This window comes from Mesoplodon mirus (genome assembly GCF_964341445.2).
Source record: "Mesoplodon mirus genome assembly, chromosome: 7".
NCBI classification, from domain to species: Eukaryota; Metazoa; Chordata; class Mammalia; order Artiodactyla; family Ziphiidae; genus Mesoplodon; species Mesoplodon mirus.
The window spans coordinates 64005889-64582604 of record NC_138983.1 but is presented as its reverse complement, the minus strand read 5'-3'; the positions used below and the strand labels follow the sequence as shown (position 1 = coordinate 64582604).

At 46.1% G+C, this 576716-nt stretch overlaps 1 protein-coding gene and 2 pseudogenes across 6 annotated transcripts; 2 read left to right on the top strand and 1 right to left on the bottom strand.

Annotated features, from left to right (window-relative positions):
* The first annotated feature begins 150010 nt into the window (after positions 1-150010).
* Positions 150011-505113, top strand: GALNT18 (polypeptide N-acetylgalactosaminyltransferase 18). 4 transcript variants are annotated; one of them, XM_082627906.1, is made up of 11 exons: positions 150011-150702; positions 327186-327378; positions 343727-343893; positions 403618-403801; positions 405634-405831; positions 410995-411109; positions 441205-441390; positions 448901-449038; positions 454533-454628; positions 476722-476886; positions 483667-484280. In XM_082627906.1, exons 1-11 carry the CDS (start codon positions 150468-150470, stop codon positions 483697-483699), a joined length of 1710 nt encoding a protein of 569 aa, XP_082484032.1. In that variant the 5' UTR covers positions 150011-150467; the 3' UTR covers positions 483700-484280. The 4 variants fall into 4 exon arrangements, with proteins under 4 accessions (XP_082484032.1, XP_082484033.1, XP_082484034.1 ...); XM_082627907.1 differs by lacking the exon at positions 483667-484280 and adding an exon at positions 477465-480165 and having other exon boundaries at positions 150012-150702; XM_082627908.1 differs by lacking the exon at positions 483667-484280 and adding an exon at positions 477110-477132 and having other exon boundaries at positions 150012-150702.
* Positions 233155-242502, bottom strand: LOC309807963 (dihydrofolate reductase-like; annotated as a pseudogene). Its single transcript has 4 exons — positions 242425-242502; positions 237892-238132; positions 234091-234205; positions 233155-233882 (listed from the first exon to the last, which is right to left on the bottom strand). The product of its transcript is annotated as a dihydrofolate reductase-like (transcript).
* Positions 427481-429276, top strand: LOC309807962 (60 kDa heat shock protein, mitochondrial-like; annotated as a pseudogene). Its single transcript has one exon. The product of its transcript is annotated as a 60 kDa heat shock protein, mitochondrial-like (transcript).
* Positions 505114-576716: the final 71603 nt, after the last annotated feature.

Below are 576716 nucleotides of genomic sequence, written 5' to 3'. Positions count from 1 at the left end.
CCAGCTCCTTCCCACAGCACCGAAGGCCTTGTGTCATTAGACACTTCAGCTTCTTTTCCTGTCCTGCCTGCTGTGAACCCTGCTCTTTATCAACACTGAACCCTTCATTGCTCCCTAAGTAAAGCTTATATTTTCAAGCTTCCCTGGCTGGCTCATTCTGCACCCCCATCCTAGAATGCCACTTCCCTTATTATCTATCTGTTAAATCCTTCTTATCCTCAAAGAACCAGGTCAAATACTTCCTCTGTGAAACTCTCCCCAGTTCAACAACTTAGAATTAATGAGGACTTTTTGAACCTATATTTAGCATTTAGTCAGATTACCTTATAAATGTGTTATTGCCCATGTCAGATTCCTCAAAAGATCGTGATTTTTTGAGGCAGAGGTGCATCACATTTATCTCTGGGGTTTGGAATCCCTGCCAGGTGTACAGCTCACTAGAGATTGGATTTATGCATTTTTTTCCCTCTTCTTCAGTGGGAGGGATGCAGAAAGCCACCTCTGACTCTCTGAGGCTAGCATTCCTTAGCAGGGTGGCAGTGGAATCCTTTGAAGGGTCTCTCTGAGAAAGGCAAAGCCCCCTGGAGTCACTCAAGATAGATTTTGTTTAAAGAGTAGGTATAGTATGATTGAGGGAAAAGGGCTTAACAAAACTCTGAGAGTGAGAGTTCAAACTAAAAGCTGCTCAATTCTTGAAGACGGGTCCCAGGAGGGAAGAGGAAAGTGATTCTGGGTCCAAGAGGCGGGCAACCCCAGAAGCAATCCCGGAGCAGCTTATTCCTGATCAGGGCTGCAAACAGAAGGACATGCTGTGTAAGGACTGTGTCTGTGCTGGGCTGAAGCAGGAGCAGAAGCAGAAGCAGAAGCAGAAGGCCCACCTCCACCCCTGAGCTCTAATCTGGCTTCAAGAGAGAGCCCTGTGCCAGCAGGCACAGCACTGTGCCCCTGTGAAGGCTCTCCTCTGCAAAGCCTCCCGGCTCCCACCGGCACCCCCGCCCCATGCTCAGAAGCTAGAGCTTTCCTTTGTGATGGCTTCCACACCTCTGCAGAGCTGGGAAATGGGAAATGGGAAAAGGTTAGCCTGAGGGTCCTGAGGGTTCAGCTAAGCCCTTTAGGTTAGCGTCCAGTGGAGAAGACATACCTTAAAACACATGGCTGCTACTGGAGCTGAGGACTTGAAGCCACTTTTGTGGGTGGAAGCAACACCCCAACAGGAACTTCTGCTCAGCCACTAGTGCCCCTCCCTGAAGCTGGAATGGTGAGGTAAGCCAGGATGGTCTGGGCTTCTCCTAAGCTCTAAAGACTGCTAGGAACATTGCCAGGAGTATATGGTTATGGAACTTATGCCATTGTTGTCAGAGCGCAACCTGAGGCATCCTAGTTGGACCCCAAACAGGATGAAAGAATCTCCTGCTACATCTGTATTTCTAGCATTTGGGGCTTTGTCCACAGTAATGCTCAGAGAATTAAATAAAATCCAAATGCTTCTTAGCTGGCTCTGAATATTGATTCTGCTATGCAAATGTTTCTTCCTCTTCTCCACAATACTAAACTCCACTGTTTTGGTCCCTCTTCAAGGTCTCTGTCTCTAAGCTCTTAATTAAAAAAAGGAAGGAGTAATTACTAAAGTTATTAAAATATGGAGTATTGCAAAGGAGCGGATTAGGAGTCTTCATGCTAATCCAAACAAATCATGCTAATGTTACTTTGATTCTAGCAAACCCAAACCCACAGAGGAAGATAAAAGCTAAGGCTTGTTTTCTAAGTGGAGGGTTTAGTTTATTTGCTAAGCCAGGATTCATCAAGCATTCACTGGGAGCTGCAAAGGAGAAGCAGGAGGAGATGAAAGGAAGAAAGATAAGAACATGATAGAAAAGATGAGGTGGGTGGGGAGGAGAGCGGTGCCAGGACAATCAGCCCAGTGGCTGTGATTCATCAAGCTCTTCACTTGGCTGGGAGCTATGGGGTACAAGGAGTGCCTTTTCCACCCTATGACTTTAGGGACTGCATTTTGAAGATGATTGCTCAAACCCTCTGTCCAGCCCAGACACATCTGCAGGTCTATTGGCTACTGGACATGGTCACTTATCAGAAAGAAGGATGTAAACCTTAGCCAGCATGGTCCCAGAGCTCCAATAGAGTTACGTATTAGACATATCTTTGTCTGGGAACCTACCGTGGCTTGGAAAGGTCCCCACATGCATCTCAAATTCAATACATGCCAGATTAAGCTGAAAATTTAGGTCCCCACCTGCTCTTCCTACTAGGACTTCATCTCTGTCAATGGGGCCACCACCTACTCAGTCCTCCAGGTTGATTACAGAGAGCCCTCTTTGATGCTCCTTCTCATCCCTTCTTTTGGTTGCTAACCAATGCCTTTTGGTTGCTAACCAGTCTTTTGGTTGCTAAGAACTGATGATGCAACCTCAGAAATATCTCCTACCTTCTTTTCTTCCTCCTTACCTTCAGCACCACTGCTCTAGTTTGGATCTTTATCATCTTTTCCTGTCCTGCTTCTCCAATCTCTTCTCCTCCCACTTTTCTACCTTACCAGGTTTTAGCCAACCCCAACTTCTCACCATTTCCTGTCTCCATAGCTTTGCACGGATCATTCCTTTCCCTCCCTCGACCACCGGCAAACTCTTCCCCCATCCCCATTATTGTATTCTTTAGCTCTGTTTGGTCTTTATATTTTCTAAGTCTTTGTTAAACTTCTCACTGTGTTCATCCATCTGGCTCCTGAGCCTGCTGAGCACCTTTAGATCACTGCCTTGAACTCTTTTTTTTTTTTTTGCGGTACGCGGGCCTCTCACTATTGTGGCCTCTCCTGTTGCGGAGCACAGGCCCTGGACGTGCAGGCTCAGCGGCCATGGCTCACGGGCCCAGCCGCTTTGCGGCATGTGGGATCCTCCCGGACTGGGACACGAACCCACATCCCCTGCATCGGCAGGCGGACTCTCAGCCACTGCGCCACCAGGGAAGCTGCCCCTTGAACTCTTTATTGAGTAGATTGCTTATCTCCACTTTGCTCAGTTCTTCTGGGGTTTTGTCTTGTTCCTTCATTTGGAACATATTCCTCTGTCTCCTCATTTTGCCTAATTCTCTGTGTTTATTTCTATGTATTAGGTAGGTTGGTTACATTTCCTGATGTTGGAAAAGTGGTCTTACGAAGGAGATGTCCTATGGGGCCCAGGAGCGCACTCACCTCTGGTTGCCAGAGCCATATGTTGTAGGAGTGAGTGCCACCTATGTGGGCCGAGTGGGCCCTTCTGTTGTGATGGGGGCTGTGGGTGCACTGGTAGGTGGCGCTGCGTCTCAGCCCAGTTGGCTGCCAGGGCCCACCTCATGCAGTAACTGTCAACCTGCTGATGGGGGGTGGTGTAGGGTTGGTCCCGACATGACTGGCTGCATGGCCTGTGGGCTCCCAGGGCTGGTGCCAGCCCACTGGTAGATGAGGCTGGGTGCCAGAGCAGCTGCTGTGGGCCCTGGGGGGCCCAAGGCTGGTACCAACCCGCTGATGGGCGGCTAAGTGCTAATAGGACTCCAAAATGGCACTTGCCAGCACCAGTGTCCTCGTGGTAGAATGAGCTCCCCAAATTGGCTGCCACCAGTGTCTGTATTCCCAGGGGGAATCCCAGTTGACTCTTGCCTCTCTGGGAGGCTCTCTCAGATGAGCAAGTGAGTCTGACCCAGGCTCCTTTCGAATTATTGCCTCTGCACTGGGACTCAGAGCATGTGAGATTTTGTGTGTGCATTTAAGAGCGAAGTTCCTGTTTCCTACAGTCCTCTGGCTCTCCCGTATGCAAGCCCCACTGGCTTTCAAAGTCAGCCTTTCTGAGGGCTCGTCTTCCAAGTACAGGACTCCTGGTTTGGGGAGCCTGATGTGGGGCCTGAGCCCCTTGATTTTTGGTGAGAACCTCTGCAATTGTGATTATCCTCCCATTTGTGGGTCACCTTCCCAGGGATGTGGGTCTGGACTATACTGCATCTCTGACCTCCTACAAGTCTTGCTGTGGTTCCTTCTTTACATCTTTAGTTGTGGAAAATCTTTCCTGCTAGTCTTCAGGTCATTCTCATTAACAGTTACTCTGTAAATAGTTGTGATTTTGGTGCGCCTGTGGGAGGAGGTGAGCTCAGTGTCTTCCTATGCTGCCATCTTGGCCACACCTCTCCATAAATCGTCTCTTTTCATTCTCATTACAACCCTATAATTCAGGAACTGTTCTTTGTCCCACTTTACAGAGAAGGAAAATGAGGCACAGAGAAATTAAGTCACTTAGTTAAGTGGCAGAGCCAGGATTGAAACCTGGTTCTGATGCCTGTGGAGGCTTTGCTCTTGAAAACGGATAACACGCTCTTCTGTGTCTACTAGTCATGGAACATCTTCCAATTATCTCCCCTCTCAGAGGAGGCCAGTGCTATCTTTCTTTAGGGCTAGGCTCAGCTGGGTACAATCTTACATGGCAGGCCTCCTCAAAAGACTCCTTCCAAGTCTTTTCTCCAGACTTGGAAAAGAAATGAAAACAGTCCCCTTGGAAAATGGAGCAGAAAGATAGTTGGTGGCTGGTTTTCCTTTCTTTTTTTCTTTCTTTCTTCCTTCCTTCCTTCCTCCCTCCCTCCCTCCCTCCCTCTCTCTCTCCCTCTTTCTCTCTCTCTCTCTCTCTCTTTCTTTCTCTCTTTCTTTTTGGCTGCGTTGGGTCCTCGTTGCTGCGTGCGGGCTTTTCTCTAGTTGTGGTGAGTGTCGTGGTGAGGGGGCTTCTCACTGCGGTGGCTTCTCTTGTTGCGGAGCACGGGCTCTAGGTGCGTGGGCTTCAGTAGTTGTGTCAGCGGGCTCAGTATTTGTGGCTCGCAGGCTCTAGAGTGCAGGCTCAGTAGTTGTGGCGCACAGGCTTAGTTGCTCTGCAGCATGTGGGATCTTCCCAGACCAGGGCTCGAACCCATGTCCTCTGCATTGGCAGGCAATTCTTAGGCTGGTTTTTCTTTGTCAGTACTAATTAATATCAGCGTTGGAAACCCTTGGGGCTAAGTGATGGATATTTCCTTGTATTTATTTCTTTTGAATTGTTTGCTGAGTAGAATTCTGAGATAAGACTCTATGCAAGCAATGACCCACCGCAGAAACTGTAGGTACTATTTTCATCCTGTTACTGGGTTTTATTAGCTGAGGGCAATCCTTTTAGGGTTTTTATCTCTGTTTTCAGAAAAAGTCCTGGAAGGGAATTTGGGGAAATGGTGATGAATGTGGTGATGACTATGCCCCAGACTCCCCAGGTTATGGGACCTCTTGGTTTTTGCCCCCCTCCCCCTGCCTCATTTCTTAGCTTTTCATAGTCTGAAGCTTCCTGAACCTTCAATCTCCTTGTCTGCCTAGCTTTTATCGGTTAGTTTTCTCATCTGCCAAATTGAGCTGGGGTGGGGGAATGAAAATAACAAGTAGTAATAATAATAATAACAACAACAACAAGTGCTTTAACCCTGACATCTGCTGGGTCTCTTGCCCTTAAGATAAGATTGGCTCCAGCCCCCACCCCATCTCAGTAGTTACCCAGTAGACCTCCATTCCCTGGCTGGGTTGGGGTTTCTCAAGCTCATGGTCACCTTGTATTCTAAGCTCATATGTTTGCAGAATTACGTTCAGTCTCACCTGTCCCTGGCTGCTTCCAAGAGACAAGTCTTTTTACTAAGTTCTGCCTGGTAGCAGCGCTAGTATCTGTCTTTTTATGTAAATGTGGTGGCTGAAGTCGTTAAAACAAAATTGATCTACCAAGTAATGTATAACCTCACATCACCTTTTACCTACCTGGATCTTGAGCCTGCAGCCCCTCCCTTCAAAATAACAAATCATGGGCCTCCCTGGTGGCGCAGTGGTTGAGAGTCCGCCTGCCGATGCAGGGGATACGGGTTCGTGCCTCGGTCTGGGAGGATCCCATATGCCGCGGAGCGGCTGGGCCCGTGAGCCATGGCCGCTGAGCCTGCGCGTCCGGAGCCTGTGCTCCGCAACGGGAGAGGCCACAGCAGTGAGAGGCCCGCATACCGCAAAAAAAAAAAAAAAAAAAAAAAATAACAAATCATATCATTTATTGAGGCCTTCATGATGTGTTAGGCATTGGGCTGATCACTTACCTATATTATCATATTTAATCCCCCTGAAGTTCCAACAGGATGAGTTTTTATTCCCATATTGCAGATGAGGAGACAACAACTCAAATGACATTGCAAGGAAGTGTAGGAACTGAGATTGGAAAAGCTTCTAGTTCCAAAGTCTTAACCCCTCCCTCCCCCATGCTGCTCTGAGGGCTGAAAGTTTGCTGTTCCTGGCTTAGCCCCTGGGGCAAAGGAGGAGTTGAGGCAAATGCTTTTGTTTGGTTCCATCTTTTTTTTTTTTGTCCTTACAATCATATTTATTGTAGAAAGAAGACATTATGGAGTAATCAGTTTTGAGGTTTCAGATTAAAAATATGCTAAAATTATTATAAAAACTTGAATTTTAAATAATTATGTGACAGTTGCTTTTCACTTGCTTGATTGTATATTGTTCTTTTTTTTTTACATCTTTATTGGAGTATAATTGCTTTACAATGGTGTGTTAGTTTCTGCTTTATAACAAAGTGAATCAGTTATACATATGTTTCCATATCTCTTCCCACTTGCATCTCCCTCCCTCCCACCCTCCCTATCCCACCCCCTCATCCCACCCCTCTAGGTGGTCACAAAGCACCGAGCTGATCTCCCTGTGCTATGCGGCTGCTTCTCACTAGCTATCTATTTTACGTTTGGTAGTGTATATATGTCCATGGCACTCTCTCACTTTGTCACAGCTTACCCTTCCCCCTCCCCATATCCTCAAGTCCATTCTCTAGTAGGTCTGTGTCTTTATTCCTATCTTACCCCTAGGTTCTTCAGGACATTTTTTTTTCTTAAATTCCATATATATGTGTTAGCACACGGTATTTGTCTTTCTCATCTCTTTTTATGTCTGAATATTCTAGTGGGTGTTAGGCCACATTTGTCAATGGAATCTAAGGACCTTGTCATTTATAAAGAAAGTAGAGCCCTCTGTCCGTTTTCTTCTGAGTCACTCAACCTCGTCCTGAGTTCTCTCCACCAGTATGTGCCCTCCACACCCTCCTTGGGCATAAGTGTTGCCACGTAACCCTCACATCATCTCCGAACCATGATTTTAGTGTATTGGTGTTTTTGAATGTATTTAGTGTAGTTTATACCAATTAACATAGTCTCTACCTCATGCTCTTGACAGTATATGCCTGGTGTATCTGAAAAGGTATATCTCATTTCAAATGTCGGTCTTTCTCAAGGAGGCCTTCTCCCACCATCCAAAATGAATGTGCACCTCTCTACTGCCCAGCTACTCTATCACATCTCTCTGGTTCATTTAAATCACATATTTATCTCAAATTGAAATGGTCAGTATGATTCCATTTATATGAAATGTTAAGAAAAGGCAAATTTATACAGACAGAAAATAGATTCTTGGTGCCCTGGGGCTGGGAGTGGGAACTGGGATTAACTGTAAATGGGCATGAGAGATCTTATTATGGGGATGAAAATGTTCTAAAACTGATTTATGGTGATTGTTGTACCACTCAGTAAATCTACTAAAAGTCATTGAATTGCCCACTTAAAATGGGTGAACTTTATGATTGTAAAATATATCTCAGTAGAGCTGTGAGAAAAGAAATTACCTTCTTCAGTGTTTTTACTTTATTATGGTCACATACTCTTTAATTAGAGTGTAAGCCTCTGAGGGCAGGGCCAGCACCTGGCACAGAGTAAGAGTCCAGCAAATATTCAGCAAATGAGCGAATAAATAAGCTAGTCATCTCTAACACTTTTTCAAGCACCCAGTGTGGAAGGAGATAGACTCAAAACGGAATCAATAAATTTCCAATCTACAAGGTACACGCCAAGGATAAAGAAACTGGCAAAATCCCCATCCTCAGTGGGTGTGCCAGATTGTCTGCTTCTACATTATCTTCATCATTACATCATCATTTCAGAGAAGTCTGCAAGTACATTTCCTAGAATTCCTTTCTGGAATGGTCTGGGTTAGATTCTGTAAATTCATGTGACAGTTGGAGGACAGCAGAGCAGGAGAAGCCATTATTCTCTGGCACAGTCATGGACAGATGGGAAGGGGGCAAAAATGAGATTTATAAAAACTTCCAAGTGAGTTCTTGTGACCCACCTGCTATAGGTAGCTGAGACTGAGGCTTCTCTGTCATTCCTGAAGTTAGCAGCACCCCTGGGAAATCTCCTATGTCACTTGCTTTGAGCTGTGGACAGCGGAGCTTGTCTGAAGCTACTTCCCTGCTTTGACCACTTCTTGATTTCATGAACTCTGGCAGCTGCTACCCTGATCTTTGCTCCTGTTTGTGTATGTGTCTAATTCCCTATGTTAAAAACTTCCCTATTTGGAAAACCGGGAGGACTCTCTTTTTCTGATTAAACCCCAACTGATACAATGGGTGTAGAATATCATCTTTAAAGACTCAGAGTTGGATGACGGTGGGAGGAGAGAAGGATAAAGATTCTGTGTCCTTTTTTAGACTTCAGTTGGCTGCAAGAGGCATATACATCATTAATCCCTGGACACCTGGGATCTTGAATGAGAAAGTCTCCTTTCCTCTTTCCGTCATGACCTCTGTCCTCTCTTTCTCCTGCTCCCTGTGCCATGGTCACTGTGAGTGGTTTCTTTCCTCCTTCCTCTCCTCATCTACTCCCGGAAGCCACCAGCATAGCTTTCCCCAGAGCACTCGTATGTGGAACTTGAGCAGTTTTCCTGCCTTTGCCATCTTGATAAAATCATCTGGTTGCCTGGTTACACTGAGGGGGCACAGTCAACACTGGACAAGATTCCCCAAAGCAAGACACATCCAACCTACTTACCAACCTCCCTCAACCTTGTGTCAGACACTTAAGGAATCAAGACCTTAGATCTGCTACCTAGAAAAAGATACTGTACAACCTGCTCTTTTCCTTCAAATAACAAAGAAAAGAAATCAGGCCAAGATCATCTTTTAATACTCATTCTGCCAGAATGTACTGTTTTGGTTCAATTTGAGCATAGACTATCATGCCTCTGAACCCTTGGTAGAAACTGGGAGGAACAGCAAGTTGTTCTCTGCTGTGTCTTGGCCTCATTCAGCTCCTCCTACCTGCAGTTCCAAGACCTCAGAAATCCTCAGCCATTCCTGACCAGGAAACAGCTTACGTTAGTAGCCTGACATCCATCCCTGGGGGGCTTGGAGTTAAGTCACACTTCCAGACTTGACGTTTGAGGGCCAAGAATGAACTCTGCTTGTTTGAGAGGCCACCAGTCCTGGCACTGCCTGATTCAGTATCGGGTGTAGTTGCCTGGCTGTCATGTCCTGTATTATAATCTCTCTCCGTGACTGGGGCCCGACTTAAACTCTCTGTGGCTGGAACTTAACACCCAGTTCATTTCTCCCCTCTCAGCTACGGGTGCTGGTGGAGAGGTGCTGAAATCTCCTTTCTTCCAAATTACGGGCTGAAGTCCCGCTAGGAGTAGAGGGATCATTAGAATGACCATCACCTCTCTGTATGCATCTCCCCCAATACCAAGCTCTTCCATTTCAGTACTCATCATGCCCTGTCCTGTTTCGCCCACATCACACTCCATCATGGCCTGGCCTTGCCTAAGTCAGTTCAAAACAAACTCTACCTGGCAGACCCTGAGTCCTAGACTATCTAGTTGCTCTTCCCGGAACCAGCCTCTTTTAACTGAGCTCGCTGAGTTTCAACAAGCATTCAAGGATCCTCTACTAGGTGCTGGAGGATGGAGAACAAGTGAGTCTGCATCCCTACCTCTACAAGCTCACAGTATTGCCCACAACAGGACTTGTCCCTCTGCTGGTTGACCCACATTACTGAGGGCCCACTGTACGCATCTAGGTCTCCATTCCAGTATGGTAGAATTTCTCATAGCCGGGAGGAGGACTAAAGGCAATGTAGAATGAAATATTCTTGTTAGTTCAGACAAAACCAACACTGGGGTCTGAATTCTCCAGGTAATACTATTTTCATTTTTCTGGGAGAAATCTATGGAGCCTTGAAATGCTTTTCTGCTCACAAAGGTGGAGGGAGTTTTTCAGATCCCTGGAGAGTCCTGGTCTGATAGAAATAAAAATACAACAATGATAATATAAGATTCATTATAGGTGTACTGGTAACTTAGAGCCTTGAAGGCCATGCATTTTTGATGATTTGTTGCTTTAGGCAAAACTAGTGCCTAATCTAGCAGGGATGGCAATAATAATGATAATGCCTGAGAGAAATCTAGAAGGAAAGCAATCACTTTGCTTCTGAAACGTGCCAGTCACTGCGGAAATGGAATCGTCAAATAGTAGGAGGATTTCCTGCTACAGACCTCAAAGACCCTGGGCATGGATAGGATAGTTCATTTCTTCTAGGAGATATAAGAAAATATTTTAAACCACTCCCAGCTTCAATTTTTCTTTTTTCTCTGAAAAGCTGTAAGCTTTTTATGCCATAAGCTGCCTTTCTTTATAGAACTATGAAAATCTCCTTCAGGTGCATTCAAATTTTATTGCCAAAAACCAGAGAATAAATTGGGGGTAAACACACAGCTGTATTCATTAAAACCTGCGCTCCATAAAATGGATTCTACTCTACATAAACATTTATTCCATCAGCACTGGAAATGGAAGAAATAGTGGAGGTTATGTATCCAGAGATGTTGCCACCTGGAAGCAAGACAAGGAGGTGACATGTGCAGTCCTCAGTCTCTGGTACTTTGCTCCCTCAGTTTCCCATGGGGATGGATCAGCCTAATAATGGGTTGGAGCGCCACTGATTGACATATGCACGAAGTGTCCTGAATACCTCTGAAGGCATGCAGGCTCCTCTCACCATTGAGCTTAAAAAATGGCAGAAAGCACTGGGCTCAGTGGACTCATAGTTATTTTAAACCAACAGCATGTCATCAACATATCTTGCAAACAGTAACCTTCTGTCCCATAGGTCTCCACAGGCATTGCTCAGGTGCTTTATTGGTATAAATCCTCTGATTTTTATCTTCACTCTAGATACCGGTTTTATACTTAAGGCCTATAAGCAGCAAGGAGGGTCTGCCCCCATGGAGGACCTTCTATGCATCGAATAATCCAAGACTGTCTGTAAATGAATAATACAATCATCAGACCAGAGAGGTGATGGTCTAGAATCGGCTCAGACAGGATTTTCAGGACCTGGATAAAGGGAATCCATTCATTTATTTTAAGGAAATCTGTCACTTTGGAAAAAATGACTGATATTTTCCAAGTCACATATCCTCAATGCCAAGAACTAATGAAACTTCTTGGACATGGAATAGTCATGTTCTTCAGAGAAACACAATTGCTATTTGGAATTCTATTGTTATCCTGTGCAATCTCTCATCATTTATTGGTGAATGCTTCTGGCTGCAGGAACAGTCCTTATAATGTAAGAATTTAGGTTCCAATCAAAAGAACACGTACATGTCTGGAAAACAACTTGGGGGGGGGGCTTCCTCCTTGGGAAATTTTATATACAGTTAAACCACCCACAAAGTGTAATTCTGTCCTGAGAATGTCTAGAGTCAGGAAACTCACAGTGAAGCGGAATGGTGACTCTGCTAACTGGCCAATGTCCTTTGCACAGGAACTTCTCACTGCAGACCAGCCAGTAGCTCTTTAGGAATTGAAAAGCTCAAAGCTTGCTCTAGCACTGCCATCTTCACTTACTATCCTCAGGGTCTAGTCCACCCAGAGGGGGGGACCCAGGCTGTTCTTGACCCTTTGTGTGCTCTTGACCACCAGCTCGTGCACTGGCCTTAGCACAATAACAACGACAACAGTAATAGTTGCTACACACTTATGAAGAACCTGTTACGTGCCAGGTGTTGGGAAAGGTGCTTTTCACACTTTATCCCATTTAATCCTCATGATGACAACATGAGGCAGGCATTATTTTTATCCGAACTGTATGAAAGAGAAAATGGAGGCACAGAGGGATAAACAATAAGCAATTAACCCTGGGGTTCAAACAAGTCTATCTGAGCCGAGTCTTAATCACTATACTCTATGTTCTCTAAAATTCTGGCACCATTTGGAAAGACAATTTTAAAAAATAAAGTCAATTTTTTTGTTATAAAATTTATATTCATTATAGAAAGTTGAAAACTAGAGAAACAGAAAGTAGAGAAAAAATATGACAGGGCTGCTAGAACAGAAACATCATAAACTGAGTGGCTCAAACAAGAAACATTTATTTCTCACAGTTCTGGAGGCAGGAAAGCCAAAGATCAAGGTATCCACTGATATGGCATGTAGTAAGAGCCTGCTTTCTGGTTCATAGATGCCTATCTTCTTGCTGTGTTCTCACATGAAGGAAGGGGTGAGAAAACTCTCTGGGGTCTCTTTTATAAGGGCACTAATCTCATTCCTGAAGGCTCCACTCTCATGACCTAGCCACCTCCCAAAGGCTTCACCTCCTACTAGCATCACATGAGGGTCTCAACATATGAATTTTCAGGGGGCAGGGGGGAGGGACACACAAACATTCTGTCCGTGACAGTGTCTTATAGTCTCACTACTCAGACAATCCATGGTTAATACTTAGTTACGCTTCTAACCCAGCCTTTTCCCTATGCAGAGTTCTGTTCCTAGTTCTCATGTATTTGTTACATTCTCTACTGAAGACTTTGCAGACTGTATTTTCCCACACTATAAACTTCATAAATGCCACTTATAATAGCTACATATTATCCTATGCTTTTCTTGACTCTTGGTCATTTAGAATCCTTTCTTTCTTTTTGCTTTTTTCACTATTACAGATTATTTCCTTATGGAAAGATAGTCTTAGCTGTCTAGAGTCAAATGGGGATACCCAGGGAGGGGACAAGAAGAGACAAAGAAACTACCTCCATGGTGCTTCCTACCTCCCACAAGAGGTGATCCTACAAGAAGCAGGGGAAAGGCTAGGCAACCACAATGCATGGAAAGTCACTCACTCACCTTGACCTCCACTCTCTACCACTGCCTGTTTTCTCTCACCTCTCCACAGACTCTATGCACATGAGGGTTAGAGAGACAACTTCTAGAGTTTTGTTCTCAAGGGGTATTGTGACACTGACAACATTCTCAAAAAATAAAGCTGAATTAATTAAAAAAACATCGTCACCTGTAACATGTAGTTTAGGAAGGCAGCAAGGCCATGGAGGTAGGTCAGGGGAAGCTCGGTGGGGTGGAGGAGCACTGGAATGGGAGTCTGAAGGCCAGAGTTAAATGAGTCTTCTGGTTTCCACCTGTGTTATTTTCAGCAAGCCGGCCTCTCTGAGTCTTGGTTTCCTCATCTGAACAAGGTAGGGCAAGAGCTACTATCCAAGCACCTACCTACCTCTGCTGGCGCCTGCCCCTGCCAGGGTCACATGAGGCCCACAGGAGACCTCGAGATGCCATTCTCTGTGTGGCATGGGGCAATCTCCTAGAGTGTCCTGAGTTGGAAATCACCCACTTGAGCTTAGGACCTGCTTGTATGGTGCTTTTGTTGACTTGCTCTAAGACGCAGAGCAAATTGTTGGTGTGAGGTACAGATTCTACAAGGACACTAAACTCAGTCCATGGAAGTGAGGGATGCTCTAAGTGTAAACTCGTTCCCGGATTCAGTGCTGGAAATCCCTGTGCTTCCTATGGATCTCCCTGCTTGCGACTGGTCCTGCACGTGTTTCCTATGTCCTCCTTCAGGAATGAGAACCTGGCCACACCCCATCCTGTTCTGTTCCCTCCAATTAGCTCCTGATTTTTGTTTTGGCATCCTAACTCTATCTGCCACAGCTAGGCTTCAGCTTCTTGCTCTGATTTCCTGCCCCTTTACAGCACACGATTATCCAGAGTTTTGAGTATTCCAAGTATTTAAAAGCCCCTTCATTTAAGTCAGATTCCTGGATCCACAATGTGTTAGGAAGAGGACTGAGCTGGGAGTCAGAAGATCTGTGTTCTGGTCTTGGCTCTGCCGCTTGTTTGTAAGTTTCTTAACCTCTCTGGGTCTTGGTCTCCCTACGTGAGACTTCAAAGCAGTAACAGTAGGTGAGTGGATACAATTTTCCTAGTCCCAGAATCCTGGTATTTGGCGAGCAGGGGCGAATTCTGAGCTTGCTAGAGAAAGAGAACCTTATAAGAAATCAAAAGGCATGGAGAAAAAGTGAGTGTGGGCCAGGGTGAGACCGGACCTTCACCACACTCCAACCCTGAACAAGTTGGCAGCAAGACGGAGGAGTGGAGAATCTCACTCTCAGGGCCCCCTAAGTGAGCGGTCTCCTTCCTGACATCCCCACAGGGCTGTAACTCACTCAAAATTGTAGTGAGGCTATAAACTGCAAAGAGCTCCTTTTGAAGAACTTATGAAGTGTCTGAAAGCTGTATATTTGCTCTAGAAGCATCTATTGTTTGTTTATAATGCGTGCATGTGTAATTTGCAATAAAACTGGGAGGCACTGCCGTGCAAATAGGCAACTCATCCACCCTCGAGTGCTGTCTTGGAAGAAGGGGGAAGGGAGAGGGGGAATTCAGGAAAAACTGATCACTTTAGCCTGTCAGTGGAAGGGTTTTCAGCTGTGGATTCACTGCTGAAGGGCTGGCCTGTTGTGCTTATGGGATGGGAGACTGTACCTGGGAGTTTCTGAATGTCTCCTTATCCCCAATATTCCCTTATCAGGATTCTACACCCCCTGCATCCTCCTCTGGGTGATTCCTCTTTACGAGCAGAGCCTACAGGTAAGCACTGAGGACTCACAGACCTGTGGTCCCAAGGATGCCTCAGGTCCTGATGGTTATCTGTGGACAGAAACTGGGGAAATGGAGTTTCGGTGAAACAAGTACTCTCCTGGTAGGGGAAGGAAGCCTGTGTAGGGTGCTCTAGAGGACCATATGGGGTCCACATCAGGGAGTGGGAGGAGGGAGAGTCAGCCCAGAGGAGGAGGGGGAACCTGAAATTTGCTGAGTCTTAAATGCCAGGCTTGGTGCAAGCCCTCTTTCAATGTACTTAGAAATTCTGGGAAGTTGGGATTGTAATCTTCATTTTACACACGGGGAAACTGAGACACAGAGAGGATCAAGTTCGTAGAGTCAATAAGTGGTGGAATCAAGCTGTCTCACTCTAAAAGTCATTGCTTTGAGTTAAGGCGACACACAGCCTTATTGTGATTGTTCTTCTGAAAGACCAGCTTCTCTGTGGACCAGGATGGGAGACTCAACTTTCCTTCCTAGGGCAGGCTTCTAGGATGCTGTATTGGAAAGACAGGCCCTTGGAAGGGAAGGTAGAGTCTTCATTACCAGGGACCCTCGATATGTAGAGCATGGTGCTGCTATAACCCTTTTTATAAAAGGGCATGGTGCTCAGGTTCAGTTTTATTAGTCCAAGACCTGAAGGGTTTTGTGAACAGTCTGTGTAATGATGTGGGGAACTTCCTGTGCCATGCTTGGCTCAATAGTTGGTTCCCTTAGCTTTGATGCTGGGGCAGAGATGCCCCATTGTATAGATCACTTGCCACATTAGAAATGCTTATGTCAAAATTGCATTGTAGGCCTTCAGGCTTTCTCTGTGGTCAGCTGGAGTAATCCCCTTTGTGGGAGCTGGGGCAGGGGACAAAGATCCCCCAAGATGTGTCCCTTGCTGTCAGGACCTGTGTTCCTCAGTGGTTCATTCCTGCAACAAATGTGTATAGAGCTCGTGCCTTTCATCCCTGCGTCTGTGAGGCCCTCCTGTGGAACAAGCCAGATGCTGTTGAATTTGGAAGTGCTGGGGTCCCTGGGAAGGAGTGGCTCAGTCTTCTGGGGGTATCCCAGGAAGGCTGAGCAGAGGAGGAATTCCTAGAGGGATCCACCTGCCTAGGCTTCAGTGGGGCTGTGGGAGCCTGTTTATCCCACTGGCTGCCCACCATCATGGTTCTGGATGGTAGTCCTTACCAAGGAGGTGTTTTCTTCCTGACCATCCACTTTCCTATGGGTTACTCTTTCAAGCTACCAAAGGTTGCTTTCACAACCAAAATTTATTTCCTCAATATACAGAAATGGTAACCTCTACCTTGATACCCTGGGATCTCAGTGGTATCCAGCACTTTCATTGTCAAAGTTCACTTATCTGTCTGTCTCTGCTCTGTGACCCCCAACTCCTAGGATCCTCTGGTGACAGAGATAGCCCATGCCTACAAGGCTAATGGAGAGGATTACATACCCTCTTTGGATTGCCTTTGAGTCACAGCTTCCCGAGACAGCCTCAGATGGTACAACAGATCAGCAAGAATGGACTCAGAGGGTTTCCCTGGTGGCGCAGTGGTTGAGAGTCCGCCTGCCGATGCAGGGGACATGGGTTCGTGCCCCAGTCCGGGAAGATCCCACATGCCGCGGAGCAGCTGGGCCTGTGAGCCATGGCCGCTGAGCCTGCGTGTCCGGAGCCTGTGCTCCGCAACGAGAGAGGCCACAACAGTGAGAGGCCCGCGTACCGCAAAAAAAAAAAAAAAATGGACTCAGAAACATGCTGTGCAGATACCTTGGAGGTTTTACAGGGAAACATGGTCCAAGAGAAACTACCCAGGCAGAGAAGTCCCTTTCCTGAAACTCAGCTGGCAGTTGTTTGCCTTATGCTGAGAGCCTTTCACAAAGAGCTATCTGTTCAGTGAGCAGATGTTAGTTGTCTAGTTTCTCTAGCCTTGGCATGTTGGTGACATGCTTGGCCACTATGGTTGTTTTTCAAAAATTGTGGTAAAATACACATAACATAAAATTTACCACTTAACCATTTCAGCAGTGTTAAGTACACTCACATTGTTGTGCAACCAATCTCCAGAACTCTTTTTATCCTGCCGAACAGAAACTATATCCATTAAACAACAACTCTCCATTACCCCCTCCTCTCAGCCCCTGGCAACCACCATTTACTTTGTTTCTATGAATTTGACTACTCTAGGTACTGTGCTTAAGAGGAACCATAAAGCTTTTTCTCTTTGTGACTGATTTATTTCGCTGACCATGATGTCCTTGGGGTTCATTCATATTGTAGTGTGTACCAGAATTTCATCCCTTTTTAAGGGAGAATACTCTATACATACTCCATTGTGTGTGTACGTCACATTTGTTTATCAGTTCATCTGCTGATAGACAGTTGGGTTGTTTCCATCTTTTGGCTATTGTGAATCATAGCCATCGTGGTTTTGACTTCACTTATTTGATGCCACAGTCAGTAGCCACCGTTACTTAATAATGTGGAGCCTTGCTGGCTACTACTGAAATCATTCCCACCACTTAGACTCATCTGCTGATCTTTCAGCAGGCCAGGGACTTTCTGTGTCTCTCCTGCCTGACCTCATGCAGGGGTGTGTTTGCTTGCCCTCAGTGTCACACAGGACCTCAGCTTGGTCCCCTCACTGGGTGCCCTTTACCTTTTAGAGCTGAATGCCATCCTGGTGCGCCCACGGGAGGCTGGGAGAGCTTTCCTTGGATCCCAGTCTGTGGCAGACTCACATCCAGAAGGAATCTCAGCTCATCCTGGGAGACTCTTAGGGCACTGGGAACAAAATTGCATTGTGATGTAGGGGACTAAGAAATGGGAGTTTCCCTGAAATGCTTTAGGAGCCACAGCTGTGGCTGAGTAAATGATTAGATTCTTTGTAGGCCAGTTGGAACCCTATTACCCCAGGCTGAGCCCAGCTTGGAAAGACTCAATGGTTTGAATTAGAATCCCAGAGGACTGGATTCTTGTCGACACCCTATCAGGTTTTATTACTGCACATCGCACTCTACCATGGAACTCCTCCTCTCCCAGTGTCTGGACCTGCCTCTGCTTCCAGGCAGGGCCAGGCAACGTCTAGAGGGAAGAGCCATTTCTCCGTCCCAGTGGACCCCTGGTGACCAGTGATGCTATTGTGACCGAGAAAGCCTTGCTGCTCTCACTACCTCTTGTTTTTGGCTGCTGGCCCATTGATTCATTCACCAATTAATTAAACAAAATTTGTTGCCTATCTACCCAGTGCCAGATCCCATGTATTAGTAAGGTTTCTTTGATTACAAGTATCAAAATCCAAGTCAAGCTATTTTACTTACAGAAAGGGAGTTTCTCGTAAAGATGGAGGGATGTTTCCTAGAACCCAAGGACAGGAATGCAGCCAGTGTCTGAAAAACCGTCATGGACCCAGAGGTGCTGCATCTAGTCCCTAGCCTCTGCTTGAATAGGTTTACTTCTTATTTCTTGGACAGTTGGCTTTCCCTGTGGCTCAGTTCATGTGATAGTGCAAGAGGCTGCTCCCAGCTCCCAACTCATCTGTGCAAAAGACCAGCCCATGCTGACACAGAGTCCTTCAGTCTCAGTTCCAACAGGAGGGAGAATCTGATGGTTGAGTTTGAATTAGGCATCACCTTTTCTCTAATAAACTACGGCCAAGGGACCAGGACTGTGACGTACAAACCCTGGGAACAACAGGTTAATTTAAGTGGCCACTGTGAATTGAAAGGTCTCTACTGTATGCTGCCAGGTTGGGGGATTAGAGAGGCGAGTACAGACAGCATAGCCCCCGACTTCAAGTAGCCCACAGTTAGGGGGAGACAGATATGTGTACGTTTAACAATGAAATGAAACAGTAGTTGTCAACAAGGAAGGATGATTTTGTTCCCCTGGAGACATCTGGGAATATCTGGAGAACATTTTTGGCGGTCACAACTGGGGAAGAGGGGGCTGCTTCTGGCATTAATGGCTTGAAACTAGGGATGCAGCCAAACCTCCTAAAATACACAGGACAGCCACCGCAGTAAAGGCTTATCTGGCCTCAAATGTCAATGGTGCAGAGGCTGAGAAACTCTGACATAAAATCAATGTACAATATGCAGAGTCAGTCAAATTTGTGGTTATAATCTGATCACCTTTCTCCAAAACCCCTTCACTGTTTCTCTTAGTGAGCATAAGATACTTAAGGAAGAGGGACACCATTTCTCTGACTTCTCAGAGTTCCTATGGTACATATGCAGATTAGACCCCCTCCTGTTCCCTCCCCCAACACACCCACCCACCCACCCACCCACATGCACAAAGCCCCAGCCTCTTCTGACGTGAAAAGTGATTACTTCCATTGTGATCCCTGAGCCCAGGGCTGAGTCTGGAGGAGGGATGTGTGGGGGAATGCAGTTGGCCTCAGCCCTGTCTTCACGGTAGAACCCCCAGGAAACTGTGGGCATGCCCAACACACACCTGGGTCCAGGCCCCAGTCCCATAACTTTTGTCTAATTAGTAATGGTTTTTCTTTGGCAGTGGAAGAAGCCTGGGCTATCGACTCAGGAGAGCTGGGTTAGACCATCCATAGTGTTCTTTACTTTGGCAAGACCCCTATCCTCACCAAGCCTTCATTTTCTGATCTGCAAAGTGGGAAAACATCACCTCCTGAGATTGTTAAAAGGCTCAAAAGAGGTAGTGGATGTGAAAGCAGTCTGCAAATCGAGAGCTCTAGGTAGGTATTACCGCCCATATTGGAGCTGGCTCTTGACAACACACTTTCAAGGTTTTCATGAAGCGTGAGAGATGATAGCCTGAAAACTGGATGAGTCACCCAGAGGATGATGCGCTGCAAACTCTGAGCACATTTCAGAAACAAGAGAGCACCCACGCCCCAGGATCGTAATTAGGCAGGGCAGTCACAGAGCTACCACGCTTCCCCCCTTGAAATGCAAAGTACTTATTTCCAGAAAAACTAAGGAGAACATTCAGGAAAGGAATCTCTTAAATAGCGTGTGAATGAGGGCAGCAGTGGGGACCTTGGAAATGAAGGCAATCCATGGGGTTCTATTTTTAAAGCACGTGGGCCAAGACTGCATTTCATTAGCATATGGTGCTGCTCAGAGGCCAGGACCCACACGAGCAGGGTGAAGGCTTGTGCTTCCCCTTGGGCAATGTCTGCTGGAAGCCTTCATTTTATTTCACAGATGCATTTTCAGAGGTAAAAGAGAATTTCACACAAAATGAAAACAAAGTGTATTTCTGACAGACAGGTAAATGCCCCTTTGCGCAGGCAGTAATAACACGTTTGTCAGGGAGGCGAGGAAGCTCAAACTTATTCCTAATACAGATTCAATTGCTCCTTTAATCCCAAATAACCACCCCACAACTGTATGAAATGGAGCAGCCAAAGGATAATTGCCAAGATGGGGAAGAGGCAAACCCACACCTTTCTATCTTGAAAGGATTTAGTCTGTCTTTCAGAAGTGGTGGAGGTAAGAACTGCTCACAGCTAGCATAATGCCCCCTCGGTGTCCCCCTACTGCAGGGAAACATGCTTGGAAACCAGCCATCTATCACACGCCCAAGAGAACGGAAAGTACTCTTTTGTAATTACCACTATTCTCCCCAAAGTACACAGATTGAAACATCAAAAATTCATGGAATAATATATGTCAAAGATGGAAAAGATGCACTGGGGTCATGGATCCTGTCTCCAGTGGGCCAGACAGCAGAAATCATGATAATCCTTGACCCAGACAGCACCTTGCACTTGCCTCACACCTGAGGCAGCACAAAGTGCTTGCACATCATTTTTTAGATGGAAGATGTTTATTCTTCCACAGCTTGTCTCTGACTGGTATTCAGACTGTACTTACTCAAATACTTCCCTTTTCCTCTTCTCCAGATATTTCTTCTAGGGTTTTGAGACTCATGGCTGAGTAGAGCTAGTCCAGGTCAATACTAGAACCATGTGAGTACATGGGAGCTTCAGTTTATGGTCAGGGTAATGGGGAAAGGCCAACAGCAGGAAATCACTAAGAGGTTCTTACAACTGTACCAAGGAGGTCCCCAACCAAAGTCATGGTCCAGATTTTTGTCTTTTTCTCCCTTTTAAAAAATTTTTGGCCATGCCACGCAGCCTGCGGGATCTTAGTTCCCCAACCAGGGATCGAACCCGCACCCCCTGCAGTGGGAGCATGGTCTTAAGCACTGGACTGCCAGGGAAGTCCCCTGATCCAGATTTTTGGACAAAGATCAGAGACACCGCAATTACTTCAAATGTGCTTTGACCACCACTATATATTCCTAAAATCTAATCTATGCCAGGCCCTGTGCTAGGTTGGTCCTGGGGTTACAGAGATGAATGAGATAGAGAAGGGACGAAAAGCCATAGTCCCTCATTGTAGGAGTTCACAGTCCAGTGAGGCTTATAAACAGTGAGTTTAAAAAAAAATTGGAAGTAGAGTGACAGAAAGATGCATGATGTATCATGGAGCACAGGGAAGGAAGAGGCATCTGACCCAGCTTGGGAGTGGTCATGAGATCCAAGTTAGGAAAATTGGACAAGGATTTAAGGACTAATTTGGGGAGAAAAGGAAAAGAAGGAAAAACCTCAACTACTTATAGGAGGCTGGCTTGGAAGGGGAAGGGGATCCTATTTTATCCTTTTATGTGTTGGACCTTGTAAGCTTGGATATGGCTTTGCTTCCATCTTTTATTATATTGATGTAGAAGTGACAAATATATTAATATCAGAAATGCTTGTTTCTAATCATTGAAACCCTCAAAATATCAGGGTGGTTCTGTTAAAGGGAGAGGACTCATAACAGGTGAGAGTGGTGGGATAGAAATATTTGTACCTATAATTATATGACCAAAGCATCCCTAAGACACGTGAATGTGGCAAAACTCAAAAAAGCCATGAGTGCTGGTTCATATTCCATTTGGAGGACCAAAGCAGATCCTTTCCAGACTCCTCAAGATAGTTAGACAGGGGCTTATGAACACAGCTGCATTAGGAAGGAGAAAGTGTGGTCTCAGCACAGTTGAGGCACGAGCGTGTTGAAATAGCAAGCTGTGGCCATGATGGTATCTCTCTGGCCCGCCCTTGCATATGCACAGTATAACTACAGCCTCAATTTGCCTTCTCCTGAATCCTACACCCCTGCCACAGCATGGATCTTTCTATTTTATCTTCTCTTACTTGACTCTTTCTTTTCATGTCTCTATGGCTTGGGGTTTCTACCAGTATCTTTCTTCTACTTTGATGTCCACTTCTTGATACTCTTCTTGAGCTCCTGTTTTGGGCTTGATACTTCAGGTGACTTGTCAGTTCACCTGGATCCCACCAATCTGTGAGTTGGCACTTATTTGTCTGATATACAAATGAACAAATGGGGTAGTAATTGATTTCTGCTGGTGCTGTTGCTGCCTCAGTTCCCTTGTTTGTTCTATTGTCCTTCCCATCACTGAAACTAGACCATCAAAGGAATGATTTCAGTGAGCCCAGACTTTGCATCTTCCCATACATAGAAAAGTGCTAAATTCCTTACCTTGAGATATCTGGGTTTCTTTAATTAATAGTAATCTTTTGATGTTCCAACTACCTGGTCTTTGTTGCAAAAACTCTTATATATCCTGGTTCCTCCCCTGCCTCTTCGGAACAGTCCCTCAGAGTTATCTGAGATGCTGAGTCCCGGGCTTAAGTCCTCAGTTTTGTCTGCTGAATAAAACATAACTCTCAACTTTTAGGTTGTGCATTTTTTTCAGCTGACACCAGTGTTAGCTCCAAACTGTTTGTGAAGGGGCTGTAACCTCTAGAAAATATGAGGCATCTGAGAGTCAAGGGAATCCTAGAGGGTGGCAGCTTTTCAGTAATTCCCTTGCTGCCATGGTGTGGAAGCAGGAAAATACAATATGGGTATCAGGGCAGAGGAGACCATAGAAAACCCTACTGAATTCCTGCTGCCCCAAGAGGGATAAGAACTTGAATTTTTTTTATATTCCTTAGATGGAGGTGGGAGTTAGCTGAGGGCATGTCAGAGATTCAGAAGATCTAGATGGTGCCTCTTAGCCAAGTGCAGAAAAAGCACTTTTCAAATATTTGTTCACTCAGGCCCATTCACATTCACTTTGATAAAGTGAGTCACATGACAGAACCCAAGCTGGGGGCAGAGTGGGAGTGGGCACAGGAATATTATTTACCTTTTTCATAGGAGAGATTGAAACATCACAAAGAAAGGGAATAGATCCAGGGAAGATGAAGAATTGGAGCTATCAATACAATCTCCCACAGCAGGTAAGTGAGAAGGGGGTCAGGATTGAGCACTGGGTGAGCCATTTAAAAGTGGCTGCTCTATCAAGCTTATGCTGGACCGCTTCAAAGTCAGGCTTAGATCCCAGTATGGGGCAGAAATGTTTCAGGAAAAGGATGGAGTAGCAGATAAAGCTGATAATGGAGGTACACACGGTCAAGCATCTGCCTTCCTCTTGAGTTGGGAAAACTGCAGGCATGATGCCCTCAGTTTAAAATGTTTAGGGACTTCCCTGGTGGCGCGGTGGTTAAGAATCTGCCTGCCAATGCAGGGGGCACAGGTTCGATCCCTGGTCCGGGAAGATCCCACATGCTGTGGAGCAGCTAAGCCTGTGTGCCACAACTACTGAAGCCCACGTGCCTAGAGCCCGTGCTCCGCAACAAGAGAAGTCAATGCAATGAGAAGCACGCGCACCGCAACCAAGAGTAGCCCCCGCTCGCCGCCGCAACTAGAGAAAGCCCGCGCGCAGCAAAGACCAAACGCAGCCAAAAATAAATAAATAAATAAATAAGTTTTAAATGTTGTATAAAGTTGCTTAAAAAGTGGATTCATGTAGGTAATTTAAAAGCTACTAGCTATAATTAACTTTCCCAAATCTGCGCCTGCTAGAGAGAGGACAATAGTAGAAGGATGGTCAGGCTGAGACCATAAAGGATAACATTGCCCCTTTCCGGATTCATATGCATAATTCTATCAATAACACCAGTGCAAAGCTTATGCAGATGCCTCAGGAAAAGAATCAGAGCTGCAGGTGGAGAGGAAATCTGAAAATAAAAGATTGCAAAATATTTTCTTAAAAACCGCAATCTACAGAGATGATCACTCTTTAACATTTACTGAAATGTCATTGTTCTCTGAAAGCTCTCAAATACCCATTATGGTGATTAAGAAATCAATAATTACCATGCAAATCTGAAAGCTCTAGGCAAATTGAATATTAATTACTGACTTCATAAGTGGAGGCTGCTTAGCAGTATGAAAATAGTTCAGGATAATTAGGATTTAACAACCTTCAGACGTAAAGAAAATAAATACAGGGTTCTTGATGAATGACTTTATTTTTATTTCATTATTGTATTATAAACATTCTTGGTTTTTCAAAGACCAAGGAGAGACAGAGAAAGGATGGTTTTGAATATTTAGTATATGTCATAGTGAGAACTCCCTTCCCCTCCTCCACTGAAATCCTTTGAGTATTGTCAAATAGAAATTAAGTTCTATAATCTAAGATTGCAAGGTGACCTGTGTCAGTTGGGAACCAAGACAGTAAAACTAAAAAATAATTAGGATAAAAGGTTAAACAAGTCACTATTTCAGATGATCTCATTGCTCAGTAATGCCTGAGCTGGCATTATTTGAATGCTCACTTGGGCACCACTTCCTTCACCTTTGAAGGTGAAGATTTTTTCAGCTTTTTAAAATATATATATAAATTTATTTACTTATTTTTGGCTGTGTTGGGTCTTTGTTGCTGTGCACGGGCTTTCTCTAGTTGCGGCGATTGGGGGCTATTCTTCGTCGTCGTGGAGTGCGGGCTTCTCATTGCGGTGGCTTCTCTTGTTGTGGAGCGTTGGCTCTAGGGCACACAGGCTTCAGTAGTTGTAGCACATGGGTCTAGTTGCTCTGCGGCATGTGGGATCTTCCCGGACCGGGGCTCGAACCCATGTTGCCTGCATGGGCAGGCAGATTCTTAACCACTGTGCCACCAGGGAAGCCCTCAGCTTTTGATCTCATATTTCAGCCACTGTAACTCAGGGATCTTCTAGTTTCATCTCTCCAGGTCTGGTATCTTGGCTTTCTTTCCTGGCTTCACCTGCTCTTGGTTCCTGGCACTCATTCCTGATAAGTTCCTCATTTCCAGGCATCTGGTTCCCTGCATGGTTGGTATATCCTGGTATCCTCTCCAGGGCAATCTATATCTAAAAGCTTCTACCCCTTTTGTGTTAGTATTTGTTGATCATCACCATTTCAAATTTAACTTTTTAATAACATTTTTGTTGAAACGTAACATTTAAAAAGAAAAGTAGATAAATTTTAAGTGAGTTCAGTGAATTTTCATAAAAGGAACATGCTCATGTAACCACTAACGTGGTCAAGAAATAGAACATTAACAATATCCCTGAAGACACCCAATGCCACCTTCCAGTCGTTATTCCCACTCTCCTTCTTAAAGATAAACATTACTTTGAATTTAACATCATAGATTTTAAACTTATTTTGAACTTTTTTACTGTATGAATAGAATCACCCAATATTCGTTGTGCCTTGCTTCTTTCATTCAATTTTCTGTTGTGAGATTCAACAGAGATGTTACATATAGCAAGAGGTCACTCATTTTCATTGCTATGTTCTATTGTATGAAGGGCTGCAATTTATCCATTCTATTAGTGGCATCATTATTATTATTATTATTGGCATTTAGATTGTTTCTATCTTTTGAGGAAATTGCTAAATCATGGGTTATAAATGCAGTTAACTTTTGTAGACATTGCCAAACAGTTTTCTATACTGGTTGTACAAATTTATACCTCCTACAGTAGGACCTGAAAATTCTAGTTGCTCCATTTCCTTGACAACATTTGATATTGCTTTTTAAAATTTAGCCATTCTGTTGGGTGGAACTTGATATTTAATTGTGGCTTTAATTGGCATTTCTTCTTTTCTAAAATTTTTTTAAATTAATTTAATTTAATTTATTTTATTTTTGGCTGCGTTGGGTCTTCGTTGCTGCATGCAGGCTTTCTCCAGTTGTGGCGAGCGGGGGCTACTCTTCGTTGTGGTGCGCGGGCTTCTCATTGTGGTGGCTTCTCTTGTTGCAGAGCATGGGCTCTAGGCACTTGGGCTTCAGTAGTTGTGGCACGCGGGCTCAGTAGTTGTGGTCATGGGCTCTAGAGTGCAGGCTCAGTAGTTGTGGCGCATGGGCTTAGTTGCTCTGCGGCACGTGGGATCTTCCTGGACCAGGGCTCGAACCCGTTTCCCCTGCATTGGCAGGCGGATTCTTAACCACTGTGCCACCAGGGAAGCCCTTTTCTAAAATTTTTATTGGAGTATAATTGATTTACAATGTTGTGTTAGTTTCTGCTGTACAGCAAAATGAATCTGTTATACATACATACATACATATATATATATATATATATATATCCACTCTTTTTAGAATCTTTTCCCATATAGGCCATTACAGAGTATTGAGTAGAGTTGCCTGTGCTATACAGTAGGTCCTTATTAGTTATCTATTTTATATATAGTAGTATGTATATGTCAGTCCCAATCTTCCAATTTATCCCTCCTTCCCCCTTACCCCCTGGTAACCATAAGTTTATTTTCTACATCTGTAACTTTATTTCTGTTTTTTAGATTAGTTTATTTGTGCCCATTTTTTAGATTCCACATATAAGTGATATCCTATGATATTTGTCTTTCTCTGTCCGACTTACTTCACTCAGTATGACAATCTCTAGGTCCATCCATGTTGCTGCAAATGGCATTATTTTGTTCTTTTTTATGGCTAATATTCCATTGTTTATATGTACCACGTCTTTTTTATCCATTCCTCTGTTGATGGACATTTAGGTTGCTTCCATGTCCTGGCTATTGTAAATAGTGCTGCAGTGAACATTGGAGTGCATGTATCTTTTTGAATTATGGCTTTCTCTGGATATATTAATTGGCATTTCTTTAAGAACATCTTTTCATATGTTTATTGGTGATTTGGAAATCCTCTTTTTCTACTTTTCTGCCTTTTTCTCAGTTTTTTAGACATTCTTTTTTTTTTTTTTTTTTTGCGGTACATGGGCCTCTCACTGTTGTGGCCTCTCCTGTTGCGGAGCACAGGTTCCGGACGCGCAGGCTCAGTGGCCATGGCTCACGGGACCAGCCGCTCCGTGGCATGTGGGATCTTCCCGGACCAGGGCACAAACCCGTGTCCCCTGCATCGGCAGGCGGACTCTCAACCACTGCGCCAGCAGGGAAGCCCTAGACATTCTTTTTATCTATTATTGATACAGTTCTTTGTAGGTTATATATACATCTTGCAAATATATTTTACTAGCCTTAGGCTTGCTTTCATACTCTTAAATCTCCCAGTCTGTGTCTTGTCTTTCCATACGTGGAACTTCCAAATTTTAATGTAGTTAAATTGTCAGTCATTTCCTTTGTGATTAGTAATTTTTGTGACCTGTTTAAGAAATATTTGGCAACCTCAGGGTCATGAAGATATTTATCTATGTTCTCTTCTAGAAGATTTATTGCTGTGTCTTTAATATTTAGATATATAATACATTCAGAATTGATTTTTTGGTATTGTGTGTGGTGTGGTAATGTACTTAAAAAACTTATGGTGTCACCATAAGTTTTTCCATATATATATAATCCGTGATGGCTTTTGATGTGTTAATTTGGCTAGCCTGAAATATAATTTCCCAGAATTCCTTTTCTGATATGTTTCCAGCTAGGGCGGGCTACAAAGGACATTGTCTCATGAAAACTGGAGCACAGATGGGAGGCAATGTCCATTTCGTAGTATTCTTCCAGCTAAATTCTCCCAGTTATTCGATCAAATGTAAAACTAATAAACTTTTAGGAAAACATAGGTCCTGAAGATTTTCTCCTGTGTTTTATTCTAAAAGTGTTATAGTTTTACATTTTACTTTTAAATTTGTGATCCATTTTGAATTATTTTCTGTATAAGTCGTGAGGTTTAGGTGGAGGGTTGTTTTGTTGTTCTTTTGTTTGATTTTTCTGCCTGTGAATATCTAGTTGCTCCATCATGATTTGTTGAAAAGATAAATCCTCCATTGAGTTGATATTTACCTTTGTTGAAAATCAATTGGGTATATTTCTGTGGGTTTATATCTGGGTTCTTTGTTCTGTCCCATTGATCTTTGTGTCTTTTCCTCTACCAATACCACATCGTCTTGATTGCTGTCACTACCTACTAGGTATTAAAATTGGGTAGAGTGATTCCTTCCTCTTTATTCATCTTTTCCAAAATCTTTTTTAGTCATTCTAGTTCCTTTGCCCTTCCATATAAATTTTAGAATGAGCTTGTCTATGTTCTCAAAAACCTTGCTGGGATTTTGATAAGAACTGCAGTAAACCTATGTATGTTATTTTGTGGAGAATTGATGTCTTTTGTTGAGTTTTTAAACCTGTGAGCACAATATCTCTCTCCATTTATTTAAATCTCCTTTTTGTAGCCTTTAGCATATAAGTCCTATATGTGTTTTATACCGAAGTATTTTATTTTACTTTTTAATCATTGCAAATGATACTTTATGTAAAAGTTCAATGTCTTTTATGTTCAATGTTTTTATATCTAATATATAGAAATACAACTGAGTTTTGTATGTTTATCTTGTATCTTGTGATCTTGCTGAACTCACTTATTAAAGGATTTTCTTTGTAGATTCTTTGAGGTTTTCTATACAAATAACCATTGCATCTGAAAATAGGGACACTTATTTTATCCTTTCCAATCTGTATACTTTTATTTACTTTTCCTTTTTATCTACATTTCTTACCTTATTGTGCTGGATAGGACTCAGTACTGTGTTGAATAAGAATGGGAGTGTTGTGATTTCAGCCCTTATGTCCCCACAGAAACACCAATTTAACAACCATCCACAGTCAAAAATACCTTCACAAGAAATTCAGAAGCCAGGTGAGAGGTTAGAGCACCCCAGGGGAGCACAAAAATGAGAAAATACATAATGAAAAGGGTAAGAAGAACTGTTTTACTTTACCTACGTCAGGGGTCCCCAACCCCTGGGCCATGGACTGGTATGAGTCTGCGACCTGTTAGGAACCAGGCCGCATAGCAGGAGGTGAGCGTCAGGTGAGCTAGCAAAGCTTCATCTGCTGCTCTCCATCGCTCCCCATTGCTTGCATTACTGCCTGAGCCATCCCCCCCTTTCACTTGTATTACCGCCTGAACCATGCCCCCACCCCTGGTCTGTGGAAAACTTGTCTTCCACAAAACTGGTCCCTGGTGCCAAAAAGGTTGGAGACTGCTGACCTATGTCACACCTATCCCAAGCTAGCATGGTGCATCATTGAGAGAAATCCCTCAGTCCATAAGTTCTTCCAAGAGGGAAAGATGGAGAGCAAAGTGAATGTCCAACATTTTCAGGCCTTTGGGGTACTACCCAAGAGTCCCACCTCTGTCATGCCTCACTCAGAACATGGAAGGAATCAGAACAAAGAAAAGGGGTGGGAATTTTCAACAACCAGTAAGTGTGGATCTCAGTTGTCAGCCTGCAGCCCCTGGTAGACCTTCCTGCAGTTGATCCTGGCACCTGGCCCTCCTAGAATCTCTGGCGAGGCTGAATGGTGGAGGGTGTTCACTGCCAAAGCCAGTCTGTAAAGACTGGAGGATGTGACTGCTTCTTCAAATGTGCAGACACAAATGCAAGGCTACAAAGATCATGAAGAATCAGGAAAACATGACACCACAAGCTAGGGCCAAAAGGAAAAACATAAAACAAAACAAATGAACAAAAAACAAAAAAACAAAAAAAGAAACAAAATAAAACTCCTACCTGAAAGAACTGGAGATCTATGAACTGCCTGACAAAGAATTCAAAATAATCACCTTAAAGGAACTCACTCAGTGCGCTGTAAGAGCACACAGAGAGAAAACTAAATGAAATTAGGAAAACAATACATGAATAAAATGAGAAGTTTAACAAAGAGATAGAAACCATTGAAAGGAACCAAACAGAAACTCTGAAACTGAAGAAGACAATGACTGAACTAAAATATTCAATAGAGAATGTCAATGATAAAGTTAATCAAGCTGAAAAAGTAATCAGTGAACTAGAAGACAGGTCATTCACAATTATTCAGTCAAAGGAACATAAAGATTAAAGAATGAAAAAGAATGAAGAAAGCCTACAGGACTCATGGGCTGCAATCAACTAAAGAAATACATGCACTGTAGGAGTCCCAGGAGTAAAAGAGAAATAGAAAGGAGCAGAAAATTTATTTAAAGAAATATGGCTGAAAAATTCCCAGAAATGGACATCCAGATTCATGAAGCCCAAAGAACCCCAAATAGATTGAACTAAAGAGGCCTACATTGAGACACATTGTAGTGAAATTGTAAAAAACAAAGACAAAGAAAAAATATCGAAAAAAGCAAAAGAAAACTGACTCATCATATACAAAGGAACCCTCTCAAGGCTATTGGTGGATTTCTCGGCAGAAATCTTGCAGACCAGGAAAAGAGTGGAAAGATACATTTAAAGTGCTGAAAGAAAAAAACTGGATAGCCTCATCCACCAGAGGGCAGACAGCAGAAGCAAGAAGAACTACAATCCTGCAGCCTGTGGAACAAAAACCACATTCACAGAAAGATAGACAAGACGAAAAGGCAGAGGGCTACGTACCAGATGAAGGAACAAGATAAAACCCCAGAAAAACAACCAAATGAGATGGAAATAGGCAATCTTCCAGAAAAAGAATTCAGAATAATAATAGTGATGATGATCCAGGACTTTGGAAAAAGAATGGAGGCAAAGATCAAGAAGATGCAAGAAATGTTTAACAAAGACCAAGAAGAATTAAAGAACAAACACCTAGAAGAATGAAAGAACAAACAAACAGAGATGAACAATACAATGACTGAAATGAAAAATACACTAGAAGGAATCAGTAGCAGAATAACTGAGGCAGAAGAATGGATAATTCCACAATGGTGGAATTCACTGCCACAGAACAGAATAAAGAAAAAGGAATGAAAAGAAATGAAGACAGCCTAAGACACCTCTGGGACAACATTAAACGCAACAACGTTTGCATTATAGGGGTCCCAGAAGGAGAAGAGAGAGAGAAAGGACGTGAGAAAATATTTGAAGAGATTATAGTCGAAAACTTCCCTAACATGGGACAGGAAATAGCCACCCAAGTCCAGGAAGTGCAGACAGTCCCATACAGGATAAACCCAAGGAGAAACACATGGAGACACATAGTAATCAAATTAGCAAAAATTAAAAACAAAGAAAAATTATTGAAAGTAGCAAGTGAAAAACGACAAATAACATACAAGGGAACTCCCATAAGGTTACCAGCTGATTTCTCAGCAGGAACTCTACAAGCCAAAAGGGAGTGGCATGATATACTTAAAGTGATAAAAGGGAAGAACCTACAACCAAAATTACTCTACCCAGCAAGGATCTCATTCAGATTAGATGGAGAAATCAAAAGCTTTACAGACAAGCAAGAGCTAAGAGAATTCAGCACCACCAAACCAGCTCTACAACAAATGCTAAAGGAACTTCTCTAAGTGGGCAACACAAAAGAAGAAAAGGTCCTACAAAAACAAACCCAAAACAATTAAGAAAATGGTAATAGGAACATACTTCTCAATAATTACCTTAAACGTGAATGGATTAAATGCTCCAACCAAAAGACATAGGCTCGCTGAATGGATACAAAAACAAGACCTATATATTTGCTGTCTACAAGAGACTCACTTCAGCCCTAGGGACACATACAGACTGAAAGTGAGGGGATGGAAAACGATATTCCATGCAAATGGAAATCAAAAGAAAGCTGGAGTAGCAATCCTCATATACGATAAAATAGACTTTAAAATAAAGAGTGTTACAGGAGACAAGGAAAGACACTACATAATGATCAAGGGATCAGTCCAAGAAGAAGATATAACAATGATAAATATATATGCATCCAACATAGGAGAACCTCAATACATAAGGCAACTGCTAACAGCTATAAAAGAGGAAATCGACAGTAACACAATAATAGTGGGGGGGCTTTCACACCTCACTAACACCAATGGACAGATAATCCAAACAGAAGATTAATAAGGAAACACAAGCTTTAAATGACACAATAGACCAGATACATTTAATTGATATTTATAGGACATTCCATCCAAAAACAGCAGATTACACTTTCTTCTCAAGTGCACATGGAACATTCTCCAGGATAGATCACTTCATAGGTCACAAATCAAGCCTCAGTAAATTAAAGAGAATTGAAATCATATCAAGCATCTTTTCCGACCACAATGCTATGAGGTTAGAAATCAATTACAGGGAAAAAAATGTAAAAAACACAAACACATGGAGGCTAAACAATACATTACTAAATAACCAAGAGATCACTGGAGAAATCAAAGCAGAAATCAAAAAATACCTAGAGACAAATGACAAAACATGACGATCCAAAACCTATGGGATGCAGCAAAAGCAGTTCTAAGAGGGAAGTTTATAGCTATACAAGCCTACCTCAAGAAAAAGCTCAAATAAACCATCTAACGTTACACCTGAAGGAACTAGAGAAAGAAAAACAAACAAAATCCAAAGTTAGCAGAAGGAAAGAAATCATAAAGATGAGAGCAGAAATAAATGAAATAGAAACAAAGAAAACAGTAGCAAGGATCAATAAAACTAAAAGCTTGTTCTTTGAGAAGATAAACAAAATTGATAAACCATTAGACTCATCAAGAAAAAGAGGGCGAAGGCTCAAATCAATAAAATTAGAAATGAAAAAGGAGAAGTTACAACAGACACTGCAGAAATACAAAGCATCCTAAGAAACTACTACAAGCAACTCTATGCCAATAAAATGTACAACCTGGAAGAAATGGACAAATTCTTAGAAAGCTATAACCTTCCAAGACTGAACCAGGAAGAAACCAAAAATATGAACAGACCAATCACAAGGAATGAAATTGAAAATGTGATTAAAAATCTTCCAACAAACAGAAGTCCAGGACCAGATGGCTTCAGAGGTGAATTCTATCAAACATTTAGAGAAGAGCTAACACCCATCCTTCTCAAACTCTTCCAAAATACAACAGAGGAAGGAACACTCCCAGACTCATTCTATGAGGCCACCATCACCCTGATACCAAAACCAGACAAAGATACTACAAAAAAATAAAATTACAGACGAATATCACTAAGGAATATAAATGCAAAAATCCTGAACAAAATACTAGCAAACAGAATCCAACAGCACATTAAAAGGATCATAAACCATGATCAAGTGGGATTTATCCCAGGGATGCAAGGATTCTTCAATATATGCAAATCAATCAATGTGATACACCATATGAACAAATTGAAGAATAAAAACCATATGATCGTCTCAATAGATGCAGAAAAAGCTTTTGACAAAATTCAACACCCATTTATGATAAAAACTGTCCAGACAGTGGGCACAGAGGGAACCTACCTGAACATCATAAATGCCATATATGAGAAACCCACAGCAAACATCATTCTCAATGGTGAAAAACTGAAAGCATTTCCTCTAAGATCAGGAACAAGACAAGGATGTCCACTCCTGCCACTATTATTCAACATAGTTTTGGAAGTCCTAGCCATGGCAATCAGAGAAGAAAAAGAAATAAAAGGAATACAAATTGGAAAAGAAGAAGTAAACCGTCACTGTTTGCAGATGACATGATACTATACATAGAGAATCCTAAAGATGTCACCAGAAAACCACTGGAGCTAATCAATGAATTTGGTAAAGTTGCAGGATACAAAATTAATGCACAGAAATCTCTTGCATTCCTATACACTAACAACAAAAGATCAGAAAGAAAAAGAAAGGAAACAATCCCATGTACCATTGTAACAAAAAGAATAAAATACCTAGGAATAAACCTACATAAGGAGGTAAAAGACCTGTACTCAGAAAACTGTAAGACACTGATGAAAGAAATCAAAGATGACACAAACAGATGGAGAGATATACCATGTTCTTGGATTGGAAGAATCAATATTGTTATGATGACTATACTACCCAAAGCAATCTACAGATTCAATGCAATCCATATCAAATTATCAGTAGCATTTTTACAGAACTAGAACAAAAAATCTTAAAATTTGTATGGAGACACAAAAGACCCCGAACAGCCAAAACAGTCTTGAGGGAAAATAATGGAGCTGGAGGAATCAGACTCCCTGACTTCAGACTACACTACAAAGTTACAGTAATCAAGACAATATGGTACTGGCACAAAAACAGAAATTTAGATCAATGGAACAGGATAAAAAGCACAGAGGTAAACCCACGCACCTATGTTCAACTAATCTATGACAAAGGAGGCAAGGATATACAATGGAGAAAAGACAGTCTCTTCAATAAGCGGTGCTGGGAAAACTGGACAGCTACATGTAAAGGAATGAAATTAGAACAGTCCCTAACACCATACACAAAAATCAACTCAAGATGGATTAGAGACCTAAATATAAGACCAGACACTATAAAACTCTTAGAGGAAAACATAGGAAGAACACTCTTTGACATAAATCACAGCAAGATCTTTTTTGATCCACCTCCTAGAGAAACGGAAATAAAAACAAAAATAAATGGGACCTAATGAAACTTAAAGGCTTTTGCACAGCAAAGGAAACTACAAACAAGATGAAAAGACAACCCTCAGATTGGGAGAAAATATTTGCAAACCAATCAATGGACAAAGGATTAATCTCCAGAATATATAAACAGCTCATACAGCTCAATATTAAAAAAACAAACAACCCAATCCAAAAATGGGCAGATGCCCTAAATAGACATTTTTCCAAAGAAGACATACAGATGGCCAAGAAGCACATGAAAAGCTGCTCAACATCACTAATTATTAGAGAAATTCGAATCAAAACTACAATGAGATATCACCTCACACCAGTTAGAATGGGCATCATCAGAAAATCTGTGAACAACAAATGCTGGAGAGGGTGTGGAGAAAAGGGAACCCTCTTGCACTCTTGGTGGGAATGTAAATTGGTACAGCCACTATGGAGAACAGTATGGAGGTTCCTTAAAAAACTAAAAATAGAATTACCATATGACCCAGCAATCCCACTCCTGGGCATATACCCAGAGAAAACCATAATTCAAAAAGACACATGCACCCCAATGTTCATTGCAGCACTGTTTACAATAGCGAGGACATGGAAGTAACCTAAATGCCCATCGACAGACGAATGGATAAAGAAGATGTGGTACATATGTACAATGGAATATTACTCAGCCATAAAAAGGAATGAAATTGGGTCATTTGTAGATATATGGATGCATCTAGAGACTATCATAGAGAGTGAAGTAAGTCAGAAAGAGAAAAACAAATATCATATATTAACGCATATGTGTGGAACCTAGAAAATGGTACAGATGAACTGGTTTGCAGAGCAGAAATTGAGACACAGATGTAGAGAACAAACATATGGATACCAAGCGGGGGAAAGCAGCGGGAGGTGGGAGTTGTGGGATGAATTTGGAGATTGGGTATGACATGTATACACTGATCTGTATAAAATGGATGACTAATAAGGAAAATAAATAAATATTAAAAAATAATAATAAAAAATAAAAACTTCAGTGAAGTGTTGTTTTATCTGTTAAATTAATCTTACTGTCCTTAAAGTGCCTTAAATCAGAGATTTTCAACTTTAATGTGTTTAGAAAATCATAAAAAAAAGAAAAAACCCCTGCCAACTCAGAACATTATACTTACAAAACTGTCCTTTAAAAATGAAGAAGAAATAAAGTTTTTTCCAGACAAAAACTGAGGGAGTTCATCACCAGTAGACCTGCCTTCCAAGAAGTGCTAAAAGAAGTTCTTCAAGTTGAAATGAAAATATGCTAAACAGCAACAGGAATACAGATGAAAGTATAAATCTCAATGATAAAGGCAAATGTATAGACAAATGCAGAATAATGTAATACTGTAATGGTGTTGCATAAATCACTTTGAACCCCAGGATAAAAATTAAAAAGCAAAAGTATTAAAAATAACTATAACCATAAAAATTTGTTAATGGATACACAATATAAAAGAAGTAAATTCTGAGATTAATAACAAAGTATGTGTCTGTGTGGGTAGTAAAAGTGTAGAGTTTTTGCATATGATTGAAGTTAAGTTGTGATCAGTTTAAAACAGACTTATAACTATAAGAAGTTTTATGCAAACCTCATGGTAACCACAAAGAAAAAACCTACAGTAGATACAAAAAAGATGAACAGAAAATAATCAAAGTATATCACTATATATATATCTATATATCAAACATCAAATAACATCATATATATATTTAATATTTATATCTATCTATCTACCTATAAATATATAAAATCACAGAAGAAGACAGAAAGAGAGGAAGAGAGGAAAAAAAGAAGTATAAAACAAACGCCAAACTCACAGAAAAAGAAATTAGATTTGTGGTTACCAGAGGCAGGGGGAAGGGGAATTGGAGTAAGGTGAACAAAATGTACAAACTTCCAGTTATAAGATAAATAAGTACTAGAAATGTAATGTACCACATGGTGACTACAGTTAACACTGCTATATGATGTATAGGAAAGTTGTAAGAGAGTAGATCCTAAGAATTCTCATCACAAGGAGAAATTTTTTTCATTACTTTTTGTTTTATCTATATGAGATGATAGCTGTTAACTAAACCTATTGTGATCATCATTTCACAATATATGTATATCAAACCATCATGATTTATACCTTAAACTTATACAGTGATGTATGTTCGTTATTTCTCAATAAAACTGGAATAAAGAACTACAAAACAGAAAACAATTAACAAAGTGGTAATAGTAAGTCTTTACCTATGAAAAGTTACTATAAATATAAACAGATTAAACTCACCAATCAAAAGATACAGAATGGCTGAATGGATAAAAAACCAATATCCTAATATAGGCTGTCTATAAGAGATTTGCTTTAGATTTAAGGATACACAGAGGCTGAAAGTGGAGGGATGGAAAAAGATGTTTTGGTTACCATCTGCAGAGATGGTAACCAAAAGAGAGAGTGGGGATGGCTATACAGTCGACCCTTGAACAATGTAGGGGTTAGAGGCGCTGACCCTCCATGCAGCTGAAAATCTGCCTATAACTTCACAGTCAGCACTCTGTAACCATGGTGCCACATCTCTGGGGTGTTGGTAAGGTCAGGGGGAGAAGGCAGACAGGAGATGCCAAGTGAACGGTGTGGGCTGCTTCCTGTGATCAGGACAAAGCCTTGCAGCTGGGATCTCAGTTTCTGCTGAGTGGAGACAGGTTGATGCTCCTGTTCAAGTCGACCCCAGCTGATGATGGATCAGCTCTCCACCTGCCCTTATGTTTCTGGCATGGGGGAATTCTGCGACGTGAAACTAACTCCACGCCTTCTGCCATGATGTGTAAAATACATCTATCCTGCGGGATTTTGTCCTTCTTAAGTGACCTTCCACATACATCCTCTGGGGCTTTCCTCTGCCCATCGTCTTTTCCCTCTTTTTTTTTTACTTTAGCTGTCTCCCCTCTCTTCAGGTACCTTCTTCTCAACTTAAAAATAAAACTCCCTTTTCCTTAAGCTTGCTTAATTTCTTTAAGCCTCAGCTGCTCAAATATCAAAATGGAGTTCGTGCCATCAACCTGGCTGGGCTTGGTGAGGCAGAAGAGGTAGAATTGGAGAGCATGGTTTGGATTAGCGTGTGTGTCTTTCCTTCCTTTCTTTTCAGTCTTCCTTCTTAAACCGTGCTGTCCAATATGATAGCCATTAGCCACAGGTGGCTACCGAGACTTGAAATGCAGGCCGTCCAATTTGAGATGGGCTGCCTATGCGAGAAGCATCATGGTTGTGTGTTAACACCCGTGAGCACTATTGCTTGGTCTTGAAACTTTTGCTCTGGCTCATGTTCAAATCCACTGTTTGTTTTTTCCATCTACGTCATCTTGATTCATATCGCATGTATCTCCTCCTGAGATATCTCCAAAGTGAATTTTATATAAGCCACATGGTGTGCACACACACCCACACACACACACATTTAAAAAAAAATAATAGCTTTATTGAGATATAATTTATATACCATAAACTTCATCTCTTTAAAGTATGTACACTTTAAATAATAATGTATATGGGAAAAGAATCTGTAAAAGGATATATATATATATATATGTATAACTGAACCACTTTGCTGTACACCTGAAACTAACACAACATTGTAAATCAACTACAGTCCAATATAAAGTAAAAATTAAAAAAATAAAGTACATATACAATTCTGTGATTTTTAGTATATTCAGAGAGTTGTACAACCATCATCATGATCTAACTCCAAAGCATTCTTATCACCCCCCAAAGAAACCCTGTACCCATTCCATTACTTCTCATTCATCCTTCCCACCAGCTCCTGGCAACCACTAATATGCTTTCTGTATCTATGGATTTGCCTAGTCTGGATATTTCATATAAATGGAATCATACAGTATGTGGCCTTCTCACATGGCTTATATTTTATGTGAGACCATGCCAATTACAATCTCCACATCTGGTGACGAGCCATGCTGCCTATTTTATGTCATGCAGTGACAAGCAAGTGCATGGAAACTTAATGCTATTATACGTGTACCTTTATGACCTCTCAGGAAATAGACATAGTCTCTGTTTCATAGGTGAGGAACTAAAGCAGAGAGGTTATATAGCTGGCCTAAGGTCATATATATATCAAATGGAAGAGCTGGGACTTACACCCAGGTTGCTTTTTGTTTTTTTCTTCTAATCTCCAGTGTTAAAATACACGGGGATCTTTCTCATCTTTCTCCTCTGAACAAAGCAGAGTATCTGACACTCATGTATATGTTTAGGAAATGGATGAATGGTCCAGCTAGTTAATCAGCTGAGATATTAGGCGTTGGGGAGAGGGGAGTAGGCTCTGAATTCCAAGTATCTGCCTGCCAGACCTCAGGCTTGTGCATGCTGCTTCTGACTCAGAGCAGTGGCACAGGCCCAGCAGGCCTTGTCACTGAGCTGTGGAGTGTGTGCTGCCTGCCTGCCCTGGGGATGCTCTTCTGTCAATCTTTGTGCTCCTCCTCACTGGGCCATTAGCCTGCCACTGGGGTGCAGCCCAAAACGTCCCAGGGCACTCTAGGGGGCTGCACGCTCCAGGAGGACAACTTTCTACAAATCAGGATAGATGAAGATAGGAACCCAGTGGTGACTGGGGTTACCCAGAGTAATTTAAATTATGAATCGATTTCTCAGCTGGTGATGGTGTTGATGTCCTGCTTCTCCTTTGTGCTTCATTGTGCATATTACTTCACATGGAAAATTAACAGGCAAATTAACCCCTCTACACAGCCCAGGCTGGAGGAATAGGCTTCTGTTCAGAATGCAAAATCTTGGCGTAAGAAGGAGGCTGGCTATAGGGCCAGGGCAAGGGGGAGACCCCTGTCCTAGCTTTCTAGGAATATCTCCAGTCTGCCCTTGGGCCACATTAACCCTAAGGGCATTGGAAAGGGAACACCTTGTCTTTCACTGAGATCTGTGGCTTTCTAGTGACTGTGGTGTGACAGCTGGCTAGGAGAGTGAATTAGACACAAACAAGCTAGATTAATCAGAGCTCCATCGCCCCACCAGAGAGCCCTCTTTCTCCCAGAATTCTGGAAACAGCTTGTTTATCTTCTGTTTCCGATGGTCTCTTTTCAATTGCTTGTGGTGTCACCTTCTGGCTTTTGATCATATTGCTCACTTAAACTTCTAATGCAAAAGATCCTTTTGGTCTTTTCCTGCTTACAATCCCCTCCACCCCTGCCTCCCCCAGCTCAGTGTGTACCTGTCTTCTCTTTATTCTCTATATTCTAGACACACTGACTTTTAGTCCTACCCTATCTCATTCTGACTCAGGGTCTTTGTACACACAATTTCCTCTGCCTTGAATACATGTCCCTTGCCTTTTCTCTGGGCTAAATTTCACTCAGTTTAAATGTCAGTTCCTTGGGGGATGCATTTTCTGATTATACGCCTCCCACCTCAAACCATTATACGATATCAGTCTCCTATATTTTTCTATTAATATCATTTGTCAAAACTGCAATTAAATAGTCTGTAATTATTTGTTTAATGACTTCCTTTCCCACTATACTGTTAGCCCTGAGAGCAGACTGTATCAGTCTTGTTCACCTTTATATCAACAGTGTCGAGCACTGTGCCTTGGGTAGAATAAGTCCTCAAAAGTATATTGGATGAATGAATATCCTTCTTGGTTTTTTTTTTTTTTTCTGCCTTGGGGTTCTTTCTGAACTTAAACTTGTCACTTCCAGGAGACAGTTGCTGATTGCTAAGTACATTTAGTCCTGAGAATCACATTATAACCTATATATGAGCCAAGGTACCACACAGCCTAATCTTGGTGCAGTGTCACATGCAGAGAAGCAGGACTCAACACTAAAATAAATTTTTCTTTCATTTCCAGTTCATTTTCTGTCTCTGCTCTGATCCTCCACTTCCTGTGTTTTATTAGGCATATTGATTGAGCTGGGTGTACAATGACAGTCCCTACCCATGAGGATGGGTTGATTATTTAGGAGGTTCTTGATATAGTCCAAGTAAGAGATTACGGTAACTTGGAAACCAATGTGCTGGACACATTTAAGATATTTTTAGGAGGCAAACTGATAAGGGGTATCAAGGACATTGGGGTTGATATCCCACATCAGCCCCCATCTAGATGATTATTGCAAGATGTTCATGGAAATTTCATCATCCTATTTTCTGGGGATGCATTTTTAAATGGTCATGTGACAATCCTATTTGATTCTGAGAATGAGGAGAAGTCCGGTGGGAGATTTGGGGGAAAAAATTAATTCCCTCTTTTTTTTTAAGTTTTATTAAGGAATTATATTTTTATTGGAAATAGATACTATTGATTGCCAAATGATTGGGACCTATTATACTTCATTTTGTTGTTTTTCTGGGGTTTTATCTTGTTCCTTCATCTGGTACATAGTCCTCTGCCTTTTCATTTTGTCTATCTTTCTGTGAATGTGGTTTTCGTTCCACAGGGTGCAGAATTGTAGTTCTTCTTGCTTCTGCTGTGTGCCCTCTGGTGGATGAGGCTATCTAAGAGGCTTGTACAAGCTTCCTGATGGGAGAGACTGGTGGTGGGTCGAGGTGTTTGTTGCTCTGGTGGGCAGAGCTCAGTAAAACTTTAATCCACTTGACTGCTGATGGGTGGGGCTGGGTTCCCTCCCTGTTGGTTGTTGGCCTGAAGTGATCCAGCACTGGAGCCTACGGGATCTTTGGTGGTGCTAATGGCAGACTCTGGGAGGGCTCATGCCAAGGAGTACTTCCCAGAATTTCTGCTGCCAGTGTCCTTGTCCCTGTGGTGAGCCACAGCCACCCTCCCTGCCTCTGCAGGAGACCCTCCAACACTAGCAGGTAGGTCTGGTTCAGTCTCCTATGGGTCACTGCTCCTTACCCTGAGTCCCGATGCACACACTGCTTTGTGTGTGCCCTCCAAGAGTGAAGTCTGGGTTTCCCCCGGTCCTGTCGAAGTCCTGCAATGAAATCCCCCTAGCCTTCAAAGTGTGATTTTCTAAGAATTCCTCCTCCCGTTGCCAGACCCCCGGGTTGGGAAGCCTGACGTGGGGCTCAGAACCTTCACTCCAGTGGGTGGACTTCTGTGGTATAAGTGTTCTCCAGTCTGTGAGTCACCCACCCAGCAGTTATGGGATTTGATTTTATTGTGATTGCACCCCTTCTACCATCTCATTGTGGCTTCTCCTTTGTCTTTGGATGTGGGGTGTCTTTTTTGGTGAGTTCCAGTGTCTTCCTGTTATGATTGTTTAGCAGTTAGTTGTGATTCTGGTACTCTCACAAGGGGGAGTGAGTGCACATCCTTCTACCCTGCCATCTTGAACCAATCCCAATTCCCTCTTTTTTAAAAAAATAAATTTATTTATTTTATTTATTATTTTTGGCTGCATTGGGTCTTCGTTGCTGCTCACAGGCTTTCTCTAGTTATGGCGAGCGGGAGCTACTCTTCGTTGTGGTGGGCAGGCCTCTCACTGGGTGGCTTCTCTTGTTGTGGACCACGGGCTCTAGGCATGCAGGCTTTGGTAATTGTAGTACGTGGGCTCAGTAGTTGTGGCTCACGGGCTGCAGAGCACAGGCTCAGCAGCTGTGGTACAGGGGCCCAGCTCCTCCACAGCATGTGGGACCTTCCCAGACCAGGGCTCAAACCCATGTCCCCTGCATTGGCAGGCAGGTTCTCAACCACTGCACCACCAGGGAAGTCCCCAATTCCCTCTTAAATAGGGAGCCACAGAGGGAAACATCACTCCTTTGGCTGGATGTGAACAAAGAACTTGTTCTTTGGCTGCTGTCTTTTGGACTACTTGTATGTCTGACTACTACTGCTGTGAGATTGGAGGGGACAGCCATGAAAATACAGAGACATGGAAAGAACCTGAGTGCTTGCTGACATCATTGAGTTGCTCGTTGTGGTTCTCTGGGTTGTACCCTACCTGGAATTCTGAATACATGAAATAATGAACTTTTTCCAATATTTAAGCCATTTGGTTGCATTTTCTATTACCTGCAGTAGATATCATCCTTAATGATACAGGGGATACAGTGGATGCTCAGTGGGTATAGAGATGCCTCTGGCTTGCTGGAGGCTTTCCAGTAAAAGGGCCTGTGGGCAGGTAACATCATGTCCCTTAGGCTTTGTAGGGCTGGGGCTCCAGTTTTACCTTCTGACCTGCTCAGGGATGCAGCCGAGGCAGCAGGTGGGGCCCTCAGTATGTCTAGTTGGGAAAGGATGGAGAATGACCCATATCAAACAGTAAACTGAATTTCTCTTTTGGGCTTTCAACTTACATTGAAATGGGAAAGTTTACTTACTGACTTCTTTATTTTTAATCAGTTTATGTTCTACTCTTACTCTTCTTAAATAATATATTTTGAGGACCCCCCCAACCAAAGAAATACAGTATTACAGTAATAGAGATAGAAATCAACATGTAGGAAAGAGCAAAAAGAGTGTTCCATTATCCCAGAAACAACACAATCAGATTGTTTTCTTTGCCCATGCTTCCTAGAAATTCTTGTTCATATTCATGCAAAAATGTACAGAAGGGTAATCATAACTCAGGCATCATTAATTTTTTTATTGAGGTATGACATATCCATGCTGTGAAGTGACCATTACTGTATAGCTTGATGATTTTTCATGCGTTCACTTTTGTAACCACACCCCAGTTCAAGATATAAAACACTTGACTGGGTAGCATTTTTTAGTTTGCTTTTTAAATTTCATGTCATATCAGAATCATGCTACCCTGCTGTTTATCCTAAGAATTTTTTTAGTATGCTATATGGTCTTCATACTGCTGACTATTAAAGGCTTTAAAAATTCAATCAGATGGCTGTATCACAGATACCGGAGCCAACTCACATCACTGGACATTAAGATTGTTTAAAATTCTTCCAGATCACAAATAGTGCTTCAATAATCTGTACAGTAGAGGTCAGAAATTGGCAGCCTGTAGACTGGATTCTGCCCACATACCCATTTGATTAGGCTTGTTTGGTGTTGGCACACCAGTATTTTTAAGAATATTTGAGTTTTGTTGCAAACTTTTATAACTTGAGAGAGCTCACATGGAAATCTGGATTTCTTGCTTCCTTGATAAGGCAGAAGGTCTGGCTGCATGGGCCACATTCCCAGCAGAGGCCGTCGTGTGGGGATGGGAAGGGGCTGCCTTCCTTGGAAGGGGTTTTTACTGCCCAGTTTGCCACAGTCCCTGTGACTCCCAGTGTTTCCTTCTATCAGGCCTGTTCTCTAATTAATAGCATCTGCCTGAGTCCAGTAGGCACTTGACTTTGCTATCCCTGGCATATGGCTTCCTTCTTCCTGATACTTATGATGTCATTTATGCATGAGGTTGCTGATAATCCTGAGGAAATCATAAATAGAAGTATGTTCAGAAGAGCGTAGTGAAAAAAGCATGGCTATTGTGTCCAAGGTACCCTAGTGTAATCGCTGCCCGTGACTTTGGCCCAGTCATGTCCTCTGTGGGCCTCAACTTTCTCAAGCTTCAAGTAAGAACAGTGATACTTCAGGGAGGAATTATAAAGGTCTAGTAGTGTTTGGAACACAGTAGGAAATCAGTAAATGGTGGATAAGTAAAGAAAACTATTGAAAATTATTCTTTATGGTTAATTTATCCAATTCTAGTTCTTGAATTGCAAAATTTATTTTCATAAAAATAAGATTTAATTTCCTCTGAATTTGCTGTTCATTCAAAGGTCTCCAGAGACATCTATAAAGTTTTAATAACAGCAACAATAATAATGATAAGTGGATAGGATTTAATAATGTGTCTGAGTGTCTAAAGAGTGACCTTAATATTATGATTTAATTGAGACGGTAAATTAAAAACATGCTGCATTGCTCCATCATACTTAAGAGGTTAAAATGGGAATGAGTTGGTCCTTAACATTGTTGTTCGAGCTGATGTTTCTTTAGGAAGATCACAATTGCCACTTACTAGCTATAGGCTCTTTCAGTTGATTTTAACAGATCCAGAGATTCTTCAGGGAGAATCTCTAGTAGTACACAGAGGCTTGCCTCCAGAATTTTGAGAGCATAAAGTATTGACCTTAGTAGAAGAAACATTTCCTAGAAAATAATTTTTTCTTTCTCTTAGGTCCCACCACCTACTAGAAACCTGAGTCATTTTTATCTTTTCTTCCTCCTCTGCATCCAATCCATGCATAAGTCTGTCAATTCTCCTTCCCAACAGTCTCTCAGTTCAATTTACCTTCCTCCATCTAGACTGACACCACACTCACCTAAGGCAAAATGCATTCTCCATGGAGCAGCCAGGGTGATCTTTTAAATATTCAACTCACATCACATCACCCTACTTCTTAAAATTCTTCCATGACTTCCAGTTCACTTCAGATAAATTCCAAACTCCTTGTCAGAGCACACGAGGCTCTGAATGATCCGTCCCCAACTTTCTCTCCAACTTCATCTCATGCGACTCTCCCCGCCTTGCTCATGATATTCCAGTAACACTGATCACCTTTCACACCAAGTTCTTCCCCAGCTCAGAGGCTTTGCACATGCCTTATCCCTGCCTAGAATCCTGGCCCCTACCCCATGTTCTCTGTCTTTCTTTGTAAAATTGGCTTCTTCAAGTCTCCAGTTAAAATTTACATTTACATCCTATCTAAGGAGGCCCTCTATTATCCTTTTCTGCAATATCTTATGCCTTCATACCCCTCACACACTTCGTGGTGATTTTGTTTCCCTGTTGGTAGTCTGTCTTCTTGTACTCATGCAAGTTTCACGAGAACTGTGGCCACACCTCTCATTTACATTATATCCCCTGCTGCTAGCACATTGCTGGGCATATAGCAGTCACTGATAAGTTTTAACTGAATGAAAGAAAGAAAGGATGGATGTAACTGCTATGAGAACTCAGGTTAGTCTCAGGAAGGTTTTTCTAGAATGTGTTGGCTAGAAAGGGCATTAATCTTGCCAACCATACCAGCACTCAGCGTCTGTTTAGTATTACTCACAGCGGGAAAGAGTTTTAAAGGATCTAGAAAAATTGAGAGCCAAAGACCAAGATACTGTCAGCTTATCTCTAGCGCTGTCCAGGGGAGGTCCTGGGTTCCAGACCAATTATCACTTACATTTTTCTCTGAAAATTAATGGCATAGCATGTGGTTTATCAATCAGTGTCTCATAAGTTTGGTTGGCATGAATTAGAGCTCTTGAACCTGAACAGTTCTGCGAGAGCTGACAGATTTAATCAGCTGAGTGTCTGATGCACCTTGGTCTCTCACTGACCCTCAGTCCATTGGGTGACTCTGACCCAGCTCTCACTCTGCTCTCACTCAGGATACTCAGCTGGTCCTGCCTACTTTCTCTCCACTTTCTGACCTTGGCCCTTCCTCCCTCTCAGCTTAATGTCCCATCTCCCTTTTTCTCATTCTGTGCCTTGACGTAGTAAACTCAACGCACAGATTTCAAACTTAAGAACCATTAAGGGTACATCTTTGTGTCAATAAACTGAAAGTAATTTATTTTAGGTTTGATGACATTGCGGACAACCTTATGTCAGCATAGTTGGCAGCTCCTACTGATGAAGTGTGATATTACAGTCCAACTCTTTTAGATATTATAGGTGTCTAGGTGAAAAAATAAGAAGAAAGCAAAATTCTGGGAGCTTTGAAGTGGGACTGGAGGACTGCTCAGATGTAGAAGAATACTGAGTTCTGGAGGAGAGAAGTAAGGTAGAATTAATAAAATGAGAAGATCTGCAAAAGAAAAGTAAATTTCTAAATGTGGTGAGTATCCCTCTTAGGGTCAGAGCCAGCTAGTTTCCTTCCGTTATTCTGGTAAAAATGGAGGAAATTACTCTTCTTTGTCTCCATTTTCAGCTCCCTGGTCTGGGTTTATTATTATTATTGATGATTAATTATATTATTTCAAGATCACGGGAATCTTCTACTGAGAGATTTTGCTATGATTTGCTAGCTTGTAGCTCATGAGAATGAGTGTGCTCAGGATCCCAGACCACACCAGTCTGTCTGGCTCTGATTGTTTCTGGATACTTCCCAATCCAGGCCTGCACCCAAGTGTAGTTAGTCTTAGGGAAAGTTGTGAAGTTGAACAAGTTTGTTATCTACGAACTGATTCTATCTCGTCTGCATCATACACACCTCTCAGAGCCTCCACCACTTCCTCTTCTCTTAAGCCCTTTACTCTCATATTTGTAAAAGGAACAAAATCGAAATAGTTAATTAATAATAATGATGGTATTGGTTAGGATTCAGCCAAGAAAAGAAACTACAAAGACATGGGTTCAAATCTCAGCTTCATCGCTTACTACCTGTGTATCTCTGAGCTTCAGTCTCCCCTTAGCAATATTAAAATCACAAGATCCTTGTGAGGATTCACTAAAAGTATGCAGAGTGCCTTGCATATTGTTTGCACTCAATAAACTTTCCTTTTCCCCCTTCTCAAGTATATTAACATGTTTTAAAGTCATCTGCAGAGGTAAGGATTAAAACCAAGGAATGCAGCTTTCATGGTGTAATTTCAGGCAGTGGGTGGAATAGATATTTCTGGATTGTGGCTCCTCCATGTGCTCCTGACATTATAATATAGAAGTGACTTCCTACTCTATCTACACATAATGGTATTTGGACTTTGTCATTATGATTTCAGTATGATGAGCATTACTGGTGCTTGGCTCTGGACTACATAGTTGGTCCTGTTCAAAGACACAGTTGGAAAGAGATTCTTTGATTAAGTTTTATTCAGTTTTATTAAATATTTCTTGAATCCATTCCTTCTTCTCCAGCGCCATCACCACTGTCATGGTTCAGGAATTCATCATTTTCTACATGCATCACTGCATCACCTCCTAATGGGTTTTCCTGCTGCTGGGCTCTTCCTCTACACAGTAGGCAGAGTGATTTTTCGAAAACATGCATATGATCCTGTCAACCCTTTACTTAAAAGCCTTCAGTGGCAGTATTCTCAGCCTCTGGTGTCATAACACACCAGTTTGTCACGTCAGTTGTAAGGCAGACTCATCCATCTATCTAACAAATACTTATTGAGCATCTACTATATGTCAGTTACTGTTGTAGGTATTTGGGGAGTACATCAATAAACAAAATAGACAAAAATCTCTGCATGTTGTCAGAAACTTGTTAGTTATAAGAGTTAAAGTCCTGAAGATTGTGAATGATTTATCTGTTTGAATATTATAGTGGATACATGTTTATTTCTACAATAACTTTACACTAAATCACTTGGGCAGTGAGGTGCTCCTTGATGGGGAGTGGAAGGGGAGATTTATAGCTAGTAGTTGGGGAATCGTGTGTAAATCTGGGTATGCCTTTGGCATTGTGCATCTGACCAGTGTCATCATTTGTCTACAGAAAAAAAACGTTAAGCATTCTACTTGTCTACAAGATAGGGTACACATTTTTTAGCCTTCATCATTTGGCCTCCACTTACTCCACCAAGCTCATTCTCTGCCACTCCCTGCCTTTCACAGTACACGATCTGGTCCTTACCTTTAAAACTGATTTAACTTCCCACCATTAGAAACATTTGAGTCATAGATAACTGAAATATATAAATACTTTTCTTACAAGGCCAGAGGTCATATCCTGTGGGAGAAGGAACCAAGTTCATATTGTAAACTGAAAATGAAGAGCCAAAGGGAATATGGTGGGACCAGCAGATTCCTGCTAATAGATAACATTTATAGTATTTTAGAAAAGTATATTTCTTAGCATTTGATAAAAATAGACACAGTCATGATAATAAATCTGAAAACGTTTACTGGTACATTATTAGTCAATCAAAAGTACAGCAAACACATTGGAAAATGGGATAGTTTTGGAGGCTAAGAAAGAAGTCGTGGAGGGATTAGTCTCATCTTGTCCATGGGTGAGCGGGGAATGGACAAAAATGAACTGGAGAAGAAGATTTTTGCTATCATACGAAAACTCTCAAGTGATGCAAATAGGAACCAAGGTCTGGTAGATTCCTGCAGCCATCAGAATTGCTCCCCATTACAAAGTGGGCTTCCAGTCGATTCACATTGTTTACAGCCTCAACTCTGAGCCACACGTCCAATTCATCTCATTCTCAGAACAAAGATTTTCTGCTAATTCATTCATTCATTCTTTCTTTCTTTCTTTCTTTCTTTCTTTCTTTCTTTCTTTCTTTCTCTTTCTCTCTCTCTCCCTCCCTCCCTCCCTCCCTCCCTTCCTTCCTTCTTTCCTTCCTTCCTTCCTTCCTTTCTTTGCACTGCATGGCTTGCAGGATCTTGGCTCCCCAATCAGAGATTGAACCCGGGCCCCCTGGCAGTGGAAGCATGGAGTCCTAACCACGGGATGACCAGGGAATTCCCCTAATTCTTTCAACTTCTGATGTTGGGACATGCCTTCCATTTTTGATGTCAAAAGTGATGGTTGACACACCTTGTAGCAACTTGGAGCGGGAGAAAGTAAGGAATCAAAGAAGTTGCTCTTGTTTAGGTTTTTATAGAAAGGTGTGAAAAGGAAAACTTTAAGCCCAGATATGGCTGGCTGGAAAAGATCTGGCTAGGAGTCCACAGATGGTGTTGAATGGAGAAGCCCTTACATTGTTTTTCAGGACACTCAGTATGGCTGGCTAGTGATTCATTAGGGCACAGTCCACTAAGAGGTGTGGGAGAATTGAACAACGTCAAAGACACCCCTAGGATGTATTTCAGTGTCTTGAAGCAGGAAACAAAAGTAGGGACCAAAGCCATGAGTCATTCAGGGGAGCATAAAGAGGAAGAGTATAGCAAGCAGGCCAAGGGGTCCAAAGCCTGTAATTCTACAGCTGTTGGGGTAGCCTCGGGGGATTATGCCACAGGGTTCTCAGGGACAGGGCATGTTAGAGAGCTGTGCCCCTCGCCACCCATTTCTGTCCCCATAAACAGGGCTCAGCAATTCTCTCCTCAAAAGGACCACTGTTCAGTTATTTTGGTCCTTGCAGCCGAGGCTTCAGTGCCTGGCCTCTCTCCAACACTGTGTGAAATGTAGTGAGGGGCTGTGCTGGGGTGACCCACACTTTGTAATTAACCCCCCTCATTAGCAACTCCCCTGCTTCCGATGGGGCAGGGCACACATGTTTGTGGTTATGTAACTGCCAACCAGGGCTGGGCCAGCCGTTTGTTGGCATCCTAATTGTCTCCAATCACAAGGAAATGAATTGCAGTGAGAACAGTAATGAGAAGTGGAGCCCCCTGGCTGTCAGCCAAGGACTTCAAACTGTCAGCTGCAAAGCCCAGGAATCTGGCATCAAAGCAGGACATTGGAAGTTGGGCTGGGGTCAGTGGAGCCAGAAGCCATGTGCCAACTTGCTGAAGGAGGGTTGGGGTGGGGGGCGGGCGGGGGCAGGGGAGTAGTGGGACCTGGGGAAAGAGAACACTTGAGTGCAGGAGAGAGAAGGAGAGACTCGAGCACTTTCCCTTGTGACCTCTCCTTCCTCTCCTCTGATCCCCAGCAGCCTCCAATGCCACCTTAGCGGTGATCTTGAGAGCACAGGGCAGTGAAGAGAGGGCAGGGCAGGGGACAAAGAGGAGGAGGGTAGATAAAAGAAGTCTGCATGGATTTAAATGATGAAGAAGACAAAAGATCTCAACGAACTGTTATTTTTCCACCCTATCCTGGGTTTGCTTTTGCTACTGCTACTGTGGAAGAAGGGCTGCTGATGGTCTTGACCCCATCACTGGGGCTGTGGCCGCCTCCGCTGCTGCCGCTGGTGTAGTTATTTCAATTATGGGGATTCCAATGATGCGTGAGTACAGGCACGGAAACCTTAGAGCTTTAAGTCAAGATTACCTTCTATGAGTGAAATTAGGAAGAATAAACATGTCCTGGAATGAGACCTACACTCTCTAGAAATGTCCTGAGAGTTCATAAAATGGGCATTTTACTAAATGCCTAGTAAAAGGCAGTCAGTAAAGAGGAGTTTCGGAGTACCAAGTCTATCAAGCCTCAGTCAAGCTGGAGAATCTCACATCCTTATGTGCATTAGTTTGGCTGCAGCTGAAACCTAATGGCAGCTGGATCTTTCTAATGGGGAAAGCTGGTCTGCAATGAGCTTGCAGTGGGGAGCCCCTCATGACCATATTTGTCACTGAGTGCCCAGCATCGTCAGAGGAAGAGGGTCCAAAAACCAGGCAGACAGAGTATTTTTGCCCTAGAGAAGAAGCCCTTCTGTTGTAGGCTGGAATGTTTCGCAGATGCTCACAGTGGTTGGGTGGAAAGTTCTTCAGAACTCTACCATTTCTGTTGATGTGCTGACTCATGAATTCATTCCATAAATATTTATTGGGCACCAACTGTATGGCATACACTTTGCTAGTCCCTGGGAATAAAGAAGTGAAGAAAACAGACACAGCCCCTTCCATCATTGACCATTCAGTTGAGCAGAAGATCAGAGAGTTGTTCAAGAAAGTCCTGAGGAACTGTGTAGCACAGGGAACTCTACTCAACCCTCTGTAATGACCTATAGGGAAAGGAATCTAAAAAAAGAGGGGATACATGTATATGTATAACTGACTCACTTTGCTGTACATCTGAAACTAACACAGCATTGTAAATCAACTGTATTCCAATAAAAATTAATTTAAAAAGAAAAAAAAATGAAGTCCTGAGGAGAAAGCGAGCATGGTGTGTAAATGCAAGAGCTCAGCAGTTGCCGTAGGAACTATGTAAATTGGATAAGGTGATGTGGGTGTCCCCATGGATGTCCACTGCAGCAGTCAGTGCCCCCCAAGCAACCTCTGGACTTCTAAAGCAGGTTTCCAAGGTACCCTAATTCGGGAACAGAAATACCAGTGTTAGGTCACTGGGAAATGCTGTCATATTTGTCAAGTAATTGATTAATGAGTCATATGTATATGGCTTATGGCTTAAAGCAGTGGCTGGTATATAGTAATGCCACCTAAGTGTTAGTGATTATCATTATGATAATGATGGTGATGATGATTATCCACCCCCTTTGGGTATAGGGGCATAATTCAGTTCGAAGGGGATATACAAGAGGTGTTAACATAGTGTTAACCAGATTGTGGTCTGGGTGCAGGAATTATCATAATGGTGAGATTATTCATTATCTCAGTCATCATTCATTCATTCAAAACCTATATATTGAGCACCTACTATGTTGCAGGCTCTGCACTGAACATGAGGGCTATAAATCAAGACTAATCATTGTCCAGGTTTGAAGGTGAGGTGGAGAAATGAGCAGATTAAAAGACAGATACAGAAGTTTGTGATGTGTTTGTATATTAGGGGAAGCATACGAGCTGTGGGAATATAGAGGAGAGGCAACGAATTCAGCCTGGTGGGTAGGAAGTGGGGTGGGCAGGTTGCAGAATACTTCCCAGAGAAGTGGAGCTGAGTCTTAAAGGACCAGTAAGGATTCTTCCAGGTGATGAGGATGCGGGGAGGGTGTCATCCCAGACAGGGGGACTGGCACAGACAAGGGTACAACAGTACTAGGGAGTATGTACCTTTAGGGAATTTCCAGATGGGTGAGACGTGTAATATAGGGTACACATGGTGAGTGGTCAGCTCTGACCCCCCCCCACCAGCTGTGACCCCCCAGGAAGAGGGCAGGGAGAGTACAAGGGAATTTGATAATGAAGTTTGTATTTTACCCTAAATGTAGTGGGCAGTCATTCAAAGGGCTTTAAGCAGGGCAGTAGCAAGATCATATTTGTGTTCTAGAAAGACCCCTTCGGCAGCAGTGTGGAGAATAATTTAGAGGGAGGAAAAATGAAGACAGGAGCCCCTGGGGAAGATAAGGTTTTCTTCCACGAAACCCTGAAATTGCATCTAAAGTAATATGGTGGCTGCCGGCCAGATGCATATCTAACTGCTCTGTTCTGAGAAATGGTGGGGATCTCTGGGGTGCAGGGTGCTGGAAGGTCTGAAGTTGGCTTCAGGGAAAGCAAAGAGCCTTGCACAGTACCAGGGGAACTGTCATTTGGAGAGAGAAATCTGTTTACTTGAGCAGCCTGTGTGTATGAAGGTGGGCTGATGGTGACCCGAGCCATTCTGAAAGTGGTGGCCCCTAGGGGTAAAGCTAGGATCAAGAAGAGATGAAAAAAAGAAAGACTGGGGGTTACTATAAGGACACACTTTTAACTCTTCAGTATAAGATGGAGGTCTTGAAAAGTAGTGGGTTCTCCATTATCAAAGGTATGAAGGTAGAGGCTTGATGACAATTTGGCAAAGATGCTATAGGGGGACAAAACCAATGAATGAAGAATTAGATTGGGAAAGCGACAAACAGAAGACCATGGATCAGAACATTATATAAATTCTCTGCAGTATCATCTAAGTAAACAGACCATTACAACATGTGGGGGAAGTTCAGGGTGTTTTGGGAGCACATTGGAGGGGTATGTCCTCCAAACTTCAGAAAGGCTGGGAAGACCACCCAGAGGAAGTGATATTTAAGCAGAAACTTAAAGGATGAGTAGGAGTTAACCAGGGAAAGGGGGTTGGGATTGAGGGATACAGACCAGTCCACTTTGTAATTCTCACAAAGAATTATCTGGCTTAAAATGTCACTAATCACAAGGTTAATACACCTCAATCTAGAGTCAGTTCCTGTCTTGTGAGAGCTAACATCCCTTTTGATACCATAAGATATTTGAATGAGTTTTTTTGCTTCCTCATTTAAAATATGTCCTGTATTCATCAAACATTTTTTTGACAGGATCTAAGACATAGTAGTATGGAAAAGAGAGTAGGGCCATTCTTTGCAATGCTGAGTTCTTTGTAGTCCTGTAAGCCCTGGGAAGGCAGCAGTGCAAGTGTGGATGATGCAGTGAAATGGAGCCATGACCGAGGATCCACACAAACCCTGCTTCTTCCACCTCTTGGCACCTTCTTGGGGATGATGCTACTCAGTCGCAAGTCATTGCAAAGCTCCTCTCACTGTCCCCTGTGATACCTCCAGCTCTTCAGCTGTCAAGACTCTGAAAGGTGTAGGCTGAGCCTGTGCTGTTTGGGGGAAAAAGATGGAGGTGGAGAAACAGACTTATGGGAGGCATTAAAAACCTCTGGGTATTTTGGGGAAAAAAAATTGAATTTTGACCTCGTTTCCACAGCCCAATTCCAAGAATAGTCTTACAAGTTTGGACTCTCTCCCTTGGGTAATATAAATGTTCAGTTAAATGCTGAGAGAACTGAAGTTCAGTTTTATGATTAACTAACTCTATCTGTCATAATCTTTTATATTGCTCACTTGCAGATTTTATGGTCACGTCCAACATCCTCTTCTCTGTGGTTGTTTGAAAACTTATCCTGCTTTAACGTGCTGGAGAGACAGCATGATATAAAAAGAATAGCATGGAATTTAGAGATAGATTATGAATCCCACATCTGCATAATTAGCTGTGTGACCTGGGTCACTTAATAATATCTCTGAGTGTGTTTCATCATTTGGGATTTAAGGGTAACATCTGTCTCATAGGAAGTGTCTGATATAGCACCTGACACTCAATAGGTGTTCCGTAGACCAGTGGTCCCCAACCTTTTTGGCACCAGGGACCGGTTTCGTGGAAGACAATTTTTCCACAGATAGGGGTGGGGGGATGGTCCAGGCGGTAATGCGAGCGATGGGGAGCGATGGGGAGCGGCTCACTCACCTACCGCTCACCTCCTGCCTAACAGGCCGCGAATGAGTATTGGTCCCCGGCCCAAGGACTGGGGACCCCTGCAGTAGCCATTTCCCTTTTCTTAATGCATGGCCCTTCCTTCTCTTTCCTATGCTGCTATGTCTTGGGCCCTGTGAAAAACTGTTACATTTGATAGATACAAATCATATTTAAAATAAGGAAGAAAAACCCTCAGTCACATGGCTTATAGTATCCAGAGGTGTGTTATGTCTTACAAGACAGGAATTCCAAGTTGACTTCAGATAGAATATACTGTTTGTCAGTTTTCAACACCCATTTCCTTTGAAAGGTTTGCGTAAGAATGAAGGAATGGAAAACATGTTTAAACAATCACATTCTTGACCAACACTGAAAATTGTCAGTGGTGCAAACTTCTCATTTTGAACAATTTTGATTAAAAAAATCATGGTCTAGGTTCTTTTTTTTTTCCATGCATAATTTAGAGCTACCTCAATAAAATGTTGTAGATTCTTTGAGCTGTAAGAAATCTTAATGATGATCTGTAATAAATGCAAGTGACAGTGCCATGGGCTGTTACCCGGGATGTTAATTGCCCCATAAACTGATCTAATAAGGAAACTCAGACTCAGTAAATAGGAGTGGCTTGCTCAAGGTGTGGTGACAGGGTTAGTGACAGGGACATTGTCTCCGTCTGCTCAAGCCTCATGCCCCAGATGGCACTTGGGTGTCACCTGCCTCTCTCTTGACCAGTTGGCAGCAGCAGGGCATGCATGAAGATTGGCTTCTCTGGCTTCTGACCTTCCCCCTCTGCCCTCCTGTTGTGGCCTGGATTCATCTGCCCACTGCAGCTAGAGTGACGGATTGTGAGTTGACCATGTTTACTGATCTACCATATTTATCTCTTCAACTACTGGAAAAGGGTCTGGCAGAGACTGAAAATCAAAGCAAAGGAATATCCTGGTGGGGCTCACGTATGGAGGGAGCTGGGTCAGTCCAGGTAACACAGCATGGGGTGGGGGGGGTGGGGCGTGTATAACTCAGAACTGTAGACGGTCTCTTGAAACAGACTCAGCTGGGAGGTAATTGAGGGTCTGTACAGCAGCCGCTGAGACTTGTCACTCAACAGCACCCTGGTTACCTTGACAAAGCATTGCTGATTGGAAATTAAGATGCATGGGATTGCATGGAGAGTGTTTTCAGGAAGAAATAGAATCAACTTAGGGACACCATTGAGTCTCTTACAGCCGAACGCCAGATGCAAGGATTTTTCAAGGAAACTGCAAGGCTTTCTTCTGTTCTGGAGCAGAAGGGTTAGTGCTTAGGTTGGTTAGAGTAAAGCTATTTTAGGAGACATTGCCAAAGCCTGAGCAGCGAGGTGTCGGAGAGCTGTGTCAGAATTGATGCAGATCCAGCCCTGGGACCAGTCTGGACAAGCAGCTCTTGGACTCTATCTGCATCTGCTTGCCGGACCTACTGGTGGAGGTGGACTCCTACTGTCCCAGATCAAACATCTGCAGTGCTTTGGGGCCAGGAGACTTGTGTGTCCAGTGAGTCACCACTTTTTTCTGACTTGCTACGTTGGGTTAGATCAGTGATTCCCAACCACACGGGCAGACATGAGACCTGAGCTCCTTGGGCCCCCTATCTCCTGGGCAGGAGGTTCAGCCAGATTCTCTTTTCTTGAACTCAGATTTCTTCCATTAAAAAAGTATATATATGGAAATATAGTTTATGTCTAATGTGCTGTGAAGGCATATGTGCTGTTAATCAGTATATATTATATAACATGGATTATATGTCAGATTTCCTCCATTAAATTGTGTATGTATATATGTATGTGTGTATATGTATATATAGAGAAATATTAGACAGTATAGAGAAAAAATTAGACAGCATAATGGCCCCCAAAGATGGAATCTGTGAACATGTAACCTTACATGGCAAAAGGGACTTTGTAGATGTTTAATTTAAGGATCTCAAGGTAGGGAGATGATCTTGGACTATCCAGGTAGGCCCAATGTAATGATAAAGTCCTTACAAGAGGGATGCAGGAAGAGTCAGAGTCAGGAAAAGGAGATGTGGTGATGGAGCCAGAGGGTGGAGTGATGCGCTTTGAAGATGGAGAAAGAGACCATGCGTCAGGAATGTAGGTGTCCTCTAGAAGCTGGAAGGGGCAAAGAAACGGATTCTCCTCTAAAGTCCCCAGAAGGAAAACAGTGATGTCACCACCTCGGTGGTGACCTTCTGACCTTCATAACTGTAGAAAATAAATTTTTATTGTTTTAAGCACTAAGTTTGTGGCAATTTGTTACAGCAGCAATAGGAAACTAATACTCCATATATATATGTATACATACACAGTATACACATATCTTCTAAATTATAAAATTCAAGGATTAGAAAATTTATACATGTTTGTATATATTATATAAAGTGAAAATAGCAATAACTTACACTTAGAGTACTGATTATGACTCAAGATTGTGGTCTCTGGAGCCAGCTCTGCCATGTTCTAGTGTTGCGACTTGGGTAAGTCACTGAACTTCAGTTTCCTCATCTCTAAAATGGGGATATGATCCCACCTCATATGGTTAAAGTGAGGGTTAAATGAGGTAATACATGTATACACGAGTACCTGGCACATAGTAAGCACCATATTAGATAATGTTATTATCCTGATTTGTCAGATGAAGAAACTGAGGTTGACTTTCCCATGGCCATGCAGCTCTGAAGTGGCACAGCTGGGGTTAGGTCCTAGCCAATCCAGCTGCAGTAGGTTTCCACACTGTACTCTCATCCATAGAGGGAAAGTATCTATCATGGGCTGAATGACTGTGTTCAAGCAAACATCCTTCTGCTTGTTTCACCCCTCACTCCGCTGGGGGCACGCAATGAGGAAAAGGCCATGTGAGAAGAACATAGCAAGAAGACAGCCACCTACCTGCCAGGAAAAGAACCCTCACCAGAAACCACATTTACTGGCACCTAGATCTTGGACTTCCAGCTTCTAGAACTGTGAGAAATAAATCTCTGCTGTTTAAGCTACTCAGTCTGTGGTGTTTTGTTATAGCAGCTTGAGCAAAACGACTAATATATTCTCCTTCCCCAGACCCCAATTCCCATTCCACAACCATATGACCTGTTAACTATTTGGTATATACCCGTCCAGACAGACAGACAGACACATACACACAAACACAATTCATAATACTTTTAAAAATAAAATGCCATCATAAAATATATGTGGTTTTGGGCTTCCCTGGTGGCGCAGTGGTTGAGAGTCTGCCTGCTGATACAGTGGACATGGGTTCGTGCCCCGGTCCAGGAAGATCCCACATGCCATGGAGCGGCTGGGCGCGTGAGCCATGGCCGCTGGGCCTGCATGTCCGGAGCCTGTGCTCCGCAATGGGAGAGGCCACAACAGTGAGAGGCCTGCGTACCGAAAAAAAAAAAAAAATATGGTTTTGTAACTTGCTATTCATGTAATATATCATGAAAAACGTTTTTGTTAAATTTATTTTAATTATAGAATAATACATAGATTCATTCTTTTCAAAAAGTTTGAACATTATAGGTAAAGCTAAAGTCTCCTTTGACCACCACTTTTAATCCTGATCTTCTCTATGGCTAGAGATAACCACTGCGTCAGTTAGTGTGTATCTTTCCAGATTTTAAGTACATCTGCACACATGCACATGTACCCATGGTAAATGTGTAGTGTTGTTTGCTGTTTGTGTCCACGTGCTTAAACAATTTGTGTCATATGCAAGAACTGTTCTGAAACTTGGTATTGTATTTCTGAGATGTAGCTACATTCATGAACATAGATTTGGTTTATCCCTTTTAACTGCTGAATTGCATTCTGTCACATGAGTGTATTGAATATTGATCCATTCCATTACTGGTGGACCTTTAGGTCACTTTCAATTTCTTGCTATTCTAATGTTTCATTTAGTTTTCTTATCCAGTCTTTTTGCACACATGTGAAACTGGTTCCCTGTGGGTAGAGACCCAGGAAGAGGAAATGCTGGATCATGGGATATACACATTTTCAGTTTTTAATAGACTGCCAAGGAACTATCCAAAGTGATTGTCCTCTTTATGTTTCTCCCAGTGGTGTATGAGAGTACTCTTTTCTCTACAGTATCATCAACACTTGATTTTGTCAGTGTTTTAATTCTTGCAGATCTGATGAGTGAAAAATAGAATCTTCTTATTTTAGTTTGCATTTGGAAAAGTTAATCAATTAGATGGTTGAACAGCTTTTCAAGCTGGCTACTTGAATTTTCTCCTTTTTGAATTGCCTGTTCATAGTCTTCCCCCAATTTTTATTGCATTTTTACCTTTTTCTTATGATTATGATTTTTAGGAGTCCTTGTGAATATCTTTCTGTCTAAATACATGCAGGTCTACTTTATTTATTTTTTAATGGTGCATAGTATTCAATCATACACATCAGAGGCCAGAAAACACTGAAGTCAAATCTGGCCTTCCATATGTTTTTGTAAATAAAGTGTTTTTTTTTTTTAAAGACATGGCCATGTCCATTCTTTTACTCATTTTCTGAGTGATTAGTGCTACAACAACAGAGCTGAGTAGTTGTGACATAGGCTATATGGCCCACAAAGGCTAAAATTGTTCATGGTTCTTTATAGGAAAAGTTTGCTCTGATATAGATAAATCAAAATTTGTTTAACCATTCCTCTTTTTATACATATATAGGTTGTTTCCTATTTTCCCACTATTATAAACCATGTGTAATTAATATCATCACACACATATCTTTCTCTGCAGATGTGAGCATTTTCTTTGACTGGATTCTTGGAAGTGGAATTTCTGGCTTATCAGAAGGCTGCTTTTAGTGAAACTTGCTTATTTGAACTAGTACTATGTCTGAATTGGAGGATATTTTACAGAAATATTGTTATTTCTTAGGAATAATGATACCTTCCCATTATTTAGAATTGGCTAGGTACCAGGCATTGTATTAGGTGCCTTATTTAATTAGGTATACTATCTCATTTAATCCTCCAAGCAACACTGAAATTGGTATTAATAACTGCCTTTTACATATGAGGAAATTGAGGTTTTGTGACGTTAAGGAGCTTGTCCAAAACCACAGAACTGGTGTGTGGTAGAGCCAGGATTTGAACCCATTTCTCAGACTTCAAAGCTCCCATATTTTCTACTACACAGTGATGTCTCTCAGTGAAAAAACTAGGGAATGTGCACTATTGACATAATATCACATTACAAGTAGCAATTTTACATGTTTGTTCTTTTTTAATTGAACAGGTAACAACATTTGTAATTAATGCAGTAAGTTTCTGTAGACAGATGGGTTAAATTAATTTTATAGACTCAAAAACTGTTGGCTTTCTTAAGCAAGCTAAACATTTCCTTTGCAATCTTACTTATGCTTCTATAAATAAAGGCACAGCTGTGATGTGGTGGAATGAATACTGGATTTAGAAATCCAAATTTGGAAAACCCGTGGTTTCTGCCTCCTTCCAAGGCTGCTGTGTGACCGTGGGCAAATTTCCTACCCTCTCTGTGCCTCAGTTAGTTCACAGTGCTGTGAGAAATCAGTGTAAATAGCTGTGAAGTGCTTGATATAGTGTCTGGCATGTAATGAGGGTACAGTCTGTGATGGTCTTCATCCCCTGAGGATATTTCCGGAAGGAGGGTTCAATCTGATAAACCCTGGGTACATTTCAGTGAGCTTGTTTCAAGCTCAAGTTCCGCCCTGCTCTGAAGCCCTCAGGTCACACCCTTGGCATAATAGTAACTGAGAGATGCCAGACACAGTCCATTGCCAAGAATGTGCCTAATTCCTGCATTACAGAAAGGAGAAGCTGGGTTGTGACCTTGCCTGGCATTTAAATATTGTTATGCCTGGTCCATGCTCTTTGGCACGCTGAGAAACAATATGAACAGTTCACATTTATTCAACACTTACTCTATACCATCAACACATCAACGGTGCCAATTATTGATTTAATTCTCACCGCAATGCTGGTAGACCAGTACTCCTTCTGTTCCTCAGAGGAATAGACTAGATGAGGAAACAGAGGCCTAGACAGAGTACAAAGAGGCATGTGCTCAGTAGGTAGAAAAGCTGGGATTTGAATCCACATCTCTCTGACACTTAGGCCTGAGCATTTAGCCACCATACTATACATTCCCCCTTGAGAGGAGAATCCCTGGCTGGGAATATATATGTGTTTATTTCAGCTGCAGGCTTCGGGTTGGGAGGATGTGCCGCCTGGGGCATGCCATGCGTCAGACTTATATAAGCTAAATGGTCATCTCTTAATATCTGGAGGGTAGGATTGCCTTTCTTGATTGTCTGGTGCTACAAATCAACATGTCTGCCTTGGCTCTATTGAGTTGTCTTGCCATCTCAGGGAAGCCTCCCCAAGCGTCAGGAAGCGAGATCTGACGGCCGACAATTTTGCTTTTATCACTGCCTTTCTCCTGTCAAAGAAGGAGTCTCTTTCACCTCAAATTGCTGCCTAGCATCCATGTCTGAACCAGATCAATTTGTCTGTGCCACTCCGTTGGGATTGCTGTCATGTTTTTTGGTTTTAGCTGCCTCCTAGACCATCTTGTTGGCAATATAAGCTCCAAATGGCCTGGAACTCGTCGTTTATGGCCTCTGCCAGATTAAACATTTAGAACATAATATACCCAGCTTCAAAAACAATTGTGCAGCCTTCCAGCCAAGCAGCATATTGATTTTAATTTGGGCAATTGCACACATTTTCAGGGCTTAGGAGGGATTCTGAGGCTTTGGACTGCCAGTGGCTCATGGCCTTTCTCCTTCCCACCCCTGTTTCTCCACTTGGAGCTGGAAGAGCCTAGAGATCACAGGACCAGAAGCAAAGGTCTCCTTCCGTGCCCCATGTTTTCCCTTTTGGAACTGAGACCATCTCAGCCTCAGATCTAAAATGGTTATGAAGTAGAAAGGCAGCAAGGTAACTAGGAATAGTGTGGGCAGAGCTGGGTTCAGATCTCTGCCTTACCTGGAATGGCACATGACCTTGGGCGAGTCATTTCAACCTCTGGATCTCAGGCTTCTCATCAGTAAAATGGGGGCAGTGAGGACATTTAACTCACAAAGCAGATGTTAAGCTTAATTATCATGTGCTGGAAGATCCTCCATAAAAATTTAATGAAAAAAGTGGACTAGTCTGCAAAGATATATAATGCATTTTTGTCGAGTTGACTAACCATGGCAGAATATTTGAATGCCTAAGAAGGGTTTCTTCTCATCCCAAGGATGTACTGATTCAACAACCACTGCGTGGAGATAATGGGCCTGGTGGCTTTTGCATTTTGGTAACAATGGCAGCATCCTGCATACAAGGCTGACGGTGCATAGCATCATCAATTAGCCAATTCCCGGGACTCAGTCATCAATACAAGACCCCAGTGCAGTTTCCACTTGTTCATTCAACATACATTTGCAGACTTCTCACCTTGCAAGGTGCTGCTACATAAGTGTGAATAAGTGTTTGCCTTCAAGGAACTCACTATTTAGGGTGGAAGACAAGCACACATAATGGTAATGACAATGCAGTGCTCTAGTGGCTGTTCTCAAAGAAACATCTGCCAAGGCTGGGGAAGGCCATTCCAGGTCTCCTTATTTTCCATGGTCTCAGAGGGACTCCTAGTAGCAGAGCTGCTAGGAACCGAAACTCAAATACACTGGCTTAAACACATTATCAGGTTGTTTTCTGACTTGTAAAAGAAGTCTGGAGGTCAGCAGCTAGGGATGGGGAGCTCCAGCTGTTACCTCAATATGCCAGCAGGAAGAAGAGAAAGGGTGAAGGGACAAAAGGTATTTACTATCAGCTGAGTAAGAAACCGTGGCCACTTACCTCTTGTTGAGACCCCTCCAGTCTGCTAGCTGGGCACTTTGCTGCCCCCTACAGAACAGGAAGGGAGAGTGCTTATTGTATAGAAAACTAGCAATCATTGTAACATACACCTGATAGAATGTTATCTTCTTCCCACCACCTTGAGTGTTCCTACATCTGTTTAAAAATAAAGATGGGTGAGGGAGTGGTCAGGCTGAACCAATGACAAAGTTTTGTGGTACAAGATGAGATACCATGGTTTTCAGTGGCAGGGTTAATGTTGATTTGTTTTCCTGGTGTGATGAGTGGGGACTAAAAGGGTGACAGACGGAGATGAGATGGAGTGGCCGAGCTGATTGGAGGCCGACTCAGAAGGAAGTGGCTTCCTGGGATTGGCTTTGGGAATGGAGCACATGGACAGCCCTGTCTACTGCAGAGAAGCCACTTTTCCTGTCTTCCACTGAAATGGGGAAAGCTACCGAGAACACCAGGAGATAATCAGTATTTGGGGACCATTTCTTTGGCTAAGATGCCCTGACCTTAATCTGCAACAGCAGTCAAAGGAGTTTTGCTACTTAAGCAAACTGCCTGAGAGGGCCTAAACCACTGGAACGAGTTTGAGCTCTCAGAAATGAACCTGGAAGTTATGCTATCAGCCTCTTGCATTCTTAAATTGACCTGTCATGATGGTATGAAGCAATTGTGCCTTTCAGATCAGGATAACCTTCCACTTAAAAACAGCTTCTAACTCTGGTTGCAGAGAAGTTAAATTAGAATAATGAATAGAGTTTGATAAGTGAAAATCTAACTTTGCCTGCTTGTAGAGAAATAGCTGAATGTCAGCTAAAAATGAATGTGTCAGTACCTTGGAGAGGCTGACAGGTGATAGATGCTGACAACCCATTTTGTGGAGAGGTACTCAGAGGTATGGGGATACGTAGGCTATGGGACTTACTGTAGCATTTATCCTCACCCCCTCCTCCATTCCACTCACACAAAGCTGTTGACCACACTGCCACTGTAGAAGTGTCCACATGTCCAGCTGCCTGCCCTCCATCCCCGCTGGTGCCCACAGACACCCCAAACTCAGCCTGTCCAAAACTGACTATCATCCCTCCCCCTTAACTCTGTCTTCCATCCAAATTAGAACTCTGGGTGACACTCTTGACTCCACCCCATATGCCCAATTCTGATCAATCACAAAATGCTGTTAAATCAAATGCCAGAATTTTCCTCAAGTTCATCTTCTCCTTTCCACCCTTAGTACAATAGCCCTGGTTCAGACTCTCTTTCTCTCGTTCTACTATCAATCTTCTAAGGGCTACTCCTACCCTCAAATCTGCCCCCTCTACTCTGTGTGTGATGGTCCCTCTCCCTGTATAAAATTCTTCAGTGGGTCCCTTTGCCCTCCATGATAACATCCAATCTCCTTAAGCATGGCTTATTGCAATAATCTATCACAAAGGTAGTGGAGCATGGCAGTTAAGAGTGTATGCTCCAGAGTGGCCTGTCTTGGTACAAATCCTGGCTCTGTCACTTGCTGTGTGATTTGCGGCAGTTGCTTATACTGCCTGTAACTTGATTTTCTCATCTGTAAAATGGGGGTGATCGTCTTATCTCATTAAGATTGCTATGAGAATCAAGTGAGTAAATAAAAAAAATAAAATAAATGTACGCACACAGAGAATAGTGCAAGCCACACAGTAAGCACTGTATAAACATTTGCTATTGTGACTCCTTTCACATACGCTATGCCCTACAACACCTTACAGTTTGCCCTTCTTTGTTTTTTAACATCTTTATTGGAGTATAGTTGCTTAACATTGTTGTGTTAGTTTCTGCTGTATAACAAAGTGAATCAGCTATACGTATACCTATATCCCCATATCCCCTCCCTCTTGCATCTCCCTCCCACCCTCCCTATCCCACCCCTCTAGGTGGTCACAAAGCACCGAGCTGATCTCCCTGTGCTATGCAGCTGCTTCCCACTAGCTAGCTGTTTTACATTTGGTAATGTATATATGTCCATGCCACTCTCTCACTTCTTCCCAGCTTACCCTTCCCCTCCCCGTGTCCTCAAGTCCATTCTCTACATCTGCATCTTTATTCCTGTCCTGCCCCTAGCTTCTTCAGAACCTTTTATGTTTTTTTTAGATTCCATATATATGTGTTAGCATACGGTATTTGTTTTTCTTTCTGACATGCTTCACTCTGTATGACAGTCTCTAGGTCCATCCACCTCACTACAAATAACTCAATCTCATTTCTTTTTATGGCTGAGTAATATTCCATTGTATATATGTGCCACATCTTCTTTATCCATTCAAGTGTCGATGGACACTTAGGTTGCTTTCATGTCATGGCTACTGTAAATAGAGCTGCAATGAACATTGTGGTACATGAATCGTTTTGAATTATGGTTTTCTCAGGGTATATGCCCAGTAGTGGGATTGCTGGGTCGTATGGTAGTTCTGTTTTTAGTTTTTTAAGGAATCTCCATACTGTTCTCCATAGTGGCTGTATCAATTTACATTCCCACCAACAGTGTAGGAGGGTTCCCTTTTCTCCACACCCTCTCCAGCATTTAGTGTTTGTAGATTTTTTGACGATGGCCATTCTGACTGGTGTGAGATGATATATCATTGTAGTTTTGATTTGCATTTCTCTAATGAATAATGATGTTGAGCATTCTTTCATGTGTTTGTTGGCAATCTGTATATCTTCTTCGGAGAAATGTCTATTTAGATCTTCTGCACATTTTTCTGTTGGGTTGTTTGTTTTTTTGATATTGAGCTGCATGAGCTGCTTGTATATTTTGGAGATTAATCCTTTGTCAGTTGCTTCATTTGCAAATATTTTCTCCCATTCTGAGGGTTGTCTTTTCATCTCGTTTATGGTTTCCTTTGCTGTGCAAAAGCTTTGAAGTTTCATTAGGTCCCATTTGTTCATTTTTGTTTTTATTTTCATTTCTCCAGGAGGTGGGTCAAAAAGGATCTTGCTGTGATTTATGTTATAGAGAGTGTGCTGCCTATGTTTTCCTCTAAGAGTTTTATAGTGTCTGACCTTACATTTAGGTCTTTAATCCATTTTGAGTTTATTTTTGTGTATGGTGTTAGGGAGTGTTCTAACTTCATTCTTTTATATGTACCTGTCCAGTTTTCCCAGCAACACTTATTGAGGAGGCTGTCTTTTCTCCATTGTATATTCTTGCCTCCTTTATCAAAGATAAGGTGACCATATGTGCATGGGTTTATCTCTGGACTTTCTATCCTGTTCCATTGATCTATATTTCTGTTTTTGTGCCAGTACCATACTGTCTTGATTACTGTAGCTATGTAGTATAGTCTGAAGTAAGGGAGCCTGATTCCTCCAGCTCCGTTTTTCTTTCTCAAGATTGCTTTGGCTATTCGAGGTCTTTTGTATTTCCGTACAAATTGTGAAATTTTTGTTCTAGTTCTGTGAAATATGCAGTTGGTAGCTTGATAGGGATTGCATTGAATCTGTAGATTGCTTTGGGTAGTATAGTCATTTTCACAGTGTTGATTCTTCCAATCTGAGAACATGGTATATCTCTCCATCTGTTTGTATCATCTTTAATTTCTTTCATCAGTGTCTTATAGTTTTCTGCATACAGGTCTTTTGTCTCCTTAAGAAGGTATTTTATTCTTTTCATTGCAATGGTAAATGGGATTGTTTCCTTAATTTCTCTTTAAGATTTTTCGTCATTAGTGTGTAAGAATGCAAGAGATTTCTGTGCATTAATTTTTTATCCTGCTACTTTACCAAATTCATTGATTAGCTCTAGTAGTTTTCTGGTACCATCTTTATGATTCTCTATGTATAGTATCATGTCATCTGCAAACAGTGGCAGTTTTACCTCTTCTTTTCCAATTTGGATTCCTTTTATTTCTTTTTCTTCTCTGATTGCTGTGGCTAAAACTTCCAAAACTATGTTGAATAACAGCGGTGAGAGTGGGAAACCTTGTCTTGTTCCTGATCTTAGTGGAAATGGTTTCAGTTTTTCACCATTGAGAATGATGTTGGCTGTGGGTTTGTCATATATGGCCTTTATTATGTTGAAGTAGATTGCCTCTATGCCCACTTCCTGGAGAGATTTTATGATAATTGGGGGTTGAATTTTGTCGAAAGCTTTTCTGCATCGATTGAGATTATCTTATGGTTTTTATCCTTCAATTTGTTAATATGGTGTATCACATTGATTGATTTGCATATATTGAAGAATCCTTGCATTCCTGGGATAAACCCCGCTTGATCATTGTGTATGATCCTTTTAATGTGCTGTTGGAGTCTATGTGCTAGTATTTTGTTGAGGATTTTTGCATGTATGTTCATCAGTGATATTGGCCTGTAGTTTTCTTTTTTTGTGACATCTTTGTCTGGTTTTGGTCTCAGGGTGATGGTGGCCTCATAGAATGAGTTTGGGAGTGTTCCTCCCTCTGCTATATTTTGGAAGAGTTTGAGAAGGATAGGTGTTAGCTCTTCTCTAAATGTTTGATAGAATTCACCTCTGAAGCCATCTGGTCCTGGGCTTTTGTTTGTTGGAAGATTTTTAATCACAGTTTCAATTTCATTCCTTGTGATCGGTCTGTCATATTTTCTATTTCTTCCTGGTTCAGTCTTGGAAGGTTGTAGTTTTCTAAGAATTTGTCCATTTCTTCCAGGTTGTCCACTTTATTGGCATATAGTTGCTTGTAGTAGTCTCTCATGATTCTTTGCATTTCTATAGTGTCAGTTGTTACTTCTCATTTTTCATTTTTAATTCTGTTTATTTGAGTCTTCCTTTTTTTTTCTTGATAAGCCTGGCTAATGGTTTATCAATTTTGTTTATCTTCTCGAAGAACCAGCTTTTAGTTTTATTGATCTTTGCCATCATTTCCTTCATTTCCTTTTTCATTTATTTCTTATCTGGTCTTTATGGTTCCTTTTCTTCTGCTAACTTGTGTTATTTTTTTTTGTTGTTGTTCTTCTTTCTCTAATTGATTTAGGTGTAAGTTTAAGTTGTTTATTTGAGTTTTTTTTGTTTCTTGAAGTAGGCTTGTATTGCTATAATCTTCCGTCTTAGAACTGTTTTTGCTGCATCCCATAGGTTTTGGGTCGTCATGTTTTCATTGTCATTTGTTTCTAGGTATTTTTTGTTTTCCTCTGATTTCTTCAGTGATCTCTTTGTTATTTAGTAGTGCAATATTTAGCCTCCATGTGTTTGTATTTTTTACAGATTTTTTCCTGTAATTGATATCTAGTCTCATAGCTTTGTGGTCATAAAAGATACTTGATACAATTTCAATTTTCTTAAATTTACCAAGGCTTGATTTGTGACCCAAGATATGATCTATCCTGGAGAGTGTTCCATGAGCACTTGAGAAGAAAGTGTATTCTGTTGTTTTTGGATGGAATATTCTATAAATATCAATTAAGTCTATCTGGTCTAATGTGTCTTTTAAAGCTTGTGTTTCCTTATATATTTTCATTTTGGATGATCTGTGCATTGGTGAAAGTGGGGTGTTAAAGTCCCCTACTATTATTGTGTTACTGCCAATTTCCCCTTTTATGGCTGCTAGCATTTGCCTTATGTATTGAGGTGCTCCTATGTTGGGTGCATAAATATTTACAATTGTTATATCTTCTTTTTGGATCGATCCCTTGATCATTATGTAGTGTCCTTCTTTGTGTCTTGTAATAGTCTTTATTTTAAAGTCTATTTTGTCTGATATGAATATTGCTACTCCAGCTTTCTTGTGATTTCCATTTGCATGGAATATCTTTTTCCATCCCCTCACTTTCAGTCTGTATGTGTCCCTAGGTATGAAGTGGGTCTCCTGTAGACAGCATATATACGGGTCTTGTTTTCGCATCCATTCAGCCAATCTATGTCTTTTGGTTGGAGCATTTAATCCATTTACATTTAAGGTAATTATTGATATGCATGTTCTTATTACCAGTTTCTTAACTGTTTGGGGTTTGTTACTGTAGGTCTTTTCCTTCTCTTGTATTTCCTGCCTAGAGAAGTTCCTTTAGCATTTGTTGTAAAGCTGGTTTGGTGGTGCTGAATTCTCTTAACTTTTGCTTGTCTGTAAAGATTTTAATTTCTCTGTCGAATCTGAATGAGATCCTTTCTGTGTAGAGTAATCTTGGTTATAGACTTTTCCCTTTCATCACTTTAAATATGTCCTGTCACTCCCTTCTGGCTTGCAGAGTTTCTGCTGAAAGATCAGCTGTTAACCTTATGGGGATTCCCTTGTATGTTATTTGTTGCTTTTCCCTTGCTGCTTTTAATATTTTTTCTTTGAAGTTAATTTTTGATAGTTTGATTAGTATGTGTCTTGGCATGTTTCTCCTTGGATTTATCCTGTATGGGACTCTCTGCGCTTCCTGGACTTGATTGACTATGTCCTTTCCCATATTAGCGAAGTTTTCAACTATAATCTCTTGAAATATTTTCTCAGTCCCTTTCTTTTATTCTTCTTCTTCTGGCACCCCTATAGTTTGAATGTTGGTGCATTTAATATTGTCCGGAGGTCTCTGAGATTGTCCTCAATTCTTTTCATTCTTTTTTCTTTATTCTGCTCTGTGGTAGTTATTTCCACTATTTTATCTTCCAGGTCACTTATCTGCTCTTCTGCCTCAGTTATTCTGCTATTGATTCCTTCTAGAGAATTTTAAAATTTCACTTATTGTGTTGTTCATCATTGTTTATTTGCTCTTTAGTTCTTCTTGGTACTTGTTAAACATTTCTTGTATATTCTCCATTCTATTTCCAAGATTTTTGATCATCTTTGGTATCATTACTCTGAATTATTTTTCAGGTAGACTGCCTATTTCCTCTTCATTTGTTTGGTCTGGTGGATTTTTACCTTGCTCCTTCATCTGCTGCATATTTCTCTGTCTTCTCATTTTGCTTAACTTACTGTGTTTGGGGTCTCCTTTCACAAGTTGCAGGTTATAGTTCACATTATTTTTGGTGTCTGCCCCCAGTGGGTGAGGTTGGTTCAGTCACTTGTGTAGGCTTCCCAGTGGAGGGGACTGGTATCTGTGTTCTGGTAGCTAGGGCTGTATCTTGTCCTTCTGGTGGGTGGGGCCGTGTCCAGTGGTGTATTTTGGGGTGTCTGTGAACTTAGTGTGACTTTAGGCAGCCCCTCTGCTAATGGGTGGGTTTGTGTTCCTGTCTTGATAGTTGTTTGGCATACGGCGTCCAGCACTGGGGCTTGCTGGCTGTTGGGTGGAGCTGTGTCTTAGTGTTGAGAACAAGATCTCTGGGAGAGCACTTGTCAATTAATATTATGTGAGGTCAGGAGGTTTCTGGTGGTCCAATGTCCTCGACCTTGGATGCTCACGCCTGACATCCAGCTGGAGCACAAAGACCCTACCAGCCACATGGCTCAGAAGAAAAGGGAGAAAGAAAAAAAACAGAAACAAAAAAACCAACAGACAGAACCCTAGGACAAAGGATAAAAGCAAACCTATACAGACAAAGTCACACAAAGAAGCATACATGTACACACTCACAAAAAGAGAAAAAAGGAGAAGAAAAGAATATATATATAAAAAAAGGAAGAGAGCAACGAAACCAATAAACAAATACACCAGTGACAATAAGCACTAAATACTAAGCTGAGATAAACATAAAACCAGAAACAAATTAGGTGCAGAAAGCAAACCTCAAGTCTACAGTTGCTCCCAAAGTCCACCACCTCAATTTTGGGAACATTCATTGTCTATTCAGGTATTCTTCAGATGCAGGGTTTATCAAGTTGATCGGGCGGATTTAATCTGCTGCTCCCGAGCCTGCATGGAGAAATTTCCCTTTTTCTTCTTTGTTCACACAGCTCCTCGGGTTCAGCTTTGGTTTTGGCCCTGCCTCTCTGTGTAGGCCACCCTCAGGAGTCTATTCCCCCCCACGCAGAGAGGAGGGGGTTAAAGCAGCGGCTGAGTAGGGCTCTCTTGCTTACTCAGGCTGAGGGGAGGGAGGGGTACAGTAGTCATAACTGGAATGCGGGCGAGCCTGAGGCAGCAGAGGCCAGTGTGATGTTGCAACAGCCTGAGGCACGCCGTGTGCTCTCCCAGGGAAGTTGTCCCTGGATCATGAGACCCTGGCAGTGGTGTGCTGCAGAGCCTCCTGGCAGAGTGTGGATAGTGACCTGCGCTTGTACACGGGATTCTTGGTGGCAGCAGCAGCAGCGTTAGCAGTTCCTGCCCAACTCTGGGGTCCGAGCTGGTAGCCACGGCTCGTGCCCATCTGTGGAGCTAGTTTAGGCAGTGCTCTGCCTACTGTGGGCACACTGGAAGGAATCCCCTCTCCTTGAGCACCCAGAAACAAAGGTCTCTTGCCTCGCTGGCAGGTCCAGACTTTTTCCTGGACTCCCTCCTGGCTAGCTGTGGTGCACTAGCCCCCTTCAGGCTGTCTTCACGCAGCCAGTCCTCTCCCTGGGGTCTGACCTCTGAAGCCCGAGCCTCAGCTCCCAGCCTTAACCCACCCTGGTGGGTGAGCAGACAAGCCTCTCAGGTTGGTGAGTGCTGGTCGGCACCGATCCTCTGTGTGGGAATCTCTCCGCTTTGCCCTCTGCACCCCTGTTGCTGCGCTCTCCTCCGTGGCTCCAAAACATCCCCCCCGCCCGCCCCCCATCTCTGCCAGTGACGCGGTTTCCTAGCGTATGGAAACCTTTCCTCCTTCACAGCTCCCTCCCAGAGGTGCAGGTTCCATCCCTATTCTTTTGTCTCTGTTTTTTCTTTTTTCTTTTGCCTTACTCAGGTACATAGGGATTTTCTTGCCTTTTGGGAAGTCTGAGGTCTTCTGCCAGCGTTCAGTAGGTGTTCTGTAGGAGTTGTTCCACATGTAGATGTATTTTTGATATATTTATGGGGAGGAAGGTGATCTCCACGTCTTACTCCTCCACCATCTTGAAGGTCTCCAAAGCTGCAGGAGGATATGGCAAGGTTTATCACTGATATAATGAGGCCTTCTATAGAGGAGGGTGTCTTCTGAGCAGGACTGAAAATGGTTTGCCCTTCTTAGTGCAGTTTCCTTTCTCAGTCATCTTTGTTCCCTCATCTTTGTTCAACTAGCCTTTGTTCACATTAACCCCTCTGCCTCGGAAGTCCTCTTCACCTGCACCTGGCCAACTCCTGGCCATCCTCAATGGCTGAGTTCAGGAATCACCTCCCTACCTCCCATGATGCCTTGGGGTCATCCTTGGCTTCACATTTCACCTTTGTCTACATGATCCCTTTACCAGCCTATTTCCCCCACTAGCTCATGGAGAGAAGGGGTTGCATCTTATTCATTTAAAAAATTTCCTGCCCCTGGCTCTGTGATTGGTATTTAGGAGAAATGCAGTAAAAGTTTGTGGACTGGAAGATATTAAACTACGAATAAAATTCCAACTGTCAGAGCTTTCTTTGTAAGCATAGATCTGATAACAACTTTTCTCTATTCAAAGATGTTTATTCTGAAACAATGAGGACTATATGCAGGATAAAACACAAGACTTGCAGCCAGCTTCTCCCTTGCCAGACCAGGGAGAACCTGGCTGGAGACCTGTTTAACCCAGGTGACCTAAGACAGATTAGCCAGAGAGAGAACAGAAATCGGAAGGAAGGAGAAGCAAAGGCCCAGCTGGGTGACCATCCTGCTTTGGTAGCCACATCCCAAAGGAACAATTGCCTTAGCTCCTCTCTGTGACAAGCCAGCTCTGTCTACTCAATCCCATCTGATCACTGGGAACCTCTTGGTGGAGCATCAGAACCTATTATGTCTCACGTGTTATCTCCTCTAAGGAGCTCAGGTGATGGTGCTCAGGTGGCCAGAGGTGCTGTGGGCTTCTTCTCCCTGTCAGGTGACAACAGTGATCTCAGGTGACAAAGCTGTCAGTCATGACCCCAGGAGGCCTTTAAAAACCTAGGAGAGCAAACCCCGCTACAGGGCAGTGACTCCCAGTCCTGGCTGTACATTAGAAGCACCTGGGTAGCATCCAAACCTCACCATATTCAGGCAATACCCCTGATAGTTGAACCAGAATGCGTGGTGGTGGGACCCAGGTGTCAGTAATGTTTAAAATTGTCCAGGTAATTCCAATATGTGGCAAGATGGAGAAGCACTGCTGTAGGAGTGGGAGTGGTACAGGGCTGGGTCAGAAGAAAGAAACTCATTAACCTGGGCTTTTTTCTGGGCCAGATGTGCTTCCTTCATAAAAACAGTTAAAGATTAAGCTACTTTTCTCCTTCCCCTCCCCTACAGTGGTGAATAAAATAGACACAGTTGTATGCATCATGGAGCCTATAGTCAAGTAGAAGAGATAGACAATGAACATTATAAATTATGAAAATTCCATGGAGAAGAAAGCAGGGTGCCATGTGGAAAATAACTTATTTTATATTGATTTATAGGGAAGTGAAATTGAAGCTGAGACCTACAGAATAGGAAGGAGCCAGTCATTTGAAATGATCAGAAGAGCATTCCCAAGCTGAGGGATCAGCATGTGCTAAGGCTCTATGACAGGAGAACGCTTGGTGTGTTTACTCCAATTCAACATCTACCACAAACATTCTCTTATTACCTACTCTGTGGCAGGTAGAATATAGAGATGGCAGGCATGTTCCATACATTGAGGAGTTTATAATTCAGTGTGTAGAGAAATAGATTGCAAGAAGCAAAGTTTAGCAGGACTCCCGGGGGAGAAATTTAATTCTGCCCAATGTATGAAGTGGTATATATGTATGGGGTTGATCAGAGGTCTCAGATGGGAGAATTAAGGCTTTGAATGATGACATAAACCATCTCTTTTGTCAGATGCTCTCTTTGACATCTGTGGGGAGAATTTTCCAGATTGATAGGGGACAAAGTGCCCCAGGTACCGGGAAGCACATGTGTAAAGGCATGGAGGCATCAGAGTGTTTGGCATGCTTGGGGAATGAAGAGTTTGTGTATCTGGGGCTTCAGGCGAGGCCATATGCTGTGATGTGGGTGTGGCTGGAAACAGGTGAAACTGATAAATGAATGACACTAGGGACTCTCTCTGGGTTACCTGGCATTGGGGTTACCTAGGATGGATGATTCTCTAATCCCAGAAGAGGCTGCAAGTCCTGTGGGACCTGGATAGGCTCTACTTCTCAGTCAGAGTTAGCTGTGCCTGAATTCAGTTTCCCATGGAATGGGGGCTCCCAGTGTCTCCAGGTGCAGCAGTCCTCCATACACCTGGCACTTCAGCCTGCATCTCTTGGTGCCTGAGTCCCAAATGCTTATCCTTTGTCCCCTTCCTGGGGCAAAGATACTTTCACATTTCCTCCTTACAAATGGAGAACAACAAGGGGTAGAGCCCTCTATGACCCACTGTATACATAGCTGTGCTGCAGCCTAAACATCCTTCTCCACAGAATGACAAGAGGACGGGGCTGGGCACACCTGCTGACCCTCTGCCCACAAGTTCCAGGTGCGCCAACTGATGCTTGCTGCTATTTGTTCCAAGCTCTTTCCACCATAAAAGGGATGCTGGGGCGGGGAAAAGGTGAAGGTGAGGCTGCATGGTTTGGTGGGGCTAAGTTTGGAAGGGTCTTGTGGGCCATGAAGCTTGAACTTCAAACTTAGGAATGAGGAACCAGGGAAAGATTTCCAGCCTGGGAGGGCCATGGTCAGATCTGTGATTTTGAAAGATTTCTCTGTTGGCTAACGTGGAGGATGGGCTTTAAAAGAATGATACTAGACATGGGGGTTCCTAGAAATGTTAGCTCCCTGAGAGCCAGCCATTTTGTTTCTTTTGTTCACTGCTTTTCTCCAGGGTCTAGGACAGTGCCTAGCACATGGCTAGTGCTCAGTAGATATTTGATGAATGAATGAGAGCAGTTAGGAAGCTATTGTCCTGGTCCAGGTGAGAGATGATGCTTAAACTTGGTCAGTGATTTGGGGATGGAGAAGAGTTAGAGATATTGAGACGGTGAGGAGGGAGGGTTTAGGATGGGACAGCACAGCTAGAATAGCACCTGAAATGGCTTTACTCCTTTAGCCAGCACCACGGACAGAGAATTCAATAACGTGGCTATAGTGGTAAGGACTGCTGGTTGACGTAAGATTCTCATAAGATTCTCTATTTTCCATCCTGGGATTCGGGCTCCTACCCCAAGGAGTCATGGGCTCCATGATGGCCATCCTCTTCCAGGAAGTCAGGCCTGGGTACCAGACTATCCTTGGTGGGCTCCATGATACCTTGGCTTCCTGGTGCAGTGGATGGAATTGTGATTGCATTTGTTGTAGTGCACAGTAGAAGACCTACAGAGTTTCTGTCTCTGACGTATTTTTCTATTTAAAACGGAAGGGATACTGTTAAAATGAAATTTTCCTTCTGGACGCTTTCAAAACTCAACCTCCCATCCTGCACAGTGCCCTTTGGCAATCCACATAAAAGAATCCCCAAATCTAGTCTACACATGGGCAAACTGTTGTTTATTCTCTAGATTTTATTCATATATTTGGTTTTTATGACTTTCAAGGCAATTTGGGCTGGTCACTGACCAGCAAGGCCACGGGAGTGCTGGCAGTACAGTTTTAAGGTATTTTCTGGAACCTATCTTGGGCACTCTTAACGGTGGCTCACAGGACTGCACTGTGATAATGATTATACTGATGATGATCTCTCACAGTACAAATTATTTCACAGCATTGCTTAATTTATTCTTTTCAAAAACCTTTGTATGTGGCATGTGACAGAAGACTCACCTCCATTTTACCGATGTAGGAGCTGGAACTCAGACACTGATTGCTAACAGGTGGCCCATCTGGGGTCAGTATCCACACTTCTCACTTCTGGTCCAGCGGTCTATTTATTTCCCCACTATGAGCTGGGCAATGTGGGAACTCCAGATTTTATTGACTTGGTGGTCTGTGATATGGTTCGAGGGAGGTCAGGTGACCTCTCTCTGCCTGGAAAGGAGGAAATCTGTGATTCTCTCTCTCTTTCCAAATTTCCAAAGAGGAAGCAACTCTCAGCCAGAGCAGGAGCCTAAGTCTTGTCTGTAGGCAGTGGGGTGTACAGGTGGCTCATTGCTGTGTGCCCCAGGGCAGCAGTAAATTGATATTTGTTGGTCTCCAAGCCTCTGGCAGAGATGGGGAGGAAGGGATGGGAAAGTGACATGTTTGTAAATAACCACACCTGGTTCTAAGAGCAGAAGGACTGGCATGTCCCTGTAGCCTCATCAATTACCATCAACCTTTCGCAAAGGGAGCCCTAGGGGAGAGAATCTCTTCACACTCTTATGATTATTTATAGACACCCCCTCCTGTCCACACTCTGAGGGGAGTTTGGTTTGCTCAGCAGTGGCCTCCTTCCAGATGTGTTTATATTTCCTCCAGGCCCAGGGGAATGCATTCTTCTGCCCCTCCATTACACGGAGCAGAGAGGATGCCTGGCATTGGGACTTAATGAAGATGTGGAAGGAGAGACAAGGGGCAGCATGCCTGAATTCCTCAGCTAGATTCATGTATCTCCCGCGATCACTGATTGAGTAGCCACTTTGCTGCTAAAGAAGGCAATTCAACACAGTGGTTAAATAAACATGATTTGCAAGCAGATAGACCTGGATTTAAGTCCCAGCTCTGCCCTTTACAAACTGTGTGGCTTTGGTTAAGTTACTTACAGTTTCTGCCTCCATTTCCTCATCTATAAAATGGGATAATAACATCTCTACTCAGGGTCATTGTGAGGTTTGAGTGCAAAGGGCTGAGCAGTGCCTGACACAGCAGGTGATATGTATGTGGTGCCTGTTCTTTTAAAACATTAAAAAATATGGAATGCTTCACGAATTTGCATGTCATCTTTGCACAGGGGTTGTGCTAATCCTGTCTGTATTGTTCCAATTTTAGTCTATGTGCTGCTAAGTGAGAACTGGTGCCTATTCTTATAAGACACTACCGTGTGTGTTTGTGTGTGCGTGTGTGTGTGTGTGTGTGGTTTGAAAGAAACAAGCCTGAAGAAACAGAGGCAATGTAGGCAGTACAGGCAGGGACTTTCTGGTGAAAAAGTAACTATTAAAACCTAGAGAAGGAGAGATCGCCACAGACAAGGCAGGTCAGAGGGGAATTCTTTGCAGAAGAGGTGACTGAGCTACCTGAGTATCTGAGGTATGTTATTAGACATGCCAGCAGGGTACCCACCACCTGATTGTGGGTTGGCAGAATGCCTTAGACCAGCTTTTAAGAAAGGCTGTTTTAGCCTAAGGAGGCCTGGGCTGCCAGTGTCCTGTGTTAAGGCTTGGCAGCCTCTCCAGATGGAGAGTTTTGTTGGCATGCCACACTTGAGTGGAGCATTTGTTTCACAAGTAATCCAGTCTCAGCAAAAGTGAGGCTGCCTAAAATGAGAAAAAAAAAAAAAGAGAGAAAAGAAAAAGAGATACATTTTGGATGAGTTATGTGCAGTTAATGGATTTTCCTGCTCTGTTCTCTCCTTTCAAATGACCTACCTTCACTGAGATATAATGATTACCCACTCTATGAACTTCTTGCGTTAAAAAGTCTTTATTACAAATTCAAAAATTTACAAAATTGGACATAATACTACAAGGAACCCTTGGATACCTATCACCCAGCCACAAAATAAACTCATGGCCACTTTAGTTTCATTTATACTCTCTCTGCCAGAGTACTTAAAACACATCCCCCAAATCATTTCATTTCACCTGTAAATATTTATGTGTGTCTTTCTAAAAGATAAGAAGTTTTAAAAAGAACAATCTTAGTATCATTATTACAAGGAAAAAATTAGAAAATTCTAGTATCATCAAATATCCAGTTAGTGCTCAAATTTCCACAATTGTCTCCTATTTTTTTTTCCAGTTGAATTATCTAAATAAGGTTCACACATTGCAAATGGTTGATATTTCTTTTGGTCTCTTCAATTTATAGATTTCCCTGCCCTCTTTTCATTCCCTTGCAATTAGTTTATTGAAGAGACTAGGTCATTTTCTACTTTCCAGACAGGACTGCACCACTGTGGTGTCACCTACCTTGCTCCTGTGTCCCTTATATTTCCTATAAAATGGCAGCTAGATCTACTGACTTGGTCTGATTCAGATTTATTTGTTTATTTTCAAGGCTACATTGTTGTGTGCTTCCACCAGCCAGCACTTAATGACTGGTTGTCTCCTTTGTGATATAACAGCCATTGATAATCATTACCCAGAACCATGATTTCATTTGGGGGTTTGTGAAATGGTGGCATTCTAACTCTATCATTTTTCCTCATTTATTACATGAGCTATTTCTATAAAGAACTATTTCCTTATCAACTATGTGGTTAACTTATGATATAGTTTAATCAGGAAAAAACAGGTTAAATGATTGATTCTTCCCCTACACTTACCAGTGTTCAGAATTAGTGGGTTGGTTTCCTTATATCCTCCAGTGGTGACCAGTGAGGCTTTTTGTTTTATAGGGGCTCATGAATTTAAACATACTCCATGTGTTTCAACCATTGCAGTTATTGTTTTCTTGGATGCTAAGGTTTTGCCGTTTCTGGTCAGTGAGTAGGATCTTCTTTCCTGAGTTGCTTCCTAAGTTCTGACACAACCATGACTTCAGCTGTCGTTGACAGATTCCTTGCTTTTTGGAAAGAAAAGACTTCCAACCTTGGAGATGAAAATACTTCTTAAAGAGAAAATATGCTGTAAGTTTATACTGATATTTTCAATTAAACTTTAGGATTACAGAGCTTTGCTTAACTTCTGTGATTTTATTTTGAATCTTTTCCTTTTATGCTAAGAATCTTGGTTCTTAATGACAATAGCATTATTGCTTATTTGCTTTACACATTTTTAACACACACATATTCATATAAAATCAATATCAAATATATGATTAGTGAAAATATTATTATATCAAACAATATCAAATATATGGTTAGAGAAAATATTATTATTATTGCAGTTCTTAGGTATATCCTACTAGAGACATATAGTTAAATTACTGTATTTTCAAACCATTTAAAATAACACACCTCAGCATAATTAAGCTATCAACTCAATGTGCAATTAGGGTCCTTTATTTTATTTTGCCCTTGATTTTAGGAATTGCCTTTTTCATTCTGATTTAACATTTTCATAGTTCTAAAGTTGAATCTAAAAAACAAGGTATTATTCAGAGAAGTCCAGCTTCTATCCCAAACTCACCTCTCTTTTTTCTCCTTTCCCTTTAGACAACAATTTTATTTACTTTATGGTTTATCCTTCCATAATTTTTTACATAAGCAAAACCACACATGAATACATATATACTCTCTTAGATAGATGGTAGCTTATTATATACACTTTAGTCCACCTTTTTTTTTTTTCCCCACTTAGCATTACATTCTGGAGATCATGGCATAACAATGTATAGATATTCCACATTCCTTTCTATAGTTGCATGGTACTTCACTATCTGAATGTGTTATAGTTTATTCTACTAGGCCCCTATTAATGGACATTTGGGTTTTTGCTATTACAAAAAAAATGTGGTCATGTTTTTGTGTTTCTGTCAGTGTTTCTTTAGGAGAGATTCCTACAAATAGGCTTCCTGGGTCAGAGTGCCTGTGTTATTTTGCTAGATATTGCTAATTCCCCTTCATAGTGTTTGTACCTTTTTGCATTCCTTTCAGCAATGATGGGAGTGCCTATTTTCTCAAAGCTAGAACAAAAGAGAATTTATCAATCTTTTGGATTTTTGCCACTCTGATAGGTGAAAAATGGTATATTAGTATACTTTAAGCTTGCCTTTTATTATGTGCACAATCAAGATCTTTTCATATAAATAGGAGGCATTTGTACTTAGTTTTCTGTGATTTGTCTGTGCATATCTCCAGTCTTATTTTTTCTCTATAGGATTATTGCTCTCTCATTCTTTTTAAAATTCTCTCTATATTGGAAATATTAACTCTTTATCTATGATAAAAGTTGAAAATTTCCCCCCAGTTTGTTATTTGTCTCTTTCCTTTCCTTATGGTGTTTTTTTACTATGTAAGTTAGCAATTTTTTTTCTTATTTTCATGTAATAAAATTCATTAATCTTTTCCTTTATGGCTCCTAGATACTGAGTCAGAGGTAGGAAAGTTCCCCTTCACACCTAGATTATAGAATAATTCAGACTTGTTTTTTCTATACTTGTATTGATTCATTTAATACATTTAACTTTCTCATCCACTTGGAATTTATCTTGGTATACGATGTGGGGAATGAATACAATTTTATCTTTTACATGTGGCTATTTAGTTAGCCCATAACTTTGATTAAAAAGAACATCATTTCCCCCACTAATTTGAGATTCTGCCTTCATGGTATACTAAATTTCCAAATACAATTAGATCTATTTCTGGATTTTCTATTTTGTTTTATTGGTCTATGCATGTAACACCACCACAATCTTTTAGTTAGCAACATTGTAATATGTTTTAAAGTCTGATGAGGCTATCCCTTTCTTACTTCTCTTTTGTTTATTCCAGCTGTTTTAAAAAAAATTTTTTTTCAGGATTTTCCCCTCTTGGCTATTCTTGCTTATCTGTTCTTCCAAATGAATTTTATAATAAACTTATCTAGCTCCAGAAACAAATTTAGTCATATTTTTATTGGATTATATTAAATTTATGAATTATATTAAATTAAATTTTATGAATTACCTTAGGGAGACCTGAAGTCTTTGATATTGAGTCTTCTTATCCAAGAATATGGTATATCTTTCTGTTCATGCAAGGTTATTTTTGTATATTTTTAAATTGTTTTATAGTTTTTCTTCATAGAGGTTTTGGGCATTTCTTGTTAAATTTATGCCGTCACATTTAATTTTATTTGGCTTTCACAAAGGGGGTTTTCTTTTCCAATATAAACCGATTTTTGTTTATATACATGAAAACTTGATTTTTGTAGATTGATTTTATAACCTATTTCACTAAATTTTTTTGTTTGTAGTCATTTTCTATGGGTTCCTTTGGGTTTTCTAGATATGTACTTATATAATTCTTAGCTCTTGTAACATGATGGATAATACAAATGGATTTTAGAATGTTGAATCCACTCTACTTGGTCATGATGAGTATTTTGATGTGCTGTTGGAATCTGTTAATTATTTAATATTTTTATTGATATTTAGAAGTGATATTGGTCTATAGTTTCATTTTGTTGATACAATCTTTGCAGATCGAGATTGAAGTTGTACTCACTTCATAAAATAACTTAGAAATAGAATTTCCCTGAGAAACAATCTGGACCGGGTACATTTTTGTGTGAAAGCTCTTTTTATACTTTCTCTATTTCTTCTGTGGTATTTTATATGTTTAGACTTTCTGTCTCCACTGGGGTTGATTTTGACAAGTTGTGTTTGTCTAGAAAATTATCCGCTTCATCTACTTTTCCAAATTTATTTGCAAAGAGTTATATAAAGTAGATTCTTGTCTTTTTGTTTTGTTTTGTTTTTTTGCAGTATGCGGGCCTCCCACCGCTGTGGTCTCTCCCGTTGCGGAGCACAGGCTCCAGACGCGCAGGCCCAGCGGCCATGGCTCACGGACCCAGCCACTCCGCGGCATGTGGGATCCTCCCGGACCGGAGCACGAACCTGCGTCCCCTGCATCGGCAGGTGGACTCTCAACCACTGCGCCACCAGGGAAGCCCCATTCTTGTCATTTTTTTAAAAAGTGTGCAGTTTTGATGGTTATTTCCTCCTTGTCATTTCTAATTTTATATATATGGTACACCCCCCACCCCTGCCTTTTTTTCCACAATTATATTAGCTAATGGGTTCTTTTATTATGCTCTTTTTTCAAATAATTAACTTTTGGATGTATTTATTAGTTCTATGTCTTTCTGTTTCTAACTCATATCTTTTTTTTCTTTTCCATTATGATTTATTACAAGATATTGAATATAGTTCCCTGTGCTATACCATAGGACCTTGATGTTTATTCATTCTAAATGTAATAGTTTGCATCTACTAACCCCAAACTCCCAGTCCATCCTCCCTAACACCCCCTCCTTCACAACCACAAGTGTGTTCTCTATGTCTGTCAGTCTGTTTCTGTTTTGTAAATAAGTTCATTTGTATCATATTTTCAATTCCACATATAAGTGATATCATATGGTATTTGTTTTTCTCTTCGTGACTTACTTCATTTAGTATGATAACCTCTAGGTCCTTTGATGTTGCTGCAAATGACGCTATTTCATTTTTTATGACTGAGTAATATTCCATTGTATATATGTACCACATTTTCTTTATCCATTCATCTGTCAGTGGACATTTAGGTTGTTTCCATGTCTTGGGTATTGTAAATAGTGCTGCAGTGAACATTGGGGTGCATGTATCTTTTCAAATTAGTAACTCACATCTGTTTTGAGATATAATTTACTTACTGTAAAATGTATTATGGGTACAGTTTGATGATTCTGACAAATTTATACACCAAGACAACAAAACACCAAACAAGATAGAAAACAATTCCATCACACTAGAAAGTTTCTTCTTTCTCCTTTCTGGACAATTTCCTATGCCACCCCAGAGATAAAAATATTCTTTTTTTAAATTATATTTATTTATTTTTATTTGGCTGCAATGGGTCTTAGTTGTGGCACGTGGGATCTTCGTTGCTGCATGTGGGATCTTCGTTGAGGCATGTGGGATCTTTTAGTTGCGGCATGCCAACACTTAGTTGCAGCATGTGGAATCTAGTTCCCTGACCAGGGGTCAAACCCAGGCCCCCTGAATTAGGGGCATGGAGTCTTAGCCACTGGACCACCAGGGAAGTCCCAACAATTTTCTAATATTTATCACTATAGTTTAGTTTTGCAAGTTCTCAGACATCTTACATGAGATCATACAGTATGTACTGTTTTGTGTCTGACTTGTTATACTTAATATATTTTTGAGACATACATTCTTGAGTGTATCAGTAATATGTTTTTAAAAAATTTCTGAGTAGCATTCCATATTTTTTATAGTACAGTTTATTCATCTGTCTGTTGATGATTTTGGTTTGTTCCAGTTTGGGCTATAAAGAAAAGCTGCTGTAAATATTTTTGCACAAGTCTTTTTGTGGACACATGGTTTCATTTTTCTTGGCTGACTACCTAGAAGTAGAATAGTTGGCTCATAAGGTAGGTGTATGCTAAACTGTATAAAAAACAGGCTATTCCACTTCTGGGTATTTATCCTAAGGAAATTAAAACATTAACTCAAAAATATATCTGCATCCCCATGTTCATTATAGCATTATTTACAATAGCCAAGACATGGAAGCAACCTAAGTGTCCACCAATGAATGAATGGATAAAGAAAATGTAGTATGTGTACCTATGTATATATACAATGAAATATTATTTATCCATAAAAAGAAGGAAATCTTGCCATTTGTGACAACATGAATGGACCTTGAGGGCATTATGCTAAGTGAAATAAGTCAGAGAAAGACAAATTCTGTATGATCTCACATATATGTGGAGTCTAAAAACAAAACAAAACAAAAAACTAAACTCATAGATACAGAGAACAGATCGGTGGGGGGAGGGGTTTGGGTTGGGCAAAAAGTACAAACTTCCAGTTATAAAATAACTAAGTCCTGGGAATGTAATATGCAGCATGGTGACCATAGTTAATAATACTGTATTGTTTACTTGAAAGTTGCTAAGAGAGTACATCTTAAAAGTTCTTATCACAAGAAAAAAAGATTTGTAACTATGGTGACATATGTTAACTAGACTTATTGTGGTGATCATTTAGCAATATACACAAATACCAAGTCTTTATATTGTACACTAGAAACTAATATAATGTTATATGTCAATTATACCTCAAGGAAAAATATGAAGAAGCTAAAAAGAAATTTTTTTTTAGAAAGGAAGCAGGCGATTATTTTTCCAAAGTGTTGTACCATTAACAATCCGCCAACATATGAATGTTCCAGTTGCTCTAAATCCTCACTAATGATTAGCATTATTGGTCTTTTAAATTTTAGCCATTCTAGTGGGTGTGGAGTGATATCTCATTATGGTTTTATTTTTAATTTCTTTGATCACTAATGTTGAGCATCTTTTCATGGTGCTCATTAGCCATTTATATATCTTCTTTTGTGAAGTGCTTTTGAAGCATTTGCCCTTTTTATTGAGTTTTTTGTCTTTTTATTATTGATTTATAAGAGTTCTTTATATATTTGGATACAATTTCTTTTTCAGATATATGTTTTGCAAATATTTTCTCTTAGTCTGTGACTTACCTTTTCCTTAATTCTATTTTTTGATGAGCAGATGTTATTAATTTTGGTGAAGCCCAATTTATTTTTCTTTTATATATAATGCATTTTGTGTCCTCTCTAGAAAAATTTTCCCCTACCCCAAGTTCATAAGGATATTCTCTTATGTTTTCTTCTAGTTTTGTTGTTTCAGTATTTACATTTAAGTCTATTTTCTATCTTGAATTAATTGTTGTATATGGTGGACGTGTTTGTTTTTGCTTTTTAGCATGCATATCCAGTTGTTTTATTCCTTGGAAGGGCTTTTCTTTCCCCATTGGACTGCCTTAGCATCTTTGTTGAAGATCAGTTGTCTATACATGCATGGGTCTATTTCCATTTTCTCTAGTCTGTTCCACTGATCTGTTTGTTTATCCTTACACCAGTACTACACCACCTTGATTACTTTAACTTTAAAGTAAGTTTTGAAACCAGGCATTGAAAGTCCTATGACTTTATTTATTTATTTAATAATTTAATTAATTAATTTATTTATTTTTGGCTGCGCTGGGTCTTCATTGCTGCGTGCGGGCTTTCTCTAGTTGCAGCGAGTTGGGGCTACTCTTCATTGTGGTACCCAGGCTTCTCATTGTGGTGGCTTCTCTTGTTGTGAAGTATGGGCTCTAGGCGCATGGGCTTCAGTAGTTGTGGCACATGGTCTCAGTAGTTGTGGCTCTCGGGGTCTAGAGTGCAAGCTTAGTAGTTGTGGCACATGGGCTTAGTTGCTCCGTGGCATGTAGGATCTTCCTGGACCGGGGGTCGAACCCATGTCCCCTGCATTGGCAGGCGGATTCTTAATCACTGTGCCACCAGGGAAGTCCCAGTCCTATGACTTAAAAAAAAAAAAACTTAACACGACTGTTGTGGTTATTCCATATCATTTGTATTTCCATTTAAATCTTACAATCAGTTTGTCAATTTCTATAAAAAAGCTTTCTGAGATTTTTGGGGGGGTGGGTTGTGTTAGTTTGATAGGGCTGCCATAATAAAATACCACAGTCTGGGTGGCTTAAACTACAGAAATTTATATTCTCACAGTTCTGAAGGCTGGAGATCCAAGATCAAAGAGTCAGCAGGTTTACTCTCTCCTTGGCTTGCAGATGGCCGCCTTCACGCTGTGTCTTCATATGGTCTTTCCTCTGTGCATGAGCATCCCTGGTGTCTCTTTGTGTGTCCAAATTTCCTCTTTGTATAAGGACACCAGTCAGATTAGATTAGGGCTCACTCTAAGGACTTTATTTTAACCTAATCACCTCTTAAACGGCCCTATCTCCAGATACAGTCACCTTCTGAGGTACTGCTGGTTGGGGCTTCGACATATGAATTTTGGGTGGGACACAATTCAGCTCATAACAAGATTGTATTGGATCTATATATCAATTTTGAAATATTGACATCTTCACAATATTGAGTTTTCCAATCCAAGAACATGTTCTATCTCTCCATATATCTTAGTCTTCTTTAATTTCCAAGAGATATCTTACAGGTTTCAGTGTAGAGGGCTTGCATATATTTTGTTAAATTTACCCCTAATATTTTCTGTTTTTTTGTTGCTATTGTAAGTGATATTTAAATGTTTTTTCTGTCGCTTGTGATTAGTATATAGAAATGCAGTTACTTTTTGTATATCGACCATGTATCCTGAAATCTTGTTAAATTCCCTTATTATAGTAGACATCTTTGACTTATTCCTGATGTTAGAGGAAAAGTGTTCCATGTTTTGCCAATAAGTATGGGGTTAATTTCAGATTTTTCATAGATATCCTATAACATCCTCAGTGGTTATGAAAATATATCTTCCAGATTTCTAAGTGTGGGAAGCTTAAAGACTGACAACCCCAGCAGCTACATTCTGAAACCCATCACTTTGTGCAGATGCCACACTTCCCAAAGGCTTCTCCCAGTCAATGCCTAGGAGATGTGGGGTTCCTCTGGTGGGAGACATTGACTTGAGGACTCCAGGATGGCTTTACCCAACTCTCTCAAAACTGCACTGGAGTTTCAGATACTTCTGCACCATCTGCCTTCTTCCTTCCTCCTTCACCTGAGCTTGGATTCATATCATGATCTGACAAGTCTCTCATCCTCTTCCAGGCCTCCTCATTTCCTCTAATAAATCTTTCGCATGTCTAATCCTATCTTGGTGTCTGCTTCTCAGAGGACCCATACTTACACAAAGGCTGAGGAATTCCTCTTCTATTCCTAGTTTGCTGAGAGGTGCCTTTTTTTCCTTTAGTCATGAATATGTATTGAATTTTGGGAAAATATTTTTCTGCATTTACTAAAATGATCATATTAATTTTTTTTCTGTTACACTGATTGCTTTTTAAGAGTTAAGCCAACCTTGCATTCCTGAGATAAACACTAGTTGGTCATGAAGTTTTATCCTTCTTATATATTGTTGAGTCTTAGTTGCAATATTATCAAGGGTTTTATATCTATATTCATGGGAGATATTGATCTGTAATGTCTAGTGTCTTCCTAAGGTTTTGGTACCAAAATTATTCTGATCTCATAAAATTACTTTGGAAGAGTTCTTTCCTCCTCTATTTTTCTAAAAGTGTTTTGTAAGATTGGCATTATTTCTTTTAAATGTTTTGATAGAATTCACCAGGGCAGCCAGCTGTGCCTGGGGTTTTCTTTGTTTTCTTTTCTGCATTTTTAGTCTTTATTTCTGGCATACTTTATTGTCTATGGGGACATTATTCTGCTCACTATTCTCTTTTTATCTTAAAATAACTTTGTGTGGGATTCAAACACAATCCTTTTTTGTTGTTCATGCTTAAAGGGCATGAGTTCTCCTATTCACTTTGGAGGGGAGGGTGGGCCAGGATCATTTTCCTAGCTTCATAGCTCTAGAGTTCACTATGCTGTTGTTATTTCCAAGTGTTCAAATATGTGGCCTTATATATTCTAAAACCTGTTGGCTCAGTCACAGTCCCCCAGTTTTTTTTTTTGTTTGTTTTTTTTAGTCCCCCAGTTTTATCAGAAACTTTTCTTTCCTTTTCCCTTAATGCTTTGTCCTAGATAGATTAGATTCTACTCCCAGTAATTTCTATTCAGTGCTGACCTTTGTCTTGGAAGGGAGCTCTTGTTAGTTCTAAGAGTTCATAGAACCTAGACTGTTCCAGCATTCTCTCTGATCTCATGCTCATAACCTGAAACCTGAAAGGCACCTGCCATTATGGCTGTTTCCCCCAGATTGTGTTTCCCTTCCCTTGGGAGTATCCACTGATAATTTTGGGTTCTCTGAATCTCAAGTTCAATATAAATCCCTTTGTCTCTCCTTTGCCTCCGCCTGAACACTTGCTGATGCCACATGGTCTTGGTGGTATTTGTAGTTTTCCCTCAACTGTTCATATTTTAGGGCTGGTGTAGGTTCTTGTTTTGCTGTATTGTCTGCAGAATTTTGATTTTGCTATCTTAGTCTCTCTGTCTGTTGTGTGGGGTGATTCAAAAAGATAAAAAAATTATAACACCATTGCTACCATCTTCCTAGAATCCCTGAATGTCTCTGGAAATTTCATGGTGGAGGTGGGGGTGAAGATATCCAATTATATGCCCCCCTGGGAGCTTAAACAATATGTACAAGTCACCAAGAGTCCTATTTGATTTTGAAAATGTTACAACTCTTGTGAGAAACTACAAAAGACCTTTAGAATTGATGGTGGCAAGCCCAGAACACTAAAATTAATACTTGTGAAATAAAAGTGGGAAGAAAAATAAGAAGCTTCTTGTTGAATTCTTCTTGGTACCAGGTGTTGTGCGAAGTCTTTTATGTGAATTTTCTTAATTAAGTCTCTAAACCACCTTATAAGGCAGGTACTATTAACACCCCTACTTTATCACTTTTGTCACTACGTATTATCATAAGGCAGATAGTATCACCCCTACTTTATCACTTTTGTCACTACGTATTATCATAAGGCAGATAGTATCACCCCTACTTTACAGCATTGAAAATGAGACATAGAGTGGTTTGTAACTTTTCCACAGTCACACATATCTCCCAGACTTCAAAGGTGGTGCTCATAGCCCTTCTACCATACCATCTCCCTCCTATTTGTGTATATACATCAGTGGGGAATGGAGCTCAGTGTCAGGGGATTACTCTCATGTAGGGAATCACTGTCAAGTAGGTGTCTAAACTCTTGCCGGACTTGTGGGAAGGGCACCACATGCCTAGCGTTAATGACTGGTCTTGAGGATACAAGGCCCACCCTCCTTTCCCCTGCAAAAAGGAAAACTTTTGAAGGAATACTGTAAGACACTGCAACTCAATAGTCCAATGTCAGGAAGAGAGGGCCCGCCTCAATCAGGCAGAGCAGCCAAGGTGGGTGTGTCAATAATGGCAAGGCCAGCAGTAGAAGTTCAGTGGAGGTCACTAAATGACAGATGGGAGACCAGCCCGGTGGAAACATCTGGAAGGCTTCAGCTGATCTGGATGAGAAAGTATGAGCCAGCTTGCTGAAGAGAAGCAAGGGGGTTCAGGAGAAGAGAAGGTAGAAGAGAAGGTAGAAGGGTTCAGGTCTTTGTCTCCCAAGTGATTCTCTGGAGAAACTAAGGCCATTGATCAGATTGCTACTCAGAGGCAATATGGATTAAACATGGGGGCTCTAGAGCAAGATACCTGGGTTCACATCCTGGCTTTCTCGATTCCTGGCTGTGGGGCATTTAGCAAGTTACTTTACTTCTTTTTTGCCTCTATTTCCTGAGCTGTAAAATGGGGACAGTAGTAATACCTACTTCATTGTGTTGCTGGTGGCATTAAATGCATCAATACATGTAAAGCATTTTAGAATGATTCCTTGTGCCCTAAAAATCTTTAGATATGTTCCTTCCAATTACAATCCATCTGCATTATTCTCTATTTGCAAATTTGACTACTGGCTAAAATTTACTAGTAACCCTAACATCCATACTCACAGTGCTTTTGTGGTCATTTGTGGATGTGTGCAGAGTGGCAAAAAGTTTACATTGTCCAATGTGCATATTCCTAGCTGAGGCTGTATAAGGTGATGCCCTGCCTTCTTGTTTCAGCTCTCAGACTGTACACAAGTGTTCTTTTTGTGGTCTCTTCAGTACCACATTTTCTTTTGCATTTTTGTTGGTGACTTCACTGTCTAAAATGCCCCCCAAGCCTAGTGCTGAAGTGCTGTCAACTGGTCCGAAGCACAAGAAAGCTGCGATGGTCCTTACAGAGAAAATATGTGCGTTAGATAAACTTCATTCAGGCATGAGTTATAGTGATTTGGCTGTGACTCAATGTTAACAAGTCAACAATATATATGAAATAAGCTGTCTTTACACAGAAACACACAGAAAACAAGGTTATATATTGATTGGTTGTTGAAAATATTATGACCAGAGGCTCCCAGGAGCCCAACGCTGATTTCCCCTAGCAGCAATGGCTCTGTATCCGTGACAGCTTTACAGAACGTAACTACTGTGAAGGATGAGAATCAGCTGTCTTGTCTCACTTGGACTCTCCTAGCCTTTGTGACCCGGAGAAGTGAGGCTTAGGGAAACGAGCAAAGGTCTTCTTCCTTGGAGCTGGAACAGAAATGTTTTAAGCTCTGAATTACAGTTTCATATGGGTCCATGCTTTTCTTGACAAGATGCAGAGAGGACACGGGTGTTTTGGGAAATGTCCACCTGGGGGGTGGGTGTCTCTTTGCAGTAGTGGGGGGCGGGCCGTGGGCCACCATGCACAAGTGTGGAAGCCAGGCCCCTGACTGCTGCCCTTGGTGAATTTGGAGGCACTCCTCCTGGCTGATGCCAGGCAGACATTAATCCTGGCAAGGGGTTGAGCTGTGCCTTTGCTCCCAGCCACCTCCTCTGTAGTAGACTGACAGCTGGCTCTTATGTGGCAAGCTTCAGGGGCACCTGGCGGACACCTGACACAAAGCCCAGATCATAGTTATTAGGTCTCCAGGGTAACTGTCACTACATGCTCTTATACCTGAGGAGAAACGTGTATGGTGGCCCATTTGGAGCCCTCTCTGGGGTTTCGGGAGGAAATGAACCAGGGCAAGGTAACAAACAGTGTCTCGGCACCAAAATGAAAAGAATTTCTGGTATCTCAAACTGATTGGGCATCCCTCTAGTGAGAAAGGCAGTTTCAGACACATCTCACCCCCACTTCACGTTGCAAGATCACGAAGCCAGAACACAGCAAAGTCACCATGGCCTGTGACATCCTGGCAAGCTGGCATCACAAGACTGTGACACTGACACACTGCACATCAACTGCCAAGTGGGACTTGGCACCAACACAACCCCGCACTGTGTGGTTATGATGGGGCTCCGCACTGCACACCACCATGCTGTAAAGCTAAGATTATATAATGTGGCAACCTGATCACCCCACTGCACGTCCTATGATAGCATCACATGTATATCATGATATTGCAATGCTCTGATAATACGCCAGCATACTGCAAAGCCCTGGCCTCATAGCATTCATTTTGGCCAACTTCCTTGACAGGGTCCCATCAGCTGAGAGCCCAGATGTTTCAGGGGCCCTTAAGCCCAGCCCAGAAACACCACTGACATACACATCTAAAGGAATTCCCTCTGGCCAAGACATCTAAAGGAATACCCTCTGGCCACTCCTTCTCTTGTGCTATTGGTGGACATGCCTGCCCCCCAATTAGGTGTGAGGACAGAGGTCATTTCTTCTTCACCTTTGTATCTCTCAGTACTTAACATAGCACATGGCACAGAGTGAGTATAAGTAAGAAAGTAAGGAAAAAGCTGTTTGGTGAATATGGCATTGAGTTAAAGAAATCCAATGACATTCAGGGGTCATTGTGTAAATCACAGTCACGGGCCCAGAAGGTTCCTCAGCCTAGAATCAGTGTTTCCCAGAGTTCACTCATTCCTGTATTGATTTTTGCTATATTAGTGTATTACCTATTATAAGCTCAATATCTTTAAGTGTACTCATTAAAACTAAAACACACACACACACACACTGCAAAATACATTCCTTAAAAAAGAAAAGAGCCAGGGCTTCCCTGGTGGCGCAGTGGTTGAGAGTCCGCCTGCCAATGCAGGGGACACGGGTTCGTGCCCCGGTCCGGGAAGATCCCACATGCCGTGGAGCGGCTGGGTCCGTGAGCCATGGCCGCTGAGCCTGTGCATCCGGAGCCTGTGCTCCGCAACGGGAGAGGCCACAACAGTGGGAGGCCCGCGTACCGCCAAAAAAAAAAAAAAAAAAAAGAAAGAAAAGAAAAGAGCCAAAAGAACAGGTGGCCCCTTGTACCATCTCCCTGTGGAGCTATCCTGATGCTGGCCTCTGTGCCCCGTTGATGTGTGAGGACTGCATTTCAGATGCTGCAGGTGACCACGTGAAGCCTGAGACAGTCTGTGCACCTTGAAGAATGAATGGTTTCATGGATTTCCATGGACTTGATAGCATCAGCCTAAGCTGGGGGTCAGGGGGCTTTGGGGCTTGTGCATGACCAAGGCTGTGGAAGTGGTTGCCTCAGGGAGACTAGGAGACTTAGATTGGCCACTTGGGGTTTTCCTGGGACAGGGGCCTGGGATTCTTGCAGTTTGCCTGATGGGCTATAATCCTGGAACTATTCTTTGTTACCAGTACTACCCTAGCTAACATTTATTGAGCTCTTTTGCTCAAGTGTCTTACTTTCTCTTTTTAATTTACATAGCAACTGGATGAGGTTGGTACATTTTACTATCCCCAGTTTGACATTTGGGAAACTGAGGCCCAGAGTGGTTGTGACCTGCACAAAGTTACACAGCTAGTAAGAAGTGGAGCCAGAGTTCAACCACAGGCTGGCAGCGCTCTAGCTCCAGAGTCTGGGCTCCTAACAATTAGACTCAACTCCCTCTCTGAGCTATTTTCCCTGATTTGTACCTGGCTGCCCACTGTGCCTAGGAGACACAAGTAGGGGTGGATCACTGAATTTGGGATGATGTCCTATTCACCCTTTTTGCTTGGACAAAGCCATTTTCTGAGGGTTTGGAGAAGCTAGTTGGTGAGCCCTAGCCATCTGGGAGCCAGTGGTCAGTTGAGCGGTGTGGCGCTAGTCCCTGAATATGTCTGGGGGCCCAGCCAGAGCTGCACCATGAGATGCTAGAGAGACACAAATGGATCCGCCTCTCAGGCATAAATAATGAATAACATGAGGAAGTAGGATGTAGCCAATTCTATTGCCATCATTTTGCACTTTGCTTCATTAACTGATATTACCAGGGATGTGTAGTAGTAATTACTCCTTTGCTGTCATTTCCCTGTTTTCTCCCACTAATTTGATCCTGGAATGCACCTACGATCCAAGGCCTGTCCTGATTGGCTATTTCTGAATCTATGACCCTTTTTATCTTGCTGACTTGCTAGGACTTTGTCCTGCTTTGGAGCACAGAGAGGTGGGCTCCTGAATGTGGGTGTCCCCAGATGGAAGCCTTGAGATGGTAAGCACAGATATTTGCCCTAAAATATAATTTCATTAATATTATATGGGAGTCAAATACATGTTCACGCACGTTCATGGAAGGCCTATTCACGATAGCCAAAAGGTGGAAATAATGTCCATCAATGGATGAATGGATAAACAAAAATGTGGTAGATCCATATTTTGGAATATTATTTGGCCATATAAAGGAATGAAGTATTGATACATCTACAATGTGGATGACCTTGAAAAGGTTATACTAAGTGTAAGAATTCAGACCCCAAAGGTCACATATTGTATGATCCCATTTATATGATATAGCCAGAGCAGTAAATTCATAGAGACACATGTAGATTCGTGGTTGCCTGGGACCGGGAGGAGGGAGGAATGGGGAGGAACCGCTTTTTGGGTATGGGGTTTCCTGCTGGCGTGATGAAAATGTTTTAGAACTAGATGGAGGTGGTGGTTACACAACATTGTGCATATATTAAATGCCACTGATTTGTTCACGTTCAAATGGTTAGCTTTATGTTATGTAAATCTCACCTCAATAAAATGAGGTCAAATTTTTAAAACATTACATAGGAGAGATTTGGTTAAAGCATCGTATAATTATTGGAAAGGGTTTGAAGTCGTGACAGAAGCTACTTAGTCCTTCAGTGGAAGCAGCATATGTATTTCCCCATCTTTACACATCCCCAGGGGACAACGCATTCCCACAATGACAGGGTGGCAGCGTGTGTTAACCAGTCGTATCCCGGAAGAGCATCTGGGGTAGAAGAGAGTGGTGGGGATGGGAGAAGTGCCCAGACAGGGAGTTAGACTCCAGTTCAAGACACACTGGGCCACCTCTTCTGCCTGGGATATGGGAGGGAGGAGACTTTTTAAAATCCAGTTTCTCTATGACCTATTAAAAAAAAATCGATCAGAGAATACATAATTAAATAGCAATATATTTTTAGAGAAATGTTCTACTCATGAACTTTTTCCTTAAAGTTCATCGTATTACTTAACCATAACAGCAGCCTACTTATTATAGCTTGGGAAGCACAGAAAAGCATAAAGAAAAAGGGGGAAAGTGACCGATTAGCCCACCATGCAGAAGTAGCTACTTTGAACAGTTTACTGTGTCTTCTCCAGTGTTTTATCTTTGCCCTTTATTCACATAACTAAAACCATATTATGTACACAAATTTTTAACCTACTTCTTTTTCCTTTAATATCATAGAATCAGCATTCCTCTGGTTTATTAAAACTGCTTTGTAAACATCATTGTGTTAGCTGCACAATACTCAATTGTAAGGAGGTATGGTTTATCTAACTACGCCCTTATCAGTAGACACTTTCATTGCCCTCTGAGAGCTAAACACTAAACTCAGCACACACAACAGGAGTCATGGGTGGAGGGACCCAGGAGATCCCGTGGGACTGACCGCGTGACCAGGGTTACACAAACCTTCAGGCGAGGTAGCTGCGTGTATTCTTGGGAAGATGAGACTGGTGTGTGATTATAATTTTGCTGGTAGGACACAAACTCACAGCAGCATATATCCTCTTTGGAGAGCAAGCAGAAGGGTGTCCCCAGCCCGTAGCTTGGAAAAGAAAGAACCAGAAGCTGACAGACTCGTGCAGGCCCTCCCCAGTGAGGAGGGAGTCCTGGCCAAAAGATTTATATTTTTTACATCTTGGGTAAACCTTTCCTGAGCCCCCTCTATATGGCAGGCGAAGGGGACACCTAGGAGTAAGGCAGCCTCTATGCCTCAGAGGATGTAGCAGGGCAGGCAGGCTGATCAGTGTGATTATGAAGATGTGGGGCAGTGCAATGCGGTCTGTGCCATGGTGGGACTGTTCTGGAAGCATGGAGGGGGCGTCCTAGGCCTAGTCTTGGTGTGGGGATGGGGGTGGGGACAGGGAGACTTCCTGTAGAAGGTGACACCTGAACTGAGAAGCTCAGTAGACAAACTAGAAGTAGAGTCCTCTGAGCACCACCGTGGATTCCCCCTATTGGTCACCCCCTTCTGATTCCACACTCACCACGTGGCCATTTGTAACTAATTTGGCTCCCAGTATCCATAGAGGGACAATGCGCTGTTCAGGTCCTTGTGATGGGTGCATTTCTCATTGCCATGGCTGTTAGTATCCGCTCTTGAACTTGGTTCCCATGAGTCTGTCTCCAAGAAATGAGCCCTGCTCTTTGTTCTGACTGGTGAGTTTTCTGAGGCTGCAAGGCCAAGCATGCCCGGGCCTGAGGCATGGTGAACTGGCCAGGGTGACCCAAGTACCCCAAGAAGTCCTCTCTGGGAACATCAGAGCTCCGCCTTCTCCCTTCTAACTGCAACAGCTCCTCCTCAAGGGTGTCCTGCGGATTAATTGGGATGATTAATGGACAATGGGTCTGGCTCAGAGCTGGTGCTCGGAGGTCTAATTCTCGTCCTCCTCCCTCGCAGACTCTCCTGCTCCTGTTCGGGGGCAGCGGCTGAGTAGAAGGGATGAGTCACATCATGCCCTCCAGCTGGTTCTCTCAGTTCATTAACCAAGCCATCAGTCAACGTGCCTAATTGTTACTTTTTTGAGATAAATGTTTAAAATATCACCTCTTATGACAAGGTTCTTTAAAAGCTTTGCTGGGGGTGGTAGGGGAAGATAATACGCGTGCACCGAACAACCAGAAAATCACACTGGAAGCGATTTGACTGTGAAGGTTCCCTCCTAGGCCTGGGCTGGATGTTTATGGTCAGCGTCCGATCTGACCAGGCAGTGCCCAGCTAAGTAACCGGCAGAGCTGGACTTCACACCCAGATCTGCCTTTCCAAGCCCCAGCGCCTGTACTGTTGGCTGCTATGTGTGGTGCCTCCATGTGTGGTGAGTGGACAGAAAGTCATGGACTTTGGTGTCAGCTGGGCCTGGTTTTGCCTGACAAGCTGTGTGAACTTGGACAGACCGTTTAGTCTCCTTAACAACCAGAAGACAGTAGTGGCAGCAGCAGCGATGATAATGACTCACACACGGCACTTGCCAGGAGCCAGGCGTGATTTACTATATTAACTTGTTTAACTTGCAACCGCCCTATGAGGTTGATACTATTATTATGTTGCCAGGGAGTTAATAACAGCGACCTCAGTGTGACCTCATGAAGATTAAATGAGATACTATGTGTGCAAGTGCTTGGCTTGGCAGAGGGTAAGGGCTAAAAATTAGGGAATGTTGGTGACTACAGCTCTGAGAAAAATGCGGGCTCTTTGCTGCCAACACCCTCCATTTGTGAGAAGAGATAATCCCGAGCTGGATTAGAATCCAGGTTCTCTTTGATTTTCTCCGCCCAGTATAACGGCTCTGGTTCACCAAGCTGCCGTCTGGCGCTCCATGATGTCAGCCGAGTGAACAAGCCACGGGGTCATAAGTCCCCTGGAGCTCACTTTGTCATCACATATTCCAGAACAGACAGGCCATTTCCTCAGACACAGGAAGCTTGTCCCTGAGAGAAGGTGTAGGGGCTGCCTGCTCTTGAGCCTCTGGTGCAGTTGTGTGATGTTAGGGGCTCTGCTTTTTTTTTTTTTTTTTTTAACATCTTTATTGGAGTATAATTGCTTTACATTGTTGTGTTAGTTTCTGCAGTATAACAAAGTGAATCACCTATACCTATACTTATATCCCCACATCCCCTCCCTCTTGCGTCTCCCTCCCACCCTCCCTATCCCACCCCTCTAGGTGGTCACAAAGCAGAGAGCTGATCTCCCTGTGCTATGCAGCTGCTTCCCACTAGCTATCTGTTTTACATTTGGTAGTGTATATATGTCCATGCCACTCTCTCACTTCTTCCCAGCTTACCCTTCCCCCTCCCCGTGTCCTCAAATCCATTTTCTACATCTGTGTCTTTATTCCTCTCCTGCCCCTAAGTTCTTCAGAACCATTTTTTTTTCAGATTCCATATATATGTGTTAGCATACGGTATTTGTTTTTCTTTCTGACTTACTTCACGATATATGACAGACTCTAGGTCTATCCACCTCATTACAAATAGCTCAGTTTCGTTTCTTTTTATGGCTGAGTAATATTCCATTGTATATATGTGCCACATCTTCTTTATCCATTCATCTGTCGATGGACACTTAGGTTGCTTCCATGTCCTGGCTACTGTAAATAGAGCTGCAGTGAACATTTTGGTACATGACGCTTTTTGAATTATGGTTTTCTCAGGGTATATTCCCAGTAGTGGGATTGCTGGGTCATATGGTAGTTCTATTTTTAGTTTTTTAAGGAACCTCCATACTGTTCTCCATAGTAGCTGTATCAATTTACATTCCTACCAACAGTGCAAGAGGGTTTCCTTTTCTCCACACCCTCTCCAGCATTTATTTTTTGTATAGTTTTTGATGATGGCCATTCTGACCTGTGTCAGGTGATACCTCATTGTGGTTTTGATTTGCATTTCTCTAATGATTAGTGATGTTGAGCATCCTTTCATGTGTTTGTTGGCAGTCTGTATATCTTCTTTGGAGAAATGTCTATTTAGATCTTCTGCCCATTTTTGGATTGGGTTGTTTCTTTTTTTGATATTGAGCTGCATGAGCTGCTTGTATATTTTGGAGATTAATCCTTTGTCAGTTGCTTCATTTGCAAATATTTTCTCCCATTCTGAGGGTTGTCTTTGGTCTTGTTTATGGTTTCCTTTGCTGTGCAAAAGCTTTGAAGTTTCATTAGGTCCCATTTGTTTATTTTTGTTTTTATTTCCACTTCTCTAGGAGGTGGGTCAAAAGGGATCTTGCTGTGATTTATGTCATAGAGTGTTCTTCCTATGTTTTCCTCTAAGAGTTTTATAGTATCCGGTCTTACATTTAGGTCTTTTTTAAATATAAATTTTATTTATTTATTTATTTATTTTTGGCTGCACTGGTCTTCGTTGCTGCGCAGGCTTTCTCTAGTTGTGGTGAGCAGGGCCTACTCTTCATTGCGGTGCATGGGCCTCTCATTGTGGTGGCTTCTCCTGTTGCAGAGCACGGGCTCCAGGCACACAAGCTTCAGCAGTTGTGGCTTGCAGACTCTAGAGCGCAGGCTCAGTAGTTGTGGTGCACGGGCTTAGTTGCTCCATGGCATGTGGGATCTTCCCAGACCAGGGCTCAAACCCGTGTCCCCTGCTTTGGCAGGCAGATTCTCATCCACTGCACTACCAGGGAAGCCCTTACAATTTGGTCTTTAATCCATTTTGAGTTTATTTTTGTGTATCGTGTTAGGAAGTGTTCTAATTTCTTTCTTTTACATGTAGCTGTCCAGTTTTCCCAGCACCACTTATTGAAGAGGCTGTCTTTTCTCCATTGTATATTCTTGCCTGCTCTATCAAAGATAAGGTAACCATATGTGCATGGGTTTATCTCTGGGCTTTCTATCCTGTTCCATTGATCTATATTTCTGTTTTTGTGCCAGTACCATACTGTCTTGATTACTATAGCTTTGTAGCATAGTCTGAAGTCAGGGAGCCTGCTTCCTCCAGCTCTGTTTTTCTTTCTCAACATAGCTTTGGCTATTCAGGGTCTTTTGTGTTTCCATACAAATTGTGAAATTTTTGTTCTAGTTCTGTGAAAAATGCCAGTGGTAGTTTGAAAGGGATTGCATTGAACCTGTGGATTGTTTTGGGTAGTATAGTTATTTTCACAATGTTGATTCTTCAAATCCAAGAACATGGTATATCTCTCCATCTGATTGTAACATCTTTAATTTCTTTCACCAGTGTCTTATAGTTTTCTGCATACAGGTCTTTTTTCTCCTTAGGTAGGTTTATTCCTAGGTATTTTATTCTTTTTTGTTGCAATGGTAAATGGGAATGTTTCCTTAATTTCTCTTTCAGATTTTTCATCATTAGTGTATAGGAATGCAAGAGATTTCTGTGCATTAATTTTGTATCCTGCTACTTTACCAAGTTCATTGATTAGCTCTAGTAGTTTTCTGGTACCATCTTTAGGATTCTTTATGGATAGTATCATGTCATCTGCAAACAGTGACAGTTTTACTTCTTTTCCAATTGGTATTCCTTTTATTTCTTTTTCTTCTGTGAATGCTGTGGCTAAAACTTCCAAAACTATGTTGAATAACAGCAGTGAGAGTGGGCAACCTTGTCTTGTTCCTGATCTTAGTGGAAATGGTTTTAGTTTTTCACCATTGAGAATGATGTTGGCTGTGGGTTTGTCATATATGGCCTTTATTATGTGGAGGTAGGTTCCCTCTATGCCCACTTCCTGGAGAGTTTTTATCATAAATGGGTATTGAATTTTGTCAAAAGCTTTTTCTGCATCTATTGAGATTATCATATGGTTTTTATCCTTCAATTTTTTAATATGGTGTATCATGTTGATTGATTTGCATATACTGAAGAATTCTTGCATTTCAGGGATAAACCCCACTTGATCATGGTGTATGACCCGTTTAATGTGCTGTTGGATTCTGTTTGCTAGTATTTTGTTGACGATTTTTGCATCTATGTTCACCAGTGATATTGGCCTGTAGTTTCCTTTTTTTGTAGTATCTTTGTCTGGTTTTGATCTCAGGGTTATGGTGGCCTTGTAGAATGAGTTTGGGAGTGTTCCTCCCTCTGCTATATTTTGGAAGAGTTTGAGAAGGATAGGTATTAACTCTTCTCTAAATGTTTGATAGAATTTGCCTGTGAAGCCATCAGGTCCCAGGCTTTTGTTTGTTGGAAGAGTTTTAATCACAGTTTCAATTTCAGTGCTTGTGATTGGTCTGTTCATATGTTCTATTTCTTCCTGGTTCAGTCTTGAAAGGTTGTACTTTTCTAAGAATTTGTCCGTTTCTTCCAGGTTGTCCATTTTATTGGTATATAGTTGCTTGTAGTAGTCTCTCATGATCCTTTGTATTTCTGCAGTGTCAGTTGTTACTTCTCCTTTTTCATTTCTAAATCTGTTGATTTGAGTCTCCTCCCTTTTTTTCTTGATGAGCCTCGCTAATGGTTTATCAATTTTGTTTATCTTCTCAAAGAACCAGCTTTTAGTTTTATTGATCTTTGCTATCGTTTCCTTCATTTCTTTTTCATTTATTTCTGATCTGATCTTTATGGTTTCTTACCTTCTGTTAACTTTGGGGTTTTTTGTTCTTCTTTCTCTAATTGCTTTAGGTGTAAGGTTAGGTGTTTATCTGAGATTTTTCTTGTTTCTTGAGGTAGGATTGTATTGCTATAAACTTCCCTCTTAGAACTGCTTTTGCTGCATCCCATAGGTTTTGGGTCGTCGTGTCTCCATTGTCATTTGTTTCTAGGTATTTTTTGATTTACTCTTTGATTTCTTCAGTGATCTCTTCCTTATTTAGTAGTGCATTGTTTAGCCTCCATGCGTTTGTATTTTTTACAGACTTTTTCCTGTAACTGATATCTAGTCTCATAGCATTGTGGTCAGAAAACATACTTAATATGATTTCAATTTTCTTAAATTTACCAAGGCTTGTTTTGTGACCCAAGATATGATCTATCTTGGAGAATGTTCCATGAGCACTTGAGAAGAAAGTGTATTCTGTTGTTTTTGGATGGAATGTCCTATAAATATCAGTGAAATCCATCTTGTTTAATGTATCATTTTAAGCTGTGTTTCCTTATTTATTTTCATTTTGGTTGATCTGTCCATTGTTGAATGTGGGGCGTTAAAGTCCCCTACAATTATTGTGTTACTGTCGATTTCCCCTTTTATGGCTGTTAGCATTTGCCTTATGTATTGAGGAGCTCCTATGTTGGGTGCATAAATATTTACAATTGTTTTATCATCTTCTTGGATTGATATCTTGATCATTATGTAGTGTCCTTCTCTGTCTCTTGTAATATTATTTATTTTAAAGTCAAGATTGTCTGATATGAATATTGCTACACCAACTTTCTTGTGATTTCCATTTCCTTGGAATATCTTTTTCCATCCCCTCACTTTCAGTACATATGTGTCCCCAGGTCTGAAGTTGGTCTCTTGTAAACAGCATATATATGGGTCTTGTTTGTGTATCCATTCAGCCAGTCTGTGTCTTTTGGTTGGAGCATTTAATCCATTTACATTTAAGGTAGTTATAGATATGTGTGTTCCTATTACCATTTCCTTAATTGTTTTGGGTTTGTTATTGTTGGTCTTTTCCTTCTCTTGTGTTTCCTGCCTAGAGAAGTTCCTGTAGCATTTGTTGTAAAGCTGGTTTGGTGGTACTGAATTCTCTTAGCTTTTGCTTGTGTGTAAATGTTTTAATTTTTCCCTCTAATCTGAATGAGATCCTTGCTGGGTAGAGTAATCTTTGTTGTAAGTTTTTCCCTTTCATCACTTTAAATATGTCCTGCCACTCCCTTCTGGCTTGCAGAGTTTCTGCTGAAAGATCAGCTGTTAACCTTATGGGGATTCCCTTGTATGTTATTAGTTGCTTTTCCCTTGCTGCTTTCAATATTTTTTCTTTGTTTTTAATTTTTGATAGTTTGATTAATATGTGTCTTGGCGTGTTTCTCCTTCAATTTATCCTGTATGGGACTCTCTGTGCTTCCTGGACTTGATTGACTCTTTCCTTTTCCATATTAGGGGAGTTTTCAACTATAATCTCTTGAAATATTTTCTCAGTCCCCTTCTTTTTCTCTTCTTCTTCTGGCACCCCTATAATTCAAATGTTGGTCCATTCAATACTGTCCCAGAAGTCTCTGAGACTGTCCTCAATTGTTTTCATTCTTTTTTCTTTATTCTGCTCTGTGGCAGTTATTTCCACTATTTTATCTTCCAGGTCACTTATCCGTTCTTCTGCCTCAGTTATTCCGCTATTGATTCTTTCTAGAGAATTTTTAATTTCATGTACTGTGTTGTTCTTCATTGTTTGCTCTTAAGTTCTTCTAGTTCCTTGTTAAACGTTTCTTGTATTTTCTCCATTCTATTTCCAAGATTTTGGATCATCTTTACTATCATTACTCTGAATTCTTTTTCAGGTAGACTGCCTATTTCCTCTTCATTTGTTAGGTCTGGTGGGTTTTTACCTTGCTCCTTCATCTGCTGTGTGTTTCTCTGTCTTCTCATTTGGCTTATCTTACTGTGTTTGGGGTCTCCTTTTCGCAGGCTGCAGGTTTGTAGTTCCCATTGTTTTTGGTGTCTGCCCCCAGTGGCTAAGGTAGGTTCAGTGGGTTCTGTAGGCTTCCTGGTGGAGGGGACTGTTGCCTGTGTTCTGGTAGATGAGGCTGGATCTTGTGTTTCTGGTGAGCAGGGTCGCGTCCCGTCGTATGTTTTGGAGTGTCTTTGAACTTATTTTGATTTTAAGCAGCCTCTCTGCTAATGGGTGGGGTTGTGTTCTTATCTTGTTAGTTGTTTGGCATGGGGTGTCCAGCACTGGAGCTTGCTGGTCGTTGAGTGGAGCTTCATCTTAGCATTGAGATGGCGATCTCTAGGAGAGCTCTTGCCAATTGATATTACTTGGGGCCGGGAGGTCTCTCATGGTCTAATGTCCTGAACTCAGCTCTCCCACATCAGAGACTCAGGCCTGACATCCAGCCAGAGCACCAAGACCATCAGCCACATGGTTCAGCAGAAAAGGGCGAAAGAATAGAAAGAAAAATGAATGAAAGAAAGAAAGAAAGAAAGAAGGAAAGAAAGTTATTAAAATAAAAAAATTGAAAAATATTATTAAAATAAAAAAAGAAAAAAGGAATAAAAATAGAAAAAAAAAGAAGAGCGCAATCAAACCAATTAAAAAATCCACCGATGATAACAAGTGCTTAAAACTAAACTAAGATAAACATAAAAATCAGAAACTGGTCAGTCACATACAGCAAACCCAAGTCTACAGTTGCTCCCAAAGTCCACTGCCTCGATTTTGGGATGATTCACTGTCTATTCAGATATTCCACAGATGCAGGGTACATCAAGTTGATTGTGGAGATTTAGTCCACTGCTCCTGAGGCTGCTGGGAGAAATTTCCCTTTCTCTTCTTTGTTTGCACAGCTCCTGGGGTTCAGCTTTGGTTTTGGCCTCGCCTCTGCGTGTAGGTCACCCTCTGGCATCTGTTCTTTGCCCAGACAGGACGGGGTTAAAGGAGCAGCTGATTGGGGGCTCTGGCTCACTCAGGCCGGGGGGAAGGAGGGGTAGGGAATGCGGGGCGAGCCTGTGGCGGCAGAGGCCGGCGTGACGTTGCACCAGCCTGAGGTGCGCCTTGCGTTCTCCCAGGGAAGTTGTCTCTGGATCACGGGACCCTCCCTGGCCATGGCGGGCTGCACAGGCTCCCAGGAGGGGAGGTGTGGATAGTGACCTGTGCTTGCACACATGCTTCTTGGTGGCTGCAGCAGCAGCCTTAGCATCTCATGCCCGTCTCTGGGGTCCACACTGATAGCCGTGGCTCACACCCGTCTCTGGAGCTCATTTAGGCGGTGCTCTGAACCCCCTCTCCTCGCACACCCCAAAACAATGGTCTCTTGCCTCTTAGGTAGGTCCAGACATTTTCCCAGACTCCCTCCCGGCTAGCTGTGCCACTCTAGCCCTCTTCAGGCTGTGTTCACGCAGCCAACCCCAGTCCTCTCCGTGGGATCCGACCTCTGAAGGCGGAGCCTCAGGTCCCAGCCCCCACCTGCCCTGGCGGGTGAGCAGAGAAGCCTCTCGGACTGGTGAGTGCTGGTCAGCACCGATCCTCTGTGTGGGAATCTCTCCACTTTGCCCTCTGCACCCCTATTGCTGCGCTCTCATTCGTGGCTCTGAAGCTTCCCCCCCCTCCCACCCCCTGTCTCCACCAGTGAAGGGGCTTCCTAGTGTGTGGAAAGTTTTCCTCCTTCACAGCTCCCTCCCACTGGTGCAGGTCCCGTCCCTATTCTTTTGTCTCTGTTTTTTCTTTTTTCCTTTGCCCTACCTAGGTACGTGGGGAGTTTCTTGCCTTTTGGGAGGTCTGAGGTCTTCTGCCAGCGCTCAGTAGGTGTTCTGTAGGAGTCGTTCCACATGTAGATGTGTTTCTGATGTATCTGTGGGGAGGAAGGTGATCTCCATGTCTTATTCCTCCTCCATCTTGAAGGTCCTCCAGGGGCTCTGCTTTTTATTATCAGAAAAGGGGGACACCTACATGGCTCACCACCTTCCCACCACCAATAGGATGACCTATTTTTCTCCACACAGTTCCTGGCAATTTTATTCTGGGGGAGGAGGTGGGATGGGGTTGGGAGTGGGGGAGAGGGGACCATCGCCAAATCCACTGGGAAAGACCCCTGGCATTCCAGGAAAGGGGAGTCTGTCTGCCCCCCGGAGCCCCGTCTGGACAGAGACATCCCTGTGATCTCAGGAGGCTGATTCTCTGGGCACCATGTGGCTCCACCTGATGCATCTACTCCAGTTCCTGTTATGGTCTATTTCTACCCGGACAGGGAGACTGTCTTCTTTTTACCTAATCTGAGCATCTCCTTCTGTGGAGTGTTAAGTCATTTCCTTCGGTCCCATGCTCTGAGCAGAGAGGGACCAGCTGGTCACCAATTTCTGTATAATAACCCTTCAGATCCTCAAAGACTGTTATTAAATCTCCCCCTCGGCTGTCTCCCGTCTAACTAAATCATTCCTACCCTTTTCACCTTTTTCTCCACGGGTCGTTTCTCCATTCTGTGCAGCACTGTTCAGAGCCCCTCCATCTTCCCCCAGCGACCAGGAACCTAGGAAGCTGAGGAGTCAGCCCAGGCTCAGGGGTCACTGCTGGCTGAGGGATAAGGACAAAGGGCAGCTGGGTGTGTGGGGGCGTGTCCCACGACACTTTCTGTTGCCCCTGGGTCTCGAGTGCACAGCCTCGGCTTCTCTCCTTGCTGCTCCCGGGGAAAAGGAGAAAGATGTTTTCTCCACCAGGGGACAGCCTTGGCTCCCACCTTCTCTCCCTTTGCTCTTCCTTCCGGCTCTGCCCCTCCACACTGACCACCACCATCCAGCACCCTCCACTGGGTTCAGGTGCACAAGAGAAGACACCCTGGACAACGGACACAGACAGGCAGCAGCCACAGGCAACAACAGCTAACATCGGCCATGAGCTGCTGGATGACTGTGTGCTGTATCTCAGTTCTTCAAACAACCCGATTGTCCCCATTTTACCCAAGAAGTTTTTAAAGCTCAGCTTATAGGGCCTGTAAGTCACTTGTTTGAGACCACACCTGGGAGTCAGTACAGCCAGGTTTGAAAGCCAGGCAGTGGAACTTCAGACACAGTGCTTTTAACACTTTCTATCTCACGCTACTTACGTTGCACAAAGTGAATCAGGGATGGGAAGAGCCCATAACAGCTACATCAGGAGCAGGGGACTATGTGGACAACTGGGGCTAAAACAAGGGACTCTGAGAGAGCTGTCAGAGAGGCAGGAAGAGAACCAGAAGGGAGAGTTTCAGGAAGGAGGATGATCAATTTCAAATGCACAGAAAGATCAAATATAATTAGTCCATGTTTATCTTCCATCCAAGATAAGCAGTCCCCACTGGACCCATTTTCTGGCCTCTAGAAGAGGCCTGTTTGTGTCCCAGGCCCATCCACTGACTGCATGGTTGTCATTGACCCTCTTCTCCATAAGGGTTCTCCCCAAACTTCTCCAGCCCCAAGAATCCAGACTCCCCCAAATCCACCTCCTGGTTCCCACGTGGGCTCTCAGAGGCCAGGCCCTGGTGAGAACACCTGGGAAGGCAAGGATGTCCATCTCCTCCCTGTGCATGGACCTGGACCCGGATCTCCTGCTTTCCAGCCCATGGGTCTTCCTCCGACTGTATTGCCGGCACACCTCTTGTTCCCAATTTCTCTTCCTCCCTTCCTTCCCGTCTTGCCATAACCTGGGTAGAAGAGGGGTCTTTGTTCCTTTTTCAGTTTTTCACCACAACTAGTTGGGGTGTGGTTGGGTAAAGAATGACCCCCTAGGAGATATCCACATCCTAATCCCTGGAACCTGTGAATGCTACCTTATATGGAAAAAAGAGGTCTTTGCAGATGTGATTAAGTTAAGAATTTTGAGATGGGGAGATTAGCCCGGATTATCCTGGTGGACACTAAATGAAATCACATGTATCTTATAACAGAGAGGCAGGGGGATAGTGGACACCATCTGGTGTCAAAAGCTGAGAAGAGGAGAAGGCAATGTGAAGATGAAACAGAGAGATTAAAAGATGCTGACCTTGAAGATTGCAGTGTTGTGGCCCCAAGTCAAGAAATGGCAGCAGCCACCAGAAGCAGGAAGAAGCACAGAAAGGATTCTTTCTTAGACCCTGTGGAGCCAGCATGGCCCTACCAACCCTTTGATTTTGGCCTAGTGATACTGACTTCGAACTTCTAACTTTCAGAAACCTAAGAGAATAAATTTCTGTGTTGTTATGGGTATATATTCAACCCCTAAGAAAACACTAATCTGAAAAGATAAATGCACCCAATGTTCAGAGCAGCATTATTTATAACTGCCAAGATATGGGGCAACCTAAATGTCCATCAACAGATGAATGGCTAAAGAAGATGTGGTATATATATACAATGGAATACTACTCAGCCATAGAAAGAATGAAATTTTGCCATTTGCAGCAACATGGATGGTCTTGGAGAGCATTATGCTAAGTGAAATAAGTCAGACAGAGAAAGACAAATTCTGTGTGATATCACTTATATGTGGAATCTGAAAAATACAACAGACTACTGAATATAACAAAAAAGAAACAGATTCACAGATATAGAGAACAAATTAGTGGTTACCAGTGGGGAGAGGCAAGATAGGGGTAGGGGATTAAGAAGTACAAACTACTATGTATAAAATAAGCTACAAGGATATATTGTACAATACAGGGAATATGGCCAATATTTTATAATAACTATAAAAGGAGTATAACCTTGTGAAAATTGCGAATCATTATATTGTACACATGTAACATATATAATATTGTACAGCAACTATACTTCAATAAAGAAGAAGAAAAAAATGAAGTTGTAAATATACACTGTTTACCAAAAAAATTGTCTGTGCTTTTAAGGCACCCAGTTTGTAGTAATCTGTTACAGCAAAGAAAATGAATACATGGGCATCACCAATATACATGTGCAGGTTAAAGCCTACCACCATTTAAAAATGCTTGGACCCCATATTTGCAGTTCAATGATTAGGGGTGGGACAGGAGTGGAGGTCGAGCTCAAATATTCAAATTCATTGTCAGAGGCAGGATTTTGCTATCATTTGTTCATACTCTTCCTTCCCTCCATGCTGAAGGCACTTAAGGCCAGAAACTTCATCTACGGGGTCTGAGAGGATCTTGTTGAACTTGTTAATTTGTGCCTTCTCAGCAGTGCTTGCATTTTAAGAAGAGTGTCATCTCCTTGTTAGCCCTCAAAGTACAATCTTTAAGCTTGTTCCTTCCCTAGGCTCTGCAGGTCCCTGAGGATGGCTATTCCATTGGCCTGTAAAACGCTAGAAAGAAAATTAAAATGTAGGGTTGGTGAGGGATGAGGGTGCTTAGACAGAGTGGCCAAGAACGGCTTTCAGAGGGCATGCCTTCTATGCTTAAAATCTGGGTTATTCCGGGTAAGGAACAATGTGAGCAAAGGTTTCAAGGTAGGAAAAAATCAGACATGTTCTAGAACTGAAAGGAGGCCAGTGTGGCTAGAGAGTAGAGCTAAGCTGATCACACAGAGCTTTGTCGGCAACCCTGGGAGTTTGGATTTTTCTTTAAGTAAAATGCAAAGCAGGCTAAATTGTTAGTGCAAAATCTCAGGCCCTGGGCTTCCCTGGTGGCGCAGTGGTTGAGAGTCCGCCTGCCGATGCAGGGGACACGGGTTCGTGCCCCGGTCTGGGAAGATCCCACATGCCGTGGAGCGGCTGGGCCCGTGAGCCATGGCCGCTGAGCCTGCGCGTCCGGAGCCTGTGCTCTGCAATGGGAGAGGCCGCGACAGTGAGAGGCCCGCGTACCGCAAAAAAAAAAAAAAATCTCAGACCCTTCACAATTTCAAACTTACCAGTACTATTTTTTTTTTTTCCATCACACAGAAACCAAGACACAGAGAAATTAAGTTGAATAACTTGCTCAGAGTCACACAACAAATAAATGGAGTCTGGGTGAAAACCTAGTTATAGATGACTCCAGACTCCATGCTCTTAACCCCATGAAAGAGGGTCTCCAGTGGATTCACTGTGACATACCGTTCAGTGTGGATGTAAGTAGAGACAGATCTCATGAAGTGTAGCCTCCAGTGCTGCGAACGTTAACTATGTCATTCAGAGACCTGATCACCCAAGATGTGGTGAGGAAGTATGGTTAATTCACCCTGTGCCGGACCCATCAGGCCCATGGCTTTGACTTCTAATTGTCTGAAATGCTTTTCTCATCTAATATGGTCTAGAATGTAAAGACCCAGAAACTGCTGGCTGATGGAATGAGGGGCGGGGGCGGGGTAGGGGGATGCTTGCCTGCTTTTCTATATGGACTGGGATCTATTTCCAAAACGGTTTCCTCATCCTTTTTCTCCCACTCCCACTGCTCAATAAATATTGCTATTATTATTCGTTATTATTTCCTCAAAATAGTGGAATTATGGAGAAACTCCCAGAAGAGAAAGAAGGCCAATAAGATGGAGGAAGGGAGGACCTTGCCAGAGGGGCTTACCTGGTGGGATAGGTAGGGCCAGTCCTGCTGGGTCTGGGCTGGGCCTGGAGCCACTGCAGGCACATAGCTGGAGGGGAGGGTTACATGGGGCCCTGCAAATGGACCTCCTTGGAAATGCTTCACTTTAATGAAATTCCAGATTGTATGGCTCCCCCACTCCTACCAGGTACAAGCATAGAAGAGGAGATCTTTTAAACACGGGAGAGAGATACCCAGTTTGGGAGGTGAGAGTGGGAGGTCAGAGTCGAGGGAAGGGTGAGTGTCCTTTTTTCATCTCTATTCCTATTGTTTGGCCCAGACCTGGACACACGATGGACCCTTAGGAAGCGTTGCACTGCAGTAGTGGGTGGAATGAAATAATTGTGCTCCAGCTCTGCCGCCTGTTCTCTGGGTGACCCTGGTTAAGCTGTATCACCTCTTTGAACACGGTTCCCCCATCCACCAAGTGGGTGTGAGAGTAGCAGCCATCTGGCAGAGTTCATTTTGAGGAGGAAGCACAGTGAAGCACCTTGTAAACTCTGAAGCCCTAAACAATTCTAAGGCAAGAAAATCTCCAAGACAGTGTCTGTTGTTCCTTTTCGAATATGCCCAGGTATCACATTTTTCTAACGGTGAAAAGCACAGTTCTCCCACTAACATATTTCTGCATAATAATGAGAATATATGTATTCTTCTTAATGGGATGCAAGAAAGCTAGTTTTGTTTTGAATGGGGAAAAATGCTGTTCATAAACATACAGCCCCCTCCCTCCATTAGTCTGTGCAAAAAAAAAAGTAATAGTTCTTCACTGGTTTAGGGCAAAAATGTCAGCACCATTATTTGTGCAGCAGGAAGACTTTCTCTTTGTCCCCAGTCCCAACAGTGGGACTTTTTGGGACCAAAATTAAGGTGGTAAGGGAGGGGATACTTTCCTGTTTTTAGGGTGATTTAGAAGGTGGCAGTGTGGAAACAAAGGTCAGAAAGAGGCTAAACCACCTATAGGTCAATATTTGTAGGCAGGTAGGCCCTGGTTCCAATCCTGGCTCTACCACTTACAAGGTCTGTGACCTTGGGCACGAAGCTTGGAGCCTCTGGATTCCTATTGTCTCATCTACAAAAGGAGACCAGTGAAACCATCCTCTTTGGGCCATGGTAGGGTTTAATGAGAGAATGTGTGTGAAGCACGTGGCACGGGGCCTGCTCTATACAAGCTCAGTCATTAAGGCTGTTTTAGGACTTCCGAGCTCAGCTTTCTGTTGGCTGACACACAGAGGAGGGAGACTGCAGCGAAATGATCAGCCCTACAGCCTCTGGTTTTACACCACTACAAATCCTTCAGCACCTTGAAGTGGTCCTGAAGTGTGTGAGGTGGTGACTGTCCCCCTCCCGGAAATGGAGATGGAAGGATGGTTATGCCACACCTCCTGCCTAGACATTGTGATGGATCAAATACTTAGCCATGCATCACCCCAGAAATGGCTGTCTCTTGCATCTGGAATGCACTGCAGACCTTCAGAGAGCTGTACTCTTTGAGACACTATTCTAGCTCATTCTGCCACCCTTTTGGGGTCAGCCTCAGTGGCAGAGTGAGATCCCTAGTTCCATCTTGGTTGGCCACTGCTTCCTCCCCTCCCAACTGGACTGGGCTACATAAGCCCATCAGCTCCACTGGGCCCTTGATCTGCTGTCATGGGGGAAAGATTACAAATGCAAGCATGGACTGGGCCTGCAGGCGATTGGTGACAGGTAGGGTGAAGTCTGGCCTAGGGTTTGGTATGTGATAATGATCCTCTAAAAAAAGAAACTTAATTTACCTTGAAATGGAATGATTCCTTTATTCTCTTGAACTGAATGTGCTGGACTTGGGAGGCCCCTCGCTTTCTTGCTGCCTGGACTACTTCTACCTCTCTCTTCTTGCCAGTGTTGTTTGTGTCACATTCCAGAAATCTTTTCTAGGATTGAAATCCTAATGAAAATGGACCGGCTTGAAACTCAGAGCTCCTCATAGATCAAGTCCTTAGGTACCATCCTGAGGATCCACCATAGGCTGAGTCACCTTGAATGATTTTAATTCACTACCTACAGCTCGGTTTTATCATAGCAATAACAATAGCGTATTGGCACACAGAGTAGGCATTCAATAAGTGATTTTGGAAAGAAAAAAGAATGACTAAGTAAAGCACATAGTCTGATGCCAAGTGTGCAATCAAGATATATTAGTAGATAGAGCTGCAATGAACATTTTGGTACATGACTCTTTTTGAATTATGGTTTTCTTTGGGTATATGCCCAGTAGTGGGATTGCTGGGTCATATGGTAGTTCTATTTTTAGTTTTCTTAAGGAACCTCCATACTGTTCTCCATAGTGGCTGTACCAATTCACATTCCCACCAGCAGTGCAAGAGTGTTCCCTTTTCTCCACACCCTCTTCAGCATTTATTGTTTCTAGATTTCTTGATGAAGGCCATTCTGACTGGTGTGAGATGATATCTCATTGTAGTTTTGATTTGCATTTCTCTAATGATGAATGATGTTGAGCATTCTTTCATGTGTTTGTTGGCAGTCTGTATATCTTCTTCGGAGAAATGTCTATTTAGGTCTTCTGCCCGTTTTTGGATTGAGTTGTTTGTTTTTTTGTTATTGAGCTGCATGAGCTGCTTATAAATTTTGGAGATTAATCCTTTGTCAGTTGCTTCATTTGCAAATGTTTTCTCCCATTCTGAGGGTTGTCTTTTCATCTTGTTTATGGTTTCCTTTGCTATGCAAAAGCTTTGCAGTTTCATTAGGTCCCATCTGATTCACTTTGTTATAAAGCAGAAACTAACACACCATTGTAAAGAAATTATACTCCAATAAAGATGTAATAAATAAATAAATAAATAAATATCTGTTTAAACCTCCAAAAAAAAAAAAAAAGATATATTAGTAGAATCTGAATTTCATCAGTTGTCTTATCTGTGAAAATGGGAATAATAATCATAGCACCTGCAGGCAGGGGGTCTGATAGAATGAAGTGAGATAATCTGTGCGAAGAGCCCAGTGCCTGTCATACACTGGGTAGTCAATATCTGTTCACTGTCATTATTATCAGCTGTGCAGGCTTTGGGATTTTTTTTTTTTTTTTTCTTCATAATGTGGTTAATTCGAAGGAAGTGAGACATGATTTCCACTGAGGAGGCTCAGCTCTCTACACCTCAGCAGACTGGAGTGTGATGTATGGGAGGATTGGATAGAGAAGCAAGCAGAGGGACGGAGATAATCCAAGGGACATTTGGGGCTGCTAGTTCCTTTGCAAGGCGCTAGGAGTCTAGTTCAGTTCCACGTGATGCTTTTTGTTGTCAGAAAGAAGGCAGCTGGAGGGTACAGGAAGCCCAGTGAGACCAATGCCAGGCACGCTGTCCTGGGAATCCCAGGAGTATTTCAGGGGACCGGTCTGATTTCCACCTGCAAATACAGGGTTCAGGACACTCAGGATAAATGCCTTCATTTCTAGGCACTGCTGTTTGCCTTGGCAAGCAAAAGCGAATAAGGCAAGGCTGAGCAAAGGAAGCGGCTGCTTCAAAGTTCATCCCAATAACAGATTGAGCAGATCTGCAAGAACGGGGCTCTGTGAGATGATCATCAGATGTCGGTTGGGATCTCCCTGGCCTGTAAGCCCTGGAGATAGATGTGAATCCCCATTCCATGACTATGTAATAAAGTCAGTTCCTCTCTAAGATTTCTGTAATCCCCTGTGGCCTCGGGTCTGTACCACGTTTACTCAGACGTGGAACTCTTCCCTCTTCTAAATTTACACACACGTGAACTCACATAGGAGAGTTGTGTGTCTACCAGACTTTACTGAATATTTGGATAGAAAAAGGTTCATAAATTAAAATTGGATATTAGATGTTCCTGTTCCTAGAACGTTCCTTAGCCATTTCCTTAGCTGGGAGCATTGATTGCTTCCCACTCTTTCTCTCTCTCTTCTTGGCTTTCTCTAGTGACTAATTCCTCCTTTCCAATTCAGCTCCCAGCCACCTTGCACATCTAAAGGGACTATCACTGAACAGAACCCACCTTCCTCAGGAGGCAGATGTGCTTATAAATTGGCCCCCCTTTTCCACTACATATTCCAAACCAGGAGGATTTCTCAACCTGTGTGTTGATGAAGGGCAAGAGAATGTGCTCTACGCACAGGAAGACGCTTCCTCCTGAGCTGAGCAAGACAAAAGGTCAGAACCATCTGTCTGGAGCTGCAGCTGGCTCCATCCTCTGCATGGACATTGTTTTTGGATGCAGCCCCAGGCCCTGGCAGTCTGCACACAGGGCTATGTCTGTCACTAGGCAGATCTACTTGCTGCCTTGGACTAACGAGCCTGGGCGCCAGGTGGCGAAGCGATATTACAGGCTGAAGTTTTCAGCCAGAGGCCAGCACTCACGCTGACCAGACCCAGCTCTCAGCAGAGCTGGCACCACCTTGAAAATCATACTGCTGCTATTTGCTTCTCCTTTGTTCTGAGGTGTTATAGGAGCAAATTAAACACACCCCAGTTGTTTCTGTTTCCTCCTGAGGAGCAGGAGGGTCACAGGGCTTCCTCTTTCTAGCATTTACTGAAGCCATCCTTTGCAAAGCGCTCTACGTGGGCAATCTCATCCAGTCTTTGCAATCATCCTGTGGAGAGAGAGAACCTCGTTTTACAGAGGAAGATGCAGGCCTGGGGTTCACAAAGGGCTCCAGAGCCCACTCACATCACCCTTCATGGCGATGTTGTCCCATCCTCCCTGGGTGAAGAGGAAGGACACTGACATTCACTGGGCATGAGCTGTGTGCCTGGTGCTTCCACACAATTGTTACCCTTTTAAATTCAAATCGACAGCTCTGAGATTTTACTAGCCCCAATTTCCAGATGAGGGAGCCAAGTCTCAGAGAGAGAATCGTCAGAAGTGACGTCAGGATTCCAGCCACAGTTCTTCTCCCTGTCGTCACCCACAGAGCAGTGACTCTGGGTTAAGCTGACTCTGGACTCAGCCCATCAGATGTGGAAGCCCACCCAGCTCCCCTGCTGGCTCATTGTCTCCAGGCCTCCCCAGCTGCCGACTTTCGACTTTCGTAAGGAGCCATTGTCAGGCTCAGCCCTGCCCAGGCCCACAGCCAATGGGAGCCTGGCCTGGCACAGTGGAAATTCCCTCTCTGTCGGAGAGTGAATTCTGGAGTTGGCCTGTTGCGCCATGCCCTGTGACAGGCTGTCTAGAATGAGTGAGCTGTGGAGGAGCATCAGGCTGCAGCCTCCCTCCCTGACCCCCTTGCCTCCCTGGCCTTATGCCAGGATACCAGTTTCAATTTAGTTCTTACATCACAGGGCTTAGTGGGCCTGGAGAATGGTATTGGCTCTTGGCCTTTGATCTGGGGCTTTGATCTGACTTGAGTGTATCTTGGTGAAGTAAGGTGCCCTACTATACAGGTTGGGGGAAACAATACCCCCAGCACATTGTCAGAAAGCAATGATTGAGTTCTATATTAGTTGGGGCTCTACAGAGAAACAGAACCAATTTTATACACACTCACATGTATATATATATGTATATATATACACACATGTATATGAACATATATATACATATAGAGAGACGGGAGAATTTATTTTCAGGAACTGGCTCACCAACTGTAGGGGCCTACAAATCTGAAATCTGTAGGGCAGGATTTCTATGTTGCAGTTTTTTTTTTTTTTTTTGCAGTATGTGGGCCTCTCACTGTTGTGACCCACAATCTCTGTTCCCTTTCCTAATAGGGTGGCAGGACAACCCATAAGTTCTACCTGTCTTTACTCCTATGGCAACTTATTTGTGGGATTCCTTCGTCTGTCACTGTCACTGGGCATCTAAGTCTCCCCCACAGATACTCCTCCATTTAAGTCTTGGAGGGCATGGGTTAAAGGCATGGGTTTGTTCCATCCTGGAAACTGTCCATGTTACAAATTTCCCACTTTCTCATTGGAGCTCCCACACTATAAACAAGTAAAAGGGTCCCGTTGTGTCTTTTCTCCATGGCTGGGGCTGCCTGCTTTACATCTATAAAAATAAGAGAGGTCCTCAAGGGCAGACCAGGGTGAGTGTTAACTCTTTGTTCTTCACCAAAGGAAAAAAGATTATGAATTCATATGGGCCACTCTAGGATAACCTGAATAGGAAGTGGATGTCATCAGCCCCAAAGGCGGTCTTCTCCTCTTCCTGGCCCCTCTCCTTCCCCTGGTTTCTCCTATCCACTTCTCTCAGTGAACCTCTCCATTCCTCCATTTTTGCAGCGTGCCTTTCTCTGTCCCACTTAAACTTGACACAAACACAGGCTGCCAGTTTTACACACCTCCCCAGATGAAGTGCTCTCGAATAGGGCTCCTGTATTGCAATTTTTTTTTTTTTTTGGCTGCACCTTGCAGCATGCAGGATCTTAGTTCCCCGACCAGGGATCAAACCCGTGCCCACTGCAATGGAAACATGGTGTCTTAACCACTGGGCCGCCAGGGAAGTCCTTTTTTTTTTTTTTTTGTATTGCAACTTTAAAGTCTAGGAAGTAAGAATCAGATCGGTCAATTTGTGTCAGGTGTTTGTCAGTGGACCAATCAGCTCTAGCCAGAGTGTGGCTCCTGTGTCCAGTCAGTAGAGGCCATGGGAGAAGTCTCTTGGGAGTGAAGATAGCAAGGCAGGGAGAGGGACTGCTATGGTTTCCATGGCTTTATTGTGTTACATCTTGGTATTTTGATGAAAGGTAGAAGAAGGTTCACCAAATGCTCCATGATAACCTGAGAAGTGTCACCATGTGACAACCTCCCATGGCATCTGGTCACCAGCTGGGTCTGTCATCTGACTCCATGGGATAAAGACTATTGAAACAGAGCAGGACCCTGTGGGGCCTTCCTGGGGACAGACTCTTAATGTCCCCTGCCTCTTGTTTGTAGAATAGCTTTGGCCTCCTAGGCCTTCCCCAAGTTCCAAAGAGCAAATTTAATCAGAGAAGTGAGAAAATGCAGAAACAGGAAAAGAGTCAAGCAAGGCAAAATAATAATAGTTTAGCCATAAAACAAAGTCAGGGACCTTTAGTTCCGCCTCAAGGGCTATAGAAAAGATCCTAAGCCATATTCTTGAGTTGTTTGGCAGATACTAAAATCCCCACCAGAAGGAAGAAGTTGACTGCATACTGATCACTAGCACATAGACCCCAGACTGGTTGGAGCCAGAAAATTTATAAATGAGATTCCTGAAACACCACTCTGTTACCTCACCACCGACCGATCAAAATGATGTACACGAGCTGATCACACACCCTGTGATCCTCTCCCTCACCTCGCCTTTAAAAACCCTTCCCTGAAAGCCATTGGGGAGTTCAAGTCTTTTGAGCATGAGCTGCCTTTTCTCCTTGTTTGGCCCTGCAATAAATGCTGTACTTTCTTCACCACAACCTGGTGTCAGTAGATTGGCTTTGCTGCATGTGGGGCAAGTAGACCCAAGTTTGGTTAGGTAACACTACCAAACTTTTAAGTGTGGAGGTTTTATATCTAGAAATCCACCGAACTTTAATGAAGCGTTAATGTTTTAAGGATACAGTGGTGAATAATTCCAATATGTGACTGTTCTTAGTTTGAACTCAGTAATTCAAAGGGGACAGGAAACAGCAAGAATGAAATAAAGTCCAGACTATGGGGTTGAGGATGTAGAGTATGAGGTTGCAAAAAAAATTTGTTTTCCTCTTACTTTATAATTTATCTAGGTCCATAAAACTAAGGCAATATATTTTCTGCTCCCCTGAGTCCTCTGGGCAGAGCTGTGTCCCTCCCCTCTGCATTCCCATGGCACTTTGTTCATATCTCAAAATACCATTTATCACGCTGTGTGGTAACTATTTGTGATGGGTCTGTTTTCCTGGCTAGACCAGGCTTCTCTAGGGAAGAATCTGTATTGTATTCCCTTTGTATTCCTAGCATGAATTAGAGTTGAACATAGTAAAGGTTCAATAAATATCTGTCGAATGAACAAGACCCAGGACTTGATGGGCCCAGGCAAACCTTGGATATCTGTGCAGCAACCAAGTTGAAGAATTCCCTGCTTTTCTGTTTCTCATTATGTGGACTCTATCCACTGTTGGGGGTCCTCTCATGGCTCCCTGCCTCCTTTCACACACTTTCTTTCAGATTAGGGGTCTTACCCAAATCCTAGCCCACTTGACTGGAGCCTTGACCCTATGCCTAGCCTTCGCAGCCCTCTTCTTGGGAGATCAGAACCTGAATCTTGTTTCTCCCAGCATTGCCTGGATCCAACCTGAACAGACAGATCTCTGGCACCATGATGTGGCACTGTACATGATATAGAACAGCTGCCTGCTCTACGGGGGCTCTTCTGTTTTCTTCTTCATGTTAGATTAGGCAGTGATCCCTATACTCCCATTTTTGTCCCTCACTCCAGTGTGGACCATATTTAAACTCCATAAACACTTTGGCTAGTACAGCCCCTCCCTCCACCTCCATCCAAGATGGTATCACTCACTCTTCCTCATGCTATTGGCTGATCCCTGCTTTCCTCATTCTGTGCCACCGTCAGCTCATGCAAACACCCCAGCACACAAGGACCCTATCTTCCCTGGGTCGCTGTGCCGAAGGCTCAGCGTGAATCCTTCCTGGTCCCTTTCAGAACTTTTTCTTGCATTACTAGTAAGGAAGGAGCACTCAGTGTTTCCTCAGCTGGATGGTTGCCATGCCCACCATGCCAAACAGACCCTCCTGGGGCTAAGGCTGGGGTATGTTGACCCTCTGTTAAACCAAGGCAAATTTGTGCTTGGCTGGCTAACTTAGCATGGAGCCTAGCCCTGCCTGGTATTCTAAGGCAGAAGAGGAGAGACCTAGGACTTTGAATAAAGCTCATCCACCAGAAAGGGAGCAGAAACTCCAGGCAGACTTAGCTTCTGTCACTTAGAGAAGTTTCAGTCTGGCAGGAAGGCAGGTGTCTGTGGGGACCACAGTGATGGTAATAGCTGAATTTGTTTCTAGGGCTGCCGTAACAAAGTACCACAACCTGGGTGCCTTAAAACAACAAATTTATTGTCTCATAGTCCTGGAGGCCAGAAATCCTAAATCAATGTGTCAGCAGGGCAATCCTCCCTCTGAAACCTGTAGGGCAGAATTCTTCCTGGCCTCTTCCTAGCTTCTTATGGTTTGCCAGCAATCCTTGGTATTCCTTGACTTGCAGCTGCTGTACTTCAATCCCTGCCTCTGTCGTCACGTGGCGTTCTTCCTTCATGTGTCTGTGTCTCTTCTCCTTTACTTATAATGACACCAGTCACATTGGATTAAAGGCCTACCCTACTCCAGTATGACTTTGTCTTAATTAGTTAAGATCTCTAGTGACCCTATTTTTAAATAAGGTCACATTCTGGGTACTGGGGTTAGGACTTCAACATATCTTTTGGGGAGGCACAATTCAATCTATAACAGTAATGTTGCAGAGGGTGTCAGAACGAAAGTCTGGGGATTTCATTAAGTGGGTGGGACTAATTAGTGGAGAATTTAGGATGAACATTATTAATCAGGAATCTTGATAGGTTGTTAGATGACTTAAGGGTAAAAGTGAGGTTTGGATTCTATTGTGATGACATTATGACCAGGGATACAGGAATGCCTGGATGCTGACCCTTCTTCCCACTAGACCCTTAACCAAACGAGGTAGCCACAAGGAATACTGGCCAAATGAGAAGTAAAACATCATCCTTAAAAACTGAGCAAGCATCCGGACTCTAGTGCCATTAGTAAAATATGGTACATTGATTTTTCAGGTTCTAATGAATCCGGTTACAATATCTTCTCCCTTAGAAAGAGTGAGTAATGCAAGAGGCAGAGGAAGACCTATGGTGGGAAGGATTGGCATGAGGCAGCTGGAGAGTAGTCAGCAGGCCTCTAGCCACTAGTCTGAAGGGCTCCATCTTACTGGAGCATGGATTTGGGAAAGGGGTGCTAGGTGGTAGATAGCGCAGTTCTATGAACTGGGGTAACACATGAAAACTCAATCAGGGCACATGATGGGTATGTAGGAGTTCAGTATGTGTGTAATGAATCTGAATGTGGAAAGTCAGGGGAGACAAAGGCTGAACCCCAGAAGTGGGACTGCAAGCTGGTTAGATCTCTCTTTTAGCCTCCAGTCAGAATCAAGGCACAAGAATGGATCCAAATGCAAAGTGTGGTGGTTGTGAGAAGATGGTTGGAAAGGGAAGCACAGATATAGAAACTAGAAACTGAGACAGAACCTGAGCTTCCTTGTCAACATGTCCCTTCTGTTGAGCATCCATCGCATGATCTATAGTTTTCACCACTTTTTTAGTCCTTGTGTGTCTCTCTGCAGCCATCATACTCACTTGGGAAAACTCTGAGCCTGGATGAACTTAGACATCCACCTGCATGAATTTAAGAAACAGAATATTGGTGGAGAAAATCGTGCAATCAAACTGAGAAACGTCCATTTAAATTCATAATTTTAATGTCTTGTGCAGCATTCTCTCTCTATATCTAATAAACTTGCTATTCCACCCGTTAGATGATATTTCATACCTTCACATCTCTTCTCAAATCTTCTACTTCATCCCTGCACTCCTCTCTCTGATCTAATTATCCTGCATTGATTGTATCCACGTGAAAAAGTAGAGCCAACAGACAAGTACTCCCCTGTTCTACATCTACATTCCTTGGCATCTTCCCTGTCTGCCCTCCTGAAACAAAGGAGAAAGTGTGCTGCTTCTCTCACAGCTCAGCATCTCCTGGAGCTGGATCCTTAATGGGCTCTTGTTGCCATCCTCTCTCACTTTCTCAAGTTTTACTCCTCCAATTATATCCTATCCTCCTGATTATCAATCTTCCCCTTTTTCAATGGGGCTATTCTCTTCAGCTCACAAACACAATTGACTCTCCTTTATGCCTAAAAGTCCTTCTTTGGTTCCTTCATCCCTCTCCAATTACTACCAACTTCTCTGAATCCATTTGCAGCTTAATGTCTCAAGATAGTTGTTTGCATACTTATCTCCACTGTTTGACCTTTGATCACTCTTCAAAACTCTCAAATTGGGTCTCTTCCCTTACCATTTCACCAAAACTTCTTGTGTCAAGGTTACCATAATCTCCATGTTGCCAAGTTCAATGGACAATTTGTTTTCTCATCTTACTCACCCTCTCAGTTGCCTTAGACCCAGATGACCACTCCTTTATTTGACCTTATACCATTGATTTTCTTCCTACCTCTCAGTCTCTGTTATAGACCCTCTTCCTCTTCTAATGTCTAAATATTGATATCTCCCAGAGCTTTTTCTCTCTCTACGCTCTCTTCCTAAATGATCTATTTTTGCAGCCTAAGATATTGTCTACATGCTGATGACGACCAAATTTGTATCTTCATCTCAATCTCTCATTTGAACTCCAGAACTACATATCCAACTATCTACTTGAGTTTTCTACTTGGATATGTCATAAGCATCTCAGTCTAAATGTCCAAAACAGAGCTTCACTTAGTTCCTCAGACACATGAAGCTCTTTCCTAGCTCCAGGCCTTGTATATGCTATTTCATCTATTTGATTCCAGTTCTCCTCACTTATCCTTCAGGTCTCAGGGAGATTCTTCTGCCCTCTCCCATCTAAGGTCCCCTCCTAATGCTTTTTATTGTTAATTTTTTCATAGCACTAATTACTCATGTATGATTATTTTAAAATTTATTTGCTTATTTTTTTCTCTCTCCTTCACTGGACTGTGTCCTCTTGAAGGCAGGGCTATGTCTGTTTTCTTCTCCATTGTATACCCAGCTTTCAGTACAGTGCCTGGAATGCAGTAGGTGCTCAACAATGATTTGCAAAATGAATGAATACCTACTGACTGGGTTTTAGATTGCCTTGAAAATGCAAGTCCCTGGGCAGGGCAAGGATACCCCCAGGACTGTTACCCAGTTTCAGAAATTAGTGTCAGGAAAAGAACACAAAATTTCTTTCTAGGAAATCTGAAAACATTTCAAATAAATGTGCCTATTCATTTATATAATTGCACAGAGCACTTCCCAAAAGCTCTCATTCTAAGTACTTGAGTAAAATAGGATAATGAGTCAGAGTGCTGAGAGGAGACAAACTGCCTTGGAACTTGAGGTCTTGGGAGAATCAGAGCCAACACTCTAAACGTGGCTTGTCTCTAAGGAGGGATGCTGATCCAAAGGGCCAGAGTGGGTCCATCATCAGAAACTGGAACACCACACTCAAGCCTGGGAGATGGCTTCTTAGGTTGAGTACAGATTGTTCAAACTCAAAGAATGAAGTCTGCTTTATATTGCTGTAGAAAAAGTGTTAACTTGGCTAAGTGAAGTTAGCCTCTGTTGCCTGGGTTCCCAAATACATATGACTCCTTTAAAGATTCATGTTCATGACTCAGTCACTCATAGACAGCCTTAGAAGATGAGGATGAGGTTGAATATAAACAACTGAGGCAGAACTAATGATGCCTCTTGCAGAAAAGGCAGCCCAGAGGTTGGATCAGAGACATACAAAAGAAGACAGCAGTGGAGCAACTGATCAAGAAAGAAATATTTTATTTGTTTCAAAAATAGCACGCTTCAGGGCTTCCCTGGTGGTGCAATGGTTGAGAGCCCGCCTACCGATGCAGGGGACACGGATTCGTGCCCCGGTCCGGGAAGATCCCACATGCCGCGGAGCGGCTGGACCCGTGAGCCATGGCCACTGAGCCTGCGCGTCCGGAGCCTGTGCTCCGCAACGGGAGAGGCCACAGCAGTGAGAGGCCCACGTACCACAAAAAAAAAAAAGAAAAAAAAATAACACACTTCAAAGTTAGCTGCTCTTTCCCTAAAGAAGAATTTCTTCCAGTTATTCTGTATGGACCAGGGAAGAAACTGGCCTCTTTGGGAACCAAGTATGAGAGAGGAATCAGGCTGATAGCAATAGAAATGGACTCTGACTACTTAAATAAGAAAAGGGGGTCTTTGGAAGGATAGTGAACAGCCCTAGGACTGAAGAAAAAGCTGAACAATCAGAACCCCGAAAGGCCAGGAATCAGGGGAGCTCCAGGGTTTACAAATGCAGAAACTGATCAACCTTTCTTTAGGGAACCACTATCCAATGACTTAGATTCCAAATCCTGCATGGGAGAGCCTGATGGGCCATATGCCTGCTTCAGTGGGTAGGGGGTGGGAGCCTGAGAGTCTTGGTCACACCAGAGCTAGAGGGAGTAGAGAAAAAAATGTTACACAAGGGACTCAGTAGGGCCGACAAAACAAGCAATTCACGATTCTGGTGGTGGTCGAGGTGTCAGTAACCAGGTTAATGAATTCGTTCATTATGAACCTTAACAGCATTTATATAATTCAGTCATGTGACTATGAGCTGTGTTATACAGATGAAATAAAACACACCGATTACCCTTAAAGAAGTTACTGTACAATGTTGGGAGACAATTAAAAAGACACACGAAATTGTTCAAGTTATGGCTCCTTTGGTTGCAAGAAAACAAAACTCATTCAAAGTTACTCAAGTAAAGAACAGTGTTTATTGCAAGGAAACAGAGCTCTCACAGAATCAAAGGACATGAAATCAAGTGCAGCTGAGATGGAGAGGAACAGGGGCAGCTGTCTACTACCTCCATTTCCCTCTCTTGGGCCACGGGCTCTTCTCTCCTCTTTGTTTCTTGTCAGCTCCATTTTCCTTTCTCTGCAGAACAGCTTCCCCCTTTTACTCATCAACTTGCAAACGGTTGCCATTACTTTCAACTTACGGGATCTCGTCACCACCAACTCTCAGCAATCTTGTATCTTATATCAAGTTTCCAAGATAGAATCTGTTCAGTCCCACTCATCTCTTGGTGCAAGGTCACACAAAGTCAGATTTCTAGGCAACCAACATGTTGGCTAATTTGGGGTCAGGTTGGTCATCACTAGTTCAGTTCAGCCCTAGCTGTGTGTGTGCATTCTATGTGTGTGTGTGTGTGGGGGGGTGGACAGGAGGGGATGTCTATGTGAAGCTATAGGTAGGGCAGAAAAAAATGTTTCTTTTACAGTAATACAATTACAATGAGTCGAAGAGAATGCATGACCGATGTTGATGGAGACAGCCCTATTATACCCATGCTTTAGAATCGTCTAGCTGAGAGGAGAAGGGGAAAGATGGAATGGAAGCTTGATGAGGTGGTAGGACAGAGAGAAGTTGTAGTGCGCATTTATTGCTTTTGCCAGACAAACATCCCCTCCCTCTGCTTTTGACTCAAAATAGTATCGCGTTTTACCTATGGTGCTCACCACATCTTCCCTCTGTTCCTTTAATCTGTGAAATTTCCTCTAAGCACTTCTAATCTTTACATCTATCCCAGAAATTTTGATATTTTGTGGTTTTATTTTTATTTAGTTGAAAATATTGTCTAATTTTCCTTTTGATTTCTTCTTTGTCAAATGAATTATTTGTAAGCATGTTGTCAATTTCTAAACATTCGGGTTTTTCCAGATGTCTTAATGATTCAATTAATTTCACTGTGATCAGAAGACATACGTTATATAGTTTTAATCCTTTTTAATTTGTAGGCTTTTTTATGGTCCAGAATATAGTCATTCTTGGTAAATGTTACATGTGTACTTGAAAAGAATGTGTATTCTGCCATTGTTGATTGGTATGTCCTACATGTGTCTGTTTGGTTTAGTTCATTCATGTTTTGTTTTGTTTTGTTTTTTGGCCACGCCATGTGGCTTGTGGGATCTTAGCTGTCAAACCGGGGCCCCCTGCAGTGGAAGTGTGGAGTCCTAACCACTGGACAGCCAGGAAATCATGTTTTCTATATCCTTAGTGATCTTCATCAAGTTGTTAAATTACTGAAAAGGTGTTGAAACATCAACTACAATTGTGGATTTGTCTAATTCTCCTTTCAGTTCTATCAGTTTTTACTTCATTTTTTTGAGGTTCTGTTATTAAGTGTATACACATTTAGGTCTGTTCTCTCCTCTTGATGGATTAATCAATTTATTATTAGAAACATACCTCCTTACCTTTTAATATTTCTTGTCCAAAAGTCTTTTCTCTGTATTAATGTAGGCACTCAAGATTTCTTTCGATTAGTGCTTTCATAGTATATCTTATTGCATTTTTTACTTTTAACTTACTTGTGCCTAGAGTTTTAAAGTGGGTTCTTATAGATAGCACAAAATTGGTTCTTGCTTTTTTACCTAATCTAACAATCTCTGCTTTTAATTGCAGTGTTTAGATTGCTTACAATTAATGTAATTATTGATATGTCTGTGTTTAAATCTACCATATTTTCTAGTTGTTTTCTATTTTCCTATCTTTTTCATTCGCTCTTTTTCTCTTTTTCTACACTGTTTTTATGATTCCACTTGATCTCTTTGTTGGCTTATTAGCTATACCTCTACCTTGTCTTGCTATTGGTTCCTCTACAGGTTACAATATACATCTTTGACTTACCACAGTCTACTTTCAGATAATGTTATATCACTTCGTGTGCAGGGTAAGAATCTTCTCTCATCTTTTGTACTATTGTTGTTGTGTTTTACTTCTGTATATGTTATAAACCCCATGGGATGCCGGTATTATTTTTGTTTTCAATAGCCAATTTTATTTTAAAGAGATTAAACAATAGAAAATGTCTTTTATATTAGTCCACATATTCCTCTTGATTCCTTTGGGTAGATCCAAATTTCCATATAGTATTATGTTCCTTATGCTTGAAGAATTTCCTTTAGTATATCTTATAGGGCAGTTATGCTGGTAATGGATTTTCTCAGATGTTGTTTGTTTGAAAAATTGTTTAGTTCACTTTTATTTTTGAAAGATACGTTTGCTGGGCATAAAACTCTAGTTGACAGCTTTACTGTCTTCTGGTTTGCACAGTTTCTGACATAAAATCTTCCATCATTCTTATTTTTATTTCTCTATACATAATGTATTTTTTTCCTCTGGCAAGAATTTCTTTTTATCCATTGATTTCAGTAATTTGATTATCAATTAAATCAGTAATTTGGCCTGTTGCAGTTTTTAAATGTTTAATCTCCTTGGAGTCATTGAGCTATATTTGGATCTGTGGGTTTATAATTTTTATTTTTAATTTTATTACTGTAGTAATGTTTTATCATTAACAAAATCTATTTCTTTAAAAAAGTTTTTCTAGCTATATTGACGTATGATTGACAAATAAAAATTGTACAGGCATACCCCAAAGATATTGCATGTTTGGTCCCAGACCACTACAATAAAGCAAATATCTCAATAATGTGAGACACATGATTTTTTGGTTTCCCAGTGCATATAAAAGTTATGTTTATACTATACTGTAGTTTGTGTGCACTAGCATTATGTCTAAAAATATATACATACCTTAATTAAAAACTACTTTATTGACAAAAAATGCTAACCATCATTTGTCAGTGCAGGGTTGCCACAAACCTTCAATTTGCAAAAAATGCAATATGTGTAAAGTTCAATAAAGCAAAGCACAACAAAACAAGCTATGCCTGTATGTATTTAGGTTGTAACAATATGGTTTCTTTAAAGCACACAATGTAATGATTTAATATAGGTATACATTGTGAAGTGATGACCACAATCAAGTTAATTAACATTTCTATCATCTCACATAGTTTCAATTTTTATGTGTGTGGTGAGAACACAAGATCTACACTCTTAGCAAGTTTCAAGTATATAATACAGTATTATTAATTATAATCACCATGCTGTACATTAGATCTCCAGAACTTATTTGTTTTATAGCCAGAAGTTTCTATCCTTTGCATGTCTGGTAATTTTTTATTGGGTGTCAGGCATTGTTGATTTTATGTTGTTAGCTACTAGATGTCATTTTTTTTTTTTTTTTTTTGCGGTACGCGGGCCTCTCACTGTTGTGGCCTCTCCCGTTGCGTAGCACAGGCTCCAGACACGCAGGCTCAGTGGCCATGGCTCAAGGGCCTAGCCACTCTGTGGCATGTGGGATCTTCCTGGACTGGGGCACGAACCCATGTCCCCTACATCGGCAGGCAGACTCTCAACCACTGCACCACCAGGGAAGCCCTATTGTATTTTTTGAAAAAATCGTGTTGGGTTTACTTTATCTGGCATGCAATTACACTTCTTGGGATTAGTTAGATCTTTTTCAGGCTTGAAATTAAGCTTTGTTGGAGCAGACCATGGCAGACTTTGGTGTTGGGTTAATTTAAGCAATACACTTCTGAAGACGCTAGCTGTTGTCATTTGTATTATGAGGTCTTTCTACTTTGGCTGGTGGCAATCTGAACTATTTTCAACCCTGGGTGAACTCTGGAAATTGTTCAGCCTACTACTTTCTTTCACTAGCCTCAGGCGGTTTCATCTTATGCATGTGCAGGTCAGTACTCAGCCCAAACTCAAAGGACCCTCTCTTTCGATTTTTTAAGCTCTCTATCTCTCTCTGAGCAACTCCCTTCTCTCTGGTATTCTCTCCTGCAAATTCTGGTCACTGGCTTTTCTGAACTCTGGTTTCTGTCTTCTCAACTCACCAAGATCACCAGGCTGTTTAGAATCCTTGTCCTTCCATTGCAGCCTGGAAATAGCCTTCAGGCAGTATTCTAGGGCAATTATAGAACTTACCACATTTCCTTCTCTTCTCACAGAGATCATGGTCCTACGTTGCCTTTTGTCCAATGTCTGAAAAATTGTTGTTTCATATATTTGGTCTTGTTTTCTAATTGTGTAAGACAAGATGGTAAATCCAATCCCTGGTACTCCATCATGACCTAAAGTGAATGCCCCAAGTAATTATTTTTAATTAGAAACATCTTCTAGTAAGCTATATATGCGTATGTCTTAAAACATTAAATATAGCTGAAAGACTTATAATAACAGAAAACATTCCCCTGCCCTGTGCCAACCCATCTCAGCCCCACTATGTAGAAATAACCTCTTCTTTAACTAATTAGGTTTTCTTATTATAGCTAATTCCATATTTCTAAATAATATACCTCTACTGCTATTTCTCATGTTATCTATTGACTTCCTTATTATGGTGGGAAAGATTTAGCTTTTTTATACCACATCTCAATTCCTCATCTTCCACCTTGCCAATAAAATTGTATCACAATTTTTATATAATAGTCAGTTTTATATCATTATGACTATGCAAATATTGCTTATTTCAGACCCTAACATATTACTATATTTCTATTTTATTTCTACTTCAATTTTTTATTATTCTTCAAATTTATAATGCTTAATTTAAGAATATATGTACATTTTGCCATTTATGTGTTCTTAATCTTTTCCAAATGCTCCACTTTTTATGATATTATATGGAGTTCTCCCTCTCTCTTTTTATTTTTTTTTGGCAGGTGACCCTCCTAGGGTTCTCTGTGATGCCAGGATGTTACGCATCTCTTACCCTGAGTCCCCCAACACCATTTTCTTAAGTTGTATCCATTGCTTCCTGTTTTCTATGTCATTATCTTTCTTGGTTTACTCCCTCTCTCTTGCTGAAGTACTTATATTCTAAGTAGCTTCCTAGTAAATGGAGGTCACTTTGGGTTCATTAAATGCCTGAAATAGCTTTGTTCTACTGTTAAATTTTGGTGGCTAGTTTGACTATGTATAAACTTTTAAGTTAAAAACGTTTTCAGTCAAGTTTGGATGGCCTTGACATAGTTTTCTGGCAACCAGTATTGCTAAGAAAAACTCTGAAGTCATCATAATTCTTATCTCTTCTTTGCAATTTATTTTCATTTGAGAATATTGTAATTTTCTCTCTATCCCCGGTCCCTGAAACTGTGTGTCCATGAACTTTTTTTTTTTTTTTTGAGGCAAGGAATATGACTTTATTTGGAAAGGCGGCCGACCAAGAAGATGGCAGACTAGTGTCTCCAAGAACCATCTTCTGTTCATGAACTTTTAATATGGCTCTTTTTTTTTCATTTATTGTGCTAGATAGCCTGTGGGTTCTTTCAACCTGGAGACATGTCTAGTACCCTCCTTCTACTCCATCCCCCTAATTTTCTCTGTTCTTTCTTTCTCTAGCTCCTATAATTTGTTCTTTCTCTAGCTCCTATAATTTGTAGAGTTCTTGGATTTATCTTCTATTTAATTTTTTTCCCTCCCCATTGGTCATCTCTTTGTCTTTTTGTTTTATTTTTCTTCAGATTTTTTGGACTTTATTTTCTAGGCATTCTATTCAAGTTTTTTCTTTTGGCAATCATTTATGCTAATTTCCAAGAGCACTTAGTCTTTGAGTGTTTTCTGTCTTAGTTTCCTACTGTTTCATGTATGTGTTTTTTTTTCATATCTGACTGAGAATAATAATTTGGAGCAAATTTTTTCTTTTGCTTTGTATTATCTCTGTTAGATAAAGTGTTTTTCCCTGTTTGTTTTGATTTTTCACTTTCATGTTAGAGTTGGTTCTCAATTATTTGGTGAGCCTTGGTTGTTCATATTTAAGAGTAAGACACAAAAAAGTGTGTGTGTATATGTGTCTGAGTAAAAATGTGTGTGGGAGTCAGTGGTGGTGGTGATTTTCAGCTGATGGGCTTCACTTCAAGATAGTTGGACAAGACGGTCATTTTATTGGTGTTCCCCAAATGCCAGAGAAGAGACCTACAAGCATTCTGCCTGGGATCTGGATGGTGGGGACAAAAGAAGACTTGGATCCATCACTTCATTTTACAGACTTTCAATTAATCTCTTTGTTGTTAATCCTGCCCTCCACCTCCTAGGTACCTCTGAACCCTGAACTTCCATTAAATTTTGCCAGAGAAGAAAACTCATATCTTTTGCCTAGGGAAGAAGTGAGTGGGTTGGGCACCAGATGCCTTGATCTAGGTGTTCTGGGTCCTCTGAATTCTTAGCCTTTCCAGGGTTTTATGGAGAAAATTGCTTATTTTTCATGCCCCTCCTATGGTTTCCTTTATCCTGCCAAACCAGTAACTATTCCTCCAACAATTTTCAGTCTTCTAAAAATTTATTGCAATCTCTCATATACTGATGTCCCCTTTCCCATTCTCTATGTGAGTTTTAAGAATTTTTCTTTCCATCACATTAGTGGAAGCACAGAATAAAGAAGAAATAAACACAAAGGTATGCTAGCCACAATAAATGGCTAGCAAAGTGCCATTTTTAACTAGAATTCTAGCTATTATAATTTTTGTTGATATTGCAATAATGAAAACATTTTTTGTGCCTATAGTATTTTTTTTCTCCTATTGCATTTATGGAACAGTATAGGATCAAAAGCACAAGTAAGAAATTAGATTTAAATAGTTAGAGGGACGCTTTATCCCACTTTTCTGAAGATCAGAAGAGCTGTAGAGAGAAGTTGAGGCTAATGGAAAGAGAGATAAAGGGCTCTGTATCATACGTTTTCAACTTTTTTTTTTTTTTTTAATGAGTTCATCTGTAGAGTAACAGGACTGTAAATGTTTTGGGCTCTTTAATTAAGTCGAGGAGTCTAGAGCACTTTCCTTTGAGAAGTAAGGAGCTATACAAGGGCAGTCTCTCCAACCTCAGTTCTTGGTGTGGGGCAGGCCAGTTGGCAGTCTAGAAGACTTAACTCCACAAGAAAATAAAAGCACTACTGAGAAACCCAAGGCATTAGCCCTGAAGGCCAGACACCTTCCAGTGATTGTGCCGAGGTGTGCCCAAGGCCTCTGCTTCTCCCAGACCCCATCCCCACTGGGCCATGTGTCTGTGGAGATCCCAGAGAATGAAGACAGAGCTTGCAAGGCTCGCCCAGCAGGTAGGAGCTGCTCCACAAGTGCTCTGTGTATGGGGTGGGTCCAGCTACCTCACAAGACTTCCTCCAACTGAGAGATCCCTCTTGTTCATTGGTTAACCCCAGGCTCTGGGCCTCTGCTCACTGAACTGTAGCAGGAGGCTCCTAGCCCATTCTTATCAGTACCTGGTTCCTCAGTGCCTTTGGCCAAACCAGCGACAGGTGGTCCTAGGCTACCAGACCAGAGTAAGAAATGAATGACTTGACTCATTCCACCCTAGTCCCTACTATGAACTCTTCTGAAACTTTTATTTCTTACATTCCACCCCCCCAACCAAGGCCTCGTATCGTAATGTGAGCACAGTAGAGGCACCAAGAGAATGCTTCTTAGTTAAAAATTAGTCCAAAGAAAGGGTAGTAAATGACCGCCCCTCCCATTTGCACAGCATTTTACAGTTTTCACAACCCTTTTCTGTGCATTGGTTCATTGGATCCCCAGAACAACTCTGGGAAGTTCTCAAGATAGTAAATAGTATCTTTCTTTTATAGATAAGGTAAGTGAGGTGTAGGTACATTATACAGTTTGTCCAAGGTCAGACACTAACGTGTGTCAGGAACAAGACTCTGTCTTAGGTCTTCTGACTTCAAGTCCAAGGTAATTTCCAGTGTATGATGTGGCCTTGGAAAAACAATAGTAGCATAAGAAGTGTCCATGAAATCATATTATACTATACCCAGACACCTGAGTCTGCTTTCAGGGTTTTTATAACCTAGGTCTATCTATCATTTGATTGATTAATTTCCAAATTGTTTTTACACCAGCTAGTTCATTAATTCACTCACTTAAAAAATAACCATTGGGGGGGCTTCCCCGGTGGCGCAGTGGTTGAGAGTCCGCCTGCCAATGCAGGGGATGCGGGTTTGTGCCCCGGTCTGGGAAGATCCCATGTGCCGCGGAGCGGCTAGGCCTGTGAGCCATGGCCACTGAGCCTGTGCATCCGGAGCCTGTGCTCCGCAACAGGAGAGGCCACAACAGTGAGAGGCCCGCGTACTGCAAAAAAAAAAAGTAACCATTGGTTGTTTACTTTGTGTTTAGTACTATTTGGTAGCCAAAAGAAATATATATTGACTATAGTCCACAACATCCAATAGTTTAGCATAAACTGTAGGGTGTAATAAGTATTATACAAATTTCCTACTGCTACTATAACAAATTACCACAAACATAGTGACTTAAAACAATACAAAATTTTATCTTACTGTTCTGGAGGTCAGAATTTTGAAATGAGTTTCACTGGGTCAAGATCAAGTTCTTGGCAAGGCTGTGTTCCTTCTGGAGGCTCTAGACAAGAATCCATTTCCTCCCCTTTCCCAGCTTCTTGTATTCCTTGGCTTGTGGTCTCATCCATCTTCAAACCTAGTAATGGCTGGTAGAGTCATTCTCACAATGCCATCTCTTGTTCTGGCTCTTCTGCCCGCCCCCCCTTCCTTATTTAAGGATGCCTGTGATTATAGTGGGCTCACCTGGGTAACCCAGGATACTCTCCTTATCTTAAGGTTAGCAGATTAGTAACCTTAATTCCATCTGCAACCTTAATTCTCCCGTGCCATGTAACATAATATAGTCACAGGTTCTGGGGATTAAAATGTAGACATCTTGGGGGATCTATTATTCTGCCTACTGCAGCTGGTAAGAGATCTTTTCCTGGAATAACAATAACATTGTAATTCCATGCATTAGGTATGGTGCCAAATGACTATTAGAGATCATAAATGAAGAGAGCAGAAGGAAAGCCCTCCTCTGGGCTTGAGTGATCAAAGAACTCTTCATATTAGGCAAGGAAACTGAACAAGCAATGTCTCAGGGATAAGAATGAACACAGGGAACCACAAAAGATTCTCAAGCAGAGATAACCTAATGATGAAGACAGAGTTTTGAGTGAATGAATATGGTGCTTGGATATGCATGGGCCTCATTTGATTGTTACAGGCTTTGTCCTTCACTATTTTATAGAAGAGAAACCTGAGGTCCAGAGAGTTTGAATGCCTTAGAAGAAAATTAGTTGGCAAAGTTTCTGGCCAGACGGGAAGGGGGTTTTTCATGGTTCTGGGGAGAGGAGGAGGTTCTAACTTTTGCCACTCCCCATGAGTGTTCTCAGTAAGCCAAAATCTCTTTGGAATTATTTCCAGAAAATCCCTAGAACTAGCTCTTTGCTCCTAATCATCTTCTCTTATGTGATGTGCATTTTTCAGAGCCCACTGTTCCATGCCACTTTTCAGCTGTAATTAGTGTGTGGGGGACAGTGGTTCTGGAGCACAGGTTGGGATAAGGGGTATAGAGCTTGTCTTAGAACATTTTGGGAAGTCTTTCGTTTCAGTATTGGTTTGCCATTCAAGTCACATGGGGTCATCAGCTCTGGGCTTTTGCCTAAAGCTTCAGCTCCATTTTTAGCTGCTCTTCTGGGAAATGTGACACAGCACAGTGCAGGGAGAAACACAGTAGGGAGAGGCAGAAGAGCTGGTTCTGACTTTCTGTTGCTAGCTAGCTCTGGGGCTGTAGGCAAGTCACTTTTTCTAGCCTTAGTTTCCCCACCTGTCAAATGGGTTGATTTGACATGGTAAGCCTTTGAGTTCTGAGAGTCTGTATTCATGATTCTAGGATTCATCAGTGGAGGTCAAAGGTGGATCTGGATCTACCACTCATATGTCTACTTCCCCATTTCCCTAACTTTATGATTTACTTTCATCATCTGCCTTAGGTCTCCTCATTACCTTGGTATGGCAACCCTTCCATTGGAGATGTCCAAAAATATGTGTCATTGGATGTAACTTATTCATTAATCCCTCTGTCTATTCATCCAACAATTACGTGCCCATTTTTGCAAGTTGAGCCAATGCCATTTTCCTAAGCCTTCTTATTAGGTGGGAAGGAAGTGCAATCAGGCTTATTGAATCATGGGCACCAGAGAATGTCTGAGTTGGAAGGACATTTAGAAACCATCAAGTTTGATGACCTTCTTGTTACAAACAAGGGAACAAAAGCCTAAAGAGATGAAGTGATTTGCCTAAGGTCACATGGCTAGTAAATGTCAGAACTGGGAATAGAATCAATTTTCCAGTCTTCCAACCCATTTCTGCCTTCTCCCTCCATTATCTACCACATTCTATTAACTGATTAGGAAACAAAGCTCTAATGAGCCCTACATTATTTTTTCCTTGAGCAAAAAGAATTTTTAATTGGGGAAGGATGTGCCCAAATTTGTGATGAGAAACAACTAACACAGCCTCAGCAGAATTACTGGGCCATGGGCAACTGTTTCAGCAAAGGCCTTCTGTAATGGGAGGAAGAAGATGAGGAAGAAGAGAATGCTGCCCTTTCTTGTTCTGAAAATCTTTTGTCTCCCTATTAAGCTGTGCTTGTTTGCCAAACATGAACCTAGGAAGTCGCAGAGCCCAAGCAATCCCACTACCTACCCTAATTCCTCAGTGCTGCGTTTGGTATCTGATAGCTCAGCTCTGTTTTGTTGCCAAGTTGGATGATTAGACCTTGGCTGACTTCTGGCTATAAAATAAGGCCTTGGGTACAAGGGCCCCATCCTCTCTGTGATCCAGTGGGGACAAGTCAGTGCCTGCCTCATTTGCCTTCAGACCAGGCCGCCCAGCCCACCCCACCTGGAGCCAACAAAAGTGAGATACCAGTCTCACAACTGCAAGCAGGGAAATTGCCCTGGACCTCTTTCTTCACTCCTGCGCTGGTGTTCTACTCTCTACTCCATTCTGATTTCTACTAGCTCCCCACAATTTTAGCACTACCTCCTATTTCTAACCTCAATGAGTCAATGCTTTAACTCAACAACCAGATTTATTGGGTTCAACTCTTGGTTCTCCCTGAGTCATGAATTATACTCATCCTCTGACTTTTCCCACTTCTGGCCACTTTGGATTAAAGTCCAACCCAATTTTTATTGGATCTAGTTCCAAGAAACATTTTATGCTTAGTCTAGGAATCGTTCTGCTGGGCTCATCCCTGTTGGCTTGCCTTAGACCCCTACAAGGGGTAATTTGACTTCCAGACCACTCTGTATATCCCTAGGATTCACTCAGATCTCTCCTCCAAATACCTGCCTGGATCTGTCACTTGTATGTCCACCTTCTTACTTCCCTGGCCTTATGCTTCACTTTCAGAACCTGCTTTGGGCCCCTTCCTCACCTTGGTTTGGCAACTGTTTTGAATTCTTGGTTTACCCACCGTAGTTCCTTGTAAACTCTGTGCTCTGCTCTGGTACCATTAGGTAAGAGACCCTCCCTCCAGTCTCCTACAGCCCTTCCTGATGGTGCAAAATCCCAGCTCCTTCATTCCCGTGCCTTGGCCTAACCACCAAAGGGGGAGTGTTTAGACCAGTGCTTTTCCTGTGGCCCCTTTAGCTGAACATTTTGGATCTCTTGCATATATGGAATTTGAAATTAGCCAGATTCCTAGGGGAAAAAAAAGCTTAAAGATCAAGTCTAGAATTTCTCAAATTGTGGTTCTGTAACGACCTGCATCAGAGTTACCTTATTAACAGTATGGATTCTAAGCCATTACCCCAGACCCACTGAATTGAGAGAGATTATTAGCATAATGATTAGGCACAACAAAATTTGATAAATTACTGATTGAATTTATCTCCCAGATTCCCGTTGGTATCCCATTTAAGCCATCTTTAGCAGTCAAAAGACCCTTCTGGTCTAGGTTGAACTTGAAAGAGGGAGGTTCCTTAAGGCATCAGACTATGAAAGAAACAGTGATGCTACATGTATCCACTATTATAACAAAAACCATCAGTAAGTTTACTAGGAAACATCTTTGCATAGAACTCTTTCCAGGCGCAGTAGGGGTACTAGTTGACTACAACAGTCAGGCAAGCAGTGACTCTAAAGTTAGGACACATATTTTCATTTGTGTCTCAGGGAAACAGAGACAGTTAGGGACAGCTTGTGACAAGTCTCACCTTGTCAGAGTGCAGCTGTCAACTTTGGCAAATAAGTCTGTTCTGATGACTGTGGTAAGTGAAAGTATGCATGGTAAAGAAAAAGTGGGTCACCATTTTGAGATCCCCAAATCGACATAAAATTTTATGTGAAAGTAAATCTCTATGGGAGGGGTACCCATCTCACTAAGAGAAGCTCATGAAAATGAAGTAAAGTCAAAATATGAAAAGAGGGGAGGGAAGATAGCTGGAGTGTTGGAAGAATCTGTGCAGAATCATAGACTTCTGATTGGAGGGGTCCTCAGAAATGAAATTTTCAATTTTTTTTTAGCCTTTGGAACCATTTGTCAAACAAAATCTTATGTAGAATTTGTGTATGAGTATGTGTGTGTGTATTAGGATAGGCTAGGTTACGTGTAGTGAAAAATGACCTCCTAAATTTATCAGCTGTTACAAAAGGCTTTCCTTGTTCCTGTTGTATGTCTGACGTAGATGAGCTTGGGCTCAGATCACAGCTCCTCACTCCAGGACTCCAGTGGACAGCGTGGCCACCATCTCCAAAGTTGCTGGTTGCCATGGCAGAAGAAAAGAAACAACTCTGAAGAGTATTGCATTGGTAACTAAATGCTCTGACTTGACAGTGACCCACAGCACTTCTACTCAAGTCACATGGATCAAAACGAGCCCTGTGATCCTACCCAACCACAAAGAGGCACAGAAGTGCAATCTTACCATAGGCACAGAAGGCATTTCCTAGTTAAAAAAAAACAAACAAACCACCACTGACTATCACAGTGAGTGAGCATGTGTGTGTGTGTGTGTGTGTGTGTGCTCTCCCTCATCTCCAATGTTATCTCTAGTTACCTCCAAGGAATTCCTAGACTTTATGAAAAGTCATTTGATAAATATTTGAGTCAGATCCCTTATTTTATAAATGAGGAAATCGAGGTCACTTTGCTTAGTTAAGGTCAAGTAGTATCAAAACCTGGGCCAGAGTGGAGGTCTCTTGGCTCTCAATTGAAGAGTATTCCCATTTAAGATCAGAATATGGTGTGTGTGTGTGTGTGTGTGTGTGTGACAGAGAGAGAGAGAGAGAGAGAGAGAGAGAGAGAGAGAGAGAGAGGGAGGGAGAGAAAATGGTGATTCAAGAGTTAAATGTAGATAAAGACTCATTCTGAAAGGAAATGTGAACTTGAGGGAATTTTCCTTGAAGGCTTGCCATGCATTTCAAATGACAAATAGATGCAGTAAAAACATTATATTTGCTCTGATTACCCAGGGGATGCTGGTCAATATAAAGAGTGTTTGAAGAGAACAGCAACTGATGATGAAACGTGGTGTTTCTAATGTAGTGAGGAAACCAAGCAGAAATCACCAACTTTGCTGAGACCTGGGAGAAATACTCATGTCAAGATCACAAGTGAGGAGGGCATCAGTCAATTTCACTCAAGTCAAGGGCATTGTACAGGGAACATTTATCCCACAAGATTAAGCAGTTCCATTGGGTTCAACAAATATCAGCCATTACCCACTCTGTTCCCAGCATGGTGTTAAGTGTCAGGAATCCAAAGACAAATAGCACACAGTCAAAAGAAGAAATGGTGAGACCTGCACTTAGACGCAGAGAAGTAGCGGAAGATACAGGACTTTTAGACAATTAATATGTGTGTGTTGGACGGTGAGTAGGGGAGGGTGAAGGAAAGGAGCATTTAGAATGACTTCAAGTTTCCCTTTTTCTAGGGTTTCTCATTGGGCATTTGGGACAGGGCAATTCATTGGGCAGATCGATCCCATCTACAGCAGGATATGTAGCCTTTCACTCTCACACTCCAATCTTTATCTCTCTAAACATACAAATATTATCCCATCCACTCCCCACCTGACTCCCTCGTTGCCTACTAATTTCCTCTGGGAAAGTTAGGTATAACATGACGTTGTCCCAAATCTGGGCCCTTCCTGTATTTCTACTCTCATTTCTCTCCACTTTCTCCTTTGCCCTTCATTTCCCACACCTATGATCCAAATGCATGAGTTGACTCACAGCTCTCTCTGTGCCTGATGCTATTTCCCATCTCTGTGCTTTGAATATGCTATTCTCTTTGTCTGGACAGTCTCCCTTGTCCTCCTGGTGAAATCCTATTCCCACTCACTCTTTCCTTGTGATCGTGAGTCAGTGCCTGGCTTTAGTTTATCCTGATCGTACTGCTTGCGATTATTTCTTTACTTGGAGGAAACTGTAGAGTGTAGTGCCACTAGCCCAGGTTCTAGATAGATTATATGAATTTGTCCCGCTTCACTATTTAGCAGCGGCAAGTTACTTGGGCTCTCTGAATCTCAGTTTCTGCTTCTGTAAGATGAGAATAATAATAGTATCTCCTGCTTAGATTTATTCTGAGGATTAAGATATAAAGCAATTATCCTCCAATAAAGATGTTTAAAAAAAAAGATAATGCAAGGACAATACTGGCTAACCAAAGAAGTTAGCTACCACGATCATGGTTATGATTATGAGTATTATTTGTATATTTCCTCTCCAGACTTTGAACTCCTTGGGGGAGGGTCTCTTGTTTTATGCAACTTTATATTCTTAGTTCTTATCCTGGTGCAGGCAAATAGGAGGTCCTCCATATATTTCTGAATGAGTCAATCAGGAAAATGTTACATTGTGCTCAGTAAGTGATTAGTTTAAACCGGCAGGAAAATGTCACATATGTTTTAGGATTTCCAACTAACACGTTTGAAAAAGACAAAAAATTTTCCTTGAAGGGTTTGTTTCATTTTCTTGGAAACCTCATTGATGCGAACCTGACAGTTTCTTGAGGGTGCCAGAGCAGAGGACCTCACATCCTTACACATTGGAGAAGAATGTGGGGACTGGAGTAACATGGGTTTGCCATCAGCCCCAACAGGTTCCCATCCAGGCTTTGCTACATTCTGGTTACAGGATCTTGTACTGGTTACCTAAACTGTGTGAGCATCAGTCCCCTTAGCTGTAGAGTGGTGGTAAATCACTCATCAATCGATCAATCTCATTGGACTGTTTTGATTAGAACTGGTAAACCATAGCTCTAGCACTTAGTAGGTGCTCATTAAATGTTAGTTATTTCCACTTGCATTGCCAGGTGAATTATTTCTTTATAAGCTTGTGAGTAACTTGGAGGTAGGGATACAAGGTCAATGTAAGTCAGGCATCTTTGGGTGACAAGGACACCCATTCACTGAAGCTTGACTGGGATTCAGGGGAATCTCATGAAATGCAATTGTAGAAGCTCTCTCTCTCTCTCTCTCTCTCTTTCTCCTTCATTCTTCTCTGTTCAACTATATTCTCTATTTCTTCTGCTTCCACATGGCCTGTCCAAAAATGGTGGTCTTATCTCCCAACTACATAACACTACCCTCCTTTACTCCCCCCACCACTAACTGATTCAGTCTTTTGTGTCCCAATCACAGATTCTTGGGAGAGAGAATCTGATTGGGCTAACTTCCAGCCAAGAGGCACCCATCCCTTGTTCAATCAACTTTGCCAGCGGTGGGGCTGAGAGTGCTGGGAGAAGCAGGGTGGCAGGATGCACCTGCCAGGGCTGAGGGTTTCTCTAAGAAGAGAGTGTGGGTGCCTCTAGTACAATGTCCTATCCTCTCAGGTTTTGTATCCTTTTAGTGTCCAGTGGAAGAGAGAGGAACAAGGAGGGAGAGATGGGATTTCAAGGCAGAGCAAAAGTGGCCATAATGCTATCTAATTTTATTTTCTTCCTCTGGGTATGGCACATGCTTCGTTCCTTGTTTTTTATGTGTGTTGTTATTATTTTTGTTTGTTTTCAACCCCTTCTGTGTTGCCACCAGAAACCCCAGTTTTGGTGGGATCCAAAGAAGTCCTGTCACCTGACTCTCAATTCTGGTATTCTCTGGGTCAATCCCTTGAAGGGGGTCATTAGCATAAACCCCAGGCTGGAGATTAATTAATCAAGTAATTATGAAGAAAGTGAGGTTACAGATGTCCGCAACATCTAAGACAATAGGGAGTCTCCTTCCCTTCCTGCGACTCTCAATGGTAGAGTCCCCTCACCCCTCTTCCCCCATTACTGACCATGTAAATTACACCTTAATATGTCTGATGGCCCTGAATCTATAGTCATGACCTGTGATCTGAGACACAATCAGCTAAGGAGGCTGTCTGGGGGAGCAAGGTCTCCACCTAGGAGCCTGGGAGGCCAAGAGCCAAGGAACTGGAGTGCCAGGGGCAGGAACATCCAGCAGGAAGGGAGCTTGTGCTGAGCTGCAAGACCTTTAGACAGGAAGGGCTGGGACAGGGGCTGGTAGTGGTCCTTTGAGCAGGATGACAAGCCTCCATCTTAAAAACTCAATCCTAAGGGTAAACATTCTGTTCTGCTTCTTATTTGCTTGCTTTCTCATATGCCCCAATAGTAAAAGATTTATGGTTTCTTTTCTTTATTTCTTTTCCCTTTTTTGCCCCAACATTCAATCCACTGGCACAGAGAATGAAAATCCTTAAGCCTAAAGTTGACTGGAATCAGGACCAGCTGTCCCTATCAGCTGCTGGACTGCTCTTCAGGGAGGCTTGGAAAGTTCCAGCGAAAGCCCTGCCTTTGAACCAGAATCCCTCTGCCGCGTCTGCATGCGGGTCCTTTGCAATGGAGACAGAAATCTTTGTTCTCTAAGAACAACAGAGCAGCACTCTTACTGGGCCCTTCCCTCTGCTGAGAATCCCAAGTAGCAACTCGTCATCCCTGAATGCACCGTGATGCTTTAATGTCTGGCAGAGCATGAATTGTAAACACGTCATTAGACTTAAACGCTGCCCCGAGATTGTGGCTAGGGGAGAAGGCCCTGAAGGAAAGAGGAGTCTGGCTGAAAATGAGCTCTGAATAATTTATCATGAATTGAAAAGTCAATACCTTAAGTGAGGCGTGGTGAAGCTCGGAAACTCGGAGGTAAATACGGCAAGCATGTAAGTTTTGAGAGAATGTATCAAAAGGAATGGCCCTTGGGAAGGAGCAGGAGGCGGAGAGACCCTGTCTGAGGGCGGGCTGACTCCAACCAAGGCTGGGATGGGGGTGGGGCACAAAAGGAGACGTAGAGCAGAGCCTGCCTTCAAGGCCACTCTGCATATTAACTGGCAGAGAGGTGAGGGCAGAGAAGAGCTGGGGAATGATCGAGAAAAAAATGAGTGATGTGAAGTAGGAGATCCAAGAAGACCTGAGCAGTGGGCACAGGAAGGCTTCCTGGAGGAGGGAAGACCCAGCTCTGAAAGGGAGGATTTGATGAAGGGAAAGGATGTGAAGGGAATTTCATCAGACAAGTTGTTAAGGTGCAGCAGAGAAAAGCTGAAGAGGCTGGTTGAAGAACACCATGTGGAAGAATGGAAATGTGCTCAAGTTTCAAATGGGAGCCCCTGCAGATTCTTAGGCAGGACACTGACATGCATTTAGTAATTCAGCAAATGTTCAGCAATAATTGAGTAGCTATGTTCCAGATTCTGTGCTCAGTACGCTGCATGCCATGGTAAGTGCAAGACAGGTGTGGCCCCTCACCTCACGGGAATTAACATTTTGGTGAGGAAAACAGATAATCAAAAAAACAGTAATCACATTTATCATGCTAAGTGCTCTATCTGCACCAAGTCAACCCTCACTGTGGGGTTAAGAGGCAGGTGAAATAATTATCTCCATTTTATAGATAAAGAAACTGAGGCTGAGAGAGGTTAAGTAATTCAACTAAGGCAACCCAGCTAGTAAATGGTGGAGCTACAAATCTGCAATGCTGTTATGCAGCTCTGATTTGGGGCTAAATGTTTGGACGGGGAAGTAGATGAAGCCGTGGGCCAATGTTGGATGCATGATTTTGTTCAGGGGGTTAGGGAGGCTCTAGAGGAAGGGGTTAAGATGAAACCTGTAAGATGAGCTGGGGGTATGTGGTGAGGTAAGAGTGACCTATACAAGGGCCTGGAGGTGATGAAGGAGGAAGGGAGAAGAAGCCAGATCTGGCAGGGCTATCAGTGCTTATCAAAGGCCACAGGAAGGCCAGACTTCATTCCGAGGGCAATGAGAAGCTGATAAAGGATTCTAAGACCAGAGGCATGGAGGGTATGTGTGTGAGAGAATTCGTTTTGCATTTTTAGGAGATCACTCTTGCCGCTTTATGGGGAATTGATGGGTGCGGCCAGGAGTGCAAGCGACTGGAGCAGTGAGAAAGTTGAGAACCAGGAAATAAGTGAACCAATAAATGTGTCAGACCCTTGGATACGTTATTCACGGGAGAGTCCCTCAGTCCCTTGCTTAAAGCCTTAAAAAAAAAGAAAAAAGGGTTTCCCTGGTGGCGCAGTGGTTAAGAATCCGCCGGCCAATGCAGGGGACACGGGTTCGAGCCCTGGTCTGGGAAGATCCCACATGCCGTGGAGTAACTAAGCCCATGCACCACAACTACTGAGCCTGCGCCCTAGAGCCCACGAGCCACAACTACTGAGCCCGCGAGCCACAACTACTGAAGCCCACGCGCCTAGAGCCCATGCTCCGCAACAAGAGAAGCCACTGCAATGAGAAGCCCGCGCACCGCAACGAAGAGTAGCCCCTACTTACCGCAACTAGAGAAAGCCCGCGCACAGCAACGAAGACCCAATGCAGCCAAAAATAAATTAATTAATAAAAAACAAAAAAAGAAAAAGGCCTTTTTTCCCTCATTTACATCCAATTCTAATAATTCAGCTGTTTGTTTTCCCAATTTGTAGCAGATTAAGAGTAACCATTTAAGAAAGAATTTGAGAGTGCCGTGGTGCGGGGGGAACACTGGCAGTTGTGAAAAGTGGCAGCTTGATTGTAAGGAAAGACACATATTTAAAAATATTAATAAACATTTAAATTGCTCCGCAGGTTGGGATTAGCCTATGGAAAGGCAGAGAGCCCTACCTCAACGCCATCCTCCCATTGTGAAGTCAGTACTTGGTAACTTTAGTGATTAATTGGAGTCAACAACACAGGGTGTTGTTAAAAAGTAACCTCTCTTTAAAAAGTCAGGAAAAAAACAGGAGGACTCCACATTCCTAGGAGCCCTTGCGAATGTCGGTGAGCTGATCTCAAGATGGCAACGAAGCCTGGGGTTTAGTGTCCTGCTCCAGCGTTCAGGGCCAGCGCTGTGTCTCCCCGTCTGAGGGTGGCCATCCGAGGGTTGCTGGAATAGAGGGTCTGGAGCTTGGTCAAAGCCTCTGGACTCATCAGGGAACCTGGAGCATGAGCTGAGGTGAAGTGACAGTGGCTATGACAGCCATGGGCCTCCGCCTTCAGAAGTTCAGCAGGAACATTTTCTAGATTGCCACAGCCTTTTAGGGATTTGGAAGAGGTCGCAGCTGCTAGGGAACTTACTCAGAGAAGCACAGGGTATAACAGATCCCTCAGCACCTGGACTCCAGGGTTTTACTTGAGCGAGGGCATGGCTCCGGCCCCTCACTAGGCCCCCTCGCTCCGCCATCATGGGCCCCGGCCCGCAATGAGTATGGGATGCCTTCTGTTATGTAAGGACGTAGATCGGCTCTTCTCCAGTCTTGGACTGATGCCCTCCAGCACGCTGTACTCAGACATCATCCCCGAGGTGCTGATACATAACCTTTCACAGTTGGCCATGTCAGGTGCCAGCCCCAGGGTGCCTTGACTTACCTGTTATCTTGCTTGAGTGGTTAGAAGTATGGCCAGGGAACTGCGATGATGGAAGACTCGTGCAGGACTTCTTCTAGTTCAGGTGCCTTCTTTTGTTGTTAGTATAATTAATAGACTAAAAAAAAAATTCCATTATCTGGTTAAGATCTGGGAGGCTGAAGTATGAAATAATAGTGTCTGAAGAATGGGGAGGTCCCTTGGGTCTCAATTCTATAAGGACTTACATCCCCTAGTGCCTCTTCCAATTATGCTAGACTCCTGGCCTCCACTTTACTGGAGACCTTTGGACTCCATCTGGGGGACCATTAGAAAAAAAATCTTCAGCAGAAGATAGTTGGGTAGGCCTGAGAGGCCAGCTCTGGACCTCAACCTTTTATACAGTAATGACATTCTGAGTAAGAACTATGACCATTGGAAGTGTGACTGTTGGAGCTCTGATGTCTCTTGCAGAACTTTTGCTAGCTTGAGTTTTAGGTATTTTTTGTTGTTATTATGATAAATAGAATTTTTTCATTGTTTTCAAATTTTCAGTAAATTTGAAGTGCTGAAAAGCAATTGGTTTTTGTATATTGATCATATATCCGAGAACTTGTTCAATTACCTTATTTATTTGTTTATTTATCTACTTATTTCTTTTTAATTGAAGTATAATTGACTTACAAAATTATATTAGTTTCAGGTGTACAACATAGCGATTTGATATTTTTATAAATTACAAAATCTTTACCATGATAAGTCTAGTTACCATCTGTCACCATACAAAGTTCTTACAATATTAATGACTATATTCCCTATGCTGCACATTACATCTGCATGTAATGGGGTTTGTTCCATTTCTAACTGGAATTTTGTACCTCTTGATCTCCCTCACCTATTTCACCCATCTGTCTCCTCCCCTCCCCTCTGGCAGCCAACAGTTTGTTTTCTGTGTCTATGGGTCTTTTCTGTTATTTTTGTTTGTTTTGTTTTTTAGATTCCACATATAAGTGAAATTATATGGTATTTATCTTTCTCTGACTTATTTCACTTAGCATAATACCCTCTAGGTCCATCCATGTTGTTGCAAGTGGCAAGATTTCATTCTCTTTTATGGCTGAGTAATATTCCATTTTATTTATATATCACATCTTCTTTATCCATTCATCTAGCAATTGACACTTAGGTTGCTTCCATATCTTTGCTATTGTAAGTAATGCTGCAATGAACATATATCTTTTTGAATTTGTTTTATGTTGTCTTTGGAGGAATACCCAGAAATGGAATTGCTGGATTGTATGGTAGCTCTGTCAAACTACTTGGGAACACAGAATGAGCTCTCTATTCTGGAGTCTGTCAGCTCCCTCATCATGCTTGCAAGTGCCTGGATAAGGGATTCCATGCACAGTGGAGAATGACTGGTAAATACCTAGATGCACTTTGGATTTGGACTCTGTCAGAAGAGTGATTATATTGGTATCTGCAAATACATACTGCCACATCAGCCTCTCCGTTGGCACCTGCTGAGGCTGTTTTATCTGGAATCATCCATCTGAGTACTTTGTACTTTTGTGCATCTGCATTTGTCTTGGAACCAAGTTTATAGAAGTCTTGTGATGACAGATTCCACAGTTCTCTGAGGAGGGCCTCTGGGTCTGTTGCAAATGCAGGCTGTCCCAGCTCTGGTCTCTGGCTCTGTCACAAGAAGCAGATTGTTGACTCTCTCCCAGCTGCTTCTTGCCACTTGCAATTTGTGCTTTCTACCAAAATCACTCTGTTCTGAACAAGCCAGTCACCTCACTGTGGTGAGGAGGTTGTGTGTCTGCTGAATGTTTTATTTACCATCTGGCTGGCAGCAGAGCACAGAACATACTTATGGGCCAGTAATGCTCAAGACCATCATATACCAGTCCTGAAAAGGTCACTGGCTTCTCCTTATGCCTGGCTGGCACCAGCAATCCCTCACACAGGTCCTGTGCTATTCCTTTGAGGCTTTGGGAAGGAGGGCTCTGTGCTGTGAAGCAGCTCAAGGAGGTTTCTATCTTTTGAACCAGGCATGAGGGGAGCCTCCTGGCATTTTCTAAGAAGAGGGGCATTTCGCCATCTCATTTCTCCTGCCTTCCTGAAGCCCACATGAGTTAGCAGGAAAGCACCTTTCATGGGTTTGAGGAAATCTGTGACTGTACTTCTGCTATCAGTAGGGGCTCAATAAATGTGACTTCCCTTTCCCCCACTTCACCAGCCAGATTCTCTCCTTTGGAAAGGGGGGATTTACTAGCTCTTTCCTTTGCTCAGGGGACAACATCCAGTTAGGGTTTGACAGTGTTTCTGTTTTTAGCAGTCCTCTTTCAGATGAAGATACTTCCAAGAGGTCTCTCACTTTGGATTTTTCTTTTTTCCCCCCCTTTTTTTTATTGAGGTCTTAATCAGCCAGTTATTCCTTCACTGAAGATAGATGTTCCTTAGCAGACACCCAGGAGGGATGTGGTATATGGAAAGAGTACTGGACTTGGAGTCAGAAGCCATCTACCACTTTTACTCATTAATGTTTGCCTTAAATACAGTTTCCTCATCTGGAAAATGGGCATGATAATAACTTACCTTATGGGGTGGTTGTGAAGATTAAGACAAGATATGTGTGAACAGTGCTCTGTGGATTGAACAGTACTAGTATACCCTACATGCCTTAGAAGTCTAGGTGGTCAAACAAGACACATTGCTATTCTGCATAGTTTTACTTGGTTACGTATATAAATTGTATAGAAAACTGATACTTATCCCTTTAAGTAATAAAACATTAAAAATGTATATTTAGTCCTTGGGCTACAGAAGAGTTAGGTTCCTCAATATATGCTATAAAATATGTACAGTTGTGAACTGGAAATGAAATACCATAATTAATTATCTAAATAAAAGTGTTAAGTACTATGAAAACTAACATTTGTTGAATGCTTACCACAGACTCAGTACCAAGCTTTACAAATAGTATTTCATTTAATCTTCGCAACAACCCTATGAGGTAGATATTACGTTTTACAGATGAGGTTATTGAGATATAGGAGCTTAAGCAACTTGCCCCAATTCACAAATCTAGTAAATGGCAGATCTAGAATTGAAACCCAAGCCTGTCTGGTTACCTGTGTATAACCATCATGCTCTATTGCTTCCCTAATCAACGTATCACCTACTGAGCATCCTTTTAAAGAGCAGGAAGCCAAATGTTTTACCACATCTCCACTCACAGGCAACATAATGTTATTTATGTAAGATACACAAAACTAAGAAACGGCTCTGAGTGAGCAAAAGGAAGAGGTGGTGGTTGATAACATTCCTGCTTTCACTACATGGTGAAAGTAGTCCCGTACCTGGATGATTCCTTTCATTTTTGTTCAATAGGAAACACCTACAACTAGTATATGTAGCTCAAGAATTGTGTGTGTGTGTGTGTGTGTGTGCATGTTTTTATATTTGTTCCATTCAGGGAAAATCTTCCTCCTATTGTTCTCTTCCCTATGGCCATAAATCATAAAGGATGGCCATTTTTCTGATGATGAAGAATCATCGTCGTGAATGTCAAAGGTTGAGTTATGTTTGGTATGCTGTGCTCAAAGCCTACCAGTGTAACGCTGGGCTGAGGTGTAATTTTTTTAAAAAATAAATTTATTTATTTTTTTAATTTATTTTTGGCTGTGTTGGGTCTTTGTTGCTGTGCATGGGGTTTCTCTAGTTGCTGAGAGTGGGGGCTACTCTTTGTTGCAGTGCGCAGGCCTCTTACTGTGGTGGCCTCTCTCGTCATGGAGCACGGGCTCTAGGCACGTGGGCCTCAGTAGCTGCAGCACGTGGGCTCAGTAGTTGTGGCTCGAGGGCTCAGTAGTTGTGGCTCGCGGGCTCTAGAGCGCAGGCCCAGTAGTTGTAGCGCACGGGGCCCAGCCGCTCTGCAGCATGTGGGATCTTCCCGGACCAGGGCTCGAACTCATGTCCCCCTGCATTGGCAGGCGGACTCTCAACCACTGCGCCACCAGGGAAGCCCTGAGGTGTAATTATTATCCCTCTTTTACAGATTGGGAAATGGGCTTAGAGTACCTACAAGACTAGCTCAGGTCACAAAGCAGGATGGCAACCAGTGTGAAGCAGATTTTTTAGCACAACAAAAGGAATTATTTTTTAAATTAAAAAAAATAATAATTTGAATTTCAGAAGTATAACATTAAGAAGTATTCATTATAAAAATTCAGATGTTACAGATGAACTGGGTAAGAAGTTCAGCAGTTGATCACTACCCTTAATCATGTTTCTTTTCCCAAAGAAAGCCTATGGTTAATAGTTTCATGTGTATTTCTTCTCAGATTTTATTGAGACTCAGATTTTATGTGACTCATCTGAGGATTTTGTTACAATGCAGATTCTGATTCAGTGGATGTGGGATGGGCCTAATACTCTGCGTTTCTAATAAGCACCCAACTGGTCCATGGACCACACTTTGAGTACAAGGTCATAGGGCATGTGCATTTAAAATTTCATCATTACTGCCAAACTGCATTCCAAAGTGATTGTACCAGTTACACGTTCATCAACAGGATATATGAGTACTTATTTCTCTTATACTCTCTCTCTAATACTTGAAAATCATCTCCTTAAATTTGTCGATCTGATAGGTGAGATATGGTGCCTATATTTTAAAAATATATTTCCTGATTTTTTTTAACATCTTTATCAGAGTGTAATTGTTTTACGTTGTGTTTGTATTTCCTGATTTTTAACAAATTTAAGCATCTTTTCACATGTGTATTGGATATTTATACCTTCTCTTTAGTTAATTCCTTGTTCATATTTTTGACCCATTTTCCATTTGGATACTTTTGCCTCTTTATTTTGTTGGTTTATATGAATTCTTTATATATTCTGGATATCAATCCTTGGTCTACTAATTATCTTGCAAATATTCTCCTCTAGGTCTAAAGAACAAATTCCACCCAGCAGAGCTGTCCAGTGATTGAATGGAAGCAGAGCTGTTCGGAAGTTGCCTAATCACTGATTTGGGAGGGATTTGGTGTGTCTATCAACTGCTTGTGCCTTTCTCTTTCATGTTAATATAGTATATCAGTTAAGAGCTTATCCGACTGTGTTACAGTTGTTTATTGGCCTCCTCCACTAAACAATGATCTCCTTGAGGGAACGGGTGCAGGTCTGTAAGTCATCTCTGTGTTACCAGCAGCCAGCATTGGGTCTGGCACAGAACAGGCACTCAGAAATACTTAGTGGATGAATAAGTAGATAGATGGTTAGATTCCAGTAAGTGTCTGCCCTGTGATTCAGCTAGGAGTTGCTTTGGGTCCTTCAACAAGGTGAAAGAGGAGGAGCCAAGAGTCAGTTTCTAGGACCTTTTCCTCCTAGTTAGAGGAAAGTTCTCTCTGGGTGGCTTGTCTCTCTTTTTGTTGACCTTTCAAATACCTTGGTGCTCAGAGATGGTAAAAATAACAATAGCCAATACTTATATAGTGCCTTCAGTGTGCCTTATATACATGAGTTCATCTGATGCTCACAACATCCCTGTTAGGAGGAGGTAGGTATTATTATTATTATTCCCATTTTACAGATTAAGAGATCAGGGCACAGAGAGGTTAAGTAATTTGCCCAAGATCATACTAGTACATGGCAGACCTGGAATATGAATCCAGCTCTCTGGATTCCTTAGTCTATGCTCAAGAGACAACATATGAAAAATACTAGGCCTGACAGAATGTGAGTACTAAACAAACATTCCTCACTTTGTTCACCATCCTGCCCTCAGAAGTGTGCCTTTTCTGTCAATAGCATCTCACTCCTGTGGCTTGGCAGAATCCAGTCTTGGATCTATTGTTTCTCTGCAGCCTTTGTCTCTGAAACTTGTATCCCTCCCTGCTGGAAGCCCTGCTAGTAATCCCTGTTCTCCTAGGGATCTGGAAAACCCACTTCCCATGTAGCCAGCCCAGGGACTGAGACTTTCCACTGTCAAGGCTCATTTTTCCCCTGTAGCCCCCAAATCCCAGCTGGCACCTCTGGCCCCAAGGCTTTGCATAGTGCTGCCATCTGGTGGGTATAGCTGACCACTGACACCACTCTCTGATGAGTGACTTGCCACTGGCCAAGATTGGTACCCTGCTCCTCTTTAGCCCTCAAATCAGGGTACCCCACTCAGAATGTAATCAACTAGTAGTTAAATTCCATGAATGGCTGGCTTTTCCAACCCTGGTATCAGAGATATTCCGAATGTAGCCAGTATTTGTGGGATGATAGAGTGGCTATACTTGTGGGTAAGAAGTCGTACTTGCCCGCCCCCCAAATCACCTCAAGAGGGCAGCTGCCTACCCAGTGTAAAAGATGGGTGAAATCCAAAGGTTGTGCTGCAAAGACCCTATCAAGAATCTCTAGCTGCTTGTGTAGTTTCTTCACGGTACTCACTTTCCTCTTGCAGCAGTAGAAGGAGACCCTAGGTTCAAATTCTAGGCATAAGTTTAAAGAAATATATTGTACTAGAGTCTCTGCTAGGCCCATTCACATCCATTATCTGATTAACTTCACAGTGATCCCCTGATGATTTTTAGCAGCTTTCCAGCCTCAGAAAAGAGGGCCATCTTGAGACTGTGAGACTTAGTTTATATCCACATGTTTGCAGTAACCTGGGCAGGGCCCAGGGCAACTGGTTATTCAGACAAAACCTCAGGGGCTCAATAATTACTTATTGGATTGAATGTCATTGAAATGAGGGTCAAAGAAATGAATCTTTACCCAGGCATTGTTTATAGGAGGGCTTCCATAGAGGCTAACTCTTTTCTGTCCTCGTGACTGTGAAATCTTTCTAAGTCTTTGTGTTCCCATCCAATTCACTTGTTTAAAAACAAGAAATTAGGGGTCTTGAGTGGGAATTAGGGGGTCCTGGGGGCAAAAGTCCCTGAAACGAGCTGTCCATTTGAACATCCTATCAACCTATGCAGATCACTGCCCTGCTGATGGTGAAGACAGACATTATAAATAGAAAGTCAATGTGCTGGAGCTCAGCTAGGCAAGACAAGCACCTTGCTGCCTAAAGTTTTAGTTCCTTTTAACTTCCATTAGGGGAGAGAGAACTGATATTGGTCGGTGGGGAAACAAAGTATTGCTAAACAGCAAATGGAGTTCAAGGAACCCCATAGAGTTCACCATATCCTGGAAGGAAACCTCACATGCCTGAGCACCCACTATGCATCCTGCACTAATGAAACCCTTTCTGGTGCATTCTCTCTTTTAATCTTCACAACCAGTTCTTCAGCAAGTATTGTTTACATTTGACATAAGGGGAAACTGAGCCCCATTGGTGTTTTGAAACTCGTCTAAGCTCACATAATAAGTGGTGGATGTGGGATTAGAGTCGTGGAGACTGGCTGCACCTCCAGTGACTATTCTTTGAACTGCTCAGCTCCACCTTGTGACCTTTCAGAGAGAAGAGCCTGTTCCTCATTCTTCTTTTGTTGCATTCAGCCCCTCCACAATTATATGACAGGACCAGTTGGACCAAAATGTAAGGTCACACAATCCACTTTTTCTCCTTGAACCTTATTTTTAAACTTTTTTTTTCCATTAAGAATGTGAAAAATGAGGGCTTCCCTGGTGGTGCAGTGGTTGAGAGTCCGCCTGCCGATGCAGGGGACACAGGTTCGTGCCCCGGTCCGGGAGGATCCCACATGCCGCGGAGCGGCTGGGCCCGTGAGCCATGGCCACTGAGCCTGCACGTCCGGAGCCTGTGCTCCGCAACGGGAGAGGCCACAGCAGTGAGAAGCCCACGTACCGCAAAAAAAAAAAAAAAAAAAAAAAAAAAAGAATGTGAAAAATGAGTATTGCTCCTCTCTGTCCAGCCCTGTGTGTGGTGGTTTAGGAAGATCCTGGGAAGAGCTGAACTTCCAGGCCTCCTCCTGGGAGAGGGTATGGAACAGAAGGAATAATTAGACCTTTGCCATTAGCTGTACTCAAGGCCATTGCTTGTAAATTCATCCAATCAGAAGAAAGTCCAGATCCTCCATTTGTGACCTGATTATACTTCCAGAGGAAAAGAGAGAGCAAGTTTTATTCCCTCATGGATGCAGATTTCTGTACCTTGACTTTTTTTCAGAAATAGTTTGTACTTTCTTTTTGCATACATATCGACTCATGCATACTATCCTTCTCTACTCTCTAGCTGACACACACCTACTGTTCTCTTTCCCAGCTATGGGTAAAGAGAAATCTTCCAAGATCTCTAGTTGGTGTCTGTTTTCACAGCATCTTTTGGGAGTTATTGTAAGCAAAGCACTGGTTAAAGGGCTCCTGGCTGATGGCCATAAAGTGCCCCTTCGTTGGTTTTGTGCCTCCTGTCTTTTACCAGGGCAGTTCCCTGAATCCAGAAGACATCACATGAGGGAGCCACCTTGGGTACCAGGACCACGGCTGGTTGGAGTGCTGGCACACAAAGCGACATTCTTCAGGACAGGAAGATGCACTCCACAGATGGAGAAGAGGATAGAAATCTGTGTTTTCAAAAGTCTTTGTTTGAAGGAATTTTATTCAGGTTCTGAGAAGAAGTGAGTGAGTGTTCAGCAGAAGGGGATAACAGGAATAAATATTTGCTCTAATAACAGACAAAGTAGTGTCAGTCACTGGAGTCCAGCCACGCCCCTCTACTGTCAGGCACATTTCTCCCCTCCCTAACATCAATCACAAACAGCATGTACAGGGACTTAACAGTTCACAGAGAGCTTAAGCCCCCGGGGATATTTCTGTGCAGGATCTCTATACATACTGGGACGAGCCTGGTCCCACATAAATGACAACTGGGGTTACAAGACACAGTTTGTCCTGGGAGCCTCACAGACTTTAAAAAATCTAGCCAGGGGGATGGTAGTGGTGGTGGTCCAGAATCTTTTTAAGAGAGTCCTAACAGGGTTGGCTCCTTTGACAGCTGCCGAGTCTGGAGATACCCAGGAAGCCGGCTGACAGGGTGGAGGTCGAAGTGAGGCCAAGGAAGAAGTGGACGCCCACGGGGCCTGATCAAGGGCAAGACAGGACAGGCGATCCGGCCCACGCTTCCCTGCCCTCTCTGCGTCCTGGCAGCCAGAAAAAGGGTCGAGGAGCCGGCCGGTGGGATCAGCGCGAGAAGCCCCGCGGCCGGGTGGAGTGAAGAGCGGTGAACCGAGCGACCTCCGAAGACTGGAGGTTTCTGCGCAAGAGCAAGAGGTGGAATCCCCCTAGAGGTGGAATCTGCCGACCTAGGGCTGGGACTGGCGGCGCGCCCTCCCCGGGAGCTTCTGGTCCGGGGCAGCCAGCGCGGGCGCGGGCGCGGGCGGAGGCTCTGGAGCGTCCCCGGAGGGCGGGGGCCAAGGGCGGCCAGCAGGTGGGGCCGGGGGGCCGGACTCCGCCCCCCGCGCCCTCCCAGTTGGTCCGCGACCGCCCAGCCCCGGCCCCTCTCCCGAGCCGGAGCGCGATTGGTGGCGGCGCTTGTCGCTCGGAGGGGGCCGGGCCGCTGTGTCCGCGGCTCTCCCTGCCGCCGCTGCCGCCGTCGCTGTCCTTCTAGCAGCGCGGGCCGGTCGGACCGCCAAGGCATTCGGCGCCCGGCGATGGGAAGCGGCGCGGCCGCGGACCCAGGCTGTGGCAAAGTTTCCCAGACGTGCGTATCAGGGCGCGCGGCTGCAGACCACCCGCGACTGCTTCGAGAAGGGCTCGGAGATTTTTAATTTGGAAGAAAAAATCCACCTCATTTCCTTTGTCAAGCTCTCCGGGCGACCAGCGGCGGGAGCTCCAAACTTGGGCACCGCGGCTCCACCGCCAGTGGTCCGGGCTTTGGAGAACGTCGGGACTTAGGTGCTCGGGCGCCCGGCGGCCGGAGGCGTGCTAGGGGGTGTGAGCACAGCACAGCGGAGTCCGGGGTGCGCAAAGAGGAGGGGCCCCCGGGAGCTCTATATGGAGGAGGGAGCCCAGAATGGTGTGCACCAGGAAGACCAAAACTTTGGTGTCCACTTGCGTGATCCTGAGCGGCATGACCAACATCATTTGTCTGCTCTACGTGGGCTGGGTCACCAACTACATCGCCAGCGTGTATGTGCGGGGACAGGAGCCGGCACCCGACAAGAAGCTGGAGGAAGACAAAGGGGACACCTTGAAGATTATTGAACGGCTGGACCACCTGGAGAATGTCATCAAGCAGCATATCCAAGGTACGGACGCCCCGGGAAACTTGGGCCGCCCACGGGGCCAGGGAGTGCCCAGAGCGGTGCGGGGTGCGCTGGGGCTGGTAGGCATCTCTCGAGCGACTGCGGGGCTGAGTCCGCAGACGCTTGGGGGGCTGCGTGTACGCTCTTGCCTGAGAGCGGGACCCTCAGTGTCTGCGGCCTGCGCGCTTCTCCAGGGCACACGTGTGTGCGCGGGGCTCCACGAGCGGGTGTGTGCAGCTCGCTGGCGGCGTGGTGGCGCGCTGCGCACGAGTCCCAGTGTGCGTGTGGCTACCGGCTGGTTGCTCGAGGGGTTGCACACAGGTCCAGTTAAAGGTGTGCGTACGTGTGAATGTTGGTGGGTGTACAAGGGAGCGCGCGCGGGCAATCGAGCTCATCTGGCCGCTGTAGGGCCTACGGCGAGATGCCCGAGCGGCCCCCGCCGTTGCCATTTAGGACCCACAGGCTGCGGGACGAGCCGGAGCTAGGAAGACCGCGCAGCTCCAGCCACGCCGTGAGCGGCCTGTAGGCTGTTGGAAGTGCAGGGGGCTCTGTGGCTAGGAGTGCTGTCTGAACCTTACCGGTCCCCACTCCCACCACTACCCGCGGGTCCAAGACCCTCTCCAGGAGCAGGTGTTGGCGCGGGGGAAAAGCATGGGAGCTTGGAGCTCTGTCCACTGCGCTGGTGCCTCCGGCCAGGACCGCGAGAACCCGCCCCGTGCTGCCGTGAAGGCCATTCCCTCCGGTAGCTCCACTTCCACGCCCAGGGAGCGGCTGGGGCAGAGCAGACAAACCCGCGCGTGGTAGGTCTGGAGTCTAAGGCTGAGCCGGGTGACTGCGCTCGAGGCCAGGGCTGGGACCAAGGGGAGGATGGGGTACGGAGCGCTCTTCCCAGGCGACCGTGTCCGATGAGCTGTCAGAGGCAGCGGATAGAGAGCTCTGGGCCCTGCCGGCCGTGTGTGCGCTCACATGCCCGTGTCTCACGTTCACATTCTCGTTTCTTCGCCTCTGCTCCACCTGTTTTCTATCAGGCATGTCAGCTTTCTAAGGGCAGGGCAGGGCCAGCTGAGCCTAGTTCACCTGTAAACCTGGCAGGCCTGCTAGGCTCTCGTTTCAGCACCCGGCAGACCTCGGCACCCTTATCTGGTTGAATATTTCTCCCCCAGGAGCACTCTCTTTTGTTTACACATGGGTGTCAGGATCCAACCCTTGCATCTGCTGCCCCTGCCGTCGTGGGGACAGATGCTCTCTCTACATTTGGTTTGTTTCCCCACGTGTACAGAATACTTCCTTCCCAGGGGGAGGTTCAGGTGAGCGCAGGAGAGGTATGCGTATCCATGGTGCTTCCTGACTGACTGATGGCTTCAAAACAAGTTCATGGCTCTGACACTTCCCCAGAAAAGGACGCCGTTCACAGCTCTCCTTCATACCTGCCTCTCAGCCTGCCACTGGGCTTGCGTGGCAGACCAGTTTATCTATCTGATGGTGCCTGTTGCTGTGTTCCTTGTCCTTTTCCATCCCATGGGTCCAGATGGACAATTAGTCAGCAATAGAAGTACAGTGTTTGCTCCAGGGTGATTCAGAATGTTCCCAGGGAGACACAGGCCATACCTTACTTTGACATTTCCAGTTTGCCCACAGATTTTAAGAGATTTTCATTCACAGATTCTGTGTGTGTGTATGTGTGGTGTGTGTGTGTTTATGTTCCTGGAAAATGATTCTCTTGTGCTTTCTTATCTGGTCAGGGAGGAGGTGAGCAAGGTACTACTTTGGGAAGCAGTGAGGAGACATTATTAACCCATGAGCTCATCCCAGATGCACCCCTATCATGTAGAATGTGGACCGTGTCACGTGACTTATAAGGCTGTACATGAAAATGAGTGCAGTGTGGAAGGTGAAAGGAGGCTTTGTGCTTTTGCTCCCAAGAAATCTTATAGCTATGCCTTGTTCGGAACTTTCAAATATATACCTGAAAAAATTGAGAGAGACGGGAAAATAAGAGGGGGCAGGATTCTTAAAACATGTGTTGCTCCAGTTGTCTTGTGTATGTGCAATGACGGTGTTATGAGTCCCGTAGATATTCAGAAACGACCAGATTCTCAGGCGGAAAGGCAGAAACCACAACCCCTAGTGGCTTGGGGAAGGGTCAATGATTTGGGAAAGACTAGCCATGAAGCAGGGGGAGGGCAGAGGGTGCTTGGCTGGTTGTGCCATGATGGCATAGCCATGACTAGTGACAGCTCCCCCAGTGGTGCTGGAGCCATCCCTAAGCTAGTATTTGGGGAATTTAAATTTAGGGATTTACCTCCTTAAGTAAGGGGCCTACTATATTTGGGACTGGCCAAGTGCAGCTCTCTGAAGGCAGAGGGTGGGAAAGGAAAAGGTCAAAGGCTTGTCCTTGATGATACGGGCTGATTGTGTGTATTCCACTGTCAAGTTTCCTCTAGTTAGTAGAGCATTTTGAGCCATCCCGTTTACTCTGCTGAGCTGAGGGGGAATAGGGATGATAATAATAGTAGCTAAAAATTATAGAGCAGCTGCTATGTGCCAGGCATTATTTTAAGTGCTTTATGTATACTGACTTATTTAATCCTCCTCACCCTATGAGGTAGGTATATTAGCTCCATTTTACAGACGGAGAGGTTATATGATTTGCCTAAGGTGCAGGGATTTAAACCCAGCTAATGTCGCTTCAGGATCTGTGTTCTTAACCACATACTATACTGTCTCTTAAGAGGGCCAGAGGGTCACAGGGACAACAGTGCTCTCCTGGAGTCACTTGATGGTGGGAGTGGGTGTCAGACTTAGAGACTTCAGAGGGTGGCTGAGGGATGATGGAGTCATAGCCTTTCCACTTGGAGACTCTTCCATAGTTAAACTCAGGAATCTCTGGGTTCTGTTTTGTTTCATGCCAAAAGGCAGAGGTTACATTCACTTAAAAGGTGTTCGTGGAACACCCAGGACAGTTCCTGGCACATTCCTCAGAGAGTACGTGTTGGATGGACGAGTGGATGAATGAATGGGTACACAGTGAGGGTCCCCAGTGCACTGGTTAGTCAATAATAAAAGCATTTCCATTCTCAAACGACTATGTTTTGCTTTGGAACCTTGCACAGGCTCCTCTTTGCTTTGGAAGGAAAGTTGTCTCGGAAGCTGCAAATGTCACAGAATGTTCTGCTGGATGCTCCATAGGACTTGCAATTAGAAGAGGCTTTGGAGCGTCACCCTAAAGCTACATTCCAGTCATGACTGAAAAGTTTATTTTCCTCTTGGGGGTTGCAGTGGTAGTTCATTTTAATTTGTTTTCTGATTGAATGATTTAATTAGATGGTGTTTGGGAATCTCTTAGGAATGTAAATTAGAGTTTTGATATATTTTTTTAACCAGATAGATGGTAAATGAGAGGGTGGATAACTCCAGATTTTAAAAATAGCATCCTGATAGATTGGAAACACAAGATTAGTGTTAGTACATGTTTGGTCTTAGGAGGAGAAAGATGGGATTGCTGTGTGGAGGTGGTGCAGTGGGTTAAGTAGAAAGTGCTGAACGAGGCTGAAGTGTTGGAGAGCTTAGGAAATGGAAATGTGGATTCACTTCTTATTGTGGAAGTCCAGTAGAAACCGAAACGTCTTTTTTTTTTTAATTAATTAATTTATTTTTGGCTGTGTTGGGTCTTCGTTTCCGTGCGTGGGCTTTCTCTAGTTGTGGTGAGTGGGGGTCACTCTTCATCGCGGTGCGTGGGCCTCTCACTGTCGCGGCCTCTCTTGTTGCGGAGCACAGGCTCCAGACGCGCAGGCTCAGTAGTTGTGGCTCACGGGCCCAGTCGCTCCGTGGCATGTGGGGTCTTCCCAAACCAGGGCTCGAACCCGTGTCCCCTGCACTGGCAGGCAGATTCTCAACCACTGTGTCGCCAGGGAAGCCCCTCTTTTTTTTTGATGAGTATCTTTTTGAATCTGTAAAAGAATGTGCCAACATTGAAGAAAATATTTTAAAATGTATAAAATTGCCTCCAATTCATTCTAACGTAAAACAACTGTTTTGTATTTTGAGCATTGCCTTCTAGTTTTGTCCATCTGCCTCCGTATTTAAAAATGAAGGTGTAGTCGTGGTTTACATGTAATTTAATATTCTGCTTTCCTCAGTTTGCTTTTTGTTAGAAGCAGTTTTTCCATATTTGCTACATAGTTTATCGATTTAGTCCTTATTTATTGGAGACCTAGTATGTGCCAGGCAACACACTGGGGAGGTGAAATTGGATACAGTGGTGAATGAAGACACTCCTGGTCCCTGTTGTAGTGAACTCGTTTTTAAAGGACGATAGAATCCTTCTTATTCAACACAGTTGGGGTTTAAGTTAGTCAGTTTATTGAGAAACTGGTTAAAGAGGAGAATAAACCAAAATTTTACATACATGCATTAAATATTTTGTTTTAATATTATTCAAAATGTGCATTTATTTGTCAGCCTTTTGATGTAAGGCCAAGGCTTTGTCTTTGGGCTGGGTCTGCCCATTGCCTTTCTGATCATCTTCCTTGAATGAACCACTCCCATAAGGTGCTGTTTACAAAGTCTGATTTCTAGTTCTGTTTTCTTTAACATTCACTGAGAACTTGAAGATGCTTATGAAGCAGTGTAGTAGCCTAACTTTTTATGACTTTTGTCTGGTCTTTTGCTGTGATTTTGTTCACGAGTAATTTGACTGCTATTTATGTGACTAACTTTATAAGTCTTTCCAAGGCTTTAAATTAATTTTCTTAGAAACAACTCTCATCTTTTTAGCAATGATATTCCATTGGTTTATATAATATGTAATTAAATTATGCTGTTACAATGACAAGTACCAAGAGTCTAAACACATTTGGAAACAAACCCAGTGGACTCTTGGTAGGAGTATTACTCAGTTGTTAGCAGGAGATGTGAATGGGGTGGGAGAGAGAAGCTGACACAGAGGGACAAAGGCAACCTGGTTTTGTTTTGTTTTTCATGGAGAGAATGAAAGCATGCTTCATCTGGAGAGGTGATTAAGTGGAAGATATTTAAAGAGAAATTTTACTGTATTTTTAGTGACTGCATAATATTGCACCATCAATATACCATTATCGATTTAACCACTTGCCTGTTACTGAACATTTGCTTTTCTATTATAATTAACGCAGAAATAAACATCTTCACTTCACCGTGTTCTTCTTCTGAACGATTTTAATGATGTGTTTCCAGAAGTGGGATTACTACTGATTCAAAGAATATGAACATTTTTGTGAAAGGTTGTTTTTCAAAAGGAGAGTCTTTCTATACAGCCAATAGCAATGTATTATTGTACCTGTTTCACGGAGGCTGGCCAGCATTGGGTGCTGTCCTTCAACTTTTTCTGGGCAGATGTAACCACTGTCAAATGTTCTATTCTTTTGCTTTGTACTTCTTTGATTACTGTAGAACTTAGTATCTTCTCCCCAGCCCTATATTTGTTTTAACCTCGTATTGGTGTCCTTTGCCAGTTTTTCCTCTTGGGATATCAGTGTTTGCGATTTGTGTATTTTATATATATGTTTTATTTCCAGATATCATTAATTAATTAATGAAATATATATTATGCCTCTGTTCTATTTTATATACATAATTTTTGCTTTACACATATGCCTTAGGGTAGTGATTTTCAAACTCTGTCCCCAGGAGCCCCAAGCTTCTGGAAGGTTTGTCCTGGGGCTTAAGAAATAAAAGCGTTGGGCTTCCCTGGTAGCACAGTGGTTAAGAATCAACCTGCTGATGCAGGGGACACAGGTTCGAGCCCTGGTCCAGGAAGATCCCACATGCCGCGGAGGAACTAAGTCTGTGCACCACAACTACTGAGCTAGCGCTCTAGAGCCCGTGAGCCACAACTACTGAGCCCGCGTGCCACAAGTACTGAAGCCTGTGCACCTAGAGCCTGTGCTCCGCAACAAGAGAAGCCACCACAGTGAGAAGCCCGTGCACCGCAACAAAGAGTAGCCCCTGTTAGCCGCAACTAGAGAAAGCCAGCGTGCAGCAACGAAGACCCAACGCAGCCAAAAATAAATAAATAAAATAAATAAATTAAAAAAGAAAAAAATAAATAGAAGGGTCAAGTGAGGTCTCTTGGACCCCGCCGGTACCCATTCTCTCCCCTCCATGCAACCAATGTTGTTCCTGTTTCATCTGTCTTATATTTGGAATTCTGTAAAATATTTCATTTTTAAAAGGGCTATGCTTTCTTTTTAAAGAAAGGGTTGCAAATCACTGTTTTGGGAGAAAGGAAACATCAGAGTGTTAGATTTTTGTGAGGGATGATGGTAGCATAAAGAATTCAAGAGAGTAAACAAATCTAAAAGGATATTGAATTCCTGGGTGGTGTTCTTCTAACACCTATTTACCCTTCTGAATACCATGATTAATCGTGTATTACATTATATGACTAATTTCTTTTTTTTTAAATTTATTTATTTATTTATTTATTTATTTATTTTTAAATTTTTTGCCTTATAACAAATTTAATCAGTTATACATATACATATGTTTCCATATCCCCTCCCTTTTGCGTCTCCCTCCCACCCTCCCTATCCCACCCCTCCAGGCGGTCACAAAGCACCAAGCTGATCTCCCTGTGCTATGCGGCTGCTTCCCACTAGCTATCTACCTTACGTTTGGTAGTGTATATATGTCCATGCCGCTCTTTCACTTTGTCACAGCTTACCCTTCCCCCTCCCCATATCCTCAAGTCCATTCTCTAGTAGGTCTGTGTCTTTATTCCTGTCTTACCCCTATGTTCTTCATGACATTTTTTTTTCTTAAACTCCATATATATGTGTTAGCATACAGTATTTGTCTTTCTCTTTCTGACTTACTTCACTCTGTATGACAGACTCTAGGTCTATCCACCTCATTACAAATAGCTCAATTTCATTTCTTTTTATGGCTGAGTAATATTCCATTGTATATATGTGCCACATCTTCTTTATCCATTCATCCGATGATGGACACTTAGGTTGTTTCCATCTCCGGGCTATTGTAAATAGGGCTGCTATGAACATTTTGGTACATGTCTCTTTTTGAATTATGGTTTTCTCGGGGTATATGCCCAGTAGTGGGATTGCTGGGTCATATGGTAGTTCTATTTGTAGTTTTTTAAGGAACCTCCATACCGTTCTCCATAGCGGCTGTACCAATTCACATTCCCACCAGCAGTGCAAGACTGTTCCCTTTTTTCCACACCCTCTCCAGCATTTATTGTTTCTAGATTTTTTGATGATGGCCATTCTGACTGGTGTGAGATGATATCTCATTGTAGTTTTGATTTGCATTTCTCTAATGAGTAAAGATGTTGAGCATCCTTTCATGTGTTTGTTGGCAGTCTGTATATCTTCTGTGGAGAAATGTCTATTTAGGTCTTCTGCCCATTTTTGGATTGGGTTGTTTGTTTTTTTGTTATTGAGCTGCATGAGCTGCTTATAAATTTTGGAGATTAATCCTTTGTCAGTTGCTTCATTTGCAAATATTTTCTCCCATTCTGAGGGTTGTCTTTTGGTCTTGTTTATGGTTTCCTTTGCTGTGCAAAAGCTTTGAAGTTTCATTAGGTCCCATGTGTTTATTTTTGTCTTTATTTCCATTTCTCTAGGAGGTTGGTCAAAAAGGATCTTGCTGTGATTTATGTCATAGAGTGTTCTGCCTATGTTTTCCTCTAAGAGTTTGATAGTGTCTGGCCTTACATTTAGGTCTTTAATCCATTTTGAGCTTATTTTTGTGTATGGTGTTAGGGAGTGATCTAATCTCATACTTTTACATGTCCCTATCCAGTTTTCCCAGCACCACTTATTGAAGAGACTGTCCTTTCTCCACTGTACATTCCTGCCTCCTTTATCAAAGATAAGGTGACCATATGTCCGTGGGTTTAACTCTGGGCTTTCTATCCTGTTCCATTGATCTGTCTTTCTGTTTTTGTGCCAGTACCATACTGTCTTGATTACTGTAGCTTTGTAGTATAGTCTGAAGTCAGGGAGCCTGATTCCTCCAGCTCCATTTTTCGTTCTCAAGATTGCTTTGGCTATTCGGGGTCTTTTGTGTTTCCATACAAATTGTGAAATTTTTTGTTCTAGTTCTGTGAAAAATGCCAGTGGTAGTTTGATAGGGATTGCATTGAACCTGTAGATTGCTTTGGGTAGTAGAGTCATTTTCACAATGTTGATTCTTCCAATCCAAGAACATGGTACATCTCTCCATCTATTTGTATCATCTTTAATTTCTTTCATCAGTGTCTTATAATTTTCTGCATACAGGTCTTTTGTCTCCTTAGGTAGGTTTATTCCTAGATATTTTATTCTTTTTGTTGCAATGGTAAATGGGAGTGTTTCCTTGATTTCACTTTCAGATTTTTCATCATTAGTATATAGGAATGCCAGAGATTTCTGTGCATTAATTTTGTATCCTGCAACTTGACCAAATTCATTGATTAACTCTAGTAGTTTTCTGGTAGCATCTTTAGGATTCTCTATGTATAGTATCATGTCATCTGCAAACAGTGACAGCTTTACTTCTTCTTTTCCGATTTGGATTCCTTTTATTTCCTTTTCTTCTCTGATTGCTGTGGCAAAAACTTCCAAAACTATGTTGAATAAGAGTGGTGAGAGTGGGCAACCTTGTCTTGTTCCTGATCTTAGTGGAAATGGTTTCAGTTTTTCACCATTGAGGACGATGTTGGCTGTGGGTTTGTCATATATGGCCTTTATTATGTTGAGGAAAGTTCCCTCTATGCCTACTTTCTGCAGGGTTTTTATCATAAATGGGTGTTGAATTTTGTCGAAAGCTTTCTCTGCATCGATTGAGATGATCATATGGTTTTTCTCCTTCAATTTGTTAATATGGTGTATCACGTTGATTGATTTGCGTATATTGAAGAATCCTTGCATTCCTGGAATAAACCCCACTTGATCATGGTGTATGATCCTTTTAATGTGCTGTTGGATTCTGTTTGCTAGTATTTTGTTGAGGATTTTTGCATCTATGTTCATCAGTGTTATTGGCCTGTAGTTTTCTTTCTTTGTGACATCCTTGCCTGGTTTTGGTATCAAGGTGATGGTGGCCTCGTAGAATGAGTTTGGGAGTGTTCCTCCCTCTGCTATATTTTGGAAGAGTTTCAGAAGGATAGGTGTTAGCTCTTCTCTAAATGCTTGATAGAATTCGCCTGTGAAGCCATCTGGTCCTGGGCTTTTGTTTGTTGGAAGATTTTTTATCACAGTTTCAATTTCAGTGCTTGTGATTGGTCTGTTCATATTTTCTATTTCTTCCTGATTCAGTCTTGGCAGGTTGTGCATTTCTAAGAATTTGTCCATTTCTTCCAGGTTGTCCATTTTATTGGCATAGAGTTGCTTATAGTAATCTCTCATGATCTTTTGTATTTCTGCAGTGTCAGTTGTTACTTCTCCTTTTTCATTTCTAATTCTATTGATTTGAGCCTTCTCCCTTTTTTTCTTGATGAGTCTGGCTAATGGTTTATCAATTTTGTTTATCTTCTCAAAGAACCAGCTTTTAGTTTTATTGATCTTTGCTATCGTTTCCTTCATTTCTTTTTCATTTATTTCTGATCTGATTTTTATGATTTCTTTCCTTCTGCTGACTTTGGGATGTTTTTGTTCTTCTTTCTCTAATTGCTTTAGGTGCAAGGTTAGGTTGTTTATTCGAGATGTTTCCTGTTTCTTAAGGTGGGATTGTATTGCTATAAACTTCCCTCTTAGAACTGCTTTTGCTGCATCCCATAGGTTTTGGGTCGTCGTGTCTCCATTGTCATTTGTTTCTAGGTATTTTTTAATTTCCTCTTTGATTTCTTCAGTGATCACTTCGTTATTAAGTAGTGTATTGTTTAGCCTCCATGTGTTTGTATTTTTTACAGATCTTTTCCTGTAATTGATATCTAGTCTCATAGCATTGTGGTCGGAAAAGATACTTGATACAATTGCAATTTTCTTAAATTTACCAAGGCTTGATTTGTGACCCAAGATATGATCTATCCTGGAGAATGTTCCATGAGCACTTGAGAAAAATGTGTATTCTGTTGTTTTTGGATGGAATGTCCTATAAATATCAATTAAGTCCATCTTGTTTAATGTATCATTTAAAGCTTGTGTTTCCTTATTTATTTTCATTTTGGATGATCTGTCCATTGGTGAAAGTGGGGTGTTAAAGTCCCCTACTATGAGTGTGTTACTGTCGATTTCTCCTTTTATGGCTGTTAGTATTTGCCTTATGTATTGAGGTGCTCCTATGTTGGGTGCATAAATATTTACAATTGTTATATCTTCTTCTTGGATTGATCCCTTGATCATTATGTAGTGTCCTTCTTTGTCTCTTCTAGTAGTCTTTATTTTAAAGTCTATTTTGTCTGATATGACAATTGCTACTCCAGCTTTCTTTTGGTTTCCATTTGCATGGAATATCTTTTTCCATCCCCTTACTTTCAGTCTGTATGTGTCTCTAGGTCTGAAGTGGGTCTCTTGTAGACAGCATATATATGGGTCTTGTTTTTGTATCCATTCAGCCAATCTGTGTCTTTTGGTGGGAGCATTTAGTCCATTTACATTTAAGGTAATTATTGATATGTATGTTCCTGTTCCCATTTTCTTAATTGTTTTGGGTTCGTTATTGTAGGTCTTTTACTTCTGTTGTGTTTCTTGCCTAGAGAAGTTCCTTTAGCATTTGTTGTAAAGCTGGTTTGGTGGTGCTGAACTCTCTCAGCTTTTGCTTGTCTGTAAACGTTTTAATTTCTCCATCAAATCTGAATGAGATCCTTGCTGGGTAGAGTAATCTTGGTTGCAGGTTTTTCTCCTTCATCACTTTAATTATGTCCTGCCACTCCCTTCTGGCTTGTAGAGTTTCTGCTGAGAGATCAGCTGTTATCCTGATGGGGATTCCCTTGTGTGTTATTTGTTGTTTTTGCCTTGCTGCTTTTAATATGATTTCTTTGTGTTTAATTTTTGACAGTTTGATTAATATGTGTCTTGGCGTATTTCTCCTTGGATTTATTCTGTATGGGACTCTCTGTGCCTCCTGGACTTGATTAACTATTTCCTTTCCCATATTAGGGAAGTTTTCAACTATAATCTCTTCAATTATTTTCTCAGTCCCTTTCTTTTTCTCTTCTTCTTCTGGAACCCCTATAATTCGAATGTTGGTGCGTTTAATGTTGTCCCAGAGGTCTCTGAGACTGTCCTCTGTTCGTTTCATTCTTTTTTCTTTATTTTGCTCTGCATCAGTTATTTCCACTATTTTATCTTCCACCTCACTTATCCATTCTTCTGCCTCAGTTATTCTGCTATTGATCCCATCTAGAGTATTTTTTATTTCATGTATTGTGTTTTTAATCGATGCTTGATTCATCTTTAGTTCTTCTAGGTCCTTGTTAACTGTTTCTTGCATTTTGTCTATTCTATTTCCAAGATTTTGGATCTGGGAAATAGAATCTTGGATCATCTTTACCATCATTATTCTGAATTCTTTTTCAGGTAGACTGCCTATTACCTCTTCATTTGTTAGATCTGGTGGGTTTTTATCTTGCTCCTTCTCCTGCTGTGTGTTTTTCTGTCTTCTCATTTTGCTTATGTTACTGTGTTTGGGGTCTCCTTTTTGCAGGCTGCAGGTTCGTAGTTCCCGTTGTTTTTGGTGTCTGTCCCCAGTGGCTAAGGTTGGTTTAGTGGGTTGTGTAGGCTTCCTGGTGGAGGGGACTAGTGCCTGTGTTCTGGTGGATGAGGCTGGATCTTGTCTTTCTGGTGGGCAGGTCCACGTCTGGTGGTGTGTTTTGGGGTGTCTGGAGACTTTTTATGAGTTTAGGCCACCTCTCTGCTAATGGGTGGCGTTGTGTTCCTGTCTTGCTAGTTGTTTGGCTTAGGGTGTCCAGCACTGTAGCTTGTTGGTCGTTGAGTGAAGCTGGGTGCTGGTGTTGAGATGGAGATCTCTGGAAGATTTTTGCCGTTTGATATTATGTGGAGCTGGGAGGTCTCTTGTGGACCAGTGTCCTGAAGTTGGCTCTCCCACCTCAGAGGCACAGCACTGACTCCTGGCTCCTCAATTTGGGATGATGTGTTGTCTATTCATGTATTCCACAGATGCAGGGTACATCAAGTTGATTGTGGAGCTTTAATCCGCTGCTTCTGAGGCTGCTGGGAGAGGTTTCCCTTTCTCTTCTTTGTTCTCACAGCTCCTGGGTCTCAGCTTTGGATTTGGCCCCGCCTCTGTGTGTAGGTCGCCGGAGGGCGTCTGTTCTTTGCTCAGGCAGGACAGGGTTAAAGGAGCAGCCTCTTCGGGGACTCTGGCTCACTCAGGCTGGGCGGGAGGGAGGGGCACGGTGTGCGGGGCGAGCCTGCAGCGGCAAAGGTCGGCGTGACGTTGCACCAGCCCGAGGCGCGCCGTGCGTTCTCCCAGGGAAGCCGCCCCTGGATCCCGGGACCCCGGCAGTGGCGGGCTGCACAGGCTCCCGGAAGGGCGGTGTGGGCAGTGACCTGCGCTCGCACACAGGCTTCTTGGCGGCGGCGGCAGCAGCCCCAGCGTCCCACGCCCGTCTCTGGGCTCCGCGCTTTCAGTCGCGACTCGCGCCCGTCTGTGGAGCCCTTTTAAGCAGCGCTCTTAATCCCCTCTCCTCGCGCACCAGGAAACCAAGAGGGAAGAAAAAGTCTCTTGCCTCTTCGGCAGCTCCAGAGTTTTCCTGGACTCCCTGCCGGCTAGCTGTGGCACATTAGCCCCCTTCAGGCTGAGTTCTCGCCGCCAGCCCCAGTCCTCTCCCTGCGCTCTGACCGAAGCCCGAGCCTCAGCTTCCAGCGCTGCGCGCCCCGGCGGGCGAGCAGACAAGCCTCTCGGGCTGGTGAGTGCCGCTCGGCACTGATCCTGTGTGTGTGGATCTCTCCGCTTTGCCCTACCCAGGTATGTGGGGAGTTTCTTGCCTTTTGGGAGGTCTGGGGTCTTCTGCCAGCGTTCAGTAGGTGTTCTGTAGGAGTTGTTCCACGTGTAGCTGTATTTCTGGTGTATCCGTGGGGAGGAAGGTGATCTCCGCGTCTTACTCTTCCGCCATCTTACCCGGAAGTCTATATGACTAATTTCTAAATCCATTATCTTACTTCTTTGAGTCAAGATCATTGCAACAATGGGAGAAATGGATTATTAACTGCTTTTGTTTCCTAAAATTTTATTAGGCATGTTATGTGCATATTAATGTACATCAGGCCAGTAACAGTAGGCTGCTCACCAAGATTTACAAACGCATATATGGTTCCTAAAAATCAGAAAATATCCAAGGCCTGGATGTTGGGAGATTTTTTTTTTTTTTTTCTGTCCCCTATAGCTTTTGGATGTCACTAAGAATTGGCTGGTGTCCTTCTCATCTGATTCCGGACTTGGCAGGGTTGTAAAGAAGAGGATATGCTAAATGCTTGGAGATTATTTGAGGAAAGGGTGTCATTTAAAGAGTAAACCGATTTGTCCTTCAGAATGAACTGTGGCATGTAAAATTATATTAGTAACAGAGATTGATATTTTGAGAGAGTTCAATAGCAAAATTTAGAGATTGAGCCCAGTTATCTGTATTAATTGCCCAGGACCACATCTACATGGAGTAGAAAAGCCTTGCCAAAGAATACAACTTTTTCACATGGCCAAAGAATTTTCATTTTTATCCAGAAGTGTGTAGGCTGTAAAATAAATGAATTCCACATTCTTTCCCACTCACTTGACATAAATTGTTATTTGCCCTTGATAAGTAGGTTGATATAGAATCTCAAGGAGAATTCAGAATGAAATGTCGCAGAGCCACAGTCTGGTTTTCTGGCTTGTGAGGGCCTTGAAGTTCAACTTCACTTCCTTGGGTTTGGCTGGTCTGTGTTTTTGCAAAGATGCTTATGGGATCCAGAGCCACATACAGGGTTACTGGAGCATCTTCATTACCATCCTATAGGATTTCTGACTTAACTTGGAAAGCTGAATGGGCTACTGCTTTGATTTGGGGCTTGGGGGTCTCTTTAGGATTGTTGCCCTGTTTCATTGCTTGGGTTCAATTCTGGAGACTAGGACAGATAGGCTGCCCTGTGAGAAGCATATAGGAGGGCAGTCCAGATGGAGGTGATATTGCACAGAAAGTCCTTTGGGGAAACACCAAGCTGAATATGAGTGATGAATGTAGTCAGAAGGCACCAAGGTGGAATTTTGGGAGAGAGAGGATTATGCATGAAGTTGGAGGGGCAGAAGTGTGTAAATGTGGGACGGGCACTGTGGTAGAAAGCAAGGGGCAGAGTGGGTTAGGTCTGCTGGTTGATGGTCTAGATTCTATGAATGGTGGGTTGCACTTTTTATGCTGGCCTTGAAAGTCTCCCTAGGGCTGGAGTGTCTTGAATTCTGCAGAGATTTGATTATTCCATTGTGCCTACAGTTGTCATCTTATCAAATCTCACATTGCCTTCGGGGTCAGAGTTAGTGCCATTCCACAATGCAATGCTTGAGCACAAGCATTTTCAATATTTCCCCTCTCCTCACACACATGCCTTCACATGCAGGGCACACGCCCCAGGGCAGGGCCAGGATGATGCGTGTCCTAACATGTTGTATTCATTCGCACTCCATCCCTTTTTCTCCCACTTAAGAAAGCATATTAATATGCAAGAGAATCTGATAACCTTGAAATTTCTTCAATTTATAGTTAACTTTAATCATTCATACGCTTTGGTGCTTAAATTATTGTTAATAACAAATTACCGCACAAATGTTCCAACATACAATATGTTGTGACAGCAACTGGGAACAGCTGCTGTTGTGGAATCTTCTCTGTGGGTCTATGTACTCTTTATGAACCCAGCTGAATGCAGCCAACTGGAGCTTTATGCAAGAGGATTCCTGATTCTATGAACACTAATGCTTTGGTAGTTTTTTCTAGCTACACAATTATAGATTAAAATATGTTGCTAGGACAGACCCTCCCAGTCAGTGGGTATGCATTTCTGAGATGTAGTTCTCTTTCACTGCCCAACAATCAGTTTCAGTTTTGTGAAGGTTTGCTTTGGGGAGATGAAGCTGCCCTTAACGATTCCAGTGGAAAACCTTAAGTGTCCAGCCCCAGTGAGATAGTGACAGACTTCCTCTATGATGGCATTGCTAAAATGGTACTGGAGCTGGCAGACATACCTTGTTGGGCTATGTTTATTATCACTGTCCTTTATAAGACAAAAGTAGTGTTTGGAGAGATCCAGAGAAGTGGCATCAGCACCCATCTCCTCAGGACAGATGAGAACAATGGAAAATGATGCCCGAAGAGGAGGCTTAGGCCAACTCTTTGGCATGAATGGGTTCATTCCACCAATGTCCAGAGTTTAAGATTCTGAGTGGAGCACCTGTTTGAGATGGTTGGGTGCTACATCTTAAGCTCTGGTACCTTGTTTAGCTTCACTGGTCTGACTTGCTCACCCATCTGTGTCCCCTGGGGACTTAGAGTGAAAGCCAGCTGAGATCCTGGAGGAGAGGGAAGGCAATTCAGGGACCTGGGCAGGACAGGGTTTGAAACTTGGGCTTATAAGTTTCATGCTAGTGGCATATGAGGACTTAGGAGGACAGTACAAAATTGCTTGGGCCAATGATTATAGGAGTTAGAAAGCTAAGGAGAGATTTAAAGCTACAGAAATGCCAAATGAGAATCTTAGCCAAACCCTTGATTTATTTTAAGAGCAACAGGTATGTAACGAATTGAAGCTGGATTGTATCAGAAGGAACGGAGGAAGAGAACTATTCTTGTGTGTCAGGGACTGGGCTAGGTGTGGTCCATGAATGATTGCTTTTTTTTTTTTTTTAAACATCTTTATTGGAGTATAATTGCTTTACAATGATGTGTTAATTTCTGCTTTATAACAAAGTGAATCAGTTATACATATACATATGTTCCCATATCTCTTCCCTCTTGCATCACCGCATGGTGAGGGAGAGTTTTAGAGGTGAGAACACTGAGACTTAGACTGAGTTTGCCCCAGGTCACAAAGTTGATAGGTGGTGGAGCCAAGAAGGGAAACTGTCTTCAGCATCTGTGCTCTCCCCAGAAGTGAAAAGAAGATGACAGTCTCACAGAGAAGGGACTGGGAGATCACTTTGTCAACGATTGTGTTCAAGCGGGAGGCTGATTTTGTTCAAGGGATCCAGGCAGGCGGCTTGGTCTGTCCTTGTGTAAGTGAGGAACCTTGGGGTTGGGGTGCCAGAGGGAGAAGGCCTTGTTTGGAAGGTGCAGTGAGGTGCCAGCACGGAGGCTCTGGAAAGCTCTTTCTCTTGGATGATTGTGGCCCCCCCAGGAGCTTGGCCTCATAGGAAAAGCAGACTGTGTGAGCTGCAGGCCAGAGCTCATTCAGATTCCACATGTGACTTTCGGGCACTTACAATATGCCAGGCCCAGTGCTGAGTGCTTTCCCGTGCCCTGGCACAGTCATGTGGCTCCTGGGGTGACCAACTTGTCCTGTTTGCTCAGGACTTTCACTCTTTTAAAACTGAAATTCTTGGGTCCAAGGAGGCCCATCAACCCTGGGCAAACCTGGATGGTTGGTCATCCTCATCTTCTCACATTGGTAGATTCTGTTTAATGGTAACTCCTAGCATCGTGGCAAACAGAGCCCTTCTGATTGCACCACATCTGTGTCTTCTGTTCTCTGCTCTTGAACGGTGACTTTGTCCAAGAGTCGTAAAGAGGACGGTGAGGGTCCCAGCAGCCCCTGCCCTGTTTTCCCTGCCCACACAGGCTGCCTCCTTGTTATTCATTCTGCCTTAGCGCTCCCTGTTTTTTTCAGCTGTCTGAGCCTCTCAGGATTTGGAAAGGAAAAAAACAATTGCTGTAAAGGAAAGCTCTAATAAAGTGGTTTGGGCACAAAACATCAGCAGCTGTTTATTTGCCCACAACAGTAGGAGTCCGTATTAATAACCTTGTGAGTTATATGCTGGGAAGTTAAAAGTAAGCAAAAATCTTACTTGAGACCCACAGATGTGACTTTATTCCTTTATTGAACTAATCTCTCTTCCTGTTTATGCTGGTGACATTTTATGTTATCCATGTGGAAGATTCGTTTTGATCTTCTGTTTCAGATTTATTTCGCTCTGGATGGGTAGGGTCCCAGAGCAGAGGGGTTTTCTGGTTTCTCTTTACTGGAGTTATGATGCTTGTGTTTATGTGGTTCCTGCCTCAGAGGATCTCGACGAGTATGACAGACTTTGTCTAATTAGTCATCATCATATTTCTCTGATGCAACAGAAGGAGCCACGGAGGAATGGGAGGGGTGTGGGTGAGGCTTTAGACCTGCCTCTAAGTTCACGGGGCTTGGAGAAGAGTCTTTTGACATTTTGGTTTCTTCCATTTCTAAATCTCAGTTTAATAATAAACTGATCCTCTGATTTGCTTTGTTTTCTAAAAGGGTATATGGAGGAAAGTATAACATGGAGGAAATTATAACATGCGGGAATTATGACGTAGACTCTCCAAGTCTATAATTGGGCCAGGCTTTAAAAAAACTTATCAGAAGCTGAGGATTTTTATTAGAAGGGGAATCCAGTGGAAAATGATGAAAGAGAATTTTATCAATGATTCAAAACTTAGGAAAAAGAACGAGGGAGGAAGGGTTGTAGAAATAGGTCTCAACTTATCTGGAGGAGAGACTGGAAGAGAGAGAGAATTAATATTTGTTGAGCACCTATTATACACTTTACATGTGATACTTCATTTTAACTTTGTAAGCAACCCTGGGGGGATGATGTCATTACCCCCATTTTACAGATGAGGAAATCAAGTCTCAGTGACTGTCATTAACATGATACAGTTAGTAAGTTACCTTTCTCAAGCCCCTTAGTGAGGCGCTAGGGACCCTCTTGTTTTTCCTGCTCCAGTGATGCTAATTAAGAGAAAACAGGATCATCCCTTTCTCTTAGCAGAAAGGTGGTAGATGAGACTGGAAGAAGGATTCATGAGAGTCTCAGGGCCCTGAGGTGGGTTACCAAGCGACTGTTTTGTCAGTGTCCTTCCCTGGAGATGCAGGAGGTTGCCCGTGCCAGGAGCTGATAGGGCGGAGCGCTGTGGAAGGCTGAGAGAGGCTCCAGGCCTGGCTTTTCGCAGCCAGCAGTATCAGTTTCCAGAAGACTTAGTGTGAACAAGACCACCTCCTCCGCTCATTCAGGACAAAGCTTCACTGGGGGGTCTTCCAGGCTCAGGGCATGCGGTTGAGTTGGGGGCCATAGAGGGGAGAGGTGCACAAAGAGGAAACAGCAGACATGTCCAGGTGTGCCAGGAACTGCCATTTAATCGAGAAAGTGGAATATCTGGGCTCAAGTGTATATAATATTGGGCCGCTAGTTCTGTGGGCAGATGTTGGAGATGGATCCCAAGTCTGGCATTGTTTACTGGGGCCTGGGGTGGAGGCTTGGGATGGTTTGGAGAAACTGCAGTCCTGCTTTCAAGTTCCTGTTCCCCTCTCTTGTGGCTTGGAGTTTGACAGTGACCTGGGAGGTACTCCTACCTTCTGTTGGTCACATGCTCAGATTCTTCCCTTCCTTCGTCCAATTAGCATTTATTGAGTAAATGCTGGGGGTATGTCAGTGGAACAAAGACAAAAACATGAAAGATTTGCAATTAAATTAGGTAGTCAGGTGCTCTCCGATAAGGAAAGACTTGAAGAAAATTAGGCATGAGCGCTGTCAAGGGGAAGAGTTGCACGTGGAGGAAACGACCAGTGCAAAGGCCCTGAGGCGGGAATGTACCTGGTGTATGTGTATTGGGAGCAGTGTGGCCAGGGCAGAGTGACTGTGGGAGAAAGGGGTGGGGGGTGAGGCCAGAGAGGGGCCAGATGGGGAGCAGGTTGTACAGGCCTTGGAGGCCACTGTGGGAGAAATGCTCTGGGAGAAAAGGGGAGCCCCTGGAAGGGATGAGCAGAGGAGCCCAGCTTTTAAAGGCACCAATTCAGGCTGTTCTGTGGCTGCTTCCAGGCACCTCTTGTGGGCTTGACACTGTGCCAGCTGTGTCAGGAAATGACAAAATATGTAGGACAGAGTCCTTTGCTTTGCAAAGCTCATCATCAGGCTAGGAAGACAACACAAGAAACAGTTGAGGATCTTTCGCAAACTAACTAGTGTAATGAGGGTTAATGTTGAATTCTGGAAGAGTGTGCCGGTAGAACAGACTTCACCGAGGAACTGGGACTTATGACACATCTTTGAAGAATGAGGAGGATATAGAGGAGTGGAGTAGGGAAGATTAGGTGAGAGCAAGTTCAGGCAGTAAGTAAAACCAACAGTTGCCTGGAAGTGGGAGACCTGAGTCTTGTTGAGTATGGCGAAGTACGAAAAAAAATGTAGAGTGGTTGGATTCAGTGCTGCTGTTTACAGGTTGGGTGACCTTGGGCAAGTCTCTTCACTTCCCTGTGCTCAGTTTCCCTAACCACAGAAATGAGGACGACTTCTCCTTAAACCCTGTAGGGTAGTTGTGCTGATTAAATGAGGTGAAATTAAATTAAATGAGGTGCTGATAAATGAGGTACAGGACAGCACCTCACCCTGCCTATCACATGGTGGGCATGGGGGCGGGGGACATGTTCTTTTCTGCAGTCTTCCTGCTTTCCCTCTTTCCTTCTTTCCCACCACATTTCCCTCTTGGAGCTGGCATAGAAAATACGCTCAGGAGTATATTTTCTGGTTGTAACACCTAGACTGTCAGCCTTGAACCCTGTTTCAGTTCATTTAGACAGGATGTGTGTGTAAGGACTTCTCCGGTTAAGACGAGCCTGAGATGGTCAGAAGTGAGGTTAGAGGGAAGCCCAGCCTCACGCTGGTGACAGCTTCTCAGCTGAGACATCTGGAGTGTCTCAGTTTGATTTGACTATTGCTCTGAAATTCTAAGTCTGCTGGCCTGGGGACCTGCACTCATTTGTAGAGAAATATTTGTTTTGTAAAACCCACTTGGCATTGCAGTAGGCAGGGGACAATGTCAGGAATGCACTATTTGTCGAAACCTTGGCTGGTGGGAGAGTTATGCAAGGTGTCCAGTTACCTGGCCAGAGAGTCTCATTTCCCCAAATCCCTGGTGGAAGAAGAGCCTCCTAGAGGAGAGAAATGTTTTCCTCCATCTCCACCCACCTCCCAGTAGAACCGGAGCCGCAGCAGCCTGTCTTCCTGCTGGGGTGAATTTGATTTAACACAAAGCAATGTGACTTATAATTTCAATTGCAGGCAGGAAGGTGTGATTTAAGCCAGTTGTCAGGAAGATTCAATTTAATCTTTTCTTTCTTTCCCCCCTACAAAGTGTGCATTTTGTTGCATGATATAATTTTAATATACATTCTTTACAACTCAGAAATAGATGTAGTTTCATATTGGGAAGGTACACAGTACATTTTTTTTTAGTACTCATCTATTTAAAGTCTTTTTTGAAAAAGATCCTTTGCTAGTGACAGAAAACTGAGGGATGGTTTTGCTTTTTTGCTAGAGAGAATCGTACTAAATCATTATTAAACTTCCTGGGCAATGAACCATTTCTTGATTAGTGGGAGTTATTTTGGTCCCTTATGAGTAGGGAGATGATAATTGCCTTAACAAAAGAATTAAAATGATTCTTTTATATACCTAAAACTATACAATTGTGAATTTTGAATGTTTTTCAACAACAGCTAGTTGTTTTTTAGCCAAACAGGCATAAGTATTTTTGAGTTTGTAATTACTTTAGAAGTACAGAAAGTATGCATTGATTTTTGTAAATCAAAAATTAAATGTCTTATTTCACCCTGGTTAATATTAGGAAACAGTATTGTGTTGTGCAGCTCAATGCAGTCCTTCCCTCTTTCCTCGTCGATTAGCAAAAAAGGTTGAGCCCTCCAACTTTGGCAGTTCTCAAGTCAGATGTCAACTGTGAAGGCTCTCGTCCGAAGGATCTTTATTGAGAATCAGAGCACGCTAGACCCGGAAGGAGCAGGAGCATCCTCACCTTCTAACTTTGTGTCGAGAGATCCAAGGCCCAGAGCAACTAGGTGACCGCCCTGAAGGCCCTGCCCCACGTGCTAGAGATTCTGGGATGGGGATGTAAGGGTCCTGAATCAGGTCTAGAAAGTTCCCCTTTGCATCCAGTTACTCCCCTCAACCTCAGAAGAAATTTCTGCAGTGGGAAGTAATCCTTGGTTGTATATTCTCAGATGAAGCCAGGTGCTAAAGGGACAAAGGATGGGCAGATTCCTTTAGATGTGGTGAGGCTGGAGGCCCAGTCCCCTCTGCCTGGTCTGTCTGGGTCCTTGGGGCCTGCACCCCACCACCTGGGATCATCTTCAGGACTGGGGACACAGCACTGCTGAGCAGGACCTGTCTTCAGGTCCAGCAGCACGTGGGAGCTCCTGATGATGCAGTCTCAATATGGGCAGCAGGCTTCTTCCCAGCTTTTCAAACCCACGCAGTGGTGCAGATGGAGGAGGGGCAGAGATCTTGTGTCAAGGAGAGGAAAAGAGAGAAAAACTGACACTTATCAGGCACTGACTAGATGTCTGGTACTGTTTAATCCTCCATGTATTATCTAATCCTTAAAATAAGCCTGTAAGATCCCGAGCCCCATTTTACAGGTGAGAAATTTGTCCTGTACTGTAACTGTTGATCTGCTTTCCCATTGGACTGTGAGTTCCTTGCGAGTGGAGACAGGGTCCTATTTTTTCCATTTTCCAGTGTTTCACTGGAAACTACATGCCAGTAGGGCATGTACAATAGTTGGGTTAAGTAGGAATTTGTTGAGTGACTAAATGAAAAAATAAGCAGGCCTGACTAAAACCACTTAGTAAGAAAATTCACATCCGGGTCTCTGGCTTCAAAGTTGTCTGGAAGGGAAGCCAGGTGCCCGAAGAGCTGGTTCTCATCCCTCCAGGCTTGGGGGTGACTTCTGTGAGGCTGTCTCATGCTTTGTCCTCCTTCTTGGTCAGGGACAGGAAAATACGCACTCCTGGGTTTTCTCTCCTGGCCCCTCATAGCTTACACTGCTGTTTCATGATTTAATCAAAGGGAAGCTGTGGTTCAGTGGTGTGTGTGTGTGTGTGTGTGTGTGTGTGTGTGTGTGTGTGTGTGTGTGTAAAATGTGCTTTCCTGCCCTGAGATCTCCCAGGAATCAGCTGGTGAGAAAAGCCTGGAGCCTTCGGGGGACCCTCAATGTCTTTCTTATAATAAAGCTGTCACTTGTGGTCACTTTCACATGAAAGCAATCTTGTGGGCACAGAAGGGAAAAAATAAACCTGCACCAAAAGCAGAGAATAAATCCAGAAAAGGTACAGCTGAACAGGGTGTCTGTGTTTCAAGAGGAGGGACAAAGTTGAGGTCATTTAAATGGATACATGGAGAGTCAATTGGAAGGAGAAAGTATAGCTTAATTTCCAAGAAAGGATAAAGAACTCCTCTGGGCCCAGAGCTAAGGGAAAGTTGGCTTTTGGCTTCCCACGTGGACTCGGCCTCCTCTCTGCCCTGAGGCCTGTGAGAACCTCAGAATGGATCCCGCCCTCTCAGGGTGTCTCCAGGGTGATGGTGGTGAGTTGGGACTTGCTCTTTCACCCTCAGGAGAGAGGTGGCAAGAACTGTGTGCAGGGGGGAAGAGGACTCTCAGAGGACAACTCCAGGGTCAGGAGAGGGATTTTCCTTCCTGCACTGCTGAAATTCCTTGGGCATCATGGGCAGAAGCAGGGCTGGAAATCGGGCAGCCCAGACCCCTTGGTCCCCCGGGGGCTGCCTAGGGAATCACCCACCCATGGGTGTAGGTCTTCACAGAGGCCCAGCACAGCTTTTCCCACCCTCTCCAGTCTGTACACCCAGGACATGGGCAGGAAGAGGTTTCTCGTAGGACTCTGCCCACCAGGACAGAGCAGCCTGTTAGCAGGAGCCACGGATTACTACAATTTTTCTTTTCTTATTATTCCCTGATATTTTTGATTTGAAAAGAGTCATTTAAGCAGTAGGGTGGAAGAGGGCATAGTAGACATAGGGGAAAAATTGAAAATGTCATTTAAAAATGACTATTCCATTCTTTTTTATACCTCAGCAGACAGATGGCTGCCTCATCTTTTGCTCGTGGCTATAAGCAATAGCCCAATAGGTGAGCTGAGGAGAGCGATGATTTTATTTTTCTTTTCATTTCAAACAGATTCTGTAGCCCTTGGGTTGTGGGGGAGCTCTGGTCTGGGAAACTAATTATGCCTCCCTGCATGGCTGAGCTAGTTAATACCAAACTGTCACTGAGCCTGATTCTTCCCTGGGGCAGAAAAGCTTCCCAAGTTCCTTATCACTTTCTCTTTGCCTTGAGAGTGGAGGCCACTTGGTCTTTGCCAGTTTGAGAAAACAGGAGCAAAATCCAGGAAGCTTCTCGAAGCTCTGAAATGGCACTCTGGGTTCTGGTCCCAGAAGTGGCTTTCTGATACTCAGCAACCCTGCCTTTTCCAGCTCAGACAAGGTGCTGGATTTTGAAATCAGACAGATTCAGCTCAAATTCGGGTATGGCCAGTCGTTGGCGTGATGTTGCCAGAGGCTACCCAGAGTATCTAGGACCGGAAGCAGACTGCCTGTCCACTCTGTCCCTCCCCTCTCCCTAGCAACGTGGGCTCAACGATGGGTCATCTGAATTGTAACCCTGGCTTACCTTGCTGGTCCTGAAACTGAAACCTAGCCAGGTACCTGGCATGGTCACCACCTGTCAGTGGAGACCACACGTGACAAAGGATAATCAGAAATTCAGTAATGCTTTTAAATGGATTTTTAACTTATTAATCAAACCCATACGTGTTATTGAAAAATGATTATACATATATGACATACTTATTCACTCTATAGATAATAAACTGGCTATATACTGTAATCACTCTGACTCCAGTACTTTCTGTCCCTCTTTCCCCTGATCTGGAAATCTGTAGTCCATAGTCCATGCTAGCCAGACGTCTCAAATAGCAGTCGATCCAGTAAAATCTATGCGTCTTTTTAAGGACAGAAAAAGGGTTTTAAATACTGCGTAGAAACATTTAAAAGTATAGCCTTTGTGATAACATGAAGATCATGCATATTCAGTTTGTATGCAGTGTCAAGCAGGCAGGTGCATATGTCCAGGGAGGGTGTGTTACCCTGATGGCTGAAGGGATTGTGGCTGTCTGTCATTTCAAAACCAGATTTCCCTGGTGACTTCAGTCTGATTTTAGGAAAATGGGAGAATGAAGTCTCAGAGACAATCCTATTTTTTTCCCTCCCTTTGCCAGGCCACATTCCTTTACCTACTTCCATATTCCTAGGCTTCAGCTGAGAAATTCCCAAGTCCTGGGAGACAGAAAACTCTCTAGATTCTGCATGCTGGGGTGGTGGCTGATTCAGAGTTGAAGCGAAGCAGCCTGTTTCTAGCCTTGGCGGATGGGTGTTGTGTGGCAAGACTTAGTCTTGGCTGTTGGGTGGTATTTGTTTAGAATCCAGTTCTCTCCATGCTGAATTCCCATTAGGATTAATTGGTTGTGCGTGGAGAAGCACCAAACACAAATTGAGATCGTTGATGGGAAGATACAACTTAGAAGTGTCCCCTTTCAAAGGAGACTTTGTATCAGCCATGAATTCCTTCTAACTTTTAAGGAGAACAAGAGTTTTAGCAGCTATATATCCCTATGTTTTCTGGGGCGGCTGAATTTCAAATATTCTATCTATTGTCCCCAGAAACCATCTAAATGAATTGTAAATTCTACTATTTCCAAAGTTTACCTACCCATATCAACTCCCCTACCTGGAAGCAGTACAAAGCCCTTGCCAGACCACATGCCCCTTATTTTTTCTTTTCTTTTTTAAAAAATATTTTATTTATTTATTTTTGGCTGGGTTGGGTCTTTGTTGCTGCGTGCAGACTTTCTCTGGTTGTGGCGAGCAGGGGCTACTCTTCATTACAGTGTGCGGGCTTCTTGTTGCAGTGTCTTCTCTTGTTGCAGAGCATGGGCTCTAGGCACGTGGGCTCAGTAGTTGTGGCTCACGGGTTCTAGAGCGCAGGCTCAGTAGATGTGGCGCATGGGCTTAGTTGCTCTGCAGCATGTGGGATCTTCCTGGACCAGGGCTCGAACCTGTGTGCCCTACATTGGCAGGTGGATTCTTAACCACTGTGCCACCAGGGAAGTCCTGCCCCTTATTTTTAATTTAGAAAATATGGTCACAGTGAAGTAAACAACATTGGTAAATGGAGCCAGCTGTTCCCTAAATGGTTATTTTTTAGTGCAAATCACATGGGGTTAGGAGACGCACTTCAGGAATGGCAGTGTGAGGATCTCTGTGGAGCCTCTCCCCAGTGAAACAAACATAACTGGGGAAAATTATTTTAAAAATCCCAACCATTTAAAGTCTCTGAAAGTTGTTCTAAGGGCATACATCAAATGGAGAAACACTAATTCAAGAAAATCTACTATATCTCCGTAAGAATATCAACAACCTGTGACATTTGAGCCATGACCTGCTCTCTCCTTGAACACGAGCACAATGAGACAGAAGCTCTTCTCTGGACAGATATGGATAGGAAGACAGGGCTCCCTTTCCCCTCCAGCTCCTATTCTAAGGCTACAGTTTCTCCCCAGGAGGGTCAGGACACTTTCTTTCTTATCTCTCCCAACTTTGTGTTGCAGAAGCTTTATTCCATGCAAGCATGGCCAAGAGGTCTTGGACTTTCTGCCATCCAGCCCCCATTTGTAGCAAGAAAGTTCTACCCTTGGTCAAGCATACTGGGCCCTGATTGTCCACACCCCAACCCACACATGGGGTGAAGTTCCCATGCCAGGAGAGGCAATCCAAGAAGACTAGTGGCTGCCATCCCTACCCGATACCCCACTCGTAGAGCAGGTATGTCACTGAGAGAAGTGGACTGCCATTCCCACTCTTAGCTCCAGAGCAGTGGTACAGAGATCCTGCCTAGGGGGAGAGGTGGGCTGTGAGAACACAGAGTTCTGTAGCTCTCCACGTTATTTGGAACAAAGTGTGAGAAACCTCAAGCCTGAAAGCAATTGGTGAGTATTTAAGAGGATGCTAGTAGTATCAGAACAGCAACATGAGAGACAGCAGGCTAGCTACACCAGCTGGACATTTAACAGATGGAACCAGAGAAGGAGATAACTGAGAAGAACCTTCTTGGGGTCAAAGCAAGCTTTAAAGACTGGCCTCAAAGACTGCCCTTGCAAAGAAGCCTGAACTTAAGTGGATCAGACTGTGGAGCAATTTATGCCTCAAAGTACTGTTGAAAATAATAGAGCAATCAGGTAGCAGTTAGTGGAGGCTAACAGCTGGGTGTGATACCAATAAGGCAGTCCATCCAGAAGTTTAACAGGGAGATAAGTGAAAGAGATAGAAAAAAAAAAAAGACCTGCTAAAACCAGTCATCCCAGGGGATTGAATAGGGGGAGTGCACAGGGCCAAGGATATACCCTCCAAGGAATCACATCAGAGACTGCACACTGTGCAAGGAAAAGATGTCACTGAGCTAGTCCATTTATGTCACTAAACAAATAAACAAGCAAATACGTAAATAAAAACAAGTCCTGGGGCGGGGGAGGGCAGGAGTAGTGACCAGTATCCAGAGTGGCTAAAATATATTATCTAAAATGTCTGGTTTTCAACAGAAATTTAAAAGACATCAAAGACAGGAGAACATGTAAGCCATAAAGAGGAAAAAAGCAGACAACAGAAATTATCTTTGAGGGAACCTGGCTGTTGGACTTAACCAGACACAGACCTCAAAGTAGCTATTATAAATTTATCCAAAGGACTAAAGAAAATTTTGCTGAAAGAATTAAAGGAAAATATGATGACAATGTCTTATCAATAGGGAATATCAATAAAGAGAAAAATTATAAAAAGGAAGAAAGTGGAAATTCTGGACTTGAAAAATATGAAAAGTGAAATGAAAATTTCACTAGAGGCATTTACAATTAGATTTGAGTTGGCGAAAGAAAGTATCAGCAAACTTGAAGACAGATCAATAGAGATGATTAAATCTGAAGAAAAGAGAAAAAAAGAATGAAGAAAAATGAGCAGAGACAGAGAAATGTGGAACACCATTAAGTACACCAATGGCATATTTAGTGATAGACAATGAAAAAAATCTTGAAAGCAGTAACAGAACAGAACAAAACTACTCATTACCTATAAGAGAACCCTAATAAGATTAACAGGTGATTTTTCATCAGAAACAATGGTGGCTAAGAATCTTATATATAGCAAAACTGTCCTTCAAAACTATCCTTGAAAGAAAAATAGAGACTTCCCTGGTGGTCCAGTGGTTAAGACTCCACGCTCCCAATGCAGGGGACATGGGTTCGATCGCTGGTCGGGGAACTGAGTTCCCGTATACTGCACTGTGTGGCCGAAAAACCAAACCAAACCAAACCAAAACAAACAAACAAAAAGACAAAAACGAAGGCAAAATAAAGACATTCCCAGGTAAACAAAACTGAGAGAATTCATTGCCATCAGATCCACCTTGCAAGAAATACTAAAGGATTTTCTTCAGGCTGAGTGCAAATGACACCAGACAGTAATCTGAATTCACTCAAAAAACTAAAAAGTGCCGCTAAATGTAATTATATAGGCAATCATAAAATACAGTATAATTCCATATTTCTTCTTCCTTTTTCTCTTAACTGATTTAAAAAGGAATTGCATAAACAAAATACGTTATATAATTGTATTGCTAGGCCTGTTAACATATGGAAATGTAATATGTTTGACGATAAGCACAGAAGAGGCACAAAAATGGAAAGGAGGGACTAGAGCTGTATAGGAGTAAAGTTTCTATATTTCACTAGAATTAAGTTAAAGGGCTTGGATGGATTAAAATGTATAATGTAAGCGCCAGATCAACCACTAAGAAAATAGCTCAAGAAATATAGTTAAAACTTATTAAGGAAATTAAAATGTTGTACAAGAAAATATTCACTTAATGAACCAAAAAAGCATTAAAGGAAGAATAGAGGAACATGGTTCCTCCAGGGAACCATAGTAGGAACTTTGGGGGAGGGAGCCCCTTGTTTGGCTGGAGGTACATTTTGGCCCTAGAGCAGACACAGTAGGGGGAAACATGAATGGCTCAGGATTATCTAGAAAATTCATCCCACTTCCTTTCAGGAACAGCATGTCAATATGTTTTTGTCTGCTGAACAATGTGTGGGAAACATTTTTTATTTTGTTTTCGTAACTGTGCATATAATTTCTTAGCATTTTACTTCTGGGAATTGATTAAAGCTTTTCTGTCTCTTTAGAGCCATTAAATAGAAAAATGTCTGCTGGAGACAATTGACAGTGTTTCTAGGTTCTTGCTTAGAGAAATAGGAGTCTCTTTAACTGCTTGAAAAGTTTGTTCTGATGTGTGCTGAACAGACATGCGTAGCTAATGTTTATTGAGTATTTATTACGTGCCAGGTACCAAGCCAAGTGCTTTATATGAATTATCTCACTTTATTTTCACAGCAACAGTCCAAGATAGGTACTTTTATTATCCCCCTTTTCTGATAAAATTGAGGCACACAAACATTAAATAATGTATCCACAGTCACACTGTTAGCACGCTGTGAGAAAGGGATTGACTGCATGTGGTTTGACAACAGAGTCTGAATCCTTGATGACTGTGTTACATCAAAACCAGAACCTTTAATTCCTTGTAGCATTTAATCACAGTTGGTGTTGGCTTTCAGGATTATAGGTGTGTTCTCAGGGTCTCAAACCTTGTAACTAGTGTATTTTAGTCCCTTCGAAGAGTATGGGGCCCATCTATATGGCTGGGCTCATTTCCACCTGGCCCCAAAGAAGGTGCACTTCCATCACCACCTGGCTTCCTCTGACTCTCACAATCACCCAGAAGGGAACAATTTTCATAAAATTGTTTAAAAATGACAGCAGTGCTCACTGAGGGGCTGCTTTCCTTGTAGACAGGATGACTGGTTGAAAATATAAGGGAGAAAGAGAAAATTCAGGCTGTCACTTGCCTATAAAAGAGGAAGGGAGTGTATGGAGTAATTTGCAGTGTACAAATGAGGAACCTGAGAACCACAAATGAGAAGGAACTCAGTGGAGTCCATGCAATTCAGTCAACCATGGGTGAAGTACTGTACTTAGATGCTATACATACATGATCTCAGTCAATCCTTATAATAACCTTATTGAGCAGACAATGAGATTCCTATGCCACCAATGAGGAAATGGAGGTTTCAGAAGTAAGTTGGGTGGTAACTATCCCTCTGGTATATACTAGGTGTGTTGGTGCAGCATAATAGAGTCCTTCTGATTCGTTGAGGCCTCTTTTATTTAGAGTAAGGAAAGTTAACTGCAGTACCAACTTCCAAACCTCAGTGGCTTTAACCAATAAAAATGTATTCCTCACTTATCTAGTGACCAATGTGGAAGTTCCTGGTGAGCTGGCAGTTTTCCTTCCACCCACCCAAGGATGCAGGCTCGGGACTTGCAGCCTTCTACTGGACCCTCTGCATGCATCTGGCAGACATGGGAAGAGACAGAACATGGAGGACCTCGTGGGAGGTTTTCATGGGCCTGGATTAGAGGTGGAGCACATAATTTCTGCCCTATTTTATTGGCAGGAACTCAGTCATGTGATGCCCCCTAACAACAAGGGAACCTGGGAAGTGTAGTCTAGCTGGTTGCCCAGGAGAAAAAGGAAATGGGTTTAGTGAACACATAGCATTCTCTGCCACATAACCTTACTGTTCTGGTTGTTATATATTTGAGTGTCACCCTAGAGAAGGTCACAAAGGCAGCAAGTGGCAGAGCCAGGAGCAGGACCCAGGTCTGTGGAGCCCCACGTCTGGATTCTTTGCATTCTCTCTCATTCTACTCCACAATGGCTGGATCAAGTTCTGCAGCTCTGGATGCAGGGGGTGCTCCAGGTGACCATGTGATCTCTGCATTCCTGGGCCACATTAGTTCTGTGCAACATATGGATGCCCTCCCTGTGTCCTGCCATGGACTCTGGGCTGTGGATCTGAGAATAGGTTGTTGGGAATCTTTGTGAGCAGCTGACTCAGGATCAAGCCTTTGAAGGTCCTGGCTTATGTGGCACTCAGCAGCTGTGCTGGGAGTGATAGACGATGGACAAACTGTGTCACCCTTCCCAGCCTGGCTCAAACTGTCATTAGCATTCAGCAAGGCTGTGAGTCTTGTACAAATCAGCTGTTTAGGGCTTTTTAAAAAAACTGCTGAAAGCCTCTCTTGGTTGAAGCTCTTATAAGTGTGGAACTAACAGTTTCCCACGCTCATTGAACAGCAAAAGGGCAGCCATGGTATAGTGTTTTCCCTTTGGGGCATATTTGGGTGTCGTTTTTAGCAATCTGGCTAAATGTGAAGATGCTCTTGGAATGTGGGTATTTGCTATCTTTGGCAAAGGGCATTGCTTGCTCTTTTTTTTTTTTTTTTGCGGTACGCGGGCCTCTCACTGCTGTGGCCTCTCCCGTTGTGGAGCACAGGCTCCGGACGCGCAGGCTCAGCGGCCATGGCTCACGGGCCCAGCCGCACTGCGGCATGTGGGATCCTCCCGGACCGGGGCCCGAACCTGTGTGCCCTGCATCGGCAGGTGGACTCTCAACCCCTGCGCCACCAGGGAAGCCCCTGCTTGCTCTTTTTTAGAGCTCCAGATCTTGTTTATTCAGAGAAGCAAGAAGGATCTATTGGTTTCATAAATGTGCTTCTCTTCTGGAAGAAATGTTGGATTAAACCACCTCTTGCCCCACTTCCTCACTGGTTCATGGCAGGAGACTCAAGTTTCAAAGTGACTGCAGGCCCTCTCTCCCTCCCAGCCTCTGCCCCCACTCCTATGAGGACCTTCAGGGGAGGGATATATGGCTAAACAGCAAGGTTCAAACACTTCATCCCTTAATTCAGGGCTTCAGAGTCCCTTCATTTTCTGCTATCAGTTGGGAAGGTGATTCCATGCATGAGGATTCCATCCATGCAGCCCTCCTCGAGATAAAGAGGACCATGCCAGGTTTGACTGTAGTTACTATGCTCACTGGTATATGATTCTGCTTCCTCAGGCTTGGGCAGAAACATGCCCTGTAGGTAAAGAGTTCTAATGGGCACTGCTTGTTCAATGGTAATTAAGTGGGCACTGGGAATTTCCCTAGTTACAGGTGTCTGGGAGTTAGAGACAAATAACATCTGTTCTCATCAAAAGGGAGAGTGGTGAAATACAAATCACAAGTCACTCTCAATAAATCCCGGAGCTGGGGTTTGAAATGTAGAGCCTGCTTACCTGTGTGCACAGGGTGTTTGCAGTATTCCTCTTTGGATAGAGAAAACAGAACTACAAATTTCCCCAGAGCCCAGAAATGACCCAGATGAATCTCTTCCTGCTTCAAGGTATCCCTGAGTCTTCAACCACCAGATTTGGGGGAAGAAGATGGGGTTGGTCAGGACATTAAATGATAAGGAAAAAGGGATATTGTTGAACCTAGCATCTGCCTGATCCAGGGAGAGAATTCATAACCAGTATGCAGAGGTAAGAACTGACTCACTGGGCAGGCATCAAGGTATAACATTACACCGTTGCTCCTTCCTTCCATCTGTTCATCCATGCAGTCATTGATTTAATCAAGAGACAATGCCAGATTCTATGCTAGGTGCCCAGAGGGATGCAAAGGGTGAGATGTAGTCCCTGCCTACAAGTTCATAGTCCAGTATGGGGGTGAAGACATGGACAGAGGTCATCCGTCCCCATAGTAGAATGTGATAAGTGCCATAAGAAAATACTGACAAGCCTGTGTGGTGGAAGGTCAGCAGAGGAGGTACTCACTTCTAGCTGAGCAGGTGTGTGCATATGCTTGGGGAAGTTTTCATGGAGAAAGAGGTATTTGAACTGATCACTGAAAGATGTATTGGATTTCAACTGCAAAAGGTTGGGGAAAGGGTTAGGAGCCTCAAGGACCTGCATGTATAAGGGTGTGGAAGTTAGAAAAGAAAATGTAGATTTGTGAGACACCTGAACTGTAATTAATTAGTGGGGAGATACGCCAATGAATTAGAGGAACGCTTTCTTTCTCCTTCTCTCCCTGTTTCTCTCTCTGTTTTTCCCCTCAGATTTCTGCATTTTGGATTAATATGAATCTTTGGGGTCATGAAGAGGTCTTCTTGCTGAAGTCTTTGAATGGGAGTGTTGGGGGCTAGAGTGAGGGTGAGGCTCTACCTTGCCTTCACCAGCCATGGCCTTTCCCTCCTCTTTCACTTCAAGTACCTACCACGGGAAGTCAAAGGGGAAAAAACTTCCCATTAATTTCCCTTGTTACAGGTTGACTTTGATGTTGATGACTGGTTTTACTCCACAGGGATGTAACTTCTGAAACAGAATTCGTGAGGACATTAGATTTTAAGCCTCAGTCTCAGCTTTTCCCACTTTAGGATATTTCCCCTGTTTGACTCTGGGTGGTCCTGCAAAGCTGAGTCTGGAGCTCCTATTCAAAGACTGAGATGAGCTACAGGGAGCTCCCTTCTATAGATATGGTCCCTGCTCATTCCTACCTTGTGGACAAACGGGAGTCCCACAGCCACCTTTGGCAGCTCTCACTGATTTGGTGTGTAACTCATTCTTCAGAGGCAATCCTACTTTGCTGACAGGGTCCGTCTCCGTGACATAGTGACTTGGCCATCATGGTATTTCCAGCCAGAGTTCATCCCTCTGGAATGCTGTCCCCTTAAAGTCTCAGTTGCCTCAAGTTTTCTCATCCTTGAGGGACGAGCTGAGAAAGGTTGATACTCAAAAGTATGAACAGCTGATGTGGCATTGGGCAGTGTCCGATTGGAATAGACCCTGACCATAGTGCTAGAGCAGGGTGCTGGAGACCCCCCCACACACTGTGCCAGGCAGTAACTGTTTAGTTGCTGATTCTTGAGGGAGGTTGGAGTACTGGGGGAGGGGTCCGGATAGTGGGGGGGTGGGGGGCTATGTCTTAGGTGGTGGTGGACGGTGGCTTTTTACCAAATAGTAAAAAGTTATTTCGGTATTTTAATAACTGATATGGCGGGGCCAGTACGTACCAGCTAAATATCAACCCTGAAACAAATTATTTTATCAACCTCGCCCTGACTGTTTACAGCCCAAGCAAGAAGTCTCTGTTGACATCTGCTTGTCAATAAAAATGATCTCATTGTTTGGGATTTGGAGGAAGGTGGGCCTGGGTCTTATGGATACTGGACCCTGAACAAGTAGAATTTCCTATCATCTAACAGTAGTTTAAATCTGTGTTTTCAAATGTTTTGATCATAGGATTCCTTTATGCTCTTACAAATTATTAAGGACCCCAAAGAGATTTTGTTCATGTAGGTTACATCTACCAATATTTACCACATTAAGAAATTTAAACTGAGAAAATTTCAAAAGTTATTTATCGATTTATTTACCAAGGACAATAGTAAACCCAATTAAATGTCAGCATAAATAACATTATTTTAAATTAAAAATAACTGCAGTTTCCAAAACAAAAGATACTTTATTGGGAAGTGTGGAATTGTTTTATATTTTTACAAATCTCATTAATATCTGGTTTGAAAAAAGAAAGCTGGATTCTCATATCTGCTTCTGCATTTGGTCTGTTGAAATATATTGCTTTGGTTGAAGTCTGTGAAAAATATTCTTCTTCACATGGATATGTAGATGGAAAAGGGAGGAGTATATTAATAGCTTTTTCAGATAATTATGGGTATTCTTTTTTGATACTACACCCAAACTGGAAAGTGGTAGGTTTTTAGAGGCCGGTTGCAATGTGGAATCTGAAACCACATCAGTAAACTTTTTGTACCATGTCACATTAAAATCCAGTGATCTGTCTTGAACTTTTATGCTTGTATCTTTTACCCAAGCGTGATTCTGTAATACTTTGCACTGTTCATTTGGGAAAGAAGTAGGTTCACTGAGTTACGCAGATCTTCTAAATGTTGAAATACTTTATTTTACAGTAACAAAAATTACTTTTATTAATATTGCCATTGATAGCATCAGAAGCTTTTAAGTTTTGGGAAGCTGTCAAGCTCATGGTGGTGGACGCAAGTTTTCCAAAATTCTGTTTTTCTCTTTTGGCTTAATAGCTTAAATTTTATCATTGGGAAAAATACTATCAGTTATTTTCCATGAATTGACTAGCTCACTTCTTTCCTTTTTGAGAAGAGTGCCAGATTCCCAACTTTGAATAATTATGATCTGTTAGTTTTTCTTTCAAGTAGGAACAGTGTTCCATGAAAAAAAACAAAAGTGGCTAGTTCAGCTCACAACTCAAACAAACATACAAACACTTTTCCTGGAGACAACCTTCATCTTCAGTCTGCTGCAGAAGTGCTTTATGTGTTTCTATGCTTATAAATATTTCTGGATAATAGGAATAATTTACACTATGGCTCATTGGTTTTGTACTCCACCTCCCCAGGAATGTCAAGATGCAAATGGCTCTCTGGGTGTTTTACTGAAGTCTTTCTTTCTTTCCTTACATGTTCGGAAGTGCTCCTCTGAGCTCTGCCCTCCTCACTCACTGGTGAGAATGTGACCAGTTGAAATGCCCTGGAGAACAGGAACCAGTCTCTCTCGTAGCATTTCCCATCAGCTTTCCATCTGTTGATAATCTGATATCTCCCAGGTTCCTGTTTACTTTGATTTCCCTTTTTAAGACTGTAAAGTGCAAGCTGTCCTCGTGTGTGTGTGTGTGTGTGTGTGTGTGTGTTTTCTTTCCTGCACATAGCTTCCAGGCCTTTCCTGGCACAGCACAGTGTCTATCCTTGAGCATCCTGTCCCCAGCTGTTGGCAGGACAATTTGCTTTAATTTTATTGCCTCTGGCCACTTGTCCTGCCTTTTGGAACCAAGTCCCTGGAATCCAGGAGCCACTTCTTCTCCTACTTCCCCTTTTTGCTTCTCTTTGTGTGTTCTCTTTTCTTTTCCTCTCTGCCTGGCTGCACTCTTCAAAGCTTAAAGTGTCTCTAGCCAGCCAGCTCATGACACCATTTGTTTCTGAATTCTTATGTCCTTATAAGAACTTCGTTCATCTCTATTTCATTGAGTGTGACCTTGTGCTTTCATTTTGTGGAGAGCTGCCCAAGATCAAAATTCAGTTATTTGGGTCTTATATCGGCGTTGAGATTATATGCTTCTTGCAGACAGGGCTGTACCTTGGGCAACTTTATCTCTCCCTCCCAGTCCAGCTAATGCCTGGCCCATTGTAAGGATTCAACCACTGGCTGAGAGAGTGTTCATTGCCAGTTTGGTTTTTGCTTTACTAAAATAGCAGAGCAGAAGTTTTCAGCATTTTCTCTGGCCACATATATGATCAGGACATTGAAACTGTCTTGATGTGTGCCCTTCTGAAGGTCTTCATTTGAATGAGTGATATGTCATAAGACCTCTCGTCTTTTGATGTTCTACCTTTGGGGGATGAGATGTAAATGTGTCCTTTGCTGATGCCAGGTGAAAAGAAATTTAGTAGCTACAACCTTTTTCATTTACTGATTAAACCCAGATTTCATGTACTTTTCAACCAGAAACAGATCTAGCAACCTTTTTACCTTCTGGATTTTGTTTTCACCTATGGATTTCGATAATGCGCATTTACTCATTCACTTAAAATATGCTAATTGAGCACTGTGTGAGATGCTCTGGAGGATACAGAAGCATCGGGTAGGTCATCAAATATTAGGAGATATGGGCTTCCCTGGTGGCACAGTGGTTGAGAGTCTGCCTGCCGATGCAGGGGACATGGGTTCGTGCCCCGGTCCGGGAGGATCCCACATGCGGCGGGGCGGCTGGGCCCGTGAACCATGGCTGCTGAGCTTGCGTGTCTGGAGCCTGTGCTCCGCAACGGGAGAGGCCACGGCAGCGAGAGGCCCACATACCACTAAAAAAAAAAAAAAAAAAATTAGGAGATATGAGCACACAGAATAAGCATCCAGAAGGACCAGGTGCCAGGAGAAAGAACCCAAGAGATGGTCCTGCAAAGAATGGAGGAACAGGGGCAGAACTGGCTTTATCTTCCCTGATAAGTAACTGAGGGGGAGACCAATATCTCTCAAGCTTAGATCTGTCATACTTTGGAAAAATCCCCTAATATAGTGACAAACGGAATGCACCTTCTCAGTAAAGAGCTGGCAGACACCACGTCTTTGCCGGCCCTCATGGCTTCCTCAGTAGAGCACATGAACATTTTTTTCCAAAGTGTTTGTTGGCAGGATTTAAAGAGAGGTCAGTGCCTTTCAGTCTGGGATATAGAATAACATGGGGGATAGGATAGGATGGCTCAGGGGTATCTTGGACCCTTCCCTCCCACAGGCCCCTGGTGGCCACATCCTCATGGGGTGTGTGGCAGTGGACATGCTGTGTGATTGGGGTGAGGGGAATGGCTGAGAGGGGGGTCTGTTCTCCATTCAGCAGCCAGGGTGGTCTTTTAAAAGTGAAATCAGTTCATGGCACTTTTCTCAAAGCTCTGTAATGGCTATTTATTAGATGAAGAATAAATTCCACCTCCTTTAATGGCACCTGCAAGGCTGTATCAGTGTTTCTGCTAGGTTTTGCCGTAGTAACATCAAATGCCTTCAACCCCTAAGGTGTATTTCTCATTCACATTGAATGTCAGCCCTGCCTCGCAGGACCTCTTCATTCCAGGACCCAGGCTGAGGGAACAGCAGTGGCTGAACCTCATAACGGCTCTCAAAGCTTCACCTCCAAGTGGCATACGTCACTTCCGCGCACGTTCCACTGGCCCAGGCAAGTGAGATAGCCTCTCGCTATCCAGTTCCCCCACCTGATAGCACTGTCAGTCGCAGGGTGGCGGATGGGCGTGTATAAACCTCTCACAGGAGGGCAGAAAATAATTGGGGATGATAGCACAGCCTCCACAAAGGCCATCTGGCCCTGCCCGCCTCCCTGCCCTTCTGTTCTGGTCCCATCGGCCTTGTGCTTCTTCTCAAACACCCCGCTTTGTTCCTGCCTCAGGACGTCTACCCAGAATGCCTGGCTCCTTGCATGGCCCCTCATCACTTCATTGGGCCCTTTGCCCACATCTCATCTCCTCATAGAGGCTTGCTTCTCTTTCCCGTTGTTTCTGCTTTGTTTTCTTTTGTGCACCCACTTGAGATGACTTAGTATATCTGTTCATTGGTTGTCTTTCTCCTCCTGGAGACTATAACTGTCCTGAAGGCAGGGACTTGGTCCTGTTCTCAGCCTCTCACATACCTGGATGCCTGACACTTGGTGAGCTTTCAGTAAATGCTTGTTGAATGAATGACTGCTCACCTGTAGAACAATCAGTCCCAAAGCAGAGAGGCTCCCAGCCTATGGGAGGTGGCAGCTCCTTTGGGAATAAGCACAAGTCTCCGACCAGCCTGGGTGCTTCTGTCCTGCTGAGCATGAAACAGACACATGCTTTCTTTATAGGCCCCTGTATGGAGACCGCCACCTTCACCTGCAAGTCTAGCCAGGGTGGGCAGCTGGAGCCCACTGGCATTACCAAGCACCCAGTGGACAGCCCCTCTTGAGTTAACAAGGAGCTGCACCCTTCTGTAGCCCTGTTCTGGGTGCTGCAGTAGGTGACCTGGGCTTGCGGTGGGGTTAGGAGTGTGTACAGGAGGATGGGTCAGCTGGGTGGGCGGGAGGTCAACTGGGGTCTCAGCTGCTCATGGCTCTGCTTGGATTTGTGTTCAGATCCAAAGTAGTAGGGAGGTCAGCAGTTATTACAGGTGGGTGAGAAAAGCAGAAAATCCTGGCAGGCATCCCCGGAAGGCAAGAATTACACACAACCAGCACCTGGCTCCGTTTAGAACCCATTTGTAGCTGGACGAAAAATGAATTTGTCACATCAGTCAGAGGCAGTGGGACTCAGCAATTCTCTGAATCCAGGGAACAGCCAGGAAACTAGGACCACCTGGGTCCTGCCTCATGCTCTGGCCTCCCCCTCTGCCCTGTGCCAAGTCCACCCAGTACCGGTGTGGACTGTGCCACCTGTCCCCCATCCCCCAGCCCTGCCTCACCTCTCAAGGCACTTCTATCCTATCTTTGAACAGCTTAGGAAAGATGAGGCTTTTCTGGCTGCCACAGCTGGGCCTCAGCAAGCCTGCTTCTCTTGGGACACCAGCAGTTAGACAAAACTCACACAACACATACCTTTTTCTTGTCAACAAATACACTGTCTTCCTCTCTTCAAGGGCCATAGGGAGCCACAAAGCAGGCTTCAGGGTGGCACTGTGGAGGAGGACATAATCCTTGGTGTCCTTTTACTAGGATGCCCTTGTGCTGGAGGAGGGTACAGGTCACAGAAGCCCCATTGCAGTTGCCCTGGCCAGGGTAGAGTAGGAAGAAGATCCTGCGGCTTAGAGATGCTTACCAGCAGGTACAGTCGCTCGCCCTCTGCCTTCAGCCCTACTGAGCCAGGAGTGAGTTAGGTCCACATTAGGCCAGGGAGAGAGACAGCCCTGATGGAGGGTGATGATAGGTGGAGGAAGGGTGGAAAGTCCCTAGACATGCTTGTGTGGCCATCTGGGCTGTCTTGACAAGTATCTGTTTGGATTAGTTGGGTGTTCTGCTTGGGCAGTGCCCATCCTATTCCAGTTAATAAATATTTCAAATATTACTCCTGTGTGGAAGTCTCATTAATCTGTAACCTTCAGTGGCTGGACTGCCCGGGCCTAGCACTGCAGACATTTGAATTTGAAAAATGAGTAAGAGTTCAGTAGCAGAATGGTGAAGAGAGGGAATCCAAGTTCAGGGAACAGTCTAGGCAAAGGCCCAGAGGCAGGAGACAGCCGGGAATATTTAGGGGTTAACATCTTGGGGATTGTTTTGTAAAACCTTTGGGAAGGAGAACCCAGAGTTAGGCCTCAAGGTAGAGAAGGAACAGGATGGCACCCTCCTCATCAGCCTCTAAGATCAGTAACAGATGAGGTTTGCCCTGGGCCTGCCAAGGTGCTTTCACAAAGGGGTCTGGGAACAGACTGGAAAACCTGAGCCCAGCACAGAATGTGATGTGCCAAAGGTCACAGGTGATTTAGTGGTGAAGCCAGAGTTTATCTGGTTGTTGAATAGAGGGCTCTGTTTCACAGAGATATCATCTATCTGTTCATCCATCCATCCATCCATCCACCCATCCTCTGTCTCCCCATCTCACTAGTCCACTTAATCTCCCTTCTGCTTTCTTTCTTTTCTTTTTTTTTTTTTTTTTTTGCGGTACGCGGGCCTCTCACTGTTGCGGCCTCTCCCGTTGCGGAGCACAGGCTCCGGATGCGCAGGCTCAGCGGCCATGGCTCACGGGCCCAGCCGCTCCGCGGCACATGGGTTCTTCCCGGACCAGGGCAGGAACCCGTGTCCCCTGCATCGGCAGGCGGACTCTCAACCACTGCGCCACCAGGGAAGCCCTCCCTTCTGCTTTCTTGTCCAACGTTGACTGATGCAGAACTTCCCATCTTCTAAACTCCCTCCATTCTGGCCCTCCTCTCATTGCCATAGGAAGCCCACCACTCTGAGGTTTGGAGAGCATCTTTTGTTGAATTCTTAGGTCCTGTGAAGCCATGTACAGGTGCAGTTACTGAGTCACAGCTCAGCCATGGGCTGGTTATAGATCCAGCATATTACAGCTGCATCCTGACAGCCTCCCGCCCCTAGGACTCTTTCCTAACTGAAACCAGGCTAAAGTGTGGAAATTAGCTCTTGAGCATTTCAGGGCTTAGCGTGTTGATTTGTAAAATTGTCTGTTGGCATGACCTCAGAGCATACAGGAATGGGTTTAATAGTTTATTTAGAAAGGGACAGATTATCAGTTAATCTTAATCACACCTCTTTCACTACTCCTTCCCACACTGGAGTTCTGAGTGTCAGTTCCAAAGCCCTCATCTGATCTTCCTGGTTTCTGATTATGCCCGTGGGGTACCTGGACTGTGATCCAGGGGCTTGAGCCAGATCTCTGCCGCCACTTCCAGAGCAGCTCTGCTCTATGTGTTATAGACTAAGGTTCACACAGGGGTTTCTTTGGACACACATCACATGACTATACAGGTTTGGAAATCACTGTTTGGAGTGAGCAAGCCATATAGCCTGGCCAAGTAGCCTGCTGTCTGTCACCTCCAAGCCCTGGTCAAGCCTGAAGATCTGGTGGCAGCTGGACCTCAACTTGGCACTCACTAGAGCCAGCTGTGGGTGGCCCCATGCCATGACAGCAGGGCAGGATGCTTCTCTGTCATCACCACCACTTGGCCCAACAAATTCCCAGACTCACATTTTCCCCACTGGGATCCTGTCTGCCCATAGCCAGTTCTTAGCCAGCCCTGCATGTCTGCTGGGATGCCGCTGGCCAGGAAACTCAAGCTGGGTACAGCTCTGGAAGTGGCTTGTCCTTTTCCCAGCTGTCCCAGAGGCGCTGCCCTCACCTCCTTCCTTCCTGAGGCCCCGGGGCAAAGAGAGGCCACTCCATCCCTTTTGGATCTCCAGGGAGCCAGTTGGTTCAAGCCTCAAGTTCTTTGCTGTTGATGTAGCCCTTTGCATTTCTAAGAAGGCACATAGCATCCGAGGCTGATTTGGGGAAGTAGCTGGTAGGGAAATGTGGGCTGGGATTGTGCGTTCCTTTCTTCTCCCAATCACTGCCTCTGCTTGTGCAGTAGGTGTCCCCGAGGGAGATGGCTGCCGGCAAGAAGACTGCAGTGCCCATTTGTCCTGCACATGGAGGCCCAGGCCTGCCTGCCACGTGTGACCCTGGCTCCCCTCACCTCCTGACTCTGGGAGGTGGGGTCTCTTCCTGAGACGTCTTGTTGCTTTTTCTCTTTTCTTTAAAAACCAAGCAATCAGGGCTTCCCTGGTGGCGCAGTGGTTGAGAGTCTGCCTGCCGATGCAGGGGACGCGGGTTCGTGCCCCGGTCTGGGAAGATCCTACATGCCGCCGAGCAGCTGGGCCCATGAGCCATGGCCACTGAGCCTGCGCGTCCGGAGCCTGTGCTCCGCAACGGGAGAGGCCACAACAGTGAGAGGCCCACGTACTACAAAAAAAAAAACAACAAAAAAACCCCAAGCAATCAGTCAGTCCTGGCAAAGGAAAGGATAAAAGGGAAACATCTTCTTAATTGGCTGAAGGCCATCACACACATTACCAGGTACACTCAAGCTGCAATTTACTTTTTAATTAAAGTTCTTTCTACCTACAGGAAAGCTGAACATTGGGCCACGTGTTCTGTCCCTGGAAAAGGGAGTTTTGGGGAGCAGTTACCAGGGAAAGCAAGGAGAGCATTTGGCTTCTGAATTTGATATTATTCATTGTTACTCTTTTTGGTTTCTTCTCATGAATATCTGTCTTTTCAAAGCCCGTGACCTGCAGGATGCTCTGCCGTGGATCCTTGTACAAACCTGCCAGTTTTCTTGGCTCACTTCCTCCCAGTCCCTGATTCCATGGCCCAGGGGTGTCATCAGCCTCTGCAGGATTTCGGCACATTCCAGGGCACATCTTGGAGTGTCCTCCGTGTCAGGCTGTGGTCTGTGCACCTGTGGTCTCCGCTTTGCCTCAAGTCAGCGCTGACCAGAAAACCATTCCCACAGGCAGCCTCACATGAGGCATTCACAGCACCTTCACTTTAGGGAGGACTAGAAGGTCATGGGGAAGGTCCTGTCTTGAGGTCAAGGCCTTTTTGCTCCTTCTCCCACATTGCTACAGTCTTTCTCCTCATTATACAGCGTAGTTTCTCACTTCTTGGGAGACTTGACTATACCAACACCACCCAGCCCTGTCTTTTGCTTATATTTAAGTACCTCCCAAACCAAGAAGCTTCCCGACAAAGAGGCCGGCCCGAAGCTTGCCTGCCATCTCCCCTTTCCACTAAGATGACAGGGTCCATCTTTCCTAGGGCCTGTCCCTGAATCATCCAGCATTGCTGGCTTCTGTGTTTGGAGTCCAGGATTCTGTGGGCTTCAGTGAGGCTCCCTGAATTGGAGGGGAGAGAGTGAACATAGACCCCTAACCAATGACACTGTCTCTAAGGAAACAGAAGCTGGAAAGGGCTGAGTCTTTGGTGGGAGGTGCGGATGGCCTCTTTTTCTGTCATTCAGTGGTCACTCTGCTGCCAATTAGCTAGGCAGTTTTCGGAGGGAAATCTTCCAAGGATACCTACCCAGAGGAGGGCTGGATAAGCAGGGCTGCCCCAGCCAGGGCCTGGCTCCATTCCGTGGCCTGGAGCAATAGATGGTTCAGTGACTCCACAGTGGTCCTCTCCAGCTATCTTCTGAGTCCAGTAGGGCCTGGTGGGTGTGAACTTGAAAGGTGATGGTAATGATTAGAGTAATGGCTAACATTACTGAGCCCTTGGTATGGCCAGGCACTTACTGAGCGCAGCACATACATTATTTCATTTAATCCCCACCGCCAACCTGTGAGATAAGTATGATTATCCCCATTTTACAGATGAGGAAACTGAGGCCAGTCAGTGCTGCCCATAAGTGGTCTTGCATCAAGATGACAACCTGACAGTCCAAAAGGCAGAAAAGATAGTTTGACCGTGGCTGAAGCCTGAGTTTTGGTCTCTGTCTACAGAAGGCACACCCCTAACACCCAGTAGTGGTGGGCCAGGGCCAGGGCCTTGCCGTGGAGGAGTGGTGAAGGCCTGCCCTCTGCCAGGATCCCCACCTTGTTCCACCTCTGGACTAAGGGAGTTCATTCACAATGTGATAGCTGGGGCTCAGACCACAGCCAAAGGAGAGAGATTTGCTCTGTGCAAAAGCAAAAACAATAATAATAAAAAAAAAAGATCATCTAGGTTTCAGCACATTCTCATTCTCAGATAATGTGGCCCGTACACCCAGAGCCCTGACCTCATTAGTACCAGGTGCTAACCCAGCTAAGGACAGGCCAGACACCAGCTTGAGCTTCAGAGTTGGGTGGGCCTGGGGTTGAATCCTAGCTCCACTGTGTGACCCTAGGTGAAATATTTAACCTCTCAAAGCCTCAATTTCTTGATCTGTAAAATGGGATAATAATCTCTCCTGATATGGTCATTGTGAAGCTTAAATGAAGTTGACATGTGTAGATGCTTGGTACGACAGAGCATGTGCCTGCACAGAGTAGGTGAACATGTCAATGAATGTTAATACTTCCTCCTTGCCCCACTGTCCTGTCCTCTCACTACATCTGGTTAAAGCAACAACATCTTGTGGTTGATCTCTTTGGGGGAAATTCATTGGAATAATATGATGCTCTGTCATTTAGATTTTTCTCTTAGTTATTCCAAACCCGGGCCAATGAAGCCAGGATGAGGCTCTGCCTGGAACCACAGCCTGGTGAGCAGTGATGGGGGACCTGACCAGAGACCCTTCCCCAGAATCAGTGCCCTGGAACCAGGTCACATGTAGTCACAGCAGGGGGATTGTGCTGGTTAGAGAAGGGCAGCATGTACTCTCACCTACCCAGGCTCTCATACATTCCAGGAGGCCTGACCTTCCAGAAACAAATAGAAAATAGATAGCCAGGTGGTTCAACAGAAGAGCCTGAAATCCTGACTCTGTCTCCTGCTGGGTGACGCTGGGTGAGTTGCTACACCACTCTGACCCAGTGTCCTCTTCTATGAAATGGGGGTCAGGTCAACCCTCCCAGTGTTGTTCTCAATGAATTGATATTGTTTTCAATATTTGAGGCCGATACCACATTTCCTCCTCAAAGGAGTGACCATGCTGATAACTTGTTTTCTCGAGAACAGTTGATGACTTACACATGGACCCTTACTTCGCTGAGAGGCTCATCTTCCCTTCCTCCCTTCCATAGTCTCATAGCATCTGCTGTTTGTGGGACACACCATGCTGGGTGCTGGGGAGGACATGAGGAACTTGTGACCTATATAGAAGATAACACAGGGCATGAATTCCAAGGCATGAGAACTACATTCAACTTTCTGCTGAGAGGAATTTTGAGGTCATTTGATCAACTGAGGCTGGGTCCCTGGAAGGAGAAGGCACTGGGCCTAGGGTCTACCATCTCTCATCTAGCCTCTTCACCTACCTTAGGTTGGAGAGGCAAGAGGGAGGGTCTTGCCTCAGATGATCAGGAAAAGCTTGAGTGGAGCAAACCCTTGAACTGGGCCTTGAAGGTTGTTTAGAATTTTGGAAGGCAAAGGTGTGGGGTAGGGAGGGCATGCCAGGGGGAAGGAACAGCTTGAGCAGAGGTGTGGTATCCTAAAGGCAGAGGCTGATCCAGGGCGGGCAAGTGGCGCTGGAGTTGGGGAGAGGTGCCTTGAGGGGCCCCCCTCAGCGACTGTGCGTGACCATTCAGGGGCTCACAGATGCAGGGAAATGGCTTCCACCATCTGATGCCCTGCCAGGACTTAATTGTATTCATGATAATGAGCTTGGATGCTGGACACCAGTCTGGCTTATATAAACCTCTCTTAAATGGTGGATTTATGATGCGTTTTGTATAACAGTAGCAGTAACTCAACTGGGCACATGCTAGATAGATGAACCCAAACACTTAAAGAAATCTGGTCCAAGAACGCTGGTGAAAAACACTGCATGATAAATCATGACTATTAATATGCATGCTTTGGGTCTACCAGGCTGGAGCAAACGATTCTTTAGCCTCCCGGGAGTGGTGAGCGGTGAGCCTTTATGAACACTCAGAGTAATTTATACCAGTGCTTCTGCTTGTCCTTGCCTCTCTAAAATGACTCCTTTGCTGGGAGAGCCCGTGAATTGGCCCCGTCTGTTTCGTGTGGCTCTCCTGGTCAGCCTACAGAAGGGATTCCCCCTTGATGCCGGCTCTTGCCTGCACTGAGTGTCTTTGGCTTCCTTTTAGCCATCTTGGAAAGTGGTTGGTGCTGGTGGCTGGACTCTTCATGACACGACACAGGTTTTGACCCTAAGTAAACCTCACGTGGCATCCTGGTGGCCATGATACTGTTGATTCCTTTAAGCGGGTGAAAGGCCAGGCCAGAAGCCAGGTCCGATGCCTTCTTCTGGAGGGTGTGATATCGTGCAGTCTAGTCAGAATTTGGCTAGGAATTGAGGGACGATCTTGTGTTTTGAGAGTTTTAAGGCAATGCATGCTTATACAAAAGTTCAGGACTATCCCAATCAGGCCTTTAAGTCCAGACTAAAGGGAAGGCGCATCCACTGTGTACCTAGTCTGCAGGCTCTCTCTACTCTCCCAGTCTAAGGGAGCAGATTTAACTGCTTTCTGGTCCTAGAGGGCCAGGGGTTCACTTGTAGCCTTCAGAAGCCCCTTGTCTTCTCTGGCCCTTTCTGTAAAATACGGAGCCAGGTTTTTTGTTTAGTTTTGTTTTTGTCCGACCCACCTGGCCGTTGTCCTACGGGGAGGCCATGTCCTCAGCTGATGCCACAGGCAACCACTGGGAAAGGTGGACTCCCTGTCGGTTGTGCTGGTAGAGCTTGTCATGTGATAGTGAACTCCCTCTCCCATGGGGGTGGGGAGCCACACCCATAATAAGTGATTTGCTTAGATTCTCATCTGCTGTTGAAAAACCCTCTGGTGTCACATGGAGAGCTCAGGCTCAGGGGCCTGCCTTTGAATTCCAACCCGACCTGGGTCTAGCTGGGGGACTCGGGGAGCTGGCCTAATTTCCCTGAGCAATTTCTTCTAAAATGAGAACCTTGATAGAATGCACCAACCCTTCACGTTGCCATGAGCACCAGATGAAACATGTACAGAAAGCCCCAGAACAGCGCCTCAAACATGGTGGGGTTAACACACTAGGCCCCTGGAGTGTGAAGGATGGAGGTCAGCCTCAGAAAGTTGCTGTCCACGCTCATGCCTGGGCGTCCTCCAAATGGGTTTATTGGGACAATGACGAGGATACAAGATAGGAAATAGGACATCCTCTTCAGTCACACAGAGCCCTTGTTGGAGAGAAAAACCCGTCTGTCCTTACAACATCCAAAGCTTTCCCTTCGGTGTGTGAGGGTTTGTTCACAGCCGTTCCTTGTTCCTGGCAGCCTTTAGCTGACCCAGCCGAGCACGTCTTCCCAGGCTGGCCCAGGTTGCTGGGGGAGGACTGGGTCAAATAGTGCTCCCGTCCCCCTCTTTCCCTTCCCCTTCATGGACCTTCAGGTTCTGCATCTGTAAAATGGGATGCTGAAACCCAGCCTGGCATGGTGGTGGTGAAACTTTAATCATATCATCTATGAGCAAGTTCCTGGTGCTAAGTAGTGCTTGGTTAACTGTGACTTTTCATCTTGGCCTGACTGATAATTGAGGTGGGCTCACCCCTTAGCATAAGGCTGAAACCCCTTCTAACTCAGGCTTCTTAGCTTTCCCACATGCTCCAGGGTGCTTTGCCCCACTCCACTCCCTCCCCCACAGGACAGGGAGCTCCATCTTTCGGATCTAAAGGTGTATGTAGGGAGTTTCCAGGACAGGGTTGTGAGGTATGAGCCTTGTCAAAGCCGGTCACTGTGATGGTGGTGAAGTGCCCCATGGCAGTTGCTGTGGCACAGGAAAGGTAGGGCTTTGGAGCTAGGCCCATCCAAATCAGATCCCCTGTCTGCTGCTTTCTGGCCCCGGGACGCCTTACTCAGCATTTCTGAGACCCAGGTTTCTCACATGTAGGACGGCTCAGAAAAAGCCTTGCTTCACAGGGGTCCTGTGAGGGTTAAAAGAAATGACAGCTTGAAAGGGTTTCTCATAGAGTTGGTGCTCAATAAATGGTAGCATCCTCTTGTCCTTGTCAAATGTACAAACATAAAGGACCGTTTTTTTTTGTTTAGTTTTTTTTTGCGGTACGTGGGCCTCTCACTGTTGTGGCCTCTCCCGTTGCGGGCTACAGGCTCCGCACGCGCAGGCTCAGCGGCCATGGCTCACGGGCCCAGCCGCTCCGCGGCATGTGGGATCTTCCCAGACCGGGACACGAACCCGTGTCCCCTTCATCGGCAGGTGGACTCTCAACCACTGCGCCACCAGGGAAGCCCCAGGCTGTTGTTTTAAGAATTCTCCTCAATATTTTTGGCTTCTGGCCTTGGCAATTCAAGATGGCAGCCTGTGCCCCAGCTGGAGTTGTTACTGTCATTGTGCTTTCCTTCTTTCCCGTCAGCAGAAACTGGTGCATGCTTCCACATCCCTGACGGCTGGCAGGGATGGGTGGGTCACGTGAGGGCCATTGTTCCTTGTCCTCCTGCAGAAGGGCACTGGCCGGCCAAGTTTAATGTTCAAGGCTCCTCTTGTCGGGTCCCTTGGGCTTAGACCTCACATCCTGATGCTGTCAGTGAGGGATGGGGCAAGACAGCTGGATCCAGAACCTCTGTCTTACACGTGCCCAGCACTTACCAGGTTTCACCAGTGGGTCTGGAGAGGAGCCTGGGCCCAAGCTCACATCCTAGCTCTGTTATTTTGGGCAAGTTGCCTAAACTCTCTGTGCCTCAGTTTATTCATCTTTAAAACAGAGGTAACAGATGAGAGTAACTCCCTCATACGATTTTTTTATGAAGACGGAATTATGCAGGCAAAGGGCTTCATCTGGTGCGTGGCACGTGGTCAATAGTTAATAAATGTTAGCTCTTTTCTTATTTTACTCATATCATCTCCCTTGATCCCCATGAGCCGCCCAAGGGGCAAGCAGGCCATATATTGTGTATTCCTTCTCTAGATAAGGAAATCGAGGTTGAATGTTTCATGGTCAAGGAACCCACAGGAAGGAGTGGCTGAGCCTGGATCCCTGCAAGACACTACATGGCAATAGCGTCTGCACCACTGCTTTATCATGTCCGGACACTGCTCCACAGGCCTGCCTGCGTGGGAAAATACAGATTCCTGGGCCCCGCCTCAGGTCTACTGAATCAGAATCCCCAGGGGTGGAGCCTGGAAATCTGTATTCGTAAAGTGCCTCTTAAGGAATTCCGATGCCCACTGCTGGGGTCACCATCTCCATCGCCAGGTACACACCTCACTGTGAGCCAGGGCAGGGGGCCAGGGCAGGAACTCCATAAATAACAAACCACTTCACAGTCAGCAGACCAGATGGACAAGGCTGTCTGCCCGTTAAGTAGGAGCTTACTGAGATGTGGGTGAAGGAAATGGTTGCTTTAATGCACACCAAATTTTTTCCAGGTCATTGGATTTCTTTCTAGATGAAATAACCTCTTTACTTATTATGGGCTCTGTGGAGAAAGTCTATTTGCACTGAATTGAAGCATTCTTTGTCAAGATATTATGTTTGGCCTGGACACGGCTAATTGACACGAGGTTACCAAAGCCAGCATGGTCCCTTGCAAAGGGCCCCTGATCCGAAAATTGCCCAGCACCCCGCCCTCCACAGCCCATTCTCCCTGCAAGGGGAGAGGTGCCTCTTCCCAGAGGGACCCGGCATTCACCCCGTACTTCCTCTGACTTTGATCTGACCTAGTCATTGAGAGGACTGGAACACTGGGGGCTTCTGGAAACACAGGGGCCCAGACTCAGAGGGTGGCACTAATTTTGGAGAGCTACGCTTCTCAGCAAGTAACCTTGTTTCCTGGAATGCTAAGGAAACATATTCTGGCTCGTTGGTTTCCTCCTTCCATCACACGGTCAGGAGTTGATTCTCCAAAGACACACCCTTGGGACCTTCCCTTTGGTGTCCTAGAGTTGCCATCCTGGTGGTGGCTAAGCATGTGGGCCAAGGATCGGTCTGCCTGGGTTTGAATCCTGACCCTGATATTCACTAGCCATGTGCTCTTGGGTAAGGAATTACATTTATTTTAAGCCTTGATTTTCTCACCTGTAAAATGGAAATAAGACTTATCTCCTTAGGTTGCTGTGAGGGTTCAGTGAGGTGACCCAGGAAAGACTGAGTCACATGAAAAGCACTGAGTGAATGTTACCTATCACTATTACTGCGTGTCTTTGGTACGGCGTGGGTTTAATATGGTGAGAGGGAAGTAGTGGGGGGCAATTTGGAGACTAACTCTCTACAGGCTAGTAAGTGATGCATGATTCAATTTTTTCAGTCACAATTTATTGAGGCCCAGATGCATAAGGCTGGCCCAGAGGCTGTGTTGGAGCACTAGACAATCCCTTTCCCACAGGGCACACCTCAGTCTGGAGCCTGATGTTAAAGGCGGGTCAGCACGTATTGCAAGAAGTGCAAACAAGGTGGAAAATGGAAGATGGTGAGAGGAGCAAGGTGTTGGTGGGGAGATCCTTCCCGAGCTTGGGTGGCCAGGGGTGGCTTTGAGACTGTTAAGCTGAGATCTGAAGGAAAAGAAGTTGCTGTTGAGTTGAATCTTGGGAAAAAAGCTTTCTAGGCAGAGGGCAGAGTGCCCCAAGGAGGAGCAGACCTTGGTGTGTTGGAGAAACCTAGGGAGTGAGGGGAAGGAGGGCAGACAGGGCTGGAGTTGTGGGCAGGGGCAGGTCTCGCAAGGCTGGCAGGGCTGAGCTGCCGGAGAGGCAGGAGGATGGGGCCATGGCAGGCCAGCCAGGGCGTGTGAGAAGGGAGGAGACCTGCAGATGGGCCGTGGTGAAAGGCTGCTCTGAGTGCGGGGTGGAGGATAGAGGGGCTGGGGCCGAGAATGCAGCAGGGAGGCTGCTGGGGAGGCTGCTGGTAGACCCGGTCTAACACACTAAATCTCACACGACACGCTCAGCCCGGTGCTAAGCTCTTTGGGGCTAATACTGATCCATGCGATGGAGTTCTCTCTTCCAGTCACAGTCTTGGGCTCACTCTTCCTCTGACTCCCAGCCCGTCTGAGCTCAGATCTCCTCTGCTCACAGAGGAATCTAGGCCCTTTCTATGTGTTTTCCCAGCCAGGAAAAGTCCAAGCTGCATTTCCCATCAAGGAGCCCCTTACTTCCTGAGTGTTCTGCTGTGCTCACATCCCTCTTATGTAAATCTCCCTGAACTGGAGTTTCTCTCTTTCCTGGAACATTTCCTGTCTCCACGGACCAGCTCATCTCTGCTTCAGTTTCTCTCCTCTGGCTGCTCCAGCAACCTCACGCCCTGTTTTCTGGTCCCCACTTCTCATCTTTGCCCTGCTTGCCTACTTATCAGCAACTTGAATGGAGGTCACAGTCACCCCGGGTTCTGTCCTGGTGTCAGCCCGCTCTTTGTCCCATGGTCGGTGCTGGGTGGAAGAATGGATTTTTGTCACAGGGGGCACTGTTCAGTTGTTTCAGGAGGCACAGTTTGCCTGGGCAGATGGGAAGTGGCCCTTGGTGTAGTGAAGTCCTGACTATTAAGACTCCGCCCCCTTGCCTTGGGCTCAGAGTGTTGGTCCACCCACTGGGGCTTTGGGAAGCCAGGAGACTCTCTATCCTTCGGGTGGAAGTCCCATGGCCTATGAGCTCCCTGAGACCACAGTTTCTTAAAAGAATTCAAAGAGGGGCCTCCCTGGTGGCACAGTGGTTGAGAGTCTGCCTGCCGATGCAGGGGACACGGGTTCGTGCCCCGGTCCGGGAAGATCCCACATGCCCCATGGCCGTTGAGCCTGTGCGTCCAGAGCCTGTGCTCTGCAACAAGAGAGGCCACAACAGTGAGAGGCCCACATACCGCAAAATAAATAAATAAATAAATAATCCCCCATAAAGTTCCACACCCTGAGATAGTTTCCAGGACATGTTGGCAATATAATGTGATCTGAAAGTATGAATCTCACTTCAAAGGACCCTTTTCCAGTTGGGATGTAGTGGTAGGGGCAGGTGGTGGTCTTACCCAGACCTTCAATCAGAAGATAAACTTCGAGCAGAAATCTAAAACTCTGAGCTCACTTCCATGGTGGCATCTTGAACTGAATTTTTTCTTTTATCTTTAGCCTTCCAAAGTCCAATCGCCTTGCAGAACTTAGAGGCAGCTGTTTTATGACTCTTGGTTGAGTTGTTTAGAATCTACCTCATTACATTCTTGCTTGTCAGTCAGTCAGTCATCACTGGCTGCCCTCTGGGTATTAATAAATCCTTGACTACAGTGACAAGGAGGCAGGTGGCAGCAGAATGCACAAGAAGTCGGGTGTCAGAGAGGCTCACAATGCGTCAGAGCTGGAAAGGTGCTAGAGATCACCTGGTCAGTGGTTGGTTTTTTTTGGGCCGTGCCACGTGGCTTGCAGATCGTAGTTCCACCACCAGGCATCGAACCCATGCCCCCTGCAATGGAAGCATGGAGTCTTAACCACTGGACTGCCCCCTGGTCAGTGGTTTTGAATGCATTTAATCATAGAATTCCTGGCCAAGCAGAATGTTACTTAAAAACCCAATATGTTCAAAAGAATAAAGCAGAGCTGATTTGACTGAAACGGGGTGAGGGCCTACTGGCCACAGGCTTCTTCTTACCTCAGCGGTTTGCTGAGACATCTGAGGAATGCAGAGATGGGCTTGGAAACCACTGATCAGTTCAGACAGGGGAGTGACTTTCCTAAGTGACCAAGGCCCTTGGAGACTCATGGCTTAAGGGGTAGCATGGCCCAGTGACTTCCCCTGAACTGGAGTCCAGCACTCCGGACTCCTAGCTCAGTGCCCTCTCCTGTAATCGAGCTCCCTGTCTCAAACAGTGAGTGTCTGTTGGCCCCTGGTATGGAGCCTCTCCAGGAGAGGGAAAGGGGGAATATTCACTTTGAGATCCCCAGCAGTGTTACTGAAACATTAGACCTGCTTTTCCTTCCCCCAACTGGAATCACTGGCAGGAATGAGTCATGATCTAAGGATGCTGCTGGAAAGACTCACTCCTTAAGGAGCCTTGGGTGTAAATGGATGGAAAATGAGTCTCAGTGAAGATGGAACCGGGTCTGGGCTTTGTTTGGTGGTGGATAGAAGCCATAGGACAAAGGTGTAAAGAGCCATCAGACTCCCTGCAGCCTACTTGCTACTCCTGTATTTGAGGGTGATGAGTCAGTTGTTGCTAAGTTTGGCTGCATAACAAACAGCCCCCAGTCTCTGTGGCTTATAAAGGTTTTCCTTGTGTTGCATTTGGACTGTTCATTGACTGTGGTTCTGCTCCATATACTTTCTCATTCTGTGACATGCTCATTTTATTGTGGCTGAGAAGAGCAAGAGGCTCGTTAGTCACATTTGCATAGTCACATTTAAAACTTCTGCTCACATGGGGCATACTTCATGTCTTCTCACATTCCACTGGCCAGAACAAGTCACATGGCAGAGCCTGATAGTGGGGCGGGGCCTTTGTAAGTCACAAGGCAAGAGGAGGGAGGTTGTATAATTCTCTTACAGACAAGGGTGAGGGTAGTGAGTAATTGCAAATGAGTGTGGCCTACCACAGCAGGTGTTGGGAGAAGTGGTGGTGGAAGATATACAGGGTGCTTATCTTCATAGGATGTAGTCTTTGGAGATAGAAAGACCCTTTAACATCTCTGGACCCCAGATCCTGAGGACACTAAGAAGCGTATGCTGAGTCTCTCAGAGCCCTGGTTCCCAAGCGATGTCATCTATCATTAGTGGAGGACTTCTGTTTTCCTTTTCCTTTTCCAGTAGAGGATGTGGGCCTGAACTGGCTTGCAGAGGCAGTGATGGGCATCCCCTGCTGGTGCTGGCCAGGTTTGGTGCCCAAGGAGGCCCAGGGAACTCCACTGACTGGCATTGCTCCAAGGCCATGCTTGGCAGGAGAGTGGGAGGGTGGGAGGGCTGAATGGTCATTCCCACTATGTTCCCCTCAACCCTTTCCAGGAATTATGTGCTTTGTACTTTATGGTATTGCTTTGACAGATGAAAAATCAGACCTGAAGCTCTTTGAGATTCTGGGCCTCCAAAAACACCTTCCCAATGGAAATCAATGGATGCCTCCTTTAATGGAAGGGTTAGTGTTTTTCATGGTATTGATTACTAGTAAGTTGAGAATTAGGAAATCACTCTGCAGTAGGATCACTGGAGACTGGGATCTGGGTTACTTGGGAAAGTGCTGTTGCCAACATTTTCAACAGTGTCAGCAGCTCCTGGCTCAGCAGAAACATCACACCAAGCACCTACGGGGTCTAGGTGGCCTTTGATCAGACAGAGAACGCTAAAGGCTTCCTTCCCACAGCGGCTGCTCCTGAGTCTGCCTTCTGCAGAAAATCCCACGACTGGGAGCGCTTATGGCTCTCAGAGCTCCTGCTTCTTCCACAGCCTCTGAAGCTCAGTGTCAAAAGCAAACTGGTCTCCAGGCTGTTGGGTGAGGAAGAGAAGAATTCAGACAACAGGGGGCCTGAGAAGGAGCCAGGAACCTGTACCCATTTTTGCATTCAAATGACCTTCCCTGGTATTGCAGAACTAATCAAGAAAAACGAGATGCATGATCCAAAGTGTGCCTCATCCACTCTGCAGGAAGACAAGCCTGTCCTAGGTCAGGTCAGAGAGCTCTGAAGGATGCGGGAGTCCAGAGTAGTCTGTTCATGAAGCACTTTGGTTCCTCTGAAGCCACTCAAGTTTCTAGTTTTCCTCCAGATGTTTTATTTTGAAAGATGTCAAACTTATAAAGAAGTTGCAAGATTAGTACAAGGAATATCCATATACTTTTCACCTGGCCTCACTATTCTTGATGTTTTGCCACGTTAGCCTTATCTCTCTTTCTTCATATACTTATTATCTCCCTGATCCATTTGAGAATTAATTATAGATTTTATGCCCTCTAAATACTTCAGCATGTTTCTCCTAAGAACAAAGACATTTTCCTGCAGAACCACAGTATACTTATCACACTCAGGAAAATTAACGTCAGTACAATACCATTATCTACAATCCTTATTCATATTTCCCTTCTGGGCAGAAGGATGTTCTTTATAGCAGGTGTCCGCTATAGGGGTCAAATCCTGCCTGCTGCCTGTTTTCATAAATGAAGGTTTTCTTGGAACACAGACACACTCAGTCATGTACGTATTGTTTATGGCTGCTTTTGTGCTACTGCGGCAGAATTGAGTGGTCGTGACAGAGACTGTATGTCCCACAAAGCCTGAAGTATTTTACCGTCTGACATTTTAAGAAAAAGGGTGCTAATTCATGCATTATTAGCATTGGTATCATCCAGGATCCAATCAAGGCTCAAACTTTGCATACATTTTTAATTTTTAAACAATGTATAAATGATCCCTAACTTATGAACATTTTTTTTTTCGTTACGCGGGCCTCTTACTGTTTGCGGCCTCTCCCGTTGCGGAGCATAGGCTCCGGACGCGCAGGCTCAGCGGCCATGCCTCACGGGCCCAGCCGCTCCGCGGCATGTGAGATCCTCCCAGACCGGGGCACGAACCCGTGTCCCCTGCATCGGCAGGCAGACTCTCAACCACTGCGCCACCAGGGAAGCCCAGAACAGTAGTTTTAAATGTGACTCTGCAATTTGGCTCAGCCTCTTGCTCTTCTCAGCCACAGTGAAACGGGCATGTCTTGGAATGAGAAAGTACATGGGGCAGAACCATGGCCTGTCTCCTTAAGACTTCATGACCTGCTCCCTCCATCCTCAGCTCCCATCATGTCCCTGTATAAGCCCCCGACTCCATGGAACTGTTTGATGTAGTGACATGAGGTATTCATGCCCCATATATCTTTGTTCCTGCAGTTTCCTCTGCCTGGGACGTCTCTCGACACTTTGTCTTTGAAGATTTAGTGCAAACGCCACCTCTTGGAAGCCTCCCAAACCTTTCTCATTTCCCATTCCCAAGATCCCTTTACCCACCATCTGGTTGTCTAAGCTCCTGAGGCCCACTGGATTTTCCATCATCACAGCACTTTCCACACTTGTACACTGATTGATTTTCTGTTGTTTTACCCTCTTGTTTGTGGAGGCCTTGAGGACAGGGACTATGTCTTATTCCTCTTTGTCTCCTCGGTGCCTAATACAAAGACCTAACATGCTCAGTAACTGCTTATTGAATGAATGAAGAGATCATTCCATCGCTCGAGGGCTTCTCTCTTATTCCCAGGGCCACCTTGGGGGATTTCTGGGCTTCTCTTCCTCCTGCCCTTCCTCTCCCAGCGCTTGTGTGATTGGGGTACCCTTATGGTTGCTGATTTACAAGTGGCCTCAGATCATTCCAATGCAGGGACTGAAATGACAAGAGATGGAGAGAGGAGAGCAGGACAGGCCACCGAGGCCACCAACCTCTGCAGCCAGGAGTCCCATTTCAGACCATCACCACCTCTGGCCCAGACTGCGCAGTCACTGGCGATAGCTTAGAGTTGGGGTTCCCAGGCACTGCTGTGTGGCTGATAGAATTAGCAGCGAACAGAGGGAGCTCCAAGTGTGCTGAGCACCATCTCACTGGATCCTCATAGATACCTGGGCAGAGGGCATTGTCTCCATGCTCCAGGTGAGGAAACTGAGGCACAGAGAAGCTAATGACATGGTTAGGAAGTGTCAGAGCTGGGAAAGACTGGGAACTGTGTGATTCCAAAGCCCCTCTCTCCATCACCTGCCATTTACCATGATTTCCCTTGGGAGGGGTGGTGTGGTTTAACCTCTGAAGGAAGTTATTGTCTTAGGCAGTGTTGGAATTTGGGGCTAGAGCCTAGATCAGGCTGTTCAGTAGAACTTTCTGTGATGATGGAAATGTTCTAGATCTGCTCAGTTCAATATGGTATCCGGTAGTCTGCTGCTACTTTTGAACACTTGAAATTTGGCTAGTGTGACTTGTTTAGTTTTAATTAACATATTTAAAATTTAAATAGCCACTTGTGGCTAGTACCTACCGTATTGGACGGTAGAGACTAGGGTAAATGTTGGGCAAGTACATTCTGGGTAAATATGCTGTGTCGGTTGGCTGGCTGGAGACTTTTCCTTGGGTTAGCATGGTTTTCATAGAAAAATTGGCATTAAATTCCAGACAACTCGATTAGCAACCAATTTGTTCTGGAATGGAGGACTGCCTCCCCTGCCATCACTCTGGTGAGCAGAGACAGTTTTCAGGTTTGCATCTGAAGCAAATGAATCTTCCAATGCTGAAATGAGGCAGAGGAAATGCATGGGGTCATGGGGAAGATAAGAAAGGAGACGTGGAAGAGAAGACCTTAGGGACCAGAGTGGTTGAACGGTTATATATTTATTATAGTTCCGCCCCTCCAAGTGCTCACCTGGCATCCTTCTGGGGATCTGGGGATGCAGGGCTGGATTTGGGTTTCCAGCTGAAGTTCACAGCAGCATGTAAACACCCAAGAATATGCCTGTCCTTTTCCTAAAGTTAATTTTATTGGAGTATAGTTGCTTTACGAAGTTGTGTTAGTTTCTGCTGTACAGCAAAGTGATCAGTTATACATACACATAAATTCACTCTTTTTCTTAGATTCCCTTCCCATTTAGGTCACCACAGAACATTGAGTAGAGTCCCATTCTAGGTCCTAAAAGGACAGTATTATTACTGCCTGTCCTTTTAGGACCTAGAATGGGGTCCTGGCAGAGAGTCAGGTGTGCTGTGTCTTAAGCTGGACTGTTCAGCCAGTGGCTGTCTACACAGTGGTTATAAACCTGGGCTTTGGGGCCACACACTCTGGGGTTAAAGCTTACAAGCTCTGTGACCTTGAGCAAGTTACTTCACCTCTCTGTGCCCAAGTTTCTCCAAATGTAAAATGGAGTTCATGTCAGTACTTAATTGCTGGGCCTGTTGTAAGGGTTAAACAAGCCAACCCACGTTGAGCTTGTGCCTCGCTCGTCGTCAGCATCCAGCAGGTCCTTGCTGGTTTTAGGGTGTTAGTATAGCCGTGATGCGCCCAATGTCAGATCAGCACAGCCTTTTATGTTCTGCCCTCTGCCCTTTCTTTCTTTCTTTCTTTCTTTCATCTGCACTGGCAGTTTTTTGCTTTCAGAACTGAAAATACTTTTGGGAGCTTTGCAAGAAATTGCTCCCAGATCCTGGGAAAGGATGTCTGTTTTCTCGTCTCATCTCCCTGTCTCCGGATATTTATAGCTCTGGAGAGAAAGGAGTTGCTTCGATTTCTCAGAATAGTTTCCACAGAAGTGTGATGTTGGGGAGACAGGGCTGTGGGGGTGTTGGGCTTGTCCTCAGAGCCTGGGTCTCAGTCCCACTTGCTAGCCCTGTGACCCTTACCCTCAACCATAAGCCATGAAAATATTCTGAGCCTCAGCTTCCTCACGTGGGAAATGAAGATGGAGTGACAGTCAAATGAGATAATACACATGGGTGTGCCCAGTTCACTGCCTGCACATACAAGGCACTGTGTCAGTTGAATCTGAGCCCTTAAATCCTTTGTCAGCTTCAATGTTCAAACTCACAAGTAGGCAGCTACTTGGGGGCCCTTCATGGTGGGGCTCTCAGCTGGAAGCTGTCCAGTTATGTGGTGAAAGACAGCAGAACTGTGTTTCCAGCTCCTGCCTTGTCCTCTACCAAGGGGCCCTATTTAGACTGTTGAAACCAAGCTTCTAGAAAGAACAAGCTGCAGGCTGAGCTAAATTTGCACTGTGGGAGCAAAGTCCCCAGACCCCAGAGGCACGAGGCCTGCAGCCGCATGCTGACTCCAGGACGGATTTGGACACACCCCTGTGAACTGAGGGGTTCCTGAGGGCACTCCTGCCCAGTGGGACAGGGGTCCAGGAGGCAGTTGGTGGGCTGGGGGTTCTCGTTTGAGGGGGGGATACTGAGCAGAAAACATCAGGAAAAGATGGCAAATTGTAGAAGGTAGGGAGAGCACAGCACGCAGAAGAAACAAGGCAGTTCTTCCGTCTCCATCTGTGAACCTGAGGACTGTAGGGGACGGAATGAAGCCTCAGGCAGGCTGTTTGGAGGGAGGGCCTGGGCCCCAAGCTAGGCAGACGCGAGTTCAACTGTGTTTTGCCGCTTTCCTCCCTGTGACCCAGGTTAAACAGCCTCCCTCAGCCTCGAGGTACCCATCATTAAAATGGGGATTAAAGGTACACCACTTAGTATTTGGATGAACGTAATATGTGATTGATTCCTTTTCCTCATGGAATTTCAGAATACATAACACATCATTTTCTTATCTACCGACTTATTTTGCTACTTGCAGAAATCCACATGGAGCCTTACATGGAGCTTTGAAATTGAGCTGTGTGCCCTGGGGGATGGAGGCCAGCTTGGCAGGGATGGTGGTGATGTTGGGTGCTTCCAGAACAACTCCTGAGGCTCCGGTTCTGCCTCCTGGAAGACCTCTATTAAAGAGAAGAGGTTAAGAGTGAGGGCACTCAGGTGGCCTGGTCAGAGCCCTGCCCACCGTGTGGTGTAGCAGTTCCTTTCACCCCTGTGAGCCACGGCATCAGGACACGTAGGTACTAAAACCTGCCTGCCCTGAAGATCTGTGGTGAGGTGAAATGCGGTGGTGGGTAGCGGCCATTGTTATTACCCACCCGCCTCCTCTGTTCCGACCTCCCCTTTCCACATAGACGGCTCTCCCTTGCTGGCTCTGCCCGGCAGCCACTCACCCCCTCGATGTTTGGCAGCCCAAGATTTCTGGAGGTAGCACCTTGTTTCCCTGGAGAAACCACCCCCGTGACCCCTGGAAGACTTTGGGGAAGATCCTTGGGCTCAGTTCTGCACTAAGGTTTATCACCTCCTCCACCCCTACTGCCAAGCTGGACCAGAAAGCATTGCTTCAGAAAACTGTATACTTTGGGGTTGAATTTATGAAGGAACCATCCTCTACTGGACATCTGGTTTTTGCCTGATTCTGCTAGACATTTTCTCATCTGCTTTCTCATTTAATCCTTACCACCATCTTGTGGAGTAAGTATTGCTATACCCATTTTGCAGACTGGGGAACTGAATGTCAGGAAGCTTATGTAACTGACTGACTTAGAAATGGCAGTTCTGGCTTTGAATCCAGAACTGTACGCTTCCTCTCCCCGTAACACAGAGCTTCATTTGCAGAAGGGTTGATTGTTTGGTCCCAGATATGAAGTTGCCTGGGTGGGGTTGCAGGTGGAGGGTGAGGAAGGCCCTTTCCAGGGTTGCCATGAAGAGAATGTGGCTACCCTCACAACGAGTCCAGATGCCCTTTACTTTTCCTTCCTTTCCCTCCTCAACTCCCAGAAAAAAGCACCCAGCAGTTTCAAGTCTGCTGTTTCTTCATGGATTTTTAAGAAAGATGATGAATGAACCAAGAATTGATAAGAAAAGACAAATGGTACTTCGGGTATGCATTGTTCTAGTAAAATGTATATTTTCCACTGCAGGTCTTAAGTGGCTTTTTCTTTAAAATGCCATAGCAGAAAGAAAGGTTAAATAAAATGAGTTTTCCTTGGCAGAAGGGTCAACCAAGGGGCCTCTGCAGGACAGGACCCTCGGGTGGCTGAGCTGTAAACTTTGTCGGCTCCCTGGTGGCAGAGTTGTGGCATGTTATGCCAATGAGGGGTTCCCCAAGAAAGGCCTGGCAGGAACTTCAGTAGCCCTGCTCCCTGGAGACCTAATTGGGCCTGAGGGCCCAAGACAGTGGTCCCCGTCAGCACTTGCCATGTAGTGAGCTGGTCTCCATTTCCTGGACCACCACACCTGACATGGAGCCCTAAACCTGAGGGGGGGTCAGGAGCTGGGTCGTGGGGCAGAGCCCTTTCCAGCAGAGCTTCTGCTGACTCTGAAGGAAGGTTCTCCCATGGGTGGGACTCAAAGGGCTTGCCCTGATCCAATGTCCCTAGGGATACCTGCTTGTTCCAGGCCTTAAAGATGTTGGCACCAGTTGGTGAATTGCCTTCCAGAAAGATTAAGTCTATTTATTTTCCTGAATCTACCTTGAGCAAGTGTCTCTGTTGTGATTTGAAAAGATCTTGTTACAGCTATTCTGTTCTGTTCCATGGTTCCACTGCATTCCATTCTCTCTCATCCCCTCCCCTCCCATTCCATCCCATCCCATCCCATGCTATTGCTCTCCATGCTTTAAACCGTCACAAGTTGGTACTCAGTTCCAGGTTCTGTTCTAAGTAGGAGGGCGCAGAGATGATCAAGATGCAGCCCCTGCCTTTATGAAGCTCCCGCTCTAACAAGGGAAATAAGCAGACAATTATAGTGTGACACAGATGATAGAGGGAGAGACTGGCTGCCCCCTTCCCCTGGACAAAGTCACCTCACCCATAAATATCCCAGAAACAGAGACAGCGGAAAAGAAAGTGAGGGAGGGGGTAGTCAGGGAAGGCTCCTTGAAGGTGATTATTGGGTTGAATTTTCAAAAGGTGAATGGGGGTTTACTAGGCAAACAGCAAGACTCTAAACTAGCGCTTAAATAGAACTTGCTAGGTGCTGGGCCACATTCCTGGCATTTTATATATTTTAACTCATTTACTTCTCGTAACAGCCTGTGAGGGAGGTGCTCTTATCACCTCCATTTTTCAAACGAGGAAGCGGAGGCACAAAGCAATAGTTTAGTAAGTGGTAGAGCCAGGGTTCAAACCCAGGCAGGCTGTGGCTTTAACCACCGTGCCTCACGGCCACTCTGGCAAGGCAGGGAGGACATTCCAGACACAGAGGTGAGAACTGGCGCTGTCCTTGATCATGGGGACTCTAAGCGGGGGCTCCAGGAACCCCTCCTCCTACAGCGCAGATACTGTATTATTTTCTCCCTGAAGTAAGTCTCCTCGAGCCAAACTGTCCACCTTCTTGGCCACGGAGGAGCAGCAGGAATCGTTGCCACCTTTCCGCCACCTCCCCTTGCTTTCCTGCCAGGGAAGCTGGGTAAATTCAGCAGCTTCTCAGCTGCTGGGACTCTAGGCCAGGAAACTCTGAGCCTTTCATCTCTGATGTTTTTAGAGAAGGTGGGAAATGCTGCAAGGCCCAGGCATGATGCATGGTCATTCTTGCCGCTACTTGCCCCAGGCCTGGGGTACACCCAGGCTCTACCCACAGGGACAAATTCTCCCTTCGCCCAGGGCCCAGCCTCACTGAAGCACACAAGCTGGGGCATTTGCAAGCACTTAACAGTAGGACTTAGGCATTCTTTCCTCCCTTGTCTTTTCCTAGACAAAATCCAGGGTCCCACTGCATCTGTTGCAAGGTATGGTCTTTTCTCTATTTTAGCATGCCACCAGTCGTAAGACAGATCATTGATTTAATAATAGTTTTTCAGAGGAAAAAGAAGAAACACTATGGCATTAAAGTACACATTGATTGTAAGATTCATCACCATTTCAGAAACATTGAAATGTAAAAAAGAAATGAACATCTTAGAATACGGGGAATATAGTGTTTTCTAAACATATTGTGGTCAAGTGAGGGCACTTGCATGGTGAGATTGTCCAACAGGGGGTGGGGGGTGGCACTGGCTGGCACTGGCCAGGGCAGGGTGGTAGAGACCCACATCCATCCAGCCCTGCCTCTGCTGCCTTCATCTCCAGTCATCCAGGCCCACTTTGAGGACCTTTCAAGTAGCTCAAAAACACTCACAGCTGAATTCATTCTTTAATTGAGTTTGGCAAATAATCAGCTCCCACTTCGAGCTGGGAAGTGTCGAACTCAGTGGGTGCGCAGGGTCCAGCAATGATGATCCCTGGGAACCTTGATCCATCTACCTGGAAGTTGGGTGGTAATTGGAGCTGGCCATGTGGTGTGAGATCAACTTGCCCTGGGTCTAAAGCTGGCAACTTCAGATGCATTGCTTTGCCTCTCTGGGTCCTAGACTCCCCTTCTGTATAGTGAGGATGCAAGACAATAATTATAGCAGCTAACAGTTAGGAGGTGCTTAAAACATGCCATGCATTATTCTATGCGTCTTATGAGTACTAGTCACTTAACCCTCACAACAACCCTGTGAGGTTGATACTGTTACTCTCTCCAGTTTTCAGATGAGAGAATGGAGGCACAGGGCAGTTAAGTAATTTTCCCAAAGTCACACAGCTAGTTAAATGGCAAAGATAAGAGTTGAACCCAAACTTCCTGGTTAAAGGGTCCATGCTATTAACAATGAAGGTACTGGGTTAGATCAACAATTATTGCGTTTTAAAAAGCCAACATGACCCTTTTAAAAATGAAACCTACATAGAGGTCCAAAAATAAAACAGATAAGATGACAGTCTTTCTGGTTAGAGAAGAGTAAGGCTCAGAGTCTCTCTTGTTTGCAGGGACCTGGGGGAACTTCTGTGGCATCCTGGGCTCCTTGAAACAGCATGAAAACAGCTAGACTAGACAGTTTCCAAGGGCCATCCAGTGGCAGCGTCCTGAGATTATCAGGGAAAGACACAAGAGACCTGTTGGCTTCCTGGGCAGGCTAATGGTGTGGCACATCTTCTATGTAATATTCTTGAAAAATTTTTTCAACATGTATTTGTTAGGACCACGGAGAAATGGATTTCCTAGTAATAAAATCTGTATACCTTTTTCTTTCTGTTCTTCAGGCTATAACATGCACTGAACATAACATTTAAGCTTATTTGGGACTGTAGATTACTGCACATTTTTCTGTCACTCATAACTGGATAGTGTTAGTCACTAATATTCACTAAAGATAATGGTAACTTACACCGACACATCATAAAGTGTTTGCTTCCTGCGAACAGTGCTTTACTCCTTTTAGAGTGTCAGTTGACTGTTTTGCCAAGTTCAAGCTGCTGGCTGCTGGCACCATGGGAGTTGGTGGTGTGGTCTGCATTTGCATGGTGCACCTGCCACATGCATGGTGCACCTGCCACACGCAAAGTAAAAATACTCAACAGAGGCAAGGAGCTGGGCCAGTGCAAAGTCTTATTTTGACATTATTTTTTTTTTCTCAAGGACACTATCTTGCATAGAAGTGAGACTGACTCAACTTTTTGCCAGCTTTGTCTATTCCATAATTGCCCATGGAAACCTGAGTTAACTGGTGCCATATTGCTGATGTACTCCAGTGACATTTTTGCAGTCCCTATAGGTGCCATTTCAGGCAGCTGTCAGGGCTGCCCTGTATGGGGTGCAGGGCGTGTACGGCACAGCTCTAGGTGCAAATGACAGTGTGAATGGCGTCCCGTAGGGTTTTACCACCTGCATGTACACTGCTTGGCCCTGGCAGTTGACTTCATAACCACACGATAGAGTTTCACCTTTACTTCTTACATTTACCCCAACTGCATGAGAGCAGGCGGTGGAATTCTTTGGAGAAGAGGTCATCTCTTTGAGAAAGAGTCCACTTGGTCCAGGAGAGGTGCTCCCTAACCAGGCTGTTCCATCTGACCATGGGGTCTATCCCTAGATCTGAGGAGTATCTAGCCAAGGAAGCCTTGCAGGAAGCCTTCACCATTGCCTTGCTGCTCTAGTATTTCTGCTAAGGAAATGAGGTCAATCTGACAGGATGTGTCCTCTGTGGGTACATTAGTTTCCTAGGGGGGTTGTAACAAAGTACCACAGAGTGGGTGACTTAATAGAAAATTGTTCTTTTATAGTTCTGGAGGCTAGAAGTCCAAAATCAAGGTGTTCCATAAAGCCATGCCCCCTCTGAAGGATCTAGGGGAGAAGCCTCCCTTGCTTCTTCCTAGCTTCTAGTGGTTGCAGGCAATCCTTGGTGCTCCTTGGCCTGTAGATGCATCACTGCAGTCTCTGCCTCCATCTTCATGTGACTTTCTTCCCTGTGTGTCTCTGCATCTCTGTTTTCTCTTCTTAAAAAGACAGTAGTCATTTGATTAAGGCCCACCCTAATCCAACATGACCTCATCTTAACTAATTATATCTACAAAGACGCTCTTTCCAAATAAGGTCACATTCTGAGGTTCTGGATGGACGTGAATTTGGGGGATGGGGCGCATTATATTCAATGCACTACAGCAGGCCATCTGGGCTCCTACGGCTCAAATCATCCCTGGTGTCATTCTCTTCGAATCTTTCATGGGTGCCACCACACGTCTGTAGTCTAGAATTTACTTCCTTTCTCACTTTAGAAACTGGAGCTATAGGATGCATGGTACTAATCTCTTGACTTCTCTCCTATTCTCCAGAACTCATTAAAGACCATGAAAATGGGTCTAGTCATTCACTGGCAAGTTCCCTTAGTGCCCTGAATTCATCCAAGGCAGGAGATGTGCCTTATTTAGGTAGTCAAGTACCATCTTGCATCTTCTTGGACCACCTTGGGTTTCTGTTTGTTTATTCATTCAGCAAATAGTTATTGAGAGCTTTCTGTGTGCCAGGCTTATGCTAGTCCTGTAGATACTGTGTGAACTGAAGTGACAATTAAATTGTTGTTTCCGTGATGGTCAAGGACTCTAAAGAAGTAGACATACAGATATGTAATGAAGCAGTGATAAGCCTTGTGAAAAGGAAAGAGTCATGGGAGGGAGGAGGGTTGTGTTTCAGATAGGGGAGGGAGGGAAATATTTCCCTTCCCTGTGATTGTTCAATGCTTAGCAGCAGATTACAGTCAGGACCATGGGTTTCCCCATCCAGTTGCTCCCAGCTCTAGGCTCACCTGTGGGGCAGCCAAACCTGTACCCATACTCTGGGGAGCCCTGGCCTCCTGACAGCTGGCTAGGGCCTCCACCCTGTCCCAGATGCCACCATCATTAGCTGGTGCTAAGGCAGGACCTATTCTGAACATGACTCTGACAATGGGAGTTATCCTAGATGGGGCTGTCTGGCTCTTTTAAACCTTTTAAAGTCTAGGAAGGCAGCATGGTAAGGAGGAAAGAGGTTGGCTCCTGGCGACAGATCAGCAGGGCTTATGTGACCTTTTACAAGTAATTTAACTCCCCTGAGCTTCAGTCTCCCCTCTAGAAAATGGGGATACTGTTCCCATCTTAGAGCACGATAGTAAAGATTCAATGAAGTAAAACTGTGTCATGTAGCTGATTCTCACAAATATGAGCTCAAATTCCATTCACTTGTTAATAAAGACCCCATGAGACAGGCACCTGTTATTGACCAGGGAAGCTTCTGAAATCTTTCAATGCACAGAGTGGATGCTGAATAAAATTAGTGGACGGATGGGGCAAATGAGGCAAAAGGCTGCTTGTCTTTGGCGTCTCCAGAGGGTCTGTGAGCCCTCTCCTCCCTCTGGCACCAAAAGTGTCTCTCCCCTGCTCCCCCTCTTCCTTGTAGGAGTATGGGTTTCTGGGAGGTTAGGAAAGGTCAAGAAGAATGCGTCCAGAGGTGCAGAAGCTGCCCCTGAATATCTTTGCCACGCATGGGACTAAATCTGTTGGAAATTATGGGGTGCAGGGAATTACTTCACAGAGAATAATTGGATTTCCCCCCAAAAAACAGGGTGGTTTAAGTGAGAAACCAGACCTCAGGTGAGTTTTGTTACAGGGGATGCTCACCAGACCTGTGTATCCACACGCCGACACACGCCTACTCCTGGGGCCACGCTATCAAGGTCTGACTCTTCTGAGCACTGGAGCGTGGATTAAATAAGCTGGGGTTGGGGAAGATAAGAACCCTGTTCCTGGCAAATATTTACACTGTGTAAGGAAAATGCTCACAAGTTAGAGCTGATAAAAGAGGCCCCTGAAGCCTACGGGCTGCCAGAAAGGGCAGGTCCTTGGCATCTTCACTGGTGTGGTTGGTGGTGGTGGGCAGGGCGTGGACAGGATGTCATCAGTCAGTGGGCTCTGACCTTGCCCTTTGCCCTTCCCTGGGCAGCCAGGGCTCCCTTCAAGACTCATCATTGGGAATCTTAGTTTAAATCCTGCTAGTTTCTTAGCATCTTTGAGTCTCAGTTTCCACATCTGTAAAATGGCAATAATGATATATACTTCACTGGGTTGTTGGTAGGATTTAATGGGACCGTGATCTCAAAGTGCCTAGGAAGGTGCCTGCAAGAGTAGGTTCAAGGGTTACAGATTCCTGACTTACAGGCTGCTCAGGACCAGCTCCTGTTGCTCCCCACTCCCTGCTCGCTCCTTCCAGGCCCCTCACCCCCGTTCTGGGGGACGGTGGGCTCAGACGAACACTGTCAGCAACAGGGCCCTACAGGCCTCCAATCTGGCTACTTTAGCCTCTGCATGAGCACCTTCCACATACAGGGTATCTGTGGGAGAGATGGACCTGTATAAGCAACGGGAGGGAATCAGACACACTCTCACAACCCAACTGCTGAGAGCACTTCTTTTCCCAAAGTGTGTCCCATGGAGCACTAGTTCCATGCCAGGTCCATGCAGTAGAATGCTGTGGCTAAATACATTTGAAAATCTTTCTTCTTAGATTCCATATATATGTGTTAGCATACGATATTTGTCTTTCTCTTTCTGACTTACTTCACTCTGTGTGACAGGCTCTAGGTCCATCCACCTCACTACAAATAACTCAATTTCATTTCTTTTTATGGCTGAGTAATATTCCATTATATATATGTACCACATCTTCTTTATCCACTCATCTGTTGATGGACACTTAGGTTGTTTCCATCTCCTGGCTATTGTAAATAGAGCTGCACATATATATGGAATCTAAGAGAAAAAAAAATGTCATGAAGAACCTAGGAGTAAGATGGGAATAAAGACACAGACCTACTAGAGAATGGACTTGAGGATATGGGGAGGGGGAAGGGTAAGCTGGGACAAAGTGAGAGAGTGGCATGGACATATATACACTACCAAACGTAAAATAGATAGCTAGTGGGAAGCAGCCACATAGCACAGGGAGATCAGCTCGGTGCTTTGTGACCCACCTAGAGGGGTGGGATAGGGAGGGTGACGCAAGAGGGAAGAGATATGGGAGCATATATATATGTATAACTGATTCACTTTGTTATAAAGCAGAAACTAACACACCATTGTAAAGCAATTATACTCCAATAAAGATGTTAAAAAAATCTTTCTTTATGAATGACCTAAATATATAACCACACTCAAGCCTCTATGACACCTTGTAGTAAGAAAGCCTGGTTCACTTGTAGGGTGTCCCAAATGCATTTCATCACAGAAGTATCCCCCCACCCCTTTTTTCACATAACACCTGCTAACAGCTGCAGATTATGTCTTTCACAGAAGGCAGGTTGGAAAACAGTAGAGACACAGGTTATAGATATTGCCTGAGATATTTCAGACCAAGGCACGCCGAGTCTAACCATGCCCCTCCCTCAGCATGGACCCCGACATCTCTGTGGCCCCCTCTCCTCACAGCGATCGTGCTTCCTCCAGAACCCAGCTGCTCTTGGAAAAGAGACAGGGCTGAGGGGGCCGTGGGGATGGCGTTTGGGGGTGGGTTGCGGCAGAGGGGAGCACACCGACTGGGGAGGCATCCAAGGCAGGGCGTGTGGCAGGAAGGGAAGCTACTCTAGAGCCACTGTTGTCACAGTGAGTTTGTAGGGCTTCCAGTTGGGGCACCGCCCTGGGGCAGAGAGATGAACCTGAGCTGACGGGAGCAGTGTTGGTATCAGCAGAGGGGTGGTGACCTGGAGGATCCATCCCCTGGCCCTTAACGGGCAGAGCCATTCGTGGTTGTGAAGCGCTGAACAGTGGCCAACAGTGCAGAGGGAGAGAGGTAATAAATGTGTAATTACAAAAGGATCAGGCAAGGCAGGGCTGGGAACTGTCTGTGTGTCATGCTGCAGATTCTCCAGTGTTCCCTTCGGGCTGTGCCCATGCATTTTCTAGGAGTTAAGTGGATTTCTGGGCCACACTTGCCGACTGACAACCAGGGGCATGGCAGGTGACCTTGGCACCCAGCAGTGAGCAATTGCTGCTCAGCAGAAAATTAAACTTAAAAGGAGGACTGCTTTGCAGGGCTCAGGAGGGGCCACCTGGTTAGCAGTGCCTGGGGAAGCCTAGGGACCGAGGGGGGAGCTTGGTGCCCCTCAGTCCTCTCCACATTTCTCCCTTCTGCTTAGGGTCTCCCATGGGTCTCTCTCAGTTCTCCTCACAATGACTGTCAAAGGCATTTCCCATCGCTGAGCTTCCCCTCCTATCTTCTCTGTGGATTCCCTCTGGTCTGTGGGGTTTGGAGGGTATGGTGACAGCTGTCCCTCCATCCATGCCCTGGGGCTGTGGAGATGGGCTTTAGAGGGGCAGCCATGCTGGCTGAGCAGTGTCTTGATTCCACTGGCGGTTGGCTCTGGGTGCTGGGTCAGGAAGGCAAAATATACACAGATGGGGCCACCCTGAGATTCAGGCAGCAGGCAGGAAAGTCTGCTCAGGGCCTTAGTACCAACCCTGGCTGGGGTATAGGAGGAAGACGCCAATCTGGGGATGGGAAGAGGTGTGATAAAGAAAGGGGAACTGGTCAGAACTTCAGGGTGGTTCTCAAATTTAAGAATCTATCAGAATCTTTAGAGGGCTTGTTAAAATATAGATGTCTGAGCCCCACCCCCCAGAGTTTGTGATGCAGTGGGTGTGGAGTGGGGCGGGGCCCCAGAATTTGCATATCCAGCAGGTTCCCGGGTGATGCAGATGCTGATGGTCCTGAGTCAACCCTTTGAGAACTGCTGGTCCAGACTAAACTAGAACTAGAAGAGCTGTGACTGGGGGTGGGGTAAACCCAGGTACCTAGAGCTGTCCAGGGCTTTGGGAGTGCTCATGATGTCTGCCTGTCGCATGGGAAGCTATGGCTTCTGGAAAACTGCAGATCTCAGTCTGGAGTGGCTCAGGAATGGGGGGGGGGGTGAGGCGTCAGAGACTGGGCGCGGGGGCAGAGGCCTGGAGATGAGGTGAGGCTGGTACTTGGTTATTTAATCAAGGAGGAGGCCCTTGTCTTCCCCGAGGAAAGCCAGCAGCATCGTGTGGAAGCTAGACTGACCAAAGGCAAGTTCTTCAAGTCAGGGCGAGGGGTCTCTGCAAATGACTCTGTGCTTAGCGGGGTCTCAACTCCCTCCTGCTCTGTCCACAGTAAGCCCCTGCCTATTGAACCCTTACTGGGATCCAGGGTCCAGGCTGGACCTAAAATGCTTCCTCACATTTAAGCCAGCCTTCGAGGCTCTTTGAGGTTATGTAACAGGCCTCACAGACACTAGGAGGCTGGCTGGGATTTGAACACCACGCTGCCCATATGCTGTTTTTCTCGGTTCAGTAGTCATTTATGCGCACCTACTCTCCACCAGGTCCGGAGCTGGACAGAAGGATGCTGGAATGGATGAATTAGAGCCTGCCCTCTAGAAGCTTCTGGCCTCTCTGAGGTGATGGAAGCATGAACATATGTGAATATAGCATGAAAACAGCTACTGTGAATGTCTGAACCAAGAGTTAGGGGGGCCAGTGGGAGGATGACTAGCTTTCTTAGGGTCCTAGGCTCCTAGGCTCCTTGCCACAGTTTGGCCCTGGCAGGTGAGTGAGGCAAGTGCCTCAGAATGACACAGCTCACTTCCCAGAAACCCCTGACCAGAGGGCAGAGGCCTGACTTCCTGCCTCCTGGGAGAAGACAGGAGACTCCCAGTGTACCTGGCTGCTTTCTCCTTTCCCTTCTCTTTGGTGAATGCATTTGTAACATGTCACTTCCCTTTATGAAAAGGTTCTTATTCCAGTCCAGGAAATGAGCAGTCACCGGGGCAGCTCTCCAGGCAACTATATCCACCAGCTTTTCCAAAGCTTCCACCTGCTCTGTCCTCACCAGGGGGGATGAACTGTAATGGCCTCCCAGGCAAGGCCACTGCACCTTTATTCTAAGGAAGCTAAAGAGGTCAAAAGTGTTAGAAATGCCCGGCGTGAGGAATGTGTGTGCAGCAAGGCCTCACTGATGATCTCAGGCCCTGACGGCTCTAATGATGCAAGATGAGGCGTACGGCTAAGGCAGTGGTCCTGAAGCCATCTTGTCCTCTTTTCCCCAGGATGGGCTAGGGAACACTTGGTTCTCTGACAGACTCTGTTGCATAAGGAAAAACAAAATCAAGTTTGGCCCACATATAAATAGACAGCAACTTTATTTAGTTTACTTTTCCTCAGAGAGGAATGAATATATAGTATTGAGCTGACCCACTTTTTAAAAAAAAGTTTATTCTTCCTCATATAAAGAAAATGAATTTGTTATAAAGCATTTGAAAAATATTTTTAGTATCTTTCCTTTTGGGCTTTTTTTTTTCCTGTATGGAGTTTTGTTTTTATGGCTACAGTTGGGTCACCCACTAAAATGTGACTGCTTCACAGAAGTGTTCCCTTACCCCCCAGGAAAGGGTAAATTCCCCCATCATGCATTCTCACTACAGGCTGTTCATTCCCTCCATGGTGCTTATCGCAATTAATAACAATTATCTCCATGTTTGAACAACTATTTGCTTATTTGACTCCTCCAGATTGTCAGTGTTCAGGATAGCAGCCACTAGCCACATGTGGCTATTTAAATTTAAATTAAGTGAAATTAAGTAAAATTAAAAATTCAGCTTCTCAGTTGCACTAGCTGCATTTCAAGTGCTCAAAAGCCACACGTGGCTGGAGGCTGCTATCTTGCACGGTGTAGGAATAGAACATTTCTGCCACAGGAAGTTCTATTGGACAGCATTGCTCTAGACCGTGGACTCCCAGGTAGTACACAGGACTCCCACGGTCCTTCTCTCTCGTGTCACGAAGTATCCTGTGCACCTGTAATCTGAGGATCTAGTGAAACTTGTGAAATGCCTTATTTCTAAGTTATGGATGAAGAGAGGAGTGCAGGCCAGGTGGTGGGGAGAGGAAAGCAAGGGGAGGAAAAGAGCAGGAGGGCTTTCAGAAGAGCCGTGTAGGGGTGAGACAGGGGAGGGGCTTGGGATTGCTGAGCTCTGGGCTCCACATGGCACAAGGGTTGGTCAAGGCCCCCCAATGGCAGGGTGCCAAAAATCAATGTGTCCCATTGGAATGCCCTGAGCTCCTCCTCTGAGAGGTCCCAAGCATATAGGCCCATCAACCTGCTCATCTAGGAGACTGGAGCCCAAGGAGATCTAGACACTCTACCCTGGGTCCCACCTGGGCTGGAATCATCTGAGTCTAGTCCCCTGAGGGTCTGAGAGCTAAGCACTCCCTGCTTCTGGGTCTTTCCTAGGGGACGCTTTGGTTTGCAACTCTGTAATGCTGGCTGATTCCTTGCTCTCTGGGGCTGCCACCAGAGTCCTGTCATGGAGGCCAAGCCTGCCTTTTCAGTGGCCTCTGTCCCAGCATTATGCAAGGCTTCCTCTCCCCCGGCTAACTCCTGTGTCCAGATTAGGCCCTACTGGCAGCTGGGCCTTTTGAGAAGGTAAAATCAGCCAGGACAGGCCCTTGACTCTACTTCCCCATCATGCTTCAGGGTAGACTGAAGGAGGTGAGTCCACAAGGATATACTTGTGTGGGCTAGCCTCTCCTAGAGGGTGAGGGCAGGGGAGGGGCAATGCTTAGGGTCCCAGCCCAGCCACTAGTTTTGTACCCAGAACAGTCCCAAGAAGCTAGTCACTCGGAAACCACCATGTGAAATAAACACTACCTATATGCAACATGGAGAAGAAACTGGGAATAACAGGATAGAGGTAGGCCAGAAAAGCTGGCCAGTGGATATCAAACTGGAAGGTCAGGGCAGGTAGAAGAGTGGAGAAGAAACCACAAGGACCAAGAGAGCCTTTGCCAGTGACAAGTTCAGGCTAAGACCTGGGATCACATATTCCATTTAGATTGAAGCAGCCCCTTAGAGAAGCCCACGCATGTGGGACAGAGTGGTCCCATCTGCAGTGTTTGGCACTGATGCAGAGAAAAATGCCTCGAAAAGTAAACCAAGCCTTTTTTAGGTCGCCTGCCGTATCAATTAGAATTAGGTTTAGCAATGAGTTGACAGAAAACTCAGTAAAACAGTGGATTAGGCAGGATAGAAGTGCGTTTCTCTCTTACATTCAAAAAGCCTGGAGTTAAGCAGTCAGGGGCTGGTCTGGCTATTCCAGTGTCAGGGGCCTGGGCTCTTTTTAGCTTGTTATCATCTTCAATATGAGCCTTCCAACATACGGTCCAAAATGGCTGTTCCAGCTCCAGCAATTATATGTGCATTCCACCCAGAAGGAAGAAGGAAGGAGGAGAAGTGCACATTCTTTTCCTTTAAGGACAATTCCTGGAAGTTACACATACCACTTCCTCCTACATCCTATTGTCCGGAATATAGTTGCATGGCCATGTGTTTGGATGTGTAGAGTCATTAGTGATGGAGGGGAGTGGTGATGTTGAGCACATGGCCAGGAGGCCTTCAGAGGCCCTCCTCCTGAGAAATGGGGAGCTCCCTAGCCCAGGGGCCCCAGAAGGTCCAGATGTCAGAGGGAGCTGAGGCTACAGAGAGGTTCCTGTGAGCAGAATGGCAGGGACCAGAGGGTTAGCTGGGACACGAGTCTTTGTGTTGGATAGTGCTGTTTTTGTCTTAGCTCTCTGTGCCTTCCCAAATGGGTGTTGGAGAGGTGCTTCCTCGCTGCTTGGGATGCCAGGGTCTGCCTTCGCTCCCTGGCCTCTGGCCTCTGCAGTCCCATGAGGGTGTGCCACGCAGTGCACAGTGACTGAGGGTAAGAACAAGGTTAATTGGAAATGTCAGCTTGTCTTGCCTTTTGCAGCTGAGCCATTCAGACCCTTGGAGATGCAGATTGCAGCCTGTGCTGACTTTATTTGGGTAACCATCGACTAGGTGCTCACAGAGTCACACAGTGATGTGTCATGAGGGCACATTCAGAGAATTTGGGATGTAAGAAACGGGAAAGGTCTGTCCTGGCATCTCAGCAGCATGGGACTGGGCTGCTCTGCAATCCCCAAGCCCTTCCCACCCAAGGAGTGTGGCACTCAGAGACAGAAGAGAAGGCCCGGAGTCCTGGCTCTGTCACCTCCTTGCCGAGCAACTCTGGGGTGTTTCAGGCAGAGAGAAGAGCACATGCAGCTGCCTGTAAGTGTATCCCAGCATGTGGGGCAGGGTGAGATGCTGGAAGGGCTGTGAAGGGCCTTGAACGCCATGCCAAGGAATTTGGACTTTCTCTGGAAGACAACAGGGAGCCTCCATTGAATGGACTGTAGGCTGGTGAGGATGGAATCTATGTGTATACTGCTCACTGGGTGCTGTGTGGAAGATGGGCTAGTGGGGAGCATATGGATGCAGGGAGACCTGTGAGGAACCTAAGAATCATGGTAGCAGGGGCTAAAGGACCAGCTCGGGCATGCAGGCCTTTGTGTTATATGGAGAAGCTTTGTCTTAACTTCCCCTGCCTTTCCAAATGGGTACTGGAGAGGAGCTTCCCTATAGCCTGGGATGTCAGAGGCCGCCTTCCTTTTTTTTTCTTTTGTTTTTCTTTTTGTGGAACAGGAGGCATGCCTGGCATCTTTGCAGAAGCCTGAGCCATGGGCACCGCCGGAGGCTGGGTAAGAGCCCTGCGCCTTCAGATGGAGCAGCCCCTGTTGGACAGAGCCACCCTGAGCGGCCTGTCCCCCGGGCCTCATTATCTGCAGCTGGCTATGAGTGCTCTTTGCATCACTTACTGTCTGGAGCCTTGCCTGAGCCTAAAATTACACAAAGGAGGCCAGGAGCTCCTCTGTGGCTGCTCTCCACCTTTACTCCAGCCTGCAGGAAAGATCCGTCTCCACCAGAATTAGGAGAGGCTGGAGCACCTGCGTCCTGCCCATTGGAAGGCAAAGGGACTTACACACAGGAGCTGGTGCCAGCAGTGGCTGCTGTATATTGTGCACCTACTGTGTGTCGGGCACAGGGCTAAATACTTCCTGTATGTTTTCTCATTTAATCCTCACAACAGCTCTACAGTGTGGATGTTATTATTCTCATCTTTCATATTCATCAGTTTAAAAGTAGAGGCCAAGCAACCTTTCTGTTTGAAAATGTCTGACCAGGCTGCTTGCTTCCCAGGGAGGCATCAGATGAAAATGACAAAAGCCAATACAAGACTCCTCATCCATCCACCTGTCTGTCCATCCACCATCTACTCACCCACCTGTCTGATCTAAAATTTCGCTCTGTGCCTGCTCTGTGCCAAGCCCTCTAGGAGGTTATAAGACAGAGGGGTGAAGACCTGAGAAGAAATCAGTAACATTCAGCGTACCTACTGCAGTAGATACCATGGGCTGTTTGGGGGAGCACATGTGTTTATATGTCTAGAGGTCAGAGTATTTGGAAAGGTTGGGCGATAGATACTGCCAGCCAGGTTGGCTGGTCCTAGCTTGTGAAGGGCCTTGACGGCCGAGTCAATATTTACGGTTTATCCAGTGGGCAGTTGGAGTCACGCTACATCTTAAAACATCGCGGTGCCAGGATTTGAGTTGTGTTGGACAACTCTAGAGAAAGTATGTTCCGAGACGATGAATGCTGGGAGATCCTCATGCACAGAACATGCAAGAGATGATGCTGCAGGGCCTATGGCAGCAGGGGTGGGTGTGGTTGTGAAAAACAAAAAACAGAGCTGGACAGTAGCTAAAGTGGAAAAAGCAGATTTTATTCAGGACTGGTGCAGTAGGGGAAGAGACCTCTCTGTAGAACTGGGCTCAATTCCAAATACAACAGGACAAATGGGAATTTACAGCCAAGGAGCAGGGTGGGGTCAGTGGATGGAAAATTACTGAGAGGAAGCATCAGGGGTAAGAGGGGTTTCTGGCTACACTGACCCGGATTCTTGCTGAAGGCAGGTGGAGGTGATCAGACATCACCTGGGGGATGGTGGAGGATGAGGAAACCAATCAGATACTGAGCATGATCAGATCCTGAGGGTTGGGGTTGGGGGGATCTGGCTAAACCGATTTAGCAGGATTCGTGCTAAAACTGGATGATCCAGAGATGAACGTGGGAGCCCAAAAGTCCAGGTATAATTGGAAAGTGGATTCTGAGGAGCCTGACTAAAGTCTGGCCAAGGACTCTGTCAGTTGGGACAGAGAGAAGAGGAAAGAATAAAAAGGCAGAAGCGGGCTTCCCTGGTGGTGCAGTGGTTGAGAATCCGCCTGCCGATGCAAGGGACACGGGTTCATGCCCCAGTCTGGGAAGATCCCACGTGCCGCGGAGCGGCTGGGCCCGTGAGCCATGGCCGCTGAGCCTGCGCGTCCAGAGAAAAAAAAAGGGGGGGGGGAAGCAGCAGGACTGGGTGCTTGAGGGTGTGGGAGAGGGGGAGCTGAGTGGTCCTAGGGTCCTGGCTGGATTGACAGGGTCGTGTGGAACTGGTGTTCACCAAGTAGATGGGTGTGCCAGGCCTCCTCCCTGTGCACCCCCTCTTGCAAATATGCTGTGGTCCAGGGGTAGCTAGGCAGCAAGGTCTCTTTGGGTTTGTAAGCCTCCTCAGGAATGTCAGGGCTCAGTGTGAGTCAAAGAAGGAAGGGAATCCGCATTGGCAGTCTGGCCGAGAGACTGGGGAGAGGGGCCCAGCAGTTGGTGCCTTCTGCAAGGTGCCCTAGCTCTTAGAGGAGTTAGCTCTGTGCTTTCCTGGGGTGCTGTGATGTGCATCCCCCCTTCCTTACAGGTTAGTTGATGCTTGCTTTGTGCAGAGGGGCTTGTCATGTAAATGTAAAAAGACCAAGTCCCGTGGGATCCGGGCCTTCCCTTGAGCTCGGCAGCTCTGCAGGCAGCTTAGGGCAATGCGTAATTCCAAATGTCATCCCCCAGGCAGTCCCTCCCCAGCCTTCTGTCCCTTCCCCGGGCTTGGCTGTCCCCTGAGTGGGGAACTGACCTTTATACAGGCACTCTAGCTGCTAAAACCTCTTTTGACTAGAAAACACTTTTCAACAGAGGCTGTTTAATCCTGTGGTGATGGCCGTTTGGGCCAGTGGAGGGCCACCTGCCACAAGGTGACTTTCTTGTGGGGTGTTCCGGAGGGGCTGGGATTTCAAGGAGTGTGGCATGGATACAGTGTGTGCACATGAATATCCGAATGTGGCTGCACATGTCACACATATAGTGGCAAGTGTGTATCCTCATGGCTGTGCATGTGCATGCAGGTTGGAATTTCTCAGTCCATGGGTTGAGCTCCACGGGGCACAGGTGATTCAGGGGTTCTGTGCCCGTGAACATCCCCAGAGACCGTGGGAGAAAGAGCTCCTCTCCTCCAAGTCTAACCTGCTAACAGTATCTGCACTTTTGTCCTTCCCTTTTGTCCATGGCTGGTTTTCGTTGTTGCTCTTGCTTTTTTTTTTTTTTTTTTTTTTCCGGTACGCGGGCCTCTCACTGATGTGGCCTCTCCCGTTGCGGCACAGGCTCCGGACGCGCAGGCTCAGCGGCCATGGCTCACGGGCCCAGCCGCTCCGCGGCATGTGGGATCCTCCCGGACCGGGGCATGAATCCACGTCCCCTGCATCAGCAGGCGGACTCCCAACCACTGCGCCACCAGGGAAGCCCGCTTTTGTATTTGATTGTTCCTTATTTTTACAAAAGAATTTTCAGAAGTAGAGTCTTATATATACACTACTATGTATAAAATATTTAGGTAACCAATGAGAACCTGCTGTATATCACAGGGCCGTCTACTTGGTGCTCTGTGGTGACCTAAATGAGAAGAAAATCCAAAAAAGAGGGGATATATGTATATGTATGGCTGATTCACTTTGCTGTACAGCAGAAACTGACACAACAGTGTAAAGCAACTATACTCCAACTGAAAAAAAAAAAAGAAGTTTAGTCTTGGAAAGAGCATAAGCCTTGCAGTGGGACAGACCTGACTTTGAAGCTTGGCTCTGGGGCCTGCTAGTCATGTGACCTTGAGCAAGTTGCTCTACCTCTGAGCCCCATTTTTATATTTGTAAAATGGGAATGTTAGTAACATTTTCTACCTCATATTTTTAGGTAGTCATAAGGATTACACAGCAGTGAAATGATTTGATAAGGCTGTAATTCTTTGGGTAAGGTTTGGGAAGGCAGGGTAGAATAGTAATGAAGAACACTGAAAAAAAAAAAAAAGAAAGAAAAAAAGAACGTTGGCTCTGAAATCAGGTAGAGCAGTGTCCCTATTCAGGTTTGCCCCTTATGAGCTGTGTGATGTAGTGCAAGTTACTCAGCCTCTCTGAACCTCAGTTTCTTCATCTATAACATGAGCATGGTAATAGATTTCTCCCATAGTACCAGACCAGTGTTTCACAAAGTGTGAATTAGAGATAAGGTGCTTGAGAAAAGTGAAGATTCCTGTTTGGGGGTGTGGCCCAGAGTTACACACCAGGTGATTCTCATTGGATGCACACATAAGTTTGAGAGCCATAACCCTAGACTGTTAGCTCCCTGGGTGAGGGAACCATGGCTTCACATTGTGCCCCAGTGCCTAGCACAGCTTCGGGCACACGCTGAGCGCTCACTAAGTTTTTGGTTGAATAACCAAATGACTCTATGACTTGATGCAGCCAGAGCACTTAGTGTAGAGCCTGACACAGAGCAAGACCTCTGTAGATATCCAAGTGCTTCATTATTAATAATAGGGAAGGTATGTCTCTGTAAATAAATCAGCAGAACCCAGCACTCCTGGCACACAGAACACAGTCACCCCCTCCCCACATGTACTGAAGGTTGGGTCCCCTCCGTTTCCATTACAATGTGCCTGGTTTCTCTGAGGCTGACAATTGAGAGCCAGAGGAGGCTGGGCCACCCACATCCCCGGGATCTTGGTGTCCTGGTTGGGCCCACTGGCCATCTGCTTCTTTTCTTTGGAGGGGATACTAAAGCCTGAGGACCTTCTGGGCTGATGAGGAAGACTCGTGTTCACCATTCCAGAGCCCAAGGCATCCATTTTCGTTAGGTTTGCAGACAATCATGACAGAAGACTGGGCTGGCTTTTTATTGTTCCAGGTTTCTTGGCTTGGACCTAGAGAGAGGAAAAATGATTTAGAAAAGGCTTTTCCTGTCTGAAGAAGAATGGGTGTTTCCGGAAGCCACCAGAGCCCAAAGCACCAGCATGGGAGGAGGGGGAAGGAAATGGGAAACAATGCTGCACCCTCTCCCGTCCCCCCGCACCCTGCAACACATTTGAAGCCCAGGTCACGTCCCTGAGCCACAGGATGCAGGAGACGGTGATCTAACCTAGGGCACTTCACTTTACAGATGAACAAGCCTGGGACTTTGGGAGAGATGGAATTTGTGCAGGTCAGTGGGTGGCTGGGGCGAAGCTGAGCCTCGGGGCTGGTGTGCTGAACGCTAAAGCCAGGCCCTTCCCCAGGCCACTCTTCCCTGTCCCCTTCCCCACACCCCTGGCCTGCCTCACCCCATTCCCCCAGGGTGAAAAGGCTCCAGCAACACTTGTGAGTGACCACCCTGTGCAGAGATGGTGCAGACGACGGGGACAGGGTAGCTGCTATGGTCTGAATGTTTGAGTCCCCCCTCCAGATTCATATGTTGAAATCCTAACCCCCCAGATGATGGTATTAGTAGGTGAGGCCTTTGGGAGGATATTAGGTTATGGGGTGGAGCCCTCAGGACTGGGATTAGTGCCCTTATGAAAGAGGCTCCAGAGAGATCCCTAGCCCCTTCCATCTTGTGTGGACGCAGAGAGAAGGTGCCGGCTATGAACCAGGAAGAGGGCCCTCACCAAAACACAGCCATGCTGGCATCTTGATCTTGGACTTCCTGTCTCCATAACTGTCAGAAATAACTTTCTGTTGTTTCTAAGCCACGCAGGTATTTTGATCTAGCAGCTTGAACAGACTAAGACTGTAGCAGAGAAGGGACATCCCCACCTAGAAACTGAAGGCATGACAAACTCCTGACTGCAGGGTTCCCAGAGTTCCCACTGAGCCCCCTTTACCCTGCACCAAGCCCCTGTCATTTCAGCCAGCCAGGGGAATGGGCACAGGACTGGGGGGCTGAGGTGGCCCAATTAGGAGATGGGGATGAAGCTCTGATGGTGGACACCTATGCCAGAGATGCCATTCTCTCTGAGACCCTTCCTTGGGTTCTGCCCCTGAGGACCCACACTTGTCACAGATCAGCAAAGCTGGAATTAACAACTTCCTGAAATGGAGGCTCTAGAAACATCTAAGACGCGGCAGCCATTCGGGCAGAGCTCATTGTTCTCTAAATGGCAGAAATACCTGGGAAGCCGGTGTCTCCCTAATAATAGTAACTAACATTGAGCACCTGCCTTGCATCAGACCCTTCCCACATACTTTATGTAACATTTAATGCTTACAACAACCTAAGCATTACAAGCAACCTAATGCTTACAACAACTCTTCCTCCGGATGCTCAGAGAAGTGAAGAAAGTTGACTGAAGTCACACAGCAAGAAAATGGTAGAGGTAGGATTTGAACCCAAGCAGCTTAACTCTTCACCTCTTCACTCCACATTTCCTTCTCGATACCCAGTTCTTCCTCTTTGAGCTTGGCTTGTTTGCTTTCTGTAACTAGGGTGTGGAAAGAGTTATTCTACATGTGAAAAGTTATACTTGCATGTGAAAAGCAAGTAGCATATGGCAAGTTCTTCATTCATATATCATTCATTCATTCATTGAAAAATTGTTAAGTGTGTGCCAGCACCATGCTCTTTGCAAGAATGACTAAGTTGGGGTCCCTGCCCACAAAGAGCTCATGGTCTGGAGGGGAGACAGATATCTAAAGAAACATGCAGATGTCGTGGAACTAGGAGAGCTAAGGGGAGGAAGTCCAGGTTGCTATGGTAGCACAGAGGTGGCTATGACTTGCTCTATCCTGTAGGGTAGAGAGGGGGTGAGGGAAGGTTTTAAGAGGAGGGGGGTTGGGCTAGATGAAGAACTGTTCCCACAGTGGTGGCCTGGGGGCGGGGCCAGTGCAGGAAGGGCCTTATATGTCGGGCTTATGGATTACGACTTGATGGTGCAAGCCTTGGAGAGCCACGGAAGAACAGTAAGTAGCGTGGCATGATGAGGTCTGCGGTTTAGAAAGACCACTCTGGTGGAGGATGGCTTGGAGAGGGTAAGGCTGAAGGCAAGGAGTCCAGCTGGGAGATGACTGGATGAGTGCAGGTGAGAAAGGCCGTGGGTGGGAACTAGCACAGTAGTGGAGGAAATAGAGGTGAAGTTTGAGGAAGACTTGGTGACTGATCAGGTATGGGAAGGTGAGAGAGCTAGAGGAGTTGGGGTTGATGCTGCGTGTGAAACATGCGTGGAAATGCAGGCAATTATTCAGGCGGTGGCAGGTTGCCCTGTTTGGGGAGGGAGGGTGAAAGAGCTTGTAGGTGCAGAGTGTGACAGTGAGAAATGTTGGCAGCCACAGTGTCACCCCATTAATCTCAGCCAGTGGGGAACGCTGCGGTCTCAGGACTGGATGTGGGCAAGCCAGGAAGCCTGTTGCTTGCTCTGTTTCATCAGGAGCCAGGCGGCATGCCTCAATGATCACATTTCTGGTTTCCAAATTCACTACCACTATTGAAAAGAGAGTTGTAACATTGCAGAAACCTTGGAGCAAATCTGATGCATTTTATAGGGTTACTATAGACGGGGAGGATTTTCTAACCCGTTTTCCCTCTCTGACAAAACAATTTGAGTATACAACACCGCCATCAGCAGCCTTTCTGCCGATTACACGTTTCTGTTTGGGCACTAGAAGACCTGCTTTCTGACACACGTGTCTGCTGAGTTGATGTGCTTTCATGATCAGAGGGAGTCTCACAGAGGTGCTGCTGTATCTTTCAGTGCTTGCTGAGGGCAACTTTTTGAAGTGTATGTCTCATTAGAGGTGGCAGGAAAGTAATAAAGGGTCACCCCAAAGTCTCACAGCAAGCCAAGGGAAGCCTGCAGAAGGCAGATCAGGGATCAGTTTTCAGGGCCTAGGGGTCCGCTAATTGTGGGAGCCCCTCGGTGCGGCATCAGCGCTGGCTAATGTGATTGTCACGATCCCAAGCTTTCTAGTGAAACTTGGTAATTAAAGGGGGAACGTCAGTGACTCATATCAGCAAGCCACCACCTTCAGCTCTGGGAAAACTTCAGTGCACCTACAATGCATGTGGACAAAACAAACCTAAACCACCCAGGAGTTCCAGGCAGGCTATTGTCCTAGCACCAGGGATGTAAGAGTTGCAAGTTTCCATAGCAACGAGGCAGAGAAACAGTTATCACGCACCTTCCAGGGCCCTTTGCCAAGGTTACAAGGACACCGTCTCAGTGCTGGAGAAGATGACAGAACTGTCTAAAATGTTGACATGGAAGTGAAAAAGAGTTTATGGCACCACAAAATGTGTTTAGGGTAATCTAGTCCAACTCCTTCAGTTTTCAGAGAAGGAAACAGAGACCCAGAGAGGTTAAGCCCCTCATCCAAGGTTGCCCAGCTTGGGAAGGGCTGGGCTGCAGTGCCACCATGGCTTTCTGGTCCCTGGCCCAGTGCCCTCTTCTACCCTCCCTGGGGTTGGTACTGAGAATAGAGGTGCCCCTCGTCTCTGCCAGGTGCTGTGTCCCAAAGCCATACATCACGTTTGTGTAAAGAAAATTCTGGTCCACCATCGACTTCCTTGGTAGCCTGAGACGCTATCTTTTTTATTTCCGACCCCTCTTTTGGCAGCACCTGCTAACACTTTGGTGCTCTGGTTTTGTTCTGTTCTGTTTTGCTCCCTAAGATCCAGACATAGCTTTTCTTCTGGCTTTTCTTTTCTTTTCTTTTTTTTTTTTTTAACAGTTTGCAGCATGCTTTTTCCCACACATGAACATTTATTAAACATTTTAAGTATTATACACAATTTGCTTCTTTTACTTAGCAGTTTTGGGCGTTTTTCTGTCAGTACTTCATTCTTTTTAGCTGCTGCAGATGTTACATTTTATAGACATATTGGTTGGTATTTCTTATTAATCAACATTTGGGCTGTTTCCAAGTTTGAAAAAAAAAGTTGCAACAAATACTCTTGGGTACATTTCTTTGTTCAGGATTAATTTCTGGAAGTGGAAGTTCTGGGTCCAAACCCAGAATATTTTGAATTTTAATTGATATTGCTAACTTACACTCTAAAAAGTTGTACCAATTTATAAGGCAGAAAATGCTGTTTTTCTTTTTTTTGGATACTTAATCTAAATCTTCGCTAATGTGATGGGTAAAACATGTTTTAATTTTCATTTTTTAATTCTGTGAAGTTTAGTTTCTAACTTACTAATTTTGGTTTCTAGCAATATTCATTCTCAATTTATTACCTCTTTGAAGTTTTAATTTTAGCCATTATGCTTGATATTAGATTATTCTTTTTTCTAAAGAGCAGCCAGTTCTTGTTCTGTCATTGTAACATCCCATGCAATCTCATTGAAGATCAGAAACAAAGTTTTTTAAGGTCTCAGACCTTCTCCTTTAACCACCGAAAAGGTAGTCTCATACCTGTCTCTTTACTATCCCTGTGGAATATCCTGGAGTTTTCAACTTATTGACTCCTGGTCTGAGTGAACAGAATTTTTTTAAGAAGTGTGATATAAAGTAATTCACAGTCCCTCTTTTTTTTTTCTTTTGCCGTACGCAGGCCTCTCACTGTTGTGGCCTCTCCCGTTGCGGAGCACAGGCTCCAGACGCGCAGGCTCAGCGGCCATGGCTCACGGGCCCAGCTGCTCTGCGGCATGTGGGATCTTCCCGGACCGGGGCACGAACCCGTGTCCCCTGCATCGGCAGGCAGACTCGCAACCACTGCGCCACCAGGGAAGCCCCACAGTCCCTCTTTTGATCTAATTTTAATAACTGAATGCTAGCTTTTCTGTTTATAATCCATTTCTGACCTTTGGACCCATCTGCCTAGCTCCTAGCTCTATAGGCTCTGGTTTCAGCTCATGCTACCAGGGGACTCTCCCACTTTGGGCTGTCTTGGTAGATGTTCTACCCTAGGCAGGTGCTGGTCACCTATTCTTGACTCTTGATGGGCATTCAGGCAGTTACAGCAAAGAAATGTTTCACAAATGGTATCTGATACAGTCTAGTTAAAATTAATGGGAAATAAAAGTACTTTGCTTAGAAATAATTATCCATAGATCTAAAGTCAACAAAAGTCTCTACAACAAAAAATACGTAATTTTGGGGGGGCAGGAGGAGGCTTGAAATAGATCAGAAAACACTTTCACATTAATTGTTCTTTTCATTTACTTCAACTTTGTACTTAATGCGTTTCTCCTCCTGGACATCAGAAGGAACACCTGGATATCTGGCAGAAGTTTGTATTTTTCCAAATCAATTTCTGGAAAAATTGTGTCACTTTCAAATTCCTGCATGATCCTTGTCACAAATAGTCTAAGATGGCCTGGCCTGCTCATGGCTTCCTTATGAACTGCGTCCCACTATCCAAACCATGTCCACTTTATTTGTTAATTCTGATTGCTCAATAAGTTTTAAGGCATCATCCAGACTTTTGGCAAGAAAATGAGCTCCCTGTGGAGGTTCCTTGAGTTCTCTACTGAGAACTATATTAATTGTGTCCTTTAAAGGTCGATCTTCTCTGGAATGGAGAACAGGTTTTCCTGCCCATAAGCACCAAATTCTGTTTGCCTTCTACTGAAGAGGTTGTGGTCAATCTTTGGAAATACCTGTATTCTTTCCTGAGCTGGGGCCAGGGCAGGTCCCTGTTCTTGCCTATGTCCGTGTTCTGGGACCCAGCAACAATGCAGTTTAGCGGATGAACCACGACAGCAGCAGAAAATACTTCCGAGCTAGCACGTCACACCAACACGGGGATTACCCACCAGCTTGGCATGAAATTTTTCTTCTTCCAGCGTTTGAAGAGAGTCTTTAATGATCAGTAAATAAACTGAAGTAGTTGAGATGGATCCATTAGTTCACTGGTGGGCAGCCAGGGGTCCTGGAACCCTTCTCAGGCTTCCCTGTGGACAGCTTCCCTCTGTGCTCCTAGCAATCCAACCTCACGACTGCTTGGTGTTTCCACTGTTGGAGCTGGGTCCTCCTGGGGCCTTCTGAGAGGTGAGCGTGAGGCTTCTCTGGCTCAGGCCTGTGTCTCTTCCTGTCTTGAAAGTGGATTTTCCTGTAGGAGGGTGTGAGCAGTAAGAATGTGTCAGGACAGCTCTCTGGAGGGGTGGCCAGACCAAGAGACGGCTACTTGCTTCCTCCTCAGGAGAGGCCTCTGGGTTTAGCTCCAACCCTGGGCCTACATGGCAAGTTCCAGGAGGCCATGGTCTGAGCATCTCTCTCGGGGAGGTTTGTCCCCAGGACAAAAGGGAAGGGAGAGGAAGAGTGAGGCTCCACTGCTGACTTAGCCGCACTTCGGGGCAAGAGGAGCACGGTGGGTAGGAAGGCACCTTCCATCAGTCTGGAGCCCTTGAGAGGGAGCCTGGATGTCAGATGTGAGGGCAGAAGCACAAGCTCCAGATGGGTTTGTTATCAGCACTGGGCCCTGCGCAGAGCCGATGCACAGTTCCCTTTTGTCAGATGATTGAATTCATTCATTCAGCATGAACTGAGCACCTACTCCCTGCCGGGCACTCTCCTAGCCCAGGGAAAGAGCACAGAGCAAGACAGTTACGGCCCTGCCGCTGGGAAGCCTACATCCTGGGCTGAGTAAACAGGAAGGCTGAGGGCCTCCAGAGCTCTGACGGTGGGAGGGTGGGCGGATGTGGGGTACCCCTGCCAGCAAAGGAGTCCCCAGGTTCTTGGAATTTCTGTCCTGAGGGCTGGGGTAGGAGATCTGGCAGCGTTGTCCAGATGGGGATGATACCAAGAAATTAAAGAAGGCAACAGGAGGAGAAAGCGGGGGAGGTCTGAGCACCTACAGTGTGTAGTCCAGGGGCCAGGAAAGCACCTCTTCCATATGGTCAACTTTAATCCTCCCAGACACCCAGTGAGGCCGTGGTCATCGTCACCATTTATAGATTTGCAGAAAGGCTGAGCAGCCTTCCTGAGGCACACATCTCGGAAGTGAGGATTCCCCCTCAGGTCAGCGGACACCATTCCATGAGCAGAAGGCAAGCTGTGTGAGGTCCCCAGAGGAGCCTCTCAGGCTCTGGGGCCTCAGGCTTGTTTTTTCCAGCATCAAGGTGTTTGCCTCAGGTGATGACACCCTGGCCTCTCCCGTCCTGCAGACTCGGGCCTAATGGAGCTGGTATTGGCCCAGCACGTTGGCTGGTGTCAAAAATAGGGGGACAGATGCCCCTGGGGGATCGGCTGAAATGGATGTGCATCTGGGAAAGCAGCTTCCTCACCCGGTGGCCTTCCCAGCCCCAGTGTGGCCCTGGGGGTGATGGCAGAGGGTGGCCTGCTTGCAGCACTGACCTTGTGCTCAGAGCCAGAACAGTCAAAGTGACAGAATGGGTTTGAATTCCATCTCCACTGCTTGCTTTTTGTGTAGCCCTGAGCTAGTCACCCAGACTCTCTAAGCCTTAATTTCATCATCAGCGAATCAAGGTTGACCACAACTACGGCACAAGGCTGTGATGAGAATGAGCCCAAATAAGATTGGGAAAGCACTGGCAGCGTCTGGCATGCAGTAAATGCCAATAATCAGTGGCGCTTATGATTGAGGTTAATATATTATATCAGTATCAGATCATACTCCACCGTGTATCTGGGGCTGGGCTGTAGGGCATGGTTTATTCTGGTGGCCCAGTCGTATTTCCCGAGGATGCATGGGGCACAGACACTTACGGCAAAGAGAGACGTCAGGTTTTACAGCAGAGGATTCCAAACTTCCCTGTCATCAGAACCCCCGGGGGTCTTGTTATAGATTCAGCGTTGGGGGTTATAACCCCTCCCATTCCTTCCTCCTTCCCTCCCCAGAGATTCCCATTCGTGGGTCTGGGGTAAGGTTTTGAATCTGTGTTTGTAACAAAATCCTCAGGTGACCCTGATGCAGGAAGTCCAAGAACTCGGTTTTGGGCAGCATTGCTTTAAAAGCTCTTTCTTCCAGCCCTGGCCAGCCTCGTGCCTGGCTCTCCTCCACGGCTGGGCTATTTCTGACTAATCAGTAGGAGCTGTCACCTCAAATCATGCTCCTCTTCCCTGGGCAGCCCTGGAGATGCACATGGACAAATCCTTTCTCTTCAGCTTTCTGTCTAGACACCATGCAGACCTACAAAATGTTTTCCCCTTAAAAACGTGATCACCTGTCTCTGGGTGACCACAATTTCTAAACTCTCTCCTAAGAAACATGGTTAGAGAAGGGATTTTTTTTCTCTGACTTGGCAATCCATTTAAAAAGTGTTATAAATGTATAATGATATATCTGCCTTTGTTTGTGTATGGAATGATCCCTAGCAAATGCAGACTGGGGTAGCACAGTGGTTAAACATACAGACTGTGGCACTGGACTGTCTGGGTTTGAATCACAGCTCTGCCCCTTACTAGCTGTGTGACCTTGGGCAAGTTATACAACCTCTCTGTCCTCAGTTTCCTTATTTTTGGAATAGGACTAATAGTAGCACCTATTCCCCCGGAGTCGTTAGAACGATTGGCTGAGTTAATATTGATGAAGCACTTACAACAATGCCTGACCCATAGCGAGCCTTCACTGTAGAGAGTGAATGTAACTGCATGAGACGACCTGGGAGATCCAGGGGGCATGGGCTTCGCATGCATTCCAGGAAAGTAAAGAAGTTTAGGTAATGATGCTGACTGGCTTTGGCCAAGCCCTGTTCTTTCCTGACACACAGTTCTGCCTTGAAGGAATTGAACAAGCCACAGTGGTGGTGAAAGAAGCCCTATGTGTGACCACCATGTATGAAGCAAAACATCGTTTTGCTGAACCCCATTAGCAAACTCTGTAAAGCCTTGTCTTTGGAGAATCTCTCTAGCTGTGATCTATCTAAGTGGCATGCAGGGAACCAGGGGACTTTTCCCTTTGTCTCAATCTTCCTTTCCAAGGTTTGGAATTGCTGAAGGTCTTGGCTGGTTTTCTCGACAAAAGAGCTATAGAGGAAGAACCTGATGTAGGGAAGGCAGGAATTAGCAGAGACCAGAACATCAGTGTCCAATCAGGTCTTGAGTGATGATGGAAGACAAAGGAAGGGAAGCTGTGCTCCCCTTCCTCTTCTCCCCGCCCTGCCAGGTTAGCCTGCCTTGCCTCCCTTGGGAGGTGGGACAGCAACGTGGCTTAGCACTGGGCCTTGGGGCAGACCCTGCTGGACAGCCTGGCCTGGTACCTAGTGGTGTTACGATCTTGGGAACTTTGCTAACCGGTCTGATTGTCTTCGGTAAAATAAAGGTGAGAGCAGTACCTGTGTCACTGAGTTGTTGGGTCAAGTTCAACAAGGTAATATATATAAAGTGCCTGGAACTCCATAAATGAAACCTTTTCTTATTCTTATTGCTGGGCGGTCTTTTCCATGGGCCCAATCTAGCCCAAGGTCTTGATAATTCAGGTCTTTCCCTGTACAGACTCCTTCAAAGAATAGTCCAGAATAGTTGGAGAGGGAATGGAGATTGAAAGACCAGCTTGCTTGGACCAACCCATGAGGTTTCTGTGTATGTGTTTGGACAGGATGTGGGTGAGGGGCTTGGAGCTCCTTGGGGAGGGACTGTACTCTCCACATGGTAAAGGCCTTCCTGGTGATTTCATGTGACGCTTCTGGGCACTCCAGAAGCAGTTGCAGGAAGTGAGGGAATGGGCAGAAACGCATGTTTCTGAGTGAGCAGGGAGCAGGGCAGAGCCCAGCATGGTACATGGTCCCCAGGGTAGAAACAGAGTGAAGAAGTGGGCCAGGCAGGAAATGCACTCACGGGTCAGGTTGGGTGGGCCTGGGTCACCGAGGTGGCAGAAGAGGTCTGGAACACATCTACCAGTAGGCAGTACCCGCACTTCCAAGGAGGAAGTAACTGCGTACCAGTTGGCCAGGCGGACCTCGCAGGACCTTCTGTGGGAGCTCAGAAGGTCCGGCCAGTGGCAGCTGGGCCTAGCCATCCGGCTGGGGCAGAGCAGGGGTCTGCTCCCTGAGGAGTTGCACTGGCTCAGGGCCCAGCCCTGGAAATTGGGGCCCAGGGGAACAAGGGGTCAGCCCTAGGACATCGGAACTTGGCCCCGTAGGACAACAGAGGCAACACAGAAAAAAATGGCTCAGGAGACTGCCCCCAGAGCTTTGCCATATGCCAACAATCACATTATTTCAAATGAATTTTCACATCAACCCAACGAAGAAAGTATTGTTGTCATCATATTACCGATGAGTAAACTGAGGCTCCTTTAAGTTCACTGACTCGCCCAGTGTTCCAGAGCTGCTCTGTGGCAGAACCAGGAGTGCCCAGGTCTGCCCGCTCAGAATCTCATGCTTTTATCCAGGTACCAGAGTGCCCAAGTCTCCAGCTGCTGGGGCCAGGGTCTGCCTCACCAACAGAATTCTTCACACATTCTTTTGTGTTATATAGAAAGCACCGGGCTGTGGGCTGAGAGCCACAGTGATGCTCTCTGGGACTTTGGAAGGGACCTGGTGGAGTGCCTCATCCAATCTCCTCTATTTAAAGATAAGGAAATGGAGGTTCAGAGAAGTTAACAGCCTTGCCTGGGGTCCCTCAGAAGACAATGGCAAAGCCAGGACCCGAACCAGGCCTGCTGGCTCCCCACCCCATGTTGTCTCCACTGCATTGAGCTGTTTTCCTCCCACACTGAAGAAGATTTGGGCAGACTCATTATGTGGCCCTGCTGCATAAGGAGCATCAACAGAATCAAACATTTAAAGGCCACCAGCATATCTCCCTGGATAGGTGGCAGGAGCAATCTGTCTGCAGTTGCATTTGTAAGCACAGCATGGAGAACTCATCAAGAAGCCGGCAAGGATTGCACAGGTTCTATTTGTCTACTAATTAAAACAAGGGGGCTTCCCTGATGGCGCAGTGGTTGGGAGTCCGCCTGCCGGTGCAGGGGACACGGGTTCGTGCCCCGGTCCGGGAGAATCCCACATGCTGCGGAGCAGCTGGGCCCGTGAGCCATGGCCGCTGGGCCTGCGCGTCTGGAGCCTGTGCTCTGCAACGGGAGAGGCCGCAACAGTGAGAGGCCCGCGTACCGCAAAAAACAAACAAACAAAAAAAACAAGGGAAATGCCAGGGGAAAAGAAGATGGATTGGGGAAAAGATGGAAGTTTTCAAGTCATGCGGAATGGCAGTAGGATGGCAATTGCACGTCTTGGGCAGGGATAGTTCTGCACCTCGTTGGGCGTGTGGGTGCCTTTGACTCGGCCACCACGTTCTCATCTGTCTTCCTGTCTGGCTGAGCATCTTGAGGACAACACTGTGTCATCTTTACCTTTGCATCAGCGGCACCCAGCACCGGGTCTGGCATGGAGTAGATATTCCGCAAATGTTTGTTGAATGACTCACTAAATGAACGATTGAAAACCATTACTAAGGGTAAGGGTGAGACCAAATGGCTGGTCAGAGCTCTCCTTTCATATTACACCTGCCATGGGCTCAGTGCCTCCAGATTTGCCTTGCAGAGGGCCCTGGGAGATCCCATGGTCATCCTCTGCCTCTTTGAATATTGGCCTCCCTTGGGAGCCATTACCTTGGTGTTAGGGATCACCACTGGGGTTTGTTAGGGTTGACTAGCTGTGGCCAGGGGCCCAAACCAACTGGCTATAGTCAAAGGCCTGGATGCCAGGGTCAGGTTGCCCCAGTTTGCGTCTCGGCTTCATCACGTTCCAGCTGTGTGACCTTGGGCAAGCTGCTTGACCTCTCTAAGCCTGTTTCCTTATCTGTAAAATAGGGGTCATAGCATGGGGAATGATGAGGATTGAATGAGACAACGTACAGTGCTGGCACCTAGTAAGGGCTCAATCCATGTTAGGTCTTTGTACTGTCATGTCCTGAGGGGCCTGGGAGCATGGCTGCTCCCTCTGCCAGGTTGGGGGTAAGCAAGCCCTGGCTGTGGGCCCACCTTGCCTTTGTTTAGGAGCACAAAGGAGAGCAGGAGATAATGAGGCAGAGAGGAAAGGAGTCTATTAGAAGTGGCAGCAGGAGAAGCTATCGGATATATAGACATGCGCCCGGGCAAACCTGGGATTGGATAACATTTCCATTCTGTTTCCATCATCCATAACTTAGTTATTTAAAGTGCCGGAAAAAAGCCAGAATATGCTGTCCTGTTTGTACAAATGAGGTTTATAAATAGCTGTTGTGGAGAGCTGGCATCGCGGAGAGATCAGGGTGCCCACAGTGAGCCCTGACTCAGTTCCGTGGGGGCCGGCTCTGCCGATCTGGAGATGTTCCGTGTCTGCCTCTGAGCCACTGTCACCTCCCTCCCAGTGGCTCCTTAGGGAGACCTACATGCTTCTACTTTGGGGATAAGGAGCACTGTGGCATTTGAGTGGGATTGGACGGCATTGGCATCATTGGGTGTGGCAAAGATGGCAGGATTTGGAACAGGGCAGACCTGGGTTTGAATCCCATTCCATCACTTGCCAGCTGTGTGACTGCTGGCAAATTGGCCTAGCCTCAGTTTTTCCTCTATTCACTATATATCACACTTTAGGGCTGCTGTGAAGAGGGAGCTTCTTCCTCGGGCAGCTCAGCAGCAGCTCTTGCTAGTTTTGGCAAGATAGGCAGGTACTTCTGAGGCCAGACAACCGCAAGATTTTTAGGGGCCTAGAAGTTAACTAATGGCTGGGGAGTAGCAGGGGTAGACAAGGGACCAGGATGACATCTGGTCACTATGATGGAGCAGGTGTTCCCAGGCCCCACTTTGGCCCTTGAACAGATCCCAAACTTTGAGCCATCTGACCTTCAGAGGATGTCTAGTTATCATTATTATTATAATTATTAAACAGCCTCATTGCTGTCTACTTAGTTACCTGGCATTTCAGTTTCTATCAGTGATATAGACTGTCTGCAAATTATCTGCCGTTGAGTTCCCACCCCAGCCTTGCTCAGAGGGTAGGCTGAGGGATATGTTAGCAGCTCAATTCTCCGGATGCTCTGATTCTCAACCATGTATCTGACCATCAGAAAGCCCTTGTCTGGCAACTTACCAACACCCTGGCTTTGACTAAGGACCAGCCTCGAAGCAGCTCCGGGGAAGCCCTGGTGTTTTCTGTAGGACTGCAGCCACCGACGCCATCTGTGTGTTGTTCAAGATGACCTGAGCTCAGGCCTTGAGCAGGTTGGCCCTCTCCAGGACTGTGAGCGTTCTCTTTGGACTTAAGCATGCCATTGGATTTCCTTCTCAGATTCAGTTCAGTTTTACAAGCATTGATTGAGCACCTACTATTTGGCTGTAACTATGGTCCTGGTGGGGGGACAACAAAACAGCACGGTAGGCTGGGATGGGGCAGGGCCTGCACTCACCTGCGGTTGAATGATTCTCCACTGCTCGTTAGCTGTGTGGTTTTTGAATTGTTACCCCTGACCTTTGAGCCCTGGCTTCCCACTTGTAAAATGAGACTGATATCTACATGGTCTTTAGAATAGAGAAATGGCTCCATAGCAGGTATTCAATGCATGATGGTCAGCTTTTTCTTCTGCTCCTCTCTCCTTTCGTCTCCCTTCCTCCTTCCTGCTGTCTCCCACTCCCCCTTCTTTCCTTGCGCTCAAGGAGTTTACCGTCGAGTAGGGTCAGGCAGAGACCTGGACTAAACATTTCAAAACGGCATCAGGATGGGAGTAGGTACAGGGAATTCTGGGATATAGAGATGGACACCCACAGATGGTTTCCTTCTGTCAGCCTTGGAAGTTCAGGGAAAAGCTGAGTCATGTGCATGTGTCGGGATGCACGCACAGGGCTGAACGTGTATATAGCCTGCCTGTACCCACACTCACACACACACGTGCATCATATAGACATGTACTTTCATACCTATCAGAAGGGAAGTGGCACAAATCACGACTTCCCCATTGTTTCACATAGAGAGGCCTTAACGAAGAGGTAAGGATGGAGTTAAAGGTCAAGAATGGTGCGGTGTCCAGAGACTCAAAATGCGAGGAAGCTCTGCCACACCTAGGGCTGGTGGAACAAGGGAAGAAATAATGTTACCAAGGTAGGAGAGAGCCTGAGTCTTGGAAGTGATGCAGCCTGGCAGGAGCGATAGTCACAGAAGGACATGGCTACTGCCAGAGATGGGTCCCCCCACCATTCTCCTCTTAGGCTCTGATTTTCTGCCATGCCTCCCATTGGCTGAGCCCTACCGAGGGAGGCTGGGTGATGCTATAGGCAGGAGCCTCCTTCCAGGGAACAGAGCCTGGCAGGGAAGAGCGAAGAGTGGACTCTTGAGAGGGTGCAAATGGAGAGTGAGCAGCAGGGATGTGCGTGCAGGGTGGATGCTCCTGTACAGGCACGCACAGGCCAGCCAGAGCTTCTTCCTGCAGGGCAGGAGGGGTGAGGGGGCAGGAGGGGGGCTGGGCAGGCATGGTGCAGCTGGATGATTCCCAAGCCCCTCCCACATGTTGCTGGGAAGGGCTCTGAGAGGCCTCTGGATGGGGCTTTCTGCAGGATTTTCTTAAAGCCCATACGCCGTAATGCCTCAGTTGTTTATTAGAAACCACGATTGGCTTCCAGCCTCCCTAGTCTTTGCTGAAGGCAGCAGTGGGTTTGTACATATTTGAGATAAATCTATGTGTAGTGTTTTCTCTTTCTGCCCCAGTGCCTGTGTTCAGGAGGCGTGAGAGGTACAGCGATGGCCCTGGGCAAGGGCTGCAGCTGGCTGGAGTCACGTCCTCAGAGCGTGCCCAGCTCAGAATGGACCTGGGCATCATGTGCCGTCCTCGGTGAGTGACTTGGCCACGCCCTCACCTCCTCGAGGCCCCAGAGGCCCTCTTAGGCTCCCGCCCCTCGGCTTCCCATCCCCGGCTCTGCCCCCTCCAACTCTGCTTCATCTCCTCAGGGCTTTCCCAGGAACTGGGAGTTGGCAGCCCCAGGCTGAGCTTCCAGTCAGCACCCAGCAATGTTGGGTGATGCAACGTTGATTGCAATGTTGTTTGCAGTGTTGATTGACAAGAGCGTGTGCGTGCTCTCTGCAGGCTGGCACAACTGACCAGTGTGGCCTTGGGTTGTGAACTCTGAAGGACCCCACAGGTGATTTAGTCCAGGTGGTGGGCAGCAGAGAACGGTGGTCGGGACCTCTGTCTCAAATCCTAGCTCCGTGCGGCCTGTGAGAGCTTCACAACTAAATGGTCAATGGGCTGCCACTACATTTTTTTTTTTTTTTTTTGCGGTACGCGGGCCTCTCACTGTCGTGGCCTCTCCCGTTGCAGAGCACAGGCTCCGGATGCGCAGGCTCAGCAGCCATGGCTCATGGGCCCAGCCGCTCCGCGGCATGTGGGATCTTCCCGGACCGGGGCACGAACCCGTGTCCCCTGCATCGGCAGGTGGACTCTCAACCACTGTGCCACCAGGGAAGCCCCTGCCACTCCTCTTCCTCAGTTGCCTGCAGCACAATTTTTTTTGAGCAGGTTGGCTTCCAGAAGGGTAAACTGCAAAAGGCACCCCGGATAGCAAAGCTTATGGGCCTGTCTTGCCCATTTGCACATTGAGTATGTCTGTTCAGAGTGCTGTTTGGTTTTGGATTCAGTTAATATTGCCCTGATATTGCTGAGAGAGTCCACACCTTGAAGGCATCTCCTGGTGGCAGAAATAGGGCCGCCCTGGCAGCAGCAGCCGAGAGAAAGGGTCTATCTTCCTGTTACCTGCGGAGGGAGGGCGTTTGTCCATTTCCTTTAAAAATTGCCTTAAGTAATTGAGCAGATATGAAGGTGGCAGGGGGAGCTAGTTCCCGGCCCTGCCCATTTTAGGGCTGGAATTTGCCCTCTCCAGGCTTCTCCTGTAACAGGGAAGAGCCAAATCTGACTACATGTTGGATCTGTTTCTTTTACTTTAACCTTTGCTTCCCATTGCTTTTGTTCACTAAAAGGATACTGTCTATACATAATGGCCTGCCTTGGGGAACCCTGCCCCCTGCCTGAATGTTAAACCAAAATGCCTTTGATCAGGGAAACATCCAGACCCTGTCCACCTGTGGATGGCTGCAAGACAGAAGAAATTAACACATCCCATCCCCGAGGCTGGCCATTCCAGGGGATATTTGCAGAACGTATGGCCTTCTTACTTTACTTCCTTATTTCCTCCCCCTCTCTGTGCTATAAAAGAAACTGGCATGCAAACCCCGATAAGATGGTTATTTTGAGACTTTAGTCTGCCATCTTCTCAGTCTGCCGGCTTTCCAAATAAAGTCGTATCCCTTGCCTCAGCACCTTGTCTTCGATTTATTGGCCTGTGGTGCCTGCAAGCAGAGCGAGCTTGAACTCTGTAATATTCCTCTCTGGCTGGCCTGGCCTTTCTGTGAGGGGCTTTGCATGTGAATGAGTCTGCCCCCGGGAGGAGGGGGGAGTTCCTGACAAATGAGGAAGGCCTGGGCTCCAGGAAAAGCTGCTCATGTGGGATTTAAGTAGATCTGTGGGACTGGACCCATCTCCCAGCTGCCCTGCCCAAGAGCCCTGCAGTGCCAGGGACTGGACTCAGAGGACCTTCTGGAAGATGCAGGCATATTTCTGTAGAAAAATCCATACTGAGTGTGAAAACCAAGGAGAGCTACACAGGCATACACACTCATACACAGGCACACACCTATAAACAGTCTCTCATACATACACACGCTCACAGACACGTGCAGTTGGTGTTTGGTCAGAACAGGTAAACCTGTTAGAGGAGATTGCTGACCGCATCTGTAGCACCCAGCTTAATCCCCTTCTGGATAAGTTAGATTGATTTGCTCAGCACAGAGTGGAGACAGAGCTGGTGACTCTGTGCCATGGGTACCCAGCCAGTTCTGGGACACCACATCCTGGTGCCAGGACCCCCTGGATCACAGAGATACAAAGAGAGAGGGCAGGGCTGAACTCCTTCCAGCGCTGCAAGGTCCCCCAGGAATCCCAGGCTGGCATGACTCATTAGTGCCTGGGTGGGACGCATGTCCCACACATCAAATCGCACCCCTCCATGAGCCCATGCCTGGCCAATCTCGTCCCCTGAAGGGCTGGCACCTGTGGACTTTGGGACTAGACTATGCAAGCTGGAGTTTGCATGCTATGGTCAAATTCATCCTCCCTCCACTCCTGGTTGTTCTTCCGTCCCTAGAGGAGGCACTTTGCTAGGGAGGCAGGGTAGAGGGTGCTGAGAACACAGCTCTTTAGTAAGATGGAATCATATTTGCATCTAGGCCAGCTGTGTGACTGGCTAAAGCCCTGAACCTTGTTTCTCTGTCTACAAAGTGAGGATATTTGCGCCCAACTCTTAGGCCTGCTGTGAGGCTTAAATAAATTTTCTATGAAAAGCCACCAGCAGTGTGACTAGCATACAATAATAGGTGCTCAGTAAATGGGGAGCTCCCATCTCTTGTCTTTGTTTTATATTCTCCTGGCCAACCTACATGAGAGAACTAGACCCATTCAGACTCAGGTAACTCTCCATGCAGCCCGTGCTGGCCCAGCCAGCTCTGATGACAAGGGGCCAGGGTTCTGGCCTGCTCCTTTTTGATATGGTTTATCAGTCAGAAAACCAGAACCACCACAGGTGTGTGTGTGTGTGTGTGTGTGTGTGTGTGTGTGTGTGTGTGTGTGTGTGTGTGTGTGTGTGTGTGTGTGTAATAAAGAGATTTATTCTAAGGAATTGGCTCACATGCTTATGGAGGCTGAGAAACCCCCAAATCTACAGTCAGCAAGCTGGAGAGCTGCTGGTATAGTTCCAGTTCCAAAGCCAGTAACTCCTGTCCCAAGAAGAGCCAATGTTTCAGTCCCAGTCTGAAAGCAAGAAAAGACTGATATCCCAGTTCAAACAGTAATGCAGGAGGAGTTTCCTATAACTTGTGGAGGGTCAGCTTTTTTGCTCTATTCAGGCCTTCAACTGATTGGATGAGACCCACCCACATAGAAGAGGACAATCCGTTTTACTCAGTTTGCCAAATTCCATATTAATCTTATCCAGGAACACTCTCACAGACACACCCAGAATAATGTTTGATTAAATATCTGGACACTCTGTGGCCCAGTCATGGCCCCACAAAATTTAGCATCACACCTAGTATCTGGTGACCTCATGCATCAGTGGGTGTCCTGGCACAGCATGGGGATAGGCACCAGTCTTAGGACCTCCAGGAGCTTTTGGTCACCCCTGTAATAAAGCAGAGGTTGTCCTCTGCAGTAGCTGAAGAGCACATCTTGGGTGGGCCCATCAGCTATTCAGCCATGGAGATAGCAAGGCGTCTTGACCAAGACCCGTATCAGCCCTGTGGGCCTCGCTTGGTAGCAGAAATGTCAAAGCTTTGCCCATCAGCTTGTCTAAAATAACTCTCATTATCTTCTTCTCCCTTACCCCCTGGGTTTAACAAAGTCTTTGCCCTGTGGTCTGTACCACAAACCTGGGTATTGTATTTGAAGCCCCCATACTGTTCCTCCCCTACATCCTGATTGCTTTCAAGTCCTGCCAGTTTCTCTCTCCTTAATGCTTCCTTCTCAGATCCATTACTTTTTCCCCCTACTGCCATCACCCGGGCCCTACCTGGCATCATCTCTTGCTGCTTTCCTGCACCTTCTTCCCCAGTGGTTTTCTTGCCCTCAGTCTTGTCCCACAGAGCCTGTCATCCACACTGTTGCCAGAGGAGCTCTCTAAAATAAGAGATCCAACCATATCATTCCCTCGTTAATCATCTTATCAGCTTCTCACTATTAGTGTTTGTAAGCTGATGTTCTAAGAGCCAAATTCAGCTCACACTTACCAAAAAAAAAAAAAAAAGAATTTGAATACTTTTACATACTGAAGGGTGTGTACCTTCCAGTTTGCCACCGTCCTCACCACTCCTTATTGTCTCACACCTGCTCACTTTCCTCCTTTGTTACTTGTCCAGTCCCTGGAGTCAGAGGCCCAAATTCTTGAGCATGAAATTTGAGTCCCTTCACAATTTGGCCTTGGCTAACCTTCCCAGATTTATTTTTAGTCAATTCTACCTAAGTACCATGTGCCTTAGCCGTCCTGTTCTGTACCTTTCCCCAAATACACAGTATAGCTGACCCTTGAACAACAGGTTAATCCACCTGTAATTTATAGATAACCCTTCTATCTGTGGTCTGTCACATCCACAGATTCAACCAACTATGGATCGTGTAGTACTGTAGCATTTACTATGGAAAACTATCCAGGTATAAGTAGACCTGCACAGTTCAAACTCTCATTGTTCAAGGGCCAGCTGTAGTCTTCCTCATTTCCATGGCTTCATCCATGTTGTTCAGTTTGCTTGGGTGGCCTTCCTCTCTTTGAACCCCTGGCTAGTCGCTAATTATCCTGTAACACTCTATTCATATGACACTTACTCTTTATAGGCTTTCCATAACATTCTCTAAGTCTCAGTTTCCTCCTCTGTAAAATAGGGGTAATCATAGGATCTACCAGATGGGGTTGTCATGAAGATTTAATGAAATAACCCAGATAAAGTGCTTAGCACCATGTCCAGCATGTAGAAAGTGCCCAAGAAATACTCAGCCACCTGCCTGCCTGGCATCTAGAGATGTCAGTGTTTTGGGCCGGGGCAACTATAGGGACTCTTCTGTCTGTCTTCGGCCAGGGTGCCTGAGTTTGACAGGCTTCTACCACTCACAATTAAAGCAAATAGATAGTAATTAGTGTCCATCAGGCAGTAAATAGGAGACAGCCTATTACAGATGCCTGGCTTGATGGGGTCATGCAAGATTGGCGGTGGGGGGGGATTTGTTAGGCCCAGAAAACTCTGCTTGAGAAAGCAAAACAGAGAAAATGAAACCTGGTTTTATAAATACATTTAGACTTAAGATTTTTTTTAAAATGTGTATATATATATATAAAATCTTGAAGGAGTTTAAACATTCCATTGCTCATGGCCTGGTACCTCTCATTGGTAAACTGCGGTAGTGGTGGCAATGCTTGTGGGCTTCTGTTTACAGTTCCATTGAATGAAACTCATGCGGACATTTACTTAGGAGAAATCTGTTAATTGCAGAACCACATAAGGATAATAATTATTGTCCCTTTTTCATCCTGGAATGACTTGACTGCATCAGACCAGAGATTTGCAAGGCCAACAAATTATCTGCAGGCATAGCAAGAAACCCCTGCCCCCCTCCAGCCCAGCAGCAGACCAGTAAGGGACATTTGATCTGAGAATGCCTCAGAGAGTGAAATACAGGTTCTGTGCTAGGTTTTCTTTTTCTTTATTCAGAGAAAAGCCACAGTGGAAGCAGAAGCAGATGATTCTTCTTCCATCCTTAGTCTAGGGGTTCCATCCTTAGTCTTAGCCCTGGAATGCTGTTCTCTTCCCCTCTTCCAACAATCTGTTGGTTTAGTGAACACCTAGTGGCCTTAATGCAAATGTCAACACTATCTCTGGAGCTTTTTCCAAACCCTTCCTCGACTCCAAGCAGGTGGGAATTTCTTCCATCTCTTCCAGCTACCAACCAGATAGATACCTCCGTGGGTTTGTCCCAGAGACAGCTCACATGTGCTGTGTTCAATGCCAAATCATCAGCTTTTCCCATGCCTTCTCCCCTTTCTGCTTCTCCCATATCCATGAATAACTCCACCCTCCATTCAGTGATTATTAAATCCATGCCATCACATTCTGTGCCATCTCTCGATCTTTCCTGCCTCATCTCTCATCCAACTAAGTCTTACTGATGAACTCTGAAATGCTTTGTGAACTTTTTTGTTCTCAACATCACTGTTCCAGTTCGGGAACTGTTTTTTTTTTTTTCTTTTTTTCTTTTTTTTGTGGTACGCGGGCCTCTCACTGTTGTGGCCTCTCCCGTTGCGGAGCACAGGCTCCGGACGCGCAGGATCAGCGGCCATGGCTCATGGGCCCAGCCTCTCCACGGCATGTGGGATCCTCCCGGACTGGGGCACGAACCTGTGTCCCCTGCATCGGCAGGCGGACTCTCAACCACCGCGCCACCAGGGAAGCCCTGGGAACTGGTTTTGATCTAACAGTCTTCTTATTCGCTGTGTTCTCTGCTTCTCACTCATCCTCCACTCTGCCAATTCTAGGGTGATATTTCTAAAATATAGATTTGCTGCAAACTTTTGATCATTCCCGTTGTCTTGAGTATGAGGTTCAAACCTGTTGGCACGGCATTCTAGGGCATTTGAAATCTGCTTCTCTCTTTGGCTGTTTTTCCCACCACTCCTCCTCCTCAACTGCCTATACTCCGGCAACACCAAAATTTATTCTTGCATACATATATATTTTTTCTTGTATTTCTGAATTTTCCTACTTGCATGGAATTCCCTCCTCTCTCCTCTGCTAACATTGGCCTTTACCTTCAAGATCCAGTTCAAGTTTCACATCCCTTAGGAAGCCTTCTTGGAAGCCCCAGGCAGAATCTCTGTCTTCTTTCCTAGTGTTCCCTAGGGATTGTGTTTATGCCTCCTTTGAAACATTTCCACTCTCTGTGCCAGCTGTGACGTGAGCATGTCACAGAGAGGTGCCATGAACGCAGGGACTGGGCCCTATTTATTTGTGTATTCCCTTTGTTTAGTAGGCAGTGGTGTGGGTGATTCTCAGTATACATGTATCAGACCGTTTTGTTATAGCAAACAACCCCCCACCCCGATCAATGACTTATAACAAGTAACATTTATTTCTTGCTCTTATTAATGTTGGAGGCTGTGTGGGTCAACTGTGGTGGCTATAGGGCTCTGCTAAATTCTTCCCGTTCTGAGGCATAGGCTGGAGGAACAACCTCCGTTTGGGACATGCCATTTTCCTGGAAGAGGAAAAAAAAAGCAAGTCTTCCATGCGATGGCTCCCAGAGCTTCTGCTAGGGTAGAGTTTATATCATATCCCGTTGGTCAAAGCCAGTTACTGTTCAAACCCAGTGTCAGTGGAGAAGTTTTCTCCCATAGGATGGAAGAGGCACTGCAAGGCAAAGGCAATTAATAACAGTGTTTAATATTTGTATACAGACGATGGGCTAATAAATGGGAATTATAATACACTCCACTGCAATGTGCTTGTCAAATTAAATGGACCCAAGCTACTGAAAAGAACCTTACAGAATTCATTGTCCAATTTCCTCATATGTTGGACATTTGTCATTTTGGACTACCCAGCTTCTGAACTCACTTCGTATGTTTGAGGAATTCCCTACTTTTGAGTCTTGGTGGGAACAGAGACCGATCAGGGCAGCCTCCTACAAGAGAAGTGATTTCCTGGCCTCCCTTGATCTAGGCCCAGGCCCATGGCTTGGCTTACATCATTAAGATGTGCCTTCCCAGGCTTTGAGTCAAGAGCTGGTGGCTGGCTAGCAATGGCTGGAGCGCCAGGAGCTTCAAGTTCTCAGGGCCTTGGAGGCTGCAGTGTGGGTAGCAGCACCCATTGTCAGCAGTATGGGCAGTGCTGGCGGGTGGTCCTCTACTGAAGCAAGACTTGGGGTGATGTACTTGCTGGCATTACCAAGAACCTGGTCCTCTAGCTCTCCTGGCAATTCCATGAGTCGCCCAATGTCCTTTGCTAATTCCTTTTCTGCTTGAATCAGCCAGTGCTGTTGCTGTTGTTTACAGCCATGCATCCTGGCTCACCCACTAACTTTCCCAGGCAGGCAGTGTTTAAGGTAGTTAACAATGTCAGCTTTGAAACCAGACTTTTTGGCTTTGAAGACCTCCAGCTTCTTCTGTACTTGGGGCAAGCTACTTAACTTCCATAAGCCTCAGTTTCCTTATCTGTGAAATGGGGGTGATAATAAGACCTGCCTTACAGGGTTGTTTTATTAAAGGTGATAATATATATGGAGGGAGTCGAGTACCTATTCTGATGATTGTTATTCACAAGAAAGTGAAATGACTTTCTCAGGTTCATAGAATATGTTGGTGGTAAAACTGAGTACAGAAGGCAGGACTCCTGGCTCCAGAAGCAGTGCTCGTAGACCTTCACTCAGTTGGAATTTACCTTGTGTACATAATGACAGGGCTTGTGTAAGAAAGTGCACATAAATTGCTACTCTCTTGGCAAGCAGTTTATAAAGAACTTTTGTCTGAACTCTCGGTGGATGGCATTGAGCATTGTCTCTTACTCTAATCTCATCTGCCTAATCTGAGGATGAGGAAAGAAGTTTAGGATTTGACAGCTCTGTCGATATTTCAGCGTGAGTGTGGCGAGGCTGCAGAACCTAGATTTGGAAGGAAGTGAGTCTAACCCGTGCTGTCCGCGTGGCAAACGCATGCTCTAGGATGCCCAGACGCGAGGTGCAGATGGAACACTGCTAGCTGTGTGCCAATGGCCAAGTGTCCTTTTCAGTAGAGGAGCCGTCACTCTGAGACTGTTAGAGACCTGAGTTCCACAGGTGCAGTGGGCTGTCTATTTTGTTTTTGTTTTTCAACATCCTGAAAAGAATGAAGCCCCGGTGGCTTGTATCAGGATCCTAGCAGCTCTGAGCTTTCCTGCGGCCGTCCTGAGGAGCTTAGCGTGTGGCATGGACCAATCGGGAGGTCTTCTGTTTGCTTTTTGAGCCTGGCAGTGGACTGTGTGTTTCTGTGGATATGCCTCTTGTCTGTGCCATGAGCTGGGGCCGTGGGTCAAAAACAACTGCAAAAAATCAGCAGAGACTCTCATCCCCTACTCCCTTCTGATGGGAGGACCCTCCAGCCTGGCTCCATCTCTGTCTTCATCCAGATGCCCTGACTGGCCACTGGAAGTTGTGTTGAAAGAGTGGTAGGGACGTAGGTCCAACTGTGAGGCTTCAGAGATGGGCAGCCCTCTCTTGAGGGTGCAGCAGTGGGCATAGAGTTTGCAGGGCAGGGATGATGTGTGTCTGATCTGCTGACTATTCTTTGGAATGAGGAGGGGAGCACCTCAGAAGGAGGACTCTTGTAACAAAAGAGTCCTGGAACCTCCCTTCTCAGGTCAGGAGGGTGAGCAGCCATCTCTCCTGGGGGTGGCTGATGGTGGCTCTAGGGTTTTCCCCACTTTTCAACCACCTATGTCCCTGTTCTCTGGTCCTTGCCTTTTCTAGGACCTCAAGAAAGTGTTCTTGATGGTGGACTCTTGAGTCAGCTGATCTTGAGCCTCCTATAACAGGGGTTATGGTGGAGAAGTCGCTATCAGGCCATCAGTACCACAGGAACAGTTGCAGCTGCCTGGGTGGCTCAGGCTGCCCTGGGACCCTATGGAGAAGTGTCTGGGCTTCCCCGGCTGAGGGAGTGCTGGTTGGTCCTCCCAGAGGGCCTGTCTGAGCCAGTAATCAGTTCCCCTCATTTAAGGTGCTATCAGAAGCCACTGTAGTTATGGTGTAAATTACGTTAGATGAAAGTGGCTTTGAATAATTCTTGGGGTTCTCTGCATGGGGATTTTCTCTGACATTTTCTGATTATGAATGAGGCCTAGACAGTTCAGGGGTAAAGTAGGAGCTCACAAAAGTGGCTCTCCTGTCTGGCATTTCTCCTGAGATGCAAGCAGAACTCCCCTTGGCCTCTCGGAGCATCACTTTTGCCTTTCTGGTGAGGCCTGCAGAGTCCATAAGAACTGGAGAACAAGTCAGCCTGAAGGGATCGGGGGAGCCCAGGGCACGGACCAAAGAGCCAGGTAATGAGGAGCAAGGCCAGAGGGCAGAGCTGGATCTGCAGGTCATCAGAACTCCAGACAGGCTTTCCTTCTGTTTTCATGTTTCTGGTAATATCTAACATTGGCTAGTTGTTATCCCTGTGAGTATCCAGAAATTTGTGATCTTTCAAGACCCTTAGAAAACTTCTAGCTTGGGAGTGGGGTGTCAGCCCATGTGGGACCCATTATGGGGCACAGAAGAGAGCCAGGAAGTGGTAGGCCTTGTGTTTAGGATAAGGGAATCTGGGCTTCCTGAAGCCTCCGGAGTCGCATCCTGGTTGATGCAGCCAAGTAACCAGGACACAAGGACATATGGAGAGACTTCCTGGGTGCCGGAGGGCTGGCAGCAGTTTCTTATTTAAACTTATGATAGGCGCAGAGATGTGTTTCCCAGATCCCCTCCAGGAAAAAAGTTCTTGTTTCCCCATCTGCTGGGAGCACTGCTGGCAGAAAGCCCCACTGTCTAGGGGACGCTTTGGCTGAGAGGGCTGCCTTGCCCCAGGCCATGGTGCCTCCTTGTGCGGTTCTGCATGAAATGACTGCTGATATAGGGCGCCTTTGCCCCAACTCATGACAGCTCTGTGAAATCGCCCCATCTCTAACACTCCCCTCGGGGTCGGCTCTGGCTTCTGCTGAGACCACATTACAGCTTGGCTTCTTGCTCTGCCCAATCGGCTTCTCCCCTCCCTTTGCAGAAGTGTGGATCCTAAGACCTCTCCCTCTCAAACCTCCCACATGCTCATCTCTATCTCAGAGGCCGCCTCTCAGGAACTCAGCCATGACTTCTCCTTTTAGGCCAGAGATCCCTGGGTCATTTCTGAGATGGTTCACTTTTGCTTGGTGAGTAGCAGAGGTCTTTGCAGAGATGCCTTAAATGTCCAGTCTGGGAAGAGTGGGAAGCAGGCCATTTGTCCGGGTGGCAGTTCATGTCTGTGGCCGGCAGGGCTGGGAGTGGGTGTGCTCCCACCAGCTCAAAAGCTAAGAGAACACACCTAGGTGCCAGATTGCCTGAGTCTGAATCTTGCTCTACCATTTGCTCCCTGTGTGATCTGAGGCAGGTTAATGAACCCCTCTGTGCCTCACTTTTCTCATCTGTAAAATGGAGAAGATAATCATCCCTCCCTCATAGTCTCTTGTGCGGAATAAATGGGAATATCTTTATAAAGCTTTTAAAACAAACAGTGCCTGCTGGGCACGTAGTGAGCGATTTAGGAGTGTTTGTTAAAATATCACTTACGAGCACTGACCTGGGGCTCTCTCCAGGAGGCCCACTTCTTGGGGAGGAAGGACTGGTCGGTGGTTTCTCACAGTCCTTGCTACCCCTTGGCCTTGGAGGCCTCGTTTGGTGGTGGCTCCTGTCAGGGGCTTGGCTGGCAGCCCTGTCCCAGGTTCTCTTCTAGACTATAAAAGCCCATCCCTGGCAGGCACTGGGGACTGTTGCTGGCCCTCGCACAGTGGGCAGGGTCCATCCTTACCCGCAAAATCTACATGCTCCCAGCAGAGAGAGCGGTCGGTTCCCAGGCTGCCAATGATCCCAAGGAGACCTGGCCTCCAGATTTTCCTGACTGCAGTCTGATGGATGGGTTACCACCCATTCTTCCTATGGTTTGTCCCGCACACAGGGATGGGGCCGAGACTCATAGAAATGGGAAAGTGCATGGAATGCGCTGCTGGTGGTGGGACCATCCGTGAGAGATCCTCCAAGGGGAGGATGAGACGCAGTCATGGGGAGTGAAAAGAAGATGCGAATCAGGCTCAGCCCATGTGGCCCTTCGTGGGAATCAGAGAATGGGTTCCTGGCCTGGGAGGGTCCCCTTTGCCCTTCCACATCCACTCCCCACTTTTCTTGATGATGCCCTGGGTCGCTGACCTCCGTGGATTGCATCAAACAGGCTTCCCTGCCCCTGGCTCCCAGGTGGGTGTAGCCAGTGGGTGGCACCAGCTGGAGAGCTAGGCCAAGACTGGGCCATTTTCTCTCCAAGCCTCCTCCTGCTGGGAGAGCAGTGGCTGTGTTCTTCCCCTCTCCCTGCAGCCACAGCTCTTGCTCCTTTCTCTAAGGACTTCCTCCCCTAACCCTCTGCAGCCTGAGTCTGTAATAGCCCCCTTCTTGCTAGCCCAGGCTGCCCTAGCCCTTGTTGACTTTCCTCAACCCTGCCCACCTTTGTAAATGGTTCCTTATTAAACTCTCTTGGCTAGTTTCCTGTGGGGCCCTGACTGATGCATACCCCTCTGGCTGGCAAGCAGGTGTGGGCTGAATTGCAGGGGCCCACATGCAGGGCACTGTCTGTCCAACTGCATATGGCAGTGCCCTGTGGGCTCCAGGGAACTTCTTTATTCCCTGTGTGGCGCATCCCCTCCGTTGCCGGCAGTAGAAGATCTGGATTTAATTTCATCAAGGAAGCTGGTAGGATCTTTCAGCGGTCACAGCAGTGTCCTTGGGGAGGGAATGGGACAGAAGCGGCCTTGCAGTGCTGGTGCAGCCAAAGCTGGGAGAGCAGGCACCGGGTTGTTCTGAGGGGAATGAGCTGGGGCTTCTACCAGTTTTTCCTGGTCTGTGTTTAGAGGAGCTGGTGGGTCCAGGGCTCCCTCCCTATCCTAGATGACTAGCTCTCAGCTCCTGGACAGTTGATCTGCTGGTTCTGACTTATTTCTCAACTGGACTCCTTTACTAATGAAAAGCCACAGATCACAGTGCCCCTGAATCGGTCTTACTCTATATCCCTGTAATTTCAAGAAGCTGTTTCTCCGTGTCCTCAACTTCGTGGAAAGACCAAAAGCTACTCTGCCTGTTTCGGCTTAGATGTCTGAATCTGGTTTATTCTGGCCTTTAGCCTCAGGATTTTTAAGTGGAAAACCAAGCTTTGTAATCAAGATACCCAAAGACATATCATCTCCACTGGGAGTTAGAGCAGTGGAAAAGCCCTGGAAATCCCAGATCCAGTTAATAATTCCATAAGACAGTTCGTTAGAATGCACAAAGTGCTTAACTAAACAAAGCCATAATCGAAGCTGTCAAAAGTGATCCACGGTTGTGTTAGAATTTTCTCATTCACACATCATTTCCTCTACAATTTAGTTAGATAACAAACACTACTTATCCCATCACTGGCTTTTTCAGCCATGAAATGCAGTTGGCGTCTGTATTGGGCTAATGGCACAGAAAGGGCTTTTGGCTGGTTGGTGAGAAGAGTCCCAGCCTGGGGAGAGGCAGGGTCTTGGGCAACCAAACTCAAAGAACCTGTCATCCCATGGCTCCTGAGAAGTTCTCTGGAGCCCGGCATTGTATCTGAGGATGACATCCTTCTACTGGCATCTTCAGGGCTCTGTCCCTTGGGGATTGCTGGAGCACAGAGCAGAGCTATTAAACCAGGCCAGAGTAGGCACTGGCCATGGGGAAGCCTGCTTCTCCCAGGATGTCTAATGTCCCCCCATTACTGTATCATCCCTTTACCTAAAGCTGGTAAGATTGAGAAAGTGCAGATCCTTTTCCTAGGAGGCTCATTTTGCAAGATTATCAGCGTTCTCACCTTGGTTAGTATAGTTTGTCAAGCCTTCTTCTGAGCAGGTTTTGAAGCTGGGAGCAGGAATCACAGGGGACGAGGAGAGGGGACACTGGGTGGCTCAGGCCACTGGGACTGAGCTGTGGCAGGAGCTCTGTTGCTGCCACCCTCATCCAGGTAGCTAGTGTCTCTCAAGGGGGTAGAGAAGGGAGTGATTGCTTGTTTGTAAATGTTGTTTAGGAGTGGCCAGACCAGGGATGCCAGGGGCTGTATGTGAGGGTCCCCTTGGCCTTTAGTTATCTGAAGATAACTAAAACACCACAAATATTTACTTTAATTGCTTACAGTAAATCCATATGTGTGCACATATGGGTGTATATATTTGTATAGACCTTCTCTTTCCCCTGTTTATTTCTTCCAGGGTGGGAAAGAGCATTCTCAGCACAGCAGTGAAATGATGGTAGTACTCAACAGGGCTAAGAATCCCAAAAGGTTTGGGTGGGTGGAGCCTCATCTCTGCTCTCTCTTGGGCTGTCTTGTTGCCCCTAAGCCGTAGTGATCACCACACAGTCTGTTTCACAGAGCTGACCTTGTCCGGACACATTGTAGCTGGGTCAGCTAACATCGGTCAAGGCCTTGGTGTCTCTCTGAGCTTTAGCCCATCCACATGCTGCAGTGGTAGCAGGGACAGCCACTGTTTACTGAGGGCCTACTGTGTGCCGGTGTGTGCTGGGCACTCAATCACATGTAGCCCCCATGACTCCCCCCGCAGAGGCAGCGGGGGGCTTATTACCGCTAGGAAATGGAGACTCGGAGGGGTCAGGTGACTTTTCTGAGGTCACTTATGCAGAGCTGAGAATTTGAGTCCAGGCCTCCTTTTCTTTAACAGTCCAACGATGGGGCTACTTGGAGGAAATTCCGCTTGACTTTTCAGGGTGCAAGACTTCTGCTTTTCGGTGTCTTACTTTGTACAGGATGGCCTGGTTCCCTGTCCCTACACTTTCTTCCCTTGCAGCTGGGTCCACGTAGCAGCTCTGTGGCCACCCGGGAGCAGAGTGGAGGCTAGAAGGAGGCTGTGGTGAGGGTCCATCTTATCGCCATCCCTGCTCGGACCCAGGTCCCAGTCCTTCTACCTGGATTCCTTCCCTGGTCTGCCCAGATCTTAGGGGCCTCGCCCTATCCTCATCCTCCTGGCGACTGTGGCCCCAGTTCCTGAGTCCTGAAGCACCTGCCCGCTGTCGCCGTTCCTCCCAGAGACCACAGCCCCTCTGTGTCTCTGTCCCCGCACCAATACACCTGGTCAGAGCCCTGGGCTTGGAGAGGAACTCTGGCCCTCCTCTCTGTCAGGGCACCTTGCAGACTGTCTCCTCTCCCACCTTTGGGATCCAGCTCTGCCCCCGCTCTCCTGAGCTGCAGCCACTGGGCCTTTCACTGTTTCTGCACCACACCAAGCCCTCTCCCCCGCTCCCCTGGGGTCTCTGCACCTGCTGTTCCGTGGGCTGGAATGCCCTTTCTGCCCCATAGCCAGGTGGCTCCCCGCCTCTTCCCTCACTTCCCTCAGGTCTTTGCTCAGGTTGCGCCTTGTTGAAGAGGCCCTCCCTGATCACCTTCATCAAATAGCCGCTGGTCTGTCATCTCGTCTCCCTTACTCTGCTTCATTGTTCTCAGTAGCATTCATCTCCATTTGAGGCGTCTTCTGTTTATGTGTCTAGTGTCTCTCTGCCCTCTAGAATATTGGCTGTGTGACGGCAGGGCTGTGGAGGTTTATTCACTGCGTCTGAGAGGTGGGTCACCTACAGAAAGAGCAGGAGTCTTGGGGTCAGAGATGGAGGTTCTACCCTTGCCTCTGCCACTTATAGGTGTGTGACCTCAGGTATATCCCAACCTCCCTAGACATTGGAGAGGTGACTTGTGGCCAGTCAGATCAGTGACAAGCAATGGGAAATGGGAAATTTCACACTTAGAAAATAGATTCTCTGTGTGATTGTTCTTCTCCTTATCCACACTCAGAAGTGCCAGGATTGGTGACTCTTGGGCCACTAGGGAGGCCTGCCACCCACCGTCACTGCAAAAGCAGTGTCCAGGGAAGCTCCTTCCTGGCACGGTTTCAGGATGCTGCTGAGTAAAGGACTGAGTCTTCGTCATTCCATGAGAGGAGCCTGGGCCTACAAGTCAGAGGTGATTTCCCTGACACGTCAGCGGGGCACAGGCAACCACAGGTGTGAGCACTGGAGCCCAGGCTCCAACATTTACTTCCTGCATAACCTTGGACAAGTGACTTCACATCTCTGAGACTCAGTTTTCCTATCCATAATGTGGGAATCACCGGGTGGGTTTGAGTCCAGGATTCTCTTTTAGTGAGGGCGTTCTAGGAAAGTCCCCTTCCTGTTCTGACCCCCTCCTCTGTGATCACAAGGGGTCTCTCACAGGGAGAGGATCCCTTTCACTCTCAGTGGTCCCCCCTTAGCCCACGGTGGGTCCAGCGCTCAGGGTCTGAGCTTCCTACTTGCTGTTTGCCCCATTTTCCATTTGGGACCCATTCAAGCTTGATGCTTTCTTTCTAGAAGTCCCATCAGAATCAGTCAAATGGGATCCTGTAACTACCTAGAAACACATTTTCAGTCCCATTTACAACAAAAGAACAACCACCTTTGAAGCTCTACAAAAGATAAATTATGTTCCCTATGAGCGGTCCCAGAAGAAAGGCCATTGGAGACATAAACTGTTTTACTGTGACCTATGTGAACGTCCCAGGAAAAATAACTTCCCATTCCTCAAAGCCCTCTTGTCTCTTGTCTTGAACAAAATGGATTAGATTGTTTAAGAAGCAGGCGCTTGAGGCCTTGCAGAGAAGACGAAGCATGCTGGTAACGCAGAGGGGGAGGTGGCTTTACATTTGGGGAAACTCAGTGTCATCAGTTTTATCATCCAAGTCCTCTCTGAGAGGCGCCAGCCACCGGCCTCTCATAGGGTGTGGGAGCACAAAAGAGGTAGACTCTGTGGCCAATGAAGAGTTTAAAAAGCCAGAGTCTGACTTTTTACTCAGATGATTCCATCAGGAGCTGCATAGACTAGAGCAAGGGACAGAAAAGCAACAGATGGGTATCGACATTCTGCGACGGGCCAGGTATGGTGCTGACTCCTTGCCTTCAATCCTCACATTTATTGCTCCCAAACCTCAGAAGGAGGTTCTGATTCCTCTCTTACAGAAGAGAAAACTGAGGCTCAGAGACATGAAGTGCCTTCCCTAAGGTCACACAGGGAGTAAGTGAGGGAGTCTGGACCTGAACCCGGTCCAAAGTGCATGCTCTTCTCTCCCATCAAGCAGCCCTTCTCTTCTCCAGTGTATTTCTATGGTCCAGAGGGGAGGGCTGCCTATCGTTCTGAGAAGTGTACGTGAATATTCATTGCCTTTCCTGGGATGCGTAAACACACATGCACACACTGCACAGGGCTACGCCCCCCATCACACACAGGGGCCACCTGATTGATGAGAGGAGTTACCTTCATTCTGGGACTTTGTCGAGAGGCGTCCTTTTTCTAGCCAGCGCACCTGTGACCTGGTTGCTTTGATAGATGGGCTAAGAGAGTAGCCAGGTGTGGATAATACCACTGGGTTAAGGCACATAATGAACCCAGACCTCAGGGGCTGCCAAACTCTCCACAGCACCTTCTAGATACACAGTCCCTGCACAACTGCCAACTGGGATGAAGACTCTGTCACTTAAATTATGTTGCATAAGGTCTGAGCTAGGCGGAGCCATCCTGAGGAAATGGCTAATTTGCTGTCAGGGCTCTGGGCTCAGAAAGAACCCGTGTGTGTCTGTGTGTGTTTCCACACACGTCCCCTGGCAGAGACTCGCCGCACCACACCTCTCATCCCAAATTCCTGGTCCCAGTCGGAATGGGGGATTTCCGTGGCACTCGGATGCTTCCCTCCATCTCTAAGTGCAAACCAGAGAGAATGCCTGAGTGACAAAGCTCCATGAGCTACTCCCACAAAGATGGCCGTCTGTCCTGCTGGCAGATCTGGGTCAGGCGGAGTCTGACAGCTGTGACAGGGTTCAAGCATGCCCAGCCACGAGACCGGCCGTCCTCCACGCTGTGTGTGAGGTCACATGCCACTTGGCCCTGGGGTTGTATTAACTCTTTACTCCTGCCCAGGAGACGGAGCTCAGCCCTGACCTGGCAGGGACAGGAAGTTTCAGATGGAAAAACTGGCTTCTACTTTGGTGACTTTAAGGAGGAAGCTTGCTAAGAACCCAGGGTTGCTAGGTTACTGGGAAGATTTAAAAACAAGAATTCTTAACCGGGACTTCATGAATGGGCTTTAGAGAATATGTAAACATGCAAAAATTATAGAAATAATTCTGGGTAGGTATGTATATGTATATATATGCGTACATATATGTATATATGTGTGTGTATGTATGTAGGGGTGTGTGTGTGTGTGTGTGTGTGCATTTTGGGGGGAGATCATCCAACTCTTTTCTCAGATTTTCCAAGGGGTGTGTGACCCAGAAGAACCATTGCATCAGAGTAACTAGAGGCCCAGCAGGGTCTCCTTAGGATGGGGTGAGGCTGCTCTGGGGATCACATGTGTGGGGTTCTGCTCTGTCTGCCACAGGGGACTGGCTCAGCTGTGTTTCATTAGTAGCTGTGGCAGACAGAGCAACCTCAGGATGGAGTTTGTGCAGACCAGTTTGTAAGGTCTGAGACCAGAGCCTGGTTGCAGGGGTCGTAAGGAGCTTTGAGGAGCCCTCTTGTGTGAAGCTGGACAGCTGGTCCCTCCATCTTCAGCCGATTCCTTGGCTGGGATATCGGGATTTGGTCCCTGAATGTGGTCCTTGGACACTTGAGCACCACACTGCCAGCGGGAAACCTCATTCAGTCCAAGGTAAGGGCAGCCTGTTTACAGAATCCCCAGGAGAGAAGATGCAGCCTGTCCTTCCTCTGCGACACCTGGCAGACCCCATGTCTTTGGCAGGGGTCACGTGGAAGTTGATGCCAGCTGCACACCCTCCCGAGAGGAAAGGGTGCTGGCTGTGTCTGCAGGAACTGCCCTGGGCTGCCCGGGCACTGTCCACACCGAGGGAGCGATGGAGGGTTGTGTAGAGGCTGCAGACAGTCACCTGCAACCTGGCGGATACTCTTCCCCTAAGGGTGAGCTCCGTGGATACATGAGCAAGTTGGGGCCCCGGGACCATCCACCATCACAGAAGCCTGTCTTTGAAATGATGTTGCAGTATGCTCAACCCTGAGATTTGCCATGGGGCCACAGAGACGCCTCTTTTCTGGAAAAGATCACAGCCTGGAAGAAGAGACAGATGGGCCAGCAGGTGCTACTAGATGGTGTGAAAAGTGGACAATAGCTGGAGAAGTCCCCACGAGCAGGCACTTTCATCTCTGTATTTCTTACACGGAGCCCAGAGTCAGACTCAGAAAATGTGTCACTAAATGGACAGATTCCTTGCGTTTAGTTAGTGCTCAAAGGGTCCTTCTGTGTCCTGAGGGCCTGGTGTAAGTCCTGATGATTAGATATACTCACAGAGCAATCCAAATAGAGGTAGGAACCTGGAGAGACTTCACTGAAGAGGAGACACAGAGCAGGGAGCTTTCATTATTACCCTGTTTCATATTTAATGCTCCTTACCAGCCCATCCCAGAAGGCTTCTGGGAGAACATACTGAGACAAGAGATGTTAAAGTGCTTTGTGTACTTTGGTGCTGGGCAAAACGCTGGCTTCCCATAAAAGTAATTTTTCCAGTGTGGGAATTTCCAGAGTTCCTCATTCCACATCGCCTTGTTTATTCTTGAGTGCTCCAGGTACTTCAGTATTTTCTCTGTGACGTGGTGGTAACCCTCCTTTGGGGCAGGAATTGGGTCTGCCCTCATGTTGAATTGCCAGTGCCATGGCCGGCAGAGAATAGGCACTTTATTGGTACTCACAGGCCACAGCAAGGGGTGTGGAGGGTTCAGATGCTATAATAAAGAACCGAGGGATGTGCTAATAGGCCCTGCCCCCAGGAAGCTTCCCAGAGGACATGACCACCTGGGCTGTGTCTTATATGAATATACCTTCTGAGTGGTGTGAGGGTGGCCCAAGCATACATAGCCAGAGAGGTGAGCTCACCCTCCCGTTGTCATCATGAACAGGATGTTCCATTTTTCACAGAGGATGGAGCTACCCTTGTGCTGACCACAGGCCAATGAAGGTCTTGAATTCACATATGCAAGCCTGAAGCTGAAGGTCCATGGCCATTCTTTGCTCTGACATGGTTAGCCACAGAGGGCCTCTTTGGGGGAGCTGTGCCCAGGGCGAGGGGCAGAGTAGAACAAGGGAAAGTTATCCCATCTTCAGAGGATCAAAACAGTTGTGACTCCCAGTTTTCTCTCAGTCATTCAGTAGGTACTTCTTGAGCAGTTACCATGCATAGCACATTGTGCTGGGCCTGGGGCTAGGGGAGAAATAACATGAATTCTGTTCTTGGAGTTTTCAGTCAGGGCTAGATTAAGATATGTGGGGTCTTAAGAATGATAGTGCTGCCTTCCCTTCTCCCCCGTATGTAATTCAAAATAAAAATATGTTAAATTATAAATATTTATGTGGAATACCAGCCAGTTCTAATTTTTCTCGTGATAACTACTTAAATGCTTACATTTTTTTTTAGATATCAAATTTTCTCAAAAATATTTTGGTACTTGAACATCACTGATGTCCTGAACACATTCTCAGGGTAACGTTCAGAAACCACAGCCCTGATTTCAGCCTTATGGGGAGATAAGACACACAGAGAACAATAGCATGTACCAAGGGCCCTCGTTTCTCAGACGAAGAGAACTCAGATAAGGAGGAGGTTACTTTTGTAACAAATGCTTGTGGAAGCACAAAAATGTGACTTTGGCCTTCAAAGCTAAGTAAGGTTTGTAAATTCTCTGATGGAGATCAGAACATTCAAGACAAAGGAATCCAAATGAGCAAAGGAAGAGCATGAGAGGGTATATAAGAAGAAGACGAAAGTTCAATTTGATGGGGGTGCGAAAGGGAGTCATGGGAGAGAGGATGAATGGTGTGACCAGATCCTGTAGGGTCTTGAATGCCAGGATAAGGAGTTTGGGTTGTACTGGGTAGTTCGTGGGAGCCACTGAAGGTTTCTGAGCCTCTGCGGTTATAGGCCAATTTTCACCTTCAGGATGTTCAAAACCACCCTTGCATTGCATCTAAGAGTATCTACAGTGATGAAGTGATGCCAGAGAAATTGGGTATTGGTAATTGCTTTCACTGTGCTTTGGTGTAATGCATTTTTAAAATGGAGTTGTATCCTGTAAGTGCATCTATAGGAAAAAAGTACCAAAGTCTTCATTATCATTAACCAGTGCCAAATGGGATTTACAGAGAGAGTGAGTGATTGAAGACCATGCCTTTGTGCTCCTATTACTGCTCAAATCTGTTAGGGAGAGATCACAATAACTGCAGTGATTAAAAAACAACAACAATTTGGGGAAGCAGATATCTGCATGGCCTCAAAGTAACACCCCACACATTACTTATTAATTACAAAGGGACAAAGTAATTTTACAGTGGAGAGATATGGCAGACACCACCTCCATCAAGTGATCACACTTAGCATTACCAATAATGGGACAAATGTGGCTTTTGATGGAGTGCAATGTGTAGGACAGAACATCACTGACATAGTATTCTTGCCAAAAATTGACCTGAATTTAATAAAGAGAAATTAATCAGATACATTCACATTGTAAGATAGCCTCCAAATCAAGTAGCATAGACTCTAAAACTATAAATGTTTTGTTTTTGTTTTTGTTTTTTTGCGGTACGCGGGCCCCCCCACTGCTGTGGCCTCTCCCGTTGCAGAGCACAGGCTCCGGACGCGCAGGCTCAGTGGCCATGGCTCACGGGCCCAGCCGCTCTGCGGCACATGGGATCCTCCCGGACTGGGGCACGAACCCGCGTCCCCCACATCGGCAGGCAGACTCTCAACCACTGCACCACCAGGGAAGCCCCTAAAACTATAAATGTTTTGAAAGGAAAAAAAAAAAAGGATGTGTGTGTGTGTTCAGAGGCTATGTATTAGACTAAAAGGAGACCAAAAAGATATGACAACCAAATGTAGTGCTTGATCTCTGATTGGATCATGACCTGGGAAAACGAACAAGAGCTATAAAGGACATTATTGGGATAATAGGGAAAATTTGAATACAGAATGTATATTAGATAATAGTTTATTCCATCAATGTTAATATGGAATGTATGACAATGGTATTATATTAATGTTCAAGAATGCCTGGTACTTAGGATAATTGATGCTGTATTTAGAGGTGGAGTAACAGAGAGAGAGAGCGAGAGCATGAATAATGTGGTAAGATGTTAACAGCTGATAAATCTAGGTGATGGCTATACTGATACTCACTGTGCTACTCCTTCAACTTTTCTATAGCTATGAAATTTTTCAAATTAAAATCTTAAAGCAACAGCAACTCCTTGTGTAGCAATGTACGACAACATATGTTCTTAGAGCTGTGATCTCAAATTGGCATGAAGTTAATTTTACATGTTGTAAAGCTACTCCAGACCAAATGTACATATTGTCCCTTGCTTAATAAGAGACGTGTGCTATAAGCTGACTGCAAAGTGAATTTTTGTGGTTGATCCTTTTTTTTTTTTTTTTTGTGGTACGCGGGCCTCTCACCGTTGTGGCCTCTCCTGTTGCGGAGCACAGGCTCTGGACGCGCAGGCTCAGCGGCCATGGCTCACGGGCCCAGCCGCTCCGCGGCATGTAGGATCCTCCCGGACTGGGGCATGAACCCGCGTCCCTTGCATTGGCAGGCGGACTCTCAACCACTGCGCCACCAGGGAAGCCCGATCCTATTTTTTTTTAATTGAAGTATAGTAAATTTACAGTGTTGCATTAGTTTCAAGTATACAGCTAAGTGATTCAGTTATACATATATGTACTGTTTTTTATTGATTTCCATTGCAAAAATGGAGAATAATTGAGGTGAAAATGTTTGCTAAGAGAAAGGTTTGCATGAAGTGCTATTCTATGGCAACCCAGAGTGTTTGTGTGAGTGTTTCAAGGCTCTGTAGAAATTTTCTTGATTACATGCTTTGCTCCCCTTAGTGTTTTATTCACTTTACTCTTACTAAGATAATGTGTTCTGCCATGCTTGGGGTCTCTAATCGACCAACCCCATTTACTTACACCCTTTGGGGGATTATTTCTTGCAGTTGTCCCCTCTCACAGTGTCTAATGGAGCTCGGTTGCCATGCTACACTTTGCCAGTAGGTGTTACTGATCCACAACTTTAAAATTTTCTGTCTGGGGCATCAGAATCTAGAAAATGTATCAGTAAATTACCTTATCAATTCTGTGAACTAAAATTCAGTTAAGATGCTTATTTAAATCAAAGAATACTTTTAGAGAAACTGCAGTTAGTTTACATTGCACCCATAGGTAACACCAGGGGATGAGAATGGCTGCTGTGTAGGACATGCATTTCTTTTACCCACCTACAGACAGAGGTAAAGTCCCACACAGAGAAGCTAGTAGACTCAGGAAGGTGCTTTTGATGTTTCTGGTTCTTCTGTGTGTCAGCAACAGCAGCGTCATTACTTACTATTACTACTACTCCGAGTTACTGCTGCTTTTGCTGGCATGGACTGTGCCCTGCATCACTGTATGAGGTACTGTACAACTATATGTCTAACCCTCAGAAAAACCCTGTGAGATGAATATGATTCTTTACAGTAAAAGTGTAGAAACTGACGCTCAGAGAGGCTAAGTTAACTTGCCACTGTCACACAGTCCGAGGCAAATGTGGAACCAAGATTTAAAACCCGACTGTATGGATCAAATCTGTACGGTTTATATTGTTCCAGATTTTTTAAAGTTTGCATTAAAAGCATGATATATAGGGCTTCCCTGGTGGCGCAGTGGTTGAGAGTCCGCCTACCAATGCAGGGAACACGGGTTCGAGCCCCGGTTTGGGAAGATCCCACATGCCGCGGAGCGGCTGGGCCTGTGAGCCATGGCCGCTGGGCCTGCGCGTCCAGAGCCTGTGCTCCGCAACGGGAGAGGCCACAACAGTGAGAGGCCCGCGTACCGCAAAGCAAACAAACAAAAAACAACCCGACTGTAAAGCCTGGGCTCTTTTCAAACTTCAGTGACCCCGGTGTGTTTTGGAAGAGCTTTTTCTCCTCTTTAAGGATTTTAGGCAGTCCTAGCAGATAGAGGACACATTTTGGGACAGCCCTTGAAGTGGTTATCTCCTTGATTATGCAGGTAATAAATGGGGATGAGGGTCAGGGTGTGAAAGCTGGAAGCACTTGGAAAAGGGAGCCTGGAGGCTCGGAACTTGCTTGAGGAAAGATCAGAGCTCTGTGCCCTGAGCACCAGTTGCATTTGTGCTTTGTGTATTCAGTGCCGTTTTCCCTTTCTAAAAGCTGTGGTCAGGCTTCCCCAGTGGCGCAGTGGTTGAGAATCTGCCTGCCAATGCAGGGGGCACGGGTTCGAGCCTGCACTCTAGAGCCTGTGAGCCACAACTACTGAAGCCCGCGGACCTAGAGCCCGTGCTCCGCAACAAGAGAAGCCACTGCAATGAGAAGCCCACGCACCACAACAAAGAGTAGCCCCTGCTCGCAACAACTAGAGGAAAGCCCACGCTCAGCAACGAAGACCCAATGCAGCCATAAATAAATAAATAAATAAATAAATAAATATTTTAAAAAAAAGGCTCTAGCCATTCTTAACCATCTTCAGGGGATTCTGTCCATATGTGACCTGAGAGCTAAGGAGAGGAGATGAGTCTCCTGGGGATCAGGGGGTGGTAGTACCTGGAGAAGTTCTTCTTTGGTTCCTCTCACTGGAACTTCCTCAACATTTGGTTCTGATTCATGTTTAATATCTCAAGCTCCAAATCTGTTCTCTCGGTTCACAAATATTCTCGCCCTCCAAAGTTCTCACTAGGCTACAAACACTGAATGCCCCCTTTGAATCTGAGGTCCCTCAAACACACCTTTGTTATTCTTTCATCCATCAGTCCCATCATGATCTCATTCCTACCCCCTTCCCAACAGATGATACTCTAGAAGTATCCTTGTAATCTCTACTTCCTCCACACCTGCATTACTAGCAGCTACTGCTGAAAGTGTGGATACGATCAGGACTGGAAGCAGGAGGAGAGGTGGAAAGTCCATTTGCGAAGTAGTTAGACCCTCCAGTCTCTTCTTTTACTCCATGGAGTCAGGTAAATGCTCCCCGCCCCGCAGCACCAACTTTAACAGAAGACTGAAGGTTTACTTTCAGGAGAGTAAAACAGGGTTTGGGGCTGAGGGACATCCAGCACAGAGTGGGGTGCTACACTGAAAACAGCAAGATTAAGTGAAAGCCTGTGTTACACTGGATATGGGGACCTCCCCAGCCATCATCTTCCACTTGTTCCTAGAACAGGGACAGCCAGATTTTTACACTCTAATCATGTGACAAGAAGAGTTTTCTCTGGAAAACCTGATCAGCCTTTCAAAAAGAGCACTAAGGTATTAACTATGTGTGTTTCTCCTAAAAATGGCCCACCGAGATTACTCCATTGTAAGGCTCATAGTCACAAAGTTTCCTCTCCCCAGAGTTTCCACTTAATCTTTTAGATTAAATAAGAGGAGATGGTTGAGGATCACCAGACACCAAAAAAGAATGGCAAGAAACAATATGCAAGAGACATGAAACAAACAAATGAGAAAAAGCAACCTAAAGGAAACAGACAATCCAGGGAAATGAAGTTTTAAAACTTGGGGAGTATCTTCAGAGAGATGAGTAGAAATTGTGTTCAGGAAGAAGATGCTTTTACAAAAGTAAGATCACAACCAGGGCTCTTGGGAATTACCAACATGCCAACAAAAATGAAACACTCAGTAGATATGTTGGAAGCTAAAATTGGAGTTACTTTCAGAACATGGAAATAAGATAAAAGACAAAGAGATGGGAAGCCGGAGAGAAAAGTCAGGTAGAACATTAGTCCTGGAGGTCCAAGAGCCAAAAAATAGGTGTTCCAGGTAGAAAGGATGAACAAGAAAGGAGAAAGCATCAAAGAAATTACTCAAGAAAATTTTTCATAACTGAGGCACATGTCAGGATTGAAAGGGCCCACTGACTGCTTCTCATAATGAATGAAAATAGGCTCATATCAAGGCATATAAAGGTGAATTTTCAGAACACTGTGGACAAGGTAAAGCTCTTGTGAACTCCTGTACAGAAAAGACAAAAGAGTAAGAATCATAATGGCTTCAGATTACTCAAAAACAATGTTGGAAACTAAAAGAAAATAGAACAATGCCTTTAACGTTCTGAGGGGGAATGCTTTTCAACTTGGAATTCTATACCCACATAAACTATTAAGTATGGGTATGGAATAAGTCATTTTCAGACATGCACCGCTGGCGATGGGTGGGGAAGGGAGGCAGAGTATGTTTGTGAGAGTTAAACCTTTATCTTCTACTAGGGAAAGTCAATAGATAATGCTTAAACCTGAAAAAAAAATTAGAAGTAATATAAGCATGTTATATAAAGATAGGGAGTATGTACTAAGAGAAAAAGCCAGAAGAATTGAAAGCAGTTGCCTTGGGAGAGTGGGAAATGTTGGGAGCCAGGGGTGGAGGTGGAACAGGACACTTTTTATAAGGTTTGTAGAAGTAGTTGATCCTTTCATCTTTGTGCATATAAAGCTTGTATCAATATAAGACACTAAAAAATAGGGGTGGGGAGAAAGAAGTTGAAGCAGAGGAAGAGAAGGAGGAGGAAGAAGAAGAGGAAAAGAAAGAGGAGAAAAAATAAAAAGGAAAGGGCATTGGGGCTGGTGGTTGGGAGACAGACTCAGTTCAGGGTTTTACTCTGAGACTCAGCTTTCTCATTTATAAGATGGGGGAAATGTGTCTTTCATGGGTCTTTATGAAACTTGAATGTTCCTGATATAAAGTAAGTCTTTAATAAATGTTTATTTCAATAATTTCTTCTTTTGTTTTGAATGAATGTGCGACTTAAAAAAAAGTGGAAATTCTCAGTAATGGAAAAATTCATTCATCTACTCATTATCTGTCAAACCCTAGTGTCCATATGATGGTCATGACTAACAAAGCCAAGACAGCCAGCCCTGAGTCACAGGTCACTTTTGCCTCTGTTTGTTTATGTTTTTGGGTTCCCAGTGTGTGGGGAACAGCCTCTGCGAGGGAGAGGCTCTCTCACAGAGAGATGCTCCTTCCATGGGAAGCATCCCTGGAGGGTTTTGCACTGTACTTTTCCTTGTCTGGGGCACCTAGTGTGGAAAATACAGAAGCAAAAGTGTGGTCTAGGAAGGAGCGTGGGATTGTCTGCCTGAGAGAGGAGCAGCAGCCCATTTTATGTGACCAGTTCTCCATGCTTTTCTGTACCTATAAGGCTCCAAGGACACCAGGGCGTATCTGCCAGCGTACCAGCCTGGCCAGCCACAGGTCTTCTGAGCATTTTCTTGCCCATTCACTAGAAGTTTTGTCCACTTGGTATCTGGAAACAGCACGGTCTTGAGAATTTCTTCACATGCCTTCACTTTTCTAACAACACAGTTCTTTCCCCTAGTTCATTTTCAATTCATCTAAGACAAATGCCCCACTTTCTACCAGAAAAAAACACGAATCAATAGTGCCAGCTGATGCATCGTCAGCCCTCCTCCAGGAAGTCTGAGGCTGGGACAGGAATGCCCTTTAATGTAAGCACTCTGGAATCACCTCCTACTCCCAAGGCCTGAATCACTGGTTGGCTGATAATCATCACTGCTTTTCCAGGGTCTCCTTGTAGCTATTTGGGGAAATAGTCAGTCATCTGGACAGGATTTAGACATTATGTCTGACCATTCTGGATGTGAAATCATCCCAGTGCAGGAAAAAAGCCACATGTGTATTGAACCCATATTAGAAATTTTGTGGTGGCTTTTCTTTTGCAAAATGGATGAATGGCTTAGATTCAGGAGTCTGTAGCAAATCCATGTGAGATTTTATGGTACGTGTGTGTGTGTGTGTGTGTGTGTTGCTTGTACATTTTTTATATTCGCTTGCTAGAAGTGCTGTGTGCTGGAGCTCTGGGGACATAGATCATTTGAAATCCATAGATAAGCCCTAAACTTTATTTCAGCTGGTAGCTTCTACCCTCTCGCTCAGCTGGGTCTTTCATCACAGAGGCTCCCAAGGACTAAATCAGCCAGATGGTTATGGGCATTACAAGTTGCTGCAGGGTGGTTGGAGGAGGCCTCAATAATCCATAGTTTTGTCCCCTAAAGGTGAGCCAGGCTTTAAACACTGCCAACCTGCACTGATAAGGAAGCCGTAGTGGGAGGGTGACTCCCTTTCAGGGTGTGTGAGGATGGATGGCCAACTTCTCCGACTCTGAGGTTCCATCAGTAAGGACTGGACTAGGGTGCTTACCGTGGAGAAAGGCCGGATCTGAAACAGTGGGAAGGAAGTGTAGACAGAATCTGAAGACATTGGATGAAGGAGAGAGAGAGCAGTACACTGGATTCATAGAGGAGGAAGCAAGGGTTTCCAGTAGGGAGCGAGCATGGTACCAAATCAGAGGAAGGACTTCTGAATTTGGTGAGAAGGAAGTTAATGGAAATTTTTGATAGAACGGTTTCAGTGGAATGTTAGGGACTGAAGCCAGACTCTATCGCATTTATGAGGGAGGAGACAGTGAGGCAATGGAAGCCATAATATGCAACCCAGGATGATGCCAACTCCTATTATTTGTAGTATTGTGTAGGGCTCTTTGTGGAGCAGCATTATGAGTTTGTTTCTGGGTGAATCAAGTAGGAGTGCTGTTACTGATTACTAATGTCTGATGTGGGCTTAAGAGTGGTCAGTGTTGGCATGCGTCACACCTCTGTGCCATCCATAGCAGAGGTTAGATGTTCAGGGAGCAACTAACTCACCACCATTCCCTCAGCATGGCCTGTCCTTTCTCGTCTTCCTATTTGTACTTAGGGTTGATACTCATGATATCTCACAACCAGCCCATGACTAACCCCAGCATTCACAGGCTATAAACAACCAGTGTGCCCATAGGGGCGCTTACTACCAAATAGCCCTACTGTTACGCTACTGTTACTCCTGTTGTTTGCTTAACCAGTAGTGTCCTTTCCCTGCCTTGATCTAGTGAACGCCCCTCATTCTTCAAATCCTCTTCAAATGGCATCTTTCCAATGTAACATTTCCTGTAAACTTTGCTCCTTTTCCTATGTGCCATGACACTTGGTGCATATCTGGATTATGGCGCTTACTGCACTTAATATTGCAGTTGTTTGTTTCTGTGCCTTTACCTTCCTTTAGCCTGGACACTACTTATGGACATCAGGGGCACCTGATTCATCTCTGAGTCATCAGAGGTAAGCAGAAGGCCTGGTACATAATTGGTACTCAGTAAATTGTCCCTCTTACCTAGCATAGTTTAGGCATTCATTAAGTGTTTGATGACCTGATTTGTTTGTGGTCAGTTTTTTTTTTTTTTTTTAATAAGGAAATGTGAATATGTTTAAAGGCAGCACAAAAAATACCTGGTACTCAACAGAACATTAGTGAATCAGGACTGGGCCCAGGGCTGCCCAGTCCACATGAGCAGAAAAGAGACCTCGGCTCCACAGTTCCTTTTAAGACCCCATCACCATACTCCCTGCCCTGCACCTGTTGTCCATGACCCTCCTTTTGCTCAGGTGTGTTGACTGTTGAGTGATCTGATGTTATCATTCATTTACTCAACTTACTGAGCACCTATTATGGTCAGGCGCACCCGCCCCAGCCCCCAGGGGCTCATCAGAAAGGAAAACTGTAAAGGTGGAACTTCATGATGTAAAAGGAAACCTTTTCATTTGTCTTCATATGCCTAACCTAGGTGAAAATAGTCCAGGAAAGACAAAAACCCAATACAAATAATTTTTTAAAGACAATATAGAAATAATAAAACAGGCAAAATGAATGTGTACGACTAGAATTCAGCATTGTGGTTACATGGGGTGTCTGGGGTGCTGCTGGTGATCCTGCTCTGAGCGGTGGTTGTATGGAGGTGCTCAGCTTGTGAAAGTTCACCAGACTGTACTCTCGTGTTAGATGCACTTTTCTGTAATGTACATGACACATCAACAAAAAAGAAGCAAAAAGACAGTGCCTGGAAATAAAGCTGGAACCATCATAGAAGGTAGTGAAGTTTCCTCATAATCCTCCTCACCAACAGGGAATACTGTTGCACTGTAATAGTTTCGACTCAAAATTAGGGAATCCTGAATCATTTTGCTGTGCACCTAAAACTAACACAATCTTGTAAATCAATTATACTTCAATAAAAAAAAATTTCCCCCCAAAAAATTAGGGAATCCTTTCTAACAGTCAAAATCACCCACAGATGATCTCAGCTTTGGGTTGGGAGGGGGCCAGGAGCTTAATTTCATTGGTTGTTGAACCCAAGGTGCCCAGCACAGGGCCTGGTCTGAGCAGGCCAACATCACGTCTTTGTGAAATGGTGGGATAGGTGATGCCTGCAGCCAGTAGCATCACTGCAAGTCTTCAAGTAGAGGTTTGACCAGAAATCGCAGCGAATGGAGGTGGGCACCCGATTGGATTCACTTCAGTAATGGTGATAGGAATAGCTGTTATTTATCAGGAAACTACAGTGTGTCACGGGTCCTTCACGCATGTCCTTCCTAAGCTTCCTAGTATCTCCACTTAACCTGAAAGAAACTGAGGCTCAGAGAGGTGAACTAATTTATCCAAGGCCACTCAGCTCGTCAGTGGGACAAAGCTTGTGTTCAGAATGAGGCTTCTCTTACCCCAAAGCCTCGCTTTTCCTCCTACAGCATATTACCTCCAATACCTTCCGTGTCTGGTCCCAGTCCTGGCATTCCACAGTGCTAGAATCTGCTACGTACTTAGAGGTGACTATTGTGAAAGCCGAGGTAAGACTTCCGTTGTGTGGGGTCATACTCCCATAACGTGCTTGCCTGGCCTGTGTATTGCAAACATTTCAGTGAGGACGAGTCTGGGCTAGTGAGGGCTCATGGGTTAGACCAAAGCCCCAAGGGTGAGCAACTAGGCTTCCGTCTCAAATGTTTTCCTCCTTGGGCTAGAAAGAATACTTCCTTTCTCTTTCAGAGAGAGTTAAGAACTGAAGCTGGTGAGAAATTCAGCCGTGAATTTCTCTGAGGATACGCTGCGCCCCTCGTGACTGGCAACTTATTACAAATGTCACAACTTATCTGCAGCTGGAAGGATAGTTTAGCAAACTCGGCGTCTGCCAAATGAGGAGGTTTGCATTTCATACCAAGCATCGTGTTCACGTGCTAACAGAAGCGATCAGAGGAGGAGGCCTCCATCAAACCAACAAATGATTAACCTGAAAAACAGACACATAAACAGAACCACAATGGGTGAATTATGCAGCGGGCCATTCGTGCTGCTGACAGCAGCCCACATTTGGTTTCTCTGCTCAGGCCATTTCTGTAAATGACTTTCCTTCCTCTTTCCCTCCCTGGCTCTCTCTACCTGTTTCCTTTACACAGAAGCCAGCAGAGCATGTCAGAGGCCTCTTGTCTCTGCTCCTGAGCTGTCCTTCCCCAGAAGGGCTCAGGGACTGAGACCTCTCAAAGGTCATACATGTTCCTGCCTGCCTGCCCGTCCAGTGGGATGATGGGGAAACCTCAGGCAGACACAGTGGCCCTTTTACCCTAGCCTTTAGAGCCAAGTCAGGCAGTTCACAGAAGGGAGGAGACTCAGGTCCTGTTGGTTTAAGCTTGTTTGCAAGAGGCCTCAGAGCACATAAATCCTTCAAGCCTCACCTCGCCTTAGAGAGACATCTTATTTATGCAGTCTGAGCCTGGCTTTATGAAGTGCTGAGCTGAGCTCAGGGGAGGGCACTTTATCCTCAGACAGGCTCTACACTCAGAACTGTGGGTGTGTTCTTGCAGACTTCCTGCTTTGGGCCAGATGGGCATTTGGCAACACGCAAGGTTCTTCTTGGCTCCTTCCAGCTGAGAGCCTCCTGGTTTGAGGCTCCTACAGAGGATCTGACAAGAATCTATAGCATATGGGAGGAGCAAGGCCATGGGCATGGGAGCAAGATCTTGGGAGAGAGACCAAAGGCCTTCCTAGGCTTCATTTGCTTCTATGCTTCCCAGACTGGAGAGTCAGTAGGTGGAAAAAAAAGGTTAGGCATCTTGGCAACTTGGAGTCAAGGATCCAGAAAAGCAAAACCTCACTTGTCCCATCCCCTAAGAATCTGGAAATTATGATGACTAATATTGATCATAGGGGCCACCATTTGTACCAGGCCTTCTGGTTCTCAAGGCTCTTTCCCCTGTGTTCTTTCACACACTCAGGCAACATAAAAACAGGACTTATTGAATTTAGGAATGAGGAATAAGTGGCTTCACTTTGAGCCATCTCTGTGAAAGATACATTATTATGTAACACAGGCAGACTGTGTCTTAGAATAGTTTTTTCATAAAAGAGTTACATTTAAAAAAATTACTGTGCTTCAGAAACTCAGTGAACCAAGAGAGAGTAATAGAATAATATTCGTTTTTACCACTTTATCAAGTGGGTATTTTCACCATTTAAAAATGAGGCTGGTCAGATCCAAAGCTCTATGAGATTTAAACATCTCCTTCCCTCTATTGTTTATTCATTCCCATTGATATCTTGGTTAAACAGTTACAGAGCTGGAAAAATAATAACACTGAATTTTTTTTCTAAAAATAATAATGCTGAATTTTTTCTAACATAGACCATCAGTGCTGTGCATACCAGGGTACGAGACCAATGTTTGTTGAATAATTGAGTGAAGGGGTGAATTCTGACTTGTACCTTCTGACTACAGGATTGTTGTCAAGTCTGGGAAAAGTCAGATGGTCATTTTTTGGTCTCTGAGAGTGGATATGGGAGAGGGGTCCTTCTCAAAGATGTCACGTAGGCCCAGCCTTTCTCTGTGAGCTCAGCCTCCTTCAAGCTGCTTTGCTGTCCAGTCTGCGGGCTGAGGGCAGTGTTGCACAGAGGCCTCTAGCACATCTGTCTTGTGCATCCCTGCTGTGTGCCTGGTTGCCAGGTAGGCACAGCTCTGTGGAAAGAGCAGAGAGGAAAGGAACTATCCGATATAGGGGAAGCCAGATGATGTGCTTGGCACTCTACTTTCTCCATTTGTAGGGAGAATATAAGAAAAGGAGGTCTCTGGTCCTTACCTGATGAAATGCAGTGTCCAGAAAGAGAAGGGCGGTGTGGTGTGGCTCAGGGATGGGGTTGAGAACTAATAATTGCTGACCTCTGCTCTGTGCTGAGTTTTGAAAAGCTTCTCAACTTCGGCACTATTGACACTTTGGACTGGATTGTTCTGTGTCATGGGAGCTATCCTGTTCATTGTGGGATGATTACCAGTGTTAACCAGCATCCCTGGCTTCTGGCACCTACCCACTGATGCCAGTCGTGTGCCTCTCTCCGCCCCCACCATGTGTGAAAACCAAAAATGTCTCCAGCCATTGCCACTGGTCTAGGTACTGGGCCTGTGCTAACTCATTGAAGCCTCAACCGTCGTGAGGCAGGTGTTACTGTCTGTGTTTTACATGGGATGAAATTAAAGCTTAGAGAAGTTAAGACACATGTCTAAAGCCACACGAGTGGGGAGTGATGATGCTGGGATTTGAAACCCATGTCTGTACACCAGTGTCAGGGACTCCTGAGGGGCCAGCCTCTTGCCAGTTCTTTGTCGTGAATGCCATCTGTCCAGATTTCCACGTCTCTAGAATCCTGCACTGCGACTTTTCTTCCTGTAGACCTGCAGTTTCCTTATAATTTGCTTTGAGATCCTATTTGTGGTTTCCAGTGAAGGCTTTCTGTAGAAGAGAATGAGGTGAGAACAAATGTGGTAAAGATACCAAGTTTCAATAATGCTTGGCCTTTCTTTTGGCTTTTGCTCCCTTTCTTTTGATCCTTTTTCTGTCTCTGTCTCTCTAGGTCTGAGTCTTAATCTCTGTGATAATTGGCGCGATTGAATCCTCTGGATTTGGGGCTGTTGGGAGCTAACCACTGCCATCACTGGGAGGGCTGCACCTGGCTGAAGCTGCCACCAGGATTCCCTAGTACCTATCAGAGAAGAGTCTTCCCATACACATTATCCACTCCCTGTGAATCCTCTACCCCAACAATGGCATGAGCTGTGTCAGTACTAAATCGGGACAGCAGAGATCTGGGTCTTTCTGGGGGTCACAATCGGGGCTCTGGGTCAGAACAGAACTTGGGTCACCAAGACATAAGGCATGCTTGTGGGAACCATGCAGAGCACGGGTGAACAGAGGGTAGGCCAAGGGTGGATTGTACTTCTTCTTCTGTAACAACCCTGTAACAACATAATTTAATTAAATATTAAGTGACCCAGTGACATACAAGTGAAAAGAGATGTCGTTTTTTAGGAAAACCAAGTGGTGTGCATTGAACAACTTGCTTAAAATCAATCGCTAGCAATGAAGGCTGTCAGATTAGGCTGCTCTGTTGTGAGCAGAGCCACTGGCAAAATTAGAAGAAATCGTACATAATCCTAGAAGAATGTTGCACTCAGATTGTTTCATATGTGAATTTAAGTTCTTTCTCCATTTTTAAGCCAAATCTGGAAATCACAGATGATATCTAAAGGGTATGAGTTATTAAAAGAGGAAAAAGTTAGGTATAGAACTCCAACCTGGAGACCCAGCTCAAGTAGTAGCCTTTGCTCTACATCAAAACGATTATCAAGAAATGTTTCAAGTTGAAATAGTGTTTCAGGTTTGTATAACATATATGCATAATTTTAGTGATCCCTGATTCATCCAACTCTTTTTTTTGTGTGTGGTACGCGGGCCTCTCACCGTTGTGGCCTCTCCTGTTGCGGAGCACAGGCTCCGGACGCACAGGCTCAGCGGCCATGGCTCACGGGCCCAGCCGCTCTGCGGCATGTGGGATCTTCCCGGACCGGGGCACGAACCCATGTCCCCTGCATCAGCAGGCGGACTCTCAACCACTGTGCCACCAGGGAAACCCCATCCAACTCTTTTGATTAACTGATTTGGTTCTGATCATGCCAGATAAGGAGTTGTTACTTGAATACTGTGTTTTGGGTACATATGATGTGCCAAGCCCTCTGCCGAACTCTTAATCTATCATTATTTCATTACATTCATGCTAGAACCCTTTGGGGTATCCTTTCATCCAGCAAACATTTATTAATCAGCTACTTGTGTTGACCATTGTTTCAGGCACTGGAGGCGTGGGTGGACACAGGCGAGGAGCTGAACTCATGGAGCTTTATTCTAGTGTGTGTATATGTTGGGGGAGAGAAGGCAGAACATCAGTGAGAAACCAGATAATTTTAAGTAATGATAAGTTCTATAAAGAAAACAAAACACAAAGTTGTGATGGAGTGCCTGGCGAGGGAGTGATGAGGGTGCTGATACTGGGGGTTGGGGAAGGCCCCTCTGTGACAGGAAACAAGCGAGCTGAGACTTGAATGACAAGAAGGGTCTGGCCTGGAGTCACAGCCAGTGCAAAGGTCCTGAGGTCAAATGAGCCTAGAAGGAGGAAGGCCAGTGTGGCTGGAGCATGGAGAGTGAGAGGAAGGGTGGGATGAGCAGGAGCAATGAGGCCCCTGTAGATCAGGGTGAAGACTTTGGATATTATACAAAGTGAGAAGGGAAGCTATTGTTGAGTTTTAAGTGAGCGTCATGTGATCTGATTTACGTTTTTAAAAGTTTGCTCTGGCTGCGGCTGCTGCTGGATTGCAGGGGGCTGGGGCCAGGTGTCGAAGTGGTTAGACTAGCTCAGGGGCACTGCAGAGAGCCAGGCCAGCAATGGTGAGGGTGTAGACCACTGCAGTGGGAACAGCAGAGGCAGAGCGGTAGAAAAAGTTAGAAGAGCGTGCCATCTGCATGAGGAAACAGTGTCTCCCCCAGGCTATTCTGTAGGGTCTGTCCTTCCCTCCTGGTGCAGTCTTTCCTTCTTCCACCTCTTGTAATAACCCTCCATCTGCTCCTCCGCAGTGTCTATCAGAACCCGCCAAGAGATAGTGAGCTGACTGTTTTTTAGAAAAACATAATTGATGACGAGGAAATCTCTTCCTGCATAAGGACCATCTCTTGTTCTATTTTCCTGGCAGGCCATACATTGAAGTGGATAGCAATCTACTGCTGGGTAAGTTTGAGCTTGTGGCTAAACCAGGAGCTGCTGCAGGTTGGGCTCATCTGAATCAGGCAAGCAGTGAATCTCTCTGTAATTGGACCCAGTTTGCAGTATGATGCCCTCTGGAGTGTTGCTGGTGGGTGGGATGATCCCGGGCTTCTTGGTGATGGATGAATCACAAGGGGAGGGGACTACCATTTTCAAAGTAGAGGATAACTTTCCAGTAATCAAATGACATCAGTAGGTCATCAAAAGTCTATTGCAATATTCTAAACCAACCCTTTAAGATGATGTGGAAAAATGCTTGCAAAGATCTTTTCTCCATATTTGTTCATTTGTTCAACAGACTTATAATGAGCTCCTGGCTTTTATTCTTTGCTGTGTACCCTTAGACAAGTAACTGGACCTTCCTGAGCCTCAGCTGTGAGACAAGGATAACTAATAACACACACCTCTTAGGATTACCTAATACCTAATTACTAATAACACACACCTTTTAGGAAGATGTAGTGAAAGAATGGCTGTAACTTTGCACAGTGTCTGGCACATAGTCACGTTGGGAGTCTGTGAGAAGGCGAAGGAAGGCTGGTTTGGGAGAAGCACATGCCTGTTTCTTGGTTGGTTGCAGCCTGTTATGATGCCACCCTTTCTGTTCTGGCATGTTCTTAGCAGAAGTTTCTGGCACTAAGGGACATCTGGGAGCCTCTAATATGTCTTATATAATCACGATTGCCCTGACTCAGGGATTCACAGGAACTTTAAGGCTCATTATTTGTAGGTCTCCATGTTTTTCTATTTACTCCCTGCCTTGGTGCTTCTGTGCACTTAGCCCTTTGTACCTAAGTGCCACTACTATGTGTGTCCACTCTGATGGGGGCAGTTGTACTTGACTTTCTGTATAACTACAGTTCATCTTAGATTCTGCTTATGTACCTTTGCTTTTAGTGAACAAATGAATATGGCTGCTGGTTTCCTCTGAAGGGCTGACAATCCTGCTTTTGTGTGTTCCTTGGTTCCTCGGCTTGATGGTTCCTGGTGTGTGGGATGCCAGTCCCACAAGTCATCCCTCTCCAAATGTTAAATTCATCTGGGAGAAGTTTGCATACCAGATCCCCTGTTAGAGATTTACATTCATCATCAGCCTAGTCAAGGTTCTGAGAAGTACTTCCTTCAGTAATAAAACACGTTTCTGTTTGTTTAACCTGTTATTCCTGTTCACACTTTGGAAAACACTGTTCTTCCTCTTATTTTGTTAGGTGGACTTTAGAAGTCAAAATTGGAAACCTAAGCCTCCAAACCCCAAGTCCAAGCCCTCAGCTCAGACATTCAAATTACTAACAAAATTGCTGATCTGATTTCTAATACCTTTCCATTCACCTCTCTTGGGCTGGATCCGATTTGTTATTTAAGATGTACTTTCAGAGTTTACTGAGACACTCCTCATCCTCTCCCTTCCCTGGTCAAAACCAAGGTGCTCTTGAAGATTCATGTTGGGCTTCTACATACATATGCTCAGACCACAGGGTACATGATTGGCTTATCACTCCATGTTATTGCATTTTTCTGTGGTGGAATCAGGCAGCTGATTTGTGGCACTCCCAGATGATCACGGTTGGGGTTGTGAGATTAAAATACTTCCCTTTCAGTGAGAACATTTGTCTTAGGCCAGCTTTGAATAGTGGCACGAAGGGCTGGATTCATCTCTCTGACTTGGCCACTGTGGGAAGCCCTAAGATGAGGAGTGTGCGTACTGACAGAATGCAAGAGACATTGCCATCAAATCCATCCCGATCCTCTGCAGAGTCGAAAACAAGAACGGCGGAGGCTGGGTAGAAATCTGTGTGTGGCGGATGCCAGAGGAAGGAAGGGAAACTGACAAATGGGGAGGCCTGACTCTGCCTTCAGCTCACTTGGCACGGTGCCTCTGCATGGCCGAGTCACGACCCAGGGCTGGTTAGTGCTGTGAGGGAGATGCTGAGTTTGAGCTGAGCTTTGCAGGACACAAAGTTGGTCCCAATCATCTTGGACGTGGTGGCCCGGGGCATGGCCTCTTAGAGTCAGTCCTTGTCCTCAGACAAGGTGGCCAGTGACCAATACAGACTGAGGGAAACAGACTCTCTGGTCACATGGGACCCTAGACTGGAGGTGCTGGGGAAGGGACCCCACTTCCTAGGTTCAAGTGCCTGGCTTGTTTATGCTTCCCCTTAACATGGTATGTTTTCTGCTGGGAGCTTGAATATCATCTTCCTGTGTTCAGTTTCTATTCCTTTTCTCCTCCTCTTATTCCTGATGCTGATGTTGATGATGATGATGATAATGATGATATTTAACGTCATGATATTGTGGCTTATAATAAGAAATATATATTTGGTCTTCGCCCCTATTCCTGGCACAGAGCTCCTAAAACCCTTGGAATTTCCTAAGTGATGAGAGCTATAATGGTGTCTTTCGTTTTCTTAATGAGGTGACGTTTGGGAAGCCTCTAGATCACCTAAGTATTGGGGCTGGTCACCAGTGGAGCCGGCCATGTGATTAGAGGGTTGGAACTTTCAGTCTTACCCCGACCTCCAGGGAAGGGAGAGGGGCTGAAGGTTGAGTTAAACATCAATGGCCAATGATTTAATCAATCATACCTATGTAATGAAGCCTCCATAAAAACCCTCAAGGCCAGGGTTTGGAGGGCTTCCAGGTTGGTGAATGTGTGGAGATGCGGGGAGAGTGATGCGCTCACCGAGCCTGGAAGCTCTGTGCCCTTTCCTCATACCTTGCCTTAAGCATCTCTTCCATCTGGCTGTTCCTGAGTTATGTTCTTTTGTAATAAACCAGTAATCTGGTAAGTAAGATGTTTCTTTGAATTCTGTGAGTTTCTCTAGCAAATTAATCAGACCCAAAGAGGGGGTCATTAGAACCTCCAATCTATAGCTGGTCAGTCTGAAGCCCGGGTGACAATGTGGACTTGAGATTGGCATCTGAAGTAGGGTGGGGGTAGGGTAGTCCTGTAGGGTCGAGCCCTTAATCTGTGGGATCTGATGCTATCTCTAGGTAGATAATGTTAGATTTGAGTTGAATTGTAAGACACCCAGCTGGTGTTGGAGAATTGCTTGGTGGTGTGGAAGAAAAACACACTCATTGTAAACATGTATTAAGCATTTACTGGTACTGTGCCTAGTTGTTATATGCATGGCCTCATTAAGTCCTCACAGCAGCCCTCTGAGCTATTTTTTTAATCCCATTTTATAGATGAGAAAACAGAGGCACAGGGAGGATAAGTAACTTGTCTCCCCTGGGATCTGAACCTAGGCAGTCTGAACCATTATGATCTGGCCTCGGGTCTGCTTCCACATGCTGGGGAGTGAGCAGGTTACAGAAGAAAAGGGTGGAAATTCCTATTCACCTTGAGCTTACCAACTGGGAGGCCCAGTGGTGGGTGTTCCTCAGGTGCTTTCTTTCAAAAAACTCTTGAGATGTAGATATCATCATTTCCACTTTGTAACCAATAACCATTAGCTGAGTACCACTGTGTGCTAGGGAGAGCACTAGAAACTTCCAACCTTATCCCTCATTCTTCTAACACTTGTTCAACGTGGCTACAGATGAGAAAACTTACAGATGAGAAAGCTGAGGCTGCCTGAGGTTAAGCTACTTGTCAAGTTTGTGCAGCAAGGTTGAGCTGTTTATAAAACTGAGGGATTTTAATGAATGAGGGTTGCTGTTTCTTGAGCGGTCTTGGCCTTAGGCTAAGAAGAGAAGCCAGCTAAAAATATCCATCCAGTTGAGGGAAGGCTGCCCTATTGAGGCCCAAGATTGAGAGTTATATTGTTTTTCTCTTTCTGACTTACTTCACTCTGTATGACAGTCTCTAGGTCCATCCACGTCTCTACAAATGATGTATGTAGACATATAGCTGATTCACTTTGCAGTACATTATAAACTAACACAATATTGTAAAGCAATTATACTCCAATAAAAATTAAAAAAGAAAAAAAGAAAGTCATGGGCCTGGGCTTCGCCTCAGGAACTTGAAAACACAGATTCATTACCAGCCCTGTGCTTCTGTCTGTTGCTGGCGTGGTCACTTCTTCCTTCTGTTCACAGCATTCTTGGCTTCTGAGGTGCAGGTGTCCCTGGTGTTAAGCCGGCAGCTGCCAGGTACGAGAGATGCCCCTTGTGAAGCAGTGAATAGGAAAGTGAGCTGGTGCCCACTCGTTTCTGTGTGCCCACTGCCGGCACTACACTGACAGGACATCAGTGCAGGTACGTTGGATAAAATGCTCTGTCCTTGTCTGACACCAGGATGCCTGGTGTTACTTAAACACCAGGATATAATCTGGAGTGATTTTCACCTGCCCCGAAGGAATTTTTTTTTCATTAATTCATTAATTCTGGTTGAGCCAGTAAAACTCATCACACGTTATTCATTTTAGAATTTAAAAATCAAATTTCGAGTCAATGCTAAATGGATCACAGGTCTCTTTCCTTCTGTGAGAGATGAGCCTTTCATTACCTATTCCATCGATTTGAATTGCCTGCAACGGGCAGACTTTGTTCCTCAGGCTCAGCGTGGCTAAGGGTGCCATGTGAGATGGTCTTGCTTGTGGAGGGGAGTGAATGCCTTAGAGGTCCCCTTCCTCGCTTGCTTCTGTGACTGTGGTGTAGACTGCACCAGCCAAAACAGCTTGGTCAGTGCGATCTGCCGCCCTAGCACTCTGCCGTCAGCCTTCCCCGGGCTCAAATTCCGGGGTGAGAGGGTAAAGTGAAATTGTGTCGAATGATTAAATGAATATGCATCAGAAAATGCCTGGCAAGTGCTTTGAAGCCTAGAGATTATCAGCGGACTCTGTGCATAGCCATATGAAAACCAAGTCCACCGGGAGGTTTTAGATCTGCTTTAGAAAACACAGAGAAGTGGCTCAGCAGGAAGAGCCCCTGCAGCCTGTACTTTGCTCCTTTGAGCGAATCAGTCGGCTTTTTAAAAACCCAGGCTTTAATTGGTTATACTCTGGGAGAGGGTTTTCGATACATTCCCCCATCTGGCAGGACTAATTGTTCTTTGCATTCGGTGAAGGAGGCTGGAAGGTGTTCATGCCTATAAATGTCACTGCTCGTGGCTGTTTGATGATAGTGAGTCTCTTCTGCCATCTGACTCTTGCACATGTTTCCTAGGATATGTCTTATATCTGAGCAGCTTCCACAGAGCTCCTGTGATGTCAGAGAGGTGAGGTACCCTTGTATGGCCAGAACCTCTGATGGAGAGCCACCGAGCATCACAGGCCTGGCTTCTGACCTCCCTGTTCATAATGGCCCCATGTGGGCCAAGGAGACAAGTGAGATGGACCAAATATACTTGCTGGGGTCCCAAATCTGGCCTCTGTGGGTGCTCCTCCCTGCCTCAGTAGACTCCCTACCTCTGCCCCCGGTGCCACCTATGCCCCCCCAGTATCTGCCAGAGCCCACCTTTAGGGACTGGGCTTTCAGGTCTGATGAGTGTAGCTGTGCCAGAGTGTTAGGGCTGCTCGTTTCTGTATCCAATTTTGGATCCACCTGACAGACCCTCCAGCGGTCCATGCTCAGCTCTCTCAGTTTCCTTGAGGAGAACCAGCCCCAACACAGCATGATTTGGAGAGACCATAGGTCAGAGGCACTGCAGAGTTTCTTGGCTGCATCTGCTGGGAAGGACCTTCTGGTCAGGGCTGTCCCTGACACACAAGCCAGAGACTGTTCCACAGAGGAGGACTTGCATTCTCTTGTAACTCTGGTCATACCATCACCCATTTTGGAAACAATAGTACCTGCTGGCCCCTGGACTATGCTGAGATGCTCCATCACTGAACCTACATCCATTTGTTAATTCATTCATATCAGTGAATGTTTAATATTTATTATATGAGGCATTTATTATGCACTTTTATTACATATGAGCATTATAAATACATGTTACATAGATATCTTATTTAATTCCTAACAGCCCTATGAAGTGAGCCATGTTGTGAGGCAGTATAGGACCCCTGAGGCTGGAGCCAGACTATGTGTATTCAATTTCCAGCTCTGCCCACCATCGGCTCTGTGATGTTGGGCACGTTGCTTAATATAAACTTTCTGGGCTTTAGTTTCCTATCTGTAAAATAGGATAACAATAATATCTACCTCAGTGGGTCGTTACAAGGAATAAGTTAACACATCGAAAGCTTTTTGAACAGAGCTCGGCACTTGGTAAACACCTATATAAGTGTTTGCTGTTGTTACTATCATCATACAAATGAGAAATCTGGAGCACAGGGAAATCATCAATGTTTACGTGGCAGAGCTGGCATTAGGACCACGTCTGATTCCCAAGCTCCACCATTCAGACCTGGATGGAAGTGATCACATCTTCCCGCTAGGGAGAGACCTTTGTGGGGATTCCATATTCACGCAGCTGGCAAGGACAGCAGGGAAGACAAATAGAATTGTCTTCCTCAGACTCTTCCTCAAGAGTCTTCCTCAGGAAGGACTCTTGTCCCACATCTCTGGGCCACAGTTATCTCAGTGAGGTTCAGATGAGATGAATAGGTTTTTTTTTTTTTTTTTTTCCTGTGGTACGTGGGCCTCCCACCACTGTGGCCTCTCCCGTTACGGAGCACAGGCTCCGGACGCGCAGGCTCAGCGGCCATGGCTCACGGGCCCAGCCGCTCTGCGGCATGTGGGATCTTCCCGGACCGGGGCACGAACCCGTGTCCCCTGCATCGGCAGGCGCACTCTCAACCACTGCGCCACCAGGGAAGCCCATGAATAGGTTTTGACTTTCTGCATTCAAATCCCCTTCCAGCAACACATCCTTGAGACCCCACCCAAGTCAAAGGGTGAGCTTCCGGGATTCCACATCTGCTCATCTCTTTGCTCACAGCAGCCTCTTTGCACCCAGGTGTGAATGCCTGCTCATTTCACTCTCATAATAGCTCCCATGTTTATACTAATGTGGGGGTTACATAAGATAAACTCTATAAAGCTTTTGTCTCAGGGCCCGGCACAGAGTAAGTGCTCAGTAAACTTTAGCTATTACTATTATTATCACGAAGTCACCTCCCTTCCAAGTTTGGAGCACACTTCCCTTTGCCTAGATAATACTCTGCAGCAGTGGGTTCTTTTTTGCTCCTTGATTTCTAGGGAAGACCAAGCCCCTTCTTGCCCTCCATTACATCCCCAGGAGAAGCACCAGTGTGGGTTGAGGGCAAGGGTATGTTTGGGCCTTGGGTCCTGCAGAGGAGCTTTCCTTATGAACAGCAAAGAGGTTAAAATTTTTGCACTTAGGGTGGGCTGTCTTTGGCTCTTATTCTTCAACTTCTCTTTGGGGAGTATGGCCTTTTTGGAGTCCATTTGGTGAGCTGGGCCCAGAGTTATCTCCCACATGGAAGTGACCCTCTTGCCCTTAGAAGGACCTCAGCTGGGTCCAAGAGAAAGGAAGCCTGGATCCAATGACCCAGACTAGCTCCACTTTGTTGCCCAGGGCCACAGGTTCCCATAAGGATTTGGAACCAAATACAAACATTTTTGACAGTTATAGGGCACTTATAATGTGCCAGGTATTGCTCACTGGATCCTCCAAATAACCCCTGTGTGGTAGGAGGAATAAAGGCCCCCAGAGATGTCCACATCCTAATCTGTAGATTCTTGTGAATATGGTCTATTATATGGCAAAGGGCAATTAAATTTGCTAATCAGCTGACCTTGAGATGGGGAGATTATCCTGGATTATCTGGAAGGGCCCAACATAAACACAAGGGTCTTTTCAAGTGAAAGAGAGGCAGGAGAGTCAGAGTGACTCAGTGTGAGCAGGACTCAACTACCCTTGCTGACTCTGAGGATGGAGGAAGAGGATCATGAGTCAAGGAGCACGGACAATTGATAGAAGTTGAAAAAGACAGGAAAACGGATTCTCTCCAGAGCCTCTGGAGGAACGCAGCCCTGCTGACACCTTGATGTTAGCTCACTGAGACCCATTTCAGATTTTTGACCTCCAGAGCCATAAGATAATACATTACTGTCATTTTCATCACTGAGTTTGTGATAATTTGTTACAGCAGCAATAAGAAACTAATACACCCTAAAAGTAGGTAGAGGGCCTCCCTGGTGGCGCAGTGGTTGAGAGTCCGCCTGCCGATGCAGGGGATGCGGGTTCGTGCCCCGGTCTGGGAGGATCCCATGTGCCGCGGAGCGGCTGGGCCCGTGAGCCATGGCTGCTGGGCCTGTGCGTCCGGAGCCTGTGCTCCGCAACGGGAGAGGCCACAACGGTGAGAGGCCCGCGTACAGCAAAAAAAAAAAAAAAAAAAAAAATAAAAATAAAAGTAGGTAGAGTTATTATCTCTGTTTGAGATGAGGGTCCTGAAGTTTAGAGAGGTTAAGTAACTCATGCATTGTCACACATAAGAAAGCTTGGAGCTAGGACCTGTACCCAGCTGTTTGATTGGAGCCTGGGCTCATACCCACGATGTTATCTGACTCTCCAACCCCAGCTATTGTATAGACCATGATCATTTCCATCATCTTATTCTTCATGCATTTTTCCTGCAGGAATTTGCACTGGGGGCAGGAGGTGTGCAGGGAAGTTGGGATTCAGCTCTTGGCTACCTCTGTCTGTTTCCATTAGAAACATGATCCCAGTGTGTGGTAGAAAGGAGGGCAGAGGCCTGGCTTGCAGAGGTGCTGGGTGGACTGTCTGGCTCTGGTCATAACTGCAAGTCTTGTGTGACCTTATGTCAGATGCTGTGTGATAGGGTTTCTAGATGATGATCTGGGTTCACTCTGCCCTTATTAGCAGTCAGTGTGTAGAGACCTTCAAGCACAGCTTCTGAGGAAAAACTATGCAGGGGCTCACCTGAGGGGAAAGAAAAATTATTTTGATTTGTAGCCAAAACACTTGAAAGGATGAATGGATGAATGAGTATTTTCAATGGATATAAACACTTACATACTCACTGGATATAAGTGGTATTAGCATTTCCTGAAGCTAAATAATATTGATGTAATAGAAAACTGTTTTTACAATAATGTGAAGAGAACCTTTCACAGGAAGAAGTAGGGGGAATGGTTAAAAAAAAAGGTGGAGAAGGTTAAGAGCATTGATTATACTTATACTCGACAAATGAGTATAAGTGTGACTACAATCATAACCTAGAGTATCTTAAGGAAGCATAAAAGGTTGAAGTATATTAAGGAAGCAAAAATGGTTAAAGAAAAATGGAAAGAAATGGGGATGTGTGAGCTGGGGTGCGCAGACGGGGGGTGAGGAAGGACAGGAGAGCTGCTGGCATGCTGTCTCAAGCCTCACCATCCAGTCCAGTGGCCCGTGGCCACATATGGCTACTGAGCACCTGAAATGCGGCTGGTGCAGACTGAGGTGTGCTCTAAGCATGAAACAGACAACCGACTCAAAGACTTGTAATGAAAACAAGAATGTAAACTATCTCATTAATCATGTTTATGTTGATTACACATTGGAATAATATTTTAGATGTGTTGGTTTAAATAAGATAGGTTACTAAAATTAAGTTCATCTTTTTCTTTTTACTCTTTTTAATGTGGCTACAAAAATTTACAGTGACACATGTGGCTTGCATTCTATTTCTATCAGACAGTGCTGGTCTAGAGGGCAGAAGTGGGACCAAGGGTGTAATATTAACAGGGAGGCACTTTGGCCTCATGGTAAGGAAAGAGCTTCTAACAATTGGCCATGTCCAAAGAAGGGAGGCAGGAGCTCCTTGTCAGTAGTAGAAATGAAGGCCAAGGCTGTCTTTTCAGGGCCTTTGGAGGGGATTGTTGCTTTGAGAGCAGGACTGGACCAGGTCATCACTCAGAGCCCTTCTGATGCTTAAAGGACTGTGAGTGCATATATGGATCTGTGTATATTAATTACATCTTTTCCTCATTTTATTGTTATGTATTTTCCTGGTTCTTCTCACTGCCCTTGGGAAAACACAGTGGCCTTCTTTCAGAAGTCGAGTGGGTGAGTGTCTTGATTCAAGGAAGCATACAGCTGCTCCGTGCTCCTGAGGCCTCAGGGCCCCCTTGGATGCCAAGGTCAGGCCCCGAGTCACTCAGTGCACAAGCCAGAAACTGGGCACCCCAGAATGGTGTCCTGCCCCAGGACAGCTGCCCAGTCACCGATGAGCTCCTGCAGCAGAGTTTGGTGGCCACATCCACCTGGAGTCTGGCCAGCCCACTGTTCTGTGGTCCAGGGACCTGCAGGCTCCTGGCACTGCCACCCCAACATGCAGCAGGAGGGCCGGAGTGATAGCCCCCAGGGCCTGGCTCTATGTTGTCTTTGTACAGCCCAAGAGGCCAATGACGTTAGCTGAGCCAGTGATCAACATAAGCTACTCCTAGCAGCAAGGAGAAATTTGAAACCCTGTAAAGGAATGTTTTTAGCCTTTAGAGCAGAACCCATCTGCATGATCTTCTAATTACAAATTGGAGACTAACACCCAATTTTCACATTCATCTGACTGCACGTCCTTGGAAGGGATATTCTTGAATTCTCTACGAACCTTCTACCGTACTGGCTTTCTGCCAGTCCAGACTGGCTTTGCTCTGGTATTCCTATACCCCAGGCCACTGGGGCAGCAGGCCTGCTTAGATCTGTACCACCTGAGCCAGGCAGGACTGGGGACTCTCCTGTCCCCCCAGGGCGGGGAATCAGGAATAAGAATGGCTCGCATGTGCCCAGGCAGCATAGCCTGTGTGAGCACTTTATACGCATGGCCTCATTGATCCTTCCAAACACCTAATGGGATATATATTATTATCCCCATTTTATAGATAAGGAAGTTAAGGCTCAAAGCGTTTAGGAGATCACACGTTTGGCAAGCTTCAAGGCAGGGCCATAAAGATAGATTTGTCTGACTTAGGAGCCCAAAGTATTAGCTACCATAATCCATTTCAGGGACTTAGCAAACCCAAAGAAAGCAGAGCCTGTGAAATTGCCAGATAGAGGTAGAGGAAGTAAGGAGAGAGTGGGAAGAAGGGGGAGAGGGTAGGGAAGAAGGTGACACGCCCATTCATTCGTTCATTCATTCATTCATTCTACGTGTTTCCCCAAAAGTAGAGCGTTCCTATTGAACGTCTCATAAACCAAAATGGTGGAAAGCCAAGAAGGAATTACCTTAAGACATATCTTGCTAACGATGCACAAAATAAACTGAGATAGGGGCTTCCCTGGTGGCGCAGTGGTTGAGAGCCCACCTGCCGATGCAGGGGACGCGGGTTTGTGCCCTGGTCCTGGAGGATCCCACATGCCCGTGAGCCATGGCCGCTGAGCCTGTGCGTCCGGAGCCTGTGCTCTGCAATGGGAGAGGCCACAATAGTGAGAGGCCTGCGTACCGCAAAAATTAATTAATTAATTAATTAATTAATTAAAAACTGAGATAAAGCACAGTTGCTCACAGACACAGTTCAAAGCTATGGCGGCCTGAGGCTACGATGCTGAGTGCAACTGCCAAGGAAGGAGCTTGGCAGTGCCACTCTCTCTGTTTGGGGTGTGCACTGCCTCTCATAGAGGCAAAACATTGTTTGCCTTGCTGCAAAACAAATGCTGAACACTATTTTTGCTTTTCACCTTTTTTTGTAAAAGCAAAAAATCCTCTTTGGATTTCTTTCAGTTAGCGAAAACAGGTACCAACTAGGTCTTTTACAAAAATGAAGTGGCATAAAGCGAACTTTCGAAAAGTGGGGGATACCTGTAAATGGTTTAACTCTGGGCCTTTGGTAGGTCAGACAGCAAAAAGAGAAGGAGCAGCCCCTTCCCTGGAGAATCTCAGGCAGTGACAGACAGTTGTGCTGAGTGGAACTGTGCTCAGTCTGTGCCTGCTTTTACAGAAGCACAGGCTAGAAAACTGCGAGTTCGTCTGTGGGAGGCTGGGTGGGCTTGAACAGAGGAGGATGCGTTGGACTTGGACTTGGGTGGGGAGCAGGCATTTGGGACAGAAGGAACCGCATAAGCAAAGGCCCAGAAGTTGGGGGGCACATTGGCTTATTGGGAGATGTTGGCTGGTCATTCCCAGGGAGAGGAGAGCGGGGAGTGGTGGGTGGAGGGAGGCTGGACTGGGTGGGGCTTTGGTTGTCATAGCAGCTCATGTGGTGGGACGTGGCAGGAACATTCCTTCCTTCCCTCGTTCACTTAGCTCTTATCCAGCTCCCTTTACATGTATGTATCAGTCACGGTTAGCAGACCAGGATGGGGCTTGGCTGGGTTGCAGGGTGGGGGGTGGCCATCAACTTGGACAAAGGTATCCCAGGGCTGCCCTTTCCCACTCAGATTTGCCTTGGATTTGAGGGACCTGGTAGCAGAGCACAGTCCCTGAAACCAAAACCCTGCCGGACTGCAGAGAAAAGGCAGGGGCCCCTGTTGGTTGTCAGGCACATCTCCATGGAGGAAGTGGAGATTTATTGAGTGTTAAATGTCAGTATCGATGTAATAAAGATGGTACACTGTAAGTAATAAGCACTTTCCAGGTGAGGAACCATTTTCAATAAGTTGTCAACCTGTCTGGTGCTATGAATTATTCAAAAACAAAGAGGTTGAACAAACCCCACTTGGAGTTCTTTAACTCTCAGATCTGCTCCTTAGCTCTGTCCCTCTTGACAGGAGCACCAGTGTCCTGTGGTACCCAAGGACCTTGGAATTTGCACACACTTTCATCTCATTAGAAGATCCCAGTATTCCTTTTGCTGTCTTTCCTGTGATGAGGACAGGCTTGATGGAAAATGGATTTCTGACCTTCAGAGGCTCTTGTGAAAGGCAGGAGAACTTTCAGGAAATGAATGCAGGAGCAAAAGAAGGCAAGAAGGACAAGAGGTGCGAGGCCCCTGGGATGGTCATGGCATCTGACAAATGTGGCCAGGTGTCAGCTTTGCCCACTCGCCCCTCAAAGATCTACACATCATTCTGGATAATTCCACAGCCCTGGGGGTATAGCGCTTATAGATTCCTGCTCACTCCCAGGGACTCAAGGCTGCCCCTGCCTCCTGGGTTCCTGTCTTCCCATGGATCACCTCCATGATGTGCTCACTGTGCTGAGTTGGTGAGTTCACAGGGAATTCACAAAGGAGGGGCCCACACGCACAGTAGGCCTTCCCAAAGAAGATGATGAGGGCAGCAGCTTTCAGTGGCTACAGAATCCTAGAAGTTCCTTTTTTTTTTAAATTAGTTTACCGTTTTTTAAAATTAATTATTTTATTTATTTATTTATCTTTGGCTGTGTTGGGTCTTCATTGCTGCACGAAGGCTTTCTCTAGTTGCGGTGAGCGGGGGCTACTCTTCGTTGCGGTGCGTGGGCTTCTCATCGTGGTGGCTTCTCTTGTTGCGGAGCACAGGCTCTAGACATGCGGGCTTCAGTAGTTGCAGTGTGTGGGCTCAGTAGTTGTGGCTCGTGGGCTCTAGAGCGCAGGCTCAGTAGTTGTGGCGCACGGGCTTAGTTGCTCCGCGGCATGTGGGATCTTCCTATGCCAGGGCTCGAACCCATGTCTCCTGCATTGGCCAGCGATTCTTAACCACTGCGCCACCAGGGAAGCCCCCTGGAAGTTCTTTTTTTTTTTTTTTTTTTTTTTTTGCAGTTCGTGGGCCTCTCACTGTTGTGGCCTCTCCCGTTGCGGAGCATAGGCTCCGGACGCGCAGGCTCAGCGGCCATGGCTCACGGGCCCAGCCGCTCCGCGGCATGTGGGATCCTCCCGGACCGGGGCACGAACCCGTGTCCCCTGCATCGGCAAGCGGACCCTCGACCACTGCGCCACCAGGGAAGCCCCTACCCTGGAAGTTCTTAAAAGGGGTTTCACTGCTTACATTTCATCCCAGGCCCACCCCATCTGGCCAGCCTGGCACTCACTGCCCTCCCTGCTCTTTCTCAGAAGCCAACTCCCGGCTGTTCATGCTCCCTGAGAAGGCCACCTTCTTCCCTCCTCTGACTCCCCACAGCTGGTGCCCTGGTCACCTTCCACCCAGCACTCATCACATTGGTTTCCAAAGACTTCTGTCCCTAGGATGAATTCACTGGTTATCCCTCTGTTTTCTTATGACAGCTCACCTGGAGACTGGCATAATGGTCACATTGTACCAATGGGGAAACTGAGGCTTGGAAATGTTGAGTGACCTGCCCACAGTCCCCTGTAGAGTGGTGCTCCCAAGGGCCCTGCACAGCTGCTTGACTTCTCCTCACCCCTCCTGGACCTGATCACAGCTCCTTTCTCTCCCCTTTGCCAGGGCTGTTGAGGGCCTGTCCTTCCAGTCTCTGCCTCTCTCATTTTTATAAGCCACCTGACTTCACACGCACTCCATCTTGTGCTCGTTCCATCATTAGAAGGCAGCAGAGAGACCCTAGGGTGCTTTATTAACATTTTATTTGGCTGTTTTTGAAGTGAAGCAAATTGCCCAGAGTGAGCCTGGGTTCCCAGTGGTCAGCAGAAGGCGCTTGATGTTGCAGGAGCTTTGCAAGATGTCCTTGGAGATGGCCAGCCTCAGACAGTCATCCTGACTCCTTCAGGCCTCCATCCTGACCCCAGCACTTACCTGCTCTGGGATTTCAGATAATCCTTTAAACCACTCTGAGCTTCTGCTTTCTAATTTGTAACATGCAGATGATAAGAGTTATCTCACTGAGATCTTGGGAAGATTAAATGAGAAAATGAGTGGAGAGGCCCTGGCATGGAGGAGATGCAGTTTCCTTTCAGGGAGGGACAGTTACACGTTGCACGCAACCTGTCTGGTGATAGTTACTTTGCACTGGGCCTTCATTTCAACCTGCATCTGCCCACTCGCAGTCCACGGCTGCTCTTTTAGAGCCACATTAATCATCCCTCCAAAAACTCACAGAAAGGAGCCTAAATATCAGCTCGCCCACGGATATTGAGCTCATTATTTTTGAAGAAACTGGCGCATCTTGAAGGCGCAGCCCCATCAACCTGCCCTCCTGCGGCTCACTAGCGTCACTAAGGGCTGGGTTTAGTGCCCTCTGCCTTTCAGAGTCGTGCTTCAGTTGAGAGGAAAAGTGTGTGTATTTCAGAGTGGCCTTGTGGGGGTGACACTGACCTTTCCCGAGCCTTCTGCAGACTTTGGCTCTCAGGACCTCTGTGTGACAGGCCAGGAACGGGCTGGCGGCACAGTCTCAGATCCACCCTGCCAAGGGCTTCTCCAGAGTGGTTGGGCAATTAAACCCTCAGAAAAACATCCAGTGGACATTCTGTTCCCTTCAACCAAGATGTTTTTTCTTTTTATAAATGTATTTTTATTTATTTATTTTTGGCTGCATTGGGTCTTCGTTGCTGCACAGGCTTCTCTAGTTGCGGCGAGTGGGGGCTACTCTTCGTTGAGGTGTGAGGTCTTCTCATTGCAGTGGCTTCTCTTGTTGCAGAGCATGGACTCTAGGCATGCGGGCTTCAGTAGTTGTGGCGCGTGGGCTCAGTAGTTGTGGCTCGCGGGCTCTAGAGCGCAGGCTCAGTAGTTGTGACACATGGGCTTAGTTGCTCCACGGCATGTGGGATCTTCCCAGAGCAGGGCTCGAACCTGAGTCCCCTGCACTGGCAGGCGGATTGTTAACCACTGCACCACCAGGGAAGTCCCTCAACCAAAATGTTTTAAGCGTCTTTGCTAGCAGTTGGTTATATAAAGGTGACCACACGGCTCCCAGTGATGGGGGGGACAGAAAAGTTTGCAGAGCTGTCCTGTCTGCTGAAGGGTATGCCAGGACTGAGGGCTGAGTGCTATCGGAGACCAGAGGAGGGCGTCTCACAGCCTGGAGAGTCAGCAGCAGCTTCCCAGAAGCTGAATTTAGGAGAATAATTTAGCCAGGCTACGAAGGGAGCTGGGGAAAGGAGAGAACTCTGGACAGAGGGAGTAGTGAGATCAGAGGCAAAGGGGTGTGGGATTCTCTCTCAGCACAAAGGCAGGCAGCAGACTGGACCGATGGAGAGGGAGTCAAGATTTTGGATGGGAAACCCGTGAGCTTCTCAGGGTTTACAGAAGAAAACATTGAGCCAATGGAGTGAGTCTGAGCAAAGGTGTCTCAGATTTTAATGTGCATGTGAGTCACCTGGGGGCTTGTTAAATTCAGATTATGCTTAGGTAGGTCTGGGCTGGGGTCTAAGAGTCTGCATTTCTAACAAGTTCCTAGGTGAAGCTCATGCTGCTGGTCCACGGACCACACTTTGAGTAGCAATGGAGAGACCTGCAGCAGATAGGACAAGCCCTGCGTGTCTGACCTTGCAGACTCTAATTCCTCGTTTCCTGTGACTGTGCATGAACGGTGAATGGGAGTTTGGCTTTAGCTAATTCCATGAAGCAGCCGAGGGACTGGTGTTTTGGCCAATACACAGGCCCATCACCTTAGTATGACTGGGATACTGGTTTGCTTTTATTCTCTTTTTAATGATGTTTGCCTCAGTAACCCTGTTTCTGAATTCCCACTCAGATGAGGCAAGGACTTCTGAGAGGAAGACAGACTGTCCTGTCTGTGGGAATCCAGGCTGGTATGATGGTCCCCATGGCTTCCGTATGAGCATAAAGGGCAGGGGCCTCGCCCACGAGGGAGGATGGCCCCCTCCTCAGTGACTCCAGATGAACCTTCTCTCCTCCCAGCCTCCGTGCGTTTCCCCGCACTGCAGAGCAGTTCAAGACAGACCTTCTACCTGGAGTCCTCTTGTTCCCTTGCCCACTGGCTCTGGGGGGCCGTGGGCCGTGATGGAGAACCGTGTGGAGACACAGATCCAAGGTGGGGCTGAGGGTCCAACCCAGGTGTGCTTATCGCACGGGTACCAGCGTAGCTGGGGAGGGTGGCAAGGGCTCCGTCTGGCCCTCAGGCACAGTCTGGCTCACATGGGCTTCTCAGCAGCCAGGCTGGTGCTAAGTGCCCCCAGCCTCCACGACACACTGTCCTTTCTCACCCTGGGTTCTCCATACAAAAGGCCCTAGTGGAATGTTGGTTCCATTCAGTCCAGTTCAGAAACTGCATGTTAAGCACCCACCATGGGCCTGGGCTCTGGGGAAACAAGGGTCCTTTTCTCAAGATGTCACAGTTCAGTAGGAAAACAGACAAGGACATTGACAGTTATCATTCAGTGTGGTTAGAGGGGAGCATGGGGACTGTAGGGACCTAGCTAGGGGGTGATTGATTCTGTAGAATGGAGTATATTCATTCAACAAACCCTTACATTGAGCTAGGCACTGGGATAAGACAAACAAGGCCCATGCCTTGAAGGGCCTACCAGTGTGTGGGTGGAGACAGTGAACATGTCCTGGGCAGGTGCAGGAGGTGCTGTCCGGGCCTTGCCCACATCCCCTCGCCCGGCTCCTTCAGTGCACATGGGCCCAACTTCTAACCACCAGCACCTGAATTTCTTTGTTTGGGTATTTTGTCTTCCCACTAGTATCCGCTCTGCTCGCGGGGGGTCGGGGGGGGCATGGACCAGAGTGCTGGGGAATTAATGCTGCTGCCCCTAACAACCATCAACCAATGACTGGCAGGAGATGGAGTATAAATACCCCAGGTCCCTGGCCCCTGGGGAAGACAACTCTGAGGTGTGGGTTCTACACTGAGTTTCCCCAGCACGGTGCTGCCCCAAACACCCACAGTGCTGGTGGGAAAAAGTACCCTTTGTTGGCTGCCTTCCCTTCTTTGTCTCACTTTTCTCACTTCAGGATTTTCTTTACCTCCTACTCGAAATCAAACGCTTGTCCCAGAGTTGGCTTTTGGGCGAACCTACGCTAAGACAGTAGAGAAGGAGGGATCCATGTTTTGGAAGGGACAACAGCATGAGGGAAAGCACAGAGGTGTGGAGACATGTGGTACGCAGGGAACTGTGGGTGCTGTGCTGTAGCTGAGGTGAGCCGTGGCACAGGCCATCTCCTCTCACGGGAACTTGGGGAGGACTCACCTTGCAGGGCTAAGGGGCATGCTTTGGGTGGCTCCACCACCTGCTCAGCCCTGACCTCACTCACCCAGCTCCTACGTGTAGCTGCCCAGACCCACGGAGAGCCTGCTGCTGTGGTCCCGTTGGACGATCAGTGCTAAGGAACTCGGAGAAGATGATTGATGAAAGCATTTCCCAAAGCACGTTCCGTGGAACATCGGTCCTGGGTTGTGCCTCTCAAAAGAGGGCTCCCTGGTTACCGAGTTTGCCCAGTGCTGCAATTACACTTCATTCTTAGAGGTTCCCAGTGTACCTCAGAGGCCTGGGAAGTCCTGAGTCACAATTCTTTTTCGCTTAACCAGAATTAGCCAGCATTTTCCATAGTCAGTTGACGTGGAACCTTCTGACTCACAACAGTACTAACTCTGCACAGAAGGAAGGTTCTGCAGAGCTTGCTGTGGGAAGTGCTGATATGGGATGGGAGGACTTGTCCGGAGAGTCAGGGAAGCCTCCGGAGGGCTGAAACCAGCCTGCCACTGTCACTCTTCTGCTGTCAGTGAGCCCTGGCAGAAATGGCACTGCTGCATTCCACAATTAGATCACAGAACCAGCCCTAGGGCCATGTAGTAGCCAGAGACACCCAGAGCCTCTTTCTGCTAGAGACTAGAAACAGAGCATCCAACAAATTCATAATGTGCTTCATAGACAGGGGCAGCTCAGAAGACAGCCTGAGAGATGGGAGAAGCCACCAACTGGAACTAATTCATACCATTAGGCCAGTGAAAGTTGGACACACACCTAAGAATGAACAGAGAATATCCCAGGCCATTATCAGAGGGGTAAACTAAAACCTGGAAGGAGATGAGCAAAGAGAACAAGTAACAGTGACTGAGGCATTTGATTGAGAGAGACAGCTCTGTTCTTGACTTATTTTGTGGCCACCATTCCTGACTTGTTCTAGGAGATTACATTTCAGATGAGGTCACTGAATAAAAGGAAGTTGCAGCCCAAGTAGGGAAGGTGACAAAGAGCAGTGTTTCCCCACCTGGATCTGAAAACTCGAGAGGTCCCTTTTGCTATCTCCCATCTCTCGTCTCCTGGTGGGGATGGGGTGGGATTGCAGCTTTGCTCCCCTCTCCTCACCGTCTCCCTTCCTCTCCCTCACTCCTGGATCAGGGAGGTGAGCATCCAGGCAACTTACCTATCCACAGTGCAGCTGGAGTTTAGAAACAGTGATGTGAAACACAGCTGTTTTAAGTGAGTTCACCTTTCTGACCTGAGCTTCACCAGATGAAGCTTCACAGAGAGTAAGTTTACAGAAGAAAACATTGATCCAGCAGCCAGGGGCTTCATGGTGTCATGGGGAGTGGGACTGGGGCCAGAGATCAAAATAAGTAAGTGTCCTGACTGTCACAAAAGGGACAAAAGGTCAGCTTTGCAAACTATGGGTTAGTGAGTTTAATGTCATCCCTTAGCAAACCACTAGAAGGAATCTTTTTTTTTTTTTTTTTTTTTTTTTGCGGTATGCGGGCCTCTCACTGTTGTGGCCTCTCCTGTTGCGGAGCACAGGCTCCGGACGCGCAGGCTCAGCGGCCCTGGCTCAGGGGCCCAGCTGCTCCGCGGCATGTGGGATCTTCCCGGACCGGGGCACAAATCCATGTCCCCTGCATCGGCAGGCGGACTCTCAACCACTGTGCCACCAGGGAAGCCCAGGAATCATTTTTTTAAAAATTATTTTTGAATTTTATCAAAGTAGTTCTTTACGCACTTAAAAACCTCAAATAGTACCTGTAATAAAATACGATAGTTCTCTGCTTCACCAGAGTCATCTTCCCAGCCTTGACCCTCAAAGGAGCTCTGTTTAACCCTTTTAGCTGTTTCTTCTCATATTTACCACATTTCTAAATAATATGTTTATACCACTGACTCGGCAGTATTAGGCATTATACATTGATCTCCTGATATAGCAGGTGAGGCTTTGTTTTTTTTTTCTACTTTCCACCTCCTCAAAACCATGTCTCCTCTCCCCCAGTCCTCACATTTTGTATAAAAACAATAGGCAGTGTTTACATTACATACTGTGAAAGTACTGCCCACTATTAAGTTCAGCTTCCATGATGTAAACTTTTGTTCTTCCTGGTTGAAGCAATGTCCAGCTAGGAAAACAGAAAACACTAAGCATTTTAACAGGAAGGGAACGATTTAAGGAGGTGGTTGTACAGGTAATGGAAGAGCTGGGAAGCCAAACGGGAGAAGTTGAGGCAAATAGAAATTAGCAACAGCGGGAAGCTGCTACCATGTCTAAGGCTGCAGAGCCAAGGGTGTGGGCAGTCTTTCCAGAACCCAGGATGCACAGCTACCTGGCAGAAGGTGGAACCAAAATGGACTTGTCCAAGAGGAGTCAAAGACATGGAGGAGGTGCCATCTCTGTGGGAGACACCACATGAAGCAGAGAATGAGGGGGAGAAATACCCTGACATCTCCCTTCCTCCCGCCCTCCATCTCCCTTCAGTGCCTCTCATTGGCCAAATACAGACAGAAGCCAATTGAGAAGTACAGCCGGCCAGAGTCAACCCCTCTTCTCTCCTCTCTAACTCCCATGGTACAGAACAGGTCAGAGAAGAGCCAGGAATGGATATGAGGGCAAACAAGCAAATACCAAACACACTAATATTAATATTTGCCCTTTTTATTAAAAAAATTACATTAGTATTTAGCATTGATTTGTTTTTCCTGTGTGCTCTATCGTATCTGTTTTACACCTTTGACATTACTTTCCAAATATTTGAATATCTCATATAATCCATCAATTTCGTCTTGTTTCCTGGAGTGCTTGATCCTTCTGTTCCAGTCAGGGTGGTTGGCTCCAGGCCTGCCTCGGTGCTGCTGTGTGAGGCTTCAGGGCAACTTCATCTTGGGGGGATCCCTCATCCTTGCTCCTGGGCTGAATCCCCTGGGTTGATCCCATGGCTGCTTCTTTCTTGGTTTACTCCCTTTTTATAGAGGCTTGTCTTCCAACAGCTTCCCAAGACAGAGGCCATGGGAAATAAATATTTTGCCCTTGCACGTCTGAAAATATCTTTAGTCTACATTCACATTTGATTGACAGGATATATGGCTTTAGACCTCCAAGTTGAAAACAAAATTTCCCTTGGAATTTTGAAGGTGCTGATTTACTGACTTCTCAATGCCAGTATTGCTTTGGAGATCTGGTGCCATCCAATTTTTTTGCTCCTTTATATATGACCTGTTTTGTTTTTTCTTTTTTCCTCTTTGGAAAGTTTTAGTATCTTCTATACAGCCCCAAATGATCTTTGGGGACAAATCGAGACAAACAGCCCCAAGTACAGACTTGTCTTGCTGAGAGCATAAAGCCTCAGTGAGGCTTTCCTCCACAGTGAGGAAAATATCAAGTCCCAAAGGGATTTAAGCTTTCATCTTAGATCGAGCACGATGTCCCAAAGGGATCAGCTCCTAATTGTAGGGCTTCCGGGGAGAATTAGCCATCAACCACGGACGATGAAATGAAGCCTTCCCTTTCTGCTCTAACTTGGTGGACTGGTATTCTGAATGAACAGGACTCCTGAGGTATAATTATAGAAGCAGATTTATTTTTGATACCACTGCCTTGCAAACATCCTCAAAAGGAGTAAGTCTTCACGGGAGAGGCCACAACAGTGAGAGGCCCGCGTACCGGAAAAAAAAAAAAAAAAAAAAGAGTAAGTCTTCCACCGCAAGGGGGTAGAAATTCAGACAGGACCAGGACTTTCTTTGAATTAATGGGCAAGAATAAGTCATATGATTAATTTAAACCAAAACACAATCTCAATTCCGTCCTTAAGAGGGTACAGTGCAATATAATCATCAAAACTTCAAACTTGGTTTGATGCTGATTCTTTTCCAAAGGCTCTGCAATCCAAGAAGGAGCAGTGTGGTCCTGCTTCTCTCTTTCTTCATGCCTCCTTCCTTATTTGCTAGCTGTGCTCTCCCACCATTCTAGAAAGGAGGAGGGAGGAAAGGCGTAGGAGTGGGAGACGCAGGATTGCTCTTACTCAGCTGATAACTGTCCGAAGATGGCTTTATGCCTTCTGCGCCTGGCAGAGATGGAGGATGACTCTGTTGTTATAATTTTCATGAGTTCTCTGGAGATTCCCCCCCAGGGCCAGGTAACTGCAACTTCCTTGACAGAGGCCATGCTTCAGCTTTAACTGGCTACTCCCAGTCGCCCCATAGTTTCTGATCCTCACGGTGGCTTACTGAAAGGTCCCTTACTTTGGCAAGCTGCCTTCTTGGATAGCAGACCTATTAAAATGACAGCAGGCTGACATTCCCACCTTGGGTTCCATGTTTGTGCACCATTGTCCAGCATTTGTGGGGGCTGTTTAGTGGTTGCCTTAGCTTTCTCAAGCATGAGGCATCAGTTACGAGACTCCGGTGTCCCCCAAATTTGGAGAACACATATCAATTCTGTAGATGGTTCCACTGAAGCTCTCACATTAAACTTGGTATGGAGGTAGGTCATCCAGCCTTTCCACTTGACAGAGACCCCCAACTCACAAAAGCTCTTCACAGATCCTCTCTTTAATCTCTAACAACCCAGTCCTTTCCAATCACCTACTTGAGTTTCATGCTGGTTTGTCTAGGAGCTCAGCTTGGGCATCTGGTATCCCTTGCATCTTGGTGCCGTAGTGAAAATTCCCAGCTTAGCGTTTACTGTTAGACAGGCATCTTCAAGAATCTCCCTCCCCCTTGCACACTTGTCATACCATCTGAAAGTTGCTCTGAAATAGCATTGCAAATATCTAACCACATATGAGTAATGGCTTCTGAAAGAGACACTGAGGGCTGGAAATTTGATTCCTTCAGAAAGTTTCCTGAAAAAAGGACATTCCAATTAGTGAGTTGATAGCTTAGCCTTGTCACTGGAGCTGTCAATAGCAGAGCAAGATTGCCAGACGATGCTTTATGAGCCAATAAAGGAGGATGCCACAGCACCTCCGGACTGGTAGGAAGCACGTTTTATTTGCTTATTTATTGCTGTTAATTTTATAGGCTCTGGGAGAAATTTCTTCCTTCTGAATGTGTCCAATTATTCACCCAAGAGGAATCACGTTCCCTGGCTGTGAGTATTCCTGAATAACCACAGGAGAAAACACAGAAGGAGAACACAAATACATATCCCTGGTGAAAAGAGTTCCAGGCCCCAATAAGTCAACTATTGCAAGGGTAAGAGCCTGGGATTCCAGGGGCACCCAACTTTGAAGGGTCCTGTCTCTACGCTGCCATTGGTGTCTAGATGACCCCCAATTCCATTGCTATTCATGAGAACCTTGACACTGAGCTAGAGTTATCAGCTGGTTTGGGGGGAGGCCTGAACTAAACTGATTTCTGATTTCTCCTTTGGACCTGGATAGTAGATATGAAGGGGAAATATGATTCTTGAACAAATATGTTGAGAGATCACAGCCTCCAGGGGACAAGAAGGGGAGGCTGAACAGAGAAGACACTTCTGGCTTCTCCATGTCTATTTCCATCATCATGAGCCATGTCCCCATACAGGAAGTCTTCAGTTTAGAGAAGGAGATGGGCCATGAAGACCATGGCTCCCCAACTCTGTTCCTAGATTTGGCACCTGTTGCTTCCTCTGGTGTAGACAGTGGATTCAGGGTCTGCATGGTTTGGATTTCTATGGAGTCAAGATGTGTGTGTAGCAGATGAGTGTGGACCATGACAGTGACCGTCCAGAGGCCACAGGGAACTTGTTTCGTTTGAGGCTCCCTGTAGGAGGGCTGCTGTGGCTGGGAGATTCAAACTTGCTCTTTTCTAGTTTTCTAATGTCTCTCTGCCTGAAGCTGAGCATCTTCTGAACATACAAGAAGTAAATGTTGGGCAGGTACCACCACTGTCCCCATGGCTCCTTTCAGGGCTGGCTAGCAGTATTGTTAAGTCCCATGTCGAGCATAAGCAAGAGGAGCCGGCAGCTTCTGGCCAAGTTTCAAAGATTTTGTTTTAAAGTGTGCTTTGGATTTTAACATTCATTATCACTAAAAGGAACAAAACTCAACTTGGGTTCTCAGGGGCTCCAGCTCTAAACTCTTAGGATGTCAGGAGCCATGCTCTCAGCTTTTCACCCTGCTGCTTTAATGAGGTTAATGGTTGTTTTTCCACTGAGCACCTACCTGTGATTTTTAGGAAAAAAATGAAAAAAATGACTCACATGGATACTTAGAAGGATATCACTGTAGAAAGTAAATGTTAACAGGCTCTAGAAATATGATAATTATCAGCTATTTGAGATGCAGTGACTGTAATATGATAACAAGATGTATTTTGCAGGCAGAAAGCATCCAGAGAAATGACGTAAAGTAGAAATATAAGAAAAAGAATAAGGAGATCTTTGGTTATTCTCTTTGTTGTGATAAAATTTAAGTGAGAGCAAGTTGAAATCTACTTGTTGAAATTTTCATGGTATTTAGTAGTCCTTCTCTATTTGTTTGTTGAATGAATGCAATACCTTTCCCTGAAAGGTGCATCACTACATATATATATATATTTATAGATATAAAATCTATGGTGAATTTAGGGCCTCCAAAGCCTTGCCTCTGCTCCAGCAACTCTTCCATGGTTGGGAGCCTCCCATTTCTTTCTTTCTTTTTTTTTTTTTTTTTTTTACAGTATGTGGGCCTCTCCCTGTTGTGGCCTCTCCCGGACGCGCAGGCTCAGCAGCCATGGCTCACGGGCCCAGCCGCGCCGCGGCATGTGGGATCTTCCCGGACTGGGGCACGAACCCGTGTCCCCTGCATCGGCAGGCAGGCTCTCAACCACTGCGCCACCAGGGAAGCCCCAGGAGCCTCCCATTTCTTGATCCTCAATGTTTGTTGAATGAATGAATGAATGAATCCACCTTTATTTAACTTTAAAGCCTGATGTTTCTACTTCTAAAAGGTAACTTAAATCTGGTTACCTATCTGCATCTCCAACTACTAGGCTCATCCAAGGCACTTCTTGCCTGGACTGCTCAATAACTTCTAACTGCCTTCCTCCCACATTCTCTGCCCGAATGAACTTTTTAATATGTTCATCAGCTCATGTTGCTCTTTTGCTTAAACCCTCAGAGTTTTTCCTTTGCTGTTAGAGCAAGGCCCACACTCCTTACCACAGCTTACAGAGTCCTGTGGGTTCTTTCTCCAGCTTCTAGTCATGCTGGTCCCATTTTAGTTCTTTGGACCCCCTGAGCCACAAGACTCTCGTGCTTGCTGTCTCCTTTGCCCTGTGGCTCATTTTTCTCATCCTTCAGATACCTGCTCAAATGCATCTTCAGCTTGACCTGTGCTGACTACTCTATCTAAAGCAGCACCTCCCCTCCAGCTTTCTCTTTATTATGCCACTAGGTCTGTTTCCTTCATTACAACTGTCATGGTCTGCAATGACCTGCTTTTATTTTACTTAATGTACCTCCATCAATAGAATATAGGATATTATCTCACACCGGTCAGAATGGCCATCATCAAAAAATCTACAAACAGTAAATGCTGGAGATGGTGTGGAGAAAAGGGAACCCTCTTGCACTGTTGGTGGGAATGTAAGTTGATCCAACCACTATGGAGAACAGTATGGAGGTTCCTTAAAACACTAAAAATAGAACTACCATACGACCCAGCAATCCCACTACTGGGCATATACCCTGAGAAAATGACAATTCAAAAAGAGTCATGTACCACAATGTTCATTGCAGCTCTATTTACAATAGCCAGCACATGGAAGCAACCTAAGTGTCCATCGACAGATGAATGGATAAAGAAGATGTGGCACATATATACGATGGAATATTACTCAGCCACAAAAAGAAGCGAAATTGAGTTATTTGTAGTGAGGTGGATGGACTTAGAGTCTGTCATACAGAGTGAAGTAAGTCAGAAAGAGAAAAACAAATACCATATGCGAACACATATATATGGAATCTAAAAAAAAAAAAAAAAGGTCATGAAGAACCTAGGCGCAAGGTGGGAATAAAGACGCAGACCTACTAGAGAATGGACTTGAGGACACGGGGAGGGGGAAGGGTAAACAGGGGCAAAGTGAGAGAGTGGCATGGACATATATACACTACCAAACGTAAAATAGATAGCTAGTGGGAAGCAGCCGCATAGCACAGGGAGATCAGCTCGGTGCTTTGTGACCACCTAGAGGGGTGAGATAGGGAGGGTGGGAGGGAGGGAGATGCAAGAAGGAAGAGATTTGGGGATATATGTATATGTATAACTGATTCACTTTGTTATAAAGCTGAAACTAACACACCATTGTAAAGCAATTATACTCCAATAAAGATGTTAAAAAAAAAATAGGGTCCTTGAGACAGACTTGCCTGACAAGTTCACTGTTGTAGCCATAGCACCTGGCACTTGACAGGTAATAGGTGTTCAATTAGCATAACAAAATTAAGCGCCTGGGAGTGAACCTGTCCCTCTCTCTCACTACACTCTTGCACACTTCAGCTTTGTAAAAGGATGACCCTGATGCTGCTGTCCCTGCAGCCTTCCTTTAGAGCTGGTACCCAAGATGCTGCAAGTGACACTCACATATTTCACTAGGCACCTTTGGTGCATGCTGCCGCCTTTAGGCCTGAAATGAGCCTTCTGGACTCCTTGGGCTTTCTAAATGCTGAATACACAGCATTAATCGGATCTTGAAACTCTGGTGAATAACTAAGACACCTTTATGTTGAAATGCAGATTCTCCATTGAAAGGCAAATCTTTCATTTCAAACTGTGGAATAAGACTGGGTTTGTATTTATAAAGTAAGTTCTATGTGAGAGCATATTCTGGGCCCAGAGCACTTTCGTTTGATTGCTCAATAAATAACATTTTCACTCATGCAAGCTCTTGCCTCAGAATATTTTGTTCTGAGATAGTCAAATAAGTGACAGTATTGAGTTCTATTTAATATTGAGTTCTATTTAATTTTATTCAATAATGTCCTGTATGGTTCCAGGGATTTTCCTGGGCCTTTGTGTCTCAGAGGTGGGTTGAGAGTATCTCGTTTTGGGGGGGGGTGGGGTCCAAAGAACTAAAATGAGACCACCGTGACTGGAAGCTGCCTACCTCATTTTCTTGCTGGGTATCCCCAAGTAGGTTACTGAACTTCTCTGAGCCTCAGTTTTCTTGCTTAGTATGGTTCCACAAAGATTCTACCTTCATGTGCCAAGTCCTATGCTGTGGATGTTATAAATATCATCTCAGGTAAACTCAAAATCTCGTGGCAGAGCTGGCTGGTATGCTTAACAAAGTGAAAGGAAAGGGGATGTATTGAAAGAGAGCCAGGGAATCAGAGCAAAAAAAACTTGCCTGAGATTAATGTTGCTACCCCAGACACTGGCACCATCATAAGCAGCCAGTCACCACCTGTCTGTTTTGATGGCATGGACAGGGAAGTCCCAGAGCAACGCCATGTCAGAGCTGGACCAGTCCTACCTGCCTCACTGCTTTATAGATGAGAAAATGAAGCCCACAGGATGGTATGGCTTATGCGAGTGGTGTTCATTTGTTCATTCATTCATTCATTCATCAAACATCTGTTGTTCATCTGTCATGTGCTAAGCCCTGTGCCGTGTCCGGGGATGAAGGCATGTTTTGAGGACACAGCCCTGCACTTGGGCAACCCCTGCAACCATGAGAGGAGTCCAGAACCAAGTCTAGGGATGGACGAGGAAGAGGCAGTCTGTGTAGACTCCTCTTACAAGAAGACTGAAATGGAAGAAAAGGGGGAAATGACAGGGGAGGGTGAGGGGATCCAGGAAGGGTTTTATTAGATGAGGGGTACTGGGGCACATGGATGATGTCAGGAGAATGATCCAGAGGAAAGGTAGGGGATGAAGACACAGAGGAGAGAGTGATGACTGATGTGCAGGGGCTTCTGAGCGTGGATGGGGAGGAATCAAGAAGTTATTGGGGGCTTCCCTGGTGGCGCAGTGGTTGAGAGTCCGCCTGCCGATTCAGGGGATGCGGGTTCGTGCCCCGGTCCGGGAAGATCCCACATGCCGCGGAGCAGCTGGGCCCGTGAGCCATGGCTGCTGAGCCTGTGCTCCGCAACGGGAGAGGCCACAACAGTGAGAGGCCTGCGTACTGCAAAAAAAAAAAAAAAAAAGAAGCTATTGTGAGGGACATTTGATTCCCAGGCAAAGGTTTTTAGGATGGGGATATGGAGGGGGAAAGTGTCCTTGGGACACAGGGAATGTGTCCTGGAGCCACAGGTGGTTGGGGACTGAGGATGTGCCATGGACACACCACGGCAGCCGCAGGTCCTGGCAGTCATTCCTGGTCTTCGGGTGTGGGGACAGGCCTTGGGGAGATGCTGCTACAGGCCAACCAGTGGGCTCACAGTGGTAGGAAGACACTCTCTGGAAGAAGGAAGGGGTCTGAGAATCTGCCAAGGGACCCAGCTAGTGCGGCCTTAACCAAGCTTTCAGTCAATGCCTTGTCTCTGCCAATATCTCATCTAGCCCTGGAGTAGAAAGGAGTCATATAGAGAGCAAAAGGTCAAAATTTTGCCAGTGACTAATCATCCCATCACTGTTCTCAAGGCTATACCCAAGGAATAACGGGGTCTACAGCGTGGTCACTTACCCAGCCAACTCATACCCTAATGTTAAGGAGGAAGTGAGATACATGGAGAAGGGTAGGAGGCTTCTTCCCATCTTCTGAGAAGATGAGAGTTCCCATCTATGGGCCAGGCCAGAAAAGTGGGGTACAACAGAGTATAACTTCCTCTGCACCAGCAATAGGAACATGCACAGAGAGGCGGACCATGGGTGTACCTTAGTGCCCAGGGTCTCAACTCTGGGGACCAGGGGCTGAAGACTTGGTCCTGAGCCTGGAGGTCCAGGGTCTATAGCTTCAGGGACACAATAAGAGTGACAGCTGGGGCCAAGTGTGGAATAAGGGCTGGCTCTGAGCCCTCCCAAGGCAGGGAAACGTCTTGGGCACAACTTCAAAATTATCCCCTTCCAGGTGTCCCTGTCAATTGGCCAAGGTAACCTGAGGGACAGAAGCAGATTGGAAAGACAGTATTCCTGGTTGTCGGGCTGGTAGTTGTCGTCTGATCCAAGCTGAGGTTTAAAAGGTTTGGAGTGCAAGGTCTCGTGTGGCTGGTAGAGGGCAGAGGCCTGTGCTTGGGAATCTGGCTTCTCAGCCCTCGTTTTTTTTTCTGTATCCTGTACTGCCACCGCTCCACGTGGCAATAATGACCTTGGTAATACTACGGCTCTCTGACATTGACTGGTTGCTTACCAGGTCCCAGGCATGGTAAATGCTTTCTGTGAAATGTTTCGGGTACCCTTCCCAACTCTGAGGAGGTCAGTTTTCTTTTCATCCCTTTTCCACAGCTGAGTAAACTGAGGGGCTGAGAGAGATTCAGGCACTTGCTCGAGGTCACAGAGGGTATGAGTGGCGGAGCCGGAAGTCAAACCCTGGTCTGTTAGATTCGGTGCTTGATGTGCTCACACACGAAGTGGATGCTAAGGGTGGCTGAGTGGCCTGTGGGGTCAGGGCTCTGAGGATGCTGGCGGGGAAGGACTGCCTGTTCCCTGATGCTCCTGCTGCCTTGCCAGCCCCCGAGGGCCTCTCTGGGCTCCTGAGGAAAAGCCTGGGCTGCCGGTGAAGGGGAAGCTGTGGATGGGAACAGTGAGGCCCACGTGGTGCCATGAGGTATCAGAAGCGCTTATAATGAGGGGCAGGTTTGTTGAGCTGCCTGGATGCCTTTCATCCACTCCCTCTTTGAAGTCCCCAGGAACAGTCTGGGCCTGTGGTTTGGGGCCTTCGTTAGTGCTGCCCCATCTGCGACAGTCACAGAGACAGGAAAACAGACTGGCTCCTTTGTGTTTATACAACTCAGACTGCCTTTCCTGGCTCCCGGGATCCAAAAACCATTCTCCTCAGAGCTGGCTTACTGGCAGTGACGTAGAGTGCTGCATTCTGCCGGCCCCATCTCCAGAGGCAGCATTTGTGCCCGACACACTCTCCCTACCAAACCCTGGCTGCAGCAGTAGGTCTGAATGGCCCTCTGTCGGTATGACCGTCCATCTGTCCAGCCAGCCAGCCCTCCAGCCCCTTGTGGAATGGCGGTACACAGGCAGCACACCTGTTTACCTGTCCATCTCATACCTACGTGCGAGGTCACTGGAGGCAGGGAGGCTGCCTCATCTTTGCATCCCTCCCACCATGGTTCCCAGCCTTTCCCAGAACCAACACCTGCAGAATCTGCTGCAGCCCCTCTGCAGTGACTGCTGGCTAAGCCCGTGTTCTCGAAGTGGAGGGGAGCTCTTTGATTTCTAGGGGTGCTGTTTGAAAAAGCCCCCAGTCCCAAGAATCCTGCCAACAGGAAACACAGGGAAGCGGGGGTTCAACGAAGAGCCTGTGAGATCCTCCCACCCCCAACCTGGTCTCTTTTACTCTCTGGCAACCTCCCTGCAGCCCAGGCTCAGCAGCTCTGTTTCTCAACGTGCGTGCTGGGGAACACTGCGTCATAAATACAGTTTGTGGCATAGAGAAAAGACTCAGAATCTCATAACAAGACTCAGCCGTTTATGAGAACTTCATGGCAGGAGGGAAGATGGAGCTCACCAGCGGGGCTGGGACCAGCACGGCTCCGGGCCTTGAGTGGCTTTCTTTTCTATACCTGAGTATATCCAAGTGCCTTCCACAGTTTGCCCTGGGGAGGGGGAATCTTTTGATGCTCAGGTCGGGAAAATGAGACACCATGATGCTCAGATGAGGAAAATAGACCTTGGCATCATCAGTTATTAAATTTCCAAAAGGCCGTTTGAAAGAGGGTAATGACACCATATTGCTACATCTGAGAGAAGGCGTAGTGTTTGTCCGATAAAACACGGTATATAAAAGGATTACAGTACTTGTTCAGGGGATAAAACACTAAGGGTTGCTTTGTTATGTGAGATGTGTGATGGTTTGAATTGACATGAAGTTCTGTTGATAGGGAGGAACTCATTTCTTAGGACTTGTTAATAATTACCCTGTAGACCTTCTGCTCCAGAATCTTGGGGGATGGCCCATCTTGGGGTGAATCTGTATTGTCCCCAGACTTTCCAAGTGGACTTCTGTGTACACACTGCAGTTTGGAAACTATTCCCCAACCCAGTGGTTCTAAATCTTGGCTGTGTATTGGAATCAGCTGGAGAGATTAAAAAATGAAACTGGGCTTCCCTGGTGGCGCAGTGGTTGAGAGTCCGCCTGACGATGCAGGGGACATGGGTTCGTGCCCCTGTCCGGGAGGATCCCACATGCCGCAGAGCGGCTGGGCCCGTGAGCCATGGCCGCTGAGCCTGTGCGTCCGGAGCCTGTGCTCCGCAAGGGGAGAGGCCACAGCAGTGAGAGGCCTGTGTGTACCGCAAAAAAAAAAAAAAAGAAACAAACAAAAAAGATGGCTGGACACTGCCTGCAGAGATTTTGAATTGGTTAGTCTGGTGTAGGCCTGGGCATGTGTACTTTTGTGGTTGTTTTGCTCCCCAGTTAGCACTGATGTGCAGTCAGGGTTGGGAACTCGGGTAAGCCACAGCCTCAGGGACAGTGCCTGTCTGTGCTCCATGGGTGCATGAGTGTGTTTGGGTGTGTCTTCTGGGCTGATTCCAACCCTCAGAGACATATATGGCCTGGACCTGGGCTCACTCCAGAACACTGAGTGGTTCCCTTTGATGCCTCTGGCTGACCATCAGATAGGCATGGCAGCCTCTGCTGTGTTCAGAGGATTTTGCTGGAGTCCAGAGAAGAGCCTGTATCACGTTGCCTCTCCTGGCTCTGGGTCAGAAAAGCCCCTCTGAAGGAGCAGAGGGTAACAGCTGCAGCTGGAACCAGCCAGTCCTGGGGGTGTTCTGATTATCAAACGGTGGATGACTTAGCCTGGGGCAGCAGCAGCCGATATAGTGGATGCCATGAGCCTGACACTTGGCCTCGCCTTCTGTGTATTAGTGGAAAAGCCAGCAGAACCCTCTTCACCTCCCCCCGCCGTCCTCCCTCTCTGAGCACATGCACACACCCCCTCTTCTATCTTCTCTCCATCAAGAGCTTCCCTCCTCCTGGACCCCAGGTTATGAAGATGCTCTCCTCCAGACACACTGCCCCTATTCAGAGATGATCGATTCATTTCCCCGCTTTTATTTATCAAAGCCACAAGTAGCTGTTAAGCAGGGCTTCTGACTTAGTATTTTTCCATGCTGAGTCTTCTAGAAATCGAACTCAAAGCCAAGGAATTGGGTCCCTTCGTTGTGCATGTCCTTATTGTTGGGTCTTCTTGAAACAGTTTGAAGACCTAAGAATACCCTGCCCAGGTCCCACTGCCGAGATTAGATGAGCTGAGGCACGTTCAGGGCGGTGTGGCCATAGACCAGGTCTCACCTTCTGGCCTGTCTCCCTCTCACTTCTGCCCTAACCTTGCCTCTCTCTGTCATCTTCAGCAAGTCCCTGAATCCTTCTGATGGAATGAATGACTTGGCCTCTTTCTCTCCCCAGGGAAATGAGACAGATGAACTCACTAGCCTCTGGGGTTCAAACCATTTTCTTTAGCCAATGACCCTTTCTTTAAAGGGTTTCCTATACAAAACCCTAACATATAAACAGACTCAATCAAAGCAGCTATGGTAGAGGGGGAAAGAGGGACCTCAGCCCTCCCCTTCCCCCAACACAGGGTCCATTTTCCCCAAGGGGGCTCCATAGAAGCTCTTGAAAACCACTCTTAACTAGGTTATTTTCAACTGGAGGGGGGCATCTCCTCTCCTATGGGGTGGTCCATATCAAAGTCTTTGGAAAGTAGGGTTAGGTGGCACGCATACTTTGAAGAAGCGTATTCCAAAATGGCCATTATTTGTATTTGTTTTCAGTTGTGATAGTTAATTTATTTTCACATTTCAAAGAATATGAAAGGAGGGTAGGAATTTTAAACATTTATGAAAAGGAGGCATTGATTTATAAAAGGTAGCAATCCACTGATCTAGATCATTGTTTTGCAAAATGCTGGTCACGACCCATTAGTAGGTCATAGAATCAATTTCCTAGGTCACAACCAGCATTTGTTCTTAACAACATATTGTAGCATAAAATAGAATATACCAGAGTTAGTCACATATGGTAAGGCTAAAGACTGTTTTGTAAATTGTGGTTTCCCTTATGTATGTTTGCATGCGTGTACTAGACGTAAATGTAGTTCTTACTGTAGGTTATAATCAAAAAAAGGCCAAGAGCACTGGTCTGGATGAATGGTTCCTGCGGGTCCTTTGGGCTCTGACTTTGCCTCATGTCTGTATCTGGGAACTTTCTGACCCACCATGCTCAGCAGTGTACTGGTGAGGAATGCAGGGAGACAAGGGCTCAGGAGGCAGGACATCTGGGCAGGGTGAGCCCCTCCCCACAAAAGAGCCCACGCACTGTCCATCAATTCCATTCCTCCTCCTGGGGCTTGGCAGGAGGAGAGGAGGTTAACATGGGGCTGACCTTGCCCAAGTCCATAGTCTAGGATGCTAACTGTGGTGTGTCTTGTAAAAGGCGAGTGGTGTGGGTGTGTGAGGGGTCTGGGGACCTTCCCTTCGTGATCCCCAACAGTGGAGGGGCTTGTCACCTCCAGGTGTCTCTGGTTCATAGAGGCCACCCTCAGGACCCTGTCCAAGCTCTATCTCTCAGCCTCACCCTCCAGACTGCCTTGGTTCTTACTGCTAAGGTGCCATCCCACTGGGTCATGAGCAGAGGGCAACCTGGAGAGATCAGCACCCATGCTATGAGGAATCCTTGGGGTTTCCTGCAGAGTGACAGCCCCATAGGGTTGGAATCCCTGTGTCCTAGCCCAGGGCTGCACAGTGTGACAGACTGACCCAGAAGGAAAAGTCACCACCTTCCACCCAACTCCCCAGCCAGGCAGATCCGTCTTGATGCAGAGGCCCTCACACTGTGGCACTGGTCTCCCCCACTCCCGTGTGGCTTCCCCAACTTCCCTTCCTCTCCTGACCTTAGCAGGAATGGGTTGAGGAGCAGGAAGCCAAGGCCGACCTTCCTCGGGCATCCCAAGGCACCCCACCCCAGGGTACCAGCGGGCTCTGGGTCCTCTCATCCTGTTAGGGAGGATGGAGGAAGCTTGTGTTCTAAGTGACTCTGAGAACCTGCCTCTAGTGGGGAAGATGAGAAAGCGATGAGTAACCACTTCATAAACTCCCCACTGTTTGCTCATAATTCTATCCCAGCAGCCAGCATAGTACCTGCCTATAACTGATTGTATAGCACATAGAATGTGAGAGCCCCACATTAATTTATTCAGTCCCTACAAGGAAGCAGGTATTATGATTATCCCCATTTTTCCACATTAGAAAGCTGAGGCACAGAGAGGTTAAGTGACTTGTGCCAGGTCACACAGCTAGCGAGGAGTGAAGCCAAGTTCCAGACTCCAGCAGTGTGTCTCAGAGGTCTGATACTTCACTTCCAGACTAGGCTACCTCTGCACAGCTGCATCTCGATGCAATTTGTTGAGTACGTGAATTAACTTTCATTTATAACTCCAGATGCATAGGGTTTAATTTCCACCTCTCTGTGGGTACCCAGAAAGGTAGGGCAAGCCCATGTGTCTTTTTCAGTGCGCCAGGGCCCACAAGGGAGCTTCTTTCTAAGCCACCCATCCGGAGGAAAGGGCATTAGAACTGGGTGCATCTCTTTCCCGAAGAGAAGGACATGCTCATGGATCCATGAGAGGCTGTGCATCCCAGTGCCCTCTCTGGTCACCCACCAACCTTGAGGTATGGCATAGAGGTAGAACCTCAGTGCCCTAAGGTCTCTGAGCAGAGCTTTCATCCTCAGATCTGAGCCTGAGAAACTCAGGCCTCCCAGGAAGTCTGTCTTGCCCCCTCGTGATCCTTTCCTGGAGTAGGAACAGGCTTTATCATGCACTTTGAAAATCCATTTGAACAGCAAATGCTCATGATTATGGAGGTGCCTGAAGAAAGTTCAGACCCTGTGGATAATCCTGAGACACACTGGAGTGGCCTTGTCTGACCTTGTACATGAGGCGTGAGGGTGGATGCTTTTCAAGGCCCCTGGCTGACAGAGATAGATAAGTGTGGGACCCCCTATTCACTGTGTCCCGGACATGTAGACTTTCTTTGTCTGAAGCCCTTGCTTATTTTGTCTGGCTGAACACCGGGCCCACCTCCTTCCTTTGCCTCAGGTGCCCATGCAGCACGACTGGGTTGGTAAATTAAGAATTTGCCAGATGGAAAGGACTAATTTTTCCCTCTTTCAAAGTCACAGGCATGATGGTTTTTTTGCACACATTCCGCTGGACACATGCTGCATCCGTAATACAGAGTGTTAAGACATCATAAAGGTTTTCACATCTTTCATGTGATAAATATTTTTACCGTCATGCTCGAGAAATGGATTTTGTTTGAAATGGCCTGTTTCCTTTGATGGCTTCTTTGACGTGGATTCAAAGCCTTTCCTGGTCCTGCAGGAGCCTGGGGTTGGGAGGGCCTGTTTGTTAACTTTTTTCAAAGGACAAATCCACTTTCCCTCACTGAAACACAGCCGTGGCTTCCTGGGCTGGGAGATTTACGACCGAGGACAGCAATGAAAAGATGTCCAGGGAGCCAGCAGCTCCCGGGAGCGGTGGTGCTCGGCCCTGGGGTGCCCACAGCCCAGGTACCTGGGAGCCTGCGAGCAGACCCACCCAGGCCCTCGCTGCTACTGCTCCCTTCTCCACTGTAAACTGCACTTAAAGATTCAGATGTGGCTGTTGAACCAGAGTGGCGTTTTTACAAGTGTTCTTCTCTCATCTTTGAAATGACACCTTTTTAATGGTCTGCCTCCATGCGGTGAGCAGTCCCTTGGGACTAGAGGAATCTGCTTTCCGGACAAGCCTTTGTGGGCTGCTGTGACTATGTGTGTGTGAGCGTACAGCTGGTGATAACTGAGCAAAACAGGAACTCTGCTCTCCTCTGGGAGCCTGGTTAATAGTCCTGGGATCTGGTGATTAATATCCTCTCCCTCCACACCTGCAGAGTACCTCTCACCTCCCTGCCAGCCTGACATATAGGTTGCAGGTGCATCTGCCGATCTAGACCCGGGCACCAGTCTTGGTGAGGTGTGTCTGAGGGAGGATTTGCTGGTTTGTCCAAGGCTCGGGCTCTGGGGTTTGGCTTCCTCAGAGGTACTGGAAAGACTTGGCGGTCAAGCAGGTTGTCTGTCCCCAGAGCCGCTTTGCAGAAATCCTCACGGGTGGTGGAGAATGCACTGAGCAGGGAACGAGGGCATTCAGGCGCTTGGTCTACTTTTCTGGTCCAAGAATCAGCAGCTACCGAGCTGTGTGACCTCGGGTGAGTCATTTAACCTCTCTGGACCTTGGTTTGTTTATTTAAAAAGTAAATAATTTGAACTAGAGGCTTAAGGGTACCATTGAACATTCTGCTCCTAAGTGGAAACCACCAGTTCCTGTGTGAGCTGAACCACCTTAGAATCACATTTGAGAACATGAAAGGGCCTTATAGAGCAGGGGTCCCCAACCCCTGGGCTGCGGACCAGTAGCGGTCTGCTGCCTGTTAGGAACTGGGCCGTACATCAGGAGGGGAGTGGCGGGTGGTCCAGTGAGTGAAGCTTCATGTGCTGCTCCCCATCGCTCCCCATCCCTCGTGTTACCTCCTGAACCAATACCTCCCCACCCCCTCCACTGTCCGTGGAAAAATTGTCTTCCACGAAACTGGTCCCTGGTGCCGAGAAGGTTGGGGACCGCTGTTATAGAGCATTTCATCCTACCCTCTTATGTTTACCCAGAAGAAAACTGAGGCCTGAAGAGAGGGAGCAACTTGCCCGTTCACAGAGTGAATGAGCTGCAGAGCCAGGGCTAGAAGGAGGCCTGTGATTCCAGTCACCTCTACAGCCTGGTTCTCAGAGTGAGGCCCCTCCAGTAGCCTCAGCATCGCCTGGGAATTTGTTCAAAATGCACATCTCAGGCCTCACCCTAGACCTCCTGCTGAATCAGAGACTCTGGGAGGGGGCCCAGCATGATCATTGATTGAACAAGCCCTCTGGGTAAGTCTGATGCTTGTTAACGTTTGGGAGCCACTGCAAGACGGCGCGTGGCTGTCCCTTTAAGACCAGAAGAAAGACACTGGAAACCGGCAGGCTTCCCTGGAGAGGCTGAGACTGGAGGGAAAAGGGTAGAGTAATATTACAGAGGAAGGGACACACTCTTCCCAGCTGTAGATTTCCCAAAGCAAGGACTCTCCTGTAGCCTGTCCCGGCACCTAAGAGCTGTAGCTGTTGCAGGCATCTGAAGTTGGTCTGGGTTGCCGGCTGTTGCGCTGCAAAGTACTACATTTCTTTCTCACTGTCGAGCCCAGCTGTTCCCATCTGTGCATCTGTGCCAGGAGAAGCATGCCACTCTAACATCAACAGGGTCACCAGCTAGTTCATCCCAAGAAATTGATGTGTAGAAACAGTGCTTTATGTGTGAATGGTGAAGTGTATATTTAGAAGTCCGGATGCTCCGCTCCAGGCTGACAGCTTTCAGGAAAAAAAAAAAAAAAAAAAATGATGGTATGTGCTTCAGAGTTCATTATATCTCCTAGGCAGAAATCTAGGTTTAAAGGGTTGTTTTAAAGTAGCACATAATGGCACCTATAAATCCCGGTTCCTGAGGTACGTACATTTGTCACTCCCTGAAATGACTTTTTCACGTGTTCTTTATGTGGTTGGCTCCGAGCATAAAAACTTGGATCTTTACTAGCAGCTTTCATTCTGCATAATTTCTAATCAAGTCCATTTCCATTTCCATGAGTGTGTGTGTGCACACGCTGAGCTCTGGCTATCCCTACCTGCCCGGCTCTCTCAGCTGTGAGCTCAGCCACACCCAGGCCCAGAACCCACCCTGTGCAGGGGGGGAGAGGGCACGGTAGTCCCAGGCTGGCAAGGGAGCAGGTATGAGATTTGTCTGGCTGCGAGAAGCCATCACAGAGTATCTGGAGTGAGCTCACAGAGTCGGACGAATTCCTGTTCCTTGCCTGCCATGTCAGCCCAGAATGGAATGACTGTGCTTCTCCCTAGACCCCTGACTCCTTCTCTAGTGTCTTGCTAGGACCTGCCACCCTTCCTGAGCCCTAGCCTTCTCTCATCCTTGCCAGCAGCCCCTGCCAGGGTGCCTGATTGCTCTGTCCTCCATCCCAGCCACGCCCAGGGTCCTGTTCTCAGTGACTTGAGCATCCAGGATCATAACTACCTTTGTCCTTTCCGGCTGGGGCTGGATTAGGTGGGCTAGGCTTGTGTCCCATGAGGCCAGTGCCTGGGGAATCAGAGTGGGCTCTCATGGAACGAGGCAGAGAGGTGATTCAGAGCCAGTGTCCTGGAGGCAGGTGCTATTGACCAGCAGACAGATCCTATAGCTAACACTTTCACCCAGCTTACAAGGTGCCAGGCACTGTTTTGAGTGCTGGACACGGGTTCACTCTGCCGTTCCTCACTACTACCCAACAAGGCAGGTATTGTTATCCTATTTACTAGTGAGGAAACTGAGGCACAGAGCAGTTATGACCTGGCCGTCTAGTAGATGCAGTAGCCAGGAGCCACAGCGTGTGCTACCCCTACACCAGAGGTCAGAAAACTGCAGCCCAGGGGCCAAATCTGACCTGCTGCCTGCCGTAGAAATACTCTTCTTGGAACAAAGCCACCCCCACTCATTTACATATCATCTATGGCTGCTTTCCAGAGATATGGCAGAGTTGAGTAGTTAAAACCAAGACCCTGAGACCTGCAAACCTAAAATATTCACTGCTGGTCCTTTACAGAAAAGGTTTGCCCATCTCTGCAGTATATCATACTGCTTCTCATGACTCCCATGAAATTGAATGCAGATTGTTTTATGTATGTACCAGTGGGCAATTTTTCAGATTCTCAGATGAGAAACCCCCCAAGACAATAGAACTGCAGCTTTAGGGAGTTTGGAAAGCCAGAGTTTTGGGCAACCAACTGCCAACACCAATTCAAAGCACAGCAGCAGAGGCAGGGCCAGTGGTGAGATGGGGATAGTTCAGTCAGAGCTGGTGGGAAAGAAGCAGAGAGGCAGGAGGGTGATGGCTGCAGTACCTGCCTCACTCCATCCAGGCTCTCGTTCATTGTTCATTAGCTGGTGCATGAGGGACGCAGGGCCAAGGTGGCTTCAAGGTCAGGGACGAGACCCCTCCACAGCTCACGGCCACCTGCTGTCCTCGTGCACCTGCTCCTTTGTAGAACCTGGCTGGCAGCCCTGCCCTGATTGCCTGGGTGTATCCCCTCGTGCAGTCCCAGTGCAGTGTCAGGGAGGAGAGAGCCGCTGCGCTGAGAGCTGGCGAATGGTCAGCTCTCAACAAACATGAGCTGTTGTTCCTTTCGCTCTTAGGGTTCCAACCCTGAGAGCAGAGTATTAGAATCGCGCCTTTATAAATAGCAAAACCCACAGTGATGGAACTCTTACTGGGGTGGGCAGAATAACCTGCCCCTCACAAAGATCTGTACATCCTCATCTCTGGAACCTGTGAATATGTTTCCTGACATAGCAATGGGGAGTTAAGGTTGCTGATGGAATTATGGGTGTTGATCCGTTGACCTTAAAATAGGGAGAGTGTTCAGGATTATCCAGGTGGGCCCATGGTAATCATGGGGTCCTTAAAAGTGGCAGAGGAGATCAGAAGAGGTCAGATGGATGCCACATGAGAAGGACTTAACCCACTGTTGTTGGCACTGACCGTGAAGTAAGAGGATCATGGGCCAAGGAAAGCAGGTGGCCTCTAGAAGCTGGAAAGGAGGATTCAAGGATTCAAGAGTTCCCCTCTAGAACCTCCAGAAAGGAGCGCAGACCTGCCAATACCTTGATTTTATCTCAGAGAGACCCTGTCAGACCCTTGACCTCCAGAACTGCAAGATAATAAACTTGTAGTGTTTTAAGTCACTAAATTGGTGGTCCTTTGTTACGGCAGCAACAGGAAACGACTCCATTTACCAGGAGTCCGACAGTTTGCTAAGCACTTTACTGATGCCACCAACGCACCTAATCTTTGCGGTGAGTGAGAAGTATTATTATCCTCATCAAATAGATGAGCCAGCTGAGGTTCAGAGAGATTGACAAAGGTCACGTAGCCGGTCAAGGGCAGAGCTGACTTCACACCACCTGCAGGAAGCTGCCCTTTGCCGTGCAGGCCTGACCCTGCCTGGTAGGGAGTCATTCTGAGGAAGCTGCTCTTCTTCCCCGCAGTGCTCTTCAGGTGCCAGAGGAAGGTCTTCCGGATTTGTCTTTGCCATGATGAATGAAGTTGTTACGCAGAGGATTTGAATGGCGTGGGACCTGAGGCTGTCAGAGCTCCTTTCTTCCGATTATCTCCAAGCCCTTTCCTGCCAGATCCCACTTCTTTCTCTTAGCAGTTCTCTTAGTTTTCTCTTTCTGGAAGAGAAAGCCTAATTGTAGGGGCTGCTGGCAAAAGACCTTCAGCTCGTGTCCTAATGCACGTCTAGAAGTGGAGAGGGGGGAAGACCCTCAACTCAACAGAATACTTCGCTTCTTTACTAGTAGGGCGCTTAGCACATAGAACATCTGAAAATGTCCCCTTAGGAGCCCAAGTACAAGGGGAGGCGTAATGTCTTGCTTTTCGAGGTATAAGAAAAGCATCACGATGATGTGCTCAAGTCCTCCTTTCTCTCTAATGGAACACAAACACTGGGTCTCTCTCACAGACTGGGAAACAGGGATTTGCCCAGTGTTGGAGGTGAGGGTCGACTGAGGCCTCCTGCCTCTTAGGACCACCTGCTTCCCACGGGCTCTCGGTGCCTCACTCTGGCTGGGACAGGCTGAGGGGCCCCACTTTGGACCGGGGTCTGTTGGAAGAGAAGGGAGGTGGACACACATCCCGGGCCGTGGAAGTAGCACGGCCGACCGACGGCAAGCAGAAGGCAGCCGGGGCTAGCCGCTGTTGTGCTGGGGTGAACCACCCCCTGTGTGGTGGTGTGAATCCTGCCTCATGAGCACTGCTCCGATGAACTGGCTTTGATGCTCTGCAGATGCTGCTGCCTGGGCTTCTCGGGCTGGCGGGGCCTAGGCATCAGGCTCTTTAGTGAGAACAGTGGTCCCTTATCATCAGCAGGAAGCCAGCAGGCAGGTGATACAAACGTACATTTCTGGATATTCAATTAGCCCTTTTCTTTTTAACCCCAAAGAAAGCATGCAACAAGACATCTCAAGAACGGAAGAAAACTTTTCTAAAACTCATTGAATTGTACTTTTGAAAAGGGCGAATTTTATGGTATGTAAATTGCACCCCAATAAAGCTATTAAAAAAATAAAAGGAATGGAAGGAAAGGCAACAGCAGTTATGAATTCTTATCCGGGATATTCAGCACTGCTGGGTCCATTATTTTTTTCTTTTTTTTTTTTTTTTGCGGTACGCGGGCCTCTCACTGTTGTGGCCTCTCCCGTTGCGGAGCACAGGCTCCGGACACACAGGCTCAGCGGCCATGGCTCACGGGCCCAGCCGCTCCGCGGCATATGGGATCCTCCCAGACCGGGGCACGAACCCGTATCCCCTGCATCGGCAGGCGGATTCTCAACCACTGCGCCACCAGGGAGGCCCTGGCTCCATTATTTAATGCTTAGCCTTCATCCTTCCAAAAGCTGGCTTCACAGTGGCTCTCCCCAGCAGCCTGGCAGTCTGTCCCTGTTTCACAGTGAAGGAAGTGGAGACTTGCAGGGCTGGGCTGTGGAGCTTGTCCAGAAACAGTGAAGAGCAGACCCAGTTGTGGGGTGCGAGGAGGTCCCCAGGACACTCCTGGAGGAGGACCAGGAGACAGGACAGTCTGTGCCTGTCCCCCGGATGAACTTAGACCTAAGGCCCCAGTGCCCATGGCAGGCAGTTACCTGGGACACCGGCCTGGCTGTCCTGCTTCCTCCCACCTCCCTGCTCCTGGGCTCTGGATCTCACCACCAAACACCAAAGCTTCAGAAACCAAAATAGCACTGGCTACAGCGCAGAGCGAGGCCCCCCTCCCAGCCACCCTCAAAGCCTTCTTAGCTCTGCCTGAAAGAGGGGCGTATAGGAAACCGAGAAAAACCATAAGAAACAAGAGGGCTCCACTGCTTTCCTGGGGTCATAGTCCTAAAGGCGCCCATACAGAGGGACCAGAAGCAGAGCTGCCACTTCCAATGAGCACACAGTCCAGCGTGGGCAACGGGCTAAGGGTCCTCAGCCATGTGAGCCACGTCCTAGGTGGCTCTGTCTGTCCCCGTGGTAGAGCTTGGCCAGTCCTGCTGTCCAGCCCCAAATCACTTTGACCTCCAGCAACAATCATGCGATGGAACCCCTTCTGTTGCTATTTTAGGATTCATCCTAAAATCCAAGGGCACAGCCAGGTGCTGGGTTTTTGCTTTGGGAGAGGTCTGGGCTACAGCCTCTCCTGCAGCTCCTCCAAAAAAGCCACCAGCACCTCAGAGTTTCCACTGAAGTGCATGACAGGAGCTGACAAAATGGCTCAGCTTCAAAAGATGGGGATCTCCAGGAAGGTGGTCCTAGAGAGGACAGGTGGTCAGACGTGGGTGGGACTGGGCAGCATCACAATGTCTGTTTCACTCCCAAACCCATTTTCTTTCCACTCCATTGTGCAGTCTCAGCACTGCCCAGACTCTGGAGCAAAAGCAGCTGGGCGAGCCCTCGTGCGGGCTGCTCTCTGAAACAGCTGCCCTCATGCAGGTACTCCTCCTGCTTTCAGCACGGCGGCTTCAGGAGCCTCACAGGCTTGGCTGGGTCTCCAGACGTGTTCATCTTGCCTGCCTGGTGAGCCTGGGCTTGGTGCTCAGCCCTGCGGCCTTGGGTGCGTTAACTGCTCAAAGCTTCGCAAGCTCCTTTCCTGCCCCACTTCCCTCCTGTCTCCGTGAATTAGCATGGAAGCTGTCAGGACCTGAATCGGTAATTCTCTGCTCTCGTTAGTGGGCTGCATGTCAAGTGCTGTGGGCATATCTCTGAGACCATATTGTGGCATTTCCTGGATGCCTTCTGTGATCACTGGCAGAACTTTCTGGAAAACAGGTCATGCACAGTGACGCCCAGGCACTAACATGGGGAACAGATGAGCTGAGTGAAAGGTCTCCAGAAACCCATAATTCTTTCTCACAGGGGCCTCCGAGGAAGGGCTCGAGCAAGTAATGGTCAAATTGTACTTAACCAGCTAGGCACAGACGCGAACCAATGTGCATGAATGCTGAGCGCAGGATCAATGTGCATGAGCGTTGAGCAGGATCCTGGGGCTCCTGGGCGGGCTGGGCATACACCTTACAGTTGCTGGCTGGTGGAAAGATCTGGATCATTCCAAGAAAAGGGCCAGAGCAGCTGGGGTTAGAGAGCCACCCGGAGGGACTCTGGGAAGCAGCTGTTTACCAGTGCTGTGAAGGTATCTCAGTGGTTTAACAACTGCTGTGAACCAGTGCAGACCAACTGAGCAGCCTCCCGGGACCTGAAGTTTCTCCAGTCCTCAAGCCAGACAGTGTATCTAGCCCATGACATGGAGGTGGGGCTGCCGTCAGGAGTATGGTTTCAACGTCAAGTTCTTTTACATCTCTGACCTGCAGTTTCCTCTCATCTATGATGGGAATGATAGAACTTATATCACAGGGCCACTGCGATGGCCTGGCCTCACCACCTGGCAGGGCCAGTGCAATGGAATTGGGGTACAGTGTACGAGGGGATCAGCTCCAGGGGCAAAGGTTTTGCAGCAAACACCCAAGATTAGTCTGTAGTCCCCTCCTCAGTGGACCTCACATAATTTTTGAGTGGCTCTTTGCCACTTTGGACAGTACCTTTGGTGATGGTTAGTAGGTGGCACTTTGGCATACGTGCTTGTAGGTTCATAAACTATTTCCAAATCATGTGGCCAATCCGGGTCCTTTCAAACTTACAGTCTGCACTGTTGTTCTTCCTTCCCCATCCACTGGCCGTCCCAGGCCTGCTGGGGCCCTGACAGCTCTGGTTCTTGTCCTCCAGTTTCTGCTCTGTAGAGCCATCTGTCCAGAGGCTGAGAGAGACAGTTGGCCATGGGAAGTCCCGAGCAGAGAGGGGCATAGCATGGCAGTGTCTCTCCAGCCGATGGGTTTCCTCAGGCCCCACTGGGGCTCCCTTCCTGCCCACACCACGTGGTTGTTCGTGGTGAGTCAGGGAAGGCAGAGGAATAGCTCCCCTGCCTGGGCGTTACACAGGTGCTGCTTGAACCCCGTGTGTGGCTGTCTGGTGAAATGGCCCTTCAGGGTTCCCTCTCAGCCTCTTCTCCCTAGGACACAGACAAGCACCAGGGCTGGGTGAAGAATGGGCTGGGACCACAGCCTCTATGCTGTACTAAGGACCCTCCAAACACTCTGCCTCGGCCACTGGACTGAGTTCACTGTGCCCTGCCCATCTGTGCCATGAATGACCTCTTCCCTTGGGTGCCCTCAGCCCCCTGCATAGACACCTCTCTCTGGTCACCCCCCTCAGTTGGTCAGGCATGGCCGAGTAGGTCTGAACCCCAGCAGGGGCCACAGCCTGCATCTGCTCCTGGGGGGGGGTGGGTCTCATCCCTGGATGAGAGACATCCTTGGGTCTGGCCCCTCACCAGATGTGTCCAGACTCCCCTGGCCCCCTGCAGAGGACCCAGCTGAGGCTCTTGCCTGGGGCCTCTTTACAGCTCCAACTACGTCAGACATGGTCCTCCTTGTAGGTCTGCTTTCTTATTGGAGAGTGAGGGGAGTTGGGTCTAGGACTGGTTAAGGGGAGGCCACTCTCTGTAGACATGGAGACCCTTCATCTGGGGGCTACACAGCAGCAGCATCTTCCAGAGCTGGGACCTCAGGGCAAGGCCATTCCGCTTTGTAATCTGAACTCAAGGAGTGTCAGTGGAAGAGCACCCCGGTGGGCTGTGAGGCTGTGTGGGTCCTTAGCTGCTGATGCCCACTGAGCTAACATTTATTATGTGCCAGGCACTGTGCTAAGCTCCTTACATGGACCAGCTCATTGAATACACTCCAATAGCCTATGAAGAGGGTACTTTTAGTATCCATTCCACTTTCCAGATGAGGAACTAAAGTGCAGGTAAGCTAGACTCAACTGGTAAATGGTCGAGCTGGAGTATGGATTCTGTCTCTACAGCCAGTGCTCTTAAGGAAACAAAATGAATGGATTAGCAGAGGCGAAGCCTCCTTACCTAAGAGATGTCAAATGTAAGGTGTAGAGCAGGGGGTCAGTGTACTTTTTCTTCGGGCCTCTCACTGCTGTGGCCTCTCCCGTTGCGGAGCACAGGCTCCGGACACACAGGCTCCGCGGCCATGGCTCGCGGGCCCAGCCGCTCCGCGGCATGTGGGATCTTCCGGGATCGGGGCACGAACCCGTGTCCCCTGCATCGGCAGGCGGACTCTCAACCACTGCGCCACCAGGGAAGCCCAGTGTACTTTTTCTTAAAGGGCCAGAAAGTACATATTTTCCACTTTGCAAGCCATATAGTCTTTGTCATATCCAGTCTACCTTTGTAGCTCTAAAGCAGCTATAGCTAACATGTAAGCAAGTGAATGTGATGTGTTCCAATAAAGCTTTATTTACATAATAGATGGTGGGCCAGATTTGGCCCTCAGACCATAGTTTGCCACCCATGATGCAGAGGAAAGCTTCAATGCCTGACAAACTGGGTGACCTCAGATTAGTCATTTCACATCTTCATCTTTGGTTTCCTCATGTCTAATAACTAACCACTATGGGGTACTTATTAACTGATTTGTTTTAAAATGATGCACTGAGCCCCTTGTAAGAGCCACGTACTGTGCTGGGAGCCAAAGATACAGCAGGGAATAAGACAGAGGTCATCCTATTCTCATGGAGTCCACACCTGTGAGCATGACAGAGATAACCTTGGGTAAGGACATCAGCTAGCACCATGCTTCGCTCAGGCAGAAATTCAACAAATATACCTCTTCCCATTGTCACGCCCCTGACTCATTATTCAGGACCCACTGCTTTCAAGTTTGTTGTCATTTGTACCCATACTGAGTAAAAAGGCTGGAGCATGTGGTGGAACCCAGGACTTTAATATGTTTATAATCCATTTTTATGAAACACTGGCCTAATTGTGAATTATAATTTTTTCATTAACTGATCTCATTTTACTTGGTAATATCCATTTAGGTATGTGAGAGCAGTAAAACTCCATTTCTGTTAAATATTATATGATTCAGTTGATTCACTGATTTAGATTTTTACTACCCCCCATTCCAAATGAGTGAGTCATCCATCTTTTTTTTTTTTTTTTTTTTTTTTTTTTTTGCAGTACGCGGGCCTCTCACCGCTGTGGCCTCTCCCGTTGCGGAGCACAGGCTCCGGACGCACAGGCTCAGCGGCCATGGCTCACGGGCCCAGCCGCTCCACGGCATGTGGGATCTTCCCGGACCGGGGCACGAACCCGTGTCCCCTGCATCGGCAGGCGGACCCTCAACCACTGCGCCACTAGGGAATCCCTGAGTCACCCATCTTTTGAGAGGTAACAAGGACCTTCAAGATCAGGCGAGCCCCGTGTTTCCCTTCAAGCGTACCTAGTTGGGGGGCCAAAGGCAGCCTGAGTTCTGGGATAGAGCTTTGAGCAGCACCACAGTCCTAAAAGCTCTTGCTTTGTCATAGAAATGCACATGTAGTTTGCATTTTACTCTTTAATATGTCCTAATATGTTTAACATATCTGAGTTGCCTTCTGTATCTTTAAGGAAAATTGGTAACTGAGATGATAGGTCATGTTTGTCTTTGGAATTCACCTCTATGCAGCCCTTTGCTCTGTAGAGGCAGTGTGGCTTAGTGGTTAGGACTACTGCCTCGGGGGACAGACGTCCTGAGATTGCACCTCGGCTACTGCACTTCCTTCTGAGTGAGCCGGGGCAAGCTTCCCGTCCTCTCTGTGCCTCACCTTCATTATCTGTAAAATGGAAACAGTAGCACTTCCCACCTGGTAGGGTGAGTTGAGTCGATATGTGAAAAATGCTTCTGGCAGAGCCTGACTCATGGTAAACACTCAGCAAGTGCAGCAAGTTATCCCAGGAGTTACACGGATCTCCAGTTTGGGGTATGGCCCAAGGACATGGCCCCCGAAGAGGAGAGGTGCATACACATTTTCACCCAGCGCCTGTGAGTCCCAGCTCCGTTTACAGAAGTTTTGGCATCTCTCTGACTAAGGTCTCTGGCATCGGCGTGCTGGCTCTGCTTTCAGAACCTTCGGCTCTCTAATTTGCAGGGAGCTAAACAGCTCCCTTCTGTCCATGACACCCTCTGTGCACCTTCAGTGATGGGGGCTTCCTCCCCCTGCAGCACCCCTTCCTAGGTGCGGGAAGGGTCCCCCTCTTACTCCTAGGCCTCCTCCCCTTCCCAGACTGGCTCTTCCAAGAGTCCGTCAGGAGGAGGTGGTGGTAAGAGCTGTGGTCTGCAGCTCTGAGCTCTCCAACCTTGAAGACCATGGAACCCTAGCCCCTGGCCTGTCTTGGCCTGTACCTTTAAGTTACCTGGCATAGGTGTGCATGCACCTACTGGCTCCATACAGACAGCTGAGGGGACTTTGGCAAGTGTCCCAAGCCTGCCTCTCCTGTTCCTAACCCCCCTTCTGCTTCCTCCTGGTCCCTGTCTGATTCCAGGCTCCTGACTCTCTCTCTTACATCATGTTTATGAGCATGGAAGGCGCCATCCAGTGACCTTGGCATCTCTGTCCAGTTTTTCTGATTGCTGACCTTGAATGGTGGGCCTGACTACCCGTCCCTGGGAATGAATTCCATAGTCTTGACCTCACAGCCTATGTCCTGGCAAGACCAACCCATTATCACCATAAAAGAAGGACTTAAATGACCCTCCAGGCTCCTCTTGCTATAGCAACCCTGATTACCATTTGTTGTGCACTTATTCTGAGACAAGTGTTTTATATACTTGATTGTATGTAATCCTCACAGATCTTGGGGGTGGTGGGTGGGTATTATTATTCCCACATTACAGGTGGGGAAATCAAGGCGTCAAGAGGTTGAGTGTTTGCTTGTGGTCATGTAGCCAGTGAATGGTGAAGCAGGGATTTATTTGAATCCAAGCCTCTGCTCTTATAGGTAATAATGCCTCTTCCATTTTTCTTGGAAGCTTCCAAGAAAACGATGAGCTCTTCTTGACCTGGTGTGAGCACTGCCCCCCACAAAGTCTACCAGGGGTCCAATGAGCAGTGCCCAGAGTGTGTGGAGGTTTGGGGATGGTATGGCTGTCTCCTGTGCCAACAATTCCCTGTCCTGGTGGGCAGAGCCTGAAGCAGCAGGAGGCAGTCTGGCCGAGGGTCCTTGCAGCCAGGTGAATGTCATACAGTGGGACCAGGAAACTCACAGCAGGACCAGACAGTGGAGACAGAGGTGGACTGGCAAGAACTGGGCAGGGGAGCAGATGCCCAGCTCGGGGACCTGGGTGTGGGACAGGTTCAGAGCTCCCAGGGAATGGGGGTGCGATCTGGGGAAAGAGAAGCAGAAGTCCCATTCGCGGGCTGGGACTGGTATCTCTGATGAGAAGGCAGACTGGGAAAGGAGAAGGTTCTAACTTAAAGCCATGGGGCATCAGGATCACACCCATCGGCTTCCCAGCAGACCCTGTTGGGTATATTTCTATATCTGTTGTGCTCGTGGTTGTTGGGTGAATGGATGTATGGATGGATAAATGAGTTTGCGGAAGCATGAAGATTCTAGTCTCCCTTCCCCCACCCCCAAAGTTGGGGCTAAGATTGTTTTACCCAAGGCAATGGTGAGGAAGGGAAAGGGGTTGTCATGGCATATGCAGGGGTGCACTCTGACCCACTGTCTCCTTATCCCTTCTTTCTCCAGAGGCCCCCGCCAAACCTGAGGAGGCAGAGGCTGAGCCCTTCACAGACTCCTCTCTGTTTGCACACTGGGGCCAGGAGCTCAGCCCCGAAGGCCGGCGTGTGGCTCTGAAGCAGTTCCAGTACTACGGCTACAATGCCTACCTCAGTGACCGCCTACCCCTCGACCGGCCCCTGCCTGACCTCAGACCCAGTGGGTGAGCAGAGTCAGTGGCCGGGCCCTTGTTGACCTGCAAGTGGGGAGGTGGGGTCACCACAGTGCTGGGGACAGAGCTAGGACTTGGTGTCTGGACTCCTGGGTCTCTTCCCGGCTTCAGCCAGGGTCTGCCCACTTGGCCTGCATCAGGCAAGTCACTCTCTCCCTGCTCGCCCAGCCTCAGTTTCTCCATCTGCTAAGCGGGGGGAAGGCTTTCTTCCATTAGAAATTTGGAGGATTAATAACCTAATTTAATCCTTAAGGGAACGAGAATCATCTGGCATTCCTGTTAATAAGTCATTTTAACCCAATCAGTTGCATTTTTATGAACAATTATTTTTTTTCTGTAAATTAGTTTTTTAAAGTACATCCATCTTCTGAGGCTAACAAGTCATTACACCCAATGACTTGACTTCTCTCTTCGTTACAGAAGATGATCCTTTAAGGTTCAGTTAGAATTTTTATTACTCCTAATTATTAAAAATGTGGACATGTACTGTAGCTGAGAAAATCTCATTAACTTTGTGAGCTCCCCACCAACATCTTCTTTTCCCCACTTTCCCCTTATTTTTAGAATTTTCTTAAAGCTGCAAACCACAGTGAGCTTATATCTGGAGTTTTCAGGAAAGATCTTGATGCCGGGCTTGGGGGCTATATTCTTTGGGAAGGAGAGTTCAGTTCAGTTTCATAGACATTTATTGAGCACCTGATGTATGCCATTTAGTTGGGTGTGGTTTTCTTGGCCCAGGAGAACTTTGCTGGGCTCTAGAGATGGAAGAGCAGCTGAGGATCTACAAGGGGAGAGAAGAGTATATGTTCGTTTAAAGGATATTTATTGAGCACTTACTATGTGCCAGAATAGTCTAGACCCAGAGATAGAGCAGTGAACAAAACAGACAGGAATCCTTACCCTTGGGGAGCCTGTGTTCTATTCTAGTTAGGTGAGGACAGATGATAAACAAAGCAAAGTCACCTATGTAGCAGGTTAGATAGTAGTAAGTACTGTGGGGAAATGTAAGGTGGAAGAGGGAGATTGGAACAGCCTGGAATAGGAGGAGGGGTTGAATTTTTAGTGAGATGGTCAGAGAAGGCCTCACTAAGAAGGTGACATTTGAGCAGAGACCTAGAGGAGATGAGGAAGTGAGCCATGTGGATACTCAGGGGAAAAACTTTCTGGACAGAGGGACCAGCATGTGCAAAGTTCCTGAGGTCAACATATGCCTGGCATGTTTGAAGAAAAGGAAGGAGGTCTCTGTGGCTGGAACAGAGCAAGCTAGAAGGCAGTAGTTGGAGATGAGATCAGAGGGGCAAGAGGAAGCAGATCAAGTTGGGGTGTGGGGTTGGTAGTTCTCAAAGTTGGCTACACATTCAACTCCTCTGGGAGCTTTAAAATAATCCTGATACCAGGCTCTACCCTAGACCAATTGGGCAAGAGTTTCCAGAGGTGGAACTCAGTGCCCATGATGTTTAGAGTTCTCAAGTGATTCCCATGCACAGCCCAGGTTAAGAATTGCAGAGGAGGGCTCTGTTAACTGTTGCAAGGTATGTGACTTTTACCCTGTGAGGGGCTCCTTGGGAAGAGAGCCACATGAAGAGAGACATAGGGTGAGGTCTGGAAGTGTCCCGAGCTCAGGAGCTTCTGTCCCTGTGGAGTTGGGGGTGCATCACCCTCCCAATATGTGGATGTGCTCACCAACCTGGATGCTCTCTGAATTCCATATTTTAGGGATTTTTATGGAGGCATCATTGCGTAGGCATGATTGATTATTAACTCATTTTCCAGCCTCTCCCCTCTCTCCAGAGCATGGGGGGTAAGACTGAAAGTTCCAAACTTCTAATCATGGCTTGGTCTTTCTGGTGACCAACCCTCATTCAGGAGCCTGCCAAGAGTCTTCCTCATGAGATCAAAAGATACTCCTACCTGGGCAGAAGACCTAAACAGACATTTCTCCAAAGAGGACATACAGATGGCCAACAGGCACAGGAAAGATGCTCAACATAGCTAATTATTAGAGAAATGCAAATCAAAACTATAATAAGGTATCACCTCACACCAGTCAGAATGGCCATCATCAAAAAGTCTATAAATAATAAATGCTGGAAAGGGTGTGGAGAAAAGGCAACCCTCCTACACTACTGGTGGGAATGTAAATTGGTGCAGCCACTATGGAGAACAGTATGGAGGTTCCTTGAAAAACTAAAAATAGAACTACCATACGACCCAGCAATCCCACTCCTGGGCATACATCTGGAAAAGATGAAAACTCTAATTCAAAAAGATACATGCATCCTGATGTTCAGAGCAGCACTATTTACAGTAGTCAAGTAATGGAAGCAACCTAAGTGTCCATCGACAGATGAATGGATGAAGAAGACGTGGTGTGTATATATATATATATCCACACACACATATATGAATGAAGTAATGCCATTTGCAGCAACATGGATGGACCTAGAGATTATCATACTAAGCGAAATAATTCAGAGAAAGACAGATATCATATGATATCACTTATATGTGAAATCTAAAAAAAAAAACACATGAAGTTATTTAGAAAACAGAAATAGATTCACAGACATAGAAAACAAACGTATGGTTACCAAAGGGGAAAGAGGGGGGAGGGATAAATTAGGAGTTTAGGATTAACAGATACACACTACTATATATAAAATAGATAAACAACAAGGGCCTACTGTATAGCACAGGGAACTATATTCAATACCTCATAATAACCTATAATGGAAAAGAATCTGAAAAAGAATAGATATATACATATATGTATAATTGAATCACTTTACTGTGTACCTGAAACTAACACAACATTGTAAATCAACTATAATTCAACAAAAAGTTATCTGTTTTGAGAAAAAAAGAGATACTCTGATCACCCAGGAAATTCTAAAGGATTTGGGACCTCTGTGTCAGACACTCCTTTCACTCAGTAAATTACGAAGGATTTAGGGGCTATGGGTCAAAGACTAAATAAATATTGTCAGGAACTGGAGGCAGAGATCAATATATGTATTTCTTACTATTTCACAGTATTATTATTAGTCTAAGACTAATAATAAATATTGTCAGGAACTGGGGGCAGAGATCAATATACATATTTCTTACTATTTCATAGTATTATTATTAGTCTCCATTTTACACAAGAGGAAACTGAGGCACAGAAAGATTATGTAATCTGCCCAAGGTCACTAGTGGCAGAGCTGGGATTTGAACTCAGGCAGTCTGGCAATAGAATTTGTGCTTGTAACCGTCACTGTGTTTCACTGCCTTGAGGTGTCCATTTGTGTCATTCTACTGGGGATGGGGCCTGCTTTAACGATGTATAGCATGGAGCTGATTGGCTTATCTGGTTCAGGAAGTGGAAAAATTGTTTTAGTGGACCTCAAAGCTGTTATCAAGGCATAGAGTGAAACCTCAGCTATGGCAAATGTTGGGATTTAGAGCAAGGTGGGTAGGGGTACAGGGAGCATCTGGAGAGGAAGCCCCATGCTAAGGGCAGTCTCTAGAAGAATTGCACCAGGTGTACCTTGCTTCAGTCTCAGCTCCTGTGCCTTTCCTCCTTTTACCTCCTGTTTGCCCTTGGGGATTGCTGCCCCTGGAGGCATCCTTGGATTCTGCACTCTGCTGTTTGTATTCTTGACTTTGCCAAGTTCTAACCCTGATGCTATGCTCATTGGCTTCATTCCTGGACCAGAAAGTGGGTGTCCCAAATTCTGCCCTACCCTCCCTTCCATCAGCTCTGGCTGGGCCCTTATTTTGTCTCCTTTCTTGGTAATCTGACCACCTTGTCATGAGAGGGCCAAAGTGTGCTCAGTGCCTTATACACAGGACAAGAGGTAACTAGAAGGAAAAAAATCCATCCAACTGGTTGCTAGGTAGGCTTCATTAGTTTATTCATCCAATAAATATTTATTGAGCACCGAATGTGTGCCAGGTACCCAGTAAAGCGTCAGACAGAGAACCCTCAAGGAGCTTACACTGTAGTGGGATCCAGAGTGGAAGGTGATGGGATCAGAAGGCAAGTGATCAGAAAACTTGTAGAGGATCCCCTGCCTCCTTGGGAAGGAGTCATCCATGCAGGTTTCTAGTAAGTCAGGGACTGCACTTGACACCCACAGAAGCCCCGTCCTCCTGGGTCCTCTGCTCAGGGAAGCAGCACCTGGAGGTTGATGTCTGCAAGGGGCCTCCCTTTACCAGTTTTGGCCGCCCTCCCCCGGAAATGGAAGTCATCTCAGGTGGCCTTGGCTTGAAGCAGGATTTTGGTTCTCCAGCCAGAGGCTGAAGTTAGGCCGCGGCAGTGAGTGTGCTGAACCCTAGCCATTAGACCACGAGGGACCAGTGGCCAGTGACAAGGCTCTGGCCCATCAGCTTGGTAGAAATAAATTTCTACAAAGAGACGGAAAGTAGTGAAACAAGTAAAGTGTTTATTAGGAGGAAAAAAGAGTACGTGTGAATAGGCACACACGGGTGGACTCAGAGAGAGTAGCACCCTCGTGGTAGTTTGAATCACTTATATGGGGCATTTCTTCTGGGTTTCCTTTGGCAGTGATCTTGCTTTGCCTGGTTCTGAGTCCTTATTTGGTTTACATGAGGGTCGTCCCACGTGCGCGCGCCCATCTCTTAGCCAAGATGGATTCTAGCGAAGAAGCTTATGGATAGGTTGACATCACTCCTTTTTTGACCTTCAAGGGTCTTTTCTGTGCATGTGTAGTCAGGAAGGTTTCCTTGACCTCAAGAATGAGAAATATGTGGTCTCTATCTTTTATCTGGGCAGGGCTCAGCTCCTCTCTTGCTCTGGCTATTTTGGAGTATCTGTCCCCAGGGAACAAACTCCAGCTGCTCAGCCTGAGGCCCATCTATCTCCTGCCTCAGAAGGACATGGGAACTGGAAATGCCACCGTTTCATTAGCCTCATCTGGGGTCTTTGATCCATGCAGAGAGAGGACATATTTCCCCCGGGCACCAGGACACTTGGCTTTCGGGGAAGTCAAAGCGCCATTCATTCTTCCTGCATTATTGTAATAAGAACAGAGCAGGCCCCTTGGCCATCCAGGTGGGAAGACCCAGGGGAGACAGGACAGTGGTTGCCTCTTCTAGTGAGCCTCCTAGACTTCACCCCACGTGAGGCCTTTGCCAGATCTGGACAGGGGTTTGCCTTCTTGCTTCCTGGGGTGAAAGACACCGGGGCCTCAGGATCGAAGGGGAGAAAGTCTGCATGTCAGTCTGGCTGGACTTTACTCCATCCCTCATGTCCCCAGCTACAAGCTCCAGACATCCCCATGGCTTTCTCTATGTCCCTCCTCCTGCCTCCCAGTGTCCCACCTGTCCCTTCTAATCTGTAGCCTCCAAAAGAACCTCCCAGAGGCAAAAAGAGAAGAAGGGAAAGACAAGTCTTGATTGGGGTGTGGACTACATAGGTATATATATTTGTCAAAACGCATCGAACTACACACTTAAGATCTGTGCATTTCACTGCATATAAATTAAGCGTCAACTTTTTGAAAAATTATGGTGTGAGAAAGAGATCAAGGAAGTCCTTTGCCTGTGGGATGGAGAAGAAGGTTGGAGGCGACATCTTTAGGGAGGTCACTGAGAAAATGGGTTGTGATTGTGGGGAAGGAGGATCGTGGAGAGCTAAAGCAAGCTTGCCAGATCAGGACAGGAAGGTAAGGGTGGGCCTCCCACCCCAGTGATGGCGGGTGGGGTAGTTAACATATTGGTACTCACCAGCTCCACAGCAGCCGTTCCTGCAGGCAGTGGGTATTAGTTCCATACAGGGGCCAGGGGATATAAGGGATGAGCCCCTGATCTAGTGGGCATTGGGTATGGGTAGGAAAAGGAGGGGTTCGTGGGCTCCCGCTTCAGGGCTGTCACATTGCCATGGCAACTCTATGGCCTACCTCTAAGGTAGCTCAGGGCAGAGCCTCCAGCAGGTATTGCTTCCTGCCTCTTGCTGGCAGATTCTCAGAGGCCCCTGAGCCATCAGTAATGATGTTTGTTGCCTTTCTCGCCAGCATCCCCTGAGGTCCACATCCCTCCCAGGAGTGAGGGTGGACTGGCTGTTGGGTTGACTGGTAGGTTAAGGCCTGGGGCTGAGGCACAAGGGGCTGGTAAAGGGGCTTGGACTATTTTCTGCAGCCCCAGGTAGGAGCAACTGGGGCAGATCCACACATACCCACCCACAAAGGAGCCCTGGGTCCTGAGCTGGAGAGACCCTGTGTGAACATCCAAGTGGAAAGAAGCAGGATGAGATATAGAAGAGAAAGAATGCAGCCTGGAGCCAGGGCTCTGGGTCCCTCTAGGAGCAGGTTAGGGTCCATCCGAGGTGGCTGTGGGTATTTGCTGCCACCACTATGAGGATGGTCACCAGGTTTGTGTGTATGGATCGGAGGGCCATGGGGTCTTCATGGTGCAACCTCTAGACAGACATCTGAGATCTCTGAACTTTGGGGGTCAACAGTGCTGACTTCATGAGTGTGTATGGTAGGCAGGATAATGGCCTCCCAAGGGTGTTCACGTCCTAATCTCTGGAACCTGTGAATATGGTACATGGCAAAGGAGAATTAAGGTTGCAGGTGGAATTAAGGTTGCTAATCAGCTGACTAAAATAAGGAGATCATCCTGAATTATCTGGTTCGACCCAATGTAATCACAGGGCACTTGAAAGTGGAAGAATAAGCCAGAGAGGTGGCTATGTGAGAAGGACTCAACCAGCCATTGCTGGCTTTGAAGATGGAAAAGAGCCATGAATGTGGGCAGCCTTAAGATACTGAAAAAGGCAAGAACAGTGTCTAACAGATTATCACCTAGAACCTACAGAAAGGAATGCAGTTCTGCTGATACTTCGATCTTAGCCCAGTGAGACCTTTGTCAGACTCTGGCCTCCAGAACCAGAAGATAACAAATTTGTGTTATTTGAAGTCACCAAGTTCGCAGGACTTGTTTACAGCGGCAGTATTAGTATCAGGACACTATACACCGGGCCCCTTTTGCACAGGATCCTGAGAAGGCTAGAAGGGCTCTGCACTTGGTTTAATGATCTGCTGTTGCTGTGCTAAAATTCTTAATAATTTTTCAACAAGGGCCACCGTATTTTCCTTTTGCACTGAGCCCCACAAGTTATATATCTGGTCCTGGCAGGGAAGGGAGGCGGTTTCAGGTGAGGAGCTGGGACATGATTGCTGGATCATCTGGGGGTTCCTATGCTGGGGCTAAGGATTTACACCAAGAGCCACCACTTGCTCACTTACGTGGCAGGCACTGTGCAAACTGCCTAATGTCTATGTTGTCCTTTAACTTTATCCTCTCGTCTCTCTGGGGTAGTTATTATTATTTCCATTTTATATAGGAAAATACTGAATATTTGCAAGGTTAAGAAACTTGGTCAAGCTCCCACCAGTGGTATGTTGCAGAGCCAGTATTTTTACCTGTGTCTGTGTCTCCAGGACACTACTCAGGCCCCTTGCCCCGCCCTGCCTAGGGGAGCTTTTCTAGTTTGGGATTTTGGCTCTGTGGAGATGACCCAGAAGTCTTTGAAAGATGAGACTTCCATGAGGGCAGCCTCAGGACAAAGGGGGTAAAATCAACACCCTGGGTAATGCTTCTGCTGTTGCATCAAAAATGCTGACTGCACAAACAGAGGGAGAAATACTTCTTAACTGGAGCAATCTGGGAAAATGCTTCTGGGTCCTAGTTAATTAAACATATTATGGGCCAATAGTGTCACATAGTTGTTCTTATAGATGATGTAATCTTGCGCTGTATTAATGTCTTAAAATGGGGAGGCAACAGTTTTGTTTTACTCAGATCACAACTGCAGAATTGGATTTTATGGGATATAGAGAAAGTGGCATATGTTTAGAGGAGAACGACTCAGGAGAAAAACTGAGTAACATGACAAACAGATGAAGTTTTTGCTACATTATAGAGTGATATGTAGAACCCAATTCCCTGGGATCCAAGGCCAGGTCTGTCACTTACAAAGCTGGTTGACCTCCAGCAAGTTACCTAGCCTCTCTGTGTCTTGATTTTCCTATCTGTAAATTAGAGATGGTAATACAAAGATTGAAGGTGTAATATACATAGAGCTCTTAGAACATTGCCTGACATCATAGTAACTGCTATTTAACTTTTTGCTACTTTTTATCTGGGTCTCTGATTTGTAAAAGAGATGGCCTGGGGGACATGGTCATGACTTTAAGTACCAGAAGGACCACAAAGTGGACAAGGAGCCACACGGGACAGGCCTTCCACCCTTCCACCCTTCCACTAGATGAGGAGGGCCAGCTAGGCAGTGTAGGACAGACTGATTTCTCCCCAGCCCCAGAGTTCTGGGCATCAGAGGCCGGAGCAAGGCTCTGCTGGAGAGCAAAGACGCCCTGTCCTCCTTTTTCCCACCCGTCAGGACTGCCTTCCCTTACCCCACGTTCCTCAGCGCTCCTTGCCCCTGGCCTGGCCCGCTCACCCACAAACTTCCCACAAGGAGATGCTCGGTCCCTTGTGTGATTTTTCCACCAGAGCCAGCTGACTTTTATTATTCCCTGGGTGGCTGTCCATGTAGTCCCAGGGACCCCATTTTCCCTGGATTTCTAATAAGATGTTTTAGGAACAAATGATGACCCTGCCTCCCGTTGGCTGTTTACATTTTAATTGATTCATTTCCCTCTTGTTCCACTTACAATCTACATTTGACATAGCAGATCTTTTCTCTAAATCAACAGAGTCCCCTTGTAGAACTTCTGCCTCTGGATGAAAGCTGGACATTTTGATGATCACATCTACTTAGAAGTTTACCTGTAGTGATTCCGGTGTCAGATGCTCTTCCAGGATCAGGCTGTGGCCCATTTCTTTTGCCTTGCAGACTGTTAAAACTCCTGTTCTCAGATGTCCATTGTCTCCTCCACATCTGAGCCAGACGTGGCCTCCTGCCAGGCCCCCGAAGCCCCTGACTGCACTAGGTAGCCCCACTAGCTCCATGCACCCTCTAGCTTATTGGATGATCTGGGCTTATTGTTGTGGTCAGGCAGGGAGTATGTGTTCAACTCCATGATTCCCATTCTGTCAGGCCGCAGTGGGATTCCCACCCACAAAGCTTTCCCAGGCCTGCATTCATTCCACTGTCTGCTATTTGAGCATTTATTCATTTGTTCGTTCAGCCAGATACCCAGTGCTTTCTGAGTTTGTACTCTGTACTGGACACTGTTTGAGGCACAAGGGGGACCTGGTGAGCAAAGCAGATATGGTCTTGACCTCATGCAGCTTATAGTTGAGTGGAGACACTGACGTCTGTTAAATAACCACGTAGAAACACGTTGCCATAGCATATAAGAAAAACGAAAGAGGCTGTGAGAGTCTAACAGGGGGATCCGATCCCAGTCCAGGAAGTGCAGTGGGTCTTTCTTTGCTAGGGTAGGTGTGCTCTTATGGAGGAAGACACTGAACTCACTCAGATGACCACAGATGGCTGGGATTCTTTGTAGGCCAGTGTCTACACAGTCACATAATCACACCAGCGGAAGCCCCATATCCAGGCTCTGGAGGAAGGCAGCGTGGCTCAGGACATCCTGGACAGGCTTGAGTCTGCATCCTCTCTGTTCATCTCTTAGAGTGCCGTGTCTCTAACAGTGACTGTCCACATCTGCAGCTCACTCAGTGACAGTGTTCTGTTTCCTCCCCCATCCTTCCGTCTTCTTAGGGTACCTCATGTTCAACCTCCCCATGAGAAAGGGCTTGATAGGGCTGCTGGTCCTTCTTCAATATTACGAGATCTGGCTATAAGAGCTCCTGGGCTAGACTGCTCTGTACACTGACCGCCAGCCCGTCGATAGCTACTTGGGGCTCAGGAAGCAGTCTCTGGTCCCATGAGTTGTGGGCGGAATGGTGAGGCCACCTGGCAGAGGACACAGACAGCTTCATACAAGGAGTATAGATGGGGAGGGTTTATCTCAATGGGAGCCATGGGACAGGAAGACAATTTTAGGCTTCACATGCCCAGTAGTATCTTATCATGTGAGTCCACATCATCCTATTAGACACACTACATCTGCCCCATCTTTCATCAGAGTTGACCTGGAGTGACTTCCATTTTGCCCCTCCCTCCACCAGGTCTTTGGGTTATCACAACACCAGTGTCTGGACAGATGAATCTCTGGGTGTGTGTGGAAAGAAGGTACAGACCCTAGTTTAGCGGGGACTATGAGTACTGGCTTTGGAGGCAAATGAGCCCAGGTGTAAGCCCTGGAAGATAACCTACTACCTCAGCCCTATTTCCCTCATCTGTAAAATGGGGATAAAATGTTTACTGTATAAGACTGTAGGAAGGAATAAAGTTCAGAGGGGGGAAAAAGAGTAAAAACATCCGTATATCTCTTAGCATGGTTTATGGCAAATCATAAGCGCTCAGTAAATGGAAATTAGTACTATTGTTACTTCCAGATATCCTGTGAGGAGTCCCTGGGCAGTAGGGGTAGCTGTACCGTGCAGTCTCTGAGCTCCAGAAGTTGTGGTGATAGAGGTGCCACGCACAGGGAGCGGAAGTCTTGACTGCACTCATGCCCAGTGAGAAGCCCCATATTGCCCTCATCCTCGGCTCTCATTAAGCCCAACAGACTGGTCGCTGGCAGGCTGGGAGCCTATCTAATCTGGAAAGTTCTGGAAGAAGCCAGAAGTGTACCCAAGTGAGGCCAGAGGAGGATCAAGCAAGTCCTATGGGTGCAGGTAGAAGGGTGGAGGCCGGAGTGAGGACACAGACAGCTGTAAGGGACGAACAGGCACTGCTGATCCCAGGGTTTATGCTCTAGGTGGCTAATGGTACAGCTGAACCCTTGTGTGCTCACCACGGGTACAGGGTAGAGTCTCTCTAGGAGAAACCTGGGAAGAAAGAGGGGCTTCGGGCACTCAGGGGAGTGAGTACCTGGGAGTGTCATCTTCTCTCTGTTTGGTCCAGGTTGGTCCCTCCTCCACTCCCAGAATCCAGGCACAGTTGGACCTGGTTCCCTGTACACATTGGCCGGCAGACCACAGCTCACATTCTACTTTGATCTTCGCTCTGGAAGAGGTCAGGCAGCCTCCATGAGTCATTCTCTGATGGACCAGGAGCTCGTAGATTTGCCGAGGTCACAGGGAGGGGAGAATCCATTGGTCCAATATGGGGGTGTCTGGCTGCTGCCCTAGGCGGTACCCAGTGGCAGGGCGCCTGGCTTGGCCTTCCTTAGTCTGCTACTGCTTCTCTGCCTCTCGCAGGTAGTGGCAGCGCTAAGGCTTTTGATATAAACTTGCCTCATAAGCAGCTCCAAGGGGTGTCAGGGAGCTCTGCTGGGAGGCTCCCTACATAGCCGCTTCCATACCCACACCACCTCTGTGTGCAGAGATGGATGTAGTTGAATTTATCATGACCATCAGTCCCGACTTATTAGACAGCCATAGTACTCCCCTCTCAGAAATGCCTTGTTTTTTATCTCTAGTGGAAAATGGCTCAACTTTGAACAAGAATAAAATAAAAAGGGAACGTTTATGGTTAATTTTACAGGAGAGTGTACCTCTTCTCAAAATGTGTAAGGGACCGGTCTGGTACAGTCAGGCTTTCTCAAGGAGCACAAATAGGGAAGGGCCAGTAACACCTGGTGGTTCCTCTGATTCTCACATCCCCTGGCCCTTCTCTGGAGAGGCAAGCAGAGAAGGGGAGAACAGAGGCAGACACCAGAGCAGGTGGGGACGGCAGGCTCTGGGAGCAAAGGCTGTGCTGGCCAGACCCAGGAGGATGCAGGTGCTGGGGGAGAACATCTCAGTGTGTGAATATGAGAGGCACAGCCCTCGGGCAGAGGCTGGTGCTGGTTTGTGGGTGAAGTGGCCGGACTCGGGAACAGAATTGCTGGGCTCGGTTCTGGAACAACCAACCCTCTTGGACGTGTGTTTCTTTGGAAGGCCTTGGGCTGCCCCACTGCAGGCAGGCTTCTGTCCTGAGTTCAGTATCCGGCAGTGATGATGGTGAGTGTGACCGGCAGGTATGCAGACATCTCACCTGAGGTGCTGCTCTTCTTCCCTCTTTTGGCCTCTCCTCTCAGCCACGTAAGTTCTGCTTTGATGTTGAAACAAAGGTTGCAATCATACTGTGTGAATGTGTGTGTTGGGGACTTTGAAAAGGATGCTATCAGTTCATTCAAGAGATGCAGGCTGAATGCCTGTTGATGGCCAGAACAGTGCCGGGCAGAGGGCATGCAGTCATGAGCAAAACCTGTCCCTACCATCAGGAAGCTGTGGTCTAGTCATAGGATGACCAACCCATCCCAGTGTGCTTGGGACTCTCAGTGTTGAAACTGGAAGAGTCCTGCGCAGACCAGGATGAAGTTGGTCACCCTGCCTAGTCACAACAGTGGTAAGGGGATGTATGTGTCTTGTGGCATTTGGTGACGACCAGGCACTGGCTAGGAGGGAGAGAAAGTTTGCAAGCTATTTCTTTAGTGAGACATCTTCCATCGACCACATGTGAGATAGAAGATCCTGAATTGTACAGAGAAGACACCTCTGATCATTGCTTCTACCTCCCTTAATCTGTGACAAGATATGGAGAGCAGGGAAGTGGCTTGCCCAGGATTACACAGCAAGTCGGGGCACAGCTGGGTCAGCATCTGGGTGGCTCTATTCGTCCCCCTCCCCTGCAATGTTCTCTCCCTATACACTATCCCACCTCGTCTTTCTTAACCTGCCTACCCTTCACCTGCCTGCTCACACAGACCCAGGTTTAGGTTAGATGCCATGAGGTGTGGAGAAAAAGCACCGTGGCTGTTCCTGGAAGGGCCCTGAGCGGCTCCCAGGAGAGAAGGAGAGGAAGGAAGGATTTAAGGAGGTCAGGACATTTGGCCTGGAGGCATCACTTAATTACAGTGCAAAGGAACTGAGAGCCTGCTGGAGACTGAAAGTGAGCAGTTGGGGCCACAAATCCAGGGGAGGGAGGGTGGAAGAGGAAGGGCCTGCTGCTGGGAGAGGACCTGACTCTCCTTCAGAGGGAGGAGGTTTGTAGGAAAAGAGCGTGCTGAGATCAGTGGCACTCATGTGAAATTTAGGCCTTATGCAGGCATATCTCGTCTTACTGTATTTCACTTTACTGCACTTCGTAGATACTGCATTTTCTACAGATTGAAGGTTTGTGTTGTCATATGATGCTTAGCATTTTTTAGCAATAAAATATTTTTAATTAAGGCATGTACATTGGTTTTTTTTGGACATAATGCTATTGTACACTTAATACACTACAGTGTAGTAGAAACAATTTTAAATGCACTGGGAAACCAAAATATTTATGTGACTCACTGTGTTGCAATATTTGCCTTATTTCAGTGGTCTGGGACCAAACCCGCAATATCTCCGAAGTATGCATGGATAAAAATAAATAAACCTGTTAGTTTTGTTCAATTCCAAAAACCTACTATATGCCACACCCTGGCTTAAGGTTGGGAGCTAGCACAGTAGCAAAATAAAGTCCCTGCTCTCAGGGAGGGTCATTATAGTAGAGGGAGACAGGCAATAAACACACACAAATGTGATGCACCCTCCTAGGTGTTCTGTTCAAAAGGGCTGTTAAGTAACAACCTTGTTCGAAAGAGTCTTTCATGCGAAAATAGTGATCAGCAGAGTTTAGCAGCTTGTAAAACAAAAGTAACGTTTCCACTCTGCTTGCAGAAAGATCTTCAGGAGACAGATCCTAGACACAGCAGCTGCTCAAGCCATCAGGACGGCCGTGGCCAGTTACTGGGAGACATTCAGCTTGGTCTCCTTGGAAGGCAGAAATGGAGTGGTTAGGCTGAGAAGTAAGAAGGGAAGAGAGGAGGAGAAGGCAGTTAACTCCTAACTCTAGAAAAGACTTGAGAACCACCGGAAGCTTCAGATAGTGAGGCTCTGAGAACTCAGAGGAAACCCCTGGAGAAGTGGGGACAGACGTAGGGTCACAGTCTTCATGCTGGTGGAGTTAGTGGGCCGGACAGTGAACTGACAGTGTACTGATATATTGACCTTATTAGGGGCTGTCATTACACTTTCATAAAAGAAAAATAAAGGTCATGTGCTAGTAGTCTGACCATATAAAGGATTATTTTTAAACTGCAGTTAGCAAGTAGGTTGTATGTTAATATTTCTGTCAGTCTCCATGCTTAAGGAAAGGCCAGCTGCTGGTCTTGATAACCATAAATAAGCACTAGCCAGAAGCATTATTTGACTGTTAGCCAGCAACCTTTTAATTTCTGTTATAACAATACTGTTCACAACAACAACAAATTTTTGCAAAGGGTCTGTTAAGCTTAAGGAGTCATTCCAGTCTTTCTCCTTCATTTAAGTCCCTCCCTCCACCTCCTCATCTCCTTCTGCCCTTTGCTGCAGTTCCATGAGCTGGTTCCCTCCATCACCTCCTCTCTAGTCACAGCACTGCTCCCTTCGCCCCGCTGGGCCTTTGCACAGCTCACTGTGGCGTGCCATGTGAGTTTCTGGTCAGACCTCTCCCCTCACAGAGCCCTTCCCTAACCACTCCTTCTAGAACAGCTGCCAGGGCACCACGCTATCTGCCAACCCCGCATTACTTTTCATCTCAGCACTTATATGAAGTTGTATCATTTGTTTGCTTCCATGTTCGCCTGCTTCCCCCATCAAAGCATAAGCTCCATGAGGGCAGGCCCTTTGTCCATGTCCTGCTGTACCCTCAGTGCAGTACCTATCTCATGGAAGAAACTCAATAAATATCTATTCCATTAAACACAACAATGAATGAATTCTACACCAATCTGTTAACCTGATGGCTTGACTCAAATTCTAAGTAGGAAGCAGATTTGGGTAAAGGCTTGATTCTTTCCCTTCCCCCACCTATCTTTGGTGAGAGAAAAGGAGAGCTGGAAATAGAATGGGAGAAGTTTCTGTAAATTTCTCGTAACCATAGAGACTGACTTTAGTTTATTAATCTCCTGCTCTTAAGCAGGCTGGGGCCCCGCTGTGATTTCTCTAAAATTGCTCAGTGCTGGTTATCCTGCAGCCTTCCTCATTAAGGAAGAGCAGACCCGTCCCTATCCTGCAGCACTTTAATTACTGACGAGCAGAGGCCCTGCGCTATTATGCTCATTATTGCCTGTTCTCACCTGGCTGCACCTCCCACTTTGGAGCAATGCAACGGTCACCAGCCTTGAACCCCTGGAACCATCAGTGGCCTGATCAAACCTCTCCCTGGGAGCAGGCAGCCTCTTTTCTGAGCCCAGGACCTGGGACAGGGCTACAGTTGCTGCTCTCTCCTTTCATTCAAGTATCCTGAAGATGGGAGCTCCGTGCCTTCTGGAACAGTATTTAGTTTCAGCCAGAGAAGGGCACCAGCAATGATTTCCTACCCATAAAGGCAGTGCTTGCAACGGAAGGAATTGACATGCCCTTGGGAACCATGGCACTTCTTATGGTCTGGCCTCTTGATGGGATCTGATTTTAGGGTTGCATGTTCCTCTTCCCATGGAGAATGGCACACAGACTTTTATGATTTTGCCTCCTGTCCTTTGGATAAGAGACCTCCAAATGGCTTTAGGGTTTCAGTGGAGCTCGGGAGGCAATGGACAGTTAGAGGCAGTCTCTTCCCTGACCACTTCTCCATGAAGGAAGAACCCTGGTGTAGATGTAAGAAGACCAGAGTTGAGACGCCATCTTGACAGCTGATACATGGCGGGGACCTAGCCTATCCGAGCCTTAGTGTCTTCATCTGTGAAGTGAGGTTGGAATTGTCCTTCCAGTCCTCTAGTGTGTTGAGTCTCTGACTCTGGCTTCAACCTTTTCTGGAGGCTGAATCCCTGAGATAAGTGAGAGGTGGAAGAGGCCCCAGGCAGTGTGACTTCTGGAATGAGGCAGAGTGGATTCTGGCAGCAGGAGTCTCTGGAAGGAGACATATTTTTCTCCGGAGGCAGGTCATCTAAGGTCTGGCCTCTCTTAGGCACTGGCTGCCATTTTGGAAAAACTAAGACTTTCTTTTGGTTGCATTTCCCATTCTACTGGATTTAGAAATATGGAGTCATTCTTCCAGTAAACACTCAGTGACTGCCTGCCGGGTTCCGGGCCCTGCACTAACGGTACAGCTGTTCAGTTGGGGGAGTCACTGACAAATTCAGACGCTGTAGTGGGGCAAACCGGTTTCAGTGGTTGAGGGCCTGTCTGCTGTACACTTAGGGCTTATCTTAAGTATATCAAGAAAAAGACCCTGGGAAGAATCTGGACTCCTGAGGCCTCCAGCAAAGCTGGAGCCAAGACATGGGCGGGCCAGCACCCGGGGTGACCCCAGCCAAGTCAGTGGCAGATCTAAGTGCCCGGCTGCTCTTCTTTCCAGGTGCCGCAACCTCTCATTCCCCAGCAGCCTCCCAGAGGTGAGCATCGTGTTCATCTTCGTCAATGAAGCACTCTCCGTGCTGCTGCGCTCCATCCACTCAGCCATCGAGCGCACACCTCCGCACCTGCTCAAGGAGATCATCCTGGTGGATGACAACAGCAGTAATGGTGAGTGCCTGGCTCCCTGCCCCGTGCGGACATCTGAGCAGAGGGGCCAGCCTCTGTTCGGGGTTCTCATTTTCTTTCTTTTTTTTTTTTTTTGCGGTACGCGGACGTCTCACTGTTGTGGCCTCTCCGTTGCGGAGCACAGGCTCTGGACGTGCAGGTTCAGCGGCCATGGCACATGGGCCCAGCCGCTCCGCGGCACGTGGGATCTTCCTGGACCGGGGCACGAACCTGTGTCCCCTGCATCAGCAGGTGGACTCTCAACCACTGCGCCACCAGGGAAGCCCCAGGGTTCTCATTTTCTTGAGGCTCTCCGTGGCTCTTCCTTCTCTGGGTTGTTGCCTCAGAGAGGAGAGATTCATGATGGTCATCGCTCTGGCAGGTTCACTCCACAGTTGCACCCTCTCCACACTCCAGAGGGGCCTGGTCCCCAGGCTTTCCCTCACTGGTTGTCAACTCTCTCCCCCAACATCCTAGTGCAGTATGATAAGATAAATAGCCGTGACCTCTTCCCCCTTCACGTACACAGTGAACATTTCCAGTGACTCTTTTCTGTGAAGCATCATTTCATTTTGCTGCATGCCTTGGCCTTTGCCTGGAAGCTTGTCCATTGGTGTTGGTGGTGATGATGGTGGAGATGGTGATGGTGCCGGTGGTGGTGGCCATAGTGGCGTTGATGGTGGGGATGGTAGAAGACGTACAATGCAATGACAGCAACAGAGCTGTTGAAAGTCTAGCTTCTTTTCTGGATGCCCTGTTCCTCATTCCATCTGGCCCGAGCAAAGCCCCAGGTGGCCAGCAAGGCCTTGTTGAAGCCCTCACATCACATCTCGCCTTCTCCAGCTACTACAAGCTACCTCTTTCCCTTGGTGCATATTCCATGGCTTCTGATTCCTCCCACATATACCATCCCCATAATATTCTCCAAGCTTAGAGACCATGTATTGAGACAGTTTAAGAACCAGTGCTCTTGGGCTTCCCTGGTGGTGCAGTGGTGAAGAATCCGCCTGCCAATGCAGGGGACATGGGTTCGAGCCCTGGTCCGGGAAGATCCCACATGCCGCAGAGTAACAAAGCCCCTGCGCCACAACTACTGAGCCTGAGCTCTAGAGCTTGCGAGCCACAACTACTGAAGCCCGCGTGCCTAGAGCCCGTGCTCCGCAACAAGAGAAGCCACCGCAATGAGAAGATAAGCACACACAACTCTACAACAAAGAGTAGCCCCCGCTCGCCACAACTAGAGAAAGCCCGCAAGCAGCAACAAAGACCCACCGCAGACAAAAATAAATAAATAAAATAAATAAATTTTTTAAAAAAAGGAACCAGTGCTCTTGATAGGACCATTAATATGAATGTTCTATGGATAATGCATGACTTTAAAAAATAGACTGCTGGGTCACATAAAAAATAGACCACTGGGTCACTGGGTCACAGGATCACAGAGTCACTGGGCTTGTGTTATCTTTAATGTTTTCTCTGATGTCAGGTAGTACCTTTCCCAGTGAATCCGTTGCTACAATGAGAAGTTCAGATGAGCAATTTGTGTTTTGTTATCAATTAAAGCTGAAACATATCAGATACCTGAAATATTTTTAATCTTAGTAAGCAAATTTTCTTTTTCACTTTATTATCATGTAGAAGCGAGTCGTAGAAGCAATGCTGTGAAGGGGATTTTAGAGCTTTCTGAAGGGCAGTGCTTATGAATCATTTAGCTCTCATTGTTCCATGGATGTGAAGGAAGGAAAAGGCACCTAAGGGTGGCAGCAAATAGGCAGTGTAGTTTTAAAAGTGGTGGTCTATTGTGAGGGAGACCTCGAGCAGCTACCTGCCATCACCTTGCTTGGGTCCAAGCAGTGGAGAAAGCTCCCATTCCCCAGTGGCTAACACCACAGCAGCGTGACTAGGCTGCCCGTGCCGGCTGGCCCCCTCACCTCTTACACTGTAAGGAGGCCAGGGATGGAAGAGCCATCCTTCCAAGGGTGATGCTATATTCCCCCAAGCAAGAGGCATCCCCAGGCTCCATCCTCACATCACAAAAGAAAGAACGAAGCATCAGGAAGAAGGAAACCTTGAAGCCTTTCATTTCTTCCCCTTGGTGAGAACTTTATCATGGCCTAAAGGAGGCCGTTTTGTCATTCATTCATGTGGGAAAGAGGGGGAAAAGTGAGACTGATTTTGAGAAATTTAGGTAAGGAAAGTGAGCCAGATATAGAGGATTTCATATTTGAATTTAAACGGTTTGGACTTTATTTTGTAAATGGCGAAAACCATGAAAGTTTTTGGTAAGAGGAGTGATGCAGTCAGGGCTGGGCAATGAAGAGCTTTGGCTGCGGTTTTTATTACTGTTGGGGGAAAGGGGCGTCCTGAAGAAGGGAACTGGATGAGATGACAGTTGCAGAAGTACAGGCAAGAAATCAGGGGCTCTGGAGCAGTGGTGGATGTGGGGTTGAGGCCGAGGCATGAGCCTGAGAGATGCCATAAAGGAAGCATCTACTGGGTCTCTTGACTAACAGGCTGTGGTCAGATGGGCCAGAAGAGGGCTGGTGAGCGATGATTCAGCCTCAAGCCAGAGTGCTTCAGAGGATGATGGTCATCCCCTGGATGGGGGGCAAGAGGACTAGTAGGATGGGTGCAGTGTTCTTCATCAGGGATGGGCAGCTTTCAAAGCCAAAGCTCTGGGAGGTATTGCAGTGGCACAGCATCTTGACTGTGGTGGTGGTTACACAAGGCTACACATGACAAAATTGCACAGAACTACATGCACACACCCAAATGAGTGCCTATATTGCTGGAGAGACCTGGAGAAGCTTTTCCATTGTGGCAACGTCCGTGTCCTCGTTTTGATGTCGTACTACGGTTGTGTAAGATGCTAATGTTGGGAGAGGCTGGATGAAGGGTGCATGGGACCTCCTTGTGTATTTCTGGGTACTTTCCTGTGAATCTGTAATTAATTCAAAATATAAAGCTAAAACAGACAAAAGCCTTTCCCAGAAGATTCTAACCCAGTAGGTTTGAGGTGGAATCTGGCTGTCTCTCCTTTTAAGAGCATTCTTGATGATTCTGTTGCACAGCTCTGGTGGAGAACCTCTGGTTTAATGAATAGTATGCAGCATCGCTTTTGCACACGTTGAGTTCCAGTGCATGGTGTGAAGGGAAAGAACTCTGAAGTCTGAAGTCATGGGTTCTGGGATCCTCTCACTGTGGATGAGTGACCAGGGAGACATCCCTCAACCCTCAGAGTCTTAGTTTCTTCCTCTGTAAAGGGGGATGGTAATCCTTCCTAGCTTGCCTCACCTGCCTGACCCGGTCAAGTGTGTGACCGTGAGTTGAGTGCTGTCAGCATTACCCCTCCCCAGCCCCAGCTCCAGTCCCGGGAGCCTGCCTCACAGCTGGCCAACTGCACAGCCGGAGCTTGAGAGGTAAACATGGGGATGTGGATTTGGAGTCTTGTACACAGAGCAGCCGAAGCCATTGGCTGGGAGGAGAGGGTAGCAAAGAGAAGAGGGGAGAACAACAAAAAAAAGAAGAAGCCTGAGAAGATACTGAGGTAAGGTGTTCAGGAGTTAGGAGGAAGAAGGTTAGCTGGTGAGAGACAGAGAGGGAAGAGCCAGGAGAATCTGGAGGACAACACAGGCCTCGGACAGAAAGAATTTCAGGAACGAGTCATCTGTTTGAATGAGCCCACAGACAGGGGCAAGGACACGCAGTCTGGGAAGAAGCCATTAGATTTGGAAGGTGCAGGTCACAGAAACCTTGGCGGGCAGGGTTGGGGATGGGGCCACAGAAGCCAGATGAAGATGAAGAGAGCTGGGAGGTACATGTTTCCATCAGGGATTTTGACTGTGATGGAGAATCGGGAGCTAAGGCAGGAGCTGGAGCGAGGTTTTCTACCACTTAACCAGTCTCCAGTCATGACCCAGGATGACACACCACTCACACCCATACACACGCACGTGCAACTGAAACAAAACTTTTAAGAAACAATAGTTATTCTTATAATGTGCAAAGTGCTCTGATATGTTCTATTATAGATTGGTCTATGTTATTCGGTTCTATTTTGTTCTGTTGTATTGTGCTGTGTTGTGTTGTAGTTCTCTCTTATTTGAAAGGTGAGTTGTTCTCAAGACTCTGACTACACACTGAATCGCTTGGACAGCTTTTAAGAAAGCGAGGAGGGTCGTGCCTTAGCTCTGGTCATTTAATTGGTCTGGGGAGGGGGTGCCTGAGTTCTCTGAGGCCATGGTGAGGACAGGGCTTCTGAGGAGGGAGGAGAGGATGGGACCCAGGGCACAGAAACCAGGGAAGAAAGGGCCGGTCTTTCTCCCTCAGATGGGGCAGTAGGGAGGTGGCTGGAGGCAAAGGGGGGTTGGCCCCTGTGTGGATGGGCTGGGGAGGCGACCAGGAATGGGGATCCCCGAGACCAGCCTGTACTGAGCTCTCAAGAGGGGTGGCAGAGACACTGAGACTGCAGCTCCTGGCGGAAGTGAGCCATCTCTAGCCTTAGCCGAGGGCTGCCTGAGGGCCCAGCCTGGCCGGGAAGGCGGCTCTGGCCGTGTCCTTGACAGGCTCCCTCTGGGGCATCAGCCCGCTCAGCACAGGACTTTCATTCATTTCACGTCAGGCCAACTCAGCTGGGCTAACAAACATTCCTAGGGTGCCCAGCCTGGGCCACGGGTGTGGAGGGGGTGACAGCTCAGATCCACCCCTGCCATCAGGGAGTCATGCGAAAAAATGCAAAATGGGATGAAACTATTATAATCGGACTCGGTTTCCGGGCTCAGTTCTGCCACCTCCTGGCCACGGCTCTTTCACTTTGGTTTTCTTTCGTGCCCTGTGGGGACATCAGGCCTTGCCATGCCCTGTCTGCCCCACGGGTCTCTGAAGATATACGGGGTAATGGTGGTGAGTGTGCCGTACGCAGCAAGGTCGGAAGGGTGCCCTAAGGGTGAGTTAAAATGAGAGAAAGAAAAACAATAACAACCACCGTAGTAATAATAGCTGCTGTGCAGCCCCTAAAGGCAGCCCCGGCTGCTTCTGCCTCCCTAAAACAGTGCGCTCTGGTGGGAAGAGCACAGAATTGGCATTAGGCCATCTATTCAGTTCCAGCTCTTTCTAGCTTCTTGCCAGCTGTGCGTTCTTAACCTCAGTGAACCCTATTCTCCTTATCTATAGAATTGGGATGTATAATTCTTACCTCTGGGATTGTTTGGAGGCTTGAATGAGATAACGCATGATGGAAGGGACGCTGGTGTTTAAAACTCTAAACGAAGCCGGAGAACAGAGCTCTCGGGCTGTCTTCCAGGCGGCTGTCACGGCTTCTGTGTGTGCGGGTGCCTCGTGTTCCCCAAACCCCCCTGACTGCGGGCACGTTTGCTTTGGGGTCAGGCCTGTGTTTTCACAGACATAAAAAAGGGGCAGTTAATCACCGCTTTCTTCATCCAAGCTGCTCGAGACCTTTATCTCCGCCTCAGAAGCCAAGGACTGAAGGCTCTGCAGATGGTCCTTGTGTAGGACTCTGAGTCTCGGTCCTTTGCCTCCTTAGCAATTTCCTAAACAAGCTCCACTCTTTCAGGGTCTGGCGCCTGTGTAGGATGCTATCACTCTGCTAAAGTGGTCTCCAACTCTCACGTTTGATCTTGATTAAAAATAAGTAGAGGCATACCAGGTACATTCTTGTCTCAGGACATTTGCACTTGCTTCCCCCGCCTCTTGGAATGCTCTTACCCTCTGATATCTGTTCCTTTGCCTCTTCAGGCCTTTGTTCAAATGTTGCAAATGGCACCTTGTTAAAATGGCAGCCCTGACCCCGTCACTCCTCATCCCTTCCATGCTTCTTTTCCAAAACAGTATCTGTCGCCTTCTGATATCCTGTACTCACTTGGTTACTCTCCCTTACTTATTTGTACGTTTTCCCTCTACCAGTGTGTAAGTTCCATGAAGACAGGGACATTTGTTTTGTTCATTGCTGTATCTCCAGCACCTAGAATAGTGCCTGGTTCTTGTAGTTGTTCAATAAATATTGATTCAATGAAAGAATTCATGTTGATTCTGTAGGTCTGGGACAAGGCTTGGAATCAGCATTCTAATAAGCTTCCCAGAGCATTCTGATGCAGCGGGACATTCTCTGGGAATCACAGTTCTAATTGTTGTCCCCCATTGTCCAGCGTGCTGCAGCTGAGGAGTGCGGGACAGCAGGCACTTAAGTGCCCTCAGGGCTGGCCTCAGCAGCAGGCACTGCGGGGTGGAGTGTTTCTTCCTGGGGTGGGGCCCTTGGGACCTCTCTGCTGTATCCCAGGGAGATGGCATGAAAGGGGAAGGAATGCAGAGCAGAAGGGGAGCTTCTCTTAGGGTTACCCCAACGTGACCTGAACTCAGGTCCTGTGCATGGAGTCAGATGACCAACCTGAGCCTCTAGCCTTCTATGTTACCCAGCCTCTGCAGGCATTCCTGGCAATGGCAGCCAGGCTGCCCGCCCTGCCACTCTGAGACAAACTCTCCCCTCCCTGGCTCCTCTTCCTTGTTATCTCAAGGCAATGGTGGGACCATGGCTCAGAGCCTCCTGGTTTTAATTACCTTGCTTTTTAGTGAATCCCAGTGAGCCATTGTCTTTAGCTGGGACTGAGTGATTCAACCTTTATGGACCTCCAGAGGGAGGGAAGCACCAGGATTTGCAGCTGACAGAGTCATCCCTGCCTTTGATTCTTGGCATTCATTTACTTATTCATTCATTCCCTCAACGGGTTTTTAATGGCCACATACTTTGCGCCACGTACTTTAGCTCACAGCTAAATACTTGCCTCACCAACTCCACCCATATTGTGAATACTCTCTTATGACTCATGTATTCCAGTACCTGGCCCAGAGCAGGTGCTCAATGAACATGAGCCCTTTCAGGCTCCCTCACTAGCTGTCCCAGAGTCACCCCATCCCACAATCCAGCCACACCCACTTCCTTTACTGTATTCAGTTTCTCTGTTTCCTTTCTTAACTCCTGTCCTCTTTTGATAACCTTAAAAAAAATCATGCACTCTTCTTTCACGCTACTTGAAATTTCAAAAATGAACCTGAATTTGGTGACTAAAGGCACATCAAAGCAATGGTGATATCAAATATTCTTTTAAGCATCTCATTCCCTGGAGATTTTGATCAGCGCTTGGTTGGCAGTAACTTGCCCAGCCTACACCAGCGTGATGCTTGTCCTCTTCTGTTGCCTTCCAACAAGAGAATGGCCAGTTCCCAGTGTCTTGCACGCTTTAAGCTGGGATTGAACCGTCTCTCTCCTGGGCAGTGGATATCCTTCCCCCAGGGATCCAGCCTTCTCACTGGCCACGTTTGCTCAAAGCTTTCCATGTCTTTTGGCAGGAGGAGGCTTAGAAGTAAGCAGGCCTTGAGAGACAGGCCAAACGGAGCTGTCCCTCTGCCAACACGGTGTCAGGAGGCAGACAGACTGCCAGTCAAGCCCCAGGTGGCTCTCCGGTGGGGGGGACTGAGCACCCACATCAGGCAGAGACTTGCCAGGGCCCTGCAGTCTGTGAGCAACAGAGCCAGGGTGGGACCTCAGGTCTCCTGACCCCCGCCAAGGCTCGCCCCTCTCCACTCCATGCTGTGCCCCTGCTTGGTCCAGTGGCCAGTCTTCCTATTGTCTGCACCATATGTCCACGTGGTAGCCTATAGCCAGGCCCCTCAGGTTTGCTTGTGGTGACTCTGGGACATTTGCCCTGCTTAGCTGTCTTCTGGGAATGACACTCGTCCCACACCTCCAGCCCCTTTGCCCAGCTCCAAGCTTCAGGGTCTGCTTAGGATCAGAAAAAATCTTGAGTCGCTCTGCACTACTCCCCCCCCCACCCACCCGGCTGGATCACATATGTGCCAGAGATTATTCTAAGTACTTTATATAAATTAATCGGCTCTCTGTGGCAACGGTAAGAACCATGATTAATGTCATCTTATATAACAAGGAAACAGGCACAGAGGAGAAAGGAACGTGTCCAAACACAGAGGTGGGATTGGAACCTAGGCTGTCTGGCTTCAGAGCCTACACCCTTGACTATTAAACAAGGCTGCCTCTGGTGCACTGTGGGTCTCTGACTCCAAAAGATTTACTTGAATTTTGTCCTCATTCTCTTACCTCTGTGCACTCCACAGAGAGAGATGTTGGGCAGTGGAGCCAGAGAAGGAAGGGGCAAAGAAGGCACTGAAGAGAAAAATGTGGCTGTCTCCTCAGCTGGAGCTCTGCCCGGGGCTTCGTAAGAAGGAGGGACGCATCGCACAGAGGCTTCTAGGCACGGAGTTGAGTGGAAATCGTACAATTGGCAACCATGCTTTAGGTCACCTTGTGAGAGGGGGACAGCTTCCTCTTTCCTTTGAAATAGGGGGAAGTTGATATGCTTGTGTGTGTGCACACGTGTGTGCATGTGAACACGTGGGTGAGTGGATATATGAACCTGTGTGTGTGCACTTATGTGTGCGAGCATGTGTAAGCCCCGTGAACAAGCATGTATGCACCTGGTGTCTTAGTCCATTCAGGCTACTGTAACAAAATACCATTGATTAGGTAGCTTAAACAATAGAGGTTTACTTCTCATGTTCTGGAGGCTGGGAAGTCCAAGATCAAGGTGCTAGCAAATTCGGTGTCCGATGAGAGACTGCTTTCTGGCTCATAGACAGCTGCCTTCTCTCTGTGTCCTCACGTGGCCTTTCCTTGGTGCCTGGGTGTGGAGAGAGAGTGAGCTTCAGTGTCTCCTCCTCTTTTTACAAGGGCACTAATCCCATCGTGGGGGCTCCACCCCCATGACCTCATCTAAACCTAGTTACCTTCCAAAGGCCCCACCTTCAAATACTATCACCTTGGGGATTAGGACTTGAATGAATGTATGAATTTGGGGGCACACACACTCAGTCCATAACCCTGGGCTTGTGTGTGCTTGTGTGAGCGGTGGTGTGCAAGTCCCCACTAACTGTGGTTCAGCCCCTTCCACCACTACCTGGAGCACCTTCGCCATCCTGCTGAATGACAAGTAACCACACAACTGTGAATCATTGTTATTTTTAATTGTTGGTAAGAAAATCACAGTGTAGTGATGAAATAGAATCTGAGATCCCAGCTTGCTTGCCATCAGCTGCTGGGTCCCCCTCCACTCCTTGCAAAGCCCCCATCGTCCCTTGGCCCAGAGCCTGCCTAATCATTGTTTAATGTTTCAAAGATGCTGTCCTACACAAGAGATACTCATTCCAGGCTGTAAAAATACCAACAGCTTTGCATGCAGCTGGAACAATTGCAAAAATAAGAAAAGCAGAGAAAAAGAATGCCCTGACAGTATTGTGCTTTATGGAGCTTAAAGAATCCCATATAGCTAATCTAATTACCACGAAGACTCAGGCAGCTTAAAGGTGTTTATACAGCCAGGCACGTGGGCTGTCAGCCTGCTCAGCAGAAGGCTTCTTATCACCACCCACTCCTGTGCCTTTGACCAGTGTGACTTCTGGGGCCCACCCACATGCCCGGGAGAGGGTACCCAGCCTTGAGACAGAGGCAACCGGTCATGAACTCTGCAGGAGCCCTGGAGGCTGTCACTTTTGCTCCGTACTGCCTGGGGCTGCCTCTCACTGACAGATTCATTGTTCATCGCCACCCTGAGAGGTACTCTTCCCGTGGCCGCAGATTCGTGTCCTCACATGTTGTCCAGCAGCACTCTCCCGAGGACCTGGCTTGCATGACTCGAGCTCCTGGCTGCTCTGGGCAACAACTGCCCACCTCTCCCTGCCCACTCAAGCCCTGACCCTAGGGCTGAGCCTCCTTTACCCAGTGACTGTGGGGGGAGAAGGGAATCAGATGAGTATCTCTGACAGATTCCATCATGTCAGTTTCTGAACAAACCCCACGTGGTTCTGCAGGTTACGCCCTTCACCAGGGTACCCAGCTGAAGAGGCAGAAGTTCCCTGCTGGGACGGAGCCTTGTTCTGACACTCTTAGGCCCCTGGCTCCGCATCTAGTCCCGGCTAACCCTCTTCCTTGAGAGGCTGGACCCTGCTCCCTGTACTACCAGGCTGGTGTCCTGCTCCCCTGGTTTGATCCATCTGCGTTCCTGCATCTGGGGGCTGGGACCTCCCACTGATAAGCCCCTCCCCATGAAAAGAGCATCCTTAGTCAGTGATGCCTAGGTGTGCCCGGCCCCTGGGGACACTGCCTCTTTGTGGGCCTGCCCCAGAGCACAGTCAGTTTCTCCAGCTCTAACCTGTGTGATGCCAGTCTCCTCTCTGTCCTCACCAGCCACTCTGTTGAGGTCCCGGCACGCCACACAACCGAGCCTGCCTGAGTCTGGCAATGGTGTGGGTGGTTCATCACCCTTTTGTGTTCCTTTACCAGTAAAGGAAACTGACTTCGGGAGCCAGGAACTCCTCAACATACTTCCCTGCCAAAGGAGAACAACCCCAGGAGGGCAAAGGGCCTGCCTTCTCTGGAGCTCATGAGCCCCCTGGAAGCAGTCTGCAGCAAGGAAGCTTTGGACCATTTTGCTTTACAGATTAGCTAAGGTGACCAGTATTTGGTTAACAAAGCCAGCAGGAACCAAATACCAAAAGGCCCTCTTCCTCTGGTCAGCTGTGGGACCATCTGTCGATGGGGAAATTCCTGGCGCTGGAGCCTTAAGCAGCGTGGGGGGATCCAGGAGGGGTGTCTCCTGCCCTCGGGTCAGGGGCCTTGCTGCCAGCAGCTGGGTGTCAAGCTGCCCGTGGCAAAGGCTGGGGACATACTGGCCCAGCCCCAGTGCCGCCAGCAGGAGAGGTCTCCTTGTCCACCCTTGGCCCTCAGCCTATCTTGCTCAGCAGCTTGAAAAGACGAACTGGTCCTGACGGTGGAAGCAGAGCTGGAGCAGCTTAAAAAGACAAACTAGGGCCTTCCCTGGTGGCGCAGTGGTTGAGAGTCCGCCTGCCGATGCAGGGGACACGGGTTCGTGCCCTGGTCCGGGAAGATCCCAAATGCCGCGGAGCGGCTGAGCCCGTGAGCCATGGCCGCTGAGCCTGCGCGTCCGGAGCCTGTGCTCCGCAACGGGAGAGGCCACAACAGTGAGAGGCCCGCGTACCGCAAAAAAAAAAAAGAGAAAAAAGAAGACAAACTGGTCCTGACAATGGAAGCAGAGCTGACCGGCGGGCAGTGCTGTCAGCTGACATCCCCCTCTGCTTCCCCAATACCGAAAAGTGCTCAAAACCCAGCAAATCATATAATTCCTACTGATATCAAATCTTTGGAGTATGGGATGCCTTCTGGTGGGACTGATTTCCTGAAAGGCTACCCCAAACCACGAGCGACCCAGGTGTCCTCCAGCAGCTCCAGGGCCTGCGTGCTCAGCAAGAAGAGGGGCGCATGGACAAGAGTTGGCACCTGTGGCCACTCCAGCTGCCTTCTGCCCAGATCTGTCCTGCAAATTAGCCTCCAGAGCTCATGGGAGACTAGCACCCCCCTGGTTGGATGTTGCAGTGGGAGGTTGTGCTGGAGATAATGTTGGGGGATGGGGGAAGCCAGTATAATTGACTGGGGCCTGAGAGTTCAACAGCAGGTGTGGGCTCACTGCAGTGGAGGGGGAGGTGGGGTTGTTTGTTTTTAATTGCCAGGGCCCTAATCTACTCTCAGGGGCTATAAATTGGGCAACCACTCCATTTTTTTGTTTTTTTAGAGACAGCCTTGCTTGTTTGCTCAGGCCCACAGGGACTTACGCCTCTTCTGCTTCTAAAGTCATTCACGTGCATTCATTCAACAAACCAAGCACCAGGTTCTAAGCTTGGCCCAGGGGAGGCAGTGGTGAACCAGATGTGGTTCCTGCCTCAGATAAGATTTAGACCGAGGACAACGGCAGGCAGTGGACAGACTCTATGGCACAGATGCAAAAATGAGATGCCTCAATTCTAGTTGTTTTTAAAAGCCCGTATCTCAGGAGCTCAAGATATAAGTAGAATTTTAGGGAAAGAGGCTCTTGAACAGAAAGAAACCAGGGGGATGTCAGATCAGTGAGCAAGAAAGCTATGTCAAGCAGCTGCTGCTGGAAGGCTGGTTTTTACTAGGCAGCCCAAGGTTGCCTCTTGATCCCGCCTGTACTGCTGGAGTGGGAGCTTGATTTTCATCTAACCAAGGAGGGTGTCGCCTGGGTACCAGGATATGTGGCTCCATTGGTTTGTTCCTCCCTGGCCCCTGTACTGCAACTTCCAGTGGCTTCCCCTGGCTTAGGTGCGTCTCCTCTGAGCACCTGACCTACTATTGGGAGTGGGTGCCCTGATTCACTTTGCAGGTCTCTCGCACCTAGATGAGCTTCCCTTATGGGGCAGTAGGCAGCTTGAAGCAAGCTGTAATGTAGATGTAGCCCTAAAATGTAGTCCAAGCTCCTTATTTTCCTGGAGGGAAAACTGAGATCCAGAGAGGTTAAATGAGTTTCCCAACGTCACACATCTGATTAATGGCAGAGCCAGAGAGCGACCCTGCTCCAGTGCTTTGCTAACCGTACTCACTCGTTCATTCAACAAATGTTCACAGAGTGTGAAGCATCACACTCAGCATCAACGATCCAAGGACGGAGAAACAGTTTCTACTCCCAGAGAGCTCGCAGCCTAGTGCAGCTGATAAACTATAGACAAATAACCATTACACATAATGTAAAAAGATAAGTGCCACCAGCCACAGTGCTGGGGAAACCCAGGGAGAGGTCTTAGTCGTTCTGGGAGAGCTTCCTGGAAGAGCTGGCTTTTGAGCTGGGCCTTGGGGATTGAATGGGATTGGGATATGGATATGAGGGTGGAGAAAAGAAGCTGCCTCCATTTTTGTGTCTTTCTAGTTGGATTTTAGGGAAGGTGTCAGCATGATCATGTACTTGTCCCCTGTTGCATTCCAGGCACTGTGCTAGGCATTTGTACACACTGCCTTCTTTAATTTTTCCAATATTTCTCCCCATTTTATAGATGAGGAAACTGAGACTCAGCAGTTACTTAGCCCTGAATAGAGGCCTCTTTGATTCCTTCTTCTCTCTTTCCCACAAGGCTTCACCCAGTGACTTGTGCCCCACCAGGACTCTGATGACTCATCAGTGACTCTGATGACTGAATGAAAATGGAGACAGAGAGATGGGGGTAGAGAGTTTGCAAAGCCATAGGGAAGGCAGCATCCCCCTTTCTTGGACAACATGGGGCTAAGCACAGAGCTATTTAGGATTTCTATCATCAGAATAAATTTCTTCCCCCTGCATATATACACCCCACCCCCAGGCTGGTAGATTCTTAGCCTAGGCAAATACTAATAAGAGCTACCATTTGTTTCTAAGCATCTTTGATGTGTTGCTTTGCTTAACCCTAAGCACAACTGTATGAGGTAGGTATTATTATTATCATGTTCATTTCACAGATAAGAGCACTGAGGCTTGGAAAAGCTACAGGTTACACAGCTGAGAAAGGCAGAACCAACATTTGAACCCAAGTTGGATCTGGCTGTAGAGCCTGGACGCTTAACCTTGTCACTATATTCAGGGGTCTAAACTCAGTTACCTTCCAGGGCTAGACAGATAACGTGAATGGCAGAGGTGAGGCAATGAGGACTGGTGGGGACTGCGGTGAACCAGAGAATGAGCCCAGGTTCATCCCGGACAGGCAGCCAATGCTGGCTCCAGCCTATCCCTAGCCTGCAGGACCTGCTGACCTTTTTCAAGTTGGAAATCACACTTGTATGTTTGGTGGGCTGAATAAGCCACATGGGCAGGCCAGATATGGTCCTGGTCTGCCTGTCTGCAGCCTCTATCAGATTGACTCCCAGTGTGCAAAATAGAAGCTTCTCTGGAGATGCTGTTTATCTCAGACATCCTTGGTGAAAACTTCTCCATCTCACACTCTCTCCCTCTTGTGCTTGCTGGTTCCCACATCTCAGAAAGCCACCAGTCCAGACAGGCTTTGTGCAGATTCCCTTCACTGTAGGCACAAGTTGAGACATTCACAATGCACAGGCCACACAGTTTAGTTTCATTGATTCAGGGAGGCCCCTTTTGGGCTGATGGATCCTTTTGGAAAAGCACATAGTCATGCAATCAAGGTGTAGATTTTGTTCCTACGTTGTGGACTTGGATGCCATTCTTGGTGACATCCTTGCATCTTGAGATCTTGGAAACAACTTGTATCAGGTACCCTGGGCCAGGCCAGTAGTGAGAGAGGGGAGTGACCGGCACCCAGGAAGCTGATCAGGCTGCAGAGGAGACAGACAGTGTGACAGTCACTTGGAGAGTGTGTCAGTCTGATCAGGCTCGTCTCAGCAGGACTCTCTCAGGGGCAGGAAGTGGGGGAGGAAACTGGGGAGGGAGGCAGGAGCTCAGGCCTTCCCATGGGCCAACTTGGGTGTCGATAGCTGTGATCTGGGTGTGCCACGGCTCAGGAGCACTCACCGGCTTGCCTAATTCTCTTCCGCTGCATCACCTCCATTTCTTTCACTGCCTGTGACCTGCAGCCCTGAGGGACTGTCTTGGAGTGTGTTTGTGGTCCTGTGCTTGATGCTCTTGTGGTTGCCATCTGGGAGTGAATAACCGTGGCATTTCAAAGCTGAATAAGACCCAGGAAAAAAACCTACACCTCATGTTTCTCTCATCTGGGGAAAGAAGTGTGAATTGGAACTTTACAAACCCAAATCTTTAAACTCTTCCTGACCCAGTGAATTTGAAGAGCGACAGAAATGAATTAGAAATTAGATCAGGGGTCAGCATTTCCATGGGTTCTGAACCAAATGGAGATGAAAAAGAGTATATCCAGCAGGGTTAGTGGTGAAGGCAAGCTTCCTGCCTGGGCAGAGTGTCCTGACCTGGGTCTCAGAGGGGATTGATCGAAGGATCCTCTGGATGAGATCAGGAGGTCCAGAGAGAGTTCTCTACCCAGACAGTGGGAAGGAATTAACTTGTCACCAACTGACACTCACAGATGCGACAGAAAATGCCAGCATCGCAGGGTGGATTTAATGCCGGGCCGCCCAGTGGAGCCATTGCCTCCCACATCTGCCCTAAGGTGCTTAGATGCTGAAGAAAGGAACACTGTCCCCGCTTTGAAAGAGGTTTCTGGCTAAGTCCTGTGGACCGAGTATGTCTGCACTCCTGTCTCTGTTGTCAAATTTCATTTGGCTTAAACATGAGAACTAATGCAGAGAATCAAAGAAAACAAGATTTTTTGCTGAGTGTTCCTGACCCGGGCTGCTCAGGCATGAGGCTGAGGCATTGCGTGAAGTGATGGCATTTTCTCTGAAAAGAACATTCACGGTTGTTGTTTAATCTTTGTGGAGTGAGTTCCCATGATCTTAGGTGCCCAGTTGCTGTCCTCTGTACCTACATGCTCCACATTCCTACATACGATACATCAGGCCAGCAGTAGGTGAGGTTGCTGCTCCCTGAATTCCTGAATTCTGCAGGGCAGGAAAAATCAATCCCATCCTCCCACTTCCCAGTTATTGGGCTCCCATATTATGCCAGGTACACCCATGGGGGAAGGAGGGAAAGGGGGGCAGGGAGAGAAGAGAGAGAGGTGGGGTTGTTGTGTAGATGAATTGATGAATGGGTGGTGGGTGGATGCACAGGTGGGTGAGTGGAAGGTGGATGGATGGATGGATGGATGGATGGATAGAATTAATCTTTTCCATTTTATGGCATAGGTATTTTATGCCCATTTTAGAGATGAAGGAATAGAGGGTCAGAGGACATAGTGAATCACCAAAGTTCTCACTGCAAGATGGTGGCAGGACTGGGGCTTGAGCCCACATTTCTCAGCTCCAAGTTCCATGTGTCCCTCTTCTCTTTTCCAGTGTTGCTCACTAGGCTTTTTTTTTTCTTTCTTTTAACTGCCTGCCTTGTACCTAGAGATGGACCCACATGGGCTTGGACCAACTGCTTATACAAACAGGTGGCCAGAAGGAGATTCTTTTTTTTTTTTATTCAGCGAATAGTATTGATCACTGTGTAGGCAGAGTTCCAAGATGGAGCCCCAAGACTCCTGGCCCCTGGTGCGCACTCACTTCTTCTAGTTATTCAATCAAACACTCATCTGGGTACTGCTGTGAAGGAATTTTGCTGATGTAATTAAGGTCCCCAACCAGTTTGGTGGGCCTGACCTAATTTTGTGAGTTCTTTAAAAGCAAAGTTCCCTGTGGCTGTTTGCAGAAAGGGGAGTCACAGAGATGCCCTCTAGAGTCCTGAAAGAAAGCGAACATCTGTGCTGTGCACTGCCTGGGGGGGCCATGTGGGAGGGAACTGCAGGTGGCTTCTCATTGCTGAGAGTGGCCCTGGCTGGCAGCTAGCAGGACAGGGACTTCAGTCCTACAACTACAGGGAAATGAATTGTGACAACAACCAGTAAGGCTGGAGGAGGACCCTGAGGCCCAGATGAGCACTACAGTGCTGGCCAACACCTTGATTTCAAACCAGTGAAACCCTGAGCAGAGAATCCAGCCATACCACACATGAACTTATGACCCACAGAAACTGTGAGATCATAAATTTGCATTGTTTTAAGCTGCTATTTTGTGGTATTTCATTATGTAGCAACAGAAGACTAACACAGTCACCTACAATGTGCCGGCCAGTGTGCTAACCGCAGGGAATGTGAGACTGGCTTGATTTCTGCCCTCATGGAGCTCACAGTCTGCAGTGGGAGATAGACAAGAAACAAATGAAATGATTACAGAGCATATAAATGCCATGACGTACGTAAACAGGATGTTATGAAGTAAATCAGTGTAGGAGGGGGACATGGTTCACGTTAGATGATTAGAGATGGCTCCTCTGAGCTGAGCATAAAAGGACGAGAAGGAGTCAGCCACAAGAAGAGCCATGGAAAGTGTTCCAGGCACAGGGAACAGCACATGCAAAGACCCTGAGGTGGGAGAGAGCCTGACATGTTCTCAGAGTCAGAAGGAGGCAGATGTGGCTGGAGGGTGCTAAGGAACGGGGAGGATGGCTTGAGATGATGTTGAAGAATTCGTCAGGGGCCTGGTCACATAAGACCTTGTAGACTATTGCCTTCAGTGCAGTGGGCAACACTAGTGAGTTTTAAATGGGGGAGAGGTATGACCTGACTGATACTTTTGGAAGATCTCTCTGGCTAGTCTGTGGTGAAGTGTTTGGATATAGGTGTGAATGGAAGCAGGGAAATCATTTGGGAGGCTAAGGCCATACTTCAGACCAGAAATAATGATGATTTGGACTATGGTGACTGGAGAGAGTGAGGAGAGGATGGATTTGAGATATATTGAGTTGGCCAAAATGTTTGTTTGGTTTTTTCCATAAGATGTTATGGAAAAACCCAAACAAACATTTTGGCCAACCCAATATTTGGATTTGCTGGTGATTGGATGTAGGGAGTGGAGGAGAGGAGAGGACCAAAGATGAAGTTCAGGTTTCTGGCTTGAGGGATGGGGTGAATGATGGTGCCACTTACTGAGATGGGAGGACAGGAGAGGGGAGAAGAACAGGTTTGGGGAGAAAGACCAAGGGTTAAGGTTTGGCTGTGCTGCATGTGAGATGCCTTTAAGACATCTGAGGGAAGATCTTAGGTAGTGATTTGGACGGAGAGGCGCTGCTGAGCAGGGCCAATATCCAGGCTCCAGGAGGCCAGGACCAGCTGACCTGGCCTGGTGGCAGACCAGCTCCATGCTCACTTCCTTGAAGAGTAGCAGAATACCCGGGTCTACACAGCATGGCTTCAAAGACCCAGGGCTCAGGCCGCTGGAGCAGTCTTCCTTCCTGGACCCCCCTGCTCCCATGCCAAGCCCTGGGCGCAGCCACACACCCAGAGTGGGACATTCTGGGAAGGGGTGGCTCTGGTGTGAAGCTGACATTTCACAAGTTACTTCAGTTGTTCTGGGCTAGTCATAAGGCGCCTTAAGCACCAAATTATGTAAACCTAAAACCACAGTCTAATGTTGTTAAGAGACCTGAGGGAGCCCGGGAGGAGTGAACAAGGAATCGTCTGTAAGATGATCAAATCCCTGATTAAAATCACCTCCCAGGATCAATGGCCTCTAGAGAAAGTGGGGAATGCCTCTGAATCCTAATGGGGCATCCGCAACTCTAGAAGGATGTTTGACTGGGCTGCCGCTTCCTTCTTCAGGGCTGCTCGGTGCAGGAGGGGCTGGTGTGGAAAGAGGTCCCACAGGGATATGACCACTGGGCTCAGGGATGTAGCAGCAACCTCCAGAGGGCCTAAGTCACGTATGGCAGGTTTGGCCCCAGCTTCTCCAGCTTTGCCTTGGAGGGGCTGTTCCCCCAGGATCAGACCCTGAGACACGGATTCAATATGAAGTAGTTTATTGAGGAAGTTCAAGATATACCAGTAGGGTGAGGAGTTAAGAAAGGGAAGGGGGGCTTCCCTGGTGGCGCAGTGGTTGAGAGTCCGCCTGCCGATGCAGGGGACATGGGTTCGTGCCCCAGTCCGGGAGGATCCCACGTGCCATGGAGCGGCTGGGCCCGTGAGCCATGGCTGCTGAGCCTGCGCGTCCGGAGCCTGTGCTCCGCAACGGGAGAGGCCACAACAGTGAGAGGCCTGCGTACCGCAAAAAAAAAAAAAAGAAAGGGAAGGGAAGCTACTAATAAGAGTATGTTATCAAGTCAAGCACCACTGTGGGCGATGGAGCTTAAACCTCCGGGGAAACTCCGGGAAATTGTGTAAAGCACATGCCTGAGAGTGATCAACCCTGAGAGGTGAGGGAGCTGGGGTATTTGTAAGCCAGCTGCCTTTAGTCGTTGGTTCAGGGCTACTCTGAGGGGCTGTTAGTTTATAGCTCTTCAGCCCTCCGTGTGCTGGGGCAGAGCAGTCTTCTGCGGCTTCGAGTAAATCCCTGGGGTAAACATTCTGGCACTGAGATGTGAGGGTCAGAGGAGCACTTGAAAAGGATGAGTCTCTAAGGATACGGGTGGGGCATCCACAGCGTCTGCCACAAGGGCTATGATGCATATGTTTTGATACTTTTAAAAACTGCGTTTCTAAAAGCTTGTGATATTGATTCTGTCCCAATCCTAACTCACCAAGCTGCAAGGCATGCTGGGACCCCTGCAGCAGGTTGAAGCCATCACCCAGGACGAGCAAGACCAGGGTTAGACCATCTCCTGCCCTCTGAGGTGGACCTGCTGCCCAAAGGCAGAGTCCACAGTGCCTCGAGCCCTGGTCTCCCTTTCATTTTGTGTCTCTGTCTAGCGGGTCCATCTGATGGACAGAGCATCTGCAGGAAGCTGTGACTTGGGGTTATATAGACTAACTCGGGCTGGGGTAGGGATCCGCGATCCCCACCTTCAGCGGTTTTGAAGCACAGTCCCAGCCGGGTCTGGGAGAACAAGGATCGGGTGCAGTTTCTGGGAAAATCTTTGGCAAATTCTAGCAAGGGTCAGGCCCTAGCCAAGAAGGGTCAGGTCAGTTCCAAGAGTACAAACCAGAAAACGGAGGTAGAACCACACTTGTAAGGTCTGTGTATGCTTGCGGGAAGCGGGAGGGAAGCTGCAGCTGAACGGGCACCAGGTATTGGGGTGCTCCCTCGGCACCCCAGAGGCCAGGCTGAAGCTGTGGTTGGTGTCGTGGATGCTATTGGTGCCCCACCCAGATCCCCTTTACCGGCCAGTCTATCTGTCCCCCAGAGGCTGTGAGCATTGGCAGCTGGCAGCTCAGAGCCTGCACCCTTCTCCTGGAAACTGCCTTCTCTGTTGAGAGCTGCCTCACCCAGAAGTACCTAGGAGATTATGCCCGTCCTCCGGGGATGGCCCAGAACTAGTGCCTGATCGATATGGGTGTCTAAAACCCCACCCCCACCTCACGGGGGGATAACGCTGAGATGCCATCAGGCTGCAGCGCCCCCTGAGAGGGCAGACTGCGCCTGGCCTGCCGCTGAATGCAGATCTTTGCCCAGCTTCTTGCCCTGCCCTAACCTAGTTCCCTCACTCCCTTACGGGAACAGAGCCGGCACCGTCTCAAGGATCCCCATCTCAGGCTCTGCTTTTAAGAGAACCTCGTCTAAGACTTCCAGATGTGTGAGCTGTAGCAGCAGTACCAGGCCGGGTGGGCACGAGGTCTGCTAGAGAAGGGTGACCAACCCTCCCAGGGTGCCTGGGACTTTCCATGCTAAACCGGATCCTTCTGACCAACCAAGATGGTTGTTCGCCCTATGGATCCGTGTCTCAATTGATCTATAGAGTGAAGTGAGTTCCCTTTGTGAGCCCAGAGCTGTATTAGACTCAATGGGGACTAAAAGAAAACACAAAAACATGTGTTCGGTGAAATTCAACTAAGTGAGGGTTTATTTCTACAAGTCTTTCCCGCTGTTGTGAGGATTTCACTTCTTGTATATTCAGGTCACTCCCTGTGGGTAGATATCAGAAAAAGGGAAGAAAAAGAAAGGAAACTGGAAGTTGGGACAAGGAAAAGGGAGATAAGGCAAAAGACAGAGAGGGTGAAGAGGTTTTGGCGACATGACCTTGGGGAGAGATGAAGGAAACTGAGGCGAAAAAAAAAAAAAAAAAGTGCCCAGGCCCTTAATCACACTCAGGCTCTTCCTGGGAGGAGCAGCCAGCCAGCTAGAGCGCCCTGCCACTCCTAACACGCCCCACCTTGGCGGGAAGCTGTCATGGAGGGTGCCACCTGCGTAAACCCTGTGTACATGGAGAAGGGCTTGAGAGATAGCATTTCAGTGTGGCCAGCAGCCTGGGTTAAATAAGGGTTGCTCAGGCCTTTTCAACTGAAACATCAAGTGCTGCTGCATTTCTGGAGCAATGGTAATACAGGAGGCCAGAGTCACCAGCTCTGAGCCATAAAATTAGACAGACAGTGATCATTTAACTGGAACTCCAGGCACAGGGGAAAATGCCACTCCGTATTGTTGCATATTCTCTGCAACAAAGCCAAACAAACTTTCATGTGTGTCATTGAAAACTGCAGGGGAGAGAAATCTGGGAAAAGTTGTAGTGAACAAATGTTGGTAAATGGAAATTAATTATACAGTGCAGTGATTATTCATTTAAGATATGTAAAAATTCCACTGACGTTTTCTTTCTTTCATCTGCAATCTTTATCATTTGAGTATAATGAAGGTAAAAATGTGAGTTAGGGCTTTCGAATGTTCATGTCTGAACTCCCTTCTCCATCCTCCTGTTTTCCATATGGACCTCTGTCCCTTGACTGCAGGATCAGATCTGCAGTCCCCTAACTGCAGGGTCCTGGCAAGAAGCAGGTGGCACTCTCACATTGGAGAATCTGAGGAGAGTTAATAATAGAGATTATTTACACAATGTGAGCAGGGGGTAGGGAAGCCACAAGGGACAGTGCAAGACCTTGGGGCTGGAAACAGCAGTGGTCCCTCCCAATGCAGGCCCAAGAGGGTACCCCGCAGGGAGATACTGGGGGAATAATCCCCTTCCCTCTGAACTCCCCACAGGTCAGCCCCTGGAGCACAGAGAGGACCCAGGGAGGGTGGGGAGTGGATGGAGGATGCTGGGCCCCTGCATATTTGTCCCAGCTCACGGTGCCTCAGGACCTCATAATGCAGGTCAGCTTAAAGTTTAACTTCTAATTGCTTGGATGGAGTTTAAGGGTTAGTTGTGCACTTGTCAGTGTGTTAATTTCTGTTTGCAGGAGGGATGGAGAGGACCTCAGACAAAGACTAGAGGCTCATGGGGAGTCAGGCCCCAGACACTGAGAGTAGGGGGACCTGCTTAGTCCAGTGCCTTTATTTTTCAGATAAGGAACTGAGGCCCAGATAGGGGAAGTGCCTTGTTCAAGGTCACACAGTGATTTAGGGACAAAGCTAGAATCCAGGTCATTGCTGAATAAAATGCAGGATGTGGTGGAGTGAGTGCAGAGCTGGGGTGGGCATGGGCAAAGAGGGACCTGGGGTCCCCCAGAGCCCCTTGTCAGCACATAAAGGCCAGGCCAAAGTGGAGATAGAAGGCTGATGAGGCCCAGGACTGTGTCCAGGTGTGCCCTGAGCTTTTTCTAGGCCTTGGCTTTGAGCCAGACCAGACTATGGGGAAAGGCCCTGCAGCCCACTGAGACTGCCCTGGTGTAGGGGAAGGGTTACAGACTGCCCTTGGGGAGACCGAGCTCCAGGAACCTGGGGGCTGACTAGACTTCTTTCTCAGGAGATGAGGCTACTGGCCCTGAGTTGGGAGCCTATGAGAAGGGCATTCTTGCGTCCTCCACAAGCCACCAGCTGGGCGTGGGTGGGCAGGAGCCAGAGAGCTGTGGCCTTGTTGCTTGTGCCTCAACAAGGGAGTGAGGACTGTCAGTAGCATTTAGAAGAAAATGCTGGTATCACCTTCAACCTGTGGTACCAGGGCTGTTTTTAATTAAAGATATCTTACCCCTAAAAATCCATACCAACACCTCAGTGCCTCACCACCAGGTCCAAAATGGCAGACTTGGTGATTAGGATGCAAATTTCTTTGTGGGACCTTGCTGTTTTGCCCATTTGAAGCCAGCTTGTCTGGGTTTGTGTGTCTGCCTTGTGAAGAATCTAGGAATCCAGCTTGTAACTGACCAAAATCAGATGGTTCCTTCATAGAACTCTGCTCTAAGCCAGGCACTGCGCCACTTTCTTGGTTACATGTACCCTTGCCCTCAAAGAGCTCATGGTCAGTGGATGAGGATGGGGGCTCGAGAAGCCATGGAAACCGGCTTTGGCCTGTTAGGGACTGTTAGCACATTAGGTCAGTGCTAGAACACAGCACATCCTCCCTCGTGCCTAGGATGTGGACCTGAGTGCCTCGCTAGCCGTCTGCACAGAGTGTGAGGGGGGGGGGCTCTTCACTTATTTGAGAAACATTTTGTTAACTGGGAGAATGGGAATCACAGTGGGTGACCCCAAAGAGATGACGAGTCTCAGGAGGGTCTGACAGTGTACATATGCTTCTTTCTGTCTGGAGCACCTCCTTCCATAGAGGACATAGGTCTTGGGTGCTCTGTGATCTGTCCATTGAGGGGAACATTCCTCTAGGCCACATGGCAGATACACACACACACACACACACATACACAAACAGATACTTTTTAGTTATTCGTCTGGTTCTCTGTGTACTTTTTCATACGTGTTCTCTGACCTGCTAGATTGTAAACTCCTCAGGAAGAGGGTCATATCTCAGACACAGTGTCTCCAAGGGGATGTCCAGGACACACTTGTTCAAGTTGTGAATGGTGGTGGTGGTGGGGCTTCCACTCAATGCATCGAATGGGAACGACCGAGAGTTCTCACCAGGCCTCCTCCTCTCTCTCTTCTCTGGAGCCAACCACGGCTTCCAGCTTTTCATTCAATGCTGCTCCACATTCATTCCTGGGGGATGGTCCCTTTTCCTTTAGCCTAGTAAACCTTTATTTGGACATGTTCCTTCTTCCACTTTGCCCTCCTCTTAGGTTTATTAACGTTCAGTGGCCAAATAAAGCTCTGTGTTTCCCTTGTCAGGCAGTGTTCTCTGACCATGTCTGGATAATAGCAGTCACGGGGAATATCTCCTCTCCAGTCCCATAAATCATCTTGCAGCATTGGCTGGCTACATCATGCAGCTGACTTTGGGAAAGCTCTGCAGTACTATTTCTGAATAATAATAAATGGAGCTGAAGCCCAGTGGCCTTAGCTCTTTTCCACTGGTTCTGCAGAGCAGAAATGTGTGTCCTCAAGGGGTGCAGGTTATATCTCTGGGGTGGCCATTCTAGCAGTGGGAGGCAGCTTCCCTAACTGCCTCTCCTTTGTAGGCATTGCCTGGTCTTTTTCCCTCAAGGGACAATTTGCTGATCTGAGTGGAGGATGCTTTCAACTATTCAGCTCCAGACACACTTTGCCTGGTCTGTTGGAAAGCCACATGATTACAAAGGGAGATGACTGCTGGCTGGATGCCAGCCCTTAAAGCCATCCCCTGTAGTCCACAGCCAGTCCCACACGCTGCTGTCCTCCAGCACTCATTCCCTACACAGCCTTGGCCTGAGCAGCTTGCCTCAGCCAGTTGCATGTGTAGAATCCCAACCTGTTCCCAGCTCCCAGGTTTGGGAATCTGTTGGCTCACATCCATGTAGGCTCAGCACCTTGACATTGAGCTTGCTTCTCTCCTTGACTCTGATTAGGAGTCTTTCTCCAGTGATCCTGCTGGAGGCTGTCCTAGGTAAGTCTGCCTCCTGGTCTGACCTGGCCCCAGGACCCTCACCTCTGCACATATCCCCCATGGATAATACTCCTTCTGGATTCACTCTCTTGGGAAGGATATGAAGATTTGCACCCATGGGGACAAGGTTCTGGGCTTTCCAAAAGGAAAACATGGGAACACCCACTGGCCAAAGAGATGACCCTGGACTGTGTGTAAGAACTTTCATGTCCTTTCTTTTCTGCTGCCTTTTATCTTGGGCATCCTCCATGAATTCTGATTTTCATATTAGTTTTGATCGCTGGCACTACAGAATATAGCTTTGGCCATGTTCTGAACCCCAACTTTTATGACATTTTAATCCTTTGACCCCTCGTGTTCAATTTAGCCTTTATTGCACCACAGTGGCACCTGGAACCATCCCCTCCTTGCAGCATGGCTAGAATAGCTTACAGATATTGGACCATTTCTGACTTTGGAGATAGAAATGGGGCTGGGAATACCAGTGTTTCATGATGTTTACCAGCTCTTAGTGTACTTCATATAAAATGTTAGCCCTATGGAGATGGAATATTTCAACATTCACCTGCATCACCTGCATCATGTCCCCAGATGCCAGCATGAAAAATCAGCAAAGGTCCAGTAAATCACTGGGCCCAGTCATTATGATAGACTCTTATGTTGTGAGAGCTGCAGACATCATGAGGATTATCCTCTTACTTAATGAAGGAAGTTTTTTTACAATAAACCCAGAAGCTGCTAATCCAGCCTAGATTCTTGGCCCATAGTAGGTACTCAGTAAATAGTGGCTATTATTTTAAGATTCAGTGACCTACTTATTTCTCTAATAGATGTGATTTTTACTAAAATGACAAAGTAAGTTACACAGTGATTCACAATAAGAAAGTCACAATAGGGAGACATACTATAAAGAAAAGTTTATCCACTTGTGACTCATTGGGACTTTCAGGTCTCTCTAATAGAAATCTCTATGGGATGAGATACTAGGCTTCTGGTCTGGCAGGACTGTTGATGCTCTGTGGTAAAGCACCACATAGATGGAGGTAAAAATTGGGTTAGGACTAGTGTATCAGTAAAGCTGCCTGCACAGAGAAAGACAGAAGTGCAGGAGTCCAAGCCATAGGATAAAAGAGACACGACCCCACTTAGGTGAAAGTCATATTTCTTCCTTGCCAAATAGAATTCTTATCCTTCACTACTTTTTTAATCTTGACATTTTTTCACTCTTGGGAAACGTTAACTTTCTGCACCTGCTCTGATAGCTCCTGGGCACTGAAAGACATTTTCTAGCTCATAGATTGAATAAAAGAAGCCCTCAGAGGGCTTCCACTTGTGGTCTGCATTCATTGCTTCTCTTTAATTTTTCTAAGGAGAAAATATTGTCCCTTCCTGTTCTGCGGATCTTGGAAACTGGACTCCCAGCAAAGAGCCCTCTTTCTTCCATGTGGTTCTCTTTGCTCTAAATCCTAAAAAGTCATGCCGTGTGGCTGGAGGAGGAAGAAACCCCAAGCCAAGGCATCACGTGCACAAGCCCTCCCCACCCCGATCACCCCCACTCAACCCCCAATCCCAGGCAGTGAGACTTATCCTCTCCACTTCCACCGAATTTCTTCCAAAGTCTAGCCATTTCAGATTCACTTTGAAAAGGATTTATCTAACTGGTCTCTGCTGAGGACATAACCACAGTCTTCGTTTTGTCTGAAGAATGATTTAAATAGAGTTGGAACAAAATCAAATGATTTTTAAACAATGATGCAGTGATTTCCTCCCATGTCTCCTTCATAACCTAGAAAACTGAAACAAGGGAAGGGAAGGGAAGAAGAGATATCCTGTATCCACCCTGCCTGACCGACTGCCCAAACCCCACACACCTCCTCCCGTTACCCAGCACGGAGCAGGGGGGAAATACGAGTGACGGCCAGTGCCTGCAGCCAGGTCCCCCGACTCAGGGCGCAGAAGCAACAGGTAACCAAGTCAGGCTTTTTCTTGTTCAGACTTCTCTGAAGAAGAAGGTGTCTGGACCACATGAAGTGTACTAGTGTGGGGAGATGGGGGTGGAAAGGAGACACACAGCACGGCAAAGCAGTTCTGTGGCTGAGAATCTATTCCCCAGTTGCAGGCAGGACCCTGCCATCCTCTGCCCTCTGAAAGAGACCTAGGACTGGGAGTGGAGTCAGGGTCCACTGAGGGCTGGGTTAGGTGTGTCTGGGGCATGTTCAAGGTGAGGCCAGGGTGATGGTGAAGTCGTGACTGGCGGAGTCACCAGGGTGGGGTCAGGGTCTGGAGCGGGGTGCTGGTTGGGGTTAACAGGAGATCAAGGTCAAGGTGAAGTCAAGTTAGGTTGTAATTAGAGCTGAGAGAAGGCAAAGTCACACTTGAATGAGGATATGGTCATGAGCATAGAGTTTGAGAGCTGGGTTAGGTTTGGGTGGAGCCGTGTTTCCATAAAGTCAGACTCTCCTTAAATCTCTAGCATGGAGTGTTCAGCCCACGCCCTTGGGTGCTGTTTGCCCCTTAACTCCTTCAGGGCCCAGGCTCATGCCAACCTTTGAGTGTTTTAGCTCTTGTTCCTGTTCCCCTGTCTTCCCGTATTTCATGCACATTGCTTTTCCCCTAGGGAGGGCACAAGAATAAAAGCAGCTTTGTTGAATCCAGCTGATCTAGCCGCTTGCCTGGCCCATCAGCAGATAGATGGTATGGGCGGAGGTGTGGGCACCGAAGCCCAGGTTCCCCAGGGAATCCAGTGATCGATGCCATCCCCATTTCCTGGAGCAGAGATAATTAGCTCCGTGTTGTGCATGCGTGCACTCATCTTGACACTCCCTCCTTTCCAGAAGAAAAACCCCATCTCACAGGGAGCCCATGCGAAATGGGAGCACTGTCCTCTTGCTGCCAGGCAAGTGGCCCAGCATTAGCTTATCATCTGCCTGGCATCCCTGGGCACAGGCTCCTCGAAATAGGGAGGCTGCCTGGAAGGGACTCAGTGTCGTTTCCTGGATCCTGCACATGGCACACCATTCTCTGGGAACAGGTGCTGGGAGTCAGCAACAGAAGCACTTTCTCTCAGCCAGAGCCACTGAATAGAAGAATGAGCTGCTCTGTGAGGTACTGAGTTCTCCGGGACAGGAGATAATCAAACAAAGCAGGAACTCCTTATCAGAAATATGGTGTGGTAGATTCACACAGCAGTGAAGGATTGGATAAGCGGACTGTTGAAGGCCCTTCCTGTAAGATGCTCTGGGAAGGATGTCTCAAGGTCAAGGTCCAGTGCTTGATTCCAGGTACGCCTTGGCTTTCAGCATCCCCCTCCACTGTCCAGGTCCTTGCTTCTAGCCCTATGTCCTATCGTGTCCTCCACACCACGTTTGAGCTCTATCATCCCTTCTGCCCTAAGGAGAGTGTGATTCTTTCTAAATAACCACTGTTCTTTCCTGGTTCCAAGGCTCACTTTCTTCAGGGGAATGCCTGGGGCAAGGAAAAGAGAAGTGCCCACCTTCCAGAGTTGTGCTAACTCCAAAGAAAATCAAGCATCACACCATCCCTGGGGCCCACAGGGACACCTGAGGCTCCTTGCAGATGCCAGCCACACTACAAGAGGTCTTCATATCTTCCCGTTTCCCTCCTGCAGTCTCTGTTCCTGCCTGCAGCTGCAAGGCAGGTGCATCACAGTGTCGCACTTCAAGCTTGGAAAAGGACAAAGACTTTGAGTTCCCCAAGGATTTTGGGGGATACTGGCACTATCTGTGAAGAGGAGGACTTAGGCCCCGGGATGATGCCCTGTGAAGTCCTTCCCGGCAAGCACTGTGGCTGATGTCCTGCATCTCACATGACTCCATGCACCACTCAGAGGCCTGCGGGCACCTTGACAAAAGGAGCTCGTTATCTTGCTTTCAGTTGCTTTGAAGTTCTGCTCGGCTTGGCAGCCAGTCAGAGGAAGCCACCCACCATCAAAGCCTGGCTCCATAAGATAAAAGCAGTTTATGATTCAAGACAAACTGTCATCGCAGATTAAAACATGTCTACACCCCCGATGACGATAGTTATTTTTCCTGAGAATATTAGTACATTGCTTACATTTCACAGGCAAGAGGGAAAGAAATCTAATTCCACCGGGCTGGATCATTTAAAGGCAATCTACGTTCTAGAAACACACTGAAGAGTAGCGTTCCCAAGGTGATACAAAATAAATCATGCTTGCGTGATTCTTCTATTGCCTTACTATTTGCTTTCCAGTTCTCCAGCCTGATTCTTCTTTACATGGAGAATTCCGTGCCAGCCACATGTGATGACTTTTGATTTACTCAATATGTAAGCCTATGTCACACCTTCTGGCTTTGGTCCATGCTATTACCCTAACTAGAAGGAGAGTCTCACCTTTGTCCACCTGGCAAACTTCTCTTCATCCCTCAAAGCCCAACTGAGATGCCACCTCTCCTGTAAAGCCCTCCTTTACTCTCACCAAGACTAAGTTGTTGGGAGTCCCCTGAGCTGTGTGTCCTCACCTCTATTGTATTGCACTCGCCATTTAGAATGGAATTGTTTTGTCTCTTGTCCTATCTGTCTCCCATTGGCCTAGGAACTCCTCAAGACCAGGGACTGTGTCTCTTCAGTGCGTAGTGCCTGGCATATAAGAGGTTCTCAGTAAAAGTTTGCTTAAAGTGCTTTTTCTACTATATGCAAAGCAACCCACCCTCTTTCTTGTTTACTACTTTAAATGGGGATATTAAGCACATAAAAGTGAAATGTTTGATCAAAATAACAGAAAAGGCTATTCGCTAGCAGAGGGACCCTAGTATTCTTGTTCCTAGAAGATATGTTTTATGTCCAGAATGTCAAAGGGGAACCTGGAGTGGTCCCTACTCAGCCTCCTCAAGCCTCACAAGAGGCAGCACAGTTAGGACTGGGGCCTGAGCCTTTAGAACAGAGAGCCAGGAACAGCCAGCTTGACCGTGCTGTCCAGCAGCAAACCCTGCAGGGAGCTCACACTACCTGTGGATTCAGGTAGCCTGAATCCACACTTTGCCTCCCTGCCAAAGCATTTATTTGCCACATTCAGGAGGCTGATCTGGGTTTGTGTGTTTATTTGTTCATTTTTCATTTAGGAGAAGAATTATTTTCTCTGTACTCTGGACTCCCAGGCCTGGAATTTCTGAGGTCAAACACATCATGATTTCCCAGTCCTCTTCAGGATTGCAAAGGATCCAGAAACACCCTTCCCCCTGACTGTAAGGGGTTTGGAGATCTGCAGTAGGTCAGATAGAGATCCTTTCAGAGAGCTGGACTTTGGACTTGTCTGCCCTACTGTTTACATCCCACGATCTTAATTTCAGCAATTTAAGGGTGTGTGTGTGGGTGGTTGTGGGTGGGTGTGGGTGTGTGTTTGAGTATGTCTGAGTGTGTGTTAAACTGGCTCCATGGAGGAATGTGGACAGATCTCCAGTCCTGCAAATGGTCCCTTGAGTGTTTTGATAGAAGCAAGAGAAAGAATTCGTGGGTGGGTGATGTGGGTGAGCTTCATGCAGTCCCCTCCCAGAGACAGGAGAGCAGCACTCCTGCTTCTTTTCAAAAATCTTTTCTGGATCACGTTCTCTAGGCCAAGTTCAGTACTAGGCACCAGAGCTATAACTGACCAAGCTGTGGGAACAGCCCTCAAGGAGCTTTTGGTCTAGTCGGCGAGACAGACTAGGAAACACTGGAGTATGAAGGGAAGGCATCCAACCTAGTCTTTGGGGGATCAGCAAGGCTTCATAGCATTGCTGAGCCCCCAAAGGGAGAACTTTCTGAGACTTGAAATGAGGCATCAAACAAGCAAAAGTGAAGAAGGAGCTTAAGTGTACTGTGAAAACTTTAAGTGGCCTGAAGGCTTTGGTTTGTGGGATTCTGGGGCCCTACTGGTCATCTCTGAGATGAGTGTAGCCACCTTCTTACTCGCCTTCCCTGTCCACTTCCAGTCTGTGTTTTCCCATCTCTCAGAATACACACTAACTGATGGAAGGATCTTGCCGCAGGAAAGCTCTGAGGACATTATGCTGCTGTTCAAAACTGTCCCGCAGCTCCCTGTTACACGACAGCTTAAAACAAGGCAGCAGCCTCACAGCTTGCATCTTCCCTAATCGGACGCTATCTGCCCCCCTCTGCTCACTACTGCCTTCCTGTGTCCTGTATCCGAAACCCATCTGGGTTCCTGCCCCAGCCTACCTTTAGCCATTAAAGAGTGGGGCACTTATCCCCACTCCTCGCACAAATTCAGAGAAGTTTATAGCTCTTTAGATCCGTAACTCAGTGGTATAAACTCATGACATGATTCCAATAGAGGGGGACTGGCAATAGATAGAACCAGAGCTGGACATGACCTATTCCAAGCCTATTTCGTGACCATTCAGCCAACTTGAGTCAAGGCACGATTAGCCTGATGACAGCACAGATTTTCCTAGTGACATCAAAGCCAGGAGTGACAAGCATATTTAAGAATGGAAATGGGTATGTGGAATCTTAAAAATGGGTACAAATGAACTGATTCACAAAACAGAAATAGAGTCACAGATGTAGAAAACAAACTTATGGTTACCGGGGGTATGGGTGGGGAGGGATAAATTGGGAGAATGGGATTGACATATACACACGACTATATATAAAATAGATAACTAATAATAACCTACTGTATAGCACGGGGAACTCTACTCAGTACTCTGTTATGACCTATATGGGAAAAGAATCTAAAAAAGAGTGGATATATGTTTATGTATAACTGATTCACTTTGCTATATACCTGAAACTAACACAAAAGTGTAAATCAACAATACTCCAAAAAAAATTGAAAAAAAAAAAAAAAGAATGGAAATGGGATCCAAAAGCTGAAGTCTGGGGACTCTACCCAGGTACCAAATACAGTGAATCCCCAGGTACTCATCATCATGGGTCTCATCTGGACTCTTTCCCTTTTCCCCCTCCCACGCATCTGAATGAAGCAAGCCTCCGGAATAAATTGTACGATGACAGCAACAAGTGATTCCAACTTGTGTTTTGGACGCTGGCCTTTATAACTGGGTTCTTGCTTTTCTTGTGTGACCAAGCCCCTGACCCCTGGTCCAGGTAGATCAGCTGTGTTCTCTGCTGGAGAGTCTTCTATTTGAGTTTTCAACTGTTGTTGGCTGTCAGCTTCCTAGGATGGGATTCATGGCATACCTGCCCTAGGTACCAGCTGCAGACCTCAGCTGTGCCTTCCTGACACTGACAACAAGCTGGGACCTTTGCCCTTCAGCTGCTGCCAGGCTCCCCTGAGGCTACATATGCCTGAGTCACCTTCTTCCTCCTCTCTGCTTCTGGTACCTTCCCACCCATCCTAGGCCAATGGGCATTTCTCACTTCAACTTCCATCCCTTCCCACAGGAGCTGCTACAGGGCCAACAGGATATTTTGGTTCTCAGTTCCTGTCTTGTGCACCTGAGTGGAGAGCACAGGTACACAGCTTCCAATTTTATGTCTGTAAAATGTCCCCTTGTTAGATTTGACCCATTCCTTCTTGTTAAAGGTTTTTTTGGGGGTTTTTTTTGGATCTATCACAATTCCCCTCACCCTCTTATCAGTCACAAATTTTAATGTGTACACCTTCTCTATCTAAGCTATCAAGAAAAAATATATATATATCTGAGATGGAGCTAAAGACAGAGCTTTTCACCTGCTGCTAGAAACCTCTTTCATGTTGACGTCGAGCCATAAATCAATCCCTTTAGACATAGTTATTCAATTAGTGACTATTTCACTTGATTATATAAGCATCCAGGCCAAATTTTTCAAACCTCCAGTCCGGATGTTTCAGTGGTGGCTTTCTGGCAAATGTTTTGTTTGGTCTGCACAGCATTGAAAAACTTTGAACTCATATTAAAAATCAGGAGATTTCTCACCAAGATATCCAGATTTCTGGCTTCTCTTGAAAAATACTTAGTATTGATAATAGTCAGCTGGAATTGGGTAGCAGTTGCCTTTGTTAGACAAGACATGTAGTCTCTGGTTTGCTACCTTCCCTGATTACTTTACTCATTTATGTTTTGAGTTTACAACCTTTCCAAAGGATAGGAAGGGAGGCTTTGTATTAGTTATCGATTGTATTTAAGTTATCATCACTGTATTAGTTACCTATTTCTACGTGACAAATTTCCCCAATCTTCACAGGTTAAAACTACAAACATTTATTATCACACACGATCTTTGAGGGTCAGGAACCCTGGCGTGTCTTAGCTGGGTGGTTCTGAATCATGAGGCCATAGGCAAGGTGTTGGCTGGGGCTGCAGTCATCTGTAGGCTTGATTGTGGCTGGAGGGCCTGCATGGATCTTTCTTCATGCCATGCCAGCTGGCTTCACCCAGAAGTAGTGATCCAAGAGACAATGACCAAGCTGCGATGTTTCTCATGACTTAGGCTCCGAAGTGACACACTTCCACTTCTGCCGTATTCTATTCATTAGGAGCAGGTTACTGAGTCCAGCCCACACGCAGGGGAAAGGAATCCATTTCCATTTCTTGAAAACAGAAGTATCAAAGACTTTGTGGACATATTGTACTGATTTTTTTTAACATCTTTATTGGAGTATAATTGCTTTACAATGGTGTGTCAGTTTCTGCTGTATAACAAAGTGAATCAGCTATACATACACATACATACCCCTATCTCCTCCCTCTTGCATCTCCCTCCCACCCTCCCTATCCCACCCCTCTAGGTGGTCACAAAGCACTGAGCTAATCTCCCTGTGCTATGCGGCTGCTTCCCACTAGCTAGCTATTTTACATTTGGTAGTATATATATGTCCATGCCACTCTCTCACTTTGTCCCATCTTACCCTTCCCCCTCCCCATGTCCTCAAGTCCATTCTCTCTCTGCGTCTTTATTCCTGTCCTGCCCCTGGGTTCTTCAGAACCTTTTTTTTTTTTTTTTTAGATTCCATATATATGTGTTAGCATACAGTATTTGTTTTTCTCTTTCTGACTTACTTCACTCTGTATGACAGTCTCTAGGTCCATCCACCTCACTACAAATAACTCAATTTCATTTCTTTTTATGGCTGAGTAATATTCCATTGTATATATGTGCCACATCTTCTTTATCCATTCATCTGTCAATGGACACTTAGGTTGCTTCCATGTGTGGACATATTTTAATACCACCACAATCCTTAAATTGGATAATGCATGTAAAATCTTTAGCACTATGTAGTTAATGCATAATAAGTGCTCAATAAGTTACTAACAATAGTAATAATAGGCAACACTAAGTGTTGAATACCTGCCAGGCACTCTTCTAAAAGCTTTACATGCATTAACTCTTTAACCTCACAACAGTTCTGTAAGGTAGATTTTATTATTATTTCCATTTTACACCTTAGACCGCATGTCCAGCGAGGTGGAACAAATATAGCCCATGTTCACACTAGTAAGTGGGGAAACAGTATAGATGCACAGATCTGTCCATGTAACCATTATACTACACTACCTTTCAGAATTTTGTATTGTTACTGTTTGTAGTCATTATTATTATTTATTATTGTTATTATTACTATTTACGTTTCCCTGAATTTCCCTGACCTGAGGCACTAACAAGGCTTAATGGAAAGAAATGTGTTCCATTTAGTGTTTTGTTCTGATAAACCTGTGCTGGGTCCTAGGAATCACCATTTTATGGGTAGGCGCTCAAAACCTGCCCTCTTCCAATCTTGCTCCTTGCTCTTTGGATCAAGACGAGCCTCTTTTTTTTGTTTTGTTTCGTTTTTGTGTGTGCTTTGTTTTTTTTTTTGCGGTGTGTGGGCCTCTCACTGTTGTGGCCTCTCCCGTTGCGGAAGCACAGGCTCCGGACACACAGGCTCAGCGGCCATGGCTCACGGGCCCAGCCACTCCGTGGATGTAGGATCTTCCTGGACCGGGGCACAATCCCCTGTCCCCCGCATCGGCAGGCAGACTCCCAACCACTGCGCCACCAGGGAAGCCCAAGAAGAGCCTCTTAAACATGATGTACAGGGTCTGCCCCTCCCTCCCTCTCACTCCTTCTCACCCCCTCCACCCTGGCACCCTCTACCCTGGTTGCGGGGACTTCAGCCAATCTTAAGCACCATACTCCTTCCATTTTCAGGATATGTACACATGCTGGTTTTATGTGCCTGGAACATCTTTCTTCCTCTCTTAAAAAGTAAATCTTACCTGTGCTTGGTATTAAATCCAATTGCCTGCAATGTGACCAATCCTTTCCCTTTTCTTGGGTTGAAATCCCCAGTGTCCATCTGGTTTTCCAGCCCCTTTCTCCTGTATATTAGTTCAGTGATATTATCTCTAATGGATCTCAGTGCCCTGAGTTGTGGTCTTCTCGGCCGGGAAGCTGGAGTTCCCTGGGAGTAGTCAGGCACTCTCTTCACATCCATTTTTAGTAAACACCCAGAAAAGACTGAATGCCTGCTTTCCAAACCTAATCTTGCCAATTATAAGCTGGTGACTTACCCTGATGCCTCTGCACTTCCGTTTTCTCATCTTTAAAATAGGGACAATAATTTAAAATAAACTTCCCTATCAGCTTGTTGTGAGGAATGAATGGGATAGTTGTGGGAAATGCCTAGGAAGTGCTTACTGGCCCACAATCGGTGTCTCCTATGGTGACTATTTATTCCTTCCTGCACTTCAACCTACTGCCTAGTGAGCTCAGGCACAGCTGGCACAAGGTGGTAATGCCCAGGGCAGCGGTCCATGTCATGACCTCTAAGATTTACAGAGAGGAGGCAGTGGGCATGGCAGAAACTCACTTGGGAGAAAGACATATACGGATTTGAATCCGGCCTCTGCTGCTTATTAAGTATGCAATCTTGGGCAAATGCTTAAAACCTCAGTTTTCTCATCTATAAAATGCAAATACCAATAGCTCCTTCAGGATTGTTTTGAAGATTAATTAATGCCTGTAATGTGTGGAGCAGTTTAGTGCGGGAACATAAGTTATTTAATAAATGTTAATTTCCTTCTCTTCCCTTCAAATCAAGCATTATTCTCGAGGGCGCAGAGGTGAGCTGCAGAATGGAAGCTAAGGAGCCATGCTTTCTCTTGGGCATCTCATACAAATGCCATTGGCCCCAATCACAGGCCCCTTCTTACTCATCTTCTTAGCTCTGATCTTGCAGACCTCAGTCAACTGCGATTTTGAATCTCCTATTTTCTCTACACAGTCTTTTAAAAGTAAGAGCCCCCTGAAGAGTTCCCCAGAGTTTGATTTTTCTGGGTTTCCTGTGTTCTTCCTGTTTTGGATCATCACTTACTGTACAAGCAGAATTTTTGTTCCAAGGGCTTCTTTCCAAAGCTCTATTCCATGAAATCACAGCTCTTTTTCCCATCGACTCTTGGAAGTCTGTCTACTAAAACTCAGGCTTCAGGTATACCAGCCCTGCCCTCTCTACCAGGTGCTGGGAGAAGATACAGACCTTTCCACCAAGGTTCCCAACACTCCACCAATTCCTCACAGTTGATAGGAATTGAGAAGTCCAGAATAGCAAAAGTTTTTAAAAAAAATATTTATTGCTCCCCTACCGAGTATCAAGTACTGTCTCAACACTAGAAGTTAGTAGAGAGAAAACTCCCATGCTTATATAGATCTGACATTTTAGCTGTAGGCACAGGCAACAGCATTAAAATAACCAAATAAGGATTAACGTAATTTTTAGATGGTTAAAAATACTTCCAGAAAAACCATACAGGGTAGGCGATAGAACACGCAGGGATGGAGGGGAGTGGATTGGAGGAGTGGTTTGATGAGGTGGTCAGGGGTTTTAATCAAAGCCCGTAGAGTCCTAGAAGAACCGTGAATGGTCACTGGAGACATTCCTGACCCCCTTGAAATCGGCGGTGTCTATGTGTTTGCACGCATGCATGCATGTGTGTGTGTGTATGCATCTTTTTTCAGGGGAAAAGACCTGTAGGTTTCATCAGACTCTGAGAAGATGCACAAAGGGTAAATAACCCCTCTGGCCACAGGGGCAGAGAATTGTTAGCTAGTTGTCCAACATCCCGCTTTGAACGGGATGCAAGCCTTTCTTTGGTGTCTGGGCAGCCAAGGCCCTCCCTACCAATGCTGAGATCTGGGCCAGAAACAGCCTCCCTCCGGCTCCATCTGCTTGAAGCACCAATGGCAGATGAGAGAGCCAGGGCTCTCGCCTGCGTTCCCTTTCAGCCTCACCAGACACTCGCACCCTTGGGTTAGGTGGTGCCAGGCGGGAGTTAATCCCTCCCGCCCCAGCAGCCCTGTTCCCTCAGCCTCAAGTCACGTGCACATCTCTGCACTCCCCGTGGGGTCATCCCCCCTGTCTGGCTTCCAGCCTCGAGTTCTCTTTGCTCCTGACCAGGCTGTCCATATTGCTAAGCAGACTTCGGAGAGAGAAGCTTTGTTTTCAGCTCCACCACAGTAGTCTCCTCCTCTGACTCACGGTCACCTCCCACACATGCACCCTCTCTCCACCCTCCCTGCTGCTCTCCATGGTAACCGGTTCACTCATTTCTTCTCTGGCATCACTTCATCTCTAAGCAAACCCCCTCTCCCTCTCCTCACGCAATGTTGTCCTGCTTGATCCAGCTTTTGTGGATTCCAGGCCAGAATCAAGAAAGCCAAACGATGCTTGTGAATACCATCAGCAGACCCAGCTGGTGTCCCGCCAGCTTTTTGCTTTCAGAGTCAGTGGGAAAAAAGCAATAAAAGTACCACTTAACTAGCCTAGTTCCTCAGTGTCCTGCCCAGACTTTAGAGACATGCCTCTAGGCAGGGTTGTCCAGTCCCAGGTGGATTAGCAACAGAGGGAGGTGGCCACAGTTGGGGAAGACTCAGCTGTCCCCCGGGAAGGGGCATCTCTCCCACCTGGCTGTGCCCGCAGCAGTAAATAGCAATGCTGTCCTACCCGCGAGTGCTGGGGAGTCTCCTTGGAGTTGGCTGAGATTCACATCAGGGTTAGGTGGACGTGTTTTGCCTACAGAAGGTTGAGGTTTCCTCCGACATTTTCTCAGTGTTCCAGCTCTCACCTCTGGCAGGAGGACCCCAAACTCTCTGAGGTTCCTGAAGTTGCCCCCTCACCTTCCTCCTAGCCTCTGGGTGCCAGTTGGCCCATCTCATGGGATCATTGTGAAGATGAAATGAGATAATGTAGATGAAGCACACACTAGGTACTCAGACAGGCTAAGTTTCCTTCTCCTCCTTCCCTTCTCTCTGCTTCCCCCAGAGCCATTTCGTCCTCTTTTGGTCACAGTCACTTCACTATGACCAGGCTTCCATCCGTGGCTCTCTGGGCTATGGGCATCTTAAACAGTCATAGGGATGCAGATTCCCATCCATACCTGGAGTTCTGATAGGATACCTTTCAGGGCCCGGCTTGACAGGGACTGAGTCTTATCTGAGGATGGGTGTCTGACACTATGTCCTCCATATTTTCACTGAATGAGTGAATGAATTATTCAAGAAAGATGACAAAAAGCCCAGATTCTGAAGCTGGAGACCAACACCGGCTGCTGCTTACAGGACTGATTCTGTGTGCTGAGTTCTCTGCAGAAGTCTGGGTACCAGGCCAGATCCTGCTCAGGGACCAAGCTGGCCTCACACCTGGGTGACCCATGAGTTATTTCCATGTTGAGAGCATCAGGCCTGGCTGTTTTTAACTCCAGATGTTCTGGGGGAACAAGGAACTCATCACATGCCAGGCAAAGTCAGCATGTGGTCAGGATGGGTTTCAGTGACCCTGGAGGAGGCCAGGCCCACCTTCGGGCCACCTCCTTCCATGTCCTGCTGGCTCAAGCAATGGTCCCCAGCCCTCTTTAGAGACCCAGGATAGGCCTGATTGAGGCTTGGGGCTGGATGAGGAACCCATAATAATAAATAATAGAATGACTTGTATTATTTGGGGGGGAAAAAACAGAAACCTCACTTGCTTGGCTTTCTGGAAGGGGGCAGTTCCTTTTGCTGCTATGGTATACTTTTAAATTAACAAATGGATAAAAGGCCCTTCCTGACATTTCAGCTCATTTCTCACAAGCTCAGAGACCTTCAGGTGAGAGGACACCAAGTAAAGCTTCCTTATGACTTCCTAATAGTTTTTGGCCCAGCCTTTAAGGCCCCTTACAACCTGCCTACTACTCACATATCCAGTGACCTCTCCCCTCACTAAATCCACACCCCCATGCTCGGCCATCACCCACATTTGGCCTGCCTGCCATTCACCACTTACCAAATGTGCATGTTCATGCTTCTTGGCCTTTATGTATGCTGTTTTTCTTCCTGGGACACTTTTTTTCTGTCCCCTTTACCTTCCTATAGCAAAGCCTCCTCAAAGTCAAATGTCATCCAGTGACGCTGGCCCCTTCCTACACTGTATTATCAGAGCACCTTGTGACAACCACTTTTAGAACATATTTCAATGCATGCAAGTGATCTGTTCAGTTATTTCCTCCCACTGCATTGTGAGCTTCTTGAGGATGGAGCTCTGACTTAGTCCGCATGCTCAGCCCCGAGAACCAGGCCTGCCGCGTGCCAAGCACTCCGGAAGCATCTGCCAGTTGAACACATGAATGAAAGAAAGGAACACGATGTGACATGAAGTGAGAAAGAGTGATGTGGTCAATATTTGGGGCCTGTCTATCAGGAAAGTAATATTTCTTGGGTTTTCTGAAGTAAGTCTCGCTAGAGGAATATGATGATATATGTTGCTGAAATAAAGGGGTCTGAAAAAAATCAATAATTCCGAAAGGCCTGCAGAAATCACACCGGCAGCTGCTAGCTGTGAAGGTTGCAGACTTTATAGGGGGCAGCTCTTCAGCAGAGCTGTTCACCGCCCGGTCCTGCAGTCTCCTGCCAGCGGTTGAGGCACCTGTACTTACCTACATCCTGCATTTTGATAGCATCTCTAGGCCCCTCAGCTTGGCCTTTGGTAGCTTTAAAGGAAGAGGAAGGCCAGTGCAGGGTGGGCAGGGAAGCCCAGGAGCTGGCCGATGTTAGCCGTCCATGTCAAGATGCTGGCAAGGGCATAAGTCCTAGGCGCTAACCTAAAAACAAACAAAAAGCAACGCTTCCAGCAGTTAATTGTGTTTTTGTTTACACTTGCCATCCAGCACAGCCTCAGCAGACCGGAGGACTTAGCGAGTTTTATCAGATGGCTCCGGCCCACCCAGAACCCAAGCCTGAATTTGAGTCTTTCTCAACCTCAGCCTCTTCCAGTCCCACTAGCACCTGAAGTGTGGATGGAAAAGGCTTTGCCTGGGGCCAGAGAGGAGGGGGCAGCGCTGGGCTGGCGCTCTCCCTTCTCCGGCCCCATCTCTGCTCAGTTTCATGGCTGAGGCCAGGCATTCCCTGGCTGAAAGAACCAATCTTCGTGGGAGGGATGGGGGGGGGCAGTCCTACCTTCTAGGTTGCTGCCTGCTCTGTTTGTATGGTTGGGCCGTGCCAGGCTGAACAAACACCTCACTCCACTTCTCAGCCCGGGGCCCTTCCCTGAAACCCAGCCCCTTGCTGAGACCAGCCCACAGGCCTAACCTTTGCTGGGTTTTCCCCCGAGATCCACAACTGTGTCTCTGGCTTCCCAAATGCCCGCAGCTTCCTCCTTCATACTGGACAGATGACATCGCTGCCCCTCCGTGGTTAATATTACCCCTGCCTGGAGATCGCAGTTGCCAGGTCCCCTCTCCCATCACTGTTTGCCCCTCACTGTGCTTGCTTTTTTCACATACACAAACTCACTGCCTGACATCATAGAATAAATCCATGTATGTATCTATGTATTGCGGGTCTCCACTAATAGTCTGTGAGTCCTTGAGGGAAGGAAGCTGGGCTTCCTCTCTGAGCTAACCCACCATCTAGGCAGTAGCTGGCCCAGAGGATGCTCTGTGAATGAGTGAATACTCAGGCAACACGACGTCTACCCCTTGAGCCAGAGTTCACTGTGTCCATTTTGCCTCAAGAAAGGTTTGTGTTCTAGGGGACTGGATACTGGCCCTGGACTTGAGTCAGACAGATGGGATTTGAGTCCAGGCTTCACCACTAGGCATGTGATGTTGGGCAAGTTGAATGTGCTTTCTCAGCTGTGAAGTGGGGATTGTGCTAGTTCCTTCCTCCCAGGTCCGGTTGAGGACTTAGTGTGACAAGTCGGGTGAAGGGCTGAAGACAGTGCCGGGTGCGTGTGTACAACAGCCGGGAAATGTTGGCTCTAAAATGTTTCCCGACACAGTGGTTAGGATGGGGTCGGTGGGGGGGGGCAGGGTTTCTCGGCTTTCTCTGACCCCCAGGAAGCAGCAGGGGGCTGCTGGGGAAAGGATGACACATTTCCCAGCCTTATTTCATTTACCCTTGAGGGGACTGAGCAGGCAAAGTTTCTGAGAAAGGTCAGCAGTGACTCTGAGGAAGGGAAGTGGTGAATCCTGGATTCTGACCTGCCTCCTGCCCCTGGGATTGAGTCTGGATCTTGCCGTTCATAAGCTATAATGACTTTAGGAAAGAATCTTCATGTTGCTAAGCCTCGGTTTCCTTCTGTGAATGATGACCACAGTGCTGTTGAGCCTGCACAGGACTGACTGGGACGATGTGTATGAAACACACCAGCGAGCCCAGGAGCCCACCATGTGTCAGCAACTGTGCGGAAACTTCAGAAAGTGGGTCCAGACAAAGAGTGATTTTTTTAACTCCTAGGTAGGCTTAACAGAAGCACCACTGTGTTTTTCTGGGTATTTTCCAGAAAAATCTCCAAACCTTAGTCCAAAGACTTCTGTTCCAGGTACTATGCAGCCAGCCAACAACCCTCCAGGCTGTGCTGGACTCTCTGGGGGCAACAGGGAAGAGGAAGACCCCATCTCGCAATATTTCAAACCCTCACCAGCAAAAAGATTACGACTTGCTGAAGGCTCAGGTGACAGCCTTTTTTTAAGCAATAAAGTATTTTTTAATGAAAACATACACATTTTTTAGACATAATGCTATTGCACACTTAATGGACTACGGTATAATGTAAACATAACTTGTATGTGCATGAGAAACCAAAAAAATTCATGTGACTCGCTTTATTGCAGTATGTGCTTTGTTGCAGTGGTCTGGAACCAAACCCATGATATCTCCGAGGTGTGCATGTATTTGAACTGGACAAGTTACTTAACTTCCTTGTGCCTCAGTTTCCTCACCTATAAAATGAGTTACTAGTAATCCTTACCTGATAGAGTTCTTATAAGGGTTCAATGATTTAATAAAAATAAACCCTTGCATATAGAAATTGCCCCAAAAGGGGTTGTCCAGTAAATGGATGACAGGTCGGGATAGGAAGGGAGCTGGGGATTGAATATGGAGTGGCCAGATGGTGAGTGGCCTCCAAAGGGGGACAGCGGTGTCCTATGCCTGGGGAAGTCCCAGGGCAATTTGCTGCAGGCCTGGCTTTCCCAAATAATGCAGGGGTCTCTGCTCCCAGCCTAGACCCCTTCCTTCTGAAGGGAGGAAGGGAACAAAGGGGTTCAAGCTAATGAGCAAATAATAGGACCACTTATTAAGTACTTATAACATGCCAGGCATTACCTCACAGAACCCTACAGCAACCAGAGAGGTAGATAACCTTATTCCCATCTCAAAGATGAGGAAACTGAGGCTCAGAGAGGTTAACTCACATGCCCAAAGTCACACAGCTGATAAACGGCCATGCTAGGGATTAAATTGAGGTCTGCCTCTCCTCTGAGCCCTTGCTCTTTCAATAAAGAAATAAAAACTTAAAGGCTAAGGGCAGAGCACTTGGGTTCTGCCTTGTCACCCACCCCTTCACGGGATCCTTCCCTTTGAGAATAGATTGCCTGAAGGTGTTCTGGAGCTGAGGAAAATAGCATCAAACCGCCTGATCTGACAGGCTCTGACAGCGGGCTGGGGTGTAAATATGTGTGCAAAGCCCGCTGGGTCTCCTGAGTCGTGAATCAGCCAGGCTGAGGCTGCTGGTCACACAGCCGGAGCAGCAGTGATTTGCACAAGTACAGAGCTGACTTACAGCCTGGAGGAGCCTTTGCTCTTCCCCCAGAGGATGCTCAGGGCTGCACCAGCAGGACTTGGACCTTAAAGCCTGATGTCAGTCCTCACTGGCTGCCTGGAGCACATCAGTGTTTCTAGCGCCCTGTGTCTGTTTTCCAAGGAGAAAAAAATCCCCTCCTTTCCCCTAGGCTTTCCTTCCAGTTGGAGAGCTACAGGCAGGGGAGGGAAGACTTTCTAAAGAAACCAAGCTGGGTCAGATGAGGCAGAAAGACTGCTCCAAGCAGCGGGAGTAGTTAGTGCAAAGGCACTGTGGCACCACTGAGCTTGGTGTGTTTGGGAACATGACTTGTGCACAGTCTGGCAGAGGAGGCTGAGAAGCAAGGGACCCTGTATGCCAACACAATGGCAGGGGATGCAGAGTGGGGGGTTAGGATAGGAGAGCTGTTACTGGAAGCATTTACAGAAGCTTAGATTCCTAGGATCTCAGGATCATGGGCGTTAGCATCTGAGAATCACAGACTCTTAGAGATGCCAGAATCTTGAGATACTGGACTCATAATCATAAAGTCTTGGGCTGTCCTTCATGAGATTTTGATCATCAATTTTCTGAGCTAGGCAACCCTCTTAACCTCTCCAAGTCTTGCACAGAATAAGTTAGCACCAAAATTCTGGTTGGCCTCTGACTTAACTGCTAATGGCAACTGTCCTTCCCCAGTGCCGGCACGTAGGCCTGGCCTTCCTGGGATCACCTTTGCCTTATGGGACACCAAGAGAGCCTGTTCTTAGCTTAGATTTAACCTGTGGTTAAAGGCTGGACTCCAGCATTTCCAAGGCTTTGAGTTCTTGGTCACGTCCTCCCTAGAAGCTCACAGGGAGCTTACCTACCTAGTACTCCTGAGCTGGAGCAGCTGGGCTGGAGCAGTGTCTACTCTGCCTGGATACCTGGTATTAATCACTCATCATGGCATTTTTAATAAGTCTTGGGATTCCTGCTGAAAACCATCAGAGCAGCAGGAGTATTTTATGCCCTTCAAGCAATTTCACAGCATTTGGGCTGCTTCCCACCCTTACTTTACAGGGGTTTCTCCTCACATGGCCCCAGGGAGTACAAAGGCAAGCTGGCCCCTTTCCAAGGTCATTTAGTCCATGAAGACAACTGAGTTCTATTAGTCTATCTTTCTCATTTTCATTTGCTGAATCACTCACGGTGGATAAATAGAGAGCGGGGTAGAATAGAGAGCCTGGCTCTCTGGCCCTGGGGGAGGAAGAGCTGGGTTCTCTTCCTGGCTGTGCTGATTTGGACACGTCTGGGTGTGTCAGGAGCGAAGAGGGCATGAGCATTCAGAAGTTGCTGCCTGGAGCTGCAGATGGATTCAGGCAACCTTATGTCCTCGGCGCCACATTGGATTTCCTGGGCATGATTGCACTGTGGATCCAAAGGTAGGTAGCAAGCACCCAGACTTAGGCCCTCTTCCCTCATTTATTGATCTTGCTTGCTCCAGGATTTGTATCCCAGAGAAATTGGATTTTGCGTATAAATACTCTATTGGCCCTCCCATTAAGAGGAAGCTGCGGGCTTCCCTGGTGGCGCAGTGGTTGAGAGTCCGCCTGCCGATGCAGGAGACACGGGTTCTTGCCCCGGTCCGGGAAGATCCCACATGCCTTGGAGCGGGTGGGCCCGTGAGCCATGGCCACTGAGCCTGCGCGTCGGGAGCCTGTGCTCCGCAACGGGAGAGGCCACAACAGTGAGAAGCCCGCATACCGCAAAAAAAAAAAAAAAAAAAAAAAAGGAAGGTGCATTTGTCAGTCTAATTCCTTCCCTTGGGTTCTAAGCCTACATAGTTGTAAAAAGAGGACATTTTCCTCCAGAAATGAATCTGTGATCATAGGATGCTGCCGAAGCCTGGAACATGTAGCTCCTTTGGCAGGCTGTGGGGCAGAGAGACAAAGAGCAAAGTCTTTAGAATCAGGCAGATCTGAGTTTGAATCCCAGCTCATTCCTTACCGTCTGTGTCATTTTGGGCGTGCCATTTCAAGTCTGATCCTCGAGTTTTCTCCTTTGTCATTTGGAGTTAATAATATGTGGGATTAAGGACATGGACTCAAGCCAGGGTGCCTGGGTTTGCATCCCAGCCCTACCCCTTCTAACTCTGTGAAACTGACCGAATTCTTCCACCTCTGTGCTGCGGTTTCCTAATCTATGGAGCAGGGATAATAATACTGCCTACCTTGAGTAGTAGTATGGTTGTTGAGAGGGTTGAATGTGTCATATATAAACCCGGTTCGGAACAGTACCTGGAACGTGGTAAGCACCAAATAAATCCCCATTAGCTATAAATGTCATTGTTTGTAGGGTGGTAGTGAGATTTCAGTATGATGAGAATCTAGAATAATGTATGGTACTTCATGTGTGCTTAATATATAATTGCTGAATGAATGAATAAAGAATGGGATGGACAGATGTAAGGCACTGAGCACAGTGCCCATTAGATAGTAAGTGAAGGGAAGCACCCGTAGAACCACAGCCGTTCTGCCTTGGCTACTAGAAGCAGTGTGCTGGGACTGACCTGGACTGTTGCCAGCTGGTCATGCACATCCTTTCCCAACTCTGCACAACTCTTCCCAACTTGAGGACAGTGGCATCAGGTTAGTAGCCTGAAATCAGCTATGGTAGGAGGGCATTTACACTGTAGACATTGGCAAATGTTACAAATCAGGTTTTTGTTTGTTGAGAGAGAGAGAGAGGGCGTGTTAAACATTGATTAGCACCCAACACACATCCCTGACTGTCCAAGGGACCATTTTTACATCATCTGCCACAATCATCTTTAGAAACCAGTTCTGACCATTGTGTTGCAGGTTATAGGATCTTTGGGAAAATAAGTCATTTGGGAGCAGATAAGGTGTTAGTGGATGTTGAGAGCCTGGCTTTGGAGACCCCACTAAATGAGGAGTGCATATTTTATGTGGGTTTTGGTGGTCACTAACGGCTGGCTATGACACAAAAGAGTAGTCCCGGAAACAAATGGCTGGGTCTATTAGGTGATAATTCTGGAACTTGGAATGGCTGAATTAATGCTTGGAGCTTCCTAGTAAGATTGTGTCTTCCAAGGAAGACACTCTGCCTGGACACTGTAGCCGTACTGTATATGCCATCTGTGCAGCTCCTAGCTGGAGCCTTTCTCCAAGTCCTGAGTAAGGAGAACTGTTTAGCGTCATTCCAGATCTACTTCAGTATGAATTGACTTTGAAGAAGTGCAGCTATTAAAAGGGGCTGGCCAGAAGTCAACTGTTAAGTATATGGGACAGAAGAAGGAACTGGTTGGAAGGCATTTATAAACTCCCCAGGGTTTGAAAGCTTGTCTGGAGTGATCTTAAAGAAAGAGCAATCCACAAAACAAGGCTGACCCTGGCCTGGGGTCTCAGGCTGGTCTATACTTCTGGGGTCACAGCTGTCCAAACCCAGCTCACCATCATTCATCAGAAGGACAAACTGAGTCTACAGTCACCCTCCAGATTCTTCAGGAGGGCGGTGGGTGTGGGTTGGCATCTCTGTTTTATTTTTTTGATCCCCAAGTGAGTGGATGATCAGCTAGTTTTGACAGCCATTACATCCTAATGAATAATCTCTCTTTTAAAGTGTGTTGACACATCATTTGTGTTTCAATGGCCCTAAGTGGCTTTAGAGGAAAGCCAGTTAATCTTCTGATCTGAGGAAGACCAGCTACTGTTCATTCTTAGAGGAATAAACAGAAATGTGCTGTGCTTTTAATCTTCAAATTAGCACCATTGGCGACTAGCAATTATCAGCACTTCTCAGCGGGGGGTGTTTACCCTCCCCTCCCAGGCAACTGGAGGAAGAGGGTGACAACTCTAATGCAGGCTGGGCTTTGGGGGACAGCATTGAGCTAGAGGCAGAGCTGGAGTGCCTGAAAATGGGGGTGGGGGCTGGGGAGAGGGGACAGAAGGCAGTGCCTTGTGCAGAGAACAGCTGGGGACCTACAAGGGACAGTCGAAACCAAAGATGGCCACGTAGAGAAACTAAGTGCTAAGTGAAGGGCTTCCAATGGAGGGCAGCAAGATGGAGCCCATAGGTTTGGGAGAATGAAGAGAAAAACTATCTGGCCAGGTAGTGGGGGAGCCTTTTTCAGAGTCTCTATAATGGGCTGAAACCACACAAAATTCTAGAGGAGGCTCCTTTCCCACCTGTTACAAAGCCAATCTTCATTTATTTCAGTTGTTACCAAGCTTGGCTGCCCATCAGAATCTCACAGGGAGTTTATACCTATTACAGAATCCTTTTATAGGAGCAACTCCTACTCACCTCCAGCCAGTTGCTGCCAAGCAGGATTGCCTTGCAGGCCAAAGAAATATGTCTCTGAGTAGATACAGCCCCAGAGCTGCCAGTTTGAAAACTCATACGTGCTCAGATTTCCAGAATGGGACCTCCATTAACTAAGAGCTCTGCAGGGTTTCTCGGCACTGCTGACACTTTGAACTGGGTAACTTTTGATCATGGAGGGCTGTGCTGTGCATTGTAGGTTGTTTAGCAGCAGACATGCCCTGGAGCCCCGTGCCAGTTATGACAATCAAAACTGTCTCCAGATATTTGCCAAATATCCCCTCAAGGGATGAGAATGTGGCAAAGTCGCCCCCAGTTGAGAACCACTGGGCCAGGAAAGTAACAGAATGTAGGTCTTCGAGCTTCTAACTTCGGCTCGTGCCCCTCTGTCTTCCCACCAACTGCACCGAGCACTGCTTCTCAGGCCCAGGAGGTCCAGTCATTTACGAGCCCTCAGTGTCAGGGAGCACTGAATCAGTGCCCGAGATTCTTTTTCAAAAATCTTCCCCTCTCTTGCTCCTGTTTCCCATTCTCTCTCCCTGCACCCTTTTCCTCCTCCTTCCCTCCCTCTCCCTTTGTTTCGCTCTCTCTCCCCCCATCTCTACCCAGTCCCCTTTCTGTGTGGGGTACATCACATGTCGTTCAAACATCCAGTAGTAGGAAAGCTCCATAAGTCCTGTCCTGTTCACAGCTACAGGCACAGCAGCTAGATCAGTACCTGGTACAGAGTGCGTGCTCAATGTTTGTTGAACGGATGAATGGGTGGCCTCTCCCTTCATTCCTACTTCCCCCAAACCTAGAGCAGACATGGGAAATGACCATGCGATCACTGAGAGGATGAGGAACTGGACCTGGTACTCCATGGCAAAGCTGGGCAGGCTGTTTTACAAGGATGCCTGTGCAGTCACTTTCCAAAGAATGAAACCCCATCGGCTGTCAGTTTCCTGATCCTTTTTTTTTTTTTCTCCTTTATGCAAGAGATAAAGAGTATCTCATTAGGTGTTTAAATCAGATGAACAGCCATTGTTACCAGACTTCTGCTCAGCCTGCATTATGTTTCTTTTAGGGTAACCCCACAGAGCGCATTCCTTTTTATGGGAGGGGTACGAGGGGCACATACAGGGAGGGAAGAAAGGGCTCTGTTTGACCAGGCTGGTGAATTTTGCATTTTTACTTGGCGTCTAAGTCTGAAGGGGGAGAATAGCAGCCTGCACTTAGCTGGCTCTGAGGGGAGGCACCACCTGGCGATGGTGGGGAGTGGCCTGTGACCTCCTAAGAGAAGAATGGTGTTTCATCAGCATGGCTTCGAGGAGCCGTGATTTACAGAGGTCGTTCAGATGTCAGCAGAGCAGAGTTTTGTGGGCAGCAGGAGAGGACTGGAGGAGCAACACAAGCAGGCTGACACCTGGCCCCATGCAGGGTGCAAATTGTATTTCTCTGTCGACGTTGGCTAGTTACAGCTCTGCCATTGATTCTAAATCTGACAAAGTCACAGAGGGCGGACCCCCTGCCTCCACTTTCCCCAACACATTAAAACAAACATGAAATACAGCCTTCCCCTTCTTTCCACGATTATACTCTTGTCCTGCTCTTACCAAGACACTTTATTAAAAGTTATAGATATTTCAAAAAACAGTTTAATGTAGCTACCAAAGGGGAAAAAAAAGGTAAAAGACAATGCAGCTTTTAGACTAGAGCTTGAAAATCAAAGCTTTAGCAAGAGTAGACAAGCAAAAATGCTGATAGAACCCTGTCATTAGTCATTATATTGGTCTCTGAGCTTCCTGGCAGCCTTGGCAAAAAGGTAAATATGACAGGTTATGTGTTTGTGTTTAGGTATAAAGAAAACCACAAGTTCTTTATATGTTTTTCTTGAGCTAAGTTCTGAGAGGTATTTATCATATATATACTATGCAATAGGAAATATCTTACACAATGTTTTTCCAGCAAATGTAGAAGTCCTTTTGATATAGTTCTTTCTTGCTTTGGCAACTAGCAAAAGTTAAAGGAAAACATGAAAATCTAATTAAGTAAATGGACTTTGCAAAGACTGAGCCAGTGTTATCCAGGGTATTTCAGGCCTTAAAAAAAATTTTTTTAATAGCAGTTGTTTGGTTAAGTCTAAGTGAATCCCTCTCTTCTAACCAGTAGCTAATATTTGGGATGCAGCTCGCTGAGAACAGAATTTTTTTTCCTGGCTGATCCACCAGAAAACCTTATTCTAGTTCACTATTAACAGAGCTCAGAGGTACAAGGGGGCAGGCAGCTCCTACGAGAAGCAAAGCCTTTTCATCTCTCGCTGCCACCTTCTAAGCTGGCTCTTCTGCGTCTGATTTCACTTTCTGTGCATCAGGAGTTCACAATCTTATTTTAACCCCAGCACCATTCCAGAACAATAGATCGTGTCTGGTTAGTCTTTGTGTATAGCAAACCACCCCAGAAATTCATGGCTTAAAACAACAACCATTCACTGGCTTACTGGCTGCCTCTGCAATAAGGGCAGCTTGTCTCTGCTCTACGATGTCAGCTAGGATCATTCATATGTTTGCAATCTACTGGTGGTTGAAGGATCCAAGCTGGCCTCACTCACATGTGTAGGGCCTCAGTGGGTGGCCTAAATGACTGGGGACTTCCTGGACCACTCATCCTCTAGGAGGCGACTTCCTGGACCACTCATCCTCTAAGAGGCTGGCTCCAGCTTCCTTACTTAGGGTAGCAAGAGAGTGAAAGCAGAAGCTGCAAGGGCTTCTAAAGCCTAGGCCTGGAATTTGCACAGGGTCCCTCTAGCTGCATCCTGTTGTCCCAGGGTCAGCTGAGATTCATTGTGCAAAGCAGCCACCCAGGATGTGAATTCATTGAGGTGGGATTCATGGGAGATCATTTGGTGGCAATTACCCACAGCCCTGTCCCATCAACACCTCAGTAACAGTGGTCCCCATGGGCAGTGATTCTCACCTGGGGGATGGGAAAGGAGACCAGGGAACAGGTCTGTCCTCCCCGGGGCCAGGGAGGGGGGGTCATTTGGTACTAGCCCAGTTCTCATTCCAAGTTCTGTGCACTCACCACTTAACGGCCACCATCAAAAGCCCAAATATCAGGCTTTATGAGCTCTACTTAAAATTTCAAAAAGGATATATGAAGAGTGGACCTTTGAAGTGATGAAACAGTAAGTATTTTAAGAGGCCTCCTGGCAACCACACTTGAAGACCTTGTAAGCGTGGGGTACGCTGAGCTACCCCACCGTACTGCCAACTTCCTGCCACTTGTGACAGCGGCATCCCCAGGCCTCCCCAGTCAGGGGCGCCAACAGGAGAGCATGAGGTCATTTTCTTATTGGCTAGAGTGAGATGCACTGCGTGTTGGTGGTGACCCAAAAGTCAGCTGAATTTTCTCCAAGCTGGATGAGAACGCCTGACAGCCCCCACTGAACCTAGCTTCAGACAAGGGTCGCACTATTTAAAAGCGTGAATTGAATGACAGCAAAAGGCATGTGCTCACCACTTGTGCAGAAGCTGAAAGCCGGAGGGCTATATAACAAAGACAATGGATAACAGAATCAGGGGAAAAACGTTTTTACTTTAGAGAAACATTGTAAATCTTTCAAAAGATTGGATTTAAGGGGAGTAATGAAAGATGCTGTTTTGGCTCAGAGCACAGGAGTACATGCATGCACACACAAAAGCATCCATGAAGAGATGGGATGGAGGAGGCCTGACTTAGCAGCACCATGTGAAAAGAACCCGTTAAGTGTGTGTGTCTAGTAAGGTCAATTTGTGTCAAAAGTAGGCAGAGCTAATGTGACCTTAAGCTCTTAAGATATTGATGGGTGTATGGATTCTAGATTAAGGGAGGTGATTAGTTCCCTCTATTCTATATAGCTCAGTTTATTCCGAAAAAACAAAAGACCAATTTCTAGCTTCATAATTTAAAAGTGTTAGGGAAAAACTAACATATTTAGGGAGAAGTGCAACACGATAAAAGAACTTGAACTCACGAGATATGAGGAAATACAAGGAAGAACTGACACATTTGACCTAGAGAAATTCTCAGCAAGGTCTTAAGGATGGTCTTCTGCTCTAAAGCGTTGCCAAGTGGAAAAGGGACTTGATCTGCCTTCTGTGGCCCCCAAATAAGTCTTGGACCAATGAGTAGAAGGTTGAGGGACTGTGGCATTTGGAGGGTAAAAGAAAAATGAACATCTAATAGCTGGAATAGATTGCATAGAGTTCTCTGTCATCGCAGGGGCTGGATGATCACTCATCCGGATTCACAGAGGGCATTCAAACCTTAGATGGGTAATTGGTTCAAAATGAACTTTCAAATCCTGTCTAACTCTGAGGTCTTGGGATTTACAGGAACTTGCCCAAGGTCACAGAGTGAGGTAGTAGCTGTCCAGCACAAAAGTTTCCTTCCTCCCTGTCAGCACGTTTCCCTCGGATTCACAGTCTCCTCATCTCCTTGATGATTAACTCAAGCAGTGGTGCACAAAGCAGCCTAGGGACCACAGCTTACCCACCCATCCAGACTTATTTGTTTGGCCAGCATCATATGGTAAAAGACTTGAAATCAATATCTGTAGGAAGGCACACCAACTCCGGCTCCATGCTCCATTGCCTTCCCTGGGCGTGAGGCCACTGCACACATTTGTATCTCCTGGCCCCTGTGGCCTTGCTTCTTGCACACTTTGGACCTAGGGGCAGGGCAGAGCAGGAAGAGGTGGTCCTGGACCAGAGCCTATGAAGAGGGCCTTGTCAGCCAGAGATGGATCCCCCAATTTCTAGGGATAGTCAGCTCCCCCATCTCTTACAACTCCCAGTATGGTAGAAACTACGAAAAGGAGAGAAAGTGCTATTCACTTTTCACACATGTCAATCCCATTTCATCCTCATAACAACCATATCAGTTTCCTAGGGCTGCAAAGTACAAAGTACCACAGACTGGGTGACTTAACATAAGTTTATTGCCTCACAGTCCTGGAGGCTAGAAGTCCAAAATCAAGGGGCTCCTTCTAAAGGTGGTAGGGAGGGATCTGTTCCAGGCCCCCTCCCAGCTACTGGTACCCTCAGACTTGGCTTGGCTGCTAGATGGCCATCTTCTCTTTGCGCCTCTCCACACTGTCTTCCTTCTGTGTTTGTCTGTCTCTGTGTCCAAATCTCCCCCTTTTATAAGAACACCAATCATATTAGATTAGGACCTAATGACCTATCTTAACTTGGTTAAATCTGTAAAGATTCTATTTCCAAATAAGGTTGTATTCTGAGGTCTGGGGGTTATTAGACTTCAGCATACCCTTTGTGGCGAAACAATTCAATCCATAACAGTCCGCCCTCTGATCCCCCCCAATTCGTGTCCTTCCCATGTGCAAAATACATTCACTGCAACTGAACATCCCCATGGACATCAAGAACTGGTTTAGTAACAGGTCACAATGATAATACATGGAAAGCAGAATTAAAATGCAGTGTTTGCAGTGTTCGTTTTTTTTTTTAAATGAAGTTATTTATTTATTTATTTTTGGCTGCCTTGGGTCTTCGTTGCTGCACGTGGGCTTTCTGTAGTTGCGGCGATCGGGGGCTACTCTTCGTTGTGGTGTGCAGGGTTCTCATTATGGTGGCTTCTCTTGTTGCAGAGCACGGGCTCTAGGAACACGGGCTTCAGTAGTTGTGGCATGCGGGCTCTGTAGTTGTGGTTCACGGGCTCTAGAGCACAGACTCAGTTGTTGTGGCGTACGGGCATAGTTGCTCTGCGGCGTGTCGGATCTTCCCGGACCAGGGCTCGAACCCATGTCCCCTGTGTTGGCAGGCAGATTTTTAACCACTGCACCACCAGGGAAGTCCAAAATGCAGTGTTGTTGACTCTGAAAGCTGTCCTCTTCCTACTACACTGTGCTCCTGCCATGAGGTGCACCTACCATGTGCCAGGAACTGTGCCAGCTGCCTCATGCCCTTTTCTCACTCCTAGCGGGCTGTCTGTCTGGCAAGGCCCCAGACTGGGCACCAAGGGACACGCAGGGCTCAGCCCAGGTGGGTCTGTCCCAGGGCCTGGGAGTGGGCAGGCTGGGAAGATGGGGTGAGGGGCGATTGGAAATTAAGTCCTGGGGAGGTGCTGTGGTTGGAGGTGGGTGAATGTGGCCCACTCAGGCCATCATCTGGGGAGAAGGGGGGTGCATAGGGTGTTGCCTGAGCTGCTAAGGAAAACACAATGAATGTGGCTGCTCAGGCCCTGTTCTGCTGCTGCAGGCACCATATACAGTTATGAAGAGGCAGGGGAATCAGATGCTTAGCCAGGCCCAGAGACAGCCAGCAATAAACCAATGCCAGCCACTTTCATAGACACAGCTCTTGGTCATCCACTTCCAGGAAAGGTGGATGTCCAGGCGAGGAGTAGGTCCTGGGCTATGGTCTTTGCAGATGGAGCTTTCTCAGGGTATGAGGGGAGGACTGGTGGAGAGCACTGAGGAAGAAGGAAGTCCCTGAACAGATGAGAAGAATGGAGATTTTGAGGTCATTAGACCTGGCTTGAACTGAATTCCCACTCACAAACTGCATGGCATTGGACACATTGATCAACCCTTCCAAGCTGCATTTTCCCAGGGGCTTGTTGTGAAGATTAAATGCCCATTCTAAATGTGTGTGAGGCACATGACCCTCTTCGTGTTGCTGGGCTCAATAAATACTGTTTTTGCCTCTATTTTTTTTTAACATCTAGAAATTTCTCAGCTATTATTTTGTTTTTGGGGTTTTTTTGAATTTTTGAATTTTATTTTATTTATTTTTTTATACAGCAGGTCCTTATTAGTCATCAATTTTATACACATCAGTGTATACATGTCAATCCCAATCACCCAGTTCATCACACCACCATCCCCACCCGCTGCCACTTTCCCCCCTTGGTGTCCATACATTTGTTCTCTACATCTGTGTCTCAATTTCTGCCCTGCAAACTGGTTCATCTGTACCATTTTTCTAGGTTCCACATATATGTGTTAATATACGATATTTGTTTTTCTCTTTCTGACTTACTTCACTCTGTATGACAGTCTCTAGATCCATCCACATCTCAACAAATGACCCACTTTTGTTCCTTTTTATGGCTGAGTGATATTCCATTATATGTATGTACCACATCTTCTTTATCCATTTGTCTGTTGATGGGCATTTAGGTTGCGTCCATGACCTGACTATTGTAAATAGTGCTGCAATGAACATTGGGGTGCATGTATCTTTTTGAATTATGGTTTTCTCTGGGTATATGCCCAGTAGTGGGATTGCTGCATCATATGGTAATTCTATTTTTAGTTTTTTAAGGAACCTCCATACTGTTCTCCATAGTGACTGTATCAACTTACATTCCCACCAACAGTACAAAAGGGTTCCCTTTGCTCCACACCCTCTCCAGCATTTGTTGCTTGTAGATTTTTTGATGATGCCCATTCAAACTGATGTGAGGTGATAACCTCATTGTAGTTTTGATTTGCATTTCTCTAATAATTAGTGATGCTGAGCAGCTTTTCATGTGCTTCTTGGCCATCTGTATGTCTTCTTTGGAGAAATGTCTATTTAGGTCTTCTGCCCATTTTTGGATTGGGTTGTTTGCTTTTTTAAGCATGGGCTGTTTATATATTTTGAAGATTAATCCTTTGTCCATTGATTCATTTGCAAATATTTTCTCCCATTCTGAGGGTTGTCTTTTCGTCTTGTTTATGGTCTCCTTTGCTGTGCAAAAGCTTTAAAGTTGGGCCTCCCTGGTGGCGCAGTGGTTGAGAGTCCGCCTGCCGATGCAGGGGATACGGGTTCGTGCCCCGGTCTGGGAGGATCCCATATGCCGCGGAGCGGCTGGGCCCGTGAGCCATGGCCGCTGGGCCTGCGCATCCGGAGCCTGTGCTCCGCAACGGGGGAGGCCACAACAGTGAGAGGCCCGCATACCGCAAAAAAAAAAAAACAAACAAACAAACAAACAAACAAAAAAAAAGCTTTAAAGTTTCATTAGGTCCCATTTGTTTATTTTTGTTTTTATTTCTATTACTCTAGGAGGTGGATCAAAAAAGATCTTGCTGTGATTTATGGCAAAGAGTGTTCTTCCAATGTTTTCCTCTAAGAGTTTTATAGTGTCCGGTCTTACATTTAGGTCTCTAATCCATCTTGAGTTGATTTTTGTGTATGGTGTTAGGGACTGTTCTAATTTCATTCCTTTACATGTAGCTGTCCAGTTTTCCCAGCACCGCTTATTGAAGAGACTGTCTTTTTCCATTGTATATCCTTGCCTCCTTTGTCATAGTTTAGTTGACCATAGGTGCTTGGGTTTACCTCTGGGCTTTCTATCTTGTTCCATTGGTCTATCTTTCTTTTTTTGTGCCAGTACCATACTGTCTTGATTACTGTAGCTTTGTAGTATAGTCTGAAGTCAGGGAGTCTGATTCCTCCAGCTCCGTTTTTTCCCCTCAAGACTGCTGTGGCTATTTGGGGTCTTTTGTGTCTCCATAGAAATTTTAAGATTTTTTGTTCTAGTTCCGTAAAAAAATGCCATTGGTAATTTGATACGATTGCATTGAATCTGTGGATTGCTTTGGGTAGTATAGTCATTTTCACAATATTGATTCTTCCAATCCAAGAACATGGTATATCTCTCCATCTGTTGGTATCATCTTTAATTCCTTTCATCAGTGTCTTATAGTTTTCTGCATACAGGTCTTTTGTCTCCTTAGGTAGGTTTATTCCTAGGTATTTTATTCTTTTTATTGCAATGGTACATGGAAGTGTTCCTTAATATCTCTTTCAGATTTTTCATCATTAGTGTATAGGAATGCAAGAGATTTCTGTGCATTAATTTTGCATCCTGCTACTTTACCAAATTCATTGATTAGCTCTAGTAGTTTTCTGGTGGCATCTTTAGGATTCTCTGTGTATAGTATCATGTCATCTGCAAACAGTGACAGATTTACTTCTTCTTTTCCAATTTGTATTTCTTTTATTTCTTTTTCTTCTCTGATTTCCTTGGCTAGGGCTTCCAAAACTATGTTGAATAATAGTGGTGATAGTGGACCTCCTTGTCTTGTTCCTGATCTTAGAGGAAATGCTTTCAGTTTTTCACCATTGAGAATGATGTTTGCTGTGGGTTTGTCATATATGGCCTTTATTATGTTGAGGTAGGTTCCCTCTATGCCCACTTTCTGGAGAGTTTTTATCATAAATCAGTGTTGAATTTTGTCAAAAGCTTTTTCTGCATCTATTGAGATGATCATATGGTTTTTATTCTTCAATTTGTTAATATGGTGTATCACATTGATTGATTTGCGTATATTGAAGAATCCTTGCATCCCTGGGATAAACCCCACTTGATCATGGTGTATGATCCTTTTAATGTGTCATTGGATTCTGTTTGCTAGTATTTTGTTGAGGACTTTTGCATCTATATTCATCAGTTATATTGGTCTGTAATTTTCTTTCTTTGTAGTATCTTTGTTTGATTTTGGTATCAGGGTGATGGTGGCCTCGTAGAATGAGTTTGGGAGTGTTCCTCCCTCTGCAGCTTTTTGGAAGAGTTTGAGAAGGATGGGTGTTAGCTCTTCTCTAAATGTTTGATAGAATTCACCTGTGAAGCCATCTGGTCCTGGACTTTTGTTTGTTGGAAGATTTTTAATCACATTTTCAATTTCATTACTTGTGATTGGTCTGTTCATATTTTCTATTTCTTCCTGGTTCAATCTTGGGAGGTTATACCTTTCTAAGAATTTGTCCATTTCTTCCAGGTTGTCCATTTTATTGGCATACAGTTGCTTGTAGTAGTCTCTTAGGATGCTTTGTATTTCTTCAGTGTCTGTTGTAACTTCTTTTTCATTTCTACTTTTATTTTTTTTATTTGTATTTTTTGTGGTACGCGGGCCTCTCACTGTTGTGGCCTCTCCCATTGCGGAGCACAGGCTCCAGATGCGCAGGCTCAGTGGCCATGGCTCATGGGCCCAGCCACTCTGCGGCATGTGGGATCCTCCTGGACCGGGGCACGAACCCGTGTCCCCTGCATTGGCAGGCGGACTCTCTACCACCACGCCACCAAGGAAGCCCCGATTTCTACTTTTATTGATTTGAGTCCTCTCCCTTTTTTTCTTGATGAGTCTGGCTAATGGTTTATCAATTTTGTTTATCTTCTCAAAGAACCAGCTTTTAGTTTTATTGATCTTTGCTATTATTTTCTTTGTTTCTGTTTCATTTATTTCTGCCCTGGTATTCATGATTTCTTTCCTTCTGCTAACTTTGGGTCTTGTTTGTTCTTTCTGTAGTTTCTTTAGGTGTAAGGTTAGATTGTTTATTTGAGATTTTTCTTGTTTCTTGATGTAGGCTTGTATAGCTATAAACTTCCCTCTTAGAACTGATTTTGCTGCATCCCATAGGTTTGGATCATCATGTTTTCATTGTCATTTGTCTCTAGGTATTTTTTGATTTCTGCTTTGATTTCTTCAGTGATCTCTTGGTTATTTAGTAACATATTGTTTAGCCTGCATGTGTTTGTGTTTTTTACATTCTTTTCCCTGTAATTCATTTCTAATCTCATAGCGTTGTGGTCAGAAAAGATGCTTGTTATGATTTCAATTTTCTTAAATTTACTGAGGCTTGATTTGTGTCCCAAGATGTGATCTATCCCGGAGAATGTTCTGTGCGCACTTGAGAAGAAAGTGTAATCTGCTGTTTTTGGATAGAATGTCCTATAAATATCCATTAAATCTGTCTGGTCTATTGTGTCATTTAAAGCTTCTGTTTCCTTATTTATTTTCATTTTGGATGATCTGTCCATTGGTGTAACTGAGGAGTTAAAGTCCCCCACTATTATTGTGTTACTGTCGATTTCCTCTTTTATAGCTGTTAACAGTTGCCTTATGTATTGAGGTGCTCCTATGTTGGGTGCATATATATTTATAATTGTTATATCTTCTTCTTGGATTGATCCCTTGATCATCATGTAGTGTCCTTCCTTGTCTCTTGAAACATTCTTTATTTTAAAGTCTATTTTATCTGATATGAGTATTACTACCCCAGCTTTCTTTTGATTTCCATTTGCATGGAATATCTTTTTCCATTCTCTCACTTTCAGTCTGTATGTGTCCCTAGGTCTGAAGTGGGTCTCTTGTAGACAGCATATATATGGGTCTTGTTTTTGTATCCATTCAGCAAGCCTGTGTCTTTTGGTTTGAGCATTTAATCCATTCACGTTTAAGGTAATTATTGCTATGTATGTTCCCATGACCATTTTCTTAATTGTTTTGGGTTTGTTTTTGTAAGTCCTTTTCTTCTCTCGTGTTTCCCACTTAAAGAAGTTCCTTAAGCATTTGTTGTAGAGCTGGTTTGGTGGTGCTGGATTCTCTCAGCTTTTGCTTGTCTGTAAAGCTTTTGATTTCTCCATCAAATCTGAATGAGATCCTTGCCTGGTAGAGTAACGTTGGCTGTACTTTCTTCCCTTTCATCACTTTAAGTATATCATGCCACTCCCTTCTGGCTTGTAGAGTTTCTGCTGAGAAATCAGCTGCTAACCTTGTGGGAGTTCCCTTGTATGTTATTTGTTGTATTTCCCTTGCTGCTTTCAATAATTTCTCTGTGTCTTTAATTTTTGCCAATTTGATTACTATGTGTCTCAGCGTGTTTCTCCTTGTGTTTATCCTGTATGGGACTCACTGCGCTTCCTGGCTTGGGTGGCTATTTGCTTTCCCATGTTAGGGAAGTTTTCGACTATAATCTCTTCAAATATTTTCTCAGGTGCTTTCTCTCTCTCTTCTCCTTCTGGGACCCCTATAATGTGAATGTTGTTGCGTTTAATGTTGTCCCAGACGTCTCTTAGGCTGTCTTCATTTCTTTTCATTCTTTTTTCTTTATTCTGTTCTGCAGCAGTGAATTCCACCATTCTGTCTTCCAGGTCACTTATCCGTTCTTCTGCCTCAGTTATTCTGCTATTGATTCCTTCAAGTGTAGTTTTCATTTCAGTTATTGTATTGTTAATCTCTGTTTGTTTGTTCTTTAATTCTTCTAGTCTTTGTTAAACATTTCTTGCATCTTCTCAATCTTTGCCTCCATTGTTTTTCCGAGGTCATGGATCATCTTCACTATCATTATTCTGAATTCTTTTTCTGGAAGGTTGCCTCTCTCCACTTCATTTAGTTGTTTTTCTGGGGTTTTATATTGTTCCTTCATCTGGTACATAGCCCTCTGCCTTTTCATCTTGTCTATCTTTCTGTGAATGTGGTTTTTGTTCCACAGGCTGTAGGACTGTAGTTCTTATTGCTTCTGCTGTCTGCCCTCTGGTGGATGAGGCTATCTAAGAGGCTTATGCAAGTTTCCTGATGGGAGGAACTGGTGGTGGATAGAGCTGACTGTTGCTCTGGTGGGCAGAGCTCAGTAAAACTTTAATCCGCTTGTCTGCTGATGGGTGGGCTGGGTTCCCTCCCTGTTGGTTGTTTAGCCTGAGTCAACCCAACACTGGAGCCTACGGGCTCTTTGGTGGGGCTCATGGCAGACTCTGGGAGGGCTCACGCCGAGGAGTACTTCCCAGAACTTCTGCTGCCAGTGTCCTTGTCCACACGGTGAGCCACAGCCACCGCCTGCCTCTGCAGGAGACCCTCCAACACTAGCAAGTAGGTCTGGTTCAGTCTCCCCTGGGGTCACTGCTCCTTCCCCTGGGTCTCAATGCTCACACTACTTTGTGTGTGCCCTCCAAGAGCGGAGTCTCTGTTTCCCCCAGTCCTGTCGAAGTCCTGGATCAAATCCCACTAGCCTTCAAAGTCTAATTCTCTAGGAATTCCTCCTCCCATTGCCAGACCCCAGGTTGGGAAGCCTGACGTGGGGCTCAGAACCTTCACTCCAGTGGGTGGACTTCTGTGGTATAAGTGTTCTCCAGTCTGTGAGTCACCCACCCAGCAGTTACGGGATTTGATTTTACTGTGATTGCTTCCCTCCTACCGTCTCATTGTGGCTTCTCCTTTGTCTTTGGATGTGGGGTATCTTTTTTGGTGAGTTCCAGTGTCTTCCTGTCAATGATTGTCCAGCAGCTAGTTGTGATTCTGGTGTTCTCACAAGAGGGAGTGAGAGCACATCCTTCTACTCCACCATCTTGGTTCAGGGCCTTTGCCTCTATTTTTCCCTTCAAAGCTGAGCTGAGAAATGCCAAGGAAGACCTGGGGAGGGGACTGGCTCCTCTTGCCTGTCTCTGGGGGTCAGCTCACCCTGAAAGCGTGAATGTGCTGATTACCCCTGCCCTCAGTGTGCTAACGGTGCATTTTCTCCCTCACAGAGGAGCTGAAGGAGAAGCTGTCAGAGTATGTGGACAAGGTGAATGGCCAGAAGCCAGGCTTCATCAAGGTCGTGCGGCACAGCAAGCAGGAAGGCCTTATCCGCTCCAGGGTCAGTGGTTGGAGGGCCGCCACTGCCCCCGTAGTGGCACTCTTTGATGCCCACGTGGAGTTCAACGTGGGCTGGTAAGTGCCCATCGGGAGCTGAGGAGGATGAGTCCCAATGTGTTCCAGGGGCTTTGGCTCAAATGGGTGCAAAGCCTGCTGAGATCTCAGTCATGATGGGGGAAAGGAGAGATCTGGGTGTACGGGTGAGCAGGCCACAGGGCTGGCCCTTCAAGGTAGGGGAGGGTCAGGGATCAACAGGTCAACACACAGTGTCTCAAGTGTTGGTGGCATCAGGTGTGACTCAGGCTGGTGTGGTCCTCTAGGAGACGTGATGGGAGAGAGGGGTAAATGCTAAGGGCAAAGCAAGAGTTCCAGCCCAGCTAAGGACCAGGATGCGACCCCCAGGAAATGGAGAGCTGGACCAGACACAAGGCAGAAGCCCAACCCCAAAGACAGGAACAGGACCGAGGGGGCAAAGGGAGCCAGGGTGACTTGATGTTGTCACAGGTGCCCTGGGCTCCCCCAGATGCCAGGCCAGAGGTAGCACATAACCTCAGATCCTTTCTACTGGTAAAACTAGGTCTAGAAAATCTTTCTTTCTCTGTCCAGGGCTGCTCAGGTGCTGGGTGGGGCAAGGCCTCAGTGGCTTCAGCCAAGCAGGGACAGGGCACCTGACGCCAGCATCCCTGCAGGCTGGAGGGCGTTCTATGGCCCACTGTGTGTGGCTTTGCAGAGAGCCTGGGCCTAGGGGATCCCAGGTGCTGGGGATGGCCAAGTGTACCACCCTAACCACTATGCAGGATGGCACTGGGGTCTGCTGTCCCCCCCTAGACTCCAGGTGCCACCCTCTGCCTCCCTGGCGTGGGGCCCTTTAGCAGGAAGGGGCAGCGGGCACGTACACAGCAGGACTGGGTGGAGGCTTACATAGCAGGCCCGAATTAAGGCTGTAACGCAGCCGTTTTTTTTTTTTTTTTTTTTTTGCGGTACGCAGGCCTCTCACTGTTGTGGCCTCTCCCGTTGCGGAGCGCAGGCTCCTGACGCGCAGGCCCAGCGGCCATGGCTCACGGGCCCAGCCGCTCCGCGGCATGTGGGATCTTCCCGGACCGGGGCACGAACCCGTGTCCCCTGCATCGGCAGGCGGACTCTCAACCACTGCGCCACCAGGGAAGCCCAACGCAGCCATTTTTTATAGGTGAAGTCACTGCTTGCCATTTGTGACTATTTAAAAAGCATTTTCACTGGATTTATGGCCAGAAGAGGAGAGGGACACTTGCTATTTCAAGCTGATTTGAATAAACAATTGTGCAACCAATGCATTTTTAATGAGAAGCTTATCATTCCTGTCTGTAAACATTTTACTCGCCTGGTGCCCACAGGGGTTCCGGGCTCTGTGGAAGCCCGACCCCCCCCCCTCCTTGGGCAGTGGGGACGTGTGGGGTGCGGGGGGCATGTCTGGAAGGACCGAAGCAGCATCACACAACGGGTGGAAGTAGGTTTGTTCTCACCTCCGTGTCTCTGCCATCCTCATCTGCCTTTTCCTCCTGGTTGATGCACTGCATTTTAGCAAAATCAAAGCCCAAGTTGAAAGCTTCCGATGGAACCTCAGATCTGTTCCTTTCTTCTTTGTTAAGTCTTGGTTTCTTTTTTTTCTAATGGAAAAAAGGAAATCAAGCAGACACCAGGATCTGAGGCAGTAAGAGTCTGTCAGCTCAGCCTGGGACATGCTGAAGGAGGGGTCAGGCCTCTTGCTAGCCCGGAAGCATGGGGGCTGGGAGACCGAATAGGAGCTCTTTCCCAGGAGGCGGAGCAGCTCTCCCCTGGAGGAGACGGCCAGGAGTTCCTTCCTCCTTGTCTGGGGGAAGAAGCTTTAGAAGGTGCCCGTCTCCCCTCTCTCCCTCCCCCCTGCCCAGGGCTGAACCCGTGCTCACCCGCATTAAGGAGAACCGGAAGCGGATCATCTCGCCATCCTTTGACAACATCAAATACGACAACTTTGAGATAGAAGAGTACCCGCTGGCCGCTCAGGGCTTTGACTGGGAGCTGTGGTGCCGCTACCTAAACCCCCCTAAGGCCTGGTGGAAACTGGAGAACTCCACGGCCCCAATCAGGTAAAGCATTCTCACCTGGGGGTCTCTCTGTCTTGTCTTCCATGCAGGCTCCCCTCCCAGCCTGACCCTTGTTTCCCAAACTCCAGCCGCATCAGCAAGTGACCTTCAGTCACAGCTTACAGCATTTGACGATCCCTTTTATTTTTATTTTATTTTATTTTATTTTATTTTATTTTATTTTATTTTATTTTGCGGTACGTGGGCCTCTCACTGTTGTGGCCTCTCCCGTTGCGGAGCACAGGCTCTGGACGCGCAGGCTCAGTGGCCATGGCTCACGGGCCCAGCCGCTCCGCGGCATGTAGGATCTTCCCGGACCGGGGCACGAACCCGCGTCCCCTGCATTGGCAGGCTGACTTTCAACCACTGTGCCACCAGGGAAGCCCTGCCGATCCCTTTTAAAAGAGCTGTGGCACCCAGAATCCATTCAGAGCCTCAGAGTTACTCATTTCATCACATCGCTCTGGGACACTTGCTGGGCGCCAACTGCTGTGCTGGGGACACAGAGTGATCAAGACTTGATTCCTGCCCCCAAAAGCCTGGAGTCTAGTGAAAGCAGAGAAAATAATTGGAATAAAATAAGTGGAATAACAAATTATTCCCCATGCTGGCGGAAAGTGCATGAAAATTGGGGAGAATCCTTTTCGGAGCCTGTAGCATTCGCACTTGTTTTTTCTTAAGGGCAAGTCGGAGATTACAAGGTTGGGGCAGGGACACTCATATTCAAACGAGCAGAGTGAGTTCATGGACACAGAGGAAGTTCAAAGGGACTGGAAGGAAGGAGGACAGTGAGGGGGGAGCCCCAGGCAATGAGGCCAGAGGGGCAGAGAGGCAAGACCAGACGCCACGGCACCGTGTATGCCTGGCTGATGTTTGAGCTTATCCTGTAGGACTCAGACAAAGGTGGCTTCAAACTGCCATTCAAAGATCCCAAACTCTTTCTGCCTTTGCTACTGCCTTCAGAGACACCCAAGTGACTCCTCTATGTGGCCTCTATTTTATGGGTCAGGACTCCTGAAACAGCCATCCCCGCCAGCCTTTATTTCTATCTGGCTAACCACAGATCAGGTGCCTTTATGCTCCCTTCTGATGCCACACAAATGGCATCAGAAGGTGGCCTAGGGCACAGTTCCTGGGATGAAAGAGGAGATGAGAAACTGTTGTTGCTTTGTATTATGTGAGGGAGAAAGATGATGAAAAATGTAATTGAAAGTGAGAGATTACTATCTAAGATGGCATTTTTCCTTTGCCAGAAGAAAAAAACTGTATTCATGTTTTGTGGTGGCTGTTGTTGTTTTTGCAGTACGCGGGCCTGTCACTGTTGTGGCCTCTCCGGTTGCGGAGCACAGGCTCCGGACGCGCAGCCTCAGCGGCCATGGCTCACGGGCCCAGCCGCTCCATGGCATGTGGGATCTTCCCGGATCGGGGCACGAACCCTCGTCTCCTGAATCGGCAGGCGGACTCTCAACCACTGCGCCACCAGGGAAGCCCTGTATTCCTGTTTAAAACAGGATGGAAGGGCTTCCCTGGTGGTGCAGTGGTTGAGAATCTGCCTGCTAATGCAGGGGACACGGGTTTGAGCCCTGGTCTGGGAGGATCCCACATGCCGTGGAGCAACTGGGCCTGTGAGCCACAACTACTGAGCCTGCACATCTGGAGCCTGTGCTCCGCAACAAGAGAGGCCACGATAGTGAGAGGCCCGTGCACCGCGATGAAGAGTGGCCCCCGCTTGCCACAACTAGAGAAAGCCCTCACACAGAAACGAAGACCCAACACAGCAAAAATTAAAAAAATAAATTAATAAACTCCTACCCCCAACATCTTATTTAAAAAAACAAAAAGCAGGATGGAAGAGAACCCCACCTAGCTTTCCTGCGGTTGTCTCTGTCACCTGTCTGTTAGGCCTCTGCCACACTTAGGTTGTTAAATATTTGCTGGGAGGTCGCTGTGTACAAGGGCCTTTTACACAGATGGTCTCATCTGCTCTTCATCATAACCCGATGACAGCTCACTCACTGTGTCATTCCCATTTTACAAGATGAGGAAAGCAAGACTGACAAAGGGGAATGACCCTGCCAAAGGCTCCAGCCAGCGCAGCCAGGATCCAAACCCAGATCAGCTAGATTCCGTACCTAGTGTCATCCTCCTAGGCACCCACTGTTGAGCTTGGAACTGGTGTGGCTGAAATCTACCCCCAGGTCTGTTGACTGCTATTGGAGGGAAATATGCCGTAACACAATGAGCGGTCTTGCAGTAGACTTCACTGGTATTAGCTGCTTCTGTTCCGGGCATCGCTAAATGTATCAGCCTGGACTTAATCAGTAAACCAACATTCTAGGTCCTTGACAGAAAATATCATCTCAGCCTCAAATATTCCATCACCTAATTTTTATCAAACTCCTGAGAGAAACTGTATTAATGGAAAATTTTGAAGGAACATTCTTGGTTTATACCTGGATGACGACAGCCCCACAGAAAGCTGTGGGTTATACAAGTGTATCTTGCCCACCTTGGAGCTGCGCTTTAGTGCTTTACCCCCACATGATGTAAGCTATAAAAAGAGCCCAGAGATATCTTCTGTTGCATTCTAAAGGGATGGCTTTAAGATTGTTGTCTGCTACATCCCAAAGTGACCCCTTTAAGAAGACTGACCTGAGAAATTTCTTTCAAACTGAAAGGCTTGCTATTCCTGAGGAATTAGTATGACATTTTTACATGGGAACTGTAAATCTTACTTCTAAGACCATATGTGTTCATTTTCACCTTGGCCACCAGGAAGCTCAGGGTCAACTTTGTGGGTCCACTTTAAGAATCATGAAAGAAGACACATGCATTCTAACTAGCCTCTAATTTTTGGTGGAATTTTAGACTTTTCAGACATTTATCTATTTTTTTCAATGTGTTTTACATTCTCTTGTAAGCTATTTCTAACCCTTTTGGGAATGAGGCAAGATATAAATCAGAAACACTTTCAGGCTGAGTAGGTCCACTTAATACCCTAGCCAGTTAATAAGTAATGAAGACTGAGGGGGCCTGTGCTCTTCTCAGAGTACTGTTTTAGATTCTGTTCTTTCCCTGACTGGGTCTGGCCGTTTAGGGAAGGCCCCCTACTCTGTATCCCAGAATGCCCTGCCCTGCTCAACATTTGAGATATGGGGATATATGTATATGTATAACTGATTCACTTTGTTATAAAGCAGAAACTAACACACCATTGTAAAGCAATTATACTCCAATAAAGATGTTAAAACAAAACAATACAAAACAAAACAAAAAAACACATTTCAGTAACATCGAGGAAAAGGCTGAGAGTCCACTCTGCAGGGCTGATGTTTTAAACCCACCATGCATTTAGAGGGGGGATTCTCTGGGCTTCCTCAATGTGCAAGTGCATCTTTTAAAATGATCTTTTGAGTACCAGTTATGTCCCAGAGGTTTTCAAGTGCTTTACATTATTTAATTTAACCCTTGTGAGGTTATAGTTGATTCTATTTCATAGATCTGGAATCAGAGGCTCAGAGAGTCTAGGGAACTTCTTTCAGAGATGCACAGGCAGAATGGGGAACCTTTGCCCCAGCACTCACCTCTAAAGCCAGGTCACATGTCCCCCTCGCCAGAGTAGGAACTCAGCCTAAAGGAGCGGTGGCTTGAGGTGGATTGACTGTCCTGGATGCCTGCGGTCTGTGGAAACTGAGGCCATTCAGAATAAAAGGCTGTAATTTGAAAGCAGAAGGGGCAGGGACCCCAAGGCACCAGTCTCTGCCCAAGCAGCCTCCTGCATCAGCATTCTCCAAAGAAATGGCCTGCAAAAGAGCTGTTTCTCCACCTTGATGATATTACAATTTCAAAGATGGGTCCATTTGCATTTGAGTGAAAGTTTTCTCATCACTAAGGATTCTTCGTTTCTCCTTTTCTTTCTCTTCCCCTCCAATTCCTCAGCTACCAGCTGATAAAATGCTACGCAGGGGCTAGAAGCGGTAGCAGCGTGCAGTGGAACAATTCAAAGTAATTTGTGTAAGATGATGCTCTCAGCAGAGAAGCAGCCCACATGCGCTTGTGCTGATTCACCTAATGTGAATCTCTCCTCGTGACGTTCTGCATCGGGTGTCTGTACACAGCCATGAATCCCACGCTTACTCTCGCTAAGGAAAGGCCTTCCAGCTTCTGGACCCACAAGCTGTTGACGTGTTGCTCCAGCCTAACACCCCTGCTGAACTCCAACCCAGACCAGCTAGCTAGGCCCTGCCTGTTAGATATCTCCTCCTAGTGACCCATGGTCACTTTAAGATCAGTTTTCCCAGCATGGACTCCCTCTTCCTTCTGAAACCAGCTTCTTCTCTGTCCCCCCTATTGATGGGTGGTCCCCACTCCACCATCACCCAAGCAGAACGCCAGCTGGCATCCAGATTCTTCCCCCTCTCTCATCTTCATAGTTCATCTGTTTCAAAGTTCTGCTGCTTTTACCTCAAAATATGTCTTTAAATAATCTCTGTCTCCGGTCCTGGTACTCTGGTCCAGGTCTTCATCATTGCCCATCTGGATATAGCAACAAGCTTCCCAACTGGATTCCTCGATTTCTACCCAATCTCCTCCAATCAATCACCCCACAGCTGCCTGAGTATTCTTTTTCCAAACACAGATCTGCTTATACCACTGTCTGCTTAAAATTCTTCTTTGACACTCATTTACCTACAGATAAAATCCAAATGATTTACCATGCTATCCAAAGCCCCAACTCATCTCTCTAAAGGGACCAAGGTGAAGGGTGGGAAAGTTGGTGTGGGTCCCCGGGTAGAAACAAAAACTGACGGTGCAGTTCAGAGTGCAGGGGTCAGGGCAGCCAGAGGTACAGTCATGCAGTATAGACTGGTAGGCTGAGCACTACTTCTCTGGGCTAACATACATGCAAGCACCACCAGAAATGATGGCTGGTCCCAGGACACAAGCTGTCTCCCACTGCCCTGTTGAAACAACCTCCCTGGAATAGCTGGTGAGGGTGGACCCAGGAGGGCCACTCAGAGAGCAAGGCCCACACCAGTTCTGGCAGCAAACAAAGGGAGAGGACCAGATCCTCCTGGCAGGAAGGCAGCACTGCTCTTACTGCTCTGGCGGCCCCCATGAGACAGCCCCTCTGCTAACGACTGGCCATCTCCCCATGCCCTGCAGGAGCCCTGCCCTCATTGGCTGCTTCATTGTGGACCGGCAATACTTCCAGGAGATCGGCTTGCTGGATGAAGGCATGGAGGTCTACGGAGGCGAGAACGTCGAGCTCGGGATCAGGGTGAGCAGGGTTTCCCCCCCGTAGGGCGTGGCTCAGCTCCCCAGAGGGTGAATGAGTCCAGGAGTGGAGAAATGGGGCTCAGGGTTGAGGGTGGTGGACTGATTCTGGATGTCCAGTCCCTAACCTTGGTCCATGTGTATGTGATCAGGGCTGGTGGGGATGGGATAGAGACACAGGTTGGGACCTGTAGAATTTTCAGGAAGAAAAGAACATCAGAAACTACTCTGGCTGGGGTGGAGACATGGGAGAGTTGAGCTCCCAAATCAAGGGTGACATCTTGGCTAAAATCAAACACAGACTTCTCAGGGCTGAGCAAAGGGGTGCTCCAGGAAGGGGCTGCTGAACAGGAGGGACCCTCAGAATCACTTCCTTATACTGTCACCTCCCTTTGGGATTTCTCACTCTGTTATTCTCCATCTCCAACACAGTGGCCAACAGAACCTTCCTAAAGACTTTGTCAAGAGAGGGCTACAGAGAAATAAACTCACGGGGAGTAAACAGCAAAACACAGCCAGGCTCACTCCATGCGCGTTTCTGACCCACCACATGTTGGTCAGACCCTCAGGCCCGTACATGCCTCACACCACTTTCCAGAGATATCTGCCATCCTGCCCCAAGGTACAGGGCCCTTTGCAGTTATCAACGTGTGGTGTGAATCCACACCAGGTACAATTTAATTTCTCATCCTGCAGGAACATTTCCAAGGCTCTGGCCCCTTTCCCTCGGCCCATGAAAAGATAACTCCAAAATGAACCCCATCCCCATGACTGAGGGACACATTAAGTCCCTTGGCAGGTGACAGAAATGTGATCATGGATACAAGGAAGGACCTCGTCCACTACAGGGAAGCCCACTCCTCTGTCTAGGCTGTGGTCCTAGCCTCATGAAAAAACTGACATGCAAGCTGTGCTTGTCCTCACAATGACCCCCACTGTCCTCTCCACAGGGCTCTTTAAGCAGCCTGGCACACCATGTGCTACAGACTTGCCAGCCCCTGGCCAGCCCTTGTACCTGCTGGTGTTCATGGCAATCGTCTGAGATGTTCCCCCTCGCTGCCTGCCCTCCATGCAGTCCACCCAGTATCTGCCTGGTTCCCACTAGTGACCCCATTCTTGCCGCTTTGGCCTTAGTGTCTGTATCTGGCGTCTCTTGTTCCTAATCTTTGGTGTCCTCTCAAGGGCTCCAGCTTGAGTACACCCTCCTTACCTCCTATCTCCAACCCACTGGGCAGTCAGCTGGCCCTGGGCAGTCAGCTGGCCCTGGACAGTCCTCGCCCTGCCCTGAGGGGAGACTGAGCATCTCCACTGAGCATCTCACAATACCTCCAATAGCCTGACAGGCAGTGTGGGCCTGACTTGTCACCCAGACTTAATACTGGGGCTTTGAGGTCTGGCGGCAGGAGCAGCTTGCCTGAAGCCGAGCTTAGGAAACACTTCCAGACACCTGTGTTCACTGAAACCCAGAGAACTCTCTTTGGAGACAGTCAAGATGCATGGGCTTGTTGGAGAGCTAATATATTCATAGAGAACAGCGCCTGCATAATCACCCTCACTTCTCCGCTCTCCCTACGCTGGTCATTTATTCACCATTTGCGTCCTCACCATCTCATTTCCGCACATTCCTGGATAAATGCTTGCCCCCAAACATAATATTTTTTACTAGGAGCTGCTGCTGGGAATTGGCTGAGCAGGCAGGACCGCCTCCAGTCACTTATGTTCTCTGGGTAAAAATGTCCAGGAATGGAGAAAGGAATTAGATTTGTGAACTGTGCTTGCAGCACGTATGTGAGTCAATCACAGAGTGGTGAGAGACTCCTGGCTTTTCCTTGCCTAGATTATAAAGCTGCTCTGGAGTGTGGGCCTGGGTGAGACTTTCAAATACTTGTTTAAAATTTGGGGGTTTGATGCTTGGGGTGTAAAATACAGTATAAAATGTTGCCTAGCTTTTTTTTCTCTGTCTCTTCCCTCCCATTTGACAGAGGTGAAGTATCACGGAGTTGAAGGAAAGGTGGCTTTTAAAGCAGGGACCCAACAACTTGTTGGCTGGCAGAGCTGAGGACCGAAGGAGGGGCTAGTTAATTTGAATTTCAAATCTAGGTCCCCGCTAAAGGGATACAGAACCTCCAGCCATCTTCAAAATAGATGTGCACATTTTGTGTGGTTATTAGTGTTTTTCTTTCATGTTTATGAGTTAACATCTCAGTGCCTCACTTTCTCCATCTAGGATCTCCCTTCAGTTACTCCCCAGGATTATATGTAAAAATGACAGACATTGCTTTCCTCCCCTCATTTATTCAGAGGCAACTTATTCAAAGTCCTTACCCATTTGGAACACAGAAATAGAGCTGTTTGCACAATTATTCATTATCTGCTCTGGCACTTTACTTATATAATCCAGCTACAAAACACCCTAAAAAGTAGCTGTTATCATAATACTCCTTTTTTCAGATGAGAAAATTGTGAAATAAAGAGCTTACATAATATGTTCTCAAAGTCATATGACTTATAAGAGGTAGAGAAAAGATTCAACTCCAGATCTTTATAATTCGAAAGCCTAGCTAGCTAGATATACCACAGTGACCTAGGGATAAAAGTCCTTTGAGCATTCCCAAAAGAGCATTACAATGTCCATGAGTAATTTTCTTCTACTTTACTCACAGTCGTGTCTACTGGGTCCTCGTTTAAAGCCTTATTCTTATTTTGCACTCAATTCAAATAAGCCTTTTTTCCCCCCAGTTTATAAGTCCACAACTCAGTGGGAAAAAGAAGAAATGCTATGGGCAAGTAGAATGAAAAGCATGAGAAGTAAGAGCTGACATTGAATAGGAGACAAATTATACAGATGATGGCTATAAAATACTAGAATATATAAGAAAGTATTCAAGAGCTGGCAAGGAATTAAGAAGTTGTTAGAAACTGTTATCTGTTCAATTGAGTCCCCTTTAAAATATGTTGAAATTCTAACCCCCTGTACCTGTGAATATGATCTTATTTGGAAATAGGATCTTTGCAGATATAATCAGGTTAAGATGAGGTCATACTGCATTAGGGTGGGCCCTAATCCAATATAACTAGTGTCCTTATAAGAGAAGGAAAATCTGGGCACAGACAGACACAGAGGGAAGATAATCATGTGAAGATGGAGACAGATATTGGAGTTATGATTCCACAAGCCACAGAATGCCTGAGGCTACCAGAAGCTGGAAGAGGCAAGGAAGGATCCTCCCCTAGAGGCTTTGGGGACAGCATGGCCTAAAAATACTTGATTTCAGACTTCTAGCTTTCAGAACTGTGAGAGAGTACATTTTTTGTAGTTTTAGGTGATCCAGTTTGCTGTGTTTTGTTGTAACAACCCAAGGAAATCAATACAGACACCAAAACCTAAGTGAAAGTAGGAATCAGAGAAAGCCTGTGTCCATTATATTTGAAGAATGTGATGATTTGAAGTTTATGATTTCCCAGTTTCATGGAGTATACAGAGGACAGGATACAAAGCCTAAGGCTTGACCAGCATTAAGAATCTAGTAAAATATTCCCTACCCTTTACCTCCCATAAAGCTGGAACTGCAAAGGCCCATTATCTGTGTATAAAGATGGGCTAGAAATACTCCCACCCACATTTTCGTCATTAGAGTGAAAATTGCCTGTCTCAATCTTGTGCTAGGAAGAAAGGAAAAATTCTCTTCTGTGAATCCCTCCCTTGGATCTGTCATTCAAAATCAAAATACTTCATGGTTCAGAAAATCTCGAGAGGAGAATTTAACTTAAAGTTGTTAGAAGTTCTTAGGCATCTGCAAAAGTGTACATGAATCCTCTCTGGGAAAGACCCCTTTAACCCAGGCCACAAAACTTCTCACAGCTAGAGTTCCAAGGAATGTGAGTTCAGTTTTTTGTTTTTTGTTTTTAATCATGAAACAGACAAGGGAAAAAGAAGAACCAAGAGCAAACACCAGCAAAAGCATTAGATAGCCAAATTTGATCTACAAAGTCTTCAAGTATTGAATCTATCAGAAGTAGGATATCAAATAAGTTGTATAATATATTTAAATAAATAAAAAGAGATTGAAATTATGAGAAAGAAGCAAGGGACTATAAAAAGGACCAGTCATATTAGTATAAAAATAGAATTTCAAACATGAGAAATACAAAAATGTGAATTGAAAGCTTAATGGATGGATTAAACAGCTAGTTGGATATTGTTAAAGGAAAAAAAATTGAGTAAACTGGAAAATAGAGCTGAAGAAATTATTCAACATTACCCCAGGAAGACAAAAACAAAAATATGAAAGAAAGAGGTTGAGAGACATGTAAAAATGAGAGAGAGTGTCTAATATCTTAGAATTCCAAATGGAGATGATAGAAATAGGATTAGACAAAAGCGATATTTGAATATATAATGACTGAAAATGTTCCCATACTGATGAAAGACACCAATCCTCAGATTCAGGAAGTCAACCTATCCAAAGCAGGATAAATACAAAAATATTCACACTTAGACATTATCATAGTGGAACCACAGAAATCCAAAGACAAAGGAGATCTTACAGCAGTCAGGGAGAAAAGATAGACTACCTAAAATTTAATGATAATTAGAATAACAGTGGATTTTCCAATGGCAATAATGGAATCCAGAAGACCATGAAATAATATCTTCAATATGCTGAGAGAAAATATCAACTTTTATATGTATACTCAATTTAAAAAATCCTTCAAAAATAGGGAAGAAGAAAGCCATTTTCTGAAACACAAAAACTGAGTTTGCTACTAACAGATCCTCAATAAAATAAATTTTAAAAGACATACTTCAGGTATAAGAAAAATGAGCCAAGAAGGAAATCTGAGATAAAAAAAGAATAATTAGCTCATATATGAGTAAATCTAAAGAAATATTCATAGTAAATAATGTATTGCAAGGTTATAAAAACAAATTAAAACTACGGTGTATGATGACAATTGCAAATAAGTTGGGAGGGGTGATTGTAAATAAAGTGCCCTAAAATGCTTATATTATTAATGAAGATGGAAAAGATTCTGGTTGACTTTAAATTCTGATAAATTAACCATATTAAAATTTCTTGGGGGGCCATGAAAATCATATGTATAAAAAATATAACTTCCAAAGTAGTAGAGGTGAAAAATGAAATATGAAAATGGTAAAAAGAGAAATAAAAAGGTGGTACAAGAAAAAAACATATAAAATGGTAGAAATAAATCCAAATATATCAGTAAATATGATAAATTTACATGGGCCAAATTAAAAGACTAACATTTTTAAACTAGATTTTAAAAATTATCTGTCGGCTATTTATCAATATAAGCCTGAAATATAATAATACAGAAAAGTTAAGATGTAAACAAATGGAAGAAGTCATAACAGGTAAATACCAATCAAAAGAAAGTTGCTGTAGTTATGTTAATATTAGAAGAAATACCATTACAAAATACTTTAGGATAAATAAGGAAGATTTCTACAAGATGATAATATGTTAAGCCCATCAGGAATATTTAACAGTTATAAGTTTTTATGTGCCTAATTGCACAGCTTTAATTTATATAAAGTAAAAATGGATAGAATTTCAAGGAGACATCAACATCACCACTAATGTAGTTGAGGATTTTAATAAATTTTCCCAGTAATTGATAGGCCAACATAATTAATAGTTTGAATCGAATGGGCATATATACAACACTGTATCTAACAACTACAAAATTGAACAACTTCAAGGGAGTAACATCATATAAAACATGTTATCCGACCACGATGGAATTAAATTAAAAATCCATAACTAAAAAATATAGGCAGAAGCCATATTTTTGGAAATTGTGAAACATTTCTGAATAACTCATAGATCAAAGAAGAAATTATACTAGAAATTTGAAAATATTTTGAACTGAATGATAACAAATATACTAAATATTACATTATGTGAAATGCAACCAAAATAGCACTTAAGAAAAATTGTAAATCAAAACAGTATGGTAGGGCTTCCCTGGTGGTGCAGTGGTTGAGAGTCCGCCTGCCAATGCAGGGGACACGGGTTCGTGCCCTGGTCCGAGAAGATCCCACATGCCGCGGAGCGGCTGGGGCCATGAGCCATGGCCGCTAATCCTGCGCATCTGGAGCCTGTGCTCCACAACAGGAGAGGCCACAACAGTGAGAGGCCTGCGTATCACAAAAAACAAAACAAACAAACAAAAAAAACAGTATGGTATTGGCATAAAATCAGACACATAGATCAATGGAACAGAATAGAGATCCCAGAAATAAACTCATGCATAAATGGTCAATTAATTTACAACTAATGAGCCAAGAATATACAACAGAAAAAAGATGATCTCTTCAATAAATAGTATTGGAAAAACTGGACAGCCATATGCAAAATAATGAAACTGGACCATTATCTAACACCATACACAAAAATTAACTCAAAATGGATTAAAGACCTGAGCGTAAGACCTGATACCGTAAAACTCCTAGAAGAAAACATAGGTGGTAAGCTTCTTGACATCTGTATTTTCAAAGCTCTTTCCCTATGGTTATCCTATTTAATTTACACAGCAATCAAGTGCTATAGGCAAGCCAGATATTATTATCCTAATAGTGTTATACAATTTAAAATGTTTATATTGGCCAAAAAAGTTAATTCATTCTATAGTTTATTATCTTATTATTAAAATCATTATTTTAGCAACAAAGTTAACAAGAAATCAATTTAAGTACTTTGTAATCTATAAAGTGCTCTATACTAAACATGATCATATCTATTATTATTATACATGTAGATGTATATGTTGCATAAATATACAACCATACATTTCATATAGTGCTTTATTTTTTTAAGCATGCTTTAATTTGTAAGGAGTATTGTAGTCCTACTATAAGCAAGTCCCATTGCTTGGGGCTTGGTGACAGTCACCAAAATTCAAAGTACTGTGTTAGAGCATACAATTGGCTAAACCTAGATTATAGGCCCATGCTTACTTAGCTGCCAGGGGTCAGGGACCCTTTTAGGTTCCATGGGCCCAAGTATTACACATGATGTGGTCCCTCATATAGGAAAGGAATTTAGAACCTTAGAATTTAGGTACAAATGTCCTCTAAAACATGTAATATAATATCTAGGATATTGTACTCCATATCCCAAATATTTTATCATAAATGGGATTTTTTTAAAAAACCTCTTTATTATGAACAACTTCAAACATATCCAAAAATAGAGAGAATAGTATAATATATCCCCTTGCATCCATCACCCAGTATCAACATTATCAACTCATGGACAATTTGGTTTTAATCTCTGTCCCTACCCAATCCTCCCCAACTCCAGTTATTTTGAAGCAAATCTCAGACATTATATCATCAAAAAATTTTTCATTATGCATCTAAAATAGAGAAGAACTTTTTAAAAGAAACATTATCACAATACTATTTCCATCCTAAAAGTACTGAAAAGAATTCCTTAATACCATCAAATATTCAATCAGTGTTCAAATTTCCCCCAATTCTCTCATAACATTTTTTTACTTTGTTTTACAATTGTTTCTTGAATCAAGATCCAGTTGATTAATATATCTTGCAAGTCTCTATTAATCTACTGGATTTCTTTCTCCATCTCTTTTTTCTCCTTGTAATTTATTTTTAGAGAGATCAGGTTATTTGTCCTGTGGAGACTCCCACAGTCTAGATTTTCCTGATTGCATTCCCCTGATATCATCTAACATGTCCTTCTGTTCCATATATTTCTTCTACATTGCTAGTTAGACCTAGAGATGTAGGTTCGATTTTGTAGCAAGAATATTTAATAGGCAGTATGCACGTACTTTTATCACAAGGTACTTAATGTCTTGCTGTCTCTTTATCCTGTTTCATTGCTACCTCTAACATAAACATTTTGCTTTACTTTACACTTTAAAAAAATAAAAGGGAATATGTATATATTTACATTTCCTCTTTCTTAGATAAATGGTAGTATGCTATGCACACTTTTCACTATTTTGGTTTTTTATTATATAAATTTTTTTCTGAAGACTACTTTATAATAGTATATAGGGGTATTCCTTATTGTTTTTTTCATAGCTGCATGGTATTCCAATGCATGTACATTCCATGGTTTATTCTACCAGTTTCTTGTTGAGGGCATAGTGCTACAATGAATTGTCTTGTGCATACAGTTTTTCATATTTTTCTGGATTATTGTTTGAATAGGTTCCTGAAAGTGAAATTGTGAGGTCAAAGGGCAAATACATGTGTAATTTTGCTAGACATCATCAAATATCCTTCCAGAGGGGTAGTGTTTTTCCCACCAGGAATGATGAAGGTGCCTGTTTCCTCACAGTCAACTAACAAAGTATGTTGTGGAATATTTGGGGTGTTGCCAATCTGACAGATGAGAAGTGGCTTTCAGAGTAGTTTTAATTTGCATTTCGCTTATTAAGACCTAGGTTGAACAGCTTTTCACATGATTAAGGCCATTTGCATTTCTTTTTTCCATGAGCTTTTCATATCTTTGGCCCATTTTCCTGCAGGATTGTTAATCTTTATTTTTAGAGTCTCTTTACACGTTAGGGATGGTAATACTTTACCTATCATATACATTGCAAATATTTTCTCTCAGTGTGTTACTTGTTTTTTGTTACTTGTCTTTTGATTTTTCTTCTGGTGTTTTTTTTGCCATGCAAGTTTTTGTTTTTGTTTTTGTTTTTAATGTAAGCAAAAGTCTTTTTCCTTCTTGCTTCCAGAGTTTAGTCAGAGTAAAGTTTACCCACTATCAGGGTAAAGAAAAATTCACCTATGTTTTTTTCTAATACTTGTATGGTTGTATTTTTTACATTTTAATCTCTGATTCATTCAGAATTGATCCTGATGTATGGTGTGAGGAATGGACCCAATGTCTTATTTTTCTATATGGCCATGCAGTTATCCTAACACCTTCTATTTAAAATTACATCTTTTCCTCACTGGTTTGCAATACTACCTTTATCATAGACTAAATTGCCATACATATTTGGGTCTGTTTCTGGATTTTCTATTCTAGTTCCATTAATCTGTTAGTGTATTCATATACTAATATCACACAATTTTAATTATGTAGCCTTTATATTGTTTGTAAGTTCAAACTTAAAAATGTTTGTAAGTTATATTAAGTTTGTAAGTTGGATTCTGGCTTGCCAACTGTGTATCATGGAGATCTTGTATTCAAAGGAAGAGAAGATCTGTGAGAGACAGAAATATCACCTTTCCCACTTCCTTCCTATCTAGACTTTAAAATACTTAATGTCAAGATTTATGGCTACTTAATTTTCACACTGATGCTTGGAACCTAGTATGTGCTCAATGAACAGGTTTCAAATTTGAAGGCCAGTCAAGTGTAAGAGAATTTATTCTATATATCTCAGAAGGTTAGAGCCATGAACAGTGGGGTGGAAGCTATAATGGATGTAGTTATCAATTCAATATGAGAAACAAATATTGGAATCATAAAAAGGAAGGGATGCCTAATGGAATCATGAGCTCCCTATAATAGGACATGAACATGACCACCCCTCGGTATTACTAGAAAGAGATGAGATTTATGACCGAAATACTAATAGTTAATCGTAGTGTAGCAGTAATTATATGTGAGCTACTGTCCTAAGTGCTTTACATGTATTAACTCCCTTAATCCTTGCAGCAACCTTGTGATGTTGAATCTTTTATTACCCCCACTTCCAGGAGGGTATACTGAAGCACAGAGAAGTGATATAACTTGCCCTAGGAAAATGGTAGGACATATATACACTACCAAATGTAAAATAGATAGCTAGTCGGAAGCAGCTTCATAACACAGGGAGATCAGCTCGGTGCTTTGTGTCCACGTAGAGGGGTGGGATAGGGAGGGTGGGAGGGAGACGCAAGAGGGAGGAGATATGGGGATATATGTATACTGATGTATAGCTGATTCACTTTGTTATAAAGCAGAAACTAACACACCATTGTAAAGCAATTATACTCCAATAAAGATGTTAAAAGAAAATGGTAAAGCTGAGATTTCAACCCAGGAAGAGTGGCTTCAGAAACCATTATGCCTTATATAGATAGGCATAGTGTAGTGGCTTTCAGTAAGAAATCAGATCAGATTTCTCATGATCTCCTTGTGGATTCGTTTATGTGTGTATTCATTCATTCATTCTTGCCAGGTGCTGGGAAACTGGAGGTGAATGACATAGACCCTGTCTTTGAGTGGCCCTCAGTCTAGCGGGAGAGACAACCACCTCCCCATCTTCTAAGTATCGATACTAATCTAACAGATTATAGAAAATGTCATGAGCTTAAACAGGATGTTTTGACCCCTTCCTCTATTGTGACTTTAAGGACTTCTGTGTTTTTTGATCTACCAATGGCGACTGTAGTAAGTATACAACTCAGAGAAACTGCTGACACTATTTCTTGTGAGAGTTCTAAAAAAAAAATTTAAAAAAAACAAAAAATGCAAACTATTATTCTTTTTCCAAATTATGAGTAGTAGTAAAGATCAACACGAACTAAAGCAACAAACAAAAATGAACACAGTAAAAAATTTAAAAGCTAAAAAATTGATTGAAGAAATGAATAGTAATATAATTTACACCTGCAAAATTTGATTCAGGAAAACTAAGCTTGGTTGAAATCATGACCACAAAAGAAAACTCTGTGATGGAGGCCATAATTGTAAAAAAGATGTAGATTTAAAAATTACTGATAGATAAGTCATATCTTAGTTGTAAAATCAATGCAAAAAGTATTAACCCCATGAAAATAAGTCTAGTAAAATAAAATAGAAAATTAGCATAAAAGGAAATATATTTTAATTACATTATATAGAAAATTGACCAAGAGAATTAAAGTCCCTTAATGACATTTATTCCAGAAAATACTTCCTGGATGAAAATTCATCCTTGTGAATATAATTTGGATTGAAGCACTAAGTAAGGTATAACCCAGTGCTCAGGATCAAAATGGCAAGGATGAAAGATGCTGTGTGCTTTACAGTAGCACCCAAGAGGGAGTGACCCCTCTACCGCTGGGAGCTGGGTGAGGCTTCACAAAGGAGACAGCATTTAGGCTGGGCCTAAGCAATGAAGGTGTGTTATTCAGATGGGAAGAGGAGGACAGGTATTCCAGAGAGTTGAGGTGACACGTGCAAAGTGACAGCTGAGAAAGAACATGACTATGGCTGAACTCTAAGGCTGGGATCTGTAACATGGGGCTAAAACAGAGGGCCAGTGACAGACAAGGTAGAGCCATCAGATGGAGAAAAAGAGTGGTCATTGGCAATCCAGCGGGTGGCCTTCGGTGGGCTCTTTGCTCATCCTGGCTTGTCCAACATTTTCATCAGTGACTTAAGTAAAAGGAAAAAGTGAACTTATGGTGGATGACCTATTACTGGGAGAGTCCAGGCAGACATTTCCTTGGTTACTAACATTGGCCTTTCTAGGTCTGAAATGTCTAAGAGTTGGTTTAGTGGCATCAACTATTGGGCAACAAAAGAAGATTATTATTTCATAAAGCAGATGCATGCTCCACAGTTGGTAGCGGTATTAGGCCACAAGTCTGGAAGATGATGATAATATTATTAATCATAACAATAATGAGAGGATGAACTTCCATTTATTGGATGCTATTGACACATCACTTTGTTTATATTATCTCGTTAATTTTTTTTTTTTTTTTTTTTTTTGCGGTACACGGGCCTCTCACTGTTGTGGCCTCTCCCGTTGTGGAGCACAGGCTCCGGACGCGCAGGCTCAGCGGCCATGGCTCACGGGCCCAGCTGCTCCGCGGCATGTGAGATCTTCCCGGACCGGGGCACGAACCCGCGTCCCCTGCATCGGCAGGCGGACTCTCAACCACTGTGCCACCAGGGAAGCCTGACTCAAAACTTTTGCTAAGGCATTGTCCATGTGTTCCCTTAGCACTGTGTGAGATGCTAATAGTGGTCTGAGTGCTCATTGGAGGTCAAGATGTAGCCTTTCATGGTCCTTATAAATGAGTTATTAAAGTTTGACAAAGATGGCATTGAGATTTCAAGCCCAGATGCTGAGAGATTTGGGGGTACCATTGACTAAGAAAGGGGTCTTTGGTGTAGAGAGTTGGTTTGTGGGGAAAAATGGGACAAGTTTGATATTAGAAATAACAATGGAAATAACCAGAAAGCTCGCATTATTCGTCCATCTATTTATTTACACAGTGAACATTTATTATGCTGCTTGTGTTCTGCACTTGGCATTAGGGGAGAAATGTAATACCCGGATCTTGACTTCAGCAAGAAGCCAGAACTAAAGGTAAAGAGAAGATTTGGAGGTGAGACAGGGGATCAGGTGCCCTCTGTGTGCCCACTGAAGGTAAGAGGATGGAGGAGCCCAGAGAAGATGAAAGTCTGAACTAGAAAGAGATTTTAGAATTGAGCATGGGCATAGGAAATGGGGCAGGTGGCAGCGTGATGCCCATAGTTACAGAGAAGAATTGACTAGAAAGATAAGAGCTGGGTTGGTGGAAAATCACAGGTGTCATGGGAAGCATTTCAGGATTGCACTAGTCATGGTAAGATGACCACTAATGATAATAGGTACCATTTATTCATTGTTTACTTTGTGCTTGGTGCTTTTATTTATTTAATACTAGACAGTGTGCTGAGCGCTGGGCGTAGAGTGATGAACAGGATTGTCTACATTGTACCCTCTTAGAGCTTACATCCTGGTGAGTTTTATGCTGTATGTCATTTCGTCCTGAGAACCACAAGAGGCTAGAATTATTATCCTCATTTTACAGACGAGAAGACTAAGGCTCAGAGAGGTTGAGTCAGTTGCCCAGGTCCCACACAGAAAGAGTTTGGTGGAGCTGGGATTTGAACACGGTTCTGTCTGATGCCTAAGCCTCTAAAACCCTGTACTGTGAGAATATGAGTGGAGAAAGGGCATCCAGATGCAAGTGGAAGAAGCCTTTGAGGGGACAGTTGGGGTCAAGGGGTGGTGATAGAATACAGATTTCAAAGGAAGGATTGAGGGGGCAAGGAGTTTAGAGATTTTATTTGACCAAGAATGGAGGGAGAGGGATTCCTTGAAAACTGCTCTCAGGCACAGGCCAAGTGCAAGGGCCCTGGGAAAATATGGACTTGACCTTGAGAGAGGAGTTGACATTGTCTTTCTAGGTGGTCAGCTGTAGCCAGCCCTGCTCTGTTGGAATGTGTGCCACTAGGCGTGGCCTCCTGGGACCGTGGGGCCTGAAATTCCCAGGGCCCTTGAGGTCTGAGCATCCTGGGGCCTACGAAGCCTAAACCCCCAGGATCGGGGTCTTCTCTGCTTGCGATCTCCATATGGGAGGGGAGCTTAGCACCCCAAGCAGCCCAGAACCAATTATTCTGCCATGCTGGGTAGCCAGAAGGTATCTGAAAACATTGAGAGGAAGGCTCTTTGCCATAGCACATTATCTTTAGCTTACCAGCCACGCAGTGACTCTGCAATTACAAAGCAGCCGCAAAACAGACACAGCTTAAACAGTACGTTGTAAAAGTTTTACGGTTAGTAAAGATAAGTGCAAAATTAATCCCTAAAGTACAAAGCAATTAAAAAACTACATAATGAAGCAATTACCTAGAAATGGTGGGGAGCAGAAGGAGAGGACCCATGGACAATTTTATTCTGGAAGGGTCTTCACACTTATGTTTCTTTAATTGTGTTCAATGAGAGAGCCATAGCAAAGTAAGATTAATAAGCTGCAGAGAAGAGGTAACAATCGACAAAGGGGTTTGAGAGCCAAGCTGAAGAAAATTTTACCTTGTTGAAAAGTTGGGACCAAGGTGGAAAATAGCTATAAAGGCCATTATTGGGACCATTAATGGAATTTGATTATAGGCTGTGGATTAGATAATAGTAATGTCTCAATGTATAATTTCCTGATTTGGGGAAAAAAGCAAGAGCAAAAGCGTAAAAAACCTGGGAGCCAGCAATGGATGTTAAAGCTCCAGAGAGTCAGTTTCTCACTCCTTTTCTTATTCTTTTTTTGTTTTGTATTTTGTCTTTCTTTAATTGAGTCTGCCTGCTGCTTTGTATTGTGCCCTTGGAAGGTAACTTCTTTGCCACCATTACATCATGTTTCCAATTTTCCATGAAGGGACCACCAGGCAAGGCCAGAATCAGCTCCTCAGAATGATAGAAACTGAGCAGGGACTGCCCCCCCTTCCTTCTCCCCCACCTCCTCCTCTTTCTCCTCCCCTTCCTCCCACTCCCCTCCCCCTCCCCCTCTCTTCCTCCTCTCCCTCCTCCTCCCCTTCCTCTTCCTCCTCCTCCCCTTCCTCCTCCCCTTCCTCTCCCTCCCCTCCCCCTCTCTTCCTCCTCCCCCTCCTCCTCCCCTTCCTCTTCCTCCTCCTCCTCCCCTTCCTCTCCCTCTCCTCCCCCTCCTCCTCTCTTCCTCCTCTTCTTCCTCCTCCCCCTCATCCTCTTCAGCATCAGCATCTGTATCAGCATGATCACCATCCAAACAGTGTTGTGGTTTTCTTTTGAAAATTCCTCATACTCACAAATCTGAAATTGCAGAAGGGGAATTAAGAGACATCTACTCCCATTGCAAATGCTCTTCACTTTGTAAAGCGATGCAAGGGGCAAGATCCTGATGAGTAAAATTTCCCAGTGCTTACCAACGATGGTTTACAGAAATTATCCCTACACACAAGTTTTTCCATCAAGCGGGCTTACCTGCACATAAAGTCAGCCCTGAAGAGAGTTACCCCCAGTAACACCCCCAGGAGACATTTACTCCCCGAGGTCCTGTCTCTCTGTGTCTGGGCTCTCTCTCTAGTTTTGGATAGTCTAAGGAATGGGACCTCTTTCCTTGCTTAGTGCTGGCCACACTCCATGCAGTGTGTCTGGCTTTATTCATTATGCCTACTTCAAATGCTGCTCCTCAGTGAGTGAAGGTCTTGATGGTGTGTGTCATTTTCACTGCCTTAGAATTGGTAGTCCTATAAAGAAATCATGGTGTAGGGGAGAGAAAATATTAGTAATACTATGATTTCAAGGCAGATGCTTATCTTGGGTTTCAGTGTTTCTAAAATCAGGTTGTGCCTAATAAATTTGGCACATACAGATAAATAATAAATATATAAATAAATTACAATTTATTATCCAAATCAGAACACTTTTGAAAGTAAAAGAGGATACCACTAAGTGTTACACTAGACCAGCAGGCATGAACCAATGTTGTCATGGGCAAACCAATACATGATCACTTAACTTATAATTTTATATGTACATTTAATGCAATTTCATTCATTTGACGTTATTTGGTAGGCGCCTGCCATAGGTGACATTGGGCATACGATGTTTAACATTGAGCATGTAATGCTTAAAATTACATGCTTGGGCTTCCCTGGTGGCGCAGTGGTTGAGAGTCCGATGCCTGCCGATGCAGGGGACACGGGTTCGTGCCCCGGTCCGGGAAGTTCCCACATGCCGCGGAGCGGCTAGGCCCGTGAGCCATGGCTGCTGGGCCTGCGCATCTGGAGCCTGTGCTTCGCAACGGGAGAGGCCACAACAGTGAGAGGCCCACATACCCCCCCCAAAAAAAAATTACATGCTTAATATTTGGCATACAATGTTTCAAAAGTAAACACAGCCCCTTCCCTCTTGGAGCTGATGGTATAACGGGACAGACAGCTGATAAAAGGGAACAAAGAATAGATGTATAGTTACAAATTGTAATGAGTGCTGTATTAGTTCATTCCGGCTGCCATAACAAAATACCATAGACTGGATGGCTTAAACAACAGAAGTTTATTTTCTCACAATTCTGAAGGCTGAAAGTCTGAGATCAGGGAACCAGCATGGTCAGATTCTGGTGAGAGCTCTCTTCCTGGCTTCCAGACAGCCACCATCCTGCTGTGCCCTACATGGTAGAGAGAGAGCTCTATGGTCCCTTCCTCTTCTTATAAGGACACCAGTTGTGTCTGATCAGGATTCAGCCCTCACAACTTTATTTGACCTTCATCACATCTTTAGAGGCTCTATCTCCAATACAGTCACATGGTGGGGGGCTGGTGATAAGGCTTCAACATATGAATTTTCGGGGTCAGAGAGACACAATGAAAAACACAGAATGTAAGTTCCAAAAACTCATGGGCTTTGTAGGTTTCGTTCAGTGACAAAATTCCCATCTCATATTACAGCCCCCAGCACATATTATAGCTCCCAGCACAAAGGAAGGAAATACTAAATAAATAATGGTTGAATTGAATTAAAGCAGAGAAGGGACATAATCTGATTTATAATTTTAGAAGATGGATTGGACAGCAACAAACTCGCAAACAAGCAAAACAACTTATTAGAAGGCTATTGATAGGAGGAGGGAGGGGACACGGGCTCATTGCTGTGTGTGCCCTGCAGTCTGTCCCTCACTCGCTGCTGACGGCCTGTCTCGTCGCCCGCAAGCCGTGCCACCACCCCACAAAAATGCTTCGATTACCCACAGTCCTTCACCAGATGAGGCCAGTGTCCAGGGCACTGGCTTCTCATCTCACTCGGGCTTATGCCAAAGATGTAAAATTTGGTGCGGATGCCCGAGCCTTAATGCTTCAAGGTGTAGACCTTTTAGCTGATGCTGTAGCCATTACTATGGAGCCAAAGGGAAGGACAGTGATTAGTGAACAGAGTTGGGGAAGTCCCAAAGTGACAAAAGATGGTGTGACTGTTGCAACGTCCATTGACTTAAAAGATAAATATAAAACTATTGGCGCTAAACTTGTTCAAGGTGTTGCCAATGACACAAACGAAGAGGCTGGGGATGGCACCACTACTTACTGTCCTGGCACGCTCTGTCGCCGAGGAAGGCTTCGAGAAGGTGAGCAAAGGCGCTAACCCAGTGGAAATCAGGAGAGGTGTGGTGTTAGCTGTTGATGCTGTGACTGCTGAACTTAAGAAGCAGTGTAAACCTGTGGCAACCCCAGAAGAGATCGCCCAGGTTACTACGATTTCTACAAATGGAGACAAAGAAATTGGCACCATCATTTCTGATGCGACGAAAAAGGTTGGAAGAAAGTGCGTTATCACAGTAAAGGATGGAAAAACACTGAATGACAAATTAGAAATTATTGAAGGCATGAAGTTTGATAGAGGGTATATCTCTGCATACTTTATTAATACATCAAAAGGTCAGAAATGTGAATTCCAAGATGCCTATGTTCTGTTGAGTGAAAAGAAGATTTCGGTGTCCAGTCCATTGTTCCTGCTCTTGAAATTGCCAGTGCTCACCATAAGCCCTTCGTCATAATTGCTGAAGATGTGGATGGAAAAGCTCTAAGTACACTTGTTTTGAATAGGCTGAAAGTTGGTCTTCAGGTTGTAGCAGTCAAAGCTCCAGGTCTTGGTGACAACAGAAAGAACCAGCTTAAAGACATGGCTATTGCTACTGGTGGTACAGTTTTTGGAGAAGAAGGGCTAACTCTAAATCGTGAAGATGTTCAGCCTCATGACTGAAAAGGTGGAGAGATCATTGTGACCAAAGATGATGCCATGCTCTTGAAAGGAAAAGGTGACAAGGCTCAAATTGAAAAGCGTATTCAAGAAATCATCGAGCAGTTAGATATTACAGCTAGTGAATATGAAAAGGTAAAACTGAATGAACGTCTGGCAAAACTCTCAGATGGTGTTGCTGTGCTAAATGTTGGTGGGACAAGTGACGTTGAAGTGAATGAAAAGAAAGAAAGACAGAGTTACAGATGCCCTTAATGCTACGTGAGCTGCTGTTGAAGAAGGCATTGTTTTGGGAGGGGGCTGTGCCCTGCTTCAGTGCCTTCCAGCCTTGGATTCAAAACTCCAGCTAATGAAGATCAAAAAATTAGTATAGAAATTATTTTTAAAACACTCAAAATTCCTGCAATGACCACTGCTAAGAATGCAGGTGTTGAAGTTGAGAAAATTTTGCAGAGTTCTTCAGAAGTTGCTTATGACGCTATGCTTGGAGATGTTGTGAATATGGTGGAAAAAGGAATCACCGATCCAACTAAGGTTGTAAGAAGTGCATTACTGGATGCTGCTGGAGTGGCCTCTCTGTTAACTACAGCAGAAGTCGTAGTCACAGAAATTCCTAAAGAAGAGAAGGATCCTGGAATAGGCGGAATGGGTGGGATGGGAGGTGGGATGGGAGGTGGCATGTCCTAATTCCTAGAATAGTGCTTTACCATCATTAATGAGCTGTGAAAGGAAGCTCAAGGCAGTGTTCCTCACCAGTAACTTTAAGAGAGGTCAGCTGAAGGAGATGACTGAAGAAAAGGCTGGCTGATGTTTAAGAAAATCACTATAGGGGCTTCCCTGGTGGCACAGTGGTTGAGAGTCCGCCTGCCGATGCAGGGGACACGGGTTCGTGCCTGGTCCGGGAAGATCCCATGTGCCGCGAAGCGGCTGGGCCCTTGAGCCATGGCCACTGAGCCTGTGCGTCCGGAGCCTGTGCTCCACGATGGGAGAGGCCACAACAGTGAGAGGCCTGCGTACCGCAAAAAAAAAAGAAAATCACTATAACCATCAGTTACTGGTTTCAGTTGACAACATAGAATGGTTTCCTGCTGTCATTGTCCATGCCTACAGATAATTTACTTTGTATTTTTGAATAAGGACATTTGTACATTCCTGATTTTTTTAAAAAAAGGCTATTGATAGAGTTGTCCACACAAAAATAATTGGACCAGAATGTTGTCTGTGCATACTGAGAGATGTGATTAAATTTAAGCTATATTTAGGAGGTAGAACTGACTGTATTTGCTGATGCATTACTGGCTGTGAAGGAGGAGGAAGAGAACATAATTATGGATGAGTTACATAATTATCTATGTAGGTTTCAGGCGTGGGCTATTAGATGGATGAGGGGAAGACGAAGGGACAGCTGGGGAGGCAGGGAAGGAAATCAAGAACTTGGTTTTGGACAAGGTAAGCTTGCGATGCCTGAGAGATACACACGTGGAGGTGACATGTAGGCAGGTGGATATATAAATCTCGAGCTCAGCAGAATGTGGTGTTTCCTCCTGCCCTGAAAAGTTCTTATTACAGCGGTGGTGAATCTTATCATCAATGGAATCTTACACTGATAATAGTTATACCTCACACTTAGTGGGCTCTAAACTTGGGCTAGGTGTTGAAATTCTCTCATTTGATCCTCACAACTACTTTTGCAATGTGTTGTTTTTGTGACACATTGCACAGACAAGAAAACTGAATATTAGAAAGTGAAATGAAATGTCTGAAGTCACCAATCTAGCAAATGGGAAATGTAGGATTTGACACCAAGACTGTTAAACCCCTGTTCTCTAACCACAATGTCCTCCCATCTCGCAAGAGGCAGAGGTCTTGGAAACATTTCCTACTGTGCTTCTATATTATCATGTGACCTTGAACCTCAGGTGGGAAATGAAAGGTAATCTGTTAGGTCCCCTGAAGTTCTGCTATACTGCAATGCTGATCTCTTTTGTAAATCCCATTTTTAATGTGCGTTTGCTGTAGGTACCTATCAGAGATGAAACCCAAGCTGACAATTCATTTTGATGTGTATGAAAAGGGCAAATCTCTTTAAGTGAAGACCCAGCACACTAGCTTTCTTAATCTGAATTCCAGTGGAGTAAGAGGAAAACTCTTTAAAACAAATACTTCTGAGTGAGAAAATGTTCAGCATCTCAGATTCGTTTTATCATCTGAACGATAACCTCGAGCGTTCCTCTGAGATGAATGTGGGTGTGATGCTTGGGCCAGACACACAGCTTTTCCTCTAATGTTTGCACCCAGGGTCTGCCAAACTTCCCCACTTATGCTGTCCCAGTGACACATGGGTCACCTGTCATCTGGCTCCACCGTGCTGGGAGGTGACAGATTGTATTATACTTTCCTCTAGTGATTCTGAGTGCCCTGCATTTCAGAAAGGACCCTCCTAACTTATCCTCCTGGCTTATCCTTTGGACCAGTGTCACCCTTTTGGTGTGTGTGTGTGGGAGGGGCATCTGGTATGGACAGTCCATTTGAATTTGATTGGAACATGCTAACGAACTGTTCACATGGGGAGTAGGGGTTGTTTCTGATTAGATTAAGCTTCTGAGAGAGGAAAGAAACAGCCACTGATTAAAGACATGAAAAAGGAAACACATTAAATGAGTCAGTGGTTCATCTTCATATAGCAAAGTATAAATTAAACAGTCCTGGGGATCAGCTTTGAATAGCAGCTGGGTAGAGCGAGCTTTTCTGAATACATCCACAGGAGAAGGCGCTCACAGCAATTCAGAGGGGCTTAACCCACCAGAGACGGCTCTGAAAACTCCTGAGTAAATGGATGGGCTGAGTTATCTGATAAAAATGACTCTCACACTAGGGACGGGAAGGGTTTTGTTTGGATTTCAGAAAATTGTTCCCTGAGTCCCTGTGACATTCAAGCTCATTATTATTCTCTAACAGCATCAGTGATGGTAATGGAGCCAGAGATCTTAGTTCAAAACAAAAGATGCAATTAGAGTAGAGAGCACACGTGTCAATGGGACCCTGATTTGGAACGTGGCCAATACTTCTGTCTCAGAGCTTGGGGCTTCTGTAGTCTTGATTCTATAGAAACGCCTGGGCTGGAACTAGCCTTCTCAGCTTCATGCATGGGGAAGCTGTGAGGGTCAGCCCTGCTAGACTGTATCACCTGACCAGGGCTGGCAGTGTGGGTGCAGCCGTGCCTCCCCCTGGCTCACACTAGGATCTGTGGAGCTGCCATGGGGCTGTGTCGGAGGAACCCTGAGTCATGCATGGTCTCCAAGCCCCTGGCTTCTCCTTTTCCAGCCTGCTGGCTTCTCCCTTGGTTTTCTGACTGCTGCTCTGGTTCTGAACTTGAACCAGACTCTCTCCTACAGCCTGTTTTGCAGGAGTCCTAATACCTGCCTACCCCTGGCAGCTCCCTCTCTCCCCACTGGGGACTAAATCTCTCTGTATCTTCAGTCCCTAGTGGGGACCTGCTCTGAATGGACTCATCATCTGGACCTGGACAATCTCTCCCCATGCCTTCTCTGCTTCTGCTGCAAAGTCTCACCTGATAGATTGAACCCCTGTTTATCCATGCTGCAGGGCCCAAGCCTCTCTGGTCACTTTGCCTCTCCACATGCTGGCAGCTTGTATGAATCAGGGAAATGATCACAGTCTGCAACAGCAGCCCCCAAACCCCAAAGGCTGAAACCGGGACGAGTTTATTTCTCACTCACTTCACAGTTCTCTAAATGTTGGGGGGCTCTCCTGGGCAGCTCTTCTCCAAGTGGTAACTGAGGACTCAGGTTGCTTTTCTTGGGGGTTCCCCATCTTTGAACTTCAAGGTCATCTTGGCGTAAACATCCAGCGGATTGGGAGGAGAAGCAGTAGAAATGTTCATGGGTTTCCCACACTGGATACTTACCCACGTGGGCCTGAAAGTGACAGGCCTGAGCTGCTCACACAATCCCTCCTGACTTCAAAGAAGGCTGGGAGGGGCTTCCTTGGTGGGGCAGTGGTTGAGAGTCTGCCTGCCGATGCAGGGGACGCGGGTTCGTGCCCCGGTCCGGGAAGATCCCGCATGCCGCGGAGCGGCTGGGCCCGTGAGTCATGGCCACTGAGACTGCGCGTCCGGAGCCTGTGCTCCGCAACGGGAGAGGCCACAACAGTGAGAGGCCCGCGTACCGAAAAAAAAAAAAAAAAAAAAAAAGGCTGGGAGATGTAGAGGAACACAACACAGAAATTCGTAAACAGTAGGAGTCAGCCACATCCTTGGAGACCACCCTTCTCCTGGCTTCACTTCCCCAACCCCAGGTAGAACCAGGCCTGTCTTATTCCTTTTCTTCCATTCTGTCTTGAGTCCACCCTAGCCTGCATCTGGACAATAGTAATCAGGGCTGTTGGCTGCTATGAGTTTTAAGGTAACCATGTATAAGTTCACCTTGTTTGGAATGACTGAAAGAGGGCTTCTAATCTCAATGACCACGTGTTTGCTAAGCGATCCTCCTGGAATTTCCCATAAGGAAATGAACTTCCACGGTCCCAGTCTTTAGAGTCAGCATTAGGGTCCAAGGAAAGCTGGGGCCCCTGTCTATGATGGGCTGGTTTGCTGAGTTTGGCACCATGGCTGCCCCTGGGTTTCCTATAGGTAAACAGCTATTTCAGCAAATCTCAAGTTCCTGCAAAACAGCCTTTGAACTTTTTCTTCATGAAAAGTTTCCAGACATTCCAGCCCAGCTGGTCTCTTCTTGGATTCCTGCCGGATGAATCCTCCTGCTGCCTTCTGATAGTTCTGAAGGATCCCTTTCAAACAGGGAAACTGCTTCAAGGGCTTCTTACGGCTGACCCAAAATCAGACCCCTTCAGGGACATCTTCCAAGAAAAAGCATCATTTTTTTTTTTTTCCCAAGCAGCAATTCTGTCCAAAAGACCTTTCGGCAGTGTTTTATTGTAAGAATAGGGCTTGGGAAACTGGATCCCCAGGGAGTGTTTTTCTGTGGAGTCTGATAGAAGAATAAGCATTGTCAGACTTTAAAAAATGTTTCCTTACGCTTGAAAATAGTGAAATATCTGCCTTTGGAAACCTGGGAGAGCACCAAGGAAAGTGCACAAGGGGGTGACTCAGAACTAAGGCTCAACTCTCAATCCTTCATTCATGCAACTTATTGAGTATCTATCATGTGCCAGGCCCTGTTTAGGCTCTTGAGATTCCTTAAGGAGAGCAAGGTGACCATGGGTCTCCTCTCACAGGCTGGTGTTTTGGGCCCATAAATAGGAAAAAGGCTCCATCTCACTGGTACTCAGGGAAATGCAAATTAAAACTACAGTGAGGGTGAATTTCACACCCATCTATGAATGATGCCAAATGTTGGCAAGATTGTAAAGCAACATGAGTGCTCATCTGTTCTGGTGGGACCGGAACATGGGATTCTCACTTTGGAAGAGTTTCACTCTCCCTGGGAGAGTTGAATGTGTGTTATAACCTATGGCTCAGAAATTCCACTATGTGCAGATACACAGAGGGGTGCTCTCTCTTGGGTGCCGAGAGACATGTATAAGAATATTCGAAGGAGCACTATTCATAATCCTGAAAACAACCAGACTGTGGACCACCAGGAGAATGCATAAATAAATGTCTGTACATTTATACAATGGAGCACAATGGTGATGAAAATAAATGAAGCAAGAAGCAAGTTGAAGAATGCAGACAATATACTTCCATTTATACAGCATTTAAAACCAGGTAAAACTAAGTACATAGTTGAGCTTGATGGCAAGGAAATTAACAAGGTTCAGGATAATGGGTTACCTTTGTGGGTAAGGAGCAGCACACAGAGATTTCTAAGTTGCTGCCAATACTGTTTCTTAAGTGGGCGGTAGGTAAACAGTTGTCCCTTGTGTTATGTGTCTTTAAACTGTACATATACAAGGTACACAGGCACACAGCTGGAGGAGGTATAGGTGACATGGGAATGCAGAGCAGAGGCATTTACCAAATTCAGGGAAGACAGGGAAAGTAGGTAGGAATTAGCCAGGCAAATAAATATATGTGATAGGGGGAAGAGGCTGACAGCCTCTGGCTTTTGACTTAGCTTTGCCCAGGTTTGACCTCTCTTTCCTTCTCATTGCCATGCACGGCTGCTGCTAGAGTGAGACGCATGTGGTTTCTAGGTGATGCCCTCGTCAGTGTCTTTGTTTGCCTGCATTTCTGACCCTACAACCACTCTGCAAACACGTTGCTGGTCTTCTGCCAGCCATTCTCAGGCCTCAGCCTCCATCTTCCTCGTCTTCCTCCCCCCAGCCTGCCTGGGTTGGCTTTTGACTCTTGTCTCAGCATTTCACAGCCAAGTTAGGCGAGACAGCTACACATAAAGGTAATTGACAACATGAACCAAGAAATAAAGGACCACCTGAGTGGTGCAAATCGTGTTTCAGGACTTTGGAGAAATAGGGCCAGGCTGGCTTTGGATGGACGGAGAGCAGGAAGGAGGATGTCTGGGCTAAGGGAACAGTGGGAACATTTTGCCAAGAGAGAATAGCTCATTAAATGTCATAAGGAGATAAAAGCTGGACAGGATTTGGGATCTTATCCTGTGGACTGTGGTTATGAAGTACAAGACTAAGGTGCCACCGCCCCCCAATCACTTACCTTCGGTAGATGCTAATAAATGGTGGCATGCTTTTCCACTGAGCCCAGATGGAGCCTCAGAATCCTTCTTAACCCAGTGCTTCAGAAGGACATTAACCAGTGAATGGATTTAACATGGGAGTGTTATCTGCTATTCCTACCAAAGACTACAGAGTGATTACTAGACTCTGAGTAGGAGAAATGGTCACACTGTATCCTGATGTCTTGCCTCCAGTGTCTCCCTATTTTATAACTCCCAATTCACAACTCTACTGGTTGTCTCAAATACTGGGTAATATTTGAGGTATTGGCAAGAACACTTAGAACCACAGAATGCAAAAAGTAGAAGGTATCTAACATGTCACTGAGTCCAGCTTCCAAGTTAGGAAGTTAGTCCACTTCCAAGTTAGTCCACTCTTCCATTTGGCAGCTGGGAGAAACTGAGGCTTGGGAAGGAAACAGGTCTATTTATGTAAGTGGCAAACATAGGACATAAACTCAGTCTTCTGACCCTGACCTTGTACCAGCAGCTCCCAGTCCTGGGAAGGGAAAGGAACCTGAACCTTCCTAAGAACCTACTAGATGCCTGTCTTTGCTAGAGGGAGCTTTTCATACAGCATCTCTTTTAAACCTGCCAGTTGCCCCAATAAAAAGGCAACTGACATCCAAGAACAGGTCCAAGTCAAAGGCTAATGTGTGACAGAGGCAGGATTCACACTCTGCCTACCAGCCCCCAAGACCTGCATGCTTTCTTGTAGTTCCCAGATGGATGCACCACGTTTTTTCAGAAACAATCACAGGATTAGGGCTCCCTGGGAAGGGCTGTTGGTGAGTGTGACTCGCTCTCTGTTTACAACAGTTCAGGTTCTCAGTCGCGTCTGGGGTCAGCCCAGCAGCTTCTCTGTGGGCGTCTGGAAGCATTGGCTAGGTGGGGGGCTTTCTCTACAGTGAGTTCATGGTTCCATAAGACGAAACTGCCTGCAATCGCGCAGGTTCATTTGATAACTTCCCGAGTTTTATAACGGTAATTCAAGCTCTGCAGCCAAAGTAACTTCTCGTTTGTAGCAGCCTGCACTTAAATGTCAGAGCTTTGCTGAAAAACCACTTGGGTTTGAAGGAAGTCATTGTGTTCAGTAAAATCTGGCACATTTTATGTTTATGGCCTTTATTAGAGGAGCCAGCTAAGCGAGTTAGGCCGCCTCTCTGTATGGTGAATGAAAGCCCAGGGCTCTGGGATTGCTGGAATCACTCATTCAGATCAGTTATTGAACATGTCCTGAGTGCCTGGTGCTGGTATATGCAACGTGCACCTCGTCTTCCTAGAGCTTATACTTTAGCAGGGCAATGGAGGTGGAGGGCAGACATCGAACGAAGAAATACATAAATAGAAGTATTGTGAATAAGCATTAATAAGAAAAAGGGTGGGGTGCTAAAAGTATTCAGAGGGAATATAATTTAGACTGAGTGGGTGAAAGAAGGTAAGATTTGAGCTGGGTAACAAGTGGGGGATTTATTCCAGAAAGATGGACTAGCAGGTGAAAAGGCACAGAGACAGGAAAAAAATTGGTATGGTCAAGAAACATGGTCAAGAAAACAGAAGCCACGAGGTCCAGCCTTGGGCTGACGTGCCACCAGGCATCCCCACCAGGCTAGCACACGCCTCACTTGTTATGAGCCTGGGTCACAAGCGCGCTAGGTAAAAATTAAGTTCTACCTTGGTAGTGGCTTCCTGTGCCCTGTGACCTCATCTGCCTTCTTGGTTGCTGACCCTTGGTCTTCATTTCTCAGCCACCCCTTTGGTACCCAACCCTTGCCCTTCCTCGCCTTGTCATCTCCACCCCCTAGAACTTGCAATGCTAAGCCATCATTCTGTCCCACATCTTTGCCCTCCCTCCAGTGGCCCATTGTGCTTCTCTGGCACAATGCCTCCCGTCTGTAGCCTCTATCTGGTTTGGGTCTTGCCACATCATGCCAGCTAAGACCTGTGTTCCAGGCCTGGATCCCTTTTACTTCGTCATCCTCCCAAACCTCCATGGAAGCTTCATGATGTCATCTTTCATGAGGTCCAAATGTCAGTGATTTTCTTTCCTAACCTTTGTCTGCCATCCATGAGAGGGTCTCTGAGATCAGCTGTGGGTAAGACTTCTGAGATTCTCTCTGAAGAAAGCCATTGGTCAGCGGAGCTGCTCGTCATGCGGGGATCATGGAGCACAGGCTCTCTCTTGTTTATTTCAGGGTCATTGGGCAGGGTCCAGAAGTGGAGGGGCAAACACGCCAAGTACACATCTTCTGCTCCAACCAGAAGCTGCCAGGAACCCAAAGGCTACATCCAAGGCAGATGCTCCCTATAGATGAGTTTCTTTTCACAGAAGAGAGGAGAACGGAGACAAGCTCTAGGTGAACAGGTGCTTCCAGTCTCCAGAGAGGAGCCTCTCCCTGCTGGGCCAGGCACTCTGGAGGGCAGCACGTCTGTTGTCTGTTGGGCTTCAGCCAGACACGTGACTCCTCTGCAATCATTTGTCCCCTGAAGGTGGCTGTACAGGAGAAGCCAATAGCAGCAATCATAATGGTTATTATAAAATACTCAATAATAACAAGTGCAGGCTAAGGGCTTACAATATTCCAAGCACTACGACAGGGGCTTCCAGAGCCCACAGCTCAGTGTAGCAACATCACTGTAATTTGAGTTTCATAGATGGGATGTTAAGTACCCCAGAGTTGCCGCTCAGCCAGCACAGGGTGGGGCCAGAATAGACCCAGATGTCCTGATCCCACATCGACTGCCATGCATACAGAGCTCACCCGGAGGCAGGCTCAGGGTCAAACAGCTACCTGCACTCCATCCCCTTCTTCTACCGGGCGAAATTGAGACTTGGGAGGAGAAATATCCTGCCAAAGGTGACACAGCAGCAGGTGGCAGAGGTAAAAATTGGAATCCACTTCTCACTGGCTCCAAAGCTGTGCTTTTACAAACTATGTGCTATTCCCACCCAGCCCAGCCATCCCACCTCTGCTGGAAACCCGTGATGTGTTCTAGGCACCATTTAGCACATGTCTAAAGGAGAATATGGTGAAGAGCTTGGAGAACATTTTGAAAGAGGGAAGGAGATTAGTAAACCAGCAGGTACCAGAGTGTCATGGTCGGCAAAGACAGGGCTGGGACCACAGAGCATGACGGGCTCACCTAGTTGAAGGGGATACAGAACTGTGACGCTGAACTGTTGCCCCAAGGATGTCAGGTGAAGCGGGGCGGGGTGGGTATGCAATTGCATATGCAGAAATCCAGAGGTGAGAGGAACCCCAGCATGCTGGAGGAAGTAAAAACTGTCAGCATGACTGCAGCACGGAGTGTTAGGAAGCAAGCACGAGGCTGGAGGGGTGGGCAGGGGCCAGGCCGCTGGAGCCTCAGGGGCTGTGCTGGGGAGGGCGCTGTGCAGGCGGGACGGGATCCAATGTACACCTTCAAAAGATCACTCTGGCTGCTGGGTGGAGAAGAGACTGGAGGAGGAAGGCAGGAGGGAGGGCAGTTGTTTGGAGGCTGTTGCAGAGTCCAGATGGGACATGGCAGTGGTCTGGATGAGGGCGGTGGCTACAGGATGGGGAAAGGGGAGTGGCTTCAAGAGGTCAGCAGTGAATTCACACGGCTCCTTTCACCGTGCAGCTAAGGGCAGAATGGGAGGTGTTGCCACCACCCTTCTGATTAGAACCACGGCAGATGCTCCCACTCTAAGATGAAATGGCGACTGAACTCTTTGAGAGACAGGTCTTGGAATAAAAGAGCTTTGTTACAAATCACGTACTGTGTTGGGTCGCTGAAATATGTCAATTAGTAGCCTCCGTTCCAGTGGCACAAAGAATCATTACCCTGACTCCATGTGTTATCAGTGACATATTCACAGGCTTTCCTTGAAAATCTGAGCAAAGTGAATTGGAGATCAGCACAGTCCCCAGAATATACGGGTCATGGACATAAAGGTACACACCCCAGAGCCTTCCATGGCTTCCTTTCCTGGTCCTCGGACCACCCCTGGTTGTGGAAACTTCCTTCAAAGCATGGTCACCTGGGGAAGCACTAGCTCTTCCTTGAGCTTCGGTCAGGCTCAGACTCATCCTTTTGCCTTCGTACCAGCTGTGTGGTCTCGGGCAAGGGACAGCCTTGGTCTCAGTTTCCTCATTTGGCATTGGAGACAATAACCACTACCTCACAGGGTTATTCTGAAGATTCTGCTGTGTATCATTTGTTCAGTAATAGCTGAGGCTGATTGAGCGCTAATTATGTGTCAGGCATCTTTCTAAGCACTTTGTATATGAGCACTTTAGTCTCCTCAGCAACCTCTTGAGATGGGAACTGTTAGGATCTCCATTGGAGATGAGGAAACTGAGGCACACTGAGATCAAGTGAATAACCCAAGGTCACACGGCTACTATGTGTGATTTGTGCCGGTGCCTGGCACATAGTGGACGCTCAGTGGGGATGCTTATTTCCTTTCCATTGGCCCTAAATATTAATAATATACTAAATGCAAGACAAGATTAGAAAGTCAGTCCATTGCCTTCCAACTTCCAACAGGACCAACTGGTGTGAAATAGCCTGGTGGAAGAGAAGACATTCTCTTCCTAACTAGCACGGGGTGGGGAGGGGAATTAAGCTAAATTTGAAGCTGACCTTTCCTTGGAGGAAAACCTATGGTTGTCGATGAGTACACGTTATAAGCGCAAATATCATCCGCCAAATTGTCCAGTTGACAACACCTCATAAGTGATCACCGCTGTCCACCAAGAGATCTTGATTGCTTTCCACCAAAAGCCTCACTCAGCCTCTCTGACCAGGTATTTCAGATTCATCCCACTTTACTAAGCACCAACCATTTACTGATTGATTGTCTGGTTAGGCATCAATCATTTATATATTTATTCAACAAGTACTTACAAAGTACCTATATGTACCAGGCCTTGTGTTCTGTGCTGGAGATGAGAAACGAATGAGATATGGGTTCTGCCCTCTTGCAACACAGTGAGGGGGAGGCTGACCTATTAGCAGGTAAGTTGTGGTATGAAGAGCTTTGAGGGCCAGAGGAGGAAGCTCTGCCCCAAGAATGAAGCAAAGACCCCACAATAGTGTGGCTGGGTGGCCAGGATCCTGAGAGATGATATTTTTTTTCAGCAGGAGAAGGAGTAGGGAGGGCATTCCAAAATTACAAATAGAATGGGCAGAGGCCTGAAGACACAAAAGGATGTGCACGTTCCAGAGCATTGAACTCCCACAGTGGCTGGAATGATTGTGGAAAGGGCTCCAAGACACTGTCCCTCGACGCTCAGGTTACAAGGTCATTTTTCTTTATTTTTCAAAATCAAATGGCACCCTGTTCAAACTCCTACTCACCAAGGTCAGGGAGAAGTTTCATATTATTCCCTTCTTTTTTTTTTTTTTTTATTCCCTTCTTTATAGTGCCCCCCCGTCTTGGGTTCTGACAGAACTCAGAGCCCAGGAAAGATGGAGCCGCAGCAGGGCACCTAGCTCTCCCTGTGGAGATCACTCATCTGTGTCCAGGCCCAGGTGGTCCATTTTAAGGTGATGTCTCTGTTGGGAGGCTCTGCTGGTCTCTCCATGTCAAGCGCTGCTGCAGACACCATTATCAAGGATTTTGTTAACTTCTCCCCTGGGGCAAGGAGAACCCAGATCGCTGGTCACAAAACGTCTAGTCTCTTCTTTGGGGGAGGGAGGGTGGAAAGACTGGAGAGGGAGGGTGCATTAATTCTTTGCTGGTAAATCCACAGCAACTGGAAACAAGACACAAATTAATGACTCAATAACCTTCCTGTTCTAGGAGTAGAAATAAGGTACAGCTCGCTCCCTTTGCAGACAGGAGAGTAAGCTGAGGAGAGCTGGATGTGTCTGAGCTCGTGTTCGTGGTCACCTGTGGTCTGGGTTCCAGGCTCGGGGTCAGGTCTGGGCACTGATGCATGGCCCGTGTCTTCTGCAGGTGTGGCAGTGTGGCGGGAGCGTGGAGGTCCTGCCCTGCTCGCGGATTGCCCACATTGAGCGAGCCCACAAGCCCTACACCGAGGACCTCACCGCCCATGTCCGCAGGAACGCCCTCAGGGTGGCTGAAGTCTGGATGGACGAATTTAAAAGCCATGTGTACATGGCATGGAACATACCCCAAGAGGTAGGAAGGCCCCGTGGGGGTGGGTTTCTTGGGAGTTGTTGGGGAAAAAAACCAAACAAAACAAACCTGAGATTCAACCCTTCTTCCCAGGGGACAGCCAGAGTCTTGTTTGCCATGCTGGAGTGAATTCTCAAACCCTAAGATACAAGATGTTGGAGAAAAGGGGCTGACTATAGGGTGCTAAGGCATCTTACCCACCCCATCCCTGGTCACCTCCTCCTTGAAGGAGGGCTCCTTCCCTCCAGACAGCAGTGTCCTCATTCTATGTGAGAAAGTTGGACCAAGTGGCTCCAAGGTTCCAACATGCTCTCAGGTTCTCAGCTTCTCTGACAATAGATATTTCATGGTCCTGGATTACAAATATCCCAGTAATTACCAAAATTCACAAAATGCACCTTAATTTCCCTGTAGACTGGATTCAAACTTCTCCATCGAACCTTTGACCAGACCAATAAGGAATATTCCTATGCCTTTGGGATTTCTTGAGCCACATGGATGGGGCTGGGCTACATTCCCACATTTTTTAGGCTACTTTTAACTCTCACAGAACCTCATCATCGCCTGCCACAGTCCTCTAGCCCTCTAGTCACCCACACTTAAGAAGTGTGAGAGGGAAAGCAATGTTTCTTTGGTAGTTCTGTTCAGCCTTGCTGTGTGTCATACGGAAGTAACCTTGGACCGCTGGGTTGGGAGAACCCAACAGATGCCAGCCACGGGATCCCCGCCTGCTTGCCAGCTGGTCTGCCTGGAGATCATTGCTTATGTTGCATTTTATGTGAAATGGAGCTGTTGACTGCATGACCTCTTGCTTTCCTTCCAAGGCCATGGCTTCCCCTCGTGAGTCCTTTAGAAAGCCTCTTCTCTCTCTTCCTAATAGGGCAATGATTGATCTTTGCTTAAAGTTTCTATATGAAGGCCTCCTTCCCCGATGTGTCCACCAAGCTAATGTTTTGCTCAGGCTGAGTGATTGAGAAAGTAGGCTGGGTCATGGGTGGGAGCTTTCAGGCAACCCCCTCACTACCACGACCACGGGGAGGGGTCTTGGGTTGATTGCATCCTCCTACAATCAGTGAGATTTCAGCAGTTGGGAAGAAGAATGAGGAACCAAGAAGTACCAGCGGGAGTGCAGCCAGCCCTAATGAACCAGCCCCGAATGCAGCTCTGACAGTGGGAGTGTTTCTAGGGAAACGGTGGTGCCTTCTAGCCCCATCTGTGGCTGTGGGCGTTGGATCACAGCATTCTGGGCAGGATGCTGAGCCCTGCTGTGGGTGTCCTCTGATAGCAAAATGTTAAGCACACTTGGAAACTCCCCAGAAGCTCACCAGCGAAGCACTGTGGATCCCCGGCTTCTGCAAAGGACTGGGATCCTGTCCATTACTGTTGCCCCCCTTCTCTCTGCACCCCAAAGCTGCAAACTTTGTAGCCCTCTCCCCCCGACTGCAGCTGCCAGATGTTGAAATAGACAGCAAATCCAAAGAATAGTAGAGAAGTGAGTGAGTAGAAGTAATTGGAAAATGATGAAACTCATTGTCTGCCTGTGACTCCTAGAAGAGTTCAAACCAAGTCAAGTGGGTGGGGCTGGGGGGTAACACAAGAAAGGCAGATGAGGGATGGAAATGTCCAGGATGAAGCCTTAGGAGGAGAAGGAAGGGGTCAGTGTGTTTCCTTTTGACCCCCCTGTTCGCTTCTATGTCCAGATTCCCTATTCTGCCTCTTTCAGGCTTGTGCAAAGAGTCAACACTTTTCCACCTCCCGTCCACTTCTCAAGTCACATCCCAATACTACCTCGAAGCTGCTTTTGGCAAAGTCATCTTGGGCCTCCTAACTGCTGAATTTAATGGCTATTTTAGAGTCTTTCACTTACAGGATCCCACCTTTTCCTTGAAACTCTTCACTCCCTTAGCTCCAGAATTCCACACCCCAGAACATCCTCATCTCTCCGACTGCTCCTAACTCTGTGTGGGCAAGGCTTACTTCCAGTGGTTGCTTAAGTGCTCCCCAGGGACCCGTCCTTGGCCACCTGCTCTCATGATACGCATCCCCACGGTAATCCCATCTACTCTTGGGTTCTGTATCACCTGTACATTGAGGGCTTCCTAGTTACTCTCTCTCGCCTGACTTCTGCCTTCAGCTTCAGACTTTCAGCCACACATCTCCTGTGTGTTCCCACAGGCACTTCAGACTGAATCTGACTGAAACTGTGTACATCTTTTTCCCCACCCGAGTCTGCTTCTGTTCTTATTCTCTGTCTAAAGTCATGATACCACCATCTGACCAGACATGTGAGCTTAAACCTGAGTGTCTTCCTTTAATCGTCTTCCATTCCCAGTCCATCACCGAGCCCACCTTTCCATTCCTCTCAATTCTGAGTTCAGGCCTCACCTCTTCCTCTGCAACAGCCTCTGGTTGGCTTCCTGGCTCAAGTCTTACCCCTCAAATTCATACTCCCCACAGCCCAAAGTCATCTTTTTAAAAAACTCACAGCAACCATGTCATTGTCCTACTTGAAATCTTTAAACGACTCTCCATGTGCACAAGATCAGGCATAAAGTCCGGTGTTAGACATGGATCTAAGCTTTCTCCTCCACCCATGTCTCCAGCCCCACTGCCCACCATCCTTGTTTTGGAGGCTCTGCGGACAGCGTGGACTTAGGGGAACTGCCCCGAGCTCCCTGTTCGCACCAGGCTGTTTCTCATCTCTGTGTGTTGGCCCATTTTGTCCTCTCTGCTTGGAATTCCTCCCAAAACCTCTTCCCCAGCCTCCACCCTCACCAATTCTCCTCCATCGTTTTAGACTCAGCTCCAGCGACCTCTTCTCTAGAAGCCAGCCCCAGCTGGGGAGAACGCCCCTTTTTGCCTGCGTGTCTCTGTCATTGCATCATCACCCTGTAAGAGAATGTTCCGTTGTCTGAAAGTCTCTCTCTCATTAGACCAGTGAGTCTCAAATCTGGCTGAACTTTAAAATCACTTGGCCTCCACCCCAGAGATTATGATTTAATTGGTTTGGAAGGGGACTTTTTTTTTTTTTTAAAGAAAGCTTTTTGGGGATTTTAATGTCCATCCAGGGCTGAGAACCACTTCACTAGACCATGGGCTCTCTGAGGACAGATTTTATTATTCATATCTGTGTCACCAGGCCTAGCACAAGGTGGGGCACGTGATAAGGGCTCAGTAAAACCTCACTAATTCTTGTTAACAAATGAATCTGCTAGCCATATGAGTGATCCCTTTTTCCGTTGGTCAGTGGCTCCTAAAAGCAGATCTACAGACCAACTGCATCAGAATCACTTGGAGACCTTTTAAAAAATACTGATTCTGGGTCTCATCCTCAGAGATTTTGATAAGGAGGTGTATAGTGGTACCAGAATCTGTAAAAAGCTCCCCAGGTGCTGGTTTGGGGAAACCAGGTTTGGGTGACACTAGTTTAGCTAATCCTGCCTATCTTTCCAAACTCACCCTTAGCATCACCTACTCCAGGAAGCCTTCCTTGACTGCTCTCCTCCCTTTTCCCTTCATCCTGGCTGCCCCACACCAGGGAATGGACCAAGGGCCCCTCTTCCATTGTCCCTCAGCACTCTCTGCTTCCTGCCGTGCTTCACACTGTGTGCAGAGAGTCTGTTTACTTGTCTGGATCTTCCAGACTCTGCTTTCTGGCAGACTGTGACTTCTTCCTATGCGTATGCATGATGCTTAGGACAGTGCCTGACACAGTCTAGGCACTCAATAAAGATGAGTTGAAAAAGAAAGAAGAGGGAGGAAATGTGGGTACTGCATCCCTCCATGTTTTCCCCAGTAATTTTCCCAGCTGCCCTTGATGTGGCGGCATCTCGATACATTCTGTTCAGTCACAGGCACGTGTGTTCCCGATTTACTTAACCTTTCATCTACAGCATCCCAACTGCAAATGTAGAGGTGGAACCCTTCACCCCTGCCTAGTGGCTCCTTGGAGAATTAAATAAGTTAATATGTGGAGACTTTGATCAGTGCTCGGCAAATGGAAAGCACTAGAGAAGTGTTAACTCTTGTTGTCGACGTGATCACCTGCACCCTCTGCATTCCCGCCCCAGCTTTAAAATGCCCTTGCTGGGCAGTCATCCTCCCTCGCTTCCTTCTATGCGGAGTCCTTCCTGGGCCGTGCCCTGAACAGAACCAGCTCTCTCACTCACTCCATAATCACATTCAGTCCCAAGCTTTTGGAAATCCAGAGGAGCCTTCCACTCATGCAGCCTCTACTTTAATTGAAAATCAGTTTGCTTATCAACAAACAAAGTCAGTCTGCAGCAAAGCATCAATATTCTCTTACACAGGGTTCAGGAACTCTAGATGTGGCCCTGCTTCCTCTTGCCCGAAGACAGGCTGAGTGCCAAGGATGACTCACCACGGTTCTTAGGCAACAGCCCTTCTTTGGGTTTGGCTACAAGGAATTTTGTATCTGGCTGCACACGCAGGCAGGAATACTGGACAGCTTTTTGTGTGGCTAAGTACATTAGTGCCCTAGGGCTGCCAGAACAAATTACCACAAACTGGTGGCTTAAAACAACAGAAATGTGTTCTGTCTCACTTCTGGAGGCCAGAAGCCCCAAATCAAGGTGCTGTCAGGGCCGTGCTCCCTTCAAAGGCTCTGGGGGGTGGGGGGTCCTTCCTTGCCTTTTCCAGCTTGTGGTGGCTCTAGGGGTTCCTTGGCTTGTAGATGTATCTTTCCATTCTCTGCCTCTGTCTCTGTGTGTTCAAGCCTCCCTCTCCTTTCTCTTATGAAGATGTAGGCTCATCCTAAGTCCAGAATGGTTTCATCTCAAGATCTCTAGTTAATTATAGCCGCAAGATCCTATTTCCAAATAAGGTCATGTTCGGAGGTTCTGGGCGGACCTGATACTGGGGAGAGACACTATTCAACCCTCTACGCTAAGTATTTGGCAAAGGGGGAAGATACATTTATTGTTTTCTAATAATAAAGGTCAAGGTGACCTTCTCTGAGAATGTTTGCTTATTTCTCAATTTCCTCCCCCTGCTCTGAAAAAGAGTTTGATGCAATTTACAGTAAACACACAGTACAGATGTGCTGAACCGTTAAAATGGAAAGGCAAAAGTCCATTAATAAACAGGAAGAGGAAAGGGACATGATTTCCAGACAACTAAGCTGAGCAAAACTCTGGTTCTTGAGTCTCCTAGAAGTTAAAGTAGAGATGGACTCCCGATGGATTGTCTCTCTCCCACTTTTGAGTAGATTATAAGTAGAGAGACAAACCTTCCTTTGATCCTGAATGTAGAAAGGAAGTTTTCCCATGGGAACCTAGATTTTTAGGAAAATACAGAGGCCTTGCTGAGGTAGGTTCTTCTAGTTGCTTTCCATAAAAGCTGAGACAGTGTTAATTTGACATCACATAAAGGCAAGTATAGCATGAAGTGAGAAGACCTGGGTCCAGGAGAATAGCTTTGTGATGTGAGGATAAAGTGCAGAGCAGTTTAAAGAGTTAATACTTAACAGATGTCTTGGGTAGGGGAGGGGTGAGCAGGATACATTTATTGTCAGTTGCTAAGTTCACTATTTCATAAATCTTTTTTCAACTCGGTCTCATCAATATAGTTCAGGCGCAGCGCTAGACTGTGGGCACAGAGATCATCAGACCATGTTTCTTGATTGTCAGGGAGCTGGGGTCCAGCAGAGAAAGGCCAAGTAGCAGTTGCTGGGAGGGCTCCCGGCAGGAGCCAGGGAGCAGACCCATCAGAGACAAGGTCATCAAGAAATATTCAAAAGGTATATCCTCACTGAAATTGCACCCTAGGAGTCTGGAACTTAAACCTTCAGGCTGTGGCAGGTTCAAATTTTTACATGACCTGAACTCTGGTGGGCAAAAATAAATGTATTTCTTCTATATCTACATTTTGTTTTGACTCAAGCCCCTGTTGACTGATATCAAAAATGTGTTCTGGGGCTTCCCTGGTGGCGCAGTGGTTGAGAGTCCGCCTGCCGATGCAGGGGACATGGGTTCGTGCCCCGGTCCGGGAAGATCCCACATGCCGCGGAGCGGCTGGGCCCGTGAGCCATGGCCGCTGAGCCTGCGCGTCCGGAGCCTGTGCTCCGCAACGGGAGAGGCCACAACAGTGAGAGGCCCGCGTACCGCAAAAAAAAAAAGAAAAAAAAAATGTGTTCTGATCATGTCCAGATACATGCAGCAGCCATCTTTGTGATTTTTCCCAGACATTTCAGACTTAAACTGTCAATTTCATTATTTTCCCAACCCCCGTAACTTGATCCCGGAGTTGATGGCAGAACCAGATGGGGTAACGCTGCCAGCGCACGGACTGCCGTGTCAGTGAGAGAGAGCTGTATGTGCTTCCCCATCCTCCTCTGTCTCTGCTCTGGGCTTATGTCTCATGAGATACCACGTGCCCCTCTGATCCCTGGCTCCATGGTGTCGTCCTCTGAGATGTCACCCATCTCCATCTGATCCCCCGCTATAGGGACCCCTTTCCATCCTCTGCTGTGGCATCAGCTCTTTCTCAGCTGCTTCTGTGCCCTGTTCAACAGCTGGGGTGTAAACCCAGGGCTTCCCCTCTGCTCTAGGACCACAAGAAACGTAGGGGCTTCTCTCTCACTCTCACTCAAGGACACATCCATGTCTCCATGTCTACTCCTTGTCTGCTGCATGTCCATGGCTCAAGGGCCACCTCTCTGGTACACCTGGGAAGTGAGAGACACAGTGCTGTCTATGCTAAGCCCTCCCAGGCCTAAAGAGAGAGGCTGCTTCTCCCACAGGGACTTGGTCTTAAGAGGCAGAAGGACAGGCTCCTAAAAATGCGCCGGGCAAATTTTAATGCACGAACTCCAGACCCAGGTTGATTGGGTTCAACTCTCAGGTCCACCACTTATTAGCTGTGGGACTCTGGGCAAGTCACCCAGGAGGTCACTGAACCTCCCTTTGTCTCAACTCCTCATCTGTAAAATGAGGATTATATTGTGCTCCCTCATAGGTTTAAATGGGACCATGTACATAAATTTAATATAAGTAAAATATAAATATATGTGCCTGTCTCATGCAGAGCACAGCCTGACACATTGTGTTATGTAAGACTTAGCTGCCATGATCCTTAGAATAGTAATATAATTAGCACTATTCCATCTTCAACTCTTTCCCTTCCCTCTTCCTCTCCACCAGCAGTTCAGAATCTCTCACCTTATCTCTTGAGGTAGAGAAAACCTTAATCAGGCTGTATTCTTCCCATTTCTTTTACTTATACAAAGACTACAGCTTTTTTTTCTTTTAGTAATTTTTAAGGATTTGCATCTTTATTTTCAATGGCCTTTGATGACAGTCCCCATCAGTGCTGATCTGATGTTTCACAGACCAAACAGGGACGGTTATGGGGCCAAGGCACATGTTAGGAAGTGTGTGAGTTATATTCTCAGGTTGTCCCTTCACCAGACAGTCCCCAGAACCATGGTTGGGGCGGTTCAGGGAAAAGCTGTGCCCTGGTGGTAGCTGAATCTCTGTGTTTGCATCCTGTGCAGGACTCAGGAATCGACATCGGGGACATCACTGCAAGGAAGGCTCTGAGGAAACAGCTGCAGTGCAAGACCTTCCGGTGGTACCTGGTCAGCGTGTACCCAGAGATGAGGATGTACTCAGACATCATTGCCTATGGGGTGGTAAGGAGCTAGCCCCTCGGGGTTTCGCCAAGATGCAGACAGAGAGCAGGACCAGAGAGAGGTGTGGAGAGTCAGGGAGGGAAAGAGCCTCTTGGCCCCCAGTATGGGACCTGTGGTAGACCTGTGGACAAGAGGCTGATTTCTGGAGCTGAGTGTGAGGCAGCTGATGCTTTCATAGCCCAAACCTCTCCATTCCCTTGAGAGAGGTGCTTAGTCTCTCCTTTACAGTCCTAAGCAATTCAGCTCTGGCCCCAAACCTGCATATCCCACTTAATAAAACAAAAATCTGAAGTCAGGTTAAGATTGCAAGACAACATAACAAATTCCACTGTTCCTCAAGCATGGGTGCCTGAAGTTCTACCAACCAGCCTGCATGCCTCCCCCACCCACGGGGCTATGTCTTTCACTCACACAGAGCCTCCTGGTAAGGCATTCTGGGAAATGTAACCTTCCTGAGTTTGCTGTATTTTGAAGGATGTTTTAGTACCACTTATTGATTGGCAGTGAGCAGTTCCCCCAGCAGAGGCAGCAAGATGGAGGGACAGAGCAGAGGGTTTGGACCTGGTTCCAATCTTGACCCAGCCACTTCCTGGGCACGTGTCTTAATGTCTATTGGCCTTAGTTTCTTCATATGTTAAGTGTGGTAAAATAATACTGTCCTCGTGGGTAGAAGAAAGTCTCAGATACATAAATGTATTTTGTGTCTAAGGTTAAAATACTTTGAACATTATAAACTCTCGCATTCTTCCAATATTCCCCAGGACCATACAACTCTTAAGGTATTTTAAATACCTGATTGATTTTTGGATATCTCACCTGGTTTTTGCTGACTGAACACATAAAGATTTTCTATGACAGTTAAGCCCTCAAAACTACCCTCAAAACTATCCCTGGGGCCACCTGCCTTACCCCCACCCCCTGCTGTGTTACAGATGGGGAAACTGAGAGGCAAAGTGACTTGCCCATATTTACAGTTAATCAACAGTGAAACTGAATCTAAAACATCAGCTTCTGATATCACTCTCATTCCTCCCTTTGCAGTGTCCCCTCAGACCTTTTAGATATCCCAGGATGAAAATCTGAAGGAAGAACTGAGGCCTCTTCCTTTGATGACCTGTGCTCAGAACTGAGTTCAAGGCCTGCCTCGGCAGGAACATTATGGGTACAACATCAGCCTGGGAGGAGAAGAATCCTTGCTGAAGGGTTGGCCTCAGTGTTCCCTGGGGGCCTCCCAACTCTCACGTCCTAGGATTCTAAAGGAGACAGAGCCAAGGTCCCAGGAACTCCCCCCTTCCCACCCTCCTGCAGGGCCTCTGTTGTCCCCGGAGGCCAACCTGTAGGAAGGGGTCATATCTTCCCACAAGAGTCCCCATGGCATGGCTGACATGTCCTGAGAGAACTGCCCAGTAGCCTCTTGCCTCTCCACTTCCCAGGCTGGTATAATTCAGATGTCAGAAAACTCCTCAGCTGGCGCTGCCCAGCTGTTACCTGAGGCTCCAGATCCTGTCATCACCATGGAAACACACTGGACTGTGAGGTGCCCATCAGTCCCATCTACCTCCCCAGAACCATCCTGAGGATGCGGCAGTTACTGGTACCTCTACACTCAGCCCATAGCAAGTTGTGTGTACTGCTTGGCCACTGTTGAACCCAGCTCAAACAAAGTAGTTATGCTACTGTGGCTCCAGAGAAACTATTGGCCCAGACCTCTGGGAGCCAGGGCAAGCTTCTGGATTCATGGTCTCACCAAGCTATCAGCTGTAGCTAAAGAGTATTAGCCAAACTCAGCCAGAGCAGCAGGGAAAGCAATAACAGTGGAGATGTATGCACACAGCCGTTGCAATTCTGGGTCTTGGCCCAGGGCATTCTTGTCTTCCAAGCAAAAGGGTCTCATCTTATGAGCACATACAGCAGGTTTACCATGTAGTCTCCTCACCACCACACCCAGAAACCTTTGGTTGGTCAAATAGTAAGTGGCATATACAGGGTTGTGATCCAGATCTGTTTGAGTCCACAGCTGGGGCTGTTTTCACTGTTGTGCTGAAAAACATCCACTTGCCATCCCAGAGGGCTGAGCCGTGTCAGCCGTTCCTGGGCCTGGCGGAGGTCTCTGACCCCCTGCATGTTCATCTGCCAGCTGCTGTTCAGGGCCAGGCCAGCCCCCCTCCCTCCTGCCTCCTCAACAGGCTGGATTCTTACATGAGCAGAGATATGCTTGCTTGTCCAGGAGCATAATGAACTCTTAATGGGGGCAGTAAGGAGACAATGGGCAAGGCAGGATGCAGCACAAGAGCAAGAGGATTTCTGGGGCTGAATCTTTCTTCCTGGTGATTACTTTTATTCTGAAATGGAAAGACCAGATGTCTTCTCAGGGGCACGTTGTTTTTTTGTTTTTTTTCTTTTTCCCTTCCAACTCATGCCTAAATTGCATTGCTCAGGTCAAATAACCCCCTGGGATTCTCAGGCCATTGTCAAGTCTATATAACCCTACCCAGTAATCCAGTAATAGGTCCCACTAATGCCTCCTGCAGGCTGAAGGGCCTGTGGGCCCCGCTGTGTGAGCATGGGCATCCGCCTGGATCACCGAGCTCCGGGCCTGGGAGATGGCATGGCTTTGGATAATCCCAGCTCTGGTGCTGACAGTAGAGATGGAGCAGCATCTGGAAACAGACATGCCTGCTTCTGACCATTAGCTTTGCTACTTAATCACTACGTGACCTTGACAGTTTGCAAAACCTGAAAGGTTATAGTCACATCACTTCATGGGGCGTCTTTCACAGTCTCAGGATTGTCTCCATTTGCATGACGTAAAGAGCTTGGACTTTGGAGACCGACAGACTCCAGCTCTGCCCTTTGTCCAACTATGATGCCATTCATTCACTGTTCATTTTCTTCATTCATTCACACATACGTACTGTCTAATATGTGCCAGGGTTGACCCATGTCGCAGGCAATGAGAAAGCCTGAGAGCTAGTCTGGTGACTGCTAGAGGAGACGGGCAAGTGGAGAAGCGACAAGAATACAGCGTGTTAAGTGCTGCAATCAGAGAAATGGAGGTGTTGGCCTCACACCCAGATGTGGGTCAGGAAAGGCTTCCAGGGTGACAGAGAAGCTGAAGGCCACAGGAAGAGGAGGGTTCAGTCAGGGAAAAGAGAAGGCCAGGGCCGAGGGTCCATGCAGTGGGAACAGCATTACAGACCGAGAGGTGTGCAGAGCTTCCTACTGTAACACACTTCTTGCACCCTTAAAAGAGATAGTATTACCGATCTGGCGATGTTATTTTGAGAATTAGGTGGGATAACACATGGAAAGCACTTCACCTGGGACCTGGCACATAGATGCAGTCATAAAAGCTAGTTTCCCTGAACGGCCTTCAGAAAGGTTTTAGCGGTAATAATAGCAGCTAACAATTATTGCACATTTGCTATTTGTCAGGCCCTGTGCTGAGCACTTGTAGATACTGTTTCAGTTAATCCACAGACCTATGAGGTTGGCACTAGTATCATCCCTATTTGAGGGTGAAGGAGACAGACGAGGAATTATGTTGCTTTGTCCAAGGCCACACAGCTGGAGCCAGGATTCTATCTCAGCCCGTCTCTCCCAACTTCCTCAACAGACCACCTACTTAATGGGGGGTGGATGGCACAGAGCCAAGGAGGACTTTATCAAAAGGCACCACCCACCCCTCATTCAGAGGCCAGCTTTGGGGATCCAGGGGAGATCCAAGTCTGACACCAGGACTTTCTGGAACTTTCTCTTTGCAGTAGAAGTTAGCAGGTCTCACTGATGGGTTACAGTGTTCGGCTTCAAATGTGACACCCACCCCTCCATGGGCTGTGGGAGAAGTCCAGAGAGTATTTGCATATGCTCCTCCCACACAGGCCAGCCAAGTCATTGGTTTATGATAGAGGATTTGCCTCATCGATGCTTCTGGGGCCCTGCCTAGGGAACTGACACATGCTCATATTTCTGCAGAACCCCTACACTTCAAGTTTGAGATTGAGCTGCTATCACCCAGTAAAGGAAAGGGAGCTCAAGAGAAAACAATTTGACTCTGTTCCTTGTCCCCTGTCAAGAACAGGGGTCGCATAGAGCACACGTGGGCCTCTGGTTATCTGTTCCATTTCTCACCCCTTAACTGGGTTCACTGCCCTCCTGCCACATCCATCAGGACTACGAAAACTTAGCTGCTGTCTGCCTCTGGCCTTCCCCAGATAGGTGACCCACCTGTGGCCCATTGCCCTGGTCTCCCCTGGATTCTGATCTCCAGCCTCCTGTTGTGAACAGAGTGCTTTGATTGCTAAGAAGAGCTATTGAAGCTAGCTCAAGTTTAGGTGGGTAAAGATACCACAGACTCTCTCATGGGCTTAGGAACTAAAGTACAGCTGGACGTGAGCACTCGAGCTGGGAAGCCACTAAAACCGCAGCGGGGGCAGGATGATCTCTCTTGTCTCTAAATCTATCTGCCTTCTGCCTCATCTCCTCCTTGATAACAACTGGATTCCTCTGCTTGCACATGGCCCAACAGATCCACCACACCCAGTCTAAATGGCCTCACCATCCTAGTGGCCAGCACCCACTGACCACGGTGTCTGGTCTCTCATCTGGACTCCTAGGACAGAATAAGAGGATCATGAGATAGTCACATTCCAGAAAGAGAAGGATCAGGAGAGGGGAGGAAAGAAAGACAATTGTTAATTCATTCTAAGCTATTTCTTGGTGCCCGCCATGGTCTACTCAGCTATGGCATGGGAGCAGGACCATGTGGACCATAAGCTGCCCTTTCCAAAGGCTGAGAGTGAGCTTAAGCCAGAAAGGGACATTGAATATCGGCTTTCCTACCTAGATGTGGTATGACATTGGTTCATGGTACCCAGACATTTGTTATGTTGATTACCATGTGCTTGTAGGTGAGGATAAGAGATACCTCTCTCTTCTGCTCCCACTCTGGCCCCCTTCTCTCTTATTCTCCCACCAGACCTCCCACTCTGGAGAACCCTCATCAGCTGGGCCTCCGCTGGGGCCTGGCCAACCACTGCTGGATCTGCAGGAAGCAGAGAAGGCCTGGTCCTAGAGGATATCCCAGGCCCCCAGACAGCTGACATGTTGCCCACTTCTTGGAAAGACTTCTTTCCACGGACTTCTGAAGGCCATTATGCCACCCTTGTGCAAAAGGAGGGGCTGAAAAATCTAGCACCATCTCGTGTGTGTGCACGCATATCTTTTATTTTTACCTAGACTATCTCAGCTCCCCAAACCCAGCTTGCCGTTTAACAGCATCCTAATGCTTCTCCTTCAGAGGAGGCTGGTCTTCCCTCAGCACCTTGATGCAAGGTAAAAGCTGGTGCTTGTTGGTTTCCATAGTATTCAGAGGGCCTCGGATTGATTATGGAAGCAGAGCCTATCTCAGTGGAATGCTTGTTTCTCCTAATTTAATGCATCTGTTTCTCTGTTCCTTTCTCTTTGGTGTGGCCGCCTCTCCTCTGGTGTTCAGCTGCAGAACTCTCTGAAGACTGATTTGTGTCTTGATCAGGGTCCAGACACAGAGAATATTCCTATCGTGTACATCTGCCACGGGATGACGCCCCAGGTGAGTGCTCTGAGAGATCCCTATGCACGTGTGTGTCTGGTGTGGGGAAGGAAAAGCTAAACTCTGTCATGGCTACTCTGGGCCCAGAGGCCTTGGGAACTTTTCATTAGGAAGTATCCTCATGAGCAAAAAAGGGAGTCATACCTGCCATGCCTGGAAGGAGTCTGAAGGAGCAGATGCTGGGATGCCAGGATCCCCTGGGGTGGGGCACAAGGAAGGCAATACATCTCTAAAGAGGAACACCTGCCTCCGTTGGGGAGGCTGTGTGTAAATTACAGCCCTGGCTCTGGCAGCCATGCCTTTCCCTAGCAGGAGGGAACCCAAACAGGGGGAGAATAAGCAGGCTCTCTGGTGTCTCCTCCTTTTTTTTTTTTTTTTGCGGTACGCGGGCCTCTCACTGTTGTGGCCTCTCCCATTGCGGAGCACAGGCTCCGGACGCGCAGGCTCAGCGGCCATGGCTCACGGGCCCAGCCGCCCCGCGGCGTGTGGGATCCTCCCAGACCGGGGCACGAACCCGTGTCCCCTGCATCGTCAGGCGGACTCTCAACCACTGCGCCACCAGGGAAGCCCTGGTGTCTCTTCTTCAAAGGACACTAACCCAACTGGATCAGAGCTGTACCCTTACGACCTCATTTAACCTTAACTTGAAGATTTGGGAAATTCTTAGCCTGTTCATTTTGAAAAAAAAATGAGAAAGCTTCTTCTGGAGAGAATACCAAGAGTGTGACTGAACAACCATTTGATTAAGAGATCATGGGTGGGATTCATGGACTTAATTAGTCATCTCACAGCAGAAGGCATCAGTAGAGATGCGCTTATACCAGCAGAGACACTCCCAGTTTGAACTAAAGAAAAAGTGGGGCAGAGAGAAGGAACGCTATTGGACTTCTTGGATTCTATAAGATGGGACCGTATAGCTATTCAATTGTGAACAGGCGCTATTCCTCAAGAAAAGGGAAGAATAGTACTGAAGGTGACGTAGAGATCATCAGGGCTGCCACTCCCACCACAGGCCCAGGGGTAAGGCTGTTCCCTCAAAGGATGGGCCTGCTGTGCTGGTTTCAGTGGGCAAGGATGACCCTGCCCAGTACCAGAGGGGTGGAGCCAAAGCAGCGAGCACCTTGGTGAGACCACTCCAGAGAGCTGAAGGGCAGGCAGCCCTGCAGAGACGTGAGGGCGGTGCTGCCACCCCAGTGGGCCCGGAGGGCAGCGTATCGAGACAAAAGATGAGTATTCTTGGGGCTTCCCTGGTGGTGCAGTGGTTGGGAGTCCGCCTGCCGATGCGGGGGACACGGGTTCGTGCCCCGGTCCAGGAGGATCCCACATGCCGTGGAGAGGCTGGTCCCGTGGGCCATGGCCGCTGGGCCTGCACGTCTGGAGCCTGTGCTCCGCAACGGGAGAGGCCATAACAGGGAGAGGCCATAACGGTGAGAGGCACACATGCCACAAAAAAGGGGAAAAAAAAAAAAAAAGATGATTATTCTTGAGCCTTAAGATCAAGTGGAATTTGCCTTGCTGTGGTTTGGGCTTGCTTGGGGCCCATCAACCCTTTCTTCCTTCCAAGTTCTCCCTTTTGGAATGCGATCATCTATCCTATGCCTGTCCCACCATCACATTTTGAAAGCACATAACTTGTCTGATTTCACAGTGTCTTAGCTGGAGAGAAATTTTGCCTCAGGATGAATCCTACCTTGTGCCTCACACATATCTGATTTAGATGATATTTAGATGGTATTTGGACTTTAGACGAGTTGATGCTGGAATGAGTTAAGACTTTCGGGGCTGGTGGGATGAAATGAATGTATGTTGAATGAGAGAAGGAGAGGAATCCGGGGGGCCAAGAGCAGAATGCTATTGACTGAAATTGTGTCACCCCAAAATTCACGTGTTGCAGTGCTAATCCTGACTATATTCGGTGTAAGGAAGTAATTAGGTTAAATAAGGTCATAAAGTGGAGCCCTGATTTGGGAGGATTGGTGTCCTTCTAAGGAGAGCCACCAGAGAGCTCATCATTCCCTGTCTCTCTCTCTCTGCCATGTGAGGACACACCAAGGAGGGAGTCGTTTGCAAGCCAGGAAGAGAACTCCCTCACAGGAAACGAAATGCCAGCACCTTGATCTCGCACTTCCAGACTCCAAAACTGTGTGAAACTAAGCTTCCCTTGTTTAAGCCGCCCAGCCTGTGGCATTTTGTTATGGCGGCCAAAGCCATCTAAAATACTGTCGGTTTTCCAAAGTAGTTGTATTTTTACTCCCACCAGCCATATATTAGAGTTCTAGTTATCCCCCACTCTTGCTAGTATTTGGTACTATCTGTCTTTTTAAACTTCTAGACATTACGGTGGTTGTATAGTGCTATCACATTGTAGTTTTAATTTGCATTTCTCTGATTATAAATGCAGCCAGGCACCTGAGTCTTCAGTTGTTCTTGAGTGTGGGCCAAGATGGCCAGGTCATAGGTAGTTCGGTCTTTGTGTAAATTCCCTCTCTGCTTTGTAATGCTTACGATCAAGAACACAACAGGTAAACTTTCTTTTAACAAATCTATGTGGAAATGTGCAGGGTTGGTGCTTATCTAGATCACTGACCAAGTATCAGGTGTTTCCTCCTCGGGATGATGGCTGTCTGTTCAAGCAGAGGCTGCCAGTCTGCCAGCTGCAGATGATTCAGTACGGGGCAGTCTGTGTTGTTAGGAGCGTGGATTCTGGAGCCAGCTCGCCTGAGTCCAGATGTCAGCTTTGAAACTTTCTAGTTGTGAACCTTTGGGCAGGTTTTTCAATTTGGGCCCTTTTTTTTTTTTTTGCGGTACGCAGGCCTCTCATTGTTGTGGCCTCTCCCGTTGCGGAGCACAGGCTCTGGACGCGCAGGCTCAGCGGCCATGGCTCACGGGCCCAGCCGCTCCGCGGCATGTGGGATCCTCCCGGACCGGGACGCGAACCCATGTCCCCTGCATTGGCAGGCAGACTCTCAACCACTGCGCCACCAGGGAAGCCCAGGGCCTACTTTTTTAATCTGTAAATTGTGGATTAATAACGGTATATGCCGTAACGGTTGTTGAAAGGAGGTAATACATTTAAATAATGCTCGATAAATGTTAGCTATTGGTATTGCTATAATGATAATATTATTAATTACTGCTCACTGAGCCTTGCTCAGTATAAATACCCTCAAGTTTCTAACTCCAACCCACACTGGACTGACTTTCCTTGACCTCATGTGCCATGTGCCGTGGGTTCCTGCTCTGGTCAAAGCCGACCCGTAGACTATGAGAGCATTTTGCTATAGCAGCAAGAATGCAGTGGTGTAGGGGTGAGGGCAGTGAATGGGGCATCAGGAAGCCTGAGTCCTAGGCCTGGTCTTGCCACACATTTGCAATGTCACCTTAACCCTCTCTGGACCTTTATTTTGTTTTATTCTTTTATTGAGGTGTACTTTCACACTAAAGTACACACAGCTTAGGTGTGCAGTTCAATGAGTTTCCACATTTGTAGACACTGTACAGGCACCACCCAGATCAAACTCATCATCCCAGTGGGCTTCCTCATTGCGCCTCTTGGTCAATACCTCTACACAAAGGTAATGACAATTCTGATCTCTAGCGCCATTGATTAGGTTTGTCTGGGTCTGTATTCTTATCTACAAGCAAGGAAGTTGGACTGGCCATCTCCAGGCCCAGCTCGGCCAGCTCTGACAATCTGCTTACCTCGAATTCTTTTGTTCTGAAATTCAGTTGGCCTGGGAAGCTGTGAGTTTGTGCTGTGCTTGCCAGGAATTCTGGGAGCTGCCTTCCCTTGATGCTTTGTAAATCAGCTTCTCGATGTGGAGCTGCAGCAAGCAGACTTGGGTCCCCCTCCCCGTTCCCCACAGAACCCTCGTATAAGTGGGCTGTATATGGAACAACCCCAACTGGGCCCAGTTGCCCTCTCCTACTAGGCCTGCAGCTGAGGTGCACAGCCCAGAGGTAAGGAGGCTTGAGACCAGCCTCAAATCACACACATTTCCCAGAACAGAGAGGTGTAGGTACTCTGCCGTGGCAGGAGTTTGTTGAGTATGGCCTTCCCAGTGAGTTGGGAGAGCTGAGGAGAACTGGGTCATCCTGGAGATAGGCCGTGTATCCTTGGCGGGAGTTCATCCATCCACTAGGGGTGGACATGGGTACAGGGGTAAGGGTGAGGAGGGTGAGGAGGCAGGGCCTCTGGCTCTCAAGGCTTCCCAAAGGCATCCACTAGCCCTTAAGAATCTCATTGGCTCATGGAAGAGATGAGAAAAGGAGGAGCTCAGGGATATCACCTTAGTACAAGGTCAGGGTACATCTCAGAAGGGGACTGTGGACAGATACAGGCCTCAGGGATACTCTGAATCTCCCAGACTTGGTCCAAATTAAGTGCTCAATATGCATTTCCAGGAACATTTTCCCCTCCTACTAACAACTCTCAGCAAATCTCTTGGTACCGTGGCCACAGAGGTCAAGGAGAACCCAGGGAAGTTCACAGATGGGACTGCCACGTCCAGTTATGCAGGTTGTGCACTGTGCAACTCCAGAGGAGGGATGTGACACCTCACATTGTTGTCTGGGGAACAGAGACCTGCCCGAGGTGACAGTCTTTCTGGGCCCTGTTATGAAACCTCACATGTTCCTCCCCGAGCATCACACTTGATAGGAAGCGTAAAAATGTTGAAAGGCAAATGATGAGGTATAGAGTGGTTAAGAACCAGACGACCTGGGTTCAAATCCCAGCCCTACCACTTACTCACCCGGTTCCCTGGATAGGTGTCGTAACTTCTTTGTGTCAATTTCATAACCTATAAAGTAGAGATTATAGTAGTATCTACATTTTAGGGTTGTTATAAGAATTAAATAAATTGATGCACGTAAAACACTTAGACAACAAACCTGGTACACAGTCATTGCTTACTAAATATTGGATAATTATTACCAGATTGGTAAAGAGATTCAACACCATGTCCTTACGAATGGGAATTGTTTAGCCTAGAGAGGAGCAGATTTAAGAGAGACATGAAACTTCCAAAATTATAAGGACACAGATTTTTTGACTGAGTGTAAAGGAGACTTTTCCCAGTCATTGGCTCAGGCAGTGGTGACCTCTCCATCATCAGAGGTGTCCAAGCCATGTTTGGCGGGCTCCAGGGGCATTGTGAAGTGTTCCTATGTCATGTGGATGCTTAAGCTGAGAAATCCCTAAGGGCACTCCCACCCTGAAGTTCTATGACTTTTTAATTCATTACCTTTTTAAATTTTTCTTTAACGAATAAGAGTCCATAATTTGCCAGATACTGCTCTTGGCCTTGTGAGACAGTGATGAGCCATGTGGAAGTCACTGCCCTCACGAAGTTGCCATTCTAGTGCTGGAGACAGACTTTTCTATATTATTTCATCCTCAGTCTTCAACCCAGCTAGGGCTTGAACTTTTTTCTTTCTTGGGAATTATGCATATGGCCACAGTTGAGCTGCATGCCTTGGATTTCAGCCAGGCAAGAATGGTGAAGGAGGAAGAGGATAAGAAGGCAGGACTGCGACCTGGCCAAGTTCATCCTGCCGACTTTGAGGATGAACTTCCCTTCGTTGTTTCCTTCTTCCAAATTTCTAAGGTTTTTTCATTTGGGGTTTTAAAACCAGAGAGAACTTGTATCAGCCAGGTAATAATCAATCCCCAAACCTCACTGGCATTAACCAAACAAATTAATTTTGTCAATTCAAAAAAGTAAAACATTTTACATTAAACAAATTAAAATGATAAAAACGTATTTAACTCATTAATAAGGGAAACAGTAAGCAGGTACTGAAAGTATTTGAGGAACTCAGTATCTGTAAGCATTTTCTAAAAAAGAGTGTTAGAATAAGATTCTAGATTAGATACATAAGTAATTAATGTTCTACAGGGAAATAAAATCATAGCCTTTAATGTGATCTTTTCTACCCAGACAGGATTCTAGAAGTTAACGTTTAACTTCATAGTGTCTGGGTACTAATCAAAAGGTAAATAACAAAGTCAAACACAGGTATATTCTCTTGGAAAATTACATACTCTTGGGTGGGCTTGTTAGATGATGCTCCAGTTATGATATTGAAAGGATAGGTAACCTCCTGTCTTTTTTTGCCTTATTTCCAGGTTTTAGGTAGTTCTCTTTGTCTTTTCACAAAGTTGGCTAAAGGTGGGGTGCCTCTCCAGGCTCTTAGTGACTTGGGTACCCTTGTGGGTTCACAGTCGAAGCACATGGTCTTTCCCCCCAATTATTTCCTAAAGCAGCCGTAACAAAGGAGTGCAGACTGGGTAGCTTAGAGAACAGAAATTTATCATCTCACAGTTCTGAAGGCTAGAAGTCCAAGACCAAGATGCTGGCAGGGCCATGCTCTCTCCGAAGGCGCTAGGAAAGGATCAGTCCCAGGCCTCTCTCCTTAGCTTCTGGTAGTTCCTTGGCTTGGGGCAGCATAACTCCATCATCACACGGTGTTCTCCCTGTGTGCTTGTCTGTGTCCAAATTCCCCCTTTTTATGAGGATGCCAGTCATATTGGATTAGGGGCCACCACTCCAGAATGACCTCCTCCTAACTTAAATAATTACATCTGCAGTGTAATTATTTATTACACTTATTTCCAAATAAGGTCACTTTCTGAGGTAGTAGATGTTAGGACTTCAACATACGAATTTTTGAGGTACACAGTTCAACCCCCAACATCCCCAAAGAGGAAGAGTGTGACTAGAAACCTGACTTCTGTGCCTCAGACGAAAAGTGTCTCACATCACTTCCTGTCACATTCGATTCACCAGAGCTATCACACGGCCCTACCTCACTGGAAATTAGGGTTTTCTGGGTGCCCAGGAAGCCTTGTCTCTGCCACACAAACTTAGGTATTTTCTAAATCACTTCCTCCTTTGACAAATAAGAAAACAAGAAAATGGCAACTGGGGATATGAACTACTTGCCTGGGGTCACAGCACAATCTACTGGCCAAGACAGGTCTAGGAAGGATGCCTGTATTTTGTGTTCCATTTTCTCCTTCAGTGTCATTCATTCATTCATCAAACACATGCTGGGTTGTCTTTCAGGAAGTCCTCATATTTTGGAAAGTTTCATTTCCCTTGAAGAGCAAATTTGGTCTAGTGATAGAGTGACATTGTAGAGCAACTTATAGTGGGGCCCAAAGACATCAGAGACCCAAAGGCAGCTTGGACAAGGAAGAGGGGTGGGGTTCACATCTGTGTTTCAACCCTTTGAGAGGTTCTGCTTAAATGTTGTTTAAAAAGTTCACTCTGATAGCATTGTGATATTCCCGGGTCTCAGAGAAGGCCTTGGGTAGGAGAAAGCCTAGTGTAACTAATCAAATTAGTGAGGTGAAGTTGCTGCAAAGCGTGCTATTTGGTTAATGAGTAAACGTAACCATTTTATTTAAATTAGCAGCAAATTTCAAGCAATCCTCCAAATAACTGAGAATATTAGCCCTAATTAGTGTAACAGCCTGGGAAATTTCTTCTGCTGGGAAAAACGCACCAATGGGGTCTCCTCACAGGCTCTGTTTATTCAATCATCACTCATTCACTCACTTATTCCTTCATTTGCTCATTCAACAAACATTCATTGAGTATCATGTTAGGCCAAGAACTGTGAGAGGCAGAGACAGCTTTACCCAGGTCCCTGACCTGGAAGAGCCCCAATCTAGAGAAGGAGTCGGACACTTAGAAATTACCGTTTATACGGTGCAACCTACGGCCCCAAGCCACTTTCTCATTAGGCCCTCAGAGGAGAAACGGGACAAGAAAAGGTCTGGAGACCTCTCCCATTCTTTCTGCCTGAATCTTCTAGACTGTAAAAGACACAGGGGGAAAAAAGTGCTTTTTCCACAGGAGGGTAAATTTTTGGCTGTAGGAAGAAGGAAGATGAAAGGAACTTAAATTCTTTCTAAACTTTTTGAAATACTGAAGCTGCCACGTTTATGCTTCAGGAAGTGCTTTTTGACTCAAGGTATAAACATTAGAATTGAGTTGAAAGAAGTCTTCTATTTACCCCGGAGATGAATTCCCTGTTAGATCAGGTAATGTGTTTAAGAGAAGTGTGGAATTGTAGATGGAATTTGTTGCCTTTGCTTTTTGGAATTTCTAGAATTTCTTCATTTTTTTCTCACTTGGCTCTCCATGCATATACACACACATGCAGAGAGAGAGAGAGAGAGAAATGAGTGGGAAAACTAGCTTATTTCTCTATCTGCTAATCACTGTCTAGAAACTGCCATTCCCACGTGGGGTCATGATAAAGCCATCACCCCTGGCCTGGTCGGCAATGCTCCCAAGGCCAATGCATGTGGCATTAGAGGCCCTTCATGGACTGTGCTTGCACCCCCAGAACTTTCAAGTAACATCTGAGAGACAGTTGAAAAAGTTTTACTTTGTGGGACGAGAAGTTAAATCGCCAGCCACTTCTCTGCGACCTTTGGCAGACTTCTTCACTTCTCTGCGATTTTTACCTATAAATAAATGAGAATGCCAGGCACCAAGTGGTTGTGAGGTTTTGAAAAACTTCCCTGAGTTTGTTTCTTGGCTTCCCATGTGTGGTTTTATTGCCCAGGCATCAGCTGAGGACTGTTAGTGCAGGGCCCCGACTGGATTACCGTCCTGGGGGAGCCTTACCCTGTCCTGAAGCTCTGGCTGGCCACCTCCAGCTCTGCATTATTCGGGAACTAATCCAAATAGGGTTATTTGGATCTCTTCATTTTCTTAGTACAGCCTCTGCATTTAATATTTTATTTTATATTTATTAGAGCTTCCGAATGCTAATCTGATCATATTTTTTTGTAATTCTATAAATTGTTAACTCTTCCACTAAAGTAGAGATTGACTATGGTAAGATACAGAGCAAAATAGTCCCTTGTCTCTGACCCAAGAATCTTGTGTTTTCTACCAGCATCTGTTAGGTTAGCTTGTTAGTAGGGTGAAGTCTCAGATCCTTCACAATTCTTTATTTTAAATTGAAGTGTAGTTGCTGTACAATATTATATGTTACGGGTGTACAATATAGCAATTCACAATTTTTAAAGGTTATACTTCATTTATAGTTATTATAAAATATTGGTTATATTCCCCATGTTGTAAAATATATCCCTGTAGCTTTTTTTTTTTTTTTTTTTTTCGGTACACGGGCCTCTCACTGTTGTGGCCTCTCCCGTTGCGGAGCACAGGCTCCAGACGCGCAGGCTCAGCGGCCATGGCTCACGGGCCCAGCCGCTCCGCAGCACGTGGGATCTTCCCGGACCGGGGAACGAACCCGCGTCCCCTGCATCAGCAGGCGGACTCTCAACCACTGCGCCACCAGGGAAGCCCATAAATTTATTTTTTTTTAAAAAAGAAAGAAAATATCTAAAAAAAAAAGGAAGAAATAGGCTTGGGGATTTGGGAATGGCTGGTGGCACAGAGTGGGGATGTCTGAACTGTGTTTATATCAGGGAAGCTTAAGGATATGCTTGTCTATTTCAAGAAAGTGCCTAAGTAGATGTGTTCAGAATATATCATGGGCCGAAATGGATTCTTATATTTGATTTTCCCGACTAACTCCATTGTCACTACACTGCCTTTGTCCCAGCTGCTTTTCCTGAAATCTATTCATTGCTGCACGTTAGTCCTGCCAGCATCGAGTTTTAGCGGAACCATTGAGGTTAGCACTGTGTTAATATACTGGGAATTTCAGCAGAGCTAGGCTCTCTAAATCCACCAAAACAGCTTTTTTTTTTTCTTGCTCAAAAATACACTACAAAATGCAGGAACATGTGTGGGAGTGGAGGTTGACTTGGGTGAAGGACACACGTAAAAGGAAAATTTTATAACTTTTTTTTCTGCAGGAAAAAGGTCTTAATTCTTGTAGAACTGGGCTACAGAACACATTTATGTCTCTGCAGTATCTTTAGCTCCTCAGAACATCCTGGGCTACTCAGAAGTCACTCAGTAATGTTTGCCTGGGGCATTATAGGTACTTAACAAATACGTGTTGGATACAGGAATGACTAAATTCATGGAAAATTTAAGCCTTTTAAGTGATGACCATGATATGGACTGATCAGTATTTACCTTCTCCATCCCCCTGGGGGTTTCTAGGGTGTCAAGGTTCGCCCTGGCACCTGTCCCTGGAAAATGAGGACAGTTGATGCCATGGGAGCGTTTTATCGCCCATGATGTGGGTGGCAGTCGTGGAAGGTCTAGGAGGACCTGGTAGCCAGAGAGCCTCCATCCGGAGAAGCAGAGGAGGAGGAGGGGAGTGTAGACTTCTCTTCCCAGAGTTTGCTCTGAAGGGAGGGAGAGAAAAGGGCTGCCTGTTAGAAGTGGGTGGAGTTGAGATAAGATAGGTGTGTATTAAGATTTGCTTCTTAAGGAAAGCAATAAGGGAGCATGTTTTGAGATTGATGGAAAGAAGTCTATAGAGAACAAGCTCTGATAGATGGGGAGGGAATGAAGCAACATTCTCAGGGTGGGGACAGGGCAAGATGGGAGAGGATGGGGTCCAAGGCCATTGGGGTGGGCCCTGGGGTTGGAGAGGAACTTCTGCCTCTGAGGCTCAAGGGCAGGATGGAGGGAGGTTCAAGAGGAACACGTCTGCAGCTGTCTTGCAAGTAAAGCAGGGGGATCTGGATGCATTAGAGAGTAGAGGAGATTCAGGAACCCTGCTCAGGGGAAGTGGTTCAGAGGCTGAGCAGGCACTCGAAGAAGGTGTACCGGGCTTCCCTGGTGGCGCAGTGGTTGAGAGTCTGCCTGCCGATGTAGGGGACACGGGTTCATGCCCCGGTCCGGGAAGATCCCACATGCCACGGAGCGGCTGGGCCCGTGAGCCATGGCCACTGAGCCTGTGCTCCGCAATGGGAGAGGCCACAACAGTGAGAGGCCCGCATACCGCAAAAAAACAAAACAAACAAACAAAAAAACACATGGCCAGGTCTGACACTAATGATGCAGGGATGTGTCAGAGTTCAGTCTGGAGGGAAGCACAGGAGCGGCCTCACCAGACGGGGCAGTGAATCAGTCTGTTAGAGGCGTTAAGGAGTGTGCATTGACTGTCACAGGCAGATGCAGAGTTGGCAGACGTTGTATTTTGAAAAGAGGAATGTCAGGGCACATTCTCCTAGGTGCACGTGATGCGCTCCATCTTAGCCGTTTGTCAGTGAGTAGATGGAGGTGGTGGTAGATGAGCAGACACAGCTATAAAGAGCTTTGAGCAGCACCTTCCAAAATAGGGGCATACGTGGGACCAGCAGGCAAATAGCAGGTGTGTGAGCTTTCTTGAAGATGGAGAATGTACCGATGAACAGGAGAACTGTACTTGTACTTGGACAACTGGACTTGATGGGAAGGAGTAACAACTGTCAACAACAACAGCTAAAATAAATACAGGAGTTGAAGCTAAAAACAAAGGGCTGGTTCTATTAGAGCAACCCTGGGGTGATTCATTTATAGACCTGAAGGGAGGGTTGCCTGGGGAAAGGCAGGAACAGGGCGGCTCTCAGCAGTACAAGTTCACTGATCTTCTCTAGAGAGTTGCCCTAAATGTGTCTTTGCTATAGTACTGCCTCATCTCTGTGTCTCTCCATTTTATGTTTTAAATTCCTGGGAGGAGGGAGCCTTCTCGGCCCCTTAACAGCCCTATTCTCACCAATGGGCAGGTGGTAGAGTCACAGAATACAGACTAGTGGGTACCCAGCCCTATTCTCAGAGGAGATGGGTCACTGTTAGGCACTGCAGGCTCAGTCCCACCTCTTCACAGCTGCCAGCCCCAGTCCCTGGCTTTGCCCCCTCCTGCCTTGTTCTGACAGCGGCACACATCCCATGCGCATCCTTCCCCTCCGTGACAAGCCCAGGTGTGCAGCCTCCGGGGCCTGACCCACCACACTGGCCATCGCTATTGATGGGGCCTCCTCTGTGCTCCGGCCCTCGGCAGCCTGTTTCTGCCTGAAGTGGCCTTCGTCTGCAGCCTCCATCTGTGTCAGAGGGCTCTGCTGGAGAGAGCTCCCCAGGCAGGCATCTGTGTCAGGTGTGGGGTGCAGGTTGAGAGCAGGGGGAATGAGGGAGGAATGGCAGCAGCAGAACCTGGACGCGAGGCTAAGGTCCAGGCTGGGGTGGGTGGCAAGCACTGCTCCCTCAAGACAGATACCAGAGGCTGCAGAAAAGGAGGGGCTCAGCCAGCAACCCCAGACCAGGGCACCTGTTCATTGTCTTATCCTGGACCAATGCTGATCTTACTTCCCCATAACTTGAGCTCCCTCTGCAGCTCTCAGCTTCTCCACTTATACCCACATGATTAATAATGTTCAGATACTCAGCCCACTCCCAGGGACTTACTAGGGCGTGTGAACCTCCAGGCTCACTAGCTTCTCACCCGCTGAAGAAAGCATACCAGCATGCAAATGAGTGAGATATTTCCTTATCTTGTAAAAAAAAAAAAGTCAGACATTCACAAACTTCAGTACTTTATTATTAAAACAAATGGCTTGCTTTTAATAAGAAAGAATAAACCTTATACACACATGATATCTACATTCACCCTGTGCCTCAGGACCACTGGGCTATATGACTCCCTGATCCTTTTGCCTCATCCCCTTTGGTAACCTGGAAAGGTCTCCTGTATCTTTTGTATTAGCCAAGACTCTTGGTTGCAAGTGACAGAAACGCAACTCAATCCAACTTAAATGCAAAAGAAATTTTATCATCTCATGTAACTGACAAATTCATGTCTGTTCTGGCTTCAGGCAGGGCTGGATCCAGGGGCTTCAATGACACTTTCGTTTCTCTCTCTCTCTCTCTCTCTCTCACCACCATTTGACTCTGGTTCCTTTTATGTGTAAACTTTGCTTCTCCTATACTAACAGGGGAAGGGGCTTCTGTGATTTACCTCAGGAAAAAAGGCAGCAGGTAACTCTGGACTTAGAGCCGTCCAGCTTGACCCTACAAACAGGAAATCCAGGGGGAACTTTTATTGGCCCAGACTGGGTCATATGCCTGTCCTGAAACCAACCCTGGGTCAAGGCAATGGGTTACTCTGATTGGCCAGCCTGTGGATCAGGCCTACCCCCCTGACCAGGGTGAGGCAAGGTGCTGTTATAAGAAAGCAAATAAAACTCTCAGCATCAAGAATCCTGCAGCCGTCTTTTCTAGTTCATCTCTGGTTTCTCACTGGTTTCCATGCAGAAGCCCAGGGTGACGCCTGTCACCTGGCTCTCTCCTGAAGCCGAGGGGCTCACAAGGACACACTGGGCCCAGGAGATACCAGCAAACACAGGAAGAGCAGTGAGCGCAAGGTGGGGGATTAGGATTGCCGATGGGGCTGGCTGGGCTGCACACAGCCCCATAGGTAGTGGTACAGAGGTGACACTTGTGCTGCAGGCACAAAGTCTGGAATGAAACAGGAAAACACACAGACAGCTGGGAATCAAAGGCAGACTTTCTGAGCCTGGCAACAGTGCCTACGCTGCTTCTTCCACTGCCTGGTTCAGGTGCACAGTGGGAGGACCTAGCTTAGCCTTTTCTATTCGGTCTTATGTTCAGAGACCACACCTCAGTCCAGCTGCCCTGCAGGCTCACAACTGAACTCTTCCAGGCAGGCCTGCCGAGCGGCCTGAGTCACCTCTAATCCCAGCTCACTTCCAAGCCCCTTGAATGCTGAATGTCTCAGAAGACTCTGAGAATCCCTCAGATGTGCTAGCAAGTGGAGGGCCCATTAATCTGAAGTCACAGCTCCCCACAGCCTGCAGGGTGCTGTCCAAACTCTGCAGCCCCCAAGCTGCTTCCCCAGCCTCACCTCGCCACCCCGCATCGGCACTCTCTTTTCCCAAATAGCAGTGCAGTGCCGAGCCTCTGTGACTTTGCTTATCCTGTTCCCTCTGCCAGAGGTCCCTTGTCCTGGTCGGTTATCTGGACAAACTGCTCTCTTCCTACGCTGTTCTCAAAACTCATCACCCACAGACCAGCTCCGGGTAGCGTTCATCACTCCAGCTCTGGCCCCCAGCACTTTGCCTGCTCCCAGTCTGTGCTAAGCCTGGCCAGGAGGCTATTCTCTCTGCCCTCTTCAGCATGGCTGTCTCCCTTCCAGGCTGAGAGCTCCCAAGGGAGGCCCTGCCTGGCCCTTCTCTGCTCCCCAGTGCCCGCTCAGGCCCACACCCTAGACGGCACCAAGGAGTGTTTGCTGAATTAAACTGAGTGGACTGCTGTCTAGGGGCTGAGTGCCAGTTACAAACCTGGGGGTTTTGTGTGCTTAGCCTCACCTGTTGCCCCTCCCCAGGGAAATGGGCTCACAAGGGGAGGGGGTTTCTGAGCTAGGGACCTTGCTTTCCACAGTTATGAATGTTTACAAATGTTTCCATTGCCTATAGGTACCTGGTCCTATGGTTAGTGAATGTAAGGTCATTTTGGAAATGACTCGCCTTCGTCCCTGATTTAGCATCAGTGCCCTGCAGCCCTCAGCACGGTAACCTCTGGGTCGAGGGGTTAATAACCAGTAACCAAACCCTTAAATCAGCCCGCCCTGTCTGCAGCGGGGCCAGAAGCTCGTACTTGGTAGAGAGGACAAAGACCATTTCTAGCACACATTGCGGATGTCACAGTCACCACGCAAAATTGAAATTTAAGAAAGCAAGGCCCTGCTCCTTCTCTCCCCTGCCCCGCCGTGCCCACACCCTGCCTGCTGTTTCCGTGAATCCTTACCCACAGGCCTACCGGCCAGGCAGAATCAGGGAGGGGAGCCCAGAGATGAGGGGCATTGAGGCAGGGAAGCTGGACCAGCTGCACCCCATACACACACACTGGGTCTCTTCTCGCCCTCCATCCCTGCCTGCCTGTTCCTGCCCTGCAGTGCCTGTGGCCAGACGAGAGCCTTGGTGAGCATTTTAACCCTCACAACTACATTCTACAGGTCAGGAAACTGAGTGGCTCCCAGCTAGGCAGTGAGGGTGGAGACTTGACTTGGAAGCCCACCAGACCACCCCTTTTCTAGACCAGCATTCTCAAATGTTCACATATATCAGACTTAATTGGAGGACTTGTGAAAACACAGATTCCTGAATCCTACTCTCAGAGTTTCTGTTCCAGCAGGTTTGAGACTGGGCTCCAAAATGTGCTTTGCTAACAAGTTCCCAGATGATGCTGGGACCACACTTTGAAACTGTTGTCCTAAACAGTGGTGCATCCCAACCTCTCGCCACCCTCCTCAGAGTTTTACAAACAATGCCCTGAAGATAGGTCCCTCTTACCCCCCACAACGAGAAGGAGGCTTGGAATCCAGGTTCTGTCCCTACGTTTCCTCCCTAGGCTGCCAGAGTCCCCTCGATACACCTACTCTTCCACCGTGGCTGCACACTGGAATCACCTGGCCTAAAACCCCAAGCCTAGGCCCTACCCCTAAGACTGTGATTTATAGTTTTTAAAGCTCCCCAGGTGATTCTGATATGCAGCCAAGGTGGCAAGCACCGCCTGAGTTTGATCGCATTTAGGGCTGTGTCCTTTTCACGCCTCTATCCACCCCCGTTTCATTTGCTCACAGGTCTTTCTTCTCTCCCAGTGCACACCCCCTCCTCCAGGAAGCCCACCCTTCAGGCCACAGGTTGGTTCTCCTTTCAATGATCTTTGCCAACCCCCTCCCATTCTGATACTTTGTAATCACCCTATTATGTGTAATTTTCAACCCCTAGACTGTCACTCCCCTGGTGTGACCCCCAAACCCACAGAGAGCTGGGCTCTTAATTCTTGGTTGGGCTACAACCATCCTCCAGGGTACAGATCCCCTCTAAGTGTCCAAAGAAATGACTGCAAGGACCCCACTTCGCCCTGGGTCACTTTTCCCGTGAAAGCGCCCTGAGAATAGAGTTGTTTTCTCCCTGTTCCTGAACCTCTTGTAAAGAGTGTCCCCCTATGGCTCTCCCCCTCCCACCCCCTCACCACTCACCAGGCTAAGGAAGGTTTTAGTCAAATACCACCACTGCCGCCCCATCTCCTGATGAGAGGGTGTCTCTGTCTCCAAGATACCTCATTTTTCAAGGGCACTTACTCAATAGGCCGGCAGTGTTGCCAAGGAAACATCGCTTAATACAAGAAATAAAGCCGCTCAAAATCCACATGCCGTTGTTTGGAAGAGAGCCGGTACTTCTGTTGTACCTTGAAAATGTATTATTAAGTAATCTAACCAACCCCATTTAGCTCCACGTTCCTGATTTGCTGGGAGGCCCTCTCCTCCTGCCCATCCTATGATTCCCTGGGGAGGGCTCCAGAATTTCCATAGCAGCTAAGGTATGGTGAAGTAGGTAGGCGAGTCTGGACAGAAGAGGAGACTGAATGATTGGAACATATGTAAATTGGCCATATTAAAGAATGCAAGGGACTAGGGGCCTGGAGGCAGTTGGAGAAAGGAAGTTAAAGCTATTTACCAAATGTTCACAAATTCCAGTTGGTGGCGTTTAAGCTGATGAAGATTTACTAGGCATTAGTGTCCTCCTCCCGAGTGAAGACCTCATGGTTGACAGCAGTGGTTTTCAAACTTTTTTGTGAATTCTTCATAACATTTTGTTGAAGTCAAATGTTATGTGAAAGCCAAATAAAAGAAAGAAAGCCCAGGTTGGGCTGGGAGAAGGGCCCTAGAACCCCACCCACCAGGCTGTCCTCCCACACCTGACTCAGGAGCCCATGAGACCCCTTCTTGGAGTCCGCGAGACTCAGGGTGAACAATCTGGTGGAAATGACCTGGCAGTTCCCTTGCTGGTTCCGAGGGATGAGGCCCTTGGGGAGCCTCACTCCTGTGCCTGAGCCGAGGGTTGGGACTCGGGGAGGTGGTGCCCCAGCTCCAGCCCAGGCTGAGGGGAGGCCCATCTGGGCTGCTCCACCCGGGGAGTGGGATGAAGGCCCTGAACTGTCAAGATCTCAGCCTTCCCTGGAAACTCCCCCTAGTCAGGGAGGGGAGAGAGCAGCCATCTGCCTATGCACCTGGCAAGGTCTTCAAAACTTTCTTAGCCACGGTTTCCTCATCCTTACAGCTGAAGGTGACCGCAGGTGTAGAAGGTACCTGGGCTTACAGGTGTACAAAACTATGTTGGTTTTCTTCCCACCCTTTTCTTCCTGAGGTGTTTCTCCCCCCAGCAGCCGTTTCTGACAGGGAGGTAATATTTCATACAGTGAGGGCTGGAGCCTATAGAAGGCTGTACTCGGTCTCTGACAGAGGCAGGTCCTGCTTCCAAGCCTGCCAGGTAGAGAAGGGATGCTGAGCACACCTGGCAGGGCGCCCACCCACATCCTAGAGGGTGGGGGCCCTCGCTTGTCTGGGAAATGAGGTAACAGAGCAAGCCGAACCTGCAGCCCTGGGGGTCTTTGCCTGGCCTTCGTTCTGTGGCCCTTAAGGCAGGAGTGTGCACCCAGGGGCACTCCAGGCTCCCTGGCTGGCTGTCCAGCTCAGCTATTAGTCCTTACTCCTGACCCCGGCCTGAGGGAGAGGAAAATGCCCCTTGCGTGAGACCCGAGATACCCATGTGTTTGTCCTTTTCCCTTGTTGGTGATTTTTCTCTTTCAAGCATCAGATTGGGTTTGTAGCCCTGCTGAGCTGTATGGGCTGAGTTGTGAGCTGAAGCACTCATCTGCAGCTGAGGAGGAGCTGAGGGGTCAGGGATGTCATTTCTCTGCCCCGGGAGGCTGGGGGGTTTGTAAAACATCCACATACAGGATGACCGCTCGCCCTCCAACTCTGTAATGTGAGTTACAGGAGGGCTATCGCCGTCTCAGCACTTCGTAGCATCTTGTATTATAGGCCTTTTAGTCAAGGATCCTCCAGCCCTCAGCTGCTGCCTTAGTCCAGGCCCCCTCCTGGCTCGAAGGGATCACAGTGGAAGCTTCCAAGCCAGCCTGTCCCCCTCCAGCCTGGCTGCTGGAGCTGGAGTGACCGGAGGGTGGTAGGCGAGTGAGGTGAGAGGTTACAGGTGCAGCTCTGGTGTCAAAATGCCTCAGTTTAAATCTCAACCACTGTTCTCCAACTGTGTGACTTTGGACAAGTTCGTAAAATCTCCATGCCTCAGTTTCCTCATCCACAAGATGGGGATGATGGTAACAGCTGCCTCATAGTGTTATTAGGATTCACTGGAGTAAAGCGTGGCAGCTCTCTTGACATCTGGGGCTGGATAATTCTTTGCTGTGGAGGCTGTCTGTGCCTTGTAGGATGTGGAGCAGCATCCCTGGCCTCTACCCACTGGATGCCCATAGCAGCCTTTCCCACCCCCGTCATGTCAACCAGAAATGTCTGCAGACATTGCCCCAAATCCTCTGGTTGGCAAAGCCAGCCCCACCCCCCACCCCCGCCATGGTGAACCACAATTCTAAGTCATTTCTTATTAAACCTCCAGCTTCCCTGTTGCTCAGAAAACATAGCTGGGCCTGCTGGGCCTGCAGGCACTAAAAGTGGGGTGTCTTGTACAAAACTGTTTCCCACTTTTGTGTTCAGGCCATTTACTGATTCAGTCCACTGCTGGCTGGGCTTCTGAGGTGTCCAGGTGACAGCTTAAGAGAATCCTCTTTGCTGAATCTCCCTGTGATCTGACCAGCTTCGTGGTTACCCCACTCAAGATGCGCTCTGTTGTTTGCCTTTTAAATAATAAATAACTGTCTGTCCTTATTATGATTTTCCCAGACTCTGGAGCAATAAACAGCTCTGATGACAGCTGTACTAGATAGTAAGTAAGTGAACACATGTCTCTCAGAGCATCTCCCCGAAGCATTTCAGAACAGCTAAGTGGATAAAACTGATTTCAGCTATTACCTAGGCAGCCGCTTGTGTCTGTGGAGCCTGCCCAGGAGATGAGAGGCAGGCCCTGATGACAGGGATGAAGGAAGGGGTGGCAGTGACTGGCTTCCTGGCTGTTCTTGTTGGGCAGCCCACACTCTGGAGCTTCAGGAGATCCGGGTCCTGGCCTGCCAGGTGCCTAAGAGCTACACCGTCCTGAGGAGAGAGCATGGTGCATTCAACCCAAGGACATAAACAGCTGTGCATCTTTGCAGAGAGGCTCAGGTGGCAGGGCCATGCTTTTGCACATTGAGGGAAGGCTTTCTGGAGGTGGTGAGTTTTTATATCTATTTTCAAAGTAGCAAGAGTCGGGGTAAGCGAGTGGAGGAAGCAGAGACAGTTCCCATATCAGTGTGATTCAGACCATTATTTCCTGATATGTTAGGTTCCCCAACTTGGCTGTTGGATCATCCAGGACAGGGAACCATGGCTTTCTCACCCTCAGGACCCAACAGCGATTACTTGTTGTTGGATGGGTGGGTGGATGGATGGATGGATGAGATGTCCACCTGCATCCATTTAATTTCCAAAATCCTACCAGTCATCGAATTCTCCCTCAGTGCCAATAAACTGGAAGCCACAGCAGGTCATCAGCTTTCCTTGGTGGTGAACTAAAAACCCAGGTCACACAATGGACAGTCTCAGGATTCTGATGAGAAGCCCACCTCTTACCCAATGTAGGCGATGAATAGGTCCTCCTTGCCTCTGTGTTCTGGTCACATTTCCACATTGAAGCCAGGCATTCTACATGTGGCCTCCACTCAGAACTTTGGTCACTATAATACTTCACCTCTTTTAAGGGAAGAATCAGCCACCTTGGTAGTTTTGATGTCCATTTCCGTGGATTCACCAAACCTGATAACTTGTAAGGTTACCTTGGAGAGCAGATCCTAGCTGTAGTGAGTGTAGTGATTGTCCATTTGTCTTTCCATCCTTTTTCTTCTACTTTGCAAACCTGACTTTATGGAATGTTTCCATAGGCTCCTGTGTTGTCTGACTTCCATCTGGGTTCTGCCAATGGGCCGACCCAGCAGAAGAATGGAGTGAGGAAGGGAGGGTGATGTTGGGGTGTTTATTAGCCACCACTCACCATCACCCCCAAACGTCTCCCTCTCTGAACCCTTCTCAGAAGTATCTCCACGTCACTTTTCTCTTACAGGTTCTGGTATCAGCTCTCTCCTCTCATCCCTTTGGGCCTGGTGGTGGCAACAGCTCCATGTTACTATCCCAAGGACCTATACTATCCCCATGGCTCCCTTACCCTATACCACACTACTGAGAACTGTGCCTTTATCACACCCTCCTTGGATCCCCCTACCTTGAGTGTGCCATTTGTTGCCTATTGGGGCCTTGAGTGATACACTGGCCTGAAGTTCTTCTTATGTCTGAAGGGTGACCCTGCCTGCCTCTCCACTCCTCCCCTGGACTTCTGAGGGTCAGAGAGAATACGCCCCTGAAGGACCACCCTTACTTACCCTCCTCGCTGGCACTGCCCTTCTCACTACACAGTCCATTTTATTCCCTGTACCATGCTTTTAAAGTCCTTGTCAACCATCCTCTTTTACTAAAGCAAAAAATACTTCCTTTTACCATCTGAAATTAATCAAAACTATTTGCCAGTGAGAGTTTTTGGATGGATCAAGACAGCAAGAGGGCCTACCCTGAATTCTAATCTAAAGCAGAGAAGTGTGGTATCTTGATCTGCCCATGCGGCCTAATTAATCATAGGTGGGGCTGTTCATTTCTTTAGTAATAGAGGACAAGAGCTCACAGACCCTGTGACTGCCCACTCAGAGCCCTTGTTGGGAACCACTGCCTGAGGTTGGGGGAAGTGGCTGAAAACTTTGAAGGCCAAGGGTCACATGACTTTCCCCCAGACCAGAGCCAGCCCTGATCTTTGTAAACAAAGTCGTTCATTTGTATTGTCTATGGCTGTGTTTGCACTACAACTGCAGAGTTAATTGTCCAGACTGTCTGGCCCTTTGTCAACAACAAAAAAAGGTTAAAACAGCAGCCTGGCTGCTCTCCTTTGAAAGGCCTGGTTGGCCCTTGACTGGCATCTTGGAACTTGGATTGTAGGAAGGTTCCCACCATTCCCACGGGTGGTAAGAGTGGCTCACTGTGCCCACCCTGATTGTACAAGTAATATGGTTTATGCTGAACACCTGCCTTCCTTATGGAAGTGTGGGATTTCAGTATATAAACAGCCTGGGTACTGAGTCTCTAAGAGCTTCCCTGGTAGATAACCCTTCACAAGCATTATCTCAGCTCCTTCCTGCTTGTGAAGGGCCATTCTCTGTGACTGCCGGGAGAGGACCCTTGGAAGCTTGTGCCTGGTTTCCTCCAGACTTTGCCCCACGTGCCTTTTCCCTTGGCTGACTTGATTGGTACCCTTTCCTGTAATAACTCATAGCTATGGTGCAACCAAACACTGAGTCTCCTGGGTCCTAGTGAATCATCGAACCTGGGGGTGGTCTGGGGGACCACCCAACACCCTGCAAAACCCCAAATATTTGCCACCTGGCCCTTTAAGAAGAAGTTTGCCAACTCCTGCTCTATACAGTCTTAGGACAGATGGAAATTACCTATTACATATCCACCATGCCACAAGACTCTGAGCTCCCTAAGGTGTGGTCCATGTCCTTTGCTCTTTAACTACCAGCCAAGCACAAGATCTTATACAAAATACTTATGGAGGGAGGAAGTCAGCAAGCCTGCAAATAATGGATTCAGGCAGTGTTTAAAAAAATTAAACTGTGGGTGGTGAAATCAAGTTAAAAGGTTATGGCCGGGCTTCCCTGGTGGCACAGTGGTTGAGAGTCTGCCTGCCGATGCAGGGGACATGGGTTCGTGCCCCGGTCCAGGAGGATCCCACATGCCGCGGAACGGCTGGGCCCGTGAGCCATGGCCACTGAGCCTGCGCGTCCGGAGCCTGTGCTCCGCAACGGGAGAGGCCACAACAGTGAGAGGCCCGCGTACCGCAAAAAAAAAAAAAAAAAAAAAAAGGTTATGGCCAATGTTTTTCAATGAAAGAATAGAATAGAAAATTGAGTACGCTGCATATAGTAAGGCTAAGTTTGATTTCTTCAAAATTTTGTTTCAGTTGTACGAGCGGACCAGACACTGTACCGAATCATAATGTAAAAGGGTCTCCTCTTGTCCGTTGCAATGGAAAATCATTTGAAGGCCCCTGAATTGTGGTCTCTTTGCCAGCTGCCTGGGGAGATGTCCTACAGACCCTCCCCATCTCTCTGGTCATTAGCGTTTGACCTCGTTCTCCCCCCGCCCCCAGAACGTGTACTACACGAGCAGTCAGCACATCCAAGTGGGCATCCTGAGCCCCACGGTGGACGACGACGACAACCGGTGCCTGGTGGACGTCAACAGCCGGCCGCGGCTCATCGAATGCAGCTATGCCAAAGCCAAGAGGATGAAGCTCCACTGGCAGTTCTCTCAGGTAGCAGCCCCACCCGGAGGAGCAGCAGCGTAGAGAAGTAGGGGAAGGGGCCGGGGCAGGGAGGAATAGGAGGGATGGAGGAGGAGAGGGACCGATTTTCGGGGTTTAGTGAGCACCTACTACGTGCCAGGTGTTTGGTATACGTTAGCTCATTGATACTGGCTCTGAGGGAGGTTATTATTATTGTTGTTGTTGTTTTAGTGGCATTTTATTTAACTTTTAGATATAAGGAAACAGCCTCAGAGGTGGGAGTCCCCTGCCTGAAGTCACACAGTGAGGGGCAGGGCTGGGGTTTTAAACTCGGATCTTTGATTTAAACCTCACATGTCTTCTGACAAGCCCCTTCTCACAAGCGCAGCCCCAGTCTCTCAGGTATAGACAGTGCTGGGTCGTCTCCGGTCTGTGAGCCGCTCTGCCTTCCTCCTCATTCTGTAGGGAATGAGGTTTTCTCAAAGGGCAGTGTCTGGGGGCCCTTTTGTGAAGGGCAGTCCACACACTGGTGACCAGGAAACATTCCTTTATTAAGTTTCCATCAATTCTGAGGACCATATTTATCTTCCTGCTCTGCACTGACCTAGTTATAAAATGATGCCCCGGGATCAAGACGCCAGCTGGAGATGGCCCACAGTGACCCAGCTTTGAAGAAAACCAGTGCCTTGGCCCAGAGGCCTCCAGCCCCTAAGGAATCTGCTAAATTAGGATCCGTTTCTGCCCACAGATAGGGATGCCCACCTCCCAGGTAGTGCAGGGAAAGCACTCAGAACAGGAAGTGATGGAGCCCGTGGGGTTTTAGGGCATCAGGACTGCTGGGGGCTGCACATGGTGGATGCTTCTGGGGAAGTCAGGAACAGAGTGTCTATATTCATGGGATGAAGAGGCAGAGACCCTGACTCAAGCCTCCCAACAAGCTGCTTCTGCCCTGAGAGGAGGCTGACAGGCACAGGATGGGGGTGTGCAGTTGGCCTGACCTTGATTCCAATCCTCATGTCCAGTTACTCTCCCCTGTAGTGGTGGGCCAGTGAGGGGAGGTCCCAGCTACATCAAGTTCTATGGGCACGGGGCACCTTTGACCCGTGGTCTGGGGGTGCAGAACCTGAGGGCTGAGAGAGACCCTCGGTTGGGTCCTAAATGGATGGTGAAGGTCAACCCTGAGAAGCAAGTTCAACACACGTCATAGATTTAGGGGCTAGTTTAAAAGCAGGAGCGAGAGTCCAGACTAGGACTTTGGGACCCCAGGAAAGCAGACGCTGGGAAGCAGCACAGGAAGCCAATGACAGCACATCTGAGCGTGGGTAGAGGATGCATGTGGCAGCTCTGAGTCCAGGCTGGGCCTGCAGAATGCGTGAGGTTCAGTGAAAGAGAATGGTGCCCAGGGACTCCTGCCCTGCCCCTTCCTGTCCATATGACCTTTGACACGTGTTGTAAACTGTAAAGGTCTGTCCCGTAAGAAGAATTAGCTAAGGTTCATACACTGCTTAACACGTGCTGCACTTCCTAGGCGCCTGGCATACACCAGCTCATTTAATCCTCACAACACCTGTGTGTGATTAGATGTGGCCCGTTAGCCCGAGTTCATAGATGAGGAAACTGCGGCACGAAGATGCTAAATAACATACCCACTGCTTATTATTATTATTCCTGAACTACTTCAGATTCTCTTTTTTACTTCTAATCGTGGGAGGATGTTGGACGTGGCCCCTGGAAGAAGGTCAGGGTCAGGGCCGAGGCTTAGAATATGGAGCACTTCCTCCTACCACCTCCCTCTCTCTTGGTGGAGCCCAGATGCCCCAGCTGTGACCTGTTCTGACCGTGCCCAGCAGAAGCCTTTGTCACTTTCCCCAGCCAGGCTTCTGGCCCAGAGTGACACAGGATAGGGCTACATTTCCCCTCTGCCCTCCTTTAAATTACAAGGCAGAGGGAGCCCTGGAGGTGTGTGGTCGGGGAGGAAGGCTGGCCATGGGCTGGGTGGTAAAGTGGCTGCTGTCTCCTGGCTCGGATTAGATGCAAAACAGGCTCACAGGCTGAAGGCAACAGAGAGAGGAACGGGTACATCGGTCCGAGGAGGTGAGTGGGCTGACTTGGCTGGGTGAGACGGGGACCGTACCATCTGGAGGGGCTCACATCAGGCTGCTCTCTGCTGCCTTCAGCCCCACCTCCTGCTGCCCTGAGTTCAGCTTCCTCCTGGGAGCTGAATGACACCGTGCAGAAAGATGGGGGTGGCAGGTTGGGGCAGGGCTGGTGGCTTTCCAGAACAGAGAATATGTAGCTTGGCCCTTGAAGAAGGCATAGGAGTTTGCTCCATATAGAAGTAGTGAGGGGCATTCCAGGGAGAGGCAACGGCACGGGCACGAGCTGCGGACATCAAACCCAGGCCACGTGCAGGGAGCTGCGGAGGGTCGGGTGTGGCTGGATCCTCGTGGACCCCGTGGGGCGCAGCCAGAGATGCGCCTGCAGGGGCAGCTGGACCTGGACCTGGTCCTGTGGGAGGTGAGGCTGTGTGCGGGGGACTGGTGCGTTTAGGCCTGGGTTTTGGCAGCCCCCAGTGGCCGGGATTGTGGAGCTGAATGGGGAAGAGAGATTCTAGAAGTGGGGAGGGACAGGTAGAAGAGTTACGGGGAGGCTCAGATGCAGTTTGAAAGTTTAGCTGTTTCCTCCTCCTTCTCCTCCATGACCCTGGGGTCTTCAGGACCCTGCCTGGCCTCCAAGATCTCCTCTCACGGCAGGGTCTGAGGCTGCCCCTCACCAGGGGAAGAGAGCTCGGTCTCAGCCTCTCCATGCCCAGCTTCATGCAGTTTGAATCCAAACCCGGGCTGCTTTGACATCCCAGCCCCGCATATAGGCACATCTGACTCCTTTCCAGCCCTCACAGACAGATGGCCTTCCCACACATGCCCAGATCCAGAGGCCTTGGTGCCCCCAACTGGCTCTCATCTCATCTGCCCATTCCCAACTGGGGCAGAGAAATCCAAATCCAGCTCCTTCCTTCACTCATCTCTGTGCATGGCCTTGAACAGGCAGCCGGACAGATTCCTGCTTGAAGGGACACAGTGACCAACCAAGCAGGCCACATTGGCATGTGCAACCCTGAGGTCTGGGCAGTTTTCAGCTACTTATACATACATCTAATTAAAACTCCCAGGGCACTCTGGCAGTCACCTCTCTGATCCTTCTACCAAGGGGAGCTGTTTGGAAATAATATTTTTAAATCCCTAATTTGCAAGCCCAGAGCTGCCGCTCTCACTTGATATTTAAAAATTAATGTATGTGGGGCTTCCCTGGTGGCGCAGTGGTTGAGAGTCCACCTGCCGATGCAGGGGACGCGGGTTCATGCCTCGGTCCGGGAGGATCCCACATGCCGTGGAGCGGCTGGGCCCGTGAGCCATGGCCGCTGAGCCTGCACGTCTGGAGGCTGTGCTCCGCAGCGGGAGAGGCCACAGCAGTGAGAGGCCCGCATACCGCAAAAAAAAAAAAATTAATGTATATGAAATTTTTGTTTAATGCAAAATGATCAGTATTTATCAAGCATCCTGGAATCTGTCCCCAAGCCCTCACTGTTGAGGAGCTACTGTTGATGAGGCCAGAGGAAGCTGGGAGCCTCTTAAATGATTAAAGTCATTGCTTGGGCTAATTTTCTTGCAACAGGTTTAATCTTTGCAAATTACAGGGGGATCCTACCAACTAAAATGTTCTGGTGGAGAACTTGGGCTGAAAGATTTTATTGGTGCATTTCAAATCTCCTTTTCACTTTCACATTTTGCATTATTTACTCTCCTGAGGGCTACATTTAAACTCCAGACATTCAGGCTGAATTAATTTAAAAATAATCTAGTGTGATTCTCCCAGGTTCTCCTACAAAGAAGATAGACATTTGCATATCTTGGTGTTCCATCTCATAGCCTGATTTTCTGTTTAACAAATAAAATGCCTGCAAGCTCTTCTGAATTTTCCATGCTTCAGGATGAATCAGGACAGCGTCAGATACTGACACTGAGAAACCACATTTGATGAAAACATCTCTCAGCAACGCTGATGTACAGGGCTCTGATGAGCAATTTTCCAATGATGAACATTCTTTCCTTCCGTCATTCATCAAGCATTTATTGAGCATGGTGGTTGGGCAGGAGGGATGCAGATATGAATCAGACATGGCCTCTGCCCTGGAGGAGCTCATGGGTGTATAAACACATAGCAAAACTGGATGACAAGAGCGGAAATGAGGCGGTACGATACTCCAGTAGCCCAGGGTGATGAGCTCTGTCTGCACAGCTCAGGGATGGCTTCACATTCAAGGCATGTTTGATCTGGATCTTGAAAATTGTAGGATAGTCCCCAGGAGTAGAAAGGGAGAACATCCCATGTTAGAGGCTCAGCATGGGCAAAGGCAAGAAAAAGCAGAGCATATTCAGTGTTGGTGTGGATGGAATTTTCAATGGGACGTGAGAGAGATCAGACGTAAGTGTCAGTTTGGGGCAGATAATGGTCACTGAAAATCATGCTGAGAAGTTCGGACTTCACCTTAAAAGCAAAGGGAGGGACTAGGGGAGGGTTCTTAAACTGTAGATTACCAGCAGACTGCAAGGTGGATTGGAAGACAGAGAAGAAAGTAGTGGGCTGTTCCATCATCCCTGTGAGAAAAGGGGTAGACTTGGTTGCCATGGAGGCGTGGGGCCAGGCAGCTGTTGGGGAGGACTTGGAGAGACAGTTCAGCAGTCTATTGGAAGTAGTGATGGATTAAATGGAGGTAGTTGTGAGGGGAGATTATGAATCCAGGGCCACCCCAGGCTCTGGGTTTGAAGAAGTCAGTGGATACCCGTCTCTAAACAGCCAACATTTCCCACATCAACACATGATGAGACTTCATTAACATTAGAAGTGGTAGTTGTGACTCCTCCCGGATTAGAGAATTTCCTAAACTGACTATGTACTGGGATTATAAATTCATATGTGTTAAGTGGAAAACTTTAATCTTCCCAGAGTACCCCACCTACTGAGATCTGGGGGATTCTGGGATTAGGTGATGCAGTGTTAGTGAAAGAGGCATCTAGTCAGTGACCCCTGGACCAGAAGGAGAGGGAAGCAGCAGATATCAGGTCACTACACAGGAGAACTTTGTGGCAGGACACCTTTCATGTGAAGCAACGGACTACCTCTCAGGGATAATGAGATGCCCACCCTCCCCACCATTCCCCCATCACCATTACTTTGAATGGTTAAGCAAATGCCGAGTCCTTTCTTCAAGATGTTATTGAAGGGACTCATGCCCTAGGAAGGCTGTTATGATGTGTGTTCTTTAAGGTCCAACTTCCTTAAAATCTATCTATTTGCGTGCATGGTTGAAGCCAGAAAGACCTCAGGAGTGCCTGATCTCTGCCCTCAAATATCTGAAAGGCTTCTCTAGGCAAAAGAGAGCAGGATTGTCCTATGTAGCTCTGAGGGAGGACCAGCTGGAGGGAGATTCAAGGACAATTTACAGAGCAGCTTTCTCATAGTCAGAGATGCCCAGGCATGAGATTGGCTGTTCAAGGAAGAGGTGGGCTCAGACGACCACTCAGCAGGCCATCAAACGTGCTACAGCTCTAAGTGGAGTTAGACCGGATGGTTTTAAGGGCTTACCAGCCCTGAAATTCTGAAATTCTAAGCTCCTGAAGTTAGCATGCCCTGAAAAGGGCTTATTCTACCTAGAAGCCCAGACTGGGCCTGCCTTACTAAAAAGCACCATGAACTTGAAAATGAGCTGCACTCCTGGTATAAGGGTCATCGTTATCCCACTTTATGGAATTGTTTATCTGTTATTTTCTCCATGACTCTTTCTCCCATCAACCAATAGATGGGAGGGCAGGGCTGTCTTACACTTTCAGTGTCTCCAGCACCACACCTAACAGAAAGCCTGAAACAGAAGAGACACCCAGGGTGCTGTCAATTAAATTAAGGAGTCCTTTCTAAAAATTCACAAATATAACACAAATACCCTGTGTGCCAGGTCTCGAGCTAAGTTTGTGGGAGACCCAAAGACAAACAAACCCTACCCTTGATAACTCTTCCTTGCATGCATGCATACTGAAAAAAACCTAATTGTACTAGCCTATTTCAAGGACATTTGAACGTAATAGTCAAAGGGCCCCACTTACTTAGAAAATCCCTATAAGAACACTTTTAGGTGGTAGTGCATCCCAGCCGCAATACACAGACATGCGTGAAGAGGGGTACTCCCGTTTAATCTTCCTGTAGCTTCAGATTTGGGGGAGGAAGGTGGAAATGATTTTTACTAAAACAATTATGCATACCGTATGAAGGGGAGTAGCAATTTCTATGAATATTTGTTAAAACAGGGGGCTTTGGGCTTCCTCGGTGGCGCAGTGGTTGAGAGTCCGCCTGCCGATGCAGGGGACACGGGTTCATGCCCCGTCCGGAAGATCCCACATGCCGCGGAGCGGCTGGTCCCGTGAGCCATGGCCGCTGAGCCTGCGCGTCTGGAGCCTGTGCTCCGCAACGGGAGAGGCCACAACAATGAGAGGCCCGCGTACCGCAAAAAAAAAAAAAAATAAGGGGGGGGCTTTGATGAAATGTCGAGGTGTTCTGGCTGTATTTCACGCTGCCTCACACTCTGGCATGTGCTCTCACTCCCGTTGGCCACTGGGTTCTTTGGTGGAAACACTGGCAAGGCCCATTCGGGAGTCCAAGGGCACACAGGGCAGCGTTCCCGCTGGTGGGCGGTCCTGCCATCCCACCCCCATGCTTGCCTCATTCTCAGCTCAGCGTTAATGCATTTTCCAAATGCAGAACATCAAGGATAACAGCAGAGATGACCATTAAGGCCAGGAGAGAAGAGATTTTCAAGCGCATGAGGAGACTGCCTGGAAGAGAGCTGAGGGCAGAGCTGAGCCCGCCTGGCCAGGGACCACTGGCTCTTACTTGTGGGATCTAATTTGATAATTTGATGCAAGATGAGTAACCCACTCAAAGAAGAACTTATTTGCAGAGCGCATTTCCCAGGGAGCACCACTGATTCTGCCAAAGAATTTCCCAGCACGCAAGGAGGAGGAGTCCTTGACTTTCTCCTGCTCCAACCCCCAGGCGCTGGCAGGAAGTCCAACTTCGAGAACCTTTTGTGCTGAGAAGAAAAGGCTGTAATCGGGTGTTTCCTTATGGCTCTGGAATAAAGCAGCTTTTCATCTCCATGTCACATGAAGGGGCAAGTGTGGGACCAGCCAGTTTTGAAGGACTGACAAAGCCTTGTTTAGGCCCTGAATATTTTCTCAGTTATTTTTAGTTTACGGCAGTCAGCACTTTAGACCAGGAGCCAGGACCAGGTGTAACAGCTCAGTGCCTCATTATTCAGACCTGGGTGAGATTTTTTTTTTTTTTTTTTTTTTGCGGTACGTGGGCGTCTCACTGTTGTGGCCTCTCCCGTTGCGGAGCACAGGCTCCGGACGCGCAGGCTCAGCGGCCATGGCTCACGGGCCCAGCTGCTCCACGGCATGTGGGATCTTCCCGGACCGGGCACGAACCCGTGTCCCCGGCATCGGCAGGCGGACTCTCAACCACTGCACCACCAGGGAAGCCTAGGTGAGTTTTTGTTTGTTTCTTTGTTTCTTTGTTTTTGCGGTACGCGGGCCTCTCACTGTTGCGACCTCTCCCGTTGCGGAGCACAGGCTCCGGACGCGCAGGCTCAGCGGCCATGGCTCACGGGCCCAGCCGCTCCGCGGCATGTGGGATCTTCCCGGACCAGGGCACAAACCCGTGTCCCCTGCATTGGCAGGCGGACTCTCAACCACTGCGCCACCAGGGAAGCCCCTGGGTGAGATTTTTAAATTTATTTATCAAACATTTATATAGTGCTTACTATGCGCCACATACTACTGTAACGGCTGCATAAATATTACTTAATCCTCATGACCTTGCTGTCAGGTACTTTACCATCCCCATTCTACAGATGAGGAAACTGAGGCACAGAGAGATTATGTAATTTGTCCAAGGTCAAATCAGGCTTCTGCCTCTAGGGCCCACACTTTAAACCACCATGCCGTGGAGCCTTTGTCTTGCCTCTACAAAGCCCACGGATTGCTGCAGTGGGAATTTGGGGCTGCGGTCTCCCTGCCAAACCTTGTAGGTGTGTGTGAACTGGCTGGATTCCTGCTTCCTCAGCAAACTCCCTCCAGCCATCCTGCTGTTTCCATACCCCCCTTCACCTTTCCTTTTGCACTTGACATTGCCATTACCCCATTTTCAGTCCAACGGCCCTCACAGCAAATCCCAGGCAGACTCTCACTCTGGCACAGGTGCGTCTCCTTTAAGAAAGACAAACACCAAAGCACTTTTTGAATAGACAGAGTGTTGAATATTCATAATACAGAAAGACCACTTTCCTCTACAAAAAGACTTAATCTCGGGGTTTCTTTAACTAGCACTAACATCCCACCCATGCTTTGAATTATTTGATTACTAATCATTAACTACTTAACCTGGGAACTCCTGAGCCCACTGTGCTTAAAGCCACAGACCCACTGGGCTACTTGCCCGTAGAAAATCAATTAGAACGGAAAGTGGAACGGGAGCTCTGAAATAAGCAGAGTCTTATTCAGTCCACACACAGCCTCCTCATAAACACCTTGATTGCAAACGTGAGCTCAGCCCAGCTGCTCCATATCCTCTACCTCAAGGTGGTGAGTGCAAGTGACAAGCCAGCCCTCATCCTTTCCCCAGAGAGGGTGACGGTTTGCTTGTGGTGCCCAGACTGTGACCCCTGGACCAGCACCATCAGCAGCTGAGATACTCAGGAGCTTAAAAAGGCACATCTTGGGCCCCATCGCAGACCCATAGGGTCAGAAGGTGGGCCCCAGTGATCTGTGGTATCACAAACCCTCCAGGGACTGTCTAATCCATTTACCCAACCCACATCCCCAGGAGGAACCGGGAAGGTTGGTCTGGTGCTCGTGGTCCCACCTCTAGCTGCTACAGACACACCTTGGGGAAACAGGAAGAGAGGAGGTGCACGGCTGTGTAACCTGGGGTCGGATCCTCAGTGCCTCAGCCCAAGGCGCTCATGGACCACGGCTCCACATGCCCGCCAGGCATATAGTCAGCGCTCCGTGTTTGAGTGCCCCACAGTGCTCCGGTGCCTTTTGCAAATGAGAAGACTGAAGCCCATGGTGGCTCAGCCCCTTAGCAGGGTCACGGCCGGGGAGAGCCGCCAGAGACAAGGCTGGGAGCAGAGTCCCGTGTTCCCTGCTTCCGCTCATCCCACCTCTGATGCTGTTTCTAGTCTCTACTCCAGAGAGGCTTGTAAGGAGAAGGACCTGGGCTGGGGGCTGGGAACCGAGCTCTCAGAATTATTATTAGCCTTCTTAATTCCATACATTCAGCTTTCCTTTTTTTTTTTTTGATGCTGTTTCCATACTTAACTTGGTTTCCATTCCAATTAAGCTCTCTGTGTGGTGCGGCATCCCTCCTGCCAGGTTTAATTGCCCTTATTTAAATTCTTTAATTAAAACTATTGTGTTTCCAGATCCTATAGTTTTAAGTATTACACAAATCATTTAGACGACTGGACTAATAATAAACCAAGCGACTGTGCCCTCCACCGAGGGCGGGGCCAGCCAGGGGCCCTGCATCCAGCCCCCGCCCACTTGTGTGAGGACCAGAGCCTGCTAACAGGTGGTCCTGCTTCCTTCCTTCCTCCCAGGCTCTGCGTTCCACACAGCAGCTAGAGGGACCCGGTTAGCATGTCAGTCCGACCCTACAGTGGCCCGTTCTGTCACCAGGTGAACAGCCGAAGTCCATTCGCACAACCTGCCCCTCCCTCCCCTCTTGGGCCTCATCTCCCACCCCCGCCCCGTGCTGTTCCCAGCGCACACCAGGCCTCTGCTGGTGCAGGAACTTCACTCTGGGGCACACGACTCCCCCAGATACACCTGGGCTCCTCCTCGTTCATGTCCTTGCCCAGCTCTCATCTTCTCAGGGGGGATCATCGCAGCCTCCTGCTCTCAGCACCACTCCCGTACCCTCACAGCCTCCCGGTCTTAGTCCATCCACGCTGCTATAACAAGAAAGGACCAGAGACTAGGAAGCTTGAACAACAGACCTTTATTCCCCTCAGTTCTGGAGGCTGGAAAGTACAAGATCATGGTGCCAGCAGATCTGGCGTCTCACACCTTCTCACTGTGTCCTCAGAGGGAAAGAGGTCATCTCTCCTGTGACTCTTCTTGTAAGGGCACTAATTCCATCATGAGGGCTCCACCCCTATGACCTAATTACCTCCCAAAGGCCCCACATCTCATCACACTGGGGATCAGGACTTCAACATATGAATTTTTTTTTTTATTTCATTTTTTTAATAAGAAATTTTTATTTTTCACCATGAATGGTTAATTTCTTTTTGTTGCTTTATAACAAATTTAATCAGTTATACATATACATATGTTTCCATATCCCCTCCCTTTTGCATCTCCTTCCCAACCTCCCTATCCCACCCCTCCAGGCGGTCACAAAGCAGCGAGCTGATCTCCCTGTGCTATGCGGCTGCTTCCCACTAGCTATCTACCTTACGTTTGGTAGTGTATATATGTCCATGCCGCTCTTTCTCTTTGTCACAGCTTACCCTTACTCCTCCCCATATCCTCAAGTCCATTCTCTAGTAGGTCTGTGTCTTTATTCCTGTCTTACCCCTATGTTCTTCATGACATTTTTTTTTCTTAAATTCCATATATATGTGTTAGCATACAGTATTTGTCTTTCTCTTTCTGACTTACTTCACTCTGTATGACAGACTCTAGGTCTATCCACCTCATTACAAATAGCTCAATTTCATTTCTTTTTATGGCTGAGTAATATTCCATTGTATATATGTGCCACATCTTTATCCATTCATCCGATGATGGACACTTAGGTTGTTTCCATCTCCGGGCTATTGTAAATAGAGCTGCTATGAACATTTTGGTACATGTCTCTTTTTGAATTATGGTTTTCTCAGGGTATATGCCCAGTAGTGGGATTGCTGGGTCATATGGTAGTTCTATTTGTAGTTTTTTAAGGAACCTCCATACCGTTCTCCATAGTGGCTGTACCAATTCACATTCCCACCAGCAGTGCAAGAGTGTTCCCTTTTTTCCACACCCTCTCCAGCATTTATTGTTTCTAGATTTTTTGATGATGGCCATTCTGACTGGTGTGAGATGATATCTCATTGTAGTTTTGATTTGCATTTCTCTAATGAGTAAAGATGTTGAGCATCCTTTCATGTGTTTGTTGGCAGTCTGTATATCTTCTGTGGAGAAATGTCTATTTAGGTCTTCTGCCCATTTTTGGATTGGGTTGTTTGTTTTTTTGTTATTGAGCTGCATGAGCTGCTTATAAATTTTGGAGATTAATCCTTTGTCAGTTGCTTCATTTGCAAATATTTTCTCCCATTCTGAGGGTTGTCTTTTGGTCTTGTTTATGGTTTCCTTTGCTGTGCAAAAGCTTTTAAGTTTCATTAGGTCCCATGTGTTTATTTTTGTCTTTATTTCCATTTCTCTAGGAGGTGAGTCAAAAAGGATCTTGCTGTGATTTATGTCATAGAGTGTTCTGCCTATGTTTTCCTCTAAGAGTTTGATAGTGTCTGGCCTTACATTTAGGTCTTTAATCCATTTTGAGCTTATTTTTGTGTATGGTGTTAGGGAGTGATCTAATCTCATACTTTTACATGTCCCTATCCAGTTTTCCCAGCACCACTTATTGAAGAGACTGTCCTTTCTCCACTGTACATTCCTGCCTCCTTTATCAAAGATAAGGTGACCATATGTCCGTGGGTTTATCTCTGGGCTTTCTATCCTGTTCCATTGATCTATCTTTCTGTTTTTGTGCCAGTACCATACTGTCTTGATTACTGTAGCTTTGTAGTATAGTCTGAAGTCAGGGAGCCTGATTCCTCCAGCTCCATTTTTCGTTCTCAAGATTGCTTTGGCTATTCGGGGTCTTTTGTGTTTCCATACAAATTGTGAAATTTTTTGTTCTAGTTCTGTGAAAAATGCCAGTGGTAGTTTGATAGGGATTGCATTGAATCTGTAGATTGCTTTGGGTAGTAGAGTCATTTTCACAATGTTGATTCTTCCAATCCAAGAACATGGTATATCTCTCCATCTATTTGTATCATCTGTAATTTCTTTCATCAGTGTCTTATAATTTTCTGCATACAGGTCTTTTGTCTCCTTAGGTAGGTTTATTCCTAGATATTTTATTCTTTTTGTTGCAATGGTAAATGGGAGTGTTTCCTTGATTTCACTTTCAGATTTTTCATCAGTAGTATATAGGAATGCCAGAGATTTCTGTGCATTAATTTTGTATCCTGCAACTTTACCAAATTCATTGATTAACTCTAGTAGTTTTCTGGTAGCATCTTTAGGATTCTCTATGTATAGTATCATGTCATCTGCAAACAGTGACAGCTTTACTTCTTTTCCAATTTGGATTCCTTTTATTTCCTTTTCTTCTCTGATTGCTGTGGCTAAAACTTCCAAAACTAGGTTGAATAAGAGTGGTGAGAGTGGGCAACCTTGTCTTGTTCCTGATCTTAGTGGAAATGGTTTCAGTTTTTCACCATTGAGGACGATGCTGGCTGTGGGTTTGTCATATATGGCCTTTATTATGTTGAGGAAAGTTCCCTCTATGCCTACTTTCTGCAGGGTTTTTATCATAAATGGGTGTTGAATTTTGTCGAAAGCTTTCTCTGCATCTATTGAGATGATCATATGGTTTTTCTCCTTCAATTTGTTAATATGGTGTATCACGTTGATTGATTTGCGTATATTGAAGAATCCTTGCATTCCTGGAATAAACCCCACTTGATCATGGTGTATGATCCTTTTAATGTGCTGTTGGATTCTGTTTGCTAGTATTTTGTTGAGGATTTTTGCATCTATGTTCATCAGTGATATTGGCCTGTAGTTTTCTTTCTTTGTGACATCCTTGTCTGGTTTTGGTATCAAGGTGATGTTGGCCTCGTAGAATGAGTTTGGGAGTGTTCCTCCCTCTGCTATATTTTGGAAGAGTTTCAGAAGGATAGGTGTTAGCTCTTCTCTAAATGCTTGATAGAATTCGCCTGTGAAGCCATCTGGTCCTGGGCTTTTGTTTGTTGGAAGATTTTTTATCACAGTTTCAATTTCAGTGCTTGTGATTGGTCTGTTCATATTTTCTATTTCTTCCTGGTTCAGTCTCGGCAGGTTGTGCATTTCTAAGAATTTGTCCATTTCTTCCAGGTTTTCCATTTTATTGGCATAGAGTTGCTTATAGTAATCTCTCATGGTCTTTTGTATTTCTGCAGTGTCAGTTGTTACTTCTCCTTTTTCATTTCTAATTCTATTGATTTGAGTCTTCTCCCTTTTTTTCTTGATGAGTCTGGCTAATGGTTTATCAATTTTGTTTATCTTCTCAAAGAACCAGCTTTTAGTTTTATTGATCTTTGCTATCGTTTCCTTCATTTCTTTTTCATTTATTTCTGATCTGATTTTTATGATTTCTTTCCTTCTGCTGACTTTGGGATGTTTTTGTTCTTCTTTCTCTAATTGCTTTAGGTGCAAGGTTAGGTTGTTTATTCGAGATGTTTCCTGTTTCTTAAGGTGGGATTGTATTGCTATAAACTTCCCTCTTAGAACTGCTTTTGCTGCGTCCCATAGGTTTTGGGTCGTCGTGTCTCCATTGTCATTTGTTTCTAGGTATTTTTTAATTTCCTCTTTGATTTCTTCAGTGATCACTTCGTTATTAAGTAGTGTATTGTTTAGCCTCCATGTGTTTGTATTTTTTACAGCTCTTTTCCTGTAATTGATATCTAGTCTCATAGCATTGTGGTCAGAAAAGATACTTGATACAATTGCAATTTTCTTAAATTTACCAAGGCTTGATTTGTGACCCAAGATATGATCTATCCTGGAGAATGTTCCATGAGCACTTGAGAAAAATGTGTATTCTGTTGTTTTTGGATGGAATGTCCTATAAATATCAATTAAGTCCATCTTGTTTAATGTATCATTTAAAGCTTGTGTTTCCTTATTTATTTTCATTTTGGATGATCTGTCCATTGGTGAAAGTGGGGTGTTAAAGTCCCCTACTATGAGTGTGTTACTGTCGATTTCTCCTTTTATGGCTGTTAGTATTTGCCTTATGTATTGAGGTGCTCCTATGTTTGGTGCATAAATATTTACAATTGTTATATCTTCTTCTTGGATCGATCCCTTGATCATTATGTAGTGTCCTTCTTTGTCTCTTCTAGTAGTCTTTATTTTAAAGTCTATTTTGTCTGATATGAGAATTGCTACTCCAGCTTTCTTTTGGTTTCCATTTGCATGGAATATCTTTTTCCATCCCCTTACTTTCAGTCTGTATGTGTCTCTAGGTCTGAAGTGGGTCTCTTGTAGACAGCATATATATGGGTATTGTTTTTGTATCCATTCAGCCAATCTGTGTCTTTTGGTGGGAGCATTTAGTCCATTTACATTTAAGGTAATTATCGATATGTATGTTCCTATTCCCATTTTCTTAATTGTTTTGGGTTTGTTATTGTAGGTCTTTTACTTCTGTTGTGTTTCTTGCCTAGAGAAGTTCCTTTAGCATTTGTTGTAAAGCTGGTTTGATGGTGCTGAACTCTCTCAGCTTTTGCTTGTCTGTAAACGTTTTAATTTCTCCATCAAATCTGAATGAGATCCTTGCTGGGTAGAGTAATCTTGGTTGCAGGTTTTTCTCCTTCATCACTTTAATTATGTCCTGCCACTCCCTTCTGGCTTGTAGAGTTTCTGCTGAGAGATCAGCTGTTATCCTGATGGGGATTCCCTTGTGTGTTATTTGTTGTTTTTGCCTTGCTGCTTTTAATATGATTTCTTTGTGTTTAATTTTTGACAGTTTGATTAATATGTGTCTTGGCGTATTTCTCCTTGGATTTATTCTGTATGGGACTCTCTGTGCCTCCTGGACTTGATTAACTATTTCCTTTCCCATATTAGGGAAGTTTTCAACTATAATCTCTTCAAATATTTTCTCAGTCCCTTTCTTTTTCTCTTCTTCTTCTGGAACCCCTATAATTCGAATGTTGGTGCGTTTAATGTTGTCCCAGAGGTCTCTGAGACTGTCCTCTGTTCTTTTCATTCTTTTTTCTTTATTTTGCTCTGCATCAGTTATTTCCACTATTTTATCTTCCACCTCACTTATCCGTTCTTCTGCCTCAGTTATTCTGCTATTGATCCCATCTAGAGTATTTTTTATTTCATGTATTGTGTTTTTAATCGATGCTTGATTCATCTTTAGTTCTTCTAGGTCCTTGTTAACTGTTTCTTGCATTTTGTCTATTCTATTTCCAAGATTTTGGATCTGGGAAATAGAATCTTGGATCATCTTTACCATCATTATTCTGAATTCTTTTTCAGGTAGACTGCCTATTACCTCTTCATTTGTTAGGTCTGGTGGGTTTTTATCTTGCTCCTTCTCCTGCTGTGTGTTTTTCTGTCTTCTCATTTTGCTTATGTTACTGTGTTTGGGGTCTCCTTTTTGCAGGCTGCAGGTTCGTAGTTCCCGTTGTTTTTGGTGTCTGTCCCCAGTGGCTAAGGTTGGTTTAGTGGGTTGTGTAGGCTTCCTGGTGGAGGGGACTAGTGCCTGTGTTCTGGTGGATGAGGCTGGATCTTGTCTTTCTGGTGGGCAGGTCCACGTCTGGTGGTGTGTTTTGGGGTGTCTGCGGACTTTTTATGATTTTAGGCCACCTCTCTGCTAATAGGTGGCGTTGTGTTCCTGTCTTGATAGTTGTTTGGCTTAGGGCGTCCCGCACTGTAGCTTGCTGGTCGTTGAGTGAAGCTGGGTGCTGGTGTTGAGATGGAGATCTCTGGAAGATTTTTGCCGTTTGATATTATGTGGAGCTGGGAGGTCTCTTGTGGACCAGTGTCCTGAAGTTGGCTCTCCCACCTCAGAGGCACAGCACTGACTCCTGGCTCCTCAATTTGGGATGATGTGTTGTCTATTCACAACATATGAATTTTAAGCGGACACATTGTCCACAGCACTGCTGTACATTTTTGTGCAGTCTTAGCACCTCCAACACACTATAGAATATACCATTTGCTCCCCCTCCTGGAATATAGTCTCCACAAAGACAAAGATCTTCTCCTGTTTATTCACTGATGTATCTCAGTGAGTGGGAACTGCTGCTGGCATGTGGTAGGCACTCATTAAATATTGGATGGATGGATAGATGGATAAAGCATGTCTTTGCAGAGAGCTCTCAAAAGAACTAGACCAACCTGACTCCCCAGAGCCCCTGAAGCTCTTCGGATGACCTTCCACCCCAGGCGATGGGACACCAGCAGCTCTCGGTCTAGTCCACTGCCTTGAGGCAGGCGTGGGGTGGAATAAATGGAGGGGAGGGTGTGCCCACTCATCCTAGTGAGGAACAGCGAAGGGGGCAGACTCCCAGGTTCCCAGCCTGGCTCTACCACTGACTGACCATGTGACCCCACCTCTCTGAGCCTCAGTCTCCAGTTCTACAAAATGGGGATAATTATCATCTCCACTGCTCAGGGTTATTGTGAAGAACACTTGAGATTGAGTGTGTGAAGCATTTGACACAGTGCTGGGGACATGGTAAATAAGCCTTGACTGTAACTACTTTTACCTCAGGGCCAGAGCCTGCAGGTAGAGGTAAGGATAGTAATACCACCAGGCTGCTCCCAGAGGCGCTGAGCTCACCAGGAAGGGACTGAATCGAGGAAAGGAAGGCTCCTTTGCAATTTTGGTGAATGGCATTTGGCCGGAGAGGGGGCCAAGAGGGGGCAAGAGCCCAGAGTTTGCTCAGTGAGAGAGGTTGAGGTCCAGGAAGGAAGACGGGAGGGAGACTGGCCAGTGGCTCCAGCACCAAAAGGTGGGATGGCTCCTCTCTCCGTATCCCACATACGTCCCAAGATGTACACCAGGCCTCCAAGGTGGCCTTACTACTCTATTCTAGAAGATTCTCCTCTCAGAGCCTTTGGGGAGGGAGCTCTCTTGACCTCATTCTCCACCCTCCCTACAAGCCCAGACGCCCTCACTGAGGTTGTGTCTCCTTCACAGCCCTGCTCTTGGCCTCACTCCATTTCCTCCACCGCCTTCCCAGAGGCCACACAGGCTGTTTCTGCCTCAGGGTCCCTGTGCTTCCTGTCTCTAGGGTGCTGAGGGCACAGTGGGCCAGGGTAGGGCCTGGAAAGTGCCATATTTGAGTCTCTGAAGGAAGACTTCACTTCTCAGAGATCTCTGCTCCTGCCTCTCTCTCTCGGCCTTGACACAGTGCCCGAGTGGCTGGCGGGGAAGGAGGGGCTGTGGCCTCCCTGTCTTTTTTTTTTTTTTTTTTTTTACATCTTTATTGGAGTATAATTGCTTTACAATGGTGTGTTAGTTTCTGCTTTATAACAAAATGAATCAGTTATACATATACATCTGTTCCCATATCCCTTCCCTCTTGCATCTCCCTCCCTCCCACCCTCCCTACCCCACCCCTCCAGGCGGTCACAAAGCACTGAGCTGATCTCCCTGTGCTATGCAGCTGCTTCCCACTAGCTATCTACCTTACGTTTGGTAGTGTATATATGTCCATGCCTCTCTTTCGCTTTGTCACAGCTTACCCTTTCCGCTCCCCATATCCTCAAGTCCATTCACTAGTAGGTCTGTGTCTTTATTCCTGTCTTACCCCTAGGCTTTTCATGACATTTTTTTTCTTCTTAAATTCCATATATATGTGTTAGCATACGGTATTTGTCTTTCTCTTTCTGACTTACTTCACTCTGTATGATAGACTCTAGGTCTATCCACCTCATTACAAATAGCTCACTTTCGTTCCTTTTTATGGCTGAGTAATATTCCATTGTATATATGTGCCACATCTTCTTTATCCATTCATCCGATGATGGACACTTAGGTTGTTTCCATCTCCGGGCTATTGTAAATAGAGCTGCTATGAACATTTTGGTACATGTCTCTTTTTGAATTATGGTTTTCTCAGGGTATATGCCCAGTAGTGGGATTGCTGGGTCATATGGCAGTTCTATTTTTAGTTTTTTAAGGAGCCTCCATACCATTCTCCATAGTGGCTGTACCAATTCACATTCCCACCAGCAGTGCAAGACTGTTCCCTTTTTTCCACACCCTCTCCAGCATTTATTGTTTCTAGATTTTTTGATGATGGCCATTCTGACTGGTGTGAGATGATATCTCATTGTACTTTTGATTTGCATTTCTCTAATGATTAAAGATGTTAAGCATTCTTTCATGTGTTTGTTGGCAGTCTGTATATCTTCTGTGGAGAAATGTCTATTTAGGTCTTCTGCCTATTTTTGGATTGGGTTGTTTGTTTTTTTGTTATTGAGCTGCATGAGCTGCTTATAAATTTTGGAGATTAATCCTTTGTCAGTTGCTTCATTTGCAAATATTTTCTCCCATTCTGAGGGTTGTCTTTTGGTCTTGTTTATGGTTTCCTTTGCTGTGCAAAAGCTTTTAAGTTTCATTAGGACCCATGTGTTTATTTTTGTCTTTATTTCCATTTCTCTAGGAGGTGAGTCAAAAAGGATCTTGCTGTGATTTATGTCATAGAGTGTTCTGCCTATATTTTCCTCTAAGAGTTTGATAGTTTCTGGCCTTACATTTAGGTCTTTAATCCATTTTGAGCTTATTTTTGTGTATGGTGTTAGGGAGTGATCTAATCTCATACTTTTACATGTCCCTGTCCAGTTTTCCCAGCACCACTAATTGAAGAGGCTGTCCTTTCTCCACTGTACATTTCTGCCTCCTTTATCAAAGATAAGGTGACCATATGTGCATGGGTTTATCTCTGGGCTTTCTATCCTGTTCCATTGATCTATCTTTCTGTTTTTTGTGCCAGTACCATACTGTCTTGATTACTGTAGCTTTGTAGTATAGTCTGAAGTCAGGGAGCCTGATTCCTCCAGCTCCGTTTTTCATTCTCAAGATTGCTTTGGCTATTCGGGGTCTTTTGTGTTTCCATACAAATTGTGAAATTTTTTGTTCTAGTTCTGTGAAAAATGCCAGTGGTAGTTTGATAGGGATTGCATTGAATCTGTAGATTGCTTTGGGTAGTAGAGTCATTTTCACAATGTTGATTCTTCCAATCCAAGAACATGGTATATCTCTCCATCTATTTGTATCATCTGTAATTTCTTTCATCAGTGTCTTATAATTTTCTGCATACAGGTCTTTTGTCTCCTTAGGTAGGTTTATTCCTAGATATTTTATTCTTTTTGTTGCAATGGTAAATGGGAGTGTTTTCTTGATTTCACTTTCAGATTTTTCATCATTAGTATATAGGAATGCCAGAGACTTCTGTGCATTAATTTTGTATCCTGCTACTTTACCAAATTCATTGATTAGCTCAGTAGTTTTCTGGTAGCCTCTTTAGGATTCTCTATGTATAGTATCATGTCATCTGCAAACAGTGACAGCTTTACTTCTTCTTTTCCAATTTGGATTCCTTTTATTTCCTTTTCTTCTCTGATTGCTGTGGCAAAAACTTCCAAAACTATGTTGAATAAGAGTGGTGAGAGTGGGCAACCTTGTCTTGTTCCTGATCTTAGTGGAAATGGTTTCAGTTTTTCACCATTGAGGACGATGCTGGCTGTGGGTTTGTCATATATGGCCTTTATTATGTTGAGGAAAGTTCCCTCTGTGCCTACTTTCTGCAGGGTTTTTATCATAAATGGGTGTTGAATTTTGTCGAAAGCTTTCTCTGCATCTATTGAGATGATCATATGGTTTTTCTCCTTCAATTTGTTAATATGGTGTATCACGTTGATTGATTTGCATATATTGAAGAATCCTTGCATTCCTGGAATAAACCCCACTTGATCATGGTGTATGATCCTTTTAATATGCTGTTGGATTCTGTTTGCTAGTATTTTGTTGAGGATTTTTGCATCTATGTTCATCAGTGATATTGGCCTGTAGTTTTCTTTCTGTGTGACATCCTTGTCTGGTTTTGGTATCAAGGTGATGTTGGCCTCGTAGAATGAGTTTGGGTGTGTTCCTCCCTCTTCTATATTTTGGAAGAGTTTGAGAAGGATAGGTGTTAGCTCTTCTCTAAATGTTTGACAGAATTCGCCTGTGGAGCCATCTCTTCCTGGGCTTTTGTTTCTTGGGAAATTTTTTATCACAGTTTCAATTTCAGTGCTTGTGATTGGTCTATTTCTTCCTGATTCAGTCTTGGCAGGTTGTGCATTTCTAAGAATTTGTCCATTTCTTCCAGGTTTTCCATTTTAATGGCATATAGTTGCTTGTAGTAATCTCTCATGATCTTTTGTATTTCTGCAGTGTCAGTTGTTACTTCTTTTTCATTTCTAATTCTATTGATTTGAGTCTTCTCCCTTTTTTTCTTGATGAGTCTGGCTAATGGTTTATCAATTTTGTTTATCTTCTCAAAGAACCAGCTTTTAGTTTTATTGATCTTTGCTATCGTTTCCTTCATTTCTTTTTCATTTATTTCTGATCTGATTTTTATTTCTTTCCTTCTGCTAACTTTGGGGTGTTTTTGTTCTTCTTTCTCTAATTGCTTTAGGTGAAAGGTTAGGCTGTTTATTCGAGATGTTTCCTGTTTCTTAAGGTGGGATTGTATTGCTATAAATTTCCCTCTTAGAACTGCTTTTGCTGCATCCCATAGGTTTTGGGTCGTCGTTTCTCCATTGTCATTTGTTTCTAGGTATTTTGTGATTTCCTCTTTGATTTCTTCAGTGATCACTTCGTTATTCAGTAATGTATTGTTTAGCCTCCATGTGTTTGTATTTTTTTTTTTTTTTTTTTTTTGTTTTTTTTTTTTTTTTTTTGCGGTATGCGGGCCTCTCACTGTTGTGGCCTCTCCCGTTGCGGAGCACAGGCTCCGGATGCGCAGGCCCAGCGGCCATGGCTCACGGGCCCAGCCGCTCCGCGGCATATGGGATCCTCCCAGACCGGGGCACGAACCCGTATCCCCTGCATCGGCAGGCGGACTCTCAACGACTGCGCCACCAGGGAGGCCCTTTGTGTTTGTATTTTTTACAGATTTTTTTCCTGTAATTGATATCTAATCTCATAGCATTATGGTTGGAAAAGATAGTTGATATAATTTCAATTTTCTTAAATTTACCAAGGGTTGATTTTGATCCAAGATATGATCTATCCTGGAGAGTGTTCCATGAGCACTTGAGAAAAATATGTATTCTGTTGTTTTTGGATGGAATGTCCTATAAATATCAATTAAGTCCATCTTGTTTAATGTATCATTTAAAGCTTGTGTTTCCTTATTTATTTTCATTTTGGATGATCTGTCCATTGGTGAAAGTGGGGTGTTAAAGTCCCCTACTATGAATGTGTTACTGTCGATTTCCCCTTTTATGGCTGTTAGTATTTGCCTTATGTATTGAGGTTCTCCTATGTTGGGTGCGTAAATATTTACAATTGTTATATCTTCTTCTTGGATCGATCCCTTGATCATTATGTAGTGTCCTTCTTTGTCTCTTCTAGTAGTCTTTATTTTAAAGTCTATTTTGTCTGATATGATATGAGAATTGCTACTCCAGCTTTCTTTTGGTTTCCATTTGCATGGAATATCTTTTTCCATCCCCTTACTTTCAGTCTGTATGTGTCTCTAGGTCTGAAGTGGGTCTCTTGTAGACAACATATATATGGGTCTTGTTTTTGTATCCATTCAGCCAATCTGTGTCTTTTGGTGGGAGCATTTAGTCCATTTACATTTAAGGTAATTATCGATATGTATGTTCCTATTCCCATTTCCTTGTTTTGGGTTTGTTGTTGTAGGTCTTTTCCTTCTGTTGTGTTTCTTGCCTAGAGAAGTTCCTTTAGCATTTGTTGTAAAGCTGGTTTGGTGGTGCTGAACTCTCTCAGCTTTTGCTTGTCTGTAAAGGTTTTAATTTCTCCATCAAATCTGAATGAGATCCTTGCTGGGTAGAGTAATCTTGGTTGCAGGTTTTTCTCATTCATCACTTTAAATATGTCCCGCCAGTCCCTTCTGGCTTGCAGAGTTTCTGCTGAAAGATCAGCTGTTAACATTATGGGGATTCCTTTGTGTGTTATTTGTTGTTTTTCCCTTGCTGCTTTTAATGTTTTCTTTGTATTTAATTTTTGACAGTTTGATTAATATGTTTTTTGGTGTATTTCTCCTTGAATTTATCCTGTATGGGACTCTCTGTGCCTCCTGGACTTGATTATTTCCTTTCCCATATTAGGGAAGTTTTCAACTATAATCTCTTCAATTATTTTCTCAGTCCCTTTCTTTTTCTCTTCTTCTTCTGGAACCCCTATAATTTGAATGTTGGTGCATTTAATGTTGTCCCAGAGGTCTCTGAGATTGTCCTCAGTTCTTTTCATTCTTTTATCTTTCTTCTGCTCTGCAGTAGTTATTTCCACTATTTTATCTTCCACGTTACTTATCCATTCTTCTGCCTCAGTTATTCTGCTATTGATCCTATCTAGAGTATTTTTAATTTCAGTTATTGGGTTTCTAATCGTTGCTTGATCCATCTTTAGTTCTTCTAGGTCCTTGTTAACTGTTTCTTGCATTTTGTCTATTCTATTTCCAAGATTTTGGATCATCTTTACTATCATTATTCTGAATTCTTTTTCAGGTAGACTGCCTATTTCCTCTTCATTTGTTAGGTCTGGTGGGTTTTTATCTTGCTCCTTCATCTGCTGTGTGTTTTTCTGTCTTCTTATTTTGCTTATCTTACTGTGTTTGGGGTCTCCTTTTTGCAGGCTGCAGGTTCGTAGTTCCCATTGTTTTTGGTGTCTGTCCCCAGTGGCTAAGGTTGGTTCAGTGGGTTGTGTAGGCTTCCTGGTGGAGGGGACTAGTGCCTGTGTTCTGGTGGATGAGGCTGGATCTTGTCTTTCTGGTGGGCAGGTCCACGTCTGTTGTTGTGTTTTGGGGTGTCTGTGGACTTTTTATGATTTTAGGCATCCTCTCTGCTAGTGGGTGGCGTTGTGTTCCTGTCTTGCTAGTTGTTTTGCATAGGGTGTCCAGCACTGTAGTTTGCTGGTCGTTGAGTGAAGCTGGGTGCTGGTGTTGAGATGGAGATCTCTGGAAGATTTTCGCCGTTTGATATTATGTGGAGCTGGGAGGTCTCTTGTGGACCAGTGTCCTGAAGTTGGCTCTCCCACCTCAGAGGCACAGCACTGACTCCTGGCTCCTCAATTTGGGATTATTCGTTGTCTATTCATGTATTCCACAGATGCAGGGTACATCAAGTTGATTGTGGAGCTTTAATCCGCTGCTTCTGAGGCTGCTGGGAAAGATTTCCCTTTCTCTTCTTTGTTCTCACAGCTCCCGGGTCTCAGCTTTGGATTTGGCCCCGCCTCTGCGTGTAGGTCCCCAGAGGGCGTCTGTTCTTCGCTCAGACAGGACAGGGTTAAAGGAGCAGCCGCTTCGGGGACTCTGGCTCACTCAGGACGGGGTGGGGGGGTGGGGAGGAGGGGCACGGAGTGTGGGGCGAGCCTGCAGTGGCAGAGGCCGGTGTGGCGTTGCACCAGCCCGAGGTGTGCCGTGCGCTGTCCCGGGGAGGCCGTCGCTGGATCCCGGGACCCGGCAGTGACGGGCTGCACAGGCTCCCGGTAGGGGAGGTGTGGAGAGTGACCTGTGCTCGCTTACAGGCCTCTTGGCGGCGGCAGCAGCAGCCCCAGCGTCCCACGCCCGTCTCTGGAGCTCCTTTAAGCGGCGCTCTTAATCCCCTCTCCTCGCACACCAGGAAACAAAGAGGGAAGAAAAAGTCTCTTGCCTCTTCGGCAGGTCCAGACTTTTTCCCGGACTCCCTCCTGGCTAGCTGTGGCGCATTAGCCCCTTCAGGCTGTGTTCACGCCGCCAGCCCCAGTCCTCTCCCTGCGCTCTGACCAAAGCCCGAGCCTCAGCTCCCAGCCCCGCCCGCCCTGGCGGGTGAGCAGACAAGCCTCTCGGGCTGATGAGTGCCGGTCGGCACTGATCATCTGTGCGGGAATCTCTCCGCTTTACCCTCTGCACCCCGGTGGCTGCGCTCTCCTCCCCGGCTCCGAAGCTCCCCTCCTCAGCCACCCGCAGTCTCCGCCCGCGAAGGGGCTTCCTAGTGTCTGGAAACCTTTCCTCCTTCACGGCTCCCTCCCACTGGTGCAGGTCCCGTTCCTATCCTTTTGTCTCTGTTTATTCTTTTTTTTTTTTTTTTGGCCGTACCCATGTACGTGGGGATTTTCTTGCCTTTTGGGAGGTCTGAGGTCTTCTGCCAGCGTTCAGTAGGTGTTCTGTAGGAGTTGTTCCACGTGTAGCTGTATTTCTGGTGTATCTGTGGGGAGGAAGGTGATCTCCACGTCTCACTCTTCCGCCATCTTCCCCGGAAGTCTCTCCCTGTCTTGGACAGGTTTCTCCAAGCCTCAGTGGTCCGGGGCCGCTGAATCAGCCTCACTGTTGGCAAAGCCTGGCCTGGCCTTGAGGCCACGCTGAGCAGTCAGAATCCTGGTCTGGTCCCCCTTTCTGCCTGTTGTGCACTTTTTCTGGAGTCCAGATATCCTGACACTGTGAATAGGTTCATAGCCATTCATTGTTCTATAGCGATAAAGGGGTTGTCCATCAGTCCTTCTGCTCATCCTTCAGTCATCAGGACAGAAATTATGATCTGGCCCTAGAGACGATGGAACCAGGAGGGCAGAGTGGCTTTGCCCCAGGCCACACAGTCGGCAACCAGAAAAGCATCCTCATCCAGCCCTCTCCCCTTTCTGTCTCACCACCCGAATCGCCAGCAGACCCTGTGAGTTAGAGCTGGGCTGGTTTCATTCCCACCCTGCCTGAACTCTACTCCAGCGTTGTAGGGTAGGACACACGACCAGGCTGCCAGGGGTATGGGAGGGTCAGGGGCGGCTGGCCCCAGGCCCACAGAGGAAGCACCGGTGACACGGCCCAGCCTGGATGTGGGCGGCAGAGTGCTCAGGCCACAGAAACCTGGGCCTGGCAAAGTGACAGGCTGGCCTTGCTGAGAGCAAGCGTCACAAGGGATGCCTCTGGGTTCAAAAGTCCAGGCTTTGAGGGACAGAGTGGGGACCCAAGGAGGACCACAGCTTGTGAGGGGCCGACTTGAGGCCGGCCTCCGCACTCATTCCGTCGGGGTTCCGGAGCGTGGTGCGGCCACCAAAAGTGAAGATCCCTTGGCTATGTCAAAGGAGCCTCTTGTCCAGTGGAGACGAGGTGGTGGTCAGTTCTGAGGGATACAAAACAACTGGAGTTTGTCCAAAGGAGGGCAACCAGGATGGAAAAATGAAACCAGATTGTCCCACAAGGAACTGGGAGTGTTTCGCCTGGTAGGGCATGGAACCAGGCAGCCGTGGGCCTCACCTTCCCGTAGGGGAAGGGACGAGGTAGAGAGGCAGGATACGACCCCCTGTGGAAACCCGAGGGCACAGTCTTGGAACCCCTTGCTGGATGCCCCCCAGACAAGGATTTAAGTGGAGGACAATGCTCCAAAGATGGAGCGGCCCAGGAAAGGGTGCTCAGCCAGGAGGGCTTGGTCAGCTGGTAGGCGAGAACGTGACCGTCGGCCTCCCACGTCTCTTCCAACATGGGGACTCTGGGGGGCCTTCGTGAGCCCTTGCCCCGTGGCCAGTCATCCCTCTGTCTCCTCTGGGCCTGAGCCTGCAGGCTTCTCTCTGGCTGCACCTGTGGGCCCCAGGTGAGCTGCCTTTGCTGTGCTGTGTCTCTGTTCTTGTGTTCTCCTCAGGGGAGGTGCTGGGGTCGGGGCACAGTGGGAGGCCCTGCTTTACTCACTCGAAGGCTTCTGAGGCACTTTGCGGTCCCCCGGGCCGTGTCGCACCCATGGGAAATGAGGAATCGCACCCCCGCTCCCCGACACCCATCCGTACACTCCTGAGCCCTCTGTCACCCTGCCTCCTTCACCCACTGTTCAAAGTCCCTTCTGAGGGAGCTGGATTTATGTTTTCAATTTTTTTAGCTGAAGAATAACCCATACACATATAGAAACATGCAAGCATATGTACCAAAATAATTTTAAACAATAATAACTCAGTAATTTAAAACACAGCCAACACCCATGTACCCACCACCCAGGTCAGGAAATAGCACACTCCCAACCCCCCAGAAGCACCCCTTTGCCTCCTGTCAATCATTTTCCACTTCCTCCTGCCCAAGATACCCACCCCCGACTCCTGACTCTAAGTTTATGGTCTTATTTTGCCTGTTTGGAAAGTTTATGTAAGTAGAACTGTGTATGTGCTCTTTGGCTTCTTTTGCTAACATTATATTTGTGGGGTTTCTCCTTATTGAGCAGAGCTCTGGTTTGCTCATTTTTAGTGCTGAGTAGTATCCCATTATGTGCATAACCACAGGTTATTTATCCATTCTGTTGATGGACGTTTGCGTTGTTTCCAGGTTGGAGCTTTTACAAATTCTGTTTCACAACCCGTGCAAACAGTTCTGCCAGATACCCACTGGGGCCTGGGGTCGGTGGGTCGCAGGGCTCAGTGGCGGGAGATGCTGCCAGTTTCCTAGGCAGCTGTGGGAATTGAGTCTCAATGTTCTCTTGAGGTGTCAGTGGTCGCCATGGGGACAGCGGTGGCCGACTGGGGATGACTTCCTTACAGAAGAGGTGTGCGTCCCCCCTCTCTCACAGAGTGCTGTTCGCTGGGATGGGCATGGGGGGCAGCTGGAGGGTGGGCTGCAGAGTCTTGCTTCTGGAGGGGAAAGGGGGGGTCAGCTAGGAGGCTGGTGCCGTTGTCCAGGTGACAGAAGACAGTGGGCCAAATCAGGGCAGGTGTGATGGGATGGGGATGAAGGGACAGGCACAAGGCATGAGGGAGGTGGAAGTGGCAGGACTTGGTGCCTAATCAGATGCTGGGGAGAAGGCGGAGGCATCGGTGGAAATGCCTGGTTATTGCTGAGATGGGAAACACAGGAGGAGTAGATTCTGGGGAGAAGGTGAGTTTGACCATACACTCAAGGACCATTAGCTACAGGGGGCCCACTTATAGGAACCTGCCTGCTTGGGAGGCCAAAGCCCAGTTGAGCAGCACATCTTTGGAACTCAGCGACACACAGTCTGAGCTGATGCCCAGGTGACAACCAGTAGCCCCAGAGTGTCTAAGGCCTCCAAGGATCTCACTAAAAGCAAAAATAGGGGGTTTCTTCTTTGCTGCTGTGGGGCTGCTTTGAGAAGCAGAACCTCCCTTCTTTCAAGGGGCTTTGAGCATAAACTGAGTATGCATGGCTACAGAACCTTCTGGGACATCAGTAGCATGGAGGGAAACCATGAATATCCAGGGCTAAGGGAGCCCAGTGCCCTAAGATAGTATCTAGGAGCCTGGGTTTGGTTGAGGCCAGCACTGATGACTCCAGAGGTCCAGTTGGGGGCAAGGACCCTAAAAGCAGGAGGTCCTGGGCCTCTGGTGATGCTCAAATTCAGGCCAATCATGGAGTGGTCCCAAGGAAGTAGGATTTTCAGAATGGGACCCCAGCCCATGCTTATGGGGAGCAGGACCCAGCCCCTGGGGTGGGAGCTGTAGGAGCAGACCAGCATGCCACACCCCAGCCAGGCAGATGGAAGCTGGGGCGGAGCATCTCTGTCCTCTGTCCCAGCAAAGAACTAGGGGCCTGTGAAGAAAACAGAGGCACAAGTTCAGTCTCAGGGAGGAGACCAGCACTTCAAGACAGGGATCCTCGGGCTTCGTGGGAATGCTGACCCCAGACCTCCCGCAGCCTCACAGGATCCCAGACACCTGCACCTACAAGTAATCCCCACCAGCCACTAGGCCTGAGGCTCCCCCATGCCCTCTGACCCCACTTTCCGCCCCGGCTCCTAGGGAGGCCCCATCCAGAACCGCAAGTCCAAGCGCTGTCTGGAGCTGCAGGAGAACAGCGGCGCAGAGTTTGGCTTCCAGCTGGTGCTGCAGAGGTGCTCGGGCCAGCACTGGAGCATCACCAATGTCCTGAGGAGCCTGGCGTCCTGACCCCACCGGGAGTCGGCTCACACCCCACCCCTTTGCTACTGTGTAGCACCCGCTGCAACGTTGCCTGCTGTCCGTGTGGGGTTGTTTGGAGTCTGGGGAACCAGGTTGGTGGGCCCCCAAAAGAGCTTTTTATTTCCTATTCAATGTTCATGGAGTTTATAGAAAGAGGCCAAACGGTGGGTGAGGGTATAATATCATAAACTATTTTGCAACTGTAAATAGAGGACACATGGAAAATATTTATAACTGACAATAAAATACTATTGGTTAAGAAAAGGGATTTTGCAGTTATTTGGTGCTCGGTGGAGATGCAGGCCCGGCTCCTCTGAACTTGGAGTGCTTGTAGCCTAAGATGTGTTCCAGTGTGCTCTCCTTACCCTACATCCCTGAGAAAGTAGGCTTTAAGCCCCTGCAGACAGTGGGAGCTTGTTGTGCAAGCTGCCGGCTTTCTCTAGGAGGCCCAGGGCAGTGAGAAGGGCGCCTCGACCTCAGGGCCACCTCCAGAGAGAAGGTTCCCTCTGCCTCTGTGCAGCAGTTACCGCCTCCGGAAGACAGCCTCAGTCCTCCATCCCGAGAAACCAGGACGGCTTGTTGGCCACTGGAGCGTCATCTGCTGGGCTTCAGACACTTGCCATGACACAGATGGAGACAACAGACAGCCCCCCTCACCCCAGACCCAACCTGCCCACGTGCTGCTGGTTCCTTCCCCTGCTCTTTACAACAAACAAGACTAACCGAAGCAGGATGTAAAGATTTCAGACACCAGAATCTGCTCATGCACAGACCCTCATGCGTGTGTGAACGCATTCACAATCCCTACCACTGCTGTGTACACAAGTAAAAAATGGGCATGCGTTTGCACCTTCTGTGTACAGATAGGTACAGGCTTACATAGCCCCGCACACACCCACCTGTGTGCACACGTGTGCAGTATGTCACACACACACACACACACACACTCACATGCATATGCACTGACCCCAAAGAGGAAAGTTATTTCTGCCCACTCTCCAAAAGTCTGTTTTATAGGAACAAGGCTGCCATCATTTAATGTTATTTAATATGATCCTTGTGAAGCAGAGGCTATTGGAAATCAGAGCCCTTTTCGTCTCACCATTTCTTTCCAATTACAGGCAAGAGATCCAAGGGAGTTCTGAGGCAAGACAGAGATTATATGGCCTTAAGAGTCTATATTTGTTTGCTTTCTTCATGATCATGAAAGTCTAAACCAGGAAAACAAACATGGGACACAGACACCCAAAACTGTGTGCTCAGCTGTGTTCCTTCTCCTGCCTTCAGCGCCCAAGAGGAGGGAGGGGAACATGGTGGGTGTACCTCTAGCTCCTGATCCCACGAGGCACCCAGTCCTGCTGCCCGGCTCTGGCCTCGGCCCATCTCTCTCCATCCACAGACAGGAACCGTGTCTTTCCTTGGTGCTTTGCGAACTGATGGGCTAGAAAGGGCCAAGGGAGGCATTAGGCCCAAGGTGGATATTTTTTTCAAATTACACAGTGTGGCCACACCTGGGAGCCAGACTTTAAAGATTGTCACCACACAGCGCCTCTTCTGTTCAACCTCCCTGTCGCTTTCCAGGGGAGGGGGGGGCCACCCATGGTCCCACCCATGGTCCCCACAGGGAGAACCTGTGGCCAGTGGCAGCTTCATGGGGGTATGGCATGGGACCCCGAGTTCAGAGTTTCCCCCTCCACCTCCAACCCAAGTTTAGTTTAATGCTCTGGTGTCACTGTCTTGAAATTCCTCATAATTTCTGAACAAGGGGTTCTGTATTTTTTTGTACCGGACCCAGCAAATCATACAGCAGATCCTGCTTCTGACACAGCATTTTTGTGGGCAATATCCAGAATCCAGCCCATGGCACAGAACCTTCTCCCAGGAGGAGCTGCTCCTGGTGAGGGAGGGAACAGTGGCCTAAATTCTGACCCCCTTTCAGCCCCTCCCCACTCCGTTCCCCCGTCCCTCCCCCTTCCTCTTCTAGGGGACCTTCCAGCTCCTGCTGCTGCCACCCTCGCAATAGCCCCTAGGGGGCGCTGTGCTCCCTTTGTGCTCTGTCTGAAGGGTGCACTCAAATCCCATCCCTGGGTTCCTTGGTGAGGCGCACCGGGATTTCCAAAAGGGATTGAACTACTAAAGGGCCACTCTAAGGAAGTGATCCCCAAAGCAAGGAGAGGCATGGAGGTTATTTTCCCCAATACTTTCTGGTCCCCTAAGATGATCTCCTTGTACCTGGTCCATCTGCACCTCCTGGCCATGGAAATAGCCCTGGTTTAACCTGACCCTTTCTCCTACTAGTGCAAAAAGACCCTTCTGTACTCCGTGTGAGTCAGGACCTCGGCAGGAAACAGATGGCGCCCTCAGGTAAGTGGGGTGGGGTGGGGCTAACTGAAGAAAGTCTAAGGAGGGCAACGGCAGCTCTTCAGCGTGTGCGCCGGGTGAGGTGAAGCACCCCAAGACAGCAGGACCAGAAGTTCCCACTCCTACAGAGGGAGGGATGCTTCCCAAGCTCACTGACTGCAGTCACGGAAGTGGGCTCCCCTACAGGATCCTCAGCCAAAGGGAGGGACCGCCCCCACCACCACCACCACCACGGAGCAGGTGGGAGCGCAGCAGGGAGGGAGCCTTCACGGGGCAGGGCTGAACATCTCCACTTCTCCTTCCTCCGGCTGTCAGATATTCTGCCAAAGCCTCCCTGTGGTCAAACCCACCGGGAGGTCGGGGCCGAGAAGCTACCGATGCACAGAGCCAGCCGGAGGAGAGTGGAGAGTGGGAGTAACCAGCACTCGCCTCAGCCTTGCCCTGGTCTGGACGCCCTGCCGTCTGCCTCTCCCGTCGCCCCAGTGCTCCTGCCCCGCCCCGGTCTGTGAGTGCCTCCTCGCTGAAATGAACCATACCACGCGCTTTCCCATTTCATGATTCCTTTCATCGACGTGAGAGAGAGAGGAGAAGGAGAGAGGGCTCCTCACTCGCGGCTGGAGTCCCTGGAGGATGCCAAGCCTTGGTTCCTCCTGTCCATTCCTCTAGGGTCATCAAGACTCAGGCCTCCTCCCGTAGCCTCAGTCCCTCCTACCAGTGTGTGGGGGCCTGGAGTAGGTCTCAATCAATGGGCTGCAAGAGCCTACATGGGCCTTTGACCTCGTGGTGCTGGGCTAGCAAACAGATCCGGTCCATGGGAGTGCGTTTGGTTGTCATGGCTGCCTGAAGTGATGTGCTAGGAAAGATTCTGAGGCTCTGGCTTCCATAAGCGAGAGCACCAGGGTGGAGGACCGGAGAGAGGGGAAGTGTGCACGTATGTTACATAGTTAACCTTTCCGTCCTGCCTTTCCACTCCCCACGCCCCTGTGCTGCTCCAGAAGTCCCACTCCCAGCTGGGACTGAGTCTCTCCGTGAACCCCAGCCCACTGGGTTGGTGCTCTGGAGCCCCTCATTGTCTGGGGTGCCATGCCCTGCCTCAGAAACCCAAATCCCTGGTCATTCCGTCACCTGCCCAAACCGCATGGACCCTCCAGCTGCACTGTGGCACCAGCCTTTGCTGTGGGCACACTTTCCTCAGCCCTTCCCCCTTGGGGGTCTGACCACCTCCCCATCCCTGCCAGGGAAGGGGGCTGAAGCTCAGTGCGTGTCTTACCTGCTGTGCTCACATGGACCATGCTCAGTGTCTGGGAGAAAATCACAGGCCCAGGAAGTCCTAAAAATGATTATAATAACAAAAAACTTGATTACTTCTCTGTACTTTCCATTTATTTTCTCATTTCATATCCATTATAACCCAATCAAGCAGCACTGTTATCATGCCCATTTTAAAGTTAAGAAAACTGAGGCACAGAGAGGTCAAATCATTCTGTAAGGACAAATAACTAGCAAGAGACAGAGGCTAGATTTGAACCCGAGGAGGCTGACTGCAGAGCCTGTCCTCTTAGCCTCACCTACACGATTCTGCTTCCCTTGGGGCCGTGGGAACCCCACAGTAACCTTATGCTCCAAGCTCCACTCATTCCAGAGTACCCCACCCTGAGGCTCTGTCTGGACCAAAGGAGTAAATACAACTAACACCCACAGCTGCACCAAACCTGACCTACGTGCAGTAGTGCTTTGCCAAAGCACTTAAACTCATGGTACCCTACAAGGTAGGTACCATTCCTAGCATCATTTTGTAGGTGAAGAAACCAAGGCACAGAGCTTAAACAGCTTGCCCAAGGTCATACAGCTAGCAGATGTAGTAGCCAGAATTTGAACCCAGGCCCCCTGTTGCCAGTCTGTGGCCCTAACCACTACGCCATACCACCTCCCAGCTACCTGCCTTCGTGTGATACAGAATCTCCCCAGAACACACCAGGGCCCCCAGGAGACAGCCTCATGGGGCTCCACATGCTGCCAGGGCCCTAAACACCACCCCATTTCATTTCCCTGGTGAGCCTGACCTTCCAAACATGACCACGGTGAGAGTGTGATTAATGAGCCAGTTACTTCTGTGGAAGACATCGTGCAAAATAAATAGCCCATTTCCCTTCAATTTACTGTTTTAATAAATAAATAGTGCTCCATGCTCTGGTTCTGTTTATGGCTGCTCAAACCTGAAAGTTGGTGATGAATCTTCACGTTCATTTTGAAAATTAATCAGATCTGCCCGATGACTCTGAAATATAGGACCGCATTTGTCCTTCCATGTTAACAGCAACATAGGCAGGTGGGGCCCTGGGGAAAGGCGGGCCGAGGGGAAGGGTGAGCACAGGGCGGGATGCTTGGAGCTCTGGACCCGTGGCCCTGGAGGCCTAGTGCCCACACGCGGGAACCACGGTCAGGGAGGCTCAGAATGTAGCTTCGTGATTAATGGTTCAAGGAAAACCACCAGGAAGGACAGGGCAGAGGCGGGGAAGAAACTTCTTTCCTCTGCTTCAAACTTGGGTAGATTAGCCAAACTGGGGAAAATGAACAAGAACAGGGTGTCCAAACTCCACCGAATGGACAAACTCAAAAAGACCTTCACCTCCTCTCCAGGGGTCATGAGTGTTTGCAGAGTCATGTACTCAGCTGGCTATCTTTCTAGATCCCTCTGTGCAGGCACAGAGCAAAAGGGCAGAAGGCCAGGTGTCTCCTGCGGGGCACTCACCATCTGAAAAATTGTCTTAGGTGGGATGGTAGATCATCAGGGTTCCATGTGATCAGAAGTAAAAGAAGTTCAACAATCAAATATTGATGATGTGCATTTACATTCAACACACTTTGACATATATCTAGTTAAGTCTCAGAGTAGTCCATGAGGTCAATATTAAGCACCCATTTTACAGATGAGGAAAGGAAGAGGTTCAGATGGCATCAATAACTTGCACAAGGTCTCAGAGCTATTAAGTGAAAGAGAAAAAGTTCAGATTCATATCTAGGTCTTCAGACTCCAGGAGCAGTGTGGTTATTTTTCATACAGCTACGATATGCTCTGTGTGTGTGTGTGTGTGTGTGTGTGTATACAAGTTATTTTTTTTGACATTGGTGTGACTGGGCCTGTTTATATTCCTTTCTATATGCATCTTATTCCCATCCAACAATTCTTTGGAGGGTCTCCACAGATCCCTTGAAATCATCAATCTCCCTGCTCTGTCCCTCCTACTAGGCTATGAGAACCTTGAGGGCAGCAGCGTCACTTGATCTGTCTTTGTATCCCTCGCTCCTGGCACAGTACCTGACATGCATGCATGTATTTATTCAACACCTATGTATCAACCGTCTGCTGGGTGCTGTGTGCTGGGGACACAACAGTGAATGAAAAGAGACACGGTCACTACCCTCACAGAGCTTATAGACGAGTGGAAAAGACATATTAATCACATAATTAAACAAATAATGTAAAATTGAACTGTAGTAAGTACTAAGAAGGAGACACATAGAATTCTGACACTATAAAAGGCAGATGAAACTAGTCAGTGAAATGAGAGATGAATGCTGAGGAAGTGACATCTGAGCTGAGCTGTGTTGAGAAGCATTAACTGGAAGATAGAGGCATGTCCTTCCATCCTGGGGACCAGTACATGGAGATGCAGGCAAGGGGGCCTGTAGACAGCTCATGTAGGAGGGGCAGAAAGAATGAAAGGCAAAATATGAGGGTGGAGTAGGTGGTACCCTACCATGAGGGCCTTCATAAGCTTTGTTAAGGATGGAGCCTTTATCCTCAGGGTGAGGGAAGCCACTGAAAAGTTTTAAGCGGGGAGGTGACATGATCAGAGTTGTGTTTGACTAAAGGGAGGCAAACCCTTCCCCAGGTAGATCAAGGAGGAGGTAGAGATGATGGTAGCTTGGGCCAGGGTCACGGCAGTGAAGATGGAGAGAAGAAGAAGTTCCAGAGGCATGGAACAGGTAAAGTAGACAGATAACAGCAGTGGCTTGAATATGGAGCATGAGAAAGAGAGGAGTTGAGGGTAGAAGAGGCGCCACTCCCTGGGATGAGAGCACATCATGAGGACCCATTTGGGAAGCAAGATCCTGAACTCAGTCTTAAACCTGAGCTTGATGGCCCTTCAAGCTCTCCAGAATGATATGTCAGGAGAATCTGACAATCTGACAGTAGGATATGTGGGTGTGGGGTGTGCTCACGGCAGGGGATTAATAATGTGTCCTAAATTGATGTTCTCAGCTTCTCTCTCTCTCCCACCATTTCTTTTCATCAAGAGATAATGATGGTTCTCAGAAAATTTAGAAATAGACATGACTCACCTTGGATAGAGGCTTCGGAAGGAGAAGGCTCCATAAACCCAAGTCACTACCAACTGCCAGGTGCACAGTTTTATAGCTCACACGGGGCTCTAACTCATTTGAGCTTCACAATAACCTGGGATTATTACCTCCATTTGAAGTTACATGGTTTGTCCTGAGAAATCACGTATTGGATCAAGTGTAAACTACTTTCTTATTATCATCTGCCTTCTGGAAGAACTGAAACTGCAAAAAGCTTCCCTATGAGACACGTGAGTTCAATCCACTTTACACATATCCCTGAGCACAAATTTAAAAGGCAAGGAAAAGGCTACAAAGACATGTAAGAAGAAGTCTCTGCCCTTGAGGAGATCACAGTCCAGAAAACAAGAGTCCCAGTTGATTATAATATACAAAACAATGCGGGAGAATACTATATAAGACCCTTTTAAATAAAGTTTCTCTGATTACAAAATAATCAATGTCTAGTATAAACAAATACAAATTTTACAACTGAAAAAGGAAAAGAAAAAGTATCCAAGATCCATCCAGAGGTACCATGTCACTGTTTTGTTTGTTTAATTTTGGCATGTGCTTGTGATTGCAGTTTTCAGTTACATAAGTCAATACATTGCCTGTAATGTTTAAGCTGGTTTTAGTTGGAGTTTCTGTGACTTGCAATCAAGAGAATCTTGACTAACAAGGTTATTTTGAGAATTCAATCAATTAAAGTATGTAAAGTGCTTAACACAGTACCTCGAATGTAGTAAGTAGTCAGTAAACATTAACTGCTATTATTCCTAAGCTTCCATCTATTGGATTGGGGGGCCAGGCACGCAAAAGCCTGTTTACATGAAATCCTGAGGAGATTCCTGGCAGAAAACTAATCCTAAGGGAAGAGGAATCCCAGCACCTAGGATTCAGTAAGAAAGCCTGGGACTTCCCTGGAGGTCCAGAGGTTAAGACTCCACACTTCCACTGCAGGGGGCCCAGGTACCATCCCTGGTCGGGGAACTAAGATCCCACATGCCGCACGGCCAAACCTATGCCTGTGGTGATAGTTACACAACTCTGTAAATATACTGAAAGTCATTGAATTGTGCAAGTAAAGCAAGTGAATTGTATGGTGTGTAAATTATAACTCAATAAAAATTAAAAAAGAAAGAAAACAAACCTTAGTCAGCAGGCCACAGGGCCATTCTGAGGACAGCCTGGTGTCTGCCAGTCAGCAGTGTCCCCGGTTCAGCTCTCCCGGAAGCACAGGTGCACGCCCTGTGGAAGGGTGGCTGAGATGGAACAGCAGAGCCTTGAAGTGAGGCCAGAAGTTTCTATTCCGCCGCGTGCTCTCTTGAGGTTGGCTGCTAACACCGCTCAGCACAGGAAGAAGAGGGGTGCTCTCTCCTGCTTTGCAATAGAGCACAGGAACCTCTGTCACCTTGAGCCACTGGAAGGTCAGTTAGAGCCACTGGAAGGTCAGTTAGAGCTGGTTTGCTGAGTCTCTTTGAGATATTGTTTCTAAGCATTCAACACAAGCAGGCTAAGGGGGTTGCGTGGGGAGAATAAAATACAGGTTCTGCCTCAGGGGTTAATCATCTAAAGAAAAAATGTATGGGGGCTTCCCTGGTGGCGCAGTGGTTAAGAATCCTTCTGACAATGCAGGGGACACGGGTTCGAGCCCTGGTCTGGGAAGATCCCACATGCCGTGGGGCAAGTAAGCCCGTGGGCCACAACTACTGAGCCTGCGTGCCGCAGCTACTGAAGTCCGCACGCCTAGAACCCGTGCTCTTCAACAAGAGAAGCCACCACAGTGAGAAGGCCGCGCACCGCAACGAAGAGCAGCCCCCACTCACCACAGCTAGAGAAAGCCTGCGTGCAGCAACGAAGACCCAATGCAGCCAAAAATAAATAAATAACTTTACTTAAAAAAACAATAAAGAAAAAAGTATGTGTGTGTGTATTTGTGTGTGTGTATGTGTGTGTATGTGTGTGTATATGTATTACTCATCAAAATACACCAATAACAGCTGTGGTTTGCTCATACAAAGCTAATGATCTTCATAAAATTTTAACCATAACTTTGAGCTCATACACCCCATCCGTTACCCTACTGAGTTAACCAGTGTCTCTGTGACATGCTGAGCATTGCCATTTCAGGAGGAACTAAATGCTCAGGGTGAGACGGCAGTCGCCCTTTTTCTAGGACCCTGCCACTTCTTTGGAGTCCCATTTACTTGGCTGGGGGGAGCATATAGACCACCCCTTGTCCCCAGCCACCCCCCAGACAAGGGAAAGGGGAAGCTGCAGCACTCTGCCCCTGTGTTAACTCTTCACAGCCTCAAAGACCACTTACCTCCTGCTTTTGTAGCCCAGTAGTGTGTGAATGGTGCCCTCACGGGGAGGCATCAGGTGGTCCCGTCTAGAAACGTGGGAACACATGGCGCCTATTGATTTCAACTTTGGGTTTTACTTCCAATTCCAAGAAAACAGATGAAGTCCCATTCAACATCCTATCACCAAAAAAACAGATCCTCAGCCCTAGATACTGAACTGCGGGTTCTCTAGGAATCTGGCATCTTGGTCCAATCCCAGAAACTTCAGACACAGGGAATGTGTATGTCAGCTGAGGAGATATCTGAGCTACTCCACACTCCCCTGTACACCTGTAATAACCCCCATCACTGCAGCTTGTCTGTGCATGACTCCTCTTGAGACCTCACGAAGCCTGACTCAACCAGCCTCCCTATACCTGCAGGTGCCTTGCCTCACGCAGATATCCAAGGGCCCTGGGAGGTCAGCTTGGGTTTTGTGGCATCTGAGGGTCTCTGCACTTTGCTGGTCCTTGTAAACTACGGCTTGGGGCGCCTTGGAGGCAGCTGTCCTTGGTACTAGACATGACCCTCCAATGTTGGATTCTCTCTGCCCTCTCAGCACACGAGCTGCCTCAGGCACCCACCAGTCTCCAAAGCAGAAGGCCACACATGAGATGATAACATCATTAAAGATGGACAGGGCCTGCCAGGTGCACAGCCAGCTCTGCTTCGGGAGACCCTGCCGGACCTGGGGTTTCTCATGTCACCATGGCCGCACTGATGGTGCATCTTCAAATCGCAGTCCCCCTAAATGAAGAGGTGGCTGTTTAGTTGCAATCTGCAACCCAACTTGGGAACCCAAATGACATGGCTCCAGTCTTATCGGCAGGAATTATGGCTCTTGAATCAGGCACAATCTGCAGAATAAGTGAAACTGTCAACACAGAGAAATGTGTTTGAAAACATGACATGATCTACAGTTAAAGTCTGTGGATTCTGCATCCACCTCAGAAATATTACACTTCCAGAACAATTTACTCAGTAACTGGCTCTCTCTTGAATGGACCATATGTCGTTTCCTTACTGTGTCTGCCTCCACTGGCAGCCGTTCCCAGCTGCTGGGCCCACTGATTCCCCAACCACAGACCCAAACCTGCCCAGGTCCTGGGCCATGATTCACAGAGACTCATTACACCCACTCTCTGTGCCCATCTTGGTCCCTGATGCAAACTCCCATCCCAGTAATTTTGAGTGCTGGTGTCTTGGCTTGCCTTATTTACAACACTGTGCCCTGCTACCTGCCAGCTACCTGCCATGTGGACTTCTGGGCACCACCTACTTGGATTTCCCATCATTGTGCTGTGTTGAGATGCATTCATTAGTTCATGCATTCATCCATTTACTCAACAAATAATTATAAAGCATCTGCTAAGGCCACATAATTTCCTGTGCGCTAGAGACACAGTGGTAAACAAGATGACCTAATCCCACCTCCCAGGGGTGCTGGGCCAGGACAGCCCCCACGAGGCCCAGCTCAAGACAAGCATGGTGTCCTCGCTTCCCTCATGTGCAGAATGGGATGGTCATGAAGCAAACATTTGTGGTCTGACAGGCTTCGGCCCCAGATGAGGGAAGTGGCTGCCACTGGGAGTCCCATACGAGGTTGGGTCTCCTGTGACTTATGCCCACAGCCATCTATTTGTCCCTGGCATGAAACTTATCACACTACATGGCTACTCTTGTTAAATACTGGGTTGGCCCAAAAGTTCCTTCAGATTTTTCCATAAGAAGTCATGGAAAATCCCAAACGAACTTTTTGGCCAACCCAGTGTTTAGTCTGCCCCACTCCCAGCCAACAGTTTCAGGAGGCTGAAGTGGTATCTGGATCAGCTAGTCTGTCTAGCCCACAGACACGGGTCACTTGGTCATTCTCTCCAGATGGGAACAACTATTGCACTATCTGCCTTACTTTGGTTGTGGTCTCACCCTGAGATGGGCGCCCTTGTTTCACCCACTGCAGGCCATGGGCAGATATGGATGCTGCACCCTGGTCTGGGTCCAGTATCCCAGGCTCCCACAGCTAATTTCCCGAGTCCAGTTCCAGGAGATCCTTGTATGTGTGATAGGACAAAATAGTTTGGCTGTACCAGCCCACAATCCCTGGGCTCTCCACACACAGGACCTTCCAATGCTGGCCCCCTCCACTCACTTTCCTGCTGCCCTGCCCCATGGTCACTTCCACAGGCCAGGTGGCATCTGTCCACAGCCACTTCTGGGCCTGCAGCAAGGAGAGAAGAAAACTGAGCCTTGGACCAGTAGAGCCATGCTCCAGAGTTTAGGGTACAAAGCTGGGCCACAGAATTGGCCTGGGGGTCCTGAGTGTGGCAGGTGTGATCACAGCCACCCCTGGAATAGATACCACTGTGGTAGTACCAGGCCCAGAAAACTGGTCCAGAAGCAAGTGAGACTGGATGGTGCCCAAGCAGGAAATTCTCTGCGGTGAACCCAAAATTTGTGATAATGTTGTTCAGTTTTAAAGAGACATGGGATGAGACTTTCTCTGTACACCTTTGGAGCGTGCCAGAGACATGGCAAAGGCCCTTGAAGAGTCATGCAAGATCTAGTTGAAAGGTTATGTTGGAGCTGATACCAATTACTGTAACAACGGACTTTGGACAGGGCATTTTATAAGTAAGATGCTTAATAACAACAATGGTAGCTGCCCCATGCATGCCTGTGTGCCAGACACTTAACTACTAACTTACATACATTAGTTCATTTAACTCTTGACCCTATAATGTCAGTGCTATTATTATGATGCCTATTTTACTGATGAGAAAACTGAGGCACATGCGGTCAAAGGAGAGAACCTCATATTCACCAGCGCTGCCACTGTTTGTAGTAAGAAAGCCATCTAGGAAAACAGATATATCAGAATTCTGCAATGAAATTAAGGAGGCCAAGGTCTCCAGGTCCTAGTAGGCTGTCACATGAGGAAGTAAGAATTGGAGGATGAGATGTGACTTTTCGGAAATGCTTCTGCTTTCAGTCACATTGTATTCTTTACCTCTCCTCTCATAAAGACGCTCTACAGCCAACCTAAGCAGCATCCCCTGCCTTGGCTGCACAGACCAACTGAATGAGAATCTCTGGGGGGTGGATGCAGGTATCAGCATTATTTAAAGACCCCACTGATTTAAGGCAAGACTTGATCCCTTCCGCGAAAAGCATTATGGTTCAAAGTGAGGTGAATGTGGCACTTCCAACCCCGATCAGCAAAACGTGAGCAGCTAATCACAGGTCACCTCCTCCAAGGCAAGCCGCCTGGGAAAGGAAGGCACAGACAGCATGCTCATGAGAATTGTGAGGCTGCCAACGTGGTCATGGAATACATGACCAGAGTCCCATCAAGCATGACGGGATTTCAGCATGGCTTGAAAACCTCAAAGGCAATATTTGCAGGTAGGGAGCTCAAGGTGTTTGATCCACAGAAAGGTGAAGCAATTTAGAAGACCACAGATGACGAGGTAAATGTCTCCGTGGGTAGAACAGAAGTACTGAGACAGAAGCATGCACGGCCCCTGGAGCAGTCAGCTCGTTGATGCCTGATGTGGGACAGCAAATATTCTTCTCATGGCTGCATGTCCCATATAACAGCTCCAGGGCCACATTGCACATGCCTGAAATCTGATGTCAGAGCAGAAAATAAACATGCTTCGAAGCGGAAATTCCTGGGTTTAAAATCTTTCTTGACACTTGCTAGCTCTGAATCTCACCACCCCCTCTGAGATTTTGCTTCTTTATCTGTAAAAGGAGATCATTAATTCATTCAACAAGCATCCAGGGGCTTCCCTGGTGGCGCAGTACTTAAGAATCCGCCTGCCAATGCAGGGGACATGGGTTCAAGCCCTGGTCCAGGAAAATCCCACATGCCATGGAGCAGCTAAGCCCGTGCACCACAACTAGTGAGCCTGTGCTCTAGAACCCACGTGCCACAACTACTGAAGCCCGCACGCCTACAGCCCGTGGTCCGCAACAAGAGAAGCCACCACAGTGAGAAGCCTGCACACAGCAACGCAGCCAAAAATAAATAAATTAATAAATAAATGAAAATAAAACAGAAACAAGTATCCATCAAACATCTGCCGTATTTAGGCATTGTTTGAGATGCAGGGGATAGAGTGTGAAACAACACAGATGAAAGCCCTATTTTCTTGGAGCTTATATGTTGTTTAAGGGAAACAGGCAATACAATAACAAATAAAATCGATAGCATGTCGGAAGGTGATAAGTGCTGCAAAGTTATATAAAGCAGGGAAAGGAGAGAAGATGCTGGGAGGTGGGGAATGCAATTTTATAGGATAGTCAAGGAATACCTCCCTGAGAAGATGACATCTGAGCAACAAGCCTGAAGGGAAGAAAGGAGCAAGCCAGGCAGAGATCTGGGGAAGAGTGTTCTAGGCAGAGGAAGCAGCAAGGGCAAAGGCTGAGGTGGGAATGTGCCTGGTGTGCTGTGCTCAGGAACAGATTTATCCACCTTCTAGGTGTGTGTGTGTGTGTGTGTGTGTGTGTGTGTGTGTACATATAATTTTGGGAGGAGTATGGAAATAACTTGGGAAATAACTTGGGAATCCCTTAACAGAGTTGAGTAACTTGGGAATCATCCTCCCCAAAAGGAGGGGCTGTCACTTCCTCTGAGTGGCAAAAAGTCAGCTATTTATAGCTCAGCTGGTGGCCTTTGTGAGCTAACCCAGGTCCAGACAAGAGCTAAATGCCCCACATATTCATGACAAGAATCACTGGTAAAGCAATGAGGTCAAAACTTCCTACAAAGAAAAATGTCCTTTTCTCAAACAAGGCTGTGCTGGGTTGTCTCTGAGAAAAAGCAACGGTCCCCATGGAGAGGTGCACTTGCTTCTCAGATGAGCCCCTTGTGGAAGATGGAAGGAGGTGACGGCACCCTGAGACATCCCTCCCAGAGACAGCAGAATCCACACCCTATCAGCCTAAAGAAAGCCGAGAGCACTCTAGTTTACAAAGCCTAAGGGATTTGAAGGGTGAAACCTCATCTTCCTGAGAGGAACCCAGGATGAGGACAAAACTCAATGGACTTGAAAGGACACTGGATGGAACCAAGAGAGAGGTCTGGAGTTTTGCAGGCTGCTTCTCTGAGGTCCCGCCCTTGTATGCACAGGGAAATAAATGATCACAGTAAGTTACAAACTCCGCTCCTCCCACAGGAGGCTGCTCTTCTGAAACCCACCTGCCCATCAGTAAAAGCTTCCTTTACCTCCATCGTGATCCACTGTGACAAAAACTGGTGAGCCATGGGGTACCAGTGGAGGAGACAACTGGAGATGCTCTCTAACCATCTTGTGGAGATCTGGGGACAGGAGGGCTGGCAGGGCATTGTCTCCTTGCTTTGTTAGCGTTACTGAGCTAAGCTCCAGTAACGAGCAATCTCAGATCTCAGTGGCTTAACACAGCCTGGCCTGAGGCAGGTTCCTCCCCCTGGTGCCTCCCTGGGCTGCCTCCACCTCCAAGCTCCTTTCAACATGGGCTCCAGCCATCTGGGGTCCTTGGTTTCCAGCTAGGTGGAGGGGAAAAGAGAAAAAGAGGGGATGAGTGCATATAGAGTTTTATGGGCAGGACTGAAAGTAACATACAACTACTTACATTCCCATTAGCTAGAACCTAATCTGAGGCTACATACAACTGCAAGGGAGAACTGTACCCCACTCCTTTTTGTCCACTGCCTCCTGCCCCCAGCTTTGGTGCTGTGCCTTTCCTTGGAACTCTCATGAATTGAATCAGAGTTTGCCTTTCTGCCTGAGGCAGGCTGTCCCACAGTGATCACTTCAGCCTCTTGCTGGAAAACAACATCTACAAAAAACAAACAAACAACAAAACCAACTACCATTCACTGAGCTCCTGCCCTGTGCCAGACACCATGCCACAGACTTTACATAGTCAACATCAGTTTTCAGAACAGCCCTCAGAGGGGAATTAGACTTTATCATCTCATCATAAAGATGAGAAAACTGAGGCTCCAGAAGGGTGAAGCCATCTGCCCATAACCAGTAAGTACCAGAGGTGAGATGGAAAGGTGATGGAGGTGAGATGGAAACCCACTATCCCTGCTTGTCTCATGTCCCTGACCTGCTTTCCCAGGGACCCATAATCCAGCAACTGGAACGATGTTGGAACTCTATGATATGCTCTTTCAATCAAGTATTTTAGTTACATTCACCTGACCCAGCCTGGTTATGACAGATAAGGTATCATTTATTAGACATGCATTGGCTGTTCACTTGTCCGGCATCAGGTTCTATGCTGGACACTCAGGACACAGAGGTAGATTGAGCACAGCTTTACCTCTCAAGGAGGTAAAATGTAATGATGGAGAAGCAAATGATAAACCAGCAACTAGCACAACAGGTGAGACACTGGGTGGAGGGATGGAGGAGAGAGGAGGGGCTGTGGGTGGGCGTGACTATGAGGGGGGACCATGGCCATGGTGGGTGGGGCTCTGAAATCCACCCCACTGCCTCCAGGTTAGCTACCCATGATCTCCTCCATAGATTGAGGTTCCAGGCAAGAGTCCCCTTGAATAATTCCTTTGCTGAGTTTGAAAACTTCCACTCTACAGGATGAACAAAGCAGGAAGAACCAAGTACTGATGCCATCACCATCTGAAAAACAGGCTTTTTCAAAAAATCACATTCTCTCTGAAGAACAGAGACCAACTCCTAAATATATTCCTGGAGCGTTTTTTTCATCTCAGAGGACAATTAACCTTTGCAATTAGCTTCATCAACAGGAACTTAATATCAAATATTTGGTTGCTTAGCAACAAGGAAGCAGCCACTAGCAGGATTGCAGTATCTTTGTTACTCAAGTCTCCTGGGGCTACAGACTGAGGAAACGCTGGGCTGGATTTCCAGACTCTGCAAGCTCTTTGCCCAAAAGTCCAGACCACCCAAGGCCCCGCTGTCAGTGACCTCTGGGACCGGTGAGCCCTACGAGTGAGAACCCAGTCTTTCAGCAGTGACTGAGGAAGGGGAAAGTTCCAGCCTCCAGTGTCCCCCATATGCCTCAGAAGAGCCTCCAAGAATGACGCCCAGGCAGGAGATGTTGGTCTTCCTCACCCTTTAGAGTTGTGTAGCCTGGGAAAGCTGAGGCCTGCTGTATACCTATGGCCAGCTCACTTTTCTTGTCTTCTTTCTAATTTTCACCAGGCCCTTCTTATCCCCATTTTATGCAGGAAGACCAAGGCTCTGATTAAATCACTTGCCCAGGTGTGCCCAGTAGTAAGTGGTGGAGCAGGATTTGGTCCCCAATTTCATGTTCTTTCCACATCCCTACAGTGGCCTATCGGGTCGTGCTCCTTTTCTGTGCCTGAGCATCAATATTGGACCAGATGTGCCTCTCTGGTCCATCCCAGCTTGGTGTGTCTACATCTTCCTTCCCAAACTCATGCCAACTCAGAAGTCAGTGTAGGCTTTTGAGGCATTTGCTTAAACCTCTCTGTTTTCTCACTTCAGTTACCATGAATCCCAGAAAGAAAAATCCTAATTCTTTCTAAGTCTGAAACTCCAACCCCCAAATTGATAAGATTGTGTGGCGAAAAGAGCAAGACCTTTCCAATCAGCAAACCTGGGTTCAGAGCCTAGCTCTAAAATTTACCAGGTTACATCACGTTGGGGACATAACCTCTCCATCTACCCTTTCTCTCATCTGTGAAGTGGAGGTAATAATAACTACCTCAAAAGGATGCCGTGAGGACCAAGTGAGAAGCCTGGCTTGTAGAAGGTGCTCAAGAAGCAAAAATACAAAACAGTAGAACTAAAACCACCACCAGACTGCTTGGTACCTCAGTTCCCCCCAGTTCCAATGGGGAGCAATAAGACTTTTGTCTCTTCCTCATCTCCCTCAGAAGGCTTTTCCGCTGCAAAGTGACCAGAGAAGTTTTAGATCAAGTGACCACCAGAGGTTTCTCCGTGTGTTACTTAGAAACCCAAACACATACCCTGAAGAAAAATTCCTCCTTTTCCATTGAAATAAAAGTAATTAAAAGCAGACAGATCTGGTCTGAATTCTGACTCCTTCACATACCAGCTCTGGGACCTGGGCAGTTACTTCCCCTCTCAGCTTCTGTGTCATCCTTATTTGTAACACAGAGAGGACAGTAATACTTTCCCAACTGGGCTCTAGTAAGAACTAAATCCAAAAACTGATATGAAAGAGCCCATCCCAACATGCATCCCAATGTTCATGGCAGCATTATTTACAATTGCCAACGTATGATAGCAACCTAGGTGTCCATCAACAGATGAATGGATAAGGAAGATGCAATACACACACACGCACACACGCACACACACACACAATGGAATACTACTCAGCCATAAAAAGGAATGAAATTTGGACAGACTTGGAGGGCATTATGCTACGTGAAATAGAGACAGACAAATACTGTATGATATCACTTACATGGAATCTTAAAAATACAACAAACTAGTGAATATAACAAAAAAGAAGCAGACTCTCCGATATAGAGAACAAGCTAGTGGTTACCAGTGGGGAGAGGGAAGGGGGGAGGAACAAGATAGGGGTAGGGGAAAAAAAGGGTTATTATGGGATTATATGAAATGGTGTGTGTGAAACTTCTGAAAATTGTTAAAGCATGATAGAATTTAAAGAATCTTCCATTCAATTTAAAAAAAAGAAAATCTTAAAAAAAATGGAAAGAAAGAAAATAGCCCATCCCAGACCCTGGCTCAAGGCTCACCTAAGTTACTCAGGAAATATTTGTTGTGTCCGAATCCATTTGGCAAACATTGCCCTTATTGGTTCCTGCTGCTTACTGTCCTTTGAAATTCTTATGGGTTTATTTTTACCAAACTAGTTATATCTACACTATTTCAGCACCAGCTTTAGGAAACAGCATACTTGCTTCTATTTTCAAACAAACACACACAAAAACACTGCAGTCCCTTTTCCTTTGGAACTCTAAAAGTGCTGCATATGCCCTTTGGAACTTCCAGACTGCCCGCCATCCCCAGAGCTCTTGCATGATAAACTCTTCCATCAGCCCAGCCATCAGCATGCCCTGTCTGAAACATTTTGCTAGCCTCTCAAGATGTGCAAAGCTCTGCAAAACAAACCTCATCAAGTTAAACATAGAATTACCATATGACCCAGCAATTCCACTCCTAGATGTAAACCCAAGAGAACTGAAAACCTATGTGCACACAAAAATTTGTACATGAATGCTCATAACAGCATTATTCATAATATCCAAAAAGTAGAAAAAAATGCCCATCAACTGATGAATGGATAAGCAAAATGTGGTATATCTAAATTATTAGTTTCCTATTACTGCTGTAGCAAATGGCCAGAAACTTGGTGGCTTAAAACAACATGAATTTATTCTCTTGAGGCCAGGAGTCCTTAATTGGTTTCACTGGCTAGAGCCAAAGTATTGGCAGGGCTGGTTCCTTTTGGAGACTCTGAAGGGAGAATCTATTTCCTTGCCTTTTTCAGCTTCTAGTGGCCACATGTATACCTTGGCTGGGGGAATCTTTGAAGTGTAACACTCCAATATCTGCTTTTATCATCACCTTCCCTAGATAATCCAGGATAATCTTCCCATCTCAAGATCCTTACTTAGTCACATCTGCAAAGTCCCTTTTGTCATAGAAGGTAACATTCTAGAGATTAGAGTGTGGATATCTTTGGGAGTCATTATCCAATCTATCATACAATAGAATTTTATCCAACTCTTGAAAGGGATGATATACTGATACATGCCACAACTTGGAAGAAATTTGAGACATCATGCTAAGTGAAAGAAGTGACACAAAAGGCCACATAATGTATGATACTGTATTTATGAAATGTCCAGCATAAGCAAATCCGTAGAGACAGAAAGTAGATTAGTGATTGCCAGGGGCTGGAGGGAGGGGCCAATTGGAACTGACTGCTAATGGGTATGTGATTCCTTTTGGGGGTGATCAAAATATTCTGGAATTAGACAGTGGTTGGTTATGTTGGTACAACCTTATGAATAATACTAAAAACCACTGGGTTTGTACACTTTAAAGGGACGTATTTATGATATGTGAATTGTATCTCAATAGAAAATAAAAGAAACCTCATCATGCATCAACATTACCTGTAAATGATAAAAGTAAATGTAAGCCAAACTGTGGTCCAGATCAACCTGATTTAAATAAATTGTTCAACCCAATTATATCCCCCCCAGGAGGCAGTGTAGTGTGGTGGCTGAGGGTGGACTCAGGAATCAGACGGCCTAAGTTCAAGTCCTGGCTCTGCCCCTTACTAACTGTGTTGCTGTGTTACCTTTTCTGAGTCTCAGTTTTCTCACCTGCAAAGTGGGGATAATAAAAGTACCTGCCCCTCAGAGTTGTGAGGATTCAATGAAATAATCCACGTGACGCTCAGCATGTAGTTAGTGCTCAATACGCACCAGCTATTGCTTTCGTTACCCTCATCCCCTCTGCTCTGCCCATCAGTGGAAAGAGAAGGAATGTGATTCCATCAATCCTAGGGGGACCCAATCATCCTCCTTAAGCCTCAGATTGCGGGGAGTTAGAAAAAAGGCATCAGGAAGCTTCCAAGGGTAAAAAAGTTTTGTGGTTTTGTGAAGCTTAGTTTTTATACATGCATTTATCCATTTCCTTGCTCACTCCTTCCATCTTTCTTTCATTTAACAAACATTAATTAAGAAAATACCATATGCATGTCTGGTACTGTAGTACTGCTGGAGATGTGCTCCCATGGAATTCATGATCACTGGGCAAGACAGATAAAGATAAAAATAAGTTCAGGAAGAGGTACTGGGCACTGTGCTGGAAATTTTCATAGACCCCCCGGGGTAGACAAGTGAATGGGGTGAGTGGATGAGAGAGGACACAAAGGGAAGAGTGGTTCTAAGGTGGTGAGGAGGGACAAGGAGAGACTTAGTGGAGGAAGTCTAGATGCGCCGCTAGGTGTTCTGGTGTGTGTGTGCACGTGTGTGGGGGGGTGGGCACTAGTTGACAGGCTAGAAGGATAAAAGAGAGGGAGGAAAAAGTTCATATAAGCAAAGAGCGCATGCTAAGCAAGAGCAAAGTCCCAGAGATATGGTGCAGCCTGGATTTTTCAGGAAATATTATTAGTTCCTGCAGGTCATGGCTCAGCTAGAAGTAAGCTGGACTAAGACAAAGACAACCAAGTGCTTTCAACAGGGACTCAGAGGCTGAGCTGATTGGATTTGCCTTTTAAGATGATCTCTCTGGCTGTGGTTGGCAGAGAAAAACAACTGTGGTGAAAGAACAGACTGGAAGCAGTGGTTAGGAGACTGTGGCATGGACCAGGCCTTGGGTGATGGGGACACAAACCCAGTGGGGGAGAATCTACTCCTGTCTCCACTGAACCCCCAGTTGACACGTTGAACACCAGAATACATCTGTGTACACACACAGGCCAACACATACCCCCTCGGAGGCTTGGGCACCCACTGGAGGGCGGGATCATTGATTTTATAGGTCAACTGGGCTAGACTCCATCACCCAGTGACTTGATCAAACACTGATCTGGGTGTTGCTGTGAGGGTATTCTGTCGAGGAGGCTAACACCTACAATCAGGTGACCATAAGTAAAGGAGAAGGCCCTCCCCAATGTGGGTGAGCCTCACTCAATCAGCTGCAGGCCTTATGAGCCAAAACAGGTTTCCTGGAGAAGAAGTTTGGCTCTGTTTCTCTGGAGAAAAATGACTGATACGAAGGCTATAACCCACTCCTTTTCAGCAAGGCCTCCTATGGGCTCTAGAAACCAGTCATTCTCAGGGGTCCTGCTTTGAAGTTGCCTGTGGCTTGTGATAGTCCCAGGTGAGAAATGATTGTCACTTAAAAGCCCCCTGGTTGAGAGAAGAAGGCATGAGACACAGGCCTCTTTCTTCTCTCGGCCTCTTCCCCTCGCTGCTCCCATTGGTGCAGCCCACCCATCGGACCAGCTCAGGTCAGGAGGGGTCCCACTCAGCATCTCAGCCTGGCATCAAGTCCTTCTGACCTGCTACCACCTCTTCTCTACCCAGTATCTCCCTGTCCCTTGCATCCTGGCTCCAAGGATGGAGCCTCTTTCTTGACCCCCTGGCTGGAGTTGCTGTTCTCAGTCCCCTGTCCAGTGTCTCAGAGATGCTGTAACTACAGTCCAGCATTACTCCCCTCAGCCTCCCCTGGTGGCCACCAGGGTCTGTGCCTGGGGTCCTGCTACCTCCACGCAGGTGCCTTACCCGTAGACCCCCCACCCATTGTCCACTGCCACCCCATCACCAATCGCTTGGCCATCTGTGAGTGCCTCTGGTCTTGGCCCTTGGCCGCCTTTGGCCTGGGCTGCCCTTCCCCGATGGAGTCCTCGGCTGGGGCCCTGAAGGCATGGCTGCTGCCAGCCCCAGTTAAGGTGGGTACAGGCAGCACAGAGGCAGTCTCTTGGTTGCCCAGGGGGACCTCTGCACATCTGGCTGGGGGTCAGGAAGCCCAGGAAGTCTCAACGTGGGAGTAGCATCCTCCCCTCGTGGCCCCTGCTGTGGGGTGTGGCATTGTTCTCCAGCCCCTGCCCCTTCTCCGCAGGCTCTGAAGCAGCCTGCATGTCAGGACACCTGGGACAGGGTGCAGATCAGGAGGCAGGCACTGCAGCAGCTGCAGGGGGTGCTGGAGGGGCCACCGCTGTAGCCACCCGCTTCCCTGTCCCCTCCACAGTACGGCATTTCAGGGCCAAAGGAAGCCTCCACCCCAGGTGCTTTGGGCTGAATGTAGAGACATGGACAGAATCAGGCCATCAGTACGTCCTTGGTCAATAATTTACATGAACAAGACTCCAAAGCTGTTTTTTCAACGCCTAGTCCCCCAGCCCCACATCCCGAGGTTCTGATCAATTGATCTGAGGCAGAGCCTGGGCATAAGTATTTCTTTTAATCCTCTGGGTGCTTATAATGTGTAGCCAGGGCTGAGAACCTCTGCTCTGGTGCTTTGCTATTCGAGGTGCGATCCGTGGGCCACCAACAGTGACATCCCTGGGAGCCTGTTGGAAATGCAGACTCTCAGGCCCCACCCCAGACCTATTGACTCTGAATCCGCTCTTTAAGATCCCCAGGGAATTCAGAGGCACATTAATATTTGGGAAGCACCGTGGGAAATAAAAATCACCCTTCACCCAAGGAGAGCTGCTTTAAGCCCACTTCTGGCTCCTGTTCAGTGACCACAGCTCTGACCTACTGAGCAGTACCCCAAGCTGGGGGTCCAAATGACCGAATGTTAAGCGCCCTGGACCCGGACCTGAGGCCCACCTACCACCCTCAGCCAGGCCTTAGGTCCACTAAGGCTCACAAATAATTATTCTTCAGAACAGAAGCGCTCACAGCACCCAAATGCAAGTGTTTCTAATGCTATTCCCATATACAACTTCTCTGTCAGGTTGGCCTTGACTAATAGCAACTACCCTTAACTGGGCACTTACTAAATGACCAGTACTTAATAGACACAAATAGTTTAGTCATCCTATGACCCCTAATAAGATAAGTTTTATTAGTCCCATTTTTCAAATGCAGACACTGAAGCTCAGAGAGCCCAAGGTCACACAGCTAGTGGGGGGCAGAGCTGTGATGGGAACCCCAGATGTCTGATTCCAAAACTCGGAACCCATTCACGTGGTGTCCATATTATGCCTTGCTTCATAAATAAAAACAGTGAGGGGGCCAGCACATGGAAGCAACCTAAATGTCCATTGACAGAGGAATGGATAAAGAAGATGTGGTACATATGTACAATGGAATATTATTCAGCCATAAAAAAGAATGAAATAATGCCATTTGCAGCAACATGGATGGACCTAGAGATTGTCATATTGAGTGAAGTAAGTCAGACAAAGGCAAATATTATATGATACCACTTATATGTGGAATCTAAAAAAATCGTACAAATGAACTTATTTACAAAGTAGAAACAGAGTCACATATTTAGAAAACAAATTTATGGTTACCAGGGGGTAGGGAGAGAGGGATAAATTGGAAGATTGGGATTGACATATACACACGACTGTATATAAAATAGATAACTAATAAGGACCTACTGTATAGCACAGGGAACTCTACTCAATACTCTGTAATGACCTATATGGGAAAAGAATCTAAAAAAGAGTGGATATGTGTATATGTATAACTGATTCATGTTACTGTACAGCAGACAGTAACACAACATTGTAAATCAACTATATTCCAATAAAAAAAAAAAAAGTGAAGGGACTTCAAAAACCAGACTCAGAAATTCCAATGTTCTCAGGAAAGAAAATGTAAATACATTGCCGTTCCCTGAGACCAGTTAATGGGGAATGGAGGGTGAGGGGGACAGATTTTACATAAGCAAAACTACCTCTGGGAACAAGAGCCCAATGCATTAATGTAACAATTATTCCTCCTGCCTGGGCTCTAACTATATTTTTATTAGGATGTTTTACATATTCTTTAGCTTCTTTAAAAGGCTAAACTGACTCTGAGTCCCCAGATGAGTCCCCAAAATCTAAGCAGTACATTTATGGGAAATGAAACTCCCCCATGAAATATCTCCCAGGGGCCTGAATTAGTGGTTTGTATTGTAAGGAGATGAAAATCCACATCTCTCCCAGGAACGCAACTGACAGAAAATTCAAACCAAACTAAATGTATGTAGGGACTCTCAGGCTCGATGGCTTATCCTATGGCCTGAATAGGTATAATCACACGCTGTTCTAAGATCTGTGCCAGGAGCCTCCAAGGTTGGAGTGAAAGTTGCCTGGGGTCCAGGCTCTGCAGAGTATGGCATCTCCATCTGTGGCCAGGGTCAGAGGTCAGCTAGTGATGCAGGTCCGGGTCCATGTCTGGGATGTAAACTCAGTCAGTGACTGAATCTCTAGACAGGAATAGGACCTATATATGACATAAGGTTTGGTAAATTACTTTCTCCAAACTCAGTGATTGGCAGGGTCACGAGGTCTCCTGTTTGTGGTTCCTTGTTAGGATGTCCGTAATTTATTTTCAAATACTTCAGCATAGAGAGGAATTCAATTTTCAGAGCTGTTGCCCTAATCAGGAACCCCCAGACCAGGGGACAGCCGTTAACATGCACACCCAAGAGGAAGCCCATGTGTCAGACGCTACTGTGGTAAGCACTTCTGTTATTTGTATTTCCAGCGACAGCTGAGACTGAAAATTAGCATACTGCATGCCAGAAATAGGTTTTATTGCTGAAAACCGTAGCCTGTTGACGAGCAAGATGAATATCAGAAATGGGCTTGCATTGGAGGAATGAAAGTCGTTCAGATGCGTGGTCTGGCAGAAAACGCTTTGGAGCCAATTCTCCCCTGTGCACGAACAGGACAGGAGAATCCAGGGAGGCCTGCACTCTTTACCCCTGAAGCCTGGTGCTGGGTCTGGCGCTGGTGTAGGGGCCTTTCTGGTTGTCTGATGTTGACAAGGAGCACAGAATCCCACGTCTGGAATTCTGTTGTGTCTGTGTCATCCTTTCATGCAAGGTGAGGTTAGATGTAAAAGGATGGAGCGCTGGGACCCAGCTCACAGACTAGGTTGTGGAGACTGTTCAATTGCCTGCTTTGAGAGTGAGTAAATGTCTCATCTGTGGTGGAATTGGGCCTGAACCACACTTTCATACAACGTGGGAGTGAGATTGTGGGGTCATAGCTAGCTCTCGTCTCCTTAGACCTCTTTGGCAGCTTCTTAAGATTGCAGGTGATCCTAAGGACTTCCATGGTGGTGCAGTGGTTAAGAATCCGCCTGCCAATGCAGAGGACATAGGTTCATTGAGCCCTGGTCCAGGAAGGTCCCACATGCCGTGGAGCAACTAAGCCCATGCGCCTCAACGAGAGAGCCCGCGTGCCACAAACTACAGAGCCCACGCGCCCTGGAGACTGGGCGCCACAACTAGAGAAGAGAAAAAACCTGCACGCCATAGCTAGAGAGAAGCCCGCGCGCCACAGCGAAGAGCCCGCGCACCGCAATAAAAGATACCGCGTGCCACAACTAAGACCCAACTCAGGCAAAAATAAAATTAAAAAAAAATAAATAAAAGATTGCAGGTGACCCACTCCCCACGTTGTGAGTTTCTCTACAGGAGGAAAAGCCTCAGGGAATCTTTGCCCTTCATCAAATTCATTATCCTTGCATCTAATTTGTTTTTAATTTTTTTTCCTTCCAAGTCAGAGCTGGATCAGCCACAGAAAGGATTTCAGAACTGCTCCTGGTGAGAGGTAATCTGACGAGAAGTGATTATGTTCTCACTAGCAAAACAATTTCTTACCAACCAAATTCTTATTGCCAGCTAAATAAGTAGGTGTTTATTCTACCCACTCAGGGTCCTAAACGACCTCTCAGAGCCACCTGTGAGACTCAACAGACACTAAAGACACATTCTGGACACAGAGTCTGGTCCACAGAGAGCACGGGGGAGGTGGGTGCAGCCTCTCAGACACAAAGGTTGACCTCTGCTTGTCCAGTGATTTCCCACCTCGTGGTGTCCCACCCCTAGAACAGCAAGGGTGTCAATGCTGCAGGGACCTCAGAATCATCCCACCCAACCCTCTCCTCATCAGATGGGGAGGCTGGCCCACAGAGGTTTTGTGACTAACCCACGGTCACACGCAGAGCTGGAAGAAGGGCTCTGGCCGCTCCCCAAATTCTCCTTCGATTCAATTTAACAAACAATTTTTCCCTGAGCTCAGGGAGCTCACAGGACACAGATACAAATAAGTCTGATAAAAGGAGGACAGCGGAACACACAGTGCTGCAAGTCGAGCAGGAAGCTGGGCTGTCTTTAGCCTTGAAAATAGCATGCGAGCTTCCTGAGGGAGGCAGCCTTTGAGCTGGGCCTTGAGAGATGAGGGTTTAGAGAGGAGGGAGAGCGATAGAGGGAGGGCCCTGAGGACAGCATCCAAGGACCTTTGGGGTGTGGAGAGCAGGCTCCAGCCGAGTGTCCAGAGGCCCCAAGGGGGCTCCAGATGGGGTCTTGCATGGAGGCAAGCCCTCCAATTCCATCTCTGGGTCTGGATGGATCCCTGAGCGGGGCTGTGTGCCCGGCGCACTTCCTTTCCTGGGAGTCCTTCTTTCCTGCCTCCGCCATCTCCTCTCCGTGGCTCCCTGAGAATCCCAGTCTCTGGGGCACCAGCTGGGTTCTCCTTGGAAAAGCCAATCTTTCAAGCTCTTCTCCTCCCCTCACCCCAGAAGCAAAGTAAACAAGCTCCCTGAACACCTGCACAGAGCCCTCCAACCCGCAAAGCTCTTTTCCCTCACGCTGTCTCATTTACTTTCACCAGACCCATCATTATCCACACTTCCCCCATTGCAGAGGTGGAAAAATGAAGGTCCCAGGAACTCACCCTGTGTCCTCTTGCTGGTACAGGGTGGGACATGTTCCCCAGACCCCTTCCTGGCATGGCAGTTCTAAGCACAGACCCTGGAGGTGATCCCCAGCTCTGAATCCCACTCCACCAGTCACCAGCTCTGTGACTTAGGCAAATTACCTCTCTCTGCCTCCATTTCCTCATCTGGAAAATGCTAATAATAATAATAATGGTGTTTATCTTATAGCGTTGACAAGAGTATTTAACGCATTAATAAGTGCAAAGAACAAAATAATGCCTGACACATAGTAAGTGCAAGGGAAGTATTAGCTATTACTAGCATTAACCCTGATCCAGGATTCCAGCAGATTCCTCCCATTAGGTTACTAGGCATCCCTGGGTGCCCTCAGGGAAGTTGTTCAACCTCTCTGTGCTCACAACAAAGCTGGCCCTCAGGACAATTGGTATTCTTCCTGGGTTTGTCTCATCTTTCTCCCATCCTTCAGCCCCCTTCTATTTCCCCCTCTACCGTCAACAATTCCTCCTCATAAGTCCCCTTCCCCACACCCACACTTAGTCAGACAGGCTCTTCCCTGAGCCTCTGTGAGAAAATGATTCCGCCTTTGTTGGTTCAAAAGCTGTCCTTTACAAGAGTAGTTTTTGAATGTTCAGTACAAAAAGAATTAGTTGTCTCCTTTAAGAGCCCCGTTTTGAATTAAAAAGAAAGCTCTCCAGTGAGAAGCAGCTTTGAATCTGCTTCCTTTCTGCAGCAAGGGGATTATCAGCAGGGAACCATATCACATACTTAATTGCAAAACCATCCCCAAGGCCAAAGTCTAGTCTGGACTATTGTAAAACCATCCACAAGGCCAAAGTCTAGTCTGGACTGAGTGGCAGATTTGGGTCCTTAGAGCTACCCCTTCCAAGTTCTGCAGAAGACATCAGGGTGCAATAAAGAGGATCTTTGTGGGAGTGCTGTTCTCCAGTGCTCAGGAATAGCAGAGGTGACCTGCCATACTGGTACTTGCTTTGACCTGTGGCCTCTTAGAACCATAGTCTTTGGATACCCAAGAATTGCCTTAGGGAAATGGAGGAACCAAGAAGGGAGCAGTTCCTGGAGCTCCTAGAGGACCCTGGCACTGACGCTGCCCAGGTGCAGAGTGGGCTTTGCCTAATGGGGAAATAAAATACAGCTTTGGATTTGCCTAGACCACTTCCACCTACGGGCTGGTGAAGTGGGCTGCTGAAGTGTTCTGTGATGTGCTGATGTGAAAGGAGCAGTCGTGCCTGGCACACAGTAGGGACTCAGCAAATGTTTGATGACTGAATTTCCCAGAGTTCATGACCCACTCATTTCCAGTCTGAACATTCAGGGATTCTCAGGGCTGCTGGTGCAGTGTGATTGGTTGAGGGCCTAAGCCACTTAAGTGCCCTGCCCTCCAGCAGTGAAGGCAGGAGCATTCTTCAGAAAACTTTATCTTGAGCCTTTCAACTAGAGACAGTCAAAGCTTTAACAGCTCAGGGATCTGCTGATGTCTATCTGTGAATTGAAGCTTTTCAGAATCCCAGTGGAGCATCCGAGTTAAGGCATGGAGGGCGATATCTTTTTTTTTTTTTTTAACATCTTTATTGCAGTATAATTGCTTTACAATGGTGTGTTAGTTTCTGCTTTATAACAAAGTGAATCAGTTATACATATATGTATGTTCCCTATCTCTTCCCTCTTGCGTTTCCCTCCCTCCCACCCTCCCTATCCCACCCCTCTAGGTGGTCACAAACCACCCAGCTGATCTCCCTGTGCTGCTTCCCACTAGCTATCTACCTTACGTTTGGTAGTGTATATATGTCCATGGCACTCTCTCACTTTGTCACAGCTAACCCTTCCCCCTCCCCATATCCTCAAGTCCATTCTCTAGTAGGTCTGTGTCTTTATTCCTGTCTTTCCCCTAGGTTCTTCATGACCTTTTTTTTTTTCTTAGATTCCGTATATATGTGTTAGCATACGGTATTTGTTTTTCTCTTTCTGACTTACTTCACTCTGTATGACAGATTCTAGGTCCATCCACCTCACTACAAATATCTCAATTTCGTTTCTTTTTATGGCTGAGTAATATTCCATTGTATATATGTGCCATATCTTCTTTATCCATTCATCCGATGATGGACACTTAGGCTGCTTCCATGTGCTGGCTATTGTAAATAGAACTGCAAAATGCAAATCAAAACTACAATGAGATATCATCTTACACCGGTCAGAATGGCCATCATCAAAAAATCTAGAAACAATAAATGCTGGAGAGGGTGTAGAGAAAAGGGAACCCTCTTGCACTGTTGGTGGGAATGTAAGTTGATACAGCCACTATGGAGAACAGTATGGAGGTTCCTTAAAAAACTAAAAACAGAACTACCATAAGACCCAGCAATCCCACTACTGGGCATATACCCTGAGAAAACCATAATTCAAAAAGAGTCATGTACCAAAATGTTCATTGCAGCTCTATTTACAATAGCCAGGAGGGCGATATCTTGCAAGGGCAGGTTTCTTGGGATTGTTCGGGAACTTGCTAAATACAGTAGGCCATGAACTGCATCAAACAGCCACACCGTCAGAAAGGATGTTATCGAGACTCAACTAACCCATACACATCACCTCACAGCCACCTCCTTCCAAGCCACCCAGTTCAGTAGCTCCTAAAGGGGAAAAGGTTGTTTTAACATGGACAACCCACCCCCCCATCTTTTGCCTGAACCACTGTCACCACCCTCTGGTCAAGGTTACCTGTCTCTGGTCCTTTATCCAATCATCTTCCAGACCATCACTAGACATGTGCTTCTACATCTCAAATCTGGTCATGTCAGTCTCTTTCTTAATGACCCCAACGGCTCCCCATTGTCTTCAAGGTAGAATGAATATTGCTCAACTTGGTGTGCCAAGCTCTTCAAAATCTGGTTTCCATTCAGACCTGAAATGCAGCCAGTACTCACCCAAAAAGCCATACCACCTGTAAAGTATTGAAATACTTCTGTTCCTCCAATGGCAGTTCACCATCCACTAGCCAACACCCTAGCCCAGATGCCTCCTGGCCAGAGCCCTGGTGGGAGAGACGCTGCCTCTTACAGTTTTTGACACTGGCTCCCCAGAAGGCATACACTGGGCTGAGGCCCCTGACATAGCCTAGCACTCTCTATAGACGCCCTTACCTGAACATTTTTGGGAACTGCAGCTTCTGCAGTATACCACACTGGTTGTTAAATGCAATATTTCAACTATTACTCCCGCCTCAGTCAACTTTACCAGACTATTGCTCACCATTCTCTTGTTCATTTATGTGTTGAATGAATTAAAGAACATCCAAATGAATAAAGGAATGAACAATATGTAACCTAGCACCTGTTATCTTCTTAGGCTCATCATGAAAGAAGGAGGTTCATGGCAGCATATTGGTCAACAAATAAGCTACCATCCCCGGTGACCACCGAGTTCTCACTCAGGGCCAGAAATGGTCACTTGGGCAGGGTCTTTCATTGGTGGGTTACACCCTGGCCAAGTTCTCAGCCATCCAAGTTCGGAAAGTAGACCTTTTCAGTGCACCCAAAAGTCATCAGTCTTTCAGGGAAAACTCACACAATCCAGGCTCAAAAGACACTGGTGCAAAGTGAGAATGCCAACCGAACTATTTGTAAAAGTGAAATCCCTTGTCCAGATGTTTCAGTTGATGCTCTTTCAGTGGCAAGAGACAGAAATCCTAGTTCAAAATGACTTAAGCACAAAAGGAATTCATTGGCTCTCAAAGCTGAAAGTCCCAGGGGTAAGTTTAGCTTCAGGCACAGCTGGATTCAGAGCTCAAATGGTATCACTGGAACTCAAGTTTTTCCTTTTCTGGGTTTTGTCTTCTACCAAGTTGACTTCCATCTTAGGCTCCACATGGTGGCAAGATTGCTTCCTGCCCTTCAGGATCCCATCCTCAGCTTCAAGTCTAGCTGGCAAGAGCGAAAGATTCTCTTCTGGAAGTCCCAGTAAGCATTTCATTGTATCACTTGTTTTCTAATTAGGTCATATAACCATCCCTGAACTAATCTGTGTCCAGGAGAGAAATGGTATGTTCTGATTGCCTGAAGCCTAGATCACCTTGGGATCTAGGGATGTTTCATCCTTATACCAAGAGTTGGTGCCTCATCTAAAGTACACGGGCTGAGAGTAGACAAAAGAGAGGGCAATAGGATATGGGTACCACAATGCTAGGCAGCAAATCCAACTGATGCCCACTGTGCCAGGACACTCCTTTATAGCATTGAGGACACCAAAACATTCTTCAGAGGCTTGCTTGGTGTGTCCAAGTAAGGGAAGAGGAATATTAGGAAGTGGGGAGGATTATTTCTGCTAAGATCTAGGAATTGTCCTCACGCCAAAGGAGAAGACCTGTCTCTAGGGCAGAGCTGGGGATAGACTAACAACCCTCCTCTTTGAAGCCTGGTTTTCTGTGCTGGACCCCATTCCTTCTTCTTCTTTTTTTAAAAATTATAATTATTTCTTTATTTATTTTTGGCTGCGTTGGATCTTTGTTGCTGTGTGCTGGCTCTCTCTAGTTGCTTCAAGCGGGGGCTACTCTTCGTTGTGGTGCGCGGGATTCCCACCGCGGTGGCCTCTCCTGCTGTGGAGCATGGGCTCTAGGTGTGCAGGCCTCAGCAGTTGTGGCACATGGGCTTAGTTGCTCCGTGGCATGTGGGATACTCCTGGACCAGGGCTCGAACCCGTGTCCCCTGCATTGGCAGGCAGGCTCTCAACCACTGCACCATCAGGGAAGCCCTGAACCCCATCCCTTTGCTGGCACGTTCTGTCTTTGTTCACAGGGGTTAACGTCACCTATTCTGTGTCACATCTATAGGTGAGTCACTCTACCCAGCCTCGCCCAGCCTACGCAGGTTGTCTTGACTTTGATTCATCCACATCGATTTATAAATAAAGTGCATCTCTATGGTCCCTTCTACTTTTCTTAGTGCCATCCTGCCTCAACTCTTTTGAGCAGCCTAATGAAACAGGGCAGGGCAGAGACGTCCACGCTTATGTTTATAGACGGTGTCATGAAAGAAAAAAGAGGGAAAACTATCTGTCCAGGTTTGTATCGCTAGATGGAGGCAAGCTCCAAGAGCCCGTGATGAATCCCTGGCTTAGTGCTTTTTACATACATGAAGCTGCCTATTGAGGTCTGTATGTGGGTAACAGAACAGTGTCTCTCCAACTTACCACTGAAATGTATCAGGAGACTACCCTTTATGGTGGAAATAAAGAGCCCTTTTTCTTAGCCACTCCCAGGCAATTTCCTGCTACTTTCTCCTATCCTTGGCCCCTGAGCCATCCTCACAGGCACTGCCCTTGTTATTAACAGACTGGAGGGACGATTCCTCTTGGCTCTGGGGTGAGGGGGAACCGGCAAGCAGTTTGTCCCTGAAAACTGACATGGGTCCTATCTGATGCAATTGGCGCTCAGATAAGACAAGATGAATGGCAAGCAACGTTTCGAATGACAGGTGTCATTTGCTAACGTGTGCTAGATCAATGGCTTCCAAAATTAAAATGTTCCGTATCTGTCACACATTCCCACCAGGCCTTCTGGCAGGGCAGAAGTGCCAGCTACCGATTGGTGTGAAGGTTGCGGCGGTGGAGAAGGGGAGACTGCCAGGCTTAGGGGGATGGCATTTCCCACCAGAGCCACAAGCAAGTCTCCCCCCACCTCAGAGGCTCTAGAGACTCCCCAAATAAGTCAGAATGTGGAGAGCAGAAAGTTCAGACATTGACATTCTGTAGCTGGAGAGGGATGGGGCACATTCTCTGAGTTTCCCAGAAAATCCTGGGCACACACATAGACCAGAAACATCCAGGTTTCCCTCCTTCACATGGAGGAAACCAGCCCCATGATGGGGAAAGCCTTTTCCTGTTTTCTGGCATCCTTTGGGATCCATAGGCATAGCAGATGCCTGGATGCCCTATCCCGTATCCCTCCAGCCCACATAAGTTCAGCTGTAGTTGTGAAGATGGTTCTCAGCGCCCCCTCCTCCAAGTGTCCAGTCTGCCTTCTCTGCCTGCTAGTTTCTCTGAGTGGCCAGGAGCAACCATGAAGTGCAACGAAGTTAATGCCCAGGGTTGGGGGATGGCGGTGGGTGGGTAAGTGCCCCGGCCTCCCCTGGCACAATTCTGAGGCAAGGTCCACGTGGGTTTCAGAAGGTCTCCGGGGACTGAGCCTGGCTGCCCACGATGGTGACTTGTTCATTAGCATCCACTTCAATGGCTCTTCACCTTCCAGAGCTAACTTGCTTCACTTCCTCCTGTACTTCCTGGGACCACCTTCGAAAATAAATACCCATGTCCTTGTCTTCCAGGAATGTTCCTCTCTGTGTTTACTCTGTGCCATCCTCCCTTCCTTTGAGCCTCCCATAGGATCACAGGGCTTTGTGAGCAGAGGACAAGAAAAGGTCCACACTTGGTTCTTGGTTCCATCCTGATTGACCACAAATCCTAGAGCATTGCTGCCCCCCTCCCTCCTGCCCTCACTCTCGCCTTGGCCCTGAGTTTATCAGTTGGCAGTCCAGCCATAAACTGGGAGGTTTTCTCTTGATCTTCCCGGACCTGGTAGAGCCCCAGCACGTGCACAGGCACGAGCAAGTGATGTGGTAGAAAGAACAAGGAGGGTGCTTGGCTTCCAGCTGTGGCATTAGCTCTGTGGCTTTGGGGAAGATGCATAACCTCTCTGAACCTCAGTTTCCCATCTCTATAATTAGGAAAGTATCTCAATCCAGCTCATGAAGTTGTAACTACAATCAAAAGGGGAAATATATGTGAAACTCTTTGTGAACTATAACTTTTTCCAAGGCTGATATTCAGCTATTACCCAGCAGAATAGCTCTGTTTACCCAGCAGAATAGCTCTGTTATTTATGGCTGTTGTTTGTTCGGGTTGGTTGGAGCCTGCGCTCTCCCTGTTATTAAACATTTCAAATATCACGTCTAATGCTACAGTTGCATGTGCATCTCATATCCCTTGCTCGGCAGCAGCTGGCCAAGCTCCCTGAATGGTAGAGTCACGGCTCATCTCTAAGGAGAGTGCTGGGGAGAGCCACGCTCCTCTGAGCCCTCCCCTAATCTGAGTGAGCCAAGAAAGAATGCGGTGAACACAAGACATACAAGGCATCCCCCAGACGGATCGATCCCATTTCAAAGGCGCAAACACAGAGCACGTTGTGCAAATATGTCACAAGTCGGCTTTGAGGCCCAGCTCGTTGCCAAGGAGCCCAGTGTTTCATCCAGCTTAATTAAGTGTGTTTAAAAGGCTACACGCGCTCCTCCATGCATCCACAAAAAGGCCCTCCATGGAACTCAGTTAATCAGAGGCCGCGTGAGTGGGTGCACTCTCACTGGTGGAGAGAGGCTGACCTGGGCTCAGGTCTACGTGAATAATCTTGGGAGGTTGGGGAGGGCCACCTGGAACAGGGCAGTGGGTGCCCAGGGCTGGGCATCGGAGAGATACACTAACCCTACCAAGTGTGGCTGAATCCTCTGAATATTCAAAAATGAGGTAGGAAGATGAGCAAAGGCCTTAATTAACACCCGTTTGCATATTCATTGTCAACCGTGAATTGTTTAAACTCACCCATCACAGAAAACTCATAGTGACTGTCAGGAAATGATAAGAATCCTTAGGCCTGAATTTTGCTTTGGAGTAGAGAAGACTGAAAATCTGCCCTGTGTGACACTGATAATCAAAGGTAGACTCGCCCTAATTAAACCGAGCAATGTTTATACTTAAATACTGCCCCCCCCATCCCCAGCCCCCTGGCAATTATCGGCTCAGCTCTGAATGGTGGCTCCATTAACCATCCTTCCTGACACGGTCCTTGCTGTGGCTTCGAGGTTGGCACCCTGGACCCTGGATTAACCCACTCGTCAAGGGGCAAGCTTCGACTTAGTGGTGCTTTGCTGTGCAAGGAAGGAAGGTGGAACCAAAAGCAGTGGCTTCAGGAGAAAATAGGAGGAGAGGGAGTTGACATTTACTGAGCACTTCCTGTCTACAACCCCTTAGTGATGCCTATAAATTCTAGAAAGTTCTGCAGGCGCAGTCTATTACAAGAATGGACACATCATACAGAATCTGTCTCAGGCGGACACTGAGTGTCCCTTCTCTCCCTCTTCTCTTTCCCACCGTCCCCTCGGTCTTTTGACCCTGCTGCTGGGTCCCCAGGATCCTGGCTTAGTTCTACTTTATTTTCTATGTGGGGAGCAGGGGAAGAGGCAGCTATTCCTCTTAAGCATAACTTTGCTATGTTACTGCATGACAATATTTCCACATTGCAGAGTTGTCGCCCCTTGTCTCCATAGTAACAAAGGCCTTACCATAGTAGGTGAGGTGAGCAGGAGAGCGTAAGACAATCCTGTATCATGGCTGGTGCCCTAGGCCCCTCACCCACAGGCTCTCAGCTCTCTCACGACCACCACATTATGGTCCAACACCATCCACACCTGAGGAAACCGAAGCTCAGAAATGTTGAGTGAACCCCTAACACAGGGAGTAAGTGTCAGAGCCAAGAACAAAGACTGGTCTCTCACAAAGCCCCTGCCCTTTCCCCTGAGCTGCTGCCCCTGTCCTAGCTTGGCCAGGGTCTGGAATCCATTATTCTGTGTCTCATGGGGCACAATGAACTCTGGTTGACTTCTGACATTCCCAGTGGAAGGAAGAATTCTGTCAACAAGTAGGGAGAGAGTGGTGCTGGGGAAGCTCAGCGCTTGGAGCTAAACAAGGTTACCTGAGGTCAGAAGCTGGAGCAGGGTGTCAGCAAGCATTCCAGCATCATGGGGACAAGGCCCAGCTTCTGGGGCAGCTGGACAGGGATGAGAATTGGCTGGAGTTCAGCGAGGGCTCTGCGGTTGGTTGAATCACCTTGGTGGGCCCTAAATCCAATGGCCAGTGTCCTTAGAAGAGAAGAGAAGGGGAGATGAGACACACAGAGGGGAAGGTGGTGTGATGAGAGCCAGAGGTTGACACAACGTTGTCTATAAGCCATGGAATGCCAAGGACTGCCCGCAGCTTCCAGAAGCTAGAGGAGAGGCTCCCTCAGAGCCTCCAGAAGGAACCAACCCTGCCCACATCTTGATTTTGAACTTCTGGCCTCCAGAACTGTGAGAGAAATAAATTTCTATTATTTTAAGCCAGTCAGAAAGTGGTAATTTGTTACAAAAGCCCTAGCAAACTAACACAGGCTCGATTCCCAGTAAGACTTAGGGACAGACCAGGAAACGCCAGCAATTCAGAGGCAATGGGCCAAGGCTGGTCCTAGGTCACGATGAGGAGCCAGAATCTCTCCTCAGGAACTGTATACTGATGATAGAAGCTCAAAAAACTCCTCCCTTCACTTGACGTTATGGCTGAGGCTTCAAATGCCTCCTGGTCCCAGTCAGAGTGGATTCAGGGTCTTGATCGTGAAGAGGTCTGGGGCTGCTGCTGAGTAGGGCTGGGGGCAGACAGGAGCAGGCCCAGGCCTGAGGTCAAGCAATCCCAAAGATTCCTGTAGTGGGGTGTGTAGTCTGACAAGTACGTACAAGGGAGGGGGATGAACTCATCTGAGACCATCTTCATGGATTGGCTGTACATTTGAAAGGGTGGCTGAAAAGTCCAGCTAGTTATCACCTCACTGTGTCCATACTGGGCTCAGCTTCTAGACACAGAGCTCCAGGGTTCCCTTCATTTTCCCCTGCCCACACTGCTCCCACTAAGCACCCACAGGCAGGGAGGGAGAGCCCGGCTCTGGCCCATAGGAGAGCCCTGGCTCAGGGGCCTACATCAGGGACAGAACCGGACCTAGATTCCATTTGGAAGCTGGATGTCAAATAGGTGACATGTGGGGTTTCCACCGAGGGCTCCTGCTTCCTGGTCTCTGCCCACACACGGCCCAGAAACTGCTGTTGGAGTTACATCAACATGCAGGTGTGACTTTGACCCATCAGAACAGCTAATTCTTTTCCCTTCTAAATTATATTATCCAAAGCTAGTCAGAGTAGGGGAAAACGGACCCTCACATAGTAGTGCTGAGGGAGTGTGGGATGGTACTTCTTTTCTGTGGGGCAACTCCACAGAATGTATCAGAAGCCTTGTAATTGTTCGTATTTCTTGAGCTAGACTTTCACTTCTAACAATTGAGTCTAAAGATACGATTAAGGGTTTGCACAGGCCCTACCCTCTTAATTTAGTTAAAAGAATATTAAAGACTTTTTTTATTTCGGGGGAAGAATAAAGTAAAATAAAACAAAATAAGGTAAAACAAAATAAGATAAAACTATCTTCTAGAGGTATGGTAAATTCATCTCAAAAGTAGCTGGCTATTTGATTTAGAAAATTCCTGGCCTTTTGGCTATGAAAGGAAAGTCCTTGGGCTAGCCTATATGTGAGAGAGAGAAAAAAAGATACTAAATTGCCTAGCATAACACAAGTCATCGAAGCTCTATGGTGGTCCCTTGGCAACTCAAGAGAAAGGAGTTTTGGGGAACATGGGACAATCAAGAAAAGAGGAAACGGGAGAAGAATTTGGGGAGAGAGAGCAGGAACAAGCAATCTGGTAGGAGGACCCTGAACAAAACAGAGAGAGACAGTAAAAAGTCCTCGAGGAAAGAATAATGGTGACTAAGATTCCTTTTTCCATGTTGAAATCCCATTTTACCCAAATCCTTTCATGCCAGTCATTATACACTAGACATTCTTATATATTGGAAGGGGAGCCGGCTCCTGGTTGAAATGAAATGAACCAAAAAACCTGGAGCAGCTGGCAGGAGTGAAGGAAGATGGGGAGAGGGAATGACAAATGGAGATGGGGCAAGAGTTCAGACCCAGAAGCAGCAGGAGAATGTGAGCGCTATACTCCACCCTTACCTCATTGACCGGGATCCTGGGAAACATAGCCAGGAGGATGCCAGGAGGCAGACACAGCAAGCAAATCTAGAAGGAACCATGCAAAGTGTTATCAGTGATTATCTCTGGTTGATGGCATTACGCTTTTTGTCGTGCATTTCTTATTTGCTTATACGTATTTTCAATTTTTAAAAACAAGTAGATATTATGTGTGACATTATTTACAAGTAAAACTAAAAAAAAAATAATAATAATTTGCCAACAGGACTGCAGCAGCCCTTAAACACTCAGTGGGAGCCAGCCAGCAAGCATGGCCCCAGACCATTTTTCTCTTTGGACAGAGGGAAAACACACAGCCATGGGAGCCCGGTTCCTCTCTGAAACCGGCACAGGACATTTACTGGAGGTACTTGCTAGGCCAGCTCCATGGCAAAGCCTCTTTCACTTCAGGCTCTGCCAACAAGGCTTCCAGGACCCCCAGGAACTCTCATCAGAGAAGACAGCCAAAGCAGAGTCATCATGCTAACAGTTTCTCGTTCCTCTCACATTTTCTAGATTGAGTGTTCAAATGTCTTCAAGAAGATTCACGTGTAGAAGGTGGGCCCTTCCAGAAAAAGGCAATGTCATGCCTCCCAGCTACGCACCGGGCTCCCGCTTTTATCCTTTCAGAAAATTCAGAGGTTTCCAAGTTCCAGCCATGGCCATGCTCACCCACGCCAGAAGCCCCACTCTGTTCTCTGCGCTCTCTCTGGCCTCGTGAATCTTGGCAGCTGGCTGCTCTCCTATGGTGATGACTCCCGTATTAATTTAAGTCCTTCCAAGACATACTTGCTAATTAAAATGTAAAAGAGTTTTTTTTTTATCCCTTTAATTAAGATACAAGATGGGATGCATAATTTAATTTGGTCCATTGAAAATATCAGTATTATTAGCTCCATGACTGGCTTCCATTAAAGAGGTCTATGTGCAACAATTTTCTTTTTACTCCCACATTTGCTGGAGCTTTGGCGTGTGCACTGAACGGCTCCTAAAACTATTTCAGGCAGCTATGGCGACTGTGACCCCACTGGAAAGGAGCCACGTAGGTACCAGAGCCACCGAGGACATCAGCTTTAGGACCCTGTCTTGGGATGGATTCCCCCAGAAGCAGACCCTAAGAAAGATTTGAATAAGAGCAATTTGTACAGGAAGTACTTTTAGGGGAGTGAGGAGTGAGATGGGGACAGGAAGAGATTCAACTCAGGTGAGCAAATGAGTGGGTCATTGCTGCGGGGAATGGAGGGAAACCTCACCAGGGATACCTGGTTGTATAGAATAAACGTCAGGGCTCTCCCACCCGAGGGACAAGGAAGCTGGCTGTCTATCCTCCCATTCCCATCCATCACTGGCTGAGGGCTGCTCCCAGAGGTGTCAGCTCCCCGCTCCTTCCAGCCTCCTTCTCGGGCAGAGTGGCCGATATTGCAAAAGGAAGCATCAGCGCTGAGTAGTGAGTGGTGAGAGGAGATGGGCAGGGTATCAGTAGCATCTGTTACACACCTGCAGCCCTGTGCTTGCAACTGAGCCAGGCTGGGCAGAAAGAGGTGAGAAGGCATGCAGGGAGAGTGTCAATCACATATTATTGAGTTCTTTCCACGGCCAGAGAGACAAAATCATGAACTGGCAGCCCGAGTTCTCACTTGGAAGTATCTCGAAAAGGCTAAAAGCAGAAGGGGAAGTGTCAAACTCTCTGACACAAAGTCAGAGACAAACAAAAATACGCACAGAAACAGATGTGGGGAAATAGGAAAAGCACAGCCAAGGGCCTGGAGATGGAAATGAGGGGACAGTTCCAAGGTCATTTCAGCTAGTTCAGCCCCAAAGGAACTTCCTCAGTCAGCACTGGCGCCCTGACCAGTGGCCGTCCCATGGAGAGCTGGGTGTGAAGTACCAGCTTCCTCCAGTTGAGAATAGAGAGGACAGTTGTCAATTTGATCCTGTACTAAGTGGGAGAACTGGCGGCTGGAAAATGGGAAGGGAGCATATAATCCAAGACAGAGTTTGAGAAGCACCAGGGAGAAATGATTCTGGATAGCGTGTCAGCTAAAGGGGAGATTCTAAAGGTGAGACTCTGGATCCTGGGCTGTGTGGAAAACTACAGGCGATGGGAATCCAAGAAGTGGGCTTCAGGAAGGAGGAGGGGGCGTTAGTAACCTCTGAGAATGAGCTGTAAGCAAGTCAGCCAGGTAAGGATGAGCTGGATTGGAGCCCAGAGTGGAGGATGTGGGACGAGATGCACAGTGGTGGATATCCCCCGTCAGAGGAGCAGGGTGGGACAGAAAGAGCCTAGCATCAGGAGACAGACCTGCCAGGGTTCAAGTCCTGGCTCTACCACTCACTAGCTGAGTGACCTTGGGCAAGTGGCTTAGCCTCTCTGAATCCCTGCATAGAATTCTGTGAGGGCTAAATAAGGTAGAGAAAAGTCACAGCATAGCATCTGCCTCATGGTAGGAGCCCCTAAAAGTTACTTCCTGTCCCTCCTTTATCTTGGATTGTAACCTGTATGACACTCTGGGGACCCATACCTTCAGGGAGTCCGACTGTGGCAGCTTCTGACTGTGTGTGGGCATGTGGGGAGGTCGGGGTGAGCAGAAGGGTGTGTCTGGGCTTGAAGTAGCACCTCCTGCTCTACCCCAGTTCCTCTGAATGCACATGACCTTAAAAACAACAACAAACCAGCTGTGTTTAGAAACTCCCTTGCTTCTGGCACTTCCCAGACAGGTAAGGACACTGAGGCAGAAGGAACTAAAGGCCGTGCCTCCAGTCACGCAGAGGGTGGTTGTCAGGCCAGGCCATGGAGTGCTCTCAACCACCCTCTCTCCTCCCCACCACCTGGTCCAGCCCCTGGAGGCCCATCCTGGACGGCTGGCCATAGTGCTACCATATAAGTGAGCCTGAGGAAGGCGGAGGGATGAGGGCACGCTTCCGCCCAGGCGCTCAGGCCCTCTTCCTGCCCCCTCTGGACGCCTAGGAGATAAAAACATCTTAAATCTTAAAAGAGGCGGGGCCATCGGGATCCAGTGCTAATACCGTCCACCCAGCAGGTCCCCCTTTCTCTGGGTCCACAGCTCCTCACACAGAAGCCCCCAACCCTTGGGGTCACTGGCTCTTCCTGTGGAGAGCACAGTGAAAACCCCTGAAGAGGCAGCTTACCTCCACACATACTGTGGATTTTAAAACAATATGTGGGGAAAGCCCCCTGTGGCTGTCAGACCTCATTATGAAGGGCTCACTCTTTCTCCAATTCAGAAATCACACCATCTCACCAAGCTCACTCACAGAGGTTGCTAATGCTCCATCCTCTTCCCTGAAGGAAACACTTCTACTCCACACCCCTCCCTGAGCACAGAGGAGCCCAAAGGGCTCCCCTCTTACGGATCTTGAACTTCAAACTGCATCACCAAGGCTCCATGTATTTCCCCCATGACTCTCAAACCTATATCTCCATTCTGTCCTTTATCCTGAGCTCCAGATTCATTCATCCAGGTATTTCCTCCTGCATGTCCCCAGGACAGTGGAATCATGCACTGAAATCTGTCCTCTCTGTGTTGCCCTCAAGTCTGATCCTCCCTGTTTGTTCCCATTTCTGTGAATTGTGCCATGCAAGCTGGAAACACAAATGCCATCCTTGCCTCCACCTTCTCCATCCCTCGTATCCCATCATTCATCCAGCCCAGCCATTGCCATCTCCCATATATATATATGATATATATATATATCATATATATATATATATCATATATATATATATATGTCTATTTTTCCCGTCCCCGCTGCAATCATTCAAGTTCAAACTTCCTCTCAGCATCTGACATCTGGATTATTTTCACACCCCCTACTGGGTTTTTTTTTTTTTTTTGCAGTGGTCTTGCCCCAACATTTAGTCCACCTGCCTGGAACATCCTCTTTCTTTTGTCCGTCTGGCAAACTCTCCCCCCTCATAAGCCTTCCTCCTCTGGGAAGACTTTCATGATTTCCCCATGTAATGTGAAGCACAACCCCTTCCCCAGTGAGCCCCCAGACACTGGCACCCATGTCTCCATTTGAGCCCTTTCTCTCCATGGGGCTCCTTGAGAGCAGGGGCCATGTTTTCTTCATCTCTGGGCTCCCACATCTAACTCAGTTCTTGGTGAACAGTCAATGCCTCATAAGTGTTTTGTTGACTTAAAGAATCCTGTAATAAGGAGGACAGGGGCCTTTCAAAGTCCCTTTTTTCTTGTATCTGAAGGATATAGAAATTGAATTTTGTGTTGATACCTTTCTAACCACACACCCAAAATTTCTAAGCCAGACTGAATCCTTTAGCAACTGAATCTATCCAATGCAAGCCCGTCCCTTTCTCAATAGCCAGGAAGTCTAATTCTTCCTTCTTTCCTTCCTTCTTTCCCTCCTTCCTTCTTTCCCTCCTTCCATCTACTCATCCATCCAGCCATCTTCCATCTAATCCTTCCTTCCTTCCTCCCATCCGCCCACCCATCCATCCATCCATCCATTAAGCCATCCATTTATTGAGTCGATTCTGTGTACCAGAAACTGAACTGGGTACTGGGCCTGCTGAGCTGAATAAACACAGGCCCAGCACTAAAAGAGCTCATCATCTGGTAGGGAGAATGGAAATTTTTACAAATGGTTATGAAGGATATGAAGAGAGCAGTGTGAGAATCCAAGGGAGAAGATGATTAATTCTAGGGAGTACAGAAGAAAGTTGACCTTTGAGCTGAATTTTGAAGGTGATGAAGAGGGGAAAATATGCCATCCAGAGGAAATAACCACTGCAATGACTTAGAGATGTAAAATAACAGGGTAAGAACAGAAAAAACAAACGTCAAGAAGCTCAATCTGATTGGAGCAAAGGAGGCACACATGAGAGGAATGTAAAGTAAGGTTCAAGGTACAGATTTGGAGGATCCCAAATGTCAGACTAAGCTTTCTGGGCTTTTTTCTAGAAACCACCGGAAGCCATTGGACTTTCCATACGCGGCAGTTTGGAAAAATGGTTCTGGCTGCAGAGGGTCAATAGGAAGGCAGCCAGCAAAGAGGCTGGAAGGCCACTTAGGAAGCCGGTGCAATGGACCAAATGCAAAGTGAGGTCTGGAGTAGAGGCAGGAGAGGGTGGAATGAGAGGAGGTGATGGAAAAGGGAGGATGTTTCTCTAGATGTTGAAAGCAAGACTTCTGTCTCAAGGGAGTCAGAAGAAATAAATGCTTCTTGTGCTGCCACCAAAGAACTTGGTAAGGCTGCTCAGGCTGTCTGCAAAATGCTCCGAGTCCTGCCTGGCCATCGGGGGAAGCAAGCCCTCTGCCAGCCTGAAATGAATGACTCTCCTAGGGGAGCATACTGGTGTCTGTACCAATGCCCTTCTGCTGACCTGTGACGGAATCAGGGCCCAAGTCAGCGAGGCTGTGCCCCTGGGCTGGGGCTAACGACAAGGCAGGAGTCAGAACCCAGCCCTCAGTCCCTCCCTCTGAGGTGACCTGCCTTCCGTATCTACAAGCCCTATTGGAAGACAGAGCCCAGGCAGGGTGTTATAAATCACACGCTCTCTTTTTCTCAATTTCACACCATTAGAATTGAATTTTTTTTACTAACAGGAAATTTATTTATTAAGTCCATTTTCTTCTATTGATACTGAAAGTTTCTTGTTACTCAAATATAAAGAACCACTCCAGAGTGACAAACAGCCACAGAGAAGAGAAAACTTGAATGCTTATCTGGAGGAAAAAATAATAATCAAGAGTTCTTCAAATGGGTAATAAAAAGAAGGGGATAAAATGTATCTCATACCTATGGGGCTTATGACAGTGGATTTTTAAAAAACTGTTTATGATGTCATTCCATTTTCTCAATAGCTCTGTCAGTTTGTGATCACCATTTAACAGAATGGGAAACTGAGGCACACAGTGTTCAGGCCACTTGCCCAATGGCACACAGATTTGTAAAGCCAGGGTTTAAATCCAAAGTTGCCTCATCTCGAAGACCCTGTTTGTTCCATCTCTCTATGTCACCTCGGGGTGACAGTGCTGGAGGGAATGAGAGCACGGAGGAAGGGTCAGAGCCTGAAAAGGCCCCATGCTGGGAGTTAGGACACTTGAGTTTAAGTCTGGGACCCCCTTGTTAGTTCTATGATCTTAGACAAACCCTGTGGCTTCATGAGCATTGGTTTTGCCCTTAAAAATGATGAGGTGCCTTGGATTACACAGGCCCACAGTTCTGTTTCCAAGCCAAGCAAGAAGAGAATGACTCACTTTCAAATGAATAAAGTTTTACAGACAGCATTTCTAACTTTATATGATGTTGGAATGTCTCTCTGCATGTGTCATAAAAATAAAATAGAGTTCTGACTGTGAGTTTAATTTGAGCCCATCACTTCACCGGTCTGGGCTTAAGAGTTTCCTCTGATTCAACTGTTTTGATTTTTTTTTTTTTTGAGGGTCAATTCCATGCTAGGTACATGCTGTCAACAACCCACTGAGGTGGGGGTGAGATAATTTGCCCAGCTGGTCCTAAATTCCACTGTTCTGCATCTTCACACTAAGATAATACATCGCATTTTTTCCAAATACTAATTTCAGGAACACTAACTTCAGATGTTCAGAGATGTTACAGGACCAAGAACATTCTTTGCACAAACAAGTTTGGAAAACACCATATCAAATAAGGATAAACAAGCTTCTTTACCATGGGACCCCTCCAAGACATGGATAAACTGATGCCATTAGGCATCTCTAAGAAGGGAAAGAATAATCAGGGTTTCCCAAACTTTCTGGACTACAGAATACTTTTCAAGGAACATCTAGCCAAATGAATGTTCCAGTGACTCTACTTTGGGGAGCACCAGATCCTAGGCTTAAAAATCTTTATTAAGCAGAGGATAAACATATATACACTACCAAACGTAAAATAGATAGCTAGTGGGAAGCAGCCGCATAGCACAGGGAGATCAGCTTGGTGCTTTGTGACCACCTAGAGGGGTGGGATAGGGAGGGTGGGAGGGAGGGAGACGCAAGAGGGAAGAGATATGGGAACATATGTATATGTATAACGGATTCACTTTGTTATAAAGCAGAAACTAACACACCATTGTAAAGCAATTATACTCTAATAAAGATGTAAATAAAATAAAATGAAATAAAGTGGCACCAAAAATGGTGAAAAAAAAGAATAATTATGAATGTGCTGCACTATGAAAGGTGAGGGCCATTGCCTGACACAAGAGTCAGTGTTCATTAAATGTTAACAGGAAGGGGATCCCATCTGTGTTCATGACGAGCACTGTCTTTGACTAGCAGGTGACCCCACAGGTCACACTATCTCCCCTAGCTGGGGAGGAAACAGAGGTCAGATGACCTCTGATATTCTGGGAGTGCATTTTCTGAGAAGACATTCACAGCTTTTAGCCAAATGCCCCTTTCTTCACTTGTGACATTTTGGGAAGATGCATCATTTGGCAAGGATGTGTCCTCACCCCTCTTCTAAGTACACACGCTTGTTGGCAGGAGGTTTATTCAAGGAGTCTTTTGAGAATTCATCCTCGTCTGGAATGACTGGTTGGTGTGTTTTAGCCTGAATCTGCAGACACCAGCAGTGTGGGATTTGGGCCAGCAGCCTTTTGTGGTATTTCCACGAGCTGACATTTTTAAAAGTTGAAAGGTACTGCTTTTCTTCCCCAATTGGAGAACCAGGGCAGGAATATTCCAATGATGAGGATCATGTTTGTGAACACGGTGAGTTTATTTTGTCATTTTCTCATCCAAAAATAAAATCATCTTAAAATGCCAATGAAGTAGCACACACAATTATCACAGAAGGGTCTGCTTACCTTTTAAAAGTAACTGACTTGAAAAAGGAAATATGTCTATCTTTTTCATCTTTTCTGCTTCCACCCTTTCAATAACACTTTTTTGCTATAAAAAGAGTAAATTCTTCCTATGAAATTTTTGAAAAATACAAAAAGTCATAAAGAAAAAATAAAAACAGTTAGTAATCCCATCACCCAGGGAAAATCACCAACACCTATTTATTTCCTTCTTTTTTATGTAGTCCATTCTATGTATTTCTTTCACTTTTATGTATTTCTGTCACTAGGGAGAAATATATTTATTTATACTTGTATATATATATTTCATAAATACATGTATCACATAAATATATGATGTATATATATCATATGAGGGGTAGATACATGTACAAAGAACGTTTTTACCAAGTTGGGAATGCACCATGTATATTTTCAAGGCTGCTTTTTTCACTTAGCACTGTGTCATAAGCAGTATCCAAGGGCTGACGTTTCCCATTCCAAATAACCTGAGGTGTTGGCTCACAGAAAAACTGATGAATTTACAAGCTGCTGTCAAACATGACTAGTGATGGCCATGGCATTAGTATCAGTGGTTCCTGAAAGCAATTCATCTGGCATTACTATTGCCACTTGAGGTGTTTATATCAGCTCTTGTAATTGTTTTGTAAAGCCATAAATTTCTCAAGTTAATTATAAACAAATTGCTCTGCTTAATTAATGGGCATCACTAACGGGTATTATCTAATAGGCATGTGAGTGAACCTTGTGACAACCTCACAGGGGCTGGATTAACGCTGTCAGGTTGGTGGCCCTGGAAGGAAAGCCAGTCGCCCAGAGGCCATGTCTTGAGTATGTCCAGAAAACTCCAGTCCAGGATCTGCTGGAGCAAGTGTGTCCCAAGACTGTTGCTGCCCATGCTGGGTCTTCAGAATGTATGTCACCTTGGACCTGCCCAGCTATGCACCAAGAAGTATGGAGGAGCTAAGATGGGGATGACTGGGCACCTCTCAACTTATTAAGGACAGTCTCTCTCTCTTCATCACTAATTTCTTGTCTTTGTCACCACACGTGGTCCTCCCCACTCATCCTGCACTGTAGCCAGTTTGGCAGGATGGTGACGAGGCTGGACACTGGGGTCAGGCTCCCAGGTTTCAAATCCCAGCTCTGCTGGCTACTCGACGTGAGAATACAGGCAAGTTACTGCTTACTAGCACCATGCCTCCGTTTGGCCATTTGTAAAATGGGGATAATCGTTGAACCTACCTTGCAAACTTGTTGTGAGGACTAAATCGTTAATGTGGGTAAAGGGAACATAACAATGCTCAATAGCATTAACTATTATTATTAGGTATGGTCGACATCGCACGTTATAGATGAGGTGGGTAAGATTCTGTGAGCTGGTCCCGTAGTACAGTAATGCAAGTGAGGCAGGCACCAAGGATGCAAATTTTAAGGAGGCGCCTCCTCTCAGGGTCACTGCCTCACCAGAGTCCTTGCCGGTGTGACCTGTCCATATCTGCTCAGCATGGATCCAGATCCGGATGACTGCAGGGTCCCTCTGCTCTCACTGAGACCCCCTTTTTTTTTTTTTTTTTTTGCGGTACGCGGGCCTCTCACTGTCATGGCCTCTCCCGTTGCGGAGCACAGGCTCCAGACGTGCAGGCTCAGCGGCCATGGCTCACGGGCCCAGCCGCTCCGCAGCATGTGGGATCTTCCTGGACTGGGGCATGAACCCGTGTCCCCCGCATCGGCAGGCGGACTCTCAACCACTGCGCCACCAGGGAAGCCCGAGACCCCCTTTTTTCTTAGCTCTCCTTCCTGGCTTTGACCCAGGGGATTGAGGGTCTTCCCCAGCCCAACACTTGTTTGATGGTTCTCTCTGCAGAAACTGTGCTCACTCTCCCTTCTGCTCTTTCTAACAGACACAATACAGGACAGTGTCAGCTGTGCTGAGGACCCACCATTCTCATTCAGGCTGTAGCAAAATCCTAGATCTTTGGTAGACAAAGTTGGTAGAACAAGCTTTGCCCTGAAATAAGAGCCAAGGTGTCCCATACCCTTGTCTTTAGTCCTGATCCACGTGACACTCTCCAGTCTTTTAATTGCTCAGTAGAGCAGCTCCTTGTAGCCACTGCAAGCCGCAGGCTGCCTCTGGAGATGAGCCAGCAAAGCTAGCATCACTGAAGGTGAAGGGAGGGGGCTACTGGTGGGATCCAGTGGAATCCATGCCCTTTTGGAGCCTCGTCTTGATCAATGCCCCAGAGCCTCGCATCCAGCAGCAGCTTCCCTCCTTAAAGCTGCTATTTTAAAATTTTGTATCAGGCAGTAAGGAAACTGGTCTTTATTATGTGTTTATCATGTGTACCTTTTTCATAGATATTGTTATCCCCACTCAACAAATGAATAAACTGAGGCTCACAGAGGTTACACTGGTCACACACAGCAAGTGAGGGGCAGAGCGAGGATTTGGAGCAAGATCAGCTGTTCATTGTACGCCCTGTGTGGACCTGGATCATGATACTCTGGGTGTAATGTTTGGGCCTCATTTCAGCTGAAGTGTCTGCAGACCTCAGGTCTAGACCTCTTGCCCCATTCTCCTGGGAGGGAGGGCAGGTATCAGGGACTGAGTGCAGGTACTAATGGTCATGGTCATGTTCTGGATGATCTTGTTGGAATTCAGTGGTGATCCTAGGAGGATGGAAGCCAATGAGCCAAGATGTTCCGGGTCAAAAATGGGAAGCAGGTCCTTGAATGGGGAGAGTCCCAGCAATAAAATCATCATGGCCAATCCCCAAGAAGCAACCTCCCCTCAACAGAGGACAAGGCTCCTCTGATTCCTGACTTTCCCCAAGTGAATGACCTCAGACCCTACTGGTATCTTGCCTGAGAATGCAGAATGAATTTTAACGTGGGAAATGACTTCAATAAGAATAATATGTACTGTGAAGTTTATGTAAGTGTATATGCATAATATATATGTAAATATATATATGAAGAATAGATATTTGATTTATTCATTGGTCCATTCACTCATATTTATTTCTTTTTCCATTCTTGAATTTATTTATTCACTTGTGTTTTCACTTATTCAATCACTCATGCATTCATTCATGCATCAATCCATCTAACTAATCATTTATTCAATAGACCTTTTCTGAATACCTAATATGTACCATATTATGTTAGGACTATAGAATTCTATAAGACAAAATCCTTCCTCTTAAGGAACTCACTGTCTAAAGGATTAGATAGCCATTTATATACATAATTGCATTACAATGTTTTAGGTTCACAGTAGAGATATGTACAATATATTTTGGGAGTTTGAAATTGATTATCCCTGCTTAGAAGTGAGGGGGAATCTTGCCAGGAGAAAGAATACTTGAGTAAGAGTTCATCAAGCAAAGAAGGTGGTGGGGTAGGGGTATAAGGACAGGAGAGAGCACTAAGTTGAATCGTGTGGGAATGAGCCCCCAGCTCCCATAATTCCTAATTCACACTGATCTCAGAGAGTCATGATTCCTGTGCCCTGGGAAGGATTCTATGGGCAGAAGAGAAGATAAAACATTCTTCACTTAGCTGCCCTCTTCTACCTGCCACCAGAAGATGGAGGTGATGGTTTTTACTTTCTCAGCAAACGCCCTAAGGTGAGAAGGATATGGACCCCTGAGTACCAGAGTGTGGCCTCCTAGGTTAGAGACCAGTCCTCGTGGCTCAGTCACCCTCAAGTGTCTCTGGTCATCCTCAGAAGCCAAAGGCATAAACCACTGGAATGTGGCGAGAGATTCACTCCAAACGCTAAAAAGGGTATTTGTTTGTAGGGAATGAACACTGTTTACCACTCCGAAGTGGAAATTTCCTAGCTTCTCTCTAAGGCACCCAAAAGACTTATTCTCAATCTATGTAGTATCTTTACTCCAAATAGTTTATAAATTTTTAATCAAAATTGTATTTTAGGAACTGAAAACTACTTGATTTCTACCAGACTGTCACATTTGAAAGGAATTTTATGAAACCCAGATGGGATTTTTTAATGCCTATATTTCTTCTTCTTCAAGTGGGTTTCTGACCAAGGTTTTCAGATTTTCTCTCCTTTTTCAAAAAGGACCTTTTATATACAATGTCAAATCCAGAAATGTGACATTTAGTAAGTGACATTCTATCTTAATTCACTTTGACACAATAATGAACTCTGTTTGTAGGAGCAATAGGAGCCTCGTCTGACAAGGAGGTGTCTCTGGAGTTTTGAAATGAAATGAAAAAACTATTCCATTTTTTTCCCCGATAAAATGGCAACTTTGAGATTTGGGAGCAACCTTTTTGGAAATGATGGAAAATGTCTATGGATCGCTAGGAAATCCCCCTCCATCATCAAGCATCCTGCCATTGTCAGTCGTGTTTGGATTTCTGATTTGGGCGAGCACACACCATTGTCCTCCAGATCTGGATTGCCCATCCCTGTGAGCCACATCCAGTACCTGGGAATAGCAAAGCCTCTTGACTTCAGGACAGCCTTGACCTCCTGGTCTCTTTCCTCTCCCCGTGACTCACATAGAACTGGCCCAGGGTAGAATCCATGGGGGGCTGAGATTAGCAACCCCAAAGGCAGGACCCCTGGACATATATCCAACTTATAACCTGAATCAGGGCTTCCAGAGAAGGAGAAAAGAAGATGCCTTCATGGCCTCTCTGTTTTGAACTGGATGTTTAATACATCTCCTTGGTCATTTTAAAAAATAAAAACCTGAAGGGGGCGGGGGGGGCTAACTTTCAAGCTGAGCCTAGGAACCTTGTGTCATCAGGGAAGGCCACCAGGATGTCCTGGAGAAATGAGGTTGGGGACTTTAGTCCTAATGGTCTAGTCCTTGGACTCCTGCAAAAAAGGGGCACAAAGGCTGCCTCAGCCCCTGGGGGAGGGAGCAGGCAGCTGGCTCCAAGGCAGGAGCTGAAGGTAAGTGCCCCAGCTCTTGGCTGTCACAAGAAGAGATGTGTTTTATTTTTATTTTTCATTTGAAAAATATGTTTAAAACAATAAAATAAAATCACGCACAAAATGTTTAAAAGTATAAACTTTTAAAATTATTAAAGTTGGAAATGAAACTCCTTTCCTCTATCCTAGCACCAATCCCCCCCCCATTGCCATGAAAACCATTGTCTAATCTTCCTAACATTTCCTGTCTACAGGCAAAAGATATAGATATAGATACCTTTAATTTTATTTACAAAATAGAACATGCCATGTATATGAGTTCACATGACTACTTTTTCCTTAGCAACATAACTTTTCATGTCAGTATATACAAAATTAGAGTGTTTTTCCCTTATTATTATTATAGTCATGTGCTTTCTGATCCTATCCCCAGGGAGCATGTTTTAAGTTCTTTGAGAAATGGTTGTAAAGTAGAAGGGAGTCTGGAGTCCCAGTGGCTTATTAGACAAGTCTGTGGTGTCAAGGACCATGTAATTATTAACCAGACCTCTGATTACCACTTTAGGCTTTCCTGGTTCTGGCCAAAAAAGATTAATGCAGCCTGAGAATGTTATTGTCTGATATCCCATTTGTTTTAAAGTCCAGTTAAAGACACTACCATGTATTTTGTTTAAATAAGAAGAATGCCAATATGGAAGCAACCTAAGCATTCATCAACAGATGAATGGATAAAGAAGATGTGGTATGTATATGCAATGGAATACTCAGCCATAACAAAGAATAAAAATTTTGCCATTTACAACAATACGGATGGACTTGCAGGGTATTATTCTTAGTGAAATAAGTCAGACAGAGAAAGACAAATACTGTATGATATAACTTACATGGAATCTAAAAAGTAAAACAAACTAATGAATATAACAAAAAAGAAACAGACTCACAGATATAGAGAACAAACTAGTGGTTACCAGCGGGGAGAGTAAAGGGGGGAGGGGCACAATAGGGGTAGGGGATTAAGAGGTACAAGCTATTAGGTATAAAATAAGCTACAAGTATATATTGTACAGCACAGGAAATATAGCCAATATTTTATAGTAATAGTAAATGGAGTATAACCTTTAAAAGTTGGATCATTATGTTATACACTCAATACTAATATAATATTGTAAATCAACTATACCTCAATAAAAAAAGGAAAAAAAAAAGAACACCAGTATCCTGGTGGATTTTCTGAAGGTCCTTTCGTCTGTCTGGGGATGAGGGAAGTAATAAGATTGGCTCCTTGCCTCCCTGAATGGAGCTGTTTTTTTGTTGTCCTTAAATATAATCTATTACAGTAGTATAAGCAGCAATAGTCAAATTAATATAAATCATATTTGAAATCACTAAAATATAATTTTCTCCTTGAGTGTTTAAAGGATTTTTAAATTTTTATTATGAAATATTTTAATCATACATAATGATATACAGCAAACAATAATGTAAATTTTTCTGAACTTAGTACCCAATTTAAGAAATAAAATATTATCTGTACCATTGAAGCTTTCTTTCCCCAGTGGCATTTTCCTGCATCCTACACACTTCGTGTATCCAGGGATAATCATTACACTGAATTCTGTGATTATTTTTCCCTTGTTTTTCTTTAGAACCATCATTCCCCCTCTGGACATCAAAATTACTGGGGAGATTTTTTAAAACTACTGTGTAGTTTGATTCTGTTTGGGACTTTTCCTGTCTCCTTTTGGAAACCATATAGAGTGACAAGGAGAACTGGGGTGGGGGGAGGTGGAGAAAAGAAAAACACAAGCACTATTTTAAATGAAACTAGAAAACAGAGAAAACCTGCAACCCCCCAGTTAAATTTAAATAATCCCCCAAACAGGTGTGACCAGCTGAGGCCTGTGGAAATCCTCATAAGAGACAGAGATGGGAGAAGACAGGAAGAACAAGGGCCTAGTGAGCAGATCTCAGATCATCAACAACAAAATGCATCCCCAGAAAGAGAGGATAACTACCTTAGGGGGACTTCTGTGAGCCAGGCCAAGAAGGAACAGAGAGAATGCGTCGCAAGAGGACCCAGGAATGGCATAGCTCAGAAAGCATGAAAAGATATACTTTTGATGGCAGGGGCCTTAAAGAAACAGAAGAAAACAAGGTTGACTCTAGCTCTTCTGAGCCAGGTTAGGTGCAGAGAGGCAGAGCAGGTATGGCTACCCGGAGGTGCCATATTTAAAGGAAATGGTCCAGCACCTTAGTAACAGAAGAGGAAGCCCTTGAGTGGCAAAGCCTGGAGACTTTCCGTACCTTCTCTCATTGCATTTCACAACCCCCTCAAACATATGCACAAAGCTACTGCCTACAGCCAGTTGGTCCAGAAATTCATCTAATACAATGGACTAACAAATATTGAATAGGCACAGGATCCATCCACTCACAAAGATAATATACTTCCAAAGACAAGAAAAACTTTCCTGTAGATGAAGAAAACTCACTACATAAATATTATAGCAAAATGTTCCATCATAAAATTTTAAAACTTGATGCAGGCAGTGATTTAAAAAAAAAGATAAAATCATCAGAAATATTAGAATTCAGGGAAGAAGTGAGTTGAGAATTGGCAGAATTCAGGAATTAAATAGGAGAACCCACCGCCCCAAAAAAAGAATTTTTTCAGAAAAGAAGAAATTAGAAGGAGGACAAGAAAGAAAAGACTGCAGATAACACAGAAGATGTCTGCAAAGGACAAAGAAGATTGACCAAAAATCCAACATATGCATATTTGGTGTCTCTAAACAAGAAAACCAAAACTATGAGACAGAATAAATAATTAAAACACAATTCAAGAACATTTTCCTAAAGTAAAAGAAGACTTGAATTTACATATTGAAAGGACAAATCATGAACTAGGGAAAAGTGACTCGTAACTGAGACATATCCTAATACAATTATCAGATTTTAAAGATAAAGGATTCTTTCAGCAGCCAAGCACAATGATCAAATCACTTGTAAAGGAAGTAAACCAGGCTGACATCAAACTTCCCCACAGCACCATTTAACACCAATATAGTGAAACAATTCTTAAAAGATAATCAAGGAAAAGAAATTAGAGGCAAAGATTTTATATCTAGACAGACTTTCAAGCCTAAAGGATAAAAGTTTAAACATGAAAGAACTCTGGGAATATTGTTCTCATGAGCCTTTCTTGAGGAAAATAGTATGATGTGATGTTGAATTTTATGTGTCATCCTGACTGGGCCACGGGGTGCCCAGATATGTAGTCAAACATTATGCTAGGTGCGTCTGTGAGGGTGTTTTTGGATGGGATTAACGTTTGAATCAGTATACTGACTAAAGTAGCTTGCCCTCCCCAGTGTGGGTGGGCCTCATCCAGTCAGCTGAAGGCTTGAAAAGAACAAAAAGGCTGCCCTACCCTCAAGTAAGAGGGAACCCCTCCTGCCTGACTACAGAGCTGGAACATTGGTCTTCTCCTGCCGTCATACTTGGACTTGAACTGAAACATTGGCTCTTCTTGGGTCTCAAGCCTGCTGCCTTTTGAACTGGAACTATACCATCAGCTGTCCTGTGTCTCCAGCTTGCCAGATGCAGACCTAGGGATTTTTCACACCATAACCGTGTGAGCCAATTCCTTATAATAAATCTCTTTCTGCATGTATATGTATACATCCTGTTTGTTCTGTTTCTCTGGAGAACCCTGACTACTAGAGTAGAGAATGAACTCTAGTCAAACAAGAGATGATTAGAGAAAACCAGGCAAAAAGAATATCAGTGAGCATTAAATATATTTAACTGCAGACCCCAAAACAAACAAGGGTGGAAGTAAAGGAGGCATAATAAAACATAAATAGTACACACTCCAACAATTTAGAACTGAGAGGAGAAAGGTGGAATATGGTAGAATGGAAAATAAGTGAATTTATTACTTCATTCCTAATAGCCAGAAGTCAGTAGTTACCATTCAGAATGAACGGAAAGGGGCAGTTTCCAAGTTTGGCAATTGAGGATTAAGACTTTGGAGGCTTTAGGATGAACAAAGCTATAGAATGAAAGACAGGACTTGAGTCTTATTCTCAGCTCTGCTGTCTGAGTTTAAGCAATTATATTTATCTGGACCATGGAGATGTTGATACCTACCTGAAATAATTATTCTTGCTGGATAGTGGCAAAAGGCAGATTTGGGACAACCCTGACACCCTAGCTGTTTACGTTTAGGATTCACGCCTCCTCTCATTACAGGCAAGAGCCAGGACTCGGCTGGTTTCCTACAGTGCTAAATTCTGTGTAGAAGGTGATTCTGAGAATGTAAGATACCACGTTTCTCTTTTAGTTCCCTACTCAAGACGGTTTGATCCACCAGCTGGAGCATTCTAAGACTTTCTTATTTCTTCTAGCCGTTCCTGCCTCACCACTATTTTTTTTAAGCTTCTCTCTCTCTCATTATAAACATTTAAAAATTGTTTTTATTTAAAGGTATTTCTTTAATATTCTTATGATTTTACATATTTTCACCTTTACTGTTTTAATTTTTAATTTTAGCTCTTAATCCTTAAATCCCATCTACTTGTACTTTTTTTTAATCTAATGTTTTTGCCCTTTTATCTTAATCTTTCATCTCATTTACTTTTATGTTTTTAACCTTTTATTTTGTTCATTTATAGCTTTTTACATTTTCTTTCAAATCTCATCCACTTTATTGATTATTTTTAAGTTTCTAACCTTTTGACTTTATTGTGATTTATATTCTTTTAAAAACGTGTATTGCTTTCGGGCTTCCCTGGTGGTGCAGTGGTTAAGAATCTGCTTGCCGGGCCTCCCTGGTGGCGCAGTGGTTGAGAGTCCGCCTGCCGATGCAGGGGATACGGGTTCGTGCCCCGGTCTGGGAGGATCCCATATGCCGCGGAGCGGCTGGGCCCGTGAGCCATGGCCGCTGGGCCTGCGCATCCGGAGCCTGTGCTCCGCAACGGGAGAGGCCACAACAGTGAGAGGCCCGCATACCGCAAAAAAAAAAAAAAAAAAAAAAGAATCTGCTTGCCAATGCAGGGGACACAGGTTCGGTCCCTGGCCCGGGAAGATCCCACAGGCTGTGGAGCAACTAAGCCCGTGCACCACAACTACTGAGCCTGTGCTCTAGAGCCTGCATGCCACAACTACTGAAGCCCGTGTGCCTAGAGCCCGTGCTCTGCAACAAGAGAAGTCACTGCAGTGAGAAGTCCGTGCACTGCAACGAAGGTCCAATGCAGCAAAAAATAAATAAATAAAGCAAATAAATTTAAAAAAAATATATATATATTTTTTTAAATGTGTATTGCTTTTTTATTGTTTTAATCTCCTAAGCTTCTATACTCTCATGATTGAAATAATCTTATTCATTTTTCCTGTTCTTGTATATATGTCATAGCTTCATTTCTTTTTTTTTAAACATCTTTATTGGAGTATAATTGCTTCATTTCTTTTTACAATGGCCAGTCAGAACTCATTGCTATAGCTGTGGTAGCAAAAGAAAAGCTCACCCGTAAGAAGAGGTTGGGGCCCTTCTTCCTTGCATTTGTCCTAAAAGCTACACCTTGTTCCTCCCAGAGGCTACCCCGTCCTATTCAAGGGTCTCTACTCCATCCCATCCCCTGAAAACCCAGAAGACACCAGTTAGCTCTCCCCAGGATGCTAATTCTCTTTGTATAAACTGACACATTTGATTGAGGGAATTGTGTTGCTGCCTACCATCCCATACCCTTCAAAACTGTAGGAGAGACTACCAGCTTTTAAATCCTTCATCTCCAAGTCAATGAAACACTGCTAGGACCAGTTTCTACCTAGGGGGCTAGTAAACTTTTCTTCCACTGCCTCAAGTGAGATGTTTTCTCTCTGGCTTCCTACCAAGTAGAATGCTGATTACTTAAATACACTTCTATCCGTGTTGCATCCTAGTAAATAAAGTGCTTACTTACCTAGTTTGTGGTTAAACACTAACTCCCAAGGAAGAGAAAACTCACTGGTGACTCCTGATCTTATGCTAAGCTCCTGCAGGTGTAACTGATCCATGGCATGACAACCAGCAATGGGAACAGTCTAGAAAATAATTACAGGTGGTATGTGTTTGGTGATTGAGGGACTGGAAGCTTAATTTCCACAATTATACAAAGCAAGTTCAATTATTCAAGCCTTGTAGATCCCAGGCCACTTTCTGACTCGGGCCTGGTAATAACTTCTGTATCTGCTATGAAGATATCGCTGAGCACACATGTCTTGCAAATGAGGATCTATGGGAGGGATTTCTCTCTGTGGCCTCAGTACCATTCCTATATTTATGGTATTGTTTTTGTTTGGTTTCTGACTTATTTTTATTTCTATATCTTGTGAATAATGTAACTCAGTGGCTCTCGACCCTGGCCACACCTTAGAATCACAAGGGAGCTTTTCCAACATCAAGATACCAGCCCAGAGCAATTATATCATTGTCTCTGGGGCAGGGCCTGGGAGTATATTTCAGAAGCTCCTGTGTCCCTTTTATGCAGTCAGGGTTGAGAACACCTGATCTTGATGCTTCATCCTCCTTGTCATTTGTGGCTGCTAGCAGCAAGTGTACAGGGTCCCATGGCTGCCATTGGTATCCCCTCCTCTCTCCTGATACCATACTAGCCTTCGTTATGATGACACATTTTAAATATGTCATTTGTTGACACATTTTCCATTTGTGGACACATTTTAAATGTGACTTTATCTTGTTGCAATGTGTTTTATTTTAGTTGGAAACTATAGATAATCTACTTGAGCTAGCTTAAATTACAAAGAATAGGAGGGGAGTATTGTAATAGTACAGGGTCATCTTGTGGACACAGGGGAGGAAGTCCAGTTGGAGACAAGAACCAAGACTGAGAGAAATATCAGAAACCAAGGCATCCCCTCTTCCAGTCTCTCTCCCTTCTCTTCTCCAAGTGCCCCATTTCTATTTTCTTCTATGCATCAATTTCCTTCTGTCTGCCTCTGTAGACCTCCTTTCTTTTCTTCTTATGAAAATGGGTAAGTTGATGTGGTCTCATTCAGCCAATCAGTGGACAGAGGCTGCTGTCTCCAAGCGCCAGTTTCAAATCTTAGGAGAAAGACTGCAACTGACCCAGCTTGGGTCAGTCACCTCTACCTGATCTATTCGCTCAGGGCCACGGGGGAGGCCATAATAAAGTGCAAACATGCCTTCCAGACCCACTGCTAAAACTGAAAGGGGCAGCTTAGAGGAGAGAGGTCACAGTGAGGTGGATTCCCCTAGAGATAACTCCAACAGCAATATTCGTGTAAGCCACTTTGAGCCTTTCTTGAAAAAGGAAGGGTGTAAACAAACAAATGGATGGGATGCTCAACATGAATCACATCTTTAGGATTCTTATAACAAAGGGTAACAATAAAAACTCCATACAGAAGGCAAACGGGACCAACATGTGCTGAGGATGCAGGAAACAATGCACATTTCAGCGTCTCCTCAAATACATTGGCCTCTGCAAAAGTCCCGAGTGAAGCCATTTCTAAATTGTGCCTAGATGATGCACCTGTATGCGAAATCCATGTCAGACACGATTCTGGAAAACCTTAGTCATTGCCCTTTCATGGCTTTTGGCCTTACTTGCTGGAACTGCTTTAGAAAAATGTTGAAAGTGGAGAGCAATAATTCTGTGTTAATAGACGTTACTGTTCACTGGCTTTCTGTTCACACATCTGATGATGCTCAGCATTGCTGCACAAATTTTGACAAATTTCAAAGTCACTGCAGCCGAGTCAGGACTGGACGGGGCCTCATTTGTCAGGCTAATGTCAAGCAAGGCAAAATGGAACTGGTAGTATCAGCTGTAGCAGATGTCTGTCAGGAAATCGTTTCTATTACGTAGCAATAATAAAAATAGCTGTCTTTTTAAAACAGTTACTATGTGCCCGGACCTGTGCTAAGTTACTTTCCTTAATCCCGGTCATAATGCTATAAAGTATAAGGTGAGATTTTATGAACTTTATATTGAAGCATAATATACTTTTCTAGTACACATAGTATAAATGTTGAGCTCAATGAATTTTCACAAACTAAACATATACATGTAACCAGCACCGAGATCAAGAAACAGAACATGACCAGTACCCTATAGTCCCTCTTTGTGGTCCCTTCCAATTATTGCACCTACCTAAGGGCAACCATTGTTCCAGTGTCTAACGGTATAGATTTTTGTCTGCTTCTATACTCTATACAAATGGAATACTGTAATAAGTAGACACTCATTTAGGTCTGGCTTTTTTCACTCAATATTATGTTTTCTGAGTTTCATACATATTGTTGCATTGAAATAGACCATGTATTTTCACTTCTGTGTAGTATTGCATTATATGAATGTCTCAATTTATTTATTTTGATGGACCTTTGGGTAATATCCATGGCGCTGCTACGACCATTGTAGTACCTACTGTTTCGTGAATGCATGAATGCATTTCTATTTGGTATATAACTGGGTCATAACGTATGCATATGTTCAGCTTTATTAGACACCGACAAATAGTTTACCGAAATAATTGTACCAATTTATACTCCTACCAGCAGTGTGGGAGAATTCACTTTGCTCCATAGTCTCACCAGCCTTGATTTGGAACTTTCCATCTTCTTTTAGTCATTTTGGTGGGTGTGCGGTGGTACATTGTGGCTTTAATTTACCTTTCCTTAATGATTGATTAAGTTTAGTACCTTTTCATATGGTTGGTTTAAGGTTGTTTTTTGTTTTTCTGTTTGTTTGTTTGCTGCCATTCAGATGTTCTCTTGGTGAAGTGTCTAATAGAGCCTTTTGCCAATTTTTCTATTGAGTTATTTTTCCTAATTGATTTGTAGGAGTTCTTTATACTTTCTGGATACAAGTCCTTAGCTAGATATATGCATTGCAAATATCTTCTCTACTCTGTGCATTATCTGTTTACTCTCTTAATGATGTCTTTTGGAAAACCAAAGTTCTTAAGTCTAATTTATCCATTTTCTTTTCTTTTCTTGATTAGCAGATTTGTGTCCTTTTTAAAAAGACTTTGGGGCTTCCCTGGTGGCGCAGTGGTTGAGAGTCCGCCTGCTGATGCAGGGGACACGGGTTCGTGTCCCAGTCCGGGAAGATCCCACATGCTGCGGAGCGGCTGGGCCCGTGAGCCATGGCCGCTGAGCCTGCGCGTCCGGAGCCTGTGCTCCGCAACGGGAGAGGCCACAACAGTGAGAGGCCCGCGTGCCGCAAAAAAAAAAAAAAAAAAGACTGCATATTCAAGGGTCATAAATACATTATTCTATGCTTTCTTCTACAACTTTATTGTTTTTATCTTTCACATTTAGAGCTGCTATCCATATGTATTTGATTATGTGCTTGGTATGAAGTAGGGGGAGTAAAAATACAATCTTTTCCATGAAATCAGTTGAGAAATACTTACTAAACAAACTATCCTTCTTTTCCCATGTTCTGCCTTAATAATAAATCAGGTAATTATAAATGTCAGTCTGTTTCTGAGCTTTATTTTGTACCATTGGTAAGTGTTTCTATCCTTGTGACAGTTTCATACTAACTTACAATAAATTAATAATGGATCTTATCTAGTAATGTAAGCTGTCCAACATTATTCTTCATTTTCAAGATTGCCTAGGCTATACTTTGCCCTTTGCATTTCCATATTAATTTTGGAATCAGATTATCAAGTTTTACAAAAAGAAAAAAAAACTTCCAGAATTTTATGGGCTTCCAGAATTTATTACACAATCTGTAGATTAATTTGGGGATAACTGACATCTAGCAGTATTGAGTTTTCCAATCCATGACCATGGTATATCACTTCATTTAAGTCTTCTTTAATTTATCTCAATAATATTTCGGGGCTCTAGTTCTTTCATTAGATTTAACAATAGGAATTTGATGTTTATTGATGCTGTTATAAATGGAATATTTTATTCTAATTTTTAACTTATTAGTTGCTGATAGAAATACAGTTGCTTTTTGTGTATTGACCTTGGATCCTGCAACTTTGCTGATTATACTTATTAATTCTAGTAGTTTTTGTATTAGTTTTCTAAGGCTGCTGTAACAGATTGCCACAAACTTGGTGGCTTGAAATAGCAGAAATTTATTCTATCATAGTTCTGGAGGCCAGGAGTCCAAAATCAATTTCATTGGCTAAAATCAAGATGTCAGCAGGGCTATGATCCCTCCAGAAGCTCTAGGGGAGAATCTGCTCCTGGCCCTTTCTAACTTCTGGTGGCTCCACATTGCTTGTGCCCATGATTCCCATCTCTGCCTCCATCTTTACATTGACTTCTCCTTTTCTGTCCACATGTGTTGGATCTCCCTCTGCCTCCCTCTTATAAGGACACTTATGGTGGCATTTAGGGCCCATCCAGACAATTCAGGATAATCTGTCCATTGCAAGATCCTCAACTTAATCATATCTGCAAAAACCCTTTTTCCAAATAAGGTAACATTTACAGGTTCCATGGATTAGAAGCTAATGTCCGTCCCAGAATGGATGTTTAAAAATCTGTGGGGGAACCCATCTGCTGTGCTTTGGGGTGGTGAGCTCACGGGAAGAGGAGATGCCTCACTTGATGTCTCCAGCCCTCATCCCCAGCAGCTGCACAAGAACTCAGTACTGAGGATGGCAGGGTTGGGGGTAGGTAGGAGGGCAAAGCTGGAAGCTCTAGGCCAGAAAGAGCATGCATGCGCCTTGCATCATGGAGCCCAGGACACCAGTGAGGATCCACACTCCATGCCTGGAGGATCCTCTCTTCCTTCTATCTTCCCAAGCCTGACTTGGGTTTGTCTTTTCTGGAGCACTCAAGGCACCCACTGGGGACAAGCTGTGAAATATGATTGCAAAATTTCAGTGATTCCACCTAGGAGTTATATGCTCTTATATTTGCATTTAAATTTGCATTGCACAATAAATAGGTAAACAGTAAAATGCATGCTAATAACTGAAAACTTTAATTTTTCTTAGAATAACATTAAATAGCAAATGAAAAATACCATGACAAGTGGGAGAAAGACCACAGAAGAAAGGGAAAAGCTGTATCTATAACAGCACTTTTTTCCTGCTTTTTAAACTTGAGGTGCCACATTTTCATTTTGCACTGAGCCTCACAAACTATGTAGTTGTAACCAGTTTGGCTCTGGTTACAACTTGCTCCTTGCATAAGCTAATACTTGTGTGAGGCTGGCAGCTGACCCTGAAACCAATGGCTAGAACCCAGCCCCACAATAATGTGACTCTCTTTGGATGCCCCATGGTGACTCACAGCACAAGACTGTATATTTCTCACTTGTCTGAATGCAAAGTGGCTATTTTTATAGAACAAATATGGAATTCAACCCATCTCTATGCACTGCTGCACCTGAGACACTCAGCACGCATAATAAATCTGTCTTTGGAAACTTGCTCCTTTGCAGTTTTGACACAGACAAACGACAAGTATTAAATCTTAAGGGAAAAGAACCAGCTGCCATGGTTGTTGAATTATTGAGACATAAGCCTCCAGGCCTGTTGATGTGAAGTACGAGGCAGAGGCTTCTTGGAAAAGGGTACAGGAAACTGGGAGAATGTCAGAGGTGACCTTGGGCTGTCTCTGTCTCCACCAACCCAGAGAAACTCAAGGTCACGTCTAATATCACTGGATTTGAACTTTGGAAGCCATTGGACTTTGACCAGTAAGAGGACCTTGTTGGGGCAGATGCCACACTAAGCCAGTGGTTCAGAACTTAGATTGCTGTCTAATGGAATTTTTCTTTAGCCAGAATTGGTACCTGGTGAAAGAATAAAGACAAGCAACAGACATTTATTTGTCCACCATAAGCACAATATTGTTGGTAGGAGTCAAGGGTGAGAATGGGCATAATTCTAGAATGTCAGAGCCAAACATAGCTATTAGATGATGTGCTCCTCCACTGTGGTACTTCTATGCCCCAGAATGGAGCTCCCTGAGGGGAGGGGTCTTGCTTTCTTTGATTTTACATCCCTAGTGCCCCATGCATTGTCCAGCTTGAAGTGGGGCCTCAAGGCACTTTTTTCTTAAATTTTCTTAAATTCAATCCAACTCCTCCATAGTTTAGGTGGGGAAACAATGGTCCAGAGAGTTTGGGTGGTATTCCCCAAGTCACACAGCTACCTAATGGCAAAGCTGCAACAAGAACCAAGTCCTTCTGACCCCAATGTGAGCTGTTTCTATTTCATCACACTTGGAGAGAAAATTGGTGTCATTTTCTTTGAAGGTTATATATGCTCCATATGGATGGGGAGAATCTCAACAATGATCTGCTTCCCAGTATGTCAGCAGAAGTGAGGTCTCGAGACAGATGGAAATTCGGGGGCTAGGCCCCGCCAACACAGTGAAGCCTGGCAATTGCTCAGACAAGGAAGCCCCAGGCCCTCAGCTCAGGGGGACCTGCTCTTGGTCACACCCAACATCAGAGGTGAGAGCCCTTTGCAGGAACACAACACTTACTGATAGGAGGAAGAGCCAGGCTCAGAGCTCTCCATGGATGAATTCATTTAATCCTCCTAACAAGCCACTTTGGGGGAGGGGGGACTATTCTTAATTCCATTGCACAGACACTGAGGACGATTTGCCAGCAAGAGGTAGAGTCAGTCTTCCAACCCAAGAGTGTGAGGCTTCCCTCTCAGCATTCTCTGCTCCAAGAACAGGGGAAGTCCCTAGGAAGGGGTAAGTTCTGACCCTCTCCCATGGCAGCAGAAGCCCAGCACCAGCCACTGGGAAGGCCCCTCCTGGGAGCACATGTCACCCCAGCACTGTCTCTGGACTCGTGCTTTCCCTGGAACCACTGCCTGAACTCGTCAGACTTGGAGCTGGATCCCCGCCTCCTCAAACACTCCCCATCCCATCATCCCTCCCATGGAGAAGTGACAGCATGGGGTGCCCACAGAGCTTGAGTTCCCTGGGCTTCACATCTCCCACTCACTGGCTATGAACTTGGCAAGTCACTTACAAGCTCCAGGCTTCAATTTCTATCCATAAACTGGATCCCAGCACTGTTTCTCAGGGTGGCTGTAAAGAGCAAATGAATGATCCCCTGTGAGATCACATTGTAAACTATTTAGTGTCAGCCAACAGTCAACCTGTCCCCATTTATTCACAACTAGGACCAACTACTTGACAGTGTTTAAGAGCCAGACTTGGGAGCCAGAGATAAGGGAAGGTTACTGTACAGTTCTCATTTCGGTTTCCACATCTGTAAAATGGACATCGTGGTAGTACCTACTCCAGGGATGTTAGAAGGCATATGCAAGATTATGCATGATAATTAATAGTAAAAATCTGTGTGTCTTTAAATGAATTAATATATAATATAATCACCGATTACAGGGCCTGGCACACGTATATTAGCTATTGTTATTAATACTTTTCAACTAAATACAGTTACACACCATGGAAAAAAGACAATGCCTGTGGGCTTCCCTGGTGGCGCAGTGGTTGAGAATCTGCCTGCTAATGCAGGGGACACGGGTTCGAGCCCTGGTCTGGGAAGATCCCACTTGCCATGGAGCAACTAGGCCCGTGAGCCACAACTACTGAGCCTGTGCTCTGCAACAAGAGAGGCCGCGATAGTGAGAGGCCCGCGCACCGCAATGAAGAGTGGCCCCCACTTGCCACAACTAGAGGAAGCCCTCGTACAGAAATGCAAACCCAACACAGCCATAAATAAATAAATAAATAAATAAATAAATAAATAAATAAATAAAAAGCCAAGCATTTGAAACCTTAAAAAAAAAAAAAAAAAAAAAACCACAATGCCCGTGAAGTTGATTAGTTCTGTTTCTAGCACATGGTTTGTGCTCAATAAATACAACCTGCTAAGGGATCTTTGTTGTGTTGTTACTGTTACTGTTGTTAGTAACCGGATTGACACAGACTGCCCACATTTAGCAGATCCAAACTTCCTATCTTTGACTAAACCCAGCCTGACCCATGACATAACAGGTGAGTATAACACTCAGATGTCTTCCCATAGTTCAGAACAGAAGTGCCAGGCCCCTAAAGATAAGATTGATAGCCTGAGAAACAGAGTGAAAAGAAACATCAAGGCCCAGGTCCACATCATTAACTTAAAGTGTCTCTTGGGACCTTGCTACTCAAAGTGTGACCTGAGGACAGTCAGACTCAGGTGTCTCTAGGGAGCTAGTGAGAAATGCAGGTCCCACACCAGAACTGCTGAGTTGGAATCTGCATGCTCACAAGCTCCTGGGTGATTCCCAGTCACGGTGGATTGAGCAGCAATGGCCCTAGGACCCAGTAGGGCTCTGCCCTTTTCAGCCTGGCCTGGTCCAGATTATAGGTTTGGGCTTTATCCCACCACCCCAAAGCTGGCAGAGCTGATTTTGTGGGTAGGCTCAGATTACAGTCAGCAGGTGCCTGCGCTCAGACAGGCCCAGTGCTCGGTTTAATGCTCTGCCATGTGGTCTTGAAATTCTTAACAATTTGAACAAGGGGCTCCACGTTTTCATCTTGCACTGAATCCCACAAATCAGGTAGCCATGATGCCTGGTACCCTGGGACCCTTTCGGACTGGGGGCTAGAATCTGCCCGGCCTTTGCCACCTTCCTTCCCCATGCCAGACCCCACTTCCCGTGCCCCATGCCTGGAGAGCCACTTCTGCCACACACAGAGTCCTGACCCTGGCTGTAGCCCTGGCTAAGAGGAGAATTAAGATGCAATTTAGCAGTACTTGCCATCCTGCCTGACCTGAGAAATTTGTCCTCCCAAAAGCATGGATTGCTAGAACCATGCTTGAATCATCACACTTTAGTTGTTGCTTAGAGTTATCACTTCTTCAGCACTTAAATGTGCTTAATGCTGTGTACTATTTTTATAGAGTGACTCATCTCATTAAATTTTTCCAATAGCCCATGAAGTATGTATTATTTTCCCTGTTTAATAGAGAAGGAAACTCAAAAACATTAATGTATCAAAAAAAATCAAATAACAGGTCAGAACTAAAACCACGATGTAGAAACATTAGTTTGTCTGAATTCACAGCCCCTGGACTACACTGCCCCAGTGATCCTCCTCTATGTCTGAACTCAGTTCCCTCCCACCAGCCCACCTGCCCAGGGGTTGAGATCCCTGCACGCTGTGCACCCCAACCTCGGCCATCCTTCCCACCATTTCTGCAGAGGCCCCTCTCTCCCAGGGTTGATGAAGAAGACATTTTACCACAAACACATAAAGGGTCTGTGTATTAGTCTCTTGCAGCTGCTGTAACAAACTAGCCACAAACTTGGTGTCTTAAAACAAGAGAAATGTATTCTCTCACAGTTTTGGAGTTCACAAGTCCAAACTCAATATCATGGCATTGGAACTGAGTCATCGGCAAGGCCATATTCACCCTCAGAGGCTCTAGGGGGAAATCCGTTCTGTGCCTCTTCCAGTTTCTGGCGACAGCCAACGTTCCTTGGCTTGTGGCCATATTACTTCAATCTTCAAGACCAGCATCTTCGAGTTTCTCTCTGCTCCGTCTTCACGTTGCTTTCTCCTCTGTGTGGCAAGGCTCTCTCTGCTTCCCTCTTATGAGGATACATGTGATTGCACTTAGTGCTCACCTGGATAATCCAGGATCATCTCTCCATATCAAGATCCTTAACTTAATCACATCTGCAAAGTCCCTTTTTTGCCGTATAACATTCACATGTTCCAGGGATTAGGATGTGAATACCTTTGGGGAGGTCATTTTTCAGCTTACCAATGTCTGCAGGTATACTCATAGTTGAAGGAGTCAGATGGAAAAAGAAAGCCTTCCTACTCTATCCCCAAGAGGCTTCACTTCTGTACTTAGGCTGCTACTCAGAGGAAGAAAAGATGTGGGGAGAAGGAGGAACCCCTGTTAAGGCCCCAGGGCTAAAGAGCCTGAGGATGGGTCTTCTAAGGACAGCAGAACCGAAAGTTAAGCTGTGCTCTGGAGAGCATCTGCATTCCCTTCTCACGGGCTTTTTCCAGCTTTGCAGATAAAATATGTGTGAAAACCATTGAATCTGTTAAGAATTCTGCTCTGGGACCCTCATGTTTTCAAACATTGGCTAATACACCTTCTTCTTATTCCCTTCTGTTGCTATTACCCTTTTATCCCGTCTCATTTCTCAGCTGGAAACTGTTTCTGTTTCCCCCTCCTCATGTCCACATTCCTGTTCCTCCTTGCATGTTGGGGAAATCGCTTCCAACCTGGGAAACCCTGAGGGGCAACATCCACTCCAAGGGAGGAGAGTAATATAACTGTTTCCTGAAAGAAGAGGGGAAGAGAATGGCTTGAAAACAGATGCCTTCAGATAAGGTAAAACCTCTCAGGAAAAGCCTCAGCTCAGACCCAGTCTGTGCAGGATGGGACTCACCTACTTGATTAGCCGCACCTGTCAGCAGAGGCTTTAAAATGCAGGGCCTTTTATGAACCACGAAAGAAAGAGCTGGGAAGAATCAAGGAAAACTATAAAATGATATGCTGTTGTATGTGTGTGCACACATCCAGAAATGGTGCCAACATGACTGTGCAGGTGAGAGGTAAGGACTTAACTACCAGCCACTGGTAGTTAAGTGGGGCACTGGTGCAGCCTTAAACCAGGAAGCTGGGGCAAGTCTCCTCTAACTAACAATGTCCCAGGCTGTTGCTCTAGGCCTGACCCTCTGCTTCACATTCCTTTCTGGGCCAGGGTAACCCAGACTCTCACATCCTGGCACCATGGGAGACACACTAATTGCTCACATTTCTTTCTTCAAAGAGCAGATTTTGTCAGCTGTGCTTCTATTGTTCTAGCTAATTCTGACCCTATTTGCTACTATACTGGTCTATGCAGCAGCTTCAGCTTTTGTCTAATTAGAATGTGTGTCTGTGCGTCACAGTTGGACCAGAGAAACAGAACCCGTAGGAAAGACATAGATATAGATAGAAATAGACATGTATACATATTAAGGGGTTTCTTACAGGGAACTGACTTGTGCATTGTGGGAGCTGATTAAACGGTCCCTGTACAGCTGTCTCTGTATATGATACTGGAGCTTGAAGTCTACAGGGCAAACATTTAGGAAGCAAAGATCACGAGCAGTCTGGAACCCCACAGGCACAATCTAGGACCCCACAAGGACAGTCTAGAGCCCGTGTCCATTCTTGTTGCCTGTGACCTTGGTGGAGAAGAAATCCTGCAGAGGCGGGGCCCTTCATCACTGAGCTAAACCCACACACTCGGTCCAGCTGCTGCTTCACGCAAGGAACTGAGTCAGCACATTAGCAAGAATGCTACAAGATGGCTTCTGCCTCTCTTTCACCTCCAAAATCTCTAGAGAATCTCCCCTGTGACCCACTCTAACCGGAAACACACAAGAAAAGGAATAGCATGTCGACAAGCCAAGGAATTGTATCATGTTACAAAGCCATCCATGTGGTAGGTCAGACTCCCCAGGAGACAGACCCTGAGAGAGAGGTGGACATGCAGGAGGTTTATCAGGCATGTTCTGGAGTGAATGAAGCAGGATGGGGCCGAAGAGAAGCTGAACGGAGAGACCATCACAACAGGAGCCCATTCCGCATGGAGCTCTGGAGCTGGGGTGGCCTTCAGGCTTGTCTCGATTCAGGCAAGGCTGCCTCAGGAAGAGCACCTGACCTTGGGCATGGCAGCGAGGAGGTGGAGGAGAGTTTCCAGAGTGGACTTGGCTGTGAGCTGTCAGCAGCTTCCACTCCCGGCAGCTGGAGGATGGAGCGTCTGGGTCCCAGAGGGGGCATCTGGGTGGGCACCACCCTGTCCAGTAAACCTGCTTGACTAAATGCCTCGCCTATGAGGAGTGTAACAAACACCTGCCAGAGGAAGGTTTTTTAGGTGGAACAACAAAACTTTGTGCACTGATAGGAGTTGGCTGATTCTCCCCATTACTTATTGTCATTTGTTTAGTGGCTGCTTCCTTGTCTGTACTTCAACGGCTGGGCTGGAGGTGGAACTTTGCACAGTTTCCCTGGGTTTTTTTGTTGAACTGCTTCATACCTACCACATCATGTGCTTACATGGATGTCCCCCTCACCCCATATTCAGGCCTCCCTGGAAGAACCTGGGTTTGGGGGAATGTGGAATTCTAGGAGGTATGAATTTCCTGCAGAGTGAGCTCGGAAAGCAGGGGCTGAGATTTTGCCTCCAGAAAGGCTGCCAAAAAGCTCATTCCCTTCACTCTGCTGGTGGTGGGCTCTGGTGCCATCCTCTAAGTCGCTTTCCTGGTGACAGTGCAGGGTCCCTAATTGGCAGAAAAGACAAAGCTGCCATTCTGTCATTTCCCAGACCAACCCCCTTACATACTGCTACTCTTAAACATTTGCAAAGTAATATTGTCCTTAGAATTGGAGAGTCACACATACATAAAGTGTGGACAAATGCAGAAGATAAGTACCTCCTTCCAGAGACTTCCCTCTCAGTGAACGACCCCACTCTCCATCAAGTTGCACAAGCCAGAATCTGAGGCGTCTCCTCAAGACCTCCCACTTCTGCAGCCCCCCATCACCAAACACTGTCAATTTTCCCTCTTAGAGAACTCTCCACTCCTCCCTGCCACTGCCCTCTGTCTGCACTCCCCTACTCCAAGCTGCAGCATCCCTCTCCTGGGGCCCTGCAGTGGCCTCTAAATTTGTCTTCTCATATCCACTCTTGCCCCCTTCCAATCTGTTCTCCATTCTGCAAACAGAATGATCTTTAAGAATCACAGTTCTGATCCTGTGTTTCCTGTCCTTAAATTCCTTTGGTGTCTTCTAACCTATTGTGTTCCAGATAAAGAATGAAATTCTTAGTGTGGCCTGCACGGTCCTACAAGGGCCTGCCAGGCTCAGGCTTCTGCCGACACCTAGCTGTCCTCATTCGCTGCACTCCGCCAGGCTGGCGTCGCTCAGTGCCTCTCCCGGGCCTCCCCGCTCTTATCTCCCTACCTTTGCTTACTTAGCATCTGCTGTGGTTAGTGGTTACATGTGCAAGACCTGCAGTCAGATGGTCAGGCTTCAAATCCCTAGCTCTAGCACTTAAAAACCAAACAAACAAACAAACACAACTGCCTGGCTTTGGGCCATTTCCAAAAGCTCTTCAAACCCCAATGTCCTCACCTGTAAAATGGAAGCAATAATAGTACCTGTAACTGCAGGAGTAAAGGAGACAACGCGTGTACAGCTCACGGTGCCAGGCACACCGTGAGCGCTCAGAAATGTTAGTTATCATCATAATCCATCCTTCGGGCCTCAGCCCCAGCACCTTCCTCAGGGAGATCAATCGTCTCTGGTGGGCCCTCCTCCGCCCCACCAGGTCAGGGGCTGTCCTGCGCCCTCCAGCTTCCTTCCTTCCTTCCACAGCACAGAGTGGGTTGGTCTGCCTTCTGCTCTAGGCCATAGGCCCCCTCAGGGCAGAAACACTTCTGTTTGCTCACCATTATATCCCCGGAGTCTAGCAAAGTTTCTCAACATCAACGCCCCCTTTTCTGGAGCTGTTGGGGGGGTGTGGATATGGGATGAAGTGCCGGCTTTCTATCACCATATATGGAGTCAGAGAGTTGGGAGGCAAGATACGTGTCCGGGCGAGGCCTTTTGTGCCTAACATTGAATGAACGGTCTGCCCAGGCCTAGCGAGCCCTGAGCAGAGGCACTAAAGCAGCCCCAGGGTCCCCGGAACTCCCATAGCTCCACATTGTGCCTCCCCCAGCCCCGCCAGGGGACTTCAGAGTGCAGCCACAGCCTTGCTTCTGAGGCTCCACCCCATGAGGCAGCCCTTCCCACCCACATCAACTCCCCAGCCTCAGTCAGACACACCCGGTGGGTCCAGCCCAGCCACACAGGCGTGTTGATTTCCATTTCTCCGTTACAGAGCACACCCACCCAGCACAAATAGTTCTCTGCATCTGAGCCAGAGAAGGATGGGAGGGATGTAAAAACATCCTGTATCTTGGGTTGGAAGGTCTGCAATCAAGTGCCAGCCACTGCTATCACTTCTCAATGTGACCTGCACCTGTCACTTCAATTTCCTGATTTGTTCCACTCGACTGTAAAACGAAGCACTAAGCTGGGTGACTTAGCTCCAGCAAGCGTGCTCTAGGCTCTCTTCCTCTCAGAGAACCTGCCACCATATGGAAGTCAGTTCTGGGTAACATGGGGTCCTACTCAGCACACGCACCTGATGGGACAAAGGGTGGACACCCCACCCAGGTTGAGTCTTAGGCCACAAGGACAGAGTTAGCTATGTGGTGTTGGGTGCCATATGCCACGCAGAGTGACAAAGCAGCTGAATCTGGGGAGTATCACTGCAAGCCTTGGAAGAGAAACTGGTTCTACAGAGAGGAGAATGGAGCAGAGAGAGGCACGTGGCCCCAGACAGAGACAGATAGAAGAGTAGCCTGATGACTTTCAGTCCCTGTGAAGCCCAATTATAATTCCTCCAGTGGGGTGCCTGGAAATTCCCCTGTATCCTGGTAACCAAACAATTGCTGATGAAGATGTCTTCTCATATTGGCTGCCAATTAAATAAAACCTCAACCAGTAAGAGTACCTTGCAACTTCATACTTTTCAAAGACCTCTGACTTCACTTACCCCATTTGAAAAGTCCACTAGACCAGGGAGATCAGTGTTATAGGAAGGGTTGTCATTGCACAAAGGAGGAAATGGAGGCCCAGAGAGGGAAAGAGACACACCCGAGGTCACTCGGTGAGTTAGTGGGATGAAGGCGGAAACAAAGCTGTGTCTGTTCGTACCATGGAACATCTCCAGAAGTGCCATCAGGGGCTCTCTCCTTCCCATGGCACCTCACCTCTCCAGACCAAGGCTGTGACAGAGTCAGACTGTCTGCAGAACTCTGCTATGGAACAGTCTTTGCCCTGGTTTGTTATGTATTCTAGAAAGTAACAAGGGATAGACTTCAGGGATGCTAGACCTGGGGATATGGTTGCCGGGCACAGCACTCAAGGGAAAGCTTTGCAGACACCTCTGCTGTGAAACAAGACAATGGCCACAGGCCCAGAGGGCACAGCCAAGCTCCCATGTGTGGTGAGAGTGTGCAGAATTGGGTGAACACTAGAGGCAAGGAATGGAGACTGGAGTGGCTGGGAGACATTTGTAGGGCGTTGGCCTGGAACACAGTCTGGTCCTGGACACACCTGCTAGAGAATTCCTGGGCTGTGAGCAGCACAGAAGAGGTGAGCACAGTTGAGAGATCACCAAAGCATCTCCATAAAGATCAAACAGCTGGAGAGGATGGCGAGGAAATGTCCTGCTAATTCTCCAAAGATCTTTTTGTTCTGTTAAACACTGCTTCCGGAGAAAAATGAAAGATGAGGTTTTGAAAGATGCCATTCCAATGAGCAAAAAGTGCATTTTGAGCAGACATTTGCACTACACCATTTTGAGTCTTAGTTCTCTCTGTAGCCCAGCTGTCAGTCACAGGTGTGGCACAGAGCAGGCTCTTTAGAAAAATAACTGAGTGCTGGCTCTGAGCCCAGGGCTGGCTTAACTTTAGGCTCTCCCAGCATCCCATTTTACAGATGAGAAACTAAGGTTTCCAAATCCCAGGCCTCACAGTTACTATGTGTTAGACTTGGGGTTTGAATCCAAGACACTTGGGTCCAAACCCTTGGCTTAGCCTCTGGGCTATATTTGATGCTCCTCAGAATTCTCTCTGGACAGTACTTGTGAGGGGTGGGCAGGCTGGCAGGGGCCCAGAGGTCTAGAGGGGGGCCCAGGGCCTAACTATGTAGGGCATCAATACCAGCTGTGTTAAGAGTTTCAGCTTGTCCACCCTTGCTGAGGGGCCTAAAAAAT

Excerpts from the sequence above, each read along its gene's own strand:
- GALNT18 (XM_082627905.1), top strand. The coding sequence starts at position 150,468 with ATGGTGTGCACCAGGAAGACCAAAACTTTGGTGTCCACTTGCGTGATC. Across the intron at positions 411,110-441,204 it reads ACGTCGAGCTCGGGATCAGG|GTGTGGCAGTGTGGCGGGAG; the intron begins GTGAGCAGGGTT and ends TGTCTTCTGCAG. Across the intron at positions 441,391-448,900 it reads CATGGAACATACCCCAAGAG|GACTCAGGAATCGACATCGG; the intron begins GTAGGAAGGCCC and ends CATCCTGTGCAG.